The sequence below is a fragment of the Camelus dromedarius genome, chromosome 23 (assembly GCF_036321535.1).
Source record: "Camelus dromedarius isolate mCamDro1 chromosome 23, mCamDro1.pat, whole genome shotgun sequence".
Taxonomy (NCBI): domain Eukaryota; kingdom Metazoa; phylum Chordata; class Mammalia; order Artiodactyla; family Camelidae; genus Camelus; species Camelus dromedarius.
Window position 1 is genome coordinate 10,706,067 of NC_087458.1, and position 545,426 is coordinate 11,251,492.

Below are 545,426 nucleotides of genomic sequence, written 5' to 3' on the forward strand. Positions count from 1 at the left end.
TAAAACACCTGCTGAACTGTCATTGCCTTTAATCTGGTGTCTTAGTCCATTTGGACCACCATACCAAAAACACTATTGACTGGATGCCTTATAAATGACATAAATTTACTTCTCACAGTTCTAGAGGCTGGGAAGTGAGGATCGAGGCACCAGCAGATTTAGTGCCTGGTGAGAGCCTGCCTTCTGATTCACAGACAGCCATCTTCTCACTGTGAACCTCACATGGTGGAAGGGGCAAGGGAGCTCTCTGGGGTCTCTTGTATAAGGACACTAATCCCCTTCATGAGGGCTCTACCCTCTTGACCTCATCATCTTCCAAAGGTTCCACCTCCTAATACCATTGCATTTGGGATTAGACTTCATCATGTGAATATTGGGAAGATACAAACACTTAGTCCATACATAGCTCCTGGGTTATGAGACCCTTTATCTGAGCTGTGGTAAACTTTCCTGGCCCTGTGTCCTGCAACTCCAGATAGCCATGTTCTAGCCACAGGGCCAGGACTAGAGTGAGGCAGGAGAGGCTCCTAGAGCACAAATTTTAGCAGGCCTTCAGTCTCAAGACTGTGCAACATCAGCTCATGACCAGCTTCTGAAGAAGCTACAGTTTAACCAGCTATTGCACTATCAATTCTTTTTTAAAGAAATCAGTTTCCCAAGGCAAGATAAAGGGAATTATGCTATCCGCAACCTCACTTCTCAACTCAGCCAATTCTACAACTGTCACTTGCAACATCCATCCCCAGTGCTTTTTCCAGATTAGTTAAAGTCTTTCTCTTGCACTGGCAGGAAGTCAATGCAAAATGGCTTAAGCAAAATAGGGAGTTTATTGAAGCATTGTATCAGTTACCCATTACTGTGTAACAAATTACAAAATTTAGCAGCTTAAAACAACAAGAACTGATTATCTCAGTTTTTGTGGATCAGGAATCCAAGCACAGTGTAGCTGGGTGCCTCTGGCTCAGGGTCCCTCATTAAGCTACAGTCAAGATGTCATCCAGGACTGCAGTCATCTCAAGGCCCTCCGAGTGGAGGATCCACTCCCAGTTTCACTCTTGAGGCTCTTGGCAGACCTCAGGTTCTCATCGACTGTTGGCCAGAGACACCAGTTCTGTGCTGGGTGTTGACTGGAGGTTGGAGGCCTTCTTCATCTTGGGGACCTGCTGCTCAAAACTTAATACTTGGCTCCTTGCATAAGGTCAGGGAGGGGGAGGGGTATGCAGGAAGGGTGGAGAGAGAGAGCCCAAGGTGGAAGACATAGGCTTTCTGTAACTTAATTTCAGAAGTGACATCCCATTCCTTCTGCTGCATTCTACTCACTAGAAGCAAGTCAGTAAATCCATCCCACATGCAAGAAGAGATGATCATACAAGGGCAGGAGATAGAGAGCTTTAAGGGGCATCTTTAGAGCCAAGTTTAGAACCCAAGTCACCTGAGGTTGAAGCAAGTGATGACTGACATCGGTTTGCAAATCCCATGAAGCCTGTTAATAGACTTGAGACCTCTACCCAAGGCTGAGCATGTGAGAAGAATTTGTGGTGCTTGTGGTGCTGGGTATAAACAACTCTCCCTGGGACACACACACACACACATACACACACGATTGCGGAAGCTGTGGTAAGTACTTCCTCCTTCAGCCTGCAGTCTGCAAGTAGACCATCATGGTGGGCCCAAGGAGACATACAGATGGTTGGGCTCCACAGCTTCTGTCCAATAAACCACTGAAGAGTCATCCACACGTAGTCTCTCCTTTTCTACGGACCCCTCTCCTTGTCCTGCTCATGGGTAAGTCCACACTATGGCCACACCTCTTGCTACTGGTCTTCCTCTGAGGCTGGTCACATTTCTGCTGGGGATTCTATTTGGTAAAATCAGGGAAATCCTCTCCTTTTGGTAATTATTCTGCAGGTTCCACCTTATTCTGAGCTGTGTGTGTGTGTGTGTGTGTGTGCACGTGTGTGTGTGCGCGTGCGCACGCACTGTCTCACAGACACGAATAGGTGATGTGCTAACCCTTGTCTCAAGTAAGTCTGAGCTCAGAATGTCTTTCTCATCCCCAAGTTTTCCTCCTAAGAAATACTGAGTCATGAGTTTATTCCCTGTACAATGTGGATAAAACCCACAGAGAGACAGAGGGAAATCCGGCTGATGTCAAGTCACCTATCAATTTCCTGGGGAGAGAGAGGACTGCGGGAGCCTCTTTCTACATCCTGCCTTGTTTATCACATATCCTGGACTATGGAGGCTTCACTGGGGATCTGGAGATGGTCTGATGGCCTTGGGCTAGGTGGCCTCCATCTGAATATCCTTTCTCTTTGACATCCTACCTCCCCGCAAGGCCCAAGTCCTGCTAGTTTCTGGGAAACATTTCCCAGCTATTTTCTGGGAAACACTTTTCTCCAGTGGGCACAGCTGACCCAGTACCCCTGGGAGGATCTCAGCCACCTGGGACTGTGGCACCTGCTGTCCCTCTGGGATCCTGCTTTCCCCAGGGATTCAGGGAGGATGGTCCGGGTAGCACTAGGGACCTGAGAGCAGTAGGGGTAGGGTGGGCAGTGAGGAGACCTCTAGAAAAATTCCTAGGTGCATATATGAGTAGGGAGAGCCTAGACCTCAGGGTTGAATTTTCGATCTGATCTCTCGTCATTTTCGATTTCATCTTCACTCACCATAAAAACACAGGAAGCAGCAGGGCTATTTATATCTACACCCAACTTGTTGGAGTACTTCTTGGTTGTGTTGGATAGACCTGAAATTAGCCACATCCAATGATATCCAAGATCCAGATGGTCAACACAGTGAATTTCAAGCAGTTCAGGGCAAAGAGGCATCTCCTTCTGTCAGATTCTACCAATTAGGGTGACCTCAAGCCTCACTCTTTTTGGTCTAGAAGGGAGTTTCCTCAATGTTTTTCCAAGGAGCTGCTTCAGGAACTTAGGAGGCAATAAAGTGAAAATTTCCAACATCTACTCCTCTTCCCCACAGCACCAGCTTAAGTGTCAGAAGTATTTGAAATTAAATCCTTGCTCCGTCTTTTATTAGGTGTGTGAGCCTCTATTTCTTAAGTGTAGAATGCAATTAGTAAGATATGTCGTGTAAGACTGTTTCATAGATTAGAGATGATATACGTAAAGTACTTGGCACATAGTTGATGGAAGCTATGACTGTTATAATAATCACAGTTAAGTACATTATTCAGAAATTATTAATAACCGCTTATTAAAGAATGGACAATTCAGTTATCACAATCTCTGAACCCTCTTTTATTATTTGTCAAATGATATGCAGTTCAAAATAAGATATCTGTTACCTGGGACTCCAGTCACTGTACAGGTAGCTACGTAGCACCGTTTGCTGCAACAGGACCTGACATGTGGAGATCACATCCTGTTTCTCACACTGATAGCCTGTGAGGCTTTGTTTATTGCTGATGTGAGAAGACCTGAGCTCAAATGCACCCAGCCAAGACCTAGCACCGACTGGGATGCCAGGATTGGGTGGTCAGTGCTCTCAGCCTCCACACTCGGGGCATCTTGTACACAGAATCTAGGCTCTGCAACTGACCAACTCAGTCATCCCAGGCCAGTGGCTAAAACTCTCTAAATTTCAGCCCCTCATCTGAAAAATGGGGCTACTTATTAGACAATTTTGAGGATTAAATGAAGTGATTTCTACAAAGTGCCTAATATGCACATGGCAATCATAAGCAGTGTCTTCTGGATGGGAAAAGCTCTCTTTCAGTCAACTTCAAACCAGCATCACACAACTCAGCTTCTGTCTTCTGAATCTGCCCCCAGCATCCACCTGAAATGAACTGACCCTGTCACATCCAGGGTCTCCAGTACTGAGTCCTCCCTAGCTGTCTCTCCCCAAGGTCCAAGTGCTCAGCTGATGGGGTTCTGGCCTGCACCAGCTGTACTGTCTCCTCTGCGTCCACATATTCTGTAAACCCTTTATGCTTTCAGAACACATTTCAACCTTTTCCCATCCCTCCAGGCTGTACTTTGGTCTCTCCTCTCTCTCTAACATCTTCTACGTATTTTTCCACCCAGAATCCCTGGTGTAGTCTGGGTCCGGAGCCCACCTGATTTGGTCTAGCTTTCCAGAGCACTCTCTAGAGCCTCAGAAGCCCTGGAATCTGGGAATTCAGGCTGGGGCCAACCAGCAGACACTCACAGGGCCTCTACAAGGGAGTAAAGCTGCCGTGGCCAGATGTCAGGCTTCTGGAAGCCTTGGGAACAATGTTTATCAGCGATCTGAGACTTTCCTGAGATGAAGAAATCAGGAGCTGAATCAATACCTACTACCCCCAACCCCAAAACTTGTTCCTAAGGACAGACCAGATTTCCCTGGCCAAGTCAAAGTCAGTCTGAGATGCCCTGGACAATGAGGAAAGGTAAAATGAGAGAGGTGAGAGATGCTCCTGTTGTTCCCAACATTTAATTAGGAAAATTCTCAAACATACAGAAAACTTGAAAGAATTTTGCAATGAACACTCATACACCTTCCCTCTCGGTTCTACCATTGGTATTTTACTTGTTTTTTCACACACCTATTCATCTGTCCACCCCGTTAGCCATCCATGAATCCATTTTATTTTTAAAAAGATGCTCCATTTTTACTTCATTTTACTTCTTTAGGATTTACTGCAACTTATTTTTATTTAATCTCTACCATATTCCTGAAGGAAGATGGAACAGGTGTGAACATTTCCATCTTATAGATGAGTAAACTAATTCTCAGGGAAATTCAGAAATTCATCTAAAGTCACAATGCTAATTTCCCTGTTGGAACAGCAACCTATAAAGTCTGTTTTACTGATTATTGTAGCTACATTTGAGGGAGCGAATGTTTGGTAAACGAATGAATGAACAAATGAATGAATACATTTTCTAGACAATGGGTCTAGAGAAAGAAGGGCCAGAATCTTGTCTCATTTCTCAACATCTGGTATTTACTCCCAATATGTGTTTATTGAATGAATAAATGAAGGCTGGCTTAAGGAGTCCAGCTGCTCCTCCAAGTCCCTCTTCTGTCTTTGCAGGGCTAGGAGCTTCTGGAAAGGACTCAGCCCCAGCTGTGGTGAAAGGCATTCTAGGGGGTTCGGTAACTTTCTCCCTGGACATTTCAACAGACACAGAGATTGAGCATATCACCTGGAGTGGTCCCCAAGGATCTTTTGCTTTAGCATTCCCAAGAGGAGTTATTGTCTTTACGGACAGAAGCTACCAGGGCCGAGTAAATATCTTCACCCAGAACAATTCTTTGTCTATCAATAAGCTGACTGTGAAAGATGCAGGATCCTACCAAGCCCAGATAAACCAAGTGAGTTCTAATGTCACCAGAAATGACGAATTCACTCTGCACATCTATGGTGAGTTCCGGAGAGCACCTGTGTGTTTTGACATTTAATTTTTAAAAGCTGTGTGTTTTCCTCTCCAGGAGTTTCTCTTTCTCGGACAAAGAGAACTATCACATTGGCCATTCTCGCCCAGTTCCATAAATGCAGGTGTCAAGGGTGAAAAAATAGCCAAAATGTGTTGAAAAGCCATTTGTATACTCTCTTCTGCAACTCTCTGTTAACCATCTGTATTAGCTTTCTAGGGTTGCCATAACAAAACACCAGCGACTGAGTGGCTTAAACAACAGAAATTTACTTTCTCACAATTCTAGAGTGTAGAAGTCCAAGTTCAAAATGTCAGCAAGTTTGATTTCTTCTCAGGCCTTGCTCCTTGGCTTGCAGATGGCTGCTTTCTTAATATGTCCTCCTTGATCGTCCCTCTGTCTGTCTTGTTTGTGTCTTAATCTTCTCTTTTATAAGGACACCAGTCATACTGGATTAAGGCCCACACTAACAACCCCATTTCAACTTAATTATCTCTTTAAAAGCTCTGTCTCCCACTACAGTCACATTCTGAGGTACTAGGGATTATGACTTCAACATATGAATTTGGGGGAGACATGATTCAGCCCATAAAACTCTGCCTCTGGCCCCCCAAAACACATGTCCTTCTCACATGCAAAATAGATTCAGCCCCAAAAGTCTTAATCCATTCCATCTTTAAGTCCAAAATCTTATTTAAATATCACCTAAATCATGTGTAAGTGAGACTTGAGGTATAAATCATCCCGAGGCAAAATTCCTGTCCAGTTGTGAACCTGTGATCAGACAAGTTACCTGCTTGTATGATAAAAGGAGGCATAAGACATTTGCATTCCCAAAGTGAGAAATCAGAAAGAAGAAAGGGGCCACAAATCTCAAACAAGTCTAAAATCTATCAGGGCAAATTCCATTAGATTTTAAAGTTCAAGAATAATCTTCTTTGGCTCTATGATCTATCCTCCAGGCCCACTGGGGTGGCAGCTCCACCTCGTTAAACGCTGGCCCTGAGCAGCAGCCCTGCCCCATGGAACCAAGGAGGAAACCATTCCACCAACTTCCCTTGGGCTGTGCCCTCTAGGCCCATGGTGGCCTTGGCAGCCTTGTCGACCTCTGTCTGAACTGACTTTGGGGTTATTCTTCCCTTTTCTTGAAGGGTAAGGCATAGTCTCAGCTGGATAGCTCTATCGGCTCATCCCATGGAATCCCAAAAGTCTTACAGTCTTCCTTCACTTTGTGCCATCTTGTCCATCTGTCCAGGCTGTCAGAATTTCTATTGAAATGGTTGATTGGATCCATGAATCACACCAGGATCTTCTCAGCCAACGTTGTCATACCCTCAGTGTTCTCTCCAGACACAAATTCTCATTTTTTGCAGTATAGATAGGCTGAGAATTTTCCAAATCTTAAAAATTCTGGTTTCTTCTTGCTTAACAATTCCTTCCTCATCTTACCTCTCTTCTCCCATATTTTACTACAAGCAGAAGGAGAAGACTGGCAAAGCCCACAACACTTTGTTTAGGAATTTCCTTAGCTAAACACCCTGTTCATCACTTAAATGTTCTACTTTCTACAAGACACTAGAACACATTTGTATAAGTTCTTTGCCACATTATAATAAGTATTACCTTTCCTCCAATAACATATTTTCCACTCTCAGCTGATACCTCACCAGAAACACCTTTAATGTTTATCTTTCTACCAACATTAGGTTAATGATAATATATGTGTATCTCTGAGATAATAGAAGCTTTCTCTACAGCTCTCTTCTTTCTGAGCACTTACCAGAATCACCTTGAACATCCATATTTCTATGAACAGTCTCTTGAAGACTGTAAAGGCTTTTTCTAACATATGACTTAAGCCCTTCCAGCCTCTGTCCATTAACCAGTTCCAAAGCCATTTGCACATTTTGGGGTACTTCTTGCAGCAGCACCCTACTTCTGGTGCCAGAATCTGTACTGGCTGGCTAGGGCTGCTGTAACAAAACAGTAGAGACTGAGTAACTTAAACAGCGGAGGTTTGTTTTCTCACAAGCCTGGAGGCTGGTCTAGGTGTCAGCAGGTTTCGTTTCTTCTGAGGCCTCTTTCTTTGGCTTGCGCATGGCCACCTTCTTCCTCTAAGTCCTCAGATCCTTAGGTTGTCTGTTTGTCTGCATTGTCTGTGTCTTAATCTCCTCTTCTTAAAAGGACACCAGTCATATCAGATTAGAGACCATCTTAATGATCCTATTTTAACTTAATTACCTCTATTTACAAATATAGTCCTACATTCAAATACAATCACATTCTGAGGTACTGAGGGTTAGGATTTCAACACATGAAGTTTGAGAGGACACAGTTCAGCCTATGACACCATTTTCTATCAGGTCATTTGACCTTTTTTAATTGATTTTTGGGTACTCTGTATATTAAGGAAGTGGAATTCTATGCAACTAACAGAAATAGAATGAATTGGCTTAATATGTACTAACATACAACAATTTCCAAGATACACTATTAAAAATTTTAAAGGCTCAGGACAGTATGTATAGTGTGCTATCACATATGTGTCTATAACTAGAATCTCTCTGGAAAGATCAACAAGAAACCCACAATAGTTATGGTCTTCAGGAACAATAATTCTTGGGGAGAGGAAATGAGTGGCTGGGGACAAGAAAGCTTAGCTTTTTGTGTGTATGACCTTTTGTATCATTGCCAATTCAATTTTATGTATGTCTTGCCTATCCAAAAAAAAAAGAAAGTAAACTTACACACACACACACACACACACACACACACACACACACACACACACACTGAACAGAAGAGACAGAACAAAAGGGAAGGAAAGCACCAGGAAGAAGATTTGGAAGCACAATGGGTCCTAAATTTAGACCAAAAGGCCAGGGCAACTCAAATTCTAGAAACAGACGTTCCAACTCCCCAGTGTTTGAGACTGGTTCATTCATTCACTTATTTACCAAACATTTATGAGTGCCTTTCATGGGCCAGGCGGGTGTTAGATGTTCAGACACAGGCCCTGTCCTCAAGGATTTCACAAACTGGTGGGGGAGAGAGAGAGACATAATCAGATTACTGTTATGTTGAGTCATGGTGATAATACCCAGAGAGGATACTGCAGAAGCACAGAGGAGAGGCACTCAACCCAGTCTGCTATAAAATAAAAGAAAACATCCCACTGGAAGAGATAATGCTGGCCTTTCCCTTCTGCCCCCAGCTTCTGTACCATCACCACCTTTTTCTCTTAGCTCTGTCCTATTAGGAAAGGGATCTGAGTAGCTTCCCCGTTGCCTTTATCCCTGCAGAGCAGCTGCAGGAACCTCAAGTCACCGTGAAGTCTATGACCGTGTCTGAGAATGCCTCCTGTAACATCACCCTGATATGCTCCGTGGAGCGGGCAGGGGAAGATGTTCTGTACAGCTGGACCTCGAGGGACCCCCATGCTTCTGAATCCTGGAGGGGCTCCACTCTCACTATCTCTTGGTTGCCCTGTGACCCAGACCTGTCAATCACCTGCACAGCCAAGAACCCGGTCAGCCAGAGCAGCTCCCGTCCCATCCACAACTGGCAGTTCTGTACAGGTAACTGGCTCCTTGTAGGCTTTCCAGGGGATTCCAGAGACAGTCTGAGCCACTATAGAGTCTAAATCCCAGGATTCTGGCAAGACACAGGTGAGGTAGGTAGGCAAGAAAATAGACATGAAAATCCTTTCTTCTCTACCTTCAGGAGCCTGAGACAGACTGACAGGGGACTTGGGAACTCCCAGGGCGCTGTGCAATTCTAACGGTAGAGAAAGGGAGGGAAAAAAAGTGTGGATGCAGAAATCCAGATTGTCCTTTGCCTGGGTAGGGATGTCTCCTACGGTCTCCTCAGAAGGGCAGAGAGGGCAGGGGAGGCCTGGGTATGCTATAGGCAGAGCCAAGTGCATGCCTGTGCATGACAAGTGGTCATGGGAAGTCAGCGGGGATGCCTCATCAGAGAAAGGGAGAAGGGACCTGGGCAGGAGGATCTATGGGGCTATTGTCCCCTTCAGGCAGGCTGAGGGTTAAGGGAGCAGGGCCAGTGGCTGAAGCTGCAATGTCTCATCTCTGACTCCAGATCTAGGAGCCTCCAGAGGAGGACCAATGGGGGAGACAGTGGCAGGGATCCTGGGAGAGTCCATCACCCTGCCCCTAGCACTCCCGGACAGTCAGGATATAGAAAAAGTTGTCTGGATGTTTAACACAACTATTATCAGCAAAAAGCGGGGACAAGAAGCAACAGTCAATCAGCTCATTAAGTTCAAGGATCCCGATAAGAACACGATGCAGATCTCCAGCCAGGACTACTCCCTGAAGATTGGCCAGCTGAAGATGGAGGATGCTGGCCCCTACCACGCCTATGTGTGCTCAAACTCCAGAATTATCAGCACTGAACGTATCATCCTGCTCATCTACCGTAAGTTTCTGAATAGAGCGCCCATCGTTAGACTTCTTCCCTGAAAGATTTCTCCTCTTTGCAGCTTCTCCCACCTACCTCCTCCCTCAGGCCTCTCCTCCTACAAAATCCCTCAGACCACTAGGACAGCTACTCAGTTCACACCAGTCAATTTACAGGAGGAAAATACAACCAGCAGCTGGGTAGAATTTCCCAGCCCACATCCCCCTTCTTCTAGGCTTCCAGTTAAGCCTCAACCATCCATCTTTTGGTACTTGCCCCATCCTCCTGCATTGATCACCAGGTGAGACCAAGACCTCTCCAACCTACATTTTTATAGAACATTATCATTTTGCTTAAGGGCAGAAATGGCTGGCATAAAATCAGAGAGGACTGAGGAGAAAGCCTTTAGTGTCCAAAGACTTTGTGACCTTCAAGAGTTTAGAGAACTATTCAGCTTCCCTGAGTGTGGGAATAGAACTCACAGTCTTCCTCCTCAGCCCTGGGCAACACGGGAGCTTGGCTGGACAGTTTGTATAATTTCTGTTTGCCAGCTTCTCCACCTGTGTCATTCAGACGTGGTCAACTTGTCCCCTACTTGGTGTCTCAGTGGTACCCATGGTCCTCTTAAAATATGCAAGCTCAGATCTACTGTGATTTACATATCAAATAACCAAGAGGTAGATCAAGTAAAAATAATATTAAATTGGGAACAAAGGGTGCCAGACTTACACTGCTTTTAAAATTGTTAACACTTATTGAGCTCTTACTTGTGTCAGTGCTGTGCTCACGTCTTCAAATTCCTCACTTCATGTGAGTAAATAAATTAGATGATGAGACCTCAAAATGTAAGTCTTGAAGGACCTCAGGGCATGTAGAAGCATTGTGCTTATTTCTTTTGGAGGGGTAATTAGGTTTTTTATTTATGCATTTATTTATTTTAATGGAAACACTGGGGATTGAACCCAGGACTCTGCATGCTAAGCACGCGCTCTTCAACTAAGCTATACCCTCCCCTGCTTTGTGGTTCTTTGTGTTGATGGGTTTACTTCTTCACAGTATACTGTATAGAATGATGTGATATCTTTTTTCACTTTTCATTAACTCTTTTATTTCACATCTGGGCCTCAAGAGCCCAAAGAGAGGGGAGAAGGTATAGCTCAGTGGCTAGAGTGTGTGCTTAGCATGCACGAGCTCCTGGGTTCAATCTCCAGTATCTCCATTAAAATAAATAAGTGAATAGATAAACTTAATTACTTCCCCCCAAAACAAAAACAAACAAAAATTAATTAAAAACTTAAAAAAGCCCAAAGAGATACAGGATGTGTCTGAGACTTCATAGCTATCAAGGGAAAGGCCTGGTATACTCCCAGAGGCAACTTCCCAGCCCTAAGGCAGTGTCAACACACAACTTCATGAATATACATTTTGAACATGTGAAGACATGGTGACTGCCCAGTGGGCAGGCCTGACTCCAGATCCCATCTGCCTTTCTCCTCACACAGGGAGGCTGAAAAAGCCAAAAGTCACCTTTAGCCTCTGGCCCACAGAGGCCAGCATCTGCAGGGTCAGCCTGACATGCTCAGTGGAAGACAGTGGACACAACGTGACATACAGTTGGACCCCCCTGCAGAAAGAAGCTGTCCTGTCCCAAGGAGGATCTCACCTCAACATCTCCTGGAGAAGTGGAGAAAACCACCCCAACTTCACATGCACAGCCAGCAACCCTGTTAGCAACAGTTCCTGGCAGTTTCTTTCTGGGAACATCTGTCCAGGTTGCTCTCCATCTTTGTTTAGCCAGACCTCAGAGCCTTGGGTCCTCAGATCCAAGAGTTTTCATTCTGAAGGGTTCTCTATGAAGTGCAGTGAGGGAGTTGAGCAAGTCTTTTAGAGCAGCGTATTCCAATAGAAATATAATGGAAGCCACATATGTAATTTCAATTTTAATAACCATATTAGAAAAAAGCAAAAAGAAACATGTAAAATGAATTTTAATAATATATTTTATTTAACCCACTATATCCAAAATATGATCATTTCAACACATACTCAATACAAAGAATTATTCATGAGATAATTTACATTTCAGTTTATACTAAGTCTTTGAAATCCCATATGTGCTTTATACTCATAGCACATCTCAATTCAGACGCTAAATTTGCACAGGAAGTAGTTGATCTGTATTCTGATTTCATACAAGTAACAGTTGAAAAAATACGTTTATATCCAAGTTGTTCCAAATATACTTACCAGTTTTTCATTAAGGAATTGAGTAGCTGTTTTTTAATTTAAATTTCAATTAATTAAAATTAAAATGACAATTTAATTTCTCAGTCACACCACATTTCAAGGGCTCATGCACGGCCTGTGGCTACCTTATTGGGCAGCACAATGTTGGAGGTTTGTAGGAAAGAGTTGATGACAAGTTGATATGGGAAGGCATGCAGACTACAAAAGAACATGGGCTGTGTGAGGGGGAGCTAGAAAGAAAGTCCTAGTGGCTCCTACTAGACGTCAAGCACTATTGTAGTCCTTGTGTGCCTTCGCACAATCAACCTTCACAACAATCTTATGCAGCAGAGATTCTTAGTATTCTCCATTACACAGATAAAGAAACTGAGACTGAGAAAGGGTAAGAGACCTTCCCAAGGTCACACAGCAGAAGCAAGATTGGAACCTTTAGTACTCTATTCTGCTCTTCCCTGGAGGGAAGTAGAAAAAAAAGGAAGGTCTACCCAGGATGTGACAACGCTGGGTCAGGCTGTGCCTTGTAAATGGATTTAGAACCCTGATCAGTAGGAATCTGGACTAGTCTTGAGCCTAGAACTTCCCTTACACCATTTATAGAGAAGGGCAGTGTAGCGTGATGGATACAGGTGTGTAGGATCGGCAGCCTGCATTTAAATCCCAGTTTAGGTACTTAGAATTCTGTGACCTTGGGAAGCCATAAACCACTCCACCCAAGGGCAGTGTCTGCCTTCTGTACTGCTATAACGTCTTGCCTAGAATATGACTGTCCAATAAATAGTTGTAGATTGAACGAATGAAAAGGAATACTTCCTACAATAGCATGGAATTTTAAGAGTCAGGTAGGATGGCCATTATGTTCTGCCCACTGTTTGCTCCAACTCCCTTGTTATTATTTATACTGAAATCACTCATTGCCTCTTCACAGGGCCTCAGAGAAGTACAAAGCTTTGGATTGGGTTCTCCCTGTTGGTTTTCATTGTTCTGTGCTTTGGGATCTCCGGCTGGTACTTTTGGAAGCAAAAGAGACGAGGTGGGTTTCTGAGATCGATGACATCTGCCGGTGCTGGGCCATTTCCCTGGGACCTTTGGAGGCTTCCTTGTCCTCTCATAATCCCTTCCAACCCCTTCCCACCCAATACTGCATTTCTTCTCAGCTTGAGGGAGGAGTGATTTATTATTCGGGGGCTCACATAATCAATCTGTGGGGAAGGAAGGGAGAGAGCTGGCCTAGAGATAAATGTCACTGGCACTTAAAAGTCACCAGAACTCTCCATGCCTCATCCTGATTTTTCCCTTTCAGCCAGCTTGTCTCTCTCTTACTGCAGGCAGCGGCAGGGCAGGAATGTACCAAAACACAACCACTGTTAGCTCCAGACTCACACATACTAGTAGTTCTGACTCGAGGAAGGGAACAAAGATGTTTCCCTCCAACTCCAATCTGAGAAATCTCAAGAATATCTCTGATTGGCCCCTCACTGTCATGTGACTATTGCCTGGGCAAGGGGATGAGCTTTGTGATTGGCAGCTCCTTCTGGAATGTCAGTATTGAAGTGAGAATGAAGTAGTTGCCAGAAAGAACAGAGTGGTTAGAACACATAAGGTCCCTGGAAGAATTACTGTAAGCCAGTAAACCGAGCTGGTGAGTGGCTACCACAGAGAGGACAGAGCTCTCCCTTCCAGAGGTATGGCAGGAAGCTCCAGAGCCTTCTCCTCAAACGACGGTGACCCTAGACTCTGGCCATCCTTTCACATGGGCTTGTACTCACATCAGGGCTCACCCTCTTCCCTAAAGCCTTTTCCCTGTCTATGTCCTCAGAATCTCTCCCTGTCTCCTTTGATTCTTAGATTCGGAGACTCTCTTTCTCCTCACAGCCCTGTTGATAACCCTTCTCAAACTTGGCTTCTCAGGTTCGGCCCCAGACTTCAGTTCCAGCCAAGCTGAGGCCCCAGCTGACATACCAGGTAATATATCACCAGTGACACAGGCTAATGGGCCAGTGGGCCAGATGAAAGTTCCAGAGCATGACTACCCAAAGTGTGGTCTGCATGTGTGACCAGCAGCATGGGCATTCCCCAAGAGCTGGTTAGAAATGCAAATCTTGGGCACCACTCCAGAGTACTGAATGCAAATCTGCATTTTAACAAGATCTGCAGGTGAATCACATGTCTATTAAATTTTGAGAAGCAATGTGCTAAGTGATGGTGGTTTGGAGAACAAAAGCCACAACCAGGAGGTCAAGATAGTAACCAGAGTTAGGAGACACAGACTGTCCTCTGAGGTCTCTAGGATTCCTCAGGCATTGACTGTCATCACTTGGATGTGGCCCATGATGAGAATGGGATTATTGTCTCCACTCCCAAGAATGAAGAAACAAAGGTCAGATAGAATAGAAAATCTGTGGCAGAAGCAAAATTAAAACTTAATTGAAATAAAAACCCATGAGACTGTCTAGACACCTATTACCTGAGTATTACTGAGGCAGCAGTTTTCCAATTTTTAAAAAAGCTAAGGAATGCTTTTTTCAAACAAAATATTGTGCAACACCTCAACAGCACAATGCATGTAAAAGTGGAGCTTCTCTGATGAGTGTTGGGTGGAGAGTTGAGATGCCTGCACCTTACTCTCTCACTCCCAAATCTCAGTGTCCTAAATTACCACCGTGAACTCTGGAGCTCTGGAGTACTAAGGAACCCCCAAATTCTGGCCACTCAGACAAATCCTGCTTTAAAAAACCTGTGTCACCTCTCATGGAGGGGATCTCCCCAAGGAAATGGAATAGAAGGAGGGACTGTTTGGGGGAGCCAGGACCTCAAGTAATCCAACAGTGTAGTCTTTTCTCGAGGGAAAGTGTAACCAAGAAAAAGGGGGCAAGAAATGGAAATGAGGCTGGACTGTGGAGATTCCCATCAGCTTCCTCTTCAGAGCTGGCAAGACAGACCCTGGTCTCCTCCAGCCTGAACCCTCCTTCCTTGGCACCCTGGGAAGAGGAGGAGGAGTAAAAAAGGGTTGAGGACACCACTGTCATCCCTGCACCTCCCTCGTCCCTCAGCACCTTTTCTCAGTGCCCAAGGCCTTCTTCCTTAATTTCTCCACTCCGTCTCCAAATTTTCCTTTTGTCTAAAGACTCTGCTGCTGTCTGAGTTCATGCTGTCACCAATTTTCTTGTTTTATTGAATAGGTTCTTTCTTTAATTAAAAAGTCATATATTCAGAAGGTATAATTTAAATAAATTAAGGTATAAATTAAGAGTAAATCTCCTTCTAAATCCCAATCTCCAAGTCTCTCCCTGAAGAGACTTCCACTGTTAAGATATATGAAGATATATGCATGTCTAAATCCTTTCAGATCATTTTAATGCATTTACAGACCATGTATACACACACACACACACACACACACACACACACACACACACACTTCTTTTGATTATACATATGGGAGCAATCTATAACATTTTTCTGAACTTGCTTTTTTAAAATGACTTTTAATTTAAATTTTTTTTAAAAAATCAGTCTTTTGGGGGTAGGTAATTAGGCATTTATTTATTTATTTATTTATTTATTTATTTATTTATTTAATGGAGGTACTGGGGATTGAACCCAGGACCTCATGCATGCTAAGCACATGCTCTATCACTAAGCTATACCCTCCCTCTGCAAACTTACTTTTTTAACTTAACAGTAGATCCTAGTAATATTAGCATATGCAGACTAAGACTCACTTCCATTTATTCCATTCTGCACATGTACCTTAATTTATTTAACAATCCTTATTAACAGACATACTCATTCCTATAACTTCTTCCCTAAAATATTATAACTGTTTCCTAACTGACCATTCCCTCTCCAGAGTTTCTCCTTTCTATCCTTTCTGCTCCCTCTTTGCAAAGCTTAACTCTGACTACTCGAAAACCATCAATGGCTCCTCATGGGCTTTATCTGTTCAAGATAACCTAGTGGTCAGGTATATGAATTCTAAGGTCAAACAATCCTATGTCCCAATCCTAGCTCTCCTCCTTTTTAGTTATCTTGGGCAGTTCAGTCTCTAAGCTTCAGTTTCCTTACTTTGCAAAATGAGGGCACCAGCCTCTCAGAGTTGCTATGAGGACTGCATGGGGCAATACCCACAGTGTGCACTCAGTAGATGGTAAGCACTATTATCACTCAGCATTGAACCAGGCCACCCTGTATCTACTCCCCGCCCCCCCCCACACACACAAAGCCCACAGAGGGCAGTATTGAGTAGTGATTAAGAACATCAGGGACCAAACTACATATCTTCAAATCCTGGCCCTCCCACTTACTTGGGCAAATACTTAACCTTCATATGTTCCAGTTTCCTCATCTGCAAAACATAAATAAAGATAGTTATTGTCTATGCTGCATGGGTTTTATGCAGATTAAATGAATTTATTCATGAAAAACATTTAGAACATTGCCTGACACATAGTAGGTCCTTAATCCTGTGACCTCTAGCTAGACAGTGTACTCCTTTGAGACCAGGTCTAATTTACCTTTGTGTTTCCCCAGAGTACTTGTCATGGCACTTAGGATGGTTTATTCATTGGGGCCAGTTCTGCCCACTGACAGTTGCTGAGTCCATCACATGTCATGCCCGATGAATGAATAAGTGAATGCTTGAAAGAAAGGAGGAAGGGAGAGTAGAATGGAGCCTCCTGAGGGGACAGGAAAACAGCCTCTCCTTCAGTTCTCTAGGCCTTATCTGGGGTAGGAGTCAGAGCAGCTTGGACCCTTGCACAGAGCAAGAGAGAGGTGAGGGCTGGCACACTTTTTACCAACCCTGCACAATGTGTTCCAGAGCCAACCGCCAGCCACACAGGATACATCAAGCTCTCCCATGGGCATGAGAAGTTGAACACTTGCACTACGACTGCCAGGCAACAGCCTAGGCACATCTCCAACGGCTGCTCTTACAGCAGTGGAACAACTGTGGAGGACAAGGAGAGGACAGAGATGGGCCAGCCTGTCAATGGAAAAGATCAAACGTGTGACTTATTCACTCAGAAAAATGCTGAACATGACTCGGACTCTGAGGGGCAGGCAGAGTATGATCTTGTCACTCCAGGTGACATGGCACCTGCACTCGTGGCTGAAGGGGAAACGATGTATACACAGGTCTTCCTTAACTTAACGGTGAGCTCTTTGGATCAGTATACCTTCCCTCCCCCACTTCCTTCTAGACAATCCTGTATCCTGGATGACTAACCCTTCCAAACTGGGGCCCAGGGGCTTGGGGCCAGGAACAGTGGCACATGGGTGGAGAACTGTGACTCTCTCCATGCTTACCAACCTTGGAGTCCCTTGGAATGAAGGAACTCATCCTTCAACTCCCATTCTTGAGCCATAATTAAGGGAGGTGTTGTGAAACCAGAGGTGCTATCTCCACTGCACTAAGGCAGATCCCACCTTCTGTGTGAAACCAGAACCTGGTGGGGTGGTCCTTCTCCCCAAGGGTTGAGAGTGAAACTCTGGAAAGCTCTCATTTGGGGATTATGGATAACCTGGTGTTGGTCTGTTTCAGGGAAAGACCCCCATTCCTCAGGAGAAAGAGAGCTCAGCCACAATCTACTGCTCTGTACAGAAACCTCAGATGGTGAGAACAATTTTCTTTGTATCCTAAGGCCCACAGAGTGTGGAAGTATTACCCAGATCATTTTAACTGAAAGTCCTAGATTCCCACAGCATGGAGTTTAAGTTCCGTTCACTGTGCACCTCCGGACACACTCTATGGTCAGTATTGAAACAAATATTTCTCATTCACATCTATGTGGCTGAAGGCTGAACATTTCCAATTAACTTAATGATATCTTATATTGATTAATCTTAACACTGACCAGAATGAGAATGTGTAAACCCAAACACTGTATGATCCATGTATGTTTTTAAATCTGTTTCTAATCCATCAAAAAGGCAACTTTTCAAAACAACTGGAAATTAGCCAACAGTCTAATATCAAGATTTTTTGGAAAAATGTGCTATTAACTACAATACATTGATTTCATTATAGTGTTAAAAGACATCTTAAGCTTAGAATTTCCCATTAATAATAATAATAATAATAACTACTTTTACATAAAGTTTTACAGTTTACAAAACAATGACAAACATATTCCCATCTGATCCTTATAACACCTCTACAGTGTGCCATCATCCAAATTTTATAGTCAAAGAAGCTAAGATTCAGGAAATTAATTTTGCTTAAGTTCACACAGATAGTAGTTGGAGATTCAGTATTAAAAACCACAAAGTGTTTTAAAATAATCCTGAAAAATCTTAAACCATTAACTTTGCTCTGAATCTAGTTGTCCACTCCACTTTAATTTTCCTGAAAACATTGAGTCCATTCATACTTTTGCTTTCAAGTCTCCCCCCGAATTCCCTCTTTGTAATATGTTCAAACAAGATTAAAAGAAAAAAAGACAAAAACAAACAAACAAAAACCTCTCAAAGTTTTTCTATTATGCTACTTCTCTGTGATTGATGAATCAGTCAGTAGATATTTATTGAACACCTTTGTTTGCCCAGAACTGGGCTAAGTGCTATGGGGATTTAGATATTTTTAAGACACCATCTTTGACCTTGAAGATTTGTTATCTATCCTTTTTTGGAGGAGGGTTGGAGCTGATCCAGTCACCTAGAAGAGAGAAAGTACTCCACATGACCACTTATTACATGTCCAATTCTCAAGGGTTTTTCAGGCATTGGAAATGGTAGATAGCACTGCACTGAGGTAGACAGGAGAGACTTCATGAAAAATACAACTGGGGTTGGACTTTAAAAAATGGATAGAATTTCTCAGTAAACACTTGTGCAGGAGAGGAGGGTACAGGTCAGTGGTAGAGTGCATACCTAGCATGCATTAGGTCCTGGATTCAATCCCCAGTACCTCCACTAAAAAAATAAATAAACCTAATTACCTCTGCCCTGAAGAAATTTTTTTAATTAAAAACAAACAAAAACAAAAAACTTGTGCAGATACTCAGTTCAGTTCAACCATCATGGGTTTATGTCCTGATTACTAGAGCACGGCATAATGCCTAGCCATCTAGGAACTTTATCTGTATTCTTCACTGCTTCTCAAAGCTGCTTGGGCCTGGCCCTTTGTATTTGGGTCAATACTGGTCACTCTTAAAGCCATGGACATCAGTCCCTGTTCTGAGTTTCAGAATGGCAATGAGTTCCCCCTTGTCTGGGTCAGTTCTGCCTGGCTCCTAACCACCCTAGGCGCTTAAGACGGGGGAAACACTCTCACCCACGGTGTAAGTGGAAATCAGCGCATTTGCTCAGCCAAGCTCTCGACAGTTTATCCTTTACCTTTGGGATTTTCAGGACCAGGAATCCTGGTTCCAGGGCTCCTAAAGCCATTATTTCCCACTTGATCAGGAAATTCTGAAACCTACTTTAGTTATTATTTCTCTGACGTGTGTCTCTGCACAATATCTCAAAGACGGTTTGTGCTACTCCCAAGCTATTGCTGGTACCTAACTTCCCCTCCTCTCTGCATCAGCTCAGGTCTCATCTGCTCTTTACAGCCTTTCCTGAACACTCCCAGACAAGGGATCCTCAGAATCCTTGGAACATGGAGGTCAAATGGGCTGGATCATTACCTTGGAACATAACCTCTATCACCTGAATTATATTTATATAAATGTTTGTATTTTTCTCTAGCTAAGGTAGAGATTGGGATCATTAGACTGTAGCTTCTTGAAAGCAAGGCCTTTTATTGTCATTTTTGTTACCCTCAATTTGCTGCTCTGAACTGTCTTATGTCTCCCTTTCAGAGAGCCCACCTCATGGTCCTCACCATAAGGGGATTCTCCATAAATGCTTGTCATCAGCTTAGTTAATTGCTCTGTCCCTGGGCCAGTCCATATGACTTTACTTTCTATAGAAGGGACCAATCATAGCCTGATCTCACCTTCTTCTCTCTCACCAGCACAGGGCCAAAGAAAACCGGTGCCTTCTAAGCTTTATTAATCATATTCTTGTGTGTCTTTCGGCTCACAGGCGGGTCCACTTCCACAACAGAATGATCCCGAGTCTCCTGAAATTCCTACCTATGAAAATCTCACCTGAAAAGAACAGCAGTTGCCTCCTTTCTCCGCTGGACTTCATAGAGCCTGCGGCTCCTGCAAACTGAAGCACTTCAGTATTTTCTTTAGTGTCTCAGTGATGCCTGGATTTGACCCTCCCTGTTCCTCTCACGCCCGGTGATTTCCCAAGCACAATAACAGATCAGACACAGACTCTTGCTTGGAGTCTCCTGGCTCTGTTTGTCTCCTTGCAGGCTCATACTGTTTCCTCCTCTCTGCTCAGATGCACACCTCAAAACTCTGCCAAGAGAATCTGGACCTTTGCATTGTCTGCTAAACTGCTGCTAAGATAAATCTAACAGGTGGTTTCACTTATGGACACAACGATTTAGATGAAATCATGTCCTGTAGGATTTTTCAAAATAAAAGGCTAGAAATAACCTTAATGTTCATTTAATAGGAATCTAGTTAAATGCATGAAAGTATACCCATGCAATGGCAAAACCTGCCAATTTTGCAAAGAAAGGAAAGACTAATATGTGCTAATATAGAAAGAGCTCTAGGATAAATTGTTGAATGGCAAGAACAAAGCCCAGGACAGTGTGTAGGATATGGTACCAGCTGGATAAAAAAAGAAATAAATAGCTAGATGTCTATGTGAATAGAGAAAATTTCTGAAAGGAGATACAAAAAAATCAGTGACTGCCTCTGGGGAGGGAACTGGGTTGTTGGGTTTGTTGGTCTTTTGGATTTTGGTTTTTTTAATGCATGCTTTTTTATACTGCTAGATTTTTTTTTAACCATGTGTATCACTCTTTTGATATATTTTTTAAGTGCTTAAAATGCCTCTTCTGTATAAGCTTCCCATATTTACCCAAAAGAATTTCCTTCCTTATTGTCAGGTCTGGCTGCAGAACAGCCATAGTAACTCTCTTCTCCTCCAAAGTGTGGCCTCCGCCCTGTCCCCCTGTCAGTCAGTTGCACTGCCCTTGACTTACATTCACAACACTCTTATGTGCATTTGTGTAACTCATGCTTTGCAGCCCATTATGGCTTTTAATGCTGGGCTTCTGCTGTCATGCTCTCCTGCACATGGTCCATGGAGTCGCGATGTCTTCTGTGACCTGCAGTGGGTACTCCTGGGAGCCAGGCAGTGCTTCGTACACAGCAGGAGCTTAGTTACTGCTTGTTCATTGGCTGGTCGTTGCCTGGATAGTATCTTTCTAAGGCATTATCTCAGAAGCTCAGCAAACACACTGGATGATGATGATGTACTTTATTACACTCCAGAATAGAGGTTCCCAAAAGGCCCTGGGCACATAGGGTCTCCTTAGCTCCTTAAATAAATCTGGCCAGTTCAAGATCCACACATCTCAGGACACATGAACGGTCAGCATCTACAACGCCCACCATCTCCCATTCCCTCTGCTCACCAGATTCCTTGACTCTGTGGCTCAGCTCCCCCTCCTTTTGCATATATTTTCCTGATTTTCACCCTTGACACCTTTTCTGGGATATGGTCTGTCCACATTTGTCTCCAAGAAAAAGCTATTCTGGCCAGCCACGCACCCATGGGGAGAGGGACCAGGTAGGGCATGAGCGAGTGGCCATCCCATGAGATTAAATGCCTCCCCGGATCCAGGGACCCTAGAATTTGCTGTTCCATAATGAACAAGGCTGGGAGACACTGACAGCTCACCAGGGGGCCAGTTTCTTCTCCAGCAGGAGTTCAACAGACATGTGTTTATTGATGGCCCACAAGTGCCCTTTGGCTGCTATAGAGGAAAAAGTACTGAATAAAGAGGAGACACATGAATTTTATTCAAGAAAAAAATTCAGGCTGCTTCTAAATACCAACACAATTTTGTATTAAATTCATACATTAAATACAGAGTAGGGCAATTGAAGAATCAGATTCCATGCAATATCACCTGTTGGGGTCTCTGAGTAAGATCTCTTCCAGTTCATCCTCCCTTTCTTGGGTTCAGCCAGAGTCTCAGCCCTGCTCCCCACAGCCCTGTGGAAGGGTCTGTCCTGAAGACTCAGAGGAGCCCAGCATAATGTCTGGTTCCCAATCACTCAGCTGTCTGAGTCCTCCCTCCATCATGTGCCATGGGGAGCACTCATGGTGGACTCAGAACCTAAATACAGTATTGTTTCTGACTGTGAAGAATGTGTAAAGAAACCAAAGTAGATTCCTAATAATGTGTTTCTGTAAATCAAACATCATACTATAGACAAAACTTGTCCCACGGCCAGATTATCAAGATGGCATGGGCTCTGGCTGGTTTTCCCACTCAGAGATGGGCTTGCTTTGCACCGTCTAGTTTCATTCCTGTCCACACTCCTTTGTGACCACCTGGCCAGAAGTAAAGGCTTAATATGTGGTGGAGGAGTTTTTCCTCTGTGTTTGGGTAAAGCCCAAGCCTGGCCCCTTTGGGGAACCTGCCAGCTGGCTTAAAGCTATTTTGTCCACTTTCACAGAGGGGGCTGGTTCTCTTCCTCTGAGTCCCCATTATCTTTCCTTCCTCTTTGAAAGATGGCCTGGGCAAGGGAAGGGTCTAGAAATGTGGTCATCCTTGATTAGAGAGGAGGGAAGACATATAACAAATTAGGAAACCAGGGGAAGGGAATCTGTATGCTAATAATAACACCACCAAACATTTGCACAGCACTTAAAAGATGACCAGTACTTGGACTTTCTGGGTGGTCTTTTGTGAACTACCCAATACCTCTACCCACTCTTGTCCGGTCTGTTAAGTTGAGATACTATTTTACGGCCTTGCTCTTATACTGGCTGTTAGAAATCATTTTCAAAGCAAAATATAGACCATGAACAAACTCCTGTATCCTCTCCAGACTGGGAATTGTTCCAGAGAGTCATGCAGTATCATCCATTGGACTGGTTCCCAAAGCAGAAGCTGGGCTGTAAGAGAGGGGATAATGGCTGCAGTAACTAGGAATAGACGCAGAAGTTCTCCAGCTCCCTGCGGCTCAGTCGAGCAGGGTTCTTGGCTTTGGATGCTCTGTTTCCAACCTGCAGAAGAAAAGGAGAAATTCAGCCCCTCCCACTAAAAGATCCTTACAACAACCCTGTGGGCTCTGAATTATTATTCCCATTCATAGTTCATAAAAGAAGGAAGCTCAGACAGGTGAAGCAAATGACTCAGGGTCAACAGTGTGAAGGACAGGAGAGGCTTGAATCCAGTTCTTCTGGCTCCAGTTCTAGTGCTTTTTAACCACACTGAGTTTCTTCATGACCCACCTAGACTGCCTCAGCCCACACGGTGTCCTCTACAGCCCTGGACTGTCCAGTTGGCCTTAATGTGTGGCTACAGCAGAAGTGCCAGGAATCCCAGGGAGGCATCCATCTACCTTCTCCCTTGTGACCCGGTGGCAACATCTTTATTGGGCCACAGGTGGAATCTTGGGTGTAATATGAGGCTGATGAGTCAGGTAATCTCCATGCCCTAAATTTTCTAGGTATAAATGGAAAGGATAATTCTACCTACCTCATAGCATTCTGTGAGGATTAAATGAGAGTTCACATGAAGCCACTGGTAGGCTACCATATATATAATAAGCCCTCAATAAAATTGAGTCCTTATTTTCCATTCCCTACATGGCCTGATGGGAATCAATTCATCCACCAGCTCAGTGCTCACATTCATGCAGTGTTTATCCCAACAGCAACTGAAAATCATCTATGTCCTAGAATGCTACCCAATTAATTGCTAATTTGAGAAAATCATTTAGATTCATTTATCGTCCCTTCTCTGTTCCCCATCCCCCTACACACACACCCTTGGAAAGGAAAGATGTCCAGTGTATGGCCCACAACTGGGAACTCAGTGAGAGTCAAACTCCAAAACAGGATAGGACCTCAGTTTAGACCATCTCTTTGAACCTCAGTTTCTTTGTCTCTAAAATGAAGATTTGGATTCGAAGGTCCCTAAAATCCCTATAGCACTGAGACTCTATAGATGACTTTTCACAAGTGTACAACTTCACGTCCATGCTATGAGCACTAAACCCAATCAGAAGGAGTTCCAGAATCTTACCTCTTCATAGATAGTTTTACTGAAGGAAGGGCTGGGGCTCCTCTTCTTGGATCCAGACTAGAAATTCAGAGGATAAAGAGTATTTAACTTCAAGTTAAGGAATGTCCCGCTCCTAACTCTAATTAGAAAAGGTGCATGCTCCCCAATGTTCATAGTAGCACTGTATACAATAGCCAAGACATGGAAACAGCCTAAATGTCCATCGACAGATGACTGGATAAAGAAGCTGTGGCATATTTATACAATGGAATACTACTCAGCCATAAAAAGGGAATAAAATAATGCCATTTGCAGCAAGATGGATGGACCTCGAGATTGTCATTCTAAATTAAGTAAGCCAGAAAGAGAAAGAAAAATGCCATACGGTATCACTCATATGTGGAATCCAAAAAAAGAAAAAAGAAAACACTAATGAACTTATCTACAAAACAGAAACAGACTCACAAACATAGTAAACGATCTTATGGTTACTGGGGGGGAAAGGCGGTGAGAAGGCATAAATTGGGAGTTCGATATTTGCAAATATTAACTAGTATATAAAAAATAGATAAACAAAGTTTCTTCTGTACAGCACAGGGAGCTATATTCAATATCTTCAATATCTTGTAGTAACCTATAATGAAAAAGAATATGGAAACAAATATATGTATGTATATGTATGATTGAAACATTATGCCATACACCAGAAATTGACACATTGTAAGCTGACTATACCTCAATAAAAAGGAAGGAAAGGAAGAAAGCAAGGGAGTCTCACTCCTAATGTGAGAGGTCCCAAAAGAAACTCGGGGCCCAGAAAGTCCCTGAAGTATCCTCAGCCAGAAGTGAATAGCATTTTCTACCCTGGAAGTAAACAAGGGTGTTTCTGGTCTCCAAAGAAGGCACAATGCATACTTGCCTATGATATAACATTTCTGAGCCAAAGTCAGAATTTAGTATCCCACACCCACATACCCCTAAAATTCATACATACCCCTATTCCCAGCATACACACACACACACACACACACACACACACACACACACACACATCCTTCAGACAAATCTAATACAAATACTGCCTCAAACCATGTATCTCTTCAACACGTAGCATACATAAACACCCCCTGGGTAAAGAATTCCGACACATACGTAAGTACCAACCCTAGCACATACTCTGAACATGGAGAAGCACTGCACACACTGATCTCAGAGGCACTTTCAGTAGTATACAGAGTCTCCATAACATAATACTGAACCATGTGATCATGGTGGTGCCTGTGACCATCTATACGTCCATGAATTACAGCATACAATTCAAAAATAAATACCTCTCATGGTGGAATCCAAGTTGACTGGATGACTTATTGGAAGGAGGGTGGACAAAACATCTGAAAGTCTTCCCGAACCTCTTCCCCATTTGACACAAACACATGATTCCTGACCTGCATGTACTCCGCACTTCCACAGTTTGGCAGACTCCCAACTTCCCATAACACCATGGTAAGGTTTTGGCTTCATAATGTGACTCCAGCCTTGGAAATATCATTCTTCCCACTTCCCTCCCTCCCACCCAAAGTGGAAAGATGCCTTTGGGCACTAGGATATCCAACTTTGTGCTTCCAGGCACACATAACAGCTGTGAGCTCAGCTTGGAGCAAGATTCAAAGGGACCTTGACTGGTTGCCTTGGCCTGGAGGCCTCCACAAACAGGTGACTGGTCAGAACCTTTGTCTGATTCCCTGAAAGTCAACATTGTGTATCTCTAAGTCCAATCTAACCCTCTAGCTCCAGGCTATATGCCCTGGAAACCTCACCAGTATCTCTCACTGTAGCCTCAACTGGTCTACTGAGGACTCCATGGTCCCTCAGCACAAACCACCCCCTTGTGTCTCTGATTGCCCTCTGCCTCCCACAGAAACTCTTGGAGACGCCTTCAATCCACTCTTCTCCTAGACTCAGAGCTGCTCTTTTTCTCCAAACAGAACCAGAAAGGCATTTCTAGTTGACCCATTAACATTTAAACACAGTCATTTAACAGAAGCTACTCAGGATACACACAGTGGAAGACAGCTCTCTCAGAACTTCGCGAGCACACACACACACACACACACACACACCCTCTGCAAACACATGCCTGCATATGCTCAAGCTAAAATGCATCTTTGCATAAACAGTACCCCCATGGAGGAGACTTACCTTCCAAGAAGACTGTACTAATGAATACAATGTATTTGCAGTTTCTTGTGATGTGGAAGCAGAAGACTAATGAGAAGAGAAATAAAACCATTTCAGAAGCATAGATCCAGCACAACCCTGGGGAGGTAGGCATCCTTTCCATTCCTCCCCCTCAGCCTTGCCCAGACAGAAGCTTTAAGCGTTAGTGAAAAGAACCCTGGAATAGTCAGGATGCCAGACAAGCTGAATGCTAGTCCCACTCCGTCATTAAAGATAGCTGCTACTTGCTGAGTGCTTACTCTGTATGTATATTTTCCCCAACCCTTATAATGCTCCTATGAAAGAGGAATCACCTTAATAGGCCCGATTCTACAGATGAGATTCAAAAAGGGTAAACAGCCCAATTCAGAGAGTGTGCTCACAGGAGAAGTGCGATGTAAACCCCAGATTCTCCAAGGTTCTTTCCTCAGTACATCACTATCTCCCTTTGGCAACATGCCTCTCCTCTCTGGACCTGAACCAGGTGTCCTCAAGGGCAGGTAACCATCTTCTTTTTAAGATGCCCCAAAGGAGGCATCTCATTCTTACCAACATCTCAGTGTGAGAAGAACTCTTTCTTGCATTTATTCAAATTTTTCTTGTTAGAATTCAATGTGGCTAAAGCCAGGAAACTGGCAGATATCAATGGCTCTTACATCTCTCCTGGAGGCTCTTTGACTTTGACCTTCTATCAGTGAATCATGTTCTCTTAGGGGGAGCAGGAGGAGGCAACACCCAGCTTGGGAATTTCAGAGAGGCACTGAGTGGTTGGGCACCTCCCTCCTTCCTCTCTTTTCCATTTCTCTCCTCTCTTCCTCCCTTCCCCTTTGCCTTCCCTTCCCTTCTTCCCCTTCCCTCTTCCTCTTCCTTCTTTTCTTGATCTTGCTCTGAAGCCTATAACCATTCTCCAAGAGTTTTCTTTGTCCAGTAGCTTAGCCTCCAAGCTGAAGAGATTGCTGCTCCAAGTCTTAATTCTTCAAAAAAAAAAAAAAGTCATTTTTATCAGAAATTTTCATCACTGGCCACCAGGGAGCAGCATTTCTCTTGAGAGAGCTTGGGGCGGTCTGGGTTATCAATAATGGCATTTTAGCAGTCAGTATTAGAGGCTGCTTCTCCGGTTTATGTGAACTTCTACAATACCGGCATGTTAGAAATGAAGTAGGTAGAGATGGAGTAAAGAGTCAGAAACCGCTTGGCTCAGCTTTGCCACCACCCAGCGACGTGGCCTTGAGCATGTTAGTTCATTTCTGAGTCTGTCTCCTCAGCTGTGAAATAGGGTTTGTATTAGACCTACTTCATGAGCTGGTTTTGTGTGATTCATTAAGAAAACAGGCATATTAAGCGTTATAAATGTTACTATCAAGTCATAATAAGGTAAAAGAGAAAAACACAGATGCATTCTTTCCTGAAAACAGGTATAGTCAAGGGCGGGGATGGGAGAACGAGGTCCCCAAGAATTGAAAGCAGCAGGGAGGGAAATAGAAGATGAGCCCCAGGACAAATTTCCTCCTCCTACCAACTTTATCTGGACCACACTTGCTATCAGGCATGGAAGGAAAAAGAATGTCTGCATCAGGGAGAGGAAGGACACAGCTCAGAGGTAGAGTGCGTGCCTAGCATGCACGAGGTCCTGGGTTCAAAAATAAATAAGTGAATAAACAAAACCTAATCCTCCCCCCGCCAAAAAAGACTTTATAAATGTGGCGTGGCACATATTTGTTAAGCAAATATCTACTTTTTTCATCTTGTTGGGTATAGTTTCTATTTGGAGGTAACAATGGAAACTTTTGGAGTCCCCAAGATGATGCTCAGATTTAATTCATTAAAAAAAAAAAAAAAAAACCCTGCATTAGACTTTCCACCTCTGTTCAGCTGACAAGACACTCCAGAATTACACTCATCTTTACAAAAAGCTTAAGACAGCTGAGGCCAAGCTGTCTCCTGGATTCCAGGAGCACCAAGGTCTTACTCTGCCATTCAAGGGTGTGAGTTTCTAGGGGGTGTGAGGAAGCCCCGTGGACAGGTATGGAAGGGATTCGAGAAACCAAAGTGGTACCTGGGACTGGATCACAGAGTAGATGGTGTTCCCTGCTCCAGGGGAGTTTGGCTTCTGCTCCTGCACAAGAAATAGTAAAGGGACATGGGTCACATGAGCAGACAGCTGTGTCTGTCCAGATTTGGGTTGAAGAGGGAGAGACAGCACAAGAAAAGGGGCTCCCAGGAGCCTGGGGGGCAGGGAGGTGGTCAATGGTCACCTCAAAATGAAGAGAGACAGTAGAAGGAACGACTCACCGAGCAGCAGTGAGTGTCAGGAGGGAGGAACTGCCCAGGTATAGAGGGATTGCATCAAGTGACCCTGCCCACGGGGTGTCCTGTCACTTTCTATATCTTGGTAACTTAGAAACTTGCCTTTGCTGACTTTCTGACTAAATTTGCCACGTAACTACTGGTAATGGGCTGAGCTTTGAGAAGGGCTGTGATCTGAGACTTACCAAAGGACACTGAGATTCGGGGACTCTAAATGTTTTAAAGCCCCTTCTCTTAGGTCCAGCTTTGGCGGCCAGCTTGCTCTTGGCCCCAAGCCAGCCCCCTGGGCAGCTCTGGTGCTGGGTGGAGCCGGGGACCCCAGACCAAAGGCAGGAGCACATGCCCCTCCTGCTTCCCTCTTCAGTCCTGCCCCACCCAAGATGGGACTGGAGGCTTTTGATGCTGCTCCCCTCTGAGCACACATTGCCAGTTAGGGCTCCAAGGGGTAGCCAGTGGAGACCAGTAGGGTCCATTAGACCAGGAAGAAACTGAACCCCCAGAAGCAGGAAGAAGCTAAGAGAAGAAGAGAAACATCAGCCATCCTTGGAGGCTGGAGAGTCATGGGCATCTGACAAAAACACAGGAGATTCTGCTTTTCTCTTCTGCCCAGACCTGAGTGAAGTGTCTCCGGAAAGGTCGAAGCTAGGCCCCAAAGTGAGACCATGTGAAACTTGAGATTTAGACCTTCAAGCAGAATCTTGGGGACAGTAGGGGCAGGCCAGGGAGAGATCAGGCCACGGAGGGAGGAAGCCTTGTGTCAGATGCAGAGCAACAAGCCTGAATCCCCAAGAGGTTTCTTCTACTCTCAGGAGTTATTCTCCCTTGAATTCACCTCCGTTTACCTACTCTAAAGCCATCTTCATTTTGTGGGGGAGGAAAGGCTGTTTTTACCAAGCATTTGGGTGTCAGTGGCTGGAGGCAGATGCACTTGCTGTCAGGAATTTGTGCCAGCGTCCAGTGGCAATGGGAGAGACAGTCTCCTTCTGTTTGTCAGGCCCCAGTATTCCACGGGTGGGGCAAGAACACAGGCCAGTGGAGCTGCCCTGCTTCCTAGTTCCTTCTGAGCCCACACCTGAAGGAAGCTGCTTCTCAGTTCTAGGAGGCCTTACAGGGCTGCAGTGTGTAATGAGGGCGGAAGAGCCCCACTGCTGGGACTTCCTGCCTCACACCCCAAGGCTGAACACCAGGAATGGGGGTGGGAAGAGGGCCCTTCCTTCCCACGCCCACCACCCTTCCTACCTGGCAGTTCAGCTGGGCGCTGCCTTTCCCCCAGGCCTGCCACCACATCCTGTCCCGCTCGGGTCAGAGCAGCAGGGGGCCCTGCGGGCCTGCTGCAGTTTCCTCCTCTTCAACACCTCTGGGTGGCAGGCAGAGTTGGCCACTGCCTGCAGAGACTGACTAGCCAGAGAGGTTCCCGGAGCAGCTGACCTTTGTGCTAAGCTGGTTACTCCTCTAGCATCTCAGCCAGATTCAGGCCTCTTCTTCCCAAAATGCTGAGAGTACAGACCACCACCAAGACAGCTATAAAACTCCTGCGCTTTGGCTGGTCAGGCTGGCACCCTCCCTAGCCTGAGCCATAATCAAAGACCCACAAAAGTAAACTTGGACTTGCAGGGACACAAGAATCTATGGTCAGACACAAAATACAGGAAGATAGGACTCTACCTGGGGCTTAGCCCAGCTAATGAGACCGGGCAGAAATGAGGACCCCAGGGTGCCATCCCTTCCCAGTCGGTGCGATTCTGCACCAAGATGCCCTTTTGGCTTGTCATCTTCTCTGCTCCCGTGTTTTCCTCTTTTCCTCCAGGGCCAGAGCTAGGAGGCTGATGGAGAAAGGCCAGATGAGGAGGACTCAGGACAGCAGTCCTGTTCTCTTTGTCCTCCTGCTCTGAATAGTCAGTCTCCCAAGAGCATCCTCCAGACTAGCTGAAAGAAACCCCAGCCCCAAGGGTGCCGTACTTGCTGTCTCCTGACTTGCACGTGGTTGACATCTTCATAAATTGTCAAAACTTCCTCTGGGCTGGTCTCTGTGAGAGGAAGGAAGCAAAGAAAAGAGCTGCAGAGATCTGCAGAGGGCAACCTGTCCAGGTTTCTGCTTTTGACAGTCCCACCTCCATTCCTAGATGGTCAAGACCTTGAGAAAAGTTCTGGAAAGGAGGTAGGTTAGCACTCTTCCCAGGATGCCCAGAGAGCACAGGGGCGGCACCCTCTCCTGACATATCTATTCCATCAGGCCAGGCAGACTGCAGGTAAGTCTGCACACTGAGGACCAGACTGTAAACATCCAGCAGCCACCCCAGGAGGCACAAACCTGCACAAGGAGCCCAGCAGCTACTGCTTCCCCTCCCCTGACCAGATACACACATCTCAGTGCTCCCGGGAAAAGGGAGCAGGTCCTGTGCTCCCAAGTCCCTGCCGCTGGGGATGTCAAATCAGGCAACAGCACCTCTTAGGGACCCTCCACTTACGTGACTGCTTTCTCTTCCTCCTCCAGCAGGTGAAGGTGATGAGGAACAATGCCATTAAGAGAAACACGACACTCACCAATACGGTCAGAAGGATGAAGTCTGAGGGATACAGAAGGCACGAGTCCTGAGCGCTGAGCCCTCTCTGTTCTCCCCTCCCACCTGTCTGCTACAGGGGCTATCTCAAAACCCACAGTCCTCTCTCCAGTGGCTGGTCTCCTCAAACCCTGTGAATTCACCATCAAGGTGGTCTCTTCACTCAACTGGGTGACCTCCTCTGAGAGATGCTAAGAGCATGGGTACACACTGGCTCAAGTCTAAATCTGTAAACTCTGTGCCCTTGGGCAACATCCTTAACCTCTCTGAGACTTTGTTTTATCTCTTATAAGCAGGGAATAATGTTATCTACACATGGGGGTTAATTTCAGGCTCTAATATATGTAAAACATCTGGCACAGCAAATGTTACATCTATCCACTCTTTTGTTTTTAACTCAACAAATATTTGTTGCATACCTACTATATGCCAAGCAAGTCTTCCATTTTGCTTTCTGCTACTCCTGCCTTCACTGCTCTCCTTCATTTATTTTTAAAAATTTTTTCCTTCCAGTTTTACTGAGATATAATTGACATATAGCACTGCATACCTTTTTTTTTAGGGGAGCAGTAATTAGGTTGTATTAATTAATTTATTTTTAATGGAGATACTGGGGATTTAACCCAGGACCTCGTGCTTGCTAGGCACACACTTTACCACTGAGCTATATCCTCCCCTCTCCTTCATTTAAATGTCTACATTTAACATGTATGTCACACATGTAGCCTGATGCATAACCCAGCCCACGTGGGGAGAAGTTCCAGGTGCCAGCTGACTGGGCTCTTTACAAACATTATCTCATTCAATCTTAACAGTATTCCTGTTAGGTACTTATTATTATCAATCCCATTTTACCTGAAAGAAAAATTGAGGCTCAGAGAGGTTAATGAATCAGCTTGAGATCACAGAGCTAGTGAATGATGAAGCCATGGCTGGCATGAACCAAGAGTCAGTGTCCTTGTCACTCCACTTTACCTCAACTTGTTTGTTTCTTTTTTTGCCCATAAGTGCTTAGTTCCTTGTCCCATTTGGCTGTAAGTTCCTTAAGGATGGGGACGGAAGGCTGTTTTTTCCCTGTGATGCTCATGCTGATGGCATATTAAGTCTTTGTTTACCTAATAAAAGGTGGTGTAAACTTAACTCAGGAAAGCTCTCAGGATGAGAATAAGCAGGAAAAAAAAAACTCTTCCAGATACCCCCAGCCTCACCCCGATGACCCCATGACCCAGGGTACTGTGTACAGCATAGTCACCTCGTGGGAAACTATGTGGCTTGGGGGAGTTACCACTCAGGAGGAGGAAATAGTCTCTATCAGTCTCTCAGAAAAAGAAAGTAATGATCAGCAGGGCTGTGACTCACCAAATAACTAAGCATTCTCTATGTGAAGGAGAAACTCGCATCTCCCAGAAGGACAATCTTTATGGGGATACAATTCTTCACAGACTAACACGGCCCTGACTTTATGGGAGCTGTGTGCGTAGAGGCCACTATCTCTCTGGGGAAGGGCTGCAAAGCATTGGAAGAGGCAGCCAAGGGGTCTCACACCCAAGCCTCCCTTGCACATGAGCCTGGTTGGGGGGTCCAACACCTCCAGCCCCTGTTACAGCCCAAAGTGCTCCACTTACTCCGGTGGCCACTCTGACAGCCCTGGGTGAGTTCGAGGGTGTGGTTTGCCCAGCTGACAGGGTTACTGACATTGCAGGTATATATATGCAAACCATCAGCATCAATCTGCACTTCCAGTTCAGTGAGGTTCCTTGGTGTCTGGATCAGCTCAGTCCCTTTATACCAAGTATAGCTCACATCAACATCACCACCTCCGGAGACCAAGCAGAACAGAGTCACTTGGCACATCCCTCTGTCCAGGGTCTTTTTCTTCTCCAGCAGGCTGGGCTTCTCAACATGATCTGGAAGCAGAGATTCTGATCAGAAATGGGCTGGAAACACAAGCCCTAGAGGAGTCAGAGGTGCAGGGTGAGCTGTCCTGGAGACTCACCAAATACAGAAACCTGGAACTTCTGTCTCCAAACCTTCCCAGTGTCACTGGTGACCTCCACACTGTAGAGCCCGCTGTCTTGCTGCTGAGCTGCCTTGATGTGAAGAGTTAGGTCCTCGATCATAAAATTGAGTCTATTTTTGAAACGATCCGAAGGCTGCTCCACATGGATCACACCAGAATCATTCTTCCAATAAAGTATCAGATAGCTTAAATCTGAGGGCGGCTTCATCTTCCAATGAACAGAGTATGTTTTCATCTGTGTGCTGAGGGGCTGTAACCAGACAGATTCTCCTGAGAGTCCAGCCACATGCTCAGCAGAATCTAGGGATTACAGGGAAGAGAACCAGACTGAACGTGGAAGGCAGGGTATCAGGCCTGAGCATTGTGAGCAGTTAGATGTGACTTCCCTTGGGCCAAGAGGATGAGGATATGAAGGAGGAGCCTAGAGTTTAAGAGACCCTGAACATGCATTTCCCTTAACTGCCTCCCCTCTTCCCCAGCTCTGTGCCGAAGTCTGAAGGGCCACAGACCAGTAGTAATAGCTCACATCTCCTGAGTACTTATTATGGGACAGGCAGGTTTTAAAGATTTTACATGTTTTAACTATTTCACTTTACAATGACCCTAAAAGAGTCTCATCCTCATTTTACAGGTGGGGAAACTGAGTTAGAATTTAAAAGTAACTGATCCAAGTTACACAGCAAGAAAGAGGAGCTTAAAATCCAGTCAATTTGGCTTCAGGAGATGAATTTTTAGCTACAGTATTATAAACACTGTATCTGATGTGACTCCCTCCCTGCAGCACTGAGGCAACCAACAATGGCCAGACCCAGTAAGAGAAACATTCCAAGCCGAACTCACAGCTCCCTCCTCTGTTCCCCCATTGAGTTATATTCATAATTCTTTCCTGCAGCACTTTGCACATAGGACTGCAGTCATTGCTCACTAATGTTTGCCAATTTTTTAGTTACTAGAAAGTACCCACAAGGATTGCTCCCTAGAAAACAATTAAAAAAGAAAAATAGGCAGTCAGTGCCTCTGGCTCCCATCCCTGCAGCAGGAAGATCTGAGCTCTGGAGCCTGGGATTATGAAACCATACGCCATGCTCTTTCTGAAGACACCCTAGAAGAACCATGCCATCCTGATCTTAAAACACCTGCAACAAAGGGCACAGTGCTTTTCCATTTGCAACCATCCAAATAAAGCAGATACTTCATCCTGCTCTGAAAACCAACACAATGGCTTTACTCCCAGTAGTGCTGTTTCTAGCTACAGTGCTGCTACCATCTTTCCCCACTGAAGAAAAAGATCCATCCTTTACTACTTCATTAACTACTCAAATGGAAGTCCAAAGAGAGATTGTAAATAAACACAATGAGCTAAGGAAATCCATCTCTCCACCTGCCAGCAACATACTAAAGATGAAATGGAGCAGAGACGCCACAGCAAATGCCCAGAAGTGGGCAAACCAGTGTGCTTTAGAACACGGTAATCCAGATGACCGATAGACCAGTACAAAATGTGGTGAGAATTTCTACGTGTCAGATGACTCTACTGCCCAGTCAGATGCGACCCAAAGCTGGTGTGAAGAATGCCACAATTTTGTCTGTGGTGCAGAACTGAAGAGTTTCAGTGCAGTCGTTGTATATTATACCCAGCCTGTCTGGTACTCATCCTACCTTGCTGGATGTGGAATTGCTTGTTGTCCTAATCAAGACAGTCTTAGATACTACTATGTTTGCCAATATTGTCCTGCTGGCAATAAAGTGAGTAAAAAGAATACACCTTACCAGCAAGGAACACCTTGTGCCAGCTGCCCTGGTAACTGCGACAATGGACTAGGCACCAATACTTGCCAGGATAACAGTCTCCTTAGTAACTGCAATTCCTTGAAGAAAAAATGCTGGAGAGGGTGTGGAAAAAAAGGGAATCCTTCTACACTATTGGTAGGAATGTAAATTGGTACAACCACTCTGGAAAACTGTAAGGAGATTCCCTAAAAAACTGAAAATAGAGCTACCATATGATTCAGCAATCCCACTCCCTCATATACAACTGGAAAAAATGAAAACTCTAATTCAAAAAGATATATGAACCCCAGTGTTCATAGCAGCATTGTTTACAATAGCTAGCCTGAGTGCCCGTCAACAGACAACTGGCTTAAGAACATGTGGTGTGTGTATGTATACATATACACAATGGAATATTATAAAGCCATTAAAAAGAATTAAATATTGCTATTTGCAGCAACACGGATGGACCTAGAAAATATTATAATTAGTGAAGTAAGTCAGACAAAGACAAATACTATATGATATCATTTCTATGTGGAATCTGAAAAATAATACAAATGAATCTATATACAGAAATAGGCTCACAGACATAGAATACAAATTTATGGTTACTGAAGTGGAGAGAGAGAGGGACATAGGAGTAGGGGATTAACAGATACAAACTACTATATATAAAATAGATAAGCAACAAAGATTTACTATATAACACAGGGAATTATATTCAATATCAATATGTAGTAACCTATAATGAAATATAATATAAATACAAAATAAATTCAATATATAAACTATACATATATAAAACTGAATCAATTTTCTGTACACCTGAAACTAACACAATATTGTAAATCTACTATACTTCAATAAAAAATTGCCATTATTTTCAAGAGTCCATGAACATTTACAAAATTTGACCAAATGCTGAGCCATAAAGTAATTTTAAATCTAGAAATCAACATAAGGAAATACACATTTTTTAAAAATCCCTATTTTCTTGAGTGAACTTAATGGTGAAAGAAGAAATCATAATACAAATCAGAAAATATTTTAAATTAATTAATAGTGAAAATATTATATATAAAAACTTATGGGATGCAGCTAAAGCCACAATTAGAGAGGAAATTACAGTCTTAAATATATTGTTATAAAATAACAAGGCTGAAAATAAGCTGTCAATCTCATCATCCTCAAGAATCCACAAAAAGAACAAATTAAGTGAAAAAAGAGAGAGTGGATGCAGAGAAAGAGGAAATGGAAAACAGTTATACAGTAGAACCATTTTTATTCATAAAAAAATTAAGATACATTAGTGCAAAGATAGACTGATCAAAAGAAATGTGACAAGGTACAAAAAACAATATTGGGAATTTTCTTAAGACATCACTATAGAACTTATAGATGTTAATAAGATCTTAAGAGTTATGAACTGCTTTATGTCAATAAGTTTTAAAATTTAGAAGAAATAGAAAATTGTCTACTATTAAGTAAATTGGGTTGATATTGAAAAACCTTCTCGTAAGGTAAACTCCAAGCCTACTTGATTTCACTAGTTTATTCTACCAAATGTTTTAAAAGAAATAACTCCAATCTTAGACAAATCCTTTCAGAGATAGAAAAAGATAATACTTCTGAACTAGTTTTATAAAGTTATACCTTGACACCAAAACCAGAAAATAACCAGAAAATCCCCAACATCATATTTCTAAAAACCCATGAGTCAAAGAACAAATCCCAGTGGGATTTGGAAAATATTTAGAACTAAGTAATAATGAATATCAAAGCATAGAATACAATTAGAGCAGTGCTTAGATGGAAATGTACAGCTTTAAATTTATATACTAGAAAAGAAGAAAGTTTGCAAGTCAATAATCTAAGTTTCAATCTCAATAAACCAATAAAAGGAACAGTAATTATAATAATGATGATAATCATAACCCAAAGAAAGAAACAATAAAGTTAAGAGCAGGCATCAATGGAATAGAAGAAGGCAAATATAGAGCAGAGAAGATCAGTAAAGCCAAAAGTAAATTCTTCAAATAAAAAAAGTTAAAATTTATATATTTCTAGCAAAATCTAAAGAAAAGGGGGAAAATAAATTGACAATACCAGAAATGGAAAAAGATATCACTAGGGATCCTGCAGACATTAAAATAAGAAGAAAATATTATAAATAACTTTATGTCAATAAACTTGGAAAAAATTAAACGGCTAAAATTTCTTCCAAAGTATGCATACCAATACCGACACAAGAAGAAAAATGAATTTAAAGAGTGCTAAATACATTAAAGTTGAATCCATACTTTAAAATCTCCCTACAAATCTTCCACATGGCTTCACTGGTGGATTTTCCAAACATTTAAGAATTAATACCAACATCTTACATAGAATAGAAACTCATTTTTTTAAGTAAAACCCTGATAACAAAACTTGATAACAACCTAACAAAAAACGAAAATTACAGGCTAATGTCTCTCATGAACATAAATGCAAATTGAACATTAGCAAACTGAACCTAGCAGTGTATAAAAAGAATAATATATCCTAAACAAGTGAGATTTATCCCAAGTATTTAAAGTTTATTAACATTTTAAAATCAGTGAATGTAATTCAACATGCTAACAGAACAAAAGAGAAAAATAAATGATAGTTTTAATAGGTACAGAAGAGATATTTGTTAAAATTCAACACACATTCATGATTTTTTTTAACTTTCACCTAACTAGGAATGGAAGGAAATTTTCTCAATCCAATTAAAGTGTGTACCAAAAACTACAGCTAAAATCATACTCTATGATAAAATATAAAATGCTTTTCCCCTGATTTCAGGAATAAGACAAGGACTTGATAATCATCCCTTTCAGTTAGCAATGTACTGGAGGTCATAGCTAGTTCAACAGAACAAGAAAACAAATGAAAAGAATAAAAATTGGAAATGAATAAGTAAAACTGTCATTATTCATATGATATAAATGTGTATGTAGGGTTATATGAAAAATTATTTTGAATGTATTAAGTCAGTTTAGCAAGGTTACTAGATACAAGGTCATTACATAAAAATTACTTGTATTGCTATACATTAGCACAAACATATAAAAAATGAAATTTTGAAAACATTACTATTTTCAACAGTACCAAAAAAATCAAATGCCTAGAAATAAACTCAACAAGAAATGTTTAAGACCCATATACTTAATGCAACAAAAGATTTCTGAGAAAAATTTAGAGTCAAATAAATAGAGGTGTATACCTTGTTTTTATTGGAAGACTTATAGTTAAGATGTCAGTATTTCCCTAAATTAATCTACAGATTTAAAAGAATTTCAGTTAAAATCCTAGCAGGTTATTTTCATAGAAATTGACAAATTGATTCTAAAATGTATATAGAAATGTGAAGAACATAGAATAGACAAGGCAATCTTGAAGAACAAAACTAGATTTTCACCCCCCAATATCAAGAGGTATTATAAAACTTCAAAAATTAAAGACAGTATGCTATTATTACCAGGATAGAAAAATAGTCAGTGGGATATAATAGTCTAGACATACATGGTCTTTTAAAAAAAATGATATTGACTCAGTTGGATATCCATAAGAAAAAAATAACAAATCTTGACATCTCCCTCACACCACATGTAACAATTAATTCAAAATATATCATAGATGTAAATATGAATGCTAAAATTTAAGCTCCTAGAAGAAATCATAAGAGATTATTTTCTATGCCTTGCGGTAGACAATTTTTTTTTAACAGGACAAAAAAAATTGCTAACCATAAAAGAAGATTAATACATTGGACTTCATTAAAACTTAGAACTTCCATTTGGCAAAAGATAACATAAAAAGAGTGAAAAAGCAAGACACAGACTGAGAGAAAATGTTTGCAACACATATATTTAATAAAGAGCTCATATCCAGAACACAGGCACACCTTGGAGATAACACAGTTCCAGGTCCAGACCACAATAAAGCAAATACTGTAATAAAGAAAGCCACACAATTTTTGGTTTCCAAATGCATATAAAAGTTATGTTTACCATATACTATGGTCTATTAAGTGTGCAATAGCATTATGTCTATAAAGAACAATACAGTGCACAAACCTTAATTAACAATTCTTAAAAAAAAAAATTCTTTATCGCTAAAAAATGCTAACCATCATCTGAGCCTTCAGCAAGTTGTAATCTTTTTGCTGATGGAAGGTCTTGCCTCAGTGTTCATGGATGATGACTGGTCAGGGTGGTGGTTGGTGAAGATAGGCTAGCTGTGGCAATTTCTTAAAATAACACAACAATGAAGTTTGCCACCATCGATTGTCTCCTCCTTTAACAAATGATTTCTCTAGAGTAGATAATGCCACAGTAGAACTTTCAAAATCCCCTCAAAACCTGCCACTACTTTATCAACTAAGTTTATATAATGTTCTTAATCTTTTGCTGTGGTACAATAAATGTTCACATACTGAGATTTACGGAAGTCATTCTGGCTTACACATGAGTTAACTTGAATTTATGCTAACTAAACTAGCCTGTTCGTGGCCTATCAAACATACATTGCACATTTTCTTTAATTATTAAAGAAAAGAGCACATTGGCCAGAAGTAAAGAATATCCATGTTAAAAGTAAAGATTAAATGCCCCTCTTCCTGGGACACTAATGCTGGGACACTGATGCTGGTACTCATTTGATGATTAAGACGCCCTCTCCATTCCCAGGTGCCAAGGCCATACTGACTCGCTGTATATGTGCCGGTCTGTTCTTTTTTTTTTAAACCTTGAAGAAATGTAACCCTGACTTGTCTAATGTTCTTTGTTCTAACAAGATACAAAACTGTGCTGAAAACCTTGCTTATCCATAGCAACTTCTCAGAGTAATCTGGGAAATAGGCTTCCAGGCTAGTCCTCAGTTCGTCTCAAATAAAACTCTCTATTATTCTTATCATTGATTGTTTATTGATTAATTTTGTCAACAGTTGGCATTTTAACAATTAAGTTCACAGGGGCACAGTTTGTGGTGCCCAAAAACAATTACAATGGTGACATCAAAGATATCTGACCACAGATCACCATAACAAATATAATGATAATGAAAAAGTTTGAAATATTGTGAGAATTACCAAAATGTGGCAAAGACACAAAGTGAGCAAATGATGTTAGGAAAGTGGCACCAATAGACTTGCTCAACACAGAGTTGCTACAAATCTTCCATTTGTACAAAAAACTCAGTATCTGTGAAATGCAATAAAGTGAAGCTCAATAAAACAAGGTATGCCTGTGTATAAAGAATTCCTAAAAATCAGTAAGAAATAAAGTGACAACTCAACAATTTAAAAAAAAAAAAATGGCAGAAGACTTGAGCAGGCATTTTATAAAAAATGAGATCCAATTGGCCAAAAAGTATGCAAAGGGCCCCCAACATTGTTGGATATCAGAAAAAAATGAGACTCTACTACATCCCCACCCAAATGGCAAACATTTAAAAGACTGAAAATTCTAAGCATTGACAGGGATGAGGAGTAACTGAGACTCTCATTCATTACTAGTGGGAATATAAATGGTACAACCACTTTGGAAAACTGACATCTTTTAACCACGTTCTATTCATGTAATGTTACACAGCAACAAAAATGAATAAACTAGTTCTACCAGCAAAAATGTGGATGGACATTTTTGTGGATCCTATCAGGCTGGTTATTAATAAAGAAGTCAGTCACAAAAATATATAGTAAAAGCTGTTACATATATGAAGTTCAAAATCAGGAAAAAAATTAATCTATGATAAGAGAGGTTAGAATATTGGTTAACTTTGAAGGGAATATCATCTTGGAGGGAGCACAAAGAAGCCTAGAAATGTTTTATATTTTGAAATGGGTTGTGGTTACATGTACATATATATATAAATGTTCATCAAGCTGTTCACTTAAACTCTTTGTACATGACTGTAAGTTATATCTTGATAAAAATATAAAACATAAAAGAGGAGTACTTGCTAATTCTTATAGAGTTGTTCTGATCATTAAACTAAGTAAAAGATACTTTGATAAGAGCTAATAGAATGTTGCCACTGTATAAACATTGCCACAGCAAGAGTGGAGATATAGACAATTTCTGCACTCATCTTTTGGCTAAATATTAGAAAAGTCTTCCTAAAAAATAGCATGTGATATCAATCATATATGGAATCTGAAAAAAAAAAAAAAAGACAAATGAACTTATTTATAAAACAGAAACAGACTCACAGACATAGGAAACAAACTTATGGCTACCAGAGGGGAAGGGGTTGGGAAGGGGTAAATTGGGAGTTCGAGATTTGCAGATACTGACTCGTATATATAAAATAGATAAACAAGTTTATACTGTATAGCACAGGGAACCATATTCGATATCTTGTAGTAGCTTACAGTGAAAAAGAATATGAAAACGAATATATGTATATTCATGTATGACTGAAGCACTGTGCTGTACACCAGAAACTGACACAACATTGTAAACTGACTATACTTCGATAAAATAAGGAAAAAGAAAAAAGAAAAAGAAAAGTCTTCCTGATTCTAAGTTACTCAAATAACAGCCATAAATCCATGGATCAGAAAACTTATACAGGTAAAATAGACTAGAAAGTAGATTAGGCAAATTTACAGATTGATGAAGAAAGTGTCGTAAATCTAGGTTCCAGGTACATCTATAAGAATCAGTGGTGGGGGAGGGTATGGCTCAGGGGAGAGGGCATAGCTGAAGTGGTGGAGTGCATGCTTAGCATGCACAAGATCCTGGGTTCAATCCCTTGTACTTCCTCTAAAAATAAATAAATAAGTATTAAAAAAAAAAAAAACTAATTCCTCCCCTCTGCCAAAAAATTTTTTAAAAATTTAAAATGCAATAATTAAAAAAAAAAAAGAATCAGTGAGCTCCTCTGAGACAATAAGAAGACTATTCACCCCTATTTTCAACAAGTATTTATTGAATACTCCCTGTGTGTCAGGCATTGCTCTAGCTCGGGATATCTTAATCTCGACACTTGACATTTGGGGCCTATTAACTCCCTGTTGCAGGGGAAAGGGGAGCTGTCCTGCACATAGTAAGGATGTTTAGCATCATCCCTGGCCTCTATCCACTAGATTCTAGCACCCCTGCCCTAGTCATGACAAACAAAACAAATTTTTAGACATTTCCAAATGTCCCCTGGGGGAAAAATTGTCCCCAGTTGAGAACCACTGCTCTAAGGAATTGGAATAAAAGGGTGAGCAAGAGAAACAAGATCCCTGTTCTCATGAAATTCACACTCCACTTGGGGTACACACCATAAATAGGTGAAAAGTGAAACCAGATTCTTTCAGAGAGGCAGAGATGCCATGAAAAAAGTTTTTAAAGGTGAGGTACTAGAGAAGTAGATTCATAGCCAGGGAAGACCTCTCTGAGGAGGTGACATTTGAGCTAAGAAATGAAAGATATGAAGGATCCAGCCAAGGGAAGAGCTACAGGAAAAAAAAAAAAATCCAGGTAGAGGGAACAGCAACTTCAAAGGCCCTCTGGGGACCAGGAATCAAGCAGAAGGTGCAGATCTTAGGCAGAATGTTAGAGATAGAAGTACTAAGAGAGACGATCTTAGTGATTGGCAGCGATTGCAAAGAAATACATACATATCATAAATCTTAATTTCCTAGAAACAGGGCATCACCTTCATAGACTATGGAAATGGGAGAAGATAAAGCAATAAAATTACATTCAAGAGATGAACCCTGCAAGCAGAGTTGGGGAGAGTTTGGAAGAGAATGGTACGCAGAAAGGTGGAAACACATTCCATACATAACAAGCAAGTACTAAAGGAAAATATGGAACTTCCAAGACTGATTAATTAGCAATAGCAATGTCAGTCATATGAAGGGTCAAGGGTAAGGCCCAATAGAGAGGGAGCCACACCAATGGATACACATTTCATTGGCCAGGTGCTGGGCTAAGTGATGGGCGTCCAAATCTCCACTTCACTTCAGCAGCAAAGGGCTGAGACTAGAGATGAATCTTGAGTATTTAACAGGAGGCAACTTCAAGAGCAACAAGAAAAGCCAAGTTTAAGGGCTCCAGGATGGGTGCCAGAAGTGCTTGCCACAAAATCAAAAATCTATAGGGCAGGACAGGAGGAGTGAGGAAGAACACCAGGTGTTATTTTGGTTTGTTGGTTTGGTTTTTGTGAGATAATAGAAATAAATATATACATATACATATATATATGTCTCTCCTCCCCAGTTCCTGGCACAGAGTCTCTGAAACCCTGTAATTTCCCACAATAAAATATCTCTTGCTTTATTTAGTATTTAGTCTTTAACCCTGTTCCTGACATGAGGCTCCAAAAACCCTTTTAAATTCCTAAGTAATAAGAGCACCAGGAGCATCTTGTATTCTGTTAAGGTGACTCTGGGTGGACTCCTGGATGACTCCTGGCGGGGGGCTGATCACAAGAAAGACCATGGCATCATAATGTCAGGATTGAGTTGAACTACAGGACTCTCAGCTGGTGTCACAGAGAATTGCTTGGTGTGGGGGAAAAAACCCACACATGTGGTGACCAGAGGTGTCAGAAGTGAAGTGTTCTGTATGAGTAGTAAGAAAGACACGGAAGGGAGAACTGGGTGATTTTCCAATGTTTTTTAAATGGGGGATAATGAACTGAGAGTGGAAAGCCAGCAGAAAAAGGAGCAGGAGAAGAAAGATCAGAGATGTCATCATGGACCAGGGAGGTCCTGGATGACCTCCCAGGTGAAGCAGTGATGTTCAGAGCACACGGGGAAGGACTGGATGAGGAAAGGAGGAGAGGTCCCTAGCAAAGAACAGAGGCTAATGTGGTTCTTTATGGGAGCAGATGAGGTAGGTTGACTTGGGGAATTGGTGGGGTTGGCAGAATCCTTAACGGATGTCTCCATTTCTCTGAAGGAGAGCATGGGCTGATAGAGGCTGTGATAAGGAACAGGATTTTGAAGAGATGGTGAAGGTGTGGGATCGCCCTTTTGGAGAATGGGAGAAGCTGTGGCTCAGAAACCAGGATTCCCGGGCCACTGAGGACCCAGCTGAAACAAAAGGTTCTCAATCTGTGGTTGCTCTCTGTGCTTGAATTTTCTTCTGCAGCCCTCAACAGCCCAGTATGGAGCAAAGGAAGGTATTCAGAGCTAGGCAGGGCCAGACAGAAGTGGGGGTGAGGCGAGGTGGGGGGCGGGGTGGATACAGCAGAAAGCGAGTGGGCAAGGTACACCGTACTGGGTATTGTGACTGATACAAAAAGACCTCCGCCCCATCTCAAAGGGGCGCTTACGCCAGATGGAGAGATAAGAAATGCCAGGATGAAAAAGTAACTTCAACACAAGTTCTCCCATGTTGGTGAGAAGTGGAGGTAGGCCCGACAGCAGGTGGTGGATTGTTCAGACCGGAGAGGCCGCAGCAGATTCCGGTGGTCAGAGGAGGCCCCGGGGCTGCTGCCACTGCTGTTGCTACTGCTCGGCAGCTTTGGGGCCCCTCTTCCGCTGGTTAAGAAAGAAGGGGGCGAAACAGTAAGTCTGCAGAGGGAGGGCAAAGGACAAATGATTAACTCCATTGCCTTCACAGGAAGAAGGCAGCCAGCATGGGGGTCGGTCGGGGAGAGGAGCTGACTCAGCAGTGAGTCCTGCTCAGCCCAGAACTTGGGTGCAAGGGCTGCAGCCTCCAAAGACAAGCAGTGTCCACAGTTAGCTCAGCTTCCTCTGACCTGGACCTGCTGGGTGGAAGAAGGGTGAGGTGGGAGGAAGGCTGAGGTCTGAGCACCCAGAAGACAGGGCAGGGGAGAAAAAAAATAAAACCTTCAGAGAAGTATAACTTCTCCTAGCCAACAAAAGGATGTTGAGGTTTTCTCAGCTCGGGGTCAGGCCACTGCGCTTAGGGTGACCGCAACAGAAGGGGTTCCTGATGGGGACTGGGGGGATAAAGCTCAGTGAGATCCCAGAAACGCTGAGGCAGGGCTGGCCCTAGTCAAGGCAAAATCATAGAGTAGATAAAATATCCTCCACGGACCCCGTCCCACTTCATCGCCTCTCTTCTTCTTGACCTAGCCCCACCCTTGGGGGCTTTCTGCTGACTGTATTGACTCCTCTTCTCAGGCAATGCAACCTCCTTACCTCTGACAAACTTACCTAGCCTGTGCCCCCACTCTTTGTATCAGTTAACTGAATCATCCCAATTGTAATACAATCTTCCCCAAGATAACAAAGGCATTTACTTTTCATGTTTCCCTGTTCTAGCCTACATTTTCCCTACTTCTGTTCAGGCTGTTCCTTCTGCTTGGATTGTCCTTCTACCTTATTCCTATCTCCTGAACTCTTAGTTATCCTTCAAGGCCACTTCCCTAGGTGTCCCTATCTTGAAGGAATCTCCATCTTCTGAGCACCCTTTGTGCTCCTAAATGTGTCTAGCCTGTTGGTACCCTTAGCATTTTCTGTCTTCCCTTAGAGTTGTTATTGTCCAGGCCTGCTTTCCTCTAACCATCTGAAAGATTCTTAAGGATGGAATCAATGTCTGTTTCATCTCTGTTTTCCCCGCAAAATTTTGCATAGTTCTTGAAACACAGTAAGGGTTTCATAAAGTGTTCAACTGATTTACTAATGAATTTAATTCATTTCCCAGAAATGATGCTCATGTAAGATTTTCGTGCAGACTACCAGGGAAGCTGCAGAGATGTGGTTCCCTTGGCTTCGACTTTCACCTTACAGGCTCCACATCTTTGCGTTTTCATTTCCCATTTGCAGGCCCTCAGAATGCAAAACCAGTGACCCTGAAGCAACTTGGAACTCTCATGCACTGCTTGGTTCAACCACTTTGGAAAATAGTTGGGAGCATCTGCTAGAGGCATATGTACATACTCAGTGACCCTACCCCTAGGGATACACCTAACAGACATGCATGAACAAAAAGGCTCACAGCAGCATTATTGTAATAGGGGAAAAAACACCCTGGAAACAATCCAAAGGTTCATCAATAGCAGAATAGATGAATAAACTACTGTATAGTCATCCAATGAACTACTATACAGTCATGAAAATGACCTGCTACAAGTGATAACAGAGATGAATCTCATCAGATGTTGAGCAAAAGAAGCCAAATACAAGAGTATACCTTATGATTCCATTTATATACAGGCAAAACTAACCTATGATGTTAGAAGTCAGAAGGGTGATTATATTTGTGGGAGAGGGAGAAGGTAACAGAGAGAACACGTGGTAGGTACAAGGGTATATTCACTTAACAATAACTCATTTATATGTACATTTGTAATTTTGTGCACTTTTTTGTACACCTGTCATGAAGACAATGGCCCAGCTATCTCTAGGGGAATTTTTATAAAACTGGTTTCCTCCAGGATGGTGCTGCAACCCTGAGTTCTCTGAGTCCCAGTCTCTCTCCTGTGCCCAGTTACTTCACTATTCACACTTTGTTGGATGGTAAGTCCAATGAGAAGACAGGCAAAAATGAGTCCAGCTTTCTTAGAACTTGTCTGAATCCCAGCCAGAGGAGTTGCAATCAGAGAATCCTTCCTGAAAAGTGAAAGTTTCAACACTACCTATATGAACAGCCAGCAACTTTCAGAGATAACCTGTGAGATGCTGTCCCTGCCCTTTTTCCCCCACCCCAGCACGTCTCATCCCAGGCCTCGAAGCCCCTGGGCATTCACAGTCTCCAGTGTATCCTTTGGGGTTTCCTCAGAATGCACAGCCAAAACCTGAATTTAGGGTCCAAATGAACTTCAGGACCCAGGCCCACCCCTGTGGACAGTAATTTGAAAGTCCCTGCTCCCCAACACATATGGTCCCCAAATCATCCCAATCAGCATCTAAGACACTTGAAAATAAATCATTTATTCACTCAACTAATACGTTTTGAGCACCTACCGTGTTGGGCGCTCTGTTGTGCAATAATCACGGCTGCAATTACATACTGATTCGTACGATAGATGTAGACTCTGCGAACAAAGGGCTGTGTACTTATTCACCGCGGAATCCTCAGTACCCAGCCCAGTGCCTGGCACAAAGCTGCTCAAAATGTATCCAGAGAAGAAGTGGGAATGGGGGGAGATGCTATTGTGAAAACAATTAGAATATTTTACAATACAATGTAATCATGTAATTAGATGTCTTGACAACATGTTCCTTTAAGTTAAAAATGTCGAAGTCTCCCTAGGATCCTGGTTGTGAACATGAGAAACCCTCAGAAAAGAGTCACATATTAAAACTTTATCATCCTGTGGGGGGAGGGTATAGCTCAGTGGTAGAATGCATGCTTAGCATGCACAAGGTCCTGAGTTCAAACCCCAGTACCTCCATTAAAATAAACAAATACGTAAATACATAAGTAAACCTAATTACCTTCCCCTCCCCAAAATAATAATTTTTTAAAAAAGGAATTTTTAAAAAAATCTGTCATCTTATCTCAAGATTCTTTAACTCACTTTCTAATCAATTAACGTCAACAAAAGATTACTGAATAGTCTCTCTTCTTGACTCTGATTACAAAACTAAGTGAAATATATGCTCGGCCTCCAAAGAGCTGAATAACATGAGCATTCATTTTGGAGGACTTGTTATAGCTCAACACTTTCCTATGCACTTTATATACTATATCTCACCTAATCCTCATACATCCCCTGTGAAGCAGGCAGCACCGTTAACTTCATTTTATGGATGAAAAACTGAAACGTAAGAGGTTAGTTAACTTCCTCGAGACCACAGAGGTAGTTGGTACATGATTTAAAATCTAGAACAGCTTTTCCCAATGAAACTTTCCAGTAGGCAGATAAACTCACTTTATTCCTGGGATTATTTAAAATATTCACTCATTCATTTGTTCATTCAATGAACATGTATTGAGGGTCTACTTGTGCCACATCCTATTCTGGGTGCTGAAGTACAGCAATGAACAAAGCAAACAAAAGCCCTGGCCTCAAGGATCTTGCATTCTAGTGTGGAAAAGAGGAGCATAGGAGACAGAAAATAAGACAAATAAGTAAACACATAGTATGTAAAATGGAGATGAGCACTACAGAGAAAAAAAAAGTGAAGAGGGTTAGTTGCAGGAGGGAAGGTTGACATTTTTAGTGAGGAAGACATCACTGCAGAAGTGGCATTTAAGCAGAATAAGGAAGCAAGCCTCATGGCAAATGAGGGTGGAGCAGGTGGAAGAAACAGTACAAAGCCCCGAAGGGGAATGTGCATGAGGACGTGTGGCTGAAATACAGTGAGAAAAGCAGAGAGGAAGGAGCAGTGTTCAGGGAGGCCAGATCAGGGGGCCATTGTAAAATGTACAGCTTTTGCTCTACCTGAAGTGAGAAGCCTTTGGAAGACTTTGCAAAGCCCAAGAGTGTTATGAGCTTCTTACATACATATTATGCATATTGAATTCTTCAATAAACTGTGTCTTAGAAAAAATGTTTCACTGTCATCATGTCTCCTGATAGGATGTGCTGAACAAGACTAGGCATCGCTTTTGCAGTGTTCCTGCCAAAAATTCATGACGTGAGTCTCGCGACAAAACATCAAACAAACCCAGATGGAGGGGCCCTCTAGAAAACAAGTGACTTGTACTCCAAAAATGTCAATGTCAAGGAAGATGAAGAAAGGTTGGGGAATATTTGTAAATTAAAGATGACAAAAAGACGTAACAACTGAATGTAATATGTAATCCTGATTGGATTCTGGATGGGAAAAAAGATGCCACAGAACACATTTTTGGTATAGTTGGTAATATTTAAACATGGACTATATATATTTGATTGTATCAACACTAAATTTACTAAGTTTGGTAATTGTGCTGATATGATGTGATGTGATACATATGATGTGATGTGATGTGACATATGCTATGATATGATGTGATATGATATGATATCATATGATATGGGAATATCCTTGTTATTAGAAGATATGTGCTAAAATAGTTAAGAATAAAGAAGCATGATGTCTGCAACTTACTCTCAAATATTCCACAAAAATAATTATTATTGTATATTCATATGCACATACATATATTTGGAGAGAAAGACAAATACAGCAAAAGTGAGAAAATGTTAACAACTGGTGAATCTAAGTGAAGGAAATATAAAAGGTCTTTGTACTATTTAGCAACTTTCCTGGAACCTCAAAATTATTTTAAACTAAAAAGTTTAAAAATTGAAACAAATAAGCAGAGCAGTTTCAGTCAGTTTACACTTGGCAGGTCCCCACAGACACAAGGCAGAGCAAGAAAGAGAAGCTCCCTGAGATCAAAATCTTTTCCTCCCTGTGCTCGAAGAATCACTCGCTTGGATCACCCTGCAAGGGGTTCAGCACAGTCATGCCCAGAGACAGTGCCACCGACCTGGGAACCAGGATGCAGGGAGCATCGTCCCCCTACCACACAGGGTCATGGTCTCAGACTCAGCCTCAGCCCTCTGTCACTCCTACCCCCAAAGCCAGGCATCAAACCCTGTGGGTCCTTCCTCGGCTTTTGAGGCTACTTAGCCCAGGTTCCAACCTAGCTCTCTTGCCTAGAATCCTCGGTCTTTGGGTCCCCCGAGCCCACATACAAGAGCCCCAGACTCCAGACTTCTCTCACTGCTCCCCACCCCATTCCTCATCACACCTGCCCTCCTCTGGATTCCCTGCCAGTTGATACTCGTTACAAATACCAGAGCCTAGAATGTTCTTCTTGAAGGACCCAAGTGCTCAGGGGCTCGGTAATGAAACTGAGTACCCAGGGATGGCTTCTAACAGGCCCTGGACAAACACTGCCCTGTGCCTTGTCTCCTCCCTTTGTGCCCAAGCGTGGTCTCACTCCACCCCTACCCATGATGCCCCTCAGTGAGTCGCTGATCTAAAATGCAGGCTCCACATCTCAGAGCATACTAGACTCAGGGTTGGAGGGAGAGGGGAGCAGCCCTCAGCTGAGATTCCCCACCCACCCAACTCCACCCGCCCCAGTAAGCATTAGACAGCTTGGGGCCCAGCTGACAGTTTCCAGTTTGCTGTGAAGCTTCCTAATTTTGTCTCCTTCTCTTCCCTTCCCTGCCCCCTGCCCCCTGCCCCAGCCAACATTTCCCTAATAATTCTCAGGTTCCCACAGCCCCTGCGCTGCTGTAGGAGCTGGGGGATGAGGCACCAGGCCATGCAGGTAAAGCCCCTGTTCTGGCCTTGGCCTCACACCATTCCCTACCCCTTCCCCCAGCTCTCCATCTCTCCTCCCCAAATCCCCACCTCCTCATCACCACCTCTCCACCACCACCCGCCTCCTGCCAGTTTTCCTGCCTCAGGAAACAATCTGTCAGTCCCTGAGCTCCAGAACCACCTGACTTCCTTGGAGAAACCCAAGCTCAAGGGCCATTTCTCCTCTCTGCTGGTAATCGCGCCAAATCAGAGGATATTTTATTTGTCCTTCTTACAGCCAGCAAGGAGGACACTTTCTCCCCACTATACAGAAAGGAAAATTAAAGCCAGTGGGAAGGACTCGCCTTGTCCGAGGCGGCCTGGATTGCTGACGGCTTGGCCAGATGTACTGCTCAAGGACCTCCCAACCCACTGCCAGCCTTTGCTGTCTGACCCAGCCTGTCCAGAGCTGTGGGGAGCTGCTCAGAGTCACGGGTCCAGGTGACCACGTAAGCAGCACAATCCAGAAGCTCTGGATTCTGATTTCCCTGAGGGCCACGGCCCCTTGTCCATGCCAGCCCCATCCCTGCCAGGCTGGGCCTCCTTACCTTGGCCCTGGTGCCCCGTGATGAGCAGGAGGAGCGTGAGGGCAAGCGCTTGCCCCAACATCCTGCAAGACGGGGAGTCAGGCCGGCTCCTCTCCCTGCAGATGCTCTGCCCCACACAGGCTCAGCAGCCGCCCATCAGCCGGAGGGTGACACGGAGCAGAACTGCCTCGCTATCGGGCTCCAGCCACAGTTTCCTCAACTTGAGGCTGTTCTCATCAACTGAATGCTAACAAGGCCTGGAGGAAGCCCCAGTCCCTGGACCTGGTCTGACAGTTCCCACAAGCTAAACTTGTGAAGATTGCATCGTGGGCGGGTGCTCAGAGTTCACAGTGACTCAGAACCAGCTTCAAAATCTTGTCCTGAGCTCTACCCCAGTCCAGCTGCTTTGTTCAAAACAGCAGATGCCCAAGCAATTTTCCAATTCTCTGCGTCTTACGGGCAAGATGAAGAGGACTCCAGGGAAGCCTAACAGCCATTTTCTGAGCCTGTTCCATCCCAACAGACATCGAGAAGGTGGAGGGGAGAGGGCTTGTGAAGAATACAGGCTGAGAAGTGGAACCCCAGATAAGTTAGTGAAATGTTGCAGGAGACAAGCAGCGGGCACAAGAAAAATCTACCAGGACTGGGGATTCCCTGCCAGTTGATACCAAAGTTTAAGCACGTGCAAATTAAATTTTTTTCATAAAAATTTGCTTTTGCTCTAGTTTCCTATCTGTACTTCTATGTTTCCTCCCTTCTTCTTTTTCTACTTTCCCATAATTGTTCTTTCTTCCTTCTCTCAGCTTCTCTCACCCAGACAGGATGTAGACCTATTTTTGCTGCCCTCCACCCCCAACACACACTTTGATTCCACCCTCCAGCAAGGCCAGGCAGAGCTGGATCCTCTTCACACCCCCAGGGAGGGGTGAAGGCATCTCACCTTCCCCAGAATGCAGTTGCTTTGAGGCTACACTCCAGAGTTCCATGCCTTTTTCTTTCTTCTGCTTTCCCCTTTGCAGAAAATACTTTCAGTTCCCTTCAGTTCAGTCCTGCTTCTCCTTTTCCATCTTTTGATCCATTCCCAGTCACCCTGTCTGAAGCTGGGCTGAGGAGAAGCAGACTGAGAGGCAGCAACGATACTCTGAATCAAACACTGGGTTCGGAGCTGAAGATGTAGACTGAGTTCCAGCCCAGCAGCTCACAACCCGCGTGGCCCTGACCATGCTATTTTTTGAAACTGTGGGGTCAACAACACTTGGCTCCCATCCCTCACAAGGTTGTCTTCAGAATCAAATTAAAAACCGTACCTGAGAGTATGCATGTAAAGAACTCTGGACAAAGATACAGTTTTGTTAGTTTTTTTAAAAACGTAGACCTATACAGATTTTTCCAGCTGACCTAATGGTTATCAGCTCTCCTCCCCTTTGTCTCCACCCAAGGGGCAACCCTCAGCCCTGGAAAGTTTCCTCATAATTAATCTGGTCATGTGCTTGATGAGATTGTGAAGTGGTACTTGACCAGTTGAGAAATGATGAGTTACAGCATGATGCAATCAGGAAGGGTGCATTTCCTCCCGTGAAAGATGGAGGACAAAGTCCAGCTGTTCAAAGCAACGAATGGACAACATGAATTAGGAATCTGGTTCACTGAGCCCAAACACAGCACCAGTGCCATCCTCTTCCCACCAGTCTTGTGGGTGTCTTACCATCCCCTGGAAACTAAGCTGGGAGCAGGTAGACAGTTTTGTGTCCTGTGGTCCTTACCATACTCTACCCTATGATACTGCTGTTTGTTCCACACACAGCCCTGCCTGACTCTGAGCTCTTCTACATGATGAAGGCTTTGCTCTCCTCTCTTAGTGTTTCCAGAGTCTGGGCCAGGGCCTGGCTCTTAATAGTTGATTATAGATTGTTGCGTACTGAAGGAATGATGAATTCCCCAAAGAAATCATTTCCTTTCCCTTTGAGATATACTGGTAAACTACATCACCATGGTCCCTGCCTTCATGGAGTTTATATCTTGCCCTTCAGGATCCACATACAGACAGCCCTTCTATGTAATTCAGCCACTTTTGCATGAAGACCCAAGATTCCAGAGTCCACATAAACTCAGAAACTCCTATATTCCCAACTCCAATGCATATTCCTCAGGTCTTTGTAAGTCTGTGACATTTAAAGGTCAGTGGCCACCCAAGAATTAAAGTTTCATCAACGCCCATCCTCTCATCCTTCTTTTTCTCAAATCATACTTTTACCATGTTTCACTGAGTGAAGGTCATTCTAGTATACCCCAGCCACAAAGTTGACAAGTCCCCAAGACCACTGTAAGTTTGGAGTTCCTAAAACCACCTTCAGTTTTGATAATTTACTAGAAGGCAATTTAACACTAATTATTAACATGTTAAATACATATGCCCTTTCACCTGGCAATAGCCCTCTTTGAATTTATCCAACAGAAATACTCTCATTAATGCATGAAGATACTTTCACAAATGCCCAAAAGTAAGCAAGGTTCTTCCTTATAGCAAACTGTATGAGGCGGGTGGGTAAAGCTCAGTGATAGAGCACATGCTTAGCATGCATGACATACTGGGTTCAATCCCCAGTACCTCCACTAAAATAAACAAACAAACAAACAAATAAATAAATAAACCAAATTACCTCCCCACCAAAACAAACAAAAAAATTTTAATGAAAAAGAAGCTGTACGAGAAAAAGAAAGAAGTAGACACTAAATAAGAACTCAAGTGCTTTTATTTCCCAACCATCTGAATATGGTCTGGGTTCCTCCTGGAATGAAATCATGACTGGGTTTTTAACAAGTACAGCCATTATTCTACGCCTTTTTCTGTCTTTCTCAGAAAGACTAGAAGATTGCTTCCCCTTCTATGTGTTTTTATCTCTCTTGAACTTTCACTTACCAGAAGAGAATCAGCCAGTTGTTTATTGGCTGTGATAGCTTTCAGGTTCAGGTTAAATGGGAAGAATGCGATATTCCTATAAAGAAGGTGGGAATACACAGGACACAAAATAACCTGGTGGACCTGCATCTGAGTCAAGGACCCAGGAGCTAAAGAGTGCAATGCACATTAGGAGTCATCTCAGAATTTGAACAAGGAACTTGCAATTCCAGCTTCAGCACAGAGAAACAGCTATCCCAATGCAGAGAATTGGAGGCTGTCTCCCTGACACCAACAGTATGGTGTAGGAAATGGAGATCAATCGTTGCTTCTTTGTGCTGGAACAGGATGTTCCCACATGAGAAATGAAGAAAGTTTTCCCAAATTGCAGGAGAAATACATCAATGGATTGCCTTACACGATTTAAAGATAATTAAATACAAATTTGTCTTTCTATAAAAATGTCTACATTAGTGTCTTTTAATGTAGAGTTGATTCAAACAACACATGGCCCACTTATACACAGTTTTTTTTCACTAAATAGGTTCTCGAGTACCATGGGATCTGCGGCTGGTTGAATCCACAGATACAGAACTGCTTATATGAAGGGCCGCCTATAAAGTTATACTCAGATTTTGAACTGCAGTGGGGTGGGGAGTGTCAGAGTCAACATTGTTCAAGAGTCAACTACACAGTATAAGTCAAAATCTGATTTAGCATCAATTTATATACTTAAATTGTTACATTTGACATATTAATATATCAGTGTTTTGCAAAAATGGAAAAGAATACATAATGACTCTAGATGTCCTGCCACTTCATTTGTGAATTATACCTACTCTGTGAATTATAAATTTAAAAGATCAAAATTGAGATTTTAATGATAATTTGTGGAAGCCAGTGTTCCCTTTAATTTTTTACATTGGCACCTCTGAAAACAAGTGCATGTAATCTGAGTTTCATGTTGCAATCAGAAATGCACGACCAAGCTATCTAGTCATTTTAAAGATATGAACATTCTTTTTTTTTCTTATTGAAGTATAGTCAGTTTACAATGCTGTGCCAATTTCTGGTGCACAGCATAATGCATAAATGAATTTTTTTACATGGCAAACTTTATTCTGGAAGATTTTCTTTTTTTCACATTGTTGTTTGTCTGTCATGTATAATCCATATCGGGGCTAACAGATTCCCTGGTTCTTCGTGCAGTTCCGTCTACCACAGGGGTTACACATGTCCACATACCCACTCATTAGACCACAAAAACTGAAGAGTCTAGATCGGATTTCCCGTCCCCCAAGAGTTCCCCTTTTTATTCCCCCAGCCCACCTCCCTACATAACGTTCATGTGAAGTTCTCCCAGTCTTTCTGACAGACCCTGTTCCAGCAGCCTCTGCTGGTGTTCCTGAGCACATCTGTGTGCTTTCTTCCTGGGAGGGTAGAGACTTGGAGATCACATGCTTTGACCTCCAGCATCTCCCCTCTCTTATCTGATAGTTCTCTGTCTTCCATCCCAGTCAGGGCAATCCGGCACAAGCACAGGCAGTTAGATATACCAATTAATGTCCAAAAGCACATTGGTCTCATTCCAAATGATGCTTCTGAGGCATCATTTCAGAGGTATAATTCCTTAGCAGACACTTTTGTTGCCTTGTGTCTTAATTCTAGTAATTCTTCCCAGCCTATATCAAAGAGCAACTTTTGGGTCTTGGACTTCAGAAATTTTACTCTGACTCACTTCCTCAAGTCTGAAAAATACCATTTTATCTTTCACATCTAGCCTATTTATATTTTCTAAATGCTTTGGCTCCTCCTACCCTGTTCTCCTTTTTGCTCTTAGTTTGTCAGATCTTTAAAAATCTACAGTTCAGTTGCCAATTCTGCCTACACATTTTTTTCTTAGTATGGTAGTCATGTATCTTACATTCTTTTTTGTGTATAGATATGTGTGTGTATACGTATGTATGTATACACGTATATATATAGTGACTCAACATACATTTTTCTTTCCAAAACAGTCTCCTGAGCATGTGTTTTAATTACTTAAAACTTCCACCCCGCTTGTGAGAGGAGGAACAAGTTGTAATTCCACCAGCCTGAATCTTTAGATACTATCAATGAGATAACATGACCCATACGTAATGTTTAATACAAGACAATGAAATTTCCCGTTTTTCTGTCATTTCAACCATTAGTGACTTTCCAAGATTCAGTTGTATATTTGCCTCCTGGAGCATGAAAGCTGTTGGGTTCTGCCCGGAGGGCGCAGTGCAGAGAAATCATGCAGGAGAGTCATGGAAGCTTAGTCTTGGAGAGTTGTTTTCCCCATTCTTCTGGAAACATGCTGTAGGAGCCTACAGTTGTTCACTTCCTTGTAATTTCAAGATAATGTCAGCAAGAGAGATTGTCATCCTTTCACTCTCCTCAACTTCCCTGTGATCCCAAGAAGATCCCAAGCATTCTGTAGGTGAATTTGGCGTATTAATTACCAACAGTTTTACCCAACCTTGTTTCCTCTGAATCATCAAAATCCTGAGGAATGTGGAGTGAACTGGTCTGACAGTGAGAATTCTTCATAGTAAAGCTCAGTTGTCCCCAGCAAAAGACCCTAGCACAGGAAATACCTTAACTAATATAGATTATAACACCTTTCTTATTTCCTAGCTCTATGGTAATCATTTGAGAACTTCTGTTCCTCAAAAGATACCATGAGTAAAGTAAAAGTAAAAGATACGCATTGAGAGAGCATATTAGCAACACATATAACCAACAAAGGATTTATATCAGTTAATACTAATATGTGGGGGTGGGTTATAGTTCAGTGGTAGAGTGTATGCTTGGCATGCACGAGGTCCTGGGTTCAATCCCCAGTACCTCCATCAAATAAATAAATAAACAAACCTAATTACCTCCCCCCACAAAAAAAAAAAATAATAATATATAAGGAAATTTTATTAATCAATAAGAAGATAAGAGAAAGATAATCAAATAGAAAATTGTGCAAAATATATATACAAGCATCTTGTAGAAAACTCATATGGCCAGCAAACATATGAAGAGATATTTAACCTCACTAGAAATGGGGAAATGCAAATTATGAACATTTAATTAACAAAAAGAAAGGTTGATAATACCAAATATTGAAGAAGACATGTATTGATTATAACTGTTATATATTGCAGGTGGGAGTATAAACTGGTACAAATGGGAGGGGGTGGGGAGTGATACTACCTTGTAAAATGGAATATTCATAAACTCTAATGATTCAGAAATTTGAATTTTAGTCATATCCTCAAGAGAACTTTAGCACATAGGTACCTGGAAATGCATACAACAATGTTCCTAGCAGTGTTCCTTTTAATTGGAATAACAAAACAAATGCTCAAAAACGGGGCAATAGAAATATAAATGTGGTATATTCACACAATGGAATATCAATAGCATTGAATATAAATGAATAAATGTGCAGCAATATAGAAGAATCATAGTTACATAATATAGGAAAAATTGTGTCCCCAAAAAACAACATATGATATAATAGGATTTTTATAGTCTAAATACAAATTAAACAATGTTTCATTCAGACATAGATGTGATTGCCAGTATGTGTGTGTGATTGTTAACTGTATTTTAAACAACAGAATGACTACTGTCAATTTCTCCCCTTATGTCTGTTATGTTTGCATTTCTTTCTCTTTTTTGTGTGTGTATCTATTATAGATTTTTGGCTTGTGGTTACCGTGAGGTTTATCTATAGCTATATATATGATTATTTAAAGTTGCTGCTCTCTTAATTTCGAAAGGAATTCTAACAACCTTGAATTTTTACTCCCCTTCCCACCATGATTACTGTTTTCGACCTCACCTTTTACATATTTTTCTTTTGTGTATTCTTTACTTATTGCAAATGTATAGATAATTTTACTACTTTTGTCTTGTAACCTTCCTAGTAGTTTTGTACATGGTTGATTTACTACCTTTACTGTATATTTGCCTTTACCAATGAAATTTTACCTTTCATAATTTTCATGTTTCTAGTTGTGACCTTTCCATTGTCACTTAGAGAAGTCTCTTTAACACTTCTTGTAAAGTTGGTTTGGTGGTGCTAAACTCTCTTAGCCTTTGCTTGTCTCTAAAAATTTTGATATCTCTATCAAACCTGAATGAAAGCTCTGCCAGATACAGTATGTTTGGTTGTAGGTTTTTCCCTGTCGTCACTTCCAATATATCTGCCATCCCCTTCTAGCCTGCAGAGTTTCTGCTGAAAAGTCAGCTGATAGCCTTATGGTAATTCTCTTGTACGAAACTTCCTGCTTTTCCCTGGCTGTTTTTAATATTCTCCCTTTATCTTTAATTTTGACACTTTAATTATATTGCAACTTGGTGTGGTCCTCTTTGGGTTGATCCTGTTTGGAATTCTCTGTGCTTCCTGGACCTGGATGACTGCTTTCTTCCCCAGGTTAGGGAAGTTTTCAGCTATTATGTCTTCAAGTATGTTCTTAGCCCCTTTCTCTCTCTCTTCTTCTGGGGACCACTATAATATAAATGTTAGTATGCTTGATGTTGTTCCAGAGGCCTCTTAAACTGTCCTCATTTCTTTTTATTCATTTCTCCGTTCAGTTTAAGTGATTTCCTCTACTCTGTCTTCCAGCTCACTGATCCATTCCTCTGTCTTATCTGATCTACTATTGATTCCTTCTAGTGTATTTTTCATTTCAGTTATTGCATTCTTCATCTCTGTTTGGTTTTTCTTTACATTTTTCTAACTCTTTGTTAAAAACTTATAACTGCTCATTCTTTCCATCCATTCTTCTCTCAAGTTCTTTAATCATATTTCTAATCATTAGCTCGAGCAGTTAATCGGGTTGATTACTTATCTCCACTTCACTTAGTTCCTCTTCTGGGGTTTTATCTTGTTCCTTTTTCTGGAACATGTTCCTCTGTTGCCTCATTTTGCCTAGTTTGCTGCTTCTATTTCTGTGTATCTGGTAGGTTGGCTATGTTTCCCAATCTTAGAGAAGTGGTCTTTTGTAGAAGATGTCCTATGTGTCCCAGCAGTGCACTCCCCTCTGGTCACCAGGGATATATGTTCCAGGGGTGTCCCTCTGTGGGCTACGTGGGCCCTTCTTTTGTGGTGAGCTGACTACTGTAGGTGATCTGGTAGGCTTGGCTTGCCCACAGTCCATTTGGTTCCCAGGCTCTGCCTTGTATGGAGGCTGCCAGCAGGTAGTTGGTGGGTCCAGTTCTTGGCATGGTTAGCTGCAGATTCCAGGGTGTCTCAAAGCTGGTGCTGGCCTGCTGGTTAGTGGGGCTGGATCCCAGGGGACCCAACTAAGGGGCCAAGGTGTCTCAGGGCTGGTGTTGGCCTTCTGGTGGGTCAGTTGGGTCCTGCCATGGCAGGCTGCAGGGCTGCAGTGGTCCTGGGCTGATGTGTCCCTGGTAAGGGGGGTCAGGGCCCAAAGGATCCTGGGTCTGGTGCCTGCCCATCAGTATGTGAAACTGGCCTTGGGGCTAGTTCTTGCCTACCAGCAGGCAGGACCAAACCCTACAATTTCTGGCTACAGAGCCCTGGGGGTTCTGGGGTTACTGCCTGCACACTGGTGTGTGTGGCACGGTCCTGGGCCCTCTGGTGGACAGGCCATGTCCCAGGATGGGTGTGAGCTCAGAGGTCTTATGGCAGCCTGCTTGCTGGTGGGTAGGACTGTGTCTGCGCCCCACTAGTTGATTGGCCTGAGGCATCACAGTATTCGAGTTCACAGGCTGGCAGGTGGGGCAGGTTCTGGGGTTAATAACCCAGAGGGAGGATTATAAAACAATGCTTGCCAGCACCAGTGTCCATGAGGTAAAACAAGTTCCCAAAAATAGCCAGTGTCTGTCCCCAGGGTGAACGCCAGTTACCTCCTGCCTCTTCAGAGGGCTCTCTAAGATCAGCAGGTGGGTTGACCCAGGATCCTTTCAAATTACTGCTTCTGCCCTGGGTCCCTTAAAAGGTACATGTACATCTTTTAAGAGTGGAGTCTCTATTTCCCACAGTCCTCTGACTCTCCCAAAAGTAAGTCCAGCTAGTCTTCAAAGTCAAATGTTCTGGGAGCTCATCTTCCCAGTGCAGGAACCCCAGGCCGGGGAGCCTGATGTGGTGTTCAGACCACTCATTCCTTGGGAAGAATGTTTGCAATTGTGATTATGCTCCCATTTTGGGGTCATCCACCCAGGGCTATGAATCTTGACTCTGTCAAGACTCCACCCCCTTCTACCCATCTCCTTGAGGTTCCTTCTTTATGTCTTTAGTTGTAGATCTTTTCTGCTAGATTTCAGTCTTTCTCATCAACAGTTGCTCTGTTGTAATTTCAGTGTGCCCACGAGAGGAGGCGAACTCAGGCCACGATTTTGGCCCAAGTAAGTCTAAACAACAGAATGACAAACACAAATTCAGACAATGACAATGTAAAGGAGCAAGGGATAGGTTTAAATAAGTTATTGATAACATTCTAGTTCTTGGGTTGTATAGTGGTTTGTAAGTGTCCAAGGTATTATGGAAAAAGGGAGGGAGGGAGAGAAGGCTGATCTGTCCCCCATGCATCTCTGCTGTTTGTTACCAGAAGGAAATAATCACTTATATCACTTCATAAGAAAATTTTTCAGGTAATCATTAGGGTTGTTGGCTGTGATTAATTCTCTTGTTTTTGGAGGCACAAGGAAGACTGCACCTCTTCTCTGTAAAGTTAAACAGGGCCATGTGACTTGTTCTAACCGAAAAATGTAAGCAGAAGGGGTCATTTTCAGGCTGAAGGCTTTACCAGGCAGGGCACGAGTCTACATAGCCCTTTTTCTAGCCTCAGGAAATAACTAAAACATGCGGCACTGGCTTGGTGATATGTTTATAGCTGATCAAGTAACTAAAATTGGAGGTTATAAAGGTGACATTCTGTGTTCTGTTGTAGGGAAAATGCTAAATGCATCGCCTATGTATTCTGTTCATTAAGAAGAGACATCCCAGCCAGCTGTCTGTGTTCAGGAGACTTCCCACAGAGACTAGAAAAAACAGGAGTCGAATGATCTCTGTCCCAGAGAGGACATCGAGGCTGCTGCCGGTGGGAGCCCAGCCCTCCTGCCCCGGACGTCAGTGCTCAGGGTGACCGCTGACCAGAGAGAGTACCCGTGGCGGGGAGAGGAGTGGCCTTAGTGAGGGCTAGGGATGGTCCAGGATTCTTCCAATAACCGCCCCCTGCCCTTGCTCTGCACAATATCTGTGCAAACCCTGGCCAGGAGCAGGGAGGTCGAGTTTTGCTCTGAAAAGCTAAACCTCTGGTTGAAAATGACACCTTGTGTTTCTCAAGCCATCTCAGCTCCAAAAGTCTTCCACAGAATGTTTCTGCACACAAGCTTCACCCAAGTCAGGCAACTGAACATTCTGTCCCAAAGGCTAAGCATCCAACAATGGTGCTTTTGAAACTCCAACCCTTGCAATTCAGTCCTCAAACGTATGGAGTGTCTGCACCTGGACAGAGGGTCCTATAGCTCTGGCCCCAGAGACTCAGCAAGGTAAGGTCACATTCCCACACACATACACACACTCACACCATAGTCATACCACACACACACACCCAGTCTCACACACACACACACACACACACACGACCCTAAGCACTTTCCCCTGAGCCCCGCAAGGACTCACATGCTCCATTTCACACCCAGTGACTCACTCCAGTACACAGACTCTGACTGCTTTCTCATTATTAAATACACAGTGAATTCCTTTGAAAACAAGAGACAGAAAACAGTATTAAGGAACATGTTAGAAGTAGTCCATTTAGGTCACCTGAAACATTCTCTGTACCCAACACTCCAGCCTGACTGGTCAAGCCCAGCACCTCTGTGGACTCAAACCTGGCCAAGAGGGACATTTTCCCTACCTCAGAGACCAAGAGCCTATCCTCAGAGACGGCCCCAGAGGCTTGTAAGAAGAAACTCAGCCACACAAGAAAGTCACCACCAAACACCTCCAAGGGTGCAGCGGCTGTGTTAGCAGATATATTCCCTCCAGCTCTCTTCACAATTTTCTCGTTCTCCTTTAAAGTCTCAAATCCCAAACACAAATAATGACTGGTTTAAATTTTATATCATAGGCTCAGCCTCCATGAAGGATATGATGCTTCGACTTTGGATTTGCTAAAATAAACCAATGGTTACCCAACACAATTGAAATAAAACTGTCTCACCGTCGTGTTGGTCGTTCTGCCCTGGTCCTAACAAGTTACCGAGGGGCTAATAGTGTGGTTGCCGGGAGTAAAAAGTCTGGAGCCAAATTTCCTCATTCCAAATGTTGACTCTCCCACATTATGCTTTGTGACCTTGGGCATGTCCTTGAACCTGGCAATGCTTCAGTTTCCTAATCTGTAAAATAGATCTAATAATAGTTCAGACATTAAGTGGAGTCATGCAGATTAAATGAGACAACACACATAGCACTCAGAGAAGACAGCCAGGCTGTAGTAAGTGAAGATAACTGTTATCTAACATAATTGAATTTATCATCTTTCCTATTGTGAGTTCGGAGGAGCATTAACTCACTCTGGCCAAGGGGTGAGTAATAAGATGCCGTTTTCTGGGCATCACCAAAATCATAGACTATAGGTACTGCCAAGCTGTCAGTCCAACACTCTCATTCTCCATAGTACTGGTACAAGAAAGTCATTCTGGGGTGAGGGCATAGCTCAGTGGCAGAGCACAGTGTTTAGTATATACAAGGTCCTGGGTTCAGTCCCCGGTACCTCTATTGAAAATAATAGTAATAATGACAAATAAACTGAATCACACACATACCCCCAAGAAAAAAAAAAAGAAAGAGTTAAAAAAAAAAAAAAAGAAAGTCACTGAGTGAGGACAATAGCTTTGGCTGTCTCAGGGATGCTGCCATTCCTAGAAGGGAAAGGGGAAACAATGTTTTCTCAGCAACCGAGATTATTTCAAAACCAGTCGAAATAAGCTTCTTTCCATTTTGCTGATCACATTCACTCAGGAGCATCCCTGAGACAGTTGTCTCTAGGAATTACCTAACCTTGAAAGGGGCAGTCCCTCCAGGATAAGTAAGGCCCCAAGATGTCAAAGCATCAGAAAATTAAGGGACGGACTCTTTTGCGCCATTATAAATCCAGCTCCATGCAACGCTCCACCATTGCTGCTGCACCAGCTCCTTCACCATGGAGGACATGAATAAGTACAGCAACACAGAGGAATTTGCAGAGGGATGTAAGATCAACACAAGCAAGAATCAGCAGGATGACAGCAAAATATTTATTAGAGCCTTGAGCTGGGATCCAAGCAAGAAAGAGCTGACTGAATATTTGTCTCACTTGGGGAAGCTGTAGACTGCACAGTTAAAATAGACCCAGTCAAGAGAAGATCACGAAGTTTTGGATTTGTGCGGCTAGTGTTCATAAGGTATTGGGAGTGAAAGAACACAAACTGGATGGCAAACTTATAGACGTCCCCCACGAAGGCCAAAGCTTTAAAAGGGAAGGGGCAATATATATTTGGTCTTCATCCATAGTTCTTGGTTTACAGCTCCCAAAGCCCTTGGAATTTCCTGAGTAGTAAGAGCAATGGAATAATATTTGGTCCCTTATTCTCGGGTCCTGAAAATGCTTCAGGGAAAGTGCTCCCACCCAAGGGTGGGGGCTGGTTGAGAACCAACCACATAATTAGAGGATGAAAACTTTCAGTCCCACCCCCTGGCCTCCAGGGAGAGAAGAGGGGTTGGAGGTTGAATCAATCAATGGCCAATGATTTGATCAATCGTGACTATGTGATGAAACTTCCATAAAAACCCAAAGGTCAGGATTTGTAGAGCTTCTAAGTTGATGAACAAGTGGAGATTGAGGAGAGCGGTGCCTAAAGAGGGCATAGAAACTGCATCCTCTTCCCCATGTACCTGTTCATCTGGCTGTTGTTTCACATCCTTTAATATCCTCTTATAATAACTTGGTAATCTGGTAAGTAAAATGTTTCTCTGAGTTCTGTGAGCTGCTCTGGCAAGTTAATTGAACCTGAGGAGGGGGTTGTGGGAACCTCTGGGCTTTCAACTCGTGTCTGAGTTGCAGGGTGGTCTTGTGGGACCTTTTACCTGTAGAATCTGATTTCTGTCTCTAGGCAGAGAGTGCCAAAATTGAGTCAAATGCACACACACACACCCCGGAATAAGGTCTAAGAACCTTATTGGAGCCCATGGTGGTGATCAAAAGTACAGCGGCTATGCAGATATGATCATACTTGGTATAACTATGTGAAGTATGGATGTGGACATGGATATGCAGACAACAGTGGCCAATAGAGGCCTTATGGCAATGCATCTCAAGGGGGTGGTGATCACCAAAACAATTTCCAGCCTTACTAATGGGGGGCATTGGAGAAAACAGGAGGAGATGCTAAGATATTAATGACTGGCCTTCTGTTGCTCTAAGATGAGTATTTTGTAAAAGATCTTCTGCTGTACAATGTATAAAGTCACCAATTGATTTTCTTTGTTTTTACTTTGTCTTTTGTTATCTGTGTTATGGCTTAACTTGGACTTGTGTTTACATAAATTTTTTGTATGATTTCATGTTAAATAAATAAATGCTTCTGTCAGGGAAAGGGAAATTTCCCCCCTATCCTTCTTGAATTCTTTTGGCTGGTTTAATAATTAAATTGACACAAAACAAGCAAATTACCAGAGGGAAATACAAATTTGTGTGCACAGAGGTCTCAGTAATGGGACCTCCGAAGTGGCCAAAGTAGGCAGCTTTTATACTTTTTAGACAAACAATAAATTTGTGAGGAACTTATAGGCCAAAGAAACTTAGCTTTTGGTGCTTAATTAGTGAAGAATCTACACAGTTTGGGCTGTGGGTAGTAAATTAGTAAAGAAGTAACAAGGTTTATTTATACACACTTCTTGGCTCTGAATTCCCCATCTCTGGTGATGAGAGTGTCTTTCTACCTCCAGATGCGGAAAAGGAAAAAGAAAAAGAAAAGAAAGGAATGGTTAGTATAACCCCACTCCCACAGACTGAGTTTGGTGCACCCTAAATATACTTCTGTCATCAGACTCATTAAACTACACCATAATAAATTTTTTGTTGATTTTCACCTATTAGACTTAATTCTTGCAGGCAAATAGTCTCCTTCATCCCTGTGTTCTCAGCTTACTAGGCAGTGCCTTGCCCAGAGCTTCCCAGCTCCTGTATCACAACCCCTCTGTAGAGCATGAACAGGTTACAGCTGTCCCAGGAGATGCTGATGGTTGCAAACTTTTTATAGCAATACAAAAGCCAAAACCATGTTGTCACAGTCATTTAAAAGTTTACTCCAGTTAAAATTATATTTGATCATTTTTTATATGGCTACCCTGCATACTTCCTCAATTCAGTTATTAGCAAAAGACTTGAGGCATAACACCCTCCCCAAGAGAGTCCTTTATTGGCAACAATTAAAGGAGCATCTCCCACAGTAATACCATGCAGATGTCACCCTTTTCTCTGTGTGCCAGGATGCAAAGGTTTGGAAGCACTGACCTAGCAGGATTCCAAAAAGGGATTTGAATTAAATAAGATTGCATGAATTGATAAATGAAATCAAAGTACTGGCTTTGCCTGTTAGTAACTGCAAATCACCAATATCTCCAAGCCTTGATTTTCCAGCTGCAAAGAGAACAATGGCTACCTTACAAAATTATGAGAATTAATAAGGAATGATCTAAGTGAAAGTTCAGCTATAAAATATTATATAAATTTAATTACCGGCTTTGGCATTAACAATTACACTACCATTTCCCTAACTGATCACCCTTTCTTCAACTTCACCCTTCTGCCGTTAAGCATTCTGGACCCAATTCTAGTTGTGGGGTTAGGGGGGATTATCCCCTCAAGGCCAAGCAATTCTTCAAAATTAGCTGCGTGTCTGATAATTCAACTCAATTCTGATGCTACCTGCTGGGAGGTTAAGGACTCACAAGATGGCCCTCTCTGCCCTGCAAATCCAGATTGTCGCCTGTGCTTCTGATCTACTGGCTGTAGATAGGAGGTCCAATGACCCGTCCTTGGGCTCGATTAATTTGCTAGAGCAGTTTACAGAACTCAGAGAAACATTTTACTTACTAGACTATCAGTTTATTATGAAACGGTATAACTCAGAAGAGCCAGACAGAATAACTATATAGGGCACAGTGTGGGGAAAGGGCGCAGAGCTTCTATGCCCTCTCTGAGGATGCCTCTCTCCTCGAATCTCTAGGTGTTCACCAACCTGGAGGCTCCGAACCCTCTCCTTTTGGGTTTTTATGGAAGCTTCATTACATAGGCTTGATTGATTAAATCACTTGCCATTGGTTGATTCAACCTCTAACCTGTCTCCCCTCCCTAAGTGTTGGTGATACTGAAAATTCCAACCCTCTAATCATAGTGTTGGTTCTTTAGGTTACTAGCCCCCATCCCTAGGTGGGGTCCAAATTTTACCTTATTTACATAACAAAAGACACCTTTATTGTTCTCATCACTCAGGAAATTCATAGGGTTTTAGGAGCTCTGTGCCAGAAATGGGATGAAAACCAAATACATATATTTGTATTGTAAGTCACAAATATCACAGCCATATATCATGCTTTCATCAGCAAATTATTCTTCAAACCTTTTTTTCCCAATCACTTTTCAAATTAAAAAACTTTTGACAGCTCCCCTTTGTATATAGCTTGGTTTGTTGTTGTTTTGTTTTGTTTTGTTTTTGCCATTATGTCTAAACTGAAGCCACGAGGACCTTCAATTACTTCGCTACAACTCCTTCTGTTCTCCATGATCCTACAACAGGTCACAGGGACAATCCAAGGCCAATCTCTCAGGCACACCAGCCACTAAAGGTGGGAGGTCCCAAGGTCAGCTATATTAGGCAAGTTTACTCAGAGAAGTCAGAAGCAACAGCACAAAGGCAGGTTCAATGGATAAGGCAGGGAGCCAGGAGTCAGAGCTGCAGAAGCAGCATCAGTATTAGATTTAAGGGTGAGGTAAGGACATAGCCATGTGTTTTAATCAGAATCAGCTCAGTCATACTTCTCTAACAGATTCTCTAACTCAGTGGCTGAGCACATCAGAGGTTTATTGCTTACTAGTGCAAAGTCTGCTGCAGGTCTGGGTGACTGCAAAATAACTGTTATCCACAGAGCAGCTCACAGCAGTTTCATCATGAGGCCTTGTTAGTTGCAGAAGGGATGATATACCTGGAGCATCTTGCAGGCTTTTCTTTGCTTCCACCTAGAAGTGAAATATGTCACTTTTGCTGACAGCCCATTGTTTACAACTAGTCAAATGGCCCTACCTAATTTTAAAAAGACTGGTAAATGTGGGTGTGGTAGACAGACTCCAAAGATGTTACCCACATTTCTTCCCCACTGATTACACTCATATCACTCCCCCCATCAAGGGGTGAAACCTACTTCTCCTCTTTCTAAATCTGGGTTGAAATTGTCACCTTCTTTGACCAACAGAATGTAGGAGAAATTGTGTAGGTGTAGCCTAGCCCTTAAGAGGTGGCACCTTCTGTCTTTGCTGTCTTGGAACTCAGCCTCCATGGATAAGGAAGTCCAAGTCATCCTACTGGAGAGAGAGGGCCCATGTGATGAAGCCTTGGAGGGTGACACACTGCATGGAGAGACAGGAATCAAGGAGAACTAAGGAGCCCCTCTGAGTTCCCAGCTGAATGCAGCCCCACAAGTGACCGTGAATAATATCTGTTTCTTAGTCAACACACAGAAACTAGAGGAATAAAAGAAATGTCCATCAACTGATAAATGGATAAATAAAATATGGCAAACCCATAAAATGGAATATTATTTGGTGATTAAAAAAATCAAATACTGAGATATGCTACAGAATGAATGAACCAATTATATCAAATGTTCAGAATAGACAAATATTTTGGCTATACAGATATGTATTAAAATCAATTTCACTTGGGTTTTTTTCCCTTTAGTTTTTTAATAGGATTAATAGAAAAATTTAAATTACATATGCAGCTTGCATTATGCTTCTATTGGACAGTGTTGCTCTAAGGTATATACCTTTGATTTGCTATTTACAAATAATAAGGGCCTAAATTCTGAAGTTAAATGTTAACTTGTAAAGTTTTGCCCAGAAAAATCACAAATGATTAAAGATTACCCCAAAGTTTTATCCCTCAGTTTGTTTCTAGTTTAGTTGATTTATTCCAGGATACCCTTCCTGACAACTATATATATCTCTATTCTGCAAATGCTCTTTGAATCAGCTTTGCTATCTGCCAGTTCCCTCATTAACAAGTTAAATAAATATTTGACACATGTTCACTTTATAGTTGCATGAGTCATACTTTGTTTAAAAATTACATTTTGGCAGAGCCCACTGACATGGTCCTAATAATCAGATCACTTTTTTAATATAAAAAACTATAATATGTACTTCAAATAAAATTTCTAAAATACAATATAATATGTACTTAAAATAAAATTTCACAACCTTATTAACTTAAGAAAATTGTTTTTATTCATTTTTTTATAATTTTTTTTAACTGAAGTATGGTCAGTTTACAATGTTGTATCAATTTCTGATATACAGCATCATGTTTCAGTCATACATACATATGCATACTTCTGTTTGTTTTTATACTCTTTTTCATCATAGGTTACTACAAGATATTGAACAGAGCTTCCTGTGCTATACAGTATAAACTTGTTGTTTATCTATTTTATATATAGTAGTTGGTATCTATAGTCATTCCTTTTTTTTTAATTGAGTTATAGTCATTTTACAATGTTGTGTCAATCATTCTTATTATCTACCAATTTTTACCTGTATGCTATTTTTCACATAGATGCAATTATAATGGATGCTATTTTGCATTCTCAATAGGTATATTTGAAAAAAATCATAAAAATTTTTCATGTTTCTACATGTTTTTCATAATTATCATTTTTAATAGCTGCATAATATTTCATTGGCCTTTGTGTTCTAACATAACAATTTGCTTATTGTTATGAATTTGGTTTCTTTCCAATTTTTGACTCTTACAAATCATGCTACAATGAACGTCTTTCACATATATGTGTATATATATATGACCTTTGTTTCTGTGTAATTATTTCCTTAGGGCAGATTCCCATGAGAGGGATTATGAACTTCAGGGTGTGAACAATTTTATGACCATTGAAATATGCTGCTGTAATGCATCCAGAGAAGGTTGTAACCATTTATACCACCACCAACAGTCCATTAATGTACCAGCTTCCCAAAAGTTCCCTGCCTTGGTAAAAGAGTGTAGTTTTCTTTGCTTTTTTCATTTTTTCTATAAATTAATACATGTATTAATAAACAAGTCCTCAACTTAAATCCTGCTTATAATTTCCTGTTTTCTTTCTGTTGTGGCCCACCCCTGCTCCAAAAAAATGGGCGTTCTAGGAGCACCTAACGTGAGAGTGATTCTTAAAGTGGACCTACCACGTAGCCCTCAACTGCATGGGGCCAACCTCTTGGAAATGTGAAATGCAGAAGATTTTGATAGGATACAAAGCTTTATAGTTGCAGAGAAATGAACAAGCCTGTAGGAGTGGAAAAGTTTTCTTTTTCTTCCTTTCTAGGTTCTTTGGCTGGCCTAACAATTAAATTGATATAAGACAGATTAACAAGAGAAAAAAATCAAAAGTTTAATAACATTGATACATAGAAGAAACCAGGAAAACTAAATAACTCCCTGAAATGGCGCAAACCATCACCTTAAAGACCATCTCTAGCTACAGAAGATGGTAGATGTTAGGGAGAGCCAGTTATGGGAGATTTTCAGACAAAGAACAGTAAACCAGGGTAAGCCTATTATGCAAATTTAAGTCCATGCCTTCTCCATTGGCAAGAGATTTCTAGAAATTTGGTTATCCTCCTCTTCTTGATACAGGGAGGGAGACACATTTACAAATGGAGATTTCCCTTATACATGTAAATTTCTTTTATAAAAGGGTAATTTCTACTTGGTTTTCAGAGCTTCTTCAGTGTCCCCAGTTTCTTAAAAATAATCAGCCTAAAATAATCCTTGTGTCAAAGAGACATTTTGGGGTGGCAAATTTTGCTCCCCTACAAGCTCCAGCAGGGCCTGACTCCAAAACACAGGCTTGCAGTGAGAAACAAAAGGCACCAGAGTCTGTGGGGAAAGGTCAGATTGAGTTATGAGTAAAACTGTCAAGGATGAATGGAAACATGGAATAATGCCTACAGTGTATTTCCTGTAGAAGTTAAGATTGTGCTCAGTAGGCATCATCCTTAAATACTATCATTACTATCTAGTATTAGTATTAAATACTATTATTAATACTAATAATACTATCATTATTATCTAGTATTAGTATTAAATACTATTAATATTATCTAGTATTAGTTTGCTAGGGCTGCCATAACAAAACACCACAGACCGGGTGATTTAAACAACAGAAATACATTTCCTCACAGTTCTGGAGGCTAGAAGTCCAAGATCACAAGGTCTTGGTAGGTTTGATTTCTACTGAGGCCTCTTTCCTTGTCCCCCTCTTAGCTGTGTCCTCACTTTGATAATCCCTCGGTCTGTATTTGTCCTAATCTCCTCTTCTTATAAGGATACCAGTCACACTGGATTAGGGTCTACCCTAATGACTTCATTTAACCATAATCACCACTTTAAAGGTCTTATCTCCAAATACAACCATAGCCTAAGGGTCTCAGGGGTTAGAACTTCAATATATGAGTTGGATGTTGGGGGTGGGGGAAGAAAATTCACAATACAGTAGGATTAACAGTATTTGTTATAATTTGCAGAAATGAAAGTTTGAAATTTGGTAAGGTTAAAGCCCCTAGAGGAATGGTATTTAAAAAATCACAATTCAAATAGGCACTGTAGGGGGAGAATTTTTTTTCCAGTCTTCCTTTCTATGTTCTTTTGACAGTTCTTAAACTGATAAAAGACAAGTTAGCAGGGAGAAAACAAACAAAATTACACACCTACAGGAGCCACATAAAGATACGAAGACTCAAAGGCAGCCAGGTTACCAAAGCTAAGAAAAGGGGTAGGGGTCTGGAAATACAAAGGTGTGAACAAAGGAGAACAAAAGAGTGTTGCTTTCGGCCTGGTTCTACAAGGGTTAAATCATAACCTGCTGTGGTTGCCCACCGACTGTGCACCCTGTGGGGAATTCAGGATAAAAAACAGGATGAGGCACTGTGTGCTCTGGTTAAACAGCCCCTTAGACAATTAGATATCAGGATGAATTTCAATAACTCCAGATTCCTACCCATTCATAGAAAAGCACTGAAATCATTAGCTCGCAGTGTCTCTTCTTTGTGATTAGCAGTCATCTTTTACCAAAATATACGCTTGACTGCATTATTCCCCAGCCAAAAAGAATCATATATACATTGAATTTATATATAAATATAAAGGGAGAGCTCATAGCTACTGAGAGACTATCTCCAGGGCTATAATCTTCAGTAAGTCCCTTAAACTCACAACTCTCTCATTGTGCTTTTTCTTAGCAGACAAAGGGGGAAGAAAGCCACTCACAGAAAGGCAGAGATATTTGGAAAACAAAGGTTGTCCTGTTATGCAGATAAGTTTCTTATTAGGTAAAAAGGTAACAAATAGCTGGTAACAAATAGCTCTCGTCCTGGTTCAGGCCCCCCTTTCCAATGTAAATTTAGGCAGTTGAGGGGGAAGTAAAGCAGCTTTTCCTGAATCTTTGGGGTTTTACCTTTAGCTCGAAATACTCCTCATGCCAAAGTGGCATATTTTGGGGTGACAAATTCTGCTCCCCTTCAGTACAAAATAATTAGGGAAAAAAATCCTTCTTTACATTATCCTCCAAAGATCATTGAAAGGAGAGAAATCTTTAGTCTCAGTAACTCTTTCATAATTCCCTTCCCCCCATCCCACCCTCTCAACCCACAGAAAACTGCCTTTGCACTCAGGTTCCCAGGACTGCTTCCTGGCACCTGACTCTTTGTAATGCAGATTTGGTAAACTTCCCTGTAAGGGCCCTACCCTTGCCTCTGGAACCCTTTCCAGTTCAGCTCTTTCACTAACTCTGCATCACAAAAGTTCAGAACCGGTCTGGCCAGGATTTACTCTCCACCGAGGTGGGAGGTAGGACTGAGGGCCAGGTCAGGTGTCAGAAACGCTGGAAGAAATGGGGCTGGGCCGCGAAGACTGTGTTCCCCTGCCAGGCTAGGAGGAGTGAATAATAGGCGCTGGCACTCACCCCACCCCCACCTCCATGATCTCTTCTGGGCCCTCCAAAGAGATGCTGAATATCCCAGTGCCTCTCAGCGGTCCCTTTCTACACCAAGCACACAATTCCTGCCCTCACTTGAATGCTCCCCGGTCAGAGTCCCTATTCAGCACAAAGCCGGGAATGCTCACCTTCTTAGGATCCACAGGCCCTGTTCATTAATTCCCTCCAAGATTATGGTCATCAGCATCACCCCCAGCTCCAAGAAAAATAAAGCAAGGAGACAGGCAGCCACTAGATGGCCCCTTTTGTCTCATCCACAGCAACACAGGACTGGGCTAGTCCCCAAAGTTTCAGTATTCATCCAACTGGTGCTGAAGCGACAGGCTTCACAGCCACAGCCCAAAATGTCCAGGGGTGGGAAAGAGGAAAGGGGTGGGGGCTGCCAAGGCTGCCAGAAATTGTTACCCCAAAAACAGCCTCTGTACCCCATAGCTGAATTGAGAGGCAGAGGCACAGTTTTGGGAAAATAGAAAAGAACAGCTTTATAGCTTTGCCAGGCAAAGGGACCCACAGCAGGCTGATGCCTTAAAGACTGTGAGCCTGCCTTGGGGGCAGGGTCCTGGGGTTTTATAGAAAAATGGGAACAGGAGGGTGATAGCAATCAGGGTGTGAGCAGGGGCTACATTCCTTTCGTCTTTGTAAGAACTCGCTGCTGTTATGGAGGAATTTAGGAGGGTCTGCCCGTTTTCTTGAGGTTCAGTCCATGACCTTCTTTCAAGATCTCTAGGGTAAATGGATAAGTTATTCTAAGAAAAGAGCGCACAGGGAGGGGAGCATGTTAGTCATAAGATCAGTTTAGTTGGAAGTACAGGCCTGAACAATTCAGTAGCCATCTTGTTAGTTTTCTACTCTTTCAGTTCCCCTGCGGCCCACTTGGCCCCGAGGAAGCAAATTAAGGGACATGATCTCCAGCCCGAGCACTCAGCTAGCCCCAGGAGAAGTGAAGTCTAGAGAACTCCCTTGACTACAGCTTCAGGGGCCTCACCTGTGGATACTTCATCTTTAAGGGCATCCAATCAGGCCTATGTCTTTCACAGGCCCCCAAAGACACAACCCCGCCCTGAGGTGGGGACAAGGATGGTCCCAAGCTGATATAGAAAAGACTTTGTATTGTCTATATCTCTCTAGGTTGTCAGATTCTGGCCTTCTGTATACTGAGGTATTTTAAGTTGGAGGTAATTGGTAGGCATGTAAGTTCTGTGACTTATGTAAGTTCTATGACTTCCTGCCCTCCCAAAAGATCAATTTATACCTATATATAACTATATGTCCAAATTAGTTTATAGATTCTTCCTCACTATTTTTTTACAGCTGTGTAAAGAAAAAAAAAATGTTGCCTGCCATTCCAGTCCTACAAGGATCAAGCCATTAGCCACTGCAGTCTCCCACTGAAAGTTCTCCCAGATATACAGGATGGAGAAAAACAGGAAATAGTCTGTTCTTTGGGTATACTGGCCCCCAGTTAAGATGCATATCTAAGGAAAAATTTCAAATGATTCCAGATTCTTGCATCTTCCCATAAATGAAAAGCACTAAAATCATTAGCTTAAGGGGTCTATTCTTTGTGATTAGCAGTAATATTTTGACGCTTGACTGCGTATTCTTCCTAGCTAAAAAAAAAAAAAAAAAAAAAAAAAAAAAAAAGCTCATCTATATCCTAGCTTCTCCCTTACCTCTTCAGGGCAATTTCTCAGAGCTATCTGAGAGGCTGTCTCCTAGGCTATGGTCCTCAGTAAGGTCCCTGAATAAAACTTCACTCACAATTTTTATGTTCTGTGTTTTTTAGTTGACAGTTTCTAGTATTTCATTGTGTGAATATACCAAAGTTTATTGAAACAATTTTTTTATTTTGGAGCATTTGAGGGTAATTTCTAATACATTGCAATTACAAATAATACTGCAATCAAATAATTTTGTATACATGTATTTTCATGTTGTTAGAGATATGTCTCCCTAGACATGAGATTGAAACACAGTTGCCCTAAAACTGAATTCCCCTGCTGAGTTTATGATTGACCTCTCTATCCAAAACTTTATTCCCTTTTTTTCCACCTCTGTTTTCCTCAGGATTGAAGACTACCAAAAAAAGGTGGGGCAGGAGAGGGGTGAGGTAAAAATGAGCAGGAACCTCTAGGGACTTCCCAGATACAAAAGCCCCTCCATGTACCCCATTTCTTGCCTATAGAAAAAAGGTTTTAGTCTCCTAGGCCTTTCTTGAGTTCTAAAGAGCAGACTCAAGCAGCTACTAATTAGGGAAGTGAGGGAATGCAGAAACAAGGAAAAGTAGTCAAGCAAGAAAAGTAATGATAGCTTAAACAATATTTCAGCCATAAAATGGAGTCCTAGTTCCTCCTCAAGGGATATACATAAAAATCTGACGCATATCTTTGAGTTGTTCTGCAGAAACTGAGACCCTCGATTCCAAAGATGGTGACTACGTGCTGACCACAATCATGTAGACCCTGGACTGGCTGGAACCAGATGGTTGATGATTATGATTCCCAAAACACCACCCTCTTACCTCAACACGAACCAATAAGAAGAAAATCCATGAGCTACAAAACTCACCCCAAATGTTTCTTTTAGAAACCCTTCCTTGCAAGGCATCAGGGAGTTCAAGTCTTCTGAGCACAGGCTGCCTGTTATTCTTGCTTGGTGCCCTGTAGTAAATGCTGTACTTTCCTTCACCATAGCCTGGTGTCAGTAGATTGGTTTTGCTGCATGGCAGGTGAGTGGATCCAAGTTTGGTTTGGTAGCAGGATTGCCAGTTCAAATTTTAAATGTATACATAGTGTCGACTGAAATAAATGCACAGCCTAAATGTTAAGAGTTATGTTTTATTTGGTGGGAGGACTCTAGCCAGGATGACAGCCTCTCTGAGGAACTGCTCCAAAGAGGTAGCAGAGGAGCTAGGATATATAGGAGCTTTACAACAGAGACCAGGTAGTTGGAACAATAAAAGATTACTTGCTATCTAAAGAAAAACAGGCATCTCAAGTTAAAGAATTTAGTGCTTTTCTAGGTATGAGAGGAAGCAAACATTTGGGCTCATTGAATTCATTCCTTTGGCAAGCATCTAGCTATCTCGGGCCATTATTTTGTCCTTTATTATTCTGAGTCCACTCAGAGTGCACCATTGTGAGTGGCTGCAGAGGCTGGGCTGCAGGCCTATCCTCAGTTGGGGGTGGCGGCAGCCGCTGATGACTTGGTTTCAGCATTCTTTGTTTACTGATATGGTTGCAGTATTTTCGTTCACAATAGTATTGTTATCACATTGGTAAATTGCCCTTCATCAGTTATACTTTTTTGTATTCACACCAACAACATATGAGTGATTCCCCCACAGCCTTGCCAAGAGTATTATCAAGTGAAGGGGAGTAGAATATGCCACCCCAAAATATGCCTTTTTGGTACTGGGGAGGAAGAAATTTCCCTCTACTTTTGTAGGTTCTTCTGATTGGTCTAACAATTAAATTGACATGAACCAGATAAACAGGAGAAAATCAAACAAAATTTAATTAATGACATGTATACAAGGAAGAGACCCAGGAAAACTGAGCAACTCACCAAAATGGCCACAACCCTCATCTTAAATACCATCCTCAGCTAAAGACAAAAGAGGATGTTGAGGCTGGGGATAGATATGAAAAGTTGCTAAGAAAAGTCACAGCAAACAAGGGTGATTGGGATGCAGATTTAGGTCTTTATTTTCTCCATTGATTAGAGTTTCTAGTGATTTGGTCATCTTCCTCTTCCCCGTACAGAGAAGGAGGTAAACCCTTAAAAATGGAGATTTCCCTTACAAATGTAAATGTTTCTTACAAAAGGGCAACTCCTACTTGGTTTTCAGAGCCCTTTCCAGGTCTGCTGTTTCTCATGAAAAAACCAACTTAAAACAGTTAATATACAAATGAGACATATTTTAGGGTGGCAAATTCTGCTTCCCTACATTGACATAGGATTATCTTAAGCTGATTACTTTAAAAAACAAACAAACAGCAGACACAGGAAAAGCTCTAAAAACAAAGAAGTTACTCTTTGTAAGAGAAATTTACATGTATAAGGGAAATCTCCATCTGCAAGGGTATCTCCCTCCCTGTACTAGGAAGAGAAGGATGATCAAATCTCTAGAACTTCTTACCAGTGGGAAAAGCCTGAACTTAAATCTGCTTAACAACCTTACCCTGGTTTACTGTGCTTTGCCTGAAATTGGAAGCTCTCCCTCATTCCCACCCTCCAAAATTTTATGTCTTTAGCTAAAGATGGTATTTAAGGTGAGACCTTCAGCCATTTGGGCCAGTTATTCAGTTTTCCTGGATATCTCCCATGTGTACTGGAGGTATACCTTCTATTAAACTTCCGGGGTTTTTTTTCTTGTTAATCTTTTTAACATTGGGGGCAGGTGGTGCGTGGGGTTTGGGGGTCTTCAACCAAGAACTTGGAAGAGTAGAAGTAAAATTATTTTTCCTTCCCTACACGAGCTTTTTAAATTTTGCCAATATAGTAGGAGTTAACTATTTTTAATTCTTCATACTTAAACTCCATCTCCAGGAAATCATGTTTGTAACATAGTATCATCTTCAGAAGCATCATCATGCCGGAGGGTCTAGCTCCACCTGGTGGTGGTATATCTAGTTGCAGGAAAAGTATCTTTTCTTTAGGACTATTGTACCTTTGCCCTTTTCCTTACCTCTTAAATTTCCTGCTCCTTCTTCCCTAGTGAAAAAAAACCTGTATTTTAACCCTTTTCCTATTGACTATAGCACGTGCCATGCTCCTAACTTCCTGAGTTAAATGAGTACTAAAATAGTCCACACCCACACAGTTTACTGTTTACATTAACCTGATTTTACTATGTGAAGGTCTGCATATTAACAAGACCTTACTAACCCAGGAAACTCTTGCCCAGGAACTTGACATCCCAACTAACTGTCATTAGAGTAAAATGGCTCATCAACCAAGAGTAGCTAGGAAACCCTTTCCTAGCAAGTTTCCCAGCAATCCTAAATTATTTTGCCGCAGAGTATGCCTAATCTCTATTGGCACCCCCTGCCTCTCCCCACATTGAAAGACTTCCCCCCTTAAACCAGACTCCAGAATTTTCATCAAGACTCTCCCTTTGCCCTCTCTTTTCTGAGGCTCTACTAAGACTTTATCAACGTCGTTCTCTCTTACTACAATAAGCAAGAAACTCAGTTTTGACTTACCAGCAGGTTATTTTAGTGGTATTTTTGGAGAGCCAATATTCAATTTAAGAGAACAGTTAACAAAGGCAAGTTTGTGTGCCCAACACACCATGAGACCAAACAAACTGAAACACTGGAGTTTGGAGCAGAGAAAGTCTTACTGTGGGTCTGAGCAAGGAGGATGGGGTGGCTCACGGCCAAGAAAACCCCAAACTTTCCAAAGGGTTTCAGCGAAGCATATTTAAAAGCCAGGTAAGGGGGTGAGGGACATCACAGGGTACATGATCAGCTTGTGCACAATTCTCTGATTGGCTGATGCTGAGGTGACAGGGTGGTCAACACTATCAACCCCTAGGTGCCAGAAGGTCTGAGGGCTACTTGCTCTTGATCATCAAGTAATTGACTTATTCCCTTTGGTGGTGGTTTTTAGCAACTGAAAAACTCAGGAAATATACATGAGATACTATTGTCAGAGAGGACCTATAACAGAGGTTATAGGGGAGGGGTCTGTCCCAGGAAGGCTCCCCAGGTTCCTGCTGGGTTATTCCCTTGTCACTAAGTTCCACACAGGAGAAAGGTAAGGAACTGGCCCTTGTCACAGCAGACATTGGGCTTCACCCTCTTACCAACCTCATTTCACAAGTACACCTGCTGTTTAGTCTTTTTGCCCACTGAGATTCTTTAAAATATTAAGCGGTACCTCAGTCCCTTTAGGCTGCTATAACAAATTTCTATAGAAATTTTTCTGGGTAGCTTATGAACAACAAGAGATTTATTTTTTAGAGTTGTAGAGGCTGGAAGTCTGCGGTCAGGGTACCAGCATGGTTGGGCAAGGGCTTTTTTCCAGATCACAGACCTTTCCTTGGTGGAAGGGGCCAGGGAGCTCTGTGGAGCCTCTTTCGTAAGAGCACTAATCCCACCTTGAGGGCTCCACCCTCATGACCTAAGCATCTGCTAAAGGCCCCACCTCCTAATACTAACACCTGTGGTGGGTTAGGCCTTCAGCCTGTGAACTTGGGTGGAACACATTCAGATTATAGCAGAGGGCAACCCATAGACCCCCTGGAACTTAGACTCTGTTCTAAGTTCTAAGCACCTGCTTCCCCCACCAGCCAGCTTCTTTCTTCTCATCATATTTTCCTTTTATTTCTTCTTTTCTTGTTTTCCTCCTCTCTTTAAATGCACAAGACCTGAAAGTGACATCATATGGCCCTATCGCAGGATTAAAATTGTTTTCAGTGAATAGGGAAATTTCCCCTGCATCCATAAGAAATGCTTTCTTGAGACAAATCTCAGATGTTTCCAGAAAGGATTTCTTGCCCAGGATTCTGCAGGCACCATGGGGAGCCCCAGGCAAGAGCCCCAGGTTGCATCCTCCTGGCAACTCACATTGAATTTCATGAGCGTGGTACCCTGGGCCTCAGGCCAATTTGTGCTCTGGTCTGCAATGCCTTTCAGCATGGCTCTGTTATTTGTGACTATCCTAAAGCCTCTGGAGTTGTGTACAGAGTTACAGTATTGGGTCAGTTTAGGGGAGCTTTCCAATAGCTCATTTCTATATAGATAATTATGCTTCTGTAACCTTGGTAGAGGCAGAACAGGGAGTCTTTAGAACCCAGGCTTTGGAGCTGGTCCGTCTGGGTTGGCATTCTGGCTAGTCACTCCTATGTGACCTTGGGCAAGGCACTTAACTGCTTCCTGCCTCAATTCCTCGTTTGAAATGGGGATAATAACAGTAGTTTCCTTTTAGGTGTGAGGATTAAATGAGTTAGTGCTTTTAAAGTGTTTGGAACAATGCCTGGCACTAATGAGAACTCCAGGTTGACTATTTTTATATAAAGCACTGCGCAAATACAGCGTCCACTCCTGCCCTCCAACCAGATTACTGCTTCCTTGGAAACAATCCCAGATACATGAGTTCTTCCGTAGTTCCTAAATGTGTAACTCCGTGAAGGAAAATATAAGGCTGTTTTTTACCTAAATCTGCTTATCTCAAGCTCTAACATCTTTTTCACACCTTTTTTCTTTTTCTTTTTTTTAACCCAAAAATGACATTCTTTTTTGGTCTGAATATCTTTAAGGATTTCATCCTGTGTCTCGTGGATTTCTCCCCTCCAAAAAAAAAAAAAAAAAAGACACTGAAAGGTAGCAGGATATGCCACCCCAAAATATGCCACCTTGACTTGTTGATTATTTAGAGCTGAAGGCAGTGAGAAGTGAATACAAGAAAAGCTCTCTGTCATTCCCCTATTTGCTTAAAAGCAGAACATAAACTTGTCAAGGTGTCTCCCCGACCTACCCACCCACCTTCTCTACCAGGAAAGACAGAAATTAATCACCAGAGACAACCCTAGACCTTTAGCCAAGAGGTGGCCCCAGAGGAAATCTACATAACAAACCTAAGTAACCTTATCTTCCATTAGTTTTCCCCATATAACTTTCCTACATTTTGCCACCCTAGAAACTCAAAGTCATTTTTGCTTGTCTCATCACTCCTCTAAAAATGTATTATTCCTCTGTTATGATGCTATATATGCCAGGTTCTAGCCATTCCTGTGAGTTACTCATCGTAGCACTCCCCTGGGTCTGCATGACACATGTTAATAAAGTGTTTCTTCATCTCTTGTTGATCTGTCTTTCATCAGTCTAAGGTACAAGGCCCCACAGAAGCACCCAGGGGGGTAGTGGGGAAAAGATGTGGTTTTCTTTCCCTACAAGGTAGACTTCAGGTGTTCTGTGTGCAAACAGAATTAGAGGTCACAAGCCTCTTATGAGTATTGTCAAAACATTGGTGGAAAAGAGTGCAAGAGAGAGAGGCCTGGGGCCTTAAAGTGGTCCTTGCATCCCTTGGGCATCCTTGCCAGGCTCCTTCCAGGGCAGGATAAAGGCGCCTCATTCTCAGCCTTCTCTGTACAGGTTGATGTCTTCCTGAGGAAGGTTTCAATGTGCTCTTTATTGGCCACCTCAACACGTGAAACCGTGAGCTGGACTCAGAGTTGAGAAGAGCGCTGAACCCAGGAGCCTAGACCCTGAGAAGGACTCGGCACACCAGAGACAAGCAAATGAGGCCAATGCATTCTCTTCTCCACCCTGTACCCTGCTCCACTGTCTCCACTGTCTCCACTGCCCACACATCAAGAACAAAATGCTTGTGGTGCCAGCGTTTAAAAATGCAGGGCCTGGGGTTGTCTGTCCCCCAACTCCCTTCTGCTTATTTCCGTTTATCTTGCACACCAAAAAACAAGCTGGTGACAGCCAACAGAGCAGCTCCACAGTTATCTTGACTTATCTCATTCAGATCTGGTTACATGATACTTACTCATTCACCATTTATTGATCAGCACGACATGTCAGACGCTGGGCACGTACATTGACAAGCTCCCCACCCTCAAGGAAGTCGGTGACATCAGTCAAGGAGCTATAAATATAATTTATTACTGAAATGACTGTCTCATTATTTCCACATAGTTTAAGAATCAACTAGAAACAGAAACTGGATTTAGGGGGGAGGGTATAGCTCAGTGGTAAAACACATGCTTAGCAGGCATGAGGTCTTGGATTCAATCCCCAGTGCCTCCGTTAAAAAATAAAAAATAAATCCATACATTTAAGAAATTTGTTTTAAACTTTAGAAACTAGATTTAAGTGTTGTTCTCAAATAGTAGGGGTGAGCCTCCCCACCGGTTACACCCTCCTCCCCCATGACTTCTCATTGACATTCTGGTTTTCTATTCACTCCTTTCTCTCCTGCAGGCTCCATGATTTAGCCCTTATTCTTGTCCAGCTGTTCCCACTGTCTTGAGGTTCTTTCTCTCCAGGGATGTTTACAGACCTGGACTAAAGGAATCTTTTTGAAGTCTGCATTCAAAGCCGAATGAGGTTAGCTGCTTTCTTTTAACTTCAGTTAAGAATAAAATACCAATTGCCCTATCAGTATATGAAAGGAGGACCTCAAATTTATGTGGAAGGGAAAGGAGACTATGGTGAATACATGGATAAAAATAATGTGAGGTGATAAGCAAGAACAATGATGATACATTTCTGAGTAACCAGACAAAAGAGAATGCATAGAGTGGATAATTCTTCTTTGGCCATTGTTTGGTTCAGTCTCATTTCCAAATCATGCATAGGCTTTCTAAGGACAAGAATTTAAATATTCTTTTGTATTAAATATATATGTATATATACCAGTTGCCAGCCCATCATCTGTTTTTGTGCAGCTTAAGATCCAAGAATGGATTTTACATTTTGAAACGATTGAAAAAGATCAAAAGTTACTTGTCTCATGACATGTGAAAATTATTAAACTTACATTTCACTGTCCATAAATAAAGTTTTCCTGGAACACAGCCATGCTCATTCATTCTATGGATGCATCCTTGCTACAATTGCAAAGTTGTGTGGAGATTGCATGGCCCGCAAAGTCTAAAAATAATTTATTCTCTGGAGGCAACTTTGAGCTTGCTGAGTCGACACCATGAGCCAAGCTCACCCACCCGACTTGAAAAAATTTATGGAAAATAAGTTATCATTGAAGTTAAACGGGGGCAGACATGTCCAAGGAATATTGCAGAGATTTGGCCCCTTTGTGAATCTCAGGATAGATGAATGTGTGGAGACGGCAACTAGTGGGTAACAGAACAGTATCTGAGTGGAGGTAACATGAAGGAATAGCACCGTCATGTTAGGCGGCTTCCAACATTTATAAACAACGGCTGCGTTCGCCAGAGGAATCAATCGCTTTTACACATCCCCTCTTCAAAGCATCTGGGTGTAATCTGGATTTACTCTGATATAAAAATTGGGTCATGTACATTTCTTACCAAACTTTCTTGTTAAAAATATCTTTGTCACAAAAATTACTCTCTGGCCATTTACAGGAAGTTTGCCAACTCCTGGCCTAGAATATCCAGTCCGAGTGACGGGGTGGGGAGGAGGGACGGACAGCTCACATAATGTGAGGTACTGAAACTGCTTTACAGATCTTGTCTCATTTACTTCTAAAAATTTCGTAGGGTAGGTATTATCACCACTTTTGAGACGACAAAACTGAGACCAAGAGAGAAAACTTTGCCAACATCACAGGAGAGGCTGAAGTCAAAGTCTGCCTGACTCCAAAACTAGTGTCCCTTCCACCATACACCATCCCCTCCTCAAATCCCTGAAGGGCACGTTCAATTGTAACCTGTCTTCTTTGGCTATCATCCACTGGGTCTAATTTTCTCCCTTGAGGTCATCCATACGGTAATCTTCAAATATCTAAAGACCATAATTTTGTCTTGCCTAAGTCTCTGATTCTCTGGGCTTGACATTGATTCTTTTAGAAGTTTCTATATGAAATAGTTTTAAGTCCCTTCACCACCGAAATCACTTTCTATGAACATATCCTTATTCATCTGTAATCATCTTAAAGTTTGACACCTAAAACAGAACTTGGTACAGGGGTATCATGCCATCAGCAAAGAGTCCCTCTCTAGTTCTATTCTACATCTTTTCAATTTTATACAAGAAGAGCTGGCTTTTTGGACCCAAAGGCAGAATCTTACTCCTGAATTTCACTTTGTTAGATGGAGTTCGTCATTCTTGCCTATTGAGACCTTTCTGAATTTTCATTTTGCTAACTGATGCAGTTGCTGTTCTAACTCCTTGCCATCCACAAATATATGCATCCTGTTTTTCATCTGGGTTACTGGTAAAAATGCAGTGAAGTTTATCCTTCATTCCAGAAGGTGGCACTCATAGGCCCTCCGCTTTATTAAGAGCTTCATATTTGATTGTCTCACTCTGGCCTGTAGATGCTGTTGGGATAGTCACAGTTCAGAGAAAACCCCAGGTGGACATCATTACTTTCAATGTCCTCTCTCCTAATTCCCACATAGTCACATCTACAGAAAAAGTTCACTTCTGTCTCCAGTCCCTCCTCCTCCCGCATTCTTTCTCATTCAGGGTCACTGTGGGGTCAAAGGCTAACCTTCTTTCCCCAGCTGTCTTGAATCCAGATCTACCACTTGCCTGGTGCTGGTTGTGTGAACATGGGCAAGTTCTACTTAGCATTTCTGTAACTTTGTCCCCCATCTGTAAATTGAGAATAGTAATACCCAGTAAATAAGTTAGTGGATGATAGTAATTATTCAACAAGTTACCCACCTCTCCCACCAAAAAACAAAAGTTCCATTTCATGCAAGATTTTTAGAACTAGTACCAAAGAAGGGACAATCTATTGGAGGAGCTACAAAATTAGTTGTTGTTTTTTTTTTCCTGTAGTGCCAGTTGTAGTTTTTCTTTGTTTATCTCCTTTATTAAGCTCTCTCCACACCCCACAGAACATACTGTCTTTTCACTCAGAAATAGACTAACCCCACTTCCCACTTCTCCCCACTCCTGGCCTTGACCTGTAGATCCTGTAAAGACATGGACAACAAATATATCCTTAATGCTCAATCATTTTATACTTGATTGGGCTGGGTTCATGTCTAAAACACTAATCTCTGTGGAACTGCCCCCTTCCCCAAGCTCCAATCTCCCTTTAATGTAGGAAATGTCAATTTGAATCATTCCCATTTAAGTACAGGCCAATGGTAAGTTAAGTTGAAATGTAACTACCAGACTCTGTAGACAGATATCCTTACCCTGTTAATAAGACTACAAGGGAAGATTTCTGGATGTCCAAGTCACCCTGGGAATCCAAATTCTTTTAATATAGAACTTCTGAATTTAAACAAACTCAATGTGAAAAATAAACATTTATTACAAAAATTTGGTTTGACATTCTAAAATGAAAGCAGACAAGGTGTTTTCCAACTCAAAGGGGTTGTTGTAAGCTGGAGCCATAAATTCCAAGGCAGTAATAACTGACTCACACTCCTCACCAGTGACGAAGGGAGGGAGGAACCACTTGCTTCAGACTGAGGAGCCCCTGACTTATGACTCACCTCTGCTTCCCTGCAGCCTTTTCTCCACATCCCTCCCACCGTGTCTCCCCATCATGTTACAAAACTGAAACCTACTTCAAAAATCTCATTCTTACTGAACTGTTTCACAATCTCTATTTTTTATGGCCTAATTAGATTTCACTTCCAACTGGAAAGTTAATTTTTTACTGGTGCTTGACAGTTTGATTTAGTTTTTGTTTTTCCTTCTGGATCCTTGTTGAAAAGAAAACTCAGTTCTGTGAGGGGTTCCCAGCTCAGGGAACAGAACATGGCCAAGTGGTGCTCAGGATTCTCTGCAGAAATGATCATCCATAGAAGACCCCTATCTGTCCTCTTGTTAGTTAATAAATAGACCGGGGGGAGGGAGGCCTGGAGCAGAGGGGGAAACAGACTCAAGGGCAAAGAAGGGTCTGAGTGGGAAGAGGAAAGCAGTGCAAGGCAGGTCTACCCTGCTCATCCCTGCTGTCACTCACACCTACCCCACGAAACATAGTGCTTCCTACTTTAAACTACTACTAAAGTGATTCTCGAAAAGATTTGAGAAATCCTGCCTCAGGCTCCAGAGCAACTTTCCCTGTAGCCTCCGGAAAGTCTATCAGTGCATCTGGGTGGAAGAGGCTGGAGGGGTGGGTGGATCAGACCAAGTAGAACCGAGAGCACAGCGCAGGCTTCCCCTGGGATGCCCTCCCCCAGCACAGGAAGGGCTCTAGAATGAAGGTCCAGTGTTCAGAACCTCCACCTTAAGGCAGGAACCAGGAAGGGGTGGGACAGGGATCCGGGGACCAGCCCAGGTTGCTGGGAAGCAGGGCTTTGGAGATTTTCCTATTTGTACTAAGGAGCCCAGGAATCTCATTTCTCCCATCCCCACATAAAAACAGTCTCACCAAAGAGCCACGAAGCCCTCCAGCACACACTCGATTTCAGCATAGAGCTAAGATCACACACACAAACACACACACACACACACACAAAGCTCAGCAGAGCTGATTGTTACACAATTTCCAAAACCCTGCAGACACATCTTAAAAGGGTCAGCCCAGTTGTTCCAGTGTTTCAGCCAAGGGAAGGGTGATGGCTTGAGCTACCAGCTCCAGCTTTCTTTTCTTCATATCAGTGGTCTAAAAACTCTTCTGCTCAGCGTCCCCCAAAAGCCTACTGTACTTTCCACAACAAAGGCTCCCGTTTTCCCCACTGACACAGTTGGTGTCGGTCTGGGTCTGCTTGTGTTCAGGAAGAGGACAGTGCAGGAGGATCCCAGTGGCACTTCCCATGGGAAGGCGGGAGGCTGCAGAGGCGGAGAGGCTTGACGCTGCATTGCAACGACCATTTCAGCTGCCCCAGTCTCCAGTCTCCTCTCTAGAGCAGCAGGTACCGGTCCTCAGTACAGGAGGAAGGAGCCAAGGGACCAGACTCAAGATCCTTAGCTGAGGACCACTACGTGCAGTGGGTAGTGAGGGCCCTGCCATTCTTGCTGGCTACTTGGAAGGGGAGTCAGCAGGCATCACTCAGGACTCCTGCCTGCTCCCTCATAGGGGTGGGAAAAGAAAGCTTTAAACAAGTCCCAGGCCACTCAGTAGTGGTGAGAAAGGAAGGGAGGGAGGAAAGAAGAAGGGGTACATGGCTGACATTATTAAAAAAAAAAAAAAAAAACACATCCTAAGATAAAAGTAGGGGCCCCTGTAGGGGCTAGAAGACAAATAAGGCATCCTGTGAAACTACAGACATCAGGGGCCAGAGTCTGGTAGCACCTGAGTAAGGCAAGCACAGAGGACAGGAGATGAGCTGGACCTGGGTCACACCAAGAATGACGAGGTCTGTCTGAATTCTCCCTGGGGAAATAAAACATCCAGGTCAAGTCTCCATAGCCTTCTTTAGCTGATAACCCCCCAAACACATATACACAGGCTAGAAACCCCTCATTCCAGCCAGGAGGCCCTCCCCATCCCCAGGCAGGCATACTCACTTCACTGCGAGCAGTGGGCTGGCTGTAAATCACCTTCTTACTTGAGGTCCTGTAGACAAGCCAGAAGAAGACACTCAGTCCCCTGGTCCTCACCTTAACCTCTGCTTGCTAACTTCAGAGGCCAGGACTGAGAACTTCACAGAAGCACAGAGTTCTCGGTAGGGAGGTGTGGGGAAAGAACAAGCCCATGGCCACAGTGGACAGGGGTAGAGATCTGGGTATCTTCCCTACCAGGCTGGTTGCCTATGCCTCCAGCCCCTTCCCCTGGGCCCATCTCAGCTTCAAACCATATACATCCAGGTTTTCAACTTCAGAGAGCCCCAGGACAGCAGCTCACTCACCCTTTCTTTGCTCCTGAAAGAGAAGAAATGGGACCATGAGTGTCAGCAGGAAATAAGACAGCACGGCCAGGAAGATGGGGATCTAGCACTCAGCCCTGAGATAGGGGTGACTGGCACTCCCTGGGAGATAACCAGACACATACAGGCTCAGCATCAGGTCAGGACTCAGGTGGCCAAGAACCAGGCCCTGAAACGGGGACGTTACAAAGGAGAGCCTTTGGGAGTAAATACTTACTGTCAAAGTAGCCTCGGCTATAGGCGAACCAGATGCCGAAAATCAAGGCTCCAAGGAGAATAAGTGTTACAAGGACAGCTGCCACAATGCCCCCTACATTCAGCTCCGCTGTGGGACATAAATGAGAGGTCAGGCACCTGAATGCACACTACAGTACTGAAAACATCAAAGCAGACCCCGGCTCCCGCCCCGGGTCTGAGCTCAAGCCCCGACCACAGTCTCACTCACCAGCTTCCATGTGCACAGTGTCTGACCTCATGGGTGACCCATACCCATTCTGTGCCTCACAAGTGTAATCTCCAGCATCAAAGGCCGACACAGGATTGAAGATCTGGAGGGCAGAAAACATATTGGCTTCTTGCTTGAAGAAGCCAAGTACCTGTCTTTTATGTCTCCTGACCCTAATATCAAGTTCACCTTGTTGCTTGCTCTTCCTTCTCACCATCAGGGGTGCTATAACCATGTGCACACACACACACATTTTACCCTGACCCCATCCGTACCAGCTCCCCTGTCTTGTGATTCAGGCTATAGGAAGAGTTGCTGAAGGCACGGTTGCTCTTGGGCTCCGTAGGCATCTGTACCCCATCCTTGAACCAGAAGTATTCAGATGGCGGGGAACCGTCTTTCTCTGAGCAGGACAGCACTGCACGGTTGCCGATGGTAGCAGAGGAGGGGACGTTGATGGTAGGCTTGGATGGAGGCACTGGGAAGGGAGAGAAGGTACTGATCACAGGGGCAGGAGGGCTGCCTGAAGGCAAAGTAGCTGACTAGGATGACACCCCCCTTCCAACAGCTCTAGCCTCCCTCCCTTACTTCAGTGAGCTCCAAAGCTTAGCAGAGCCTGCTAAGGTTTAGGAAAGCAGTTGACTGCAAGCCCACACAGAAGACCTGTGGCACGTACCAAGCACAATGAGCTGGACGGTGACCTCGCCATAGGTGTTGCCGCCTTCATCAGAGACCATACAAGTATACATCCCGGTGTCTTTCCGGGTCACAGAACTGAAGGTGATGCCACTATCTGAGAAGGTAACTCGGTTCTCATAGGAAGCTGCCAGGAGAGAGGAAGCAGGGGCAGGAGCAGAGTGAGCCGGAGAGCCAAGAGAAGCTGGTGATGGTGGCACCCAATGCACAAGGGCCCTCTTCCTTGGCAATGGGATGACAATGGGAGGTCTTGAGCCCCAGGGTGAGTCCCTCCCATGGAATCCAGGTACACTCAACCCTTCTACAACCCAGGCAGTCAGGAAGGAGATGGAGCAACTCACCTGTGATCTTGTTGTTATAGCAAACGAGGCTGGTGATGTCACCATGGGTAAACTTCCACTCCACTCGGGGAGAAGAAAAGCCCGAGTAGGAGCAGGACAACGTGGCAGCTGCAGACAGGATCAACGTGAGTGGGAGGAAGGAACAGCAGCAAACAGAGAAGATGAGAAATGGGCTCAAACCACAGTCTGGGCTGGAGGTTCCCCAGGGGTCTGCACCTGCTCACCTCCCTTCCCCCTCGACCTCTGCCACCCTCCACAGCCCCTCCCAACTCACGTTTATTCTCAGCAACTCTGACTTCTGGTTCAGAACTGTACACTGCACCCCTGCCCAACGCCAGGGAGCCTGAGAAGAAGAGAGGTGGGTCCATCAGGGGTGGATAGAGAGATGCTATGGAGAGGGAAGAGCAATCCCAGCTGCCGGGGCTTGGAGGGCTGGGACTCTCTGCGCTGAGATCCCAGCATAAAGGGATTCAAGAGATTCAAGCTCCTCTAGGGTCTCATACCCTCTCACCAATACACTAAGTATCTTCTTTACATGCTTTTCGCTACAATTGCAGGCCAATGTTTCTTTTATCAATGGAAATAAAATGTTTCTTTCAAATGCGACTTCTTTTTTTTCCCCCCTCTATGATTCCCAATAATCTAATTAGATTCCTACTAGTCCAAGAGCTGCTTGCCACATGACATTTCATGGTTCAGAGAAAGCTTCTCAACCAATAATTGCAGTCACTTGTCAAACAATCCTGGCAGGAAGCCAGCAAAGCTGGAGGCAAGGGAGGGAGGGAAAGGGAGGAGCAATAATGGGATAATAATAATACTCAACAATTGTAGGGCATTTGGTGCTTTTTAAAGTGTTTTCACATACATTGTATCATTTGATCCTTGAAACAAGCATGACAGGTCAGCGGGACAAATATTATCATCCCAGTTTTACAGGAGAAACTGCAGCAAAGAAACGTGTCTAAGATCACACAGCTGGTTCTGAGATGGAGTCAGGACCAGACGGGGGCTCAGATTATCTCATTAGAATTTCCTCCTGCTCAGTTGAGAAGGGAAAGAAAAGGTAGTGTGGGGAAGAGGCGGAGAGAAGAGGTGAGGAGAGACAAGGTTAATTAAATAACATGGGGGAGGGAGGCAACAGGGTTCACAGGAGGGGCCCACGCATTCCAAAATAAGCACCAGTGACAGGGTCTGGGATGGCGTGATACAGATACCAAGCCGCACTTACACAATTACTCTCATTCATGCTTTCAAAGCCCAGCCTCATGAAGGATATTTTATTTATAGCTTTAAGCAAATTCCTGTCTTCTTTAGATAAATGTAAGTACATCTGTTCAAAGTAAGTACATTTTTCCTTTATTAAATTACTCACATCACTGAATATGGTCTCTTGACCTTTGAGGCTCCCTCTTCTCATCTGAAACATGAAGGGTTTGAACTAGATGTTCTTTGAAGTCCTTTAGGTTCTTTTCTCTTTTTCTTTTCTTGTTTCTTTCTCTTTTCTTTTCTCTACACCCCCCCCCCTTTTTTTTTTGGCCTAAATATTTAGAGAGTACATTCATATACATTTATTTCAATTTGATACAACAACACTGAATTAGTCAGGATAAGTATTCTCTCTCCCGTTTTACAAATGAGAAAACTGAGTGCCTAAAATGTTGTGTTCAGTAAAAATAAATAAATGAAATGAAATGAAATAATAAACTAGTTTCTTCCTAAATAAATAAATAAGCAAACAAATGAACAAATAAAAGGTTAAGTGGCTGGTCCAAGTTTTCATAGCTAGGAAGTGTCAAAGCTGAGATTAGCATATGGGTTACTGCTATACCTCCCTTTTTCCCTTATTATGCCATACTTTTACACACAACACAGTTGCTCAGAAAAGTGCTGGTTTAACAGAGTTAAAGTATATAATAAAATGTCACTCTCTTAAAAGGTTCATTGTATCTATAATTATTTCTAAATAATATTACCTTGTATCTGTATATTTGGCAGTACATTTCAATGTCAAACCTATAATCAAATGTAATAACAGGTACAGAAATTAAACCAAATAGCCTTTACTAAAATGAAAACTGAGGACGCCGAAGTCACTGACTCCGCTCTCATCAAGAACGCAGATAATGAAATGCTTTGATTTTTTTTTTTTTTTTTTTTGGCCAAGTCAGCTTTCTCTATCAGCTGTCTTTGAGGAGACCCAGAACACTGTCTTGCTCAGGGCTATGCCTCCCACCAGGCAGGGGCTGGGCAGTGGCATACAATGCCTGATCAATGAGAGGAGGGGGCACATGCCCCTGCTCTATGGCCAACTCCCCAGCTTGGGACAACACTGAAGGGCTATTCCTGCTTCAAGCTCCCTGAGGAGTAGGCTGAGGGTTTGTTGGGACTACAGTGCAACTCAGCTTCTCCCTCTGCCCAATCCTGCTTCCTTTCCGTAGGTGTGGATCCCAAGAGCACTCCCTAATGAATGTCTTGGTACAATAATTGACATCTCAGAGTCAGCATCCCAGGAACCCAACCTATGACAACACCCAAATAAAGAAGAGCTTCTAATTAAACTAAAAACTAGCCTTTGGAATAAAGGGCTACCCAAAAGAAAATAAATAAATCACAGCATATGAATTTGGTGATCATTTCTGCATCACTTCTGACTTTAGCTAAAGTTCTTTTTTGAATCCTCTCAGGTTATCCCATCTAAAACACGTTCAGGAATGATATCACATATATACACAAACATACTGAGCAACAAGCATGTTCCCCCTCTCATTAATTCTGACTGCTGTTACCTAATCCAGGCTCCTCTTGTTTAAAATACAGGGCCCTTCTCCTCACTGCCTTCCCACCTTCCTCTGAACCATGCAGGACTGCCCACGTGTGCCTGCGGTCTGACTGCAATACTCAAAATGTTCTGTGAATGCCTATCACACCACGAGTCAAGTCCAGCCTCACTACCATGTCCTTCCTTCCTGGGGACCACAGGACACAGCCGCCATCCTCAATTGTACTCCCCTTCACATTCCTGATCAAGCCTCTGGTACCAGACCGCCTGCATTCAAATCCCAGCTCCAGTTACTTAAGAGCTGTGTGACCCGGGCAAGCCACTTAGTCATGTTGAACCTCAGTTTGCCCCTTTGTAAAATGGGGATAATAACAGTTTCTACATTAAAGGGCTGTTGTTGAGAGTTAAACAAGCTAATACAAATAAAGTGCTTACAACAGTGTCTGACCAACAGGAAGCACAAATCTTATAATTATCATCATCTGCCCATCCGTCCTTCTGTCCATACTTCTTTTTCTGACCTCAGCGTTTTCTTCAGTTAAGACATATACATATAAATACTGCCTGAAAAATGCTTACATCCCAGCCCAACAAACCATCTCTCCTCTATCACTGTAACTGCCTTGGAAAAGCTAACTCTTTTCTAGAACTTTCATATATAGACCAGCAGAGCTGAGGGCTTTCCATCACTGTATCGCATCTATATCAGAACACTCAGTTTCCCACCCATTCTCCTCATCTATTTTAGATTTTCCCTTGCCTCATCATGGCCCCTGCTTTCACACTTAAACTTGGACCTACACTTGGCATGCTGTACACACGTACAAATTAGTAGTCAATCGAATACCAAACATAACAATGCCATCTCCCCAATCTCTCTCAAAGTTGGCCCCTCCTATTCATACCCAACTGCCATTTTTTACTGCTGTCATCACCTGAAGAATTGTATTTGGTCTCTCAACTGGTTTCTCTGTCTTGTGTAATCTTGATTCACTCAAATCATCTTCCATCCCACTACTGCAGAAAGAGCTAACATTTCTTGAGCACTTACTATATGCCAGGCACTGTTATAAGCACATTACATGGACTATCATTTAATCTTTACAACAATCTTAGGAGGTGGGTGATACTGTTATGATCACCTTTATTTTCTACATTGGGAAACTGAGGTCCAGAGCAGGTAATTGGTGCAGATTCAAAACAAGGCAGTCCAGTTCCAGAGGCTAGGCTACACTATACAATGATCTAAAACTTGCTTTGAGCTTCCAATGATTTCACATTGCCTATTAGATAAAATTCAAATTCTTCAGCAAGGCAAGAGTTTCATCACTATCTGACCTGGTGACAAGCTTATCATCTTCATCACCCTCTTTACTCTTGCAGTTTACCCTCAAGCAATACAAAACTACTTACAATCCCAGCAAGGACATGCTATCTCACAGTCTCTGCCTTTGCTCCTGCTGTTCCTCCTGTGTAGAACATCCTTTCCCCTCTTTCTCCGTCTGGCCATGAGCCATTCATCCATGTTACTTTCTGGGAAATGACCTACCCCAACCCCAGTCCTCACCATAACCAAGTTAAGTTCTCTTCCCCAGCAAAATACTGTCAAAGCTCTTCTCATATTATAATGACATCATCTCTGCACATGTATGTCTGCCCTCATCAGACAGTCAACCCCCAGGGAGCAGCGACCACGTGTTAATTTATCATTCTGAGCTCTCAGCACTTAGCATGATGCCTGGTACAAGTTGACATGGAACAAAATAGAGCTTTAACAAATTAGGTCACAGCAGACCATTCACTATAACATCTACGTGTTAAGGTTTATCTATAAAAGATAAGCCCATTTTTCAAACTGGCAGATGGGGCACATCCAAATGAAGGAAAAACAAACTTGATTCAATCTTTTAAAAATGTGGATGCTAGCAAAAGTTTGTTTTGTTTTTTAACTGTTTAGTTCTCAGGAGGGGTGGGGGATGAGGAGCATTCTAACTTAGCTTCATATTTAAAAAGTAATTGTTTTTAAATTTCCTTCATAGTTATGAAACAGAATTAAAGTTCTCTGCACAGGAGTGATTTCCACCTGTCATTTTGCTAAAGGGAGTGACTTCTACACCCAGACTTCAGTGTGTCTGTAGGTGTCTGCACGCATAATAGTAGAGGCTTGTTTCCTACATGCAGGGGAAGTGTGCAGAGACAAAAGTGGAAGAAGTGCCAGGAGGTTTTCTACCACAAGGTCTAAAATAGAAGCAGAAAGTGGGGGAAAGATGTGAATCCACTTAAAGCACCCCCATTTGTTTCATGACCACAAGAGACAACCCAAGACTCCAAGTAGGCCCAAGTCATCTGAGGAGACACCTGGCTAAATCACTGCTCTTTCTGCAGAGGTGATCTTCAAATGGTTTATGGTTGTTACAGACTGAACTGTGTTCCCTCAAAATTCATATGTTAAAGCCCTAACTGCCAGCACTTCAGAATGTGACTGCGTTTGGAGACAGGCCCCTTTAAAGTCAAAATGGACATGCCCTAATCCGATCCGACTGGTGTCATTCTACAAGGAGACACCAAAGCTGCTCGTGCATAGAGGGCATGACCACGTGAAGAGGCAGCAAGTGGGCAGGCCTCGTAAGCCAAGGAGAGGATTCAGAGGAAATCATCCCTATCGGCACAGTGATCTTGGACTTCTGGACCCTAGAAATGTGAAAAAATAAATGAGTGCAGTTTAAGCCACCCAATCTTTGGTATTTTGTTATGAAAGTCCATGCAGACCAATACAAAGGCTTAACTTGGGCATCAGCAGTGGGCATTCTGGTTGAATCTCCAGTCACTACAGCCTTGATTCCAGTAAGCATGATGACATTTCTGCACAATGAAAGAATCAACATTCTGTACAGCAAAGAAAACCACCAACAAAATGAAAAAGCAAACTCAGAATGGGAGAAAATATTTTCAACTCATTCATCCGATAAGGGGTTACTATCCAAAATATATAAAGAACTCATACAACTCAATAGCAAAGACAAACAAAAACCAAACAAAGAAACCTAAACAATCTGTTTTTAAAATTGGCAGAGGTTCTGCATATTTTTCCAAAGAAGACATACAAATGGCCAACAGATACATGAAAAGATGTTCAACATCACTAATTATCAAAACCACAATGAGATGTCACCTCACACCTGTTAGAATGGCTATTATCAAAAAGGCAAGAAATAACAAATGTTGATGAGGATGTGGAGAAAAGGGAACCCTCATGTAAACATCATGTTGGTGGGAATGTAAACTGGTAAAACCACCATGGAAAACAATATGAATTTTCCTCAAAAAATTAAAAATAGCGGGGAGGGTATAGTTCAAGGGGTAGAGTGCATGCTTATTAGCACCCATGATGTCTTGGGTTCAATCCCCAGCACCTCCTTTAAGAATAAATAAATAAATAAACTTAATTACCTCCCCCCACCAAAGGAAAAAAATTAAAAATAGAACTATCATATGATCCAGCAATGCCACTTATGTATATTTATCCAAAGAAAATGAAAACACTAACTCAAAAAGGTAAGTGTACCTCCATGTTCATTGTAGTATTTACAGTAGCCAAGAAATGGAAACATCCCGAGTGTCCATCAATGAATGAACGGATAAAGAAGGTGTGGTATATACAAACAATGGAATGTTATTCAGCCATAAAAATGAAATCTTACTATTTGTGACAATATGGATGCTAAGTGAACTGAGTCAGATAGAGAAATTCAAATACCATATGATCTCACTTATATGTGGGATCAAAACAAAAACAAGAACAAACAAACAAAACTAAGGATATAGATATAGAAAACAGATTGGTGGTTGCCAGAGGTGAGGAGTGGAGGAGTGGGCAAAAGGGGTGAAGATAGTCAAAGGTACAAACTTCCAGTTATAAAATAAATAAGACGTGGAGATGTAATGTATAGCATCGCAACTGTAGTTAATACTGTATTGCATATTTAAAAGTTGCTTAGAGAGTAAATCTTAAAAGTTCTAGTCACAAGAAAAAAAATTCTGTAATTATGTATGGTAATGAATACAGACTTACTGTGGTGATCATTCGTCAATAAATATCAATGATTATGTTGTATACCTAAAACTAAAATAATGTTGTATGCCAATTAGACCTCAACAAAAGTAAATAAATAATTTTTTGAAATCAGCAGAACTCTTGAAGATCTTTGCAAATTTTGTCCTATACTTTTAAATAAGTATATCTAAATTCTAGACATATGTTACTGAGCATGACCAAATGAATAAAATAATAGTAGCTAACATTTCTTGAATATTATGTACCAGGTACTCTTCTGAGTCCTTTATAGGTTTAATTCATTTAATCCTTGCAATAATGCTATGAGATAAATATTATTATTGCTCCCATATTACATGTGAGTTAATTGGGACACAGAAATTAAGTAATTTGCTCAAGGTCACAGAGCTGGGCTCCTAACCCAAGTAATCTGGCTCCAGGATATGATACATCACACAACTATGTTTAAAAAAAAAAAAAAAAGTTGCCGTCCCAAAGGTCAAGATAGATCAATTAGTACTGGCATAGAAATGTATCCAAAGTTTAAAAACAATAGGTAGAATATGATCCTATTCTTACAAATAATAAAAATAATCTGAGTATACACATAAAGGAATTTCTAAGAATAGACTCCAAACACTTGAAAGTACATATTATCTGAGAGATGAGAATACAGGCAGCTTTTCTTTCCTATGTTCTACATTTGTGTAATAGCCCAGTATGTATTAAATGTTTTAATTTAAAGGAAAAAAGAGTGGGAAAGAGTGAATTAAGGAGGAAAAAATAATCAGACAGATCACAAGAAGGAAAGAAAAATAAAACAAAGGCAGAAAGGACAAGCCAAAACAAAGGCAAAAAGAAAGGAAGGATGATAAAGAATAACAGGAAATATCCAAATAGTGGCACAACAGGAAGCGCAGAATGATTAAATAAAAGTTCAAAGGTGAAATGAAGTAACAGTTGAGTAAGAAATAGGAGGTTATTACACTATCAAGATCCTGGACAGTGTATGTGAATCCGATAAACTTCAAGGATAGAAAGAGGGCAGGAAGAAACAAGAGCACATGCATTGTCTCATTAAATTCTCCCAAAAACACTGTGAGACAAGTACTATTGTTATCAACCCATTATATAGATGAGAACACTGAGGCTTAGCACAGTTGCCCAAAATCACACAGCTACAAACAAGATGGGAATCCTAACCCAAGCCTGCCTAATTCTAAGTCTCCAAAACTACTGTGCTACTACACAGCATCTCCATCTGACAAGCAAAGAAATCCCATTCAACCTTCAAGATCCTGTTCCAATGTCTCTTGATCCATCATGCCTTTCCCCAGCCAATATTAATCTCTCCCCAACTTCTAGGAATATAGCCTAAGAAAATAATCAAAGGCAAGCTTTAAGATATGTGTATAAGGATAATTTAATGTTATTTCATACAGCAAAGGTAAAAAAAAAAACAAACCTAAATGCTCAACAAAAGGTGAGCAGTTAAGTAAATTACAGTACAGCCATACAGTAGAATACTAGAGGATGGATTTTTTTTAAAGAATACTTTGCTTAAAATATATATATATATATATGTATATACACACGCGCGCACATACACACACACAGAGAGTCAAGGTTTACCACAACGTGCTACCATACGACAGCACGTAGAATATTTACCCTCTCTGTCATGCAGGTAGTCAACTACCTCACCTAAAACTAATATTCAGTCATTAACTAATAACCTAAATGAGAAGGGACCCATAACACAGTTTTGTTTTTCCCACTGGGATTCCTACCTAATCTGACAAATCAGCCACAGCTCAAAGCAGTATTAGTACACAAGTTTGGTTTAAACATCAATATCTATGGATTTCCATTGAGCTGGTGTGACGTGAGCCCTAATCAATTTCTGCCCACAGAGTCAAGGTTTAAGGAAAGGTCAGTGTTACCAAACAGCCATTTGATTTTTCCTGATATATTTTGCACAGGTCATTTACACCACACATTTATTCAAAGAGGAAAGACTAGAATAAAAAAACCAGCAATCAGTGTTTAGATAACAGGATGACATGTGATTTTATTTTCTCTATAGTCCTGTTATTCAACTTTTCCACATTAAGCATGTTATCATTTCTTCATAAAAAACCTATCATTTTAAAAAGTAACTCTTTCCTTCTGCATTCCCCAAACATTTGTACTGTGATGACAGTCCCTGGCACACTCTGCCCTGTATTCTACTTAGTCAATACATGTCCATGTCCGTAGTTACTGGGGAACAGAGAAACCAAATTACGTTTGTATCGTCCCCTGCTCCTAGCACTGTGCTTTGCCCCCTTGAAGCAATGCTGTGATGAGAAGGTCGTCACAGAGGGTGGAGGTGTCCAGACACCTGACAGAACCCACCATCTACCATCCCTGGTACATGTAGGTCAAACCCACAACAGAAAAGATAGTTCCTTCTACTGCTTTAAGAAACCTTTGTTTTCCCTATGCATCCTGTTAATTATTAGAATTCTCCTTAAGTTGCTTTCATGCTATGAGTTTATTTTAATTCGAAGAAGAAGGAGGAGGAGAAGAAGAAGAAGAAAAAGAAGAGGAGGAGGAGAAGGAGGAGAAGGAGAAGGAGAAAGAGAAAAGAGGAAAGCTAGCCAGCCAGCCAGCCTCTCAGGTTCTCTCTAAGGATTCATTCAAACTTGCCCTCTAGGCAGATGAGCCTCATAGGACTCTCCAGCTGTCAGGGAGCTGGAGCCTCAGAAGAGGGAAATGAGCCAAAGCCTCGGAAAGCCCCCAGCTACAGCATGCTCATAGTTTACCTAACTTCCTGGGCTGATTGTTACAATACCTCTGGCTCCCCTCAGAGTTTCTGGATAGTAGATGTTATTCATTTTTTTTTTTAATCCCTAATCTCTAGCACAGTGCTCAGAATATAGTAAACACCAATGTTTATTGGATTAACAAATGCATTTGACATTGCAATACAATTAAAACCTGCACCCAGGGCTTCCACCCCCGGTTTGCACTTTCCTTCACAGCATTCACCCTGTAAAGACTGAACTCACTCCTAGAGGTTGGGGTGGGACAGACAAGGAATGCGTGGGCAAGAGGAAGGCTTTGTGAGCCCAACAGCAGGCTGGGCTGGGACTAAACAGCCAGCCTTGGCTGCACTTCCAGCGACGTCGCTCAGCTGGCACAGCCCTCCGATGATGGCAGAAAGTGGTTATGGCAGGGTAGGACAGGAGAGTTTTCACTCCACTGCTCCCTCCTGCCCTCTCTCAGCAGAATTTCCAGTTCTACCTGCTCAGCGCTCCTCCCCCACCCATCTCCCTATCACAAAGGAAGGTTGTGCCTGCCTGCCCAGGGCTCCCTCCAGGGGCCTGGCATCAAACTTCCTGCCAACCAGCTGCTTCCTCCAGTCCTACCCCCACACTGTAAAACAAATGACACCAGGCGGACTTTAGACAGAAACACTGCTTATCAGGGAGTCCCAGGCAGATGAACTCTGAGTTTTCAATGCCTGGAAAACTCCGGTATGCATCCATTCACATTGCTTCTCACAAGCCCCGAACAACAGTAAAACCTCTTCCCCAATTACAACTGACAAGTGGCCATCCAGGTATTTCCTGACCCTCTAAAGAGGAAGCAGATCTGAATTCAGAGATCCCCAGGGTCTCTCCTCAATGCTAACAGATGTGAAAAACAAGCTCCATTATTTCCTAATCTATCACATAAAATGTGTGTAGCTTTTAAATCTATCTTTGAGTGGAACTGTCAGCCATCTCTGTATCCACAGAACAGGGGCCCCTTGACCCAGGTGACCTGGGGAGAAGAGCAGGGGAGGGGGTGGAATATCCTGATGGCCAAGGCCACAACACCAATATGACAAGATCTCCAGTGTATTCTAAGTGAAATAAACAAGATGCAGTAGAACGTATATAGTGTGCCTTTTTTTTTGTGCAAGAAAGGGGAAAAGAAAGAGATATATATTTATATACACTGATATCTGTGTAACAAAACACTGGAAAGATACATAGGAAAATAGGGGAGGTACAGAGTAAACAGGAAGAGGGTAGGAGTGATATTTCCACTCCTTTAATATAATTTTGATTCTCAAACCACATTAATGTATTAACATACTCTAAATAAAAAAATTTTTTTTTAATTACAGCAGCTCTACTCCAAACCAAAACGAGGCTGGAGACCCCAGGCAAGCACAGATCGCAAAGAAACCAAAGAGAAATATGAAGAGAAAGTGTTCTGGAGCCAGGTAGGAAAGGTCAAGACACTGGAATTCCACTCACTCTCTTCCTGGTTCCAACTTGTTGCGTCACTAGTTTGTCACTAGTTTCTAGGTTCTGGTTTCGAGGGAACAATTCTTTCCCGGGAGTAAATTCAACCCCCCAGTAGAGGGAGGGGAAAGGAGGATTGACTCACCAATCAATGGTTTGAGGTAAGTCTAAGCCTGAACAGCAAAGCTAGAAAGGCTTGAGTCAGAAATATCAGTAACAAACACCAGGACTCACCCACTGAACCAGACACAGGGCAGCAGTTCCTCCCTCCCAGAATGTCTCCCAGAATGTCCCTCCCAGAATGTCAGGACACAACAACTCATGTAAAGAGGGTGTATGCAAAAACCAGGGTTCTAGCCTAGGCTTCCTCTTCCTTCCCTGTGGTTACACCAAATCATCCTATCCACACTCTACTGTTAAACAGAAATGCCTCTTCCCACCTGGGAGATGGCTGGAAACTTTTCTAAGCACAGGTTCTCGAAGTGGGGGAGGGAGAGGATAGTACTCTCGGTCACCAGTTTTGCTTTTCCCAAGCCCAGTTTTCCCAGCATTTAGTCTCCAATTCCTGTCCCTGCAGGCTCAGGCCCTCCTCTCCACTAGGTTCCCCAGACTGGGTTTGGGTCTTTACTTAATCCTTTGTTCTTCCTCCCTGAAGGCAGAGCTTACAATGAGGAGCAACCCAGAAGGGAGGAGGAAGAACACGTGGGCATCCTATATGTACTTCCAACATCCCAGAGGCAGACTAGATGCCCAAGAGCCCCAACTTTTTCACTCTTGCCATTTGGAATCTAGCAGTGTCTCTCCCTGCTTCCTTTGACCTGCTCCACTAGGGACAGCATTCTTTCATCCTCACAAAATCCAAAGGGGATAATAGCTGCCCAATAATAATCCCTTCATGTATATGTAATATAGCTATTATCCTGGTGGATCCTCAGGACAAGTATTATTGCTCCTGTTTTACAGATGAAAAGACTGAGTTACTAGCCTAAAATCACAAATAAGGCAGAAAACCAAGCTAGAACCCAGGTGGGTTCTATTTCCATTCTCATTGTACTAATCACATTGTTCCCCTCAGGTCTAGCCCTATTTAAATGTGAAACGGTCAGTTCCTCCATCTCTTGGACATGTTACTTCCCAGGATTTACTGTCTCGTCCAGCTATTGCGGCTTCATCTCAAGCTTCCACTAAACCATTGTTTCTCAAGTCCCTGAACAGACTAGCAGACATTCCCAAGCTCAGAAGGGTGGTATCACAACACATTCAACACCAGTATTTGATTATTGTGGGATTATTATAGAAAATGAGGGGTAGAGAAAAGGAAGAAAGAGGAAGGGGGAAAGGATGCAGCTCTAGGAAGCTTATACAGGCAGAAGTAAATGGGGGAGGAAAAGAATGGTACTTGAAGAAAAAAGGGAAATAGAGGAGTAGAATGAAAGGGAGAAGTGAGAGAAGAAAAAAAATCTAGTTGGAAAGAAAAATTGAAAAAGGTAGATAAGATAGGGACACTGTAGCAGTATCCCAAACTGATGTTTGATATGCTGGTTCCTGTGACACAGGGTGCCTGAGATGCTGGACCCAGGAGTGGAAAATGAGAATTGAGTCAGGAGACTTTGGTTCCATTCCCAGGTCCTTTTGTCAGTCTGGCAAAGTCATTTCCCCTCTTTGTACCTGTTTCCTTATCTGTACAATAGAGAGAGGATTAGACTTGTCACTCGTCCAGTCCACCCCAAGGCTTAATGTTTTTGTTATTAGGGACAAAGGGGTAGTCAATCCATCTATCTAATGGCACCCCTTCAAATTAAGTGAAGTGAATTACCTTATAACTACCAATATTGATTGTAATCGTTCATTTCTTTTACACTTCCTAAAACCTGGACCTTGAGGGAAAAACAGAGATTCTTGCAGATCACATACTGATACAATCATCCACAGAAGCACACATGCAGACACTCAAGAATCAGAGATAAGCGTACAGGTGCAAACATAGGTAGACTAAGGCACAAACCATACATTCAGCCAGGCACAAACATATCTATAGACAGAGGCATGTCCCAGCGAGTGAGCCTCACTGTTCCACAGGAAAGGGAGTTTACAAAGGAAACAAAAACTCTCAAACATGGCCAGGGGAAGCGGAGAGTTCTGGCTCTGAGAACGATCCAGCCAACCAGAAGACAGGTCCTCCTCCTGGGAATAGCCACTCAGTTAACAACGTTTATTAAGAACTCTTGAAGTAGTTATTCTAGAAAGGAACTTTGAGTGCTGTGCTCTGAGAAATTTCAGATGTCAATTTTATTTTCTTTTTTTTTTTTCAGATTTTGCACCCAGACACTTTTTCCAGAGTAACCACAGCAACCCAAAGATCCGAGGAAAGCTAAAGAGACTTCCACCCCACCTCCATTAGATTTTCTGAGGACACTTCAGAGAAACAGAAACAGAGTATCCAGGGGCCGAGGGAGTAAGGGGATGAGAGGCTCACGACTTCTCCCGGGTTGTTCGCGGATGTTGGATGCCTGTCGGAGGGGCAGGATGGCCCTTCCCAGATGCGTGATCCGGGCTGTGTGGGTGTTTGTGGGCAGGCCCACTGGCCCTCATCAGTAAATGAGGATGGAGGAATGGGGAACCCACCCCTCCCCGTTATTTATGGTTAATATGTGGAAGGGGCAGCTCCCAACTGGTGGGTGTTAAAAGGAGGGGTCACTATTCGCCGATGTGGGGGAGGGGAGCCAGCCACACACCAGGGGAAGGGGGAGGGGAAAGAAGAGGGACGAGCCAGCGGTGGCAAAGAGGACTAGGAGGGTGAGGCGGGCTAGTTTCTGAACCCCTCCCCTCTGCCCGGCAAGAGATGTGGGGAGCGCCTCCCTCTAACCTCTGACTAGACCCACGGGTTTCTCCCGAAACTCCGGGAACTTACACAAGATCACCGACGTGAAGAGAAGCAACTGTTTCCAGCCAGCTTTCGTCATTGTCCCCATCACGAGCAAGATCCCAACAAGACGGCGGCCGCCGGAGCCCTGAGAACAGACACAGCTTCTCCCACAGCAGCGCAGGGACTAAACTCCAGCGGCCAGGTTGAGCCCCCGCCCCGCCCTTCCTTCCACGCCCGATTGGTCAGCACCCGCCTCTGCACATTCCGATTGGTGGAGGGAGCCGCCGCTCCATTGAGCGATTCACCGTCGCCAGGTAAAACTCCGCCCACTACTCCCTACTGGGGCAGATTGGCTCCTTTCCAAGCTCGAGCCGCCTCTGATCGGCCCCGGAGACGGTCGTGTAAGGAGACCCATGCCTCACCTTCTGCAGGTGAGGGCACCCTGATTGGGCGGCGTTCCTGAAGTAGGGACTTTCCGACTGGCTGGATTCTGAGTTGGAGCTGGAAGATTAGAGGACCATCTTAAAGGAGGAGGTAGGGAAAGGGATTGTACAGTGGGACCTGCGAGAGATAGGCCTGGTTTTATTTGGTTGGTTGTTCGAATGTAAATTGCTGGGTGCTGCAGAAACCCTGGTCCCGTCCTTCGGTAACTGAAAACCACATATATTAATATGAGAGGGTGGGGGAGAAGACCAGAAGAGAAGTGAAATGATATCTTGACATTACCCCCAAAACATGTTCCTCTGTCGACTCCATTCGCAGCACTCAGGGGCTTTGAGAGTTGGGCTATAGAAAGAGGAGGAAAGGAAAAAGAAAGGGAAAACGCAGGGGAAGGGAACACTCAGTTCAATAGTAGGAAAAGCAGGATTACATTACCAAACACACCCAATTATACAAACTGACCTACAGATACTCTATAAACACTCTGAGTGACTGTGGATATGTCCTTTACACATGTTTGATCAGTCAGCAGAGCACCCTGCATTTCAGAGTTATTTATCTTCTCACTGTGACTAATAGTTGAGTCACACTAAGCCCTCTTTGTACTATGTTGATACTCAAGCTTTCTCTTAATATTGATATTGTTAAGTCATTTTTAATTGAAATTCATGTTCAACATAGTTACTATTACTAGTTTCTATTTATAATGATTTAATTTTAACTGATCTTAGTATATCCAGGTTGCCTGTGGGAAAAATTCCTGAACCTTATCTCATTGCAAGTAAAATATCCAGACTTGTATCCAAAACAGTGATATTCTTTGACCTTTCGCTTCTTTCACTTTTGTTCTCATTCCTTTGGGCCAAAGGTCTAGTTTTGGCTCCACCCAACTTAAAGTAATGTTTATCAAGCACCTATTGGGTGCTGTGAGGGAATACAAAATAAATATAATCCACAATCCCTGACTTCAAATGGTTTACAATCTACTTCCAAGACTAATGCAGGAAACAGAACAGTATGTAACCAAAAGAGAAACTTCGTATTACTAAATTGAAACAAATACTTGGGTGCCTGCCATGTCTAACCTCTGTTCTTTACTCTCAAGGAAATTTAAACCCTTGGAGATAAAGACATAAGTGTGAAGTTAAGTATGAGAGTAAAAAGGAACAGAGAGAAGAGTTTGGAGAAGGGACCAATCACTCTGGGCTGTGATTGTTAGAGAAAATTTTAAGATGGGGGAACTTGAGGAGGGGTTTAAAGGAACTCTTAGGCTGATTAGTCTAGGTAGAAGGGTCATCTTAGAGGTTATTTAGGGCATCCTCTCACCCTTCACAGAAAGGCCCACACAACTACCAAGAGTTTATACATCCTCTGGTTAAACTCTTCTAAAAATTCTCAAGGCAGATCATTCTGCTTTTTTAACAATTTGTAATTGTTAAAATATCCTTTCAACAAAATTGGAATCTGCTTCCTGGTAACTTTCAAGCAACGCTCTCTGGAGTTATACAAAATGTCTCATTGTTCTTTACCCATGACAGCCCTTCCTTCAAGTATTTTAAGATACTTATTATGAGCCTCTTTTCTTTCTCTAAGCTAAACATCTTTATAACCTTCAAGTAGTCTTCATATAGGCATTGGAGAAACTCTCTCTCCATGGGATGGACAGATCTCAGTTCGAACTCAGTTCCCAACTAGTTATCTGTCCTTGGCCAGCTCACATCTCTCTGAAAGTTTCTCCATCTGGGAGGCAGTTATGATGATGGTAATATGACTTATCTTATAGCAAAATAAAAATTAAATAATATAACTGATGTAATATGCACAGCACAGGGCCTGGTACATTTTCAGTACTGAAATGATAGCTATTTTCATCACTCTTATTTACAGTCTAAGAATGCATTTGCAATCCACACACTTATGGTCAATTAATCTATGACAAAGGAGACAAGAATATACAATGGAGAAAAAAAAAATCTCTTCAATAAGTAGTGCTGGGAAAACTGGACAGCTACATGTAAAAGAATGTTATTGGCACATTTCTTCATACCATATTGAAAAATAAATTCAAAATGGATTTAAGACCCAAATGTAAGACCTGAAGCCATAAAGCTCCTAGAAGATAATGTAGGCAGAACACTCTTTGACAGAAAGTCATAGCTATATATTTATTCATCTGTCCCCTAAGGCAAAAGAAATAAAAGCAAAAATAAACAAATGGGACCTAACTAAACTTAAAAGATTTTGCACAGCAAAGGAAACCATCTACAAAATGAAAAGACAGCCTACTAAATAGGAGAAAATATTTGCAAATGATATGATCAGTAGGAGGTTAATATCCAAAATATACAAAGAGCTCATACAACTCAATATCAAAAAAATAAACAACCCACTTTTAAAAATGGCCTAAATAGATATTTTTCCACAAAAGGCATACAAAGGGCTAACAAGAATATGAAAAGATGCTCAACATTGCTACTAGAGAAATGCAAATCAAAACCACAATGAGATATCACCTTACACCTTACACCTGCCAGAATGGCTATCATCAAAAAGTCTACAAAAAACAAATGTTGGTGAGAATGTGGAGAAAAGAGAACCCTCCTACACTGCTGGTGGGAATATAATTTGGTGCAGTCAGGATGGAAAACAGTATAAAGGTTCCTTAAAAAACAAAAAATAGAACTACCATTTAATCAAGCATTTCCACTCTTGGGCATATATCGAAAGAAAGTGAAAACACTAATTTGAAAACATACATGCACCTAAATGCTCATAGCATCATTATTTACAATAGGCACAATATGGAAGCAACCTAAATGTCCACCAACAGATGAATGGATAAAGAAGATGTGTATACACACACACACACACACACACACACACACACACACACACATATACACGCACTGAAATACTATTCAGCCACAAAAAGAACAAAATTCTGCCATTTGCAACAACATGGATGGATGCAAATAGTACAATGCTTAGTGAAATAAATCAGATAGACAAAGACAAACTGTATTTTATCACTTTTGGAATCTGAAAAATAAAACAAATAAATGTATATAGCAAAACAAACAGATTCACAATACAGGGAACAAACTAGTGTATACAGTGGGGAGAGGGGCAAAATAGGAGTATGGGATTAAGAGATGAAAACTGCTATGTATAAAATAGGCAAGCAGCAAGGATACATTGTACAGCACAGGGAAATAGAGCCATTATTTTGTAATACCTTTAAATGGAGTAAAATTTTTAAGAATATTGAATCACTATGCTGTACAGCTGAAACTGGTATAATATTGTAAATCAACTATACTTCAATTAAAAAAGAATACATTTGCAAATGTACCAAGGTGGGAAGGGACAAATTAGGAGAATAGGATTAACAGATACAAATTATTATATATAAAATATATAAGCAATAAGGAGTTACTGTACATCACAGGGAATTATTTTCAGTAACTTGTAATAACCTATAATGGAATATAATCAGAAAAAAATAACTTAGTCACTGAAATGAATACAATATTGTAAATCTGAAATGAAAACAATATTGTAAATCAACTGAAATGAACCCAGTATTGTAAATCAACTATACTTCAATAAAAAAAATAGTAAAAATAAATTTGGAATGATTAATGTACCTTAAAAATAATGCATTTGCAAATATTTATTAATATTATAGGATTAATAATTAATAACATTAATATTATTGTAACTATTAAGTTACTTATAGTCAATTTGCAGCAAACTGAAACCCATAAGTCTTTATTTTCACTTGGACTACTATTAAATCAGGTCTCTTACATACTATATTTATGCAATTGTTATTAACCAAAGTACATTTTGCATTTATCCCTACACAATTTCTTTTTTGTTTGTTTTTTTGGGGTTTTTTTGTTTTTTGATTTAAGTAAAGTCAATTACAATGTGTCAGTTTCTGGTGTACAGCACAATGTCCCAGTCATGCATATACATACATACATTTGTATCTTTTTTTGTTGTTTTGAAAATGAATTAATATATAGAAAAGCATATTAATATACAGAAAAGTATACATGAAATAATGCTAATGATTATTAGTAAATGAAAAAAGTAAATATAAACAGCATGCATCCTAGTTATTTCTCTATAGCATTTATGTTTATATTTACAAAGAATCAAAGTAATTTTGGAGCATGCAAATAATTTGATAGTCATCAGTTTCCTTGTCCCATAAAGTTGATTAAAGAAATAATAAAATTTTAAATGTCGTTGTCATTGACATTTGTTTTCTGTAGTCTTTTTTTTTTAAGCTGACTTTGTACATTTCAGGCCAGTGAGGTTGTCTGTAAAGTAGAAAATCTTGAAAGGGAATATTAAATATAAATCTTGATTCTGTCATATAGTGTATTAGCAGTAGCATCTGAATCTGTGTTATATGGAAGTTTCATAAACCTGCTGTCAATGACCCAATCCAATAAGTTAATTAAAATGTTGAACAAGGTCAGAGTTGCAAACAGAATCCTTAAGTGACCTCTTTTCAAGCTGGCATGGTGCACTAATAGCTCTCTGGGTATAGATATTTCCAGAGGTTCCTGTTGAGAAATGCTGTGCTTCTCTCATGTATTGGTTGTATGGATACCTTACATTTTATAATCAATCTTGTTAGTCATTTGGCTTTAGCCTCTAGGAAGACCAAACCCAAATTTGCAATCCAAATTTTTGGAGTTCAAAAACTGACATGCATTTCTCATTCCATCTGACCTTATCCTGACTTCATCTGACTATGCTATTCAATTTTTCCCTTAGCCCTGACTTTTTAAAAAATTCTTTTATCCTTTTTGGAATGTAGGGTTTTCTGCACATAAAAACATACTGTAATGGGTACTGTGATGTGCTACCCAGACTCCCCTTCAGAAATGAAGAACTATTTCCTCAGCTGTTGGCCTCTTTGGGAACTGCCTTCACCAAAAAAGAGGCACCTAGGTCAGAGGCATGCCCCCTTCCTATTATCACGCATTCTAATAACTAATCCGTGTATATTGTTCATGGTTCGATGGAGTAGTGGAGTAGACAATAAAACCTGTATGGAGTAGGCTGAGGAGAGATGTAAACTGAGGAAATATAGACTGTTACTATAGTCAGTTCAGGAGAGATTTTGCTGAGAAGGGCAGTAAAAAGGAGCAGCAGCTGGAAGGCTGTTGGATGAAGGCAGAGTAGGTATTTTGTTTACATGGAGATGAGTGCTTGCTAATGGCAATGATCCCATAGAAAGGAAAAAATTAACGGTGATGAAAAAGAGGGGATAGTTGTAGTACTAAGGTTTTTGTTTGTTTTGTTCTGATTCCCTCTCTCTCACTTTTTTTTTTTTTTTGGTTGGGGGGAAATAATTGGTTGTTTTTTTCTTTTTTTTTTTTAATGAAAGTATTGGGAATTGAACCCAGGACCTTGTGCATGCTAAGCACACACTCTACCACTGAGCTATACTCTCCCCTCTCACAGTACCATGCCCTTGAGGAAATGGGATCCAGAGCTCAAACTGAAGGTCAAAGGGGAGCAGGGACAACCATCTACCATAACAGGAGGGAAGCCTATGGTACATTTGTTGGTTGGAAGATGATGAAAATTCAGTCTGGTTTCTTCTGTCTCTGGAGTATGATGTAAAGTCATTAACTAAAAGTACAGAGGAAAAAGGGAAGTTTAGGAGATTGAAGAGTGGGGAGAAGTGGAGACAGAAACTGAACATACTTGGGAAGTGTATTAGGACTGGTGAGCAGTATTAAGTGCCCACTAGATACTTTGGACTTAAATTCAAAAAGAGACCAGTCAAGATGGTATGAATTTACTCCAGCTGTTTTTGACAGCAGGGAGAGTAAGGGGTTAATTGTGTTTGACCACAGTTAGGATTTTTCCTAAGCACCTGAATGGAGGAAGCAACAAGGATGCTAAAGAGGTGTTCAGGGAGTGGCTTTTTACTAATTGTCTGTGTCCTTCCAGAGTTTCTTTTTGCTAACATGAGCAATTATAAATATGTATTTATATTATCTTACCTGTTTTTTTATGCAAAGGATAGCATATTACATTTCTTTTTCACCCAACAATGTGTCTTAGAGATCCTTTGCAAGGACACTGAGTTTCCTCATTCTTTTTTTACAGCTATATAATGTTCTATTGTATGCTTACACTGTTGTTTATTTAGCCAGTTTTAACTTAGACACCTGGACTGCTTCCAGCATTTTGCTAGTATAAATAAGGTAATAGAAAAACACATACACACATATATAATTTCACATGGATGCAAGTTTATTTGTACAATAAATCTCCAGAAATGTGAATGCTGGGTCAAAGAGTATATGCAGTTATTTTGATTGATACTGACGAATTGACCTCCACAGAGGTTGTACCAATTATGTTTACACAATCTATTAGCATATCTATTTTTCCATAGTCTTGCCAAAAGTGTTTTATAAAACACTTGAATTTTTGCTAATCTATAAATGTAAATTGAAACATCAATTTAGTTTTAATTTGCATATCTCTTATTATGAGTGAGCTGAGCACTCTTGTAGGTTTAAGAGTATTCTGTGAACTGTCTCTTCATTTGTTTTGCTCATTTCTTAATTGGGATAGTTGTCTTTTTCTTATCCATTTATATATTCCAGTAATTAGCCGTTTGCATATACTATGAGTTGAATTTTTCCCCCAGTTTTGACTTTGACTTGACTTTTGAATGTTTGTTTGTTTTTGTTTGTTTGCTTTTGCCATGTAGAAACTTTCTGTTTTCTGACCACAGTGGTGGTTGAGTGAGTGTGTGAAAAGTCAACAAGCCACACACTTATGATGTGTGACTATTCTATTGAATATATTATCTTCTAAAAATTTCCCACTGCCAGTCATAAGTTCCCTTCCATCAAGTTTCAATGATATCTATGCTATTTTATATATCATCTTGCATTTACTCATATATACATCTTTAAATCCATCCATTTTATTTAGTGGGCCCTTTACATATGTTAACTCAGTAAACTCTCACAACCATCCAAAGAGATGTCTTTTAACCCTCATTTTACAGATAAGGAAAGTGAGAATTAGAACAGTTCAAAAGTAACTTGCACAAGGACCTACTGGTCAGCTCAAGAAACTATATTCAATATCTTGTAATAACCTATAATGGAAAAGAATCTGAAAAAGAATATATATAATATATACAAAACTAAATCACTTTACTGTACACCTGAAACTAACACAACACTGTAAATCAACTATACGTCAATAAAAAGAAAATGAAAGAAATAAAATTTTTTCTCTTCACAAAATAACATGTTACCATTTGTGAGTATTATTCCCAACTTCTCCCCTTGCATTTTCCCCTCTGGGAATTACTAAATACCTCAATAAAACTTTAACATCTATTGAGTACCTCCTATATGTCCAGTTCTGGTTTAGTTGTTGATCATACAAAAATGAACACTCCTACCTCTTAAAGAACTCAGTCCAAAGGGGAAGAACCACGAAAGCTGTAATACAGCGTGATTAAGTGCTACATAGAGGTGTGTGCCTTACCCAGTGTTCTCCCGCTTCTTGTGTCCTTCATGGATTAGTTATATAATTTTATCTGGTTATTTTTCTCCCTTTTCCTTCAGTTTCAAAGCCCTCTGGATAAAGACAGCGAGCACCCTGCCAAAGACATTCTTCTAATTCTTATGAAATTCAGAGTGGTACAAAAGTGGCTGGAAGCTTCCCAAACAGGGAAGATGGTGAGTAAAGGCCAGGGTCAGGAAGGAGTAGGGTCTACTTAGGCCACTGAAAAACCAGCCTGATGGGAGCTGGCACTGAAAGATAAGTTTGAAAAGGCAGGGTGATGCAGATCCAGACTACGGACTGCTTGAAAGGCCTGGCCAAGAAGTGTGCTTGAGCCACTAGGCAACAAGGACCTATTGTAAATTATCAACTCTGACTGATAAGATAAAAATGTGTGTTATTTTAAGATTGCTCAGGCAGCACTGTTTCAGAAAGACTGAAATTAGAAGATTCAGAAAGTGGAGAGGCTAGCGAGGCTCCACAAACACCTACTGAGAACTCCTGTCCGAGGCACTGGAAGCAAGGAAATGAAAGCCAGTTCCTGCCTTTGAGGAGTTCATAATCAATTGAGAGAGAGAAACCACAAACATGTAGCGTAGTAGTTATGATGACACAGTCAACACAAACCTAGGGTAGATAAAGCATAGTGAGAGGGGGGAGTCTGATACAGCCTGGGAAGGCAGAAAGCAAGGCAGGGACGTAGAACTGGTAAATTCTGGCTCAGCCTCACCTGCTGAAACAGTTGGCTATGATGAAAGGGAAAGAGAACTTTAAAGGGCAAGGTAATGAGTTGGAACAGCCTATCAAGATTATGAACCATATAGTTAATGAGGGAAAGAGGAATGTTCTGTGAACAATGATCAAGCCACAGGGCATGGTCATGTCATGGGCTGGTTCAGTTTACTTCCTGGATCTTTTCTAACCCTCATCAGCTAAACTGAAGAAAACAAACAGTATAGGTTGGCAAGCCAAGAAGGAAGCTAGAAAACTAGTTTAGGTAATAGAAGATAGAAAATGGCTGCCTAGAAAGAGATTAAGGATGGAGTTGACCAGAAAGGATCCCCAGAGAAATTTGGCGGATTTCAGTGCTCTATATCTTGCTTAGGATGGTTGTTACAAGTGGGCCTAGAATCCTCAAAACTCAATGAACTGAACATTTCAGAATTGTACATTTTATTGTAGGTAAATTATGCCTCAAAAAAAAAAAAAAAAAGACAAGAAATGCTATAATCGAATTAAAAGACTTGAGGAGGGAAAAGAAGAAGAGCAGAACAGTTAAAACTCAAAGAGGGAAATTAGACCCCAGGAACAATTTCCCAACCAATCTGAGAACCAAACGAATTTTGGTATAGGGAAAGAGTGACACCTATTATTTGCCAAATCCTAAACTAGACTCTTTCACATATTTCAACTTTATCTCCAGACCCAAAATTGTCCAGCTAAGCACAGACAGTAATGTGATTAGTCCAGGGAGAGTGAAATAGCTCTGTGAAAGAAGGGGGAGAGCCCAGATGAAAGGAGGATTGTGTAGAGTGTGCGATGCAGACTGTGAGATAAAAGATGTAGGAGAGCTGGATATAGACCAGAAGGCAGAATGGAAGAGGAAAAGGTGAGAGAAGGGCAAGGAATGCAGGAAATGTTTGAAGGACTTTCTTCAGAAACTTGAAAAATCAGAAAATTGGGTTCATCTCTGACTCAACCTTCTCTCTCACAAATAAAGAAATAAAATTTTTTGAAGTCAAACTTAAGACATTAAAACTCTGCCATTAAAATATTTAAAAGGTCTGGAAGGATATGCATCAAACTTTGCACCATGCTAGAGGGAAGTTACACACCTACCATGTAGTGTTAAACTTTGTTGTGATAAGCATGTACTTTAAAATTTTTTTTTAACCAGTTAAATTTTGTTAAATCCAGCATGGGGTCAGAGAAGTGCTGATAAAAACTGAGACCTGTTTTGGTGTCACGAGAGGAGCTCCTCACACCTGTAAGCTGTGTTTGACTCGTGTCCAGGGATTAAGAGTGGCATCCACTCCTTCACTAGACAGCCTGGGACAGCCCTTTCATTTCCTTAACCCAGTGACAAAGTCTGTGGGAAGTGAGTTTGGGGCTGGGGGCCTGAAGCTCTAGAGCAAGGGTAGGCACACATTTTCTATAAAGGACTAGATAGTAAGAATTTGGGGTATATTTTTTAGGTAAATTTTCATGAAATTGTATAGTCTCTGTTGCAACTATTCTGCCATTTTTGCACAAAAACAGCCACAGACAATATGTAAACAAATGGTCATGACAGCAAGACCAAATGGGGCCATAATTTGCTGACCTCTGGTCTAAAGCAGTAGTTCTGGATCCTGACTGCATTATTAGAATCACTTGAGGGGTTCATAAAATCACTAATGCCCAGATTCCACCCTCAAGATTCCAAGTCTGGGATGAGGCCCAAAGTTTTCGGGGTTTTGTTTTTTTTTTTTCCTTTTATTTATTTATTTTTAAACTACCAGATGATTCTGATGTGCATCCTGGACTGAAAACAATTGTTCCAGAAAGAGAGTTATAGGGGAAGGGTTTAGCTCAGTGGTAGAGCACACGCTTAGCACGCACGAGGTCCTAGGTTCAAATCCCAGTCCCTCCACTAAAAAAAAAAAGATATTCAAATAGTGACTATATATCTATATCTATATCTATATCTATATCTATATCTATATCTGTATCTGTCCCTAGGAGAATTATAGTCTCAGCAAACTGCTGTTTTGTTTTGTTGGTGTGGGGAGAGTTGGAGAGGAGAGAATGCTGGAAGGACCTAAGGCTGAACTGACATCCAGATTAAGATTAGAACTGTTTCCAGTCCAACTGACCAATTAAGCGCTTCCAGTACTTTGATTAAATGCTTTTTATTTGATGCTTTTGAGTGCACAGCACTATAAGGAGTTGCCAGACTCAGTAAGTCAGCCCCTTCATCACTCTTAGTTAAGGTGGCCATGGGCAGAGGGGAGAGAGCATTCAGTAGGCCACCTTCAACCTAACCTTCTTTCTGGAACCATTCTCTATAGGCCCCTGCGTAGTTCCGAGCCCTGTGGAGAAAAAGAGGGGTGAGGGAAGGGCAGGCCCAGAAGGCAGTCCCTGGTCACACCCCAGCTAGCAATCCACACCTTCTCCATACCCTTTGTATCCAAGGCCCCGGGCCAAATGCGTGGCCTGCAATCCCCGCTTGCCCATCTGACAGAAGAAAATAAGATTCTCATCTTCCAGCTTTGGCTTCTCCGCAGAGTACAAAGCCTTGAAAGCTGCTGGCTCCATCTGCAGGGCACTTTCCAACTCTGACACTGGGAGGAGGAGTCGAGAGGATAGAATGGAAAGCCGGCAGTTTGGCAATCTCAGGTTCAGAGGTTGAGCCTGGAAGGTCCGGTCCTGTGGTCGAACAAATCTCCAGAGGGCCCCAAAACAACACATGGTGACCTCCCCCCTCCAAACCTCAAGGACAAGATACAGTCTACTTTCACAGGAAGTCAGCCAAACCCTTGAAGGGGAGCCACTTCCCTAGCTGCGAGGAGGGGGCAGACTCAGGCATCCAGTCTTGGGGCAGTCAAGCATAGAGAAGGCGGCTTGCTCCTTCCTCATCGCCTCTTATTCCCTCAAACTGGAAGGCCCAGTTTCGCTGCCAGGATCCGCCTCCAATCAACCCTTCTTAAGGGAAGTTTAGGAAGGGCTAACGGAATACAGGACCCCCGTAACCAGTGCCTTCCTCACACCATCCTAAGGGCAGTTCCATTGACTAAGACCCTCCAGTATTGTTTCTACTCCACCACCGGGGCGTCCCCTCTCAATCCCATACCCGGGATGTTGAGCGCCCCAGGGATCGTCCCAGCTGCCGCCTCCTCCCGAGATCTCACGTCGATGAGCCGGGCCCGGCCCGCGGCTAGGAGCGAACGGAGTTCAGGGAGCGAGACTGTGGGCTCTGAGGAAGGGGGCACGAGAGCCTTGAACGGAGCGGGACTGCAAGACCCGGCGGCCGCGGCGCCCCCTCACCTGGCAGCGCCCCAACCCCGCAGGAGTTGGGGGAGGACCCCTCCGCCACGCCCTTTCGCGCTTCCCTCCGTGTACACCTCTACTCGGGGGACACCACGCGCTCCGAGGGCCATACGTAGGAGAAGATGAGGCCCCAGATCTCCCCTGCAGGTACCTCCAGCCATGGTGCGGGCAGCAAATGCGAGTTTCAGTAAAGTGGCCCAGGCCCGCCCCCTCGGTGCCAGCAGCATCTCCCCCGGCCTCGCGAAACCGGAGCCCGATCCAATCCTGAGCCGAGACCGGAACCGGAAGCGAAGGCTCCGCCTCCCGCCCCGCCCCCGCCCCGCCCCCGCGGCGCCTATTCGCGGTGCCCCTAACATAAGCCCGCTGAGGAAATGCTCGCGATTGCTGGGCGTGGGCGGCCAACGACTCACTGGTCTGTCCCAGGTAGCAAGGCTCAGAGTATTGAGTAGAGGAGCAGCACCCCACCCTAATCTTGGCCCAACCCTTACTGGTCAAAGTGCAATGTGCACCCTCCCTCCCGCCCTAGCGCCTACAAGAGGAGGAAAAACAAGAGACGATTGTGGCTCTGATCATTTTATCTTAATTAAAAAAAAAATTAAAGAAAGAAAAGGAAGAAAAAAAAAAACCGTCCCCACAAGGGGGAAGGCCACAAGGGGGAAGGCCCCAAGTGGGCCCCTGCCTGTTGTTCTCCCTGGCTCCAGACTTCTGCATAGGCCTTAGCTGATTTCTGGAGAATCTCCTCTTCCTGGGGCAGCAGCCACTGCTAAGCATCTATTCCCCACTTCTTGCTAAAGCCTGTTCCTCAGAGTCCTCAGGTGCACATCTGAGCTCCAGGGAAAGGAAGAACCAGTGGAAGCGCCAGAGTCCTGGGGCAAGCCAGACCATTGCTTGTCAGCAGACCCTCTGCTGGCACCCTAAGCAAGCACAGGGCAAGCCCCCTAGTTTAGTGTATCCAGTGTCCAGCATGGAGACAGCACATGCATTGTGCAAGAGGAGCACAAGGGCCCAGGGGCTGCATGGTGGGGTTGGGCAAGGCTGTCAGTGCACGTCCACGTGTATGTTTCACACCACGTGTGTGTTTCACTGTATCACAGGGCCTCAGTTCAAAGACGCCTTCTGAACTCCCCCCAGTCCCATGCCAGAAGTGGGCAGTGAAGGAAAGGGGGACAGGGTTAGCCTGTTGCTCCTGGGCTATCTGCAGTTCTCAGAAAGGGGTTGTAGGGCCCAAAGCCCCTGAACGCCCAGAGTTAGTTGCTGTCATTCTTGATGACGACCTCTACTCCATGGTGCCGCAACTGAGCTCGCAGCAGCAGATTCTTGTTTTTAAGATCTTCCACCTGACGTGGGAAAGAGACAGTAAGGGGAACAGGTAGAAAAGTTGGCACAGCTAAGTACCTGAACTTATTCTGAAACCCACTGATGAGGGGTAAAAGATGAAGCCTTCTCTATGGAAAACAAAGTAGGGAGTCCCAAACTGGGTTAGTGGCTATGAAGGTCAAGGACAGCTACACTGAGGATAGGGATCTGACCTGTTGTCGAAGCACATCATTGTCCAACTGCAGTTGGTCAAGCCCCTGCAGTTCTTCAGACAACCGGTGGTTGCTCTGCCGAAGCTCCTGGATATAATCACAAGCTTTGGATAGAATTCCACCTTTACTCTGTTAGAAAAAGCCAACAAAATGAGGACTAGGATATAAGATACCTGGCTTGCTTTCCAAAAACACGTTCACACTTTGGACCTCATTTTCCCCTAGGGATGGTTCGAATAACCTCTCCCAGGGATTCAAGAACCTTAGAGATAACAAAAGACTACTGCCATGTGTGCCCACTCTCTACCATTTCTGGAAACGATACCAGGAGACAGAATTCAGGCATCCTGCCCACCACCAGGGTCCTTCCATGACCTGGCCAGACTTGGTGCTCTCCATGGAGCAGTCTGGGATGATCTTGGACAGCTGTACAATCCAGTTGTTAATCTTGTCTCGGCGGCGGCGCTCCACTGTGAGGCAAAGTAGAGGACAAGGTTACTTAGGGAGAATTCACTAGAGGCCCCAGAGTAAAATTACCGAACATCTCCCCTAACATCACCGATGTCCCTAGTCCTACCAGACTGCTCCAAGCTTCCTTCACATGCAGATCATACCTACCTTCATTATGCTGAGCCCTGCGTTTCTCATCCCGAGTTGTCCGGGGAGCTTCTGATTTCCTAACAACAGAGCCCAGGGTGGTCAGAGTGAGGGAAGGTCAAAAAATGAGACTGGAGTTTGAGGTAAAGAATTACACTAGATTTGGGAAGAATCAAGACCACTCCTAGTAATTAAAAAGAAACAAGGGTTACTCACGGGGAATAAGGGTGGGTCCTGGGGGCAATAGAGCGCTGGCTTCCTCCCTGCAACACTTCTTGTGGTGACATCATCACAAAGAACTGACCTGCAAAGATGCAGGGTAGCTTCTCTCAGGATGTGGGATGAGGAACCTCACCAAGCTCTAAGACCAAGGTCCTGGGACCCTCCTCTAAAAAGGACATACTTCCTCCTGCTGGAAGGGCAGCCCCAGACTCACTGCCTGTCCAGGTCTTCAGTGATCATTAACGGATCATAAGTAAAGGCCCACTGCCCACCAGCCATGTCCCACAGCCTATCCTAGCCCCTCCAGCCAGCATCCTCACACAATATCTCACCAGTGCCAGGAGGGGTCGCCTGCCCCAGTAGTGCCTCTGAGCCCTGGGTAGTAACAACAGCTGCTGTACTCCCCGATGTGGTACCCCCTGCCCCATCTCCCACTGCAGTGCTGGGGAAGTAAGTATAGTGCGTCTCAGCAGCTGTCCCCTCTGTGTCAACTGCATCATCACTCGTGAACGCACCCTGGATCACGGCCTGGGAAGGGGAGCAAGAGAACAGAGTCTAGTGACAGTCAGATACTTCCCAGTGAACTACTCTGCAGCTTCTATCCCTTGGGAGGATGAAGAAACATCCAGAAAGGGAGAGCCTCACCAGCCCTAGCCACACCCTCATCCTGTTGGTTCCCTACAACCCAGAGCTCTAGTCCCCTCCCTAGCCCATAGCCCTGTACCTGGGTCATGGATTGAGTGGCAGGGTAGCCACTGATGGCACCAGTCCCCTCAGTCTGGCCATCCAGCTGCCCCTCGGACACCTGGATCACCCTGTACATCACCTAGAGGCAGGGAGGAAAGAGGAAGGAAAGGAAGAGAAAATAAGAGAGTAAGTACAAGAGATACCAGGGCGCCTCATAAAGCTTCTCTTGGATAAGGGTCCCAAACAAGAATCCTTCAGAGACATAGATTCAGCCATTCTCCCTCCTTTCCCCATAGAGAGGTTTCAGCATAGTCCCTACCCCACACATAACCAAACCTTCTACTCCAACCCCTACCCTCCAAATAGTCCACATCATCCGCCAAACCAGGTCTCCCCATGACAGGTTCAGTTACCTCCCACAATCCCAACCCCAGGTAACACCTGCAGCCACCTGGCCCCCTCCCTTACCTGGCCCCCATTCTCAGTTCGGAAGACGTACTTGACGTTGGGGTCAGGGAAGGTGGCAGCTGACTGGATGCTGGCAATAGCCACACTGGTTGGGTCTTCCCCAGTTGCCACTGCACCTGAATTAAAAAGAAAAGTCTGTTACTGCCTTTCTCCCTCTGTTCCACCTGCATGTTATTTAAAAAAAGAAGGGTACGCAGGAGATGGACCCACAGGGGAGAGGAAGAGGCCACAATGGGCTCTTGGTCTCAGCTCAGTTCTGTTTCTCCCACTCACCTTCCTGAATCTGTACCGTCCCCTCTTCCGTTTCAGCTGTTTTCTGCTGTCTGTGAAGGAACGAAAGGAAGAAGAAGGGAAGAAGTGAATGAAAATGTCTCCCAAACTCACTGGCATTCCCAACAGAAGGCTAGGTTAGGTTAGGTTAGAGTAACAGGAGCTAGTATTTACTTAGCGCTGAGCTAAACACTTACCAAGTACTCTCTTATTTAATTATAAGAACAGCTCTAATGAGGTAGGTAGCACTACTTGCATTTTACAAACAGGAAACCAAATCACACAGCTAGTAGGTGATGGAGCTGGGACCTAAATCTAGGTCTGCCTGACTCCAGAGCCAGTGCTCTTAGCCATTCTGCATTCTCCCAGGCCTCCCATCTCCCATCCCAGACCCGATCTCTTCTTCACTCACCCCTTCATCTCTCTGTGAGGGGGTGCATCCGAGGAAATGGTCCTTCTTTGGAAGTCTTTGTATCTCCTGCCTCACAGGCCTGAGTGCTATGTCCTGGTAGAAATCAGGGAGTCTGCAGTGAGTCTAGGAAACTGAAAGCGCTCTGTTTCTAGAAGCTAGGCTCCATGAAGACACAACCAGGAACATAACCCAGTCATCTTTAGGGGACTATCAGCTTTTTCCATTCTGATGCTGAGGACTGGGCTCCAATGACTGAAAAAGCAACTCTACCAACAGTGTTCTTCACCCCTCCAGTTATCGTTCCAACTCCTGGTTGGAGGGGATAACTATACTGAAACACCGAGAAGCAACATATTTCTGGATGGATGATTATTAAAGCTATTATGATCTGCCATGACATAGGGAACGGACATGTTTAGACCACAGCTGTCAAAAAACACAGGGCCATGGATGCTAACGCTTTTTCCAGCTTCTCAGCCACACATTGCACACCAAGAAATTCCTGTTCTCAAATCTAGGAAAGGGAAACCTGAAACCCACTGGAAAACCTCCGGAACCACAAAGACCAGACTTGGCCCTTAGGCCCCATTCTACTGACAGGGCTCCTGTTTGGGGGAGTCCAGATTTATGTCATTCGTTAAAGACCCTAAAATCCAAGTGTATCATCTTCAAGCCTCTTGTATTTTATTGACCAAGCCTTCCTGTAGAATAACAGTTGCTAAAATGTTGCCATGACAACTCCAAACCAACTGAGCCTCAGCAAGAAGGGAAAAAACTCCAGGTTCAGGGTTCAGAAGAAGAGACAATGGGAGATGAATCCATCTATGAGGTGCCTGCCTTAAGACCTTGACACCCTGCGGGGGTTGGGGGGGCGGGGGCAGGATAAACAAAGGGCTGAGCAGACAGATGCCTACAGAAATAAACAGCTACACAGTACAAAGCAATAAAATAATCCAGATAGGAAAGAGGTAAAATTTTTGTAAATTCTCTACCCATAAGATCCCCCAAACCTTTCCTATCCAAGTAAGGTCTTCAGTGGAGGAGCCTTGGAAAGTCCGTATCCTAAGTGTTAACCAATTAAAAAAAAAAAAAAAAAAAAAAAAAGGAACTGAAAATGAAACTGTCTGGAGGAAGAAGCGCTGCAAGAAGATCCCAGTCCCTAAGGGGAAGTAGGACCAGTGTTTCGAGACCACCTACCTCTCCATCCTCAAACCTGCAGAGGAAGTGCCCCTCCGAGACTTGCTGCGCTGACAGCAACAAGGAAGCAACACAGCGCAAGAGGCGTCTCTATGACCCACAGCTGTCAGCCAGGGGCAGCCTCTGAGGACACCCAGCAACGATGTCAGGCTACTTATTCAAATCTTAGTTGGACATCCGGAAGCATTTCCTGAGCATCAGGAATAGGAGACACGGAAAGCAGGATAGGAATGTTGTGGCGTGCATGCTCAGGGAAAGAGGGCCCTGCAAGAGCCCCGGCAAAGTCCGGACACAAAGGGAAAAATAACCAGGTCCCACAAGAAGTCAGGCGCCTAGAGCTTGCCTGAGAATGCGACGTCTCTCTGCAGGCCCTCCAACCAGTAGGCGCTTAGGAGGTGAGCGCCGGCCAGGCGCGAGCCCTGGAGCCCGCACCGTGACCCAGCCAGATCCGCTGGGCTCAGCCCGCGCCGCCGGTACTCCGCAAAGGCAGGAAAGGATGCCGGGGGTTCAGCGGACCCCGCGGTTCCCGACCCCGCGGCCCGCGGCTGGCAGCGCAGGAGGGCGGGGACGTGCGCACCCGGGGGCGGGGAGTGAGTTCGGACCACAAAAGGGGGTAGGAGATAAAGAACCAGGCACGGCCCCCTCCCTCAAAACAAAGGCTTCCGCCCCAGGAGTTCCTTAACCTAAAAAACGGAAACAAAATCGAGGCTACCCTGCCTCTCACGCCCACCTAGTCTCCAGTCTCCAGATTCCCGCCCGGTCCCGCACTCACCGGCCAAGGGCGCCGCAGCCGCAGATTTCCCCCGACTGTGCTCTCCCTCTCCAGACTTGGGTAGCTCCATGGACAGCTGCTCATGCGCACTCCCCACCCGCGGCCATGGTGCTGCGGGGCGGAATTGTCTCACTCGACCCGCCCAGCCTACTCAGCCTCTGAGCCGCCCCACTTCCGTCTGCTCCATCTTGATGAGGGCTGAGGGATTCGCGTGTGATGGGGATGTCGCTAGAGGCGAGAAAAAGTAACGTCTGGGGACCCCGGGAGAATGACGCTGAAGACCTAGTCGCTTTAGGCAAGAACGGGAGAAAGACGACTAACTTGTTGCTGCCAACTTTCTGCGGACACGGCTTTTTAAGTTCCAGGCAAAGGGAGTGAGAGAGGCCAGTTTAGAGCAAGCAAGGGACGTTGTGTGGAGGCTCCATCTTTAAGAGGGGCTTTTTTTGGAAGCCATCTTGGATCAGGACTCCTTTTTAAAGTTTACTACTGGAGATTAAGATGTATCTGGGCATACATAGAGCTGGATATACTTGTATTAATGTCAGCGGTCACCCGAATACCCCGAAGGCTTCCAGTTTTTGTGAGGCTCAGAGTTTCTGTGAGAGGTCTGATTCCCATTCTTTTCAGCCCGGACCTACCCTTAATGGGTCTGTAGTAATGTGATGTAGTGAGACTAGTTTAGACTCTGGAGCTAGACAAACTCGGGTTTAAGACCTACCTCTGCCACATCTTAGCTGTAAGAACCTTGGCAAACATCTTGACTTAATTAGGCTTAGTTTCCTCATCTGTAAAATGAAGATACCAGTACCAACCTTATTGAATTGTTAAGTGAACTAAATAAAATCAAGAGCATAGATTCTGTGTGCACATAAAATACCTAGCCTTTCCTGGCAGATAATGAGCATTATGTAAATATGTTTCTCTTCCTCATTTCCTGACCACTATGAACCCAGCTCTAGTTTCAAGTCACAGGTCTCCATGACAACAACTGGGGAAGAGCACCCAAACAATAAAAGCAAAAGAAAGACAACCTTTGGCTAAACATGAAAGTATGATACCTATCACCCAAGACTTTAACAAGAATAATGAGACTCCACATTATTTATGTGTAAAAATACAATTTTTATTCTGAGACATCACCCCCTGGGACCTGTGGCCCCAGCCTGTCCAGAGAAGCTGTCCCAGGGCTTGAATATTGCCAGTCCCCTTCCCTGAAATAGGAAGTTATTCCAAAGGAGAAAGGAGAGGCCAAAGAGATCTATACAAGACCTTTTTCTTTAAGATACAGGGAAGCAGAGGGTGGGGTAGCTGGGAAGGGAGCCAGCCCCTCTAACAAGTACTGAGGCCTTGAAAGAGCTTGTTGGACATGTTCCTCCTAATCAAGTTAAGAGGATCAAGAGGTGTCCAAGGGCTCAAGAGTAGAGCAAGGATGGGTAACTCTACAAGTGTTTGTGTGTAATAGGCTCTGAACTGGCCCTGTCCCCCTACCTCTACCCTGGACTTCCATGATGAAGAGTTCATTGCCTCAGAGGAGGGCAGGAACTTGGCTGGAGTTCCTCTTCATTCTTCATTTTGAGAAAACTTATTTTCCACCTATTCTTTGTTCCATTTGTCCAATGACCCCATTCTGTGGGAACAGGATCTTGGAGACTTTCTTTGGAATCTCCTAAGGATTAAGTGCTTTGTGTCTGAGACAAGCTCAGGTAAACCAACAGAGACAGTGCCTCCCACAGTCAAAAAGAGAAGCTGGAGGGCCAAAACCTATAGAGTTGGGCGCTATAGCTGCTCAGGCTGCAGAAGAGACAGCTAGTCCAAGACCCCAGAGATTCAAGACAACTAGTGTCCCTTTTGCCAAGAGCTCAGATCCTAATCACAGTCCCTCACCTTTACCAGGGTTAGCCTGTGTTTCAAATGCATATGAACGGCGCTGGGGAGGCACAAGGGGGTCAGGGGGCTGGGGTTCTCTGGGGGGTAGACTAAGCCGACTCCGGGGTCCAGACCCTTCTGTGCTTTCATCTGGTAGCTCCAGGCAGCTGAGAGGCCGAGGACAATGGGCAGGGATCATGCTATAGGGGGAGGTTTGGGGGATGAGGCTGTAGTCTCCTCCCCCAGTGCAGGTCTGGGTCCGCCGAACTCCCTGAACTTGAGTCCTCTGGCGGTCCCGGGCCAGGGCCACAGCAGCATCAAAAGAAAGACTACCCCCATTCCTCCAAGCAGAGCGGGAGGCTCGGGACCCTGTTCCCCAGGCCCTTTCCCCAGGAGTCCCATCAAGCCGACCAGGCTTCGGGCATGGGTTTGCTGGTGCCACATGGATCTTGCCACACATTGCACTGGGCATCTTGGCAAACTGTGGTTTGGGGGGCACCACAGGCACAGAGCGTACCTGTTGGACCTGAACCAAGGTGGAAGCCAGTCGCATGCCCACACCAGCAGCTGAGCCAAGGGGACTGGGCTGCCCCTCAGGCTCCATCTCCTCTGGCCGGGGTGGCTGTGGGGCTGCCTGTTCTGTCGCAGAGGACTGGGCATTCCCCTCTTTGGCACTGTCAACCTCCAGGGACTCTACATGTGACCCTTCAGGGAGGGAATCCTCTTCTAAATTGTCACCTCCAGCCCTCTGGTCTCCCTCAGCTTCTCCATCTCCACTTTCCCGTTCCTTGCTGACCTCCCCTGCTCCTCCTTCAGCTGCTGCTTCTGGGATTCTGCTATCTTCACCATCTCCTCGGTCTTCTCTTTCTTCTTGGTCTTCAATCCCCCTCTGTCCTTTTACCTCATCTTCTCTGCCTCCTTCAGCCTCTTGTTTGTGTACAACTTCCCAGCCCTCCTCAGCAGTTTGATTTTCCTGGGCCCCATGCTCTGGGTCCCTTCCAGCTTCTACCTGGGTTTCATCTCCTTCTTCAGCCTCTTCCTCTCTCTCAGTCTTTCTTTCCTTTTCCTTGTCTTTACCCTGCATTCCTCTTGTTTCCTCCACACCTGTAGCTTCCTCCAAACTCTCGTCCTCCTGTTGAACTTTGGACTCCTCTCCCTTGGCCTCTGTCTCCTCTGTCTCTTCCCCGCTTCCTTCTCTCAAACCAACAACCACCTTTTGGCTTCCCTCAGCCTCCCCTCCTTCCTCACTGGCCTCTCCACCCTCCACTTTGCTCTCTGGACTCCCCTCAGCCTCCTCTCTCAGATCGCATCTGCTTCCAGGCTCAGCCTCCTTGTCCTCCCCAACTTCCCAGAATGCCTGCTCTCCCTCAGACTGTCCTGGAGCCTCCTGTCTTCTGCATTCTGCTGCCTTTTCCTCTAGGTTGCCTGGACCCTCCCAGGGTGGGGGTTTGGGCCCCAGCAGGGGACTTAGATCATCGTAGGCACTCAGGAAGACCTCCTCCCCACTTTCCTCATCTGCTTCAGGCGTGGGGCCAGGGGAGTCCTGAGAACAGCAGCTGGGAGCCAGGACAAACTGCGCCTCATCCAGAGACAGGTCATCCAGGGGTGGCTCCACAGAGAACTCCTCCACCTGTAAGCACAGCATTGTGGCTCAGGACCAGGTGGCCCTGTCCACCCTCCAGAGTCTTTACCACCCCCAAACCCAGCACAGTGCCTCCTTACCTGAGGCCCAACTCCCAGGAGCTCCTCCAGGTAGCCCATCCCAGGGTCGTCCTCCCCAGGGGAGAAAGCTGCTCCTGCTGGTCCTGCCTTGGCCACCTCCCCATCCTCCACCCCCACCCACTCAGGCTCTGAGCCGCTTGAGTCCTCTAGGAAGGAGAAGGAATCCTGCACCTCCTGGGACAGGCAGTCCTCCAGGGCAGGGGCCATGTCCACTGGGCCTGAGTCAGCCAGGGGCCCTGGGGCTGGACTTTCCTCCGACTTCTCATCTGTTGGGAGAGAGATAGTCCCAGGATACAAAGGTCAGGACCAGCCCTGACCTTTGCAATGTGTCTTCCTAGCATTGCTAGTATAGGACCAGTATTGCCAGCATAGATACTCCATGTAGCTGATTGTCTCAGACCAATATCCCTAACTACTGGCCTATAGTCACCTTTATTGAGCTCCTCCCAGGTGCCAAGCACTGTGCTATACATTTTATAATGCATTATTTTCTTTCCTCCACAAAACAACCCTAAAATATAGGTTATTTATCCTCATTTTACACATGAGGAAGCTGAGACTTAGATTTGTCCGAAGTCACACAAATAAGTGGCACAGCCAAAATTTGAATCCAAGTCTACTTAACTCTATAGCTGTACCCACTGTCTTATGCTGCCTCAACACTCCTCATCAGTGGCGCTTCAGGAACTGGAGTCAGAGCAGAGATCAGATTCCAGCTCTGCCATCTCCTACCAGGTTGCTTAACCTAAGTCTCAGGTTGCACTACTGTAACATAAGGATAACAAAAAACCTATGATAAGATTATGAGAAAATGAAATGAGCTAATGCCTGCAAAGTCCTTAACAAAGCACACAGTAAGCTCTCTACAAATGTTAGCTATTAGTATTAATGTTAGTGTGACTATTACTACTATCTATTATATATTCCCACCTTGTACTTAGTAATCCCTGCTGTGTATATATCTGACACAGGTCCTCATTCTTGGATATATCAGTGATCTGAAGGCTGCCAGAGATCCTCTCTCCATGAATTTCACACAACCTGATAATATTATTGGATTCCCTCAAGCTAAAATCCCGGGAGGCAGCTGAAGGTAACCACCCAAAGCCCAAGGGCTGAGGCTTGTGCCCTTCCCAGGGCAGATCCTCAGCATCAGAGCCTCAGCCTAGAGCTCTAGTCCCCTCTCCCAGTCCTGGGAAATCCCTGGGTCCTCACCTGGGGGGCCAGGGCCAGAGGCAGGGCTTGGCCGGGGCTGTAGGGCAGGATACTCAAGGCTGCGGGTGAAGCCAGCCAAGGAGATGTGAGAGATGTTTGGGGGTATTTTGAGAATACATCTGATGTGTGATGGGAGGTTGACAGCATACGGCTCTGAGATGTGGACACCAGCACGACGCTGTGCATGGCTGCTGCCCCCAGCACGGACTGCTGACCGCCCAGCTCGTGGTGTGCCTGGCTCAGAGCTGGTGCCACCCCGTGCCTCTGCCTCAAGCTCCTGTTCACCCTCTACTCCTTCCACAGAATCATTCTCCAAGTTCTCCGGCAGCAGTGGGCTTGGCCGAGGGCTGCTGGGTCCCACCAGCCCCTCTGGTTCTGTGGAGGAGAGAGAGGTAGGAATAGCCTAAGCTGCAAGAGGCCTGGACACCTCGGAAAGGCTCTAGAGAGTGTTTTCTGTTTTCTCTAGCTTGGAAGGCACCAGGCCCAGCTTCCCTTAGCCACTACTGCAAATCCATCACAGTCAGCAGGTCAAAGGTCACTCCATCAAAAGATACTTAGGAACCCCCCCTTCCTCCCTGCAGATACAGTCACCGGCCATCACTACCCCAGTGCACACACACACAGAGGTACACACCTATACTCACCATCACTGACCTCGGCCACAGCACTCAGTGAGTCCATGCTCTTGGCTGGCCGCAGAGTCCCCTTATCAGATTTGTCCTCTGCAAGACAGGGATGTGTGTAGAGCCAGGGCCTGGCACACCCTCAGCAGAGCTCCCCCTACATCTCCCCAGACTTACCCCTATCCTCAGTCCCCCGTGGGAGTTTACGCTTGGTCTCATGGCCAGAGCGACCCAGATTGAAGATAGATCTCCACTTCCTGACCTTCAGAGACCCTTTCCTCCTGGACGGAATGGAGAAATCTTTGGGGTTGGAGCCTGATGATCATTGCAAGGGAGGAGGACCCAGGAAGGAGGCCTTACTTGTGCTCTGCAATCTCTATGATAGTGTGATAGGGCCGAATCTGTGGGGGTCCATCGCCAGCCTGTAGGATGCTAGGCAGGTGGTAGGGCAGAGACCTGGGCATAAGGTCCTCGGGGCTGCCCAACACCCGGGTTCCAGGAAGTGATCGACATCCACTCTCCACTTCACCACCTAGAAAAAGAAGAGGAGTTGGACAGCCAGGAACAGAGATGGGGGAGGGATCTGGGTACCCACCTTCTCACTGCACCCTCCCACTCACCAACTACCAGGCTAGGGATATACTCAGAGGCCTCTGGAGACAGATCGTCTGTGTCTAGCTCCTCAAGAAGAAGTCCTCGGGGACAAAGAGGTCCAGGAGATCCCAGGACATTGGCCCAGAAGGCTGAGAGTGGGAATGATCAGTCACTAGCCTTGAGAACCAGGATAGTGATTAAGATGTCAGGCTATGGCCTGGACTGAGAGCAACAGAGGCCTGCTCGAGTCCTGACTGCATCATTATCTCTCCAAGGTTGTCTCCATGTGATCATGAGAAACATCTTTATGAGACAGTTCAATCATGTGTAAAGCAGAAAGACTGAACTAGCTGATCTTGGAGGCCCTCTATAACTCTGACATGACTCCCCAGACAAAGAGTGTGATATGGTGGATGGGAAGGACACTGACCAGAGAGAGCAGCACCCCCAAAGAGCTGGTCCACGTGTGTGAGGATGAACTCGACGACGATGGACTGCACGCGCACCTCCATGAAGGCGGCTGTCCCATTGAAGCCTGAGGCCTCTATGTCCTTAGACCTATGGAGATGTGGAGTTATTCCCCTCCCAGCCCCATTTCTCCCTAAGAATACCATAAACCCTTTCCCCTGCATGCCATTAACCTCATCCCCACCTCTTAATCTACAGTCATGATTTAAGTCTCAAATACCACTTCCTCCAAGAACCCTTCTTGGACACCCTCTTCAGGATTAATCTCTACCTCCTCTGCACACCAGGGAGCCTTGTGTATAATGAATTGCAGGACTTCTCATAGCCTGGCCTGTACCAAAAGGAGTGATATGGAGGCACTTCTCCAACAGAATGCAAGACACTTGCTCAACAAACATTTGACAAGGACCTGCCCTGCTCCAGTCCCTGAGCTCAGTGATATGGTGTAAGAAAACACAAAGGCCCTGCCCTTAGGGACTTCAGTCAAGTTCAGAGACGGGGCTCACATGGGTGAGCTCCAGCCCACTCAATGTAATCATGAGCCTTCCCATTCTCACTGGGTTCCATGAGACCCCTCTCCAGTGCACCCACATAGCCACACCCCACCCTCAGCAGCCTCCCAGGGGTGAGGCTCTGCCAGGATCCCCACACCCTGCTCACACACCACCCACCTCAGCAGGTTAGGGGCCCACACGATGGCCAGGTTGCGGGCGTGCATGTTGGTCTGGGCACTGAATGAGGCCATGTGCACCAAGTGCCGCATGAGGAACTCCAGCGTCCTGCAGAAAGGGGGCATTGTGGGGCAGAGCTCACACAGGGAACCCTCAGGGCAGGGGTAGGTTTGAGGCCGGGGAGCAGGAAGAGCAGTGACAAGTCAAAGCCTGGGCTGAGTGGAGGGAGTCAGGACCCTGGGTGGGGAGGAGCTCCACACACCTGTAGTTTGGGACAGGGAGTTCTCGAAGCACCTCTAGGATCTTGACCAAGCGCTCAGGTTCCAATTGCACTGCCACAGCCTCCTGATTGGGAGGAAGGGTTCAAGAAGCAGCGGTCAATGACCAGCACTGCCCCTGCTTACTCCCCAGTGCTCTGAGCCAAACTCTCAGAAACAATCTGTGCGGGTCCCAGTGCCATCTCCCACTCTGGATGCACACTGACACAGCAGACAGAATTTGGGGCCCACAAGACCTGCAGCTGAATCTTGGCTATGCCACTTAATAGCTTTGTGACGTTAGGCAACTCATTGCCTTAGCATCCTCATCAGTAGTGCTCTGGTACTGGAATACATCAGTGGTTCATCCTGTGAGTGCCCCAGAGGCCATGGAATTATTCCAAGATATCCAGGAAGGCCTCTGCCCACCCGGCCTGGCCTGTGGGGGCTGAATGGTGTCTGCTCCTGTTCAGGATCTCTAAATGACGTTGTGCTCAATAAAATGCAACATAATTTAAAAGTGTTCCTCAATTCAAGATGGCATTTTTGGCCATGAGTTTTCTTATTCAAAAGATGTTCAACACACAATCATAGTTCATGGAGGGCCATGCTTAAGAAAATTTTTGACTTTCTAAAAGAGTTCTCATTCTCTTAAATGTAGGGAAGTTCTGGTCTAGGTGATTTCCAAGGGCTTTCCAGCTTCTATTCTCTGTCTGGCCGCTACTCTCCCCAAGTCTCACCCCCGCCATGTGTGGTCTGCAGGGACAATGAAGAGAAGAGGGACAGGGGAGGGCAGAGGTAGCAGGGCTAGGAGGTCTGTAGGGGAGAAATCTTTTCACGTCCACGTGGTCTCTGTCATTCAGGATTCGTAGTACTCTATCTGGCACTGGACACACCTGGAATGTCAAAACCAGAGCAACCACCCTCAGCCTTCTCTTCCACCCCTCTGCTTCTCAACTCACAGCAAATTTGTCATAGAGCCGGTAAGTGAGCAGGGGGTCAGGCAGTTCTCTGAAATAGGCCTTGCACAAGGAGGAGACGCAGTGAATGTCCTGAAGGTAAACATCTCGCCGCAGGTCTGGCTTCCGCTCAGCCTCAAACTCCTGCCTGGGGAGGTGCAGAGTGGTCAGGAGTGGTGGGGTATCTGGGAGAATGTAGGGATGGGGGCGCTATAGGGTTGAGGGTCAGCTTGTATGAAACTTAGAAGGAAGAGGTTGGGGCATATATATACACGAGGCACCAATTATAAGACATTGTATCTGTCAACATGCAGAGTGGATGAGAAATGGGTAAGTGGGTAGGTAAGTGGATCTATGCATGAACAGGGGTATATGTCAAGGCAGTAGCTGTAGGCATGAGTAAAAATGTAGGGCTGTGTAGGAGTCAGGGAGTCGGGGGATGAGCCTAAATGTGTGTTTCTGGATATGTGTAAAAACCAATAAGTGTAGGTCTTAGAAGCAAACGTTAAGTGTAAATCTTCATCACCTCAGATTAGGCAACAGTTTCTTGGGTATGACACCAAAAGCATAAGCAACCAAACTAAAAATAGATAAATTTAATATCAAACCTACAAACTATTGTGTATCAAAGGACACTATCAAGAAAATGAAGACAAACCACAGAATGGGAGACCATATTTACAAATCACAGATTTGATAAGTGTCTAATACCCAGAATATATAAAGAATTCTTACCACTCAAAGGAAACAAACAGCCTAATTTTAAAATGAGCAAAGATTTGGGGAAGGGAGTAGGTATAGCTCAGTAATAGAGCACGTGCTTAGCACTCATGAGGTCCTGGGTTCAATCCCTAGTACCTCCATTTTAATGGTAAAATAAAATGAGCAAAGGTTTTGAATAGATATTTCTCTAAAGAAGATGTTCGACATCGTTAGCTATCAAGGAAATGCAAATACGGATGCAATATCACTTCACACCCATTAGGGTGGCTATAATCAAAAAGACACAAAGTAACAAGTGTTAGCAGGGATGTGGAGAAATTGGAACCCTCATACACTGCTGGTGGGAATATAAAATGATGCAACTGCTATGAAAAAGAGTTTGGCAGTTTTTTAAAAAGTTCATCATAGAGTTACCATATGACCCAGTAATTCCACTCCTAGGTATATACTCAAGAGAATTGAAACCATTTGTCCATACAAATATTTGTACATGAATGTTTATAGCAGCATTATTAATAACAGCCAGAAGATAGAAACAACCCAAATAGCCATCAACTGGTGAATGGAGAAACAAAATGTGGTAATAAGGACACACAATGGAATATTATTCAGCCATAAAAATTAATGAATACCAGTACTCACAACATGAGTGAACCTTGAAAACATGCTAAGTGAATAAAGCCAGGCATAGAAGATTATAATTATATGATTCCATTTATTTGAAATGTCCAGAATAGACAAATCCATGGAGACAGAAAGTAGACTAGTAGCTGCCAGGGGCTGGGGAAGAGAAATGTGGAGTGACTGGTAATGGGTACAGGGTTTCTTTGGGGGTTGACGAAATGTTCTGAAATTAGATAGTGGTGGTAGTTGCGCAACCTTGCAAATATACTAAAAACGACTAAATGGTACATTTGGGGGGTAATATTTATTTCCTTTATTTATGTATTATCATTATTATTTTTTATTTAATGGAGGTACTGAGGATTGAACCCATGACCTCGTGCATGCTAAGCAAGCACTCTACCACTGAACTATACCCTCTTCCCCCTTAAATGGTACATTTTTAAATGATAAATTTTATGGCAAGTGAATTATATCTGATTTTTTTTCAAAGCTGGGTGGGTGCCTATGGGAGTGGAGATGTGTGTTTGTGTGTGTGTGTGTGTATTTGTGTGTGTGCACGCACACACACGTGCATGCATGCATGCTAGCCTGTGGGGAGTGCAGAGCATGGTCTCAACATTTCCTAAGGAGACAAGAGCTCCTCCCTTGGACAGTATCTAGCATGTATGTTTCCTTCTCCTCACATCGTCTCCCCCTCTGGCTCCCTGGGGGCAACCAAGTCCTCCCCTCACTGCCTGACTCACCGGAGCTTCTGGATGTTGGAAGAGACCCCTGAGAGGCGGTAGATCCCGTCCACCACTCCATACTCCTCCACAAACTCGGCACAGCTCCTTAGCACCTGGGGCACTGGGGATACAGATCAGGCAGAGAAAGAGAAATCAGAAGGTCTGGGAGATCAGAGACTCTAGGGGGTCTGAGAAGTGGACGCACCAGGGATGAGGGTTTGGGGAGATTGAAGACAAAGCTCATGGAACAAAAACTTGTCAGAAAGAGTCTTACAGGACATCAGCTCCCATCTGCCAACCTGGTACATTCTCTCTGCCCTTTGGGTCTAGAGTCTCAGCATAAATCCCCACAGTGTGGGGGAGCTCACTGCCTCTCCAGACTGCCCTTTCCCATTAGAAAGTTCTGCCTGTGTTGGCCTGAAGTTTGTCTCTCTGGAATTACTAGTTGCTACTACAGAAATTTTTAAAGGGGCAGCAATCTGCTTGGAAGAGGACTCAGGGTAAAGGACTGGTCTTAAAGGTGTGTTTATGTAACACTGTACATAAGGTAAAGGAATATTCACTGTTCCGACCAACCATAATGGAACAGAGCTGATGGGCATTACAGTTAAGCACCTCCCCCACTGGTAAGTGAGTGCACAGATGTTAGATCTATCATAGGAAGGTACTCAGAATTGTGACAGACCTTCAAACAGGTCAGTTCAGGAGAGAAGTGCCTTTGTGCCAAGCACTGCGCATGAGACAAAAAAACTGAGGATCAAAGATAATGAGTGTTCAGTACCACTCAGCTAGAAACAGGATTCAAATCAAAGATGCAAAAAGCAGTATTATCTCTCCCTACCTCAGACCCCTCTCCAGTTACTAGACTGTAAGCTCCTTAAGGACAAGACCTAAGTGTGACCCATCTTGCTTTTCCTCATATTATCTGTTATGGTGTCTCAGTCATGGGAAATCCTCAGAAACCATGTATTGAATCTCATCTCCACAAGGTCACATAGTTATCTTTCTAAAGCACTTCCATGCCTTAAATCCTTTGCTACATATGCACTCTGCTCCACCCCTATCTTCAATGCTTACCTTACGGATACAGAATAAAATAGGAACTCCTCAACATGGTATACTGTATAAGACCTTCACAAACCAGGTCCAGCTGCCATTCCAGCCTTAGTTCCAGCCAGTTCCCTGATAAACCTTATGAGCAACCCATGGTACCATCACTCATGTTATTCCCTTGCCTAGGAATGCGCTCCTCTCTGTCTCTGCCTGGTGAGCTCAAACATACCTCAAACATCATCTCCAATTCTGAACTCTTTTCTTGTCTCTGTATTATAGTTCCCACAGTCCTTTGTTTATATCTGTACTATCATACTCATTGCACTTTGTTATGATTAGTATATTTTGTATCTATACCTTCTGACAAATAGTAACATACTCCCCAGCATTTAGCACAGTGTTGAAACAAAGCAGGTGCTCAACAGATGTTTATTAAGTTACTCAGTGAATTAGTCAATGAACTGGAGATTTAATAGAGAATATTGCCTAAGACAAAACATTGAGTCCAATTACCTGAGACTCACCAAAGAAATCCCTGTCTTGTGTTACTGTCAGAAAAAGCTGTGTTTCTCCTAAGCCACCTATTTTTTTTCTTATGGGCTTTATGAATTTTATACCTGATTGTTTACCTCTCTAACTACCAGGGAGCTCAGAGCCCATATCTGAGAACCAACAGAACCACCTGAGATGCATTTCTGGGTACTGATCTTACCCTTCTTGTTTTCCCTTCAACTTAATTCCTTCAGTCATTTATTCTTTTTGTAGTTTAGGGTTTTGGAGGTCATCCATCCTAAGTTCTTTGTGGAATTAAATAAGAAGAAATACAGACTGAAAGAAATCAATAAACCCATCAACCACTATTTTAAACTCTCCTTATATGACCTGGTAGCCACACTCTTTGCCCTCCTGCACCCCAGAGCCAGGGCTTGGGTGAGACAAGGAAGGAAGGTATGGAGGGTACAAAATTTAAGGAAACACTCACTCTTAGGGTTGTGTAAGAGCCACTGTGCACATGCACGATCTTGAGACTGAATGCCTCCTTAAGAAGGAGGCACCTAGGGCACTTGCCCCACCCTTAGAGTGAAAGAATCCTTAAATTTTGTACTCAAGTCACCTCCCTTGCCTCACCTTGGTCCTGGCCCTGCAGTCCACCATCCATCCCTTCAGGATCTACGCCCATTTGCCAGGGTCTCCCTGATCTCAGGTTCCCAGCACTGAATGCAGAGATGGGACAGTCCCTCCTGGTTCAAGCTGATGCTCTACTCTTGGGAGACTAATGCTACCCCAACTCTTTTGGCCATCACATTACTCTTGTTGACTCATAAATAGTTTGCTGTCACCTAAACCCCAGGTTCTTTTCACTTGAACTCCAACCAAGCCAGATCTTCCTCATCCCATCCTTCTCTGTTGATTTTGAACCTCCACAGAAGGCTCTTAAAGAAGGCATTCAAGAGCCTAAGGAGTCAGAGCCATAGATGAAATGAGTCAAGGAGATGGGGGAAGAGATGACAGAGTCAGAGAGATGGCAGAGTCAAGGATATAGAAAGAAGAGAAATGAGGTCCAGAGATAAAAGTTAGAGACAGAGTTGGGGTGGTAGAGTCAAAGGAATAGAGACATCAAGGAAATGGGGGTGAGTCAGGGAGGAGGACCTGAAGCTTGGGGAGCCCGGAGAATCAGAAACCTAGACGAGGTATCAAACAGATAAAGATTAGGAAAAGGAAGAACTCAATACATATAAGGGCTTGGGAAGGAAGAGATCCACCAAGGGCAAAGAGCTGGGGGAGGGTGCTGATATCAAGCAAGGATGCGGAAAACCGGCATAATCAGGGAGGATAAATTAACCAGAAACACAGCTCTCTGCTAGCCTGGGTTTTCATTTTCACTGGGTCTTGGCTTAAAGAGAGGCGCCGTCACTGGCCTCTCTCTGTCTTTCCACTATCCACCTGTCTGTGCCAGGAGGAGCTGGGGGAGGGGAAGAAGGCTGCCACTGCTGCTCTGGTACCCAAGATACTGGCCCACCCTTGGGCTCAGCGAGGTGCTGGTGAAGGGCAGGAGGTATCTCTCTCTCTCTCTGAGATTCACCAGGATCAGGACACAACAACCAGATGTCTATTCCTTGCAGAGAACATGCTCCTCACCTGGGGATGCAGACAGAGGCCAGGAAGGGTTACAGGAGTGGGATCTGGGCTGGCTGTGAGTTCTGTGTTTCCATAAGAGGTTGGCCGGGGCAGGGTGAGGGGGGTGCACAGGAAAGGACAGTGCCAGGATGACGAAGCTAAACTGAGGGTTTGCAGAGAACTGGAAGAACATCAGCCCAAATTAAATCATGTGGCCCTTGGCCAAGAGTCATCATTCTCAAGAAGAATCCCTTGTAAAGGAGTCAGCTTTGCACTGGCAGCTGGGCTCTGCTCCATGAGAAGAGAAAGGCACAGAAAAGCCACTTCAGCTATTTAATACTATTTCTTGGGACCCTGGGCTTTCCCTTAACTGAGCCCAGTGGGGATGGGGGCCTCTGGGGGAGGAGAAAAAGGGAAGGAGGTGTCTGGGGACACATGGGCGGGGCTAAGAGCAGGAAATGAGTTGGGAACCACTATCACCCTTCCTCCACTGCAGGCACCACAGCCCAGAGCAGAGGACAAAGAGGAAATGACAGATTGGGGTGGGGTGGGGGTGGGGGGAAAGAATCGTGCATTTCTTTGGGAGGAGCTCAAAGTACCAAAAACAAGCTGGGCTGGGCAGCCGGGATACCTGTGTTCAATTCCAAATAAAATCAATAAATGTTTTTGTGTGTCTACTCCACACTACGCACAGTCAGGAGCCCGACCTTGTCCCTGGTCCTGCTGGTGTCCAAGACCCCTCCAAGGTAACTCAGGGAGGATGCTAGGCAAGCTACACACACACCCACCCTCTGCTGCCCCCTCTACCCATCTTCACACCAGATCTCAGGCCATCTCTCTTACTCCGCTGGTGTTCCCCATTTTAGCAGCTTCTCTTCTCGCCCACCATTTTGAACCTGTTTCTCCTTTGCTCAGGAAGAAAAGGAGACTCACAGAGACTGTGGGAGGGAGCTAACCCCACCCTCCATCCTCACCTGTGGCCCAACAAGGCTGCAGAGGGACCAGAGCCTATGTCTCCCCTAGTGCCATCCTCAGACTCTCCAAGAGCCGTTCTCCGGTCTCCTTTCATTCAAACACAAGGAGCATCCACTGCCCCTTCAGCCACTCATCTCCTGACTCTGCCCCTTCAGCCCTACTCCCTGTCCCCAGTTGTCATCTTCTCACTACTGTTTCTTATACCTCTCCTGGGTTTCCAGTCTCTCCATCTTCTCCCCTCAGGGCTCTCTCAGTGCTCCCATTTTCATCCCCAGACTCTTTATCCCCAGGTAGTCACACAAGAGAGCTCCCCTGCCCTCTTCACGGAGCCACATTTCCTGCCTGCTTGCTCATCAGCCTCCTGGGTGGTGACCCCGAGCCACTGCCCCTTCTCTGCCCATGAACTCCCAGAAGCTGCTTCTGTACCCTCAGACTCGATCAGGTTGAAGAAGGTCCATGTACCTCCCCATCCACCCAACAGCAGCTCCAGATTGGCCTCCTTACCCTCCTGGCCTGAGTGCTGCAGGTGTTCCTGCAAGTCACACCCAAACACCCGTTCCTTCGAGCTGCCCTTCTTCTTTCCTTTCTGCCGAGACTTCATGGCCGGAGCCCCAGGGCTCTGGCCCAGCCACCTCTGGCCCCCACGACCTTTGCCCTACCAGTCCCCCATGGGATCCCAAGCCAGCCTCTGGGCTTGGCCCGGCCCCAGGGGGCAGGGCTCGGAACTGGGGGTGGAGGGTGGCCTGGGCAACGGGCAGCAGCTCCTGCCGCTGGGGCCCCGGCCGCACGGAAGTTGCTGTGGAAGAGGAAGCTCCCGGGACCCCGGCAAGAAACTGTGTCTCGTGGCCTGGACTGGCACTCGCCCTTCTCGCCCCACTCAGCCCTGGGGGGGGGGGGGCAGGAAGCTGTGCAGCTCCTTAAACCCGCTTCCTGTTAGAGCATCTTTGCAACCACAAGGCTTGGGTGGGGGAGGTAGCTGACATTCACACCCTCACCCATCACTGGGACTTCACTCATTGGTCAAGAGGAGGTGATGTCAGAGCCCTAGGGTAGGGTGTTAGTGCCTGGGGCGTGAACAGGTGACTGACACCCTTGGAGATCAGAATTCTGGGGTCTGGGTGGAGATCCAAGATTTGCCTAGGAGCAAGGAGGCACAGGGCTGTGCAAGGCACGCCGAGGAGGGAGGATGCCCAGGCTCTGGCCCTGACAGGCCTATATACTCAGTAAGTCACATTACTTCGAAGAGTCTCAGTTTCTACACATATAGAAAAGTGAAGGGACTAGACTTAGTGATCTTTAAATCCTTCCAGTTCTAACATCCTGGGGAACTCATTTGAATTTCGGGTTCTTTGTCTGTAAAAAAGTGTACCCTGCTGTCTACTTCCTGGGCCTGTTGTAGTGAGACTCCAGTACAATACAGGATATAAAATATTCCCCACTAAGGCACTGGAAGGGGGCTTAGCTCCACTATCCTACCTGGGGCCTCTCAGAGATGGCCTAAGAGCTTGTGGAGGCCATTTCTTCCCCCCCCCCCCAGCTCCAGGCATCCTAACTCCTCCCCTACCTGGAACCACAGAGAGAAGGGTGCAGAGACAGGGACGGCAGAGGTTCAGGACTTACACAGTTTACAGGGCAAGACAGGAACCAGAAAGAACAGGTTTTCTCTGTTTATTTAAAAACAGAATCATTTTATGTACAAATATGCACATATTTACAGAACATGTACACACTAGAATTCCGTATCTTCAGGTTCCACATCCAAAGTCCTGGGCTGGCTGGGGAGCAGGGGATGAGAGTCTCTCTTTTGGTCCAGAAATCTAGCAGATTTCAGGCCAAGCAGGGTTTGGGCACTAAATCTAGGTATTCTGGTTGAATATATTTGGGTGGGCCGGGCAAAAATAGACCTTATCTAACCCCAGCCCCCACTCAAAAAAACTACTGGAAGAGCCCCAAGTTAGTGACCCTAAACCCCTGGGGGAAAGGAGACATTCTCACCCCCAGCAGCTCCTTCACCTCACCTGAACTCCCACCCTCCCTTGGTCTATAACCACTATTCTCTCTCCCCTACACCACAACTGAACCAGGAGCCCTTGTCACCAAGTCCCAGCAACTCCCCCCACCAAGGGACCACAAACAACTGTGGATACAACTAGGAAAGCATGAGGCCAGGGAAAGAGCTGAGGAGACACTAGGGCCTGTCCTCCGGTAGCCAGTAACTGCTGGGTGCACACCCTTTCTTCAAACTCCATCAGCTCGCAGGCTCCCTCCCAAAAGGCTGCTGGATTAAGGTGCCATAGAGGGAGCACCCTTCAGAACCACAGGAATTAGCCCCTGGGGGGAGGGCCTGAGCAAGGTCTAGCTCTGCTGAATTCCTGTGTAGGCTGATGTCACTTCCAGCAATCCCTGTGATAATAAACATCCAGATCAATCAAATGCTTTTTTAAAAAGTCTTTTCTCTTATAAATGGGTCTGGAGCAGTATTCCTTAAAGCAGCTCCCCTGTGCAGGTTTATTTACAAAAAATATGTACATGCAGCAGGTCCAGAGGCCACCAGAGGGCAGAGGGCTTCTTCTGTAACAGTTTGAGCCTCTAGCCGACCCCTAGGCCCTGTGCTTCACACTTGCCCTGATGGCTCCCAAGTGGTGGGAGCCCGGCTCCCCCACTCAGACGGCCAGATTCCAGCTCCAGCTATGCCCGCACACCTGGATCTGGCCCACAGTCTCCACCTCCCGCCTCCAACCTCTGCATCATTAATACTGCTCTGGGGTCTGAGGAAAACACCTGCATTTTACAGGCAAAGGTCACACAGCCACACAACACACACACCAGTCCCCCATGGCGTTCCCCATGCAGCCACCAAATCCTGTGGCACACACACCATGGTTCACTTGGACTCTGACATGACAGCACAGTGCACACCATGGGCACAGCCACCCCTCCATGCACATGCAGTCAGTGAACACTCACACCAGCACAAAGACATACACGGTGACCTGCACACACTGTGAGAGGGACTCAGCAAGGAGAGCCCTACCATCCTTGAACAAAGGGTTGGAGGAAAAGGTAGAGCAGTCAGTGGGGTGGGGAGCATCTTCCTCAAGAAATAGGGGTTTAGAGAGGCTCCCCCAGGGGTGAGCTGAAATCTTCCATGTCAGCAGAGGAAGCCAGGCTTAGGGGAGGGAGGCAGGCCTGGGTCAGACCAGGTGCCCCCGCCCATTGATGTAGATGCCATTGCCCGTAGGCTTGGCCCGCAGGGTCCCATTCTCCTGAACAAAATGGTTCATGGCCTGTTTGATGCCTTCATCCTGATCTTCCTCCTCCTCTGCCCGCCCAGAGCCTGGAGACAGCAGTTCAGTCTGTGTTTCAATCTCCCTCACCGTGGTCAGCGTGGAGTAACTGCGGCCCTCTGGCTCTTCACTCTGGAGACCAAGAGCAGAGCGCAAGTCAGGCAGCAGGGCAGGGCAGCCAGACATGAGAGGGCCAACTAGGGCATGGTGGGGTCAGTGATCAGGGGCTGGGAGTGAAGGTTAGGCCTGGGGAAGGGGAGACTAGAGAACAAAGGTGAAGCTGGGGTGTGGGGCGGGGCTGGGCAGTGCGAGCCTGAGTGCGAGGGACTGGCAAGGGGGCTGCTGACGCACTACATCTGGGACCAGGAGAGGGGCCTGAGGAAAGTGGTGGGGAAACCGGTGGGGCCGGCCGGGGGCCTCACCATCACAGAGCAGCTACTGTTGTCCTTGAGACTATCAGGGTGGCCCTCGGCTCTCAGCCCTACACTCTCCTCCGGCTGCAGGGCCCGGACATGGAGGAGGAGTCAGAACAGGGCTCAGCCTCCTTTCCGCAGCCTCTTTCCCCCAGCCCCTTGTATCCATTCTCTCCTTGATATAAACATCCTCATTCCCCCACCCCGACCTTAATCCCACCCTGAAACCAGTGCTAAGGGTGGCTGCCCAGAGCAACCCTTAGGCCAGAACTGATGGGGACCTTCTGAAGGAGCCCGGCAGACCCAAAGGCAGCTCTGCACACCCCACCCCACCCCACCCCAGCTCCACCCACTAGCCATAGCTAAGAGTCAGTGGCCAGACCCCAAGGAGGCCTTGCTCCTGGTCTGCGGGGAGGCCCCGGGCCCCATGAATGCATCCAACCTTGGCACACACCTGGTTCCTGGGGTCCGAGTGATGGGAATGCAGCCTCCGGATGGAGTTCTCCCTGGTCAGGGTCAGCTCCTCCTCACTGTGAAGACACCCCTTTGTCAGGAGCTGAGGCTAGCGGTAGCCTCCCAAGGTGAACCTACCCTGGCAGAGCCTATGTGAGACAGGACTGGAGGGTGTGGGTGCTGAGCTGTCCTGCAAACGTGAGTGAGTGGCTGCAGGTGGCAGTGTGGCCACAGTGTGTGTGTGTGCATGGTGCATATGGATCTGAGCCTCACTCAGGCAGTGTGGTTCTCCTCATCCAGCTGTGGCCTAGGCCCCAAGACCCTTTTCACCTCCCCCAGAGACGTGGCCTACCTCTGGTCCACAAGATCCCTAGATGTCAGGCCTCTCAGTCTCCTCTCACTCCTTGGTCCTGGCCCACCTCCTGCCTGTCTCCTCTTTGTTCCCAGCTTAGCTCTCCCAACCCAGGAGCGGCCAGTACTTACTATTTCTGGGTCATCTGCTGGGCCTTGCGCCGATGGTATCGGGACATGAGCACCACCACCACCACCAGAAGGCAGAACAAGAGTGCGGCGATCACACCCACCACCACCACGGAGGCCGACACCAGGTCCACCTGCTTCCCTGGGGTATCCTGAGGGTCTGCTGGAGACAGGCCACTGTCTGAGGCAGATGCTCAGATCCCTGACCAGCCCCCAGACCCCACAGACCCCGAAACACTGTCCTCACAAAACACATCCAAAACCACCCTCCTGGTATGACCTTCTGCAAAATACATGCAGTCCTGTCCCCTCCAGATAAACACTCTCCCAGTCACTCTCTCCATCTTGCTTCCTGTTGCCCCCACCAGGCCCTTAGCCCAGGTCCCAGTCTCTGCCCCAGTGCTTACCAAGAACATCCACAACCACCTGAGAATCCCTCGAGGAGAGCTCATTGCTGACGTGGCAGACGTAGGTGCCACTGTGCTCAGTGGTCAGCGGGGGAAAGCCCAGAGTGTCTCCTTCTACTCGGACCCCACTGGGCAGAGGCCCATCCAGCCTGGAGGACAGGGAAGTTGATGGGTGCCGGCTGGGGCGGGCTGAGGCTGCCACCACCCAACGTGCCCAGGCAGCTCTCTACCTCCCTCCCCCATGACGTCACCCAGAGCCACCGGCTGTTCCCACGGTGCCCCTCCCTCCCCTAGGCAGGTCTAGGCAGAGGTTCTTTCTCCCTGCCGCCCAGTCTGACCCGGGCACCCCCCCACACACTGGGGGAAGATCCACACAGGTGCCATCCCACATGCTCCCATGGGCATCACATCATCCAGCACTGGGTACCAGGCCTGCATGGTATAAAGTCCACACGACAGGACAGGCCATTCCTCTCTATGCTCAGATGTACTTGGGAAATCTGACTATATGTCCCAACACTCATGATGTTGTATGGTAGAGTACATGAACAGAGCCCCAGGCATAAGGCCACATGCATGGCCCATCAGCTCACATGTTAGACCATGACCCATCCCTGATTGTCTGGACATCTCAGACCCTGGAAAAGAGCCAAGGAACTGGCAGAGATGGGTGGGTGCTACTGAGGTGCTGACAGCGTGGCAGTGGTTACAGGAGTGTTGGTTTAACAACAGTCATAGTAAGCTGTATCTTTTTGTCTTATCCACTTTAGGCACTTATATAAATATAGAAAGTATTAACATTTAAATACTGTATAATATTTCATAATTTTAAGGTTAGGGAAAAAAGCCAAGGACTTACTAGCTTATTCCCTACCAATTACCATGTATCATACACTCCTTATGAAAGCCAATAATAATGTTTGGTGACCATGCAAATTCTTGTGTTGCTTTGAACACATTTATTTGGGGTTCAGAATATAATGTCCCAGCCCATAATGAGTACATGCTGGTCCTGAGAGGGAAGGACCTTGGTCCCAAGCCAGGCCCTTACCGTGTCCAGTTGTAGGAGGGAGGGGGCTGCCCTTCGCTCAAGCACTTGAGCATAGCTCCTTCTCTGCCAACCTGCCACAGCTTTCGGTCTTCAAGGCCCCTTACAGAGGCCTCAGCAAGGACTGGAATGGAGGTGGGAGGAGAAAGAATGGAAAGGATCCCTTTGATCTTGCTTATCCTATGTCCTTGAAGGGCACCCGCCCCAGGCCCCACCCTGCTTGGAAGAGCCTCCCCTGGCCCTTCTCTGTCCTACTCATCTGCAGCCAAACCTAGCCCAGCCCCACCTTGCTGATGGCTCCCTCCCCTCTCTAAGCTCAGAGGGTCCACATTTGTTTACCTGTGCAATAAGTCTGTAAGTTCCTCTGCAAAGCAATGTCACACATTTTCTGAATCCCCTGTGATCTCTAGCATAGTGCTAGTCATAGGACAGGTGCTCAGCAAACGCTCCCTGATTCTTCAAAGGCTTAAGCATCCTACTAGTTCATTCATTTCTTTAATAAACATTGTTGAAGACCTACTTTGTGTCAAATGTTGGGTTAGTATGAGTAAAAACAGGACTATCCCCCAAGAAGCCCAGTCTACCAAGTATCTAGTATCTACTGAGCACCTTCTATGCACCAAGCACTGTGCGAGATGTTTTGCCTTTATGGTTTCTAATTCCCATCAGAACCCTGTAAAGTTGATATAATTATACTCCTTCTGCTGATGAAAAAAATGAATCCTAACAAGACTGAATAACAATAGCTGGCCACCAGCAGAACTAAGGCTCACCCCAAGTCTCCCTTCAAATCCTACACTATTTTACAAAATGCTTTCTATTCCATGTTTATATCTGATTCTCCCAACCCTCTGGGCAGAGCAGTCTCCTTTGTAAGCAAGAGGACACTGAAGGCCAGAGAGGTTTAAGTGACTTGCCACAGTCATCTGGGATGGGCTCCTGGTCTTCTACCTTTGGACTAGTGCTCTTGGCCACACAAGGTGGCCTCTGGGACCCAGGCTGGCCAGACTGGTGTGGCTCAGGGTCTCTCAGTATCTCACCAAACCTCCTGGGACCCATGGGGGCACTCTACTCAAGATCCAAGTACTCACAGGCCACTTGAAGGATGTGGGTGATCCTTTGGTCCTGGAGCAGGCCAGGGTGGGACACCACACAAGTAAGTGGTTGCCCATTCATGCTGCGGCTGGGCACCAGATGGAACTCTGAAGTGACAGCAGCTGAGCGGGAGTGTGTGAAGGAGCGGCTGGATGAAGTGCCCTTGACCTCTGTGTCCCAGGTCACACTGGGGGCCGGGCTGCCCTCTGCTGTGCAGGAGGCTGCCAGTGTCAGGCCCTGGCCCTCTTCTAGCGCTGGACCAGGATTCAATGAGGGCAGGGGGGGCACTGCAGGTAGGAGGAAGAGGAGTTCATGATCTTTACAACCCTGTCAGGAGGTGCCACACTACCCCAGCTCAGTCTTGCACAGGTGGAAAGTTTCAGGCCCCTTTTTCATCTTATTTCATCCAACAAAGACACCAGATGAGTGGTAGAATTTCAGCTGACTTTGTACCCTTCTCCATTGTTTGAATTTTTTACAATATACATGATCATTTTTTAATAAAAATAATGAATTTAAAAACTAACCAGATAACAACTATATAATACTAATAATAACCACCATTTATTAAGTACTTACTATGGGCCAAGTATTGTGCTAAACCTTTAAAAATTTTATCTCATTTAATCCCGTCAAGAAACACAAACCAGGTATTATTATCCCTATCTTACAGCTGAAGAAACTGAAGCACAGGGGAGGTTAAATGATTTGTTCCACATCATTAGCTATTAAGTGGTAAAGCCAAGATTCACACTCAGGGATTGCTATCAAGCTGGTATTATAAACTTCTGTGTGAATAAAGGGAAACTATAAAGGCCTTTATTTTTATCTTCATGACATTAACAGCCCAAGCACAGGAGGGAAAAGATTTAACTTGACCGTAAATCTAGGGCACCCATTGACCACGAGTGCCCACAGGGCAAAGTGGTGGTTTAAAAGACAATCGTGGTCTGCAGCTGCATTCACTGAAGGTCCACATCAAGGAAGGTCTTAGCCTCACTGGTCATGCACAGCCACACTGTCAGAGCTGGGCCTGTGTCCATGTCTAGGCACCGCATTTTAAAACCATGGAGCCCAGGATGGCAAGGGAGGCTCTGAGTGAGCGTCTTTGGTTAGAATTGTTGCAGAAACTAGCAAATTTAGCTTAGAGAAGAGATTTAAGTGGGGCATGACAAGGGTCCTCAGGTCTTCGAAAAGCTGTTGTGTAGAAGAGAGATTAAGCCTGTGCCATCTTGCTGGAGAGGGTGAAAGTAACCCAGAGAGAGATTTCAGGTCAGCAGAAGGAAGAACTGCTGTATAGATTCTTCCCCAAGGCTGACCAAGCTGGTTCAAGCTTTTGAGGTCACCTGGAGAGAATTTCTGGATTAGGTGGGTGGGTGGGCGGGCTGGTGGGCTGGATGAGGCTACCTTTCCCCCATAGGACCCCCACCTCTTCTTCCTGTTCTGCCTCTGCCCCATCCGTCTCTGAAGTCCCCATCTCTCCATTCCCCTGCCTCTGGTTTCTTCCTTCCAGGGGCCTGAGGATCTGGTGCCTCTGTATACACAGCACTCGTCACGTTGGCACCCCACCCCCACCCCCGACTCCACCATCACGCCCACAGCCAGCAGCACTTACCCAGCACGCGGAGCCGAAGCCGTGCCTGGAAGCTGCCGGCAGGGAAGGTACTGACACGACACTCGTATTCGCCCTCGTCGGCCTGCACAGCGTTGCGCAGGAGCACCGCACCGTCCAGAGGGTTCCGTGGGGGCGGCAGCTCTGCCACGCGGCCCTCGTAGGCCGAGCTCACGTGCAGCCCGTACTTGGAGTTCAGCAGCGCCAGCTCCCGGGTGCCCTCGCCCGCATCCACACGAGCCCATGACACCTGCTCCACCTGCTCGCCGGGGTCCCCTCGGTAGAAGCAGGGCAGCTTTGCGTCCTGACCCAGCACCACCGTCACCAGGTCCGAGGTCTCCAGCTCACCTGCCAGGCACTGGCCTGTAGGGGGCAGACAGAAGCAGCCAGGATTGGGGGCGCTGCCAGAGCCAGGGGAACACTTATTTATTCATAATGATAATGACAGCAAAGGCAGCCCAGAACTCCTGGAGCATTTTATGCTTGCAAAGCGCGTTCAGACCATTACCTCATTAGATCCACAAAATGTTCCCAAGAGGTAGGCGTTATTATCACCATTTAACAGATGAGGAAACTGAGACCCAGAGAGAGGAAGTGACTTGCCTAAGGCCATACAGATGGTGCCTGGAAGAGTCACACCCTCTCCCAGCCCAGGACTGTATCCTGAGCTACTGAAGGTGGGAGGCTATAACAGGAGGAGAGGCCCAGCCTCTGCCCTCAGGGAGTTTAGGGAAATGGATTTTATTCAGGGGTTGGGAACAATTGGTGTCTGGGATAGGGCATGTAGGGGAGGAAGGGTCCATCCCGGTAGGCCCTTCAGAGCATTCTTTTCATGGCTTGAAGATGAGAGACCTGGATTCCCAGAAAGAAGAAGGTGTTCTATGTGGGAGGAATGGCACGAATGGAGGCTCAGAAGCAGGAACAAGCAAGTCACTGAAAACAGAAAGGCCCCAGGTCAGAGGCCCAGAGAGATGAGGTCAGGACAGACACACAGCAATGGGGTCAGAACCATGAGCCAGAATCAGAGGACAGGAGTTAGGGACCAGCAACAAAGAGTGAGTGTTTTGTACCTTGACGAGGAACGGTATGAAGCACTCAGGGTATCTATCGTGGAGCTTTATCTGCTAAAAAGGATGCATTTCCTGCACTTACAGAATCTGAGATCTGGAGACAGATATGGAAATATGTGTGATGGCTTCTGATTTAGTGCTTAGTGGCATGTTGCAGGTTAGTTGTGGAATGGGACAGTCACAGTGGTCCTGAGTCATGTGTGAGGGCCTCAAGCATGAGTTGGGTAGAACCAGGAAGGGGTGAGACCGGAAAAGGGGTCCCAGATGGGGGACCAAGGTGGGCAAACCCCAAGGAGGCAGAGAGGCTGGCTGGTTCAGGAAGCAGAGAAGAGGGGACACTACTAAGGCAGAGTGGAACATTTGGTTGGAGTAAAATCACCCAGGACCTTCCACGCCAGGCAAAGGAATTCAGATTTGCCTATGAGGAAGGAGGGAGTCACAAAAGCATGAAGCCAGTGGGCATGTGCCCTCTAACTAGAAAGCAGGGAGACTGGGAACAGGAGACTCACTAAGACGCTGCAGCTACAGCCCTGAGCAGTGCTGCCGGGGTGGAGAGGAGGGGACAGTTCCTGGGGGAAACCCGGCAGGATTTGGTCACTGACCAGAAAGAGAGAGGAAAGACCTGAAGACAACTCCTAGGTTTCTAGGATGAGTACCTTATGAGGAAGGCAGAGCCAAGGAAGCTGGTGGCTAGGAAGAAAGAAATTTGGAGTTGTGGAACAAAGCATGTGAAACACAGGGCTGGAGGCTGAGGGCTGGGTGTGAAGGCTCTCTGGGATGGCAAGGGCTCCTGCCTTGGAATGTTTATACAGCAATTCCCCAAAGTTCAAAGCTCCTGCCTCTGGCCAGCACTTCACACACCCTGCTGTCCCTCACCTCGCTCATGTTATGCTCCTGCCTGGAACGCCCTCATCCCTGTGTCTGGTAGCTCCTACTCATCACTGTCTGGATAACTCCTACTCATCCTTGAAGACTCTGCTTAGACATCACTTCCTCCTGGAGTCTCCCTCCCCCCACCCCCACCTCAGGCAGGGTTAGGTGCCCTTCCTCTGGTCTCCTCCAGCACTCTGCTTTGACCCATCATAATACTTTATACCATGGGTTGTTTTGCTATTTTCTTGTCTTCCACCAGACTGAGAGCCTCAAGAGTAGAAACTGGGTCTCACATCGCATATGGAAACATGGTTTCTGGCCTAGTGCTCAGTGGTCTGCATTCCTGGCACATAATTTGTGCTCAGCTAATGTTTACTGACTGACTGAATGAATGAATGAGTGGGTAAATGAATAAATGAGAGAGACAGGCGGAAGAAGGAAGGGGTAGAACAAGGAGGAGTGAGCAGCCTTTGGTTGGGCTGGACAGGTAGGGGGTTGACTTGTCAACCTTAGGGTGGAGACAGGATAGGCTGCCTAGCCTGGTTCTCTGCCAAAGGGAGCACTTCCAGACTGGACATGGGAAGAAGGGAGGGGATGGAGGGGGATAGGCATGGAGGGAGAAAGTGAAGCCCCACTAGAGTGGACCAGGGGGTTCCAGTGAGGTAGAGCATGGAGCTGAGGAAGGGGATCCCATGGCCCTGCTAGCAGGGGAGGAGGAAGGGAGGATGCTGTTGGCAGCTGGGAGTGCCTGAATGGGATGGGACAGACCTGCAGGGCCAGATACCAGGGCCCTGACCAGCCTAAGCTGATGTTGGTCCCACCCAGCCCAGCCTGGGAGTCCAGCTAACTACCCGCACCCCTCCCAGGCACCTCCTCCTGGCACTGGAGGGAGCAGGGCTGCCAAGGAAGGGTTGGAGGTGGGTTTGAAATAAGGGCTTCTGAGCACATCCTTTGCTTCAAAAACTAGTGTCCATGCAGGCCAGGGAGTCCAAGCCTGCTCTACTGGGACACTCAAACGCTTCCAAAGACTCTTTCCGGGACAATGTCAGGTGACATATTTTCTATCCCCATCCCTACACCTGCCAACCAGGGATTACTGTCCCTTCCCCATCACTAATCATCTACATTTCCCCCCAAAAAAACACCATCTTAGGGTACAACATACATCAGGTCCCTAATATATGTCTGAGTCCAATTCTCCACATCCCTACCTGTGAGTCCAGGATCCCCATTATCCCAAGGGATAAACCCAAGCTTTGCTTTGCAGGATGAGGAACCCAGTAAAACAGGAAAGTCCCTTTGGATCTCACCCACAGCCCCCCATTGTCCTGAATCCACTATTCGTGGGAGCATGTTAGCCTGAGCAACACCTTCCTTCACACACACACACACACACACACACACACAGTTACAAGAGAAGGAAAGGAGAACTTGGGTTCTAGAATCCCTGTCCTGGGCTAAATGGACCCAGAAGCCCAGACACCCAGGGTAGGGCAGGCTAGGACTGTCTCCTCCTTTTCTCCCCCACCCAGTGCCCGCCCGGCGTCAGCATGATGATGTCACCAGAGCAAAGGAGACACACCGCCTGCCGGGTGAGGTCACCCTGCGGGCATGTAGTGGCCAGGCCAGGCCAAGCCCACGGACCCTTCTGCTGCAAATTGTTTGCTGAGGCTGGTGGACTCTGCTGGCTGGGCCTCCTCCCTCTGCTTCTCCCCACCCCTCCTTCCCGGAGCACCAGGACGCTGGTCAGGAGCCTTGGTGATTCAGCTGCTGCTGCACAGCAGGCCTAGCCTCAGCCGCCACCAGCCACCACCTTGCGCAAGGGAGAGAACAGGCCCAACTGGCCAGACGGGATCCCTGCCCTCGGCCTCCCCCACCCCTGGCCAGGCCCCCACGGGCCTCTTTGGGGCCCTGCCCTCTATGTACCCCGCCTGCTCCCAGGCAGGCCCTCCATTCCTGGCTTGGGCTGGCTGCCTGCTCCCCACCCTGTGCCTGGGTCCCAACCTTCCTATATTTGTGAAGCCTGGACTCTGATCTCAGGAGGGGAAACTGAGGCTGGCAGCTGCAGATAACAGCATCTCTGGGGAAGGAGGCTTTTCTTTCTGAGGGCGCTTTCTCCATCAGCATCCCCTGCTCAGATATAGAGGGGTACACGTTGGGATCCTAGAGATGGGCCTGGGGGGAGGAGGAAGGGAGTAAGTGTGAGCCTCTTGTGCCTGAATGTACATCTTTGAGTGAGGGCTTGGGGGTCTCAGTGCTGGCTCACATGCATGAGAGGCTGTCTAGGCAGGAATTTGGGTGTGTTTTGCACATACATATATTCGTGTCTCATCTTCAAGAGAATGTGTGTGCTCGTCTGCATCCAGAGAGAGCTATGCAATGGCGTGTGTGTGAATGTGCTCCCATAGTAAATATTTTGATGTCGGTTTCTCTTGGCTTCCGCATGGCTGTCTGTCTCAGCTGCCTTGGTCAGCGGTGTGTGGCTCTGCGATTTGCTCCTGTACCTGTCTGGAGTGTCGCCCAGGCATCCTTCCCCACCTCACCCCAGACTTGAGGGCAGATTCAGCTCAGGTGGAGGTACCCAGAGATGAGGTCACTGTCCCTCCAGGTAATGGGAAATTGCTATCAAGGACTCCCCAACAGAACAAAACAAAGCTCTCTCTACCCTTGCTCCTCAGGTTCCTCCTAGAAGGACCCCCCGCCCTTCTCACCCCACAGCCAAGCCCCCAGGCCCCCCAGCACCTCTGGCCCCCCAAGAAGGCCTCTCCCTGGGAATCTCTGTCAGGCCTCCAGCTGCTTCCACCACCAGAAAAACCAGCTCTAGCTCCAGGCCTGGGGTGAGGGTTGTCTGGTGGAGGTTTGGTGGGAAGTAGAGGAGGGGGGTGGATCCTGCCTGGGGCTGGGGGAGGGGTCCCAGCTCTCTAGGGTCTCATTCTCCTCTGTTAACTCTTGCCTCCCCTCACCCTACGGCAGCAGCCTCCACCAGAGAAAGCTGGACTATGTGGGTGAGTTTGGGGAAAGAAAAGACCTGGAAAGGGACCCCTGAAGCCCACTACTCAGGACAGGTGACATAAACAACTCAGCACTTTTTTTTCCATCCTTCCCCCCATGACCTTGGCCTTGGAGTGCCAAAGAACTTTGAAAACCAGCAGATTCTCCTTCTGCCTTCATCCACCTCACTCACTTACCCCCCATTGTCCTAAGCCCCCCAGCTTAGCAAGAGCTTCCCAACCTGGGCAAAGCGCCCACCACAGATTAGTGTCTGGGGAGGGGGGCCACATCAATCACAAAGGGAGGTGAGAACAATGGAGGAGGACAGGCCTTGAGGCAGCCCCGGCTCTGGCCCAGACACAGCTCCCAGCACAGATAAGTCCCCTAAACCCCCCGGAGCCAGAGTCTGAGCCTGGCTGAGTCACCACAACAGCCACACTGTGGGTGGGAGACCCAGAATTCAGCTTCTCCCAAACTCCTGAGATCCTAACCCCACCTCCCCAATCCTGCCAGCCGACAATCCCCCCACCAGCCCCGCCCCACCCCACCCCAAATCACAGCCTCAATCCAGCTCTCAGGACACACCAGTTTTAAAGGCAAGGTGGGAGGGGGATGGCCTGAAATCTATGGGGAAAACTTCTGAGGCTAGAAGTCCCCTGTCCCAGTGAAAGAGTGATCCCAACCACCTCCTGCATGGCCCTCCTCAGGGAGGGCTGGTGGCTGGCCTTGGGTTCTGAACTTGACCTTTGTATTTTAGATTTGGTCCCCAGATTCAGCCCCTAGGCTCCTCTCCTCCCTTTCCTCCTGAATCAGCTCCTCACCCCACCTCCATCCCTTCTCTCTGCCTTGACTTTGGTCAGCACAGGGCAAGTTTGGGAGGCCAGAAAGCCCAGGCATTCTCTCCTCACTAGGCTTGCTCCCCACAGTGGCTAGCCCCCCCTTCATTTTGCCTGGAGGACCCCAGGATCCCAAGGCTGCAGTCTAGAGCTGGGGTTGTAGACTCCACTATGAGCCCCTCACTGCCATCTCTGTGGCTGGGGTCCCCTGAGCCCAGCTCCCTGAAACACTGGGGTGGGACCAAGGTCACTAGGGCTGCTGGGTTTCCCTGGGATTCTCCTAGTTCTCCCCACCTTGGGCGGGGAAGCCAGCTTCTCTTTCTGGCTTCCCTGGGTTTGGGTAAGTCCTACAGGAAAGGGCCTGCCCCCCTCTGTAAACAGGAGTAGAAAAACAGGGATGGAGCCCCTCCCTTTCTAGGAAACTAACTTCAGACAGAAGGCTGGTCCTAACCCTCAGAGGACAGACCTCAGAATTCAGAGAATCCTGTGCCCTCTGGTCCTGCAGGACCTAGTTGGGCCCAAGTAAATGTCAAGGAACTAGGATCTTATTGGAGGGGTAACTGTAGATTTGGGCCCTCAGCCCCAGGGCAGGAGATGGGGAGGGAGAAGGGAGGGGACCTCACCCGGAAACTCATCCCATTAAAGAGAGACAAAGAGCTGTGGTGTGGAGGTGCCTCCCCAGCCTGGGCTCCTCTCTCTGTTAGGGGTGGGGCAGAGCCCTGGGGCTCAGAGCTCTAATGGCCCAGGACTTGGTGGGGGCACTAATTTGCAGTGCAGGGGCAGGAGGCAGTATCCAGGGTAAAGCTACCCTCGGTCCCACTGAGAGATGGGGTCAGGACCTTTCCTCTTCTGTCACCACAGCGAGACTGACGGCCTCTTCCAGCACCCAGCACCCAGCACCCAGCACCCACCTTCAGTCAGGGGCCAGACATTCACACAGCCACAGGATTTCAGAGCTAGAAGGCTGGTAATGATCATCTGTTCTTACCTCTTGGTCTACTGAAGTCTGCTTTCTTAGTTGCCCAAGGTCACATAGCAAATTAATTGCAGAAACAGGGCCAGAATCCAAGACTCCTGACTTCCCAGTCCAAGGCTTTTTCAGAGACAAGAAACACTTCAGCTTCCTGGAGGCATTGAGGAGATGCCTACACACAGAGGAGCCAGGATGGGGGTGGCAGTAAGGTGGGCCCATCTGATCCTTGGGCTGGGAACTTGGGGTCTGAGTACCAGTCCTCAGAGCACCCTCCAGCTCTGTGAAGGTGGTAGCAGCAGCAGGGTGTGTCTCCTTGGGCATTAACCTCCTGGGGCAATCCTGGAGCCAGGCTGCTTCCCTAGCCACAGCACCTGTCCATCAGGCACTGGGCAAGGTTGGGGTGACGCCTTAACTAGAAGGGGTCCCCTCTCCCCTTCCCTGGGCTTCTCTTAGAAAGAACAGCTTTGTGTCATGGAGAAAGAAGACAGGGATCATGTCTCATTCACCACTGCATCTCCAGCATCTAGTGCCCTGGCTATACCCAGCCTGCACTCAGAGGTACTATTCTTTAATGAACTAGGAGACCAGGACACCAACCCCCGTTATGATTCTAATGCTGAGAAATCTAGAGATCTCACTTGCCTATCTGTTTCTTTTAGTTTTCCCATCTGTAAAATGAGGGAAATTGGAGCGGTGATCTCTTTGATCCCTTCCAAGTCCTGAGACATCATGGCTCCATTCTTTTGGTGTGGGTAGATCATACAGGAAAGTGACTGCCGAGTTCCCTGGCCCCAGCAACCAGGCCCCACCCTCTTGGCCTAAACAAGTGAAAAGTGTTGTCTGGAAGATGGGAATTAAGATGTAGGGGGAATGGGGGATGGCAGGGGTTGGAGTTCAATATCCTGCGATTGGAGGCTGGGCCAAAGACCCTTCCATTATGAGATCAGAGTAAAAGCACCCCCCCACCTATCCACACATCTTGAGTCTCACTCTCTCCCTGACAGCTTCAGCTGGGGATGGAGGTTGAGGAAATCACTGCTGGGCCCTGCTGGACAACTGAGGCTTCATCGCTCCTGCTCCTGGGACTGGGAATCAAACTGCCCAAAGTAGATAAGGCCCTGTCTTTCCAAGGAGAAAGATTTCTCGGTTACCCATTACCCTGGGAAGAGCCTATGGAATCCCACCGTGGTCTCATTGTGCACACACACTTTACACACACACTTACGCACACACGTATTCTTTCTCCCACTCTGAAGATTATAAATTCCTGTAATTTATAGCTGCTAAACATACATTAGAAAGGAGTAATACAAGGCAGCTAGTTGAGAAAATGGGGAGATAAACAAAAGGGAACCACACCCTATCTAGTAGGTGCCCTGCCCCAACCCCCTACTCATCTAAGTAACCACCTTGTTCCCACCCTGGCACCTCACAGTGCACCCAGGGAAAGAGGGGACCAGAATGAGAAAAGCTTCCAGCTCCAATGTAGTCCCCCAACAGGTGCCCCAGTCCTGGTATCCTAGGACCTGGAGAGAGGAGAAGGTGACAGAAAGACCCTGTCACCTCTCTGGGCATCACCCTGATGACTGTGGAAACCAGCTCAGCCCTGAGTCAGCCCCAGCCCCAGTCAGCAATTCTGGAGCCCAGAGGGGTAGGCGAGGGAACCTCCAGGACACCCTGAGGTGAAAGGGTCCCCACCAGTTTTACCTCCCTGCCCACCTGCACTGATTCACCATACCTCTTCCCCCAGAGGCAGCTCCGGCCCAGGCAAGGCCTGGGCTAAGGTGGTCGGAGACCCCAGACATAGTGACCTGGCCTGGGGCTGGAAGGGGACAGGGGACTTGAGGCAGAAGAGCTACAGTGGCTCTTCTGGGGGCTCTTCTGGGGGCACTACTGGCAGCTGGAGGTGGGAGAGAGAAATTGGTTCCTCAGTCCAGAGTCACAGGAAAGAGAATGTGTATGTGTTCGTGCGTGCGTGTGTATGTGCTTGTGTGTGTGTGTCTGTCAGCCTGGGCTTCAAAGCAAGGATCCTGAAGCAAGTCCTACCTGTAAATGATGCCAGGAGCAGCAGCAGCAGCCAGGCCTCAGGCCCCAACATCTCGGCTCCCAGGGACAGAGGCATTGGTCGAAAGGCAGAGCCGCCCAGTGTTTCTGAAGTTCCACCGAGTTCTCCCTGGGAGCCGGCTCTAGAGCTGGGTAGGGCACCAGCCCAAAAGGCAGGAAGTCACGGAGTCCTCAGGCACTGCGGCACCTGCCTATCCCACTGGGGTCTCCGCTAGGGGACCCGGCCCCGTCCGCCCACCCAGCTGAAGCTATCCCCAAGAAGCCGTGATCGGGAGCTCAGAGCTCCCCCAGAGCGGCTTCCCACGCTGTGGCCAACAACGACGGCAGAAACTTGGGAACCTGCTCAGCAGGTCAGAACAGGTGCGTCTCTGGGGGCCGGGCCTGGCACTAGGACTCGGCAGCCACCGCCCCCACGGCTTGGGCTGGCTAATGGGCGCCAGGGAGGGAGGGAAGGAGGGAGAGACCCAGGGGGTGGGATCCCATCGACAGCTTCAGGCTTTACCTGGCCGTGTGTGGAAGGGGCTGTGACAGGGAGAGGCAAGGGGGAGTGGGGGAGGGGTAGGAGAAGGCCAGGGTGGCTCAAAGAGGGAGGCACCAGGCCAGGAGGAACAGGGGCAAGGCCCTTGTGGGTGGAAAGGAACCCAAGCATCCCACACCCCAGCCAGCCTTGCTGCCTTCCCGGGGCCTTGCCAAGTTCCCCGATCTCCTGGAGGGGTTCAGCTTTGGAGCCACAGAGTCAGAGAAGACCAGAACTGAGGATAGTACTGGCCCAAACACCTCATCCATCAGATGAGAAAACAGAGGCCCAGAGTGGGGAAGGGGCTTGCTGGAGGACACACAACTTTGATAGTGTCATGGTTTGCTCAGAGAGCTCTATACCTGAGGCACAGGGTTAGTTCAAAGACCCCTGAGAAGGAGTTTGAGTGACCCCCTCCCCAACATGCCTCCTTCTTATAGGAGAAGCAGAGGGATTGACTGAGGAATTAGCCACACAGATTCCTGGCCTCCCTAGCAGGGCCCTCCCTCAGTGTCAACACCTTCTTATTACTGGCCAGGAGTCTCAAAAGTGCACCAGCGCTACTTGAATGGAAAGGGGTTCCTTTCCGTCACCTCCTTGGTCATTTTATCCATTTATCCATGGCCATTGGACAAAGCCACATGTCTGGACTTTGCAAGGAAAATCTTGATTTCTATAGGTGTATTCATACTCTCAAAACCTCCTGTTTTCATCTTGGATGCATGTACTGTAACCACCAAGTTACACAAAATCTTACTGGCCTATCTGGGATAGCCAGAGGAGAGGGCAGACTCTGGACTCCCTAAAAACTGAAGGAAGGGAAGGGGCAAGGTCACTGACAGACCGGGACTAAAAAAAATATACGGGAAGACACGAGAGAAAAAAAATATATATGGGTTAAAATCTTGCAACAAGATCCTTTGTCTGGAGAGGGGCAGGAAGGAGGAGTCAAGAACAGTAAGGAGGGGAGGGTCATTTCATGTAGAATATTTTCTACACACACTCCTCCTCCCAACTCTACCTGTCAAAATCTTACTCATCTTTCAAAGCTGACCTCAAATGCCACATCTTCCATGAAGCCTTCTCAGCTCCTCCCCCCTAAAATTAATCTTTCTCCCTTCTGTTCTTCCTCGGCCTCTGCTAGTCCCTTTATTATAGCTTGTGTCCTCATAATTTGTGCACATCTTATCTCCTTAACTAAATTGTATGCTTCAATTCAAGAAACATCGATTGAAGCCTGCTGTGTGCCAAGGATTCTGTAAATGTGTTAAAAGGAGGGGCAGGCTGAGAGCTGTGCTCTGTGAACTCCCTGAAAGTCAGGCTTGTTTTTTAATCTTGTCTCCACCATCTGTGCTAGGACAGTCCACAGCACTTAATGAGAACTGAATACATTTCGTCCAAGGCCTAAAGTTATGAACGGAAAAGGTGGTCAGGTGGGATCAGTGAAGCAGAGATCCTGACTCTCCTGAAACTGGTTAGTGACCTGGACTTTAATCCTGCCTCTGGACCTGGACCCCAGTTCTGGCTCCAGATCCTAGATCTCAGCAGTGTACATGGCAGTGACCCCTTCTTCAAGGGCTAGTTCCCATGGGTCATGGGTAGCCTAGGGGCCAGGCTGAATGCCAAAGCTCTGGTTTCTCTCCACCTCCACCTTGGTGAACCCCTTCCCCTCTTCAGGACCCACATCCCCACCTGTGCTGGGGGAGCAGCCCCACCCCGATGCTTCTTTGAGATCCACTGTGGCAGGGGTGGGGTAGAGCCGGGGGGAAAGGGAGGAGGAGCATCCTGTGTTATAATTATAATTATCACACCTTGGATCCTATCGCATGATTTCAGAGGAGCTCCTTTCCTTCCCACGGATTTACCCCTCCTGATCCAGGAAACCACAGGAGAAACTGAGGCACAGTGGTGGGAAAGCAGTTAGCTCATGTGGTGGATACCCAGCCTCTATTTCCCCTTCAGCCTTTCCACTCACAATACACCACCACACCTCCACAGTGCCACCAGTCAGGAAGTCTGTGAGCCTCTGGTTGGGACCCTCAATCATTCACTTCTAATTCCAGCCATAAGGAACACCAGAGGGAGGCTGGGATTTCCAGAGATGTTAAGGCCAGGACGTATCTGATATTTTTTCAGGGGTATGTTCAGGTCTTAGTAAACACCAAAGGTGGCCTTCAAGGAAGGGTTAGGGGCATCACTGTGCCTGAAAGGGAACACTTGGGCCTGGCAGTCACTCCAGACCTCTGCCTGAAGTAGAGATCTTTTACCTCTCATCTAACAAGTTTCTGTCTCCAAGCCCCCTGCCCTCTTGTGCCCTCAACCCTGTATATCCGACAAGGGCCATGCTCTTAGGGAACACACACTCATTCTTAGGCCCTTCCTTTCCTCTTCTGAGATGATGCCCATGGAAGAAGGCAAATTCCAATGCTGGGGCTGAAAGAAAACATTGGTTAGGAAAGACTTTCCAGACCAGCACCTGGTCTCCTGGGTTCTGTTCTTTCTTTCTCATTGAACCCCCATTCCCCTCATGCCTCACTACCTACCTCCTCCCACCCACATTCTGGGACCTAAGAATGGGAACAATTCAAGTAAAGGTGGCATCTTTAGCAGGTATATTGTCTGAGTGGCATCACTGCGTGCACGCCTGCATGCCTGAGTTCATTCGACAGATATTTAGTGAGCACCACTTCGTGCCAGGCTCCAGGGAGAGGACAAAGACATAACACGTGGTCCCTGCCCTCAAGGAGCCCTCAGTTAGGAGAGACAGACACGTAAACAGCTGTAACAGTGTATATCCCTCCATTATGTGTTCCCTCTGTGTCTCTGTGTCCATACTTGGGGCCGTCTCTGTGTGCATAACTGCTGATGTTCATTACCTGCGTGTGTCCAAGCATCCGCTTGTAACCTGTGTCTGTCCCCATGGCAGGCTGCACACCTAAGCTAAACCGGTTGGAGTGGGTTGTGCTGAAATTTTTGTTTGTGTCAATGGGGCTTGGAGGTGAGTCAGGGAGGGACAAGGATGGGTGGGGTGGTGTGGGGGAGAAGAGTAGTGAGAGTGAGGGTCAGATTGAGTGAGCAGGGAAAGGAGGGAGTGGGTCAAGCTTGGAAGGGTTGGGGGCAGGTATCAGAAAGATGGGTTGGGGGAAGGAGAGATCTTCTTAGTGAGTAATATCCTGTTTGTCTGTGGTGAGAGCCCAGGTCAAAGAGTCAAAAGCTGGCAGGGAGACCCTTGGGCTTTGGGAGAGTCGAGAGTGGATAATAAATCAGAGTGGAACTAGTTGGAAGCCTGGGTGTGGACAAAATGTCTGCAATCCATTTCTAAATGGCTTTGTTTCTCTGTGTGATATTAAGCTATTCCTGATCTGCTCACTGCCTTGGTTTCTGTAGTTTGCACAGAGAGTAGTTTGTAGTTTCTTGTGGGCTGACTGACATTATAGTGGAAGATTACTGATAGGGGACTGGACTCCCTCCCCCAGGACCAAGGTTATTTTAGATAGAAGCTTCAAAGTCTCTCCTCCTGCTCCTCCCTAGGATGCTCCTCATCCACGGAAGGGTGGGGAGGGACCCTCACACAGAAAACAGGGGCTCTAGCAGTTTTTCCTCCAGTGGAAAACACCTTTGCTCCCCTCCAACTGGAGCTTCACTGTGCCCAGTATGAGGATGGTGGTGTCTTGCTTTCCAAGATTCCACCTAGACATTACCATGTGCTGTGTGCCGTGCCGTTCCTATCTGCCTATCCTGCAGACCCATGGATCCCCAGTATCCAGCCCCATCCCTTAATGACAGCCACACTTCCTCGGGGCCTAACAATATCCCTTGGAGCTCAGGGGACTGGATTTGCTTGTCCTTAAAGAGCCCTAAAGCTGAAGTGAGGAAGTAGCTGAACATAAGGCATATTTGGGCCTTGTTTCTCAGTAGGCCATTGAGTGCAGAGCCCCCCTCCTTGCTCTCACCCCATGAACTCCCCAAGCTTCTGTAAATACATAATCACAAGATCAGGGACCAGGGCGTGGGTTAAAAGAGAGACACGTTTATTCTTTGACCCCATGTCTCTGGGTGGAATAGCACTTTTAGAAGGCTAGAAGTAGGTCCTGGCTAATGCAGGACAAGAGTAGAAGCCCTTGTGGAAGTCATAGTCTTCCACGTAGTAACAACAGCAGTAGGTGGGGCAGTGGTAAGGGGGAGGTAAGAGCAACAATTAGGCGGGGTCCTAGGACACAGAGTGTATTCTAGGAAGAACCCAAACTATGCTCCCCTGCATTCTCCCCATCCCTGTCCCCACCCCCGTCCTCAGAAAGAGCCAGGCTCCTCCCAGAGAGCCCACCTGTCAGGGAACATGTAGGCAGCCCCCAGGGGCCAGCTCAGGCTGCAGGACCTGCACCACCAGGGCATCTTCAGGTAACACCAGGCCTCTGTAGCCTCTCACTCATGTCCCCAAGTATCCACCTTAGAGGCTGAAAGTGTGGTTCCTCTCTGAGCCAAAGACTGACACTTCCTGGCCATCAGCCTGGGCTCCTGCCACCACCCAACTTAGCTTCCCCAGGGAAAAGCCTCCTGAGGCCCTTCAGTCAAGCATCACCTTCGGACCAGGCACTGGGGCTGGCAGGACAGCTACAGAGAAGAACATGCGGGAAGAATAAGAAAGACACCATGAGACCCAGGGGGGAAACAGTGGGGAAGACTGTGAGGGGAGAGGGCAAGTGTTGAAAGGACCCTGAGGGAAGACGTTGAAGGAGAGGGGCAGAAGCAGAGAGGACACAAGCGGGAGGTGGGAATCAGGGGGACTAGTAGGATCAGGGGGTTCTTGTAACTGGAAGGTAGATTTTCCTTTTGCAATTTGTTAGCATAGTCCTCCTCCTGTATGATCCAGGAATATTCACCTCTCCATCACGTCAACACTAATCCCCTTCTTCCTCTCCACACCAGCACCGAAGTTACCTCAGACCTGCAGCTCCACCTGTTTCCATCATCAGTGCTCAGCACTCAGCAGGCAGGTGTAGCTGCCCTGGTCAGAGGCCAGAATATGGGGCAGCTGCAGAGCCCCAGTGCTCCAGGCTGTCTCTCTGCGTGGCCCTGGAAAGCAAGGGCCAGGTCTTCAGGTTCCAAGACACCCCCAAGGCCCCACTGCAGCAGGACTAGTTCTTGGCTTCACTCCCACTGCACTCAGAGACTTGGACCCTGTGCTGCATCAGTTTTCAGTTCCAGAGATAGCAGGGTTGGGAGCCTGTGAGCTGAGGATGGAGGAGGGAAGTCCCAGTCTATTGGAGAAGCAGGGGTGGAAACCGCGTAGAGCCCCTGACTCCCTTTTGAGCATCTTCCACATCATCTGCCACATCTCATGCTTTCCTTGCAGAAACCTCTAGTAACTGTCCTCCAGCCCCACCTTGAAGCCTTCCTGAATGTCAATTTTTCCTTCAGTTCTAGGAGTGGTATAAAAGAAGGGCTAGGGATCAAGAAATAGAGAAAGAGGCCCTTACCTGTGATAACTAGCAAGAGTAGGAAGCACTGGCTCATGAGCTAGAAGGAAAGGGTAGAGGAACAGAGACTGGAGACAAATCTTTCCTTGCCAGCTGGCTTCTCTCCCTGGGCCTAGGCCTCCATGCTCTAAGGTCCTCTGTGGGGAAATCTGACTCCCTGAAAAGACTCTGTATGTTGAAGCTCACTCACATCCTCATCAGTAATCAATACCCTAGGACTGTGCCCAGGGACACCAAACTGGTTCTACAATTCTAGAATACAGCCAAAGGAGAGAAGCCTGGCCACTCCTGGAAGGTTCCAAAGCTCCTTGCAGGAAAGTCAGAGAGCTGGCTCTGTTTCAGGAGAGAGAGGATAGGGAGGACAGAAAGGCAGAGACCCAGAGAGAAAACATAAAGTAGAAATGGTGAGAGAGATCCCAAGGCACAATGAGACAGGATGAAACCTAGAGATAGAAAGATACAGAGAGACAGGGAGAAACACACACATACACAGACGGGTTATTGAAGAAGGGCAATTCAAAGAGACAAGAAGCTGAGACAAGCTCTGAAACAGACAGAAAGACCTAAAGCGAAATTTCTGGATGCCCATTGCCCAATTCTGGGATCACTTAGCTACTGCCCACTCAGCTACTTTCCACTTCCACCCTCAGTTTCCACCACTCAACAACGACCCATTTGATACTTTCCTACTTAATATCACTATGTCCCTCAAAAACTCAAGTTCCTTCCCATCCTCATCTCGCCTCCGATCATTCTCTAACTCCCCTGATTCTCACTCCCCTCCACCCCCAAGTCGGCTTACAGTTCTACCTTTCTCTCAAACTCCTTTCAGCTCACGTCTCAAACATATCTCAAGATCTGGTCTCTTGGAGTCTCTTTTCCTGGTCATTCCTCTGTCCTTCTGTTTGTCCATGTCCTTATTCCGGCTGAGCTGAGAGCAAAGAGCCAGAATTGGTGCCAAGAAAGCATGGGGCCAGGAAATCAAGTGGCCAGAATGAAATGTGGGAAAAATGTAGAAAGGTCAGTGGACAATAGAGGAAGAGCCAGAGAGAGGGCCTGAAGGATGGGAGAGCCTGGGAGATGTAGGCAGAGGGAACTAAGAGAGTCTTGAGAGTGTGACTAAGACCCCTAGGGTCCAATTTTTCACTTTCTAGGTGTATTGAACAATGCTGAGAACCAGGGATGGTTCCAGGGTCAGAAAATGGAGTTAAGGGAAGGAGAAGATAGACCAAGAGTTTTGTGGAGGTTTGAGACAAGAGGGTACAGGTTTGGGGCTGGACTAAGACTGGAAAGCTGAGCTGTATGGATCCTTGCTTGCCAGAAACAGCCATTTGAGGAGACCAAACTCATGGATCACATCAGGATTCTAAGACTTTCAGGATGATCTGCTCCCATCCCCACTCCTGGACAGAGATTGTCCCTGTACATTGTTAGCAGGTGAAAGCAGGTCCAGAAGAGGAGCCCTGGTTGCCCTTCTCCCTGTCTCTAACAATTCTCTCTCAGGTGTGCCTTTCACTTTATTTTAATGCCCTTTCAGTTTTTGTTTTTCTGTTTTGTTTTGTTTTTTTAATCATTGACAAGGTCATTATAGACCATTTTAGATGCTGCCCTGGGGAGTCAAGTATGGATTAGACAAATGCAAATAGGCTTGTTTTCTTTCTCTCTCTCTCTTTTCTTCTTCTTCCCCCTCCTCCATTTCTTTTCTGCCTTCTTCAAAATATGAGCTTGAGTCAGACTAAACTGGGGAGGTAGGAGTCCTTCCCCAGGAGCAGAAATGGATAGACACCTCTAGCTACTAGTTGGAAGTGGAGGAGGTGCAGAACTGGTAAGGGGGAGGATACACTCAAGGAATATGTGAGGCTCAGGCTCCATGTTCAAGTGAGATGCCAAATGCTGAGGACTCAGAGTCAAAGTGGAAGCTGAGAGGAGAAGGAAAACAAAGCTGGGAGAGAGGAGCTGGAAAGGCCCCTGTGGTGGGGAGTTCCCTGTTCTATCCAGAAGAGGCAGAAAATGAGTCTGGCAGAACAGCCAAAGACTTAAGCAAAAGTAATAGCCTAAAATGGGCATATAAGCCAATAAGGTTTAAGCAAAATGACACCACCCCCCAGGCAGCTCCTCGCCTAAATCGTAGGAGTGTGACAGATCCAAATCCAGCTGTTGGGAGGTTAGCCAGTCAGAGCCTTAGGGAAAAGACTAGCTTTCAGATTTCAACCAAGGACATTTGAAGTTAGTGATTTTTTTTAAGACATTTTTTTTTTACCATGATCTGGAAAACTGAGGATCCTCTTTGTCAGACTCAGAGGAAGCTATAGTTGGGTGGATAGAGACTTTCTAAGCTACTATTGGGTCTCAGCTTTAAGGTTATAGGTGGGAAACAGGTCCTGGTACCTTCTTGCCCATACCCTCCCCATGCTGTTTTCTCTAAGGACTGAGAGTTACCATCAGGAGTAGGAAAAGCCCTGTTATGCTGTCAGATCCCTGAATTACATGCCCATCCCCAGTGCAGCCCCAGCCACTCTCTATGCCCTAAATTTCTTGGGCATGATGGGGATCAAGTTGATGTGTAGAAATCAAAGGCAAAAGTAAGCAGTCATCACTCTTATTTACAGCCCAGCCTTGGGGGACACAAGCCCTGTTTCTGTCCCACCCCAGCTGTGCTGGGAGTAGAAATTTGTCTACATTTTCACCTGTAGCTAAAACTAGTCAGCTTGGAGCTGGGCTTCTTTATTCTTCATTGGGTCTTGGAGGGATAGAGTTAAGAAGAAGCTCATGGACTTGGCTTGAATAAAAGGAAGATACCAGGGAGGGGCAGGAGTCTGTTCTTCTCACTCCTCCCCTACCTCACTCCCATCCAGCTTCTAAGGCTGGGCAGCTTCTGCCCTGGATCTTATCAGGAGAAACTCCCTGACCTTAATTCTGAGTTCCAGATGCCACAGTACCTCAGTTTCCTTGTGCTGTGTAAGCCTATGAGACAGGATGAAATAAGGAATTACTCTTCCTAGAACTCAATAGTGAAAAGTTCTCCAAGGCTCAAGTATGCCTAAGGTATTTTCCTTTCTTCACCCCCACCCCAATCTCTCTCTCTTTCTCTCTCTCCCCTCCCCTTACAATGTTCCCTGACAGACTAGATTCTACTACCCTCTAGTGGCCAGAGAGGAAAGGACTGTCCCACTCAGTCAATTAGGACCTTCAAGCCTTTACTACGGGATAGTCGGTCTGGAAGACACCTAAGGGAGAAGCCAAAGGTACACTTTATAAATGAGAAAGAGAAGACCTGGAGAAAAATAATCACTCTGAGAGACAAGATATAGTTGGCACCAGAACCCAAGTCTCCTGACTCCCAGGTCAGTGCTTAGTCCACTTTCACTGCCTTCCCTCTGACTTTTGCCTCCTCTAGCTCATCTCTGGGGAGGTCAGTACGTATTAGAAACGCCAAAGCCAAAAGGACTTGGTTCCCTCCTCATCCCCCCAAATGTCATAATCCCAAGTGAATTTGTAGTTTAGATAACAGGGATCTTTCTCACGAATTGGGTATCCTCCGACTTTCGGAATTTAATCTTTCAAGATTTTTCTTTAACTCGAAAAGCTCCTGTCGCCATGGTGACAACACTGTGTGGTTCCTGGTGGCTACCCAAGTCTCCTATCTCCACGGTAACCAGTGCTTTGCGACCTTCAGTTTGCAGCGGTGGTGCGGCAGCCGCGGCAGTGGTTGCTGGGCAACGGCGGAGCGAAGCCGGTGGCCTGTGGTGGGGACCCGGAACGGCTTCCGGTAGGGGAATAGAGGCTGTTCCGGGAAAGCCTGGGCCGCGATGTAGGGGGGTTCCGGACTCCTGGCGCCGCAGCCCGCCACTCCCTGTACCCATGGCCGGGGCGGTGGGTGGGGCGGGAGGCTCGGGCTGGACCTGGCGGCCGGTGGCGCGGGACCCGCTGCTGGCCCGGGCCTTCCATTCATGCACCGAACTGCGGGGACGGTTCTATCTGGTAGGGGGTCTTCTAGCCGGAGGAGCGAGAGAGCCGAGCAATGATACGGTGGTCTTTGACCCGGCTGGAGGCCAGGCCGTGCGGGTAGGAACCCAGGACGGCCCCAGGCGCAGCCATCACGACGCAGCGCCAGTGGGCGGGCGTTGGCTCTGCGTGGTGGGCGGCTGGGACGGGTCGCGTCGCCTGGCCACAGTGGCCGCCCTGGACACGGAGCGCGGTGTGTGGGAGGCGTGGAGAGCCGCCCAAGGCAACTGCCCCCCTGCTGGCCTCAGTAGTCATACCTGTACCCGCCTCTCCGATCGAGAGCTGCGGGTGGCAGGCAGGGAGGGCGGGACCCGCACTCAGCGTCGTTATGGAAGCATCTACACGTTAAGGCTGGACCCTGGCGCCCGCACTTATTGGTACGACACCGTTGCCCAAAACCCTTTGTCTACGTAGATTCGCACACAATTTATCCAAATCTTCCTTCCCCAGAACTCTTTAATGTCTAAGATAGCTAAACTCTACCAATATTACCCTCCCTTCTCAACCGAACTGCTGCACTGAATCCTGCCTCCTTTCTACAAGGTGGGTGGGAATCGGGGAATGGCAGTACAGCACTTAGATTTTTCAGAAAACCCAACTCAGGGCTGCATTTCTGCATATCCACAGCTATAAGGAAGAAGGCTGCCATACAGTCTCACGCTCAGGTCACTGTGCTGCCCTGCTTCAAAGTCCTGGGCTCCACCAAGGTCACCAGCTATTGCTCTTTGGGGGATGCAACTCAGCTGAACCAGAAGTAGCTGGGCGTTGGAGTCATGGGAGGATTAAGGTATTATCTACTCACATGCTAAGGGTGGAAGGGAGCTAAAACTGTGATGCCCAAATGCCTCCAGACAGTCCCTTCTTTATCCCTCAAGGAGGAACCACTTGTTGCCCCCCGTTTGACGGAACAGCTTGCAAGGCTGGTGAGCAGTGGCCAGGGGTCTCGGCAGGGGCCTCAAGGACTACGGCATCACTCATGTTCTGTGGTTGGGCCTTTTGCTGTGCTGTTTGGTGGAGAAACTCTGACCAGAGCCAGAGACACCATCTGCAATGACCTCTACATCTATGATACCCGTGAGAGCCAGTTTAATGGTTCAGAAGGGTAAAAGGTGGGAAGATAGGAGAACCTGAGGACTACAGAAAGAAAGAGGATGGAGGAATGGGTTAGGGAGGAGGAAGAATTAGTCAACAAGTTGAAGGAATAAACAGAATATTAAATATTTTAAAGGCCCATAAATCAAGTGAGGAGAAAAATAACGGGCAAGAATTTGGTCCTGTTAAGAGCCCCATGGGGACCAAAATGCTACTGCCTCAATAACCACCCTCCGCCCTTACCCAACAGGCAAGTCTCCTTCTCTGTGGTTCCACTTTCCCTGTGCAGACCATGGGCTAAAACGCACGGGCCATCGGACCTGCCTTTGGAATGATCAGCTTTACCTGGTTGGGGGTTTCGGTGAGGATGGCAGGACAGCTAGTTCACAGGTTTGCATCCTGGACTTCTTTATCTAAAGAACAGTGCCAAGATATATTGCCAAGCCTCTGTTTTGTTGCAAACTCATAAAGCATTGTCACCAGATCTGCCTCATTTTGAAAGCTCATTAAATTTCATCCCGAGAGTCAACGTTTGTCTCTGAATCTTCTTGGGAGGAGGGCAGTGAATAGGGTATGTATCTTTATTTGCAAGGGAAACGGTAAAATATGGGACCTAGTCTGATATTGTGAGCCATTAACCTGATGGAAGCAAAACCACAAATTATATGCTTGTCCGTGCCCCATGCAAATTCTGCCTCTAGTACTGGGAGAAAGCTTCATACTAGAGATAAACATTCTGACCAAAACATTTAATTAACAAAAAAAATATTACAACAGCAGACAAAATAATAATAATAACAATAAAGAGAAATTAGAAGTGGGAATCAGGGTAGAAAAAAATGCAAAGGCCTTGCTCCCTAGGAGACCAACACTCCAGCTGAGCTGGCCTTAGCCCCAGCCCCTTCTGAGTTTTCCTTGGCTGTTGGCTTCTCGTCTTCCCCCATGAGACGAATGTTGTGCTTTTCCCGAAATTCATTTAGTTCTTTTCCCTTTGCCTGAAGCTGCTGTGTCAGTGTCTCAATGATCTTCTGTATCTAGAGGGCAAACAACAGGGATTACATAAGGATTTCAGGACTCCTTTCTCCCATCTGTTATGGACTATGACTTGGGGAAATGAAGGAGAGATGATACCTCTAACCTCACCTTTAACCAACTATTAATATTAGAGCCCAGACACTAAAAGTATTCCTTTCTTTAAAACAATGATTTATAAACCTTAGTGTGCAGAAGAAGCACCTGGGCTGCTTATTTTTAATATGCCACTTTATGGGTCCCATCCCCAAAGGTTCTGAATCAGCAGATTCAGAAAGCTGTATTTTAAATTAGTCATCCAGGTGATTTGGATGCAAGGATCCATGGACTACAGTGTGAGAAACACCATTCTATCCACCTCCCCTCTTCCAACCCAGCCAGGTCACAGAGCCTATGGAAAGAGGCACACAGCAACTCTTTTGCCTAAGGAGTTAGACTTAGCATAGCCTAAAGAGCAAAGGCTACTAGGCTATTTATGCTGTCTTCGACGTGAGTTCCTACCCAGACTTTCCTCCCCCATACTCCCTAAATCCCTGGCCTCCTCTTCCTTACCCCTTGTTGCCCAGAGCTTCTACTCAGGGATTCTTGCTTACCTGCTCCCTGTTGTTCTCCAAGGCAGGCAGCACCTCTTTGACGGTCCGCTCCACCAGCACCCCTCCAACCATGCGGTAGCACTTGCGGGTTTCATCTACCTCCTTCAGGGTATCGATCACTAGGCTGAGGAAGGAGGACAAGGCAAGATCTGAGAATTCCATCCCACTCTGCAGCAACCCTCTCTTACAAAATGGCCCATCCAACTCTCCAACTGTTTGCTTCTCCCGGCTTCCTCACCTGTGCTCATTCAACTCCATCTCCAGTTCAGCTGCTTTCGATGCCAGGCCCCGCTGTTCCTGCCGCAGGCGGTTAAAGCCAGCAATTACCTAAGAAGGTGAGAAAGAGATAAAATTGAGTGAACAGTGAAAATGGCAGAGGGTCAACATACAACATAGGATGCCAGGCTTTACAAAGATGCAGTAGTAGACACCTACCTTGGAAAAGAAGTAGAACACAGTTTGCCGTTTCTAACTTAAGTCTGTCTGGAATTCCATTCACCCAACACTGAATGCCTACTAGGTGTGAGACATTTGCTGGGCCGTCTCGCAGCTTACAGTTTGGTGAGGAAAAGGCGTTTATAATATAGGAATGGGGGTAGAGAGCCACTGTAGCACCTACAGGGGAACTTAGACTTGCAGCTAAAGAGGGCTATCAGGAAAGGCTTTGTAATGAGCGATTCTTGTTTGGATCTGCCTAGCATCCCTCCCATTGGGGAACTGCCCCTCCTTAATTCAGTGGGGTTCTTGTGGGGCTACTAATCACAGAACGCTTGCTCCTTGACCACAGGGACATTGACCTATTCTATGCTAGACTCTCTGCAGGTTGAATTTTGAGTAGAGACAAACAGGTACAGAAGGCAGCTGGAGCTAAGATACCTTATAGAGATGATCCCCTATCCCTGAAATCCCCAAAGATGCCCAAGTTCTTGAACTTTGTGTGGCTTAGCTGTTTAACCTTTCTTTTCATTGTGTTCAGTTCTACCTACCACCATCTTTCTAAAACACTCCTTTAAAAAAAGTTGCCCAAAGTCCATTTTTGTAGCCTCTAAACATACAGGATTCCTGAGAGAAAACACCTTAACTGAAGCCTGAGGGATGACAAATTGGGCGGGGTGGGGGGCAGGGGAGGATGCTAAAAAGGCACAAGAAATAACATATGTGAAGGCCTAGAAAAGTGATTACTACCAGCATCTTGTTCTCCAGAAACTGAGCAGAGAATTAAAACTGTGAAAACCAGAATTTAACTCTGGAAATCAAACTGGATACTAATACACCACCACCATCACTTCCAGTATATGGCTCTGATGACTGTATTTGGAAAGAAGTAGCAGATGAAAGAGAAAGACCAGGTTTCAAGTTTTGCGCCTGCCACATATTGGATTTATGGCCTTTGACAGACCTCTCACCCTATTCAGTCAACCCTTGCTGCATCACTACATGTTAGAATCACCAGGGGAATGTTTTTAAAACACAAATAGTGGAGCCTAAAAACAATTTCACAATCACTGGGAGTGAGGCCCAAGCCTCTGTATTTCAAAAAGATCTCCCACAAAATTCTGATGTGCAGCCAGAACTGAGAACCACTTGGTTAATCTCTCTGAGCCTTAGTTTTCTCACCTGTGAAATGCAGACAATACCTACTTCACAGAGCTGTTGTATCACATGAGTGAATTAGTGTGAAATAGCTTTGTAAGCAGTGAAGTACATTAATTACTATAACGGCCTTCTCTCCAAATCCAGAAGTGCCCCCTTGTACCCTCCAAATCAGCTGAGAGCAGTGGGCCTATTCATTCAAACAGCTGCCAAATCTCTCACTCCTATTTACATCATCTCTAGTCTCATTACCATTGATGACTAACCACCTCATCTTTATTAGGATCCCTTATCTCTAGCTCTCTCTGCAAGGTTCATATGCAGCTGATAATCCAAATGGCTGTCCTGTACCACCCCTAGTCCCTTCTACTGCCCAATGAATGAAGGAATAAATTTAACTAGGAACCTGTCATTCTAGCAACTTGCTTCCTTCTCCCATCCACCATCCTCTCATCTCAGTCTATTTCATCCACTCATTTTGGCAAATGCCTTGGAAATCTCGCTCACTACAAGCTACTTTCCTTCACCTTAATTGCCTATATCAAAACTACTCCATTTATAATTAGCATTTTCACCACTGTCAATGTAACACATCAAAATACTTTCATTTAAAAATATTCTACAATTAAACTAGATTCTAGATGTTCTCCTAGCATCCAAATGACCCACTCTTCTGGATGGATGTTGTATTTAACATACATCAATGAAATCAGCTAAAATGTCTAAAATTTCTGAGGCCTGAACTTATTTCCTTAGTAACTAATAGAAATCTACTTTTCAACCACCAATTTAACACAACTAAAGGTAAAAATATATTTTTTAATTCCAACTTTTCTTCAAACTCTCTTGCTAATTAACAACCCCTATTTCCTCTTGGTCCAGTTTATAGAGTTTTAATCAAATACCAAACTAAAGTAAATCTATTTAAGTATATGAGCTATCCCTAGTTATTATAAAAGTTTCAGCCACTGATGCACTTGAAGGAAATGAAATCTCTTAGCAGCTAAATGAAAACTGTTAGTTAAATGCAAAATAAGCTGATATTAACCTGCCATCTCTGGGGTCTGCCAGGTAATGAAGACAGAGAGGCTGTGCTCTATTCCCACATTCTTGCTCCTAAAATACAACTTTTCTAATGATCTTCTCTCCTATGGCTCGACCTAATTTTCCTTCCCTTTCCTTTATCCCCTGTTCTCCTAAAGCTGCCTGTCATGAGCAGGGATGGCCAGGTCACTGCTGACTCTCTCAACCCTGTTAAATCATTTTACACATAAACATCAAAAAAAATCCAGTTAAAATACCAACTACTAGGCGGAGTTACAGCTCAGAGGTAGAGTGCGTGCCTAGCATGCATGAGGTCCTGGGTTCAATCCCAGTACTACCATTAAAAAATTAATAAATAAAATAAACCTAATTACCTCCCCCTAAAAAAAATACCAACTACTTATCCTATTCTAAAGTAACTTCAAGCCCTGAAACTATACAGAGCTCTTTACATTCTCATAACTGGCATGTACAAATAATTTTACAAGGGATGTGGTCTTTTTTTGCTGCTGTTGTTCCCAGTTTTATTAAGATACAATGGAAGGGGGAGGGAATAGCTCAGTGGTAGTATGCGTGCCTAGCATGCATGAGGTCCTGGGTTCAGTCCCCAATACCTCCATTAAAAAAAAAATTTAATAAATAAATTAACCTAATTACCCCCTCAAGATATAATTGACATATAGCATTGTGTAAGTTTAAGGTATAAAACATTATGATTTTATAAGTGAGATGATTACCACAATAAGGTTAATTAATACATCCATCACCTCAGTTACTTTTTGTGATGAGAATTTTTAAAATCTCTTCTCTTAGCAACTTTCAAGTGTCCAATATAGTATTGTTAACTATAGTCACCATGCTGTACATTACATCCCCAGAACTTAATCATCTTATAACTCCAAGTTTGTACTCTTTGACCACCTTCACTCATGCCCCCACTTCCCCCTCCAAGCAACCATCTATCTACTCTGTTTCTGTGAGTTCATGTTGTGTTTTGTTTTTGTTTTTTGATTCCACATATAAGTAAGATCATACAGTATTTGTCTTTCTCTTATTTTCACTTTACATAATGCTCTCAGAGTTCACCAATTTTGTCACAAATGGGAGGATTTCCTTCTTTCTTATGGGTGAATAATATTCTTCTGTGTGTGCGTGTGTGTATGTGTGTCTTGTGTGTGAAAGGGAGAGAGGGGGAGGGAGAGATTTTCTTTATTCATCCACAGGATGTGGTTTCTTTTTTTTTTAAGGGCTATAATAGCATTTTCACCCTATTGATATATTTTTAAGAACAGTCTATTCTTCTGTTACTGGGACATTTAGGTTGTTCCCAATTTTTCTGTAATAAATAGCATTGACTTTAAATATCTGGACAAAGAGTACAAAAATTTTACAGCCATTTTTATTGAATCAGATTCCCAAAAGTGAGATGAATGAGTCAAAAGGGATTAACATTACTATAGCTTCTAATTCCTGCTGCTGTAAAGCTCTCCAAGATGACCAGATGACTTTACAGTGCTATCAGAAATATCATGATTGCACCTGTTGCCTCAGAGTCCTAATGGTAGCTTATATTATTTTTGTTAATTTAACAATTTTTAGAGAAGGAAGAGATCTTAGTTCCAGAAACCTGGGAATCATCCTTGACTCACTCTCCACACCCAGTTACTCTCTAAATCATACCCATCTGCTAAATACCTCAAATCATCCACTTCCGTCTCATTATCCTCTCTCACCTGCACTAAAGCCTCCTGAGTTCCACACTTGCCTCCAGATCTGCCCCCTTCAATCCGTTCTCCACATTCAGCACAAATAACCTAAAATTTAAAACTAACCATATTATTCCTACACATAAAGCTTCAATGATTCCCACTGCTCAGGGTAAAAGATCCAAACTTCTGAACACAGCAGAAAAAAATCCTATGAAGACCTGGTTCCTGCTGACCTCTCCCAATCAGCCTTTCCCCACCTCTTACACTCAGGTCTCTTGCCCTGTGGAACCACTTGCAGTTCCTCTAATCAGCTGCCTTTGACAGGGCAGAATCCACATGCTACCTAGTACACTTACCCAGACCTCTCTCATTCCCTTTGCCCTGCCTGATTCTAATTCTTCCTTCAGGTTTCAACTTAGATTCTTCAAGGAAGCAGTTCTAGCTATTCTCTACCCCCATGTTAATTCCTTCTATGTGCTCATATATAAATGCATATCAATGCCTTACATTTTTTAATAGAAAACCTTTTCTATTTTTACATATTGTGTTCCTTACTTTCCACCAGGCAGCCTGCCTTCTAATCTTTATCACTATATTCTTTGAAAATTTCAAATATGCAGATGTAACCTCTTTTAAAATACCTATTTCTTTCATAGTCCTATAATAACCTGCCTTCCTTCAATTTGCATAGTAAAGGAACACTATTAGGTGCCAGGTACTGTGCTAGACTTTTTATTTCATTTAATTCTAATCCATGCAAACAACAATAATAAAAAACATAAGACATGTACTCTCATCTTATAGATCAGGAGACCAAGGCTGGTGGAATGTGGAGGGTGGATAAAATAACACAGTAAACTGCAGAACTGCGACTTCTACCCAGGTTTGTCTAACTCTAAGAATCCGTTTTTTATGGATGTATTATTCCTAGCTTCCTGGCTTATCACATAATAATCTCTTATGAAAGTCAAACTATTTCCATTTGATTTATTTTTGTGTTTTTTGTTTGTTTGTTTTTTTAATCAATACCATATAACTCTGGTAACTTTGGGGAAAGTATACAATCATTACATTTATCCCCCAAATGTCATCTGGTCTTCTTATCTACATGATATGTACTCTTACTGGGTTCAACAGAAGAATAGAAGAGATATAGAATTACGTGTAGATGCATTTGGAAAAGCATTTTCTGGGCTATCGCTGCACTAAATATCTTCTTTTCAGTTCAGTGCCGCTGTTTCTGACAAACAGTGCCACTTTTTCTGACAAGTTTTTTAAAACTTGATCTTACTACTCCATCAAATGATGGTTCTCATCCCTTCTCTTCATCAAATTTTTTCAGGACTAGTCTATACTCACTGTCTCACCTCTCATTCACTCCCAGTCGACTTTAAATCGCCTTCTGATTGTCTTCTGTCTATACTAGTTATTAAACTATTGTTACTTATTAAACTATCTTCTCAGACAGAGATCATGAACAGTCTCCTAACTACCTGCATAATCCAGTGACCTTTTCTCAATCTACAATCTGCTTCTTGAAACTCTTCCTTCAACAAGCAATGTGGCATGGTGGAAAAAGCCCAGACTTCTGACTTTCTGACCTGGGTTCAAATCCTAGTTTTGCCATTTACTTGCTATATGACCAAGTTACTTCTCTTTTTTTTCACTTATAAAATGGAGCTAATATACCATAGGGTAGGGTTTCTCAACATTAGCACTACTGATATTTTGGGCCAGGTTATTCTTTGTTGTGGGAGCTGTCCTGTGCACTCTATGTTTAGCAACATCCCTGGCTTCTACCCTCTAAAAGCCAGTAGTAGTTCCTTCTATTTGTGACAGCCAAAAATGTCTCTAAGCATTGCCAAATATCTCCTAGGGGCAAAATCAAACAGGGAAGAGAACCAACACAAGGTAACAATGAGAACTAAACCAAGATATATGTCAAGTGACCGATATAATGTAGGTACTCCATTCTCCTTTAGTTTCCAGGACCCTTCAGTTCTCTGGTTCTCCTACCTCTGTCAACCGCCTTTCTCTTTTCTAAAGATTCCTCTCACCCCTACAATGGAGACCGAATCTAAGATTCTGTTCATAGGACTTCTCCCTTTATTACCTGAACTATTTCCGTTGGTATTCTTAGCTACTTCCATAGTTTCAACAACTGCCTTTATTGTAATTGCCTACAAACTCAGGCTTTCTCAGAAATTCCAGATCCACACTTCCAAGTTAGAGGAAGAAGCTCTGGAGTCAGAAACGGCTACAAAGTCTCACCATGAGCAAGTTACTCCTTCTTTTGTAGTTGTTGTTGAACTATAGTTGATTTACAATATTGTGTTTGTTTCAGGTGTACAGCAAAGTGATTTGGTTTTACATATATATGTATGTATATATGCATAGTTTTTTTCTCTTTTCCATTATAGTTTATTACAAGTTACTTCTTTTTTGAATCTAAGTTTTTCACCAATAAAGGAGAGATAATATCTGTCTCAGGATGTTGTGAGGATTCATTAATTACATTAAGGACTTAGAACAATATCCAGCATACAACAGATTGTCAGTAAATAGAAGCTGCTATTATTACAAAACATCTCCACCTAAATGTCCTATGGAGACCTTAAACTCAGGCCATTCAAAGCTAAACTGATCATCTTTTGCCCTGTTTTAAACTGCTCCTCTTCTTGTCTCCCCTATTTCTGCTAATAACACCACTCTAACCTTCAGACAGGAAACCCTGGTTTCGTCTTTGAACACACCCTTATCCCATTAAAAGCCAAATTTATTGCCTCTACCTTAGCAACTTTTCTTAGGCTCACCAACATCACCCTAGTTGAGACCTTCATTACCTCTTCTCTGAACTACTGCGAATCTTCTACATTATCTCCTTTTTGGACTCTCCAAATCCATCATATACACTGCTGCTAATTTAATTCTGCTAACACTTGGATGACGTAGAAAGATATTCATGATATATTACTAGGCTTAAAAAGCAGATTACAAAACAGCACATACTGTATAATGCTCATTTTGTAAAATATGTAAATGTGTACAATACACATGCCCTCCCTTTCTATTTACACACACATATACAAAAACATAAAGGGGGGGAAACTCTTGAAGAATATACTACAAAATGATAAGAATAGTTATTTATGGATAGTAGGATCGTGGGTAATTTCCTTTTTTAAAAATTTTTTTTTGGGTGGGGAGATAACTGGGTTTGTTTGTTTATTTTTAACAGAGGTACTGGGGATTGAACCCAGGACCTTGTGCATGCTAAGCATGCACTCTACCACTGAGCTACTCCCACCCCCCAGTTACTTATTTCTTATTTTGTACTTTTTCTTTTATTTTCTAAAATGAACATATTGTTTTATGTAATGAGGGAAAAATCAATAGTATAACATATATTCTGTGACTCTGTTACTACTTACATTAAAAAGTCCCAAATTCTTTGCCATGCAAAGATTCATCTTGCTTTAAAGACCACATCTTTCTAACTTGCTACTACTCATGATTTGGCTAAACAAACCAGTAACTGCACCTCATGTCAATCTATGGTTTCCCGAGTTCTCCTCTTCTTATCTTATTTTGTATATTCCATTTTCATTGCCACTTGTTCACATCTATCCAATCCTTCAAGCTCAGCCGAAATATCTCTAATATGGTCATGGTATAAGTAGAAAAAAATAGGTCTGTCTTATTCTCAAGTCCCTCAATTAAAAGCCCTGCTCTTCTAGTTACTAACTTTGGATAAGTTAACTTAAGTGTCTAAAACTTGAATATCCTTATCTGTAAAGGGAGGACAATACAGCTACTTCAAATCATAGTAATTAACAGAAGATAAAACAAGTTAAAGTGCTTGGTACAATGTGTTATTGCTTCCAGCTTGTCTATATGGGATATATGTGGCTCAAATTTGCAGCAATGATAAATATAATATTGTTTACCCAGTGGTCTGTCTGGAATACAAACAAAAGCCAGAGAACGTTAAGCAAGGAACAGCCTCAGAACTCAATTATCACAATTCTTCAGTCTCTTTTAAGGGCTTCTCTTTCTCTATCACCCCTTAAATACTGATTTCACTCTTGTTCTGCTTCTTTTTTCACTTTCTGTACAAACCCTAGATGATTTCATCCCCAACCACAGCTTGGTCTATCATCCATAAACTCGTAATTCTCTAATCTGTATCTCCAACTCAGATTTCTTTTTGTAACTCAAGATTTATAAATAAAACTTCCTACTAAATGTCTCTACCTGGATGTCCCACAAGATGCCCAAACCCAAACTTATTTTCTCCCCAAATTTATCCAACTTCCTACATTCCCTATGGCACCATCAAAGACAGAAACCTGAGGGACACCCCAAATTCCTTTTATCCCTTTTTCCTCACATTCAAGTTTTGCAGTCCATCCCAAACCTTAAGTTCACCTGTATCCCAAACATGTTGGGCAGTCTCATGCTACAGTGTTTTTAAACACATTATTCCTTCTATCTAGAAAATTCTCCATTTCCTTCTTTGTTTGACTAACTTCTCTCATCCTTTATAATCGAGATGAAGGATTCTCTTCTAGAAAACAAAATAATTAGCATTTATTAAGCACACAGTATATTCCAATCACTGTGCAAAACACTTTGCATGCGTTGTCTAGCTTAATAATTGAAATACAGTGAAGTAGGAATCATTATGTCTTCCCAGGAGACCAAAAGAAGTAATTCACGGGAGGTCATGTATAGATAGTAAATGGCAGAAATGTGATTCAAACACAGATCTATCTGACCCCAGTGCACTCCTTCACTTAGCCACCCCACTGTACCACACTTCCCTTTCCCACTTGGCCCCCCAATCTCATAACCTCCTGCTTAGGAGGGGTCCTTCCTCTAGCCGACATTGAGAAAGCCAGCGAGGAACACTGTGAAGCTTATTGCTTGGTTTGTCTTTTCTGAAATGAGTCTGTCCATTAACTTGAAAACAAGGTCTATTTCATGTATCTGTTTCACTGTACCCAGCAGAGTATCTGACACATAGTAGACCCTCAAAAATATTAGGTTCCTTCTCCCTTGCCTTTTCCCCCAAAATCAGAAACTATCTCTTCTTACCTCCCCAAAATTCCAAATAACTTTATACCTCTCTTAGGTCTACTCCTGCCTCATATTAACATTTTGTATGTCTTATTTTCCTCACCAGACTAAGAGCTCTTTCATTGCAGGTGTCAGTTTTAAAAATCTTTATGCAGATACCTTTGCCTGTAGTAACTGTTCAACGAAAAACTGATAAATGAACCTGTAATTAAAAGAGCTGTTGTTTTAACTACGTTCCCCTTCCTATTATGTAGATTTCTTCCCACCCTTAGTAAACATTAGCCCCTCTATTAGCAAACCACGGTTCCCAAGCCACAAAGGGCTTTCTGATTAATTTATCAAACGTTACCGATGGGAGAAAAGCAAGCTCGGATTAGAAAAGGGTTTCTGCTCTCTTAAGAAATTCAACCTAATAATGACTCCCGAATCAAAACAGTATGGAACACTAGACTGTTCGAGTATGGGAGTCACGTGGCTCTGCAGACTGACGACGACTGTCAGCGAGGTTTCGGGGTCACGTAACAGACTACACAACCAGCCCGTTGACTAATCCCCTGAGGTTCGTTACGAGCTGCCTTGCCCAGCCATATCCTGTTTGAGGGTGCGGAGAAGTGGGGAAAGTGACCACGCATCTTCTCTTAGACCTGTGCATCCTCCCAGATTCTGCTTCTCAGAGTTTTCCTCTCCCCTAGGCTCACCAAACGCCCCAACGGAGGCGTGGCTTTCACCTACCAATCCGCCTACTCTCTCCCCGGGGGCTCGGCTATCTTCTCTTGGACCCTCCCCTCTCTGGGTGGCCACGCTAATGTGGGACTGAAGTAAAGGCCTGCGCCAGTCGCAGGCTCCCGGCTCTTCTCGAATCGACTCCAGACCCAGCCGGGTTGCTCTCCTTCGCCTTCCCCGCTCCTCACCTGCTCTGCCGACACCGCCCCCTTCGCCGCGCCGCTCCCGCTGCTCTTGCCGGCGCGACCGCTGCTCTCCGCCATCTTCACCGCCTGCTGGGCTTCCGGCCTGCGCAGTTCCGCCCCCGCCTTGCGTCACGTCCGGTCTCCGAGTTACCGCCCACTGGCTCCGCCGCCTCAGTCTTCAGGTCGCTCTTCGGTTCAGATCCTGCGATTGGTTTTGGCCGTATCTTCATGTAGGACCTACTACTTATCCTGCCCGCCGCGGTGAATTCCACCTGCGGTGCTTTAACTTGGTGCAACAGAGGCTCTGCCCCTGAGGGAGGCGGGGAAGGACGGGTTAACTGGAGAGAGGGGCGCGGGTTGGGATCCGAGTGCTAATTGTCCCCTGCCCGCCGTGAGGTGGTGAGGAGCGAGGGAGGGTGGACTTCCCCTCAGAGATTCTTGTGGAAGGGGGGAAATATGCTTTGAGTCAATAAAATTGTGCAAGTGCACAGTCGAGAAGAGCGGCTAGGAAAACCAAGGGAGTATCTTGGAGATGACTTTTGAACTGACGAAAAGTTTGGCTGAAGAAAAGGGCTTCAATTTGATGTGAGATCTCTGGAAGTCGGGATATTCAGGTGCCGAGCAGAGCCCTTTTCTCCATCTCCCCACTTTATGATCTCTTCTGGTAGCCCATACTTACTTACGGTAGAGAGTGTTTTGAAGACTTGGGGGTTTTTACAGGCAGGGCCCTGATTGAGCCTCACAGCATGCAGAGAGAAGTCAGAGGATCTTAGAAATTTATTGCTTGAGGGAGGGGCTGGTGTCCTGATTTCCTCACCTTCTTCAGGCTGGGCTTTATCATCAGGCCTCCTCACCAGCTCCTGTCCTTTCTCTTGTGTCCTGGACTGCGGATACCTCGACTCTCAGTACTTTGTGCTCAGCCAAGGTAACATGTTTTGTTGGGTCCTCAGTGCCTGGCACATAGTAGATGCTCAATAAATGTTAAATGAATGGGTGGTAGGAAACACTAGGGTGCCAACCATCTACAGAACATTTGATAAGTGGGTCATTGTGCCATGGGTCATTGTGCCCTGTAAGAGAAAAATCAAAAGGAAGTCCAGCCTTCCTGCCTCCTCATTTAAGCCCTTATCATTAAACTTGGATTTCCCCATACTAGGAAATCAGTCCTGCCTATGCTATTCACAGACCCAGAGACATGGCTATCTCCTCTTCCTCCTGGGAACTGCCCCTGGTGGCTGTGTGCCAGGTAACGTCGACACCAGACAAGCAGCAGAACTTTAAAACATGTGCTGAGCTGGTTCGGGAGGCTGCCAGACTGGGCGCTTGCCTGGCTTTCCTGCCTGAGGCATTTGACTTCATTGCACGGGACCCTGAAGAGACGCTACGCCTGTCTGAGCCACTGAGTGGGAACCTTTTGGGAGAATATACCCAGCTTGCCAGGTATCAGGGAAAGGGGGAGGGAGAGGTAGTTTCTTTTGGGGTAATGTCCCAGGATTGCCAGATATGAGGGTAGAGCCTTGAGAAGAGTCGTCAGTGTCCCCTCCCCCTCAGGGAATGTGGACTCTGGCTGTCCTTGGGTGGTTTCCATGAGCGTGGCCAAGACTGGAAGCAGACTCAGAAAATCTACAATTGTCATGTGATTCTGAACAACAAGGGTGAGACCTCAAAATTCTTTAGCCTGCCTCTTCTCAGACTCTTCTACCTAAACTAAGATTCTCCAGAACACTGTTGTCTAAACTCTGTTTCCTTGTCCAAGGGTTTTAGGGGCCTTTGTACTTCTTTACGTACCTCATAAGCTGCCTCCTCCTTGGGAGGAGAGGAACTAAGCTGGGCTTCCAGATCACCAGCCCTGAGTACTCTTTCTCCCTCTTACTCTAGGGTCAGTAGTGGCCACTTATAGGAAGACACATCTGTGTGATGTAGAGATTCCAGGACAGGGACCTATGCGTGAAAGCAACTCTACCATACCTGGGCCCAGTCTTGAGTCTCCTGTCAGCACACCAGCAGGCAAGGTGGGAGATGCAAGAGGATGAGGGTGGGAGAGGAACATGAGGGAGGGGAATAGGAATACTTGAAAGTGGTAGTGGAGGATAGAAAGCCCTAAGTGGGGTAGCTGAGATTTGACTAGATGCTGTGACAGATAGGGCAGGTGGACTAAATAGGCTGTTTTTCATTCCAGATTGGTCTGGCTATCTGCTATGACATGCGGTTCCCTGAACTCTCTCTGGCATTGGTTCAGGCTGGAGCAGAAATACTTACCTACCCTTCAGCTTTTGGATCTGTTACAGGCCCAGCCCACTGGGAGGTAAGAGGACACCTCTTCAGAACATAAGCGCCTTCTCTGAACCTTATTCTCTCCCCTTGGCTCTACCATTTGAAAGATTTTCTTCCCGTTCCCACCTACTGGGAAAATTCATTTCCACAGATCATTGTCTCTCAGAATAGTTAAGATAGTAAATCATTCGTAGGCAATTATGAGAATGGTCACAATGGGTAGACAGGCCTGTAATGTCCATTGCCTATCACTTCCCGACTAGTTGTTCATGGACTTAAGTGAATGCCTCTGTTTGTCCCCAGGTGTTGCTGCGGGCCCGTGCCATTGAAACCCAGTGCTATGTAGTGGCGGCAGCACAGTGTGGACGCCATCATGAGAAGAGAGCAAGTTATGGCCACAGCATGGTGGTAGATCCCTGGGGAACTGTGGTGGCCCGCTGTTCTGAAGGACCAGGCCTCTGCCTTGCCCGAATTGACCTCGGTTACTTGCGACAGTTGCGCCAAAACCTGCCTGTGTTCCAGCACCGCAGGCCTGACCTCTACAGCAGTCTGGGTCACCCATTGTCTTAAGACTTTTGACTTCTGTCAGTTGAGACCCCCATTGTGAGCTGGTGTTGCTGTGACTTGTAGGCAGGACCCAGGCGCAGCTCCCCTCACTTGGAGAACCTTCTCTCTCTTGACGGAACACAGGCTCAGCTTCTTGGGAAAGAAAAAACTTTCGCCTGAGCTCAGATTTCAGTTTCAGAAAGGTGGAATTTTATAGTCACTGTTTATTTCATGAAAACTGAAGTAATGCTGAGGGCTGAGCAGCACTGGCATTGAAAAAAAATATAATAATCATAAAGTCTGTGTCTGGACATCACTTTGGGGAGCTGAAAAGGAAGGTGGTATTGTATCAGCTGGACTAGGCTCCAGTTCTGTGCCTCCTGGCTCATTCAACATGCCTCCCTACCCAAATAAAAGTGCGACACTCAGTGCATGTCCCAGCCCCAGTGCATGCTCCCAAGCTTGGGAGTGAGGATAGAGGGTGGGGGAGGAAAAACAAGAAAGGAACTGATACTGAATTACTTCACTTTCACCTATGATGCCCTTTGCCCAAGCCAGAAGAAAGCAAAGGGGCAAAGGGCTGCAGGGTACATTATTTATTTTCACTTGAACATGGAAATAAAGTGTCACACTCCTCCTTCCCCTTTTCAGGGGGAGTGTATTTGAATCAGCAACCTCTTCTCCACCCACCCTGTGTATGTGTGCAAACACACAAACACCACAGTTGGGAAGGTGACTGGGCTGACCTAGTCCTCTTACCTATTACTCATTTGAAGAGGTATGACAAAGGGGCAAAAGGATGGAGCCACACCAGACAGGTTTGAAGCTATGGAATGGAGGGAATGAGGCAGAGGAGCAGCACCAGAGGCCAGGATAGAGTGGAAAGGGCCACAGCTTCTTTGTTTTTTAAAAATTCTATAATTTTGGAGAGGGTGGTGATTAATTTCCAAAATACACTTCAAAGTCCCACCTTCCACACAGCTCCCTACTCACAGCCCTTTGGTTTTTCAGACAAAATTTAAGAGCCCTCATAAAGCCAGAAGTACTGAAAACCCCTCAATGCACCCCAAAGCAGTGTTCACTTCAATCCCTTACAAAGACTATGTTCTATAGACTTTGCTTCTCCCTATACATTTGTCTTACGGCTCAGTGGCAAGGTGGCGGTAGAGACACACATCAGGGGGTTAAGTGGAAAAGGGACACAAAGGGGAAGCCCAGGCACATGGGTGCAGGGAGGGGTGGGGAACACCACTTCCATTTTTCCTTTGTCTTTCCTTTAAAAAAAAAAAAAAAAGGCAGGGGTGTGATTGGTTGGAAGGGTAGAGAACAAACCCCAGAACAGTATGTAAGCTCCAGAGGTGGGTGGGAACAGTCCCCAGAGAAGTGAGAAGGGGGAAAAGGTCAGGGCAATGCTTGCAGCATCAAGTTCCTCAGGAGTTTCTGTCGGCCCAGCTCATAGTCCTCCTCGTCCACATTGACCAGCAGCTTGATAGCTTCATGGCCCACAGCCTGCTTGAGGGAGTCTGTGATGAAGACACCTTTAAGTGCCTCTAGTAATGACCCATTGATGTAGTCGCGCCAGAATGCGTCGAGGTAGGTGAGCTCAGAGAACTTGATGTCACAGATGATGGAGCCCAGGTCCCGGGACTTGAGGATGGTGTTGGCCTGGTTAAAGCGCTCAAACTGGCGCTCAAGTGGGTCCTGCTTGTTAGAGAAGACATTGCCCTGCAGAGCAGTCTCATGCTGGCAGTATTCAGCCCGAACCCGCAGTCTGATGTCTGTGGGGAAAAGAATATATGCAGAAGAGGTTGCAGTGAGGGCTGAGTTCACATGCAAGGTTGAAAAGAGCAGCAGAGTAGCAAAGTTGGGAATATCACAGGACAGCTTCTCTCTCTCTTCCCAGAACCAGTTCCTTTCTATGTACCTCTGAAATCCTTGCCTGAACTCAAGAAGTTCCCTTAAATGAGCCATGCCCGGCTCAGATTATTTCCATCACTTACAGGTAGCACCTTGATTCTAGGAGATATCTTCCTAATTAACACACAGAAGTTCACTTTAATACTCTATCATGACTTGGTTCATCCTACAATAAGGATGGCGTAACGGCATCTCTTTCATCTGGTATTAACTAGAAAGAACTGGAATGTACTCTGCCACAAAGTAGAGGAATTCTCCACCCAGAGACTAAGCCATTCAACCTCACTTTGCAATAACAATCAAAGTGAGCCTTGCACTGAATAGCATAAACTGCCCAGCAACCCAGCAGTTCTTTGTATTTCCCCTCAAGTCTACTCCACACCTAGAACCCTTGAACTTTCTCACCGCATGTCTGCTTTTCCTTGGGATCTGGTGTCACTGACTTCCGGCGTTTTCGCTGGCTCCCAAGTGTGGCTCTCCCTCGAGCTGGCCGCTTGCTACACATCTGAGGGCCCGAAGTGGGGCAGCACACCACAGGATAGTGGGGAGGCACTGACCAGAGGGTAAAAAGGGAGAAGACATAGCAGGGTAAAAGCAGAAATTCAAATACTTCCTTGGAATGAGGAAGGAATCATTTAGACTTAGCACTAGGAGCAGTATCAATAATGTGACCTGAAAGGTGGACAAAATGTGGGAACAATTACAGGACCTGATGAAGCATTAACACCTCATCTGATTTTTATGCTGCCAGATATGGGGGGGGGACAAAGTCCTTTCTTTAAGCTGGCAAAGCTGGGAAAATGACAGGTCCAGTGTCCTCTTTCTTGATTACAGACATTAGGGGGAGTTAATATCTTCTCACCTGTTTTAGGGGGGTGGGGGGGCCTCGGTTCTGAATCACTGAGGGCTCTGGGTGTCACATAGCGAATTGATGTTTCCTCCAGATACTTGTCTACAAGATCAGGGCACACTGTAGAGAGAGAAGGACTCATTTAGGAGAAGATACACCCTTCCCTTCTCCTAGTCCAACCCTCCAATGGGCCTCACAACTTGTTCTCCTTGGTACTTCCCGGGGTCAATGCCTCCTCCCGCTTGGACTCCTACGCTGCTCACTCATGGCTTCCCACAACTCTTCCCTGACTCCAGTGTCCCCAGCCCCTGCTGCACCCTCACCAGCCCGTCTCCTCTTGAGGGTGACGTAGGGCAGCAGGTCATGGCGAGTGATGATGCGCAGCAGCTGCAGCACCTGGCGGAAGTTACTCTCATCACAGCGGCCCTGGCGCTCCAGCGCCAATAAGAAGTCACGTCCATTTCGGATGAGGCCACGCTCGTGGTCATCAATGACATCAACGAACAGGAAGGAAAGAACGCGCACATCTCTGTGTGTCAGGTGGGTGCCCACGATGTCAAACATGCGGTGCAGGCTGTACAGCCCGTGCTCCTGCTCACCATGCTCTTCTGGCCACACCTGGCTTGCCCGCCGCCGCTTTAGGCCCGCCATGCTGGGGGCTCAGGTGCGCAATGCTTTCCAGAATTCCCACTCAGCAGCTGCAATCCCCACTATACTGTAAGGGCAAGGAAAGAACCTGTGAGCCACTCAATGGCAGGAGCTAGTCTTATGCGTTCCTATATTCCCAGAGCCTAACACAATGCCTGGCACAATGTAGTGTTTAATAAGTGTTTCTTAAATTTTACAAAGTATTTATTAAAAAATAAAACCTACGACTCTCCACACCCAGCGGATGCTGCCCTATGTCCAGACCCAACTGGAGAAATATAGTCACTTCCTCTAAAAGAGACTGTTATATGCAATTTTAGTGCTACATATTCAGCAGAAATGGCTATTAGATATTACCCCAATTTTTCCCCCAGCCTCCAAAATACTGCTTTTGGTCCCTTGTACTCTCCCTACCAGCCTCCCACCCCAATCAATTCATTCCTTAAATGAAAGGTAGCCAAAAGTGAAGGGAAGTAGAGAATTCACTCTTAATTCTAACATAGAAGCTGCAGCAGATGAACTTAGGGACAGCAGGGCCAGAACTAGAACAACGTTACTAAGCCCCTGCATTGAGCATTCTTGCAATTCTCCTATGCCACTTGTACTCCCCTGATGTTCACACATCATCTGGATATACCACCTTCTAACCCTTCCTCATCGTTGTCATTTACCAGTCCTGTCAATGACCAATCACATCCCTACATTTATTATATATTTTGCCATTTGATACACAAATTTCTCCATTATCCTGAGTAATGTAAGTGACCAAGCCAAAAACCAATCCTCAAGTCCAACAACTTTCACTTCCACTTTAGCCACTCATACTTACTGCCTGGCCAGGCAGAACCACCTGATACTGCTCCATCTTCTGACCACAACCTCCAATCACCCAATCAATTATAAATTCCTGCTGATGCTACTTCTAAACATTTCTTAAATCTGCCTCACCTTTCCACCGCTACTACCACAGCCCTGGTTCAGGTCCCAATTATCTCTCACCTGGATTACTACAACAGCATCCTTAAGGACTTTCTTTACCACCAACCTTAACCTGGCTAAATCTATCCCCTACATCCAGCTGCATTAACTATTTAAAATGTACAACTGACCACATCACTTTTCTGCTTAAGAGCTATCTACAGTCCCCCCCTACCTATAAAAACACTCCAAACTCCTTATACAACACACCAAGATGCCTACCTTGTCAACCTCATAACTTGCTTTTTTCCTCTAACATTGTCAGTCTGTTTATAATTCGCATATATCATGCAATTCATTTCTCTACAGCTTTCTTCAGGTTCCCTTGGCCTGAATGCCCCTCTCCCTTCTTTTCCATCACCACCCTTTTTCAGATGGCTAACTCCTACTCAACCTTTAAGATTCAGCTCAGATGCCATCTTCAAATTCATTCTCTACACCCCATGCTGAGATAAGTAGTCCTCTTCTGTGCTCCTATAGAACACTGTGTGCATTTCCTTTAAACCATTTATCAAAGTGTACTAAAATTGTTTGTGTATTTACTATCCTATTAGATCTTAAGTGACTCATGTAGAAGGACTAAGTCATATTCCTCTTTATATCTCTAGTGCCCAGCAATGGATGGAGGCTGGCACATAGTAGGAGCAACCTGTTGTTGAACTGAACTGAATCTCCAAGAGATCACCACAAGCAGTATCAATTAAGGAAAAAACTTAAGTCCAAGAGTGAGAGGACCCCATTAAAAATTCACTCAATTCGACACACAACTATGCCCATACTAAAAGCCATCGAACTGTATACTCTAAATAGGTGAATTATGTGGTTTATGAACTATATCTCAATAAAGCTATTTTAAGAGGGAAAAAAAAATACACATAACTCAGGCACCCAGCATATATTCTAACTAGCTATAGCCTCCCCAACACTGCAGAGCTACCCATTCCACAGCACCCTACTCAACAATGAGACAGGTTGCTCTGTCCATTTTATACTCCAAGAAACTGAGGCTAGGTTAAGAAAGAGAAGAAAATGATGAACTACTTCAGAAAAGTCAAGCTGTTGGGGACTCAAAACACTGAAGAGCAAGTAGGACCTGGTCCTCTCTTTCTTCGTAATCCTAAATGGAAGCACAGAAATACTCAAACCCCAGAGAAAAGGGGAGGTACACCCTGGAATCACCTAGCCCTACACCATGGGTTCGGACATGTGGACAGGAAATACAGCCCATATCTAACTATGAGAGCCCAGATGCCCCACCCAAAGCATAGGAAACAACTGGGAAAATACCTATTCAACTATTAGCTGGTTTTCCTTGTCTCTTCCTCTCGTTTCACCTGCTGCAGTCACAGGGTACAAATGGAGGGGACTGAAAAAAAATAACTTCTTGCTCATAGCAGGCAATATGAGAAGACTCAGCCTCCTTGGAGCCCCTACAACTTCTTCTTGTTCCCTATCCCACCTGTTCCCCTTGGTCAGCTGTTGATTATGAGGATACCAGAAAAAAACAGATAGGCAGGTTTCACATTCAACCAATCAGAAAAGCAGGTTGCTCCAGAGCTCCCTAATTCAGTGTCCTGACTACAAACTCTGGGAAATTAAGAAATATTGTCCCCACGTACCTGGTTACTGGAAAATGAATACAGCAAAGCACTGTGGCCCTAATTATGTATCAATGGATGCAATTCTACAGCAGGCCTCAACCGTTAGGGCTAACTCCCTAGATTTAAGGGGAAAACAGCCACCTTTAAGTCCTAGGTCCTCAGCTAGATCAAAGTGCCAGGATTGTCACAACTTGTAGGTCAGTGGTTCTCAACCAGGGGCGATTTTGTCCCCCAGGGGACATTCAACAATGTCTGGAGTCATTTTAGATTGTCGTAACTGGGGGATGGGGGTGGTAAGGAGGGTGCTACTAGTGTGAGTAAAAGTGATGGAGGCTGCTAAACACCCTATAATGCACAGGACAGCCTCCCACAACAAAGCCGCATCTGGCCCAAAGTGTCAATAATGCTAAGGATGAGAAACCCTATTCTAGATGGAGCATGATGAAGGGTCTAAAGAAGAGACAGAATGTCACTATCCACCCTAGACCTGGATAAGGAACCCATCTGGTCCCCCCAACCCAAACCCATCAAACAATATTTCAGAAGGAAAGAAAAGCCAGTCAAAGACTCATTTAACTTAACTAAGGAGTTCCATTCCACTCCAACCTTGGCTTCTCTATCACCTGCTGTTGCTATTCAGGTGAACAGCAGGTAATAGGGCTACACTCCCTTCTGCCCCCTCCCAGGAGGTCTAATTTGACCTAGTTCAATCTGGATTTCTGTGAAGATTAGAGAAAAGCCATCCCCTGCAAGACAGACAGAAAGGATCCTGCACTTAACCCTTGCAGTCATCTTTAAAGTCCCAAAACTAGATCAGTAGCAGACTCTTCTTGTTAGGTTCCTGGTCAGACTTACACTGCTTATGGAATGAAGCAAAACGTAGAAGAGGTAGAAGTTCCCCAAGGCCATGTCCTTGGGAGAAATGTCAGGAGGCTGGCATGCAGGCTAATAGGCAGCCCTCCCCACTTAATTATCGTTTAGGATGGTGAGTTCACTCACTCAATAATTCAGATGGGGGTTCCAAGAATCTAACTTCGGCACTAAAAGAATGTGACCAATTTCCTCTTAAACCAAACTTTCTGTGGCAGTGAATCGAGGGAACTCAGCTTAAAGTATACTAGATGTAAGGTATCAGAGCAGTGAGGAGAATGTACCCCCTCTAAACAGAAGATCAGAAAGAACTTCTGAATCTCGGTGCCTGAAATACCGTCAGATACCAGGAGACAAACACTTCAGTAAACCAAAGTCCTGATCCTGCTGGCTGATTTGGGTCCATTTGAGAGCCTAACATATGGATCCCCCAAAGAGGTTCCCCAAACTAATTCTTTATTCAAATGAATTGCTGCATATCCTGGAGTTGAGGGTTTTGTTGTTGTTGTTGTTTTCTTTAGGGAGGTCCAAGCCAGCCAAGGGCCAAAAGACAATCTATATGTATCTACAGGACATCCTCTTGATTGATTTTATTGATTGTTCATCTATTAAGTTTCTACTTTCAAGCAGAGTCTAGCCCCATCCCAACCAGGAATGAGATGTGTATTTTTTGAGGTATTTGACTCTCTCAGAAGCCCTCAGAGAGGGAAAGTCATATGGAAAACTAAAGAGTGATGTCTTGAAACCTGAAACGTAAAGGGCATGGAAAACCTTAAAGATGGCTAAGACTAACATAGAGAGCTTCCTTGTTAGTAGCACCAAGAAAATGTAACCAAATATCTGTAAGTCAGAATTACATAGTATGTTTTCAAAATGAAGATTCCAGAACAACTGGAAGAAAGAGTAAGCTAAAGGAAAAGCCTTCCCATGGCAGGTGCCTCAGCAACCCTCCAAGGGCAACATTTAGTAGACTAGAGTACAATGTTCCGTATGTTTAAAAATGTTTCTCTCAGAGCTGACCAAGAACACTAGATAATAACAAAACAAAGCTGGAGGCTTGCCCAAGGCACCTAATTTCTGCTTTCCTTTCCCTCCTACCAATCTCCAGTTACCCAAAGGGACAGTGACTACAACAGATCTTATGTACTTGGGTGGGTAAAAACCTATTTTCCCTGACATCTAATGTGGGCTCAACCCACATTACATTTCTACTGCCATTTCCATTCCCTTCTATTGTTAGAAAATAATAAAAAGCTCCAGACTTACCTCTGCAAGAAACTTAACTTCCCAGGTCTCTTCCTAGCACAAGGTTCAAAGCCAGCAGCAAAACAAAAACAAACGGGGGGCGGGGGTGGGGTAAATTTTCAAGCTTTATTTTGAAACCTCAGAGACCCAAAGAGTCAGTCAATCTCAGTTGCAAAAATACATAGACAAGCCTAAAGCCATTTCAATTGAAATAATCCACTCTAAGCTAAATGAGAGAACTCAGTTCTAACAAAGTCCCCAGGCTTCCCTAACTCTCTACTACAGAAAAACAATACCAACTCCAGGAACTTCTAGCCTCAGTGGCTCAGGGCAAGAAACATTCCAAATTCAACAACTTCTGGGAAAACCAATTATCCTCTGACATCTCACCTGATTCCTCAATTCCTTAAGAGACCACCTATTTTGTTACAGCATTAACGTTGACTTTCATCTTTGAAAAGAATTAGGAAGAACGTGGTTAAAGCCAAAGAAGGCACTTTATTTCCATCACTTCACTTATAAGATCACAACTATCCTCCAAATTCTATCTTCACTCTTTCCCTTACCTGGCACACAACAAAATATCCACTGGGGCAGTATCCACTCAAACATACACATTTCATCAAGAACATTTTTCATATATGGATACCGACCCCTCCCTCCTAGCACTTAAACAGCGAAAGAAAGGTCTGGAAACTAAACCACTCATTTAATTAGCATGGCTGCCTAGATGCAATCCTGTGTTTTCTGTTTCCCGTCTCAGACTTCCAGAGCCACCACTTTAGCAGACAGGACTCCAACACAGCATGGCTGTTTCCCCATTCTGGCATTGCTAATTACTTAAAACTAGGAAAGCCCTTCACTCCTTCCACACTCCAGCATACCAGCCTCCCCACTTTCCCTTCCTTTGGTAACCAGGGAAAACAAGGGAGCAGCAAGCTAGGGAGCTTTTGGAAAGCAAATCCAGTTGAACCCTCATCCAACCCCAATTCTCCAAACCCACATGACCATTCCCTTCTGCCCTTCCCACTCGAGTAAAAGCTAAAGGCCTGGCAATTAGAATTGGTTGCAACTGATGCTGCTCAACTCTGCTCTCTCTCCCTTTCCACAGGGGAAAGGGAAACTCCCGAACCTCTATCACCCGTGCAGCTCCACCGTCCTATCTCCCATCCCGTCCCCCTTCCTCCCAAACTTTCCTCCCAGACTCTCACTTTCTCCATTACCTCGTCACACCGACACGCTCTCCATTCCCCAAACCTCCGTTCTCTCCTTTTCCACCCAAAGTCTCCCCTAGGCCCTTCCCCCTCCACCTTCAATTTAACACTTAAAGAACCTCCCTCCAAACGTCTCAAGTCCCATCCTCACCTTTTCCCACCTCTCCACAACACCCCTCACAAGAGTCCAGTCCCCCTTCCAACCACAAGCCACCAGCCCCCTTCCCCTTCACACCCTCAGCCTCTCCCTCCCGCTCCTACCCCCTCAGCCCGGCGGGATCGCAGCCCCACTCCCCACCTCGGCCTCTCTAATACCCCTAGCCCGGCCCAGCCTCGGCCCTTGTTTACGCCCCTCCCCTGCCCTACTCCTCCGCCTCGACCCTGCCCTCTCCCACAGTTGCCACCTCCCCCGCACGCCCCCCTCGGCCGCTCCCCTCCCCCACCTCGCAGCGTCCCGTCACCTCCCTCTCCTGAGGTTCTCAGGCTGGACGTCGCCACCGCCTCCCCCTCCACTTTCCTTCCCCAAGCCCTTTGCGGCCCCGCCCGGCCCCGCCCCGTCCCGCTCTACTCCCCCTCCCCACCCCGGCCGCCCCGCCGCCTCACTCTCGGCTCAGGCTCGGCGCCGCCATGTTGGATCCATCCGCGCCGCTCTCCCGGGCCTGTCTCACGGGGCCGCATCCGGGCTCCAGCCGCCGCCGCCGCCGCCGCGGGCGTGGGGGAGGGGAGAGGCGGGCGGGGGTGGCTGCATCCTGAACAGCGCCTCCCGGAACCTGGCCGGTTAGCGGCGGCTTCGAGACCATAGTGAGGCATGAGCCGGAGTAGCCATGCTAGGTGAGGGCAGCCTGGCAGCGGCATTAAACGGGGAGGGGATAGCTTCACTTTGGTAGCAGAGAATAGGGATTGGCAGCCATCTTGCTTTCGGGCAAGCTGGCAACGCAAGTTGTTCTTCAGGGCGGCTTCAGGGCCGTGTAAAGGCATGAGAGAGGGTGGCATTCTTGAGTGTGGAAACATTGGTGGGTCTGGAGCTGGTTGGTGTCGACTTCAAGACCAGCTGAAAGACTGCGACTGGTACCCATGACGCATAAGGGCGGAACATTACGGGGTCAGGGTTGCCCTGCGAACTTGGGGAAAGGTTCATGCTCTGGATTTGACCTTTGCTCTGAGCTTCCTGGTAACCCGGACGTTCTGTAAACCTGAGTACGGAACAGAAAGCGCTGCTCAGATACCCTCTCAGATTTCACTCTTTGAACATTTACCTTTTGAACACGCGCTTCCTGAAGTGTCGCCTGGGCTGAATCCTGGACTGTTGGGAATTGGGGGTGGGGGGCCAGGTACCATCTGGAATTGCCAGCAGTCTGGTATCATTAAAAGAGAGGTAATAGATGAGGCCTGGGAGGTTGGAAGGGGCCGGTTAACGCGAGGCGTTGTGAATTAATTGATTTTATCCTAAGGGCGATGAATACGTCTTGAAGAGTCTTAGCGGAGGTGTGAACCGATATATTTGCATTTTAGAAAGATCACTAGTTGCAATGGGGAGAATGGATTGGAGGGGACGAAATTAGAGTCAAGAACAATTCGGAAGCTCTTACCAGGTAAGATACGACTGTGCTCTGTCCTATGAAGGGGGAATGCAAATGGGGAAAAAATTGATCGGAAGTGGGTATGAAGCAGAGAGAGGAATCCAGGGTATTTCCTAGTGTTCTGACTTGGGGCAAATGGGGAATAATAATACCATTTTCTTTGTGCTTTGGGAGGTGGGGGAAGAATGAGTTTTAGGCGCCTGTGGGATATCCATTAGACAATGGAACATTAGATAATGTTGGGTGGGAGTCCCAAAGGAGGGTTTGGAGTGTGTGCACGCCTGAGTGTGTGAATATAGAAGGTTGTTAAAGCCGTGGAAGTGAGTAAGAGCCTTGAGAGAGAAATATCTGCATTTAAAGAATGAGATGAGGGAAGGGAACAGAAAAGAGGACACTGAGAAGGGGTAAATAGGAAGGAAATAAGAAACCAGGAGAGAAGTGTCAAGGAAACTGATCAAAGTGTTAACATACAGTTCAGGTAAGATGTGGCTAAAATGTATCCATTGGATTTTGCAACAAGTAAGTCCTTTCGTAGTTTTGGAGAAAGCTGTTTCAGAGATATGGTGGGGTAGAAACAAAATTGAGGTAAACTGAGTGACTGGTAGGCACAATGTATAAAAACAGATTTTTTCATGCTGTTGACTGCAAAAAGATGCTAGCCATACGATATATATAAAATATATAATGAGATATATATATATATATCATGAGGGAGATAGATATATATATCATAAGGGAGAAGTCCAAAGAAAGGAAAGTTTTAGATACCTATGGGACAGCCAGATGGAGGTGCGCTAGTGGTAATTGAATACACAGATCTGAAACATAGGAGAAAATATATTAAACGGAAAAAAAGCAAGTGCAGAAGAATATGTATGGCATATTCATACAAGTGTTAAAAACAAACAAACATGAAGATTAGGCCTGGGAGGGATGAAACTTACACTTTTTATTTTAGATCCATCTTTACTGTTTTAATTTGTTTAGTATTGCTTTTATAGAAAACTACTTTTTAAAAACTCCAGTGTTGTACAGGCCAGAAATTCTGAATTATGAACATTTCAGTGGTAGCTGAAGCCATAAATTTGGATAAACTCCCCAGCGAACAACAGAGGGCTAAGACAAGTGCCCTGGTGAATTTTAACATTTAAGGCACAAGTAGAAGAAGAAAATCTTCAAAAAGGAACAGCCAGTGAGGAAGGAAAAACACTGGATGGTGATTGTCACAGAAACAGAGGGAAGAGAGTCTTCCAAGAGGATGAAAGTTGTTAAAAGTGTCAGATGTCCCCAGAAAGGCAGCTAGCAGGAAAGGTTAAAAGCTAACTCTAGACCCAGGTTTCCAGGACGCTTAGCATAAAGGTCAAATCCAGATCCTGAACCTTCCTCCAAATATCATGTGGAATTCAACCCCCATGTATTCCATTCTTCTGTGTCAGGGCTGCCAGTTGCAGTCTTTCAGTGGGTCTTGAACTTGACACCAGCCAGTTCTAGCACCACCAATATTTCCACACTCAAGAATACCACCTCTCCCATTCCTTCTTATGGCCCTTAAGCTGCCTTCAAGAAAAACCTGTGTTGTCAGAAATGGCATAGTTAAGGAATCAAAAGTAGGAGTATAAATTGGAGTTGAGAAGGTCGAGAACTAACTAGAGATTGTATGGATTTTCCTAAAACCACCCAGAATGATAGGAAGAGTTGGCGCAGAGAGGTTATCTAATAGGCACTCAGTAAGCATGAAGGATTAAGAGTAGTACAGCCAAATGGCATAAGCTTCAAAGAGGGAAGATTTTTTGCAAGAGGATGAAAGCACAGTCATCTGAAGGTAGCAGTGGATAGCAGAGAAGAATGATAGCCTGCCACCCTTTCCTACAGGAGTGGGAGAAAGAACAGCCTCTACTTTAGAAGACTGAAGAGAAGAGATACCTATTAGAAAAAGCTAAAAATGTCTACAGCCCCAGTCCCTCCCTCCGATACTGGAACTGTTCATTTGCAAACAACCTTCCCTATATTCTCATTTTCTTCACAGATTACTCCCTGGCTTTTCAGAAAGGAACTCATCAGGACAGAACTAGCTGTGATGTATGGAAGGGGGATGTGCCCCACCACATAAGCCCACGAAAGAGGCAGACCCAGACCCTACTTCTTAAAATAGAATCATATTCTCTCTATACCCATATCCAGAAGTGATTTAACACCTAGCAGTCTTGGCATCACAGTAGTAATTCCTTTCCATGAGCCCATCTCCTCTCTAACCTAACCCAACCCCATTTGGAGGATAAGAGAGGAGAGTCCATGCGGAGGACTGCCATCTCTGACACTATGGTGTCCTGTCTGCTCTTTGCAGCCTGCGGGGAAAAGACAGATTGCCCTCTTCACTCAGAATGGAAAGCTAAAGCAAGGGCTGGGATTCTTCATTAGGCATTCAAAGTAATCCCTCTTCCTCTACAGGATTTGTAGGACTTAATCCTTTGCCCTGGGGCCAAACCTTAACTAAATTTTACAAATTCCAGACATTGGGACAATTGCTTGGCCAGCTGTTCCTAAATCAGTCCATTTATGACTACATTTGTAGAAATGTTTTCTGTTTGGGGGACCCTTGAAGTTCACTCTTAATAACATGAAGGTACAGGTGGTATAGGTGCTGAAGAGATCATAATGCCAATAAAGAGCGGAGCAGATATCCTGAGGTGAAATGGAGTAAATAACTAACCCAAGGAGATTTGCGTAGAGGTGGGCACTCTCATGCCCAATACGGAGAAAAATATTTCAAACAAGATTTTTTGTCATTTGAGGCTAAACAGCTGTTCCCCTTTGGATTAAACTATACATCATTTCTGCAGTTACAGCATAAACCTCATCTATTGCCTGATGTTTTTTCCACCCTCTCCTTGCTTCAGCTAAAAACTTGAGAAAACTCTATTGAGAAGTTTGAGAACCCTGTGTAGGATTCTCTTGTTCGTCTGCCTTGTTCCTCAGTTCCTGTCTCTTCCTTCAGGCCTCAGCTGAGATAACATCCCTCTAGCCTTCAAACATTGGCCCCTCCAACTGGACCCTGACTCCCATCTTTTCCTTCTTCTTAATAAACTCTGTTCCCACAATTATCTCTATCCTTCACTAGAATCTTTAAACTGACATCCTTCTGCTACCTTTCACATGCCTCTATTTCCAGTATGTCTTGCACTAAAATTCTTAATTCACTGTAATTTTCAGTGATTAGAAAAGCCTTTTTTCTGTACTTAGAAAAATCTCTTTGTAACTTCCACTTTCTGGTCCTTTTTTTTTTTTTTCCCCCTCTCTGAATCAATACATCATAGTTACATGTCAGCCCTTCAGATAGCTAATATGTCCCTACTAAATTTTTTTTTCCAAGTCAATGGTAGTACCAACTCAAATTATAATAGATCTATTATCTTCCTTGATCTCAATACTCTATTAAGGCTGCTTGTCCCAGTCCATGCTGTTCCCTAGTTCTGCCAGAATTAAAGTCTTAAAACCAGACTTTCCCTTAAAGAATTCTGCACGCTGTTAGCAACCCATCGTCCCAGGTACCCTCTTGAATCTTCCAGGCCCACTCTGATCCCTGTGGCCCTGCCTGGGCTTTACTCTTGAACTTTATTCTACAGTGACTTGCTGACCTGACAGTCCTTTCTAGTTCTTGGTGCCCCCATTAACTCCAGTTACCAAGCTACTCCAGTTACTCATTTTCACCCAGGCATCATACTGGCTCCTAATTTCACTCGTAATTCCTAACTAGCTGTAAGCCCTTAACTAGAATTCTGGTGACTCCTCCCTCCTAGGGAATAGAAGAATAGGGACCACAATCAGTCACTGACTCCTAATGATCTGTCCAAAATTCTCCTTAACTTACTCTCTTTTCTTTGTTTGCCAGCTCTGACCCTCACTAATGTGACTTTAGGCAAGTTTCTTAACTTCTCTGAGCTTATTTTCTCATCTGTAAAAGCGACAGATATAAAATAACATCGATCTCATAGGTCATTGTTCTAAGACTATATTAAATAATATATGTGAAGTATCACCACAGGGCCTAGCTTTGTAAGTACTGGATAAATGTTATCTAATATTTATATATAACAATTTTCACCAGATTTCAGAAGTTCAGGAGGGTCTTTGTTAATGCTTTCTGCTGCCCCCATGGGGATGACTTTTTCCAAGTCATTGGTTATCATACAGGCAGGCCATGATGGGAAAAAAATTTAAAAATCCCTGTCTTACCAACCCCACCAGCTACTTAGAGAATTAATCATTTCTTTGGTTGGTTGTTTAATCGAATAAAAATGCTTCTATATTCTAGCCAATTCATTATCCTTTTCGAAGAACATATCAGGAAACTGTTAGGTTTTTCTGAAATCAAGATGTACTGTATCTGTGATGTCCTCCTAGTCTGTTAATCTAGTAATACTGGCAAGGAGAGTTATTCAGTCATTTATTTAATAAATACATGGTAAACATTTACTAATGTCAAGTACTGTGATAGGCATGTAGGATAGGAAACACGTGGTAAACAAAACAGACATGGTCCATGTCTTCATGGAGTTCACTGTATACAGGGGTAGACAGACACTAAGGAAAATAGCAAATAAATCATTTTAAATTGAGATGGGTACTATGGAGGAGAAGAACAGAATGCTGTTACAGGAAGATGAATGATTGGGGAAAGCTTCTCTTTGAGGAGGTGACATGGAAGCTGAGACCGGAAGGAGACAAAGGAGTCAGCCTTCTTGTAAAGAAAGGGAGAAATCTCTTAGGCTGAGAGGATGCCTGCAAAAAGCCCAGAGGCAAGGAAGAGCTGACACTTGGGGAGACTGAAACACATCGTGCTGAACCCCTGTAGGCATCTGAGGATCACTGCTTTCTTTTCTCACTCATAAAACACTCTTTAGTAGCTATTCTATAGTTTTACTGAGAATCAGTAATCTCAGTTTTTTGGTTTCCAGAATTCACTATCTAGAATTTCCCTATTTGAAAATGTGGACATTTGCCATATTGTGAATTCCTCAGAATACCTGAAGGGAGTACAATTTCACTTACGTAGTGTTTTTGATTTCAAAAACACCATGTATCCAGGCCTTGAACTCATTTAAAATGCTAAAAATCCTATTACTATCTTAGCTAAACATTAATGAAGTTATAACAAAAAGAATTTTCCTAACTCATATTACCTCATTTCTTCATGTTTTCTTCCAAGCTTTAGCTATTTATACACATTTATACATGGCTAAAATAATGTAATTATCATTTTTGCAGATGATAGCTTATTTACATAGATAATCTTGAAAATCAACTTTAAAATTATTACAAATAATAACAATTTAGTAAAGTGATGTAGGGGGACGAAACATGCAGAAATAAATATCCTTTATATATATAAACATGTAAAAGATAAAACTGAAGAAAAGACCCAATAGCAACAAATCAGATAAAATGCCTAGGAATAACTAACAAGAATGTACAAGATCTGTATGAATGGAATTCTAAAATGCTACCAACATAAAAGAAATCATGATCAAATGGAAAGTAACATCATGTTCTTGGATAGAACATATGTTGTCAATTTCCCAACACTGCCTATAAATTTAATGTCTAGATCAAAATATCAGCAGGATTTTTAAAAAAATCAAACAAATGTATTTAAATTCACATGGAAAAATAAGGAATAATTGAAAGGAAAATTCTGAAAAAGATAAGTAATGAAGCCAACTCAACCAGATATAAACATATATGTAAATCTACAATAATTAAAACAGTGGGTTAATACCCTGTGAGTAAACAAATTAATGGAATAGAATGGAAGGTCCAAGGACAGACCCAAATATGTGTGGAAATTTTGTATTAATAAAGATGTCACCTTAAATACCCTTCAAAATTAATTCCATATGCATTAATAGCTAATCATAGTTAATATAAAGTACTAGAAACTAAAATATAAGGGTATGAAAAGGTTGAAAGTAAAAAAATGAGAAAAATACACTATGCAAACATAAACCAAAAGAAAATTATATAATAACAAATACAGTAGGCTTGAAGGCAAAAGCATTACTAGAAATAATGGCATTTCATATCAGTAAGTCCAATTCACTGGGAAGTTATAAATTTGTATGCACTGAATAACAAAATATATAGAGCAACAGAGCTACAAGGGAAAGATAGACAAATTCACAATCAGGAGATTTATCACGCCACTCATTCACTGATAAAGAACTAATAGACAAAAAAATTTAGTACATAAAAATCTTAACATGAGCAAATTTCATTCAACAAGCAAATATAGTCACTATACCCCCAAACTGCAAATTACTAATTATTTTCAAGCACACTTGGAACTTTTAAAAAACTGATCGTATTGTGTTATAAAGCAAATTTCAACAAATTTCAAAGTATTGAAATTATACAAAGTGTGTTTCTTGCCCTCATTGCAGTTAAACTAGAAATAAGTAGCAATAAGGTAACTAGAAGTTATGAAATAAACTTCTAACCCACACCCCCAAAAAAATCACAGTGGGAGTAGAAAATAATTGGAACTGAATGATAATAAATATACAACATACCAAAACTTGGATATGGCTAAAGCTTTGCTTACAGAAAAATGTATAGTCTTAATTACACATACTAGGAAAAAAGAAAAGCTGAAAGTTCTGAAGTTTTGCATCCATCTCAAAAACCTATATAAATCCAGAGAATGTAGAAGAAAGGAAATGTGTACATAGAGATGTCTGGAAGGATATATATTTAAAGTGATAGTTTTTAATCTCTTGAGGTAGGATTTTGAATTTATTTTTCTGTATTGTTTAAATAAGCTGGAACAAGCAAAGCCACTTTCAGTTTAAGAGAAGAAGTACTCTAGGAAAATGGGATAATTTTTTAAAAAAATAATATAGACTTTTGTGATATCTCAGCACCAGAAATTATAAGCAAAAAAACTGATAACTTCATATATGAAAATTTTCTACATGGTTAAAAAAAAATACCATAAATAAAAGCAAAGACAGATGACAAACTGGGAAAAATATTTACAACTCATCACAAATGGCTAATCTCTTTAATATAAAAAAAAAACTCATGCAAATCAGTAAGAAAAAATGGATGATAATCAAAAAGGAGCGAAGGATATAGGAACTTACAAAAAAAGAAATACAAATGGGTACTAAACCTATGAAAATATATTCAGCCGTACTTATAATAAGAGAAATGGACATTAAAATTTTCTTGCGATTCCATTTCAGTCATGAAATTGGCAAAAAAAAAAAATTTTAGAAACCCCAACTCTGTTGTTAACATTGATTTGTTTTGGGGGAAAGCTTGTCATTTCATATATCACCAATAGGAATAAAAATTGATTTAGTCTTTATAGAGGGCAATTTGGCAATATTTAACAAAATTTAAAATGCACCAATCTTTTGTGGCAACAGTTCCATATCTAAGTATTATACATGTGCAAAATGATGAGTAGACAAGACTATAAACTGCAACATTGTTTGTAATAGCAGAAGACTGAACACAATCTAAATATACATCCATGAGGGTCTTGTTGAATAAATCATGGTAGATCCATACAGTGGTGTACATCTACTAAAGAAGAAAGGAGGGGAGAGGAGAAGAATGAGGTAGTTTTATATACATTAATTTGGAACAGCCTCCAAGATATGTTATCCAGTGAAAAAAGCAATGTGCAGAAATGTGTATAGTATGCTGTGATGTGCATAAAAAGTTTTAAAAGAATGCACGTGTGTGTACATATTGGTAAGTGCATAGAATATATCTGAAAGGATATATAAAAAACTAGCTGGAGGGGAGGAACCCCTGGGGAAGGGTACTAAATAGCCAAGGAATGGGATAAGAAACTTGTGTTTCATTCTATATCCTCTTGTACATTTTGAATTTTGAGTAGATATGTGCATTATCTATTTAAGAGTGAATATTTTAAAACCATATGTGTGTAAAATTTTGCGGTCTGATTTTATGCTTATTTTATAAATATTTGTATATAGCATATTGCATATAATTAGTATAACATTAATGGTTTCTAGGAGCTCTCTTCCCCCTTCTGTTACAAATAATGATCTGGATATTTGCTGTCATTAATAACTGTATTCCCTAATGCCTTCCAGCCTTTTGTATGCTCTTCTGTCTGCCTAGAATACCGTACTTACCTTGCTCTCTCCTTGCCTGCACATTCAGTGTATTCCTCCTAAGAGGTCCAGTTCAAATACTACTAGCTTTACCTTATTCTCTCAGGCATACTTATTCAGGCAGTACTTTGTATACCTCCAGAATAAAGATTTTTTATTTTATGGTAATTGATTGTGTATTAGTTTCTCCTCCCCAAAGACTACATCTTTTCATCTTTGTTAACAAAATCCTCTGGCACCCCCAACCCTTGCCAAGATCTTACTAGCTAGTAGAGAACAGTTAAACTCAAAGTCCATAGTTCCAAAGTCCCTGGGGGTGATACCAGAGGGTCCTGTGCACAATTCAGCCCATTCCAGGGAGGGTTTGATTGTCTCATTTGTGTTCCTGCAGCTCTACTGCTTGGTTCAGAACCATCAGTCTTTGTGTTTTCAGAAACATGGGTTCATTATTGATAGCTATATGCCCTTTTAAGGCCTTGACCAGCCCCCTGCCACCACTTCCAAACCCCCCACCCCCCAGATCCATGCTGCTAATTTCACATTGGGCTAGAAATGATAGAAAGGCTTATCAGTTGGTTAAGGATGTAATCTAGAGCCAGACTGTGCCTGAGAGTGAATTCCAGTTCTACAAGTTAGTGTCTGTGTGTGTTTCTTTCATTGAACTTGACTATTCCTCATTTCTTCAAATGTAAATGAGGATAACGGAAGTCACTATCTTAAGGTTGTTGCCAGAATTAAAGGAGCTAATTTTGCAAAATGTTTAGGACAGTACCTAGCACATAGTAAGCACTGTGTAAATGTTAGGGGGTTTATTTATTTATTTATTTATTTATTTATTTATTTATTTAATCATTCTCTTTACCAAGTTCTCTAAGTGTGGACCCAATTCCCCACAGCATAACAGAGACCAAGTTATAACTTACAAGAATTCTTTGCTGAAGTGTCCAGAATAATTAAAGGCAGTAACAAAAGAGAAAAATTTCTAAAACCCATCTACACTGATCCTCTAAAGGGTGGCTACCTCCCTGTAGTAGAGCCAGCATTTCCCTCACCATTCTGAGTTATCTTCCAGAATATCAGAGTCCAGATTAACCCCTTAAAGACCAGAGGGAGAAAAAAATCTAAATTCCTTCCCTAATTCAAGATTTCTCCTTTTGTCCCAGGAGTTACCTTTCCCCATGGTGACCAACAGTGGGATTTTCAACCATTTTCAGGTGCTCCCTGTGTACCCAACAGTACTATCCCATTAACAATGGTCTGACATCAGTGCATTTCTCAGAATTGAGTTTTCCAATCAGTTCTGTCCAATTCCTTTTTATAGCTGTTCTAGGACAATTTCCATGAGGGCAAGGACTCTGCCTGCCTTGTGCTTGAATGTAGTAGGAACTCCATAAATATTTGCATGTGAATGAGCTCTTCCTTTGAAAAAAGATGAAGTTCCAACCTATACACTCTTCTTCAGTCTTCTCAAACTCTTGTGAGAATTACTTAAAGCAAGAATAAGCTAAGCTTATAATTTAAAAAGAAAAAAGAATCTCTAAAAGAAATATTCAGAGATACAACTATACTTATGAGACAGCCCAATGTCTAAAGAAGAGACAGCCTTTTGTATTATCATGTACATTATGAGCTCTGCTTTATAAAGTGCTCTAGTAAGGTGATGGGGGTGGGGCAGTAAGATGCAGATTTAAGAAGACAGCTTTTCTGATGCTTAACTTACCTATCAAGATATTCCTTTATTTTGAAAATATTCATTGAGCATTTACTTTGTGTCAGGCATTATGGCATTTGGTTTTAGAGACACAGCAATAAACAAGATTGACATGCAGTCCATGTTGTGAGCTTCCAGTCTTTCAAAACAATTAAAGGTTACAATAGGGGAAGTATTCTAAAGCTAGAGGTCTTCTGCCTGAACTTGAACAAGAGTAGATCTGCATTGGTCATTTTTGTATTTTGAAATTTCAAGAGAGAGTCTGCTTGTTAACCTGGCTCTAGTATTTTAAAAGTTTGAAAATTAATGGCTTATATTTGATACGAATTTCATCCTGAAAGTCTATTATGTGAATGAATGAAGACACATTGCACATATAGTTACAGTCACCCTATAAGCATTACTATCCTCCTTTTATAGGTGAGAAAATGCAGTTCCCAGAGTTAAAGTAACTCTTCAAAGTCTTTTCCCTCCAATTTTATTGAGGAATAATTGACAAATACACTTGTATATAATTAAATTATTTGATATACATGTATATCATATACCTGTGATGATTTTATATACATATACATTATGGAATGATTACCAAGATCAGTATAATTAACAGATCTGTCACCTCACATAGTTAACGTGTGTGTGTATGTATGTGTGTGTGTGTGTGCTGAGAATGCTTAATATATACTCTCAGCAACTTTCAAACATACAATACATACAATATCATTTTAGTAACTATAGTCATGATGTACATTAGATCCTCAGAATTTTTTCTTTTTATAACTGAAAGTTTATATCCTTTAACCTATATTTACCCATTTGTCTCTCTCTCCCCATCTCCAAAGTTTTATGCCAATTAAATTGCAAGCCTCATTCCAAATCTCTGCATCTGCCATCTCACAGTGCCCACACCCAAAAGGGAATAAACCTTTACTTCTCAAGGAGAGAGATCTCTAGTGAGATATTACAGAGCTTTGCCTTAGCCTTATTGAATATCCAATATTTTAAAGAAAGAAATAAAAGACAAAGCTCACATCATCATCTCAGTGATTAAAGAAAAAGTATTTGGGAAAAAAAATCCACATCCATTCTTGATTAAAAAACCTTTAACACTAGAAAGAGAAAGGAACTTCTGTAGCCTGATAAAGGGCATTCACGAAAAGCCTACAGCTAATATTACACTTCAGAAAGACAATGCTTTTCCTCCTAAAATCAGAACAAGACAAGGATGTCTGCTCTCAACATTGTAATGGAGGTTTCAGCCATTAGAAATTAAATTTTGTAGATAAGACTATAGAATTTGATGGTTAATGGGCTCTGATCCAAAGTTACTGACACTGGTTGAAACTATCAACATTGTAAACAAGACACTTAAATTAAGGCTAAAAATAATGCTCTTGGGTTTAAAAGCCAACTTAGGAAGATACAACATTCTGCAAAGGATTACTGAGTACCTACTGTGTGTCGTGCACAAGAGTCAGAGACGTGACTCCTTCCTAGAGAAGTTAATTCCAGAAGCAAAAATGTCTAGGCTAGAGTAAGGCAACTCATCTTGCGACTTCTGAACTCCTTTGACACTTGTTAAAAATTGTTTAATTCTATTGTATTAAATCTAAACAGCCAAGACTGTATATTGTACTTTGATTCTCCACGGTTTCCAATCATTACCAGGAGCTCAATACCCTCTTACTGGATGACTGCATGCCTCCCTGCACACCCCCCGGCCCCCCGCTATCTCACCCGGACTACATGGAAGTTAAGGAAGCTTATTCCAAGCGTTAACGTGTGAATCTCGCGTTTTAAGAAAACAGTGCCTAGAACAGACTGAAATTCTAACAACTCTAAGTTTGGGAAAGTGGCCGGAAGGGTTTTCTGAGATTACGTTTCTGAGCATGAACGGAAGTCACTCTTTGAGCAATTTGCCGTTTATTAGGTGCCATACTCAGAACAGAGTAATCCGTTTCCTTTCTGTTCCTCTCGTTGTACCCACAAGCTGGTGACCAGGTGACAAATTTGTCTTCGTTACTAGAAAATAAAGATCGCATTCTAGGAAGCCTTAAGGTAGCCCAATATCCCATCTTCCCATAGTAAAGATGGAGGCACTCTGAATGTAAACTACAGGTAATGCCACTTCCGCATTTCACTTGCGCCCTGGACCAAGATGGCGGACGAGGCCACCCGGCGTGTTGTGTCTGAGATCCCGGTGCTGAAGACTAACGCCGGACCTCGAGATCGAGAGTTGTGGGTGCAGCGACTCAAAGAGGAGTATCAGTCTCTTATCCGGGTCAGTAGTGCTTCTGCTGCGGACCGCATCGCAAAAGGGTTGCGGGCAATCAGGTGTCCTTACGAATCGGCTCCGTGTGGAAGCCGCTTCCGGTTTTAAAGTTTAACTTCCAAATTCATAGGTATTAGACGACTGCGGGGCTGAGGGGCTTAGGGAGGCGCGGAGGGGAGGAGGTAGAAGAGACTCAGGTTAGAAACCACGGTGGAACCAGACTTTGGCTAAAAACAGCAGTTACTTTAGGGATACGCTGCCCTGGAAGATGACGTGTTCTTCTGGCCCCAGATGTTTGCTCTCCTGGATGTAGGGGAGGTGGTCAAAAGGAATTCCTGATGCTCTAAGTCCTGGTCCGCTTCTCTCTGCTACCTCCTTTATTTGTCCTGAGGAAGGAATACACGTTAAAGCTAAAACCTCAAGCAGGTATTAGTTGCAGAGAGTTGAGGAGCTGAGCTCGTAGTTAGGAATGAGCCATGTTCTCAGCTAGTCTCCCTTCTGTGGAAGAAGAAAGTTTGACTTCCTTGCGGTGGTCTCTGTTTCAAAGACCAGCAGCTTTCCTGGTACATGTATTCATTTCATTAAAATATGTATATATTGTACATCTAGTACCACTTGGGAAGGCCAAATAAAGTGGAGCCAACCGAGATAGACAGAAACAGATCATTATAATACCTTACAAGGTGAAAGAGGGAAAGGGAGTCTGAGAAATTGCTAGAATGTTTGAAGCAGGAGGTGAGATACCTAATCCAGCTTGAGTCTGGTCAAGAAAGTCTTCCTAGAAGAGGCAATGCTTGAGCTGATACTTAAACATAAGTTAGCCTGATAAAACATGAGGGTAAGAGAAGAACACTTAAGACAAAAGAAACGGCATAAGCAAAGGCATAGAAGCTAGAAACACCATGATGTGTGAAGAAACACAAGTAGTTCAGAGTTGTTAGAGCATCAAATGTGTGGCAGGGTGTGGTAGATAAGACTTGAGGAATAGGTTTGAGCACTTGAATTTTATCTTGGAGGCATTGGGATACCTTTAAAGGATTTTAAGTGGAGGAGTAACATGGTGAGATTTGAGTTTAGATTGATTACAGTGGAAGTAGGGAGGAAAACAGAATTGACAGGGATAAGACTAAAGTTAGGGGGCTGTCATTAATCCAGGCAAAGGATACTTCTCTGGCAAGGGAGATACCATGATCACAAAGGTGGTTTTCCCAGGGTGAGGCTTATCCATTGCACTCCAGATGTGCTGACCCCTGTGATTTCCTCAAGTTAAAAAAAAAAAAAAAAGCCAAAGAAAGATGATGATCTAAACTCAGTAACTATAGTGAAGTTAGGGAGAAGAGATAGGTTTGAAGAATATTCAGAAGGTAATATCAGCAGGACATCATAAAGGACTGGTTTGTAGAGTAAACGAGAGGGAGGGTCAAGGATGACTCCCAGATTTTTGGCTTGGTTTTTGACTGAATGCTAATATTGCCACCTGAGATTGATACAGTGGAGAAACAGATCTGAAAGACTAGGGGGAAATGCTGAATTTCAGGTACCTGTGAAATGGAATTAGAAATTCCAGTAAACAGATGAATAATGGAGTTTGAAGCTCTGAGAAAAGGTCTGGATTAAAGATAAAGATTGGAAGTCATCAGCATATGGGTGCTAGTCAAAACCAGGACTATATGAGGTCCTCCAGCGAAGGAATATACCGTAAAATGAATTGTGGGATGAGGGCAGACACTGTCAGAAGTGAGAATAGGACCCAGAAAATATCATAAAGTGTTTTGTGCCAGCTAAATTGAGTGGAACCCAAGCATTCTGTTCTCTGCTCAGGATAAGTCCCCTACTTACCATGTAGATTTGTCTTCAGCTTTACTTATGCCAGAAAAGTTGGATAAACATACTAAGAGAGGAAGTAATCACACACTTTTCTTTTGAGGGAGTGGGGACTGCCCTTGGTCCCAACTCCCCCCTCAAAGACCTTATTCTCTGCTTTTAGTATGTGGAGAACAACAAGAATGCGGACAATGATTGGTTCCGACTGGAGTCCAACAAGGAAGGGACTCGGTAGGCAGACCCTCTTGGGAGGTGTGGGGGTGGGGATCTTACATAGTTTGAGCATTATGATGTCCTAAAGCACATTGCTAGGCCTTTCCTTTCCCTTTCTGGTCTCCACTGTCACAGTTCCAGAGTTCCCCAATTCGTACCCCATGAGGCTCCCAGGCTGGTCACCTAAACCAAGAAAGTGTCATTTGAGAATTAGAAGAATGTGAAGATTGGACTGAGGTTTGGTCTTTGTTACAGGTGGTTTGGAAAATGCTGGTACATCCATGACCTCCTCAAATATGAGTTTGACATCGAGTTTGACGTGAGTATGATGGAGTAGGGAATATGGAGGTTAGTAGAACAGGAGGGATTAGGTAATTATTCACAAGCTAACCTCTTTGAGGGACCAAAGAAAACTTTTTAAATGGGAGGGAAAGGCTGAAGTTTGAAGCAAGTGTAGGTTATAGTTACTCTTCTCCATGTCCAGAATCCTGGTATGTACATGCTGCTTGGGGAGTTCGCAGAGCATTTCATTTAAGAAATGTGTATGTCTGATTAGATTGGTTCCTTTCTATCTTGATTCTGTTTCATTAAGGCTTTATAATTCTTCCAGATTCCTATCACATATCCCACTACTGCTCCAGAAATTGCAGTCCCTGAACTGGATGGAAAAACAGCAAAGATGTACAGGTAGGACTGAAAAGGAGATGGGAAAAGGTCAAAGAAGGCTTTGGAGAAGAACTCTGGAAGGCAGGAATTTTCCCAGAGTCTGCTGGCCTAGAGCTGCTCCAGGTCTTCTGCCAACCCTGGGCAAAAGCACTTAGCTGAACTTGTTCTCAGTTCTGATCACTGGTAGTCTTCCTGTGCTCCCAAGAACCTGCTATGCTTTATAGCATACCTTGCATGTCAACACCTTCTTCATCTTGTCCCTCTTACAGGGGTGGCAAAATATGCCTGACCGATCACTTTAAGCCTTTGTGGGCCAGGAACGTGCCCAAGTTTGGACTAGCTCATCTCATGGCTCTAGGGGTAAGTCTGGAATACAGAGGGGGAGGGGGAAGTGGTTAGGTCCTAAGCAGTGTAATAAAAGTAACTGAGAGTACAAGGAATAACTGTTCTCCTTTGGGCGTGTTCTCCTAGAATATCTCTAGGAAGGAGCTTCTGTGGAATAAGAGGTATTGATTGGGTGGTAGTAATCTCACAGGGTCTCCCTTCTGTTGCAGCTGGGTCCTTGGCTGGCAGTGGAAATCCCCGATCTGATTCAGAAAGGAGTGATTCAGCATAAAGAGAAATGCAACTAATGAAGGATGGAGCCACTGAGGCAGGACAGAGGGACCTTTGATAGGCTACGTTCCTGTTTTCCTGTGCATCACTCTTCTTACTCACCTAACTGCTTACCCCACACCCCTTCAGCCATAATTGTAGCTGCAACAGACACTGCTGAAAAAAACAACAGTACTGCTACTGAATTTCTGAGTTGGGCTACACAGGGAGGGGAAAGACTAGGGCCTTGAAAAACAGTTTATATCCCTTCTCCAGGTGGAGCAGTGTAAGGTGCTGGAGGGATGGGGGTGACTGAAAGTGGATACATAGTCTTTTTAGTTTCTGGAGATAACTCATCAATAAAAGCTGATTCCTCAGTGGCTTGTGGTTCTCATTGGTGGCAGTTAATAGAGGGTGAGCAGGCTAACGGTCAGCAGGCTGAGACCCAAGGCACCTGTACAATTACACTAGTTCCGGAAGGAGAGGGAAATGGAGGATGCTCTGGTCTGGAATTGGGGAATGAAAGGAAATCTTGACTGCTCTCTCTGCTGTTGAGTTCTGCTCTTGTCCTTTAGCAGGGAGCCTACTGCTTTGGCCTGCAAGATGCCTGAGGAATGGTTTTGCAGGGCTAACATTCTTTGCCCACCAGGGATCTTTCCAACCCTATGTGGATACTTCTTCACTGGTCTGTGGGCTGGATCCAGGCCCTGCAGCTTCCCACATTCACACCCCTGCTCCCTGGGAATGATATGTGCTGGAAGTCGGAGGGCCATACCATGATTGTCGTATCTACATCCCTAAAGGCCACAGGATGGGGCGATGGTATTCTGTACTTTAGGGACTTGCTTTGGAGCGATGATTTAAAGACAATCCTGGGCAGAACAGGGAACTGGCGGTCCTAAAGTTGGCTGTGTTTCCATGGTGTCGGCGGCGGAGCCGAGGGGGCGGGTTCACGCAAGCGCCATGAAAGCGGGTGGGTGGACTCCGAGTGTGGGTGCGCAGGCGCTGTGAGAGACAGTGAAGCCGGTGGCCGGTGGCCGGGCGGGACCAACAAAGATGGCGGCGGCCCCTGCGGCGGGAGAGATCTGGGCGACAGCTGCTGCTAAAGCTGCAGCCGGGCCTGCAGGGGGGCTGCACGAGGGTAGGAGGGGGTGGCCCTGAGCTGGGGCCTGGCCCCGGCTGGCCTCCCCCACCGCCTCACCGGGGGACAGGTACGGTCCGGGGCGTTATGGCGTGGAGGGGGGGGGAATGCCGAGGGAGGACTGCTCCAGACCCGAGAGATCGCCCTCCACCAAGGCAGAGCCGCGGGGAGCCCAGCAGGCCTGGGAGAACTGGGCTGGAGCGACAGCATCCGTGGATCGCGGAGAACACGCCGCCGGACTCCGTAGCCAATCAGCGGCCTCGGCCTTTCTGCCCTCGAGGGGGGCGGACCCGGTTAAGCCTGCTGTGGTGGGAGAGGTGCAGAGATTAGGGGTCAGGGAGTTGTTTGTCGTCCCTCCCGGCCACTGCCCCTGATCCCCGACACCACTTTGGAGCTCAGAGGTGGGGGAGGGAGTGATTCGCAAGTCACCCTTTTAGTCGGCTTCATTTGCAGCCCGGAGGGGCAGGGGTTTGAGTATTGAATGCTGTCTTATGGACTGTTAGACTTGCATCCACACCCTCATTTGACCAGAGGTCCTAAGTCACCCAGGGCACATCCCACTTGACTAGCCAGGTATGGGGGACCTTCATGAGCATTTAGATTATAAAGACAGCCAAGATAGAGACTACTATTGGCTCTCCAGTAAAGCTGTGTTCTGAAGGAAGAGGGTGAGGAATGTAGAAAGAGGCAAAGCCCTGGGCTACTACCATTCATTAATTCATTTACTTAATGGATACTAAGTATTTACTTTGTGCCAAACACTATGCTGGGTACTGGGGATACAGTGACTAACATCATAGACATGGTTCCTGCCCTCCATACATGTAGAAACTAGTATGGTAGCGTATGTTCTCATCTCCCTCCATATTCAAATATTGACCCTCTCTTCTCCTCCCAGGTCCAGTCTGTGGTGTCCACAATGCCCCAGGCTTCTGAGCACCGCTTGGGACGGACCCGAGAGCCACCTCTTAATGTCCAGCCCAGAGTGGGATCCAAGCTACCATTTGCTTCTCGGGCCCGGAGCAAGGAGCGCCGAAGCCCAGCCCCTGGGCCGAACCCTATGTTACGACCTCTGCCTCCCAGGCCAGGTCCCCCTGAGGAACGGCTCAAGAAACTGGAGCTGGGACGCGGACGGACCTCAGGCCCCCGTCCCAGAGGCCCGCTTCGGGCAGATCATGGAGTTCCCCTGCCTGGCTCACCACCCCCAGCTGTGGCTCTGCCTCTCCCATCCAGGACCAACCTAGCTCGTTCCAAGTCTGTGAGCAGTGGAGACTTGCGTCCAATGGGGATTGCCTTGGGAGGGCATCGTGGCACTGGAGAGCTAGGAGCTGCACTGAGCCGCTTGGCTCTACGGCCTGAGCCACCCCCTTTGAGACGTAGCACCTCTCTCCGCCGCCTTGGGGGCTTTCCTGGGCCCCCCACCTTGCTCAGCATACGGACGGAGCCCCCTACTTCCCATGGCCCTTTCCACGTGATATCTGCCCGGCCCTCTGAGCCTTTCTACTCCAATGACAAGATGGTGAGGACTTGCCAGCACATACGGTCTTCCATGCCCGTGTTCTTCCATGCCTCCAGCTTTCTTGCCATCATATGGCTTTCCTTTCCCCCTTTTCCCCAAGTTCTTTTTCAACCCCTCATTACAGCAGTTTGGACTTTCCTCTCCCTTACTTAAGTACCCTTGAGCCTCATAGGCCCTTTTCGGGGTTGTCTGTGACTACCCAGCATGATGTGCCATTTCAGTCCCCTGGGAATTAACTCAACCATTTGGAATTCTTCTTTGGGTCCCCAGGCCCTTACTTTCCCTTGCTGTACCTTCTCTCCTGGGATGCAGCCTAGGCCTAATTAATCTCTGGAGCCCAAGAGGGGCGGGCTTAGAACATCTGAGCTAGTGTGGTTGCCCATTTCCCAAGCTAAGTAAGCTAGGCTGATTGCAGTTGGAGCCATCAGGAGAGGGTGCAGGAAGTGGCCACGGGTGCAGGAGGGGGTCTTGGGGGTAGCAAGGTTGGGGTGGGGAGCAACTGGGCAACCATGCCAGTGCTTGGGGAGTTGCCCCAGGAGCTGTATCGCCGGCTAGCTGGGCAAAGGAGTAAGTGGGCAACAGGTGGGACAGCCATGGCTGAGTCCGTGGTACACTCAGCTGTGATGGGCTTACTGCTCATGGCCAGTGAGGTAGGGAGACCCCAATACCCAGTGAGGGAGAGTGTGGAGTTTGGGGGTGAAGGCTGGGGTTGGGGAGGCAGTGGGCAGCATGCTGTCGAAAGGTTAAAGTGCCAGGTGGGATATATGGGAACCCGCTGACTGTACTCTGACCTTCCAGGCTCATCACACACTGCTTCTGGGCTCCGGTCATGTTGGCCTCCGAAATCTGGGGAACACGGTAAGAGCCATTCTTCTGTCTTTTGTAACAGGAATGTGAAATGGTGCTGGGGCAGGCGTGGGGAAGGAAACTTAGGGAAGGCGTGGGAAAGGAGAGCTTAAGGAGTTCTCCTAAGGCTTCCTGGGCACTGGTCTGGAGAGATAATGACAGTGTCTCTGCTGCTCTCCAGTGCTTCCTGAATGCTGTGCTGCAGTGTTTGAGCAGCACTCGGCCTCTTCGGGACTTCTGTCTGAGAAGGGACTTCCGGCAAGAGGTGCCTGGAGGAGGCCGAGCCCAAGAGCTCACTGAAGGTGGGGCAACAACTCCTGCTCACTCCTTTCAAGTCTTCTTTCCCCAGCCCTTTGTATGTCCACCTGCCAGTGCTGGTGGCCCCAACCCTGAAAGCTGTCAATTGTATCTGTTTTTCCCAGTGCCTCCTTTCCTAGAGGTTGTTTTCGATTCTCTGAGCCTCCTCTTGCTTTCTTCTTCCAGTTGTTAACCTTTCTTTCCATTCCCCATTCCCACCCCGATAGCCTTTGCAGATGTGATTGGTGCCCTGTGGCACCCTGACTCCTGCGAAGCTGTGAATCCTACTCGGTTCCGAGCTGTCTTCCAGAAATACGTTCCCTCCTTCTCTGGATACAGGTGGGAGAGCTTGGGGTGTGGGATTTCTCTCTGGCCATGTTTTGGGGTAGGGCTGACCAGGGCCCCTGGCAGCAACATTCTGAGCCTTGAGATGATCTTCATCTAGGAAGTGGGGACTGATGCCTGGGCAGGAGTTAGTGTCTGTGGTCAGATCTAGGTAGAGGTCAGTTGCCCACACTCGTCGTCTGACTGCAGCCAGCAGGATGCGCAAGAGTTTCTGAAGCTCCTCATGGAGCGGCTACACCTTGAAATCAACCGACGAGGCCGCCGGGCTCCACCAATCCTGGCCAGTGGTCCAGCTCCCTCTCCACCCCGCCGCGGAGGGGCTCTGCTAGAAGAACCTGAGTTAAGGTAAGATTGCTCCCCCTTCTTTTTCTCCCCAGTAGTTTATCAGCAGCATTCATCCTTCACAGAACTGAGCTAGTCAGGATTGAAGATGTAGGGTCCAGGGAAATGCTTAGCTTAGAAAATGGTTTGAGAAGCAGTGCAGAAGTAGGAAGAGGCAGGAGGAGGAGGGAGGCTGAGGGGTACAGATGGAGACAGAGGAGAATGCTAGGGATGTTACCATTTTGTTGGAGGATGATATAATTAATTTCCATCAAGGTACCTAAGGGGTTTGAACCAGATGGAGGAAGACAGCATGTTCTTCCTTTGACTCTTTCTTGAAATTTAGAGAAGGAGCTGGGATATGGGTGGGGTACAGGGCTCTATGGATCACTTCAGTGGTGTTGGGGGTGCCCAGTGTTCCTAGTATCTCATGGGTGCTCCCCACTTCCCTTGATCTGTGGTAGCGATGATGACCGAGCCAACTTAATGTGGAAGCGTTACCTGGAGCGAGAGGACAGCAAGATTGTGGGTATGGAACGGGACAAAGTGATGGCGGGATATTAGGGCATGGGGGGCGGGGTGCAGGCTTCACAGAAAAAAATAAGTATTATCAGGGGTATGTAAATAAGACTGGATGATGAAAATGTGGAAAAGGTGTGAGGGGGTTGGGAGGAACAGTGGTGGTGGGAAAGGAAGGGTCAGGCAAAGAAAGGGGTGGGAAGAGACAGGAATCCAAGGGAGCATCTCAGGCATCCCACAATGACTGTTTCTCCTGCCCCTTTGCTTTTATCTAGACCTGTTTGTGGGCCAGTTGAAAAGTTGTCTCAAGTGCCAGGCCTGTGGGTATCGCTCCACGACCTTCGAGGTTTTTTGTGACCTGTCCCTGCCCATCCCCAAGGTGGGATTCCAGAGGATTCCAGGGGTGGATGGGACATGGGTTCTGTGACCCACCCCTACCCACCCCCAGTGTGGGAGGGAACCCTGTGGGTCTCTGGAGCAGAGTTGAATCCTGGATTAATTGAGAAGAGTTGGAAAAGGAAATTCAGAACATGCTGACCCTTCATTCCCGTTTCCCCCCCAGAAAGGATTTGCTGGGGGCAAGGTGTCTCTGCGGGATTGTTTCAGCCTTTTCACCAAGGAAGAAGAGCTAGAATCGGAGAATGCCCCAGTATGTGGGGGTTCATAAGGGATATAGTAAGGGTGGGAGACCTGGGGAGGGGGCTCCATATGGATAAAAGGGGTTGCATGATGCCTTAGTATGAGGAAAAACACTTAAGTGTCAGGGTTTGTGTTGGAATTCCAGATATATCTTACTACTCCTAGGGCAAAGGGCAGAAAGGCAGAGGATACAGAAGTAATAGCATAGTAAATTTATACGTAAGTCAGGGTGTCAGAAAAGCCAGTTGAGGTGAGGATCACATTAACCTGATCACGTGTTATTTGACATTTATTCAGGTGTGTGACCGATGTCGGCAGAAAACACGAAGTACCAAAAAGTTGACAGTACAGAGATTCCCCCGAATCCTCGTGCTCCGTATCCTAATCTTCAGATTTTTGTTTCTCCCATCCATTCTTTTTCCTCATTCTCCATATTTGCACAGGCTGGACATTTGGGAATTCAGTTTTCCTTAGGAAAAGCCTGCCAGTCCACCTATCCCTACCATGCTCCCACTGTGTGTTCAGGGAGGGGAGTGGACAACATTCAAGACCTCTGTCCCCCTCAAAGGCCCTCTACGTCCCAAATTCTCCTTAACCAGAGCTTAGATCTTAATCGATTTTCTGCCTCCCGAGGCTCCATCAAGAAAAGTTCAGTAGGTGTAGACTTTCCACTGCAGCGACTGAGCCTAGGGGACTTTGCCAGTGACAAAGTCGGTGAGTCTGGTAGGGAAGGTCCTAAGGAGTCTCATGAAGGGAAGGGAGAGAGTGGGAGCGGGGAACAGCTCTGACTGTAGAATTTGGTCATCTCTAATCCCACAGGAAGCCCCATATATCAGCTGTATGCCCTTTGCAACCACTCGGGCAGCGTCCACTATGGCCACTACACAGCCCTATGCCGGTGCCAGACTGGCTGGCATGTCTACAATGACTCTCGGTGAGAGCAGCCTCCTATCCAACTCCTGCCCCATTCCTGCTGCAGCCCTGACACCCTTCCGTAATATGAAGCCCTAGGAGAACAGAGTGCCTCGTAAAAGGAGAGGGGGTCTTTCTTGATCACTACCTGGATGCTGTGAGGTTGATCTTGGTGGGTAGGGGGTAATATACAGGAATGATCACACCGCTTTCCCCATCTCCGTTCTTCCTAGTGTCTCCCCTGTCAGTGAAAACCAGGTGGCATCCAGTGAGGGCTACGTGCTGTTCTACCAACTGATGCAGGAGCCACCCCGGTGCCTGTGACACCCTCTTTAAGCCCTGGCACCTGTGAAACCCTTTCAACACCCTTAAGCCCCAAGCTCCCCGTTTACCTCAGAGACGTCTATTTTTGTGTCTTTTTAATCGGGGAGGGGGGAGGGGGTGGTGGTACCTCCCATTATTTTTTTTATTAAGAAGTATCCTTCCACCTGGAGGCTCCCTTGTCTCCCAGCCCCATGTACAAAGCTCCCCAGCCCCCTGCCTGTGTACAGCCCCCAGACCCTCTACAATCTAACTTTTTGTGAATAAATTTATTAAGAAAAAGATATCGTTATTTGTATTTGTGCGTAGGGGGTGGGGATACAGAACTGGGCCGAAATGTAGTCTTCCTAGGACTCAGTTTCCTCTCTGAACAGATGGGGCGTGCTCAGCCTTGTGGGTGGGATTGGGGACGACGGTGCCCGACCGGGACACGCTGATGCCAACGTTTGCCCAAGCAGCGAAGGCTTACATGGGAGGAAACGGGAAGGCGAGCTTGAGACTCGTGAAGCTGCGGGGAAGCCTGGAACTAGAGTGCAGGCACTGGGTCGACGGGTTTTGCCGGCAAAGGGGGCTGCCCCTCGAGAGCGAGGCACCCAAGGACCCCTGTTGACAAACACAGTACGTTGCCGGGCGGCCCTAGCTCCCGTAGGCCCAGGCTGTTGCTAACATCAAGGAGCTGTTTATGGAGCTGCCTCCCCACAGACCAGCCTCGAGTGTCCCTATCTACTCTCCCTATAACGAAAGCTCATGGGGCCCTTCCTCCAGGGTTCTCACCCTAACTGGGCTTGAGAAGCTTGAGCTGGGGAATGCAAACCACGATCTAGCTCTCGTCACTCCAGCCCTGAGGGGAGGGTGGTGCTGGATATGGCCACTGTCTACAAATCGGCGCCGAACCAGTTACCTCCAGCACCGCAGAGCTGCTATCTCTCCGCCTTTGCAGGAGGAGGAGCCACTGTCAGTTCAGTATTTTCACTGGTGGATGTGATCCGGGACCTTCTAGGACTCACCAATCCAGAAGCAGAAGAAGTAGGTTCTGGAACTTGCCGCGAGAATAAAGTGGACGGGGAGTCAGAGAGACCTAAAAGGTTGGGGGCGGAGGCAGCGAACTGAAAACGTTAGGCCTAGTGAGGGGTGGGAGGGAGAGCGCTTCCGAACTCAGGCAGCCAGTAGGCGCCCCGAACCCTGCGCGGGAAGATAGCATGGGTGTGGTCCTTATCCCCCTCCCCGCGGAACGCCGGCTGGGTTTGTCTTGAGACCTATACCTCTTCTTTCCCCCTCATTTTTCTCACCTCTCTCTTTGGGTAAGTCCTGGGCCCTGGACAGGGACCTCACAGTTCCACCAGCCCATCCGCTGGCTCTGCCTTAGTTTTCCCTAAAGCAGTGAATGGCGGGGGTGGAACGCAGAACTGGCCAGGCTTTGGGAGAGCAAGGGGATTCCGGTCAGCCTGTCCGTATCGCCTCCTTTCCCCCAGACTTCCCAATGGGTCGGACCGTGGTCGTCCTGGGCGGAGGCATCAGCGGCTTGGCCGCCAGTTACCACCTGATCCGGGCCTCCTGTCCGCCCAAGGTGAGTGCCCCAACCCGCCATGCCTGAGGGACCCTCCTTTAATACTCTGCTTCCATTTCCAGCAAGAAGGAATGCGCCCCCTCCTTCCCGTCCACACCCTTTAACCTGAGGCTATAGGCCGTGCTGCTGTCTCCCTCTTGTCCGCAGGTGGTCTTGGTGGAGGGCAGCAAGCGCCTAGGAGGCTGGATTCGCTCAGTAAGAGGACCAGATGGTGCTATCTTTGAACTTGGACCTCGAGGAATTCGGCCTGCAGGAGCCCTGGGAGCCCGGACCCTGCTCATGGTGAGCAGCTTGTGGAATGCCTAGGAGAGGTTGAGGAGAGGCCTTCGCTAGAAGATAGAGGTGATGGGAGGAAGTAGATTTGGTGGTCAGTCCTTTCCTTAGTTTCTCCTCTTCTTGAGGACATGTGGAGAGCAGGTTTCTGAGCTTGGCTTGGACTCACAAGTGTTACCTGTCCGGGGAGACCATCCAGCTGCCCAGAACAGGTTCCTGTATGTAGGTGGTGCCCTGCACGCCCTGCCGTCTGGCATCAGGTAACCGTATCACCTCCTTACTGCTGTCCTACTTTGTTTCATCATCACATCCCTTCCATTTCCTCATCACCCAGTCTGTTAGCCCTCCCAGCAAAAGGGGCCAAATAAATGGAAATGACCCCTGGAGCTGGGGAGGTAAGTCAGAGCTCCCTCTTCACTTTGCCTTCCTCCATGCAGGGGGCTACTTCGCCCTTCACCTCCCTTCTCCAAACCTCTGTTTTGGGCTGGGCTAAGGGAGTTGACCACACCCCGGGGGAAAGACCCTGATGAGACTGTGCACAGTTTTGCCCAGCGCCGCCTTGGTCCTGAGGTAACACTGCCCAGAGGCCCCCACAACCCTGCCCTCCTAAATTAGCTGCAGAGCTCCTTACTCAGACCTACAGCCTAGGGTCTCTTCTGTATCATCTGAAAATGCCCTCTTCCCTTCATACCCAGTAGTCCCCAAAACTCAGTGTTGGGGGTGAATGCCTTCACTTCCGTCCCATTCTTCTGTTATGGTGGAACTGCTTCCCAACCAAACCCTACCCTACCTCCATTCCCTACCAAGCAGGGGCAGGGGAAATTAGTGCAGCTTATTCCCTGGACTCTCAATCCCAGTCTCACCCTTAAGGTGGCGTCTCTAGCCATGGACAGTCTCTGCCGCGGAGTGTTTGCTGGCAACAGCCGTGAGCTCAGCATCAGGTCCTGCTTTCCCAGTCTCTTCCAAGCTGAGCAAACCCATCGTTCCATATTACTGGGGCTGCTGCTGGGGGCAGGTGAGGGGGGGGTGTTGGTTCAAGGGTTGAAGATATTAAGGACTGCCAGAGTGAGGGACTGGAGGCAAGGGGTGCTATTCTAATGATTCTTTGCTTCCTTCCCTGCAGGGCGGAGCCCACAGCCAGACTCAGCTCTCATTCGCCAAGCTAGAGCTGAGCGCTGGAGCCAGTGGTCACTCCGTGGAGGGCTGGAGACGTTTCCCCAGGCCCTTAACACCTATCTGACTAGTAGGGGTGTCAGTATTCTCAAAGGCCAGCCAGTCTGTGGGCTTAGCCTCCAGGCAGGAGGGCGCTGGAAGGTAGGAGAGCCCCCTGGAGTGTAACCAACCTGTGTGTTAGAGTTTTCATCTTTGTCTAAATGCTTTAGTTGGCAAAACTGGAGTTACTCCTTGTTTCCCTGCCCTAGAAGCTATTTAAATAGGGGCTACCCCTGGTTCTTAGGCCTTATTTGTGGACCTTGCTCCAAGACCCATTTGATCCAAGTTTTTGGACTGAAGTAGTGCTTATAAGGCTCCCAGGTAGGAGAAAGAACCACCCAGCTCCCCTAAACATTTCAGAGTGGCCACACTGGCCTCTGGCCCAATTCCTGGAGTAATAGGGGGTTGATTTTTGTGCTGACTACTTAGTCATTCAGTCTCTTCATCCTGGGTCAGCACCTAGTCTCTCTCTTGCCACTTGGGTACCTGGGAAACTGAGGCAAAATTCTCATGATCTGTGTGTCTTTCAATGTTTTCATCCTCCCAGGTGTCTCTAGGGCACAGCAGCCTGGAGGCTGACCACATTATTAGTGCCGTTCCAGCTTCAGGTAATGGGGTAGCCACCCTCCCCTTCCCTAACCAGGGTGAGGCAAACTGTAGCTTCTTCCTGGGCCAACAGAACCATACCATGCCCCTGAACTGGTCATCCCTGTGGGAGTCCAATCCCAAGGAGGGTTGGTGAAACTGTAGTGTGTCTGCCTCCTGAGGCTGGCCTCTGACTGCTCTCCTCTAGTACTCAGCAAGCTGCTCCCTACTGAGGCTGCACCTCTGGCTCGTGCCTTGAGTACCATCACTGCTGTGTCTGTGGCTGTGGTGAATCTACAATACCAAGGAGCTCGTCTGCCTGTCCAGGTGACAGAGGAAGGGGAGACATGGGCTCATCTGGAACCCTTCCCTCCTGACCCAGTCTTTTCCTGTTCGCCAGGGATTTGGACATTTGGTGCCATCCTCAGAAGATCCAGGCATCCTGGGAATCGTGTATGACTCAGTCGCTTTCCCTGAGCACGATGGGAGCCCCCCTGGTCTCAGACTGACTGTGAGAGAAGGCAGCTTTGCTTAGTGGGGGTTCCCAAAGGGCTCCTCTGTGCCCCAGTATAGGTAAGTCCAGGCTGGTCAGTGCCATATTCCCTCCCTAGGTGATGCTGGGAGGTTCCTGGTTACAGATGCTAGAAGCCAAGGGCTGTGTCTTATCTCAGGAGCTGTTCCAACAGAAGGCAGAGAAAGCAGCTGCCACACAATTAGGTCTGAAGGAGCCACCAAGTCACTGCTTGGTCCATCTACACAAAGTGAGTTGGTAACACAAGATAAACACTTTTCAACTACCCCCTGAAGGCCTTGGAGGCAGGGACTAGTATATTTGTCATTGTCCATCTAGGCCTGGGACATCAGTAATAATTTTTTCCTTGTATTCCCTTTTCTCTCTCCAGAACTCCATCCCTCAGTATACACTAGGCCACTGGCAAAAACTGGGTAAGTTGGGAAGGCAACTGGGCTGCGGAGAGCCATGGAGACCCCCACCTGTAACATTCCTTTTTATCTTTTCCTTCCAGAGTCAGCTACCCAATTCCTGGCTGCTCAAAAGCTGCCCTTGACTCTGGCCGGAGCCTCCTATGAGGGGGTTGCTGTCAATGATTGCATAGAGAGTGGGCGCCAGGCAGCAGTCCAGGTCCTAGGCATAGAACCTAACAGTTGATCCTCAATTCCCACATCTTCCTGCCTCCTGCAGGTGGGGATTCTCTTACCCATGAAAATAAAAGTTGCTGGAGTTTAGCTTGGTCTGGCTGTTCCGTCACCTACGGGCATAAGGAGGGGTTGGTGAGCAAAGACAGACAAAGGGTGCCTGGGATGCAGAAAGCAGGAACAGAGGTGAGACAGAGTCCTTTATTAGAAAATATATCAAAATCCCAGCCTCCTGAGCCAGGTCCAGAAGAGGGAGCTACTCCAGCACTGGCACAAAGTACCCAGGGAGGGGCTTCCTTCAGACATACTTCCTGGGGACCATAAATAGAATAAATATTCACAGAAGTCCCAGAAGAAGCCAGGTCACTCTTCTCTCCATGGAAGAGGAAGGGATTTGGGGTCCAGCCCTGCTCCTACCCCATGGGCAGGGGACTCTCAGGAGTCATCACATAAAATCATGACATCAAGGATTCACAGTCATAAGCCCTGGCAGGTGACCCTAGAAATAGGGACCCCCCCCAGGGCTAGAGGAGCTCAGCTCCAGTTCAGCAGTGAGGAGAGGCCTCTGCCCACAGCACAGCACTAGAGTTCAGTTCCCCCACATCCCTCTAAGAGCAGTGAGGAGCTGAGGGTGGGGAGAATACAACCTCTCTGATTCAGTTTCATGATTAAGATAGGCAGGAAGAAGTCACTGTGAACCGTGGGGGGATGTGTGGTTGGCAGTAGGCAGAGGGCCAGGCCTGGCTGGGGGCCGGCGCTGCAGCATCTCCTGACGGAAGGCCTGGGAGGAACCAGGTGGGTAACGGGGACCAGAGGGCATCCGGGGACCCCGAGGGTCAGTTCCAATGTCTGCTGTGATGTTGGTATAGAGAGGGCCCAGCTCTCGAGCCAGCAATTGATACGTCAGTGAGTTCATCCCATCTTGCGTCCAGGAATTCTGGGTACGGACCAGGAGGTCAAATCTGAGGGTTAGAGATTGGAGACTAAGACCCAGAAAGGAAAAGCCAAGAATCTAGTGACCTTTAGGAGCCACCTGACTAGGGTACAGAATCCTGAAGATCCAGTAACAATTCCCAGGCAGTCCTCCCTTCCTACCTGTGGGGATTTTCCTCGTTGCCCTTATCTCCTCGGTGCTTCACCATCTTATAGTGTCCCACAGATGTGGGGGGGCGAGAGATCTTCATCCCAGCCAGGCGTACCCTATGGGAAAATGAGGGCACCTTGGAGGATCCAGAGTGGAAGAAAGCTGCTGACAGGTGAGCAAGAAGAGCTAAGGCCAGCAAGAAAGGGTTGCATGTTCTGTACACAAAGAACAGCTATTCCTAGTTAGGCGAAAAAAAGAAAAAAAGCCAAGTACTGGAAGAGGAGAGCAAATTAAACTGAAAGAAGGAAGTGGCTGAAGAGAATGTAAAAAGCTCGTTGTATCCAAATCCTCAGGGCTAATGCCAGGTACCCTGGGGCCTTTAAACAATTGGCAGAGGTAGGTTTGCACCTCCCATCTTCCTTTCCTAAATGGCTCCCAGGAGCTGCCCTTGTGGTCCGCGAAGGACTGAGAGGAGCCATTTTGTCAAAAAGATAGGACAAGCCTGGGAATTGCTGACCCAAGCTCAGCGATTCTTACTTAGATTAGTAACTGAGTTTCTTCACTCCTGTGCCCTCCCCTTCCCCACCCCCCTCCCATGGTAAGAAAAGAAATGGAACCAAATAATCAGGATCTGTAAGAAACAAGCTCCAACTTTGACACACAGAAGCAAGAAGTGAAGATGGCCTGGGAAAGTACTGAAAGGATATACACATTTAGAAATTGCTAGGTGCTTTACACACATACAGAGAACAAGAATTCAGAGAGATGCCACCTCAAGAGGACAAAGGGGGAGGAAAGGCAATGGATCCAACATATCAAGCCCAAATATTCACACCACAGATATGAAACTGGGTCAGCCAAGGCTGAAGGTCAAAATGTTTCACATGCTAAAAATGAGTTGGCATCATGCCACTGGCACAGACTTTAAAAAAAAAAAAATTCTGGGCTATGTGGAGCAGAGTCCCTCCTTTCCCAGCCCCACAGGAAGTGGTCTGGATGCAATCCTAGCAGAGGCAGCACTAAATGGTCTCTAGGCCCCTTTCCAGCTCCGGAATCCCATGATACTATAGCCTATTCATCTTCTCTTCTCTCCTAGGAACATAACTAATCAGATCTAGGAGCCTGAAGGATAAGAGAATGGAGAGCAGCATGCAAAACCTAGGTAGACTAAGACTCAGGGGGATGAATGGGCAGGACTAGGGAGCTATAGGTTAATGGTAAAGGGCTATGGTCATGGTGGCCTCAGGGGACAGGGAGCCAGGCTAGGGTGAGGAAGGGAGGTGGTGGCAGGAAGTCTGACCTGGTAGCAATGTCGTCATCCTCACCACCCCAGCCCCAGTATTCATTAGGGAAGCCGTTCATTTTCAGGTACTGGTCAGGAGTGAGTGCCGAGACCCCTCCAAAATACTGGGGGTACGGGAGGCTGGGGAGAGAAAGATCCTTGGATTCCACAAGTCTAGAGGAGACATCTCTACCCACAATCCCCTCAGTTCTTCCACTGGATGGTGGGTTTCCCTGCTTCCAGTACCCTCTCATGCCCTCTACCTGTATCCAAACTTGTTCATGGCAACAGCAACATGCCGGGGTCCCCGGGGGTCACACACATACAGATTGTGGTCATTCTCTGGCAGGAGGTCCACGTCATGCAAGAACAGGCAGTCCCATTCTTCATCACGAAGGGCCTCCCGCACCCCAACATTCAACAGCTTTGCCCTGTTAAATGTTCCATTTCCAGCCTGAAAGATAATGGAGGAGGACCAAACAATGTCTATAGGTAGCATGGAGAAGAGGGGGCAGAAATATAAAGTGAAAAGAGATTGAAAATCAAAGTGGGATGTAGGACCAAGAGAATGAAGAGAAAGACAAACTTTCCTTTTCTCATTACACACACACAAAAAAAAAAAAAAATTGATTATCAGTATGTGCCCGACTTATGCTGCTGTTCAGCATTTAATCCTGACAACCAACAACCATGTGAAACAGGTGGTATATTAGTTATTGCTTTTTGCCTCATTTTAGGGAGTTAAGTATCTTGTTCAAGGTCACATATTGGAACAAATGGCAGAAGTAGAATTTTAGCCCATATCTATCCAATTCCAAATTTGCACAATTCCAAATTCAAGAGAGGAAAAATCATGAAAGTATTATAGGACAGTGGGAATACCCTAAACAGAATAAGGAGAGATATGGGGCTAACCTGTTAGCAGAGCAGTGCTAGATGCATTCCCACATTCAACAGTCTGACCTCTTAAAGTTATTTCAGTGACCCATTATTTGAGAGTGGAGTGGAATTTACTTGAGGCTTCCTTATAAGAAAAAAAAGTCAGAGTGGTGCGGGGTTTGGGGGTACCTGGTGAATGACATAGATGCCATAAGCGAGCTGCTGGCGCTGCAGGAACGGGTGCAGGTGGTAGAGCAGCAGGCGTAGGTGATGCTCCCGGGCACGGTGGGGCACAATGATGGCTGTTCGGGACCGGGGCTCACACCCTGCAGGGCGGTACCTGCCCCCCGGTTCCACCCGCGGATTCCTCTCCACAATCTCTGCCAGCGATGGCACTGGGCTAAAGGACACGGACACGGGACCCACTGTTGGAAGGGAATGGCAAGGTCAGGGACTAGAGGGGCAAGGAGAACTGTCCCTGGCAGTCTGATTTGGGGGCTCTGCTTCCCCAAGGGCTCTTTCAGAAATCTCACAAAGCCTTGGGTTCCCCATCATTGGGACAGCTTTGCAAAGTCTGGAAGGTGCAGGCTCCTTACCCAACCTACCTTCTTATTTTAGGATTCCAGAAGTCTCTCCTACCTCACAAGGTTGGAAGCTTACAGTTAGGAAATGGAGAGAACAGAAGGACCTCCAACTAACAACTAAACCAGGGATTGTCTACAAAAGAAGTAATTCCTAGCCCGAGGTGGGAAGAGCCCATAAATAAGCAGGCAATGGAAAGCTGTGGCTCAACCTAAGAGCCTAATCAACCCCCCAAATTCAGAGTCCATTGTATCCCAACCTCTGCCCACCTTCCAATTACAGGAACCTCCTGTTCTAAGACCCACTCCTGCCATCCTATGCCTGTCCAAGCCTCCCTGCCCCCACACCTTGGTATTCCCTTCACTTCTGCCTTCCTTCTGTACTCACCTAAGAGAGGAGATCGTTCTGGACAGTAGGGCAGACCTTGAGGAGCTGGAGGGGCTCCTGGGGCAACAGGGGCCCCAGGCAGGTGACTGAGGTTACTGTAGACATCATGGGGATGAGAATAGTCAAATGTTGGCTCCTGCTCTCGGCCAAATAGGGCACTGAGGCTTCGGAAGCCCCCCAGTGACAGATACATCATGACGGCCAGCTGGGAGCCCACAAGCAGGGCCAATGTGCAGGGCCGCTCCAGCAGCCGCCGCAACATCCTGGGGTGAGGTCTGGAGAGGGAGAGAGGAGAGTTCTGGGGCAGGCAGGAAGAGAGGAAACCAACAGAGAGATCATCAGGTAGGAATGAAGGTGGTGCCAGGGGTAAAGAGGAAAAAGTGGCAAAGAACAAAGTCACAGAATGGAGCACACAGATGTACAGAAAGAAATAGAATGCAACCACCAGCAGCCCTACCACCTGTCACTTCCAGCCCAAGTTTCACTCTCCTCCACCCCTTCCTCAAACTGCTCTGGCCGTCTGTTCTCAGTCCCCACCCCCAAGAATGCTTACATCATGTCCCAAGGCCATTTCAGAGGATTCTCTGGAGAACCTCTCTTCCAGGTTTAGAGGGGGATAGACTCACCTAGGTTCAAGGTGTCTTCATGGGGGCTCCAGAGGGTCCCGGGGGAGCAGTGATGTGAGACATTATCTAAAATTGGAACTGTCACAGAGGACAGAGAAAGGCTCCATCCAGAACTCCAAAAGCGATCTTGGGACCAGCTGGAACAGAGGTCAACGATAACCAGCCACACGCAGAGGGGCAGAAATTAGGATCAGAGTGAAGCCGGTTTCCCAGCTGGGGAAGTGAGAGAAAGTGGTTGGAAAGAAAAGGGGAGGAGCAGGAGTTGCTAGGTCCCTGGCCTCTCCTCCGGGTTACCCTGTGGTGTGTCAGAGTCACTCCGTATTTAACCATCCCCCATCCCAACAGGACCAACCTGTTTGGAGAGTGGGGACAGGGCAGTTATTGGAGACATTACTTTCGCCAAGGGGTGAGGCAGGCACAACAGGGCTGTGAGTGGCCTCAAGAGAACCCAGGGAGGTGGAGGAAACAGGCCACTTTCCGTTCTTCACGTTTCTGGAAGCTAGCTCCGCAGGTGCAGGGAGCGTGACCACCTGGGAGCTGCAAGCAAACAAGCCTAGAGCGCTGGGCGGAGTAGGGTGGGGGTGGCGTCCTCTACCTTTTTCCACCTTTCCCCAGTCCAAGCGGGAGTAGGGATCAGGGTTATCGGTGAAATGAGATAGGGAGAGGGAGGGCTAGGCAGAACCTGTCAGAAGTACCTGGACTAGCTAACCTAGAGGGGCGTGGTCAGCGCGCTGCAGGGGGTTACAGCCCAGTTCTTTCAGAGCACCCTCATCCCGCCCCAACCTCTTCTTGCGTTTGCCCTATCTTGCAATGTGAGCCCACCGGCCTCTGTCCGTATTGGCACCTAGGTCCTCCTGCCTGCTCAATGTTGTCTCTAGCCTTTACCCAAAACTTCTCACCTTCCCGATCGCCCGAACCTTTCTCCTGGGCCTCTCATCCCACCATCCCCAGCCCACATACCTGGTCTTCTGCTTCCCGTCGTCACCGCCACTCCGACAGCCGGGCAGGCACCGCTGCAGCCATCTTGGAAGCGGGCGCTGCGGGGGCGGGGCCTCGCGTCACGAGGCGGGGCCTTGGGGTGGAGCCGCCCAGGGCCGGCGGAGCGCAGGGTCCGAGCGCAGGGCAGCCGGGAGGCCCGTGACCCAGCGCGGCCAAGCCAAGCCGGGCTCGGATGAGGCAAGGCCGCAGGCCGCGAGGGGCTCGACCCCTCGGGAGGTAGCTCGGGGGCTCACCCCCACCGGACTGACTTCTAGCGGGATTCCATTTACCACCCTTCAGACTTGTAAAAACAGCAGCGCAAACCAGGACCTTCCTGGTGCCAAGACTGACCAAGAGGCCGATGTTTCCGAAGATCTCACTATCACCCCAGTCTGGGCTGAGACCCCTTCCCAGTGTGTCAGTGGCTCCCCCTGCGACCTAGTGCCACTTAGTATCAAAGTTGTTTCTTGCTCAGTGTACATCGTTGCAGAATGCTCTGGCGCATTTTTGTATCCCTCAGGCTTTGAAATTGTAACGGCTAGTTAATAAAACAAGGAAAAAATCAGTGTGAGGGAAGGGCAGCTTCTGCTTTAATGTAAAAATGGGTTTCCTCAGATATTAGCACAAAATGGACGCTTCATGAATTTGCAATATGTTTATCTTGTGGCTTCTACCATCCCCTTTGCATACTGTGCTCCTTAGAAGCAGATGTTCACACCGAGGAAACTTGAATTACTTGCAGTTTCTGCCTCAAAACCTTATGGTCTTATGTGTTGGCGGGTGGGGGATGAAAACAATATAGTGTGATAACTATGATAGTCCAGAAATTGCACCTCATTCACAAGTGGAGGTTCATGAAAGGTTTTCCAGAAAGAAAGAAAGAAAAAGAAGGAAAGAAAGAAAGGGAAAGAAAAGAAAAAAAGAAAAATAGTAGTTTTGAAATCCACTGGCAGGATGATGTTGAGCAATATACTCTCTGGGTTTCATCTGTATAGTGAAACCCATCTTACTTAAGGAGTTTTGTAATAATTACTGACAATTATGGAAAAGTGCCAGCAGACAGCAGATATTTTAATAGTTTTAATTTTGAGGACAAAGTAGGAGCCAAGTAAAAGTCCTGATTTTTTTTAAGGGTCTCACTGTGTTATGTAGTAGAAAAGACAGACTTATACAGAAAATTGAAATGTTCTCCTAGAGGATCCTCCCTCTTAGCTTCTGCTCCTCCATGGTGTCTATTTGTATAAAACTGACCTTCACCTTCTATCCCCCATCTCTATCTACCAACTGCTGAAAACTACCCTACATTCATTTGTAAGCTCCCTATTTTCAAGAACCTTCATTTCTACTCCTTTTCACCCTGGCCACACCCTGGGCTTAATCGTCACCTAGAACTGCTATGTTCTTGAAAACGTAAATTCTAATTTGCTGGTTTCCACCACAACATCCTGTCTTTCTATATTCTGAATAAATCCTGAGGCCCCTAGAGGCCCAGTCATGACACACAACATAATAGAAGAAACCCTGTCTAGTAATAAAAAACTAATTTAAAATAATTTAAATCTCTACCTCAGTTACTCAAGGAAACATCAGAGGCATGGGGAAGGGGAAAGGGAGGGGGGAGGCACTAAAAGGAGCACTTAAAAATTATTATCATTGTGGGGGAGGGAGGTAATTAGGTTTATTTATTTATTTATTTAATGGAGGTACCGGGGATTGAACCCAGGACCTCATGCGTGCTAAGGAATGCATGTCCTCTACCACTTGAGCTATACCCTCTCCAAAAGGAGCACTTTTAATGCACAGTCCAGGGTCTTTAAAATCCTCTTTCTTCCACTCCACATTTTCCACCTAGATGGTAGCTTCTCCCCAAAACTACCCTTTCTAACCCTACTCAGCTCCTTACAGTACTATCCTCCAGCTTCAAGTCTGTTCACTTGACTTTGATTTTGCATAACAGAGAAGAGCCCAGGAGCTGACCTAGCAAGCAGAAATTCTTCTCCCACTATTATCCTACTCACCAGGAGGTCTTACAGCTTACTTCTAGAAGGGAGGCAGACACCTCCTCTGGGAACACGTCTATGATCCCATATTTTATGCCCCTTCACTCATGGTGCCCAGCACTCAGTTCTGGAATTTTTGTCTTACTGACTGTCTCAACCACCAGACTGTGTACTCTCTGAGGATAAAGACCTTGCCTTCCCTTTTTTCAACCCTGAATGTAACCCAGAATTTTTGGCACAAACTCTACAAAAGAAACCATCATACATCTGACCTAGAAAGTTCCTTGGTATAATTATTTTCTAATGCTAATGCAGGAGTGGGAAGTGGACAGTGAAAGGAAGAGATTTGAGGGGAAGAGAATCAACATGTATTGACACTTACTAGAAGCCAGACACAGGGCCAAGCATTTACATCATTATATTCTTAAATTCTGACAACCTCTCCAAAAGCCAGGTAGTAGTATACCCATTTCATAGGTAAAGAAACTGAGGCTCCCAGAGATCAAGTAGTTTAAGATCACATCATTACATCTCAGCTATTGCAAATCTTAGATTCAGTCTGACTCCAAAAATCTGTGTCCTTTCCAGATACTGTGAGAACATGATTTGATTCTCATTTATAACTTCATGGCTTATTTAACAAATAAATGGGATGAACAGTTCATTCTCATTGGGAAATTAGGTCAATTAATGTATTTCCTCTGACCCATTTTCAGGCCCCAATTCTCATATTTCCAGCTTCTCAATGCTTACTTATCACCTCTACATTATCAAGAGAATATGCTAATGTATCTCTACAAAGTTGGACATGTATATGTCAATGTGTGTCACTGTGTACTTATATATTACTGGGTTTGTAGGACCTGTTGCTCATTGCCCAAAGGCTGTGAGGGATGCCTTAAATCTACTTCCTTCCCTCCCTTTCCTTTCTAAAGCTACTTAGGTACTCTGGGCCTGTTCCCATATAAGGTCTTGTCTGAGGAAATTGTACAGTATTGTTACTGCCCCTCCCCCCCAACCTCTTTTTGAGCATTTTTAGAACTGGTGGTTTCCCCCAGCTGTCAGCTGGTTCCTCTTGCTGCCAATGAGTTTGGCTTCCCCCCAGCAATAGTCAATGGAGAAGGTGTTCAATTTGTTCAGAAACATCCTTTTAGCCAACAAAATGTTAATACATTAAATTCCACTTTCTTCCCCCTTCCTCCCCCACACAACCTGACCAATGAGGTGCTGGTTTTGTCACTTACTGTCAATCTGATATTTTAGAAAACAAAATACTTTAATACTATATAGAGATTAAAGAAGTGGGGCTAGAGATGGAGTAGAAGTGTAAACGAGTAGCTCATTCCACAGCTCCCCCAGAAATGCTGGCTCTCCCACCCCTACCACAAAAATAGTGGTTGGATAAATGCCCAGATTTCCTCTGCTCTGACCACAGAAGCAGAGAATCTAGGGGACAGAAAGAACTTAAAGAAATTGGCCCAACTCACAATTTTTGCTTCAGTCTCCTCCCCCACCTCAAACACACAGGCACATTTGCCGTCACATAAAATGGTGGTCTGTCTCTGCTCGAACTTCTCCAGGGACTTGGCTCTTGCTCTCTTGACAGTCACTGGCTTTTCTTTCTCCAGTTCTCTCTTGTTCCCTTAAGGACCAGATACTTGGACTGTCTTGGTGCCTTCTTCCTTCCTGTTATTCCTGTTTCTGCTTCTGCTTATACACCTCAGCTCAGGGCCATGAAGGCAGTAAGTAGACAGACTGGGGAGACAGAGCTCATCTTGGCTTTTCCAGGGATGTATGCACTCCCCACATCCATAGCAAGAACTTGTTGGACCCCTGACATCAGGATATTAGGTAGTCTATAGCCTGGGTCTGGGAAGGGTTGTATGGGTCAGAACATTCCAGAAAGGGGTTAGGCCTCACTTGGGATTTAGGACCAGGATGCCCATCACCTCTCTTTGAGGCGCTGTCTCTCTCTTGTCTCCTCTTTCACTGTGAACCACCACTCATCCACCCTAATCACACAGGTGGCCTCTAGGAAAATCTTATTCATGGCAGTCAGAACCCTACTCAGTGAGTAAAGGGCTTTCCCTTAAGATATATGTGTAGAAGTGATTTACAAAGTGTGAATTACCCTGAACACTAAAGAAACATAAGAAGGGCTATCATGATTACCTGTTCCTCAAGGCCCAGCCCAAGACTCAGTCTCCTTAACCCTCATAGTCCATTAAGCCCAGGGTTTGGTCTCTACACAGTTCAATTTACCCTCATCATACAGTTCTTTGTACTGTCCATTCTTTTTTTTTTTTTTTTTTTTTTTTTTTTGTTGTTGTCGTTAAATCATGTCTTAGTGATTTATTCTCTTAAGTCTCCATCAGCAGGTGGAATGGAACACCCCTCCCACCCTGACACCCTGGGTAACCATGGCATCATACTCCTTCACTGCCTGCTCTGTCTGGAGGACCCTCACATCAATGCCTTTTTTCTTGAGGTACCCCACAGTTGTTGGGGGTAACTTCAAGGCCTCACTCATCCCTCGGCCAATCACAAGGGTCTGCACACCCTTCTCAACAACTTCCTCCACATCTGCAGGCTGCATAACAGGAGAATGCTCAGTTCCTGTTTCCCTCCAGCCTCGAACCCGACTTCCCCCTGGCCACACTTTGCAGTCCTTATAGACTTTAGTAGAGTCTTGTACTTTCATTTGCCCCCCATGAGAGGGAAACAATTTCAGGGGAAGTCATAAGGAACTTAACTCCAACGCCCTCTCTCCGAGGAGCTGCAAACTCAAATGTCCTGTATTGTCCATTCTTTATCTTTGGGTACAAAACCTTCCCCCAGATTGCAGTGAGCATCTTTAGTCATATATTGTTTGTGTTTGTAGCCTCACATCTACTCAGCACAGAGCTCTGCATACTGTACCATGAGCTCATAGTATTAAGGTCTGTAACTGTGTTACTGAGGGCCCAATTTTGTTAATTAGATGAAACAGCTGAAGATCACTCTGGCCTTGTGCCACTCTCCTGTTTCTTCCTCCTCTAGCCTGGCTGGTAGGAAGACAGGAGGAAGGGCCAGGGCCCCAGCACAGCAGTGGGGGCCATGCAGACTGAAGAGAAGAGGCTAAGCAGAGTAGGGGGTGGCCCCGTTCCCAGTGCTGCCAAGAGAGTAAGTGCCATGCTGGGTGGTATAAAGTCACAGAACTGTGTAGGACACTGCCTGGTATAGAACTTCATCAGCAAAGCCCAGCCCCAGTGAGCATAGTGCACACAATCACTACATTCTCCATGGCCTGTCTTAACCTCCTAGCCCCAGCACCAGAGCCCAAGCAATGTTTAGCAGCCCAGCTAAGAGCTACGACAGCAGAGTGGAGCACTTCTAGTTCTCCCATGTCCCCTCTTCCATTCCCACTTCAAAGTCTTCTTTACCTATAGATCCTCCCTCACCTTCACATTTAGCCCCTCCCAATTCCTAGCAGTCCTGCTACTGCCACTCAGGACTACAGATTCTTGCAGGAACCACCTGCCACCCTTGTCCAACACTGTTCCCTCCATGACACACACAGGACTGCCCAAGTTCTTTCTTAAGGAAATTCACCTGCTCAGAAGGAAAAGTAGAGCTGTTTCTAGCACTTTCTGCCCTTCAGGTGTTTTGCCACCACTGCACAGCTGGCTCCCCCTCATCTCAATTCCTTCTCCATGCCTTTTTTTTTCCCCCCTACTCCTCTTATTAAATTCCATTCTAACCTTGCATCTTCAAAGAAGTCTGCTGGGTTTACACTGTTTGATTCTGGGGACCCTGAGCCAGACACTCAGTAGTTAGGAGGGTAACCTCTCACTCGGATACAGCCTCCACTATTTTGAAAATACTGTAACACTTGTTGAGAACAACCCTGTGGGAACAGGACCTATTTTTAGCCCCCTTGCACATATGGACAACCTAAGACTCAGCATCCGTGACTTACCCAACACTACCAGCTAATAAGATGCTGAACCCCAACTCAGATTCAGACTCATTGGCTCCCCCTCCAGTGCTCTTTTTGTGACAGCTCCCTACCACCAAATCCCCTCAACTAGAACTTTCATTACTAAGCACTTGTTTGTATTAAAGTCGTTGTTGTTGTTATCTTTGCACCTTCATGTTCTTATAAATTGTGCTTGTAGCCAAGTGTTTACTACACCTCCATCTCCGTGTGGTTGGGAGCCTCCAGAGATCAGGGACAGAATCGTCCTTTCTCTGACAGTCCCTCGGAATCCAGGCTAGGGTTCTCCCAACCAAAGGAACTGAGCCTGGGGGTAAGGGCAGGCACCAGTGACACAGGTCTCTGCCACCTCCAAATGCACTGCAGACGCCATGGACGGTGGAGGTGGACAGTAGGGTGGTGATAATAACTGACAGCAGCTGCCATTTGTTGAGCACTTGCCAAGTGCGAGGCATTATGCTAGTTCTTTATTTACATTATTTAATCCTTACAAGGGAGGTATTATTATTGTCAAATGAGGAAACTAATGTTCAGAGATGTGGAGTCAGGGTGCAACCCACATTTGTCTGACTCCAAAAGGAGCATATAAATAGTAGAATTCAATTTATATTTTAAAAATATGATAATCCCTTACTCCCTGAAAATATTCCTTTCCCAGAAAATAAAATTCAGAGAGAGGAAAGCTGGGCAGGATGAACCTCACGCACACACGCACACACTCACACACACACACACACACACACACACACACACACGCACACATTTTCTCACACACATACACACACACAGATCACTTGCACCTATCAGTACCACCCTGGATTTCCTAGCTGGGGTGAGGGCCATGAGGGCAGGCAGTCAGTTTCCCCAGGACCCTAGCCCTCATCCCCTTCCCTGGTGCTAAATAAAAGTGAATAAATACTAAATAAATACAATTGGGGCCCACCCTGCCTTCCCCCTCCCTCCTGTGACCAGCAGGGCAGAGGGGGCAGTTTAGATAGGGGACTGTCTCCCAGCCCCTTCCACCTATCACTGCCGTCCAGGGCAGGAAACCAGGGCAGGGCCAGCCTGCGCGTCAGGGCAGAGAAGGGGGCGGGGCTCACCCTCACAGCCCCTCCCCCACTGTGTCTCCGCATGAGGCAGCTGCAGAGCCTCCTCTTTTTCCCAGCTAAGTTCGAGGCCCCGGTGCCCAGGAAGGGCAGCCGGGATGGTGAGGTTATTTCCTGCCCGCCCAGGAACGCCGCCGGAGGATCTCCAGAATTTGCGCTTTGCGGTGCAGCCAGTCCTGGGGCGTGGGCCGTGGCGTCGAAGGGGCTGGCCTGGGCACGAAGAAGCTGTACCGGAGGCGTGCGTTCTGGGGGTTGCCAGCCACCAGGACCTGCAGCGTTAAGGGCTGGGCCAGGGGCCCGTGGCCTGACAGTGTCTCCGAGTCTGCAGTGGCCCCGCTGTAGCGCAAGCTGACGGCCCCCGGCAGTACCACGTCTGTGGCGGAGGGTATCAGTGTATATTCACCATTGAGGGCATAGGAGCCATCTGGGAGCTTCAGGGCCATGTAGAGGCTCCGGAGACCAGGGGTTCCCTGCTGCCGGACCAGGATGTGGGTGGCTCCTGCTGGGATAGTGACCACATCGTTGTATCCGTACCTGTGTAGAAGGAGTAGAGGGGAACTCAGCATCTTCCTGAATCCTCTCAGCCTTTCTGAGCTGTTTGTATGATTATATGTGTGTATATGTGTGTGTAGATATAAGCTGTCCAGCCTAGATCTGAGCTACTTGCAAACGTGCCCTTCTCCCTCTTATCTCTGGGCCTTTAGACCTGCTGCCCCTTGGTGCCGGTCCAATTCGTACTCTTCCTCCAGGAGGGAAGTCACTTCCTGCAGAAGCCTTCCCTGATGCCCACAAGGGCCCTCACAGCAGCCCAGGCTGACACCTTTGAACAGGTGGGACACTGTGCTACAACTGCTTACTTATCTGTCTCCCACACTAGACTGTAGCTAAGCTCTTTGAGAGGCTAAACAGTGCTGAGTTCACCTCTGTAACCCAGGGCCCAGAATAATGTCCAGGAAGATGAGAGGAGGAAACAGTGGATGAACCTGAATTTTCTGAAGGAGCCAGACTGCTTGCTGCAGCTAGAACCATCCCCACCGCACACCATACATCTGTCAAACTTCTTTTTGGAGCCAATAATGTGGTCACAGCCGGCATGGATGCAGCGGCCCTGGACACAGACCGAGGAGCTGTCTGGGGAACAGGGGGTCCCATCTACGACCTGAGGAAGAGAGAAGGAGTAATGCAAAGGGTCTTCTTGAGTCAAAAGGGGTTGGTAAGCCAAACAAGACCATTATCTCATCAGACAGGGGAAGTGGATGGACTGTGGAGGGAACCCTAGCCACTGTAAGGGATGATAATCATAATGATAATAGTAAAAGCCACCATTTTCAGAGCACTCAGTATGAATTAGGCACTGTGCTAAATGCTATCTAAACCTCAAAACCACTATTTGAGGTTTGTAGAGATGGAACCCTGAGGTTTAGAAAGATTAGGAGCTTGCCCAAAGGTACACAGCTGGCAAGTGGAGAAGCCAACACGCCAATTGCAGGTCTGAGTCCCAACACCAAGCCCTAAACTTTGGTGGTACCATCCTGGCTGGACGCTAGAGGGCAGCCAACCTATAGGCATTCTTCCCAGGATGGGGGTGAAGGCTGCAAAACTGCTAGGCTTGTTCCTTCTTCAGCCTCAACCTACGGCCCTATCACAGAGAGGGAGTGCAGGGACATCACTGTCTCCAAGAGGCCTGTTCAGTGAGGGACTGGCCAACCATAAGCTCATTGAGGCTACCACTGTAATTTGACAGAGGAGCCCATGGAAAGAGGGTCAAAGACTTGCCCAAAAGGCCACACAATTCCATTCTCATGAATGGAGCACTGGAAGATGGGGAGACAGAGAAAAAGAAACCAAGGGAAATGGGACAGCTAGAGCTGCCAAACTGGCAACTTATCTGGAGTCTAGGGCTTGTTTTCCAAATACCCATGGACAAAGAAGTCTGAGTGGGCCCCTAGGCTGGCTGGGCGTGGCTGTGGGAATGCCAGCAATGCTGCTGTTTTGGATCTTTACAATCAAAAAGTAGAGGGCTTGTTGGGCAGTGTGTGAGCACAGACAGGATCTGGGGGCCCTTACCCGTGGCTCTAGCACATAGTAGTAGCCCAGTGCCTGGGCCTGGCAGGTGAGTTTGCACTGGTCCCGGGGGGCCACACCCGTGTAGCGAGGGACCCAGTCCATGGGCCCTGGGAAGTTCTTGAAGAGGTCAGTGCGGTGGTTGTAGGCAGCACACTGCTCTTCACGGAAGGTCAATGCTGTAGGGTTAAAATGGACAGTCAGAGCCCCTCTCTCTTTCCACTGCCCTCTCCAGCCCCTCCATCTAGCCTCTCAGACCCCTGGACAGCATGGCACCTCTCTTCCCCACAGACTGCCAGGAAAGGTTCCTGAAGGGTAAAGTCACTACCCTCAACAGCAGGGACAGTCAACACCTCCTTGGTCCTTGAACTCAAGGGACAATTCTTTGTTCTACCAATCCCTCCCAAGGGCTCTCATCCCTCCCTCTCCTCACCTGAGCCAGTTGGGCAGTCCTGGGTATTGCAGGAACGGAAGCGGGTACGGCGGCCCTCACAGTACTTGCCACCATTCCGGGGGATGGGCCGCGTGCAGTCCCGGGAAGAGAACTGGACACCACCCCCACAGGTCCGAGAGCAGTCACCCCACGATCCCCAGGGACCCCAGCCACCAGCCTGTGGGATCTACAGAAAGACAGAATGGAAGAGTGGGATAAATACTCTCTCGGCTTGGGGCCAGTCCCCACTCCCTGAGGCCCTCTGCCCCACTCTTGCCCTGGGGTCTCACATTGAAGTCCTGGAGCTGGTCCATGTGGAGGCAGCGGCCACCCATACAGGCCTGTGAAGGCCCACAGGGGGTACCATCAGCCCAGGGTGAATGCTTGGTCTGGCACATGGCATGGCCATTGAGATGGCCAGAGCACCAGAGGGCAACACAGGGCGGCAGCAGCTGCGGACAATGGCGTGAGTCAGGCCCGAAGGTCAGCTGGCACTGGCGGTCAGCATCATAGTCCTTGCCAGGGAAAGTCACAGGCAGATGCAGGGGAGCCTCTGGCTTGTCTAAGAGACAGTGCCCTGGGAAGAAGCAAGGGGTATAAAGTCAGCAATTGGCTGAAGGGGTGCCAGCTGATTGCCAGCTGAAACCTTGGGCTCCCTGGGGCTTGATGAATCCTAAAATCCCAGTCCTAGAGCTGGAAGAAGCTTTAAATAGCAGCTACAGTTTAGTGGATGCTTATTATGTGATTGTGTTGGCTAAATGCTTGACCAACAGCATCTCATTTAATCATGGCCAACATCTATGAGGTAATTATGGTTGTTATTATTATTACACCTGTTTTACAGATCAGCTACACAGAGGTAAAGTCACTTACTCACAGCCACACATCTACACACATCTAAAGAACAGGATCAGGATAAGAACTCAAAGCATTGAGTCTTCCTACATATTCTAACTAACAACAGAATTCTTGAGTCTGCTTCTCACCAACATCCCTGCTCAGTAGTAGTCATCCTGCCAGGCTTGCACACCTTGAGTGACAAGGCAGTCACCGCCTTTACAGCTAGCCCATTCTACTGTTGGACAGTTCTGGCTCTCAGAAGGTCAGTTCTAAATCTATTGAGCCAAAACTTGCTTCCCTTAGCAGTCCTATTGGTTCAGAGAGCGAGTGGGGACCACACAAAGACAGCAGCATTTCTCACCCCATCCCACACTGCAGAGGAAGCACATTTGAGGGAGTCAATTTTGAGGGAGTCCATGTGGAATGTGGCAGAGGAGAGGGTACAGAGAGGGCCAGGAACTGAGTCCTGCACAGGGAAAGGGGAGTGCTGTCTGCTTACCGTAGCCATTGTCCAGGAAGTCGGTGATGAAGCGAGCACTGCAGGGGGACCAGGGCTCCTCGGGATCCACGTGAGCCATCACAGGAGCCATGACATGGCGAGAGGTGCTCCCAGGTCCATTCAGACCCACACATTGCTTTGAGTTGTCATGGAGCATGCTGAAGACATGGCCTGTGAAACCAGAGACCCTGTTAGAGTCCAAGGGTCTCATCCCTGTGCCCTCAGGGGGCTGCAGGCCCATCATAAACCTGATTGCAGCTTTGGATGATCAGATCCATTCCCCATCCCACCCTGCCCGAAATCCTCTTCTGATCCTCTGAGGGCTTCTCAATATCTAGCCCTCATTACTCTGTCTCCCCTTCTCCCATCATACCCTCAGCACCTCTCCCTACCCACTTTTTCTTATAGCCAGCATCCCAGCCCTGACACCACCCACTCCATCACTGACTCTTGTGAATAATCTCTTTCTCAATTCTGCACCACTCCTCCCACAAACACACACACAGAGTTCACAGTAGCTTTCTACACACCATCTCATTTAATAGAAAAATCTAAATGTTTGTCTATACCCAGAGTGAAGAAGGATAATGGCCCCAGACCTAGGGCTGGGGAGGAGGAAGAAACATTTTGTGACTCCCATTTGCACCCTGGTGAGCTCACTGTCTCCTCACCTCACCCTGTGATACCTCTCTCACCCATTACAGGTGGCCCATGACCACACCCCTAACGTACCCAGTTCATGAGCAGCAGTGAAGGCTGATTGGAGCCCATCATCCTCCACAATAGCACAGCTCCGAGCCGGGTCACACACAGTGCCCACATCAGCCATGCCCAGAGTGTCACAAGTAGAGACCCCACACAGGTCCTGTGGAGAGGGATCATGGAAGATGCATGAGGAACCAAGACACCAGGGTCCACTGGGCTGAGATCCAGATTACTGGGGACCTGGGCACTGAGTACCCAGCATCGTCAGGGCCCAGAAAGCATTGATAGAGTGTCTGGAGCCAGGTACCATGCTGAACAACTCCAGAGGCACCACTTACATCACAGTTGATGCAGTGGTGCTTCTTGGAGTCATGCAGTGCATGGCCTGTGGTGCTGATTAGGGCCTCACCTGACGGGTAAACAGAATGGCTGTATCGAAGTGGTCAGGGTCCGAGTCCTCGGGGGTGTTGAGTCCTCGCTGCCAGGCACAGAAGCTGCGCAGGGTCTGGGCAGCACTGGGCCCTACTTGGGGCCCTTCCTCACCCGGCCCCAGAATCACTAGCCGAGTCACCACCAAGCTGACGGGGTTGCGGATGCTGGGGTGCTTAAAGGCCTTGGCCGCTGCTGCCATCACTGTCAGCAGGTAGCGCTTTAGACCTGCACCATGAAATGCCGCCATCTTGTCATCTGCTACCACCAGAGTCTCCACATATCTGCTCAGTGAAGCAAAGCGCTGGAGAGGAAAAAATAGGGGAAGACACTGAAATATCCCAGACCCATGGATCACTTTTCCCCTCCCTTACTTCCTGGGTCTGGAACTCAGCAGAGACAGCTGGTCCACATATATCCATCCCACGGGATTCCTGATGGGTCTTGGTTGGGCCTTCCCCTCAACCCCAAATCCCAGGGCTTTTGTGGTAACTCTGAGAAATCATCTGTTGATTCTAAGAAGGGGAGGAGATGGGGATGCCACGTCCCAGAGCTATGTGGGCCCCCCTGGTGAAAAGCGGCTGGGACTGCATCTGGGAGGGACTGTGGGGTCCCCCAGGCCTGAGTGTGGCTGGGGCCTGCAGGACTGGGGCTAGAAGGCTGGGCTGCAACGTGTCTGCCCTGTGTGGTGGGAGGAACAATTCAGTCAGCAGCTAGGGCCAGGGCCAGATCTCAGCGTGGCGGGTGTGGAGGGAGCGTCTGGTCTGGATTAAAGCTAGTGAGGGAGGGAGGGAGGAAGGAAGGGAAGAAGGGGGAGACCAGGAGTGGGAGGGAGGAAAGGATGGAGCCTCAGGCAGCCTTGCAGTGAGTCCACAGTGTGGGAAGGGGACTGATCAGGAGGGGGTTCAGGATGCCTTTCTTCCCCTGTCCACTCCTGCCCTAGTCTGCAGTGTGCCAGGACAATTTTGAAGGCAGCATCCGAATCCAGAGGCCAATTCCCTGGGCCTCAAACCTCACTCCTCTAACTAGTGATGGGAGTGAAAATCAAATTTGGGGCACAGAAAACAGTCAAGGCCGAAGGGCTGTTAGGAGGGCTTCATTGTTGGGGACTGTGTCAGTAGGATGCCATGGCCAGCAGGGGTGGGGAGGGGATAGGGAGTGGAGTGGTCATTCCCAGCACAGAGTCTCTGACCCACCTCTGGGAAGCCCCCTGGGACCAGCAGTCTGGCTAGGAGAAGGGTTGGGGCAGGGAGAAGCCAGAACCTTCCAGGAAAGGAGCTAGTGGAAAGAGAAAAAAGCAGGCAGAAGGGAGGGAAGAAGCAGAATAGCCAGAAGTAAAGTGGGTGGAGAGAAGGTGAATAGAGGTCAGTAGGACAGACATGGCAGGAGGACACTGCAGGACACAGATTCCAGGGCTGCCTACCTTGGCTCTTCGGGGGCTGGGGCTGGGATTCCCGGGAGGAGCCTTGACGTTGCACATGGGGCCCTGGTCGCTGGCAGGACTCTTCCGGCGTAGAATGTGAGCCCCAGGCCCCCCGGCAGAGTTAGGGGTGCCTCCCTCCAGGGGCTGGATGTGGAGTTCGGTACCTCGATACTGCAGCACCCCTAACAGAGCTCCCCCATCCCAGTGCAGAGATGCCACCGACTCCGGATCTCCGTTGATGGTTCCAGTGAGGTAGGTGCCGGGCTCTGCCCCGCCCAGCAGCTCAGACGCCTGGCCCAGGTACTGTACCGTCAGCCCCTCAACCTGCACGCCTGGGTCCTGCTCCAGCTCTAGTAGCAGCGTCTCCCCAAAGGCTGGCAAGCGGTACAAAAGCCTGGCAGGGGCGCCCAGGCCAGGCAGGACGCTGCCGTTGAGTTTCTCTGGAAACACGATCTCCTCCTCCCGGGGGAGGGGGCTGGCCGGCCGGGCTGAGGGCAGGAGGGAGGCCAGCAGCAGCAGAAGCAGCAGCACCAGCTCTGAGAAGGGCACAGTGGGGAGCAGCAGGCGGGGTTGGATTCCCCACAGCCAGCACCCCGCCAAGCCCCTCCCGGGATGCGAGTCCGTCCGGGACATGGCACTGGTGCTGCAGCTGGGACGGACTGAGGCCGTCTGGGCACCAAGTCCTCCCTGCCCTGGCTTTGGAAAGCTCCTCTCTGTAGCCTGGGGGCTCGGACTCATGCCAGGGTCAGAGGCAGAGTTTTCAGAGGGGCTGGGGACCTTCCGAGGAGATGGAGAAAACTTGGCTCTTAGGCTTAGGAGAGGTGCCTAGTTGTCTGGCTCCTCCAAACTCTCCTCCCACAGTCCCTTTCCTGGATCTTTGTCTCTCCTTGCCCGTGTCTTCTGCAGCTTCTCTCCCCTTTCCCTCTGCACTTTCTCAGACTCTGTCTGCCTTTGCTCTGTGCCTGCCCTCTCTCTGCCTCCTTCTGCCGCCAAGCCTTTGTCTCTGTCTCTCTCCTCTCTCTCCTGTGTCTGTGTGTCTGTGGGTCTCCCTGTGGGTTCTTCCCAGCCTCTGTCCGCGCCAGCTCTTTTAATCGTATCGAGCTGCTATGATTGGCTGAGCTATAAGCCATTCAGCCAGGAGCTTTGTTGGTAGGACTCAAATGAGTGTCTCATTGCTTCCCAAACTCCTAATTTTTGTTTTCCTTTGAAAAAAAAAATGGGACTTGCCCAGGGGAGGGGAATCTCTAGCAGCCGGATGGATCACAGGCACTGGTCCAGCTGATGACATAGCCTTTTCCCAAACTCTACTGTTGGCTCTCAGCTGTCTCTTTCCCTTTTTGGTGGGACAGAGCCCCAGGAGGGGTAGGAAGTCAGGGAAAGGGCCCAACCAATACGCACAGAAAGGACCATGGTCCCAGGAGAATTCTCGCTCTCACTATCTAACCTGGCACGGCCTCCTTTTTCTCAGGGATCCCTCTGCTGCCCTCTGCCCTTAGAGGCTGGTTTCCAGGGCTGAGGGAACTGAATGAGCTGCTAGGGAAAGAGGGTGGGGAACAGGTAAGGAAGCATCCAGGAAGGCAGAACAAAGAAAGGAGGTGGTTTGACATGGCTCAGGATGGGACCAAGAAGCTGGAGAGAGTACAGGAGGCAGGGAGAGGGGGCAGGCAAGAAGACAGTGACCAGGGAATGTACTGCCCAAAGGTAGGATGAGTCTGGTTAGAATGGGCACATGGAGCGGGCAGAGGACAAGGCAGGAGGGGTTAATAACTTTTCCTTTTATAGAAGGAAGATCCAGAGTGGTACATCCTCTTCCCTAATGTCTCTTCTCTCCCTCTGGCTCCCCCTTCCTGAGTTACCACTCCCCACCCCCTCCAAAGCCCAAACAGCCATTAAGCCTCCATTCCCTCCAAGGTTCCCCCTTCCCACTTCCTGACTCCCCATTTCTCTGGCCCAGCTCCCAGTAGCTTCCCCCAGGCTTTTGGCCCTGCTCCTACCCATTCCCAACTGCCCTGAACCCTCTTCCAGCCTCAAGTCAGCCAGTCCCCAGCACAGGAATGATTTTCTCCCTCTCAGGAACCCAGATGCACCCCGTGTCAATACAAAGGAGGGAATCCCCACCTGGTTCCCTTTTTTGGCCCCACCTTGTCCCAGCAAGAACCCTACAGTTCCTGGAATGTCTAGTAATCTTTTATTTCTCATTCCCCAGGGGACAGGGAGAGGGTGGATGCAGCATTGTGTTCACAGAAAAATCAGGGTACTGAGAGAAAAAGAAACCCAGTGCCTGGGATGGGGAGAGTGCTTGGGAAGGAAGAGGTGGTGTTAGGGAAAGGAAGCAAAATGATTCCCTTGGTTCTGGACTGGAGAGAACTCAGCAAAGTCTTAGGGGTGGACTCTCAAGGCAAGGAAGTAAAGGGTTCAGAAGTAGGGGCAATTTCTGCTCACCCCATGCTATGGCCACTCCTTTCCCCAGGATATCCCCAGGAAGGAGAGTACAGTCAGCACTTTCCTTTCCCGGAGGCAGACCACCTGCCCCTGCCCCCATTCTATTCACTCTCTGCCTTGTCACCTCCTGTGCTCCACATCACATCCGCCATTGTACTTCCTTTCCCACTCCCTTCCTGCTCAGGTCACTAATACCTGCCTTGGTGTCCATCACTTCCTGTATCACCCACCCCCTTCTGACTGCTAGACCCACCTCTTGACCACCACATGCCCTGACCCTAGTCCTAAGTGGAGGGGGTTGGGGCTGCAGGAGTCAGACAAAGGATGGGAGACCAGAAGGGGCAGGGGCAAGAGGAGCTATCACCAGAGGACTCTTATTGCCCCTTTCCACCCCCCTAACTGAGATGAGGACAAAGGGGGTGACTAAGCAGTGACAGACAAAGGGCCTTAGAGTCCCAACAGCAGTGTGTGTGGGGGGTGTTGGCAGCAAGGAGAAGGCACAAAAGATTCAGTGTCCTAGACAGCCCCCAGGATCCCTCACCCTAGTTGCAGCTCAAGTTGCCCCCTGGGCCAAGCAGCTCAGAGTCTGTCCTGACTTCTTCCAGGATGGATTAGGGCAAATAAATGCAGTTCTCCTCATTTGTCCTCCCTCGCTATCACTGTATTCACTGCGTTCCAACTATAGAGGGAGAGAAGGTCCAGGAAGAGGTTGGGGAATGAGGAGGGCAGGGGGGCAGGCCCTCTGTCTGGCTCTGTGGGGACTGCCCAGCCTACCCAGGTCCCAGTCAGTTCCCGCAGCCAGGGATATGGCCCCACCCTTTGGTACAGTTCCCATTAGGTCAACTCCCAGGCTAGAAGTCTGGCTTTGCTCTCTTTCTTTGCAGCTAAGAATTCTGTCTCTGCCACTCTCCTGGTCTGTCTGCTCCACCCTGCCACAGGAACCCTGTCTAGGGGAGATCTGGGGAAGGCCTCTTTCCAGGCCCCAAGTGGGAGGGATGTGCAAACTAAACGGGTGGCCCAGCTGGAGCTGGGCTTGGGGACAGAGGGAGAGAACAGGAACTAGCTCCAAGGCTGGAGAAGTCTTCTTTGTCTCTTTCATACAGAATTGGGATCAGACTCCTAGTGGTTCTATGCCGTTGGCGGGGACTGAGGCCAGGTCAGAAAGATATGAGGTAAAAGAGACTGACCCAGGATGGAAGTGGAGTGCAAGCCACTGCCTGGGTTTGTAATTCTATGGAAGCCTGGCAGATATCAGGGTTACCCACAAGGGATCTTCTCTCCTCAACTGGGGTGAGGTGGCTCCTACACACCCTGGCAGCCGGCCCCAATGCTAGTGGCCTTGGCGTCCTACTTTTTTTTTTTTTTTTTTTTTTTTTTTTTTTTTTTTTTTTTAGTTTTGGCTGGAGCTCTTAGACCCGCCCAGCCCCATTTGGGACCCCTTTCCTAATCCATTTAGGCCATCTGGAAATTAGCTGGCTTTCCCCGCTCCAAATCTTTTGGATTGAGGGACAGGGAGGTCATTGGCAAAGTCTGGCGCTAACCGAGGAGAGCAGCGCTCAGACACAGCTGGAGAGCAGGGCTACAGCAGCGGGGCAGCACAGATCGGGCATGGGGAAGACCCCCGCGTGAGTGTTCGCCAGGCACTGGGCGGCTGAGCACTTTCTAAGGTGCGCAGGCGTCTCGGGCGAGACGGCGCTGAGGGCGTCGTTGCCCGCGGGAGGAGCAGCAGGTTTCTCCGGCTCAAGGGCTCAAGGTTGTAAGAGTCAGTCAGGAGCGGTGGGAAACACCAGCCTCCGTCACCGGTATTTAAGCGAAAGTGAAGCCGAAGGGCAGAACCCGGATGTTGTCAGGTTTGCGGTCGGCGACCCCGCCAGCTTCCAAGAGGGCAGCTGCGTTGTGCCAATAGACGAGAAGCCCACTAGGAGGCGCGCCAGAGGCACTTCCGCCCGGTTCTCTTTCCCACAGTCTGCGGCGGGGCAAGATGGCGGCGCTCAGGGCTCTGTGCCGCCTCCGGGGCGTCGCGGCCCAGGTGCTGCGGCCTGGGGCTGGAGGCCGACTGCCGATTCAGCCCAGCAGGTGAGACTAATGGCAGCCCTCCATGCGCTATGCCCGGGGCTTGGGTTTCTCGAGTCTGGGGACTCCACGGGCCCTATGACCCCCACCCCGCCCCAGGAAAGAATGACCCAGGCCCATGACCCCCAGGCCTGCAGTGTCGGGCTCCAGGATGCAGTGGCCCTTGCTCTGGCCGCGGGAGGAAAGACGGTCTTGAGCTCTGTCTGCCAGGGGTGAAATCAGTTGGAGGGGAGACTCTGCCCTTAAGCGTAGTGATACTGTCACCCTCCCCTTATACCCTGCTACTTCTCCCAAACTTCACCACGGGTGGGGTGTGCGACTAGTGAAAGTCTCCTTAGACACTGTGGAGGAAAAGGAAAGCACCTCGATGGACTTAAAGGTCGAAAGTAAACCAAGAACCTCCCAGGTTGGCCCCAGTTTATCGCCCTGGTTATATTTTAGCTGAGCCAAGGAGCCACCATGACCCACCCCCCTCCCTTTCTTTTCTTATTCTTCGGTTGACCTTGAATAAACACCTTTCTTGAACTCATATTCACCAGAATAGGAATATGCATATGACCAAAATTTAAAAGAGCTGAGATCCCCAACCATGCATGCAGAGGGATGATGGGTGAAGTGACTCTGGAAATAAGTTTAGTAAGAATGGAACTTGTAGTGTTCCAGTTTGTTTTGCGAAAGCTACACAACTCTATGTCAATGACTTGGCATTGAAGAATCCAAGACGCTCGTTCCTGGGCCCACTTGAAAGTGTGTGGGAATAGAGGAACCAAGCACTGTTCAGGCCCTTTGGGATCTGTCATTAACTCTCCAGAGGTGCTCGGCAGTGGCAGCCAGATGTGGAATGGGCAGAACAGTTTGGAGGAGCTGTCATGTACCCCACCAAGGACACAGCCCACTGGAAGCCTCCACCTTGGAATGGTGAGTGTCCAGACCCACTGTCCCAACCCACACCCTTCCCAACCCACACCCTTCCCTACACCAAGCTGACTTCTAAGTGCTCCTGAGCACTCTGTCTCAGGCAAATTTTAGCCTCCAACCCTTCTTGCTTCTTTAACGTTGCAACTCAAAGAACTTAATAATAGTGATAATGGGAGATATTTGTCAAGCAGAACATTCCAAGAGAAAAGAAAGAGTAGGTCCCAGCCAACCTTCCAAGGTCCCTACCAAATTTATATCTTTAGCTTTCAGGTTTTTCCAGAGGTTCCATCTCCCTCTCTAGACAAGGTGGTTTTCCCACTGGCACCCAGATGAAACCTTACTGAATACAAAACATTTCCCCCCATCAAAACTAGCTCTTCCTTTTGATTTTTAATTTTAATCAGTGCCTCCCTCATTCTCTGAATCCCTCAGGATTGATACTTCTTAGATGTCTTTGGCTCTTTTTTCTCTCTTGCTCTCTATGTCTATGTCCAATTAGTCATCGAACCATGCATATTCTTTAATAATGTTTCATATGTGGTCGTCTCTCCCTTTCTTGTTCAGATTTATTTTGTATTAGACCTTAATTATTTCAGGAGTCTCTTTGCTGGGTTCCTGCCACTGATCTTGTCCCATTCTAGCTATTTTATACAATGTCATCACTCTTATCTTCCCCAAACATCATTTTACCATGTCATTCATTTTTTTGCTCCAAAACCTTCAAAAGCATGTCCAGTTACCTTTCAAAAACTTAATAGTAACAACAGCTTACCATGTGCTAAGTGTTTTTGTATGAATTATTATTTCACTTAGCGTTACAACAACCATATGAAAGTGATATTAATGTTATCCCAATTTTGAGGAAATTATGGTCTAAGGAGGTTAAAATATGATCAAGGGCACAGGTGGATTTGTACTCAGGTCTATCACCCCAAATCCAATGGTGAAAAATTTTCGTTGCAAAGGTAGACTCCGGTTTCAGATCTCAACTCCATTTACCAGTGAATAAAGTACCTACTTCATAGCATTATTGTAAGTATTAAATGAGATACTAATAACATAAACCACTTAGTGTAGTGACTGGCTCATGACAAGTGTTGTTAATAATACTGGTAATAGAACCACTACCCTTTGCTGTCTGCCAACACTAATCTGCCTCTTGGTGGAAACAAGCTCCACAGATACTTACTTCCTTGTTTCTAAGATTTGACCTGTGTTCATTCCATACGTCTCCTCTCTACCTGTCTGAATCATTCCTGTATTTAGGAAACAACTCAGATCTTGCCTCCACGAAGTCTTCACAATGTTCTTTCCTTCCTTTAAGTACTTAACGGCTAAACTACTTGGTAACTTGTACATTTGACCTGTGTTACTAGTTTCACACATGTATTTATTCCCCAAATTAAATTGTAAGCCTCTTGAGGGTAAAAACTGTCACTTAATAGTAGTAAGAATATACATTTCCTGATTAGTTGGCCATTCATCAGATACATATAAAGGGTAGTGTATCTTAGTGGTTAAGAGTGTTGAGTCTGGAACTGAACAGGCTGAGTTAAATCCTGGCTCTGCCACTTACTAGCTCTGTGAGAATTCATTTATCCTTCTTGGCTTCAGTTCCTCCAATAAAATGGGGATAATAATAGTATCTACTACTCATGTGGTTGTTGAGAGAATTTAATTAAAATAAGTAAAGCGCTTAAGAGTGGTGGCTATACATAGTGAGGATTTTATAAGTGTTATCTATTATGTATTTTTAAAAAAGATATTCTGGGAGATATGGAAAGAGGTTCATGGTCCCTCTCATCAGAAAGTTTAAGGGGAGGGTATAGCTCAGTGGTAGAGTGCAAGCTTAGCATACATGAGGTCCTGGGTTCAATCCCCAGTAGCTCCATTAAAATAAACAAACAAACCTAATTGCCTCCCCCTCAAAACAAAAACAAAACAAAACCCCAGAAAGTTTAGATCTCCCTTCCTTTCTCCCATTTATTGGTCTTTCTGGTTTTGTTAAAGATTAGGAAAATTATCAGGGTATAGAATGTCTATAGGGAGATGCTGACTTCTTGCTGTCTCTTGGGGGTTCTCAAGAGAATTACTATTTGGCTCAACTATTTTCCACACTTCTCAGATGTGGACCCTCCAAAGGACACATTGGTGTCGAACCTGACCCTGAACTTTGGGCCCCAGCACCCAGCAGCCCATGGAGTCCTGCGACTAGTGATGGAATTGAGTGGGGAGATGGTGCGGAAGTGTGACCCTCACATCGGGCTGCTGCACCGAGGCACTGAGAAGCTCATTGAATACAAGACCTATCTGCAGGTGGGGGGTGAACAGGGGCCTGTTGATAGGATCTGGGGATACTGTAGCCTGGGACTTTGCCAATCTGCTGCCCCAAAACCCCAGGAGAAAAGAGTGTTGAGGGGAGTGGCCTGTTGAGGTTATTAGGACGGTTTTGGTTGGGAGGATGGAGGAATGTGGCAGGGGATGCTTGACCTGAATCATCTGGATTTGATTTATCCAACAGAAATGTTTTGGAGCTGGAGCTACACTCCCAGCTTTTCTCTGGCTGATTTTTGGCTGGCCCCTTTACCCTCACTCTAGTGCCTCAGTTTCCCTGTTCTTATTTATACTAGTACGTCAAAGCTGGTGTCCTTGGGGTCAGGGAAAGAGGAGAGAAACGTCAGCTCCCTAGGACTAACAGCTGATTCTTGTATTTTCCAGCTGACTTAAGTTTGTTTTTGAAATCCTCGGTGAGTCAGAGTGACGGGGAGGGAGTTTGTGACAGAGTTTGCCGTTTTTAGGAGAACTGTGTGACCCAAGTGGTGACGGTCAGATTTTGGAGAAACTGGATCTGGGCTAGGAATCTGAAATTTTTTTTCTTACTGTCATGAAGTAAGGTCTTGATAACAGAGGATGATGGGGTTAGGACCCACTGACCAGAATGTGATTCCTCCAGAGAGTCCGGGCAATGATGGTTTCTGGTCCCAGAGTCCGTGGAGTTAACCCCTGTAGCATCATCCACGTCACAGTGACATCAGGATAAGAACTGGCTGTCCCAAAGAGAACATCTTAGCTCCGCCTCCTTCCTGGAAGCTGAAGCTAGTTCAGCGAACAGCTGGGACTTTGGTTTCTTGGTATTTTAGGGAAGAACTGTTTCTAACTGACTGTTCCTGTGGAAACAAATCCCATCCTTCTTGGTGCTTTTCCTTAATTTCCTCCTAAGGCTAATTACCTTTCTCCTTCAATATCTCAGAGAGGTGTTCTTTGACAGAGCTGTCACTTGGCCCAGAAGACTTGATTGGCAGTGGTATGCTGGAGCCAGCTCATACTGGCTCACAAGAACAGATTGTTACATGTTTAAGAATTTTATGAGCCAGTTGTGAAACACAGCCATTATTAAAAATTAAAGTGTATTAGCTTGCTACTTAATACATTATATTAAAAACCAAGGTAAGAAGTATCAAAATCCACAGCTTCATTATTTTACTACACTGTATTAGGCTGTGTTCTTGAGGTATTTACTTCCGTTGTATCTGGATAGTGGAAATACTGTACAATGGTGTGCTACTCTTCTCAGTGCCGTGTTCAGTTATATAATGTTGGTAGTTTGAATTGGACCTGGTAGGAGTATTTTCACCGTGGAAATTGGCAAACAGCAAATCAGGGTGTTCCCCTCCACCATCACTTCAGAAAGCTGGTTTTTAACCATTTACCAGCATGCTACTTGATATTGGGGTGTTTCATCCTGCTTTGCTAAGGCTCCTGAGATTGGGAAGGTTTATGCAGCACCGACCTCTGATGCCCACTGGGAGCAGCCAGACTAAAGGTTCCTGGACCTGTTATATGTGAGCCAGATTCCTGCCTCTTCCCAGGCCCTTCCATATTTTGACCGACTAGACTATGTGTCCATGATGTGTAACGAACAGGCCTACTCACTGGCTGTGGAGAAGTTGCTCAACATCCAGCCTCCTCCTCGAGCACAGTGGATCCGAGGTACGCCCCCTCCCTTTCCTGGGCTGCTGTGAGGACAGCACAGTGCCCCTGCCCCCATCTTAGGAGCCCTGAACCTGAACTTGGTATGCAGACCCCAGACTCTGCCCGGATCTGCTCTGTCAGCCTGGATCCTTGGCTTCTGTATCCCTCTCTTGTTGTTGTCACCTCTCCACAGTGCTGTTTGGAGAAATCACACGGCTTTTGAACCACATCATGGCTGTGACCACACATGCCCTGGACATTGGGGCCATGACCCCTTTCTTCTGGATGTTTGAAGAAAGGGAGAAGGTATGAGAAGGAGAAAAGAAAAGGAAAAGGGAAGTAGGTGCAGGAAGTAGGGAAGGTACGAAGGAGACGAGAGTAAAAGGAGAGAGAACATAGGGAGAACATTTGAGGGGAGAAGGTATATTTAACCTGGGTTATTTTCTTAAGGAACTCTGTCATGAGGGGTTAGTTGGGCACAAGAAGGCTGGGGGCAGGGGAGTGGACCACCTTGTTGTTGGACTTAGGGTCCCAGGACTTTGTCATATGTTACTAATTCCCAATGTGTCCTATCAAGATGTTTGAGTTCTACGAGCGAGTGTCGGGAGCTCGGATGCATGCTGCTTATGTCCGGCCGGGAGGTGTGCACCAGGTGAGCATGCTTCCCTGCCTCCCTGACCTTCCAGGCCATGCCTGTATCCTCTGTGGCCACTGGAGGGCAGCCCTGGCCAGTGGAAAGGCTGACCCTGTAGCCCTGAGGCGGGAGGGCTGAGCTGGCTCTCCTTAGTGGAGGCTCTGCTGCTTTCACTATTGATCCTCCATTTGGCTTCTAGGACCTACCCCTTGGGCTTATGGATGACATTTATCAGTTTTCTAAGAACTTCTCTCTTCGGATTGATGAGTTGGAGGAGGTAAGATAGGAGTCAATGGGGAAAACCCTTCTTTTCCCCCAAGAAGGGTTTGTGGGGTTTTAGTCCCCAGATACAAAGAAATAGAGAGGTGTTTGAAGAGTGTCATGAAGAGTGTTCACACACCCATTTTCTTTATCAACAGATGCTGACCAACAATAGGATCTGGCGAAATCGAACAGTTGACATCGGGGTTATAACGGCGGAGGACGCACTTAACTATGGTTTTAGGTGGGAGGAGTAAGACTTCTCTCCTTAGGGGTGGATGGGTTCCAGCATAATATCTTGGCTTCAGGTGTGGCACCTTCCTTGCTGAGTTTATATCCCATGCCCACGATGTGTGGGAGGGAGAGGGGAGACTAAGGAAGAGAGCAGGCCTCCAAGGACAGTGACCCGTATTCCCATTATCCTCCGTACAGTGGGGTGATGCTCCGGGGCTCAGGCATCCAGTGGGACCTGCGGAAGACCCAGCCTTATGATGTTTATGACCAGGTGGAGTTTGATGTTCCTGTTGGTTCTCGAGGGGACTGCTATGATAGGTAAGGCCCCAATCCTTTCTTAGCTCATTGTCCAGCTAGTTTCCATGTCTAACTTTTCTCTTGGCTACTTTCTTCTTTCTTATACTTTGGAGCTCTCGTGTGTGTTAAACTAGGTTGCTTTTTAAAGCACTTTCACATATGTGACATCTTATTTCACCTTTACATTCTCTTTATGTCTTAGATGGAACTAGTTTTGGCTGCATCTTATAGCTGAGAAAGCTGAGTCATAAAAGTTAGGGATTAGCCTGGGACTCTCTGTTAGTAGCACTTGAGATTAGACTCCTCCTAATCCAGCGCTCTTTCCATTAGATTCTAAATTTCAAATTCCACTTCTCTTTACTGACTTGGGTAAGAATTGCTACTGTTTTCTTTTTTGAGGCAGTTTGACTCTCACCTATTCTACATTCCAGAAAGTGTTTGAGGGTAATTAAAGAGGGAAACACTACTGAACATGGGCTGAGAAAACTAGGAGAGGATTTGGGGAAGGGCCCAATACTAGAATCAGAAGACTAGGTTTTATATGGGTGGCCAGGCTGTACTAGGAGAAAAGAATGAGGAAAGTTACCTAGCACTGTTCACATCGGCTATGGGCATCCTCCCACCCTCACATCTGATCCCCTGACTACTCTTCTCTTGCTCTGTCTTATTTGCTTCAGGTACCTGTGTCGGGTGGAGGAGATGCGCCAGTCCCTTCGAATCATCTCACAGTGTCTGAACAAGATGCCTCCCGGGGAGATCAAGGTTGATGATGCCAAAGTGTCTCCACCTAAACGAGCAGAGATGAAGGTTGGCTACAGGGGAAGGGAAAAGAGGTCTTGGAAAGGGGGCAGTGACTGGGGAGGGGTATCTTTGGATTAAATCCTGCTTTTCAGTTTTCCTTTTTCAGAGACTTCATTCACTGTATAAAATTCTTAACCTCCTATAGTCTCCTCTCTTACTCTGTATCTTCTTGCTCACTGACTTACATGTGGGATTTTAGTCTCCCTGTGGGTAGAGATTATTTTCTGTAGGAGGGAAGACAGTTTGGGTTTGGCTTACCGATGCTCCCTTTTTCCTCTTCCCAGACGTCTATGGAGTCACTGATTCATCACTTTAAATTGTATACTGAGGGCTACCAAGTTCCTCCAGGGGCCACATACACTGCCATTGAGGCTCCTAAGGTGAGGAGAGAAGGGGAGGGAAAAGACAGTATGTGGAGTGGGTGATTGGAGATAGATGTTCAAATAAATGCTTGTTAATCAGTCAGAGAGGGTACATGAGGGTGAGTGGAGAGGTTTTGTTGGCAGAGAAAGATGTTCTTCTGATAATGGAGGAACTTCTTCCCTGGACAGGGAGAGTTTGGGGTGTACCTGGTATCTGATGGCAGCAGCCGCCCTTATCGATGCAAGATCAAGGCTCCTGGTTTTGCCCACCTGGTAAGAACCAACCCCAGTGATTCTGACTCCAATACATGAATCCAATAATTAATGACCTTGGTTAAAATTTTTATGAACTTTTATTCCTTCTCCTCCCACCCTGCTAATCTTGCCTAATACTGTTGCTGTCTCATTCTCTCCAGGCTGGTTTGGACAAGATGTCTAAGGGACACATGTTGGCGGATGTCGTTGCCATCATAGGTACAAGGCCTGTTGTGTAGTAGAGACATTCTAGGCAAGGGAGTTTGGGACTCTGGGAACAGAAATTGAACACTTCCTGTTCAGCATGGAATAGGGGCACAGATTCAAATCCTCAGTCTCCTGGGTACAGTAGTGAGTTCTAGATCCTCAGTAACATCAGTTTTTTTCCTCCTCCCCTGACCTCCTAGGTACCCAAGATATTGTGTTTGGAGAAGTAGATCGGTGAGCAGAGGGACAGCATTGGATCTCCCTGCCTGCCTGCATCGTTTGCGGAGTCTGTCCATTGTTGGAAATGGGCCTCTGTGTGTGTGTGTACACGTACATGAATGCTTAGTTGTCAGGCTTTCTGTGCATGTACTGAAAAAAGAGAAATTATAATAAATTAACCACCTTCTGGCCCCATGCACAGACGTCTGGTATGTCTTTCTCAGTATCTTATTGTCTTTCACTTTGATGGGAAACTTAATGAGTATTTGTTAACTGTCCACTTCTCTGTTAGACTCAGTCCTTAGAAATTTTTCCTGTTTATCTCCGCCCCCTTTTCTGACTCTTTGCCTTTCCACTTCTCTATTCCTCGTTTCCTATTTTCCCCTGCCTTCCCCGCCTTCCCAACCCTTCCCGCCCACATTAATTGGTAAACTCAAATCAAGATTGGGTACAAAGTTCCAGATGGGAGAGAAGGGGGCTATTGTGGGGTCTTAGAATCTCAAGGGGCAGTTTATCATGGATCTGTCTATGAACAGGGCTTCCCAAACATGGGAGCCCCCTCTTTCCCTGGTAGCAGGGGATTGGTCACTGAAGGACGGAGGCATAAGAACCCAGGTCTCTTAGCTCCCTTAGTTGGTCCTTCCGGGAGCCGCCCAGTCTCTAGTGCAGGAAGGGGAAGGGGCCAGAGCTGGGGGAAGGCGTGGCAGGAAGGGGGGAACTGTGGTCAGGGAGCTGCTCGCTGGCAGAGCACAGCTGCGCAGTGCTGTCAGAGCGTCCGATTCCCAGCTCACGGCCACTCAGCCCCTGCCCAAGATGATTCCAGCAGTGGTCTTCCTCTTACTCCTTTTGGTTGAACAAGCAGGTGAGAGGGTTTGATGAGGGACAGTGAGCTGGGCTACAGGGTGGGAGTCAAGGGCCTGTGTCTGATGGCCGAGGCAGGGACAGATGGAGGAAGTCTGGCCCCGGCTAGATGGGCACGGAGACCCTGAGGCTGTCCTATCCAGTCCTCAGGGTACAGGAATCATAGTTTCTGCCTTTCTTGTCCCCTTCTTGCTTTCTCAGGCCTGATGTACGTGTAAGGCTTCAGTTTGGCAGAGGAGGGGAGTGGTGGTATGATACGAAAAGCTGGTCTGGGGAAAACTCCATTTCCCATGGTCAGTATTTTCTGTGGGGTGCCTTTGGTCATGCCCATTGGGAGCTGATCTCTAGTTGGTTAAATAATATTTATTAAGTCCCTTTTAGGAAAGCAGGGGCCTGCCCTTGTCTTCAGGAGTGAGGCAAGGATAGTCAAACACTTCATTGCTGCTTCTGTGGGTCATCACTAAGGTACCCCATCACGTCAACGGCTGATACGAGGGTGGGCAGCGTACAACGCCCAATTCTAGAGACCCGAGCATCCGCTGAGAAATTGAGGCAGAAATGGAAAGGTCTCTGCAGCTCTGAGGCTTCACCCTCTGAAATCTCACTTGCTGCTCTCTTTGGGTTGTCTGTATATGTTTTGAAGAGGGATAGTTACAGCTGAGGTTTGGAGAGGAAGGGGTTAGTGAAACTTAAGGGAAAGTGGGGAAATTAAAAGAGATGGACTGAGATGGAATTCCACCAGCCCAGCTGTGACGGTGGAGAAAAGGATTAAGTAAGCAGCCAGTCTGCTGCCCTGAGATGAGCAACCTGGGGCACTGAGGCAGAAAAGAGACGGCACAAACTTTGAAAGCAGAAAACCTGGATTTGAGTTCCAGCTCTGTCACTTAACTCTGGCCCTAAATCTAGTTAGTTAGCTCTTCTGAGCCCTGGTCTTATCACCTACAAAATGGCGATGACGTTTCTTTCCCTCACAGGGAAGTTTTGAGATTTATGCAATATTGTGTGTGAAACAGCGCCACAGGGTAAAACATACTATACGGGTACCAGTCACACACCCATGAGCTCTTCTGATAAGAGTTGGAGCTGTTAGAAGCTGGAGCTCAGACCTTATTTGATTTTTTTTAATTGCAAACTAAAAACTTCCTCTCTCAGTGGCCCAGAGTGAGTGAGTAACAGGGCAGAGTACTCAGCCGGAATCCATACATCTTGTGGTCATTCTCCTGAACCTGGGCTAAGACATATTCAGCCTGTGTGCAGAGCCATCGGTAGCTATAAAGCCAAGGAAAGTGACATCTTGTTTTTACATATTTAAGTGTCTTGTAGGAGGACGGAAAGCGATGTGGCTGAGGCTAGATGACCAATAATAGAGTGATTGCCTTCCCTCCCTTCCCCAGCTCACATCCTTCCTGTCCAGCCCTCAGCCACAGGTCACAGGACTTAGCAGAGACACTCCTGTGGTTTCGTCTCTGAAATTTGTCACTGCCCGCCCCCCACTACCCCTCGAAGGCTGAGGTTTTAGTCTTAGTTCAGTGAACTCAAATGGGCCCCTTGAGGACTATGGAGTGCTCAATGGTGCCTGAGGAACCCACAGGGCTAAAAAGAGGGTTCGGGGCTGAGGAGGAAGTCCTCAGCTCTCAGTACCCATCAGTTCCTTCATGACAGAACCCTTCACACTTTCTGTCCTACCCTCACCCTGAGGTGAGGGAAAAGAGGGAAAGGTGAGAGAAATAGGAATCCAGAGAGGAAGATGAAGTTTCTTCCCTTGGAGGGTGCCCCTCCAGGCCCTGTCCTATCTCCCAGAGCCCTTTCCTTCTCTCCTCTGAGTCCCAGATCTTCCCTGCTGCCCCTGAGCCCACGGGTACCCTCTATCCCCTCAGCGGCCCTGGGAGAACCCCAGCTTTGCTATATCCTGGATGCAATCCTGTTTTTGTATGGTATTGTCCTCACCCTGCTCTACTGCCGACTCAAGGTAAGGTTGGGGCAGGGTGGGGTGAGGGCTTGGAAGGAGAAGTGGGAGAGTGGTGGCAGCAGGGCTTCAAGGAGATGGAGTAAAATGGTTCCCCTACAAAGTTTGGAGGGAAGGGGGATGGGCCAGTAACTTCGCCTGTACTAATGATCTTTCCCCTACCCCAGCTCCAGGTGCGAAAAGCAGCTATAGCCAGCTATGAGGTATGGAACCTCCCTCCACTGGGTTTCAACAATTTTTCAAACTCTCAGCCCTTCTGGGGCTTTAGCCTTGAGGTCTGTGGCTTCTGGGTGTAGGGGCATGACACTAAGGTGCTGATCTGTATAAGCTTCTGAGGTCCCCTTCCCACCTCCTCCTAACTACACTGCTACCTAGCCAAGTCACAAGTGAAATGTTCAGCAGGTGATGAGGAAGAGTCAAGTGCAGTGTGACAATGAGTACATGAGAGAGTTGTATGTTGAATGTATATGTGTTTGTAGCCATGTGGGCAAATGTGCATTCATGCCCCAGAGTACCCATGTCAGTACCCTCTGGTCCAAAGGGGCCACCCCTGGCCAGAGACTTCCCTGGGTGGTGAGAAGATGCTGAGGGGCCCTGTGAGAGGTGTGAGCTCTAATGCCTTGTCCCTTTTGCCTCTGCAGAAATCAGATGGTGTTTACACGGTGAGTGAACCTGCCTCCCCAACCCCCTACCCCAGTCCCAGGAAGTCAGCAAAAAAGAGTGGGCTTTTGAGTGACCTTTGGAAGGGGTAGGGCCTGTAGGGGTGGGATGGGCCCTGTGATGGACTCAAGCTCCTGACTATCCTCTGACCTCTACCTCCAGGGCCTGAGCACCCGGCACCAGGAGACTTATGAGACCCTGAAGCATGAGAAACCACCACAATAACCTTAGAACAGATGCCCTTGGACACATCCTTCTTCCACTCTCCTCCCAGCCCTCATGGTTGGCAGCTGACCCTATCCCTGTAATGACCCTATACCCCCACCCCTCATTAATAGACACCTCTCTGTCAAAGACCTCAGATGCTCTTCATCAATGTTTATATTCTAGTCTCACCCACTTACACCACCCTTCCCCTCTTCTCCATTTCAACTCCCACTAAACAATGGAAAGGAACTGTCATCAATAAAGCCACCACAGACTGGACTCTAGTCATTCATTCATTTAACATATACTTATTAAGCCTCTACTAGTCTAGACTGGTTACTGAAGACATTTTGAGTAAGGCAAACTCAGTTCCTGACCTTCCAGAGTTCACAGGTTAGTAGACTTCAGGGCTGTTTTGCTTGATTAAGGGATGAATGTTGACTGTGACTTGGGGAAGGACCCCTTCATTCTCTAGCATGGAACTGGAACAGGAAGTAATGTATTGAGAGTCTAGGCACATTCAGAGACATTTGAACCCAAGAAATGACTTCTGTACCCATCCTGGCCTCCTGTGTCTGACAACTGAAACAAGGCTGGGTTGTGGGAAAGCCTGGCTGTCCAACCCCAAATAGTCACCAATCCAGATGAGAGTGGGCTTCAGGGAGCAGTGTGAGCACAGCTCTTAATATACACACATACAGGCATTAGCATAGCTGAAAAGCCAAACACACAAATGGGATGGTGTGTTGAAAGCTTGTGTGACACTCCTAATGGAAGGCTTTATGAGAACAGTGAGTTTTCAGTGGATTCTGGGACAAGAGGGACCTGAGGGGCCAGATAGGGGTTGGAGGTGGGTAAGGCAAAGGAGAACAAGTCTGGTCCAGATAGGAGGTCAGCTTCTCCGAACACATGGGTGAGCAGTGAAGGAAACCCCCTTGTCAATGCCTGTCCTGTTTCTAGGCAGGGTTCCCTGGAAGTATCTGAAACTCATCAGAGACTGCCAGTCCTACTTGTGACCCAGCAGCCCTGACCAAATGGGTCTAGAGTCCCCAGGCTTACCCCAGCAAGTCTCCATACTTTGCAATACTTTGCACTGCATGGTGACTTACACTTTCCAATATGTTTTCCAGCTTATTGTACCATTTGATCTACTCACTAACCCTGTGAGTAAATTCAGGCTCTTTGAAGTTAGTTAACCTGTCCAAGGTCATCTGGCAAGTGACAGACATATCTCTGTCCCTGCACATTTTGCCATGTGAGGGAAAAAAAAAAGACACCAAGAAAGAAAGGGGAAGAAAGTAATCGTAAGTGGTGAGGGTCTTGAAGGCCAGACTGAAGAGGCTGATTAATATAAAGAAGAAATTGGAGCCATCTCTGGTGTCTGGGAAAAGGTGATTTCAGATGAGATATGAGAAATGAGTCAGGATAGGGAAGAAACGATTTTAAAGATAAAGTAGAAATAAAGTTTTATTGGAAAAATGCTCATTTTCCCATTTTGGGATTGTGAGTTTCCTGCATCAGTCCAGCCTGATTTCCATTCCATTTTGATTTAATCCAGGTATCACAGCTACCAAAGTTTCTCAAGGCCCACATGTCTACCAAGTTGAAGACCTGTCAGGCCTTTAAGTGGCTGTCGCATCTACTGGTTCCAGGCTCTAAGATGGCTACCAGAACTTAGGCCAGAATAGCACCCACATAATAGTGGGGGAGAAGCTTGGAATGGGTGTTCCCCAGACAGGGGGGTCTAGGTGAGAGGTTTTAAATGGAAGGATTATTAGGGGGATGGGTAAAACTCAGTGGCAGAGCACATGCTTAGCATGCACAAGGTCCGGGGTTCAATCCCCAGTACCAGTGCCTCCATTAAAAAATAATAATAATAAAATAAATGGAAGGATTAGAGCCCTTTTGGGGAGAGGAGTGAACCCAGATCTTACTGCAGGATAAGAGGAAGCACAGCGTTCTTCTGGCTCAGAAGGGAAGAGGGGGCCTTGGGTGACACCTTTGGGCTCATTTTTGGGAAGCTTTCTCCTCTTCATAGTATGACAGAGGAAATTCTGACGGGTGTTGTCATTTCCTGTGACCTCCAGGAGTCTAGGGATTCGGTTCATGAATCCTTCATGCTTTTCATGGTTCCATGTCCAAGGCAAAGGCTCTTTATTCTCCCCAACAGGGGTGTTTCCAGGACTGTAGGAAGATTCCTTGGATTTGGAGAAGACTTACGGGCACCCCCACGTTGTCACTTCCATCATTTATTTTTTTCAACCCTTTCCCCACCCCTTCACACCAAAACCCATCTCCTGTTAGAAGCAGATTTCTCTTTGTTCTCCCCACGATTCCTCCCTCACTATCCCTATTTCTCTCAGTCCCCAAAACATACCAGGCTCACAACTTGACTCCTTCAGTATTTATTGTAGAAAACAAGGACTAGGTGGGGAAAGGAGCTCTAGGTCTGGCCCGTTGGTATTCAAGAGGCCCGCTGGGGATGGAAGATAATGGTCTAGACATCTCACTGGGCAGGAGGCTGTGTTTTGAGGTCCATGAAATTGCTCAGGAAGTTAATCAGATCAGTTCCAGCCTTCTTGACCAGGGGTGTCAGCTGCTCCTGTGTCTTCTCAAAGTAAGCCCTGGATATGTAAGGGATTAGAAGTCACCGTGAAGAATTGGCAGGGACCTTGGTGGTGGTGGGAGGTGAGACCCAAGTCCCCAAACTCTAGTGCTTGGTCTGTCTTGGCATGGCAAAGCTCCTAGGAGGAGAGGTAAGCCCTCCACCGAGCATAGTAATAGACCCGAGAGATAGAAATTCAAAGCCCAGTTCCTGCTGCCCAAGAAGTCCATGGGATCTATGGGGTGATCAAGGAATTTTCTCTCCAATTTAAATCCCATCCTCCCTAAACCCGACTCATGAGCTCAGACTTTGTGGGACCTCCTGGCTTCCCTTCTTTCTCTCCACAGCCCCCTGGTCCCTGAACCCCTTTTGCTGAGACTTACTTGGCCTGGGTTTGAAGCTCTGAGCCCTTGGCCTTCTCTACCAGGTCCTTGCCATAGTCGGTCACGGTCTGGAAGTACTGAGAGACCAGGCTCTGCAGACTTGGCTCCTCTGCCTGTCTCCGAACCAAAGCCCCTGCACACACACAGAAACACACACACACACACACACACACACACACACACACACACACACACACACACACACACACATGTTTCTTAGCTGGGTCCCCAACAATGGGTCCCACTTCTCTGCCAGTATCCAGCCCCAGCTCTCAGCCCTCTCCCCAAACAGGTATCCAGCTCCAGGTCTTTGGATGGGCTTTCTGGGCTTTAGAGAGGGGATGATTTTCCTTTTAAGCTCCCTGGTTGCCAGACCTGGGCATAGGAGCACAGTCTGATAAACAGCTAGGACCCAAGCACCTTCTCCTCCTTAGGACCCGTCCCCGTATCACACACACCTTCAAGGCTACAGATGGTGAGGAGCAGCACAGTCACTGCAAGCAGCTTCATGGTGTTAACAGTGGGGAAAGTGGCCTGCAAACAGTTGGGGGTAGGGGAGGACACTGAAGCTGAATGGGCTTCAGCCCCTCCCCAGGGACCCCTACCTACATATCCACACCAACCTTGTTCCCTCCCCTTCCACAATTAAAACCTGGTCCCCTTTGGATGCTGCCCACACCTCTTGCTCCCTTACTGTACCTAGTCGGCGTCACTGTCCTTGCCGTCTGTGCCTGGCCTGACTGGGGAGGCAGGGACTATATATCTGTCTGCTTCCCCACCCCCATGTCAGGTGACAAGGACTTTGGAAGGGCCCAGTGGGGCAGGGGCCATGTTGGAGTAAACAAGCTGGAGAAATGGGGAAGGAGAGGACAAGCACGTGGGGGGACTCATGGGGACTGGACGGGAGGCAGGGGGTGCAGGCCTTAGTGCATTCCAAGGGGGCATACTTTAGGCCTATTCAAGATTCATTCCTTTTGAGGCTGAGGCTAGTAGTCCTTGGATTTGAATGCTGCAGGAAACAGGATTTCTAGGGTTCCTTTCTTTCTTTCTTTCTTTCTTTCTTTCTTTTCTTTCTTTCTTTCTTTCTTTCTTTCTTTCTTTCTTTCTTTCTTTCTTTCTTTCTTTCTTTCTTTCTTTCTTTCTTTCTTTCTTTCTTTCTTTCTTTCTTTCTTTCTTTCTTTCTTTCTTTCTTTCTTTCTTTCTTTCTTCTTTTTCTGACATATCAAGCCCTCAGCCCTTAGCATCTTTGTTCCGTTACGGGTAGATTTCAGCTCCCAACCCTAATCCCCTTTTGCTGCAACTTGGCAGAGAGGTATTGGGGAACAGAAGAAAGAAGAAAGGAGATGAAATCAGGGGCAGGGGTGAGGGGAATGCTGGCTTGGGTCAGAGGGCAAGTGTGATTGATTCTGCCCCTTTTTAAGTTAATGTGTAATGAGACCAGGGAGAAACCACTAGAGCCAAGAATGACCTTCCTGAGTGCTGATAAATGAGCACAGCCCACCCCCAATAAAACAAATTCAGAAAGCAGCCTCTGCCCTCCCCCTCCCAATTAGAGTGCTCTGGCAGGAAAAAAGGTGAGTTGAGAGGCTTCCACCAAGGATAAAGTTGGGAGGTCTTTGGTCATTTGGATCACCTTATCAATTCTAGGTGGTGGTCAGCCAATGTGTGTCAGCAGGGACCATAGCATCCCTTTGACCAAGGCCCCAGTCCTTATCCCAACCCTGACTGTGAGGGAGGGCAGAAGTACACTTCTAGGCCCAAGGCATTTGGGTGAAATCAGCCAGATATCAGAAGAATTCGTATCCTTCATCATTTTGCCCTCAAAGTGTATGTAGAACATTCCTAAGAGATGGGAGTGGACATGTGAGTGCTAGTGAGGAAGGTGACCAGAGTCCAAGAAATCATACTCCATCTTCAATTATTTCTCTGTGGAGCACTTAGTACTTGAAGGGCATGCCATTAATTTGTTCGTGGCTTTGTAGTGGAGTGCATTTGAAGTCAGGAGTCCGTATTCCTAGATATTATTTGCCAGCTCTGCCTGGGGAATCAGGGAAGGAAGGATTAACTATAGGGGTCAGCTGTTTCAGGGACTTGTTCTGCTAGAACTAAGGCTGCAGCCCCTGCTCCTCTACCCCAAACTCTCACACTTATTCCCATTCCATCGAGGGGACAAGGGGCCGAACTTTGAGAGGTGTAGACCTCCAGGAGGGAAGTGTGGCTCCATTTTCCTCGAGAGAGCTGTACCTGAGACTAGGACTCATTTGGAGGTGTACCGTATACTGTGAAGAACTGTGATGAGAAGTCCCCAGGGGTTCCTGTGGGGTGGGCGTGGGGTGCGCCCAGGAGTGGTATGAAGCAGTGTTCTGTTCGAAAGAAGTTTTTACAGTCGTTTCCTGGGCCACCCTTCAAAAACACGTATCCAGGCTATGTGGTGGAATGGACTTCAGTGGCTCAAGCTCCAAGATGCTCCCTCTAGTGTCTTGTACGCTTAAAGGTTTTTCTCGACCTTGGAGAGGCAGGGCGATCTAAGGCCACCTACCAGAGTCAGTCTAAGGACCTATCAAATCCCGTCTGTCTCTACCTCTCTGGATGCGAGGTCTGCCATTCCTTTGCTTCCTTCTCTCCCATTGGCCCCTGGGAGATCGAGGCAGCTTTTTCCTTTTTCTTTAATCGATTGGGCGGCGCACAATCAAGGGAGGGTTGGGTCTTTGAAATCTTTTTTTACGCCCGGTTCCAAGATGGCGCTCATGGCCGCGCTGGGAATGCAGGGTGAAGCCGCAGTTCTGCCATCACTCAAGATGGCTGCCCCCATCAAGATGACCGGGGTGTGCCGGGGGGAAAGGGGCAGCATGATGGTCTGAGAAGGTAAGGGCTATTGCTCCATTGCAAGCCTCGCCTTGGGGCCTAGGAATGAGGAGTAGAAAGACTAGGAAGTTGGGTGAGGTCTGTGGCGGGGACTAGGATTAGAGAGTGGGGGAGGAGACAGGGGTGACAGGTAGGGGTGAGGGATTAAAGATGGGATGGGAGTGTGCCTGGGGTTCAAACTCCCTACCGGTGCCCTCTCTCCCCACACCTCCTGTTCCAGGTCTAGCGTTGGACCATGTGGAAGTTTCTGGGACTGGGGAGTCGGATAATGGGGGGTGGGGCCCGTGGTGGGTAGAGGAAGCTATAGAGTCCTTTCCCAGGCCAACCCAGGCTCCTCCCATGTCCTCTGGAATGAAATGGGGAACACACTGGGCCTAGCACCAATGGGTGCTTTGCCCCGCCGGAGCCCCCGTCGAGAGGAACCTCTTCCCAACCCTGGGAGCTTCGATGAGCTGCACCGGCTATGCAAAGGTGAGAACTTGTCATTTGTGTGTCTCAAGTTGAAGGGGCAGAGAAGGGGAGGGTCTTGAGTGCTGGGTGTCCAGTGATCGGAGCAGAAAAGGGGAGATCACAGCTGGGGCATCCAGCCCCAGTGAGGTTCAAGTGCCCCAATGGAGTGGAGCATTTCCCGTTGCAGGACTTGAAAGGAGGTCAATTTCTCCAAAGCACTTTCTGTGGGATTGAAAGGGGAGACTACTTCTTGGGGTAGGGATTCCTTGTCTGTGCTTATTCCTTCCCTTCCCCTCCCCTCCACCCCCTTCAGATGTATTCCCAGCACAGATGGAGGGAGTGAAGCTCGTTGTCAACAAGGTTCTGAGCAGCCATTTCCAGGTGCTCCCACTTCTCTGGCCCCTCCTTACTATTCCTCTCTGCCTGTCCCTGGATCTCCTTTTCCTTTCCTTTGTACTCCAGCCTTAGCCAGGCTATAGGGAACAAAGAGGGAGGATGTGGGGGCTCTCTTTACTTCCTTTGCCTGTGGGACTTGTTGCTTTTAATCTGTATATGTTGGAATGTCTGGGTGGGGAGAAGATGAAGAGTGGGACGGGGATTGAAATGGAGCAGGAATGCTTCTCCTCTATTGATTTCTCTTTCTCTAGGTGGCTCACACTGTGCACATGAGTGCTCTGGGCTTGCCCGGCTACCACCTCCATGCAGCCTATGCAGGGGATTGGCAACTTAGCCCCACTGAGGTGAGGGCTCCCCACACTTGGGTTATCTCCCTAAAAGCCCAGCTGGGACCCAGGTGTAGAGGAGGAGGAAATGTGTGTGTTATGGGGAAGAATGGTTTCTTCTGAATGGGAGAGGGTGGGGAAACATTTCTGTGAGGAGCTGAGAGTTCGTCTTTGTGGCTCCACCAGGGGGCGCTGGGTACTGTGAAAGAAATCCTGAACTTGGATTTAGGCTGAATCCTGCCACCCAGCTCAGTCTTACTGTCTACACTCTTCAACAGGTGTTCCCCACTGTGGTAGGGGATATGGACAGCAGTGGTAGCCTCAATGCCCAGGTCCTGCTCCTCCTGGCAGAGCGGCTCCGAGCCAAGGCTGTCTTCCAGGTGACCCATGGTTCCTGCCTTCAGACACTGAAGCATTTCCTCTTTCTCCTCCATGAGTGTCCTGCCCTGGGGGCTCTAGGAGGAGGAGCAGAGGCTATAGTGATCCTAAATAGGGAGAGAGATTTTACTTCTTGCTGTTCCTACCCAGACACAGCAGGCCAAATTCCTGACATGGCAGTTTGATGGCGAGTATCGGGGAGATGACTACACAGCCACTCTGACCCTGGGAAATCCTGACCTGATCGGGGAATCGGGTGAGGAATTGGCACAGGGTTCTATTCATCTTGGCTGCCCACTTGCTCATGTTGGCTCTGCCTCTTCACTGTCTGTACAGTTCAGGGATTAGAAAAGAAACTTCTTGGGCAGGCTGGGGTGGGGACTGCTGAGGTGAGGGAGCAGGCCTGTCTCTATGACTGACTGTGTCTCCCCAATCCCCCACAGTGATCATGGTTGCTCACTTCCTGCAGAGCCTCACTCATCGACTGGTGCTAGGAGGAGAGCTAGTTTATCACCGGCGGCCAGGCGAAGAGGGGGCCATCTTGACACTGGCTGGGAAGTACTCGGGTATGGGGTGAGGCAGAATAGTGATGGGGAGGGAAATCCTGAGCTTGGCTGGGGTTCCTGGCCTGTGTCCTAATACAGTAACATTTCTTTTCTCTTGTACTTTGTTTTTCACAGCTGTACACTGGGTAGCTACATTGAATGTGGGATCAGGTGGGGCCCATGCAAGTTATTACCACAGGGCAAATGAACAGGTGAGTCTCCTGATCCCGTCCCCCACACCTGCAAGTTGCTCTGGATCTCCCTCTACAGGCCCTACTGACCAACTGTTCTTCCTCCCCACACTACACATACATTTCACACATGCCTTCATTCTGCTGATGCCCTGTAAAGACTCCTCTAGTCTTCATTGAGACAGATCCCTCTCCCATCCTTCCCCTTGGTTCTCAGGTTCAGGTTGGAGTGGAGTTTGAGGCAAACACAAGGCTACAAGACACAACCTTCTCCTTTGGTTACCACCTGACTCTGCCCCAGGCCAACATGGTGTTTAGAGGTGAGGCTTATTCAGATGACATTCAGAGGTGCTGAGGGACTGGGGAGACAGTGGGAAGGAAGCTCCGCCTTACTTCTGCCGACCCCTTTCTCCAAGCCCTGTTAAATAACCTAGTCTATATCCTCTTCCCCAACAGGCTTGGTGGATAGTAACTGGTGTGTGGGTGCTGTGCTGGAGAAGAAGATGCCCCCCCTGCCTGTCACCCTAGCCCTTGGAGCCTTCCTTAATCACTGGCGCAACAGATTCCATTGTGGCTTCAGCATCACTGTGGGCTGAGGTTGTCCCAGAGCCAGCCCCCACAGCAGCTGGAACCTCTGAGTCAGGTGCCCTAGGGCCAGAGACTAGGCCCTTCCCCAGAGCCCACCTTGCTGGGTGATCTCTAGGGCCCAGGAGCCAGAGTGGGGACAGGACCATGCCCTCCTCAGAACTGGAGCTGCCACAGGGGCAGCTGCTGAGGCAGTGGTTTGAGGCTCCCTACTCTGCCATCAGCCCCAGAATCATCTTCCCATGCTCTTGTGGCTCTGGACTAAGGGAGAAGGATTAAGGGGTATGTCTGGCTGATTTTCCTCCCCTCACTCCCATTTCCTTCATTTCCCTGTGGATTAAAGCTCCTAGCCTCTTCCTCTTCAGAGCAGAAAAATCTGCATGGGATTAGCTCCCCATCCTCTTTTCCATCCCAGAGTCTCCCAAGGCTGGGAAGGAATGGCTGAAGGGCTAAATCTTTCACCTCAGAAAGTGGGGCCCACCTATTCCCAGAAGGAGCTTCTTTACCTCTTAGCCCTGGGGCTTCGTCTTTCCCCATCTTCTGTGCTTCCAGAGAACAACTTTGTCCCCATGGCGACCCCTCACTCTCCCCATTACTGCATGAAGAGGCAGTTATTGCTTTAATCTTTCATTGCAACCAGGGGGCTCCCTTTCTACTGGCCCCAACCTATGGTTCCAGCGTTTTCCCCTTTCCAGTCCAATGTGTCCAGGTGGGCTGGGAAAGGAGGTGAACTGGACCTTAGCTGCAGATCTCCTGGAGCAGTGGCATCATGGTGGACAGTCCCTGGATGTGCTGGATTTGGTACCCATATGCGTTGTTAATGCTCCGGAGCTCAGCCAACAGGCCCAGCAGCTTCGCATATAGAAACCTGGGAAGAAGTAGTGGGGTCACCAGGGAAAGAGAAGGGAAATAAAGCAGCTGAGAGTCTTGTCCTGAGGCCCTGATTCCCTGAACTGCCCCTCAGTGAAGCTAGGTCTGAACACTAGAAAATATGCTCTGGTGTGACAAATGTACCAAAAGTTCCAAAGGTCCCCGAGGGGGCCTCTGACACTGACTCCTTTCACTATGCCATTTTTCTTGAACCCAGAGCTCTGAGCCCCAAGTGTGAAGAAAACCCCAGACTTGGCCAGATTTTCAACTGTGTGGCATCTGAGGATCTGGCCTTCCAGAGCAGGTTCCAGAAGGTGGATGTGTTCTGTGGTATAAAGCATCCCTTTTCTGGCCAAATGGGCTCATTGAGGAATAAGCAAGAACAGAAGTGGAGCATACCTTAGAGCCTGGATAGATCATGGACTGTGATACAGGGACTGGCTTTGGCCATGAAAGTGAATGACCATAACTTCAAGGGGAATGAAAAATTAAAGGAATTGGACCAATGGAGAGGAGGGGAAGGGCCAAGGAAAGAGAGTGAACAAAACTGTTGAAAGGCTGCTCTAGTCTGGAGAAGTTGCTTGGTGAGGTGATGGATGTCATCAATCTCAGGAATGCTATTATACAGAGCCTGTGAGCTACTACCTTGCATCTCTACTGAATAAAAAAATATGGAAAAAGTGAGATGAAATAGCAGTAGGAGCAATTTGGATGCTGGAGCTCTGTGAGATGGGAGGGAAGGACTAGACCTTCAAGGGCCCTGGTTTCCCAAAAGAAAGGACAGCAAAAGCTTCCTGAGTTCTATGTCTCCCTAACCCGTTCCTGCTCTGGTATAGCCTCCAGTCCCACCATACCGGTCCCGGGGACTTGGCTGCTGGCCTTTGATGTATCTCTGCAGAGTCAGTGCCATCTCCTCTTGCAACTGATCAATCTCTTCCCTCCGGGTTACCCCAGGCCGGTCTGTAAGATAGGGAGTAGGGCAGGACAAGGTTGGGGGTTGTGGGTAGCCTGCACAGGGGGGACCCAAGGCTGAGATCGACCCATTCCAGTGGTTTGAAGACTAAGGCTTGGATGGGTGGATGCAGGGAGCTGGGAGTTTGGGCAGAGGTGGTGGAACAAAAGCTTTTGGGCTTTGGGGGATACTCACCAGGAGAGAAGAGGGCCATGGCAGCCATGAGCACATACTCGGGCTCCTGGAGCTGCAGTCGCCGCAATGTCCTATGGAAGCCAAAGAGCAACTCCAAAAACTCTTCCTGAAACCCCGCTGTGGGAGACACAAGGCTTAGGAGCCTTTGGTTCACCTTGCCACATACCATACCAAAGGGATGCCTTCTGCTGTTCTAGCACCATCTCACCATGCACTGCATCTTCTATTGTGTAGCGAAGAGGTCCACAGAGGAAGTTTTGCGTTTGGAGACAGAAAGTGGTATTGAGTGCTATATGACAGATTTCTATAGCTGCTCCTTTGAGAAGAGAGATTTGGTCCTCCATGGGCAGGGACCTGTGGGGAGTAGGTAACCGGCACTTCAGACTCTAGCCTGAACTTCAGAGAGGGAGCGGAACACCCAGTTCTGATTGGATACTTAAAAACAAAGCTGGGAATTCAAGACCTGGCTTTTGGAAAGGCTGAAGGATGGGTTAGTTTGGTCAGTGACTTTATTTATTTTTGGTCAGGGGCAGATTATAGTTTACTGGAGTGTTTTCTTCCTGAAAGGTAAGGAGAGGTCACATACCGAAAGACAGGGAGATCCTTGGTGAACTTGATGATTTGCTGTACCATGAAAGTACTGATGTCTGCAAAGTGTGTGAGCAGCGCTAGTGCAGGGACAAGGGTGGGCAAGCGCTGGTGATGGATGAACAGATGAGCTGGAGGCTGCAGAGATCAGAACCTAAGTAAGAGGCACCCCCTCCACCACCCCTTAGGAATCCCCTTTAGGCCTCTCCAGCTTTATCTTGGATGGGTTCTAGGCTGAGGAATCTGCCCCACTGAGGTTCCAGAGAAGTCCCGTCCTCTGTATTGGTGCATGGCACACAGCCCCCTCCCTCAGGCCAGCCTCCTTGGGCACCCTTTTTGTCACACTCTAGCTTGAATCCTGTAAGTGCTCACCCTGAACTGCACAAACTGGTGAAACATGGGGCCCACGTGGCGGGTGTGGGCCCCCAGGAGTGTCTGGACTAGCTCTTTCTGCTCCTTACTCAGCTGCATCGACGCTTGCTGTGCCCGTCGTTGGGCCTGTCTTGCTCGCCGCAATGCCAGGGCTCCTGCTGACAGGATCACTGTGCCCAGGGAAGGGATGTGACAAAGCTATTGAGACCAGCAGAGAGCGACTTTCTCTGCCAGCCCCTGGTCCGTGACCCTCAGACACTGCACGATGAAGGACACAGGGACAGAGGAGAGTTCCTGAGGCCTCCTTGGGCTTGGGTAAAGTCCCAGAGGCTCCAGGTGGCAGGAGGTTCCTGTACACTCTCCTCGACCTGCGAGGCACTGCAGCAGAAAACAATGCACTGTGGGAGGGAAAGAGAGGATGGAGAGTAAAGTGGGAACAGCGGAAGGATATGTTTGGCTTCTGGGGGAATGTTGAAGCGGGAGGACCCTTGGTACCTAAAACATCACCTATGTTTGCATGGCATTGTAATTTCAAAGGTTCTGAGGTTAAATCTCCATGGGTAAAGAGGGCAGGTGTTATCTATATTTTTCAGAAACACAAACAGGCTGACATTCCAGTGACAGGTCCAAGATTACTTATGTGATGTAGTTTGGATTCAAACCAAGATTTTTTTTTGACTTCTACAGTTTCCACTGCTCCATATGGAACAGTTGTGTGATGTCATAGAAAAAGCAAGTGTCTGACGAATACTGACCCTATAACTTTTCAGCTGAGTAGACTTGGGCAAGTTGACTTCTGTTACGTTAAGTTGACTACAAGTTACATTATTTGTTGGGAGCATAGCCTAATTATCTGGCACAGAGGAAAAGCATTAAATAATTAATTTAACAATGATCAAGTACCTACGATGTGACAGGCAGTATGCTTGAAAAATAGAAGAGAAAGAGCAAGCCATAGAGGAAGAGTGTTCCGGGTAGAGGCAATGGCAAGTGTAAGTAGAAGTTACAACATTCCCGAGGATACCGCGCTTGGTGTGTTTGAGAATGGCATTGATGTCAGTGTGGTTGGGATGGACTGAGCAAGGGGAAGAGTAGGAAGTAAAACCTGAGAGGTGGTATTGGGGAGCTCAACCATGAGGTCATGGACCGTGTAAGAGAGATGAGGAGCCCTTGGAGGTTTTGAGCAGAAAAGTGACACTGTCTGACTTGTTTAAAAAGCTTACTCTGCCTGCTGTGTGGAGAATACGCTGCGGGAACAAGGGCAAAGCATAGTCAGTGGAGAGACATAGTCAGTGGATTCTAGGGACGGTAGGGGGCCAACTCACTGTCTTTCTTCATGCCAGCATCTAGGCACTTCTGCAACCTGCAGGCTGGGCAGTGGCGCCTCTGGGCCTTGCTGACCTTACAGCTTCCCACAAAGGGACAGGTGAGAGCGGTGCTTTTGTTGACTGTTCGCCTGTGAGGACGGAGACGTGAAGGGTCAGGGATGGTAGCGAGCAGGTGGGTATGTGAGGGGCCCAAATGACATGGTCTAAAAGAATTTATGGTGACATGGGCTAATCTGAGCTGTGCCTAGAGGCCCCTAGGGATGGAGAGGATACAATGCATCTCAAGCATTTCCACCGGGGCACAGAATCAGGAAAGCCTGGTTGATGCTGTACTAGCTTGCTGCTTTGCCTTGAATGAAGACACTTGACTAAGGAATTGTGGCCATAGGACAGATGTTCTGCCTTCCCTCTGTAATTTTGCCACCTGTTTATACAGTATTGAGGTTGGCAATTTGCAGCATAGCCAGCCACAGGGTAGTTAGGCTCCAGGATGCAGGAATGACGTAGCAGGACAAGCTCGGGCATGTGCCAGGGCTTAAAGGCTGCCTGCAAGCAGTTTGAGAGTTTCAGTTTGGGAGGAGGTTCTCACCTGAAGAAACCCTTGCAGCCCTCACAAGTCAGGGCATGGAAGTGGTAGCCCGTGGCTCTGTCCCCGCACACCACACAGTTCCTTGGCTCATCTTCCCCGCTGGTCATGGCTTCAGGTGTTGGGGTGGCTGTCACAGGCCCCTGAATGTGGAGGGGTTAGCATTCAGCTCTGGACCCCCTTGACCCTCTTCTCCCCCTTCTGCAGAGCCTCTTCACAAACCTGCCCTGGGCCTGACCCTCTGTGTTATCTGCACTTTATTGCTTTCAGTTTCTGGCCCCCAAAAGGTATCCTACCTGCTCCTTTTAGGCAGCATGTCACCTGTAGGCCACAGAATCTGGTGTCGGATTCTTCTCAGACTACCACTCTGACCCCGCTTTCCCCTTGATCTCAGGAGCTACCGGAGTTAAGAGTTAGGGATTATGGCCTCAGTACCTGGAAAACAAGGAACACCTGGTATGTGTGGCTTCCAGTTGTTCTCAGCGACTACCAGGATAGGGCACAGACTCTGGACCCAGGGCAAAGGCTTGGGTGGGAGGTGTTCCCAGCATGCCCATGGTGCTGGTTGCTGCCACATGGGGAGGGACCCTGGTAGGTGGGAAGCTCATGACTCATTAGAAGCTGTGCCTTATCAGATCCATTTCCCTACTGCCGAGCTTCAGGCTAGATCTTCTGCCTCCCCTGTACATGGATCCTGGACAAGCTGTGGGGAGAGACAGAGAGAGACAGAGCAAGTGGTCTCACACGCAGTATGTCAACAGTAAAAGAACAGGAAAAACAATTGCCAGGCTCTCAAAAGGAGAGTTCTTCAAAAGAGACTGGGGTCTAATCAAGAGCTGATGCAAAGAACTAGAAGAGGTCCTATTTCCCAACTAAGAAGGGCTGAGAATTAAATCAAAGTGGGCTCAAATAAACTAGAGGTAGTTGGGATTGATTTGAGGGCTCTTACATTAAAGCTGGCTTCATCGGAGTGTGACCTGTGCAGTCACACAGGCTCTGTACTCAAAGTGGTTTCAGGTTTGGTTTAATGCTCTGCTGTTGCTGCTGTCTTGAAATTCTTCATGATTTTTGAACAAGGGGCCCTGCATTTTCATTTTTTAGTGGGCCATGCAAATTATGTACCTGGTCCTGTCTGGAGCCAAGATGAAGGACTTCTAATTAATAAGTTTAAGAATCGGAAGTAGGAGTCTTCACTGGGGTTGTAAAGTGTTCCATAGACATTGAAGAATAATTTTGCAAATGTAGAAAGTGTATACACACACACTCTCTCTCTCTCCCAATGCCTATGAACAGAAAAAGTAATTTCAAAAGCTATTTGGATGTTTTAGAGATGGATAACATGTTAGATACATCTATGTTGGATAAATCTGATCCCACACACTGGAATAAGGTCCAAATCTCAGTCTTTCCATTTGAAAGGTCCTTCTCATTGCACATATCCCTGGATGTTTGCTATTTCTGCACTTATCCAGTCTTCTCTCACTGGAAATAAGCATTTTTCTTTTTTCCCTTTTTATTTTCTGTCATGTATCTGTCTCTTTAGTTAAGGGTTAAATTATAGTTAATGTTGCTCTAAAGATGAGTTAAAAACCCAAGTGCAGGCTAGAGCCATAAAAACACACTTGCAGAGAGAGACAGAGACAGAGAGGAGACTGAGTTAGAGAGAGTCTTGTTTAGGTCCCCAGGATAAGTTGGTGGAACCCTTCATCTCAAGTAGGTACAACATCCAGCTATGGATAACTTATTGCATTTTGAAATAATCTGAGTTCCAGAGGGCACAGGTGCTTAGATCTGGTCTTGGGAGTTGGTAAGCCTATATATGTGTATGCATCTGTTGGTATCTTTGCATGAGTGGGACTGTGAGAATTCATACTAATGCAATCAACAAATACTGACTGAGAACCTACTATATATGAGACAATAGGGGGAAAAAGATGAATAAGATACTCTCCTGCTCTCATGGAGTTTAAACATGCTAGTTGGGGAGACATACCTTTACAAAGATGCAAATAAATATGTGGTCAGATCACTGATGATGCTTGCATAGGGCATTATGGGATCACAGGAGAGGGGCACCTGATCTTGCTTTGGCAAAGGGGTGTTTAGGAAGAGGCAGGAAAGGCTTCCTGGAGGAATGGCAACTGAGTTGATTTTTAAAGGATAATGGGGAGTTAGCCAGGTAAAAATAAAAGACAGTTCAGGTAGAGGGTGCAACCTGAGAAGTTCAAGAAGCCAGATACAAAAAACAGCTATGGTAGAACCACAAATATGCCTTTCTTGCTGGAGCATATCATTTCAGGCTGGAAGTGGGAAGAGAGAAGTCTAAAGAGATAAGGGATGAGGCTGAGATGTAGGCAAGGCCAGTCCACAAGAGACCGCATATGCCAGAGAAAGCAGTGTGATTCCATCAGGAAGCTTTTAAAGGGTAAGATGGGAGATGACATTGTCAGATCTAGTCCAGATATCTAACTACTGGCTGCTTGGAAGATGGATTTGAGGAAGCAGGACTGGAGGCAAAAAACCAGTTAGAAAGGTATTGCCATAAAATAGGTGAGGGATTAAGCCTGAGCTAGGATAGTGGTCGGATGTAGTGGAGGAGCGTGTTTTGAGAAATACATGGGAGATGAAATAACTGGAACTTGGTGACTACTACAATGTCTGGGCTGAGAAAGAGAAAGAGAAGTTAAAGACAACTCCAGGTTCCTAGCATGGGTGATTGAGTGTTTGGTGGTACCACCAACTGGGAGAGGGATTACAGGAGGAGTGCAGGGCCCTCTGTCCTTGGGCCCCTGCCCACTTCCACAGCTGCCAAATTACTCTAGCAATAAGTTATTAAGTACCCACTCTGTGGTGAGGCACTGTGGGGAGGGATAAAAGAGAGGGTTCCTATTATCAAGGAATTTACTATCTAATTGTGGAGACTGCGTAAGTAAATTGAACTCCTAGATCTTACAAGGAAATATATGATCAAACTCTAAATTGTGTGGTAAAGATTATATATCATACTATCAATGTTAATTGTTTCATTAATTTGTTCCGAGTGCCCAATATGAGCAGTGTACTGTGTAAGAATCCTTATCTGTGTTAACACTAAAACGTAGGTGATATCACCACTTTACAGATGAGAAGACTGAGGCCAGAGAGTTTAAATAACTTGTACAAGGATTACTATACCTAGTAGTTTATTAAATTACTTCACTTGGATGTCACATAGGCGTCTCAATTCAATGTGTCTAAAATGGAGCTTTATGACATCTAAGGCACAAGCAACAAAATAAAAAACAAGCAAGTGGGACTACATCAATCTAAAAAGCTTCTGCACAGCAAAAGAAATGATCAACAAAATGAAAAGTCCACTTGCAGAATGGGAGAAAATATTTGCAAACCATACATTCGATAAGGGTTAATACCCAAAACAAATAAAGAACTCATACAACTCAATAACAAAACCCCCAAATAATCCGATTTTAAAATAGGCAAAGGACCTGAATAGACATTTTTCTAAAGTAGATATTCAAATGGCCAACAGGTACATGAAAAGGTGCTCAACATCACTGATTATTATGGAAATGCAAATCAAAACCACAATGTGGTTATCATACCTGTTAGAATGACTGTCATCAAAAAGACAAGAAGTATAAAAATTGTGAATCACTATGTTGTACACCTGAAATGTATATAATATTGCACATCAACTATACTTCAATAAAAAAGTATTTAAAAAAAAAAGACAACAATGTTGGTGAGGATGTGGAGAAAAGGGAACCCTTGTGCACTGTTAGTGGGAATGTAAATTGGTACAATCACTGTGGAAAAGATTATAGAGGCTCCTCAAAAATTAAAAGTAGAACCACCAAATGATCCAGCAATTCCACTTCTGGGTATATATCTGAAGAAAACACAGTTGCAGCCTTATTTATAATAGCTAAGACTTGGAAACAACCTAAGTGGCTATCAATGGGTAAAGAAGATGTAAGATATATATGTTTATTATATATAATATATATTTAATATATAATCTATGTTTAACTCAGCATAAAAAAGAAGGAAATTCTACCATTTGTAACAACATGGATGAACCTTGAGGGCATTTTGCTGAGAAAATAATAGAAGGACAAATACTGTATTCTCTCACTTATATGTGAAATCTCAAAAAACTCTCAAACTCCTAGAAATAGAGAACAGAGGTGGAGGGGGTGTTGAGTGAAGCTGGTCAAAAGGCACAAACTCCTAGTTGTAACTTAAATAAATTCTGAGGTTGAATACAACATAACTATAGTTAAAAATACTCTATTGTATATTTGAAGGTTGCCAAGAGAATAGATCTTAAAAGTTCAAGCCCTCATCATTTTCCACTTATCACTTCAAGTGGCCTACTAAATTATTCTCCCTATGACCAGCTTCATCTCTTTCCAACCCATCCTCCATGCTGTTGCTATTTCTAAAATGCAAATTTGATCATGTCTCTCTCCTGCTTAAAATTCTTCATTTGCTTCTCATCACCTTCAGGGTAAAATACAATCTCTTTAGCATGTCACACAAAGTACTTTGTGATCTGGCTCCTATTTATCACTCTGACCTCATCTGTCCCAACCCCACTTCCCTCCCCTGACCTGACACATCACACTTCTGCTCTAGATATGCTTACACTTTTAGAGTTCCCTGAACAAGCTATGCTCACACACCTCTGAACATCTTGTTATTGTTATTCTGTCTGGTTGGAATTGCCACACACACCCCACTTCCAAACTGCCACACATCCCCCTCCCCGTGACTCCCGATCCTTTTGGCCTTTCATACCTGAGTATAGCAGATCATCTATGGGAGCCTGTGGGTTAGAGCTACATGTTTGCACACACATTTATTGCAGCACTTTTCACACTGAAGAGCAACCGTCTCTTTCTCTCTGACTCTGTCAATCAGCTGCGAGTTGTTGAAGTCAAGAGCTACATCTTTTATTTTTGGATCCTTAGGGTCTTGTATACTCCAGGCACATATAATAAATGTTTATGGAGTGAATAAATGGGCTTGGATATGAATTAAGATCTGATTCCAAACTCATGCTCATTCCATATGGCATCATATGTAATTATTTGTGAATGCGTTCATTCATTAAACAAGTACTTAATGGGTATCTATTTTGCCAGGTATTTTCTAGCAATGCAGGTTCCATGTCATCTGGATACATTCTTGTCTCCCTTTTGTCTGCTGTCTTTCATAGCTGATTATCCTTTGCTGTCTTGAGTTTCTGACAGGATACTCATTTGTCTTCTAGTGTCTTCTGGTCTGTTTCCTGACTCCTTTCTGACTTTGGAACCATGCTACCTGCTGTTCTTACCTGCCATGTTTGCATCTGACATGTGATCAACCTCACTCAGGTGGCTACTGAGCCAAATTTCCAGTCTGGACCTGCTTTATCCTGTTTGGCCTCCCAGATTTTAGAGCAAACAATTCCTTGAAAAGGAGGGGTTTAGGCTCCCTCCTTTCCTTTGTACTTTGTAATCTGGCTTTGATCTTCTTTTTCTAAATTCTTATTCTCATTCTAGTATGTGAATACCTTCAAAATCTGCAACTCCAGTTCCAAGCATAGGATTTTACTAGTCTTAGTAGTTCCTCCTGATGTCTGTTCAGATTAAATCTCATTGTCTTCCTTTCTCTGGACTCCCAGTGCTCTTGACCAGACTTCCACCACAGCACCTATAACAACGCTGCACCTTCGCTTTCCCATGACCACCTCTCCCCTTCTAGACTGTAGGCTCTATGTCATGTGGGTCTTCTTTTCCCAATCCCTAGCATAAGTCCTGGTCACAATGTGTGTTTAACAGCCAATGAATAATTGAGTAACTCCAATTTTTCTGGTCCTGAATTCCAGGAGTCATTTTGAATCCTATCCTAAATCTTGTTAGTCACCAAGTCTCATTGATTCCTTATGTCTTATGTTTCTTGATGTTGTCCTTTTTCTTCTGTTACTGTCACAACACTCACCCAGACTCCTGCACTTTATTCAGCTACGACAGCCTCGTCTTTGTCTCCCTGCTCTTGGTTTTTCTCTTGTCAAATCAGTTCTATGTTTCCCCTGCAGGAATAATATAAAAATGCCATTTGCATGAAGGTCAGGTTTAAATTCCTTATTCTGATATTCAAGGCCCTCACATCTCCTGCAACTTCTTTTTCTCCTTCTCCCTCTCTTTCTAACATTTGTCTAAATTTTACCCTTCCTTTATAAAGATCCAACCCAAATCCCATTTTACCCAGGAAGCTTTTGACTCTTTCAGTCCTAGACAATGTCTTTCTTCTTTGACTTATTACTATTTACTAGTATACAACTTACTGTCGTAGTACACTTGGGCATTTTAATCATCTATGGCAGAGATTGGTAATTTATGGCTTGTAAGTCAAATCTAGTCTGCTGCCTGTTTTTTGCACAGTCTGTGAACTGAGAATGGTTTTTACATTAAAAATTTAAAACCAGAAAAAGAATACTTTGTAGACATGAAAGTTATATGAAATTTACATGCAAGTGTCCACAAATAAAGTATTATTAGAATATAGCTACACATATTTGTTTACATATTGTCTATGACTGCTTTCAAGCTATAATGGGAGATTCAAGTAGTTTGACTATAAGGTTTGCAAAGCCTAAAATATTTATTCTCTGGCTGTTACAGAAAAACTTCGCTGACCTCTGATCTAGGATCTTAAATTCTCTGTATAATCTTTGCATGGCTGTTCAAGAACTTTGGAGAAGTCTGCCTCACTAAAGACAATCTTTTCAATGCTAATTAGCCATTCATTAGAAAGGTGTGCGAAGGAAGCCAGAGAGTAGGCTACAGAGAGTGAGTAGGAGCTAGCCTAGTTAGAAATTTAGTAACTTAGGCAACCAGAATCCCATTGGAAAGAGAGAGTCAGAAGACCTCAGGTAGATGGGGGAAGAGACATGATCGTTTTTTCATCTTCTCTGTCTCTGAACTGGCAGAGAAAAATGTAAAAGTACAGAGGATCTAGCTAAAGAAAGGGTTTTTGAGCTCTTACTTGAATCTGATTGTTGAGAAGATATCAGTGGTTGCTGGCTGAGAAGCTCAGCTATTAATGACTTGGTTATTACAGGCCGTGAAAGAAACTATCTAAAGAGTATAACGGCTAAAGCTGAAAGTGTTTGGCTTTGGCTGACTGAAGCTTTAAGTAGGCTAAAAGGTTTTTACAATGCCTAGAAGTATCACAGGCAAGAGCATTAAAGGAGTTTTTACTTAGGTGTTCTATTACTTCTTGTGCTAATCATATTGTTTCCTTAAAATTTATACAACACGGTAATTATTTAGTAAATTTCCATCTTATTGAAAAATAATCCATATAGATTGGACTGGGCTTCATCTTTCACATCTGCTTCTTACACCTTGGCAGAGTCCACTGGTTGTGGTACTCAAGCACGGACCACCAAATGGGTTGCTACTGGAATTGCAGGAAGGAAAAAGCTAAACTCTAGCAGATAGAACTTGCATATTGATACCTATTTTAATGGCAACAGTAGGTGCAAGGTCGTAATAAATGTGTGTGTCTCTCTCTTTTTTTTTTTTTTTTTTTTTTTTTTATAGTTTCACCACCACAGTGGAGGACAGTGGAGGGCACGTTTTCAGAATAAGACTGAATGAACAAACAGTTGTAAATTAAATTTGTAACTTTTTGTAAATTATTACCTATTCAAGTGTATGCTAGCGGTCCCTCATTTTGTTGGAGGGTTTCTTGCTTCATATGGGAGGTAGGATTGATGAATCCTAAAATGTGTTTCAACTCCTAAGATCTATGATCTTCCAAATCAAACAGGCACTTCAAAGTTTCCCTGTTCTTTGCCACGGAATACCTTCCCCTTGCTTCTCTCTGTCTATCTCTGTCTCTGTCTTTGTCTTTCTCTCCCTCTCTCTTCTTCCCTTCCTCCTTTCTGCACTTCTCTTATTCAGACTGCCATCCTATTACTAAATCTTTTTTTTTAAAATTGAAGTACAGTCAATTACAATGTGTCAATCTCTGGTGTACAGAGCAATGTCGCAGTCATGCATATACATACATATATCCGTTTTCACATTTTTTTCCATTAAAGCTTATTACAAGATATTGAACATAGTTTCCTGTGCTATACAAAAGAAACTTTTCCTTAAATCTATTTTTATATATAGTGGCTAACACTTGTAAATCTTAACTGCAACATCTCTTGGCTTTATCCTTTCATTCACAGCTTCACATGTACCCTCTTGATTCCCTTCCAGCTCTTTTTTCTTCGCTTTCTCAAACTCACACATTCCTTCCTTCCCTTTCTCTCCTTCCCTCCTTCGTGTACCAGTCCTTCCTCTCCTTCTCTCTTTGCTTCCCCCTACTTCATTTTCCGTCCTCTCATCCCCCGACAGTCTCCCCCTTCTTCCCGCTCTCTGTCTTACCCTAGTTTGGAAATGCAGCAGACCTCTGAGTCTGCCACCATTGGATGCAAGGGGCTGTCACTCTGAGGCAGCAAGAGCTCCTATTGGTCGGGCTGGAGGAGGGTACGGAGCTGACTATAAAAGGTGGGGCCCGCCAAGGCTCGCGGAGCGGCTCTGACAGGACTGGGTCGGAAGGGGACTCTTGGAGAGAGCTGACCGCTGGTTGCCAGGGTGCCGGCGAGGGAGCAACCGCTCTCCGCGTTAACTCTTCTTGCCTCATCGGCGGGGCCTCGGCCTCAGAGTCCGGCAACTCGCGGCCGTCGCCCTGTGCAGCCCGAAGGCCCCTTAGTCTCCCCTGCACGTGCCGCGCCCCGCGCGCCCCGTCCGGCCGCGGCAATGAGCGAGGTGAGCAGCGCTGCGGGCTAGGGCTGCGGTGCGGGGAGGCCGAGGCTCCGGGTACCTGGGCGGTGAGGAAGGGAGGGCCCGGCAGCCTAGAGCCGAGGAGAATCCTCCAGGGGCCCCATTGGCCCTCTGGGAAATCTCCCACCTTGGGGCACTGGGGTGCGATTAGAGGAGGGAGGCTTTGAGTCCCCCGATTGTGAGTGGAGCTTTTGGGGGACTGGAATCCGGTATAGAGTCGGGGTGCCGAGGTCTCAGGTGATAAGTCATACATATCATTGGGATACTGCTCTCTGCGCCTATCTTACTGCCCCGACATTACTCGGGCTTCCATTCACTCCGCAGACTTTGGAGAAAAAACATTCGCTTCTGTCCTAGGGCTGTACTGCTCTGACATTCCATTTTTAGCATTCAACAAGAACCCCAGCCCTCGACCCCTAGGGTGGCCACTTTGCCCCTTTTAGGAAGGTGGCATCCTACCCTCAACTCATTCAATCAAGAAGCAACGGTTGGAGGGACTATTTCTGATATTCAGAAGGCGCTCTAGTGGGGTCCTGCCCAACTCCTGGGTAGTTGTCCCCTTCAAGAGTAGATATACCTCTGCAGTGCTTGTTATACACCTTGGGTCTCCGCAGGCTCCATGGTCATCTGAGCCAAATCCAGTCCATTAGCTGTCATTTCCTCCATTGGTGGGGGTCAAAGCAGAGACTAGGAAAGACCTCTCCCATTGTTTGACTGCATTTGTAGGCATCCAGAGACAAAGACCTATCCTGAAGTTGGTATGGGCAATGGCATCACAAGCTTGCTCTCTGTAACCACTTTCCTAGTACCCAGGATCTTGTGTGAAATCCAACTTCTCAGCTATATGCCAAATCCCAGCTCTACTACTTACTAGCTATGTGGCCTTAGGCAAATTACTAAATCTTTCTCTGCTTCAGTGTTTTATCTGCAAAATGGGGGTATTATGGGTTGTTCTAATGATCAAATGAAATAATAAATGCAAAATACTTAGAACAGTGCCTGGCACAGAGTAGACACTCAATCCATGTTAGCTATTATTATTCTCTCCCTGTCTCTTTTTTTCTATTTTAGAGTATTACCGAAAACTAGCACGAGAAATCTCAAGGATATCAGGTTAGTGAAGGGGTAGGACCCTGGAGCCAAAGTCTCAGTTTAGATCTTCATCTTTAGTAGGAGCTCTGCTGGCTCCTACCAAAAGCTGTTACCCAGGGAACCAATCAGTGTTAACTACTATGTCTTGATTGCTGTGTCCACTAAGTTTATCCTGGAAAATTCAGCTAGTCTGGGGGCTTCAGATGAACTAACTTGGTTTCCTATAGCTCAGCTAGTTGTGACTATGACCATAGCAGCCTTTCAAAAAGAAAAGAGAGAGAGAGAGAGAAAAAAAGGTTCAATCTTCTTTCCGCTTGCTTCTTTTCAGCCTTAAAATGAGAAGAGAGGTTCTTCTTGCCCTCTTTTCACTGAAGTCTAGAGTTCAACATCCCCTCTAGTGTTTCTAAATCTGAAAGTTGCAATTCAAGCCATCCCCTGGGGGTTTGTGATCTGAAGGCTATGCCAACATTAAGATGTGTGGTCAGCCTGTGCTTTTGGGGAGGAAGTGCACAACCTCTCTGTAGGATATACGATAGGGGCTGGGACTTAGGGTAGTATTTGGTGGAGTGACAAAGCTGTCACAAAGCAGTGTCAAGGAAAACAATTTGGTTTTTGAGGGGGAAGTCAAGTCTTGACTTAGCAGCTGGTCTTGGCTAGCCTCAATCAGGAGTTCAATAGAACGATGAGAGTAGGATCCTTGGATGGGAACTAACTGCCAGTGTCTGCAGGGCTGCCCAGCCCCCCAGGCTGTCAGAGTGAACTGGTTCTAACTAGCAATTTAGCCTTCGAAGCTGCCTCCTAATACAGAGCTGAGCCTGGCTTCGGGGATGAGTATTTATAAAATCCAGAAGCAGCCACCTGGGCTTACACAGAGACTAGCTATCTCTGAACCAGATCCCCAGAGGGTCTCCACTTCCCTAGAGACCAAGACCTAGCCTGTTTTCTTCCTCTTATAAGAGCTATGATGAAAAGCGGAAGTGTTGCCTGGAGCTCTGAAACTCTAGGGAGACTCCAAACTGCTTCTTTTCTCTCAGCCCAGCCCCAGGGGTCTCCTCTTTCAGGCTAGAGTCCTAGCCTAGGAAAGCCCTGTGCACCCTGAATCTTACGTAAGCTTCACCATGCCCCCCCAACCCCCCACCTGCTTATTTTCTTGCTTCAGAGAAACTGCATTAAGTGAGAGGATTTGGGATCTTTTTAAGAGATTCCCACTTCAAATGAAGAACAAAAACTGGGGAGGGGGTCTCCAGACCTAGAGTAGCTGAAAAGGGTTGCTGGGGAGGGTCTCTGGTTCTACACTGCCTTCCTGGCTCTTTGTTGTCACTCAGTACTGCAGCAGAGCATTTCCTTGTGAGTTTGTGTGTTCATGCCCAGAGGAGCTGCAGGGACTCATCTCCAGTTTGTCTGCATTCACAGCTGCAGGCAAGACTTGATTGCTGTGAATCACAGTTTATCTTTTATAGCTTAATAACTTTTTGCTAGTTTCAGTGAAGGATGGAAATGGGAGATGCATTCAGTCCCTGAAGGCTCTTTCCTATAATCTCTTGTCATATGGTGTAGCTGGCTGCTTAAAGCACACTTGAAGTTCTTCAGTGATCCTGTTGTACTTCTCAACTGTAAGAAGCCCAGCTGGAGGAATCCCTTGGTCCAGCAATCATTCTGTTGAAATGGGGGTCATGGATGACTGGTAACTATCCCCATGGTGTTTTGACTAGCAAGGGCTAGAGCAAGGGACAGACCAACCAGAAACCTCACTATGGAGGCTTAGAACCAGTATTCCCTCCTTTATTATTCTGCTTGCTGTCCTCTTAGGTAATAGGAATGAGATATCACACTTCTGGGATCACATTCTCTTTCTTGTGCATATCGTCTGCATCTGCAACCTTCTCCACAATGGAAGTTGGTCAGGGTGGCATCATCCTGTTATGTCTTCTGTGAACCAGTTGTTAGGAAACCTAGTAGGAACTTAAAGGAAATCCAAGATTCTCCCTCTCTCACTGGTATTTTTATTATTATTATTATTATTATTATTATTATTATTATTATTATTATTATTATTATTATTATATTGGACATATGAAATAGAAGGGCTAGCTACTTGATATTGGAAAGCCTCCCACCTCTGGAAATATCTATCTTCTGAAGCAGAGGAAACCAAAACTTGGTTCTAGAACTTGCTCATCCCTTTCTTAGTCAGCCATCCAGGTTGTTGGCTTTAGCTGCTTGTGCAGGAGACTATGGCTGGTAAAAGTGGATGACTTTGTCATTCTGTGATCTGGAAATATAGATGACTCTTTTCCTAAGCTGCAGCTGTGATCAGTTACCTCTTAGAATGTCGAGTCTCTATAAGGGCAGGCGCCCATAAGTAATGTGGCTGGAGTCCAAATATGCAAACCTGATGCATCTTTCATGTCTGTCTGTGGAGGGTCTTAACTGATCAGGTCAATAATCATCTTTTCAAAGTAGTGGGTCCATGAATGCCTCCCCCCATTTTCTTTCTACTTTTCCATAGTTCCAAATTGTCTTTCATGAGTCTATGTTATCATGGAAAAAAAAAAAAAAAGCTTAGTTTTACAAAAATCCTTCTAGATAGAAATATAGATAAATATCTTTGACCAATAAAATCTCAAATAATATATCAAAACATTTTAGTGATACAATTTTAGATTTATTAAGGAGCCCTAAAGATCATCTGGTCCAATCTTCTCATTTTACAGATGAAGAAACTGAGGCTTAAACCTTATCTAAATTTACACCGTGTTAGAACCAACACTTGGGCACAGAACTGCTGCCTCATTTTCCCCAAATATCTGTCCATAAGACTCTTTTAACATGTGACTCCAGTGAATACAGGATAATTTAATTTACATGCAACTCTGAAGGAATATATTACAAATACTTTCTCTAGGAAGTCTCAGCAGTGTGATTTAAAATGAGCAAATAGATAAACAAACAAACAAACAAATAAATAAAATGAGCAAGAGGAAGGAGAAAGAGTGGAGAGACAAACATAGGATGATATTTATCACTAGGGTACATTTTGGCAGAATACTAGGCAGGGAAAGCACCATCCTTCCTTATGCAGGATGCCTAGTCACCTTAAAAATGGGCACAGTGAATGTGCTGAAAGTGGAGTAGGTAAGTTAATAGGACCGAAGGAAAGGGGAAGCCTGGAGGCCTCTTTTCCTGAGTTCTTAGTTTCTGGTGTCCATCACTGATTTGCATAACTAGAGCATGAAGGACCAGAAGGAGAGGATTTCTTTCCAAAAAGAAAGAAATGAGAGCAATTCTCTTAACTCTCAAGTATTTGATTTGGAGGACCCAGTCCTCGAAATCACATATCTAAGTAAAACTGGTGTACCTGATGATCAAGCAGGCGCTGTACATTTAGACCTCCTTCAATTGGCCACTTGATGTCCAAAGAGAATACAAAGGCTTTGGGAGAAGAAATCTAGAAGGCGGAAAAGAAGAAGATATTAGACTAGCAAAGTAACTGATGGATCCTATGTGGTACATGATTTTCTAAATCCATACTCCAGACCTGCTGCTCAAAATAACTTAGCTTGCCCCAGAATTATTTTACCTGCAAGAGTAAGCCAAGTCGAAAGCAGATCCAAAAGCACTTTTCTAAGAGATCTGCATCCCTGCAGGTACCTAGACCTTGTCACACCCTTCTCCCTGAAGCCTGATGATTGCTTCATTCCAGGCTGACTCCAGAAAGCAGGCCCACCTAGGGTTCCCAACCCCCCAGCCAGGGAAAAGAGGTACCATTTACGTTCTGTTGTCCTTAATGCTGCTTCCCTCCCACACAAAGCCCTCCAGCCGAGTGTTTGCTTTGTAGGCTGTGGTGGGATTAATACGTTTATTTTGGGACATTAACGCCATGAGTGGGATGCACAATGAAGATTATAGTAATAAATGATGCTTTTTCACTACTCTCTCCCCCCTACCTGCTACCCTCAGTATGGGGTGAAGGCGCAGTTCCAAGCTGTGTTCAGAGCACCACAAACAACCACTCATTAAACTGTGGCAGCCCATGCTGGGGGGAATGGGCCAGGGCTGTTGACTCACTGCATACCATGAGCTGGCATAGCCAAGGAATTCTGCCTCGGACTCCTGTAGGGGTTACTGCTATTCCAGGAAACATGGATAGGGTGGCTGAGGCGGGGGAAGAGAGATCAGGGGGCTTAGGAGCTTGGACTGCTTAGGTTCTATCCCTGTCTTAGGAGACACCAGAGTTATAAGGTATTTGGGTTATATTCCATATATTAGGAGAAGAATGTGTGTATGTAGAACCCAGAGTAGGGATTCCTAGTTTTTTTTCTGTTACTATCTTGAGGGTGACCTTGAGCAAGTCTTTCTGAAGCTGTTTGAGGACTGCAGCTGGTTGCTGCGCTGAAAGAATTGAAACAGTTCCAACAGTGCTCCAAAAACAGCAGTAAAGGGTCTTTCAGGGGCACCAGGGGATCCCAAAGGCCTCTCTAAGGACCTTTAGCAATGAACTTCATTTAACATTGGGGGAGAAAATGTCAGCAAGGCTGGAATGGTCCCTGGGGAGGTCTGAAGCCTCTTTGTCACTACTTGAAAGCAGATGTGCTAACTGTCTTCCTTCACTTTCTGCACATCTAAAGCAAGCAGGGAGCCTACAAAGCCTAGGCTTTATGTCAATACAAAGGCAAGAAAGGGGTCTTTTGGGCTTATATTTAGGAGTTTTAGATTTTTCTTCCTTGGATTATAGGACAGGATTGTGACTGCTTGTGCCTATTCATCTGAACTAAGTGAGTCGAACAGTGCAATAATGTGAACACATTTTGTTTTCATTTGCACAGCATCCAAGCTATATCATGCAGAAGAAGCAGGGTATGTGTGGTCCAGGTATGATGAGGTGTTCCTTTGTTCCTGTCCTTTACTGAGGTTAACAATGTGTAATACCGCTTTAAAGAGCCCAGTGGGATGAGGAATATGGGGAAATCTGGGTAGTTTATCTTTCCCCAGGTTAGTTCTAACTTACTGCTTGGCGCAGAGTGGGTGACATTATCTTGCCTCTTCTGGTGACAATGGTTGCTGTGGCAACACTATTAAAGATGAAAGAGACAAAAAAAGGAAGAAACACAGCCCAAAAAGGGGGCAGGGCCTAGAGTTATAGGGTACCTATTCCCCAACAGTGGCAGCAGGGAAACAGTGTCTAAGTAGCTACTACTTGACTGTTTTTAGGGGCTTTGCCAAGACGATGCTAATTATTCTTTTGAGGCAAAGGATAGAGTTACACAATCATTTTTACGATACGAAGGTGGATGAAAGAACTTGATCATGGAGGTTAAGGTATGGTTTATTTGCTCCTGAACACTAATCTCCCTGTGGTATACAACTCAAAAATAAAAAAGGTGGTTCTGTGTCCAAGCATTCTTTAAAATGAAACATGAACATTTATGGAGGTGCTGGACTGGAGGTCCCCTCCTGTACACTGCTAACTCGGGAGTGGTTCCAGGAGGCTCCAGGGCTCTGCTGGAGCAGTTGCTGTACAGAATAGAATACAATTTCTGTCCAAGCAGACAATGTTTGGGCCCTTCACCAGAAGTTTAGAGCCATTGTCAGCATTTTGGGGAACAAGCATTGGGACAACAGGGAGATTGTGGTTTCCAAGGTTGGTTTAGAGTAAAAGATCAGTTATAAAGTTCCTTTGGTAACAGAATAAGCCTCAAAGGCCCTGAGAACAATCTCAGGTATTCTCTTCCTCCTTCGTTTCCACTTAGTGAAGATGTACTCTGTGGCAAGTACTCTACGCTTTGATTCCAGGACTTTAGCCATGCAGCATCCCAGTAACTTGACCTCTTCTTATATTCAACCCAGAGTTACATTACTTCAGTATAATAACTATTTATTCTAATATATACTAGGCATTTTACATACTTTTTTTCTAGTTCTTTTCACTCCTCAAGATAGATATTATCTCTCTTCTGCAGCTGAGAGGTCTCAGTGCAGCAAGGCTAAGTGATTTACCCAATGTCACACAGCTAGGAATGGCAGAGCTGGGATTGGAACAGATAGTCAATGAAGATCCAGGGTATGAATCCAGATTTGTCTAACTTTATCTAATGTGCCATATTGCTTCTCCCAGGAATTTGAGGCTTGAGAAAATTTTAGTTCACATAAGTATCTGTTGAGTACCCACTATGTGCAGTTACTACAAATGATACCCAAATGAATGGGAAATATGGACTGTGCTTTCAAGGAAATGGACCCTGGTGGGGTGGTGACGGTAGGGAAGGGGAGGTAAGACAAATGCACACTAACTATAATATAGGTAATATGCAATACACTCCTAGAGAAGTCCTTCCCCTTCATCCTTGGCTCTCTTTCAAGCACCCATGCTGAAGCGAGGAAAAACAATGACCAGGCTTCACAGTCTTTGAACCAGCTGCAGAAAGGAGTCCCTCAGCTATCTGAAAACAAATCTGACTTCAGAAATCTAGGTGAGGTGGGAAATAAAGCAGAGTGGGAGCTCCCGTCATTCATTCACCAACTCCTGCATGTACAGCATGTGTAAGGGCATTGTGCTAGGCCCTGGGAACCAGTAGTGAGTAAGATAGACCCTACCCTCAAAGGAACTTGCACAGAAATGGAGGAGACCAACATTCACTATCTAACCACTAAATTATTCTTTAATCACATTAGAAACAAGTACTACCACAGAGAAATACTGGGTGCTATGAAAACTTATAATGAGGGTCCTAGCCCAGTCTGGGGAGCAAAGTAGAGCTCCCCAGAAGAAGGAACCCTCGAGGAGAGCTTTGAATGATAAGTAGAAACTAATTAGGTAGAAGGGGAGCAGGGGTAAAAGAACCATGAGCCAAGGTCCTGAAGTGGGAAGGAACGTGGTAGCTTCCAGAGATGAGGTTATTGAGGTAATCAGAGGCTGCATAATACAGGGACTTTTAGACCATGTTAAGAATTTTCTTCTTTAACTTAAGAACATCATTAACCATTGGGCTGTTATAGTGGTCCACATAAGAAACAATTGTTAGGGTGGTAGCAGTGGAGAGAAGTGAACGACTTAAGAGGTGTTTGGGAGATAAAGTTAACAGGACTGAATATTAAATTGGATATGCAATGTGAAAGAAAGAAAGATGTCAAGCACAGTTTCTAGGTTTCTGGCTTGTACAACTGGATGAGATAGGGAATACTTGCAGGGGACTAGGTTGAGTAGGCAGGATTATGAATTCAGTTTGAGACACATAGGGTTTAGAGTGTCCATAAAACATCCAAGTGGATATGTTTTAAAGCTCAGAGGAGCAGCCTGGGGTAGAGATATGCAGTCTGTCCTTGGTATCCAAGAGTTCTACCAACAGCGAATCAAATTGCTGAATCTGAGAATGCAGAACTCATGAGTACTAGACAGCCAATTGTACTGTACCATTTTAAAAAAAAATTTTATTCCTTTTTTTATAGGGGGAGGTAATTAGGTTTATTTAACAGAGGCACTGGGGTTGAACCCAGGACCTCCTGCATACTAGGCATGCACTCTACCACTAGAGCTATACCCTCCCCAACACCACCCCCTACCAGCCACCTCTTACTATGCAATTTTAAATAAGGAACTTGAGCATCTGTGGATTTTGGTATCCTTGGGGATCCAAAAACCAATCCCCCTCAGATGCCAAAGGAAGACTATACATTTGAGTCTTCAGTGGCATTCTGTGCTATTCAGTATGGTACTATTAACCACATGTAGCTATTTAACTTATTAATTAATAATTAGTTATTAATTTACTAAACTAAAATTCAATAAATGTATAAATTTTATTCCTCAGTTACACTAGCCACATTTCAAAGTACTCAATAGCCCCATGTGCCTAGGTGAGCACCATATATTGGACGGCACAGATATAAAACATTTCTATCATTGCAGAAAGTTCTATTGCAGAGGTCTGCAAACTTTTTCTGTAATGGGCCAGAGAGCAAATATTTTTGGCTTTGTGGGCCATGTGGTCTCTGTTGCAGTTACTAAACTCTGCTGTTGTCATGCCAAAGCAGCCACAGATAACATGCAAACAATGGGGATGGCTGTGTTCCAGTAAAACTTTATTTACAAAAACAGGCTGCAGACTAGATTTGGCAGTGAGCAGTAGTTTGCTGGCCCCTGTTCTATTGGATGGTGCTGGTACAAATGATAACTGAAGTCATAGGTACAGATAAGATCATTTAGGAAAGAGAACAGAAGAGATCCTAGCCCTAAACTTTGAGAGCTCCCAACACTTAAATGTTGGGAAGAAATGTCCAGAAAGATAGGAGAAAAATCAGGAAAAACTGTGATATCCCAGGAGCCAAGGAAAGAATATGTGTCAAGAAAGGTGAAATGATTAAGAATGTTAAATGTTTTAAGAGGTCAGTCAGGCCAAATGAACCTGAAACTTTTGCATTTGATTTAGTATCGCAGACAGCACTGGTTTTCTAAAGAGTCATTTCAGTGGAGTAGCAGTAGAAGCCAGACTGAAGTGGGTTGGAGGGTGTGGGGGAGGTGAGCAAATGGAGACAGTAAGCGTTCTGAGAAGTGTAGCTATGAAAAGAAGGGAGATAAGAAAGGCCCTTGCCCCTGACCCTGACCCCAGTCATTTTTCTACTCTACCTTTCTAATTACTCCTTCTCAGCCCTTGATAGCTTCTCAACCTCTCGTTCACCCTTTCTTCCCATTTAAAAAAATTAAGGTATAATTACTATGGAGAATAGTATGGAGTTTCCTTAAAAAACTAAAGATAGAGTTACTATATTATCCAGCAATTCCACTCCTGGGCATAAACCTGGAAAAGATGAAAACTCTAATTTGAAAAGATACATGCACCACAATGTTCATAGCAGCACTATTTACAATAGCTAAGATATAGAAGCAACCTAAGTGTCCATCAACAGATGAGTGAATAAAGATGTGATATATACACTATGGAATACTACTCAGCTGTAAAAAATGAAATAATGCCATTTGCAGCAACATGAATGAACCTAGAGATCATATTAAGTGAAGTAAGTCAGATAGAGAAAGACAAGTATCATATGATATCACTTACATGTGGAATCTAAAAAAATGATACAAGTGAACTTGTTTGCAAAATAAAAACAGACTCACAGACATAGAAAACAAACTTATGGTTACCAAAGGGGAAAGCGGGGGAGGGATAAATTAGGAGTTTGGGATTAACAGATATGTACTACTATGTATAAAATAGATAAACAATGAGGACCTACTGTATAGCATTGAGAACTTCACTCAATATCTTGTAATAACCTACAATGGAAATATATATATAAAACTGAATCACTTTGCTGTATACCTGAAACTAACACAACATTGTGAATCAATTACACATCAATTAAAAAAAATAAAGTATAATTTACATGCAGTAAAATGTACCCTTATCAGTTCTGGGAATTTTCACAAATATATACAGACATGTAACCACTAAAGATACAGAGTGGTTCTATCATCCCAAAATTCTCCCATTCCCTTTAGTAGTCACCCCTCTCATGATCTCAGCCCCTAGCAGATACTGATCTGTCTGCTGTCCCTGAAGTTTTGCCTTTACTAGAAATGTCATCTAACTGGAATCATACAATATATATGTGGCCTTTTGGGTCTGGCTTCTTTCACTCACCATAATGCATTTGAAGTTCATCCATGTTGTTGCACGTGTTAGTAGTTCATTTCTTTTAACTGCTGAGTGATAATACATTGTGTGGCTGTATCACAATTTGTTTATGCATTCCTTAGCTGAGGGACATTTCAGTTGTTTCCAGTTTTGGATGATTACAGGTAAAGCTGTCATAAACACTCTCTTGCAAGTTTACGTGTAGACATAAGTTTTAATTTCACCTGGGTGAATGTGTAGGAGTAGAATTGCTGGGTTGTATGATAAAGGTACACTTAAGAAACTGCCAAAATAATTTGACACAACATTGTAAAATAACTATAACTCAATAAAAAAAGTTAAAAATGAATAAATAAATAAATAAATAAAAAAGAAAGAAACTGCCAAAATAACTATACCATTTTGCATTCCCACCAGCAATGTCTGAGAGTTCCAGGCCCTCTGTATCTTTGGCAGCACATGGTATTGTCATTAAAAAAAAATTTTTTTAATAGTTGTGTAATGATATCCAATTGTGGTTTTAATTTGGGAATTTCCCAAATGGCTAATGACATTATATGTACTTTCATGTGCTTATTTGCCATCCACATTATCGTCTTTGGTGAAGTGTACAAATATCTTTTTACAAACTGCATTTGTATTATTGGGATTTGAAAATTCTTTAAATATTCTGAATACAAGTCCTTATCGGATGTGTGATTTGCAAATATTTTCCTTCAGTCTGTAGTTTGTTTTTTCATTCTCTTAAGAGTGTCTTTCAAAGAGCAGTTTTAAATTTTGATGAGGTCAAATTTATAATTTTTTTCTTTTGTGGATTGCACTTTTGATGTATCTAAGAAATCTTTGCCACCCCAAGGTTGCAAAGATTTTTTTCCCCCTATATTTTCTTCTAGAAGTTTTATAGCTTTAGGTTTTACATCCATTTCAAGTTAACTTTTGTATAGGGTGCAAGGTATAGATTGAGGTTTTTTGTCTTTTGCATATGGCTGTCCAATCATTCCAGCACTATTTGTTGAAAAGGCCACCCTAAACTTTGAACATTGGGATCCTAGACCCATTTCTTTTTACTCTAATGATGATTGGAGAGGGAATTCAGCTTGAGGGAGGCTTTTTGTGTGTGTCTTTTAAAGAAAGGGAAAAGTTATATATAAAAAAGTGAAGAGAATTGGTTGTAAAGATTCCTGAGAAGGAGAAAAGGGGAATGGGATCTAAAGCTCAGATGGAAGGACATCATCTGAATGCTGATAAATGCCCTAGAAGGGGGTATCGGGTAGGGAAAGGAAGGATGCTGCTGAATTATATCCCTCTCTGCAGTCTCAAAGCCTGAAGACATCTCTAAGCCAGCATCTCCTTTTCCTCCTTCCTCATAGGAAGGGAGAGTCCACAACTTTGCACTGCAGAGGAAATAAAAGTATACTCATGGGGAATTGGCAGCTACTGCCAAGATGATGGAATGGAACATTAGAGCACGTCAGGCCCAGAGGTGAGGAGAAAAGGGATACAGGAAGGTAAGCAGGGAAAGAAACTAGGGCCCTCTGGGGAAAGGCAAGAGTTGATGGGCCTCACAGTTGCTAATTAGTGTTTGGTGTGTGATGAGAAGTGAGAAACATTTAGTCCTGTGTGGGCGGTGAGGCTGAACTCAACCAAGCTTCAACTGACTAGAAACTTGGAATAACAGACTTCAATGTAAGCAAGGGAGTCATTTGAAGTGGAAAGTAGTGGGATGATCCTGCACATGGAATTCTCAGAATCTGAAGGGTTAGCATCCAGCCCTGGGAGTGAAGAACACACACAAGCTGTGGCTCTCCCCCAGGGGTCTGCCTGGTATGTGTCAGGGGACCCACTGAGCAAATGGGTCAAAAGACAAAAGCCAGAATCAGTGGTTAGCTCATCTACCAGAGCAGGAATCTGAGTCAGTAGGCATAGTCTGGGATCAGGTTCTCAAATAACATGTAGTCTTTCCACATAATGGAAGGACAGGACCCTGTTCCTCATGTTTCCTGTAGAGTGTATATGAAGAAAGTGTTGGGGACTGCAGCTTGAGAGACTAGTCCTTGAATACAGCTGCCCACCGATGGGACTGGAAGGAAATCATGATCCCTAGGACTTTCCTTCTTACTTGAGGATTGCTCTGCTATGCGGGAGACCTCGTCTAGTTAAATCAGTCTCACATTGGACATCTCTCTCAAGTGTATATACCACATGCACACACATGCCTATGCTTTTGGCTGGAGATTGGAATATAGCATAGCATAATGCTCAAGAGGGTGGACTCTGGAGTCAGACTATCTTGGTTCAAATCCTGGCTTTGCTACTCCTTAGCTGTATAACCTTAGGCAAGTTAATTAACCTCTTCTGGACTTTAGTATTTCATTTGTAAAGTGAGAATAGTAACAATACCTATTTTACAGGGCTGTTGTAAGAATATAATGTATTAATGTTTCTAAAGTGCTTAGAAAAGTGACTGGCACATAGAAAGTATTATATATGTGATTATTAATAAGATGTGATGAAGGGTCATTCTAAAGTCCTTGATTTCTTCCAGTTTCCTTAGCTGGGTCCCACAAGGAAAAGAAAAGATTTGCTAAACCATTTCACTGCTATTATTTCTGGTCAGAAGAGCTCAGTATTGAAAGAAGTAGAAGAGCACTGAGAGTCTGTAATCCATACCTGGCTAGAGTGAGAGGCTGAGAGTGGCTGAGAAACACTCACCTACCACAGCTCCTGTGAGTTAGCATTGATCCTCTGGAGGTATGAGTTTAAGTAAGAGACACTCTTATAAAGCATGTGGTTTCTGGTTCACCTGGAGTAGACCTCCATGCCTTCTTGGTTTACCTGAAGTGTGGTATAAGTCTGATGGCTGTCAGATGGATGCACCAGAGGACCTTGATTCATCTAAAACTGTTGAGTTTCTGAAAAAAAACACAGGAAAGTTGGGGCAGAGACCAGAGGCCAGTAAAGGGCTGAGTACTATATAGAGGATAGGTGCTGACTGATATGTTATCTAACTGCCCCCACCCAACCCCTGCAAATCATTCACAACTAAATCCAGAAATCCAGAGTGGCCAGAGCAGCTATTTTAAGAACTGGCTGGAGAGGGTGGAGGGAAGAGGGGCAGGTCGAAGCCCTAGTGAATTACTTTTTAGCAGAAAGTGTGAGAGTGATATCCAAGGGCACTGTGAGTAATAGGGTTTCTTTTTTTCCTTTTCAGCACCCTTTTCTGGTCTCCCCAGCGACATCTCATAAATTTAAACCAAATGGAACTGGGAACCCCTGGGTGGTCAGACCACAGCTGAGCCATGGCTCCATTCCAGGGTCAGTAATCTCAGGAGACACTCAGGAAGGGGACAGCTGGCAGGACAGAAGGAAAGGGGTGGCCTGTGTGGTTCAGTCCTGACACAGATTCCTGCATAGAGGATTCTGAGGGTTGGCTGATACAAGAAGGAAAGCAGAGGAAGAGACAGCTACCCAGGGGGAGATAGTTAGAAATGGGGTCCAGATTTTCCTCCAAAGGGCAGGGGCTGGGATGAGAGAAAAGAAATAGCAGATTAAGGGTACAGGCTGAGAGAGAGAGAGAGGGATAATGGTTAAAGCAAAGATCACATTCAGGGATTTGCTGGCAATAGAGAAAGTAGGATTTGAAGTTAGAGATCATGGAACTATAGAAGTTGCCTCTTAACATATGACCCTCTTGTCTGGACTATTGACTATTATCCTATTACTAAACACCCCATCCATGCCAAGCCTTTGCAGTGTGGACAAACCTCTTGTGATGACGGTGTACCAGAGTGGAAAGTGTCACCTAGCTAACTACTGGACTATTATATTAATCATTTGAAAAAACAAAAAAACAAAAAAAGACTACAGGAAGATCATGGAGAAGGAAAGAGTAATGAGTGGTCAGTCTTTATTGACTGACTGATGGAATTCTTTTTTTTTTTTTTTTTTTTGGTCAAAGGCGGACTAGCGGGAATTTCATGAATTCCGCTGGGTTTTAGGAACACTTTTGTGCATGTTCTTTCAGTTTTTAAATAAAATTTATATATACACAAAAAATAAAATAAAATCCTTTGCTAAATCCAAAAAAGTACACATACATAGATAAGCAATCAATATTTTTTACAAAAATTTGTCCATATCAATTTATAACCTACTTTTTAAAATGTTAGATAGTTTTAAAAATTAGATAGTCTGCCATCTCCAGTACTTTCCAATATTCTAGGAATACACAAATAAATCATAAGACTTGAAAAGGCAGTAAAAATGTGACCAATCTAACCTTTGAAAATCACATGTGATCAATGAAGCCATCTTAGTTTGGCCCCAAATTTTCTCTTTAACTCATATTGAATATCCAACCGCTTATGAAAGCAACTCCTGTTGGATAGTTAGGTAGGCATCTAAAACTTGTCCAAAAGCAAGCTCCTGATCCTTTCCCTAATACCTGCTCCTCCTCCTGCTGTCTTCCTCATTTCAGGAAATGGTAATTCCATTTTTTTTTTTTCAGTTCCTTAGCCCAGAAACCTTGGAGTCATCCTTGACTCCTGTCACACAATGCCACTCACCCAATCAACCAATCATGTTAGTCACAGCTTGAAAATACTGTCAGCCCTGTGTTGTCTGAGGGTTCCATGTCTGTGGATTCAACCAAGGACTGAAAAAGTTTTTAAAAATTTCCAAAAAGTTCCCAAAAGCAAAACTTGAATTTGCTGCAACCAGCAACTATTTCCATAGCATTTACATTGTATTTACAACTATTAACATAGCCTTTACATTGTATTAGTATTACGAGTAATCTAGAGATGACTTAAAGTATATGCATAGGTTATATGCAAATACTAGGCCATTTTATATAAAGGACTTGAGCATCCATGGCTATTGGTATCCTCGGGAGCCCTGGATACTGAGGGACAGTTGTATACCCAGAATCGAACCACTTTTCACCACCTCCACAGCCATCACGTTGATCCAAGCAACCATTATCTCTCGCCTAGTCTTCTGTAATAATCTCCTAACAGGTTTTTCTGCTTCCTCCCTAATGCTCCTTATGTGCAAACTGAACGTCTTTAATGGCTTCCCATCTTCCTCATGATGAAAGTCAAACTCCTGAAAAACACTCCCAAGGTCCTACATAGTCTTCCCCCACTCCCAGATATCTCTGATCTCATCTCCATCCATGGTTCCTCCTTCCTCCGTCTCTCTACTCCAGTGACATTGGTCTCTTGCTATTCCTCAAATAGGCTAGTCACACTTCCACCCTAGGGCCCTTGAAAGCTCTTGCCTGGACATCCACAGCCCTTACTCCCTTATCTCCTTCAGCTCTTGGCTCAAATACCACTTTTCAGAGGGACTTTTCCTGACTACTCTGGCAAACTCTGTTTCTCCATTCCCACCCCAGCACTTACTACCTACCTTCCCCACTTAACATAATAATTTTGTTTACTCATTTGTTTATCTATATACTAGAAGGTAAACTTCATGAGGGCAGGGTTTTTGTCTGTTTTGTCATCTACAATTCCCTTATCACCAATAAATACTTGTTGAATAAATTTTGATGACTTTTCTCCCTTTCTCTGATCTCAAGTCCCACTTCTTCAAAAGACTAAGGGATGTACCTGGTAATAGGAGGGTGAATCTAAGGGGATAGCACCTTCCTACTTCCATGAATATCTAATATTCTGAGTTTTGTTTTTCAGCTTAACACCAAAACATCCCCAGCAACCAACCAGGCACCTGGCCCAGAAGAAAAAGGTGAGTGGGGTTGGGCTAGGCAGTTTGTAGAGCGAGTAAATACAGGGACATGAAGACAAGTAGGGCTGTAAGTCTGGAGTCTCCTAAAATCAGTAACAGGAATAAGAATGTGGAGAAGTGAAACAAAGCACTGGGTTAGGACAACTCTATCCATAGGCTTCATTCCACTTTTTCCTAAGAGGTAAACCTACCAACATTTACTCTTTGATTTTAGAAACTGGCTCTGGAAACAGGCAGTAGTAGGAAGAAACTCATCAAATAATCCCAGCCTCTGTCTCAATCAGAAATTGAGGGAAAGCTAAGAAAAGAGCGTGTGGTCTGGGACTCTAAACTATAGGATTTAGGAATAAGTGGTGATAGAAGATATTTGTCATTTTGGTTCTAGAGTAGCAAATCTTCTAAGTAACTACTATAGCTAATTCTCAGTCTACATACCCTGACTCAGACTTCTAGGAGGCTTATCAGGCATTCTTGTTCTCAGCAAAGAAGGGGGCACTTCACAGAGTCCAGCAGAAAGTGGACTTTAACCACTGTATTTGGGGCTGGGGCAATACAGGCTTACTCATTAATGAATCTCTCAACTCTCTGTAGGGAAAGCTGGCAATGCCAAGAAGGCTGAGGAGGAGGAGGAGATTGACATTGATCTGACGGCACCAGAAACAGAGAAGGCTGCCCTTGCCATTCAGGGCAAGTTCCGGCGATTCCAGAAAAGGAAGAAGGATCCCAGCTCCTGAATAACCAGCCTTGCCCTTCACCCTGCTCCCTTCTCTCCCCTTCTCCCTAGCTCTGACTCCCATGTATCTCTGTCTTTTCGTCCTGTTAGCCTCTCATTGAGGCAAGTTCAACCCTTATATATTATTTTCTCTGGCCCCCTCAAGCCATGACAGCTGTAGAAGCACAAGGAACAAGGGGAAGATGAATTAGAAAGGCAGCTGCTTGCCTAATGGTGGACCAGTTTCTCCTTGGCTATGGCTCATTGATCAGTACCTATGCCTGTCCTAGGAGTCTGAAGAACCAAGAAGCTTTGAGGCTGAGAGAGGGAACCCTGGCAATATGGGAGGGAGAGGAAAGCCTTCAGAGTAGGGTGCCTGCCTAGGGGTGGGGTATATACACTGTTCTGCTGGCTACAACATTCACACTTCAGGTAGCAGTTTTTCCCCTTTGCATCCTTCTCACCAGCACGTCAACTTCCCTCCTATGAGCTAAGCCACAGTGGGGACTGGAGCCCCCTTTTCCCCTAGGCAGACCTAAATCAAGCTGCTTCCACGTTAGTGCATGCTGAGTAGATTAGTTCCAAGGAAGGGATACTGGGACTGGTAGAGATCAAGAAAAGTTTCCTTCATCATCTAGTCTAGAACCATAAGGGGCAGAAGCAAAAGAGGTTCAAGGGGCCACAGGCAGGGAAATGGGAACACTGGTAGATTTGGGGAGGAAAGAAAAATGAAGGAGGAGGAGATCACTAAAGACACAAGTTACTGCCGGTAAAGATGTACCATGTGAAGGATTCTTGGGGCTTTGCTAACCTGCTACCTCTAACCCCTCATGTCCAGCCACCCCCAGGGGCCACACAAACCAAATGACCCTTGTAGTTCCCAGTTGCCCCACTGTGGAGTCAGAGCAGAAGTGGAATAGCCACTCTATGTGATTTTAGCATGTTTAATAATGATGAAAACAATAAAAATAAAACCTCAAGTGGGGTCACTTAACCTCTACTTCTGTTTTTTTCTTGGGAGGAATATGAATGTAAGCCCAAGCTGGCCTCAGGGAGGGTGACAGAGCAATGCGTGGGTTATATGGGTGCACAGGAAGCTAACACTGGCTGAGAATTTCCAGACTGAAGCCCCCTCCTACTTTCCTTCCCCTGACCTTGTCCTCACCTTTATTCACTGCCTTTGTCTGCCGCTGTTGCCACCCCCGCAGTGCACCTGCAAGGGTGCTCATCTCCTTCCCTTTCCCCCTCCAGCTGAGCATGCTTGGTGGATATGCCTCTGAAAACAAACCCACTCTTCCTTGCTCTGTATCCCCAAATGACCTCTGCTAGCTGTCCCTCCTGCTTTGTCTTCCTCCCACACCCTCCCTCCCCTCCCATTGTTATATCAAGGAGAAGAAGTGGATGATTCTGGGTCAATAGAGAGCACCGCTGTTACACTAAAGATTTTAAACCGTGAATAAAATGATGGCTTTTGAGTGACCTTACATTGCTGAGAAATAATCTCTATATGTTGAAACAGAAGCCAAATGCTTGAAAATCAAGCAAGGATTGCTTTATCTCTCCCACCCTCCTCACTTCTTAGTATTGATTCAAGAATACAGAAGTTGAAACCATGTAGCAGCTCTGAGTAGGAAGCAAGGGACAATATTCCTAGTAGGCAACCTATACCCAAAGTTTATCCATAGCTAACAAGCCATGGCTCTAGGATATTAGGAAGGTTGAACAGTGATTCATGGGGAGGCCCTATGTTAAGGGAAGTGCCTTCTCCTTCTCCTCGTGATGTCAGAGAAAAGGAGATTTTACATTTGAAACCTGCTGAAGTGACTTAGGTTTCATCATATTTAGAGTGCTCAGGGATGTTCATCCCCCAAGTTGGGGTAACTCCTTAGCCTTACAGTCCCTGCAGGGCATGAATGGCGGTGACAATAGTAATATTTAAGATTCATAACGTACCATGTGCCAGATCCTGTTTCAAGCACTTTTTCATATATTAACTCATTTAATTCATACAACCCTATGACATAGGAACTATTTTGTCCCCCATTTACAAATGAAGAAACTGAGGCACAGAGAGATTAAATGACCTTCCTAAAGCAAGTGAATAGGTGAGTTAGGACCAGAATCCAGGTGGGCTGTTTCTGGAATCTGCACTCTTTGTACCACCTTGATAAGGGAGTGGATGAGTGAAGAGAAGATAGCCTGTTTGTCAAGGATGTTGTCAGGCCTAGTTTAGAGGTCCGAGCGTCCCTTAGCTGAGCCCAGGTGTACCTACTTGATCCCTCATAGCCCTTATAGGTAAGATCAAGAACCTCCCTGGTCCCCCATATTCTAGGGGACCACCAGATCTGGCTTTACCTAATTTGTCTGCCAGACTCCTCCCAAAATTCTATCAGTGCCTTGATTTCATCCAGCTGCCTCTCTCGTGCTCCAAGAAACATAGGGGTAGTTTCTCTGGAATGAAAGGTGGTTTGAAGTGAAATGGATAGAGAAATGGGGCTCAGAACTTGGGAGGTAGGGCTGATAAACACTCCTAGAAAGGAGGAAGGGTCAATAGACTCACATTAAGGTATAAAGGTGAATAGATGTGGCCATCAAGAAATGAAACCAAACTTTTCTCTAACTCTTGGGAAGGCTCCAGGACTCATTTCCCCAAGCCAGTTCTGAACAGGGTAGTATACTCCCCTCTAGGGGATATTTTGGAAATCCATGGGGGTATTTTCTGGTTGTCATGATGTTGGGAGGTAGGGTAGAGATAGGGGAGGGTTTCCTGGTATTACGTGTCCAGGGGCCAAAGATGCTAGACATACTGCGATGACCAGGACAGTGTTGCAGAAAATAAAATTGTCCCATATCCCACATGTCTTTTAAAAGTACCACTGGATATTAATGTGAAAAACCTGTTATAATCTGAGGGCACCTAGAATCCAATGTCATTTTACACATAAACACAAAGTATCTTTTGCACCATTTTAAACACTGAATTTCCCAGAAATGCAACTAACATGTAGATTGAAGAAACTTGTGCTTTGTTTTGTTCAGAACTTTACCAAGAGTTGCTTATCATTTCAGAAATCTGTGTCACCAATGCTTCCAGTTATGCCTGAACATTTCATATTAAAATACTTACAACTTTATTATAAATTAATCTTTTATTTCACCTTTATAATATAGAGTACCATATCTACTTTTTGAAATTATGTGCATAGTTTACATCACACGAATATTATTTCAGAATAGTAAAAGGGGCACTGGGTCTGTGGGGATTGGAAAGCCATGCCCAGCACTAGCCTGAAAATTCAGAAGCTCATCTTTTTCCTGCCTCCATCACTTCTTCCCTAAAAGAGACTCTTAAAGCTTACTGATAAGCTGTGAGTCTTTACCATGGGCTAGATACTTAGAGAGGGACTGCAGGATAAATAATGGGGGCTCAGCTGGGAGCCATACTTAATGCCTAGAAAGGAAAGCCCTTACAGGACAAAAGGATCTGTCTGTGTTGTGATGGTGTCTGAATTTTGAAGCAGACAGTAATAGACTGAGATCCGGCCTGTAGGCAGTGAGTTAGGCCCTCCTGCCTGAGTGTGTTTTGTGGGAGAGGTTTCCCACTTGCTTCAACTGAACATAGGGAAAAAAAAGGATGTAAATAATGACTAGGACCTAGTACAGATGGGTCGTCTACTCTATGCCAGGTATTTAGTGACGTGGTTCACACATATTCTCAATTTCTTCTTTTAAATGCACCATAGGATAGATATTAACTTAACAAAACTCAAAGTTATGCAGTCAGGTGATTTGTCCCTGGTCAAAGAGAGCCACAGTAAGAATTAAAGCAGGTTTGGTTTGATTCCTGTTTTAGGTCTCGCTGAAAACAGGGATGAGTTCCTTCTTTAGACAATTCCTAACTTTTGGTTCTTTTAGAATAAGCAAAGAGATTTAAGCAAATCAGACACACAGATTCTGCTGAATCTTTATTCTACCCCAGAACAATATTAAATAACATTCACACACACTAGAATGAACCCTTTGCTTAGTGAAAGAGATTTCTCTTTTACTCTGTGTGTGTACAACTCTGCTCAGTCCCAAACTCTCTGCTTTTGTTGGGGAGGCTCAAACAAGTGGCTTTGCCCACACTGGGTGACAGCTTCCCAAGGAGAAGGTATTCTGATCCCTTTTATTTCCTGAATGTGACTAACCAGGAGGGAGGAGATACAATGAAAACTCCACTATCTCAGTGGAGCCTGGCTCAATGGACAAGACACTCTCTGCTCTTTAGCAGTAATTTCTCAAAAGAACTTTGCATGTCCCATTTATTTCTATACATGAAAACTGTCTTCTGGGAAGGAATATAGAACATAGATTTTGGTATAACTCCCTTCCTCCCCTGCTGCTTTATTGAGCTATAATTGACACATATTGTGTTCAGTTTAAGATATACAATTGCTTATTAGATACATTTATAAATCACAAAATGATTACCACCATAGTATTAGCTACCACCTCCATCTTATCATGTAGTTACCATTTCTTTTTTGTGGTGAGAAAATTTAAGATCTACATTTTTTTTTTTCGTAAAAGATCTATTCAGAGAGATGCCCACTGCATAGACAGAGTATAGGCCATCTCCAGGCCAGAGAGGCCACAAGGCATGGGGTGGGGGAGAAGGATTGAAGTAAAAGTATTTACACACTCCATAGACAGAGTGAAGGCCATCTGGGAAGGTGAGGGAACGAGAGGCCTAAGATCTACTCTCTTAGCAGCATTCAATTACATGACACAGTATTATTAACTATTTTCACTATGTTATTCATTAGATCAAACTTGTTAATCTTACATTTGTATAACTTTTTGGGATTTTGTTTTTGTTTTTGTTTTTTTCACTGAGAGAATTTTCCTTCACCACTGTCCTTCACCGTTACCCCTGTCGGAAGTAAACTTCCACAATTTAGTCTTTAGATAACAGAATATTCAGTGGGACTCTGAGTTTGAGGAGTAACTAATGTAGCCAGAGCTGGACACCAGGACTGTTGGCCTGTTCGAGGAACTGTAAGAAGCTCTGGGTTGTAGTCTGACTATAACCTCCCTTCTCCAGCTTCACTTTCACATTTCATTGTTCACTATGTCCAATTTCTTAGCTGTTTTAATGTAGAGCAGGAAATTCATGCTAAGAGTAGTCAGGCAGGTAAGGAAGTGAGAGTAGTGAGAATGCAGTTCCCATCTAAAGGGGGAAAACAACATTCAGTTCAAAATAATTGTTGCTCTGTGATAATCAAATGAACCTTTAATTTGAATAAACAAACACGCATCCCATGGGACAAACAAAAGATGTCTTCCTGGTTGTTTCAATCTCTACTTTAAAATTGTCATACATTTCTCAAATAGGTAAGAGAAAATCCATAATAATGTGTTTCCAGGAAGCCAAGAGATAAAGTGTTATTAGAAAGAGGAAGTGGCCAATAATGTTAAATGCTGCTGAAAGGATGAGGACTGAAAAGTGACCTTCAAATTTGGCTAAATGGACATCGTTGATGCCCTTTGACAGGAGCAGTTTCAGTAGAGCGATGGAGTGAGTGAGTTGAAGAGAAAATGGAAGAATAGTGCCCCAGACTTACTTAAGAAGTTTTGCTATAGAGGGAACCTGAGAAATGGGACAGTAGCTGAAGATGCGAATAAAGGAGTTGTTAGCCTGTTATGTGTAGAAAGATAATTCATTTGTGTTGTATTTTTCTCCATGATTACCTTTTGGTTTTGTTTATATTCTGCCATTAAAGGGGTGCAAGATTTTATGTACCTTTTTAGGATTTCTGGATTTCCTGTCTTGTTTAAAAGGCTTTCCCATTTGAAGATTAAACAAAAATTCTTATTTCCTTCTGATATTTGTATTTTATTTCTTAACATTTAGATTTTATTTTTCTATGTGATGTGAGATCTTACTTTATTTTCTCCCAGACATAAAAGTCAATTGCATCAATATGTCTTATTAAATAATCCATTCATTTATCACTGAACTGAAGTGTTATTTTTATGATATAATATGTTCTCACACTTACTTGCATTTCCCAACTCTATATTCTGATCCACTGATAATCTAATCTTTACTTAGGTATTCCCAACTTTTTTTTTTTAATTGGAGGTACTGGCATTTGAACCCAGGACCTTGTGCATGCTAAGCATGCCCTCTACCACTGAGCTATTCCGCACCGCCTGATATTCCCAACTTTACTGAGTTGTGACTAAGCTTCCTCTCCCACCCTGAAAAAGCTATATAGACTCTATTAGCTTTTATTTTCCAATTAAAAAAAATTGTGGTAAAATACGCTTAACATAAAATTTACCTCAATCTTTTTAAATTCTATATATTTCAGTGATATTAAGTACATTCATAATGTTGTGCAACCATCACCATTATCCATCTCTGTAACTCTTCATCTTGTAAAACTGAGACTGACTCTATACCTATTAAACAATAAATGCCCATTCTCCCATTTCCCCAGCTCCTGACAACTACTTTCTACTTTCTGTCTCTATGATTATGACTACTTTAAGAACCTCATACAGTGGAATCACACAGGATTTGTCTTTGAATGGCTGGCTTGTTTCACTTGCTAATAATGCTTAACATCCTCAAGTTCATACATGTTGTAGAATATATCAGAATTTTCTTTCTTTTTACAGTTGAATATTGAATTATTTTATGTTGGCATGGGGTGGAGGAGGTAACTAGGTTTATTTATTTTTAGAGGAGGTACTGGGGATTGAACCCAGGACCTCCTGCATGCTAAGCATGCACTCTACCACTTAAGCTATACCTTCCCTTTACATCTGAATAGTATCCCATTGTATGTATAGATATACCACATTTTCTTTATCCAGTCATCAGTTGGAATTTGGGTTGCTTCCACATTTTAGCTATTGTGAATAATGCTGCAATGAGCAAGGGTGTACAAATATTTCTTCAAGACACTGCTTTTAATTTTTTTGGATAAATACCCAGAAGTGGAACTGCTGGATCATATGGTAATTTTATATTTAACTTTTTGAGGAATCTTCATACTTTCCACAGGGGCAGTACCATTTTACATTCTCACCGACAGTGCACAAGGGTTCCAACTTCTCCACATCCATGTTAACACTTTGTTTTGTTTTGGTTTTGATAGTAGCCATCCTAATGGATGTGACATGGTAGGTATCTCACTGTAGTTTTGATTTGTATTTACCTAGTGGAATCTATTAGTTTTTTAATTAAATTAATTTGGGTTAAGCTTTCTTTTAAGAGAAGTGGAAGACATCCCTTGAAATAAATGGAAGCACTCTGGATTTTGGTAAATCTGCTGTTAAAAATCTTATCTTTAACCTCTTACCAAGGTAAAGAAATGACTGTGGGAAGCTTGTTTTTCTACCATCAGTAACTCCCAGAGGAAAAAGACACATGTATGTTTTTCCACAATTATTTAAGGATTCCAGGATATTAATGGTGTGCCTAAACTGGCATACCCACAAACTAGCTGATAAGTTATTAATAGTACACCTAAAATAGCGCACCAAGGAAACAAAGTTGTATGTGAATGTGTTTGTAGGGGTAAATGAGATTAGTGCTAGTTTATAAAGTGTAATCCTTTAGGCAAGATTAAGAAACCTCTTAAAAGGACTGATTCTTAATATCTTAGTTGTATATCAATTTATAGTTTACAAAGATTTCCATACACAGGATCGCATGTGATTCTTACAAAACTCCCGGGAATTAAGCAGTACAGATATCATTATTTCAGTTGTTTACAAATGTTAAAACAGGGTCACCTAAGTCAAGTAACTAGCCCTGGATCACACAGTTAGTGAGTGGCTGAGACGTTTTAAGGATTCAGATCTTGGTGAAGAGGGAGTCTGTTATAACCCATGTAAATGCAGAGCCTGACACACAGTTTAGCACACAGTACGAACTCACTGGGTATCTGCTGAATGTACGAATTTGTCTTATGAACCTATTTCAGAGTTCTTTCCACTATACTATGTAATCCCATACTATAAAATTAAATTCTTAACAACTGAAACCAGATGGGGAGGAGAATGGGTTGGGGAGGAGAGGGATAGGGAAGGTGGGAAGTTAGGGATGGGATAAGGGACAGGGATTGTTCCCAGGAGAATGAGGAAATTGGAGATGGAGGCAGCAGCTTCTGGAAATGTCAGTGTTTATTAAACATTTAAGGACATTTGGGGGTTTGAGAAGAAATGTACAGAATGTAGAAAAATCCTAAGAATCCCCTGTGGCTGGGAGTGTAGCCTCTTCCCTCTCCCCCCACCTCTCATTTGTTTTTTTCTGCTTTCTCTTTGGTTATTTAAAAGCTGTTTCTTAGGCTCATGTGCCCCCCTCCTCAGCCCCCTGACCTATGAGGATCCTTTGTCTCTGTCTCCTTTCCCATGACTCTCAGAATAGTGCTCCAAAGTGGTCAGGGGGCACCATTCCTATAGCTGAGGTTTGAGGATCAGGGGCCCATCTGCTAGACTCAGTTAAGGATTTGATGGGGGTTAAGGAATTGCAAAAGCCACATGACGTCATTGGTACTCAGTCATGGGGGGGAGGGTGGAGCATAGGCACAGATAAACAAACAAACAAACAAACAAGAATGGATTAAAAAATAAAAAATAACTAACAATCTAAATAAACCCTGAAGGAGAGTTTGATCTGGGTGATCTGGGTGTTAACTGGGACAAAAGAGCAGGGAACTGGGCCACCTGATGGAAGGGAGGGAAGGTCAGAAAGAAAAGAGCCAGAGGGATAGGCTAGGTGGTGCAGGGGATGGGATACCAGGTGGCCTGGAATTGAGGCACAGGGTATCAAGGTCCCTTTCTTCTCGGCGCCAGAGAAACAGGCACCAAACACGCAGTCCTTGGGGCAGGTGAAGGGTAGGATGGGGCCCCGGGATCCCAGAAAGCCAAGGGGTAAAGGCAGGAGAGAATATGAAGTGCCTGGGGAATGAATTTTGGAATGAAACTTACATCTCAAAGGGAGGTGCCGGCAGGGCAGGGCTGGGGAGCGAAGGAGGAAAGCACCTAGACAGGGGATGGAGGAGCCTAGGTCCCCCTGCTCTGGCAGGGCCTGGGGGCGGGGGGTGATCACTTTTCTGAGTCCAGGCCTATCATGTTCTTGAGGGCGTTCTTGAGGCTGGTTCTGCTGGGGGACTTGACAGCAGGCCGGAGCTCCGAGTTCTGCTCATCCTTTCGAAGCTCCATCTCGATGACCACCACCCGAGCGCCTTTGGAGACCTCTGCCCCTGGCCCCCGATCCCCCGCCCGGCCCGCTAACCGCTATTTCTTATCCTTGCGAGACTCCCCCAACCCCTTAGTCTTCTTCTCACTGACAGCTTTGGTGCTTCTGCTGTGGTCCAGCATGGCATATAGCACTGGCGTCTGTGGGGAGGGGTGCACACATCAGTCATCGATCTGGTGGGGCTGGACTGTTCCCATCCCCCCGCCTAACTGCTGCCAGGCGGCTCCCCAAGTCCCTCTAACCTGCCGGCCGCGCTTCGACGAGTCCTTCGAAGGCTTGTGCAATTTCCCCTTCTCCATGGCACTACAGAGAAAGGGGGGGCGGGGAGGTGCAACGGATTTGGCCCCTCCGGAACCCCTGGCAGAGCAGTCAAGGCTTCCTCTCCCCTTTGGCCCTCCCACCCACCGGAGTAGTCTGTGCCCAGATGGGGAGTAGTCGGAGTGGGGGAGGGGAGTCAGGCTCCGCCCCTTACCTGAGCCTCCTCTGCAGGGCCGCCTGCCTGCGTAGCCAGCAGTACCGAACCAGGTAGAAAAGCAGCAGCGACAATAGCACTATCCCCAAGACACCCCCGATCACAGCTCCCAGCACTACCCCATACCTAGTAGGCACTAGGAGGGGAGGAAGAGAAGTCGAGGAATGAGCAGGGACAAGCATCTTTCGTTCCTAGCTCCGCACCTATTCCCTGCAGTTGAGGAATGTAAGACTTTCCGACCAAGTCTGCCTTTTGCCCACTCTCCCAGTGCCAGAAGGGCATAAGCCCGGGCATTTTGCCCCTTCCCCCAGCCTCTCGGGGAGGCATGATCCCCTCTCTGAACTGCCTCCCATTCCCCCTACCCCGTCCCACTTCCTCTCACACCTTTTTCAAAGACATAGAGTGTGACCTGAGAGGTCTTGCCCACTATGTCTGGTGGGTTTTTGACGTCACAGGTGAAAGTGCCGTTGTCGCTATAGTCCAGGTTGTGTATGACAATGGAACCATCCTTCCAGTAAGGGTCTCCTACCCACTGGATGCGCTCTTTGAAGGTCCCCACCTCATCGATGTAGGGTTGTCCCTTGGCATAGTGAAAGATCTATGAGGAATGAGGAGAAGCATGTAGCTTTAGCCTCAGAGTGAGGGATTCTGGGATGGAGAGCATGGTGCTGGGGAGGGGGCATTAGTGTCGACAGGACCTAGTCAGGATGACAAAGATTGCCACTTACCTTGCCAAAGTTGGGGTTATGGGTCATAAAGGATTCCCCCTTCCTTAGCCCAAGATCTCTTTTCTGTTGTTCTCTGAAGCACCCTTTCTGTTATCCAATCCCAGGATTCTCCCAGGCACTCACCGAGATGGCATCCCGGCCACCTTCAGGTTGGTAGCGCCAGGTGAAGGAGATGTCATCTGAGACCCACTCGCTGGACCAGAAGGAGCAATGCAAGGTCACCTGGGAGCCCACAGCACCGTGGACCTCCCTATCTGTGTAAACCACAATGGCCTGGGCCGGGAAGAGCACTGCAAACAGAGAGGGAAACAGATGCACATGTGAGCCCAATGAGGGATATAGAGGAAGTGAGATCAACAGGAAGTCAAGGCTTAGTCACAGGCCATAGCAAAGACTGGGGCAGAAATGATGAATACTGAGGCCCAAGTCAGTCTGGACTAATTGAATAAATGAATAGAAATACCATGTTGGCTCAAGCTCTTCAGCATGTTTGATAGAGGAAATGAAATCAGCAGTAACAGAATTCTCCAATTTTTAGAAGTTGGATTCTGTCTCCAAGTCTTACTTTCCCTTTGGGTCAGTATCTAATTCTTAAGCTATCCCTTAGATGTAACCTTTACAATTTTAAAACATTATAAATTATACAGATAACACATATAGCATTCTTCTTAAACTATTCAAGCAATAGAAATAAAGAAAGCTAAATTCTTTCTTGAAATGCCCCAACCAATTTCTTTCTTTTAGTCCCCTCCCATACATAACCAATGTTATCACTTTAATGTGTAACCATTTTCTATGTATCAAACTCAATATATACATGTACATGTAAGAAATAGTTTTGTTCTGTGGAGCTTTCCTTTTTAACATACATTGAATTATATTCTACTTCTTTTTTTGCTTAAGAATATATGTATCTGAGGGAGTGTTTCATGTTGATTCATAGAGATCAATCTTATTTTTAACAGCTGCATAGTATTTCACAGTATGGCAAACTCAAATTTCTTGCAAAAAAAAAAAAAAAAAAGAAGAAGACACTGGAGAAAGTAAGTCTTCTTCCCTGGCCCAGCTGTCTTCATTGCTGGTTTCCATACAGCTGCTCTTGTGTGGGGGGTGGGGTGGGCAGGTCAGGGAGGGAAGGAACTCATACCCCACTCAGGGGAAGCTGATGCAGAGCAGGACCCCCAAGCCCAGAATTCAGATGACTCTGCATGTGAGACCTCTGTGGTTCTGGTTTGACCCTCCTCACCATCCTCTTGGCCATTCTGGCCCAGTGCCACTCCCAAGACTCACCCACACAAGGAAAGCCATTCCAGAGGGATTATGTGTGTGGGCTGGCCCTGGCTGGGGGCAACTGTAGACCCTTTTGTTCTATGGGAGGGGGAGGAAGCAACCAAATAAACAGAGACCTATTGTCTGACCAATGCTGAGGGTTCATACCTCCCCCCTTCTCTCCCCCTTGGGCTCCATAGTCCCAAATCCCCCACCTTAGAATGCAATATCAGTGACTCACCTCCTGGGATTCAGCCTTAGAGCCTTCTTGGGAATCCCAAATGTAACAAGGAAGGTTATTCATTGGATCTAACTTCTATTCCTCCTGTTCAAATTTCAGCCACTGCCCTTCAGCTCTGTTCAATGATTCTATGAGTGGGTCAGGTGCTGAGACAGAACTCTCCTCCTTATACTCCAAGATTCCCTCTCCCCATTTCCCTCCCTATGCTCTTCTCCAACTCCTTATCCTTAACATTTTCTCAGAGTACCTCTGAATGGTGCAATACAGCCCAAAAGAGTCTAGGTTCTGAGTTTAGGACTCAAGGAGACAACAGAGAATCAGACATTCTAACCAGCTCCCCAGTCCCCCATTTGCCTACTGCTCACCCATTGCATTAGGCTTCGGGGCATTTTGGAAAAGGGAAGGATCCATTCAAATAATTCTACTCTGAACTTCTCTTTCTCACCCAACATCTGCCACGTGGCAAAGAAGGAGCGGGTCAACTCAGGTGGAAGACAATTTTAGATGGACAAGATTCTAGAATATCCTGGAACCTCCCATTCACCCACATAATGGGTAACTGATCCACAGAGAGAAACTGAGGCACCAAGAGAAAAAGGATCTGAGGAGTTGGGACCACAAATCTTGGGCTCCTTCCTTAGATCACTTTCTCTGACTACTTTTCTGGGAAACTAAGGTTAGGTACCTCCTGCACAACTAGGGGAGGAGTAGGGACCAGAACCAGATGTCTGAAACGTCTGAACCTGTGTTCTTATCAAGCTCTAACATTGCTTCCTACTAGGCCCTCAGCATGGCTCTGACGGCATGTTAGTAGTTTCCAACCTAGCTCCAGACAGGTCCACCTCAGGGAAGCTCTCTACACTCTTTTACCTTCTCCCTTCACAGAGTACCTTTACCTTTACTGCCTCCCTCCAAACTATATATATATATATATATTCCTGCTCTTGCTCACTCTTTCTTTGATTGCAGTGGGGAGTGCAGTGAAGGCCATGGGAAGGTTGCTGAGAGACAACCTGAGCCCCAGGTACCCCAGACTGTGGTCACTCCACTTACCCAAAGAGGAGAAGAGTAGCGCAGCCAGGACAGGACTAGGGCTGGACGAGGGAGCCCCAGGAGCCATAGCTGGGGCAGGGGCTGGGGCCTGGAGCGTCTGCGGGGTTGGGAGAGTGGGGGAAAAGGAACTGAGCGGGGGCTCCTGGAACCCGCTTAAAATCCCCCGGGGCCCCAGTATGAGGGGGCTGTCCTGAGCTAGTAACCAATTGCAGCCTGGCATGTGCAGTTGAGAGGTGGTGGGGAGGGAGGCAGAGTGCAGGAAGCAGAACGGGTATTGTGTCCTCTGGGTGGAGTGGGGGGGCACACATACCACCCCATACACTGAGGGCTTTGTGTCTGTTGGCCTACCCCTGCCCTAGGCTGGAATGTGGTGGTGGTGGGGGGGGACAGAAAAAAGGACACAAACACATTTCTCTGAGGGATAGATGGGCAGGGGAACCTGAATCCTAAGGCTATGAAAAGAGTTTCCTCCCTAGCCTCCTTACCTGAAAGTGGCTCCCCAAGAGCTTAGGAGCTAGAGGCAGGTCTTCCCCAGAGAATTTGGAAACAGGACATTCCTTGTTATCTTGACTACCATGGGCTGAATTATAGGCTTCCTGAGATGACCAGGTCCTTTGGGAGTCTTTTTTTTCCCCCCATCTCCCTGCATCCTGGGTGATTCTTCCCAGATAAGAAGTTTTCTCCATGGGAAAATATCCAGGGAAGAATCCCCTGATGTTTCCTTCTTTTTCAGGAATTTTTTCACTGCCGCATGCTGCAGTTTAAGCCCATTTCAGTTTAGAGCAAAGCAACAAAGTTATATTGAGTGCTAGCTACATATAGAGTCACAGGTTTGTGGGTAATGGAAAGAGGAATAAAAATTAAGATCCTCCTTCAAGGAGTTCAAAATCTAGTCTGGGGAGGCAGAGAGGATCAGAGGACAAACCCATTAACAAGCAAATACAATAAACCATGATGCTTGATATAGTAGAGTGATGAACAAAGTGCTGAGAATATAAAGAAGGGCACACAGAGCTATATTAGGAAGATTATATTATGTAACAGAGATTAAATACAAAAATAACTTTCATTTAATAAATGAAGTTCAGAGGAAGAGGGAGTCATGTCTAGAAGGCAATATTAGATGTGTATCCATCTTGAGGGATGCATGCCATTTTGAAAAGGAGAAATGAGTAATGAAGGTATCTAGGCAGATAGAACAGAAAAAACAAAGACAAAGAGACAAACAAGTGTGTGTGTTGGGGGTTAATTTTGCACAGTATTGGGCATATTCAAGGCAGATCTGGTGTCCTCTGCTTTAACTTGATTTGGGGGATCTTGAAGGGGCATTGTAGAAAAGGAGTCTGTACAAGAAAGTTGAAGCCAGTTTGTGAAGAGCCTTAAATGACAGACTAAAGTGGGTACATCATAAGAATTTCCTGAAGGTTTTAGGGTGGTATTTGAGGTTAGGAATGGGAACGTCTACATGGTCAGAGCAGAGTTTTAAGACAAATCTGGCCAGAAAAATCATTCAGATCAGAGATCTCCTGATTGTTGCCACCTTTGTTTCTCTCCTTGGGATCATCTGAAATAATTTAGCTTTTCGCTGAACCTCTCAGACTCCTATCTGGAATGATTTTCCCTCTTCCCCATCCCTTCTTACACCTCTTCCCCATCCCTTCTTTCACCTCAGGCCTGGACTAGACCCTGCTTCTCCCTTCTGCTTATTTTTAAGATAAGTCCTGGTGGTAAGGGGCTTGCCTTAACCCTTGGTTTGAATTTTAATATGATTCATTTCCATCAATTACAGGCTGTAGAGGTTAACTGAAGGGAAAGGTCAATGTTCATTCCTGCTTTGGGACCACCACAGGCTCACCTGTAAAGCTGTGGGCTCCTGGTACCTTCCTGGCATCTCCTTATACCACAGTCTTGGTGGATTTAGCGATTAGTATTGGATTTGGGTTGTGGAGCTCTAAATAGGAGGCTTGATCATAAACTCCACAGGCAAAATCATCATCAATAAATGTTTATAGGATGTTGTAGTCAACATTCCTGCCTAACCCTGTCTCCCCAGTTACAAGTAATAACTTTCTCCTTTCATCTACCACCCCTTTAACCTATACCCCTTTCAAGGGCTGCTACTTTCTTTGTTGTATTTCTTTCTTTATCTATGTGCTACTTTTTTTTTTTTTTATCTACCTAAGGCTTCTGGAGGACAACATACACGTATGTATCTTTGAATCCCCTTCTACAGACTCTGGGAAAAAGTCAATACACATGTTAAGTGAAACTAAAGCATTTAGTGAAAGAGGTATTCATTGGATTTGTTAATGTGAAGCTTCAGAGGGCCAAAGTAGGATCAATGACTGGAAAGAATCAATGGCAGAAAACTGTATGTAATGTAACAACTTTCTAATGACTGAGTTTTTAGTCAATGAAACTTGTTTTTTGAGGTACTCATTACTGAATGTGTTAGAGCAGAGTCTTGAAGCTCAGCTGTCAGCAGTGTTGCAGAGGAGTTCCATCCACAGGATAGAAAATCCAGTTGGAGAGCCTCTAAGGTCCTTTCCAATCTAGAAGTCTATTAAAGTGCTTTCTTTGCCAGCATTATAGAAATGCAAAATAGCATTTTCATTTGATGCAGAAGTAAGTGAATCTGTGCTATTTAAGTCCTGAAAGGAAAAGTGCAGGAGTGCTAAATATAAATAAGATCTGAATATTAATGTAATGAATGTTTTATTGTAGAACAAGAGTTGCTCTGGGCTGTCTCCTTCACTCCTCCTCCTCTTCCCTCTTCAAAAGAGACTCAAGAACTTTTGCTCCCTTTCGTTCCTTTCTCACTTGCTTGTTTTCTCTGTTAAGTTGTAAGCGCTCTGGTTGCTGTGCTTAGGTTTCTCAAAACTGTTTTTATGTATATAAATCAAAGCGAGTTTTCCTCACCCCCACCCCCAAGGTTCTTCTGGCAGTGGGTATCACCCACATAGAAACAAGAAACAAGGGAGAGTTGTCTTTGGTTAGTGGGCGTCTAGTTCATGCAGCAGCTCAAAGGCCAGGAATTGTGGGGCAAAAGCTAACTGAGGTGGTTAGAGGAGGCTCCCAGCCCTTGGGAATCCTGATTTGTGAGGTTCACTCCCCTACGGATCTCAATTTGCGCACTGCACCTCTGTATTAGAGAAGATTCACTTTACAATGGCAGGGAACCCAAAGTATCTTTTTCCCTGGGTGTCTCAGGAGCCCTACCAAGACGTTTTTAGTTCCACCTGGAAGGGAGAGGGAGTGAAACTAGACCGAGAAGTGGGCAGTGAAGAATCTGGGCTAGTCCTCCGTTTGGTGGTGCGAAACAAAATTTGTATACACGTAGGTAAAATGTAGACCGAAGAGCCTGAATCAGCGACAATTCTGGGAAATCTTCGCAAATTCTGGTAGACGCCAGCTAAGGGACGCGAGGGCAGAGACCAAACGTACAAGAAAATCAGCAAGTCCTCTAAACCGGCCTGAGACGGAGAGGCTACGAATCTTCGTTAAGAGCCGGGTCGTCACGTGACAGAGGCCACGCCCTCCTCGCCCTCCCCTCCCAGAGGTGGTGGGGCCGTCTGGCGTCACTTCCGTCCAGGCCGGAACCCAAGATGGCTGCGCTCTTGTTGAGGTGACTTTACTGCGGGTCTGGGAGTCGGTGCCGGCGGCCGTCGGGAGTCCTGTACTGGCCCCTCACGCCTTGCTGACAGATGTTTACCTGTGCCTGGGCAAGGAAAGGACCTGTGGGTGGAGGCCAGGCGCTCTGGAATCCTTGAGACCCTTCCCCTCCCCCAGCCGCTCCTGTGCACCCGCTAGGGTTTCAGGGTCACTGGCGGGTTATCTTTCACACTCCTTACGGCCGGGTCGCGCTGCTCTCGCCAACCCTACCCCCACCCCCCTTTTTTTTTCTCTCCCCTCTGCTTGCCCCACTTCTAATACTTCTTTCCCAGGTGGCTCTTAAGGCTGCGCTCAGAGCCAAGCTCCGTGAAAAGAAATAGCTCTGTTTTCTCTTTAGAGATTGGGCTTCAAGGAGAGGATTCTTACTGTACTTTGCCTTTGTGTCTTACTCCTGCAGACACGAGTTGCTGACAATGAGGGGGCACTGTCCGAGTTCGTAACGGGCCCCTAGCAGAGAGTGGTAGGTCTGGACACTTAACCAGCCTAACGATTAAAAGCGCCTATCGCGGTTCCTCTCCTGCCCCAAAGCAGCGCAGAAAATGAAGTTTTACTTTGTTGTTTTACTTAGAGGGCGGGAGGAGTGGATGTCCTAGTTTTTCTGTACAGTGTCAATTCACCGTCCAGAGAAATACCCTAGATTTTCTTCCATTCTGAACTACCCTCTGTTTACAAGGCCTCGTTCTCTGCTCAGAACCTTTCTAGCTATAGCGACTTTAATGATTTTAGACGCTCTTGGTACAAATCCCAGCATAGTTTCGTGCCAGCACTATTTTTGGAAACTGTTTGTTATGGAAAGTTAGCTTTAATGCTGTTGAGATTTAATTCCTGATTTTCCCAAATATCTTCTCATTTCTCTTTCCACTTCAGTCACCCAATATAAAAATAGAGGGACTTTATATAGAGTTTCTCTGTGGCAGAACTCCCCCTGGAGTTGAGATCAGGAATGGTTTATCTTAATCCTTCGTTTTTTCTCTCTGCCTCTCATCTCCAAAGGTGTCATTTTTCTAAAGTGTACCAAGACTAGTCTTGCTGGACTACCTCCTTCATTACAGATATTACATAATTGAGTGCTTTGAATTCTTTGATGTATCAAATTTTGGTAGATGCCACAGGCTTTTGGTGGAATTAACATTTAGGTTGAAATGATTGTATTGGTTCTAAAACGGTTCATTTTAGGAGTTTCATGATTAGTGCTTAGAAGCCAAGGGTCACCATACTTACTAAGTATGTCCAGTCTATCATTTTGAGCTATGTAGGACTGTCACCATTAGGATTCGTTAGTGGTAGAAACTCTCATGGGAATGGCACCTCTATTCATTTCTCACAAGGGCTTTTTTAGGAAGAGAAATAGGGAATTTAAGAAAAAAAAATTCCTTATGGAAGTTCCAGGTCTAATTCCATTTCGCTAGAGGGATTTGGAGCTATTTATAATGTGCTGATTTAGCCTCAAAGGAAAATACTGTCTAAAAAGTTTTAGGGGCTGATTTCTAGTTCTAGCATTACCACTAATTACATTTGTTTTGGACAAGTCAAGGCTGATTGCATTATTGTGATTTCTTCCTTTGAATGAAAACAGTAATAACTTGAACCCACTTAAGAGAAATATTGGCTAAACATTTTTAATACTTAGCTAACTAAAAATTATTAGTTATCACTGTACTATATGTCATGGTTTTTGAATAGTGCTCTATATTTTATATACTCTCTAAATAGTTATGGACTAGCTGGGGATGAATAACCAACTGAGTAGCACAAACTCCATTGGCACTCAGTCAAGGAATGACTTGCCAAAGCCAAGACGGAGATATAAAACTAAACGAAGAACAGCTAGGCTTCTGTCTAGTAATGTTCATGCAGCTTAAGCACAAAGTCACCAAGAGTCATTAACCCTCTGGACATTGCTCATCATATTAAATGCTACCTATGAAACACCTCTAAAAATAAGAGTTAATTCTAAAGTCCTAAAACTGCTTTTAAAAATAAGCATAGTTATTCTCAAGCCATGTGTTGTGAGCCTCTTCTATGTGCCAGACGTTATTATAGGTGCCATAGATGCAAAGTATTCCGGTCCTATTCTTGAGCTCAAAGTTTAGCAAAAGAGATAAATGGATTAATTATTAAGCAGTATAATGTTGATTGAGAGATATGAACAAGTGGTATGGGAGCATGGCAGGTGTAGCAAGTAAAGCTAAGGGAGTGGTGAAGTTGCCATTTGGGAGTAGTTGGGTCTTGAAGGTTGATTTTGTCAGGCTGTGAGAGAGGTCCAGTTGGAGAACAACCTGAGCAAAGGCATGTGGTTATAAGAGGGCTTACTCTGCCTGGGCATAAATTGTAACATTCAGTATGATAGAGATATAGGGGGCTGAAGGGAACTTGTAGGAGAATGAATCTCCCACTTGTAGGAGAGTTGGATTGGGTCACGTTGAACCTTATACTATAAGTAATGAACTGGTAAGACTTTAGGCAGAAGAGTGATGAAATTAACTTTATTTTTCAGTAGGTTAACTCTGATAACATTGAATGATAGGGGAAGAGATTAGTGCTTAGGGAGATCAGTTCAAGAGCTCCTGTTATACTCCTAGTGAGAGATGAGGTGAACATTTGGACTAAAACAATGGACTGCAATTTCCTAGATAATATTGGTAGGATTGGGTGATGCCTTGTGTGTGTGTGTGTGTGTATGTGTATATAGGCGGGGGAGGTGTTGAGAGAAAAGTCAAGGATGATTTACATTGTAGCTTTGTAGTTAGTTGAGTGCTCATACCATTAATCAGAACTTTTGTACATAAATGATTGCTCTTGATCATGTCTTTCAAGGTTATATAAATATTTTAGTGTTGTTGTTACCTCAGACATTTATGAAACTAAATTTTTGGCATACCATCAGATCAAATTTAGAGGACATTTAAGAGAAATTCATTATATTACAGTCACATCTTGTTTTGGACCAAAATGGTTTTTTATTCAGTTCAATCACATACACTTGGCTTTGAATAACTTGTTTTTTCCAAAAGTCAAATCCAGTTTCAGCAGATGAATATTTTTATACCACAAAGAGATTTTAAAAGAATGTGATGCAAATTCTGAAGACCTTGAGGAAGCCAATGAAATATTAATATTTTACATATATGTGATACATTGCAGTTTAGAGAATGCTTTCCTGTACATTTTCTCATATAATCCTCCCAGCAACAAATAAAACAAGTGTTATCAGTCCCATTTTATAAACAAGAAAGCTGAAGCTCAGTGACTCAGTGAAGCTACACAATTTATGCTGATCTAGATCTCCAGTCTAACTTTTACATTGTCCAGTGTTCTTTCTACATTACTGTTGTTGTCCCAATACTGAGAAGAGTTTCAAAAACAATTTGAGCAACTATTACATTTTTGGGGAGACACGTATAATGCATTTAGAAGGGGACAACACTTGGAATGTGTATCTACTTTTACTTCAGACTAAACACCCCCACTCCTCTTGGTCTTTCTTCCTCTTGCGTTTTGGGATGGCCCCCTTTCTGCCTATGGAGTATGTATCTCCTAAGCCGCTTTTCCTTCTGAGTGAGATGGGCCACACTGTCTATGGAGTGTGTGTATCTCTAAATAAACTTGCTTTCACTTTACAAAAAAAGGGGGGAAGGGGACAGCACTAACTAGAAATGTTAAGTTCTGACTTGTTAATTAAAAATAAAACAAAGAAAGTACTATTACTTTCTAGCTGTAATATATAAAGCACTATTCCTGGGTGGAAACAAGAAATCTTTTGAGGGTTCCTGATTTCACATGAAAGGCAAGGATAGATTAGATATCTGCTCTTGTCGTATTTCAAATAAGGTTATGCAACTAGTTTCTGTTAGGGTCTTGTGGAAAGTTTACATTGGTATTTGTCCGGGAAACAATAGCACTAGACAGAGAACGCTGTAGATTCCAGCCCACATCTGCAAACTCTTGCTGGGTAGCTGAGTGACGGGACCTGGCCTGGTGTGAGGAATGCATGCCCTGCAACTTCAGTCAGAGTCACAATTACTTCGATTGATTTAAAGAGATTTCTTCCCACTTCTTTCTGGGAGCTCTGGATACACAATGTCTGTATTCACCTCTTGCCTCTGAAGCTGGAAAGAAGGAAGAGCTGAAGGAAGTGTTGGTTGGATTATTTTTCCTTCAGATAGTGGGCCCTTCTAGTGTCCTAGTGTAAAGCATAATGTTCAAAATGTTTCTGCATCTAATATCAATGGTGTGAGGGACATCATGAGCTTTTTTTTTAAATGAGCTTTTCTAGAAGATCATTGGATCTTAGTGATCCATGATCTTATAGCCCCACAGTGCACATAGTGAATATACAATAAACTTTTGTAAAATCTCAGTGTATTTTTCTAAACCGACTTCTAGCTTCACTTCTGATTAATGCTTTTTTTTTTTTTTTGGTGGGGAGAAGTAATTAGGTTTATTTATTTTTTAATGGAGGTACTGGAGATTGAACCCAGGATCTCATCATGATAAGCATGCACTTTACAACTGAGCTATATCCTTCCCTTTTTAATTTTAGTCCCAGAGCTTCACTCTGATAACTTTCTTAAATACTTTTGGGAAGATTTGATATAATGTGAGTAAAGGGGTGTGATGATCATGTGTTTTTCATAATACCATATAAATTCTGAATCAGTTAAATTCTCTTAAGGTAGAATGCCTGGGCATATTTTCATCTTAGACTTGAAAAGCAGTTCTGGTATTGATGTGTACATTTCAAAAATAGCAATTTTTTAGTCGAAAACATGTTCCCTCTTCAAGTACCTTTTCATATAGGTAGTAGAGAAATCTTTGCATTCTCATGTTTTTTGCAGTGTTACATGACAACCTTTTTGACTTGAAGTTCATCCAGATTGTCTGGAACTTGATGGGAGTTCCTAAAATGACAGCTTAATATTTAGGACCCTCCCTCCACAAACCCCTTGTTCTTCAAACCTTTTAAATTCTTCCAGTTGCAGCAGGTGTCTACTATAGCTAAGCTGTATCATACTTGATGTTGCCTGTGACTTATTCTGTTGGTTTTTTTTTTTTAACCTCTGTCTTTTAACCTTCACCTCCATTAAGACCTAGCTTAAAATCACTTTCTGTATTTCTCATTAAACATTGCCAACTCTAATTATTCTTTTACCTTGTATTATTTGTGTTCAGCTAGAATTTTATTTTGCGTTTATAAATAGTATTTGTGATAATAATCTCAAATTATTTAAAGTTGTAGCTTTTCAACTAGAAAATATCCCAAGGACCCTGATACTGTCATTGTTTTCATCTTATTCCTAATTTTCCCCTCTACCCCTATGTCTAGTAGGGTAAAAAACAGAGAAGTTGATGTACTGAAGTTGGTCTCTAAATGTGTATTGACTCTTGGTTCTCTTATCTTGCAGACATGTTGGCCGTCATTGCCTCCGTGCCCACCTTAGTCCTCAATTCTGTATCAGAAAGTAAGTTCCTGAATCTGTGGAGATTATTATTATTATTTAACTTTTTTTTTTTCCTGAAGGAAAAGCAACAGGTTTTGACTGCTCAGTGTTGATTGCGATTTTGAGGATATGTATGAAAGCAGATAATTGTAGATGGCTGGCTGAAAATTTAGTGATTGTGGTCACTATTTTTCTTATTTGGTAGTGGAAGAAGGAAGGATAAGTATTTCTTTGGTCTTTTATTAATTTTCCTCATTTTCAATTTTTCTGCTATGTTTAACTTCATTGATTTGCTCCATTTCTTGATTCCTTGCTTGGTATCTAATTCTCTTCCTGTCTAGTCTTTCTTCCTTTAATGTTTTTGTAACCATTAATTTTGGGCAGCTCCCAGGAGTAAATCTTTAAATCTGTTTCTTCCTGCAATATTCATTCCTAGTCTGTTGGCTTCAACAATTGCCTCTGTGCTGTTTTTTTTTTTTTTTTAACTTTTAATTTAAGGAATATTTTGTACTTTCAGAAAAATTGGAAGAATAGTGCAAGGAAGTTCTGTATGCCTTCTACCTGGATTCATCAGTTGTTAACATTTTTGCTGTGTTTACTTATCATTCTATATATTTTAGTTTATGCCATATGAAATAGTTATTCTTGTAGGTCAAAACTGGCCTAATATTGACAGTTTAGTGTGGCTCAGCCTAATATATGTATAATTATTGTTATTATTTTCTCTGACTTCTTTGAGATTAAGTTGTAGACATCATGGCACTTTGCTTCTAAATACTTTTTTTTTTTTTTTTTTTTTTTACTTCTAAATGCTTCTGAGAACAAGAACATTATGAAACACAGTATAATTATACAAATGCAATTATCGAATTCAGGAAATTTAACATTGATGTAATCTTATCTGATATATAGTCAATTTTCAGGTTTTCCATTTGTTCCAAATAATGTACTTTAAAGAAATACAGTCCACCTGTTCTCCATCCAGGATCTAATTAGGCTCACATATTACATTTAATTGTCATGTTTCTCTAGTATCTTTTAATCTGGAATGTTCTTAGCCTTCCTGCGTCTCTTATGACATTGACATTTTTGAAGAATACTGGTCAGTTGTTTTGTAGAGTGCCTCTCAAATTATGTTTGTTTGATTGTTTTCTAATGATTAGATTCAGGTTATCCATTTTTGGCAGGAGTAATGTGTAAATGATGTTACACCCTTAGTATGTCACATCAGAGGCATTTGATTCTGTTTGCCTCATTATCAGTGATTTTAACTTTGATCATTTGAATACAGAAATGTGTGCTAAGTTTTTTCCCCACTATGGAGTTACTGTTTTTAACTTTTAACTTTTAATTAATAAGTAATCCATGGGGAGATATTTTCTTGAGGGGGATGGAATCATGTTTTGTATAGGCACATAATAAGTTAAATTGTTGAAGATAGCTGTTTAACAATTGGCTTCAAAAAACAAAACAAAACAAAACAAACAAAACAAACCAATTGGCTTCAGCCTAGCCCAGTGACAAGGAAAACCAAGAATTATTCAGAGGTCCTGAGCTGGATCCAATTCTTGATTTTTTTTTTTTTTTTTTTTGGTTTCTTTTATTTGGGGGCAGGTATTTAGGTTTATTTATTTATATACTTTTAGAGGAGGTACTGGAGATTGAACCCAGGATCTTGTGCATGCTTAAGCACACGCTCTACCACTTGAGCTATACCCTCCCACCCTTTTTTTAAAGTTTTTTTTTTTCCAGAAGGGAGGTAATTAGGTTTATTTACTTATTTATTTTCAATGGAGGTACGGGGGATTGAACTCAGGACCTTGTGCATGCTAAGCACGCACTCTACCACTGAGCTACACCCTCCCCCCAATTCTTGATTTTTGAGAACCTGAAAGAATCAGATGACAGCAGTGATAATGTATGAGATACCACCCGTGGCCTGGGAAAAGGGTAACCCATTTATGTAAATAGGTTTGAAATACTGTATTTGCCCTGCTGCTCAACAAGAAAGAAGTTTGGCTTCCATTACAGGGCCTATGTTGGGGGATTAGAAAGAAGTGTTATCCTTTGGTATGACCTCATTGGGTGATTGAGGTCGCTAATAACTGAAACAAATTTGGCATAAAGATGAGTGGACGAACATGTTTTCCTAATAGATGGGTTCATCTAGTCCAGCTTACCTTTTTTTATTTTAATTTTTTGTTGTGTAAAAATTACAGCCAAGTTTACTTTTAATCATTTTGAAACCTTTTGGTTTTATTTTAGTGCTGTTCCTTTGGGAACCACAGCCAAAGAAGAGATGGAGAGATTCTGGAGTAAGAACACTGGTTCAAACCGTCCTTTATCTCCTCATATCACTATCTACAGGTAAGGGCTCTGTATTATCTTGGTCTGTTTTTGTGTGTGTGTGTGTGTGTGTGAGATCTTGAAAATTTATTTTATTTATTTAATTTTTTTGTTGAGGGAGAGAAGTAATTAGGTTTATTTATTTATGTATTTTTAGAGGAGGTACTGGGAATTGAACCCAGGACCTCTAAGCGTGCACTCTACCACTTGGGCTATACCTTCCCCACTAAGGGCTCTGGAAGATCTAGTAGTAGTGGATGAAAGTTCTGGAGGTTGGCCCATAGCCTCCCTGATTATTTCCCTTAGGCCTTTTTTTAATAACAAGATAACTACATTCTGTCTTCTGGCCTTAGAAGGGTAATTTGTCTGCAAAACTACTATTTGGAAAATTCTGGTAAGTCAGAATGTAGTTCTTATTAATTAAAAAAATCATTTTGAAACAATTTCAAATTTAGATAAATGTAGAAATAGTGTACAGTGTTCCTACATATCTTTGTACAGATTCCCAACGTGTTAACATGTTTGAATGATTTAAGAACAAGTGCAGAGATGATGATGCCGTGTTACTCCTGCATTAGTTTTCTATTGCTGCTGTCACAAGTTATCACAAATTTTGTGGCTTGAAAGAACACATTTATTATCTTACAGTCCTGTAGGTCAGAGTCTGACTCAGGTGTTCCAGGGCTAAAATTAACGTGTTGACAGGGCATCATTCCCTTCTGGAAGCTCTAGGGGAGAATCTGTTTCCTTGCATTTTCTAGCTTCTGGAGGCTGCTCTGAATTCCTTGGCTTGTGGCCTCCTTCCTCCATCTTCAAAACCATTAATGATAAGTCAAGTTCTCTCATCCCATCTCTTTGACCCTGCTTCATTGTCACATTTCTTTTCTGACTCCCTCCTTCTGCCAGCCTCTTCCTCTTTTAAAGACCCTTTGTATTATATTGGGCCCATCCAGATAACCTGGCATAGTCTCCTTATCTTAAGTGAGCTTATTAGCAACCGTAATTTCATTTTCAACCTTAATTCCCCTTTGTCATTTAAGGTATATAGGTTCCAGGGGTTAGAATGGGGACTTTTTTTGCCTACCGTAATCTCTTAATTCTTGAGTGTATATTTCCTTGATTTAAGGGAACTCCATACTACAACATCACAGTCAGAGAAAATTAACATTGATCCAGTGTTACCCATCTAATCCTCAGATTCCATTCAGATTTTACCAGTTGTCCCAGTAATGTCCTTTATGGGTCCAAGAGCCAACTCAGGATCATATATTACATTTAGTTGTCTCTCTAATCTGTTCAGCATGGAACAATTTTTTAGTCTTTCCTTATCTTTTATGGTCTTGCCATTTTTAGAATGTTTCCCAATTTTGGATTTTTCTGATGTTTTCTTTGGCAGGAGTACCTCTGAAGTGATTCCGTGTTCTTCTTGGTGCATTGTATCAGGAGGCTGCACAGGATGATTTATCTTTTGGTGGTGATATAACTTATCACTGGTTAAGATGTGTCTGCTAGGTTTCTCCACTATAAAGTTATTGAATAAAGGTATTATATTTATTTATTAATACTTATGTTGTGGGAAGATACTCTGAGACTATAAATAATCTATTTCTTGTCAGATGTTTACCCATCAACATCTGTTGATGGTACTTGCCTGAATCAGTTATTACTATGATGATTGCCAAATTGTGGTTTTTCTAATTCCATCATACCTCATTTATTACTATAGGGTAAAGCTTTCTTTCTTTATCAGTATAGACTCAAGGATTTCTAAAAGGAAAAGCTTGTTTCTCCTCTACTTTTATGACACCAACTAAAGGAAAGACACTAACGTTTCCTCTCTACTCTCAATACTTCTGATACCGAATGTGTAGGGGTATCACATCCACCAGTTTTTCAACTCTCCAGACACCAACTGGGAGTCCTACAATTTGTTTATGACACTAACTACCTGGAGTTAGCACAAACCCCACAGGTTAGGGGCTCAGTCTCTCAAGACTGCCTCCTACTTTAGATGCCAATCCCAAGTCCCACATTGTCACCTGTACTTTTAACTGATCAACTATAAATCAAAAGTTCTCACAGCCCTCTCTTTGGATTCAATAATTTGCTGGAATGGCTCAAAGAACTTGGAAACATTTACTTAAATTTACTAGTTTATTACAAAGGATGTTACAAATGATACAGATGAATAGCCAGGCACCCTTTTAGGTACCTCTATGTCACATCTGGAAGGATCCTGACCACAGGAGCTTTTGTCCCCATGAAGTTGGGGTTTATTACCCTCCTGACATGTCAATGTGTTTACCAACCTGAAAACATCCCGAACCCTGTACTTTTGGGATTTGTATAGAAGCTTCATCACGTAAGCAGGATCAATTATTAACTCAATTTTTAGCCCTTCTCCCCCTCCTCAGGAGAAGGTGGGGGTGGGGCTGAAAGTTCCAAGTTTCTAGTCATGGTTTGGTCTTAGGTGACCAGCCGCCATCCAGAGTCACCTCATTAGAACAAAGATTGCTCTTATCACCTAGGAAATGCCAAGGGATATAGGAACTGTGTTTGAACCAGAGTCAAAGACCAAGTAGAAAGATACTCCTAGCACCCCTGTCACTCAGGAGATTAAATAAGGGTTTTAGAAGGACTGTGTCAAGAACTGGGAACATATATATATGTTTTTTTTTTTCCTTTTATTTCACAATTCTTATTTTGCCCAAAGAGTTAACACTGTTGCTCTGATTTATTTTGATGTTGCATGTGCCAGACTTAGCTAGTGGGAGTTCTTCAAGATGGCTCCTGTGAAATCCAGATCTGGGTGCTAGACGTGCTCATTGCTGCCTGGATATCATTGCTCCGAGTCCCTTTCAGTAGGTAGAGCTAGGATATGTGTGTACGCAAACACACACATGTACATGTCTATATGTGAGTATATACATACATACATCTATTTCCGTTAATCTGTTGTTCTCAAAAGTAGCATCGATGGCTGCTATGCTGGTGTTTTCCAAAAAAACCCTTGTAGATCTGCTCCTTTCTAGCTAACCCAGCAAAGCATCTTGAACTCTGCTGTCGTCTTTACTTGGGTTCTTGCCAGGAAGGCTCTCCATTTTTTAACCACCTCCACAAATACCACAACCCTTCATATTTTTTCCAAGCCAGATTCCAGAAATAATTATGATTGCAGAAATTGGACATTCTACTACAACAGAAGACTAATAAGTGATCTCAATCCTTGCTACTTTATGGTAAAACTTTTTTTTTTTAAGAGATGAAAGATTTGAGGGAGGATTATAATGATAAAGAACTTCTTAAATTATTTTGAATTTATACTTAAAGCCCAAGCCTTTTTTCATAGGTCATATAACAAATGGTAATAACCTGGTGAGTGAGTCTTCACCTTGTTTTCTTTTCTGGTTATGAAACTTTAGATATACTTGTGAGAAAAAGAAAAAGGGAACATGGAGCTGTTTCCGAAGTGACATGTCTAGGAAAGATGTTTGAGATATCTGGAATCATGTATTTTCTTTTACTAACTCTTACAGTTTTTTGGAGGTAGCATGGGAGTACATGGTTAAGTTAGCATTTTCTGAAGTATTCTTTTTCTCTTAATAAATTATATGTTTATCAAAGCAAAAGTGTATATAAGAATTAAGTTATTAAGAAAACAAGTCATTCAAAATAACATTAGAAAAAATTTTTAAAAACTTAGAGTTGGAGGGGTTCTTAAAATATTATTTAATCTTCAGCCTCATTGGCTTTTAAGAGTACTACTTGGGTCTTTGATATTCCATTAAGTTTCTGTGGATAGTTGTGTGGGGCTGGCCAACATGCAGATGACACTGCAGGCCCTCAAGCCCTGGATAACCAAAGCAACTTGACTTTTATGTGTTTTATATATTGGGATTTTGCATTTGAAGAAAGAGTGCTGCTCAAAAAAAAAAAAAAAGTTTAAAAGCCACTATTGTACCTAATGGGTGAATTTCATAAATAGTTGTCTGCCTATGCCTGCATACCTCCAGTGACAAGGAACTGGCTATCACCCTTTTCCAATTTGGGAATTTCTCTTGTCAGAAAGACCCTTATTTTATTGAGCTTATTACAGCTCATATCTTCTATACAGTGGCTCTAGTTCTATCTTGAACCATATAAAATGGATCTAAGCCCAGTTTTTTTCTGACAACCTTTATTGATATTGAACATCTTTTCATTTGTTTATAGGCCATTTGTATATCTTCTTTGGAGAAATGTATATTCATGTCCTATGTTCTTTATTAAATTGGGTTGTCTGTTAACTATTTTTAACTTTTTAAAAAATTGTGGTAAAGTATACATAACATAAAATTTGTCAGTTTAGCCATTTTTAAGTGTACAATCAGTGACATTAAGTACATTTACATTGTTGTGCACCCATCACCACTATCCATTTCCAGAATCCTTTTATCTTCCCAAACTGAAACTCAATACCCATTAAACAATAATTCCCATTCCCCTCTGCCCCCAGCCCCTGGCAACAGCCATTCAAGTTTCTGTCTCTATAAATTTGACTACTCTAGGTACTTAATAAAGTAGAGTTGTACAATGTTTGTCCTTTTGTGTCTGGCCTATTTCACTTGGCGTAGTATCTTCAAGGTTCATTCATATTGAAGAATGTATTAGAATTTCATTTCTTTTTAAAGCTGAATAATATCTTATTATATGTATATATCACATTTTGCTTATCCATTCATCTGTCCATGGACATTTGGCTTGTTTCCACCTTTTGGCTATTATGAATAGTGCTACTATGAACATAGGTGTACAGATACCTCTTTGAGTCTCCTGCTTTCAATTTTTTGGGGTATATCCTAGAAGTGGACTTGCTGGATCATACGGTAATTCTATATTTAATTTTTGGAGGAACCAACATACTATTCTCCACAGCGGCTGCACTGTTTACACTTCTACCAGCAGGGCATGGGGGTTCCAATTTCTCCATATCCGCCCCAGTAGTTGTGATTTGCTGTTTTTGTTGTTGTTTTAGTAATAGTCATCCAAATGGATATGAAGAGGTATCTCATTGTGGTTTTGACTGGCATTTTTCTGATGATTAGTGATGTTGAGCATCTTTTCATATACTTATTGGCCATTTATATATATTCTTTGCTTTTTACTTCCCTGGTGGTATTGTTTGCAACATGATTGTTAGATCATTTGCTAAAATTCGTATATCTTATGTCTCTAGCTTTTCCTTGATTAACAATCTACTAACGATCAAAAAAGGAAAAAAAATTAATACACTTCAAATCAGTAGATGCTTGTTAATTGCTCACAGTGTGCCTGGTTCTCTTAGGAGTCGGAAATACAAAGATGAATTATATATTATATATATGCATATAAAAGATATGTTCAAAAGGATCTCTGTATTTCCTGAAAAAAATTTTCCTAAGGGAATTCATACTGGCTCCTAGTGATCATCTTTTCTGTAAGTGAATTAAAGCAATTTTGATTTTCTATGCTAGACTCTTAACTAATGTTCAAACAGGAAATAATGGAGATGACCTGTCTCTGCTCTGTGATGTTTGAGGCCTCAGCCAGAAAACATGAAGGCTGGAGGCTGAAATAATCTGAAGGTCCATTTACTCGCATGTTTTGGGTTGATTCTGGCTATTAGAATGGCCTTCATTTTCTCTCTACATGGGTCTTTCGACATAATCTTTCTAAATAGGCTGTTTCTCAATTATAGCATGATAGAGGGAGGAATAGATGAAGGGACAGAGGGATGGAGGGACGGAAAGTGATTTGGAAATTGTGCAGTGTCAGTTCTGCTGCATTCTCTATCTTGAGGCAGTCAGTCATGAAGTCCTGCCCAGATTCAAGGGGCTAAATATAAAAACTTACCTGATAAGGAGTGACAAGATTTTGGAAGATCATGTGGGACTGGAAATAATATCATGGTTATTGGAAAATAAAATCTCCCTTACCTTCTCAGTAATAGGTTAACCAGGCTATGTTTTTAACCATTTTTTAAAAAATTAGGGTAACATTTGACTTTGTATCACTTCCATTTTCCATTGTATTCTTTCTTGAAGATTATGAGAACAGTACATATGTTTCATGTGTTAGCTCTTTCCGTCATGGGATTTAATTCATCTGGCCAGGAGCCCTGAGTGCATTTGGAATACTAAGCAATGTCTTATAATTTCCCCACTTTTTTTTTTTCCAGTTCTCCTAAGTCAATATTTGTTCTGTCTTTTTCAGTCTGATAATCATTCTCTTTAACAAATAAAATAGTTGAGCAATCTGCTTTGCACTCTGTCATCCATTAACATAAAATTGTCAGTCCTAGTTAGGAGGCTTTCTTTCCCTGAATACAATTTTAAAAGCCCCTTTTTGTTGTCCTTGACATTTTTGCAAGCCTCAGCTCATTCTGGGGTTTAGTCTCCTGATTCTTCTAAGCAAATTATGCCATTGTTCTCTGCTTGTCTTTTGTTATGTGGCTCTTCTTCTGCCTTTTATATTTATCCTGTTAAATCTGAGTTAATCAGAGTGGTGGTGTCTAGCCAGTTTTTTTGGTTTCTTTGGACATTACTCCTTTCTTACTGTGACTATTTTTACATAGAACTTCTTTCTGAGATCTTTTCAACCTACTTGGGTTGCTTCTCTTTATAGTGTGTGGAGTATGTGGTCTGATTATGCTCAGCATTCTCTATATGAGCTGACTTTCCAGGATGAATGTTAACTTTATCCAAAGACTCCTGTTCTTTCTATTTCACTAACCAGTTTGCTCTTGATCATGAGAACTAGGTCCAGAATATAGCAGTGTTGGTTGTCCTTCTATGGAAATGCTTTGGCAGATTGACAGATCAGAACATGATTTAAAAGGAGTTTGATAACAAAGTATTTCAAAACTCTTGTGGATTAAGAAACATATACTAAATCCAGCAAAATCAGATTTAAAATTTGGGATAGGTAATTTATTAGGGAATGAATGGTATACTCAATTCGGTTATTTTGGGGTACATAGTAAGAGAGTTAAAGAATGACTTATGTTATATGAAATTGGGTAAATAAAGCTCACTTAGGTTTTCTCCTACTTCTGTCTTATGACTGGAAAAACAGAAGGACCCAGGTGGTTGTATTCTGTTTTTTAACTGAATGCAACTTTAATTGGTGTCTTTGACCCATGTTGTTTCTTATATGAAAGGAGGAGTTTGAGTTTTTATTGATTCCTCCTCTCAGCTCTGTTAGTGATGCGGTCTGGTAACAGGAAGGGACGCATCTCCTTAAATAAATTAGTTTTCTTATTTTCAAATTAGAAAGTGAAAACACAGGAATGTGAAAGCTGTTTGTTTTTGTTTTGTGATAAACAGTGCCTATTTCTGAAGTAGTGTCTATTTTCTTTGCCAAAATGGACTCTCCTATGGTGTCATCTGTTTCTGTTTTTAATTGCCTTGGTGTATTTCTTTGCAGTTGGTCTCTTCCCATGGTGATGTCCATTTGCCACCGTGGCACTGGTGTTGCCTTGAGTGCAGGTATGTATTTGTCTTTTTACGTGAACATGAATACATGCACACACACACTTCTTTGAAGAAAGTTGCTATTTCTGTGGCTCTTGGCAATGCCTCCTTTGCAACTCAGCAACTTGATTTAGAGAAAATGATAAGGCCACTTATACTTACTGTTAATTTGTTTCTTTAACAATTAGTTATGAGTTCCCACTATGCTCAGGTTCTTTTCTTAGCCAATTTTTAAATCATCCCTAGCACATCCTGATACTGTATTTATTGGCATTACAGAGAACAGAGATAGAAATGTATTGGAGATGGGCTCGCTGACTGAACACTGACCAGACCCAGTCCAAGATTAGTCACCAATCTTATTCTTTCAGAAACTCAAGTTTTAGCGCCTATATTTTATCACTTAGAATTGATCCTGCGCAAAAAGCTTAACTCATTCTCCAGTCTCAAAAAATCTGGCTTAAAAACAAGAGTGTCTATTTATTTATTTATATAATATGAAATACAGCTGCAGAGTGAATTGCTGGTCTTAGTATATCCTTTTTGGGTGGTAAGATTTATTACAGGTAGAAGTAAAGATTATAATCAGGTTTCTAGGATCTGATGGCTCTTTCCATAGTAGGGAGATAGTTTATAAGAGGATCAGCTATATTTAAATTTTTTTCTCTGGCTAGTGCTGGAGTCATGGACATATTTTTGTTTTTCATAATCTCCTTCAGGGCCCCTCCTAGGCTTCTGTAGAGTATGTCATCAGCCGGACTGGTGGCTTAAATATTGGTATCCTGTATTTAGGGAGCTGCTGCTGAGACATTGGAGAAATTATCTAGAACTAAGTCTCTGCTATTCACAACTAGACTGGTTTTGTTGATAATCAAGTAAGGATAGGAGCTCCTATGTAAGATCTAATATTATCATTCCTATGTTATCATTCCTTTGTTTGGTAAAGGGATGATGGAATGCTGGATTGGTATTGCCTAGGAATCTATATAGTTTCTGAATTTTAACCTACTTTCACTGAAATAATAGGGTAAATTTCTAGATTAGTCTATTCTAATGTAAATTCATAGTTACTTTATTTCTGCTTACTTAGAATCTTATAATTTTTGATTGAAGCTTTTTGCTTAGTTTGGTAGTAATAAGAAGCAGATTTAGTCCTAAAAATCATTGGAAGGAAAAGAGCAGTTTATTTATTAGGCTATGGTTTCTATTGTTATGTCAGTATATTTATCACAACTGAATGAAAAAAAAAGGATGTTGACTCTTTCTTTTTTCCATCTTTACCCCTTTGAATGACCTTATGTTGATTAGCATGTATCCTTTTCTTCCCAAACCTTCTCCCTTAATTCCATAATAGAACATAGTATCTGTTTTTGTGGTAGTAGTAATCATATTTCCCTCAAATACTGAAGGTCCCTACCTCAAAACTGGAAGGGAACAGGTTTTTCCTGGGTGGATGACTCAGGCAACTTAGTTACCACTCTAAACCTCAGTTTATTCCTTGAAAAATGGGAATATTAATAATGCCTATTCCAGAATTGATGGGATTTCAAAAAAACTACACTCTGTTGTTGAGTTATAAAAACAGGGATGAGAAGTATGATAAATTTAATAGCAACAGTCTCTTAGACGATGATGTGCCCTGGACCAAATGGCAAGAATTGGATCATTGTTTGACCTAAAGTGCAGTCAGTCCCAGCAACTGTGATCTTTGCATTCTTGTGGTTCTCCTCCGATCTGGTTTTCACACAACAGCAAGAAAAATAAAAATCTTTGGAAAAGAAATTGTATCAGGTTATGCTTAGAATATTCCTATTACTGTATTTGCCTTTACACTTAGATTAAAATTCAAATCTCTACCGTGCTCTTCCTGAACTTGCCCTTTCCCTGCCCCTCCTGCCATTCCTCCCCTTGCTTACTCTGCTTTAGCCACACTGCTCTTTGAATTCCTTGAAACAGGTAAAATGCTTTCTCACCCCAGAGCCATTGCATATTTCGTTCCCTTGATTTGAAATGTCCACCCGTAGCTCTTGCTGCGCAGTGCATGTTAGTTCCTTCTTATCCCTTAGATCTTAAGAAAACTGTCAACTTGGAGAGTACTTTGCTTGCCCCCATATCTAAAGTAGTAGCTCCTGTTTCTGTTTCTAGTTCTATTGTTAATTATCTTGTTAATTTTCTATTTCACAGCACTATTCCTTCATAGTTCTTTTTGTACTGATTGTTTCTATCATAGCTTTTATTACATAATTTGTAGTTATTTTGTTTGCTTTTTATAAGTCTGTCTCTTTTATTAGACTGTAAGCTCTTCAGAGAGTGGGAGCTGCACCTATCTTATTCATACCCTCTAGCATCCAGTAGGTGCTTAGTAAATCTTTATTTACTAAATGAATACACCCATGTAATTCATTTTTCCCATAGTGGTCATTTCAGAAATGTTCATTCCTCCTAACTTCTAATTAACCTCCTGTTATGCATTTGAAATTGGATAGTGGTAATAATAGCCTCTACCTTTAAGGGTACAAGAGTCTATGGAGTAAGACAAATAGATATTTATAATACACCGTGATAACTTTTTAATAAAGATAGGAGGTCCCAGAGGAGAGACCAACTCTGAAGGAGTTGGAGAGCTGGAAAGAAGGATGGGTAGGAGAGTTCATGAAAAGGAGGTGGAGGAAGACATTCCAACATTGAAACTACCTTATGCAGAGGCACAGGGTTTTGGAAAGCACCTAGAGTCCTGGATAATGATAACTAGGTCTGCTTGTTTAAGAGTAGTGTTATTGGAGAAGTGGCAAAAGATCAGACTGGAAAGTGCACCAGACAGTAAAGGACTTTGCTGTGCTGAGAAGTTGGAACTTCATCCCGTAGACCATGGAAAGTCCTAAAAGATTCATGTTCTCATTTGTTTCAGTAACAGAACGAGCTGGCCTAGACAAATCCATGATTAGATGTTCATTCAGACTGTTAAGATTTTGTGGCCAACATATAAATTCCAAAAAACATGTTGAACTAAAAAATAAAAAGCATGGTTTGACATTGGTAGAATTTACTGAAAAAGAAGTTTGCAAATAATCCTTTAAAAGTTGGAAGGAGGTGACTAGTAACATTCTTCTGTTCTGTAGAGATTAAAATACTCATGATTTTTCATAGTGATGGATCATATAAAAATCTAGATTAAATTAGGCAAATTCTTTGAGAAGGTAGATAGCTGAAGCTGCAGTTTGAATGGGGCTGGGTTAGGGTAATCAACATGCAACCATATAACAATAAAAAATGAGATTAGAAAAAATACGAGTGCTAAACAACAGATATTTTAGAGGAATGCATTGTATATTAACTTGAATGGGTATAAGAATAGTCCTGAATATTTTGGCTGACCTTTAAAAACAGGTCAGATTGGAGAATCAGAACTTCAGTGAGAGATTACCTGAATGTATAGGCAAACCTACTACTCAGGCAGTCAGCTGCTTTTCTAGAAATGCCAAAGGACTTATATATTTATAAAGTAACTGATGAAACATTGAAATGGCTGCTTTTTCTTTTTCTTTCAGAGCTTTTCGTGAGATGGCACATGAGTTTTTGATTCTCAAATATGATGTGTTATACATTAGGAATCCTGGTCATTCCAGACTGAGGCAGTGTAGAGAAACTGAAAAGAGCACAAACTTTGAAGTTAGATAGATCCGAGTCCAGTTCCATCTCTGTCACTAACTAGTTACTATATCATCCATCACTTCCTTTTCTGCTTATGATAATGTCTAGTTAGGATTGTGAGAATTAAATTAAATACTACATGTAAAGTTCCAGCTATAAATCAGGGTTCCCACGACCCCTTCCTTAGGTTTGATAATTTGCCAGCACTCAGGAAAACACTTTATTTACACACACTGGTTTTAAAAATAAAGGATGCATCTCCTTTATTTTAAAAACCAAGTGGAGGAGATACATAGGGCAAGGTATGGGCAAGTAGAGAGGGGAGTGTGTATGGAGCTTCCATGCCCTCTCTCGTCACACCACCCTCCCAGCACATCTTTGCATTCGGTAACCTGTAAACTGTCCGAACCCTGGAGTTTAGAGGTTTTTATAGCAGCTTCATTGCCTGGGTAGGATTGATTAAATCATTGGCTATTGTTGATTAGCTCAATCACTGGCCACTCTCCTCCCCCAGAGGTGTGGGGGGGTGGATGAGGATAAGAAAGGGAGGGGAGGTATAGGACTGAAAGTTCCAGTCCTCAGATCATGCCTTGGTCTTTCACACAACTAGCCCCCATCCTGAAGCTGTCCAGTCACCCATTTCAACCCCAAAGCTACCAGTCATCTCATTAGCATACAGAAAACCACTCTTAACACTCCAGAGATTCCAAGGGTTTTTAGGAGCTGTGTGCTAGGAACTGGGGGAAAAGACCAAATGTGTACTTTTTATTGTATCACATCTTCAAACGAGGAATATCAGAAGTCAGTCAGTCAGAAGTGACTTTGGCCAAAGCTTTCCTCATTACAAATGAAAAATATATGAGAGGAAATTAAATATGACATTTCCTAAGTCCTCCTCTGATGTATAGTGTATTGGGTAGCAGGAAATAGCCTCTCCTTTTAGAACCTGAGCACCTGAGGAGGGACTTCTAATAGCTGAACAATTTAAATTAGGAAAACAAAGCCACTGAAGCTGTCCCACCTAATCACTAAGAAAAATTAAATGGTGTTTTCACTTGGCTGCCAAGACTAGCCTCAGCCTGCTCCACTGCAGTTAAGTGCTATATAAGAACTGTGCAGATTGTCAGTAAGTCCTAGTGCCACTTCCAGAAGCTAAATAAGCTCTTTTAGACAACTTCTTCCAGCAAAAAACCCCTGCAGATGTCACTGCAGAAGAAAATAAAAACATCTAAAAGGGCCTTGGTGGAGCTGTTTCAAATGATGATTAAAACTCAAGTTGACAGCACTTGATTGCTCTTTTAATCTAAAATGTTGTCAAACTAATCTCATGATGTATTCTGCTAGACTGCTTCTCTGCAGCCTGGACTGGGGAGCAGGAATGGGAGAGGTCAGAAGTATTCATGCATTGAGGGAAAATAAAGCATTTCTGAGAAGGATTTTCTCTTCTGGTGACAATTAGATTTTCCAGGTCATCCCATCTTGGCAATTCAAGGACTAAGATATAGCAGTCATGAGGTAGGAAGGGATGAGGATGAGATTTTTAGCTACAAATGATCAGACATTTTCTGAGAGGTAAAGATTAAATATTCCAAATATTAATGTAAATGATAAATCAGAACTCAGCTAGCTTTAGACCTTTATCCAGCTGCTTATTGAATATCTTTACTTTGATCTTCTTTAGGCACCTTGAATTCAAATATGTATACTTTAAATTGAACTTAACTTTCCTTCCTCCCAAAATATCAACATCAATCTCCCAACAAATCAAAACTGATCTAAACTAAAAACAGCCTGCATTTCCTTTGTTCTCTGTGTGGGTGAAGGGCATTATCTATTCAGTAGCTCATGTAAACTACCATCCTTGACTTACCTCATTTACTTGCTACCCTCAAATTTTACCTCCTTTATATCTTTCTTGGTTGTCCCTTCTCTGTTCTCTCTCATCTTTTCCCCCCACCCAGTTATTATCTTTGGTCAAGCTAGTACTGTTTTACCAACTGGAGACTTGGAATTAACATGGCCTCCTATTCAGACTTCCTGCCTCCATTCTGACTCTTCATCCAGCCCATCCCCTTATTGCTGCCAGGTTGATTTTTTTAAAGGGCATATCTGATCATACCACCCTCTAGTTTAAAAACTCTTTAATAACTCTCCAGTTCTATTAAGAATGGCATGGGGGAGGATATAGCTCAAGTGGTAGAGCACATGCCTAGTGTGCACAAGTTCCTGGGCTCAATCCCCAGTACCTCCTCTAGAAAGAAAGGAAGAAACCTAATTACCTCCCCCCTCAAAAAAAAAAAAAAAAAAAAGCAAAACAAACAAACAAAAAGAATGGCATTAGGCCCAAGTAACCCTCCCCTCCTTCTGAGGCCATGGCAGATCATTTTTTCTGTATAAGATGTGGCCTAAGAATCCTTCTCACTATTAACACTTTAGGTAACCATTATTAATTGATATGGATTGGCACTGAGATGAAGTCTGTCATCCCTGACCAACAGGATCAAGTTTAAACTCTAGTTTAGCATATAAGGTCCTTTATGATTGAGCCTTGTGTCCTGCCACTCTACACTTCCCTGACCCCTAATCTCTATCCTCAAAATTCAGTTTAAATACAACTCAGAAAAGTCTTTTCAGGATCCTCTACCCCTCTTACTAGATGGATTTTGATTCTTCTGTTTTGTGTTCCTTAGCATCCTGTGTACACGTGTACCTTTGTTACAGTGCTGTTATGGTGCTGGTGCTCTCTAGCACCATACCCTGTACTGTGGATTGAGTTACTTAAATGTCTGCTGCTAGACTCTTAAGTTTCTTAAGGCAGATGCCATGTCTTGGTTTTTCTTGCCATAAGTTTAGCACAGGTTTAGCACATAGGATGCTTTCAATAAATGTCTGTGAAGGAAATGTGAGTGCATGTTTGCTGCATTTGACAGCAGTAGAATAGAATGGACCTCTAGACGTTATACTCTCTGCATGCTGTTTTCCATTACCTGTTTCTATAGTTGTTTCATGTTCTTTAAGATCTGGGAAAGGGTTGGCATAACCATCTCAATCAATAACCTTACTGTTAGAATATTCCTTCTATTGTTTAATTGTCATGATTTTAACCACTCCTGCCTTGAGTAGAAATGGAGAGTTAAATGCTTGCTAAAACAATCCAGTATATTTTCAACAGGTGTGCTTTTTCACCCTGCTATAGAATTACTGTATGATGAGCCACAGCTATTGATGGAAATGTGTAGGAATTGAAAGTAGGTAACAACTATTGTGGTAGAGATTGTTTCTTTTAACAGCTTTATTGAAACAATTCATATACCTTGCTGTTCACATATTCAGAGTTTACATTTCAGTGGTTTTTAGTATATTCAGAGTTGTGCAACAATTACCATAATCAATTTTAGAACATTTTCATCATCCCAAAAGAAAACCCCATGTCTGTTAGCAGTCACTCCCCATTCCCCCACCAGCCCTCCAGCTGAAGGTAACCACTTATCTCCTTTGTCTCTTATAGACTTATCTATACTGAACGTTTCATACAAATGAAATCATACAATATGTGGTCTTTTGTGACTGGTGTCTTTTGCTTCACATAATGTTTTCAAAGTTCTGACATGTTGTAGCATGTATCAGTACTTCATTTCTTTTTATTGCTGAATATTCCATTGTATGTATACACCATGTTTAATTTAGCCATTCATCAGTTGATGAAATTTGCATTGTTTCCACTTTGGGACTTTTGTGAATAATGCTACTGTTAATATTTGTGTACAGGTTTTTGTGTGGGCTTCTGTTTCATTTCTTTTGGTTGTACACCTAAGAGTGGAATTGCTGGGTCATACAATAACTAAACATTTTGAGGAACTGCCAGATTGTTTTCAAAGTGGCTGCGCTATTTCAGATTCCTACCAGCAACATAGGAGGGTTCTGATTTCTCTATATCCTTGCCAACACTTGTTATTATGTATCTTTTTATATTTTATATATATATATAACTTTGTCTTTGTTGTGTTATTAAATATAAGTTAAATATATTTGATACTTATGTAAATGTGTATACTCTAGGTAAATGTATAGAGAGTTTTATATTTAGATATATTATAGTTGTCCCTCGGGATTGGTTCCAGGACCCCCTGCAGATACCAAAATATGTAGATGCTAAAGTCTTATATAAAATGGCATGGTGTTTGTATATAACCTGTGCACATCCTCTCCTGTACTTTAAATCATCTCTAGATTAATTATAATACCTAATACATTGTAAGTGCTATGTAAATAGTTGCCAGTTTGTGGCAAATTCAAGTTTTGGTTTTTGGAACTTCCTGGAATTTTTTCCTGAATGTTTTCCATCCAAATTCATAGATTCAGAACCTGTAGATATGGAGCACCAACTATATAGCATCCTAGTGGGTGTTACGTGGCCTTTTATTATGGTTTTGGTTTGCATTTCCCTGATGGCTAATGGTATTGAGCATCTTTTCATACACTTATTGATCCTTTATCTTCTTTGGGAAGATACCTGTTCGTATCTTTTGCCTATCTTAAATTGGATTGTCTTTTTATTGAGTTGTTAGAGTCTTTAATATATTCTAGGTATAGGTCCCTTATCAGAAGTATAATTTAGAAATATGTTCCTTATTGTATGTGTTGTCTTTTTACTTTCTTCATGGCATTGTTTGCAGCACAAAAGTTTTTAATTTTGATGAAGTCCAATTTATTTTTTTTGTTTCTTCTCATTTTGGTGTTATATCTAAGAAACTACTGCCTAATCCAAGGTCATAAAGATTTACTCCTATGCTTTCCTGGTTTTAGTTCTTCCGTTTAGGTCTTTGATCCATTTTGAGTTACATTTTTGATTTGAATGATTTAAATTTTTTTCTCAGATTTTCCCTTAGACTGAATGTACTGTTTTTACTTTTTCTTACTGAGATGATGATATAGATGTAGCCAGAGGGTGACTTCTAAAATGGCAGATGAAGTTTTTATAGAGAGGGATGTTGAGCTAAGGAATAATATGCTAAAATGTATGGCAAATTTAAGAGATTAGAGTAAGATTCCAAGTAGTCTTTCTTCTACTGCAAATATGAACATTAGTTTAAATCTTCCCCATTTCAGAATGGTTTAGAATTGTATGAAGTGCCAGGGGCTGTCGTAGAATCCAGTTTTATGTGTTATGTTTATTGTGGCTGGTGAGCAGCTGTGATGGACTTACTTTGTTTTCTCCTCAGGGGTCTCCCTTTTTGGTTTGTCAGCCTTGTTGGTCCCTGGGAACTTTGAGTCTCATTTGGAACTTGTGAAGTCCCTGTGTTTGGGGCCAGCACTGATCCACACAGTCAAATTTGCACTTGTCTTCCCTCTCATGTATCACACCTGGAATGGGATCCGACACTTGGTAAGTTAACTGTGGATTTGTACATTTGCTGGGTGAAAGGAATGGAGAGGCTGGGAGGATTCTGTCATTTATGGTCTGGGTTTAGCGCTGTTGTTAAAGTTAGTTGTGCTTGGACCTTTGCCCAAGGGCCTCTTGGGGAAAGCTAAACTAGATGCCTGGGCATTGGTTGGCAGCCCAGCTGTTGATGTAGCTGAGCACTGGATGTAGGCCTGGCAGATACTTTCAGGGTCTCAATGTGAACTTTTCCAGTTTTAAGAGGGATGTTACTAAGAGACCCTTGAAGCCAGCTCATACATCTGGCACAGAAGGCATACTTATCAAATAATTGTTACCTGTTGTGTCAGACACTGTTGTTGACATTGCGGATTCAATTATGAGCTAGATAAACATAGTTCCTACTTTCAGTCTAACCTTCTTATCGACTCAGAGTAACACGTCTGGCTGGAGTCAAATATATTAACTTTTATTATCTTGACATTGGATTGTGTTGACTGCTTTTGTTTTTTTGTTTGTTTTGAACTATTGGATAGAATGGAGCCAAGTTTAACAGAAACTGGGTGCCGAAGATCCCAGATTTTAATATTGGCTTTAGGAATCTTTTGATAGCCTGGAAACTATCCATATTGCCTCCTACATGACCTTAGGGTCAGTTCAAACTGTTGTCTTCTCTTTATTAAGGAGTTAAAGCTTAATCAAACCTGCCCTGGGTCAGAGATCAGTCCCTCTTCCAGCATTTTAAGATTTCATATTTTGTGGTATCCCTACCTCTAGTCTTGCTTCCTTTCCCAGGAAGATAATTACTGTTCCATTCTTCCTGGTTTTCCATTATTTCTCAACCTGAGCCATCTGTCAAATGAATCCTTTTGCCTTAATTTGACCTTTTGCAACTTCCATATCAGAGCCTAGAGACAAGCACTTTCTGAATTTCAGTCTGGTCCAATAGACAGTTTAATGGAGTCAGAAAAGTGGGAGACCAAATGATCTATTAAATTAAATGTATCTATATCAACTGTTCCCTAGGGCAGTGTTCAGTTTGATTCAGAATGACTTCATTTCCCTCGGGGAGGGGATGGAGAGGGAGGGCATTTCCATTAATGACTTCTTATTCCACAGAACAAAGCTCTCTAATGAAAATCAGCTGATCAGCTTTCTCTGCTGGCATCCTGGCTCAGGCAGGGACTTGTCATGAATTTGCTCTTGTCTTAATATGGAGGGTAGAGAAGGGAAAGAGGTTTCACAAAATGTCAGAACTCAGTCAAGGCTTTTCTTAAGCCCTTAAATCTGCTTTTATTTGTTGTTCTAGTAAGTAATGGCTCTGAGTGTCAGACAGGATTTTGTCTGTTCTCTGTGACTGTCCATGGTTCTTGCCAGAAGATCTAATGGAGGAGTGGAGAGTGGGACTGATGTAAGAGAGTAGGAAGTGAAGGGTCTCTGGTATTCTAGAGAATATCCCGCCTTACCACTTCCCAGTAGGACTCAAGTTTTCGGTAAAACACTGTCCCTTTATAATCGAAACATCTTTTTGTGGAATCTGCTTGACTCTTAATCTTATCTAGGTAGAAGCTCTTTGGGAGCTGAGGTGGGGGCATCTTCTCATCTTGATTTTTTTGCCTTTTTTTCTCTGAAGCATTCCTAATTTAGTCAGTTTTACATTCAGAGTGTGGACGTATGTGTGTTGGGGCAGTCATGTATGGAAAGTGGAACCTGAAGACTACTTTTGCCCTAGGGAATTTTTTAGTGATTTAGAGTACAGTATGTTAATATCCCTAGGGCACAAGAGAGTCTCAATCCAGTGTTTTTTAAGTTGTGGTTTTTGACTCAATAGATAGAAAATCAGTTTAGTAGCTTGCTCCCAACAAAAAAGGAAATTTAAATAGAATACAACATACAGAATATAGCACACGTAGTAATGATAAATATTGCTTATTGTTTGGTGAACTTTTATGTATGATATGTAACACACACAGGGTGCTCATTAAAAGATATTTCTTAATCGGGATCACAGTCAGAACAAAATTGAGAAACAGTGTTCTAGATCCCAAAGAGTATTTTTTAAAAAAATTCTAGTCCTCTGATGGACAGATGTTTCTTCTCAAAGGGGATTCTGTGGTTGACTCTGTCTGGGAAATCATGTATATTATATCCCCATTTTGAAGATTAATAGTGTGGATTAATCTTGAGAAGTCTTGTAGTTAAGTGTTTGCCAAATTTATTTGACCACAGGACTTTTTTTCCCTCCCATGTAATGCCTTTTAACATTCTGAGGAACTAGTTTTTGGAGAAACACACTTTGGGAAACATTGATCTAGTTTCGTTGTAACGAGGGGGAAGTTTTATCTATTCAGTCTGGAAGTTCTTGTCTGTAGGGGTCTGGGGATGGAATCCTTTTCTGTCATTCGGGTAAGTGGGTGGTAGGTACTATATTGTGGGTTTTAAGAAAGGTGAAGTTCAGGAATAAGGGCAGAAGTGTTTTTCTCTAGAATCAGGCTGAGAGGAGTTGCCTGTTCTTAGGTGGTGTTTCTTTGTGAGAAAGGAGCTGTGAGAGTGCTCACACCCAGGACCATGATTACTAACTTTTTTCTTTCTTTTCTTATTTCTACAGATGTGGGACCTAGGAAAAGGCCTGACAGTTTCCCAGCTATACCAGTCTGGAGTGGTTGTCTTGGTTCTTACTGTGTTGTCCTCTGTAGGGCTGGCAGCCATGTGAAGAGCTGAAGTCCCCAGCATCATCTTCCTACAAATTACTACATTGACCTATTTTTTTGTCACTCTTATTTCCAGCCAGAGCAAAGTTCTGATTTGTTTAGACCCTTTTGTGCTTGCTTGCAGATCCCCTTGAGCTCAGCATTAGAGTACCTTATAGAACCATAGTAGTGGAAAAACATCCAATTTTCCCCTTATTTCTAAAGATGGAATGACTGCAAAAACTCCCTTTTCCTGCCCCCAGCTTGCAGCCTACTTTGGGCCTGGGAGCCCTCATTCTCTCTCCACATGTTGGGCCTTGATTTGTGCTGAGGGTCAGCTTTTGGCTCCTTCTTCCTGAGACAGTGGAAACAATGCCAGCTCTGTGGCCTCTGCCATGGGGACTGGGAGTGGGGCTTTGGGTGCCACTGCCTGTGGGTTGCTGGCTTAAAGGACAGTTCTGTTCATTGGTCAGAACCCAGGGTCTTTAGCACCCACACAGTGTGACTGAAAGAAGGGTGGGGGTGGGGGTGGAGGGGAATTAGCCTGTCCCAGCTTGAGGGAGATAAAAAGGGTAAGTTGGCTGTTGGAGCAGGTGCTTTGGGGAGAAGGTGTATAGCTTTTGATGTAAGAGGAAGATTCAGAAAATTATCATTTAAGCTATTAAAGGTTATTTCTCTTCCTTGCATTTCCAGAAAAACCAAGCCTCTAATTGTCACTTTTTAATCCAAATTTATGTGACAGCTTTTATGAAACTGAATAAAAGTAATCATATGTCTTTGATTCTCCTTAAAATCTTGAGAAACCAAGAGAATGGTGACTGGGAAGGAGCCAATATCCTCCCCCTCCCTTTAGTCTCAGGCATTTACATCCTCCAGCCTGACCTTTCCCAGGAGGGAAACAGTTTTTCCTACAAGGGACCACTGAGAAAATTTTCAGGGAATCAAATACAAGTAGCCAGGGGTTTAATATCATGGCATCTCAGAAAAGGAGGGGGCAAGAGAAAAATTAAGCATGTGGAGAGCTTGTGGGTTATTGCAGGCTTCAAAATCCCACTGAGAACTCATTATTAAGCCTCAGCAAATTATGATCCAGTGGACCAATAGAGCTGACAGGCAAGGGACTATGAGCTAAGTCTGTAGATTCAGGGAGAGAGAAGAGTAGAGATAAGAAAGAAGAGATTGTTGAAAACCTGGCAAACATTTATAATTTAATGAGAAAACTTGCTACTTTCATAATTCATATATGCCAGGCTTTTGGGTCCCTGACTCCATTGGCAAGAATGCTGTTTTAATAGTCTTTGGAAACTCTGGGATGACAGATCTATCTTGCCTGTCACTCTTGAGTTGTTAGCCAACCAATTAAATTAGCTGTGGGTTTGAGAGAAGAAAGTGACTGTAATTGGTGTCATTTAGAGAGGAAGACCTTACTTAGCTGCCTCGACAGTCTTTATCCCAGCTCCCAAGTAGTCTTTGGCTTTAAGTGATGATCACTTCTTTCCTTTTTGCTAGATTGGCTCTGGGAAGTCTTTGTAGCCTTCCTCTAGCTTACACCATATGTCTTCTGTACTTGTCCTTATAGTGAGGGACGTGTTCATGAGGGAACAGTTGGGCATTGGGACTGGGAAAGGTTTGGCAAGGGCATTAAATTGAACAGCTAGTGCCAGAAAGATGCAGAATGGGAATAATGATAAACAAATTGGGAGCTGGGAAATGGATAGGGAACTTTTTTGGTGTCTTTTTATAATTTGGGTTAGAGTGGTCAGGGGAGTGGCAGAGTGGTCATCATGTTTGTTATTCTGCTCTTTCTACTTACCATATCCCTTTGTTTTTCTTCTCTCTCTTTTTTTTCTTCTCCACCTTCCAATCACTTCTGTATCTTCTGTTTTGAAATTATATTTGTTCTTTTTTTTGAGTTTTCCTTTTGTAACTCTAATCTGTTTTCCCTGTGTGTTCTTTCATCAGATATGAAGTCTTAGACAAGGATCATGTCTTCTCTGGCTTCCTATACCTTTTCTTCCCCACCTTCTCCGATTACACATACATATGCTCTACCAAATGATTGTACTTCTGACTTTATAGTTCATGCTTAGGATGAAAAGTGAAGGGTTAGGTGTGAGGGACTGGTTATTTGAGGTTTCTTTTGCTGTGATTCAGACCAACCTCCTTTTGGTCATTTCTGGAGTATAACTAACTCAATCCTTGTAAAAATGTGTTCCACCTCAAGCCACTGTCTTGTTCTTTTCCCTGCTCTGTTTCCCCCAATCCTTCTCCTAGTTTTGGGTTACAAAAGGCAGCTACAGCAGGAAGATAAAGTCCAAATCAGTAAAAGATTCAACAAATGATGTTTATTTTTTCTGAATTTGCCTTGATACCCACCCATAATTTTCGACTGAGGGTCTTGCTTACTTCATTCACTCAGTCTCTAGACAGGTTTTCTCAGTGTGGTCCCAGTCCTTTATGAAGTTCCAGGTTTGCATTTCTGGACCTCGGCTAGATCAGGACCTGCACAGTGTTCTAGCATGCATGGGCTTCCAGGGGGGCTCTTAGGAGAGCTAGCTGGGGTTTGGGGACTTGGAGTGTGACCTGCCGAGGGATGTGAGCTTTGGAGTTGATCTAGGGTATTGAGACTTGAGGCTGGGGAGTTTGGGATTATGGTTGGACTTGTTGCTTGTTGTACAGTCTTTGTGATAGACTTCCTGAGTTTCTTCTGACTGTCTGAATCATGTGGCTGTCAGGGATGGAATAGAAGAGACAATTGTTTCTGGTTAGGCCTAGATCATTCCCCGTCCATCTCAAAATTCTAAATCCCTTTTTCTCTGTATATACCATGGACCAAAGGTCAGGTTTCAAATAAGTTAAATATGATACCACTAACATCTCCTTGAGATTAGATCATTTTGTACTGTGTGGGGTTAGGGGGTGAGGGTGGGAATAAGATCCTTAGCTTATCCCTTCTGGCCTCAGAACTTGATTGAGGACAGACAGGATAAGGCAGAATTGGTCAGAGGTTCCCCCTGCTGGGGTTGTGGTGATATAACAATAGGCATTTTTGAGGTTGCAAAGAAACAAAGACAATAGGATTTGAGGTTAGGTGGGAAAAATAGATACCTTGCCTAAGATTTCAGGACACAGCCCATTGGAGGCCTTCAGTAAATCAGGATTTTTCTGTATCCATTTGGTGAGGGAGGCAGCACCAGCAGCTGTACGGGAGGTCAGGGTCACCCGAGCAGGGGGTACCTTCAGAGGCATTTGCCATGTGCCCATGAAGGATCCCCAAGGATTTGCCTAAAAGAAAAAAGATGGGGTTCCTCAATACGGTTTCTCACTCCCAGTAACTGACCTATTGACAAGGCCTCTGTCCTAATTCCATCTTTTACCTTTGGGAACGCATGGTAGTGAAACAAGACTGAATAATCTCTCTACTCTTCCTGCCCGCTCCCCCATTTAGGTTTCCCTAATTTTTTCATTCCTTTACCTCTGCTGGCTTAAATTCTGCATCCTTAGGCTAAGTTTGGCAGAATACCCACTACATAAATATCACCTGAATGTGTTTGTTTATACAGATCATTCATCAATTTAAGGAATTCTTTAAATACAATCCTGTCCTGTTGGATAAACTGGCTGGAAGTTTGAGGGCACTTGTATTACAATGTGAATTAGATTGAACTTTTTTTTTTTAACAATTTTTTATTGAGTTATAGTCATTTTACAATGTTGTGTCAAATTCCAGTGTAGAGCACAATTTTTCAGTTATACATGAACATACAAGATTGAACTTTAATTTTCTGAATAGTGGCTGTAGGAGATTGCAAGTTTCCCCTGTAGTACTCCCATTTCTATGCCTCAGTTCTTTACTGTTCTTGATAAGAATGGAGATGAGTATCTCACCTTGGAACGGGGCACTGAAGGCAACAGATGTCCATGATCATTGGCGATAATCTGAGTGTAGCCTTCATGGGAAGAAATCCTCTGGGGTAGAGGTGGGAAGAGCAGTGCTTGTGAAAATGGAGTGAAGAAGTGGGAGAAGGGAGGGGGTATAGCTTAGTGGTAGAGTGTGCAGTTAGCATGCAAAAAGTCCTGGGTTCAATCCCCAGTACCTCCGTTAAAATAAATAAACCTAATTACCTCCCCATCAAAATTAATTAATTAAACAAAAGATCTCAATATCCTTTTTAAAAAGAGGGGGAAGGGTATAGCTCCAGTGGTGGAGTACATGCTTAGTATGCATGAGGTCCTGGATTCAATCCCCAGTACTCAAATAAATAAACCTAATTACCCACCCCCCCCCCCCAAATTTTTTTTTTAAAGTAGAGGAAGTATCTGAAGGGCTTGAATTAAGGGCTGAGGGAGAGGAGGGTATGGGAGTTTGAAGACGGCTGAAAGACGTTAGGTGTCAGTGAATTACACAGAGTACGGCATAAAGAACCAGAAACCGGCCTCGTGGGTGCACTGAACATGGAGTACCTCTTTTGTTGGCTTGGCGAGAGACCAGTTCTGCAGATACTTGGGTGAGAAAGCTTTTTCATACTGTGGAAAGAGATGAGAATCCTTATGAGGCTCAAAGTCCCCAAGCCCAGAAAGTAAATAGGCACTGTTCTTCAGAGTTGAAGACCAAAGGCATGAATGACCATGCTAGACTTATAACTCACTATAGAGTCACTCACTTTAACTCAGTGTAACTCACCATTTGTTTCATCTGTATGCTGTCCAACATGGAGCCACTAGCCACATACAGCTATTGAGCACTTGAAATGTGACTAGTCCATATTGAGGTGCTTTGTAAGTACAGTTGGCCCTTGAGCAATATGGGTTTGAACTGTGTGGGTTCACTTACAGATTTCTTTTTCAATATGTACTACAGTACCACATGATCTATGGTTGATTGACTCTGTGGATGTGGAACCCTGGATACAGAGGGCCTACTGTAAAGTTATATGCAGATTTTCAACTGCCCTAATCCCTACCTTGTTCAAAAGTCAACTATGTAAAATACACTGGATTTTGAAGACTTAGTGCAAAAAAACAAGAATATAAACATCTGATTATAACTTAAAATATTGATTAACTGTTGGAATTAATTTTGGATTTACTGGGAAGACAAAATTAAAAGTCAAAGAGAAGGAAAAAGAGTACTTACCTGGTTGGCACTGTAGTTAGTGGCCATGATCCTGCCACTTCCTGCTGTTTACCTTTGTTGCTTGGCAACCTCAGAAGGCTGACCTTCTGGGACTACCTCCCAATTAACAGGGAGGGGCTGCCTTTCCCTTCTTGTTACTCACTTTCTTGGCTGACACTGCCCTTGATCTTTTCCTTTGAAACCTGGGTTCATTTTCATTTTAGAGATGTGAGGAACAGAGTAAATAAACATGAGAAAATTGGCTGAATAGTGGCTCTGACTTTTTCCTAGAATAACTTACCCTGCTTAAGAATTTATAGGTTGTCTTTGACTGGGGTCTTTAACCATGGTAACAAACTATGGAACGCCAAGAGCTTTGTTCATTGGAGAGTGTGGTCTAAGTACCACAGACTTCAGAGCCAGACACTGGGATTTGAGTCCCTACTCGACATAGGAACATAAGAGCTGTATGACAGTAAGCAGTTGGTGTCCCTTCACTGAGTTTCTGTAGTCATTTGTATTGTAGAGATAGTAGAACCTTTACAGGATAAATTAGGTAAAGTGAATAAAGTGTTTAGATAATGCCATAGCATGGTAGGGACTCAGTACTGCTGAGACCCAGTTTACAGGGTCCACTACATTTTCTCAGAATAACAAAGCAAAGATATTTTGAATAGCCACTAACTCAGATTTGTTCCCCCAAAGAAAAACATATCCTTGGTCCTTAAATGACTCCTGGCTTTTCTGAGGTGGAATGAATTGCTGGTGATGCAGGATTGAGCAGGCATGATGAGAGAAAGACATAGTGTGGAAAGCACCAGATTTGGAGAATGAAGTGGTGGTGGCGGGACACATACCTAATATTTGGACAACCTCTTTGAGACTTATCTAAAATGGCATTAGCATACCTATCTACTGGGTTGTCAGAATTAGGGAGAAAATGGAACTGTGCTTCCTGAATTATGAAATCTGTCCAAAGAAATAGATAATTGAGAACCAGGAGAGCATTGTAAGGGATGATTATCAGTCCCTTGTCCCTTAGAAGGTATGTCTTTTTAAAAAGGAGGGTGGCAGAGAGGAGGAACCAAATGAAATAGATCACATGATGAGAGACTTAAATATATAAAAATATATAAAACAGATCTAAGATTAAATATATTTATTACATAAATACATAAATGGGCTTATCACATCTGTTAAAAAGAAATGATTTTCACATTGACTAAAAAAGTAAATTTCAACACTATGCTTATAAAAGAAACATCTAAAATGAAGAGATTCAGGAAGGCTAAAAATAAATGACTAAAACAAAAATGTACCAGATTTTTTTTCTTTAAGCAGGGGTTGCAATTTTAATTAGCCAAGAAAGTAGAATTCTGACTTAAGAGGTTTAGAAGAGAGAAGTTTTTAGCACAATTTAAAAAAGAGAAAGAATTACATTTAATATGGAGAAAAATAGAAGCACACTGATAATAGGAGACTTTAACCAATCTCTCAGATCTAGAAAGATGAAGTGAATAGGAAATTAGCCCAGGTACAGACAACCTAAACAACATAATAAATAGGAAAGATTTAATATATATTAAACTCTGAACCTTGATAATAGAGAATATGCTTCTTTTTCCAAATGCATATAAAAGATTCACAAAAATCACAAAAATGTGGCACATTCACGTCTTAGGCCACAGGAAAATCTCAAATTCAAATTTCCAAATGAAAAATTTAAAAATATGTTGTTAACCACATCTGGGCCAAAGGAGAAATGTAGAACAAATTGATAATAGTAATAATGAAAACCAGAATCTATGGGAAATAGTTAAAACAGCTATCAGAGAAACTTTTATAATATTAAATACCTATATGTATAAAAATTAAAAAGTAAAAATAAATGAATGAACTTTATGACTCAAAAGACTAGGGGAAAAAAGTAAACCAAATTAGAAGGAAGAAATTAGTTAAAAGAAAGGCAGAAATAATGGGTTTGAAAACAACAAAAAGTTATACTAAAATCAAAAACTGAAAAAATTAAATTGGTAAATTCTTAGCTAAACTACTCAAGAAAAGAAGACAGCACAAATACATGTAATTAGGAAGAGACAAAGAAGAAGAGGAAATTTAAAAAATACTCTTTGTAAATATGTTTGAAAATCTACATTTAATGTATAATTTTGTGTAAAAGCACAATTTAACAGAATTGATCCTTGTGGAGACAGAGTCTAAACAAATCATTTAAACATAAAAGAAACTAGAAAACTAGAGTTCCCCCACAAAACCAAACAGGCCCAGATAGTTTCACAGAGGATATTATTAAAATTTAAAGTTTAAGAAGATAAGTTTCTTAAAGTATTTTACAGCATAGCAAAAGAAGAAAAATTCCCAAATTCATTTTATGAAGTAAGAATAACATTGATTCCCAAACCTGAATTTTGGAACCATGACAAAGTCTAAACAAAAACACTGCAGATCAATTTCACTTATTAATATTGATGCAGAAATCTTATATAAAACATAAGTAAGCAGAATCCAACAGTACATTAAAAAAATTGTATTAAGACCAAGTGGAAAGTACTCCATGGATGTAGAAATGGATAGTCAAATTAGGAAATCCATTAATATAGTTCATCATATCAAGGTGAAAAAAAAATGTGTGCTTATCTCCACAGATGCATTGATAAGTTTTAATACATAACAATAACAACAACAACAACAAAAAGTAAAAAGACAACTGGGACAAATAAGTTATAAATAATATTATAAAGAGTTAATATCTTTGATTTTTAAAGAAGTTCTAAAAATACAGAAGACTAATAACCCTGTAGAAAACTGGGTTAGAGATACATAATCAGGCATATCACAGGGAAAGAAATACAAATTACTGTTAACCATATGAAAAGATGTTCAACATTGCTCATAATTTTTAAAAATGGAAATTAAAACTACACAGAGATACTATTTCTTACCCATAAGACTGCAAAAATCCAAAACTTTGATAACATACTCTGTTGGTCAGCCTATGAGGAAACAAGCATTCTAATATGTTGGGTGTGGAAATGTAAAATGTCACAACCCTCGCGGTGGACAATTTGGCAGTATCTAGCTAGCACAATTATCAGTGCCTTTTCCATTTATTTATTCAATGGAGGTACTGGAGATGGAACCCAGGACCTTGTGCATGCTAAGCATACACTCCACCACTGAGCTATACCTACCGCAGTATCATGCCTTTTGATTAAGTAATCCTACTTCTAGCAATCTATCCTGAAAATACTCTGGCAAAAATAAGAAGTGTGCACTATTAAATGCAGCATTATTTGTAATAGCTACAGAATGGAAACAACCCACATATCTGTCAGTAGAATACTATGATACTGCCACACAATGTAATATTATGCAGCTGTAAAAAGCAACAAGGAAGATGCTGCTATGGAGTGATCACCAAGAAATACTTTTAAGTGAATAAAGCATGGTGTAGGACATGTGAATACTGTGCTATCGTTTACATAAAAAAGTAGATATAAATATGTGTTTCTAATAGAAAAATGATGGAAAAATAAATGGTATAATTAGTGATTACCTTTAGGGAGATAGAAGAGATAAGGTGGAGAGGACAGGAGTAGAAGATAAACTTTGAATATACCCTGTTTTGCAAAATTGATTTTAGAACTGTATAAATATTGTACAAAATTATAAAAATTAAGTTAAAAACAAAAGTAATTCCTAAAGTAAGAAAACAAATTCTCATTATTTTAAAAACAAAGAAGTTTTTTTTCTTTTAAAGAGTTAGTTAGCTAAATACAAAAGCTGTATATAAACGAGTTAATATTTCTGCTTCCTCTCAACATGACAAATTTCATATCCAGTTTTCTTTCTTAAGACTAAGTCTCCCTCTAGTGGACATTAGTTTTACAACAAGTCCCCCATTCCCTACACTGCAAAGGAAGAAATCTTTTGCCCATTGTCTCCTGCTGCCAAACCCTTAAATTACATAAGTATCAGAGTCATGAGGAGGAGGGTGATGGAAGATATTAAGCAATGGGATAGCCAAGTGTCAGGGACACAGTCAAGTTTAAAAGGAAGTGGGGAGATGAGAGACATGAGAGGCTCTAAGAGCCAAGAAAATTTTGGTCACTCAGCTCAGAGTGGGGAAGGAACTTCAGCTTCCTATTGGAGGATTGCCACCACCTCTGCCCAACAAGAGGTGATTAATATACCAGTGTCACTGTGTACTCAGTGAAATAGCTCCCCCCAAGGCGTTGCTTTAGGGAGAAACCCGAGTGAGAAATAGTGATGAGTAGGAGATGAAGAGTGATTCTCTTGAGCCAGATAAGGTGTGACAGGGTGAACTCCAGGCATCTCCCACCCCTCAGGACTCCCCCAGAGTCCCACAGACCATTGAGGTCAGATGCGTGAAAGCTGCCTTCTCAGAAAACTGACGGTGGGGAAAGGTACTGGCACAGTCTCTTCAGTTCCTGGCAGGGAGAGGAGAGTTAGAGATGAGCCCACACTGAAAGTGGCCTCTGTAGGTATGATGGGAGGGTCCTTGTGTGCTGGGCTACCCTGGGTCTCATCTGACCTCACATAGTGGAAACTACTCAGAGGAAACTCATTTAGAGTAGATCCTCTCCTAACGTCTACTCCAGTTTCTAAAAGTTTATCACTCTTCCCCACTCCTTGTCACACTGTGGTCTCTCCCTCGTAGAGAACAGTTAAGGGTTGCCACCTCAGCATACATCTCCAATCTCCTTTCAGTTTTGAATAAGAATACAAAAAGAAAAGAACACCAAAAACAGTCTAGTTTCCTAAGTTCATTTTCTGGTCCTATAAAAAATCGAACTCCTTAATTCAGGTCTGGGGGCCTGCCCATCTACATATCTAGCTTGAGAATACTGTCCAGGAAATTACTCATTCGAAGAATTATTTCAGCCAATTCCCACACCTTTCTTTGTTCTGTCTTCACTTCCTCCCTTTAAAAGGTGAATTTCCAGACACACTGAAATCCCGGAGGGAAAAATTTGGCCTAACTAGGAGTGGTGACTCTTCCTGTGTGCAAAATACAAGAAACATGTTGCTAAAGGCCATAGTTCTTAATGTAACAAAAAGTAACGTGAACCTTATACAATGAAATACTTTCAGCCTTAAAAAAGCATGAAATTCTGACATGTGCTACATTGTGACATATGACACATTGGATGAAACTTGAAGACATTATGTTAAATGAAATAAGCCTGTCATAAAGAGACAAATAATGAATGATTCCAATTATATGAGGTACTTAGAGTAGTCAGACATCAAAGAGGCAGAAAGTAGAATGATGGTTGCCATTCTACCGGGGAAGAGGGGGAATGAGGAGTTATTGTTTAGTAAGTACAGAGTTTCAGTTTTACAAGATGAAAAGAATTCCGGAAATGGATAATGGTGATGGCTGCACAACAATATGAATGTACTTAAAAATGAATTGTGCACTTAAAAAGGGTTAAGTAACTTTTATGTCGTGTGTTTTACCACAATAAGAAAAAATTGAAGAAAAATAAAGTACCGTGTAATATGAACCTTACTGAAGACTGCCAAGAAGTAATGAAACTGTGTACTGATGAATGATGCTAGGGTAAGTTCTCATATTTCATTTTAACAAGTACCAGGGGGAACACCTCTTTCTGGAGCTCTCTGTCTCTCCTTTTTACATGCATAAGCCACTCAACCGTCATTCATACCTCTTCTCTGAGAACACATTGCCTTAAACCACTCTCAAATTTTGCCTTCAGAGGAATGATCCTGGAAGCTATCACACAAACATATTTCCATTTTTGTCTCATTGGCCTGAACTGAGTCACTGGCCGACCTAGCTGAAAACATAGCAGGCTATGAAATACATAATTTTTATTTTAAGAGGCTATATGCCCCACTGAAAATTACATTACTGTAGGAGTTGGAGGAGAAATTATGTCAGGGAACTCTTTCTGGCACTAAATAATCTTAAGTACTTGCTATGTATCCTTCTAGTATGTTTTCTTGTACTATACACATTACTCTGCAACTTGCCTTTTTTATTTAATATATCATTCAGGTATCAGAGACCCCACAAATATGTAGCCAGTCCCGCATTCTGGACATAGGGTGCTGCTATTAGAGTCACCCTGACTACCACCTCTAGAAACTGGCTGAAGCTGTTGCCCCTGTTGCCATGCCCCTCACTGGGCTGCAGTCACTGCCTTCCCTGCTTCTTCCCCTCACTTGTTTCCAATTCAAGACTGGTGCATCTGATCTGCAGATTTTCCAGCTGTAATGGAGGCTAGAAAAGTGAATAGCCGGCATTTTATGGTGGGAGGAAGGGTATCTTTTAAGGCAGAGGCAGTGGTGGTTGAATGGGGATTCCTCAAACAGAGGAAGTAGGTTCAGAGGCTCAATAGCCAAAAGGAAACACAAATACTGGAGAAAACAGAACCACAAAGTATGTATAAATTTATCTCATTCTTTTAAATACCTGCCTAACATCCCATAGTGGAGACATTTATTCAGTCATTACCCTGTTGATGGGCATTCAAAATATTTCCACTTTTTTGCTACCATAATATTATAACAGACATCTTTGTACATTTTATACATTTGGCCTTCTGTCTGATTTTTTTTTTTCAGTATGCTTAAAAGTGGAGTTGCTGGATAAAAGTGAACATGTATTTTTATCTTTAGTATATACTGCCAGGTTACTTTTTAAAATATACAGTAATTTATATTCCCACCAGCAAGATACAAAAGTGCCATTTTCTCCCATCCTTTTAGTCCCTGAATACTATTACTCTTTTTTCTTTTTATCAATCTGATGAGTGAAAGTGATATATTACTATTATTTTAATTTTTGGTTTCTTGACTACCAACATCTTTTCATATGTTTATTGGCTACAGTGAATTCCTTTTTTTAATTAATTGCCTATTCATATCTTTGGCTCACTTTTCTGTTGGTGTATTTCTTTTTCTTATCAATTTGTAGGCATTCTTTGCGTATTAGAGATACACTTTATCAGCCATATGTGTTGAAATTATTTCTCGGAGCATGTTTCTAGTTTTTCTACTTTATTTATGGTATCTTTTAAAAGATAGTTAAATATGTCTTTTCCTTCATGGCTTCTCCATTTGTTTTGTCATTCTTGCTTAAGAAAGTTTCATTGTACATTTCTGTTGTGATTGGTTACAACAAGCACACATTTCTTTTGTAATAAAAATATTTTTTAAAAAAGAAAAAAAGCTTAAAACCTTGAAAGAGTAGCCTGAAGACTTATTCTTAGGTACAGTTCTATTAATAACTAGGTATGGCCTTGGACAAGTCACCAAGCCTTTCAGTATTTCATTGTCTTAATTTTACAAATGAAGGATAATGACATCTATTCTGTTACTTCACAGGGTTTTGCAAAGATAAAATCAGATTTTTTTAAGTATAAATATGGGTTACAAAAACGTAAGGTATTATTATTATTATTATTATTATTATTATTATTATTATTATTATTATTATTATTATTATTATTATTATATGCTTTCCCTCTTCCCTTGAAAGGTAAAGAGATCACTAGATTAGGAAGTCATGTTCCATCTACTCCAATTACTAACCAGTATGCCTTTGAGCAATTTGTTTAGCTTCTATGAAACTCAGTTTCCTCATCCTTAAAATGAAAGAGTTGGTCTCTAACTTACTTTTTAGCTTTAGGGATCTAAATATATTATAGCAAAATCTCTAACAAGAAAGTTAGGTAAATTTTTTTTTTGGTTAATATTAAAGGAATCTTTAGGATTTGGTGTTTAAATATGTAACTTGAAGATACATAAATGGAGAATGTACTGGAAGATGACAACTGTAGATGCACAGAAACTCATAAGGAGTCTTCTGCAGTTGTTTAGGTGAGGGGTGATGGTAGACTGAACCAAGGTAAGAGCAAAGGAAATGGAGAGCAAGTCAGCTGGGCATAAAGTCTCAATTGATCATTTGGCCCACCTTGAGTGTTAAGTCACAGCAAGCACTCAGATTATGGATAGATACAAGTCCAAAACTTGAGTAGCAAAATCAAACTTAATCTTCCTATATCCCACCTCAATTCAAATTTCTTCTCTAATTTTATGACTTTAGACTAAGACTCTTTTCTAGTACAGACCAGCTGGAGTGAACGAGATCCGGCTGGAACACGCACACAACTGTGAGGCGTTCAGGTCTACAGGATCGCCGCTCCCCTCGAGCAAGGACAAGACCTAGTCATTTCCACATCCTGGGGCCGAACTGGGGACGCCAAAAGGAGGCTGCCTGCTTTGTGCTCCACTTCCCTCCCACCGATGTGTGGCCAGAACCGTGTCGTGTTGCTCTCACTGTCGGGAACCGATCAACCCTTCCCCGCCTTCCGGTCCTGACTCAGGCCTGACTTGCGGGAAGCCTCTCGATCTTAGCGGGCCCAGACGGGAACGGGGACTGGGCTGTCCCCAGGCTTGACGGCTTGGGGAGGCAGGGTCAGGAAAAGGCGCTGGGCGGTGGCGGGGCGGGGCGCCGGCTTGACGGCGGAGGAGGGAAGGAGGACGGCGCGGGGCGCGGGCGAGAGGCGGGGCCGGGCGGTGGCTTGACGGCGGGCGGGGTTCAGGGGCCCAACGGGCCTCCTCAGACTTCGGGAAACCCTGGCCAGCCTCTTCTCCAGGCCTCAGGCTTCCGGCCTTGGATTTGGATTCTGGGGTTGTACCGTTAGGCCTACAACATTGGCCTATGTGCAGGGTTCGTGTCCCGGAACGGGCTCTCCACCGTCAGCGAGCCTGGCCCAGGGCCCCGAATCCCAGGTCTTTCTGGGATCCCTGGGCGTCTCAGTGTGACTCACGCGCTGCCCAGCTGCTGGCCCTCGGAGCTTGCGGAGAAAGAGGAAGGGAGGGTTAGCTGCAGCCTGGACGCCCCCAAGAGTAAGAAGGAGAAATCGTCATGTGACGAATTAATTTTGGAGAAATGCACGTTTTTCTCATTTCCTTAAAGTCCGTATCTTCCTTGTCTTTGGGATGAAAATCTGTAATCTTGCCTTTACCTAACTAGACTGCTCTTTTCTCCTGATGTTGAATGTCTTTACCATGCTTGAAGTCTTCTGCCCCCTCCAGGTTGTGTTGCACTGACATTTTCACTTAAAGTTAGCTCACATACCTCTATTTCTATTTAGTCTTGATGACATTTTTTTCATCTTAAAAACATTTGGGAAAAAAACCATTTGATAGTTTTTGAATAGGTAATATATAAAAGTAATAAAAATAAATTGACACAATAATTAGGTTGTTAATACAAAGAACAGGTGGTTGCCAGAGGGGAGGGGGTGGGAGGAGGAGAGAAATAGGTGAAGGAGGTTAAAAGATACAAATTTCTAGTTACAAAGGAAATTAGTCAGAGGTATGAAATATACAGTGTGAGGAATATAATCAATAATAATGCAATATCTTCGTATGGTGACGGATGGTAAATAGACTTATCCTGGTGATCATTTTGAAATGTATAGAACTGTTGAGTCACTATGTTGTGCATCTGGAACTAACATAGTGTTGTAGGTCAATTATACTTAAAAAATACACTCACAGAAAGGGGAGGGTATAGCTCAGTGGTAGAGTGCATGCTTAGCATGCATGAGGTTCTGGGTTCAATCCCTGGTACCTCCATTAAAATAAATAAATAAATAAACCTAATTGCCTCCCCCTCAAAAAAAAAAAAAAAACTTCATAGAAAAAGGTTAGATTTGTGGTTACCAGAGGTAGGGGCTGGGAAGAGGGAAAACTGGATAAGGGTAGTCAAAACTACAAACTGCCAGTCATAAGATAAATAAGTATGAGGGATATAATGTACAATATAATAAATATAATTAACACTGCTCTATGTTATAGTCAAGTAAATCCTAAGAATTCTTATCACAAAGGAAATTTTTTTTTAAATCTTCTCTTATTTTGTATCTACGTGAGAGGATGGATATTCACTAAACTTACTGTGGTAATCATTTCATGATGTATATAATAAGTCACATTATTATGGTGTACACCTTAAACTTACACAGTGCTCTATATCAATTATACCTCAATAAAAGGAATTGGAAAAAAAGAGGAAATTACAAAAAAGCAAAAACAAATGAAGACTGGCTTGAAAATTCCCTGAGCAGGCAAAATCAGTTTAATTATGCAAGCAAAGCTTAATTTAGCTTATTTTGCAAGACCAGGGAGAGTAACTTGACCTGGGTCACTTCTGGCTTATGCCTCTGGAAGTCATAAACAAAACTTAAACTGTTCCCCAAAATTGGTATGAGGTAACCACTAACCAATTGCCTGTCATTTAAGAAAATTCTAATGTTGTAGCCAATCACTGTTAAGAATAGTCACTGACTCCTCACTAATATAAGCTGCTTATTTGCGTATCCATGGGTTTTGTATTCTTGGACTAAACTAACCAAAGATCAAAATATTTGGTGAAAAAAATTCTGGAAAATTCCATAAAGCAAAACTTGAATTTGCCACAAACCAGCAGCTATTTACATGGCATTTACATTTTATTTACTACTATTTACAAATCATTTACATTGTTTTAGATACTATAAGTAATCTAGAGATGGTGTAAAGTATACAGAAGAATGGGGGTAGGTTAGATGCAAATACTACACCATTTTATATAAGGGACTTGAGCATTCAAGGATTTTGGTCCTTGAGGGAGGCCAGGAACCAATCCCCCTCGGATATGGAGGAATGATTGTATACCCCTGAGACTTCCTCCATGTTTTCATTTGAGAGCTTCTGGTGTGTAAACTGTCTTTTTGGTGTGTGCACAATAAACTTTTACTAATTACTACTTTGGTAATTCATTGGTTTTACTTCTGCTGTTTCTGAACTTTTGACAAAGTGTATACAAGGAGAATTAAGTTTCCTTTCCGGCCCTACCCTCAATGTCCCATTACTTTTCTCACAAGCAAGCATGGTTACAGCTTCTTGTCTGCCTTTCCTAGATAATCTTAACATGTATACACATATCTATATGTGCATAAATATATTTCCTCCGTTTCTCCTTACCCAAATATTACATATTTTACACAGTGCTCTGCACCTGAGTCCTTTTCAATTAATGTATCTTGAAGTCTTTGAACAAGTCCAAAAGCAGAATGCTATGCAAGATGAAAAATGATTAAAAACTCCTACTACGGCTGGGGTCTAAAGCACTTCCAGTTTTTAGCCAGTGTAGGCAGATGGCCCAACCATGGGAATTATAGATGCCTTTCCAGTCCTTGCCACACATTGGCTGTTACTTTCCAAACAAAGGGGAAAGTTTGTTCAGTATTCTTACTGAAGTTCGGCAAAATGGTGATGGCTGAGATTCCTGACTCAGCTGGATGGACCCTGTTTCCCCAGCAGTGTGTGTAGCTCTCACCTGAGTCCCTAAGCCTGGGTCGAATTACTGGCCTGTGCAGAGGCCTCTTTGAAAGCCAAGGATGCTTTTGGATCAATGGGAAATCCCCGGGGGGGCCTCTCCAAATAGGAAATAGTTGTGCAGACTACTTGTTTCAGGCCCAAAGTGCAGGTGACCCAGCCTTTTTTTTTTCTTTCTTTCTTCTTCCCCCACCTTTTTCTTTCTTTTTTTTTTTTTAATTTCTTAAGCAAGTCTCTGATTCTATCCTGAAATTCTTCAGAAGGCTCATCATACATTCCTCAGACCTGGGATGACAGCAGCCTGGGCTCTGCATGACAGCAAGGAAGGGAGTACGGTGATAAGAACACCTTAGGGAAACGCTGACTAAGCTCAGGGCCAATGCTTACTGAAATTTACCTCACAACCTCTGTGGAAAGCCATGGTCTTGCTCTTGTAAACAAGGCCTATTTCCCTGCCCCTGGATTTCCCTTTTGTGTCCCATTGAAGATCAGACTGGAAGATCCTGGCCAGTCTGGGTGGGGCGGGCCTATCACCCTATTTCTTTGTGCTCTCCATAAAACCCTGAATTACTCTGACCAACTGGAATAAACTCTTTTCAAGGTCACAGAGTTCTGAGGAATTTGCCCATGCCCTTCCTCCCCACTGCCTAGGTTACTGGCATCTACTCAGAAAGGAGCTAGTGGATGGGTAACCTAGGAGTGCTAGAGTAGTTGGTCTGGGACAAGGTCAGGGTGAGGGAGAGGAATCAACCACTTTGGGCTCAAGCTAGAGAAGAAGGGGAAGGTGTAGCTCAGTGGTAGGGTACATTCCTACCATGCTCCAGGTCCTGGGTTCAATCCCCAGTACCTTCACCAAATAAATAAACCTAATACCTTCCCTCCCCCTCTAAAAAAGAAGTAAGTCCTGCCTTAATTAAAAAAAAAAAGAAAGAGAGAAGAAGACAGGGCCATCATGGGAGCTATAGTTATTCCTTCCCTGTTGCTATTTGGCTGTATTTTCTCTCTTCCATACCATCAATGGGCTCCATGTTGTGCTGGTTATTTGCATTTTTGCCCTTAGATTCATTCTCTGCCCTATTCTGCATTGCAGGGAAATGCATTTCCCAGACTCCCATTTCATGCAGTGAAAATGAAATTCTTTACAATGTCCCACAAGGCACTTTACCTCCTCCTAGCTCATTCTGATCCAGGTACACTGGTCTTCTTGCCATTTCTGGACTATAACAGCTAGCTCCTGTTGCAGGACCTTTGCACTTGCTGCCCCACAGCCTGGAAGCTTGTTCTCCGGATATCTACATGGCTAGTTCTCTCACTTCTTTCAGGTTTTAACTCAGTTATTTTCTCAGGGGCTCTTCCTTGGCCACACTATCTCAAATTTCACACACACATCCCACACATTTAATATCCTGCTGCTCTCTTTATTTCTCTTTAGTACTTATTATCATCAAACTTACTATATATTTTATCTTGTTACCATCTGTCTCACCCACTGGAATGTAAACTCCATGCAGGCAGGGATTTGTTTTTGCTTCTATTTGTCATTAATGAATCCCTAGATGTTAGAACAGTACCTGGCACTTAGTAGGTACTCTGTAAATATTTGTTTAATAAAGAAATGTATGATGGCTTTGTTTGTCATAGCTCATAGTGGGTGACAACCTAGTATTCATCATGGAGGAAAGAAAAGTAAAATGAGTGGTGCCCACTATGAAGTTATTTACAGCAGTTAGAAACTAAGGACTAAATGTGCACACAGTGACATGGTTAGACCATAAAGTCACAGTGCTGAGTGAAAAACTTACATGAAGAATTAGGAAACAATTACACAAAAAACAGCTACACAGTCTACAAGGATACATACAAATTCAAAATATAAATCAAACATATTAGAGAGGGGGTGGAAGTATGGAATAAGGATAAAAGAAAATAATAAACTAAGACAAAAATAAATAAAGCAAGAGTCTTGCACCCATCCATGTGGATAAAGGACAATGAATTGAGATTAATACTATACCTGAGGGCCACCCCAAAATTATTCAGTCTGAATATTTTAGTTTCATACTTTTAGTTTCAAATTTTAATAAGAAACTTAAAAATATGTATTTATGTGAGTATCCAGAACAGACTTCAAACGTGTTTATTTTTTTTCTGAGAAATACTAAAATAATTTTTAACAGCTGTATTAAGGCATAATTGGCATACAGTAAATTGTACATATTTAAAATGTATAATTTACTAAGTTTTGACACATGTATACATCTGTGAAATCATCCTCAAATGGAAGAGCCAACTTGCCCATTAGGCACACATAAAAAAATGTTTTATTTTCAATTCAAAATGCTTTAATGTTTAAAAAAATTGTTTTAAATTCAAAATAAAATAAAATTTTACACATTTTATATAATATTAATACATTCATCTTTATACCAATGCAGCTGTAAAATATTCTATTAACAAATTATATATTTAAATTATACAGTATGTAATCATATATTCTATATATTCAATTATATATTATATTTAATATAAACAAACTATATTAATAAATATAAATTTTTAATTTAAAAAATTTTAGTATTTAACAATTATTTTTTATGAAGGGTTGCATTAAAGGTCAAAGTGTCTAGGGCCAATGAAAGTCATAATGCAGCCCTGCCACTGTTAAGATAGTGAACATATCCATTGTCCTCCCAATTTTCCCTTTCTAATCCTTATTGCCTGCCGTTCTCCTTCCCCCTACCAAGTAATCACTGATCGGCTTTCTGTCATTATCATTTCGTCTTCTACAATTTTATATAAATAGAGTCATATAACACTCTTTTTCTGATTGGACTTCTTTTGCCCAGAATTGTATGAATGTAATCATAATTTATCTTCACCTGTTGAGTGGCCTTTGGGTTGTTTCCAGCGTTAGGTTATACAAATAAAGCTACTATGAACATTCATGTACAAGTCTTTCAATGGGCATACACTCAATTTTCTCTTGGAAATATCTAGGATTAGAATGGCTAAGTCATATTATAGTAGTTTAACTTTCAAAGAAACTTCTAAACTGTGTTCCAAAGTGGATGTAACATTTTACGTTCCTCCCAGTAGTATATGAGTGTTCCAGTTCCTGCACATCCTGGACAATCTGGTATGGTAGGTGTTCTAATACGTGCGTAGTGATATCTCATTGTGTTTTAAATTTGCATTTCCCTAATGATTAATGATGTGGAACATCTTTAAATGTGATTATTTGCCGTCTGTCTTCTTTGGAGAAGTGTCAGTGCAAACTGCCCATGGCGTGGCGGGGCGTGAGGGATTGTGAAAATAACGTTTAATTAAAAGAAAATATACATGGTTTCCACCTGGCTTAGAACCAAGGGCTTTAGGATTCCCTGTGGGGAAACTCAGAGGAAGGAGCAATGAAGAATCTCCATAACTGCCAATTGAGGACTGAATTCATGAGGGCAACTTAGGTTGAGAAAAGTAGGAGTAAAGACAGGTTTGGTGGGGTGATAGAGGAGAGTGACTTGTGACACTGGCTCCGCAACTATGTTCTGTTCATTCCTCTGGACTATAGGGTAAAGATACCCGCCATCAACGAGATACTGTCAGGCACAGGATTAGGTCTTGATACAGGTTTGCAAATTAACTGCAGGAGATGGCCTGTCTCAGTCTTACCTGAAGAGGCTGGAGCCTGAGCAGAGCTTGAAAAAGGGTCTGACCTGATCCAGATCAGAACCATGACTTCATTCATTGAGCAGCCAAGAGTGCTTTCCCTTTCCAGTGTCAGAAAACGTAACAAAAACTGAACCGGCCGAATGGCTGCAAACGTTCCCGCTGAACACATCTCACAGTTCTGGCAAAGCCAAATCAGCAACTACCTGGGGGATGGATGTCAGCGCCCAACCAGCAGAAAAAGCACAATTGCTGTTTCCGCCCGGTTTCGAACCGGGGACCTTTCGCGTGTGAGGCGAACGTGATAACCACTACACTACGGAAACTTACTGCTAACTGGATTCTCAAAAATTACCCTTGAAACATACCAGCTCCTCACTGTATTCCCTGGCCTGTAACCAAAGAACTGAGGTGTGTCAACCACCGCCCAGTCAGTCTCACGCACGCCCCTGGAGGTAGCGGGCAAGGCCCGAACGCGCACCCCTCATCGTGGCCACAAGCACACAGTGAACTAGATACTGCCTCCTCGGAAAACTTCCAGCACAAGAAGGGCTCCAGCCAGTGTCGTTGCTGTTGAAAAACCTGAGTCTGTGGGTCAGGGATCCAGGCTTCCTCAAATGCTCCTGGTGCAGTTTTCCCATCCTGCAGGTCCCGGAGGAACGCTTGGCGGGGACTGGGGGCTGCCCTGAGGTCAAGTCACCCGCTGGCGTGTCCCCTGCATCAGGACTGGAGAAAAATGGTGCAGTAACTACAGGTAGGAAGAGACTTAGGTGACAACTCGCATAAGATAAGGAAAACTAGCTCACATGTGAAACAATAAAAATACACCTTATTTTTGCCCGGCACTTAGTTTAGGAGGCACTTGTAATGGGAAAGCTCAGTTTACTCCTTGGTACCTCTTTCCTGTGAGTCTCACACAAACACTTCACTTCTGGTCACCAAGTTTGTGGAGGTTTTTCTCCACACCAAGAAATTCAGTCTCTGACACCAACTGGGTGCCCTACAATTTAATTCACAGTTTAAAATTTCAGTACTACAAGAGTGCCTCCATCTCCTTCAAATGCCAGTCTCCAGCCTGTTACCACCTGAACATCTGACCCTCTGGCTATGGGTTGGAAGTTCCAATGATCCTCCTGTCAGATTGGATTAATTTGCTAGAGTGGCTCACAGAACTCAGGGCAGCACTTACTTACAATAATTTATTAAAGGATATGATAAAAGATCTGGATGAACAGCCAGATAAAGAGATGCATAGTGCAAGGAGGTTCCCTGGTGCAGGAGCTTCTATCCTGGTGGAGTTGGGGTATATCATCCTCCTGGTGTGGATATATTTGCCAACCTGGAAGATCTCCAAACTCCAAATACTTTTGGAATTTTATGGAGGCTTCATAGAGTAGGCATGATCAATCAGTAACTCCATTTTCAGCCCTCTCCCCTCTCTGATGGGATGGGAGATGGCACTGAAAATTCCAAGCTTTTAATCATGGCTTGGACTTTCTCGTGACCAGCCTCCAACTAGCAGTCATCCAGGAGCCCACTCAGAGTCTCCTCTTTAGAACAAAAGATGGTCCTAGTGCTCTTAGCATTTCGGGAATGACAAGGGTTTTAGGCATTCTGTGCCAGGAACAAGGAGCAAAGACCAACATATATATTTTCTATTCCCTCACAGCCCATCACCCCCTGGTCTCTGGCCACAGACCCCTTACAGAAAAATGATACATAAGTCCAAAGATACTGACATATTACTAGAGTCCTAAGCAATAATCATTCCAGTCCATCATCATGCTGTATAAGATTGTCTCCTGAGGCAAGGCCACTCAGGTTTCAAAAGAAAGAGTGGTCCCAGCAAGCATATGGCTTCACCCTTTCAGGCATCTGATAGAATTAAGCCAAGAGACAATTATCACTTCCTGTTCTGAGCCTCTTTTGAGGGGTTAATGTAATATTGGATTTTCCATATCACATAACTCATTCATTCATTACCTTACTGTTAGCTACAACCATTCCTCCTTCTCTCCAATTATACCCAAACTCTTTCACCTTTGGAAGCGATAGTAGGTTCAGTCACTGTGCTGGTCTAGATTGCAGGCAGTAATACTAGTCTAGCAAGTGTGTCCCCCTCAGTCCACTTCTATTCAGATGAAGTTACATAGGGTACAGAACTAGTGGGCTGTCTTTACCAACCACCAGGCAATACAGATGCTTTCATTGTTAGTCCCAATTTTGTCAGAGGGGGTGAAGGCACATCCTGCCCCACCAGGCCCTTAGGAATTCTGACATGAAGATCAGAAACAGTTTCAGGTTTTGCTTAGGTATTATCCTTGTTTTCAGCTCTAGTTGTAGCCCTGGTCCTGTGACCACTGCATCATGTAGGAGGGAAAAAAAAAGTTGAGATAATGTGAAGAAGAATGAATACTAGCATCCTTCCCCACCCCACCCCTCAGATCCACCAGAAAAACAGAGAAATCCATCTAGTAGGGACACTACTTTAGTCTTTCTCATTTTGAGTGTAAGCACACACACGGGTGTGTTCAAGTCAGCCCTTTGTGCCTTTATTTCCCCCTGTTCTAGACAACCAATGTTTTAGTTGCCCGTTTCAGTTCTCTGTCAAACTAGTATTCTGAGAAGGATATCTCTCTGTCCATTGTTGGATATTATAGGCTGTAAATTGTATTTCTTAGTCTAAAGAAATGACAGTCAGCCATCTAAACTGATGCAATATCTTCTGTTCCAGGTCTTTCATAGTATTCTTAGCATTCACATCTACCACTGAGTAAGCAAAGTCCAGTCTAGTGTCACTGTAGCCCCCCCAGGGATACCAGCATCAGTCTCACTTGCCAGCTATGATCAGGGCCTTCCCACCAGGAAATTGTCACATAGTCATCAGCAGTCTCTGCCTCTCTTTTGACAGATAGGGCAGCTCTGATTGGTGCTGCGTGCCTCAGAGGATGCAAGAGGACTTGTCCAGATTGAGTCCATCTCTGCAATGCTCTGGTACCCTCATATCCACTCATTTCAAGAACCAGGGTGGTCATATCAACAGAGCACAAAGAAATATCTGCTTGTTGATTCCAATCACCTTCTGAACCTGGAAGGGAGTTCTGATGGGCAACATGTCCTACTTTAATGCATTGCTCAAATTTTCCTAGGGCTGTGTCCCATATGGGCATCCTGCTAATAAGCCAGGTTTTTATTACCCTTCTAGCTGACCATATGGCCAGGTCATTGGCCACTGCCCATGAGTCAGACTCAAACATAGGGGCTTTTTCCACTGTTCAGTTCTTCCATTACTGCTAGAAAAGGAGCTTGTAATAACCAGAATGATTTGTTTTTCACCTTCTTTGATCAGAGTATGACCTTCCAAACAAGATATTGTCCACTCACCATGGAACTACTGTCCAGAAACCAAGCAACTCTTTGTTGGTGGGTTAAGAGCTGTTTGTTGTCACTGCCCAAGTGACAATAGAATCTAACAACTCTTCACGCAGTCCCAGAGTCAGTCCTAAGGGAACAGAAGCTCCTTGCTTGTGAGTACCTTGTGTTACCAAACCAAACTTGGGTCCACTTGCCCAAGCACAGTAAAGCCAATCTCCTGACATCAGGTTGTGGTGAAGGATAGTGCAGCATTCATTTCAGGGCATCAAGCAAGAAGTCCAGGCAGCTAAAGCTCTGAAGACCTGAACTCCCCGATGGCTTTCAGGGAAAGGTTTTTAAAGACTGGGTGAGGGAGAGGGTTATAGGGTGTGTGATCAGCTTGTGGATATTTTTCTGATTGGTTGGTGGTGAGGTAATTGGGAGTCACCCAGTTCTGGTTCCAACCGGTCTGGGGTCTACATGCTTGTGGTCAGCATGCAGTTAACTTCTTTCACCTAGTGGGAGTATCAGTAGCTGCAAAACAGCTCAAAGGATATGGTTCAGAATATTATCTATAGCACTTAAGAAGGAATTAAAGTCCTTGACTTTGTATAATGGCTAAATTATTATAATTTTACCTTGTTTGACTGTTTTCCTTTGTTTCTGCATTTTTTCACTTCTCTGATTAAATTCATTCTTTGGAACTCAGGGCAGGTAGAGGAAGCTAAAGTTTTTCTACAAACAAGAGGCAGGCGGAGGACATTAGGGGTGTCGGTGGGGGGTTCTGTCCCAGGAAAGCTCCATAGGATCCTGCTCAATTACGCTTGCATTCCCCAGGCAGCATGATCCTGTATAAACCATTTCTATATTATTATGGAACACATTAGAGCACTTCTCTGACATCACCCAAGACATTGATTGTATTTCAGGTCTCAGGATCATTTTTATGTCCTTTAGTCATAGGGATAACCTCAATTAGTGTCTGATAGCAAGGTGATAAATGCCCCTCAAATGGAAATTCTCTAGTCCAAAGGACCAGCAATTGTTACTGGGAGGCACTCACAGGCTCTTCTCATAAAGCCCCAGGCTACATTCCACACAGGGCTACTGCACTCCAGCTCCTATTCTATGCTGTGTGGGCTTGGGCAATCTTTCTCAATCCTATTTAGCCTGTCTAATTAGCATTGCTTGAAGGGTGGACTTACATACCTTCTGTTTTACAATACTACATAGAATGTTTACATAAAACTTGTTTAAACATTCCCACTTTCATAATCTTATCAGTGCTCACACTTTTATGTTCTCTCAATCTAGTTGTAGCCCAGGTCAGGGTTCACCAGTAAGTTTTGGTCCCCTAGTGCATGGGGCTCCATATCAAAGGGTCCTGGAAACTTCTGTTTTCCACCCCTGACTTGTGTGCAAAAGGCTTTAGGTCCCCAGTGAATGGTTGAGCCAAGGGACTCTGGTCCTTTTCATCAGTTTTTAACTTGATTGATCTGCCTGACTACAGTCCCAGGCAATTCTGAGTGGGGTTTCTCAACAAAATCTTTGCCTTCCAGCTTTTAAAATTCCTCCAAACTGGGGTAAATGGAGCAGACTCATTTGGGGCCTTTTAATGTTGGGAGACCAGCATGGGTCCCACTGATCCACCCAATCTTCTTCAGTGCTGCATCAACACCTTTGTTTCAAAATCATCAATGGCCATATTCGTCTCATTTTTCAATAACCATCTAAAGATTTCCACCCTGCTGAAGAGAGCTGTAGAGTTCTTTGGCTTTTTAATTACTTATTGTCCTTGATTTCAGTAGGACCCACAAGAGGAAGCTGAGGCAGCAAATCTGATAAGGCTTCTTGAACTCGTGTTCAGTTTTGCAGGAGTAACGTTACATGGAGTGTCCATGCAACAGGGGCCACCTTAATTACAGAATTTACCATAACCTAGGTAAACAGGCATTATTCAGCATGTGAATATCCCTGTCATCATAAAATCAGTCATGCATGGCTTACGTGTGAAGCATACCAACTTCTTTACCTGGGGTGCCCCATTTAGCATTTGTAGGGGAAGTTGGGCAGTCCCTATTCTCAGGCTGGCTGTTCCCTCAGGAATAACCTCTGCTGTGCCTGGATCATGCATTGTCATCTGTGATTGTTTAATACTAAGCTGTGGGTGCTGTATCAACAAAAACATCCTCTTCCATTCTGCCATATTCAAAACCAAAGACAGAGCCCCTAAACTAGCCATTCTCACTATCCATTTTAGTAAAGGTTCTTCAGGAAGCTGATGACACTGATATGAGACAAACCCTTCACACTATACCCCCTGGTTTCAGCTTTGGTTTTGCCCTCCCTCCACACTGACTACCTTCTTGCTAACCAGAGACCTTAAAGGTACTTTCTGTTGCCCTGGAAAAAATTTTCCCTTTGTGGGCAGCTTTGAAGCTAGTGACTAAAACTCAGACCAACCCAAATCTGAAGTTGGATGAGCATCAAGGTCCGAACCAGCACTTTATTTTAGCTATTACAGATAATAATAACCAAGAGACTGTGTGTTTAGCATGCTTCTTCTTCTTATGCATTTCCTTACATATTCAATAAGCCAGCTCCTCAGTAGTTAGGCTTATCCCCATCTCTAAATTCCATTGGTAACTTTTACCTTTAGTAACTGAAGTGCAGCTGCAGTTTAATTCCATGAGTGACTAGGTAGCCATCCAAGGACCAAAAGTTCCTCATTCACCACCCACTCATCCTTTCCCTTCCCAGACCACGTTTCCATGAGCCAGGGCGGTTCTAGCAATTCCCACTTCACTTACACCAACTGCAATTTTGAAAAACCTCAGTTTTTTCTTTCCTGTGTCTTTCTTTTGAAAGTAAGTCTCCTTTATTACTCACACAAACACTTTACTCTGGTCACCAAATGTGTGGAGGTCGCCCCCACACCAATTCTCTGTCTGTGACATCAGCTGGGTGTCCTACAATTTAATGCAATTCTGACACTACACAGTGTCAGACAGAGAACTGCTTGGTGTGGGGGAATATCTCCAAGCATTTGGTGACCAGAATGAAGTGCTGTGTAAGAGGTAAAGGAGACTCACAGGGAATGAAACATACAGTGGGGAAGAACTGGGTTTTTCCCTACATAGAAGAACTGAGATTTCCCCTTTTTAGTACTTTCATACTTTCTCACATTTAATTAGTTTTTATAACACAGCTATGAGGGAAGTATTAAAGATGTTTTAAATGTTTCAAGATAATGAGACTGAGCTAAGAAAATCTGACTTGCTTAAGATGGTGGTGGGGAGAGAGTATAGCTCAGTGGTAGAGTGCAAACCTGGTATGCACAACGTCCTGGGTTCAATTCCCAGTACTTCTGTATAAAAAGTAAAAATAAAAACAAATAAATAAACCTAAAATTAATCCCCCATTTAAAAAAACTTTTTTAAAAAGGAAAACATTTAAAATAAAAGATGGAACAGCCAATTAATGTTAAACATCAAAAAAGAGTCTGTGACCCTGATAGTCTCAAGTTTTATCTGGTCTTATCAGAACTATACCTTATAATTTGAGGAAGCAGGAAAGAGAGTGGAGATCTAAAGATTATAGAGGCTAGAGTGAGAGAATGTGCCTGGAGGGGTTCAAGAAATCTCTGTGGACCCTAAAATACCTTGTGTAAAAAGACAGCTGAGGTTAAGTGACCTCATCTTCTCAATGGTGTGGGGGGTTGAATTATCTGGGGAGTAAGGAGTAGAAACAGTTTGGGGATGCCATGGGAGAAAGGCATCAGGAAATTAAGAGAAAGGTGGGAGAATTGCCAAAAGAGCAGTGGAGAATTTCCTGTTGTTGGGTGATACAATGGCTAGGGGACTAGAATGACACTGTGTTGGCTGACTGCTCCAGAAACTCTAATCTGGCAAGAGCCTAGAGAGAAAGTAGCTGTGGGATAAAATAAGCAAAGGAGAAGGAGGGTTAAGGAGCTGGGACCAGAAGTGTGAGAGCACCAGGAGATTAGATGGCTATGGGTTGAGGATATGTGGAATGTGAAAAGACATCAGAAATGGCTAATGGCAGCAACATGGATGTCCCTGGAAATGTCATTCTAAGTGAAGTAAGCCAGAAAGAGAAAGAGAAATATCATATAATATCACTCATATGTGGAATCTAAAAAAAAAAAAAAAGACAAATGAACTTATATATAAAACAGAAACAGACTCACAGACATAGAATACAGACTTGTGGTTGCCAGGGGGAGGGGGTAGGAAGGAATAATCTGGGATTTCGAGATTTGCAGATACTGATTGGTATATATAAAATAGGTAAACACGTTTATACTGTATAGCACAAGGAAATATATTCAGTATCTTGTAGTAGCTCATGGTGAAGAAGAATATGAAAATGAATATATGTATATTCACGTATGACTGAAGATTTGTGCTGTACACCAGAAATTGACACAACATTGTAAACTGACTATAACTCAATTTAAAAAAAAAAAAGAAAAGAAATGGCTAATGGACTGAATTCTCAGTGGAAAGTAGAGAGTCTATCAGGTCAAGTCACTTTAACAGAAAGTTCATAAATCGGCTTAATAATAAAGGGGAAATATTGCCTCACAGCCCTAGGTAAATCTGGGCTCCAGGCAAGTTTTCATACAAGGCTCAAAAAACTCCAGTTTCTCTTGATCATTCTTACTCAATGTGGACTCCATTCCTACGTAGGCTATCTACCCATGTTCTCAAAATACCACCATCAGCAACTTGGACTACAGGTTTCCTTGTCCATATCTAGCAGGAAAAAGTGTTCATTTCTCACAGAACTCATTACTGAACAGTAATTGTACTCTAAAGGGGCTGGGAGGTGCTTATTAGTTTAAGCCAATCAGAGCCTACGCCGCAAGTCACGGGTAGAATTAACCCCACTTAAACTCTATGGCTGACAAATTTAGGGTATTCCTAAGAGGGGAAAAGGAGGTGGAAATGCTGAAGTGGCAACCTCCAAGCATCCTCTACAGAGGGAGAGACCACAGTGTGACAGGGAGTGGGGAAGAATGATACAAACTTTTAGAAACTGGAGTGGACGTTAGGAGAGGATCTGCTCTAAAGGAGTTTCCTCTGAGTAGTTTCCACTATGTGAGGTCAGATGAGACCCAGGGTAGCCCAGCACACAAGGACCCTCCCATCATACCTACAGAGGCCACTTTCAGTGTGGGCTCATCTCTAACTCTCCTCTCCCTGCCAGGAACTGAAGAGACTGTGCCAGTACCTTTCCCCACCGTCAGTTTTCTGAGAAGGCAGCTTTCACGCATCTGACCTCAATGGTCTGTGGGACTCTGGGGGAGTCCTGAGGGGTGGGAGATGCCTGGAGTTCACCCTGTCACACCTTATCTGGCTCAGGAGAATCACTCTTCATCTCCTACTCATCACTATTTCTCACTCGGGTTTCTCCCTAAAGCAACGCCTTGGGGGGAGCTATTTCACTGAGTACACAGTGACACTGGTATAGAGCTGGGCAGAGGTGGTGGCAATCCTCCAATAGGAAGAAGTTCCTGCCCCACTCTGAGCTGAGTGACCAAAATTTTCTTGGCTCTTAGAGCCTCTCATGTCTGTCATCTCCCCACTTCCTTTTAAACTTGACTGTGTCCCTGACACTTGGCTATCCCATTGCTTAATATCTTCCATCACATGCTCCTTCTCATGACTCTGATACTTATGTAATTTAAGGATTTGGCAGCAGGAGACAATGGGCAAAAGATTTCTTTGCGGTGTGGATGCTGGTGATGGTGATGAGGTGGCAAAGAATGTTATAAAACTAGTTTTCAGTAGAAGAGTTATAGTCTCTGGGAAAAAAACCCTACATATTAAATTTGTAATCTGGAGAGGAAGTAGAGAAGTTAACTCCAGTTTTGAAATGAGCTTTTATGGCTTCCAGATTTCACTCTCTTAACCAGGATGCTATACAGCCTCTCAAAGAGGCACAGTTGTTTTGATTTACTACATAGGAAATGAGGCAGAGTCAATGAACTATTAGAATAAGAGAGTTCAAAAAGGTTGTTGGCTACAAAATCAACATATAAAAATCAATACTGTTCCACTACATCAGCAGTAATCACCTAGGAAATATAAGAGAATATAATACATCATTCACAATAGAATAAAATCATAAAGTCCTTAGGAACAAACCATAAAACAAATGCACATAATCTTTGTATGGAGAAATATTTAAAATTACTGAAGGACAAAAGGAGAACTAGTTAACTGATGATATCTACATTAGTCACAAATGAGGTAACCTGGTATTATAAAGATGACAGTTTCCCCCAAATTTTCCTACAAAATCCACACAATATCAATATACCAACAGGGTGGGTTTTATAACCTGATAACTTGATTTTAAAATTTATGTGAATGCATAAGTCTATGGATAATTAAGGCAATTTTGTAAAAGAAGAATGAGTGAAGACTCACTGTACTTACTATCAAAAGATAATAGAAAGCCATAGTAATAAAAACTGAATAGTACTGACACAAGAAAAGGCAAGGAGACTCATGGAACAGAATAAAGAATCTAGAAACAGACCCAAGAGCAAATGGGAATTTGGCATATGATAGAGATGGCATTATGAATTAATGAGTTGTTTAGTAAGTAATCTTGGGAAAAGTGACTTACTGTATGCTATAAAAATGAAATTGGATTCTAACTCACACAATTACAAATTTCCAATAGATTAAATATCAAAAAGTGAAAGATTAAACTATAGAGTTAATAGGAGAATATGTAGAACAATGTTTTTGTTCCCTTGGGGTGGGAAAAAATTTTTTTAATGTAAGATCCTAGAAGCCCAAAGCACAGAGGGAAAATTACGTGAATCTAAGCAAATTGATATGAAAGACTTCAACAAGGCTCTTCATGGGCAAAGTTAACAGTAACAGATAGGGACAAGATATTTACAATATCTAAATAAGGTATTAATATCTAGATTCTAGAATATACAAAGACCTTCTTTCTTTTAAAATTGAAATATAATGGACATATGAGGAACTTCTGAAATTAGCAACCACAGTAATAATAAACAACCGAACTGGAAACCAATAGGGAAAAACAGTCAAAGAATGTGACTAGCCAGTTCACAGAAGGGGAAAGCTAGGCGGCTAAAAATACGAAGAGATGGTGAACCTCATTAGTAATCTGAGAAATGAAAATAAAACAGTGAGATACCACTTTACATCTTTGATAGGGAAACATTAAATAGTTAATACGTCTTGGCCAAAATATAGAGAAATGGGAATGCTCATGACTTGTGGGTAGGAGTTCGAACAGATACAGCATATGGAAAGCAGCCTGGAAGTACTTAAGAAACTGTATACTCTATGACCCAGCAATCCTCCCGGCTAAACAGCACAGAGAAACTAACACCTAGGTCTATTAGGAGACTTGTATCAGGATATTCAGGACAGGATTGGGTGTGACAGTGAGAATGGGAGGCAATCCAGATGTCTGTCACTAAAACATAGATTAATTTATGCTCGATTCACTTATGCAACATGGATCTTGTCAAGAAAGTGACAGTACCACTGACTTTTACAAGTTATCTATTCACTCTGGAGAGGGCAGTATCTTGAGACAGGCTACCCTGCACTGTACTTGACTGGTTTCCCTAAACTGATAGCCTCTGTTCCCTTGCTCTCCCCATCTCTGTGGTTTGTGTCTCTTTAAAATCTCATACTGTTGTTTTACTAAGGTTCCATCTTCATGTGGAACTTCCCCTTGCTGCTTGTCTTAGTCTGTTTGGGCTGCTATTAACAAAATACCACGGACTGGGTGGTGGTCAAACAGCAGAAATATATTGCTTACAGTTCTGGAGACTACATGATGAAACCGTAGAGAAGTATGTTCTAACGTGAATCGTTACACTGACGCTAGCTGCCATTCTTTTAACATATCTTGGCAAACAGCCTTTGACACAAGGGGAGAAACTTGGATATTAGACTTTCTAATGCAGAAGAAAACATAAATATTCCCTCAAAAGAGGAATTATCTCATGGATGCATCCATACCTACCCTATATCTGAAAGGATACAGAATATGCTAGTAACTATAATAGCTTCTGGTGATAACTGCCTTGCTGAAAGAAAGGTTGTTAGAGACACTTACATTTTACTCTTTGCCCTTTTAAATTTTGTAATGTGTGCATATATTATTTATTTAAATAATAACTAAAATACCTCTGCTTCAGAGTTTATTGTGGTGGGAAATGACACACCATCTTGCTCACTACAACAAATGAAAAAAAAAAGAACACTTAAAAATACACACATAATACAATATTTAGTACTATATATAATATGTATAGTACTTTAATATAAATATAATATATAAATCATATATAGTTTATATAATACTATAAACTGTAAATTTAACACTTTAAAAAGTTATTAGAGTGCTGTGAGGCAAAGAGGACTAGATGAACTAAAATTATAGAGGTGAATAGTCTCAGGTAAGCTGAGATTGCTAGCTGTTCTCTTCCCTTGGGGAATTTGCTGAGTCTGGGACCAAGGTGAGAATCAGATATCATCTAGGCAGAGGGACTCTACAGAGTGAAAGAAAAACCAGTGGAACTTTTGATGGCTATGCTGGCTGATTGATAGATTAGAACATAATGGAACATCAAACAAATGGGTATTTCCCTACACACAATATTTGTTGAAAACTGTGTGCTGGATACATATTTTGAATTTTGTATGGAATACTTATAGCAACAAAAATATCTACTGATATCTGCAGCAATATCAATATATTTAATAATCATTATGTGAGTGAAAGAAGCTAGACACAAAAGAAAACCTACTCTGGGCTTTCATTTATATGACCTTTCAAGAATTAATTGCTTGTGATAAATGTCAGAATAGTGGCTCCCTCTAGTGGTGGGTACAGACTAAGATGGAACAGGAGAGAACAATCTGGGATGCTGAAAATATTCTCTTATCTTGACCTAGGTGGTGATTGTACAGGTGTATCCATATGTAAAAACTCATTATGTTATAAATTTAACATTAGTGCACTTTAAATCTCAATAAAAAGTAAAAATGAATAAAATCCAATTCCTTAAAAATTACAAAAGCACATTTCTTTTGACTTAGCAATTTTTCTATGAATTTGTTCTCCAGAATAGCAGTACATTTTCAAAATGATACATGTGCAAGGTTATTCAAGCAGCATTATTTGTAATTGTAGAAGACTGGAAACAACCTAAGTGTCTATTAGTAGGGGATTAGTGAAACAAATTATGAACATCTACACAGTGGAATACACTGTACAGCCAAAAAAAGGAATGGAGATGATCATTTAAATGAATAAAGCAGGTATAGAAAAATATATATAGTATAATACCATTTTTGTAAAAGGGGGAGTACAAATATATACATTAGGTGTATAGGGGTGTTTAGGCTTTTCCTGTTCCTGGTTGGCTGTCATTATCTCTCACTTCTTATCATGGCCATTGACTCCTCTGTGTGAAGCCACAAAATCTGCAATGTGTTCATCCATGAATGACCCTTTAAGTCACTGTCAGGGGAAGTCTGAGCATGCAGTAGCCTCTCTGCATCAGATGGTGTTAAAGGATCTACTGTAAGTTTTTCTTAGGCAAATTTTATTCAAGCCATTTAAAAGGCTGGTTAGCCTTAGTATGTATATGAATGACTTAAGATTTGCCTTTCAACTACAATACAAGTAGAATGGCTGATGATAGTTTATCTTCTCTAAAACCCAAATACAATGTAATTTTTTAAAAAATTTCTTTGTTTTGATAACATATCTTTCACAGACCCAAAGGGCTAAATGAATTGGGGACTATATCTATTTGTAGAGTATTTTAGTTTGACTCTAACTGAAATGAAACATCTTGCTGGCACTATATAATCAGTTAATCTAGGACGGCAAGTCTACAGGATGTGACATTGAAATAACCCAGAACAAAAGGAAGGAGGATTAATAAAATGGCCACACTTAGGCTAACAGTTTGCTTATTCTCATGCTTGCCCTTAAAACAGTCAACTGACCAGTTGCTACTCACAGTTCCAGGCCCATTGCTAAAACTAAAGCTATTGATTTTACTGTTTTTACTTTATTCTGGTAATTGAAAGTAGCAATCAAGCTTGCTCTCTGAGTCCTTCTCCAAGGAGAAGGTCACAGGACTGTAATCTTACAAAATAGCCTGAACTGTCTAGGAGACCACAACTTGAGTGCTTATGAGATAAAGAGATCTAACCGCTGGCCTCTATAGAATTGGTCGCTTGGAGGCATCATGTCACCATTCTAAGTCTTCTGATAAGACAATGATTCTGCTGCTTCTTATCAATGCTTTATTGTTTGAGCTGTACAACCACTCTACCCCATCCCAAGGTGGGTTCACAGTTTTGAAGGCACTAGCCTGCTGTGAGTCTCCTTTGCCCGGCAAAGCAATAAAATTGCCTCTTTTCTTCTAAGCTCTAAGACCTTGTCTCTGAGTTATTTGGCTCGTCAGGGATGGGGCCGATCTTTCGGCAACAAAAAGGCAGTATGTTATGCAAGGTGGTAACCAATGTCTAAAACGTGCAAGAATGCTCTCTGAGCTGCTAGGATGGGAAAAAACTCTATTCCTCTACATACGGAATACTTCTGACAGAGGTGTGTGGGTTATTTCCCCAACACTGACCAATTCTGTGATACTAGCTGAGTGTCCTACAATTCAATTCAATCCTGACACTACCTACCTGGGGTTAGCACAGATCCCACAGGTTAAGGGCTGAGTCCCACAAGACTGCCCCCCTCCCCAATCTCAGACACAAGTCCAGGTTGTCACCTGTGCTTCTGACCAACCAGTTATAAATTGGAGGCTCCCATAACCCCCTCCTCAGGGTTGATAATTTGTTAGAATGACTCACGGAACTCAGGAAAACAGGTTACTTACTAGATTATCAGTTTATCACAAAAGGGTGCAACAGCCAGATGGGAGAGATGCATAGAGCAAGATATGTGGGAAAGGGCTTGGAGAATTGATGCCCTCTCCATGTGCGTCACCCTCCCAGCAGCTCCATGTGTTCAACAACTTGGAAGCTCTCTGAACCCCCTAGGTAAGGGATTTTTACAGAGGCTTCATCAAATAGGCATGGTTGATTATTAACTCAATCTCCAGCCCTTCTCCAAAGGATGGCTGGGGGGCAGGGAGGGGCTGAAACTTCCAAGCTTCCAATCATAACATTCTTTCTGGTGACCAGGCTCTAGCCTGAAGCTAGCCAGGGGCCCACCAAAATTTGCCTTATTAGAACAGAAGATGCTCCTATTATCCAAGAAATTCCAAAGAATTTAGGAGCTCTGTGACAGGAACCAGGTCAAAGACCAAATATTAGAGCAAAAGATGTTCCTGGTGCTTTTCTCTTTCAGGAAATTACAAAGATTTTGGGAGCTCTGGCCAGAGCCTGGAATGAACACCAAAATATATATTTCTTATTATAACATAATACCACAGTACCTACATGGGGGTCTCTCAGACACTTGGCATAATGAGGCTGGGAATCATTATTTTACAAGTCCTAGCACTAACTATTAAACCAGACAGACACCAGCCCCTTCTCCCACTTTTGGGGGAAGGGAGGAGAGGGGCCCATACAGCCATAATTCTCAAGAAAAACAAAAGGTAGGGTCAAACACCTAGTTGCTAGGCTGACCAGCACCTGAGGGGAGGTGGTAAAGGTTGAAGATGCCCTTCAAGTAATTTCAAACTGTCCACTCCTACTGAGAATCACTGAGTCATACTTTTAAAACTCAATTTTCACACTGAAACATGCACAATATTTCAGATATCTTCTAAATCTAGGAAGGTTATATTAGCATAGGCACAATGTTAATTATGAAACTGTCTCTCCTTTCGGAATACTAAAAGTAGTAAAAGTAGTGAAAATTAGAATTCTAGGCAGCCCAGTAATTTTACCTTTTTGGTCTTTCCACTGGTGGCTGTCACCAGGTGCCTCACAGGGAAGCCCAGAGCCATTCAGTACACTTACTGGGCTTGCAAAATCAGGGATGTCATCCATTTGGATTTCTTTTAAAATAAGAACATATTTCTATGTAGTGACTAACTGGTTAATTTTACTTGTAAACCAGGAAATAAAGTGAATAAATAAACGTGATGTGGTAACAAATTTGTTAAATGTTTGGGAAATCAAATCCTAATATCCCATGAGAGATGGGAATAATCATCACTATACTAATGAGGAAGGAGATGGTGCATTTCATCAAAGTTGGTTATCTCCTTCAACTGCCTAGTTCGACCCTAGGTCCAACTAGCTACAGACATTGATTTCTCTGTTCCCATTAGCTCCCAGGTGATCACCTGCATTCACTCTCCTGCCAACTGGAGAGAGTGAGAGACCAGCGTAGAAGTGGCACATGGTATAAATGCCAGAAACATTATCTGTTCTCACTTCTCCCCCACCCAAACCCACCTGCACCCTGCGGGATTGTGGCAGGTGGTCATAGGATGAGGAGGTTGTGCCCCCAAAGCCAGGGAAGTGTGAGGCTGCTTCACCCACGCGTGGGAGCAGGCAGAGCGGAGGCCAGGTTTGGCCTTGCTGAAGCAGTGGGTAAGGAAAAATCCAACCACATACTCTGGTGAGATGCCTGCTCAGCTCAGCTCAGCTCCTGCCTGAACAAATGGGAGTGAGGAAATGGCAGAGAACAGAATGAGAAGCAGTTGACTTCTATCCAACAGGCAAAGAAAAAAAAAAAAGCCATTAATTGGGCATAGGGGCCAGCTGGATGCCTGGATAGGGGTGCAACCTGGATGTTCTTGGCTGCTTGATGAAGGCCCAGAACAATGGATATTTTGATGGAACAGTATCTGGAGCTTAGCAGTAAGAAGGGAGAAAAATGGATAACAAAACAAAGACTTGCACTCCAACTGGGAAGTTTGAGAAAGATGCTTTAACCAGCAAAATACAAATGTATAGCTGTAAACCCATTTTACCTTCTGGTACCAGGATTAGCTACAAAATTATGAGGCCCAGTGCAAAATGAAAATGTGAGCCCCCTGTTCAGAAAGCAGCAAGAAAAGTGCTGTTAAAGATAATGAGATATAATACTTTTTCCTTTTTCCTGTAGTCTCTGTCTCTCTCAACTTATCATGGTGTTTTTTATTTACTGTTTAATGCCATCTATGTGAAGAAAAGTTGAGAATTAAAATAATTAGCATAAATTTTACTCATCATTTATATTGTGCAGTGCCAGTTTTAAGTGTTGACCAAGTGCTCACTACTGCCCATTTTTAATCCTCTGCTTTATCTTAACCTCACTTTAGTCAGGCTTCTCTACTCCCCACAGACCCTTGAACTTTGGAGTGCCCCTGAGATTGAGCGAGTGCTAAAATGTAGACTATGTCCCCTTCACCAGTTTATCCTGAGAATCAGCTGACCAAAAGGAGGCACATTTCCTAGGAAATGGCTCTGATCATGCCATCTGTTCACTATCCCTGGATTCCTCAACTTCCCCTTAAAAGATTCTGCTAAGCTCTGCTTACCTCTCCCTCTGAAAGAAACACCTTTTTCTGTTTGATTTTGAGATGCCTGCAGATTTCTGAGTTTGGAACATTCTATTGCAATAGTCTTTTTGAAAAGTTTTTCCTTAAGTAAAACCAGATTTGTTTTTATCTGATGATGCAAACATAAAAGCGTTTAATTCATATGCTGAATCACTGACATGACACAAACCATACTTCATAGCTCCCACGTGCACATGAATTTTTGCCCCTATCAGAACAGTGGAAATAAACGCTGTACCGAACTAACTCAGATGTTTTTTATTTTACTTCTACCAACAGTTTCTATCTTTAGCTTGCTGATAAGTAATGACTGAAAAGGAAAGGAGCTATGGGTTGTTCTGTCTTTCCCTTTCCTTCTATGTCGTTGTTTTCAGCATAAGTGGTTGGCTAATTCAGGGAAGTAACATAGGGAAAGATAAGAGAGACCAGCATAGGATTCCTTGGTCATTCGTTTGTCTTAGAATGTCATTGCCTTTTTGGGTTTGAAGCGAATTCTGCTTTGAAGGGAAAGTGTGGCCTCTGGGCAAGCAATTCAGCTTATTCAGTCACAGAAGCGATGTGCTTACCTTACACTACTCACCTTAAGTCTTTGAAATCTCACTGTAGAGTGGGTTCCTTTGGAATTCTGTGTTTATTGAGCATAGCAAATGTTACATACAAATAAATGGGTGACAATGAAGGCGGACAAAAATGTTGCTGTTACCTGCTCACTGGGCAGGCTCCATTTTTCCATCAGACTCTAGTTACAAAACGCTTGTTCAAAGATTAATTTAAAATTCCAGGGACGTTTTCAATGCATCTGTTAAAATTGGTTGAATCATCCCCAATCTTTTTCTAGAAGGTGCTACCCATGTTTCACAACATAGTTCCCTGGTGGTCTAGTGGCTAGGATTCGGCGCTTTCACCGCCGCGGCCCGGGTTCGATTCCCGGTCAGGGAAGCTAGTTTTGTTTCTGATCACCCGTATTCTATTGTTGCGGTCGCTGCTGCAGTCTCCACCGGTGGAGTCTTTACCCGGGTCCGCTTGCGTGCACCCCACAACTTATCCGGTCCTGAGGTATATACAGCTGTATGAGGTAACAAGGTGACCATGAAGAATTAAAAGTTCCTCTAGGCAGATTCAAACTTGCTTGTTTGTGTCTCACCCCATTGGGAATTACCGATTTCTGTGGGTTGTTGTCCCGCACCCTTGAGGTGCGATTAATTTCTCACATAATAACTCACATAAAACAAGTGAGTTATTTCAAATGACTTATAAATTTATTAAGGTTTGACTAGCATAGGCACAGTTTTAGTAATGAATGTAATCCGCCCCCCCGCCCCGCTCCCCAGTTCATTGAAACTCTAAGAGAAGTTACATTCCAGAAATGTAGAGAGCCTAGGTAATTTTACCAGATCCAAGGCCGTTTCTGCTGGTGGCTGCAGCCAGGTGTTCCTGTTGCCCCATTAGGAAGTTGAAACTGTCTATTATGGTCTATTATGCTTCTTCATGTATTTTAGGCATGGAAAACCACACTTCATCCTTTTGGTTCTCTGTAAAAATAAGAACACATTTTTATATGGTAGTTGGTTAGTTAACTTTACCTGCAAGACAGAAATTATAATAAATGTCAAGGATGATCTTATTAAAATGGCAAGTTATATGACAACAGTCCTTGGTTCTCTGGTGATGTCGTACCGCAATTCTCCAAGTTGACTTCCTGGATTACCCAGGAAAACTTTCAGAGGCATGAAGACTTTGCGTGCCACCCCTTAATCTGAGGCTCCCCGAGTTTGGCTCTGTTGGGCAAGAATCTGAAGCTATGTCTTCCTGGTCCCAAATATTGCACGCAAGCAAGCCTTAGCTGTAATAGAGACAGCTGGCATCTCAACAGCAATATCAGGAATCAAACCCAGGCTGCAGTGGTGAAAGTGCCAAGTCCTAACCACTAGATCACCAGGGAATGGCACTGAAGAGCAGCAGGCAGCACCTTCTGGAAAAAGATCATAGGTTCATATGCATGTTAGAAACTTTCAGAAATGTCTGAAGAATGTTTTGAAGTGGTGTGTGTAGTGGTAGTGCGGTGAGTGACACCTGGGTCAAAGGGTAGAAGGAAATTTTATTTTATGTATTTATTTTTTTTTTCAGCAGGTAAAACAATTTTATTTCACAGTTGTCTTTAAAACCACAAAGACACTATGTTCTCCATATAAAAACATTAGTACAGATAGCTATACTTTCTAGAAAATGATTATATAGACCCTCTTAAAGAAAAATGCACCCCATTGTATGGTTTTAGTAAAGTTGCTTGGAAAAAACTCACTTCTGGACTGATTGCTAAAACATACCATTCCACCATTCTGCATCTTTTGGTTCAAAGTATAGATTACTGTCCTCAGTATGTGTTTCTGCATTCTTACATGTTTGATAATCCACATATAGACTGATCTATCATTTAATGTTCCATTGGTTCATCAGCCTTTTCTGCAGGTTCATCAGCAGGTTGAGTAGGCTGTGCCTTTCTCTGTGGTCTTTCTTCAAGCCCTTTCAGGAACGGAGAAACATCATCATCATCGTAAATCGTAAACTCTAAGTCTTTACCAACAATTCCAATGGAAACATTCTTTGTAGTTAGGTCCTGTTCTGCAGGAAGTGTCTCCCGTAAGGCACACAGACCATGCTTAACCAGTTCATTCAAATTGCACTCCATAAACTCTGACATATGTCTCTCCAAGTAAGTACGAGCTGATTGAGAACGGGCTCCAATAGACATAGCTCTGCAGTCAAAACAGTTAGCAGACGGACAGGTTTGGAAAATGTCAGGGCCCATATCATCATAATCAGCAATAAGCAGCCCAACACCATATGGTCTCCGGCCATATCGTTGCGTTGGTATGTGGGTTTTCTTCCAATTGGAGATACAAGTCGAGACATAGGAAGAAGTCTGTCAAATACAAATCTGGAATCCAAACACTCCTGGCGCATAAAATTACATAAAAGTCTAGCATCAGCAGTAAGTCCCGCAATGGAAATACCAATATGGTTATCAACATGGGGAATTTTTTCTGATGAGCTGCAAGTTCTGACTGTGCTCTCTTCAATGCAACTAACTGCAAGAGTTTTTGACTTCAGACCAACTGTGGCTGAACCTTGTTTGACAGCTTCCATTGCATATTCAATTTGATGAATCCTGCCCTGAGGGCTCCAAACAGTAACATCATTGTCATATTGGTTGCGAAACATGGTTCCGGCGCCAGCCTGGCTGCGGCCTCCTGCAAACCGGTGGATCAAGGAGCCAGAAAGAAATTTTAATGGTAGAAATATTGAAAGAAAAATTGTGACAAGTCAAGCCAGGAAGATAATTTTTCTTCCAATATTTTTGCCATTGACTCTCTGAATACAGAAGTTTCCCTTCCTTCCTTCCTTCCCTTCCATTTCTAAAGTCTATATGCTTCTCTCCCTTTTATAGTTTCCCCATGATTGACTGAGGAAAAACATGTCCCTTTTTGGCCCTCCCTCCCCACAAAAGGATCACATTCCTGATCTCCTCCAAATATGCCCCTCCCCATTGCAGAGGGAGAAGCATTCAAGGTTAATGGGACAAGCCCACCTGGAGCAGCACCCCTCTTCTAGGCCATGCTCTGTTACTTGGGACCTAGGAATGACTTGCACATATGTCTGAAGTCTGATTAGGCCTCTTCTCACATCAGAATTACTGAGGTGGATTAGACCTCCAGTGTATGCAGGCAAGGATGGATCCACAGGTGGCCAAAGGATGACTGTTTTCAGGGGTTTGAACAAAGCTTGGACATGGGAGGTGAGATGCTCTTTCAGTGCAGAAAGGAGCAAATTGAGAGGAGAGGGTCCTCCTTGTGCCACCACACTTAGGCACAGAACTGTGAGGAGTCCCATAATTCTAAATGCAAACCTGGCTCATAGATTCTTGAGAACGTATTTTTGTCAAGGTAGGAAGAAAGATCTTATTTTATTTTACTGTTTATTAGCTTAATTTATAAGTTTTAAATATTTAGACATGTGGTTTGTAGGCCTCCATTTTTACTTGTTCCTGCAGCTGCAAATATTAGGGCACACCAACTTCTGACTTTCCAGGCCCACCCATGGATCAAGCTGTCAGCCCCTTACCCTGCACACTTGGATCTAAAGTCAGTCTCTCCCAAATTGAGTCATCTTTCTCCACTCCCCTAACCAGGAACCTTTTCCTGGGTCCCACCTCTGGTAAATCACAACATCCTTGGAAATAAGCTCAGAACCTTTCCTACCCACCACATCCATTAAGCATCAAGTCCAGTGAGGTCAATGCTGAGTTCTTTAGGGAATGTTTTCACTTCAGCAGCTACCATGTAGTTTGAATGTATAGGGCTAACAGGTATGCATTTTCCTCTTAAGATTGTATTCACTATCATGTTTTCAATTTTTAAAAAGATTCCTTTAACTTGAGATTTCCTACTAGAAGTTAATGAAAGGAAGGAGGAAAAGGGGGCCTGTAAAGTTTCTTGGATGTTGAACTGGATGAATGACATTAGTCAGGATTTCCTAGAAACAGAACCAGTAGAAGATCTATATTGAGATCAGCAGGAGATCTATACCTATATTGAGAGAGAGAGATTTATTACAAATAATTGGCTCATGTAATTATGGAGTTCTAAGATCTGCAGCATGAGTTGGCAAGTTGGAGACCCAGGAGAGCTGATTGTTTGGTTCCATTTGGAGTCTGAAGGCTTGTGAAATGAGAGCTACTGGTGTAGTTCAAATCCAAAGACCAAGGCCAACAGGCTCCAGATCAGGGAACAGCTGATGTTCCAGTCCAAGTCTGATGGCAAGAAAATGCCAATTCCCAGTTTGAAAGTAGTAAGGCAGGAGCAGTTCTCTCTTACTAGGGGAAGGGCAGTCTTTTTGATTTATTCGGTCATTCGACAGATTGCATGAGGCGTACCCACACTAGGGAGAGCAGTCTGCTTTACTCAGTCTACTGATTTAAATGTTAATCCCATGCAAAAAACAACCTTGCAGAAACACTTGAAATAACATTTAACCAAATATCTGGCACCCAATGACCCAGTCAAGTCGGCATGTAAAAACCATCACAGATGGTGACACCTTATACTAAGCACATAGAAGAGAGAACTGCCTTGGTTGGGCTTTAGTTTAGGATAATTGCTTTTTCAGAGTACTTTTGTTTTTGCCCGATCTAGATGTCGTGCAAAGATGTTTTCATCTGGTTACATAAGAGGGATGAGTTAAGAGAGAGAGTCTCTTCTGGTAGAGAAGCAGCAGGGCTGGGGAATAGTAGGCTAAAAACACACTGGGATGACTTGAACCACCAGTATATTGATTTACAGTTAAATCTGCTGACCATTGGACTTCAGGGACCAAGCTGAGTTTTTTTTTTAAAGTGAAATTGACATAACATAAACTAACCATTTTAAAGCAAACAATTCAGTGGCATCTAATACATTCTTAAGGTCGTGTAACCACCACCTCCATCTAGTTCCAAAAACATTTTCATCATCCCAAAATAAAATGCCACATTCATTAAGCAATTACTCCCCAATATTCTCTTCTCCCAGTCCCTAGAAGCCATCAATCTGCTTTCTGTTCCTTTGGACTTACTATTTTAGATATTTCATATAAATGGAATCAAATGTTATGTGACATTTTGTGTCTGGCTTCTTTCACTTCTTTAGGGAATTCATTTATGTTGCAGCATGTATCAGTACTTCATTTGTTTTTATGGCTGAGTAATATCCCATCATATGTATTTACCACATTTTGTGTATCCACTCATCCACTGATGGACATTTGGGTTGTTTCCACCTTTCAGCTGGAGTGAATAGTGCTGCTATGAACATTCATGTACAAATACTTGTTTGAATATCTGTTTTTAATTCTTTGGGGTATAAACCTAGTAATGGAATTGCTGGTTCATTTATATTCCCACCAGCATTGTATAGTGGTTCCAATTCCTCCAGATCTCTGCCAATACTTTTTATTTTCTATTGTTGCTTTTTAAAAAAATTATAGCCATCCTAGTGGGTATTAAGATACCGCTACATATGTATTAGAATGACTAAAATTTAAAAGATTCACAATATCAAACAAAAAAAGAGGATTTACTGTATGATTCTATTTATGTAAAAGTCTAGAAAATGCCAACTAATCTCTAGTGACAATAAGCAGATCAGAATTCACTTGTGATGTGCTGGTCAGTGGAGGCGTGAGGCAGTAAGGGGCAGAAGGGAGGAATACAAAGGGTTATAAGGAGACTCCTGGGGGTGATAGATACGTTCATTATCTTGATTGTAATGATTGTTTCACTGGTGTATACATATATCAAAACTTAATATTGTACATTTAAAAATGGGCATATTGTTGTATGTCAGATAATAAACTATTAGAAAAAGAATACAGCTTCTGGAACAATTTTGTACATATCTTTTGAATAATGTATATACACACACATTTCTGTTAGGTAAATACCCAGGAACAAAATTACTGGAACATGTGTGCACATGTCCAGCTTTAGTAGGTATTGCCAAACAGCTTTCCTAAGCAGTTGTAACAACTTACATTCCCATGATCAGCATACCACTTTCCACCCAGTAATAGTTCCAATTGTTCCATAGCTTCCCTCCAAAATTTGAGGGAAGAATATATTCATAGATTATACAACTCTTAATTCTGCAACTGGCCAAGAGACTATGGTTGGCATTCATAGCTTTCTTCTTCACCACCCAGCATTTTAGTTGGTCATAGTCCTTTACATGTAGAGTCCCCAAAATTATCATTCCTGAAGGATCTGAATCCTGCCTGAATTGAGTTTCTATGGTTTTCCATTAGTGCTTACCACTGGAGATGAAGATACTAAGGGGTGCCCCTAGAGAATCCTCTGGATTCAAGATATACTCATCCTTTTCTTTCTGGGTACCACAAATTCTATTTCTCTTTGACTACCATGATCAATTACTCCAGACAACTTAGTAATCTCCTTTATTGCTTGATGATTCAGTTAAATGAAGAGCTCCATTATCGTCAGGTATCAGTTGAAACTGATACCACTTACCCCTTTACCCACAGTTCAGCAGAACTATGATGGTGTGTTTTCTTCTGGAAACATTTCACACCTGAATATTAGGAACTCAACTATCAGAACCAAAAGTAGGAATGGGAAGCAAAACCTTAAATTATTTCATATGCATTCTATTTTTCATTGGCTCTTGAATCGAAGTCTAGGGAAATAGTTTACAGCTGGCTAAACTAAAATCACATATTAAAGTAGGAAACACCCCACTTTGTCTTCTTTAGAGGAAAGTAGGTTTCTGACCTCATCCATACTCACATTCCCATTCCCCAAGCTTTGGGATCCACAAAATAAGAAAATTCTACTGCCACTGGCTTTGATCTGGGAATCAGTTATTCCCTTCATTTGTTTCCCTTAATAGGGAATTTTAAATTTATTGGTGTTACAGATCTTTAGTTTTCTTGTTTCAGTGTAGGATAACTTTTATATTGTATTGTTTTAAAAATATTTTACTATGTGGTTTATGTTTTCTTTAATTTGTTTCCTTTCTGTTAATTCAAAGGTTTAGCATCTCTTTTTATTTCATCCAGTAGTTATGTATAAAATTATGATACCATATAGATCTTTAACTCTCTATATTTTCCTACAGTATAGGAATCTCTGACAGAGATTCTCTTCTTGACAAACTTTGGTCAGGCTCTTTTAAGTCTTCTTAACTAGACTTCAACCTTGGACTTTTGTTTTCATCCTTGTCAGGCCTGTATTGCCCAGTTTTAGCAAGAATTCTCCTAAGTCAATTTAGAGAGAATCCCTTACTTTTGATATGTGATCACCCTGGCCAGCTTTCAGCAAGGATCCATTTAAGTCTGTTTAGACAGAATCCCCCCCTCCCTTACCCCTGATATTTCCTCTTAGTACTATTATATACACTAATGCCCACCCTGCTCCTTGTCTGTAAGTCTCTACTTGTTGGAATTGAGCCCAGTTCTATACTGAGGTCTCTTTTCCCTTGCTGCCATAGCTTTTGAAATAAAATATATTTTTGCTTCTCTAACCACTGTCCAGCTCTGGTTCTTCTTTGACACTTCCACACCTGAAGTGTGAGGAAGTTAACACACTTCCACTTTCTGCAGGGCTCCTCTCTTTCCCCATCATACTTTTAGCTTTAATATGATGGTAATTATATTAGTTTCTTAGGTCTGCTATAATTAAGTACTACAAACTGGGAGGCTTAAAACTGTAGAAATGTATTCTCTCAAAGTTCTGGAGACCAGAAGCCCAAAATCAAGGTGTTGGCAGGGTTGTGATCTCTCTGAAACCCATAGAAGATAATCTCTTTGGCTCTCCCTGACTTCCCTGCAACCCTTGGTGTTCCTTGACTTATGGCTGCAACATTCCAATCTCTGCCTCTGTCTTTACAGAGCTTTCTTCCCTGTATCTCCATATGTCCTTTCTCCTTATAAGGACAATAGTCATTGGATTTAGGGTTCACCTTAATCAAGATGACCTTGTCTTAACTTAATTACATCTATAAAGACCCTGTTTCCAAATAAGGCCACATTCATATGTACTAGCAGTTAAGACTTGGATGTATATTTTGGGGGGACACAATTCATTTTAGTACAATAATAATAGTAAATTTTATTTTTTTAAGTTTTTTCTCTTTTATCATGTTTAAAATATACACACTGACAGTTGGCAATGAAAAGTGAGGTAATCACTGTACTTATCCTCATTTACTCTCTTGATCTGCTAAACTTAAATGAAATGAAATTATTATAAATATAAATCTATAAGTGACATAAATATACAGTATAAGGAAGACTTTTAAAAGACAACCCAAATGTTCCCTGTACCCTAATATAGAATATAATTTTACCAGTACCTTTGAAATCCTCTCTTTTATTCTCACCAAATGATTCCCCTCATTTCCCCTAGAGATAACTACTATACCTATATTTTTTCTCTTTCTCACTGTGCTTGATTGGCTTTTAAACAGGTTATATTAACTGCCTGTAATTAAATGGTAAGTACTCCCCTTTTTTTAGTCTCTCAGAGATTTTGTGGTAAATGGAAGTTCTGTTTCTTGAATGGTTGGTAGAAATTATATCTGAATCCTGACTCACAGAGTCCATGAGCATAAAACAGTGGATACTGCTTTATGCCATTACATTTAGGGTGGTTTTTATATGCAACAATAGATAATCACTTATTAAAGTAGGAAATGCCCCCTACTTTGTCAGAAAGTGAGATGCTACCATAACAATAACTAAAACAGGGGGTGCTATTTCAAGGACTCAGGGCTGGCAGCCAAAATCCTGACAGGCCTCAGGAAGGCTGGTAGTGATGGCCTGAAGTTAAATGAAGAATATATTATTGAAAACCAGATAAAGAGGGACCCTTGTTTTGTAGTGTTAGAAAGCACATCAGCACAGTTGTCTACAATAATGTGGAAAATAGAAAATGTACCTAATGAATTCAGTGACCTAGCTAAGTAATTTCCCATGTAGAGTACTGAAAGAACTGCTTGGATTTTTCTAATGTCTGTAGGGGACCAGAATATGCCACCCCTAAATATACCACTTTGGCACAAGGATTATTTTGAGTTGGAAGCAAATGAGAATCAACAGGTGCAGAAAGAAGCCTTCTCAGAGCTTCCTTATCTGATGGAAAGCAGAAACTTCTGAAAAATAAAGGCTGCCATAAATCCCCTCTCCCAGGGAAGTTTTATGACCATGAAGACCAAGTCAGTGCCAAGACAGAGTTGTACAAACAAACGTTACTCCATTAGCTCCCCTGATCACCTTCCCACAGTTTTCTGTCATGTCATTCCTCTACAAATTTATTTTCCTTTTGTTAAGGTGCTATATTAGCCCAAGTTGTAACCACTCCTTTGAGTTACACATCATGAGATTTCTCACGCATGATGTGTGTGCATGCACTAATAAAATGGTTTTCTCTTGTTAATCTGTTTTTTATTAGTGTACTTTTATAGCAGCCCTGTTGAAGCATCTAAGTGGTTACAAGGAGAAAAGAACTTTTTTTCTTCCCCTCTCCTGCTTATCACAAAACATTAGAAAACAGAGATGAACTAAAGAACTAACTGCTCCATTTCCAAGTTTAGAGGAAGTGTAAAAGCTTGGGAGAGTTTCCATCCTGCAAATGTGTCTCATTTTAAGACTCTTAAGGGCACTGGCTTCCAGCAACCTCACTAGAAGCCCGAAGTTAAAGAAAAAAAAAAAGGCTTATTTCAAAGAGATTTGTGAGTGTGGCTTTGATCTAATAAGTGGAATATATATTGGTGTATAAGAAATTCTCCCAGCTTTTTAAGGACATGTATTAGCTTGAACTTAAAGAGATAGAGATAGTATAAAATTAAAAAAAGACTTTGGACCTCCAAACTTCCATGGGCAGGAAGCAGGCTAGGAAAAAAAAAAAAAAGCACAAACATTAGCTGCAAACACATGCTATTCTTATGGAGGAGTAAGGATAACTCAGGAGGTGGAATTGAGAGCCAGAGACTCATTCCCAGTGAGAAGTCGTGGGCCTTAAGAAACTGGCAGCATGCACCTGTCTGGATGTCAGAATTGCTATGGACCAGTGATTGCTGTGTGCCTCCAATTTCCCCCTTTTGAATGGGAATGTCCATAGCAGTTAACCCAAGCCTGACCCAACACTTTATGTTGGATATGTGAAAGGGCGGGGAGGGGGCAAATAACTTGTTCTTCTACTCAGAAGTCTTTTAATCAAGAAGAAACAACCCAAGGAGCCTCATCTGTACCAGGAACAACCCAGAAATTAGGTAAGTAGCTTGTGAAGAGATGGAGAATGTGATGTTCTGGGGGCAAAGGAAGGGTGTTCTCTGGCTCAAAGGACAGCGTTTCTGAGTGGACTGAACCATCAAGCTTTAACCTAACAGTGGAAAGCCTAACCCATTACACTATAGAGATCAAGTAGAGGCCATTTATAGGCAGTTCCTGTTGCATCATTTGTGGTCAAACACTGGAGTGTACCCTGGGCTAACTGCAAGGCCCCAGCTCTCACTTGAGGGAGCTCGACTCTCTGCAGCCAAGGACCCTGCTCTGTTATCCTGAACCTGAAAACTTAGAAGCATGGCAGATTTGGGAAATTCCAAAAGTCAATTTCCTTCAGCCAAAATAGGGCAAGTGCATATCATAACCTTATGGCCTTCATAGCTTTGTAAATGGAAGAAAAAGAGGAAGAATTAGGGATTATGGAGCTCCATTTGTACTGGAAATTCCCCAAGGAGTACAATCAGTTCACACTATTCTCATTGTCAGGAATTCCAGAAAATAGATTATGAGCTGAATAACTATGGTAACTGTATCTGTTAATTTGTAGCTCCTTGCACAGTGGATGGTACACAACAGCTGCTAATATATGTTTGATAAATGAATGAATGCACGCATGAATAAATAGATGAATAACAGGTACATATTCAGAGACCAGGGACAAGGCAGGATTTTGTGTTTTTCTAAAAGCCTTTTGGAAGACCAGCCAATTGTAAGAAAATTTGATTTAGCCAACAGTTTCCCCTCCATGGTCTTCCTTTCCTGACACCAGAGCTAAGAAGGATACCTGAGAGGATGAAAAGTCAGCTTTGGCTGAGGGGAAAGGTCAGGTCACTGGAGTTCCTGGTGTGGGAACAAACACATACTGGGGTCTTGGGCTACACATTCCTCATAACTATACTAGGATTTCTCAAGCTAACATGGTCTACACCCCAGGGGACTTGGCAGTGGGTTAACAGGAAGGGAAGCTAGAAAAGTTAAAATGGGAAGAACTTGATGACAAATGGATTTGCTGGGTGAGTGAAAGCAAACTCAATGAAGTCCCCTTCCTGTCTAGTTTGTTTCTCTAAAGGGATGGCATTGCCATTCACTGAAAGAGGGAACACTGGGAGTAGGGAAAGGATAGACTCACTTTGGGAAAGGATAGGCCAAGGGGTTATGTGGAGCAGGCAGGTAGATTCATGGATGGGTTTAGAACTGAGAAATACTGGAGACAAAAATTTGAGAGTTGTCTATGTAACTGCAGACACAAGAGTGGTGAGATCACCTAAAGAGAGTGTAAAATGAAACAAGAAGAGTTGGGGCCTAAGCCAAATATACTTCAATAAAAATAAATTTTAAAAAAAGAAGAGATGGGATCAAGGGAAAATCTCTAAAGCATTATTTCCAGGACCTTTACTTCAGCTCTGTGTTTAAGAGCAGTGTCCAATTATAAGTGACTAGCTGAATAAATTAGAGCACATTAATGCATGAAATACTGGGCTGCCCTTTAAAACTGGCCAGAGATCATTCTCTTTTTCTGGCTGTTAGGATCTGCTGTTAGAATTAACTGAATGGCAAAGAGCCTTGGCTGTTTTGTGTAGTAGCAGCCCCCCTACTTGTAACAGCCCACTGGCTATGAGATTCCGCAGGAAAGAAACTCAAAGGATTTGCTTCTGAAAAAAAAGTACAAGAATCTTTAGTTTGCCCATAGATGACTCCCGTATAAATCAGATGTGGGAACTGGGAAACGTCTTTCACTAGAAAAATAACTCACAGAAATTTTATTTTGCGAGGGGGAGGTAATTAGGTTTACTTGTTTTTAGAAGATGTACTGGGGATTGAGCGCAGGACCTCGTGCATGCTAACCATGCACTCTATCACTTGAGCTATACTCTCCCCTCTGTAGAGCTTTGGATTAGAAAGGTTTCTAAGAGGAAAGATTGAGAAAAAGGGAGATGACACATCAGGAAGAGAATCTTTAGTGATCATGACTCAAAACTGCAAACCTCCAGTTGGGGAGGGAGAAATGGGTAAATAGGTTAACTGTATGGTGAGGGGTGGAAGCTAAATTTTTGTCGGTGAGCATGTTGTAGTGCATACAGAAGGAGAAATACATTGTACACATTCAACTTATTTAATGTTATTATATAATGTTATGACCCACTATTGCATCAAAAGACCCAAGATAAGATATAAACGCCCCTGGGTGGGATTGAATCACCAACATTTCAGTTAACAGCCAAATGCGCTAACTAATAGCACCACAGAAACCATGCAATTTCTGTGGTTCAGGCAGGTTGTATTCATAGATCTTCAATCAAACACCACTGCCCACCCCCGAACTCCCCGTTCTTCAGTTGAGATTCCAACTTTTACACCTTCACCTTGCAAGTAGGTCTGAGTTGTGTGATACTAAAAACTAAAACAATGAATTATCCCAGAAGTGCGACACTCACTTCCTTTCTTCCCAGTCCTTAGCACCAGAGGAAAGTGACTGCTTCTTTCTCCCAAAGTTGAGACCCAGACACGAGTAAAACCAAATTCACTACTTGAGGGAAGTGAGAATGGCTTGAGGGAATGGAGAATGGGGCAGGGATTGTTGTTGTGGAAATAGTTCTCTGCTAATTTGAACTAATGATCCCTGCTGGAGAGTCAGGCTGATCTCTTTATTTCAGTAAACTTTCTGAATTTTAAACCCAGATGCTGAGCAACATCTGGAGACCTGAGAGACAGAGTAGGTTAAGCACCACCACCCCATGCCCCTCCCCACGGCCATGGCTTGCTATAGCGAATCACTAATTTTTAATGAGTACCAATAATACATTTTACTGTGAAATATGAAACCCACGTGGAAGTTACTTTGAATCAAGAAAATCAGTTTTAGTAATGAACATGGTTTTCCTGGATACTTTGGAATTCTAAAAGCAGTTAAATTTTCAGAATTCTGTGCTGCCTGGGCAATTTTAGAAAAACTGCAGATATTTCTACCATTGCAGCCTGCCATTAAGAAGTTCCTTAATAAAGAAACCCAGACAGTCCCTATACTTACTTAAGGTCTGTAAAAGCCTACTTATAGACTATTAATTATTTAATAATCATTAGGATTATAATATTAACATGTTAGTATTATAATATTAATCATATAATTCATTATAGAATGAAATAAGTAATTAATATATTACTATTAATATAAACTGTTATATTAATACCAATTATTTATTAATTGGGTGTTAATTTACTTACATATTCATATGGCTAGTCTTTCTAGAAAAAAATTTAGTTGACAATGTGTATAGAATCAGATCAGAAATGATATTCATGAAATGCAAAATAATAGGACATCATTTCCAGGATAGGACATAAACCAGATACAACTGGAAAATACCACATCATCCAAAGAAAAAAGTTGAGGTAATTCAAAAGATTTTTCTAAAAATTCAACAAAAAATTTTGCTACAAGTACAAGAGTGATATAGGAAGTCACGCACTGGAGACTGGAGTGACTTTTTTTTCCTTCATTTTTTTTTTTTTTTTTAACAAGGGACTGATGGTCAACGTCTTAAGAATTAGGAAAAATTCCCAGCAGCTAAAGAGCATAAAGGAAGAAAGGAATTTAAAGTGAAAAACCCACTGTAAAAAAAGGTAACAGCCAAGAAAAATACTACACGGAGATGATAGGAGCTTGAAACTGAACTAGATGAACTTCAAGACAAGGAGAAATCCATTTCAAGTATAGTGATGAAGAAGAGATATACAGTGGAGTGAAAATAGTTTTTTTAAAAAGTGGGAAGTTCTTGTGAAACAAATCCATCAAATATAGGCAAGGTGGAAAAGGGGAGAACAAAAGTCAAGGGAAAATGGGTAAAAGCGGTTATGTGAGAAACTTCAAAAAGGAATATAATTACTACAAAGGTACAGAGAAAATGAAAAAGGAGACTGAGTCCACAATTTACTCTTGAGACCAACACTAGAAGAAGATACACAGAGAAGAGGAGAAAGGGGTGAAATAAAGTTGGGTACATAACACCATGTTAGGATGCGAAATTATTACAACTCATATCTGGGTAAGGGGTGTCAGTGTGACTGCGCGTTTGCTGGTGATCGAGGGGAGGTAAAATGGGTAACATACTTACTATTCTGTAACAGGACTGAGAGTACCGGTAATGCAATCCGAATACCATGTTGGCTGGTAGTCCACCCTGCCACGCATCTGTCTCCACACCCTGCCACTTGCATAGCTAAAGTTTCCCGGGCGGCATCCGGTTTCTGCCTGCTTTCTCACCTCCACTGCCCTTTCGACCAACTACAAGCACGTGGCCAGGTTCCTTTTCACACCTCCGCCTCCCGGCAGCCTGTCTGCTCCCCTGCGCGGTTCAAGACCCCCGCGTCCTTGAAGGCCAACGACAGGCCCACGGGCTTCGAGGGCAGCCCAGGAGCTGGCACGCAGCAGGTAAGCCATCGGGACTGGTCGCTGGCTTGAAAGGAGACGTAAGGGACGGCCAGTCCCGGCAAGTGGCCCAACTTGGAGACGGAGGGCCCTCTCCCGCGCCTTCCGCTTTCCGTCGACGCGGCCACCAGTGATGCCGCCAACCACCACCACCGCCGCCGCCGCCACAACCTGCAGCGCCATCGCCAGCACCCTGTCCACCACGGCCACCAGCACCGTCACCAGCAGCACCAGCAGCACCAGCAGCACCACCAGCACAAGCAGCAGCACCACCGCCTGAGCTGGGAAGAGAGGGTGGCTTGTCAGCCGCGAGGATTGTGGTGGCGGAAGCAGTGCCGCTTGAGAGTCCAAGCACGCTCGTGGCCACGGCTGCGCCGGCCAGTCGTGTTTGGGGCTGGGGCAAGCGTCGGAGCAGGAGTCGTCGCCGAAGGCCTCGAGTGGGTGGGCGCGCGAGGCCGAAAGTTTTGGCGGGGCACGAGGGTGGAGGTTGCACGCCAGGGCCTGGGGCTGCAGGTGGAGGGTACCGGGTGGCTCTTGTCGGGGCGCTGAGGTCACGGGGCGGGGGAGAAGGAGCGGACGAGTTGGCTTGGCGCGTGGGCTAAAAGGGGGGTGGTGGTGGGGTGGGGGCGGAGTGTTTGTGGACGCGCTGGGGAGGTTGGTAGGCGGAGAGGAAGAAGAAATGCTTCCCTGACCGGGAATCGAACCCGGGCCGCGGCGGTGAGAGCGCCGAATCCTAACCACTAGACCACCAGGGAGCGTCGGGCTCCGCGTCGGGCCTGCCTCTGCTCGACCCAGCCACTGGGCGCTGCCTTGGCGCCAAGGCCCGGCCTTTCCACGTCCAGCCGCCCTCCGCCCCTGGCAAGCCACGTGCCCTAGCGTTCTTCCTGCTTGCTGGCACCCTCAAAACACTGCGCGCCTCCTTCCCGCACACGCGCGAGAAGCCGCAGGCCACCTAGCTCCCTCTTTTCTGCGCCCAGCTCCCAGCTCTCCCTCACGGGCCCCGGGCGGGAGGGCCGGCCGTGGAGCTCGGCAAAAGATGGGCCCGCTGCGTTGGCCGGGAATCGAACCCGGGTCAACTGCTTGGAAGGCAGCTATGCTCACCACTATACCACCAACGCTGCACAGCCCGGGCCGCCCCGACACGCCGGCCCCGGGCTCGCCGGAGCGCGGTCTCGCCGCCGCCGCCGCTGCCCCTGCGGCGGCCGGGCGCAGCCCGGCCCCGACGCCCCGTCCGCCAGCAGCTCTGCGCTGCGTCAGGCGCCACCGTCGGCCGCCCCGGGCGCCTCAAGCGCTCCAGCCCTACGCAGCTGCCCTCGCCCCCGGCCCGAACGCTTCTGGGGCGGGGGGCGGGGTGGGGGCGCGCTGTCGCTGCCTTGCTGCTGCCGGGCCCTCGGCTGCACGCCGCGGCCCGACCCCTCCGCGGGCACGCCACCTCTGGTTCCCCGCTCGCCAAAGCCCTTCTCCAACGGCTGTTGGGCGAGGCCACTCCCCGGCACCGAAAGGGGACGGGACTCATCCGCCCCACACCCGTCCCGGCAGCCGTGAAGCTGTGCAGGTGTGCGTCGCGTCGCAAGGAGCCCACTGCGGCAGCCACTGTGGGCGGGCCGCAATGTCGTCGGGAGCTTGTGGGGTCGAGAGGAGGCCCTCGCTCGGCCGTGGCGCCCGAGCGCCCGGCGAGGAGGACGGGCAAGGGGTTGCAGGGGTGGAGGGCTGGAGGCGGTCGAGGGTGGGCAGGCCCCGCTGGAGGGCGGAGGGACGAGAAGAAGGGCCGTTGGGGCCAGGCGGCTGGACAGAGAGCGGCGCCAGCCACCAAAAAGGGGCGTGTGGCCTCCCCGTCGGGGAATCGAACCCCGGTCTCCCGCGTGACAGGCGGGGATACTCACCACTATACTAACGAGGACGGCGGCGGCCACGCGGGCGCCCGACTGCTCTCCGGCTGCCTGCAGTCGCCTACCCCCTGCCCTCGGCCCTCTGCCCACCACGGGCGCCCGCCACGTGCCCGACCCGACCCGACCCGACCCGACACCACACCAAACGCGTCATGCAAGGAGGCAGCCCGGGACCCCGCCAGGGACACGGATCCGCGTGGCGCTGGAAACTCCCAGTGCGCGCTGCCTATAGCCCCCGACGCCAGGATCGCGCCGGGAGGAGGGGGCCCGAGGGGGCCGGAGAGCTCAAGCAAGGCTGTGAGGAGGAGGTGGGCGCTCGCCGTGCCACGTCCCGGGAGAAGAGGCGGAGGGGTGGGCGCGGCCGGCGGCAGAAGCTGGCCGGACGCGGCACACGGCTGGGTCCCGGGCCAGGGGTGGGCGAGGGGGCGGCGGCGGCGGAGCCGGGCGCGACGGCTGGCCTCGCTGCCCCGTTGGCCGGCGCGCGCCCGGTCCGTCGCGCAGCCGGACGGCCGCCCCCTGGCGCAGAGCACCGCGTCGGGCCAAGGGCATCGGTGTCCGCGTCGCGTCGGGTCCCAGCCAGCCGAGCGGCGACGCGCCCAGGCCCGCCGTCAGGATGGCCGAGCGGTCTAAGGCGCTGCGTTCAGGTCGCAGTCTCCCCTGGAGGCGTGGGTTCGAATCCCACTCCTGACAAGCCAGCCTTTTTTGGCCCGCCCAACAAATGCTGCACCCGGCCCGTCCCGGGCCTGGACAACACCCTACCGCCTCACACTCCGTTCCTGCCTCGCACTCTTGCCAGCTCCCCAGACTCCGGCCCCCTCGACGCGACACCCACACGACGCCTCTCACACGCAGGACCTCCTCAGCCACAGCTGCTCTTCCTGCCCAGTCCTGTGCGCCGGCCTCACGGAAACAGCCCAGGGGGAACCCTCTGGAAACTGCCGTTCAGGACACACGCCCTCCTCGCCTTCGCAGTGCAGGCCTTCGCGGCACTTCTTTCACCCACCTTGGCGCCACAGCGCATGTTCACGCGAGAAGCCGCTGCCCCGGCCGGACCCAGCCACACCCCGGCGCGCTCCCTCAGACGGCTGTCCACGAGCCAGCAGCCACTCGGCCAAAGTGCTCCTCCTCACGACCAACGCACCGGAGCGGGACCCTTCGGGAGAGCGGCCGGCAGGAGCGCAGAAGCCAGGCTCAGACAGCGCTGGTCATTGGCGCGGCGGCGGCGGCGGCGGCGGCGCTCCCAGGCGCCCATGTCCCACACTCGCTGTCTCCTCACAGCCCGAGCTCCCATCCCCTCTCCAGCCTGCTGCCCGCCAACGCCCGGCACGAGCGAGAAAGCCAGGCGCCAGAGGGACTTTGGGCCAGGGCCGGCGGTCGCTGTGAGGAGCGTCGGAGCTCAGCCGCACCTGCCACGCGTCGCCTGCCCTGACTGGAATTCGGGCGCAGGCCAGGCTGGGTCCGGTTCCTGGCTTCCTCCGGCGACACTGACAGTCTGGCGGCGGCCCTGGACGGCAGATTCGGAAGCGCAGGTTGGGCCGAGTCCGCCTCCGTCCCTGCGTCCCTCCTTCCCTCCGACCGCGCCGCGCCCTGGGGGTCCTCCCCGTTCCCCCGGAGCCTCTCCTTCAGGTCACTCACCGCCTCCTGCTCACATGGAGCGGATGTCCATGGGCGAGCAGCGAGCCACCAGTGTCTGGCGGTTGGCGGCGAGCGCCGCTGGGGCGGCGTCGGGCGGCGGCGGCCATCGGTGCATGGGTGGTTCAGTGGTAGAATTCTCGCCTGCCACGCGGGAGGCCCGGGTTCGATTCCCGGCCCATGCAGCGACCCAGTCCCCTTTTGGTCCCGCAGCCCACAGCGGAGCTAGGCTTCCCCTCTCCCACGCTCAAGGCACCTGTCCTACCACAGCATGCTCCCACCCGCAGCCCACCGCCGCACCTTCCCTCTCCTGTCCTGCCCACGCCGGCGCCCCCTACCCTCCGTGGGACGAAAACCCCAACCCCGAGAGCCAAGCCTCCGTGACCTGACGCCTTGCGGGCTCAGCCACTCTCGCGCCCACACACCTTCCTTGTCCCTTTTCTCTTTCTTACCCTGATCCCGCTGGGGTCACACGGTGCACTGGAAGGAATACCCTACACTGGCACCCGCTCGCCCCACCTCTTCACGTTTCACCGCGCTTCCCCGCTCTCTGCCTCACTCTCCCCACACTCGGAAAGTTACACAGTGTTTGCTCAACCAGGAACCGAAAAGCTGCCGCCCCTGGGAGGGCTACATTGCACTCCCCAGGAGTGTCCCCAAAGCGTTATCCTGCACGAGGAATTCCAAAGAGGAATTCCACAATATCAGGGCAGAGTGCACTCTATGTTCACTTTACGTCCCTCAGCCGAAATATTTTTCGAACACCCGCCCGCTCCCCCACCACTAAAACCACCATCACCACCAACACCCCAACAACAAACACCACCCCCTCCCCTGAAGCCCTCCTCCCACCACTGGCACCCCACCTAGCGACACCACCCCCCAGCACCATCAAATCCTACTTTGTCAACGGTTCTGCCCTTGCGTGTGTCCGTTTGGCCTCTTTTTTTAATTTTTATTTTTTTTGAATTTTCATTTTAATAGACGTATAGTTGATTTACAGTATTGTGTTATTTTCAGGGGTACAGTAAACTGATTATCTTTTCTATACATGTGTATATATACGCATATAGATCGTTACTTTCCGTTACAGGTAATTACGAGACGTTGAATATACTTCTCGGTGCTGTACCGTAAATCCTGTTGTTCCTACACGCTAACACCAGCTCCTAATTGATCCCTCGCCTACACGTTCCCCTTGGGTAACTGTAAGTTTGTTCTCTCTCTGTGTGAATCTGTTTCTGTTTTGCACAGAGGTTCACTTGTACTATTGTTTGGATTCCACAAGTATGTATTTTTGTCCTTCTGTCTGACTTATTATACTAGGTTCGGTGCTCTCTAGGTCCATCCGTGTTGCTGCAAATGACAAGATCTCATGCTTTTTTTATGGCTGAGTAATATTCCACGAGATTGACTTTAATACATTGAAAATCCCTCTCTCTCTTATCTGTCTGTTTTTCTATCGATATCTATCGATCGATCTCTCTATCTATCTACTTATCTATATCTCATATTTCCTTAAGCCAATCATCCACGGATTGACACCTGAGATTTTTTCCCCTGTCATGGCTATGGCCCACGGTGCTGCTATGAACATTGAGGTGTACGTATCTTTCCCAATTAGAGGTTTTGTCTTTTCCGCATACATACTCAGGATGGGGACGGCTGGATCATATGGTAACTCTCCATTGGTGCCTTCATTGTTGTTTTCGTTGTCGTTGAAGTGTAGTTGATTTCTAAGACCGTATTAGTTTCAAGTACACAGCAAAGTGATTCGGTTTAGAATGTATACTGTATTTACAGATTATTTTCCATTATAGGGTATTCCAGGACACTGAAGATCGTTCCCTGTGTTATTCAGCAAGTCCGTGTTGCTTCTCTATTTTGTACACAGTAGCGTGTATCTGTTAACCCCATACTCCTAAGTGATCCCTCCACTCTTCCCTTTCCCCATGCGTACCCGTCACTTGGTTATCGACGTCTGCAGAGTGTGTTTCTGTTTTGTACATAGACAATTGTATATTATGTTTTAGGTTCCACCTGGAAGTGGATATCATATAATGTTTATCTTGCTCTATAACTGCCTTACTTCACACAGTGTGATAGACTCTAGGTCCATTCATGTGGCTGCGAATGACACTATTTCATCCTCCTTTGGGGCTGTGTAATATGCTCTGGTAAGTTTCTACAGCACATCTTCTTAAGTCCACCGTCCACTCATGGGCCCTTGGGTTCATTCTGGGTCTCGGCTATTGCAAATAGTGCTGCTAGGAAGGTCCTGGAGGAGGGGGGCGGTGCATGTAACCTTTCGAAGTAGAGGTTTCATCTTTCCCACGTACGTACCCAGCAGTGGGGTTGCTGGATCATATGGTAGCTCTCCTTTGGTGCCTTCATTGTTGTTGTCGTTGAAGTGTAGTTGATTTCCAGTCCTGTATTAGGTCGGGTGTACAGCACAGTGGTTCGGTTTGTATGTATATTGTATTTCCAGATTAGTTTCCTTCATAGGGTATTCCAGGACATTGCAGATCGTTCCCTGTGTGATTCCGCAAGTCCGTGTTGCTTCTCTATTTTATACACAGTAGCGTGTATCTGTTAATCCCACACTCCTAACTGATCCCTCCAGCCTTCCCTTTCGCCTCGCATAACCGTCAGTTGGTTTTCGATGTCTGTGGAGTGTGTTTCTGTTTTGTCCATAGATTCATGTCTATTATGTTTTAGATTCCACCCGGAAGTGATATTATATAATATTTATCTTTCTCAGTCTGACTTACTTCACGTCCTTTGATGGACTCTAGGTCCATCCATGTGGCCTCAAATGACAATATTCCATCCTTCTTTATGGCTGAGTAATATTCTACGGTATATTTATGCAACGCATCTTTTTAGGTCCATCGTCCACTCATGGGCCCTTGGGTTCATCCCGGGTCTCAGCAATTGCGAATAGTGCTGCTAGGAATGTGGAGGAGGGGTGCGGTGCTTGTATCTGTTCGAAGCGGAGGTTTCATCTTTCCCACATGTATACCCTGCAGTGGGGTTGCTGGATCATATGGTAGCTCTCCTTTGTGGCCTCTTTACTTCTCGACTCCATCCTCACCTGCCACTCTCCCCAACCACATCCCCTAAGCTCCACACCCTGCCACACACACAGACACACACACACAGACACACACACACACACACACACACACACACACACACACACACACACATACACACTCAGACTTGAGGCTTGACGGATTGAAAGTGTTTCCTGATGAGGTAATCTGTGTCTCTGGGGCTGTAGAATGCCCCACTCAATTCAGACCTCGCCTAGACCCTGTCTCCTACCCTTGTTTCTGTCCTTCCCTTGCCTGCTTCCTACCCTGCTGCCCCAGCCCCAGCCCCCTGGTTAGCCTGACCACCTCAAAGCACAGCCCACCTGTCTCGCCCTCTCACCCACCGCCCCACTGGGGTCCTCTCCCACCATCGTCCTCGTACCACAGCCCACTCACCCCCCCTGCTTGCTATCTGCCCTTCCTCGAAGACTCCAGGCTCGCTCCCCTCTACCCGCCACCAGCCCCTAGTTCCCCAGCCCCTCTCTCACACATCCGGTGCAGAAGACTCACTTCCGCCACTCCTGGCCTCCCACGGGCTCCTCAGACCCACTCCTACTCCATGGCCACCCTCTTCCCTACATCGGACCCACCCGCACACCGCACGCAATTGGGGGGCCAAGGGCAACCGCGGGCCCAAGCTTCGGCAGAGCCCCTGCCTGAGTGGCCAACTACTCTCCTAGCCAGTTCCCCGCAAGCCCCACTCCTCTCCTTCGCACCTGCGCTCCACCCAGTGCCCTGGACTCGTCCTGCCACCTCCCAACCCGAGGCTCAAGGCCGGCCCTTCTCTATGGGGTCGTCTGGCTCCGTTCCCTAAGCCTCGTGGTGTGGCCCCCAACCACGGCGACAAACACCTTCACCCCGTACTCTCGCCCACCCACACTCACCCCGAACACACCCACAAGGGCGTTGACGAAAGCGCCTGCGGTGATGGGATGCACCCATATGCCGACAGGGGCTCCCTTCCACAGGGGAACCGGCTTGCTCTAAATCCAGCGACTATACTGCTGCCGCCAAACGCTGCAGCTCATCGGCTGTCCACTCTGCCTCTGAAGGAAACAAGCTGTGAACCGCACACCAAACCCTTTGCTGACAGACGCGCCCAAGCCTGGCCTGAGAGGAGACCGAGGTCGGTGATTCACCATGGCCAGAATCCATAGGAGAAGGTGAAGACAGGCTGAAGAGAGGGATGGAGTCCATCCAATAATAGATAGTAACGTGGGAATGGGGAATATTAGAAGTCATAGCCAGGTGAGGGGTGCATGTGTGTGTGTGTGTGTGTGTGTGTGACTCTGGTGTGTGTGTATGTGTGTGTGTGTGTGTGTGTGCGCGCGCGCGTGTGCGTGTGTGTGTGTGTGTTTGCTGTTAGTGGAGGGGGAGGTATCGTCGGTAACGTTCTTGCCTCTCTGTGACAGGACTGAGAGTACCGGTAATGCAATCCGAATACCATGTTGGCTGGTAGTCCACCCTGCCACGCATCTGTCTCCACACCCTGCCACTTGCATAGCTAAAGTTTCCCGGGCGGCATCCGGTTTCTGCCTGCTTTCTCACCTCCACTGCCCTTTCGACCAACTACAAGCACGTGGCCAGGTTCCTTTTCACACCTCCGCCTCCCGGCAGCCTGTCTGCTCCCCTGCGCGGTTCAAGACCCCCGCGTCCTTGAAGGCCAACGACAGGCCCACGGGCTTCGAGGGCAGCCCAGGAGCTGGCACGCAGCAGGTAAGCCATCGGGACTGGTCGCTGGCTTGAAAGGAGACGTAAGGGACGGCCAGTCCCGGCAAGTGGCCCAACTTGGAGACGGAGGGCCCTCTCCCGCGCCTTCCGCTTTCCGTCGACGCGGCCACCAGTGATGCCGCCAACCACCACCACCGCCGCCGCCGCCACAACCTGCAGCGCCATCGCCAGCACCCTGTCCACCACGGCCACCAGCACCGTCACCAGCAGCACCAGCAGCACCAGCAGCACCACCAGCACAAGCAGCAGCACCACCGCCTGAGCTGGGAAGAGAGGGTGGCTTGTCAGCCGCGAGGATTGTGGTGGCGGAAGCAGTGCCGCTTGAGAGTCCAAGCACGCTCGTGGCCACGGCTGCGCCGGCCAGTCGTGTTTGGGGCTGGGGCAAGCGTCGGAGCAGGAGTCGTCGCCGAAGGCCTCGAGTGGGTGGGCGCGCGAGGCCGAAAGTTTTGGCGGGGCACGAGGGTGGAGGTTGCACGCCAGGGCCTGGGGCTGCAGGTGGAGGGTACCGGGTGGCTCTTGTCGGGGCGCTGAGGTCACGGGGCGGGGGAGAAGGAGCGGACGAGTTGGCTTGGCGCGTGGGCTAAAAGGGGGGTGGTGGTGGGGTGGGGGCGGAGTGTTTGTGGACGCGCTGGGGAGGTTGGTAGGCGGAGAGGAAGAAGAAATGCTTCCCTGACCGGGAATCGAACCCGGGCCGCGGCGGTGAGAGCGCCGAATCCTAACCACTAGACCACCAGGGAGCGTCGGGCTCCGCGTCGGGCCTGCCTCTGCTCGACCCAGCCACTGGGCGCTGCCTTGGCGCCAAGGCCCGGCCTTTCCACGTCCAGCCGCCCTCCGCCCCTGGCAAGCCACGTGCCCTAGCGTTCTTCCTGCTTGCTGGCACCCTCAAAACACTGCGCGCCTCCTTCCCGCACACGCGCGAGAAGCCGCAGGCCACCTAGCTCCCTCTTTTCTGCGCCCAGCTCCCAGCTCTCCCTCACGGGCCCCGGGCGGGAGGGCCGGCCGTGGAGCTCGGCAAAAGATGGGCCCGCTGCGTTGGCCGGGAATCGAACCCGGGTCAACTGCTTGGAAGGCAGCTATGCTCACCACTATACCACCAACGCTGCACAGCCCGGGCCGCCCCGACACGCCGGCCCCGGGCTCGCCGGAGCGCGGTCTCGCCGCCGCCGCCGCTGCCCCTGCGGCGCCCGGGCGCAGCCCGGCCCCGACGCCCCGCCCGCCAGCAGCTCTGCGCTGCGTCAGGCGCCACCGTCGGCCGCCCCGGGCGCCTCAAGCGCTCCAGCCCTACGCAGCTGCCCTCGCCCCCGGCCCGAACGCTTCTGGGGCGGGGGGCGGGGTGGGGGCGCGCTGTCGCTGCCTTGCTGCTGCCGGGCCCTCGGCTGCACGCCGCGGCCCGACCCCTCCGCGGGCACGCCACCTCTGGTTCCCCGCTCGCCAAAGCCCTTCTCCAACGGCTGTTGGGCGAGGCCACTCCCCGGCACCGAAAGGGGACGGGACTCATCCGCCCCACACCCGTCCCGGCAGCCGTGAAGCTGTGCAGGTGTGCGTCGCGTCGCAAGGAGCCCACTGCGGCAGCCACTGTGGGCGGGCCGCAATGTCGTCGGGCGCTTGTGGGGTCGAGAGGAGGCCCTCGCTCGGCCGTGGCGCCCGAGCGCCCGGCGAGGAGGACGGGCAAGGGGTTGCAGGGGTGGAGGGCTGGAGGCGGTCGAGGGTGGGCAGGCCCCGCTGGAGGGCGGAGGGACGAGAAGAAGGGCCGTTGGGGCCAGGCGGCTGGACAGAGAGCGGCGCCAGCCACCAAAAAGGGGCGTGTGGCCTCCCCGTCGGGGAATCGAACCCCGGTCTCCCGCGTGACAGGCGGGGATACTCACCACTATACTAACGAGGACGGCGGCGGCCACGCGGGCGCCCGACTGCTCTCCGGCTGCCTGCAGTCGCCTACCCCCTGCCCTCGGCCCTCTGCCCACCACGGGCGCCCGCCACGTGCCCGACCCGACCCGACCCGACCCGACACCACACCAAACGCGTCATGCAAGGAGGCAGCCCGGGACCCCGCCAGGGACACGGATCCGCGTGGCGCTGGAAACTCCCAGTGCGCGCTGCCTATAGCCCCCGACGCCAGGATCGCGCCGGGAGGAGGGGGCCCGAGGGGGCCGGAGAGCTCAAGCAAGGCTGTGAGGAGGAGGTGGGCGCTCGCCGTGCCACGTCCCGGGAGAAGAGGCGGAGGGGTGGGCGCGGCCGGCGGCAGAAGCTGGCCGGACGCGGCACACGGCTGGGTCCCGGGCCAGGGGTGGGCGAGGGGGCGGCGGCGGCGGAGCCGGGCGCGACGGCTGGCCTCGCTGCCCCGTTGGCCGGCGCGCGCCCGGTCCGTCGCGCAGCCGGACGGCCGCCCCCTGGCGCAGAGCACCGCGTCGGGCCAAGGGCATCGGTGTCCGCGTCGCGTCGGGTCCCAGCCAGCCGAGCGGCGACGCGCCCAGGCCCGCCGTCAGGATGGCCGAGCGGTCTAAGGCGCTGCGTTCAGGTCGCAGTCTCCCCTGGAGGCGTGGGTTCGAATCCCACTCCTGACAAGCCAGCCTTTTTTGGCCCGCCCAACAAATGCTGCACCCGGCCCGTCCCGGGCCTGGACAACACCCTACCGCCTCACACTCCGTTCCTGCCTCGCACTCTTGCCAGCTCCCCAGACTCCGGCCCCCTCGACGCGACACCCACACGACGCCTCTCACACGCAGGACCTCCTCAGCCACAGCTGCTCTTCCTGCCCAGTCCTGTGCGCCGGCCTCACGGAAACAGCCCAGGGGGAACCCTCTGGAAACTGCCGTTCAGGACACACGCCCTCCTCGCCTTCGCAGTGCAGGCCTTCGCGGCACTTCTTTCACCCACCTTGGCGCCACAGCGCATGTTCACGCGAGAAGCCGCTGCCCCGGCCGGACCCAGCCACACCCCGGCGCGCTCCCTCAGACGGCTGTCCACGAGCCAGCAGCCACTCGGCCAAAGTGCTCCTCCTCACGACCAACGCACCGGAGCGGGACCCTTCGGGAGAGCGGCCGGCAGGAGCGCAGAAGCCAGGCTCAGACAGCGCTGGTCATTGGCGCGGCGGCGGCGGCGGCGGCGGCGCTCCCAGGCGCCCATGTCCCACACTCGCTGTCTCCTCACAGCCCGAGCTCCCATCCCCTCTCCAGCCTGCTGCCCGCCAACGCCCGGCACGAGCGAGAAAGCCAGGCGCCAGAGGGACTTTGGGCCAGGGCCGGCGGTCGCTGTGAGGAGCGTCGGAGCTCAGCCGCACCTGCCACGCGTCGCCTGCCCTGACTGGAATTCGGGCGCAGGCCAGGCTGGGTCCGGTTCCTGGCTTCCTCCGGCGACACTGACAGTCTGGCGGCGGCCCTGGACGGCAGATTCGGAAGCGCAGGTTGGGCCGAGTCCGCCTCCGTCCCTGCGTCCCTCCTTCCCTCCGACCGCGCCGCGCCCTGGGGGTCCTCCCCGTTCCCCCGGAGCCTCTCCTTCAGGTCACTCACCGCCTCCTGCTCACATGGAGCGGATGTCCATGGGCGAGCAGCGAGCCACCAGTGTCTGGCGGTTGGCGGCGAGCGCCGCTGGGGCGGCGTCGGGCGGCGGCGGCCATCGGTGCATGGGTGGTTCAGTGGTAGAATTCTCGCCTGCCACGCGGGAGGCCCGGGTTCGATTCCCGGCCCATGCAGCGACCCAGTCCCCTTTTGGTCCCGCAGCCCACAGCGGAGCTAGGCTTCCCCTCTCCCACGCTCAAGGCACCTGTCCTACCACAGCATGCTCCCACCCGCAGCCCACCGCCGCACCTTCCCTCTCCTGTCCTGCCCACGCCGGCGCCCCCTACCCTCCGTGGGACGAAAACCCCAACCCCGAGAGCCAAGCCTCCGTGACCTGACGCCTTGCGGGCTCAGCCACTCTCGCGCCCACACACCTTCCTTGTCCCTTTTCTCTTTCTTACCCTGATCCCGCTGGGGTCACACGGTGCACTGGAAGGAATACCCTACACTGGCACCCGCTCGCCCCACCTCTTCACGTTTCACCGCGCTTCCCCGCTCTCTGCCTCACTCTCCCCACACTCGGAAAGTTACACAGTGTTTGCTCAACCAGGAACCGAAAAGCTGCCGCCCCTGGGAGGGCTACATTGCACTCCCCAGGAGTGTCCCCAAAGCGTTATCCTGCATGAGGAATTCCAAAGAGGAATTCCACAATATCAGGGCAGAGTGCACTCTATGTTCACTTTACGTCCCTCAGCCGAAATATTTTTCGAACACCCGCCCGCTCCCCCACCACTAAAACCACCATCACCACCAACACCCCAACAACAAACACCACCCCCTCCCCTGAAGCCCTCCTCCCACCACTGGCACCCCACCTAGCGACACCACCCCCCAGCACCATCAAATCCTACTTTGTCAACGGTTCTGCCCTTGCGTGTGTCCGTTTGGCCTCTTTTTTTAATTTTTATTTTTTTTGAATTTTCATTTTAATAGACGTATAGTTGATTTACAGTATTGTGTTATTTTCAGGGGTACAGTAAACTGATTATCTTTTCTATACATGTGTATATATACGCATATAGATCGTTACTTTCCGTTACAGGTAATTACGAGACGTTGAATATACTTCTCGGTGCTGTACCGTAAATCCTGTTGTTCCTACACGCTAACACCAGCTCCTAATTGATCCCTCGCCTACACGTTCCCCTTGGGTAACTGTAAGTTTGTTCTCTCTCTGTGTGAATCTGTTTCTGTTTTGCACAGAGGTTCACTTGTACTATTGTTTGGATTCCACAAGTATGTATTTTTGTCCTTCTGTCTGACTTATTATACTAGGTTCGGTGCTCTCTAGGTCCATCCGTGTTGCTGCAAATGACAAGATCTCATGCTTTTTTTATGGCTGAGTAATATTCCACGAGATTGACTTTAATACATTGAAAATCCCTCTCTCTCTTATCTGTCTGTTTTTCTATCGATATCTATCGATCGATCTCTCTATCTATCTACTTATCTATATCTCATATTTCCTTAAGCCAATCATCCACGGATTGACACCTGAGATTTTTTCCCCTGTCATGGCTATGGCCCACGGTGCTGCTATGAACATTGAGGTGTACGTATCTTTCCCAATTAGAGGTTTTGTCTTTTCCGCATACATACTCAGGATGGGGACGGCTGGATCATATGGTAACTCTCCATTGGTGCCTTCATTGTTGTTTTCGTTGTCGTTGAAGTGTAGTTGATTTCTAAGACCGTATTAGTTTCAAGTACACAGCAAAGTGATTCGGTTTAGAATGTATACTGTATTTACAGATTATTTTCCATTATAGGGTATTCCAGGACACTGAAGATCGTTCCCTGTGTTATTCAGCAAGTCCGTGTTGCTTCTCTATTTTGTACACAGTAGCGTGTATCTGTTAACCCCATACTCCTAAGTGATCCCTCCACTCTTCCCTTTCCCCATGCGTACCCGTCACTTGGTTATCGACGTCTGCAGAGTGTGTTTCTGTTTTGTACATAGACAATTGTATATTATGTTTTAGGTTCCACCTGGAAGTGGATATCATATAATGTTTATCTTGCTCTATAACTGCCTTACTTCACACAGTGTGATAGACTCTAGGTCCATTCATGTGGCTGCGAATGACACTATTTCATCCTCCTTTGGGGCTGTGTAATATGCTCTGGTAAGTTTCTACAGCACATCTTCTTAAGTCCACCGTCCACTCATGGGCCCTTGGGTTCATTCTGGGTCTCGGCTATTGCAAATAGTGCTGCTAGGAAGGTCCTGGAGGAGGGGGGCGGTGCATGTAACCTTTCGAAGTAGAGGTTTCATCTTTCCCACGTACGTACCCAGCAGTGGGGTTGCTGGATCATATGGTAGCTCTCCTTTGGTGCCTTCATTGTTGTTGTCGTTGAAGTGTAGTTGATTTCCAGTCCTGTATTAGGTCGGGTGTACAGCACAGTGGTTCGGTTTGTATGTATATTGTATTTCCAGATTAGTTTCCTTCATAGGGTATTCCAGGACATTGCAGATCGTTCCCTGTGTGATTCCGCAAGTCCGTGTTGCTTCTCTATTTTATACACAGTAGCGTGTATCTGTTAATCCCACACTCCTAACTGATCCCTCCAGCCTTCCCTTTCGCCTCGCATAACCGTCAGTTGGTTTTCGATGTCTGTGGAGTGTGTTTCTGTTTTGTCCATAGATTCATGTCTATTATGTTTTAGATTCCACCCGGAAGTGATATTATATAATATTTATCTTTCTCAGTCTGACTTACTTCACGTCCTTTGATGGACTCTAGGTCCATCCATGTGGCCTCAAATGACAATATTCCATCCTTCTTTATGGCTGAGTAATATTCTACGGTATATTTATGCAACGCATCTTTTTAGGTCCATCGTCCACTCATGGGCCCTTGGGTTCATCCCGGGTCTCAGCAATTGCGAATAGTGCTGCTAGGAATGTGGAGGAGGGGTGCGGTGCTTGTATCTGTTCGAAGCGGAGGTTTCATCTTTCCCACATGTATACCCTGCAGTGGGGTTGCTGGATCATATGGTAGCTCTCCTTTGTGGCCTCTTTACTTCTCGACTCCATCCTCACCTGCCACTCTCCCCAACCACATCCCCTAAGCTCCACACCCTGCCACACACACAGACACACACACACAGACACACAGACACACACACACACACACACACACACACACACACACACACACACACACATACACACTCAGACTTGAGGCTTGACGGATTGAAAGTGTTTCCTGATGAGGTAATCTGTGTCTCTGGGGCTGTAGAATGCCCCACTCAATTCAGACCTCGCCTAGACCCTGTCTCCTACCCTTGTTTCTGTCCTTCCCTTGCCTGCTTCCTACCCTGCTGCCCCAGCCCCAGCCCCCTGGTTAGCCTGACCACCTCAAAGCACAGCCCACCTGTCTCGCCCTCTCACCCACCGCCCCACTGGGGTCCTCTCCCACCATCGTCCTCGTACCACAGCCCACTCACCCCCCCTGCTTGCTATCTGCCCTTCCTCGAAGACTCCAGGCTCGCTCCCCTCTACCCGCCACCAGCCCCTAGTTCCCCAGCCCCTCTCTCACACATCCGGTGCAGAAGACTCACTTCCGCCACTCCTGGCCTCCCACGGGCTCCTCAGACCCACTCCTACTCCATGGCCACCCTCTTCCCTACATCGGACCCACCCGCACACCGCACGCAATTGGGGGGCCAAGGGCAACCGCGGGCCCAAGCTTCGGCAGAGCCCCTGCCTGAGTGGCCAACTACTCTCCTAGCCAGTTCCCCGCAAGCCCCACTCCTCTCCTTCGCACCTGCGCTCCACCCAGTGCCCTGGACTCGTCCTGCCACCTCCCAACCCGAGGCTCAAGGCCGGCCCTTCTCTATGGGGTCGTCTGGCTCCGTTCCCTAAGCCTCGTGGTGTGGCCCCCAACCACGGCGACAAACACCTTCACCCCGTACTCTCGCCCACCCACACTCACCCCGAACACACCCACAAGGGCGTTGACGAAAGCGCCTGCGGTGATGGGATGCACCCATATGCCGACAGGGGCTCCCTTCCACAGGGGAACCGGCTTGCTCTAAATCCAGCGACTATACTGCTGCCGCCAAACGCTGCAGCTCATCGGCTGTCCACTCTGCCTCTGAAGGAAACAAGCTGTGAACCGCACACCAAACCCTTTGCTGACAGACGCGCCCAAGCCTGGCCTGAGAGGAGACCGAGGTCGGTGATTCACCATGGCCAGAATCCATAGGAGAAGGTGAAGACAGGCTGAAGAGAGGGATGGAGTCCATCCAATAATAGATAGTAACGTGGGAATGGGGAATATTAGAAGTCATAGCCAGGTGAGGGGTGCATGTGTGTGTGTGTGTGTGTGTGTGTGACTCTGGTGTGTGTGTATGTGTGTGTGTGTGTGTGTGTGCGCGCGCGCGTGTGCGTGTGTGTGTGTGTGTTTGCTGTTAGTGGAGGGGGAGGTATCGTCGGTAACGTTCTTGCCTCTCTGTGACAGGACTGAGAGTACCGGTAATGCAATCCGAATACCATGTTGGCTGGTAGTCCACCCTGCCACGCATCTGTCTCCACACCCTGCCACTTGCATAGCTAAAGTTTCCCGGGCGGCATCCGGTTTCTGCCTGCTTTCTCACCTCCACTGCCCTTTCGACCAACTACAAGCACGTGGCCAGGTTCCTTTTCACACCTCCGCCTCCCGGCAGCCTGTCTGCTCCCCTGCGCGGTTCAAGACCCCCGCGTCCTTGAAGGCCAACGACAGGCCCACGGGCTTCGAGGGCAGCCCAGGAGCTGGCACGCAGCAGGTAAGCCATCGGGACTGGTCGCTGGCTTGAAAGGAGACGTAAGGGACGGCCAGTCCCGGCAAGTGGCCCAACTTGGAGACGGAGGGCCCTCTCCCGCGCCTTCCGCTTTCCGTCGACGCGGCCACCAGTGATGCCGCCAACCACCACCACCGCCGCCGCCGCCACAACCTGCAGCGCCATCGCCAGCACCCTGTCCACCACGGCCACCAGCACCGTCACCAGCAGCACCAGCAGCACCAGCAGCACCACCAGCACAAGCAGCAGCACCACCGCCTGAGCTGGGAAGAGAGGGTGGCTTGTCAGCCGCGAGGATTGTGGTGGCGGAAGCAGTGCCGCTTGAGAGTCCAAGCACGCTCGTGGCCACGGCTGCGCCGGCCAGTCGTGTTTGGGGCTGGGGCAAGCGTCGGAGCAGGAGTCGTCGCCGAAGGCCTCGAGTGGGTGGGCGCGCGAGGCCGAAAGTTTTGGCGGGGCACGAGGGTGGAGGTTGCACGCCAGGGCCTGGGGCTGCAGGTGGAGGGTACCGGGTGGCTCTTGTCGGGGCGCTGAGGTCACGGGGCGGGGGAGAAGGAGCGGACGAGTTGGCTTGGCGCGTGGGCTAAAAGGGGGGTGGTGGTGGGGTGGGGGCGGAGTGTTTGTGGACGCGCTGGGGAGGTTGGTAGGCGGAGAGGAAGAAGAAATGCTTCCCTGACCGGGAATCGAACCCGGGCCGCGGCGGTGAGAGCGCCGAATCCTAACCACTAGACCACCAGGGAGCGTCGGGCTCCGCGTCGGGCCTGCCTCTGCTCGACCCAGCCACTGGGCGCTGCCTTGGCGCCAAGGCCCGGCCTTTCCACGTCCAGCCGCCCTCCGCCCCTGGCAAGCCACGTGCCCTAGCGTTCTTCCTGCTTGCTGGCACCCTCAAAACACTGCGCGCCTCCTTCCCGCACACGCGCGAGAAGCCGCAGGCCACCTAGCTCCCTCTTTTCTGCGCCCAGCTCCCAGCTCTCCCTCACGGGCCCCGGGCGGGAGGGCCGGCCGTGGAGCTCGGCAAAAGATGGGCCCGCTGCGTTGGCCGGGAATCGAACCCGGGTCAACTGCTTGGAAGGCAGCTATGCTCACCACTATACCACCAACGCTGCACAGCCCGGGCCGCCCCGACACGCCGGCCCCGGGCTCGCCGGAGCGCGGTCTCGCCGCCGCCGCCGCTGCCCCTGCGGCGCCCGGGCGCAGCCCGGCCCCGACGCCCCGCCCGCCAGCAGCTCTGCGCTGCGTCAGGCGCCACCGTCGGCCGCCCCGGGCGCCTCAAGCGCTCCAGCCCTACGCAGCTGCCCTCGCCCCCGGCCCGAACGCTTCTGGGGCGGGGGGCGGGGTGGGGGCGCGCTGTCGCTGCCTTGCTGCTGCCGGGCCCTCGGCTGCACGCCGCGGCCCGACCCCTCCGCGGGCACGCCACCTCTGGTTCCCCGCTCGCCAAAGCCCTTCTCCAACGGCTGTTGGGCGAGGCCACTCCCCGGCACCGAAAGGGGACGGGACTCATCCGCCCCACACCCGTCCCGGCAGCCGTGAAGCTGTGCAGGTGTGCGTCGCGTCGCAAGGAGCCCACTGCGGCAGCCACTGTGGGCGGGCCGCAATGTCGTCGGGCGCTTGTGGGGTCGAGAGGAGGCCCTCGCTCGGCCGTGGCGCCCGAGCGCCCGGCGAGGAGGACGGGCAAGGGGTTGCAGGGGTGGAGGGCTGGAGGCGGTCGAGGGTGGGCAGGCCCCGCTGGAGGGCGGAGGGACGAGAAGAAGGGCCGTTGGGGCCAGGCGGCTGGACAGAGAGCGGCGCCAGCCACCAAAAAGGGGCGTGTGGCCTCCCCGTCGGGGAATCGAACCCCGGTCTCCCGCGTGACAGGCGGGGATACTCACCACTATACTAACGAGGACGGCGGCGGCCACGCGGGCGCCCGACTGCTCTCCGGCTGCCTGCAGTCGCCTACCCCCTGCCCTCGGCCCTCTGCCCACCACGGGCGCCCGCCACGTGCCCGACCCGACCCGACCCGACCCGACACCACACCAAACGCGTCATGCAAGGAGGCAGCCCGGGACCCCGCCAGGGACACGGATCCGCGTGGCGCTGGAAACTCCCAGTGCGCGCTGCCTATAGCCCCCGACGCCAGGATCGCGCCGGGAGGAGGGGGCCCGAGGGGGCCGGAGAGCTCAAGCAAGGCTGTGAGGAGGAGGTGGGCGCTCGCCGTGCCACGTCCCGGGAGAAGAGGCGGAGGGGTGGGCGCGGCCGGCGGCAGAAGCTGGCCGGACGCGGCACACGGCTGGGTCCCGGGCCAGGGGTGGGCGAGGGGGCGGCGGCGGCGGAGCCGGGCGCGACGGCTGGCCTCGCTGCCCCGTTGGCCGGCGCGCGCCCGGTCCGTCGCGCAGCCGGACGGCCGCCCCCTGGCGCAGAGCACCGCGTCGGGCCAAGGGCATCGGTGTCCGCGTCGCGTCGGGTCCCAGCCAGCCGAGCGGCGACGCGCCCAGGCCCGCCGTCAGGATGGCCGAGCGGTCTAAGGCGCTGCGTTCAGGTCGCAGTCTCCCCTGGAGGCGTGGGTTCGAATCCCACTCCTGACAAGCCAGCCTTTTTTGGCCCGCCCAACAAATGCTGCACCCGGCCCGTCCCGGGCCTGGACAACACCCTACCGCCTCACACTCCGTTCCTGCCTCGCACTCTTGCCAGCTCCCCAGACTCCGGCCCCCTCGACGCGACACCCACACGACGCCTCTCACACGCAGGACCTCCTCAGCCACAGCTGCTCTTCCTGCCCAGTCCTGTGCGCCGGCCTCACGGAAACAGCCCAGGGGGAACCCTCTGGAAACTGCCGTTCAGGACACACGCCCTCCTCGCCTTCGCAGTGCAGGCCTTCGCGGCACTTCTTTCACCCACCTTGGCGCCACAGCGCATGTTCACGCGAGAAGCCGCTGCCCCGGCCGGACCCAGCCACACCCCGGCGCGCTCCCTCAGACGGCTGTCCACGAGCCAGCAGCCACTCGGCCAAAGTGCTCCTCCTCACGACCAACGCACCGGAGCGGGACCCTTCGGGAGAGCGGCCGGCAGGAGCGCAGAAGCCAGGCTCAGACAGCGCTGGTCATTGGCGCGGCGGCGGCGGCGGCGGCGGCGCTCCCAGGCGCCCATGTCCCACACTCGCTGTCTCCTCACAGCCCGAGCTCCCATCCCCTCTCCAGCCTGCTGCCCGCCAACGCCCGGCACGAGCGAGAAAGCCAGGCGCCAGAGGGACTTTGGGCCAGGGCCGGCGGTCGCTGTGAGGAGCGTCGGAGCTCAGCCGCACCTGCCACGCGTCGCCTGCCCTGACTGGAATTCGGGCGCAGGCCAGGCTGGGTCCGGTTCCTGGCTTCCTCCGGCGACACTGACAGTCTGGCGGCGGCCCTGGACGGCAGATTCGGAAGCGCAGGTTGGGCCGAGTCCGCCTCCGTCCCTGCGTCCCTCCTTCCCTCCGACCGCGCCGCGCCCTGGGGGTCCTCCCCGTTCCCCCGGAGCCTCTCCTTCAGGTCACTCACCGCCTCCTGCTCACATGGAGCGGATGTCCATGGGCGAGCAGCGAGCCACCAGTGTCTGGCGGTTGGCGGCGAGCGCCGCTGGGGCGGCGTCGGGCGGCGGCGGCCATCGGTGCATGGGTGGTTCAGTGGTAGAATTCTCGCCTGCCACGCGGGAGGCCCGGGTTCGATTCCCGGCCCATGCAGCGACCCAGTCCCCTTTTGGTCCCGCAGCCCACAGCGGAGCTAGGCTTCCCCTCTCCCACGCTCAAGGCACCTGTCCTACCACAGCATGCTCCCACCCGCAGCCCACCGCCGCACCTTCCCTCTCCTGTCCTGCCCACGCCGGCGCCCCCTACCCTCCGTGGGACGAAAACCCCAACCCCGAGAGCCAAGCCTCCGTGACCTGACGCCTTGCGGGCTCAGCCACTCTCGCGCCCACACACCTTCCTTGTCCCTTTTCTCTTTCTTACCCTGATCCCGCTGGGGTCACACGGTGCACTGGAAGGAATACCCTACACTGGCACCCGCTCGCCCCACCTCTTCACGTTTCACCGCGCTTCCCCGCTCTCTGCCTCACTCTCCCCACACTCGGAAAGTTACACAGTGTTTGCTCAACCAGGAACCGAAAAGCTGCCGCCCCTGGGAGGGCTACATTGCACTCCCCAGGAGTGTCCCCAAAGCGTTATCCTGCATGAGGAATTCCAAAGAGGAATTCCACAATATCAGGGCAGAGTGCACTCTATGTTCACTTTACGTCCCTCAGCCGAAATATTTTTCGAACACCCGCCCGCTCCCCCACCACTAAAACCACCATCACCACCAACACCCCAACAACAAACACCACCCCCTCCCCTGAAGCCCTCCTCCCACCACTGGCACCCCACCTAGCGACACCACCCCCCAGCACCATCAAATCCTACTTTGTCAACGGTTCTGCCCTTGCGTGTGTCCGTTTGGCCTCTTTTTTTAATTTTTATTTTTTTTGAATTTTCATTTTAATAGACGTATAGTTGATTTACAGTATTGTGTTATTTTCAGGGGTACAGTAAACTGATTATCTTTTCTATACATGTGTATATATACGCATATAGATCGTTACTTTCCGTTACAGGTAATTACGAGACGTTGAATATACTTCTCGGTGCTGTACCGTAAATCCTGTTGTTCCTACACGCTAACACCAGCTCCTAATTGATCCCTCGCCTACACGTTCCCCTTGGGTAACTGTAAGTTTGTTCTCTCTCTGTGTGAATCTGTTTCTGTTTTGCACAGAGGTTCACTTGTACTATTGTTTGGATTCCACAAGTATGTATTTTTGTCCTTCTGTCTGACTTATTATACTAGGTTCGGTGCTCTCTAGGTCCATCCGTGTTGCTGCAAATGACAAGATCTCATGCTTTTTTTATGGCTGAGTAATATTCCACGAGATTGACTTTAATACATTGAAAATCCCTCTCTCTCTTATCTGTCTGTTTTTCTATCGATATCTATCGATCGATCTCTCTATCTATCTACTTATCTATATCTCATATTTCCTTAAGCCAATCATCCACGGATTGACACCTGAGATTTTTTCCCCTGTCATGGCTATGGCCCACGGTGCTGCTATGAACATTGAGGTGTACGTATCTTTCCCAATTAGAGGTTTTGTCTTTTCCGCATACATACTCAGGATGGGGACGGCTGGATCATATGGTAACTCTCCATTGGTGCCTTCATTGTTGTTTTCGTTGTCGTTGAAGTGTAGTTGATTTCTAAGACCGTATTAGTTTCAAGTACACAGCAAAGTGATTCGGTTTAGAATGTATACTGTATTTACAGATTATTTTCCATTATAGGGTATTCCAGGACACTGAAGATCGTTCCCTGTGTTATTCAGCAAGTCCGTGTTGCTTCTCTATTTTGTACACAGTAGCGTGTATCTGTTAACCCCATACTCCTAAGTGATCCCTCCACTCTTCCCTTTCCCCATGCGTACCCGTCACTTGGTTATCGACGTCTGCAGAGTGTGTTTCTGTTTTGTACATAGACAATTGTATATTATGTTTTAGGTTCCACCTGGAAGTGGATATCATATAATGTTTATCTTGCTCTATAACTGCCTTACTTCACACAGTGTGATAGACTCTAGGTCCATTCATGTGGCTGCGAATGACACTATTTCATCCTCCTTTGGGGCTGTGTAATATGCTCTGGTAAGTTTCTACAGCACATCTTCTTAAGTCCACCGTCCACTCATGGGCCCTTGGGTTCATTCTGGGTCTCGGCTATTGCAAATAGTGCTGCTAGGAAGGTCCTGGAGGAGGGGGGCGGTGCATGTAACCTTTCGAAGTAGAGGTTTCATCTTTCCCACGTACGTACCCAGCAGTGGGGTTGCTGGATCATATGGTAGCTCTCCTTTGGTGCCTTCATTGTTGTTGTCGTTGAAGTGTAGTTGATTTCCAGTCCTGTATTAGGTCGGGTGTACAGCACAGTGGTTCGGTTTGTATGTATATTGTATTTCCAGATTAGTTTCCTTCATAGGGTATTCCAGGACATTGCAGATCGTTCCCTGTGTGATTCCGCAAGTCCGTGTTGCTTCTCTATTTTATACACAGTAGCGTGTATCTGTTAATCCCACACTCCTAACTGATCCCTCCAGCCTTCCCTTTCGCCTCGCATAACCGTCAGTTGGTTTTCGATGTCTGTGGAGTGTGTTTCTGTTTTGTCCATAGATTCATGTCTATTATGTTTTAGATTCCACCCGGAAGTGATATTATATAATATTTATCTTTCTCAGTCTGACTTACTTCACGTCCTTTGATGGACTCTAGGTCCATCCATGTGGCCTCAAATGACAATATTCCATCCTTCTTTATGGCTGAGTAATATTCTACGGTATATTTATGCAACGCATCTTTTTAGGTCCATCGTCCACTCATGGGCCCTTGGGTTCATCCCGGGTCTCAGCAATTGCGAATAGTGCTGCTAGGAATGTGGAGGAGGGGTGCGGTGCTTGTATCTGTTCGAAGCGGAGGTTTCATCTTTCCCACATGTATACCCTGCAGTGGGGTTGCTGGATCATATGGTAGCTCTCCTTTGTGGCCTCTTTACTTCTCGACTCCATCCTCACCTGCCACTCTCCCCAACCACATCCCCTAAGCTCCACACCCTGCCACACACACAGACACACACACACAGACACACACACACACACACACACACACACACACACACACATACACACTCAGACTTGAGGCTTGACGGATTGAAAGTGTTTCCTGATGAGGTAATCTGTGTCTCTGGGGCTGTAGAATGCCCCACTCAATTCAGACCTCGCCTAGACCCTGTCTCCTACCCTTGTTTCTGTCCTTCCCTTGCCTGCTTCCTACCCTGCTGCCCCAGCCCCAGCCCCCTGGTTAGCCTGACCACCTCAAAGCACAGCCCACCTGTCTCGCCCTCTCACCCACCGCCCCGCTGGGGTCCTCTCCCACCATCGTCCTCGTACCACAGCCCACTCACCCCCCCTGCTTGCTATCTGCCCTTCCTCGAAGACTCCAGGCTCGCTCCCCTCTACCCGCCACCAGCCCCTAGTTCCCCAGCCCCTCTCTCACACATCCGGTGCAGAAGACTCACTTCCGCCACTCCTGGCCTCCCACGGGCTCCTCAGACCCACTCCTACTCCATGGCCACCCTCTTCCCTACATCGGACCCACCCGCACACCGCACGCAATTGGGGGGCCAAGGGCAACCGCGGGCCCAAGCTTCGGCAGAGCCCCTGCCTGAGTGGCCAACTACTCTCCTAGCCAGTTCCCCGCAAGCCCCACTCCTCTCCTTCGCACCTGCGCTCCACCCAGTGCCCTGGACTCGTCCTGCCACCTCCCAACCCGAGGCTCAAGGCCGGCCCTTCTCTATGGGGTCGTCTGGCTCCGTTCCCTAAGCCTCGTGGTGTGGCCCCCAACCACGGCGACAAACACCTTCACCCCGTACTCTCGCCCACCCACACTCACCCCGAACACACCCACAAGGGCGTTGACGAAAGCGCCTGCGGTGATGGGATGCACCCATATGCCGACAGGGGCTCCCTTCCACAGGGGAACCGGCTTGCTCTAAATCCAGCGACTATACTGCTGCCGCCAAACGCTGCAGCTCATCGGCTGTCCACTCTGCCTCTGAAGGAAACAAGCTGTGAACCGCACACCAAACCCTTTGCTGACAGACGCGCCCAAGCCTGGCCTGAGAGGAGACCGAGGTCGGTGATTCACCATGGCCAGAATCCATAGGAGAAGGTGAAGACAGGCTGAAGAGAGGAATGGAGTCCATCCAATAATAGATAGTAACGTGGGAATGGGGAATATTAGAAGTCATAGCCAGGTGAGGGGTGCATGTGTGTGTGTGTGTGTGTGTGTGTGACTCTGGTGTGTGTGTATGTGTGTGTGTGTGTGTGTGTGCGCGCGCGCGTGTGCGTGTGTGTGTGTGTGTTTGCTGTTAGTGGAGGGGGAGGTATCGTCGGTAACGTTCTTGCCTCTCTGTGACAGGACTGAGAGTACCGGTAATGCAATCCGAATACCATGTTGGCTGGTAGTCCACCCTGCCACGCATCTGTCTCCACACCCTGCCACTTGCATAGCTAAAGTTTCCCGGGCGGCATCCGGTTTCTGCCTGCTTTCTCACCTCCACTGCCCTTTCGACCAACTACAAGCACGTGGCCAGGTTCCTTTTCACACCTCCGCCTCCCGGCAGCCTGTCTGCTCCCCTGCGCGGTTCAAGACCCCCGCGTCCTTGAAGGCCAACGACAGGCCCACGGGCTTCGAGGGCAGCCCAGGAGCTGGCACGCAGCAGGTAAGCCATCGGGACTGGTCGCTGGCTTGAAAGGAGACGTAAGGGACGGCCAGTCCCGGCAAGTGGCCCAACTTGGAGACGGAGGGCCCTCTCCCGCGCCTTCCGCTTTCCGTCGACGCGGCCACCAGTGATGCCGCCAACCACCACCACCGCCGCCGCCGCCACAACCTGCAGCGCCATCGCCAGCACCCTGTCCACCACGGCCACCAGCACCGTCACCAGCAGCACCAGCAGCACCAGCAGCACCACCAGCACAAGCAGCAGCACCACCGCCTGAGCTGGGAAGAGAGGGTGGCTTGTCAGCCGCGAGGATTGTGGTGGCGGAAGCAGTGCCGCTTGAGAGTCCAAGCACGCTCGTGGCCACGGCTGCGCCGGCCAGTCGTGTTTGGGGCTGGGGCAAGCGTCGGAGCAGGAGTCGTCGCCGAAGGCCTCGAGTGGGTGGGCGCGCGAGGCCGAAAGTTTTGGCGGGGCACGAGGGTGGAGGTTGCACGCCAGGGCCTGGGGCTGCAGGTGGAGGGTACCGGGTGGCTCTTGTCGGGGCGCTGAGGTCACGGGGCGGGGGAGAAGGAGCGGACGAGTTGGCTTGGCGCGTGGGCTAAAAGGGGGGTGGTGGTGGGGTGGGGGCGGAGTGTTTGTGGACGCGCTGGGGAGGTTGGTAGGCGGAGAGGAAGAAGAAATGCTTCCCTGACCGGGAATCGAACCCGGGCCGCGGCGGTGAGAGCGCCGAATCCTAACCACTAGACCACCAGGGAGCGTCGGGCTCCGCGTCGGGCCTGCCTCTGCTCGACCCAGCCACTGGGCGCTGCCTTGGCGCCAAGGCCCGGCCTTTCCACGTCCAGCCGCCCTCCGCCCCTGGCAAGCCACGTGCCCTAGCGTTCTTCCTGCTTGCTGGCACCCTCAAAACACTGCGCGCCTCCTTCCCGCACACGCGCGAGAAGCCGCAGGCCACCTAGCTCCCTCTTTTCTGCGCCCAGCTCCCAGCTCTCCCTCACGGGCCCCGGGCGGGAGGGCCGGCCGTGGAGCTCGGCAAAAGATGGGCCCGCTGCGTTGGCCGGGAATCGAACCCGGGTCAACTGCTTGGAAGGCAGCTATGCTCACCACTATACCACCAACGCTGCACAGCCCGGGCCGCCCCGACACGCCGGCCCCGGGCTCGCCGGAGCGCGGTCTCGCCGCCGCCGCCGCTGCCCCTGCGGCGCCCGGGCGCAGCCCGGCCCCGACGCCCCGCCCGCCAGCAGCTCTGCGCTGCGTCAGGCGCCACCGTCGGCCGCCCCGGGCGCCTCAAGCGCTCCAGCCCTACGCAGCTGCCCTCGCCCCCGGCCCGAACGCTTCTGGGGCGGGGGGCGGGGTGGGGGCGCGCTGTCGCTGCCTTGCTGCTGCCGGGCCCTCGGCTGCACGCCGCGGCCCGACCCCTCCGCGGGCACGCCACCTCTGGTTCCCCGCTCGCCAAAGCCCTTCTCCAACGGCTGTTGGGCGAGGCCACTCCCCGGCACCGAAAGGGGACGGGACTCATCCGCCCCACACCCGTCCCGGCAGCCGTGAAGCTGTGCAGGTGTGCGTCGCGTCGCAAGGAGCCCACTGCGGCAGCCACTGTGGGCGGGCCGCAATGTCGTCGGGAGCTTGTGGGGTCGAGAGGAGGCCCTCGCTCGGCCGTGGCGCCCGAGCGCCCGGCGAGGAGGACGGGCAAGGGGTTGCAGGGGTGGAGGGCTGGAGGCGGTCGAGGGTGGGCAGGCCCCGCTGGAGGGCGGAGGGACGAGAAGAAGGGCCGTTGGGGCCAGGCGGCTGGACAGAGAGCGGCGCCAGCCACCAAAAAGGGGCGTGTGGCCTCCCCGTCGGGGAATCGAACCCCGGTCTCCCGCGTGACAGGCGGGGATACTCACCACTATACTAACGAGGACGGCGGCGGCCACGCGGGCGCCCGACTGCTCTCCGGCTGCCTGCAGTCGCCTACCCCCTGCCCTCGGCCCTCTGCCCACCACGGGCGCCCGCCACGTGCCCGACCCGACCCGACCCGACCCGACACCACACCAAACGCGTCATGCAAGGAGGCAGCCCGGGACCCCGCCAGGGACACGGATCCGCGTGGCGCTGGAAACTCCCAGTGCGCGCTGCCTATAGCCCCCGACGCCAGGATCGCGCCGGGAGGAGGGGGCCCGAGGGGGCCGGAGAGCTCAAGCAAGGCTGTGAGGAGGAGGTGGGCGCTCGCCGTGCCACGTCCCGGGAGAAGAGGCGGAGGGGTGGGCGCGGCCGGCGGCAGAAGCTGGCCGGACGCGGCACACGGCTGGGTCCCGGGCCAGGGGTGGGCGAGGGGGCGGCGGCGGCGGAGCCGGGCGCGACGGCTGGCCTCGCTGCCCCGTTGGCCGGCGCGCGCCCGGTCCGTCGCGCAGCCGGACGGCCGCCCCCTGGCGCAGAGCACCGCGTCGGGCCAAGGGCATCGGTGTCCGCGTCGCGTCGGGTCCCAGCCAGCCGAGCGGCGACGCGCCCAGGCCCGCCGTCAGGATGGCCGAGCGGTCTAAGGCGCTGCGTTCAGGTCGCAGTCTCCCCTGGAGGCGTGGGTTCGAATCCCACTCCTGACAAGCCAGCCTTTTTTGGCCCGCCCAACAAATGCTGCACCCGGCCCGTCCCGGGCCTGGACAACACCCTACCGCCTCACACTCCGTTCCTGCCTCGCACTCTTGCCAGCTCCCCAGACTCCGGCCCCCTCGACGCGACACCCACACGACGCCTCTCACACGCAGGACCTCCTCAGCCACAGCTGCTCTTCCTGCCCAGTCCTGTGCGCCGGCCTCACGGAAACAGCCCAGGGGGAACCCTCTGGAAACTGCCGTTCAGGACACACGCCCTCCTCGCCTTCGCAGTGCAGGCCTTCGCGGCACTTCTTTCACCCACCTTGGCGCCACAGCGCATGTTCACGCGAGAAGCCGCTGCCCCGGCCGGACCCAGCCACACCCCGGCGCGCTCCCTCAGACGGCTGTCCACGAGCCAGCAGCCACTCGGCCAAAGTGCTCCTCCTCACGACCAACGCACCGGAGCGGGACCCTTCGGGAGAGCGGCCGGCAGGAGCGCAGAAGCCAGGCTCAGACAGCGCTGGTCATTGGCGCGGCGGCGGCGGCGGCGGCGGCGCTCCCAGGCGCCCATGTCCCACACTCGCTGTCTCCTCACAGCCCGAGCTCCCATCCCCTCTCCAGCCTGCTGCCCGCCAACGCCCGGCACGAGCGAGAAAGCCAGGCGCCAGAGGGACTTTGGGCCAGGGCCGGCGGTCGCTGTGAGGAGCGTCGGAGCTCAGCCGCACCTGCCACGCGTCGCCTGCCCTGACTGGAATTCGGGCGCAGGCCAGGCTGGGTCCGGTTCCTGGCTTCCTCCGGCGACACTGACAGTCTGGCGGCGGCCCTGGACGGCAGATTCGGAAGCGCAGGTTGGGCCGAGTCCGCCTCCGTCCCTGCGTCCCTCCTTCCCTCCGACCGCGCCGCGCCCTGGGGGTCCTCCCCGTTCCCCCGGAGCCTCTCCTTCAGGTCACTCACCGCCTCCTGCTCACATGGAGCGGATGTCCATGGGCGAGCAGCGAGCCACCAGTGTCTGGCGGTTGGCGGCGAGCGCCGCTGGGGCGGCGTCGGGCGGCGGCGGCCATCGGTGCATGGGTGGTTCAGTGGTAGAATTCTCGCCTGCCACGCGGGAGGCCCGGGTTCGATTCCCGGCCCATGCAGCGACCCAGTCCCCTTTTGGTCCCGCAGCCCACAGCGGAGCTAGGCTTCCCCTCTCCCACGCTCAAGGCACCTGTCCTACCACAGCATGCTCCCACCCGCAGCCCACCGCCGCACCTTCCCTCTCCTGTCCTGCCCACGCCGGCGCCCCCTACCCTCCGTGGGACGAAAACCCCAACCCCGAGAGCCAAGCCTCCGTGACCTGACGCCTTGCGGGCTCAGCCACTCTCGCGCCCACACACCTTCCTTGTCCCTTTTCTCTTTCTTACCCTGATCCCGCTGGGGTCACACGGTGCACTGGAAGGAATACCCTACACTGGCACCCGCTCGCCCCACCTCTTCACGTTTCACCGCGCTTCCCCGCTCTCTGCCTCACTCTCCCCACACTCGGAAAGTTACACAGTGTTTGCTCAACCAGGAACCGAAAAGCTGCCGCCCCTGGGAGGGCTACATTGCACTCCCCAGGAGTGTCCCCAAAGCGTTATCCTGCATGAGGAATTCCAAAGAGGAATTCCACAATATCAGGGCAGAGTGCACTCTATGTTCACTTTACGTCCCTCAGCCGAAATATTTTTCGAACACCCGCCCGCTCCCCCACCACTAAAACCACCATCACCACCAACACCCCAACAACAAACACCACCCCCTCCCCTGAAGCCCTCCTCCCACCACTGGCACCCCACCTAGCGACACCACCCCCCAGCACCATCAAATCCTACTTTGTCAACGGTTCTGCCCTTGCGTGTGTCCGTTTGGCCTCTTTTTTTAATTTTTATTTTTTTTGAATTTTCATTTTAATAGACGTATAGTTGATTTACAGTATTGTGTTATTTTCAGGGGTACAGTAAACTGATTATCTTTTCTATACATGTGTATATATACGCATATAGATCGTTACTTTCCGTTACAGGTAATTACGAGACGTTGAATATACTTCTCGGTGCTGTACCGTAAATCCTGTTGTTCCTACACGCTAACACCAGCTCCTAATTGATCCCTCGCCTACACGTTCCCCTTGGGTAACTGTAAGTTTGTTCTCTCTCTGTGTGAATCTGTTTCTGTTTTGCACAGAGGTTCACTTGTACTATTGTTTGGATTCCACAAGTATGTATTTTTGTCCTTCTGTCTGACTTATTATACTAGGTTCGGTGCTCTCTAGGTCCATCCGTGTTGCTGCAAATGACAAGATCTCATGCTTTTTTTATGGCTGAGTAATATTCCACGAGATTGACTTTAATACATTGAAAATCCCTCTCTCTCTTATCTGTCTGTTTTTCTATCGATATCTATCGATCGATCTCTCTATCTATCTACTTATCTATATCTCATATTTCCTTAAGCCAATCATCCACGGATTGACACCTGAGATTTTTTCCCCTGTCATGGCTATGGCCCACGGTGCTGCTATGAACATTGAGGTGTACGTATCTTTCCCAATTAGAGGTTTTGTCTTTTCCGCATACATACTCAGGATGGGGACGGCTGGATCATATGGTAACTCTCCATTGGTGCCTTCATTGTTGTTTTCGTTGTCGTTGAAGTGTAGTTGATTTCTAAGACCGTATTAGTTTCAAGTACACAGCAAAGTGATTCGGTTTAGAATGTATACTGTATTTACAGATTATTTTCCATTATAGGGTATTCCAGGACACTGAAGATCGTTCCCTGTGTTATTCAGCAAGTCCGTGTTGCTTCTCTATTTTGTACACAGTAGCGTGTATCTGTTAACCCCATACTCCTAAGTGATCCCTCCACTCTTCCCTTTCCCCATGCGTACCCGTCACTTGGTTATCGACGTCTGCAGAGTGTGTTTCTGTTTTGTACATAGACAATTGTATATTATGTTTTAGGTTCCACCTGGAAGTGGATATCATATAATGTTTATCTTGCTCTATAACTGCCTTACTTCACACAGTGTGATAGACTCTAGGTCCATTCATGTGGCTGCGAATGACACTATTTCATCCTCCTTTGGGGCTGTGTAATATGCTCTGGTAAGTTTCTACAGCACATCTTCTTAAGTCCACCGTCCACTCATGGGCCCTTGGGTTCATTCTGGGTCTCGGCTATTGCAAATAGTGCTGCTAGGAAGGTCCTGGAGGAGGGGGGCGGTGCATGTAACCTTTCGAAGTAGAGGTTTCATCTTTCCCACGTACGTACCCAGCAGTGGGGTTGCTGGATCATATGGTAGCTCTCCTTTGGTGCCTTCATTGTTGTTGTCGTTGAAGTGTAGTTGATTTCCAGTCCTGTATTAGGTCGGGTGTACAGCACAGTGGTTCGGTTTGTATGTATATTGTATTTCCAGATTAGTTTCCTTCATAGGGTATTCCAGGACATTGCAGATCGTTCCCTGTGTGATTCCGCAAGTCCGTGTTGCTTCTCTATTTTATACACAGTAGCGTGTATCTGTTAATCCCACACTCCTAACTGATCCCTCCAGCCTTCCCTTTCGCCTCGCATAACCGTCAGTTGGTTTTCGATGTCTGTGGAGTGTGTTTCTGTTTTGTCCATAGATTCATGTCTATTATGTTTTAGATTCCACCCGGAAGTGATATTATATAATATTTATCTTTCTCAGTCTGACTTACTTCACGTCCTTTGATGGACTCTAGGTCCATCCATGTGGCCTCAAATGACAATATTCCATCCTTCTTTATGGCTGAGTAATATTCTACGGTATATTTATGCAACGCATCTTTTTAGGTCCATCGTCCACTCATGGGCCCTTGGGTTCATCCCGGGTCTCAGCAATTGCGAATAGTGCTGCTAGGAATGTGGAGGAGGGGTGCGGTGCTTGTATCTGTTCGAAGCGGAGGTTTCATCTTTCCCACATGTATACCCTGCAGTGGGGTTGCTGGATCATATGGTAGCTCTCCTTTGTGGCCTCTTTACTTCTCGACTCCATCCTCACCTGCCACTCTCCCCAACCACATCCCCTAAGCTCCACACCCTGCCACACACACAGACACACACACACAGACACACACACACACACACACACACACACACACACACACACACACACACATACACACTCAGACTTGAGGCTTGACGGATTGAAAGTGTTTCCTGATGAGGTAATCTGTGTCTCTGGGGCTGTAGAATGCCCCACTCAATTCAGACCTCGCCTAGACCCTGTCTCCTACCCTTGTTTCTGTCCTTCCCTTGCCTGCTTCCTACCCTGCTGCCCCAGCCCCAGCCCCCTGGTTAGCCTGACCACCTCAAAGCACAGCCCACCTGTCTCGCCCTCTCACCCACCGCCCCGCTGGGGTCCTCTCCCACCATCGTCCTCGTACCACAGCCCACTCACCCCCCCTGCTTGCTATCTGCCCTTCCTCGAAGACTCCAGGCTCGCTCCCCTCTACCCGCCACCAGCCCCTAGTTCCCCAGCCCCTCTCTCACACATCCGGTGCAGAAGACTCACTTCCGCCACTCCTGGCCTCCCACGGGCTCCTCAGACCCACTCCTACTCCATGGCCACCCTCTTCCCTACATCGGACCCACCCGCACACCGCACGCAATTGGGGGGCCAAGGGCAACCGCGGGCCCAAGCTTCGGCAGAGCCCCTGCCTGAGTGGCCAACTACTCTCCTAGCCAGTTCCCCGCAAGCCCCACTCCTCTCCTTCGCACCTGCGCTCCACCCAGTGCCCTGGACTCGTCCTGCCACCTCCCAACCCGAGGCTCAAGGCCGGCCCTTCTCTATGGGGTCGTCTGGCTCCGTTCCCTAAGCCTCGTGGTGTGGCCCCCAACCACGGCGACAAACACCTTCACCCCGTACTCTCGCCCACCCACACTCACCCCGAACACACCCACAAGGGCGTTGACGAAAGCGCCTGCGGTGATGGGATGCACCCATATGCCGACAGGGGCTCCCTTCCACAGGGGAACCGGCTTGCTCTAAATCCAGCGACTATACTGCTGCCGCCAAACGCTGCAGCTCATCGGCTGTCCACTCTGCCTCTGAAGGAAACAAGCTGTGAACCGCACACCAAACCCTTTGCTGACAGACGCGCCCAAGCCTGGCCTGAGAGGAGACCGAGGTCGGTGATTCACCATGGCCAGAATCCATAGGAGAAGGTGAAGACAGGCTGAAGAGAGGAATGGAGTCCATCCAATAATAGATAGTAACGTGGGAATGGGGAATATTAGAAGTCATAGCCAGGTGAGGGGTGCATGTGTGTGTGTGTGTGTGTGTGTGTGACTCTGGTGTGTGTGTATGTGTGTGTGTGTGTGTGTGTGCGCGCGCGCGTGTGCGTGTGTGTGTGTGTGTTTGCTGTTAGTGGAGGGGGAGGTATCGTCGGTAACGTTCTTGCCTCTCTGTGACAGGACTGAGAGTACCGGTAATGCAATCCGAATACCATGTTGGCTGGTAGTCCACCCTGCCACGCATCTGTCTCCACACCCTGCCACTTGCATAGCTAAAGTTTCCCGGGCGGCATCCGGTTTCTGCCTGCTTTCTCACCTCCACTGCCCTTTCGACCAACTACAAGCACGTGGCCAGGTTCCTTTTCACACCTCCGCCTCCCGGCAGCCTGTCTGCTCCCCTGCGCGGTTCAAGACCCCCGCGTCCTTGAAGGCCAACGACAGGCCCACGGGCTTCGAGGGCAGCCCAGGAGCTGGCACGCAGCAGGTAAGCCATCGGGACTGGTCGCTGGCTTGAAAGGAGACGTAAGGGACGGCCAGTCCCGGCAAGTGGCCCAACTTGGAGACGGAGGGCCCTCTCCCGCGCCTTCCGCTTTCCGTCGACGCGGCCACCAGTGATGCCGCCAACCACCACCACCGCCGCCGCCGCCACAACCTGCAGCGCCATCGCCAGCACCCTGTCCACCACGGCCACCAGCACCGTCACCAGCAGCACCAGCAGCACCAGCAGCACCACCAGCACAAGCAGCAGCACCACCACCTGAGCTGGGAAGAGAGGGTGGCTTGTCAGCCGCGAGGATTGTGGTGGCGGAAGCAGTGCCGCTTGAGAGTCCAAGCACGCTCGTGGCCACGGCTGCGCCGGCCAGTCGTGTTTGGGGCTGGGGCAAGCGTCGGAGCAGGAGTCGTCGCCGAAGGCCTCGAGTGGGTGGGCGCGCGAGGCCGAAAGTTTTGGCGGGGCACGAGGGTGGAGGTTGCACGCCAGGGCCTGGGGCTGCAGGTGGAGGGTACCGGGTGGCTCTTGTCGGGGCGCTGAGGTCACGGGGCGGGGGAGAAGGAGCGGACGAGTTGGCTTGGCGCGTGGGCTAAAAGGGGGGTGGTGGTGGGGTGGGGGCGGAGTGTTTGTGGACGCGCTGGGGAGGTTGGTAGGCGGAGAGGAAGAAGAAATGCTTCCCTGACCGGGAATCGAACCCGGGCCGCGGCGGTGAGAGCGCCGAATCCTAACCACTAGACCACCAGGGAGCGTCGGGCTCCGCGTCGGGCCTGCCTCTGCTCGACCCAGCCACTGGGCGCTGCCTTGGCGCCAAGGCCCGGCCTTTCCACGTCCAGCCGCCCTCCGCCCCTGGCAAGCCACGTGCCCTAGCGTTCTTCCTGCTTGCTGGCACCCTCAAAACACTGCGCGCCTCCTTCCCGCACACGCGCGAGAAGCCGCAGGCCACCTAGCTCCCTCTTTTCTGCGCCCAGCTCCCAGCTCTCCCTCACGGGCCCCGGGCGGGAGGGCCGGCCGTGGAGCTCGGCAAAAGATGGGCCCGCTGCGTTGGCCGGGAATCGAACCCGGGTCAACTGCTTGGAAGGCAGCTATGCTCACCACTATACCACCAACGCTGCACAGCCCGGGCCGCCCCGACACGCCGGCCCCGGGCTCGCCGGAGCGCGGTCTCGCCGCCGCCGCCGCTGCCCCTGCGGCGCCCGGGCGCAGCCCGGCCCCGACGCCCCGCCCGCCAGCAGCTCTGCGCTGCGTCAGGCGCCACCGTCGGCCGCCCCGGGCGCCTCAAGCGCTCCAGCCCTACGCAGCTGCCCTCGCCCCCGGCCCGAACGCTTCTGGGGCGGGGGGCGGGGTGGGGGCGCGCTGTCGCTGCCTTGCTGCTGCCGGGCCCTCGGCTGCACGCCGCGGCCCGACCCCTCCGCGGGCACGCCACCTCTGGTTCCCCGCTCGCCAAAGCCCTTCTCCAACGGCTGTTGGGCGAGGCCACTCCCCGGCACCGAAAGGGGACGGGACTCATCCGCCCCACACCCGTCCCGGCAGCCGTGAAGCTGTGCAGGTGTGCGTCGCGTCGCAAGGAGCCCACTGCGGCAGCCACTGTGGGCGGGCCGCAATGTCGTCGGGAGCTTGTGGGGTCGAGAGGAGGCCCTCGCTCGGCCGTGGCGCCCGAGCGCCCGGCGAGGAGGACGGGCAAGGGGTTGCAGGGGTGGAGGGCTGGAGGCGGTCGAGGGTGGGCAGGCCCCGCTGGAGGGCGGAGGGACGAGAAGAAGGGCCGTTGGGGCCAGGCGGCTGGACAGAGAGCGGCGCCAGCCACCAAAAAGGGGCGTGTGGCCTCCCCGTCGGGGAATCGAACCCCGGTCTCCCGCGTGACAGGCGGGGATACTCACCACTATACTAACGAGGACGGCGGCGGCCACGCGGGCGCCCGACTGCTCTCCGGCTGCCTGCAGTCGCCTACCCCCTGCCCTCGGCCCTCTGCCCACCACGGGCGCCCGCCACGTGCCCGACCCGACCCGACCCGACCCGACACCACACCAAACGCGTCATGCAAGGAGGCAGCCCGGGACCCCGCCAGGGACACGGATCCGCGTGGCGCTGGAAACTCCCAGTGCGCGCTGCCTATAGCCCCCGACGCCAGGATCGCGCCGGGAGGAGGGGGCCCGAGGGGGCCGGAGAGCTCAAGCAAGGCTGTGAGGAGGAGGTGGGCGCTCGCCGTGCCACGTCCCGGGAGAAGAGGCGGAGGGGTGGGCGCGGCCGGCGGCAGAAGCTGGCCGGACGCGGCACACGGCTGGGTCCCGGGCCAGGGGTGGGCGAGGGGGCGGCGGCGGCGGAGCCGGGCGCGACGGCTGGCCTCGCTGCCCCGTTGGCCGGCGCGCGCCCGGTCCGTCGCGCAGCCGGACGGCCGCCCCCTGGCGCAGAGCACCGCGTCGGGCCAAGGGCATCGGTGTCCGCGTCGCGTCGGGTCCCAGCCAGCCGAGCGGCGACGCGCCCAGGCCCGCCGTCAGGATGGCCGAGCGGTCTAAGGCGCTGCGTTCAGGTCGCAGTCTCCCCTGGAGGCGTGGGTTCGAATCCCACTCCTGACAAGCCAGCCTTTTTTGGCCCGCCCAACAAATGCTGCACCCGGCCCGTCCCGGGCCTGGACAACACCCTACCGCCTCACACTCCGTTCCTGCCTCGCACTCTTGCCAGCTCCCCAGACTCCGGCCCCCTCGACGCGACACCCACACGACGCCTCTCACACGCAGGACCTCCTCAGCCACAGCTGCTCTTCCTGCCCAGTCCTGTGCGCCGGCCTCACGGAAACAGCCCAGGGGGAACCCTCTGGAAACTGCCGTTCAGGACACACGCCCTCCTCGCCTTCGCAGTGCAGGCCTTCGCGGCACTTCTTTCACCCACCTTGGCGCCACAGCGCATGTTCACGCGAGAAGCCGCTGCCCCGGCCGGACCCAGCCACACCCCGGCGCGCTCCCTCAGACGGCTGTCCACGAGCCAGCAGCCACTCGGCCAAAGTGCTCCTCCTCACGACCAACGCACCGGAGCGGGACCCTTCGGGAGAGCGGCCGGCAGGAGCGCAGAAGCCAGGCTCAGACAGCGCTGGTCATTGGCGCGGCGGCGGCGGCGGCGGCGGCGCTCCCAGGCGCCCATGTCCCACACTCGCTGTCTCCTCACAGCCCGAGCTCCCATCCCCTCTCCAGCCTGCTGCCCGCCAACGCCCGGCACGAGCGAGAAAGCCAGGCGCCAGAGGGACTTTGGGCCAGGGCCGGCGGTCGCTGTGAGGAGCGTCGGAGCTCAGCCGCACCTGCCACGCGTCGCCTGCCCTGACTGGAATTCGGGCGCAGGCCAGGCTGGGTCCGGTTCCTGGCTTCCTCCGGCGACACTGACAGTCTGGCGGCGGCCCTGGACGGCAGATTCGGAAGCGCAGGTTGGGCCGAGTCCGCCTCCGTCCCTGCGTCCCTCCTTCCCTCCGACCGCGCCGCGCCCTGGGGGTCCTCCCCGTTCCCCCGGAGCCTCTCCTTCAGGTCACTCACCGCCTCCTGCTCACATGGAGCGGATGTCCATGGGCGAGCAGCGAGCCACCAGTGTCTGGCGGTTGGCGGCGAGCGCCGCTGGGGCGGCGTCGGGCGGCGGCGGCCATCGGTGCATGGGTGGTTCAGTGGTAGAATTCTCGCCTGCCACGCGGGAGGCCCGGGTTCGATTCCCGGCCCATGCAGCGACCCAGTCCCCTTTTGGTCCCGCAGCCCACAGCGGAGCTAGGCTTCCCCTCTCCCACGCTCAAGGCACCTGTCCTACCACAGCATGCTCCCACCCGCAGCCCACCGCCGCACCTTCCCTCTCCTGTCCTGCCCACGCCGGCGCCCCCTACCCTCCGTGGGACGAAAACCCCAACCCCGAGAGCCAAGCCTCCGTGACCTGACGCCTTGCGGGCTCAGCCACTCTCGCGCCCACACACCTTCCTTGTCCCTTTTCTCTTTCTTACCCTGATCCCGCTGGGGTCACACGGTGCACTGGAAGGAATACCCTACACTGGCACCCGCTCGCCCCACCTCTTCACGTTTCACCGCGCTTCCCCGCTCTCTGCCTCACTCTCCCCACACTCGGAAAGTTACACAGTGTTTGCTCAACCAGGAACCGAAAAGCTGCCGCCCCTGGGAGGGCTACATTGCACTCCCCAGGAGTGTCCCCAAAGCGTTATCCTGCACGAGGAATTCCAAAGAGGAATTCCACAATATCAGGGCAGAGTGCACTCTATGTTCACTTTACGTCCCTCAGCCGAAATATTTTTCGAACACCCGCCCGCTCCCCCACCACTAAAACCACCATCACCACCAACACCCCAACAACAAACACCACCCCCTCCCCTGAAGCCCTCCTCCCACCACTGGCACCCCACCTAGCGACACCACCCCCCAGCACCATCAAATCCTACTTTGTCAACGGTTCTGCCCTTGCGTGTGTCCGTTTGGCCTCTTTTTTTAATTTTTATTTTTTTTGAATTTTCATTTTAATAGACGTATAGTTGATTTACAGTATTGTGTTATTTTCAGGGGTACAGTAAACTGATTATCTTTTCTATACATGTGTATATATACGCATATAGATCGTTACTTTCCGTTACAGGTAATTACGAGACGTTGAATATACTTCTCGGTGCTGTACCGTAAATCCTGTTGTTCCTACACGCTAACACCAGCTCCTAATTGATCCCTCGCCTACACGTTCCCCTTGGGTAACTGTAAGTTTGTTCTCTCTCTGTGTGAATCTGTTTCTGTTTTGCACAGAGGTTCACTTGTACTATTGTTTGGATTCCACAAGTATGTATTTTTGTCCTTCTGTCTGACTTATTATACTAGGTTCGGTGCTCTCTAGGTCCATCCGTGTTGCTGCAAATGACAAGATCTCATGCTTTTTTTATGGCTGAGTAATATTCCACGAGATTGACTTTAATACATTGAAAATCCCTCTCTCTCTTATCTGTCTGTTTTTCTATCGATATCTATCGATCGATCTCTCTATCTATCTACTTATCTATATCTCATATTTCCTTAAGCCAATCATCCACGGATTGACACCTGAGATTTTTTCCCCTGTCATGGCTATGGCCCACGGTGCTGCTATGAACATTGAGGTGTACGTATCTTTCCCAATTAGAGGTTTTGTCTTTTCCGCATACATACTCAGGATGGGGACGGCTGGATCATATGGTAACTCTCCATTGGTGCCTTCATTGTTGTTTTCGTTGTCGTTGAAGTGTAGTTGATTTCTAAGACCGTATTAGTTTCAAGTACACAGCAAAGTGATTCGGTTTAGAATGTATACTGTATTTACAGATTATTTTCCATTATAGGGTATTCCAGGACACTGAAGATCGTTCCCTGTGTTATTCAGCAAGTCCGTGTTGCTTCTCTATTTTGTACACAGTAGCGTGTATCTGTTAACCCCATACTCCTAAGTGATCCCTCCACTCTTCCCTTTCCCCATGCGTACCCGTCACTTGGTTATCGACGTCTGCAGAGTGTGTTTCTGTTTTGTACATAGACAATTGTATATTATGTTTTAGGTTCCACCTGGAAGTGGATATCATATAATGTTTATCTTGCTCTATAACTGCCTTACTTCACACAGTGTGATAGACTCTAGGTCCATTCATGTGGCTGCGAATGACACTATTTCATCCTCCTTTGGGGCTGTGTAATATGCTCTGGTAAGTTTCTACAGCACATCTTCTTAAGTCCACCGTCCACTCATGGGCCCTTGGGTTCATTCTGGGTCTCGGCTATTGCAAATAGTGCTGCTAGGAAGGTCCTGGAGGAGGGGGGCGGTGCATGTAACCTTTCGAAGTAGAGGTTTCATCTTTCCCACGTACGTACCCAGCAGTGGGGTTGCTGGATCATATGGTAGCTCTCCTTTGGTGCCTTCATTGTTGTTGTCGTTGAAGTGTAGTTGATTTCCAGTCCTGTATTAGGTCGGGTGTACAGCACAGTGGTTCGGTTTGTATGTATATTGTATTTCCAGATTAGTTTCCTTCATAGGGTATTCCAGGACATTGCAGATCGTTCCCTGTGTGATTCCGCAAGTCCGTGTTGCTTCTCTATTTTATACACAGTAGCGTGTATCTGTTAATCCCACACTCCTAACTGATCCCTCCAGCCTTCCCTTTCGCCTCGCATAACCGTCAGTTGGTTTTCGATGTCTGTGGAGTGTGTTTCTGTTTTGTCCATAGATTCATGTCTATTATGTTTTAGATTCCACCCGGAAGTGATATTATATAATATTTATCTTTCTCAGTCTGACTTACTTCACGTCCTTTGATGGACTCTAGGTCCATCCATGTGGCCTCAAATGACAATATTCCATCCTTCTTTATGGCTGAGTAATATTCTACGGTATATTTATGCAACGCATCTTTTTAGGTCCATCGTCCACTCATGGGCCCTTGGGTTCATCCCGGGTCTCAGCAATTGCGAATAGTGCTGCTAGGAATGTGGAGGAGGGGTGCGGTGCTTGTATCTGTTCGAAGCGGAGGTTTCATCTTTCCCACATGTATACCCTGCAGTGGGGTTGCTGGATCATATGGTAGCTCTCCTTTGTGGCCTCTTTACTTCTCGACTCCATCCTCACCTGCCAATCTCCCCAACCACATCCCCTAAGCTCCACACCCTGCCACACACACAGACACACACACACACACACACAGACACACACACACACACACACACACACACACACACACACACACACACACATACACACTCAGACTTGAGGCTTGACGGATTGAAAGTGTTTCCTGATGAGGTAATCTGTGTCTCTGGGGCTGTAGAATGCCCCACTCAATTCAGACCTCGCCTAGACCCTGTCTCCTACCCTTGTTTCTGTCCTTCCCTTGCCTGCTTCCTACCCTGCTGCCCCAGCCCCAGCCCCCTGGTTAGCCTGACCACCTCAAAGCACAGCCCACCTGTCTCGCCCTCTCACCCACCGCCCCGCTGGGGTCCTCTCCCACCATCGTCCTCGTACCACAGCCCACTCACCCCCCCTGCTTGCTATCTGCCCTTCCTCGAAGACTCCAGGCTCGCTCCCCTCTACCCGCCACCAGCCCCTAGTTCCCCAGCCCCTCTCTCACACATCCGGTGCAGAAGACTCACTTCCGCCACTCCTGGCCTCCCACGGGCTCCTCAGACCCACTCCTACTCCATGGCCACCCTCTTCCCTACATCGGACCCACCCGCACACCGCACGCAATTGGGGGGCCAAGGGCAACCGCGGGCCCAAGCTTCGGCAGAGCCCCTGCCTGAGTGGCCAACTACTCTCCTAGCCAGTTCCCCGCAAGCCCCACTCCTCTCCTTCGCACCTGCGCTCCACCCAGTGCCCTGGACTCGTCCTGCCACCTCCCAACCCGAGGCTCAAGGCCGGCCCTTCTCTATGGGGTCGTCTGGCTCCGTTCCCTAAGCCTCGTGGTGTGGCCCCCAACCACGGCGACAAACACCTTCACCCCGTACTCTCGCCCACCCACACTCACCCCGAACACACCCACAAGGGCGTTGACGAAAGCGCCTGCGGTGATGGGATGCACCCATATGCCGACAGGGGCTCCCTTCCACAGGGGAACCGGCTTGCTCTAAATCCAGCGACTATACTGCTGCCGCCAAACGCTGCAGCTCATCGGCTGTCCACTCTGCCTCTGAAGGAAACAAGCTGTGAACCGCACACCAAACCCTTTGCTGACAGACGCGCCCAAGCCTGGCCTGAGAGGAGACCGAGGTCGGTGATTCACCATGGCCAGAATCCATAGGAGAAGGTGAAGACAGGCTGAAGAGAGGGATGGAGTCCATCCAATAATAGATAGTAACGTGGGAATGGGGAATATTAGAAGTCATAGCCAGGTGAGGGGTGCATGTGTGTGTGTGTGAGACTCTGGTGTGTGTGTATGTGTGTGTGTGTGTGTGTGTGCGCGCGCGCGTGTGCGTGTGTGTGTGTGTGTTTGCTGTTAGTGGAGGGGGAGGTATCGTCGGTAACGTTCTTGCCTCTCTGTGACAGGACTGAGAGTACCGGTAATGCAATCCGAATACCATGTTGGCTGGTAGTCCACCCTGCCACGCATCTGTCTCCACACCCTGCCACTTGCATAGCTAAAGTTTCCCGGGCGGCATCCGGTTTCTGCCTGCTTTCTCACCTCCACTGCCCTTTCGACCAACTACAAGCACGTGGCCAGGTTCCTTTTCACACCTCCGCCTCCCGGCAGCCTGTCTGCTCCCCTGCGTGGTTCAAGACCCCCGCGTCCTTGAAGGCCAACGACAGGCCCACGGGCTTCGAGGGCAGCCCAGGAGCTGGCACGCAGCAGGTAAGCCATCGGGACTGGTCGCTGGCTTGAAAGGAGACGTAAGGGACGGCCAGTCCCGGCAAGTGGCCCAACTTGGAGACGGAGGGCCCTCTCCCGCGCCTTCCGCTTTCCGTCGACGCGGCCACCAGTGATGCCGCCAACCACCACCACCGCCGCCGCCGCCACAACCTGCAGCGCCATCGCCAGCACCCTGTCCACCACGGCCACCAGCACCGTCACCAGCAGCACCAGCAGCACCAGCAGCACCACCAGCACAAGCAGCAGCACCACCGCCTGAGCTGGGAAGAGAGGGTGGCTTGTCAGCCGCGAGGATTGTGGTGGCGGAAGCAGTGCCGCTTGAGAGTCCAAGCACGCTCGTGGCCACGGCTGCGCCGGCCAGTCGTGTTTGGGGCTGGGGCAAGCGTCGGAGCAGGAGTCGTCGCCGAAGGCCTCGAGTGGGTGGGCGCGCGAGGCCGAAAGTTTTGGCGGGGCACGAGGGTGGAGGTTGCACGCCAGGGCCTGGGGCTGCAGGTGGAGGGTACCGGGTGGCTCTTGTCGGGGCGCTGAGGTCACGGGGCGGGGGAGAAGGAGCGGACGAGTTGGCTTGGCGCGTGGGCTAAAAGGGGGGTGGTGGTGGGGTGGGGGCGGAGTGTTTGTGGACGCGCTGGGGAGGTTGGTAGGCGGAGAGGAAGAAGAAATGCTTCCCTGACCGGGAATCGAACCCGGGCCGCGGCGGTGAGAGCGCCGAATCCTAACCACTAGACCACCAGGGAGCGTCGGGCTCCGCGTCGGGCCTGCCTCTGCTCGACCCAGCCACTGGGCGCTGCCTTGGCGCCAAGGCCCGGCCTTTCCACGTCCAGCCGCCCTCCGCCCCTGGCAAGCCACGTGCCCTAGCGTTCTTCCTGCTTGCTGGCACCCTCAAAACACTGCGCGCCTCCTTCCCGCACACGCGCGAGAAGCCGCAGGCCACCTAGCTCCCTCTTTTCTGCGCCCAGCTCCCAGCTCTCCCTCACGGGCCCCGGGCGGGAGGGCCGGCCGTGGAGCTCGGCAAAAGATGGGCCCGCTGCGTTGGCCGGGAATCGAACCCGGGTCAACTGCTTGGAAGGCAGCTATGCTCACCACTATACCACCAACGCTGCACAGCCCGGGCCGCCCCGACACGCCGGCCCCGGGCTCGCCGGAGCGCGGTCTCGCCGCCGCCGCCGCTGCCCCTGCGGCGGCCGGGCGCAGCCCGGCCCCGACGCCCCGTCCGCCAGCAGCTCTGCGCTGCGTCAGGCGCCACCGTCGGCCGCCCCGGGCGCCTCAAGCGCTCCAGCCCTACGCAGCTGCCCTCGCCCCCGGCCCGAACGCTTCTGGGGCGGGGGGCGGGGTGGGGGCGCGCTGTCGCTGCCTTGCTGCTGCCGGGCCCTCGGCTGCACGCCGCGGCCCGACCCCTCCGCGGGCACGCCACCTCTGGTTCCCCGCTCGCCAAAGCCCTTCTCCAACGGCTGTTGGGCGAGGCCACTCCCCGGCACCGAAAGGGGACGGGACTCATCCGCCCCACACCCGTCCCGGCAGCCGTGAAGCTGTGCAGGTGTGCGTCGCGTCGCAAGGAGCCCACTGCGGCAGCCACTGTGGGCGGGCCGCAATGTCGTCGGGCGCTTGTGGGGTCGAGAGGAGGCCCTCGCTCGGCCGTGGCGCCCGAGCGCCCGGCGAGGAGGACGGGCAAGGGGTTGCAGGGGTGGAGGGCTGGAGGCGGTCGAGGGTGGGCAGGCCCCGCTGGAGGGCGGAGGGACGAGAAGAAGGGCCGTTGGGGCCAGGCGGCTGGACAGAGAGCGGCGCCAGCCACCAAAAAGGGGCGTGTGGCCTCCCCGTCGGGGAATCGAACCCCGGTCTCCCGCGTGACAGGCGGGGATACTCACCACTATACTAACGAGGACGGCGGCGGCCACGCGGGCGCCCGACTGCTCTCCGGCTGCCTGCAGTCGCCTACCCCCTGCCCTCGGCCCTCTGCCCACCACGGGCGCCCGCCACGTGCCCGACCCGACCCGACCCGACCCGACACCACACCAAACGCGTCATGCAAGGAGGCAGCCCGGGACCCCGCCAGGGACACGGATCCGCGTGGCGCTGGAAACTCCCAGTGCGCGCTGCCTATAGCCCCCGACGCCAGGATCGCGCCGGGAGGAGGGGGCCCGAGGGGGCCGGAGAGCTCAAGCAAGGCTGTGAGGAGGAGGTGGGCGCTCGCCGTGCCACGTCCCGGGAGAAGAGGCGGAGGGGTGGGCGCGGCCGGCGGCAGAAGCTGGCCGGACGCGGCACACGGCTGGGTCCCGGGCCAGGGGTGGGCGAGGGGGCGGCGGCGGCGGAGCCGGGCGCGACGGCTGGCCTCGCTGCCCCGTTGGCCGGCGCGCGCCCGGTCCGTCGCGCAGCCGGACGGCCGCCCCCTGGCGCAGAGCACCGCGTCGGGCCAAGGGCATCGGTGTCCGCGTCGCGTCGGGTCCCAGCCAGCCGAGCGGCGACGCGCCCAGGCCCGCCGTCAGGATGGCCGAGCGGTCTAAGGCGCTGCGTTCAGGTCGCAGTCTCCCCTGGAGGCGTGGGTTCGAATCCCACTCCTGACAAGCCAGCCTTTTTTGGCCCGCCCAACAAATGCTGCACCCGGCCCGTCCCGGGCCTGGACAACACCCTACCGCCTCACACTCCGTTCCTGCCTCGCACTCTTGCCAGCTCCCCAGACTCCGGCCCCCTCGACGCGACACCCACACGACGCCTCTCACACGCAGGACCTCCTCAGCCACAGCTGCTCTTCCTGCCCAGTCCTGTGCGCCGGCCTCACGGAAACAGCCCAGGGGGAACCCTCTGGAAACTGCCGTTCAGGACACACGCCCTCCTCGCCTTCGCAGTGCAGGCCTTCGCGGCACTTCTTTCACCCACCTTGGCGCCACAGCGCATGTTCACGCGAGAAGCCGCTGCCCCGGCCGGACCCAGCCACACCCCGGCGCGCTCCCTCAGACGGCTGTCCACGAGCCAGCAGCCACTCGGCCAAAGTGCTCCTCCTCACGACCAACGCACCGGAGCGGGACCCTTCGGGAGAGCGGCCGGCAGGAGCGCAGAAGCCAGGCTCAGACAGCGCTGGTCATTGGCGCGGCGGCGGCGGCGGCGGCGGCGCTCCCAGGCGCCCATGTCCCACACTCGCTGTCTCCTCACAGCCCGAGCTCCCATCCCCTCTCCAGCCTGCTGCCCGCCAACGCCCGGCACGAGCGAGAAAGCCAGGCGCCAGAGGGACTTTGGGCCAGGGCCGGCGGTCGCTGTGAGGAGCATCGGAGCTCAGCCGGACCTGCCACGCGTCGCCTGCCCTGACTGGAATTCGGGCGCAGGCCAGGCTGGGTCCGGTTCCTGGCTTCCTCCGGCGACACTGACAGTCTGGCGGCGGCCCTGGACGGCAGATTCGGAAGCGCAGGTTGGGCCGAGTCCGCCTCCGTCCCTGCGTCCCTCCTTCCCTCCGACCGCGCCGCGCCCTGGGGGTCCTCCCCGTTCCCCCGGAGCCTCTCCTTCAGGTCACTCACCGCCTCCTGCTCACATGGAGCGGATGTCCATGGGCGAGCAGCGAGCCACCAGTGTCTGGCGGTTGGCGGCGAGCGCCGCTGGGGCGGCGTCGGGCGGCGGCGGCCATCGGTGCATGGGTGGTTCAGTGGTAGAATTCTCGCCTGCCACGCGGGAGGCCCGGGTTCGATTCCCGGCCCATGCAGCGACCCAGTCCCCTTTTGGTCCCGCAGCCCACAGCGGAGCTAGGCTTCCCCTCTCCCACGCTCAAGGCACCTGTCCTACCACAGCATGCTCCCACCCGCAGCCCACCGCCGCACCTTCCCTCTCCTGTCCTGCCCACGCCGGCGCCCCCTACCCTCCGTGGGACGAAAACCCCAACCCCGAGAGCCAAGCCTCCGTGACCTGACGCCTTGCGGGCTCAGCCACTCTCGCGCCCACACACCTTCCTTGTCCCTTTTCTCTTTCTTACCCTGATCCCGCTGGGGTCACACGGTGCACTGGAAGGAATACCCTACACTGGCACCCGCTCGCCCCACCTCTTCACGTTTCACCGCGCTTCCCCGCTCTCTGCCTCACTCTCCCCACACTCGGAAAGTTACACAGTGTTTGCTCAACCAGGAACCGAAAAGCTGCCGCCCCTGGGAGGGCTACATTGCACTCCCCAGGAGTGTCCCCAAAGCGTTATCCTGCATGAGGAATTCCAAAGAGGAATTCCACAATATCAGGGCAGAGTGCACTCTATGTTCACTTTACGTCCCTCAGCCGAAATATTTTTCGAACACCCGCCCGCTCCCCCACCACTAAAACCACCATCACCACCAACACCCCAACAACAAACACCACCCCCTCCCCTGAAGCCCTCCTCCCACCACTGGCACCCCACCTAGCGACACCACCCCCCAGCACCATCAAATCCTACTTTGTCAACGGTTCTGCCCTTGCGTGTGTCCGTTTGGCCTCTTTTTTTAATTTTTATTTTTTTTGAATTTTCATTTTAATAGACGTATAGTTGATTTACAGTATTGTGTTATTTTCAGGGGTACAGTAAACTGATTATCTTTTCTATACATGTGTATATATACGCATATAGATCGTTACTTTCCGTTACAGGTAATTACGAGACGTTGAATATACTTCTCGGTGCTGTACCGTAAATCCTGTTGTTCCTACACGCTAACACCAGCTCCTAATTGATCCCTCGCCTACACGTTCCCCTTGGGTAACTGTAAGTTTGTTCTCTCTCTGTGTGAATCTGTTTCTGTTTTGCACAGAGGTTCACTTGTACTATTGTTTGGATTCCACAAGTATGTATTTTTGTCCTTCTGTCTGACTTATTATACTAGGTTCGGTGCTCTCTAGGTCCATCCGTGTTGCTGCAAATGACAAGATCTCATGCTTTTTTTATGGCTGAGTAATATTCCACGAGATTGACTTTAATACATTGAAAATCCCTCTCTCTCTTATCTGTCTGTTTTTCTATCGATATCTATCGATCGATCTCTCTATCTATCTACTTATCTATATCTCATATTTCCTTAAGCCAATCATCCACGGATTGACACCTGAGATTTTTTCCCCTGTCATGGCTATGGCCCACGGTGCTGCTATGAACATTGAGGTGTACGTATCTTTCCCAATTAGAGGTTTTGTCTTTTCCGCATACATACTCAGGATGGGGACGGCTGGATCATATGGTAACTCTCCATTGGTGCCTTCATTGTTGTTTTCGTTGTCGTTGAAGTGTAGTTGATTTCTAAGACCGTATTAGTTTCAAGTACACAGCAAAGTGATTCGGTTTAGAATGTATACTGTATTTACAGATTATTTTCCATTATAGGGTATTCCAGGACACTGAAGATCGTTCCCTGTGTTATTCAGCAAGTCCGTGTTGCTTCTCTATTTTGTACACAGTAGCGTGTATCTGTTAACCCCATACTCCTAAGTGATCCCTCCACTCTTCCCTTTCCCCATGCGTACCCGTCACTTGGTTATCGACGTCTGCAGAGTGTGTTTCTGTTTTGTACATAGACAATTGTATATTATGTTTTAGGTTCCACCTGGAAGTGGATATCATATAATGTTTATCTTGCTCTATAACTGCCTTACTTCACACAGTGTGATAGACTCTAGGTCCATTCATGTGGCTGCGAATGACACTATTTCATCCTCCTTTGGGGCTGTGTAATATGCTCTGGTAAGTTTCTACAGCACATCTTCTTAAGTCCACCGTCCACTCATGGGCCCTTGGGTTCATTCTGGGTCTCGGCTATTGCAAATAGTGCTGCTAGGAAGGTCCTGGAGGAGGGGGGCGGTGCATGTAACCTTTCGAAGTAGAGGTTTCATCTTTCCCACGTACGTACCCAGCAGTGGGGTTGCTGGATCATATGGTAGCTCTCCTTTGGTGCCTTCATTGTTGTTGTCGTTGAAGTGTAGTTGATTTCCAGTCCTGCATTAGGTCGGGTGTACAGCACAGTGGTTCGGTTTGTATGTATATTGTATTTCCAGATTAGTTTCCTTCATAGGGTATTCCAGGACATTGCAGATCGTTCCCTGTGTGATTCCGCAAGTCCGTGTTGCTTCTCTATTTTATACACAGTAGCGTGTATCTGTTAATCCCACACTCCTAACTGATCCCTCCAGCCTTCCCTTTCGCCTCGCATAACCGTCAGTTGGTTTTCGATGTCTGTGGAGTGTGTTTCTGTTTTGTCCATAGATTCATGTCTATTATGTTTTAGATTCCACCCGGAAGTGATATTATATAATATTTATCTTTCTCAGTCTGACTTACTTCACGTCCTTTGATGGACTCTAGGTCCATCCATGTGGCCTCAAATGACAATATTCCATCCTTCTTTATGGCTGAGTAATATTCTACGGTATATTTATGCAACGCATCTTTTTAGGTCCATCGTCCACTCATGGGCCCTTGGGTTCATCCCGGGTCTCAGCAATTGCGAATAGTGCTGCTAGGAATGTGGAGGAGGGGTGCGGTGCTTGTATCTGTTCGAAGCGGAGGTTTCATCTTTCCCACATGTATACCCTGCAGTGGGGTTGCTGGATCATATGGTAGCTCTCCTTTGTGGCCTCTTTACTTCTCGACTCCATCCTCACCTGCCACTCTCCCCAACCACATCCCCTAAGCTCCACACCCTGCCACACACACAGACACACACACACAGACACACACACAAACACACACACACACACACACACACATACACACTCAGACTTGAGGCTTGACGGATTGAAAGTGTTTCCTGATGAGGTAATCTGTGTCTCTGGGGCTGTAGAATGCCCCACTCAATTCAGACCTCGCCTAGACCCTGTCTCCTACCCTTGTTTCTGTCCTTCCCTTGCCTGCTTCCTACCCTGCTGCCCCAGCCCCAGCCCCCTGGTTAGCCTGACCACCTCAAAGCACAGCCCACCTGTCTCGCCCTCTCACCCACCGCCCCGCTGGGGTCCTCTCCTACCATCGTCCTCGTACCACAGCCCACTCACCCCCCCTGCTTGCTATCTGCCCTTCCTCGAAGACTCCAGGCTCGCTCCCCTCTACCCGCCACCAGCCCCTAGTTCCCCAGCCCCTCTCTCACACATCCGGTGCAGAAGACTCACTTCCGCCACTCCTGGCCTCCCACGGGCTCCTCAGACCCACTCCTACTCCATGGCCACCCTCTTCCCTACATCGGACCCACCCGCACACCGCACGCAATTGGGGGGCCAAGGGCAACCGCGGGCCCAAGCTTCGGCAGAGCCCCTGCCTGAGTGGCCAACTACTCTCCTAGCCAGTTCCCCGCAAGCCCCACTCCTCTCCTTCGCACCTGCGTTCCACCCAGTGCCCTGGACTCGTCCTGCCACCTCCCAACCCGAGGCTCAAGGCCGGCCCTTCCTTATGGGGTCGTCTGGCTCCGTTCCCTAAGCCTCGTGGTGTGGCCCCCAACCACGGCGACAAACACCTTCACCCCGTACTCTCGCCCACCCACACTCACCCCGAACACACCCACAAGGGCGTTGACGAAAGCGCCTGCGGTGATGGGATGCACCCATATGCCGACAGGGGCTCCCTTCCACAGGGGAACCGGCTTGGTCTAAATCCAGCGACTATACTGCTGCCGCCAAACGCTGCAGCTCATCGGCTGTCCACTCTGCCTCTGAAGGAAACAAGCTGTGAACCGCACACCAAACCCTTTGCTGACAGACGCGCCCAAGCCTGGCCTGAGAGGAGACCGAGGTCGGTGATTCACCATGGCCAGAATCCATAGGAGAAGGTGAAGACAGGCTGAAGAGAGGGATGGAGTCCATCCAATAATAGATAGTAACGTGGGAATGGGGAATATTAGAAGTCATAGCCAGGTGAGGGGTGCATGTGTGTGTGTGTGTGTGTGTGTGTGACTCTGGTGTGTGTGTATGTGTGTGTGTGTGTGTGTGTGCGCGCGCGCGTGTGCGTGTGTGTGTGTGTGTTTGCTGTTAGTGGAGGGGGAGGTATCGTCGGTAACGTTCTTGCCTCTCTGTGACAGGACTGAGAGTACCGGTAATGCAATCCGAATACCATGTTGGCTGGTAGTCCACCCTGCCACGCATCTGTCTCCACACCCTGCCACTTGCATAGCTAAAGTTTCCCGGGCGGCATCCGGTTTCTGCCTGCTTTCTCACCTCCACTGCCCTTTCGACCAACTACAAGCACGTGGCCAGGTTCCTTTTCACACCTCCGCCTCCCGGCAGCCTGTCTGCTCCCCTGCGCGGTTCAAGACCCCCGCGTCCTTGAAGGCCAACGACAGGCCCACGGGCTTCGAGGGCAGCCCAGGAGCTGGCACGCAGCAGGTAAGCCATCGGGACTGGTCGCTGGCTTGAAAGGAGACGTAAGGGACGGCCAGTCCCGGCAAGTGGCCCAACTTGGAGACGGAGGGCCCTCTCCCGCGCCTTCCGCTTTCCGTCGACGCGGCCACCAGTGATGCCGCCAACCACCACCACCGCCGCCGCCGCCACAACCTGCAGCGCCATCGCCAGCACCCTGTCCACCACGGCCACCAGCACCGTCACCAGCAGCACCAGCAGCACCAGCAGCACCACCAGCACAAGCAGTAGCACCACCGCCTGAGCTGGGAAGAGAGGGTGGCTTGTCAGCCGCGAGGATTGTGGTGGCGGAAGCAGTGCCGCTTGAGAGTCCAAGCACGCTCGTGGCCACGGCTGCGCCGGCCAGTCGTGTTTGGGGCTGGGGCAAGCGTCGGAGCAGGAGTCGTCGCCGAAGGCCTCGAGTGGGTGGGCGCGCGAGGCCGAAAGTTTTGGCGGGGCACGAGGGTGGAGGTTGCACGCCAGGGCCTGGGGCTGCAGGTGGAGGGTACCGGGTGGCTCTTGTCGGGGCGCTGAGGTCACGGGGCGGGGGAGAAGGAGCGGACGAGTTGGCTTGGCGCGTGGGCTAAAAGGGGGGTGGTGGTGGGGTGGGGGCGGAGTGTTTGTGGACGCGCTGGGGAGGTTGGTAGGCGGAGAGGAAGAAGAAATGCTTCCCTGACCGGGAATCGAACCCGGGCCGCGGCGGTGAGAGCGCCGAATCCTAACCACTAGACCACCAGGGAGCGTCGGGCTCCGCGTCGGGCCTGCCTCTGCTCGACCCAGCCACTGGGCGCTGCCTTGGCGCCAAGGCCCGGCCTTTCCACGTCCAGCCGCCCTCCGCCCCTGGCAAGCCACGTGCCCTAGCGTTCTTCCTGCTTGCTGGCACCCTCAAAACACTGCGCGCCTCCTTCCCGCACACGCGCGAGAAGCCGCAGGCCACCTAGCTCCCTCTTTTCTGCGCCCAGCTCCCAGCTCTCCCTCACGGGCCCCGGGCGGGAGGGCCGGCCGTGGAGCTCGGCAAAAGATGGGCCCGCTGCGTTGGCCGGGAATCGAACCCGGGTCAACTGCTTGGAAGGCAGCTATGCTCACCACTATACCACCAACGCTGCACAGCCCGGGCCGCCCCGACACGCCGGCCCCGGGCTCGCCGGAGCGCGGTCTCGCCGCCGCCGCCGCTGCCCCTGCGGCGGCCGGGCGCAGCCCGGCCCCGACGCCCCGTCCGCCAGCAGCTCTGCGCTGCGTCAGGCGCCACCGTCGGCCGCCCCGGGCGCCTCAAGCGCTCCAGCCCTACGCAGCTGCCCTCGCCCCCGGCCCGAACGCTTCTGGGGCGGGGGGCGGGGTGGGGGCGCGCTGTCGCTGCCTTGCTGCTGCCGGGCCCTCGGCTGCACGCCGCGGCCCGACCCCTCCGCGGGCACGCCACCTCTGGTTCCCCGCTCGCCAAAGCCCTTCTCCAACGGCTGTTGGGCGAGGCCACTCCCCGGCACCGAAAGGGGACGGGACTCATCCGCCCCACACCCGTCCCGGCAGCCGTGAAGCTGTGCAGGTGTGCGTCGCGTCGCAAGGAGCCCACTGCGGCAGCCACTGTGGGCGGGCCGCAATGTCGTCGGGCGCTTGTGGGGTCGAGAGGAGGCCCTCGCTCGGCCGTGGCGCCCGAGCGCCCGGCGAGGAGGACGGGCAAGGGGTTGCAGGGGTGGAGGGCTGGAGGCGGTCGAGGGTGGGCAGGCCCCGCTGGAGGGCGGAGGGACGAGAAGAAGGGCCGTTGGGGCCAGGCGGCTGGACAGAGAGCGGCGCCAGCCACCAAAAAGGGGCGTGTGGCCTCCCCGTCGGGGAATCGAACCCCGGTCTCCCGCGTGACAGGCGGGGATACTCACCACTATACTAACGAGGACGGCGGCGGCCACGCGGGCGCCCGACTGCTCTCCGGCTGCCTGCAGTCGCCTACCCCCTGCCCTCGGCCCTCTGCCCACCACGGGCGCCCGCCACGTGCCCGACCCGACCCGACCCGACCCGACACCACACCAAACGCGTCATGCAAGGAGGCAGCCCGGGACCCCGCCAGGGACACGGATCCGCGTGGCGCTGGAAACTCCCAGTGCGCGCTGCCTATAGCCCCCGACGCCAGGATCGCGCCGGGAGGAGGGGGCCCGAGGGGGCCGGAGAGCTCAAGCAAGGCTGTGAGGAGGAGGTGGGCGCTCGCCGTGCCACGTCCCGGGAGAAGAGGCGGAGGGGTGGGCGCGGCCGGCGGCAGAAGCTGGCCGGACGCGGCACACGGCTGGGTCCCGGGCCAGGGGTGGGCGAGGGGGCGGCGGCGGCGGAGCCGGGCGCGACGGCTGGCCTCGCTGCCCCGTTGGCCGGCGCGCGCCCGGTCCGTCGCGCAGCCGGACGGCCGCCCCCTGGCGCAGAGCACCGCGTCGGGCCAAGGGCATCGGTGTCCGCGTCGCGTCGGGTCCCAGCCAGCCGAGCGGCGACGCGCCCAGGCCCGCCGTCAGGATGGCCGAGCGGTCTAAGGCGCTGCGTTCAGGTCGCAGTCTTCCCTGGAGGCGTGGGTTCGAATCCCACTCCTGACAAGCCAGCCTTTTTTGGCCCGCCCAACAAATGCTGCACCCGGCCCGTCCCGGGCCTGGACAACACCCTACCGCCTCACACTCCGTTCCTGCCTCGCACTCTTGCCAGCTCCCCAGACTCCGGCCCCCTCGACGCGACACCCACACGACGCCTCTCACACGCAGGACCTCCTCAGCCACAGCTGCTCTTCCTGCCCAGTCCTGTGCGCCGGCCTCACGGAAACAGCCCAGGGGGAACCCTCTGGAAACTGCCGTTCAGGACACACGCCCTCCTCGCCTTCGCAGTGCAGGCCTTCGCGGCACTTCTTTCACCCACCTTGGCGCCACAGCGCATGTTCACGCGAGAAGCCGCTGCCCCGGCCGGACCCAGCCACACCCCGGCGCGCTCCCTCAGACGGCTGTCCACGAGCCAGCAGCCACTCGGCCAAAGTGCTCCTCCTCACGACCAACGCACCGGAGCGGGACCCTTCGGGAGAGCGGCCGGCAGGAGCGCAGAAGCCAGGCTCAGACAGCGCTGGTCATTGGCGCGGCGGCGGCGGCGGCGGCGGCGCTCCCAGGCGCCCATGTCCCACACTCGCTGTCTCCTCACAGCCCGAGCTCCCATCCCCTCTCCAGCCTGCTGCCCGCCAACGCCCGGCACGAGCGAGAAAGCCAGGCGCCAGAGGGACTTTGGGCCAGGGCCGGCGGTCGCTGTGAGGAGCGTCGGAGCTCAGCCGCACCTGCCACGCGTCGCCTGCCCTGACTGGAATTCGGGCGCAGGCCAGGCTGGGTCCGGTTCCTGGCTTCCTCCGGCGACACTGACAGTCTGGCGGCGGCCCTGGACGGCAGATTCGGAAGCGCAGGTTGGGCCGAGTCCGCCTCCGTCCCTGCGTCCCTCCTTCCCTCCGACCGCGCCGCGCCCTGGGGGTCCTCCCCGTTCCCCCGGAGCCTCTCCTTCAGGTCACTCACCGCCTCCTGCTCACATGGAGCGGATGTCCATGGGCGAGCAGCGAGCCACCAGTGTCTGGCGGTTGGCGGCGAGCGCCGCTGGGGCGGCGTCGGGCGGCGGCGGCCATCGGTGCATGGGTGGTTCAGTGGTAGAATTCTCGCCTGCCACGCGGGAGGCCCGGGTTCGATTCCCGGCCCATGCAGCGACCCAGTCCCCTTTTGGTCCCGCAGCCCACAGCGGAGCTAGGCTTCCCCTCTCCCACGCTCAAGGCACCTGTCCTACCACAGCATGCTCCCACCCGCAGCCCACCGCCGCACCTTCCCTCTCCTGTCCTGCCCACGCCGGCGCCCCCTACCCTCCGTGGGACGAAAACCCCAACCCCGAGAGCCAAGCCTCCGTGACCTGACGCCTTGCGGGCTCAGCCACTCTCGCGCCCACACACCTTCCTTGTCCCTTTTCTCTTTCTTACCCTGATCCCGCTGGGGTCACACGGTGCACTGGAAGGAATACCCTACACTGGCACCCGCTCGCCCCACCTCTTCACGTTTCACCGCGCTTCCCCGCTCTCTGCCTCACTCTCCCCACACTCGGAAAGTTACACAGTGTTTGCTCAACCAGGAACCGAAAAGCTGCCGCCCCTGGGAGGGCTACATTGCACTCCCCAGGAGTGTCCCCAAAGCGTTATCCTGCACGAGGAATTCCAAAGAGGAATTCCACAATATCAGGGCAGAGTGCACTCTATGTTCACTTTACGTCCCTCAGCCGAAATATTTTTCGAACACCCGCCCGCTCCCCCACCACTAAAACCACCATCACCACCAACACCCCAACAACAAACACCACCCCCTCCCCTGAAGCCCTCCTCCCACCACTGGCACCCCATCTAGCGACACCACCCCCCAGCACCATCAAATCCTACTTTGTCAAGGGTACTGCCCTTGCGTGTGTCCGTTTGGCCTCATTTTTAATTTTTATATTTTTGAATTTTCATTTTAATAGAAGTATAGTTGATTTACAGTATTGTGTTATTTTCAGGGGTACAGTAAACTGATTATCTTTTCTATACATGTGTATATATACGCATATAGATCGTTACTTTCCGTTACAGGTAATTACGAGACGTTGAATATACTTCTCGGTGCTGTACCGTAAATTCTGTTGTTCCTACACGCTAACACCAGCTCCTAATTGATCCCTCGCCTACACGTTCCCCTTGGGTAACTGTAAGTTTGTTCTCTCTCTGTGTGAATCTGTTTCTGTTTTGCACAGAGGTTCACTTGTACTATTGTTTGGATTCCACAAGTATGTATTTTTGTCCTTCTGTCTGACTTATTATACTAGGTTCGGTGCTCTCTAGGTCCATCCGTGTTGCTGCAAATGACAAGATCTCATGCTTTTTTATGGCTGAGTAATATTCCACGAGATTGACTTTAATACATTGAAAATCCCTCTCTCTCTTATCTGTTTTTCTATCGATATCTATCGATCGATCTCTCTATCTTTCTATCTCTCTCTCTACCTATCTATATCTCAAATTTCCTTAAGCCAATCATCCACGGAATGACACCTGGGATTTTTTCCCCTGTCATGGCTATGGCCCACGGTGCTGCTATGAACATTGAGGTGTACGTATCTTTCCCAATTAGAGGTTTTGTCTTTTCCGCATACATACTCAGGATGGGGACGGCTGGATCATATGGTAACTCTCCATTGGTGCCTTCATTGTTGTTTTCATTGTCGTTGAAGTGTAGTTGATTTCTAAGACCGTATTAGTTTCAAGTACACAGCAAAGTGATTCGGTTTAGAATGTATACTGTATTTACAGATTATTTTCCATTATAGGGTATTCCAGGACATTGAAGTATCGTTCCCTGTGTTATTCAGCAAGTCCGTGTTGCTTCTCTATTTTGTACACAGTAGCGTGTATCTGTTAAACACATACTCCTAACTGATACCTCCAATTTTCCCTTTCCACATGCATACCCGTCACTTGGTTATCGATGTCTGCAGAGTGTTTTTCTATTTTGTACATAGACAAATGTCAATTATGTATTAGATTCCACCTGGAATTCGATATCATATAATATTTATCTTGCTCTATATCTGCCTTTCTTCACACAGTGTGATAGACTCTAGGTCCATTCATGTGGCTGCGAATGACAGTATTTCATCGTCCATTGGGGCTGAGTAATATGCGATGGTAGGTTTCTACAGCACATCTTCTTAAGTCCACCGTCCACTCATGGGCCCTTGGGTTCATTCTGGGTCTCGGCTATTGCAAATAGTGCTGCTAGGAAGGTCCTGGAGGAGGGGGGCGGTGCATGTAACCTTTCGAAGTAGAGGTTTCATCTTTCCCACGTAGGTACCCAGCAGTGGGGTTGCTGGATCATATGGTAGCTCTCCTTTGGTGCCTTCATTGTTGTTGTCGTTGTCGTTGAAGTGTAGTTGATTTCCAGTCCTGTATTAGGTCGGGTGTACAGCACAGTCGTTCGGTTTGTATGTATATTGTATTTTCAGATTAGTTTCCTTCATAGGTTATTCCAAGACATTGCAGATCGTTCCCTGTTATTCCGCAAGTCCGTGTTGCTTCTCTATTTTATACACAGTAGCGTGTATCTGTTAATCCCACACTCCTAACTGATCCCTCCAGCCTTCCCTTTCCCCTCGCATAACCGTCAGTTGGTTTTCGATGTCTGTGGAGTGTGTTTCTGTTTTGTCCATAGATTCATGTCTATTATGTTTTAGATTCCACCCGGAAGTGATATTATATAATATTTATATTTCTCAGTCTGACTTACTTCACGTAATTTGATGGACTCTAGTTCCATCCATGTGGCCTCAAATGACAATATTCCATCCTCCTTTATGGCTGAGTGATATTCTACGGTATATTTATGCAACGCATCCTTTTAGATCCTTCGTCCACTCATGGGACTTTGGGTTCATCCCGGGTCTCAGCTATTGCAAATAGTGTTGCTAGGAACGTGGAGGAGGGGTGCGGTACTTGTATATTTTCGAAGCGGAGATTTCATCTTTCCCACATCTATACCCTGCAGTGGGGTTGCTGGATCATATGGTAACTCTCCTTTGAAGCCTCTTTACTTCTCGACCTCATCCTCACATGCCACTCTCCCCAACCACATCCCCTAAGCTCCACACGCCACCACACACCCCGCCACACACACACACACACACACATACACACACACACACACACACACACACACACACACACACACACACACACAGACCTGAGACTTGGCGGATTGAAGGTGTTTCCTGATGAGAGGTTACCTTCGTTTCTGGGGCTGTAGAATGCCCCACTCAATTCAGACCTCGCCTAGACTCTGACTCCTATCCTTGTTTCTCTCCTTCCCTTGCCTGCTTCCTACACTGCTGCCCCAGCCCCAGCCCCCTGGTTAGCCTGACCACCTCAAAGCACAGCCCACCTGTCTCGCCCTCTCACCCACCGCCCCGCTGAGGTCCTCTCCCACCATCGTCCTCGTACCACAGCCCACTCACCCCCCCTGCTTGCTATCTGCCCTTCCTCGAAGACTCCAGGCTCGCTCCCCTCTACCCGCCACCAGCCCCTAGTTCCCCAGCCCCTCTCTCACACATCCGGTGCAGAAGACTCACTTCTGCCACTCCTGGCCTCCCACGGGCTCCTCAGACCCACTCCTACTCCATGGCCACCCTCTTCCCTACATCGGACCCACCCGCACACCGCACGCAATTGGGGGGCCAAGGGCAACCGCGGGCCCAAGCTTCGGCAGAGCCCCTGCCTGAGTGGCCAACTACTCTCCTAGCCAGTTCCCCGCAAGCCCCACTCTTTTCCTTCGCACCTGCACTCCACCCAGTGCCCTGGACTCGTCCTGCCACCTCCCAACCCGAGGCTCAAGGCCGGCCCTTCTCTATGGGGTCGTCTGGCTCCGTTCCCTAAGCCTCGTGGTGTGGCCCCCAACCACGGCGACAAACACCTTCACCCCGTACTCTCGCCCACCCACACTCACCCCGAACACACCCACAAGGGCGTTGACGAAAGCGCCTGCGGTGATGGGATGCACCCATATGCCGACAGGGGCTCCCTTCCACAGGGGAACCGGCTTGCTCTAAATCCAGCGACTATACTGCTGCCGCCAAACGCTGCAGCTCATCGGCTGTCCACTCTGCCTCTGAAGGAAACAAGCTGTGAACCGCACACCAAACCCTTTGCTGACAGACGCGCCCAAGCCTGGCCTGAGAGGAGACCGAGGTCGGTGATTCACCATGGCCAGAATCCATAGGAGAAGGTGAAGACAGGCTGAAGAGAGGGATGGAGTCCATCCAATAATAGATAGTAACGTGGGAATGGGGAATATTAGAAGTCATAGCCAGGTGAGGGGTGCATGTGTGTGTGTGTGTGTGTGTGTGTGACTCTGGTGTGTGTGTATGTGTGTGTGTGTGTGTGCGCGCGCGCGCGTGTGCGTGTGTGTGTGTGTGTTTGCTGTTAGTGGAGGGGGAGGTATCGTCGGTAACGTTCTTGCCTCTCTGTGACAGGACTGAGAGTACCGGTAATGCAATCCGAATACCATGTTGGCTGGTAGTCCACCCTGCCACGCATCTGTCTCCACACCCTGCCACTTGCATAGCTAAAGTTTCCCGGGCGGCATCCGGTTTCTGCCTGCTTTCTCACCTCCACTGCCCTTTCGACCAACTACAAGCACGTGGCCAGGTTCCTTTTCACACCTCCGCCTCCCGGCAGCCTGTCTGCTCCCCTGCGCGGTTCAAGACCCCCGCGTCCTTGAAGGCCAACGACAGGCCCATGGGCTTCGAGGGCAGCCCAGGAGCTGGCACGCAGCAGGTAAGCCATCGGGACTGGTCGCTGGCTTGAAAGGAGACGTAAGGGACGGCCAGTCCCGGCAAGTGGCCCAACTTGGAGACGGAGGGCCCTCTCCCGCGCCTTCCGCTTTCCGTCGACGCGGCCACCAGTGATGCCGCCAACCACCACCACCGCCGCCGCCGCCACAACCTGCAGCGCCATCGCCAGCACCCTGTCCACCACGGCCACCAGCACCGTCACCAGCAGCACCAGCAGCACCAGCAGCACCACCAGCACAAGCAGCAGCACCACCGCCTGAGCTGGGAAGAGAGGGTGGCTTGTCAGCCGCGAGGATTGTGGTGGCGGAAGCAGTGCCGCTTGAGAGTCCAAGCACGCTCGTGGCCACGGCTGCGCCGGCCAGTCGTGTTTGGGGCTGGGGCAAGCGTCGGAGCAGGAGTCGTCGCCGAAGGCCTCGAGTGGGTGGGCGCGCGAGGCCGAAAGTTTTGGCGGGGCACGAGGGTGGAGGTTGCACGCCAGGGCCTGGGGCTGCAGGTGGAGGGTACCGGGTGGCTCTTGTCGGGGCGCTGAGGTCACGGGGCGGGGGAGAAGGAGCGGACGAGTTGGCTTGGCGCGTGGGCTAAAAGGGGGGTGGTGGTGGGGTGGGGGCGGAGTGTTTGTGGACGCGCTGGGGAGGTTGGTAGGCGGAGAGGAAGAAGAAATGCTTCCCTGACCGGGAATCGAACCCGGGCCGCGGCGGTGAGAGCGCCGAATCCTAACCACTAGACCACCAGGGAGCGTCGGGCTCCGCGTCGGGCCTGCCTCTGCTCGACCCAGCCACTGGGCGCTGCCTTGGCGCCAAGGCCCGGCCTTTCCACGTCCAGCCGCCCTCCGCCCCTGGCAAGCCACGTGCCCTAGCGTTCTTCCTGCTTGCTGGCACCCTCAAAACACTGCGCGCCTCCTTCCCGCACACGCGCGAGAAGCCGCAGGCCACCTAGCTCCCTCTTTTCTGCGCCCAGCTCCCAGCTCTCCCTCACGGGCCCCGGGCGGGAGGGCCGGCCGTGGAGCTCGGCAAAAGATGGGCCCGCTGCGTTGGCCGGGAATCGAACCCGGGTCAACTGCTTGGAAGGCAGCTATGCTCACCACTATACCACCAACGCTGCACAGCCCGGGCCGCCCCGACACGCCGGCCCCGGGCTCGCCGGAGCGCGGTCTCGCCGCCGCCGCCGCTGCCCCTGCGGCGGCCGGGCGCAGCCCGGCCCCGACGCCCCGTCCGCCAGCAGCTCTGCGCTGCGTCAGGCGCCACCGTCGGCCGCCCCGGGCGCCTCAAGCGCTCCAGCCCTACGCAGCTGCCCTCGCCCCCGGCCCGAACGCTTCTGGGGCGGGGGGCGGGGTGGGGGCGCGCTGTCGCTGCCTTGCTGCTGCCGGGCCCTCGGCTGCACGCCGCGGCCCGACCCCTCCGCGGGCACGCCACCTCTGGTTCCCCGCTCGCCAAAGCCCTTCTCCAACGGCTGTTGGGCGAGGCCACTCCCCGGCACCGAAAGGGGACGGGACTCATCCGCCCCACACCCGTCCCGGCAGCCGTGAAGCTGTGCAGGTGTGCGTCGCGTCGCAAGGAGCCCACTGCGGCAGCCACTGTGGGCGGGCCGCAATGTCGTCGGGCGCTTGTGGGGTCGAGAGGAGGCCCTCGCTCGGCCGTGGCGCCCGAGCGCCCGGCGAGGAGGACGGGCAAGGGGTTGCAGGGGTGGAGGGCTGGAGGCGGTCGAGGGTGGGCAGGCCCCGCTGGAGGGCGGAGGGACGAGAAGAAGGGCCGTTGGGGCCAGGCGGCTGGACAGAGAGCGGCGCCAGCCACCAAAAAGGGGCGTGTGGCCTCCCCGTCGGGGAATCGAACCCCGGTCTCCCGCGTGACAGGCGGGGATACTCACCACTATACTAACGAGGACGGCGGCGGCCACGCGGGCGCCCGACTGCTCTCCGGCTGCCTGCAGTCGCCTACCCCCTGCCCTCGGCCCTCTGCCCACCACGGGCGCCCGCCACGTGCCCGACCCGACCCGACCCGACCCGACACCACACCAAACGCGTCATGCAAGGAGGCAGCCCGGGACCCCGCCAGGGACACGGATCCGCGTGGCGCTGGAAACTCCCAGTGCGCGCTGCCTATAGCCCCCGACGCCAGGATCGCGCCGGGAGGAGGGGGCCCGAGGGGGCCGGAGAGCTCAAGCAAGGCTGTGAGGAGGAGGTGGGCGCTCGCCGTGCCACGTCCCGGGAGAAGAGGCGGAGGGGTGGGCGCGGCCGGCGGCAGAAGCTGGCCGGACGCGGCACACGGCTGGGTCCCGGGCCAGGGGTGGGCGAGGGGGCGGCGGCGGCGGAGCCGGGCGCGACGGCTGGCCTCGCTGCCCCGTTGGCCGGCGCGCGCCCGGTCCGTCGCGCAGCCGGACGGCCGCCCCCTGGCGCAGAGCACCGCGTCGGGCCAAGGGCATCGGTGTCCGCGTCGCGTCGGGTCCCAGCCAGCCGAGCGGCGACGCGCCCAGGCCCGCCGTCAGGATGGCCGAGCGGTCTAAGGCGCTGCGTTCAGGTCGCAGTCTCCCCTGGAGGCGTGGGTTCGAATCCCACTCCTGACAAGCCAGCCTTTTTTGGCCCGCCCAACAAATGCTGCACCCGGCCCGTCCCGGGCCTGGACAACACCCTACCGCCTCACACTCCGTTCCTGCCTCGCACTCTTGCCAGCTCCCCAGACTCCGGCCCCCTCGACGCGACACCCACACGACGCCTCTCACACGCAGGACCTCCTCAGCCACAGCTGCTCTTCCTGCCCAGTCCTGTGCGCCGGCCTCACGGAAACAGCCCAGGGGGAACCCTCTGGAAACTGCCGTTCAGGACACATGCCCTCCTCGCCTTCGCAGTGCAGGCCTTCGCGGCACTTCTTTCACCCACCTTGGCGCCACAGCGCATGTTCACGCGAGAAGCCGCTGCCCCGGCCGGACCCAGCCACACCCCGGCGCGCTCCCTCAGACGGCTGTCCACGAGCCAGCAGCCACTCGGCCAAAGTGCTCCTCCTCACGACCAACGCACCGGAGCGGGACCCTTCGGGAGAGCGGCCGGCAGGAGCGCAGAAGCCAGGCTCAGACAGCGCTGGTCATTGGCGCGGCGGCGGCGGCGGCGGCGGCGCTCCCAGGCGCCCATGTCCCACACTCGCTGTCTCCTCACAGCCCGAGCTCCCATCCCCTCTCCAGCCTGCTGCCCGCCAACGCCCGGCACGAGCGAGAAAGCCAGGCGCCAGAGGGACTTTGGGCCAGGGCCGGCGGTCGCTGTGAGGAGCGTCGGAGCTCAGCCGCACCTGCCACGCGTCGCCTGCCCTGACTGGAATTCGGGCGCAGGCCAGGCTGGGTCCGGTTCCTGGCTTCCTCCGGCGACACTGACAGTCTGGCGGCGGCCCTGGACGGCAGATTCGGAAGCGCAGGTTGGGCCGAGTCCGCCTCCGTCCCTGCGTCCCTCCTTCCCTCCGACCGCGCCGTGCCCTGGGGGTCCTCCCCGTTCCCCCGGAGCCTCTCCTTCAGGTCACTCACCGCCTCCTGCTCACATGGAGCGGATGTCCATGGGCGAGCAGCGAGCCACCAGTGTCTGGCGGTTGGCGGCGAGCGCCGCTGGGGCGGCGTCGGGCGGCGGCGGCCATCGGTGCATGGGTGGTTCAGTGGTAGAATTCTCGCCTGCCACGCGGGAGGCCCGGGTTCGATTCCCGGCCCATGCAGCGACCCAGTCCCCTTTTGGTCCCGCAGCCCACAGCGGAGCTAGGCTTCCCCTCTCCCACGCTCAAGGCACCTGTCCTACCACAGCATGCTCCCACCCGCAGCCCACCGCCGCACCTTCCCTCTCCTGTCCTGCCCACGCCGGCGCCCCCTACCCTCCGTGGGACGAAAACCCCAACCCCGAGAGCCAAGCCTCCGTGACCTGACGCCTTGCGGGCTCAGCCACTCTCGCGCCCACACACCTTCCTTGTCCCTTTTCTCTTTCTTACCCTGATCCCGCTGGGGTCACACGGTGCACTGGAAGGAATACCCTACACTGGCACCCGCTCGCCCCACCTCTTCACGTTTCACCGCGCTTCCCCGCTCTCTGCCTCACTCTCCCCACACTCGGAAAGTTACACAGTGTTTGCTCAACCAGGAACCGAAAAGCTGCCGCCCCTGGGAGGGCTACATTGCACTCCCCAGGAGTGTCCCCAAAGCGTTATCCTGCACGAGGAATTCCAAAGAGGAATTCCACAATATCAGGGCAGAGTGCACTCTATGTTCACTTTACGTCCCTCAGCCGAAATATTTTTCGAACACCCGCCCGCTCCCCCACCACTAAAACCACCATCACCACCAACACCCCAACAACAAACACCACCCCCTCCCCTGAAGCCCTCCTCCCACCACTGGCACCCCACCTAGCGACACCACCCCCCAGCACCATCAAATCCTACTTTGTCAAGGGTACTGCCCTTGCGTGTGTCCGTTTGGCCTCATTTTTAATTTTTATATTTTTGAATTTTCATTTTAATAGAAGTATAGTTGATTTACAGTATTGTGTTATTTTCAGGGGTACAGTAAACTGATTATCTTTTCTATACATGTGTATATATACGCATATAGATCGTTACTTTCCGTTACAGGTAATTACGAGACGTTGAATATACTTCTCGGTGCTGTACCGTAAATTCTGTTGTTCCTACACGCTAACACCAGCTCCTAATTGATCCCTCGCCTACACGTTCCCCTTGGGTAACTGTAAGTTTGTTCTCTCTCTGTGTGAATCTGTTTCTGTTTTGCACAGAGGTTCACTTGTACTATTGTTTGGATTCCACAAGTATGTATTTTTGTCCTTCTGTCTGACTTATTATACTAGGTTCGGTGCTCTCTAGGTCCATCCGTGTTGCTGCAAATGACAAGATCTCATGCTTTTTTATGGCTGAGTAATATTCCACGAGATTGACTTTAATACATTGAAAATCCCTCTCTCTCTTATCTGTTTTTCTATCGATATCTATCGATCGATCTCTCTATCTTTCTATCTCTCTCTCTACCTATCTATATCTCAAATTTCCTTAAGCCAATCATCCACGGAATGACACCTGGGATTTTTTCCCCTGTCATGGCTATGGCCCACGGTGCTGCTATGAACATTGAGGTGTACGTATCTTTCCCAATTAGAGGTTTTGTCTTTTCCGCATACATACTCAGGATGGGGACGGCTGGATCATATGGTAACTCTCCATTGGTGCCTTCATTGTTGTTTTCATTGTCGTTGAAGTGTAGTTGATTTCTAAGACCGTATTAGTTTCAAGTACACAGCAAAGTGATTCGGTTTAGAATGTATACTGTATTTACAGATTATTTTCCATTATAGGGTATTCCAGGACATTGAAGTATCGTTCCCTGTGTTATTCAGCAAGTCCGTGTTGCTTCTCTATTTTGTACACAGTAGCGTGTATCTGTTAAACACATACTCCTAACTGATACCTCCAATTTTCCCTTTCCACATGCATACCCGTCACTTGGTTATCGATGTCTGCAGAGTGTTTTTCTATTTTGTACATAGACAAATGTCAATTATGTATTAGATTCCACCTGGAATTCGATATCATATAATATTTATCTTGCTCTATATCTGCCTTTCTTCACACAGTGTGATAGACTCTAGGTCCATTCATGTGGCTGCGAATGACAGTATTTCATCGTCCATTGGGGCTGAGTAATATGCGATGGTAGGTTTCTACAGCACATCTTCTTAAGTCCACCGTCCACTCATGGGCCCTTGGGTTCATTCTGGGTCTCGGCTATTGCAAATAGTGCTGCTAGGAAGGTCCTGGAGGAGGGGGGCGGTGCATGTAACCTTTCGAAGTAGAGGTTTCATCTTTCCCACGTAGGTACCCAGCAGTGGGGTTGCTGGATCATATGGTAGCTCTCCTTTGGTGCCTTCATTGTTGTTGTCGTTGTCGTTGAAGTGTAGTTGATTTCCAGTCCTGTATTAGGTCGGGTGTACAGCACAGTCGTTCGGTTTGTATGTATATTGTATTTTCAGATTAGTTTCCTTCATAGGTTATTCCAAGACATTGCAGATCGTTCCCTGTTATTCCGCAAGTCCGTGTTGCTTCTCTATTTTATACACAGTAGCGTGTATCTGTTAATCCCACACTCCTAACTGATCCCTCCAGCCTTCCCTTTCCCCTCGCATAACCGTCAGTTGGTTTTCGATGTCTGTGGAGTGTGTTTCTGTTTTGTCCATAGATTCATGTCTATTATGTTTTAGATTCCACCCGGAAGTGATATTATATAATATTTATATTTCTCAGTCTGACTTACTTCACGTAATTTGATGGACTCTAGTTCCATCCATGTGGCCTCAAATGACAATATTCCATCCTCCTTTATGGCTGAGTGATATTCTACGGTATATTTATGCAACGCATCCTTTTAGATCCTTCATCCACTCATGGGACTTTGGGTTCATCCCGGGTCTCAGCTATTGCAAATAGTGTTGCTAGGAACGTGGAGGAGGGGTGCGGTACTTGTATATTTTCGAAGCGGAGATTTCATCTTTCCCACATCTATACCCTGCAGTGGGGTTGCTGGATCATATGGTAACTCTCCTTTGAAGCCTCTTTACTTCTCGACCTCATCCTCACATGCCACTCTCCCCAACCACATCCCCTAAGCTCCACACGCCACCACACACCCCGCCACACACACACACACACACACATACACACACACACACACACACACACACACACACACACACACACACACACAGACCTGAGACTTGGCGGATTGAAGGTGTTTCCTGATGAGAGGTTACCTTCGTTTCTGGGGCTGTAGAATGCCCCACTCAATTCAGACCTCGCCTAGACTCTGACTCCTATCCTTGTTTCTCTCCTTCCCTTGCCTGCTTCCTACACTGCTGCCCCAGCCCCAGCCCCCTGGTTAGCCTGACCACCTCAAAGCACAGCCCACCTGTCTCGCCCTCTCACCCACCGCCCCGCTGAGGTCCTCTCCCACCATCGTCCTCGTACCACAGCCCACTCACCCCCCCTGCTTGCTATCTGCCCTTCCTCGAAGACTCCAGGCTCGCTCCCCTCTACCCGCCACCAGCCCCTAGTTCCCCAGCCCCTCTCTCACACATCCGGTGCAGAAGACTCACTTCCGCCACTCCTGGCCTCCCACGGGCTCCTCAGACCCACTCCTACTCCATGGCCACCCTCTTCCCTACATCGGACCCACCCGCACACCGCACGCAATTGGGGGGCCAAGGGCAACCGCGGGCCCAAGCTTCGGCAGAGCCCCTGCCTGAGTGGCCAACTACTCTCCTAGCCAGTTCCCCGCAAGCCCCACTCTTTTCCTTCGCACCTGCACTCCACCCAGTGCCCTGGACTCGTCCTGCCACCTCCCAACCCGAGGCTCAAGGCCGGCCCTTCTCTATGGGGTCGTCTGGCTCCGTTCCCTAAGCCTCGTGGTGTGGCCCCCAACCACGGCGACAAACACCTTCACCCCGTACTCTCGCCCACCCACACTCACCCCGAACACACCCACAAGGGCGTTGACGAAAGCGCCTGCGGTGATGGGATGCACCCATATGCCGACAGGGGCTCCCTTCCACAGGGGAACCGGCTTGCTCTAAATCCAGCGACTATACTGCTGCCGCCAAACGCTGCAGCTCATCGGCTGTCCACTCTGCCTCTGAAGGAAACAAGCTGTGAACCGCACACCAAACCCTTTGCTGACAGACGCGCCCAAGCCTGGCCTGAGAGGAGACCGAGGTCGGTGATTCACCATGGCCAGAATCCATAGGAGAAGGTGAAGACAGGCTGAAGAGAGGGATGGAGTCCATCCAATAATAGATAGTAACGTGGGAATGGGGAATATTAGAAGTCATAGCCAGGTGAGGGGTGCATGTGTGTGTGTGTGTGTGTGTGTGACTCTGGTGTGTGTGTATGTGTGTGTGTGTGTGTGTGTGCGCGCGCGCGTGTGCGTGTGTGTGTGTGTGTTTGCTGTTAGTGGAGGGGGAGGTATCGTCGGTAACGTTCTTGCCTCTCTGTGACAGGACTGAGAGTACCGGTAATGCAATCCGAATACCATGTTGGCTGGTAGTCCACCCTGCCACGCATCTGTCTCCACACCCTGCCACTTGCATAGCTAAAGTTTCCCGGGCGGCATCCGGTTTCTGCCTGCTTTCTCACCTCCACTGCCCTTTCGACCAACTACAAGCACGTGGCCAGGTTCCTTTTCACACCTCCGCCTCCCGGCAGCCTGTCTGCTCCCCTGCGCGGTTCAAGACCCCCGCGTCCTTGAAGGCCAACGACAGGCCCACGGGCTTCGAGGGCAGCCCAGGAGCTGGCACGCAGCAGGTAAGCCATCGGGACTGGTCGCTGGCTTGAAAGGAGACGTAAGGGACGGCCAGTCCCGGCAAGTGGCCCAACTTGGAGACGGAGGGCCCTCTCCCGCGCCTTCCGCTTTCCGTCGACGCGGCCACCAGTGATGCCGCCAACCACCACCACCGCCGCCGCCGCCACAACCTGCAGCGCCATCGCCAGCACCCTGTCCACCACGGCCACCAGCACCGTCACCAGCAGCACCAGCAGCACCAGCAGCACCACCAGCACAAGCAGCAGCACCACCGCCTGAGCTGGGAAGAGAGGGTGGCTTGTCAGCCGCGAGGATTGTGGTGGCGGAAGCAGTGCCGCTTGAGAGTCCAAGCACGCTCGTGGCCACGGCTGCGCCGGCCAGTCGTGTTTGGGGCTGGGGCAAGCGTCGGAGCAGGAGTCGTCGCCGAAGGCCTCGAGTGGGTGGGCGCGCGAGGCCGAAAGTTTTGGCGGGGCACGAGGGTGGAGGTTGCACGCCAGGGCCTGGGGCTGCAGGTGGAGGGTACCGGGTGGCTCTTGTCGGGGCGCTGAGGTCACGGGGCGGGGGAGAAGGAGCGGACGAGTTGGCTTGGCGCGTGGGCTAAAAGGGGGGTGGTGGTGGGGTGGGGGCGGAGTGTTTGTGGACGCGCTGGGGAGGTTGGTAGGCGGAGAGGAAGAAGAAATGCTTCCCTGACCGGGAATCGAACCCGGGCCGCGGCGGTGAGAGCGCCGAATCCTAACCACTAGACCACCAGGGAGCGTCGGGCTCCGCGTCGGGCCTGCCTCTGCTCGACCCAGCCACTGGGCGCTGCCTTGGCGCCAAGGCCCGGCCTTTCCACGTCCAGCCGCCCTCCGCCCCTGGCAAGCCACGTGCCCTAGCGTTCTTCCTGCTTGCTGGCACCCTCAAAACACTGCGCGCCTCCTTCCCGCACACGCGCGAGAAGCCGCAGGCCACCTAGCTCCCTCTTTTCTGCGCCCAGCTCCCAGCTCTCCCTCACGGGCCCCGGGCGGGAGGGCCGGCCGTGGAGCTCGGCAAAAGATGGGCCCGCTGCGTTGGCCGGGAATCGAACCCGGGTCAACTGCTGGGAAGGCAGCTATGCTCACCACTATACCACCAACGCTGCACAGCCCGGGCCGCCCCGACACGCCGGCCCCGGGCTCGCCGGAGCGCGGTCTCGCCGCCGCCGCCGCTGCCCCTGCGGCGGCCGGGCGCAGCCCGGCCCCGACGCCCCGTCCGCCAGCAGCTCTGCGCTGCGTCAGGCGCCACCGTCGGCCGCCCCGGGCGCCTCAAGCGCTCCAGCCCTACGCAGCTGCCCTCGCCCCCGGCCCGAACGCTTCTGGGGCGGGGGGCGGGGTGGGGGCGCGCTGTCGCTGCCTTGCTGCTGCCGGGCCCTCGGCTGCACGCCGCGGCCCGACCCCTCCGCGGGCACGCCACCTCTGGTTCCCCGCTCGCCAAAGCCCTTCTCCAACGGCTGTTGGGCGAGGCCACTCCCCGGCACCGAAAGGGGACGGGACTCATCCGCCCCACACCCGTCCCGGCAGCCGTGAAGCTGTGCAGGTGTGCGTCGCGTCGCAAGGAGCCCACTGCGGCAGCCACTGTGGGCGGGCCGCAATGTCGTCGGGCGCTTGTGGGGTCGAGAGGAGGCCCTCGCTCGGCCGTGGCGCCCGAGCGCCCGGCGAGGAGGACGGGCAAGGGGTTGCAGGGGTGGAGGGCTGGAGGCGGTCGAGGGTGGGCAGGCCCCGCTGGAGGGCGGAGGGACGAGAAGAAGGGCCGTTGGGGCCAGGCGGCTGGACAGAGAGCGGCGCCAGCCACCAAAAAGGGGCGTGTGGCCTCCCCGTCGGGGAATCGAACCCCGGTCTCCCGCGTGACAGGCGGGGATACTCACCACTATACTAACGAGGACGGCGGCGGCCACGCGGGCGCCCGACTGCTCTCCGGCTGCCTGCAGTCGCCTACCCCCTGCCCTCGGCCCTCTGCCCACCACGGGCGCCCGCCACGTGCCCGACCCGACCCGACCCGACCCGACACCACACCAAACGCGTCATGCAAGGAGGCAGCCCGGGACCCCGCCAGGGACACGGATCCGCGTGGCGCTGGAAACTCCCAGTGCGCGCTGCCTATAGCCCCCGACGCCAGGATCGCGCCGGGAGGAGGGGGCCCGAGGGGGCCGGAGAGCTCAAGCAAGGCTGTGAGGAGGAGGTGGGCGCTCGCCGTGCCACGTCCCGGGAGAAGAGGCGGAGGGGTGGGCGCGGCCGGCGGCAGAAGCTGGCCGGACGCGGCACACGGCTGGGTCCCGGGCCAGGGGTGGGCGAGGGGGCGGCGGCGGCGGAGCCGGGCGCGACGGCTGGCCTCGCTGCCCCGTTGGCCGGCGCGCGCCCGGTCCGTCGCGCAGCCGGACGGCCGCCCCCTGGCGCAGAGCACCGCGTCGGGCCAAGGGCATCGGTGTCCGCGTCGCGTCGGGTCCCAGCCAGCCGAGCGGCGACGCGCCCAGGCCCGCCGTCAGGATGGCCGAGCGGTCTAAGGCGCTGCGTTCAGGTCGCAGTCTCCCCTGGAGGCGTGGGTTCGAATCCCACTCCTGACAAGCCAGCCTTTTTTGGCCCGCCCAACAAATGCTGCACCCGGCCCGTCCCGGGCCTGGACAACACCCTACCGCCTCACACTCCGTTCCTGCCTCGCACTCTTGCCAGCTCCCCAGACTCCGGCCCCCTCGACGCGACACCCACACGACGCCTCTCACACGCAGGACCTCCTCAGCCACAGCTGCTCTTCCTGCCCAGTCCTGTGCGCCGGCCTCACGGAAACAGCCCAGGGGGAACCCTCTGGAAACTGCCGTTCAGGACACATGCCCTCCTCGCCTTCGCAGTGCAGGCCTTCGCGGCACTTCTTTCACCCACCTTGGCGCCACAGCGCATGTTCACGCGAGAAGCCGCTGCCCCGGCCGGACCCAGCCACACCCCGGCGCGCTCCCTCAGACGGCTGTCCACGAGCCAGCAGCCACTCGGCCAAAGTGCTCCTCCTCACGACCAACGCACCGGAGCGGGACCCTTCGGGAGAGCGGCCGGCAGGAGCGCAGAAGCCAGGCTCAGACAGCGCTGGTCATTGGCGCGGCGGCGGCGGCGGCGGCGGCGCTCCCAGGCGCCCATGTCCCACACTCGCTGTCTCCTCACAGCCCGAGCTCCCATCCCCTCTCCAGCCTGCTGCCCGCCAACGCCCGGCACGAGCGAGAAAGCCAGGCGCCAGAGGGACTTTGGGCCAGGGCCGGCGGTCGCTGTGAGGAGCGTCGGAGCTCAGCCGCACCTGCCACGCGTCGCCTGCCCTGACTGGAATTCGGGCGCAGGCCAGGCTGGGTCCGGTTCCTGGCTTCCTCCGGCGACACTGACAGTCTGGCGGCGGCCCTGGACGGCAGATTCGGAAGCGCAGGTTGGGCCGAGTCCGCCTCCGTCCCTGCGTCCCTCCTTCCCTCCGACCGCGCCGTGCCCTGGGGGTCCTCCCCGTTCCCCCGGAGCCTCTCCTTCAGGTCACTCACCGCCTCCTGCTCACATGGAGCGGATGTCCATGGGCGAGCAGCGAGCCACCAGTGTCTGGCGGTTGGCGGCGAGCGCCGCTGGGGCGGCGTCGGGCGGCGGCGGCCATCGGTGCATGGGTGGTTCAGTGGTAGAATTCTCGCCTGCCACGCGGGAGGCCCGGGTTCGATTCCCGGCCCATGCAGCGACCCAGTCCCCTTTTGGTCCCGCAGCCCACAGCGGAGCTAGGCTTCCCCTCTCCCACGCTCAAGGCACCTGTCCTACCACAGCATGCTCCCACCCGCAGCCCACCGCCGCACCTTCCCTCTCCTGTCCTGCCCACGCCGGCGCCCCCTACCCTCCGTGGGACGAAAACCCCAACCCCGAGAGCCAAGCCTCCGTGACCTGACGCCTTGCGGGCTCAGCCACTCTCGCGCCCACACACCTTCCTTGTCCCTTTTCTCTTTCTTACCCTGATCCCGCTGGGGTCACACGGTGCACTGGAAGGAATACCCTACACTGGCACCCGCTCGCCCCACCTCTTCACGTTTCACCGCGCTTCCCCGCTCTCTGCCTCACTCTCCCCACACTCGGAAAGTTACACAGTGTTTGCTCAACCAGGAACCGAAAAGCTGCCGCCCCTGGGAGGGCTACATTGCACTCCCCAGGAGTGTCCCCAAAGCGTTATCCTGCACGAGGAATTCCAAAGAGGAATTCCACAATATCAGGGCAGAGTGCACTCTATGTTCACTTTACGTCCCTCAGCCGAAATATTTTTCGAACACCCGCCCGCTCCCCCACCACTAAAACCACCATCACCACCAACACCCCAACAACAAACACCACCCCCTCCCCTGAAGCCCTCCTCCCACCACTGGCACCCCACCTAGCGACACCACCCCCCAGCACCATCAAATCCTACTTTGTCAAGGGTACTGCCCTTGCGTGTGTCCGTTTGGCCTCATTTTTAATTTTTATATTTTTGAATTTTCATTTTAATAGAAGTATAGTTGATTTACATTATTGTGTTATTTTCAGGGGTACAGTAAACTGATTATCTTTTCTATACATGTGTATATATACGCATATAGATCGTTACTTTCCGTTACAGGTAATTACGAGACGTTGAATATAATTCTCGGTGCTGTGCCATAAATCCTGTTATTCGTACCCGCTAATACCAGCTCCTAATTGATCCCTCGCGTACACGTTCCCCTTGGGTAACAGTAAGGCTGTTCTCTCTATCTGTCAATCTGTTCCTGTTTTGCACAGAGGTTAACTTGTACTATTGTTTGGATTCCACATATATGTATTTTGGTCCTTCTGTCTGACTTATTATACGAGGTTCGGTGCTAGCTAGATCCATCCGTGTTACTGCAAATGACAAGCTCTCATGCTTTTTATGGCTGAGTAATATTCCATGAGATTGATTTTAATACATTGAAAATCTCTCTCTCTCTTATCTGTTTTTCTATCGATATCTATCGATCGATCTCTCTATCTTTCTATCTCTCTCTCTACCTATCTATATCTCAAATTTCCTTAAGCCAATCATCCACGGAATGACACCTGGGATTTTTTCCCCTGTCATGGCTATGGCCCACGGTGCTGCTATGAACATTGAGGTGTACGTATCTTTCCCAATTAGAGGTTTTGTCTTTTCCGCATACATACTCAGGATGGGGACGGCTGGATCATATGGTAACTCTCCATTGGTGCCTTCATTGTTGTTTTCATTGTCGTTGAAGTGTAGTTGATTTCTAAGACCGTATTAGTTTCAAGTACACAGCAAAGTGATTCGGTTTAGAATGTATACTGTATTTACAGATTATTTTCCATTATAGGGTATTCCAGGACATTGAAGTATCGTTCCCTGTGTTATTCAGCAAGTCCGTGTTGCTTCTCTATTTTGTACACAGTAGCGTGTATCTGTTAAACACATACTCCTAACTGATACCTCCAATTTTCCCTTTCCACATGCATACCCGTCACTTGGTTATCGATGTCTGCAGAGTGTTTTTCTATTTTGTACATAGACAAATGTCAATTATGTATTAGATTCCACCTGGAATTCGATATCATATAATATTTATCTTGCTCTATATCTGCCTTTCTTCACACAGTGTGATAGACTCTAGGTCCATTCATGTGGCTGCGAATGACAGTATTTCATCGTCCATTGGGGCTGAGTAATATGCGATGGTAGGTTTCTACAGCACATCTTCTTAAGTCCACCGTCCACTCATGGGCCCTTGGGTTCATTCTGGGTCTCGGCTATTGCAAATAGTGCTGCTAAGAAGTCCTTGAGGAGGGGGGCGGTGCATGTAACCTTTCGAAGTAGAGGTTTCATCTTTCCCACGTAGGTACCCAGCAGTGGGGTTGCTGGATCATATGGTAGCTCTCCTTTGGTGCCTTCATTGTTGTTGTCGTTGTCGTTGAAGTGTAGTTGATTTCCAGTCCTGTATTAGGTCGGGTGTACAGCACAGTCGTTCGGTTTGTATGTATATTGTATTTTCAGATTAGTTTCCTTCATAGGTTATTCCAAGACATTGCAGATCGTTCCCTGTTATTCCGCAAGTCCGTGTTGCTTCTCTATTTTATACACAGTAGCGTGTATCTGTTAATCCCACACTCCTAACTGATCCCTCCAGCCTTCCCTTTCCCCTCGCATAACCGTCAGTTGGTTTTCGATGTCTGTGGAGTGTGTTTCTGTTTTGTCCATAGATTCATGTCTATTATGTTTTAGATTCCACCCGGAAGTGATATTATATAATATTTATATTTCTCAGTCTGACTTACTTCACGTAATTTGATGGACTCTAGTTCCATCCATGTGGCCTCAAATGACAATATTCCATCCTCCTTTATGGCTGAGTGATATTCTACGGTATATTTATGCAACGCATCCTTTTAGATCCTTCGTCCACTCATGGGACTTTGGGTTCATCCCGGGTCTCAGCTATTGCAAATAGTGTTGCTAGGAACGTGGAGGAGGGGTGCGGTACTTGTATATTTTCGAAGCGGAGATTTCATCTTTCCCACATCTATACCCTGCAGTGGGGTTGCTGGATCATATGGTAACTCTCCTTTGAAGCCTCTTTACTTCTCGACCTCATCCTCACATGCCACTCTCCCCAACCACATCCCCTAAGCTCCACACGCCACCACACACCCCGCCACACACACACACACACACACACACACACACACACACACACACACACAGACCTGAGACTTGGCGGATTGAAGGTGTTTCCTGATGAGAGGTTACCTTCGTTTCTGGGGCTGTAGAATGCCCCACTCAATTCAGACCTCGCCTAGACTCTGACTCCTATCCTTGTTTCTCTCCTTCCCTTGCCTGCTTCCTACACTGCTGCCCCAGCCCCAGCCCCCTGGTTAGCCTGACCACCTCAAAGCACAGCCCACCTGTCTCGCCCTCTCACCCACCGCCCCGCTGGGGTCCTCTCCCACCATCGTCCTCGTACCACAGCCCACTCACCCCCCCTGCTTGCTATCTGCCCTTCCTCGAAGACTCCAGGCTCGCTCCCCTCTACCCGCCACCAGCCCCTAGTTCCCCAGCCCCTCTCTCACACATCCGGTGCAGAAGACTCACTTCCGCCACTCCTGGCCTCCCACGGGCTCCTCAGACCCACTCCTACTCCATGGCCACCCTCTTCCCTACATCGGACCCACCCGCACACCGCACGCAATTGGGGGGCCAAGGGCAACCGCGGGCCCAAGCTTCGGCAGAGCCCCTGCCTGAGTGGCCAACTACTCTCCTAGCCAGTTCCCCGCAAGCCCCACTCCTCTCCTTCGCACCTGCGCTCCACCCAGTGCCCTGGACTCGTCCTGCCACCTCCCAACCCGAGGCTCAAGGCCGGCCCTTCTCTATGGGGTCGTCTGGCTCCGTTCCCTAAGCCTCGTGGTGTGGCCCCCAACCACGGCGACAAACACCTTCACCCCGTACTCTCGCCCACCCACACTCACCCCGAACACACCCACAAGGGCGTTGACAAAAGCGCCTGCGGTGATGGGATGCACCCATATGCCGACAGGGGCTCCCTTCCACAGGGGAACCGGCTTGGTCTAAATCCAGCGACTATACTGCTGCCGCCAAACGCTGCAGCTCATCGGCTGTCCACTCTGCCTCTGAAGGAAACAAGCTGTGAACCGCACACCAAACCCTTTGCTGACAGACGCGCCCAAGCCTGGCCTGAGAGGAGACCGAGGTCGGTGATTCACCATGGCCAGAATCCATAGGAGAAGGTGAAGACAGGCTGAAGAGAGGGATGGAGTCCATCCAATAATAGATAGTAACGTGGGAATGGGGAATATTAGAAGTCATAGCCAGGTGAGGGGTGCATGTGTGTGTGTGTGTGTGTGTGTGACTCTGGTGTGTGTGTATGTGTGTGTGTGTGTGTGTGTGCGCGCGCGCGTGTGCGTGTGTGTGTGTGTGTTTGCTGTTAGTGGAGGGGGAGGTATCGTCGGTAACGTTCTTGCCTCTCTGTGACAGGACTGAGAGTACCGGTAATGCAATCCGAATACCATGTTGGCTGGTAGTCCACCCTGCCACGCATCTGTCTCCACACCCTGCCACTTGCATAGCTAAAGTTTCCCGGGCGGCATCCGGTTTCTGCCTGCTTTCTCACCTCCACTGCCCTTTCGACCAACTACAAGCACGTGGCCAGGTTCCTTTTCACACCTCCGCCTCCCGGCAGCCTGTCTGCTCCCCTGCGCGGTTCAAGACCCCCGCGTCCTTGAAGGCCAACGACAGGCCCACGGGCTTCGAGGGCAGCCCAGGAGCTGGCACGCAGCAGGTAAGCCATCGGGACTGGTCGCTGGCTTGAAAGGAGACGTAAGGGACGGCCAGTCCCGGCAAGTGGCCCAACTTGGAGACGGAGGGCCCTCTCCCGCGCCTTCCGCTTTCCGTCGACGCGGCCACCAGTGATGCCGCCAACCACCACCACCGCCGCCGCCGCCACAACCTGCAGCGCCATCGCCAGCACCCTGTCCACCACGGCCACCAGCACCGTCACCAGCAGCACCAGCAGCACCAGCAGCACCACCAGCACAAGCAGCAGCACCACCGCCTGAGCTGGGAAGAGAGGGTGGCTTGTCAGCCGCGAGGATTGTGGTGGCGGAAGCAGTGCCGCTTGAGAGTCCAAGCACGCTCGTGGCCACGGCTGCGCCGGCCAGTCGTGTTTGGGGCTGGGGCAAGCGTCGGAGCAGGAGTCGTCGCCGAAGGCCTCGAGTGGGTGGGCGCGCGAGGCCGAAAGTTTTGGCGGGGCACGAGGGTGGAGGTTGCACGCCAGGGCCTGGGGCTGCAGGTGGAGGGTACCGGGTGGCTCTTGTCGGGGCGCTGAGGTCACGGGGCGGGGGAGAAGGAGCGGACGAGTTGGCTTGGCGCGTGGGCTAAAAGGGGGGTGGTGGTGGGGTGGGGGCGGAGTGTTTGTGGACGCGCTGGGGAGGTTGGTAGGCGGAGAGGAAGAAGAAATGCTTCCCTGACCGGGAATCGAACCCGGGCCGCGGCGGTGAGAGCGCCGAATCCTAACCACTAGACCACCAGGGAGCGTCGGGCTCCGCGTCGGGCCTGCCTCTGCTCGACCCAGCCACTGGGCGCTGCCTTGGCGCCAAGGCCCGGCCTTTCCACGTCCAGCCGCCCTCCGCCCCTGGCAAGCCACGTGCCCTAGCGTTCTTCCTGCTTGCTGGCACCCTCAAAACACTGCGCGCCTCCTTCCCGCACACGCGCGAGAAGCCGCAGGCCACCTAGCTCCCTCTTTTCTGCGCCCAGCTCCCAGCTCTCCCTCACGGGCCCCGGGCGGGAGGGCCGGCCGTGGAGCTCGGCAAAAGATGGGCCCGCTGCGTTGGCCGGGAATCGAACCCGGGTCAACTGCTTGGAAGGCAGCTATGCTCACCACTATACCACCAACGCTGCACAGCCCGGGCCGCCCCGACACGCCGGCCCCGGGCTCGCCGGAGCGCGGTCTCGCCGCCGCCGCCGCTGCCCCTGCGGCGGCCGGGCGCAGCCCGGCCCCGACGCCCCGTCCGCCAGCAGCTCTGCGCTGCGTCAGGCGCCACCGTCGGCCGCCCCGGGCGCCTCAAGCGCTCCAGCCCTACGCAGCTGCCCTCGCCCCCGGCCCGAACGCTTCTGGGGCGGGGGGCGGGGTGGGGGCGCGCTGTCGCTGCCTTGCTGCTGCCGGGCCCTCGGCTGCACGCCGCGGCCCGACCCCTCCGCGGGCACGCCACCTCTGGTTCCCCGCTCGCCAAAGCCCTTCTCCAACGGCTGTTGGGCGAGGCCACTCCCCGGCACCGAAAGGGGACGGGACTCATCCGCCCCACACCCGTCCCGGCAGCCGTGAAGCTGTGCAGGTGTGCGTCGCGTCGCAAGGAGCCCACTGCGGCAGCCACTGTGGGCGGGCCGCAATGTCGTCGGGCGCTTGTGGGGTCGAGAGGAGGCCCTCGCTCGGCCGTGGCGCCCGAGCGCCCGGCGAGGAGGACGGGCAAGGGGTTGCAGGGGTGGAGGGCTGGAGGCGGTCGAGGGTGGGCAGGCCCCGCTGGAGGGCGGAGGGACGAGAAGAAGGGCCGTTGGGGCCAGGCGGCTGGACAGAGAGCGGCGCCAGCCACCAAAAAGGGGCGTGTGGCCTCCCCGTCGGGGAATCGAACCCCGGTCTCCCGCGTGACAGGCGGGGATACTCACCACTATACTAACGAGGACGGCGGCGGCCACGCGGGCGCCCGACTGCTCTCCGGCTGCCTGCAGTCGCCTACCCCCTGCCCTCGGCCCTCTGCCCACCACGGGCGCCCGCCACGTGCCCGACCCGACCCGACCCGACCCGACACCACACCAAACGCGTCATGCAAGGAGGCAGCCCGGGACCCCGCCAGGGACACGGATCCGCGTGGCGCTGGAAACTCCCAGTGCGCGCTGCCTATAGCCCCCGACGCCAGGATCGCGCCGGGAGGAGGGGGCCCGAGGGGGCCGGAGAGCTCAAGCAAGGCTGTGAGGAGGAGGTGGGCGCTCGCCGTGCCACGTCCCGGGAGAAGAGGCGGAGGGGTGGGCGCGGCCGGCGGCAGAAGCTGGCCGGACGCGGCACACGGCTGGGTCCCGGGCCAGGGGTGGGCGAGGGGGCGGCGGCGGCGGAGCCGGGCGCGACGGCTGGCCTCGCTGCCCCGTTGGCCGGCGCGCGCCCGGTCCGTCGCGCAGCCGGACGGCCGCCCCCTGGCGCAGAGCACCGCGTCGGGCCAAGGGCATCGGTGTCCGCGTCGCGTCGGGTCCCAGCCAGCCGAGCGGCGACGCGCCCAGGCCCGCCGTCAGGATGGCCGAGCGGTCTAAGGCGCTGCGTTCAGGTCGCAGTCTCCCCTGGAGGCGTGGGTTCGAATCCCACTCCTGACAAGCCAGCCTTTTTTGGCCCGCCCAACAAATGCTGCACCCGGCCCGTCCCGGGCCTGGACAACACCCTACCGCCTCACACTCCGTTCCTGCCTCGCACTCTTGCCAGCTCCCCAGACTCCGGCCCCCTCGACGCGACACCCACACGACGCCTCTCACACGCAGGACCTCCTCAGCCACAGCTGCTCTTCCTGCCCAGTCCTGTGCGCCGGCCTCACGGAAACAGCCCAGGGGGAACCCTCTGGAAACTGCCGTTCAGGACACATGCCCTCCTCGCCTTCGCAGTGCAGGCCTTCGCGGCACTTCTTTCACCCACCTTGGCGCCACAGCGCATGTTCACGCGAGAAGCCGCTGCCCCGGCCGGACCCAGCCACACCCCGGCGCGCTCCCTCAGACGGCTGTCCACGAGCCAGCAGCCACTCGGCCAAAGTGCTCCTCCTCACGACCAACGCACCGGAGCGGGACCCTTCGGGAGAGCGGCCGGCAGGAGCGCAGAAGCCAGGCTCAGACAGCGCTGGTCATTGGCGCGGCGGCGGCGGCGGCGGCGGCGCTCCCAGGCGCCCATGTCCCACACTCGCTGTCTCCTCACAGCCCGAGCTCCCATCCCCTCTCCAGCCTGCTGCCCGCCAACGCCCGGCACGAGCGAGAAAGCCAGGCGCCAGAGGGACTTTGGGCCAGGGCCGGCGGTCGCTGTGAGGAGCGTCGGAGCTCAGCCGCACCTGCCACGCGTCGCCTGCCCTGACTGGAATTCGGGCGCAGGCCAGGCTGGGTCCGGTTCCTGGCTTCCTCCGGCGACACTGACAGTCTGGCGGCGGCCCTGGACGGCAGATTCGGAAGCGCAGGTTGGGCCGAGTCCGCCTCCGTCCCTGCGTCCCTCCTTCCCTCCGACCGCGCCGTGCCCTGGGGGTCCTCCCCGTTCCCCCGGAGCCTCTCCTTCAGGTCACTCACCGCCTCCTGCTCACATGGAGCGGATGTCCATGGGCGAGCAGCGAGCCACCAGTGTCTGGCGGTTGGCGGCGAGCGCCGCTGGGGCGGCGTCGGGCGGCGGCGGCCATCGGTGCATGGGTGGTTCAGTGGTAGAATTCTCGCCTGCCACGCGGGAGGCCCGGGTTCGATTCCCGGCCCATGCAGCGACCCAGTCCCCTTTTGGTCCCGCAGCCCACAGCGGAGCTAGGCTTCCCCTCTCCCACGCTCAAGGCACCTGTCCTACCACAGCATGCTCCCACCCGCAGCCCACCGCCGCACCTTCCCTCTCCTGTCCTGCCCACGCCGGCGCCCCCTACCCTCCGTGGGACGAAAACCCCAACCCCGAGAGCCAAGCCTCCGTGACCTGACGCCTTGCGGGCTCAGCCACTCTCGCGCCCACACACCTTCCTTGTCCCTTTTCTCTTTCTTACCCTGATCCCGCTGGGGTCACACGGTGCACTGGAAGGAATACCCTACACTGGCACCCGCTCGCCCCACCTCTTCACGTTTCACCGCGCTTCCCCGCTCTCTGCCTCACTCTCCCCACACTCGGAAAGTTACACAGTGTTTGCTCAACCAGGAACCGAAAAGCTGCCGCCCCTGGGAGGGCTACATTGCACTCCCCAGGAGTGTCCCCAAAGCGTTATCCTGCACGAGGAATTCCAAAGAGGAATTCCACAATATCAGGGCAGAGTGCACTCTATGTTCACTTTACGTCCCTCAGCCGAAATATTTTTCGAACACCCGCCCGCTCCCCCACCACTAAAACCACCATCACCACCAACACCCCAACAACAAACACCACCCCCTCCCCTGAAGCCCTCCTCCCACCACTGGCACCCCACCTAGCGACACCACCCCCCAGCACCATCAAATCCTACTTTGTCAAGGGTACTGCCCTTGCGTGTGTCCGTTTGGCCTCATTTTTAATTTTTATATTTTTGAATTTTCATTTTAATAGAAGTATAGTTGATTTACATTATTGTGTTATTTTCAGGGGTACAGTAAACTGATTATCTTTTCTATACATGTGTATATATACGCATATAGATCGTTACTTTCCGTTACAGGTAATTACGAGACGTTGAATATAATTCTCGGTGCTGTGCCATAAATCCTGTTATTCGTACCCGCTAATACCAGCTCCTAATTGATCCCTCGCGTACACGTTCCCCTTGGGTAACAGTAAGGCTGTTCTCTCTATCTGTCAATCTGTTCCTGTTTTGCACAGAGGTTAACTTGTACTATTGTTTGGATTCCACATATATGTATTTTGGTCCTTCTGTCTGACTTATTATACGAGGTTCGGTGCTAGCTAGATCCATCCGTGTTACTGCAAATGACAAGCTCTCATGCTTTTTATGGCTGAGTAATATTCCATGAGATTGATTTTAATACATTGAAAATCTCTCTCTCTCTTATCTGTTTTTCTATCGATATCTATCGATCGATCTCTCTATCTTTCTATCTCTCTCTCTACCTATCTATATCTCAAATTTCCTTAAGCCAATCATCCACGGAATGACACCTGGGATTTTTTCCCCTGTCATGGCTATGGCCCACGGTGCTGCTATGAACATTGAGGTGTACGTATCTTTCCCAATTAGAGGTTTTGTCTTTTCCGCATACATACTCAGGATGGGGACGGCTGGATCATATGGTAACTCTCCATTGGTGCCTTCATTGTTGTTTTCATTGTCGTTGAAGTGTAGTTGATTTCTAAGACCGTATTAGTTTCAAGTACACAGCAAAGTGATTCGGTTTAGAATGTATACTGTATTTACAGATTATTTTCCATTATAGGGTATTCCAGGACATTGAAGTATCGTTCCCTGTGTTATTCAGCAAGTCCGTGTTGCTTCTCTATTTTGTACACAGTAGCATGTATCTGTTAAACACATACTCCTAACTGATACCTCCAATTTTCCCTTTCCACATGCATACCCGTCACTTGGTTATCGATGTCTGCAGAGTGTTTTTCTATTTTGTACATAGACAAATGTCAATTATGTATTAGATTCCACCTGGAATTCGATATCATATAATATTTATCTTGCTCTATATCTGCCTTTCTTCACACAGTGTGATAGACTCTAGGTCCATTCATGTGGCTGCGAATGACAGTATTTCATCGTCCATTGGGGCTGAGTAATATGCGATGGTAGGTTTCTACAGCACATCTTCTTAAGTCCACCGTCCACTCATGGGCCCTTGGGTTCATTCTGGCTCTCGGCTATTGCAAATAGTGCTGCTAAGAAGTCCTTGAGGAGGGGGGCGGTGCATGTAACCTTTCGAAGTAGAGGTTTCATCTTTCCCACGTAGGTACCCAGCAGTGGGGTTGCTGGATCATATGGTAGCTCTCCTTTGGTGCCTTCATTGTTGTTGTCGTTGTCGTTGAAGTGTAGTTGATTTCCAGTCCTGTATTAGGTCGGGTGTACAGCACAGTCGTTCGGTTTGTATGTATATTGTATTTTCAGATTAGTTTCCTTCATAGGTTATTCCAAGACATTGCAGATCGTTCCCTGTTATTCCGCAAGTCCGTGTTGCTTCTCTATTTTATACACAGTAGCGTGTATCTGTTAATCCCACACTCCTAACTGATCCCTCCAGCCTTCCCTTTCCCCTCGCATAACCGTCAGTTGGTTTTCGATGTCTGTGGAGTGTGTTTCTGTTTTGTCCATAGATTCATGTCTATTATGTTTTAGATTCCACCCGGAAGTGATATTATATAATATTTATATTTCTCAGTCTGACTTACTTCACGTAATTTGATGGACTCTAGTTCCATCCATGTGGCCTCAAATGACAATATTCCATCCTCCTTTATGGCTGAGTGATATTCTACGGTATATTTATGCAACGCATCCTTTTAGATCCTTCGTCCACTCATGGGACTTTGGGTTCATCCCGGGTCTCAGCTATTGCAAATAGTGTTGCTAGGAACGTGGAGGAGGGGTGCGGTACTTGTATATTTTCGAAGCGGAGATTTCATCTTTCCCACATCTATACCCTGCAGTGGGGTTGCTGGATCATATGGTAACTCTCCTTTGAAGCCTCTTTACTTCTCGACCTCATCCTCACATGCCACTCTCCCCAACCACATCCCCTAAGCTCCACACGCCACCACACACCCCGCCACACACACACACACACACACACACACACACACACACACACACACACACACAGACCTGAGACTTGGCGGATTGAAGGTGTTTCCTGATGAGAGGTTACCTTCGTTTCTGGGGCTGTAGAATGCCCCACTCAATTCAGACCTCGCCTAGACTCTGACTCCTATCCTTGTTTCTCTCCTTCCCTTGCCTGCTTCCTACACTGCTGCCCCAGCCCCAGCCCCCTGGTTAGCCTGACCACCTCAAAGCACAGCCCACCTGTCTCGCCCTCTCACCCACCGCCCCGCTGGGGTCCTCTCCCACCATCGTCCTCGTACCACAGCCCACTCACCCCCCCTGCTTGCTATCTGCCCTTCCTCGAAGACTCCAGGCTCGCTCCCCTCTACCCGCCACCAGCCCCTAGTTCCCCAGCCCCTCTCTCACACATCCGGTGCAGAAGACTCACTTCCGCCACTCCTGGCCTCCCACGGGCTCCTCAGACCCACTCCTACTCCATGGCCACCCTCTTCCCTACATCGGACCCACCCGCACACCGCACGCAATTGGGGGGCCAAGGGCAACCGCGGGCCCAAGCTTCGGCAGAGCCCCTGCCTGAGTGGCCAACTACTCTCCTAGCCAGTTCCCCGCAAGCCCCACTCCTCTCCTTCGCACCTGCGCTCCACCCAGTGCCCTGGACTCGTCCTGCCACCTCCCAACCCGAGGCTCAAGGCCGGCCCTTCTCTATGGGGTCGTCTGGCTCCGTTCCCTAAGCCTCGTGGTGTGGCCCCCAACCACGGCGACAAACACCTTCACCCCGTACTCTCGCCCACCCACACTCACCCCGAACACACCCACAAGGGCGTTGACGAAAGCGCCTGCGGTGATGGGATGCACCCATATGCCGACAGGGGCTCCCTTCCACAGGGGAACCGGCTTGCTCTAAATCCAGCGACTATACTGCTCCCGCCAAACGCTGCAGCTCATCGGCTGTCCACTCTGCCTCTGAAGGAAACAAGCTGTGAACCGCACACCAAACCCTTTGCTGACAGACGCGCCCAAGCCTGGCCTGAGAGGAGACCGAGGTCGGTGATTCACCATGGCCAGAATCCATAGGAGAAGGTGAAGACAGGCTGAAGAGAGGGATGGAGTCCATCCAATAATAGATAGTAACGTGGGAATGGGGAATATTAGAAGTCATAGCCAGGTGAGGGGTGCATGTGTGTGTGTGTGTGTGTGTGTGTGTGACTCTGGTGTGTGTGTATGTGTGTGTGTGTGTGTGTGTGCGCGCGCGCGTGTGCGTGTGTGTGTGTGTGTTTGCTGTTAGTGGAGGGGGAGGTATCGTCGGTAACGTTCTTGCCTCTCTGTGACAGGACTGAGAGTACCGGTAATGCAATCCGAATACCATGTTGGCTGGTAGTCCACCCTGCCACGCATCTGTCTCCACACCCTGCCACTTGCATAGCTAAAGTTTCCCGGGCGGCATCCGGTTTCTGCCTGCTTTCTCACCTCCACTGCCCTTTCGACCAACTACAAGCACGTGGCCAGGTTCCTTTTCACACCTCCGCCTCCCGGCAGCCTGTCTGCTCCCCTGCGCGGTTCAAGACCCCCGCGTCCTTGAAGGCCAACGACAGGCCCACGGGCTTCGAGGGCAGCCCAGGAGCTGGCACGCAGCAGGTAAGCCATCGGGACTGGTCGCTGGCTTGAAAGGAGACGTAAGGGACGGCCAGTCCCGGCAAGTGGCCCAACTTGGAGACGGAGGGCCCTCTCCCGCGCCTTCCGCTTTCCGTCGACGCGGCCACCAGTGATGCCGCCAACCACCACCACCGCCGCCGCCGCCACAACCTGCAGCGCCATCGCCAGCACCCTGTCCACCACGGCCACCAGCACCGTCACCAGCAGCACCAGCAGCACCAGCAGCACCACCAGCACAAGCAGCAGCACCACCGCCTGAGCTGGGAAGAGAGGGTGGCTTGTCAGCCGCGAGGATTGTGGTGGCGGAAGCAGTGCCGCTTGAGAGTCCAAGCACGCTCGTGGCCACGGCTGCGCCGGCCAGTCGTGTTTGGGGCTGGGGCAAGCGTCGGAGCAGGAGTCGTCGCCGAAGGCCTCGAGTGGGTGGGCGCGCGAGGCCGAAAGTTTTGGCGGGGCACGAGGGTGGAGGTTGCACGCCAGGGCCTGGGGCTGCAGGTGGAGGGTACCGGGTGGCTCTTGTCGGGGCGCTGAGGTCACGGGGCGGGGGAGAAGGAGCGGACGAGTTGGCTTGGCGCGTGGGCTAAAAGGGGGGTGGTGGTGGGGTGGGGGCGGAGTGTTTGTGGACGCGCTGGGGAGGTTGGTAGGCGGAGAGGAAGAAGAAATGCTTCCCTGACCGGGAATCGAACCCGGGCCGCGGCGGTGAGAGCGCCGAATCCTAACCACTAGACCACCAGGGAGCGTCGGGCTCCGCGTCGGGCCTGCCTCTGCTCGACCCAGCCACTGGGCGCTGCCTTGGCGCCAAGGCCCGGCCTTTCCACGTCCAGCCGCCCTCCGCCCCTGGCAAGCCACGTGCCCTAGCGTTCTTCCTGCTTGCTGGCACCCTCAAAACACTGCGCGCCTCCTTCCCGCACACGCGCGAGAAGCCGCAGGCCACCTAGCTCCCTCTTTTCTGCGCCCAGCTCCCAGCTCTCCCTCACGGGCCCCGGGCGGGAGGGCCGGCCGTGGAGCTCGGCAAAAGATGGGCCCGCTGCGTTGGCCGGGAATCGAACCCGGGTCAACTGCTTGGAAGGCAGCTATGCTCACCACTATACCACCAACGCTGCACAGCCCGGGCCGCCCCGACACGCCGGCCCCGGGCTCGCCGGAGCGCGGTCTCGCCGCCGCCGCCGCTGCCCCTGCGGCGGCCGGGCGCAGCCCGGCCCCGACGCCCCGTCCGCCAGCAGCTCTGCGCTGCGTCAGGCGCCACCGTCGGCCGCCCCGGGCGCCTCAAGCGCTCCAGCCCTACGCAGCTGCCCTCGCCCCCGGCCCGAACGCTTCTGGGGCGGGGGGCGGGGTGGGGGCGCGCTGTCGCTGCCTTGCTGCTGCCGGGCCCTCGGCTGCACGCCGCGGCCCGACCCCTCCGCGGGCACGCCACCTCTGGTTCCCCGCTCGCCAAAGCCCTTCTCCAACGGCTGTTGGGCGAGGCCACTCCCCGGCACCGAAAGGGGACGGGACTCATCCGCCCCACACCCGTCCCGGCAGCCGTGAAGCTGTGCAGGTGTGCGTCGCGTCGCAAGGAGCCCACTGCGGCAGCCACTGTGGGCGGGCCGCAATGTCGTCGGGCGCTTGTGGGGTCGAGAGGAGGCCCTCGCTCGGCCGTGGCGCCCGAGCGCCCGGCGAGGAGGACGGGCAAGGGGTTGCAGGGGTGGAGGGCTGGAGGCGGTCGAGGGTGGGCAGGCCCCGCTGGAGGGCGGAGGGACGAGAAGAAGGGCCGTTGGGGCCAGGCGGCTGGACAGAGAGCGGCGCCAGCCACCAAAAAGGGGCGTGTGGCCTCCCCGTCGGGGAATCGAACCCCGGTCTCCCGCGTGACAGGCGGGGATACTCACCACTATACTAACGAGGACGGCGGCGGCCACGCGGGCGCCCGACTGCTCTCCGGCTGCCTGCAGTCGCCTACCCCCTGCCCTCGGCCCTCTGCCCACCACGGGCGCCCGCCACGTGCCCGACCCGACCCGACCCGACCCGACACCACACCAAACGCGTCATGCAAGGAGGCAGCCCGGGACCCCGCCAGGGACACGGATCCGCGTGGCGCTGGAAACTCCCAGTGCGCGCTGCCTATAGCCCCCGACGCCAGGATCGCGCCGGGAGGAGGGGGCCCGAGGGGGCCGGAGAGCTCAAGCAAGGCTGTGAGGAGGAGGTGGGCGCTCGCCGTGCCACGTCCCGGGAGAAGAGGCGGAGGGGTGGGCGCGGCCGGCGGCAGAAGCTGGCCGGACGCGGCACACGGCTGGGTCCCGGGCCAGGGGTGGGCGAGGGGGCGGCGGCGGCGGAGCCGGGCGCGACGGCTGGCCTCGCTGCCCCGTTGGCCGGCGCGCGCCCGGTCCGTCGCGCAGCCGGACGGCCGCCCCCTGGCGCAGAGCACCGCGTCGGGCCAAGGGCATCGGTGTCCGCGTCGCGTCGGGTCCCAGCCAGCCGAGCGGCGACGCGCCCAGGCCCGCCGTCAGGATGGCCGAGCGGTCTAAGGCGCTGCGTTCAGGTCGCAGTCTCCCCTGGAGGCGTGGGTTCGAATCCCACTCCTGACAAGCCAGCCTTTTTTGGCCCGCCCAACAAATGCTGCACCCGGCCCGTCCCGGGCCTGGACAACACCCTACCGCCTCACACTCCGTTCCTGCCTCGCACTCTTGCCAGCTCCCCAGACTCCGGCCCCCTCGACGCGACACCCACACGACGCCTCTCACACGCAGGACCTCCTCAGCCACAGCTGCTCTTCCTGCCCAGTCCTGTGCGCCGGCCTCACGGAAACAGCCCAGGGGGAACCCTCTGGAAACTGCCGTTCAGGACACATGCCCTCCTCGCCTTCGCAGTGCAGGCCTTCGCGGCACTTCTTTCACCCACCTTGGCGCCACAGCGCATGTTCACGCGAGAAGCCGCTGCCCCGGCCGGACCCAGCCACACCCCGGCGCGCTCCCTCAGACGGCTGTCCACGAGCCAGCAGCCACTCGGCCAAAGTGCTCCTCCTCACGACCAACGCACCGGAGCGGGACCCTTCGGGAGAGCGGCCGGCAGGAGCGCAGAAGCCAGGCTCAGACAGCGCTGGTCATTGGCGCGGCGGCGGCGGCGGCGGCGGCGCTCCCAGGCGCCCATGTCCCACACTCGCTGTCTCCTCACAGCCCGAGCTCCCATCCCCTCTCCAGCCTGCTGCCCGCCAACGCCCGGCACGAGCGAGAAAGCCAGGCGCCAGAGGGACTTTGGGCCAGGGCCGGCGGTCGCTGTGAGGAGCGTCGGAGCTCAGCCGCACCTGCCACGCGTCGCCTGCCCTGACTGGAATTCGGGCGCAGGCCAGGCTGGGTCCGGTTCCTGGCTTCCTCCGGCGACACTGACAGTCTGGCGGCGGCCCTGGACGGCAGATTCGGAAGCGCAGGTTGGGCCGAGTCCGCCTCCGTCCCTGCGTCCCTCCTTCCCTCCGACCGCGCCGTGCCCTGGGGGTCCTCCCCGTTCCCCCGGAGCCTCTCCTTCAGGTCACTCACCGCCTCCTGCTCACATGGAGCGGATGTCCATGGGCGAGCAGCGAGCCACCAGTGTCTGGCGGTTGGCGGCGAGCGCCGCTGGGGCGGCGTCGGGCGGCGGCGGCCATCGGTGCATGGGTGGTTCAGTGGTAGAATTCTCGCCTGCCACGCGGGAGGCCCGGGTTCGATTCCCGGCCCATGCAGCGACCCAGTCCCCTTTTGGTCCCGCAGCCCACAGCGGAGCTAGGCTTCCCCTCTCCCACGCTCAAGGCACCTGTCCTACCACAGCATGCTCCCACCCGCAGCCCACCGCCGCACCTTCCCTCTCCTGTCCTGCCCACGCCGGCGCCCCCTACCCTCCGTGGGACGAAAACCCCAACCCCGAGAGCCAAGCCTCCGTGACCTGACGCCTTGCGGGCTCAGCCACTCTCGCGCCCACACACCTTCCTTGTCCCTTTTCTCTTTCTTACCCTGATCCCGCTGGGGTCACACGGTGCACTGGAAGGAATACCCTACACTGGCACCCGCTCGCCCCACCTCTTCACGTTTCACCGCGCTTCCCCGCTCTCTGCCTCACTCTCCCCACACTCGGAAAGTTACACAGTGTTTGCTCAACCAGGAACCGAAAAGCTGCCGCCCCTGGGAGGGCTACATTGCACTCCCCAGGAGTGTCCCCAAAGCGTTATCCTGCACGAGGAATTCCAAAGAGGAATTCCACAATATCAGGGCAGAGTGCACTCTATGTTCACTTTACGTCCCTCAGCCGAAATATTTTTCGAACACCCGCCCGCTCCCCCACCACTAAAACCACCATCACCACCAACACCCCAACAACAAACACCACCCCCTCCCCTGAAGCCCTCCTCCCACCACTGGCACCCCACCTAGCGACACCACCCCCCAGCACCATCAAATCCTACTTTGTCAAGGGTACTGCCCTTGCGTGTGTCCGTTTGGCCTCATTTTTAATTTTTATATTTTTGAATTTTCATTTTAATAGAAGTATAGTTGATTTACATTATTGTGTTATTTTCAGGGGTACAGTAAACTGATTATCTTTTCTATACATGTGTATATATACGCATATAGATCGTTACTTTCCGTTACAGGTAATTACGAGACGTTGAATATAATTCTCGGTGCTGTGCCATAAATCCTGTTATTCGTACCCGCTAATACCAGCTCCTAATTGATCCCTCGCGTACACGTTCCCCTTGGGTAACAGTAAGGCTGTTCTCTCTATCTGTCAATCTGTTCCTGTTTTGCACAGAGGTTAACTTGTACTATTGTTTGGATTCCACATATATGTATTTTGGTCCTTCTGTCTGACTTATTATACGAGGTTCGGTGCTAGCTAGATCCATCCGTGTTACTGCAAATGACAAGCTCTCATGCTTTTTATGGCTGAGTAATATTCCATGAGATTGATTTTAATACATTGAAAATCTCTCTCTCTCTTATCTGTTTTTCTATCGATATCTATCGATCGATCTCTCTATCTTTCTATCTCTCTCTCTACCTATCTATATCTCAAATTTCCTTAAGCCAATCATCCACGGAATGACACCTGGGATTTTTTCCCCTGTCATGGCTATGGCCCACGGTGCTGCTATGAACATTGAGGTGTACGTATCTTTCCCAATTAGAGGTTTTGTCTTTTCCGCATACATACTCAGGATGGGGACGGCTGGATCATATGGTAACTCTCCATTGGTGCCTTCATTGTTGTTTTCATTGTCGTTGAAGTGTAGTTGATTTCTAAGACCGTATTAGTTTCAAGTACACAGCAAAGTGATTCGGTTTAGAATGTATACTGTATTTACAGATTATTTTCCATTATAGGGTATTCCAGGACATTGAAGTATCGTTCCCTGTGTTATTCAGCAAGTCCGTGTTGCTTCTCTATTTTGTACACAGTAGCGTGTATCTGTTAAACACATACTCCTAACTGATACCTCCAATTTTCCCTTTCCACATGCATACCCGTCACTTGGTTATCGATGTCTGCAGAGTGTTTTTCTATTTTGTACATAGACAAATGTCAATTATGTATTAGATTCCACCTGGAATTCGATATCATATAATATTTATCTTGCTCTATATCTGCCTTTCTTCACACAGTGTGATAGACTCTAGGTCCATTCATGTGGCTGCGAATGACAGTATTTCATCGTCCATTGGGGCTGAGTAATATGCGATGGTAGGTTTCTACAGCACATCTTCTTAAGTCCACCGTCCACTCATGGGCCCTTGGGTTCATTCTGGGTCTCGGCTATTGCAAATAGTGCTGCTAAGAAGTCCTTGAGGAGGGGGGCGGTGCATGTAACCTTTCGAAGTAGAGGTTTCATCTTTCCCACGTAGGTACCCAGCAGTGGGGTTGCTGGATCATATGGTAGCTCTCCTTTGGTGCCTTCATTGTTGTTGTCGTTGTCGTTGAAGTGTAGTTGATTTCCAGTCCTGTATTAGGTCGGGTGTACAGCACAGTCGTTCGGTTTGTATGTATATTGTATTTTCAGATTAGTTTCCTTCATAGGTTATTCCAAGACATTGCAGATCGTTCCCTGTTATTCCGCAAGTCCGTGTTGCTTCTCTATTTTATACACAGTAGCGTGTATCTGTTAATCCCACACTCCTAACTGATCCCTCCAGCCTTCCCTTTCCCCTCGCATAACCGTCAGTTGGTTTTCGATGTCTGTGGAGTGTGTTTCTGTTTTGTCCATAGATTCATGTCTATTATGTTTTAGATTCCACCCGGAAGTGATATTATATAATATTTATATTTCTCAGTCTGACTTACTTCACGTAATTTGATGGACTCTAGTTCCATCCATGTGGCCTCAAATGACAATATTCCATCCTCCTTTATGGCTGAGTGATATTCTACGGTATATTTATGCAACGCATCCTTTTAGATCCTTCGTCCACTCATGGGACTTTGGGTTCATCCCGGGTCTCAGCTATTGCAAATAGTGTTGCTAGGAACGTGGAGGAGGGGTGCGGTACTTGTATATTTTCGAAGCGGAGATTTCATCTTTCCCACATCTATACCCTGCAGTGGGGTTGCTGGATCATATGGTAACTCTCCTTTGAAGCCTCTTTACTTCTCGACCTCATCCTCACATGCCACTCTCCCCAACCACATCCCCTAAGCTCCACACGCCACCACACACCCCGCCACACACACACACACACACACACACACACACACACACACACACACACACACACACACAGACCTGAGACTTGGCGGATTGAAGGTGTTTCCTGATGAGAGGTTACCTTCGTTTCTGGGGCTGTAGAATGCCCCACTCAATTCAGACCTCGCCTAGACTCTGACTCCTATCCTTGTTTCTCTCCTTCCCTTGCCTGCTTCCTACACTGCTGCCCCAGCCCCAGCCCCCTGGTTAGCCTGACCACCTCAAAGCACAGCCCACCTGTCTCGCCCTCTCACCCACCGCCCCGCTGGGGTCCTCTCCCACCATCGTCCTCGTACCACAGCCCACTCACCCCCCCTGCTTGCTATCTGCCCTTCCTCGAAGACTCCAGGCTCGCTCCCCTCTACCCGCCACCAGCCCCTAGTTCCCCAGCCCCTCTCTCACACATCCGGTGCAGAAGACTCACTTCCGCCACTCCTGGCCTCCCACGGGCTCCTCAGACCCACTCCTACTCCATGGCCACCCTCTTCCCTACATCGGACCCACCCGCACACCGCACGCAATTGGGGGGCCAAGGGCAACCGCGGGCCCAAGCTTCGGCAGAGCCCCTGCCTGAGTGGCCAACTACTCTCCTAGCCAGTTCCCCGCAAGCCCCACTCCTCTCCTTCGCACCTGCGCTCCACCCAGTGCCCTGGACTCGTCCTGCCACCTCCCAACCCGAGGCTCAAGGCCGGCCCTTCTCTATGGGGTCGTCTGGCTCCGTTCCCTAAGCCTCGTGGTGTGGCCCCCAACCACGGCGACAAACACCTTCACCCCGTACTCTCGCCCACCCACACTCACCCCGAACACACCCACAAGGGCGTTGACGAAAGCGCCTGCGGTGATGGGATGCACCCATATGCCGACAGGGGCTCCCTTCCACAGGGGAACCGGCTTGCTCTAAATCCAGCGACTATACTGCTCCCGCCAAACGCTGCAGCTCATCGGCTGTCCACTCTGCCTCTGAAGGAAACAAGCTGTGAACCGCACACCAAACCCTTTGCTGACAGACGCGCCCAAGCCTGGCCTGAGAGGAGACCGAGGTCGGTGATTCACCATGGCCAGAATCCATAGGAGAAGGTGAAGACAGGCTGAAGAGAGGGATGGAGTCCATCCAATAATAGATAGTAACGTGGGAATGGGGAATATTAGAAGTCATAGCCAGGTGAGGGGTGCATGTGTGTGTGTGTGTGTGTGTGTGTGTGACTCTGGTGTGTGTGTATGTGTGTGTGTGTGTGTGTGTGCGCGCGCGCGTGTGCGTGTGTGTGTGTGTGTTTGCTGTTAGTGGAGGGGGAGGTATCGTCGGTAACGTTCTTGCCTCTCTGTGACAGGACTGAGAGTACCGGTAATGCAATCCGAATACCATGTTGGCTGGTAGTCCACCCTGCCACGCATCTGTCTCCACACCCTGCCACTTGCATAGCTAAAGTTTCCCGGGCGGCATCCGGTTTCTGCCTGCTTTCTCACCTCCACTGCCCTTTCGACCAACTACAAGCACGTGGCCAGGTTCCTTTTCACACCTCCGCCTCCCGGCAGCCTGTCTGCTCCCCTGCGCGGTTCAAGACCCCCGCGTCCTTGAAGGCCAACGACAGGCCCACGGGCTTCGAGGGCAGCCCAGGAGCTGGCACGCAGCAGGTAAGCCATCGGGACTGGTCGCTGGCTTGAAAGGAGACGTAAGGGACGGCCAGTCCCGGCAAGTGGCCCAACTTGGAGACGGAGGGCCCTCTCCCGCGCCTTCCGCTTTCCGTCGACGCGGCCACCAGTGATGCCGCCAACCACCACCACCGCCGCCGCCGCCACAACCTGCAGCGCCATCGCCAGCACCCTGTCCACCACGGCCACCAGCACCGTCACCAGCAGCACCAGCAGCACCAGCAGCACCACCAGCACAAGCAGCAGCACCACCGCCTGAGCTGGGAAGAGAGGGTGGCTTGTCAGCCGCGAGGATTGTGGTGGCGGAAGCAGTGCCGCTTGAGAGTCCAAGCACGCTCGTGGCCACGGCTGCGCCGGCCAGTCGTGTTTGGGGCTGGGGCAAGCGTCGGAGCAGGAGTCGTCGCCGAAGGCCTCGAGTGGGTGGGCGCGCGAGGCCGAAAGTTTTGGCGGGGCACGAGGGTGGAGGTTGCACGCCAGGGCCTGGGGCTGCAGGTGGAGGGTACCGGGTGGCTCTTGTCGGGGCGCTGAGGTCACGGGGCGGGGGAGAAGGAGCGGACGAGTTGGCTTGGCGCGTGGGCTAAAAGGGGGGTGGTGGTGGGGTGGGGGCGGAGTGTTTGTGGACGCGCTGGGGAGGTTGGTAGGCGGAGAGGAAGAAGAAATGCTTCCCTGACCGGGAATCGAACCCGGGCCGCGGCGGTGAGAGCGCCGAATCCTAACCACTAGACCACCAGGGAGCGTCGGGCTCCGCGTCGGGCCTGCCTCTGCTCGACCCAGCCACTGGGCGCTGCCTTGGCGCCAAGGCCCGGCCTTTCCACGTCCAGCCGCCCTCCGCCCCTGGCAAGCCACGTGCCCTAGCGTTCTTCCTGCTTGCTGGCACCCTCAAAACACTGCGCGCCTCCTTCCCGCACACGCGCGAGAAGCCGCAGGCCACCTAGCTCCCTCTTTTCTGCGCCCAGCTCCCAGCTCTCCCTCACGGGCCCCGGGCGGGAGGGCCGGCCGTGGAGCTCGGCAAAAGATGGGCCCGCTGCGTTGGCCGGGAATCGAACCCGGGTCAACTGCTTGGAAGGCAGCTATGCTCACCACTATACCACCAACGCTGCACAGCCCGGGCCGCCCCGACACGCCGGCCCCGGGCTCGCCGGAGCGCGGTCTCGCCGCCGCCGCCGCTGCCCCTGCGGCGGCCGGGCGCAGCCCGGCCCCGACGCCCCGTCCGCCAGCAGCTCTGCGCTGCGTCAGGCGCCACCGTCGGCCGCCCCGGGCGCCTCAAGCGCTCCAGCCCTACGCAGCTGCCCTCGCCCCCGGCCCGAACGCTTCTGGGGCGGGGGGCGGGGTGGGGGCGCGCTGTCGCTGCCTTGCTGCTGCCGGGCCCTCGGCTGCACGCCGCGGCCCGACCCCTCCGCGGGCACGCCACCTCTGGTTCCCCGCTCGCCAAAGCCCTTCTCCAACGGCTGTTGGGCGAGGCCACTCCCCGGCACCGAAAGGGGACGGGACTCATCCGCCCCACACCCGTCCCGGCAGCCGTGAAGCTGTGCAGGTGTGCGTCGCGTCGCAAGGAGCCCACTGCGGCAGCCACTGTGGGCGGGCCGCAATGTCGTCGGGCGCTTGTGGGGTCGAGAGGAGGCCCTCGCTCGGCCGTGGCGCCCGAGCGCCCGGCGAGGAGGACGGGCAAGGGGTTGCAGGGGTGGAGGGCTGGAGGCGGTCGAGGGTGGGCAGGCCCCGCTGGAGGGCGGAGGGACGAGAAGAAGGGCCGTTGGGGCCAGGCGGCTGGACAGAGAGCGGCGCCAGCCACCAAAAAGGGGCGTGTGGCCTCCCCGTCGGGGAATCGAACCCCGGTCTCCCGCGTGACAGGCGGGGATACTCACCACTATACTAACGAGGACGGCGGCGGCCACGCGGGCGCCCGACTGCTCTCCGGCTGCCTGCAGTCGCCTACCCCCTGCCCTCGGCCCTCTGCCCACCACGGGCGCCCGCCACGTGCCCGACCCGACCCGACCCGACCCGACACCACACCAAACGCGTCATGCAAGGAGGCAGCCCGGGACCCCGCCAGGGACACGGATCCGCGTGGCGCTGGAAACTCCCAGTGCGCGCTGCCTATAGCCCCCGACGCCAGGATCGCGCCGGGAGGAGGGGGCCCGAGGGGGCCGGAGAGCTCAAGCAAGGCTGTGAGGAGGAGGTGGGCGCTCGCCGTGCCACGTCCCGGGAGAAGAGGCGGAGGGGTGGGCGCGGCCGGCGGCAGAAGCTGGCCGGACGCGGCACACGGCTGGGTCCCGGGCCAGGGGTGGGCGAGGGGGCGGCGGCGGCGGAGCCGGGCGCGACGGCTGGCCTCGCTGCCCCGTTGGCCGGCGCGCGCCCGGTCCGTCGCGCAGCCGGACGGCCGCCCCCTGGCGCAGAGCACCGCGTCGGGCCAAGGGCATCGGTGTCCGCGTCGCGTCGGGTCCCAGCCAGCCGAGCGGCGACGCGCCCAGGCCCGCCGTCAGGATGGCCGAGCGGTCTAAGGCGCTGCGTTCAGGTCGCAGTCTCCCCTGGAGGCGTGGGTTCGAATCCCACTCCTGACAAGCCAGCCTTTTTTGGCCCGCCCAACAAATGCTGCACCCGGCCCGTCCCGGGCCTGGACAACACCCTACCGCCTCACACTCCGTTCCTGCCTCGCACTCTTGCCAGCTCCCCAGACTCCGGCCCCCTCGACGCGACACCCACACGACGCCTCTCACACGCAGGACCTCCTCAGCCACAGCTGCTCTTCCTGCCCAGTCCTGTGCGCCGGCCTCACGGAAACAGCCCAGGGGGAACCCTCTGGAAACTGCCGTTCAGGACACATGCCCTCCTCGCCTTCGCAGTGCAGGCCTTCGCGGCACTTCTTTCACCCACCTTGGCGCCACAGCGCATGTTCACGCGAGAAGCCGCTGCCCCGGCCGGACCCAGCCACACCCCGGCGCGCTCCCTCAGACGGCTGTCCACGAGCCAGCAGCCACTCGGCCAAAGTGCTCCTCCTCACGACCAACGCACCGGAGCGGGACCCTTCGGGAGAGCGGCCGGCAGGAGCGCAGAAGCCAGGCTCAGACAGCGCTGGTCATTGGCGCGGCGGCGGCGGCGGCGGCGGCGCTCCCAGGCGCCCATGTCCCACACTCGCTGTCTCCTCACAGCCCGAGCTCCCATCCCCTCTCCAGCCTGCTGCCCGCCAACGCCCGGCACGAGCGAGAAAGCCAGGCGCCAGAGGGACTTTGGGCCAGGGCCGGCGGTCGCTGTGAGGAGCGTCGGAGCTCAGCCGCACCTGCCACGCGTCGCCTGCCCTGACTGGAATTCGGGCGCAGGCCAGGCTGGGTCCGGTTCCTGGCTTCCTCCGGCGACACTGACAGTCTGGCGGCGGCCCTGGACGGCAGATTCGGAAGCGCAGGTTGGGCCGAGTCCGCCTCCGTCCCTGCGTCCCTCCTTCCCTCCGACCGCGCCGTGCCCTGGGGGTCCTCCCCGTTCCCCCGGAGCCTCTCCTTCAGGTCACTCACCGCCTCCTGCTCACATGGAGCGGATGTCCATGGGCGAGCAGCGAGCCACCAGTGTCTGGCGGTTGGCGGCGAGCGCCGCTGGGGCGGCGTCGGGCGGCGGCGGCCATCGGTGCATGGGTGGTTCAGTGGTAGAATTCTCGCCTGCCACGCGGGAGGCCCGGGTTCGATTCCCGGCCCATGCAGCGACCCAGTCCCCTTTTGGTCCCGCAGCCCACAGCGGAGCTAGGCTTCCCCTCTCCCACGCTCAAGGCACCTGTCCTACCACAGCATGCTCCCACCCGCAGCCCACCGCCGCACCTTCCCTCTCCTGTCCTGCCCACGCCGGCGCCCCCTACCCTCCGTGGGACGAAAACCCCAACCCCGAGAGCCAAGCCTCCGTGACCTGACGCCTTGCGGGCTCAGCCACTCTCGCGCCCACACACCTTCCTTGTCCCTTTTCTCTTTCTTACCCTGATCCCGCTGGGGTCACACGGTGCACTGGAAGGAATACCCTACACTGGCACCCGCTCGCCCCACCTCTTCACGTTTCACCGCGCTTCCCCGCTCTCTGCCTCACTCTCCCCACACTCGGAAAGTTACACAGTGTTTGCTCAACCAGGAACCGAAAAGCTGCCGCCCCTGGGAGGGCTACATTGCACTCCCCAGGAGTGTCCCCAAAGCGTTATCCTGCACGAGGAATTCCAAAGAGGAATTCCACAATATCAGGGCAGAGTGCACTCTATGTTCACTTTACGTCCCTCAGCCGAAATATTTTTCGAACACCCGCCCGCTCCCCCACCACTAAAACCACCATCACCACCAACACCCCAACAACAAACACCACCCCCTCCCCTGAAGCCCTCCTCCCACCACTGGCACCCCACCTAGCGACACCACCCCCCAGCACCATCAAATCCTACTTTGTCAAGGGTACTGCCCTTGCGTGTGTCCGTTTGGCCTCATTTTTAATTTTTATATTTTTGAATTTTCATTTTAATAGAAGTATAGTTGATTTACATTATTGTGTTATTTTCAGGGGTACAGTAAACTGATTATCTTTTCTATACATGTGTATATATACGCATATAGATCGTTACTTTCCGTTACAGGTAATTACGAGACGTTGAATATAATTCTCGGTGCTGTGCCATAAATCCTGTTATTCGTACCCGCTAATACCAGCTCCTAATTGATCCCTCGCGTACACGTTCCCCTTGGGTAACAGTAAGGCTGTTCTCTCTATCTGTCAATCTGTTCCTGTTTTGCACAGAGGTTAACTTGTACTATTGTTTGGATTCCACATATATGTATTTTGGTCCTTCTGTCTGACTTATTATACGAGGTTCGGTGCTAGCTAGATCCATCCGTGTTACTGCAAATGACAAGCTCTCATGCTTTTTATGGCTGAGTAATATTCCATGAGATTGATTTTAATACATTGAAAATCTCTCTCTCTCTTATCTGTTTTTCTATCGATATCTATCGATCGATCTCTCTATCTTTCTATCTCTCTCTCTACCTATCTATATCTCAAATTTCCTTAAGCCAATCATCCACGGAATGACACCTGGGATTTTTTCCCCTGTCATGGCTATGGCCCACGGTGCTGCTATGAACATTGAGGTGTACGTATCTTTCCCAATTAGAGGTTTTGTCTTTTCCGCATACATACTCAGGATGGGGACGGCTGGATCATATGGTAACTCTCCATTGGTGCCTTCATTGTTGTTTTCATTGTCGTTGAAGTGTAGTTGATTTCTAAGACCGTATTAGTTTCAAGTACACAGCAAAGTGATTCGGTTTAGAATGTATACTGTATTTACAGATTATTTTCCATTATAGGGTATTCCAGGACATTGAAGTATCGTTCCCTGTGTTATTCAGCAAGTCCGTGTTGCTTCTCTATTTTGTACACAGTAGCGTGTATCTGTTAAACACATACTCCTAACTGATACCTCCAATTTTCCCTTTCCACATGCATACCCGTCACTTGGTTATCGATGTCTGCAGAGTGTTTTTCTATTTTGTACATAGACAAATGTCAATTATGTATTAGATTCCACCTGGAATTCGATATCATATAATATTTATCTTGCTCTATATCTGCCTTTCTTCACACAGTGTGATAGACTCTAGGTCCATTCATGTGGCTGCGAATGACAGTATTTCATCGTCCATTGGGGCTGAGTAATATGCGATGGTAGGTTTCTACAGCACATCTTCTTAAGTCCACCGTCCACTCATGGGCCCTTGGGTTCATTCTGGGTCTCGGCTATTGCAAATAGTGCTGCTAAGAAGTCCTTGAGGAGGGGGGCGGTGCATGTAACCTTTCGAAGTAGAGGTTTCATCTTTCCCACGTAGGTACCCAGCAGTGGGGTTGCTGGATCATATGGTAGCTCTCCTTTGGTGCCTTCATTGTTGTTGTCGTTGTCGTTGAAGTGTAGTTGATTTCCAGTCCTGTATTAGGTCGGGTGTACAGCACAGTCGTTCGGTTTGTATGTATATTGTATTTTCAGATTAGTTTCCTTCATAGGTTATTCCAAGACATTGCAGATCGTTCCCTGTTATTCCGCAAGTCCGTGTTGCTTCTCTATTTTATACACAGTAGCGTGTATCTGTTAATCCCACACTCCTAACTGATCCCTCCAGCCTTCCCTTTCCCCTCGCATAACCGTCAGTTGGTTTTCGATGTCTGTGGAGTGTGTTTCTGTTTTGTCCATAGATTCATGTCTATTATGTTTTAGATTCCACCCGGAAGTGATATTATATAATATTTATATTTCTCAGTCTGACTTACTTCACGTAATTTGATGGACTCTAGTTCCATCCATGTGGCCTCAAATGACAATATTCCATCCTCCTTTATGGCTGAGTGATATTCTACGGTATATTTATGCAACGCATCCTTTTAGATCCTTCGTCCACTCATGGGACTTTGGGTTCATCCCGGGTCTCAGCTATTGCAAATAGTGTTGCTAGGAACGTGGAGGAGGGGTGCGGTACTTGTATATTTTCGAAGCGGAGATTTCATCTTTCCCACATCTATACCCTGCAGTGGGGTTGCTGGATCATATGGTAACTCTCCTTTGAAGCCTCTTTACTTCTCGACCTCATCCTCACATGCCACTCTCCCCAACCACATCCCCTAAGCTCCACACGCCACCACACACCCCGCCACACACACACACACACACACACACACACACACACACACACACACACACACACACACAGACCTGAGACTTGGCGGATTGAAGGTGTTTCCTGATGAGAGGTTACCTTCGTTTCTGGGGCTGTAGAATGCCCCACTCAATTCAGACCTCGCCTAGACTCTGACTCCTATCCTTGTTTCTCTCCTTCCCTTGCCTGCTTCCTACACTGCTGCCCCAGCCCCAGCCCCCTGGTTAGCCTGACCACCTCAAAGCACAGCCCACCTGTCTCGCCCTCTCACCCACCGCCCCGCTGGGGTCCTCTCCCACCATCGTCCTCGTACCACAGCCCACTCACCCCCCCTGCTTGCTATCTGCCCTTCCTCGAAGACTCCAGGCTCGCTCCCCTCTACCCGCCACCAGCCCCTAGTTCCCCAGCCCCTCTCTCACACATCCGGTGCAGAAGACTCACTTCCGCCACTCCTGGCCTCCCACGGGCTCCTCAGACCCACTCCTACTCCATGGCCACCCTCTTCCCTACATCGGACCCACCCGCACACCGCACGCAATTGGGGGGCCAAGGGCAACCGCGGGCCCAAGCTTCGGCAGAGCCCCTGCCTGAGTGGCCAACTACTCTCCTAGCCAGTTCCCCGCAAGCCCCACTCCTCTCCTTCGCACCTGCGCTCCACCCAGTGCCCTGGACTCGTCCTGCCACCTCCCAACCCGAGGCTCAAGGCCGGCCCTTCTCTATGGGGTCGTCTGGCTCCGTTCCCTAAGCCTCGTGGTGTGGCCCCCAACCACGGCGACAAACACCTTCACCCCGTACTCTCGCCCACCCACACTCACCCCGAACACACCCACAAGGGCGTTGACGAAAGCGCCTGCGGTGATGGGATGCACCCATATGCCGACAGGGGCTCCCTTCCACAGGGGAACCGGCTTGCTCTAAATCCAGCGACTATACTGCTCCCGCCAAACGCTGCAGCTCATCGGCTGTCCACTCTGCCTCTGAAGGAAACAAGCTGTGAACCGCACACCAAACCCTTTGCTGACAGACGCGCCCAAGCCTGGCCTGAGAGGAGACCGAGGTCGGTGATTCACCATGGCCAGAATCCATAGGAGAAGGTGAAGACAGGCTGAAGAGAGGGATGGAGTCCATCCAATAATAGATAGTAACGTGGGAATGGGGAATATTAGAAGTCATAGCCAGGTGAGGGGTGCATGTGTGTGTGTGTGTGTGTGTGTGTGTGACTCTGGTGTGTGTGTATGTGTGTGTGTGTGTGTGTGTGCGCGCGCGCGTGTGCGTGTGTGTGTGTGTGTTTGCTGTTAGTGGAGGGGGAGGTATCGTCGGTAACGTTCTTGCCTCTCTGTGACAGGACTGAGAGTACCGGTAATGCAATCCGAATACCATGTTGGCTGGTAGTCCACCCTGCCACGCATCTGTCTCCACACCCTGCCACTTGCATAGCTAAAGTTTCCCGGGCGGCATCCGGTTTCTGCCTGCTTTCTCACCTCCACTGCCCTTTCGACCAACTACAAGCACGTGGCCAGGTTCCTTTTCACACCTCCGCCTCCCGGCAGCCTGTCTGCTCCCCTGCGCGGTTCAAGACCCCCGCGTCCTTGAAGGCCAACGACAGGCCCACGGGCTTCGAGGGCAGCCCAGGAGCTGGCACGCAGCAGGTAAGCCATCGGGACTGGTCGCTGGCTTGAAAGGAGACGTAAGGGACGGCCAGTCCCGGCAAGTGGCCCAACTTGGAGACGGAGGGCCCTCTCCCGCGCCTTCCGCTTTCCGTCGACGCGGCCACCAGTGATGCCGCCAACCACCACCACCGCCGCCGCCGCCACAACCTGCAGCGCCATCGCCAGCACCCTGTCCACCACGGCCACCAGCACCGTCACCAGCAGCACCAGCAGCACCAGCAGCACCACCAGCACAAGCAGCAGCACCACCGCCTGAGCTGGGAAGAGAGGGTGGCTTGTCAGCCGCGAGGATTGTGGTGGCGGAAGCAGTGCCGCTTGAGAGTCCAAGCACGCTCGTGGCCACGGCTGCGCCGGCCAGTCGTGTTTGGGGCTGGGGCAAGCGTCGGAGCAGGAGTCGTCGCCGAAGGCCTCGAGTGGGTGGGCGCGCGAGGCCGAAAGTTTTGGCGGGGCACGAGGGTGGAGGTTGCACGCCAGGGCCTGGGGCTGCAGGTGGAGGGTACCGGGTGGCTCTTGTCGGGGCGCTGAGGTCACGGGGCGGGGGAGAAGGAGCGGACGAGTTGGCTTGGCGCGTGGGCTAAAAGGGGGGTGGTGGTGGGGTGGGGGCGGAGTGTTTGTGGACGCGCTGGGGAGGTTGGTAGGCGGAGAGGAAGAAGAAATGCTTCCCTGACCGGGAATCGAACCCGGGCCGCGGCGGTGAGAGCGCCGAATCCTAACCACTAGACCACCAGGGAGCGTCGGGCTCCGCGTCGGGCCTGCCTCTGCTCGACCCAGCCACTGGGCGCTGCCTTGGCGCCAAGGCCCGGCCTTTCCACGTCCAGCCGCCCTCCGCCCCTGGCAAGCCACGTGCCCTAGCGTTCTTCCTGCTTGCTGGCACCCTCAAAACACTGCGCGCCTCCTTCCCGCACACGCGCGAGAAGCCGCAGGCCACCTAGCTCCCTCTTTTCTGCGCCCAGCTCCCAGCTCTCCCTCACGGGCCCCGGGCGGGAGGGCCGGCCGTGGAGCTCGGCAAAAGATGGGCCCGCTGCGTTGGCCGGGAATCGAACCCGGGTCAACTGCTTGGAAGGCAGCTATGCTCACCACTATACCACCAACGCTGCACAGCCCGGGCCGCCCCGACACGCCGGCCCCGGGCTCGCCGGAGCGCGGTCTCGCCGCCGCCGCCGCTGCCCCTGCGGCGGCCGGGCGCAGCCCGGCCCCGACGCCCCGTCCGCCAGCAGCTCTGCGCTGCGTCAGGCGCCACCGTCGGCCGCCCCGGGCGCCTCAAGCGCTCCAGCCCTACGCAGCTGCCCTCGCCCCCGGCCCGAACGCTTCTGGGGCGGGGGGCGGGGTGGGGGCGCGCTGTCGCTGCCTTGCTGCTGCCGGGCCCTCGGCTGCACGCCGCGGCCCGACCCCTCCGCGGGCACGCCACCTCTGGTTCCCCGCTCGCCAAAGCCCTTCTCCAACGGCTGTTGGGCGAGGCCACTCCCCGGCACCGAAAGGGGACGGGACTCATCCGCCCCACACCCGTCCCGGCAGCCGTGAAGCTGTGCAGGTGTGCGTCGCGTCGCAAGGAGCCCACTGCGGCAGCCACTGTGGGCGGGCCGCAATGTCGTCGGGCGCTTGTGGGGTCGAGAGGAGGCCCTCGCTCGGCCGTGGCGCCCGAGCGCCCGGCGAGGAGGACGGGCAAGGGGTTGCAGGGGTGGAGGGCTGGAGGCGGTCGAGGGTGGGCAGGCCCCGCTGGAGGGCGGAGGGACGAGAAGAAGGGCCGTTGGGGCCAGGCGGCTGGACAGAGAGCGGCGCCAGCCACCAAAAAGGGGCGTGTGGCCTCCCCGTCGGGGAATCGAACCCCGGTCTCCCGCGTGACAGGCGGGGATACTCACCACTATACTAACGAGGACGGCGGCGGCCACGCGGGCGCCCGACTGCTCTCCGGCTGCCTGCAGTCGCCTACCCCCTGCCCTCGGCCCTCTGCCCACCACGGGCGCCCGCCACGTGCCCGACCCGACCCGACCCGACCCGACACCACACCAAACGCGTCATGCAAGGAGGCAGCCCGGGACCCCGCCAGGGACACGGATCCGCGTGGCGCTGGAAACTCCCAGTGCGCGCTGCCTATAGCCCCCGACGCCAGGATCGCGCCGGGAGGAGGGGGCCCGAGGGGGCCGGAGAGCTCAAGCAAGGCTGTGAGGAGGAGGTGGGCGCTCGCCGTGCCACGTCCCGGGAGAAGAGGCGGAGGGGTGGGCGCGGCCGGCGGCAGAAGCTGGCCGGACGCGGCACACGGCTGGGTCCCGGGCCAGGGGTGGGCGAGGGGGCGGCGGCGGCGGAGCCGGGCGCGACGGCTGGCCTCGCTGCCCCGTTGGCCGGCGCGCGCCCGGTCCGTCGCGCAGCCGGACGGCCGCCCCCTGGCGCAGAGCACCGCGTCGGGCCAAGGGCATCGGTGTCCGCGTCGCGTCGGGTCCCAGCCAGCCGAGCGGCGACGCGCCCAGGCCCGCCGTCAGGATGGCCGAGCGGTCTAAGGCGCTGCGTTCAGGTCGCAGTCTCCCCTGGAGGCGTGGGTTCGAATCCCACTCCTGACAAGCCAGCCTTTTTTGGCCCGCCCAACAAATGCTGCACCCGGCCCGTCCCGGGCCTGGACAACACCCTACCGCCTCACACTCCGTTCCTGCCTCGCACTCTTGCCAGCTCCCCAGACTCCGGCCCCCTCGACGCGACACCCACACGACGCCTCTCACACGCAGGACCTCCTCAGCCACAGCTGCTCTTCCTGCCCAGTCCTGTGCGCCGGCCTCACGGAAACAGCCCAGGGGGAACCCTCTGGAAACTGCCGTTCAGGACACATGCCCTCCTCGCCTTCGCAGTGCAGGCCTTCGCGGCACTTCTTTCACCCACCTTGGCGCCACAGCGCATGTTCACGCGAGAAGCCGCTGCCCCGGCCGGACCCAGCCACACCCCGGCGCGCTCCCTCAGACGGCTGTCCACGAGCCAGCAGCCACTCGGCCAAAGTGCTCCTCCTCACGACCAACGCACCGGAGCGGGACCCTTCGGGAGAGCGGCCGGCAGGAGCGCAGAAGCCAGGCTCAGACAGCGCTGGTCATTGGCGCGGCGGCGGCGGCGGCGGCGGCGCTCCCAGGCGCCCATGTCCCACACTCGCTGTCTCCTCACAGCCCGAGCTCCCATCCCCTCTCCAGCCTGCTGCCCGCCAACGCCCGGCACGAGCGAGAAAGCCAGGCGCCAGAGGGACTTTGGGCCAGGGCCGGCGGTCGCTGTGAGGAGCGTCGGAGCTCAGCCGCACCTGCCACGCGTCGCCTGCCCTGACTGGAATTCGGGCGCAGGCCAGGCTGGGTCCGGTTCCTGGCTTCCTCCGGCGACACTGACAGTCTGGCGGCGGCCCTGGACGGCAGATTCGGAAGCGCAGGTTGGGCCGAGTCCGCCTCCGTCCCTGCGTCCCTCCTTCCCTCCGACCGCGCCGTGCCCTGGGGGTCCTCCCCGTTCCCCCGGAGCCTCTCCTTCAGGTCACTCACCGCCTCCTGCTCACATGGAGCGGATGTCCATGGGCGAGCAGCGAGCCACCAGTGTCTGGCGGTTGGCGGCGAGCGCCGCTGGGGCGGCGTCGGGCGGCGGCGGCCATCGGTGCATGGGTGGTTCAGTGGTAGAATTCTCGCCTGCCACGCGGGAGGCCCGGGTTCGATTCCCGGCCCATGCAGCGACCCAGTCCCCTTTTGGTCCCGCAGCCCACAGCGGAGCTAGGCTTCCCCTCTCCCACGCTCAAGGCACCTGTCCTACCACAGCATGCTCCCACCCGCAGCCCACCGCCGCACCTTCCCTCTCCTGTCCTGCCCACGCCGGCGCCCCCTACCCTCCGTGGGACGAAAACCCCAACCCCGAGAGCCAAGCCTCCGTGACCTGACGCCTTGCGGGCTCAGCCACTCTCGCGCCCACACACCTTCCTTGTCCCTTTTCTCTTTCTTACCCTGATCCCGCTGGGGTCACACGGTGCACTGGAAGGAATACCCTACACTGGCACCCGCTCGCCCCACCTCTTCACGTTTCACCGCGCTTCCCCGCTCTCTGCCTCACTCTCCCCACACTCGGAAAGTTACACAGTGTTTGCTCAACCAGGAACCGAAAAGCTGCCGCCCCTGGGAGGGCTACATTGCACTCCCCAGGAGTGTCCCCAAAGCGTTATCCTGCACGAGGAATTCCAAAGAGGAATTCCACAATATCAGGGCAGAGTGCACTCTATGTTCACTTTACGTCCCTCAGCCGAAATATTTTTCGAACACCCGCCCGCTCCCCCACCACTAAAACCACCATCACCACCAACACCCCAACAACAAACACCACCCCCTCCCCTGAAGCCCTCCTCCCACCACTGGCACCCCACCTAGCGACACCACCCCCCAGCACCATCAAATCCTACTTTGTCAAGGGTACTGCCCTTGCGTGTGTCCGTTTGGCCTCATTTTTAATTTTTATATTTTTGAATTTTCATTTTAATAGAAGTATAGTTGATTTACATTATTGTGTTATTTTCAGGGGTACAGTAAACTGATTATCTTTTCTATACATGTGTATATATACGCATATAGATCGTTACTTTCCGTTACAGGTAATTACGAGACGTTGAATATAATTCTCGGTGCTGTGCCATAAATCCTGTTATTCGTACCCGCTAATACCAGCTCCTAATTGATCCCTCGCGTACACGTTCCCCTTGGGTAACAGTAAGGCTGTTCTCTCTATCTGTCAATCTGTTCCTGTTTTGCACAGAGGTTAACTTGTACTATTGTTTGGATTCCACATATATGTATTTTGGTCCTTCTGTCTGACTTATTATACGAGGTTCGGTGCTAGCTAGATCCATCCGTGTTACTGCAAATGACAAGCTCTCATGCTTTTTATGGCTGAGTAATATTCCATGAGATTGATTTTAATACATTGAAAATCTCTCTCTCTCTTATCTGTTTTTCTATCGATATCTATCGATCGATCTCTCTATCTTTCTATCTCTCTCTCTACCTATCTATATCTCAAATTTCCTTAAGCCAATCATCCACGGAATGACACCTGGGATTTTTTCCCCTGTCATGGCTATGGCCCACGGTGCTGCTATGAACATTGAGGTGTACGTATCTTTCCCAATTAGAGGTTTTGTCTTTTCCGCATACATACTCAGGATGGGGACGGCTGGATCATATGGTAACTCTCCATTGGTGCCTTCATTGTTGTTTTCATTGTCGTTGAAGTGTAGTTGATTTCTAAGACCGTATTAGTTTCAAGTACACAGCAAAGTGATTCGGTTTAGAATGTATACTGTATTTACAGATTATTTTCCATTATAGGGTATTCCAGGACATTGAAGTATCGTTCCCTGTGTTATTCAGCAAGTCCGTGTTGCTTCTCTATTTTGTACACAGTAGCGTGTATCTGTTAAACACATACTCCTAACTGATACCTCCAATTTTCCCTTTCCACATGCATACCCGTCACTTGGTTATCGATGTCTGCAGAGTGTTTTTCTATTTTGTACATAGACAAATGTCAATTATGTATTAGATTCCACCTGGAATTCGATATCATATAATATTTATCTTGCTCTATATCTGCCTTTCTTCACACAGTGTGATAGACTCTAGGTCCATTCATGTGGCTGCGAATGACAGTATTTCATCGTCCATTGGGGCTGAGTAATATGCGATGGTAGGTTTCTACAGCACATCTTCTTAAGTCCACCGTCCACTCATGGGCCCTTGGGTTCATTCTGGGTCTCGGCTATTGCAAATAGTGCTGCTAAGAAGTCCTTGAGGAGGGGGGCGGTGCATGTAACCTTTCGAAGTAGAGGTTTCATCTTTCCCACGTAGGTACCCAGCAGTGGGGTTGCTGGATCATATGGTAGCTCTCCTTTGGTGCCTTCATTGTTGTTGTCGTTGTCGTTGAAGTGTAGTTGATTTCCAGTCCTGTATTAGGTCGGGTGTACAGCACAGTCGTTCGGTTTGTATGTATATTGTATTTTCAGATTAGTTTCCTTCATAGGTTATTCCAAGACATTGCAGATCGTTCCCTGTTATTCCGCAAGTCCGTGTTGCTTCTCTATTTTATACACAGTAGCGTGTATCTGTTAATCCCACACTCCTAACTGATCCCTCCAGCCTTCCCTTTCCCCTCGCATAACCGTCAGTTGGTTTTCGATGTCTGTGGAGTGTGTTTCTGTTTTGTCCATAGATTCATGTCTATTATGTTTTAGATTCCACCCGGAAGTGATATTATATAATATTTATATTTCTCAGTCTGACTTACTTCACGTAATTTGATGGACTCTAGTTCCATCCATGTGGCCTCAAATGACAATATTCCATCCTCCTTTATGGCTGAGTGATATTCTACGGTATATTTATGCAACGCATCCTTTTAGATCCTTCGTCCACTCATGGGACTTTGGGTTCATCCCGGGTCTCAGCTATTGCAAATAGTGTTGCTAGGAACGTGGAGGAGGGGTGCGGTACTTGTATATTTTCGAAGCGGAGATTTCATCTTTCCCACATCTATACCCTGCAGTGGGGTTGCTGGATCATATGGTAACTCTCCTTTGAAGCCTCTTTACTTCTCGACCTCATCCTCACATGCCACTCTCCCCAACCACATCCCCTAAGCTCCACACGCCACCACACACCCCGCCACACACACACACACACACACACACACACACACACACACACACACACACAGACCTGAGACTTGGCGGATTGAAGGTGTTTCCTGATGAGAGGTTACCTTCGTTTCTGGGGCTGTAGAATGCCCCACTCAATTCAGACCTCGCCTAGACTCTGACTCCTATCCTTGTTTCTCTCCTTCCCTTGCCTGCTTCCTACACTGCTGCCCCAGCCCCAGCCCCCTGGTTAGCCTGACCACCTCAAAGCACAGCCCACCTGTCTCGCCCTCTCACCCACCGCCCCGCTGGGGTCCTCTCCCACCATCGTCCTCGTACCACAGCCCACTCACCCCCCCTGCTTGCTATCTGCCCTTCCTCGAAGACTCCAGGCTCGCTCCCCTCTACCCGCCACCAGCCCCTAGTTCCCCAGCCCCTCTCTCACACATCCGGTGCAGAAGACTCACTTCCGCCACTCCTGGCCTCCCACGGGCTCCTCAGACCCACTCCTACTCCATGGCCACCCTCTTCCCTACATCGGACCCACCCGCACACCGCACGCAATTGGGGGGCCAAGGGCAACCGCGGGCCCAAGCTTCGGCAGAGCCCCTGCCTGAGTGGCCAACTACTCTCCTAGCCAGTTCCCCGCAAGCCCCACTCCTCTCCTTCGCACCTGCGCTCCACCCAGTGCCCTGGACTCGTCCTGCCACCTCCCAACCCGAGGCTCAAGGCCGGCCCTTCTCTATGGGGTCGTCTGGCTCCGTTCCCTAAGCCTCGTGGTGTGGCCCCCAACCACAGCGACAAACACCTTCACCCCGTACTCTCGCCCACCCACACTCACCCCGAACACACCCACAAGGGCGTTGACGAAAGCGCCTGCGGTGATGGGATGCACCCATATGCCGACAGGGGCTCCCTTCCACAGGGGAACCGGCTTGGTCTAAATCCAGCGACTATACTGCTGCCGCCAAACGCTGCAGCTCATCGGCTGTCCACTCTGCCTCTGAAGGAAACAAGCTGTGAACCGCACACCAAACCCTTTGCTGACAGACGCGCCCAAGCCTGGCCTGAGAGGAGACCGAGGTCGGTGATTCACCATGGCCAGAATCCATAGGAGAAGGTGAAGACAGGCTGAAGAGAGGGATGGAGTCCATCCAATAATAGATAGTAACGTGGGAATGGGGAATATTAGAAGTCATAGCCAGGTGAGGGGTGCATGTGTGTGTGTGTGTGTGTGTGTGTGTGTGACTCTGGTGTGTGTGTATGTGTGTGTGTGTGTGTGCGCGCGCGTGTGCGTGTGTGTGTGTGTGTTTGCTGTTAGTGGAGGGGGAGGTATCGTCGGTAACGTTCTTGCCTCTCTGTGACAGGACTGAGAGTACCGGTAATGCAATCCGAATACCATGTTGGCTGGTAGTCCACCCTGCCACGCATCTGTCTCCACACCCTGCCACTTGCATAGCTAAAGTTTCCCGGGCGGCATCCGGTTTCTGCCTGCTTTCTCACCTCCACTGCCCTTTCGACCAACTACAAGCACGTGGCCAGGTTCCTTTTCACACCTCCGCCTCCCGGCAGCCTGTCTGCTCCCCTGCGCGGTTCAAGACCCCCGCGTCCTTGAAGGCCAACGACAGGCCCACGGGCTTCGAGGGCAGCCCAGGAGCTGGCACGCAGCAGGTAAGCCATCGGGACTGGTCGCTGGCTTGAAAGGAGACGTAAGGGACGGCCAGTCCCGGCAAGTGGCCCAACTTGGAGACGGAGGGCCCTCTCCCGCGCCTTCCGCTTTCCGTCGACGCGGCCACCAGTGATGCCGCCAACCACCACCACCGCCGCCGCCGCCACAACCTGCAGCGCCATCGCCAGCACCCTGTCCACCACGGCCACCAGCACCGTCACCAGCAGCACCAGCAGCACCAGCAGCACCACCAGCACAAGCAGCAGCACCACCGCCTGAGCTGGGAAGAGAGGGTGGCTTGTCAGCCGCGAGGATTGTGGTGGCGGAAGCAGTGCCGCTTGAGAGTCCAAGCACGCTCGTGGCCACGGCTGCGCCGGCCAGTCGTGTTTGGGGCTGGGGCAAGCGTCGGAGCAGGAGTCGTCGCCGAAGGCCTCGAGTGGGTGGGCGCGCGAGGCCGAAAGTTTTGGCGGGGCACGAGGGTGGAGGTTGCACGCCAGGGCCTGGGGCTGCAGGTGGAGGGTACCGGGTGGCTCTTGTCGGGGCGCTGAGGTCACGGGGCGGGGGAGAAGGAGCGGACGAGTTGGCTTGGCGCGTGGGCTAAAAGGGGGGTGGTGGTGGGGTGGGGGCGGAGTGTTTGTGGACGCGCTGGGGAGGTTGGTAGGCGGAGAGGAAGAAGAAATGCTTCCCTGACCGGGAATCGAACCCGGGCCGCGGCGGTGAGAGCGCCGAATCCTAACCACTAGACCACCAGGGAGCGTCGGGCTCCGCGTCGGGCCTGCCTCTGCTCGACCCAGCCACTGGGCGCTGCCTTGGCGCCAAGGCCCGGCCTTTCCACGTCCAGCCGCCCTCCGCCCCTGGCAAGCCACGTGCCCTAGCGTTCTTCCTGCTTGCTGGCACCCTCAAAACACTGCGCGCCTCCTTCCCGCACACGCGCGAGAAGCCGCAGGCCACCTAGCTCCCTCTTTTCTGCGCCCAGCTCCCAGCTCTCCCTCACGGGCCCCGGGCGGGAGGGCCGGCCGTGGAGCTCGGCAAAAGATGGGCCCGCTGCGTTGGCCGGGAATCGAACCCGGGTCAACTGCTTGGAAGGCAGCTATGCTCACCACTATACCACCAACGCTGCACAGCCCGGGCCGCCCCGACACGCCGGCCCCGGGCTCGCCGGAGCGCGGTCTCGCCGCCGCCGCCGCTGCCCCTGCGGCGGCCGGGCGCAGCCCGGCCCCGACGCCCCGTCCGCCAGCAGCTCTGCGCTGCGTCAGGCGCCACCGTCGGCCGCCCCGGGCGCCTCAAGCGCTCCAGCCCTACGCAGCTGCCCTCGCCCCCGGCCCGAACGCTTCTGGGGCGGGGGGCGGGGTGGGGGCGCGCTGTCGCTGCCTTGCTGCTGCCGGGCCCTCGGCTGCACGCCGCGGCCCGACCCCTCCGCGGGCACGCCACCTCTGGTTCCCCGCTCGCCAAAGCCCTTCTCCAACGGCTGTTGGGCGAGGCCACTCCCCGGCACCGAAAGGGGACGGGACTCATCCGCCCCACACCCGTCCCGGCAGCCGTGAAGCTGTGCAGGTGTGCGTCGCGTCGCAAGGAGCCCACTGCGGCAGCCACTGTGGGCGGGCCGCAATGTCGTCGGGCGCTTGTGGGGTCGAGAGGAGGCCCTCGCTCGGCCGTGGCGCCCGAGCGCCCGGCGAGGAGGACGGGCAAGGGGTTGCAGGGGTGGAGGGCTGGAGGCGGTCGAGGGTGGGCAGGCCCCGCTGGAGGGCGGAGGGACGAGAAGAAGGGCCGTTGGGGCCAGGCGGCTGGACAGAGAGCGGCGCCAGCCACCAAAAAGGGGCGTGTGGCCTCCCCGTCGGGGAATCGAACCCCGGTCTCCCGCGTGACAGGCGGGGATACTCACCACTATACTAACGAGGACGGCGGCGGCCACGCGGGCGCCCGACTGCTCTCCGGCTGCCTGCAGTCGCCTACCCCCTGCCCTCGGCCCTCTGCCCACCACGGGCGCCCGCCACGTGCCCGACCCGACCCGACCCGACCCGACACCACACCAAACGCGTCATGCAAGGAGGCAGCCCGGGACCCCGCCAGGGACACGGATCCGCGTGGCGCTGGAAACTCCCAGTGCGCGCTGCCTATAGCCCCCGACGCCAGGATCGCGCCGGGAGGAGGGGGCCCGAGGGGGCCGGAGAGCTCAAGCAAGGCTGTGAGGAGGAGGTGGGCGCTCGCCGTGCCACGTCCCGGGAGAAGAGGCGGAGGGGTGGGCGCGGCCGGCGGCAGAAGCTGGCCGGACGCGGCACACGGCTGGGTCCCGGGCCAGGGGTGGGCGAGGGGGCGGCGGCGGCGGAGCCGGGCGCGACGGCTGGCCTCGCTGCCCCGTTGGCCGGCGCGCGCCCGGTCCGTCGCGCAGCCGGACGGCCGCCCCCTGGCGCAGAGCACCGCGTCGGGCCAAGGGCATCGGTGTCCGCGTCGCGTCGGGTCCCAGCCAGCCGAGCGGCGACGCGCCCAGGCCCGCCGTCAGGATGGCCGAGCGGTCTAAGGCGCTGCGTTCAGGTCGCAGTCTCCCCTGGAGGCGTGGGTTCGAATCCCACTCCTGACAAGCCAGCCTTTTTTGGCCCGCCCAACAAATGCTGCACCCGGCCCGTCCCGGGCCTGGACAACACCCTACCGCCTCACACTCCGTTCCTGCCTCGCACTCTTGCCAGCTCCCCAGACTCCGGCCCCCTCGACGCGACACCCACACGACGCCTCTCACACGCAGGACCTCCTCAGCCACAGCTGCTCTTCCTGCCCAGTCCTGTGCGCCGGCCTCACGGAAACAGCCCAGGGGGAACCCTCTGGAAACTGCCGTTCAGGACACATGCCCTCCTCGCCTTCGCAGTGCAGGCCTTCGCGGCACTTCTTTCACCCACCTTGGCGCCACAGCGCATGTTCACGCGAGAAGCCGCTGCCCCGGCCGGACCCAGCCACACCCCGGCGCGCTCCCTCAGACGGCTGTCCACGAGCCAGCAGCCACTCGGCCAAAGTGCTCCTCCTCACGACCAACGCACCGGAGCGGGACCCTTCGGGAGAGCGGCCGGCAGGAGCGCAGAAGCCAGGCTCAGACAGCGCTGGTCATTGGCGCGGCGGCGGCGGCGGCGGCGGCGCTCCCAGGCGCCCATGTCCCACACTCGCTGTCTCCTCACAGCCCGAGCTCCCATCCCCTCTCCAGCCTGCTGCCCGCCAACGCCCGGCACGAGCGAGAAAGCCAGGCGCCAGAGGGACTTTGGGCCAGGGCCGGCGGTCGCTGTGAGGAGCGTCGGAGCTCAGCCGCACCTGCCACGCGTCGCCTGCCCTGACTGGAATTCGGGCGCAGGCCAGGCTGGGTCCGGTTCCTGGCTTCCTCCGGCGACACTGACAGTCTGGCGGCGGCCCTGGACGGCAGATTCGGAAGCGCAGGTTGGGCCGAGTCCGCCTCCGTCCCTGCGTCCCTCCTTCCCTCCGACCGCGCCGTGCCCTGGGGGTCCTCCCCGTTCCCCCGGAGCCTCTCCTTCAGGTCACTCACCGCCTCCTGCTCACATGGAGCGGATGTCCATGGGCGAGCAGCGAGCCACCAGTGTCTGGCGGTTGGCGGCGAGCGCCGCTGGGGCGGCGTCGGGCGGCGGCGGCCATCGGTGCATGGGTGGTTCAGTGGTAGAATTCTCGCCTGCCACGCGGGAGGCCCGGGTTCGATTCCCGGCCCATGCAGCGACCCAGTCCCCTTTTGGTCCCGCAGCCCACAGCGGAGCTAGGCTTCCCCTCTCCCACGCTCAAGGCACCTGTCCTACCACAGCATGCTCCCACCCGCAGCCCACCGCCGCACCTTCCCTCTCCTGTCCTGCCCACGCCGGCGCCCCCTACCCTCCGTGGGACGAAAACCCCAACCCCGAGAGCCAAGCCTCCGTGACCTGACGCCTTGCGGGCTCAGCCACTCTCGCGCCCACACACCTTCCTTGTCCCTTTTCTCTTTCTTACCCTGATCCCGCTGGGGTCACACGGTGCACTGGAAGGAATACCCTACACTGGCACCCGCTCGCCCCACCTCTTCACGTTTCACCGCGCTTCCCCGCTCTCTGCCTCACTCTCCCCACACTCGGAAAGTTACACAGTGTTTGCTCAACCAGGAACCGAAAAGCTGCCGCCCCTGGGAGGGCTACATTGCACTCCCCAGGAGTGTCCCCAAAGCGTTATCCTGCACGAGGAATTCCAAAGAGGAATTCCACAATATCAGGGCAGAGTGCACTCTATGTTCACTTTACGTCCCTCAGCCGAAATATTTTTCGAACACCCGCCCGCTCCCCCACCACTAAAACCACCATCACCACCAACACCCCAACAACAAACACCACCCCCTCCCCTGAAGCCCTCCTCCCACCACTGGCACCCCACCTAGCGACACCACCCCCCAGCACCATCAAATCCTACTTTGTCAAGGGTACTGCCCTTGCGTGTGTCCGTTTGGCCTCATTTTTAATTTTTATATTTTTGAATTTTCATTTTAATAGAAGTATAGTTGATTTACATTATTGTGTTATTTTCAGGGGTACAGTAAACTGATTATCTTTTCTATACATGTGTATATATACGCATATAGATCGTTACTTTCCGTTACAGGTAATTACGAGACGTTGAATATAATTCTCGGTGCTGTGCCATAAATCCTGTTATTCGTACCCGCTAATACCAGCTCCTAATTGATCCCTCGCGTACACGTTCCCCTTGGGTAACAGTAAGGCTGTTCTCTCTATCTGTCAATCTGTTCCTGTTTTGCACAGAGGTTAACTTGTACTATTGTTTGGATTCCACATATATGTATTTTGGTCCTTCTGTCTGACTTATTATACGAGGTTCGGTGCTAGCTAGATCCATCCGTGTTACTGCAAATGACAAGCTCTCATGCTTTTTATGGCTGAGTAATATTCCATGAGATTGATTTTAATACATTGAAAATCTCTCTCTCTCTTATCTGTTTTTCTATCGATATCTATCGATCGATCTCTCTATCTTTCTATCTCTCTCTCTACCTATCTATATCTCAAATTTCCTTAAGCCAATCATCCACGGAATGACACCTGGGATTTTTTCCCCTGTCATGGCTATGGCCCACGGTGCTGCTATGAACATTGAGGTGTACGTATCTTTCCCAATTAGAGGTTTTGTCTTTTCCGCATACATACTCAGGATGGGGACGGCTGGATCATATGGTAACTCTCCATTGGTGCCTTCATTGTTGTTTTCATTGTCGTTGAAGTGTAGTTGATTTCTAAGACCGTATTAGTTTCAAGTACACAGCAAAGTGATTCGGTTTAGAATGTATACTGTATTTACAGATTATTTTCCATTATAGGGTATTCCAGGACATTGAAGTATCGTTCCCTGTGTTATTCAGCAAGTCCGTGTTGCTTCTCTATTTTGTACACAGTAGCGTGTATCTGTTAAACACATACTCCTAACTGATACCTCCAATTTTCCCTTTCCACATGCATACCCGTCACTTGGTTATCGATGTCTGCAGAGTGTTTTTCTATTTTGTACATAGACAAATGTCAATTATGTATTAGATTCCACCTGGAATTCGATATCATATAATATTTATCTTGCTCTATATCTGCCTTTCTTCACACAGTGTGATAGACTCTAGGTCCATTCATGTGGCTGCGAATGACAGTATTTCATCGTCCATTGGGGCTGAGTAATATGCGATGGTAGGTTTCTACAGCACATCTTCTTAAGTCCACCGTCCACTCATGGGCCCTTGGGTTCATTCTGGGTCTCGGCTATTGCAAATAGTGCTGCTAAGAAGTCCTTGAGGAGGGGGGCGGTGCATGTAACCTTTCGAAGTAGAGGTTTCATCTTTCCCACGTAGGTACCCAGCAGTGGGGTTGCTGGATCATATGGTAGCTCTCCTTTGGTGCCTTCATTGTTGTTGTCGTTGTCGTTGAAGTGTAGTTGATTTCCAGTCCTGTATTAGGTCGGGTGTACAGCACAGTCGTTCGGTTTGTATGTATATTGTATTTTCAGATTAGTTTCCTTCATAGGTTATTCCAAGACATTGCAGATCGTTCCCTGTTATTCCGCAAGTCCGTGTTGCTTCTCTATTTTATACACAGTAGCGTGTATCTGTTAATCCCACACTCCTAACTGATCCCTCCAGCCTTCCCTTTCCCCTCGCATAACCGTCAGTTGGTTTTCGATGTCTGTGGAGTGTGTTTCTGTTTTGTCCATAGATTCATGTCTATTATGTTTTAGATTCCACCCGGAAGTGATATTATATAATATTTATATTTCTCAGTCTGACTTACTTCACGTAATTTGATGGACTCTAGTTCCATCCATGTGGCCTCAAATGACAATATTCCATCCTCCTTTATGGCTGAGTGATATTCTACGGTATATTTATGCAACGCATCCTTTTAGATCCTTCGTCCACTCATGGGACTTTGGGTTCATCCCGGGTCTCAGCTATTGCAAATAGTGTTGCTAGGAACGTGGAGGAGGGGTGCGGTACTTGTATATTTTCGAAGCGGAGATTTCATCTTTCCCACATCTATACCCTGCAGTGGGGTTGCTGGATCATATGGTAACTCTCCTTTGAAGCCTCTTTACTTCTCGACCTCATCCTCACATGCCACTCTCCCCAACCACATCCCCTAAGCTCCACACGCCACCACACACCCCGCCACACACACACACACACACACACACACACACACACACACACACACACAGACCTGAGACTTGGCGGATTGAAGGTGTTTCCTGATGAGAGGTTACCTTCGTTTCTGGGGCTGTAGAATGCCCCACTCAATTCAGACCTCGCCTAGACTCTGACTCCTATCCTTGTTTCTCTCCTTCCCTTGCCTGCTTCCTACACTGCTGCCCCAGCCCCAGCCCCCTGGTTAGCCTGACCACCTCAAAGCACAGCCCACCTGTCTCGCCCTCTCACCCACCGCCCCGCTGGGGTCCTCTCCCACCATCGTCCTCGTACCACAGCCCACTCACCCCCCCTGCTTGCTACCTGCCCTTCCTCGAAGACTCCAGGCTCGCTCCCCTCTACCCGCCACCAGCCCCTCTCTCACACATCCGGTGCAGAAGACTCACTTCCGCCACTCCTGGCCTCCCACGGGCTCCTCAGACCCACTCCTACTCCATGGCCACCCTCTTCCCTACATCGGACCCACCCGCACACCGCACGCAATTGGGGGGCCAAGGGCAACCGCGGGCCCAAGCTTCGGCAGAGCCCCTGCCTGAGTGGCCAACTACTCTCCTAGCCAGTTCCCCGCAAGCCCCACTCCTCTCCTTCGCACCTGCGCTCCACCCAGTGCCCTGGACTCGTCCTGCCACCTCCCAACCCGAGGCTCAAGGCCGGCCCTTCTCTATGGGGTCGTCTGGCTCCGTTCCCTAAGCCTCGTGGTGTGGCCCCCAACCACGGCGACAAACACCTTCACCCCGTACTCTCGCCCACCCACACTCACCCCGAACACACCCACAAGGGCGTTGACAAAAGCGCCTGCGGTGATGGGATGCACCCATATGCCGACAGGGGCTCCCTTCCACAGGGGAACCGGCTTGGTCTAAATCCAGCGACTATACTGCTGCCGCCAAACGCTGCAGCTCATCGGCTGTCCACTCTGCCTCTGAAGGAAACAAGCTGTGAACCGCACACCAAACCCTTTGCTGACAGACGCGCCCAAGCCTGGCCTGAGAGGAGACCGAGGTCGGTGATTCACCATGGCCAGAATCCATAGGAGAAGGTGAAGACAGGCTGAAGAGAGGGATGGAGTCCATCCAATAATAGATAGTAACGTGGGAATGGGGAATATTAGAAGTCATAGCCAGGTGAGGGGTGCATGTGTGTGTGTGTGTGTGTGTGTGTGTGTGACTCTGGTGTGTGTGTATGTGTGTGTGTGTGTGTGCGCGCGCGTGTGCGTGTGTGTGTGTGTGTTTGCTGTTAGTGGAGGGGGAGGTATCGTCGGTAACGTTCTTGCCTCTCTGTGACAGGACTGAGAGTACCGGTAATGCAATCCGAATACCATGTTGGCTGGTAGTCCACCCTGCCACGCATCTGTCTCCACACCCTGCCACTTGCATAGCTAAAGTTTCCCGGGCGGCATCCGGTTTCTGCCTGCTTTCTCACCTCCACTGCCCTTTCGACCAACTACAAGCACGTGGCCAGGTTCCTTTTCACACCTCCGCCTCCCGGCAGCCTGTCTGCTCCCCTGCGCGGTTCAAGACCCCCGCGTCCTTGAAGGCCAACGACAGGCCCACGGGCTTCGAGGGCAGCCCAGGAGCTGGCACGCAGCAGGTAAGCCATCGGGACTGGTCGCTGGCTTGAAAGGAGACGTAAGGGACGGCCAGTCCCGGCAAGTGGCCCAACTTGGAGACGGAGGGCCCTCTCCCGCGCCTTCCGCTTTCCGTCGACGCGGCCACCAGTGATGCCGCCAACCACCACCACCGCCGCCGCCGCCACAACCTGCAGCGCCATCGCCAGCACCCTGTCCACCACGGCCACCAGCACCGTCACCAGCAGCACCAGCAGCACCAGCAGCACCACCAGCACAAGCAGCAGCACCACCGCCTGAGCTGGGAAGAGAGGGTGGCTTGTCAGCCGCGAGGATTGTGGTGGCGGAAGCAGTGCCGCTTGAGAGTCCAAGCACGCTCGTGGCCACGGCTGCGCCGGCCAGTCGTGTTTGGGGCTGGGGCAAGCGTCGGAGCAGGAGTCGTCGCCGAAGGCCTCGAGTGGGTGGGCGCGCGAGGCCGAAAGTTTTGGCGGGGCACGAGGGTGGAGGTTGCACGCCAGGGCCTGGGGCTGCAGGTGGAGGGTACCGGGTGGCTCTTGTCGGGGCGCTGAGGTCACGGGGCGGGGGAGAAGGAGCGGACGAGTTGGCTTGGCGCGTGGGCTAAAAGGGGGGTGGTGGTGGGGTGGGGGCGGAGTGTTTGTGGACGCGCTGGGGAGGTTGGTAGGCGGAGAGGAAGAAGAAATGCTTCCCTGACCGGGAATCGAACCCGGGCCGCGGCGGTGAGAGCGCCGAATCCTAACCACTAGACCACCAGGGAGCGTCGGGCTCCGCGTCGGGCCTGCCTCTGCTCGACCCAGCCACTGGGCGCTGCCTTGGCGCCAAGGCCCGGCCTTTCCACGTCCAGCCGCCCTCCGCCCCTGGCAAGCCACGTGCCCTAGCGTTCTTCCTGCTTGCTGGCACCCTCAAAACACTGCGCGCCTCCTTCCCGCACACGCGCGAGAAGCCGCAGGCCACCTAGCTCCCTCTTTTCTGCGCCCAGCTCCCAGCTCTCCCTCACGGGCCCCGGGCGGGAGGGCCGGCCGTGGAGCTCGGCAAAAGATGGGCCCGCTGCGTTGGCCGGGAATCGAACCCGGGTCAACTGCTTGGAAGGCAGCTATGCTCACCACTATACCACCAACGCTGCACAGCCCGGGCCGCCCCGACACGCCGGCCCCGGGCTCGCCGGAGCGCGGTCTCGCCGCCGCCGCCGCTGCCCCTGCGGCGGCCGGGCGCAGCCCGGCCCCGACGCCCCGTCCGCCAGCAGCTCTGCGCTGCGTCAGGCGCCACCGTCGGCCGCCCCGGGCGCCTCAAGCGCTCCAGCCCTACGCAGCTGCCCTCGCCCCCGGCCCGAACGCTTCTGGGGCGGGGGGCGGGGTGGGGGCGCGCTGTCGCTGCCTTGCTGCTGCCGGGCCCTCGGCTGCACGCCGCGGCCCGACCCCTCCGCGGGCACGCCACCTCTGGTTCCCCGCTCGCCAAAGCCCTTCTCCAACGGCTGTTGGGCGAGGCCACTCCCCGGCACCGAAAGGGGACGGGACTCATCCGCCCCACACCCGTCCCGGCAGCCGTGAAGCTGTGCAGGTGTGCGTCGCGTCGCAAGGAGCCCACTGCGGCAGCCACTGTGGGCGGGCCGCAATGTCGTCGGGCGCTTGTGGGGTCGAGAGGAGGCCCTCGCTCGGCCGTGGCGCCCGAGCGCCCGGCGAGGAGGACGGGCAAGGGGTTGCAGGGGTGGAGGGCTGGAGGCGGTCGAGGGTGGGCAGGCCCCGCTGGAGGGCGGAGGGACGAGAAGAAGGGCCGTTGGGGCCAGGCGGCTGGACAGAGAGCGGCGCCAGCCACCAAAAAGGGGCGTGTGGCCTCCCCGTCGGGGAATCGAACCCCGGTCTCCCGCGTGACAGGCGGGGATACTCACCACTATACTAACGAGGACGGCGGCGGCCACGCGGGCGCCCGACTGCTCTCCGGCTGCCTGCAGTCGCCTACCCCCTGCCCTCGGCCCTCTGCCCACCACGGGCGCCCGCCACGTGCCCGACCCGACCCGACCCGACCCGACACCACACCAAACGCGTCATGCAAGGAGGCAGCCCGGGACCCCGCCAGGGACACGGATCCGCGTGGCGCTGGAAACTCCCAGTGCGCGCTGCCTATAGCCCCCGACGCCAGGATCGCGCCGGGAGGAGGGGGCCCGAGGGGGCCGGAGAGCTCAAGCAAGGCTGTGAGGAGGAGGTGGGCGCTCGCCGTGCCACGTCCCGGGAGAAGAGGCGGAGGGGTGGGCGCGGCCGGCGGCAGAAGCTGGCCGGACGCGGCACACGGCTGGGTCCCGGGCCAGGGGTGGGCGAGGGGGCGGCGGCGGCGGAGCCGGGCGCGACGGCTGGCCTCGCTGCCCCGTTGGCCGGCGCGCGCCCGGTCCGTCGCGCAGCCGGACGGCCGCCCCCTGGCGCAGAGCACCGCGTCGGGCCAAGGGCATCGGTGTCCGCGTCGCGTCGGGTCCCAGCCAGCCGAGCGGCGACGCGCCCAGGCCCGCCGTCAGGATGGCCGAGCGGTCTAAGGCGCTGCGTTCAGGTCGCAGTCTCCCCTGGAGGCGTGGGTTCGAATCCCACTCCTGACAAGCCAGCCTTTTTTGGCCCGCCCAACAAATGCTGCACCCGGCCCGTCCCGGGCCTGGACAACACCCTACCGCCTCACACTCCGTTCCTGCCTCGCACTCTTGCCAGCTCCCCAGACTCCGGCCCCCTCGACGCGACACCCACACGACGCCTCTCACACGCAGGACCTCCTCAGCCACAGCTGCTCTTCCTGCCCAGTCCTGTGCGCCGGCCTCACGGAAACAGCCCAGGGGGAACCCTCTGGAAACTGCCGTTCAGGACACACGCCCTCCTCGCCTTCGCAGTGCAGGCCTTCGCGGCACTTCTTTCACCCACCTTGGCGCCACAGCGCATGTTCACGCGAGAAGCCGCTGCCCCGGCCGGACCCAGCCACACCCCGGCGCGCTCCCTCAGACGGCTGTCCACGAGCCAGCAGCCACTCGGCCAAAGTGCTCCTCCTCACGACCAACGCACCGGAGCGGGACCCTTCGGGAGAGCGGCCGGCAGGAGCGCAGAAGCCAGGCTCAGACAGCGCTGGTCATTGGCGCGGCGGCGGCGGCGGCGGCGGCGCTCCCAGGCGCCCATGTCCCACACTCGCTGTCTCCTCACAGCCCGAGCTCCCATCCCCTCTCCAGCCTGCTGCCCGCCAACGCCCGGCACGAGCGAGAAAGCCAGGCGCCAGAGGGACTTTGGGCCAGGGCCGGCGGTCGCTGTGAGGAGCGTCGGAGCTCAGCCGCACCTGCCACGCGTCGCCTGCCCTGACTGGAATTCGGGCGCAGGCCAGGCTGGGTCCGGTTCCTGGCTTCCTCCGGCGACACTGACAGTCTGGCGGCGGCCCTGGACGGCAGATTCGGAAGCGCAGGTTGGGCCGAGTCCGCCTCCGTCCCTGCGTCCCTCCTTCCCTCCGACCGCGCCGTGCCCTGGGGGTCCTCCCCGTTCCCCCGGAGCCTCTCCTTCAGGTCACTCACCGCCTCCTGCTCACATGGAGCGGATGTCCATGGGCGAGCAGCGAGCCACCAGTGTCTGGCGGTTGGCGGCGAGCGCCGCTGGGGCGGCGTCGGGCGGCGGCGGCCATCGGTGCATGGGTGGTTCAGTGGTAGAATTCTCGCCTGCCACGCGGGAGGCCCGGGTTCGATTCCCGGCCCATGCAGCGACCCAGTCCCCTTTTGGTCCCGCAGCCCACAGCGGAGCTAGGCTTCCCCTCTCCCACGCTCAAGGCACCTGTCCTACCACAGCATGCTCCCACCCGCAGCCCACCGCCGCACCTTCCCTCTCCTGTCCTGCCCACGCCGGCGCCCCCTACCCTCCGTGGGACGAAAACCCCAACCCCGAGAGCCAAGCCTCCGTGACCTGACGCCTTGCGGGCTCAGCCACTCTCGCGCCCACACACCTTCCTTGTCCCTTTTCTCTTTCTTACCCTGATCCCGCTGGGGTCACACGGTGCACTGGAAGGAATACCCTACACTGGCACCCGCTCGCCCCACCTCTTCACGTTTCACCGCGCTTCCCCGCTCTCTGCCTCACTCTCCCCACACTCGGAAAGTTACACAGTGTTTGCTCAACCAGGAACCGAAAAGCTGCCGCCCCTGGGAGGGCTACATTGCACTCCCCAGGAGTGTCCCCAAAGCGTTATCCTGCACGAGGAATTCCAAAGAGGAATTCCACAATATCAGGGCAGAGTGCACTCTATGTTCACTTTACGTCCCTCAGCCGAAATATTTTTCGAACACCCGCCCGCTCCCCCACCACTAAAACCACCATCACCACCAACACCCCAACAACAAACACCACCCCCTCCCCTGAAGCCCTCCTCCCACCACTGGCACCCCACCTAGCGACACCACCCCCCAGCACCATCAAATCCTACTTTGTCAAGGGTACTGCCCTTGCGTGTGTCCGTTTGGCCTCATTTTTAATTTTTATATTTTTGAATTTTCATTTTAATAGAAGTATAGTTGATTTACATTATTGTGTTATTTTCAGGGGTACAGTAAACTGATTATCTTTTCTATACATGTGTATATATACGCATATAGATCGTTACTTTCCGTTACAGGTAATTACGAGACGTTGAATATAATTCTCGGTGCTGTGCCATAAATCCTGTTATTCGTACCCGCTAATACCAGCTCCTAATTGATCCCTCGCGTACACGTTCCCCTTGGGTAACAGTAAGGCTGTTCTCTCTATCTGTCAATCTGTTCCTGTTTTGCACAGAGGTTAACTTGTACTATTGTTTGGATTCCACATATATGTATTTTGGTCCTTCTGTCTGACTTATTATACGAGGTTCGGTGCTAGCTAGATCCATCCGTGTTACTGCAAATGACAAGCTCTCATGCTTTTTATGGCTGAGTAATATTCCATGAGATTGATTTTAATACATTGAAAATCTCTCTCTCTCTTATCTGTTTTTCTATCGATATCTATCGATCGATCTCTCTATCTTTCTATCTCTCTCTCTACCTATCTATATCTCAAATTTCCTTAAGCCAATCATCCACGGAATGACACCTGGGATTTTTTCCCCTGTCATGGCTATGGCCCACGGTGCTGCTATGAACATTGAGGTGTACGTATCTTTCCCAATTAGAGGTTTTGTCTTTTCCGCATACATACTCAGGATGGGGACGGCTGGATCATATGGTAACTCTCCATTGGTGCCTTCATTGTTGTTTTCATTGTCGTTGAAGTGTAGTTGATTTCTAAGACCGTATTAGTTTCAAGTACACAGCAAAGTGATTCGGTTTAGAATGTATACTGTATTTACAGATTATTTTCCATTATAGGGTATTCCAGGACATTGAAGTATCGTTCCCTGTGTTATTCAGCAAGTCCGTGTTGCTTCTCTATTTTGTACACAGTAGCGTGTATCTGTTAAACACATACTCCTAACTGATACCTCCAATTTTCCCTTTCCACATGCATACCCGTCACTTGGTTATCGATGTCTGCAGAGTGTTTTTCTATTTTGTACATAGACAAATGTCAATTATGTATTAGATTCCACCTGGAATTCGATATCATATAATATTTATCTTGCTCTATATCTGCCTTTCTTCACACAGTGTGATAGACTCTAGGTCCATTCATGTGGCTGCGAATGACAGTATTTCATCGTCCATTGGGGCTGAGTAATATGCGATGGTAGGTTTCTACAGCACATCTTCTTAAGTCCACCGTCCACTCATGGGCCCTTGGGTTCATTCTGGGTCTCGGCTATTGCAAATAGTGCTGCTAAGAAGTCCTTGAGGAGGGGGGCGGTGCATGTAACCTTTCGAAGTAGAGGTTTCATCTTTCCCACGTAGGTACCCAGCAGTGGGGTTGCTGGATCATATGGTAGCTCTCCTTTGGTGCCTTCATTGTTGTTGTCGTTGTCGTTGAAGTGTAGTTGATTTCCAGTCCTGTATTAGGTCGGGTGTACAGCACAGTCGTTCGGTTTGTATGTATATTGTATTTTCAGATTAGTTTCCTTCATAGGTTATTCCAAGACATTGCAGATCGTTCCCTGTTATTCCGCAAGTCCGTGTTGCTTCTCTATTTTATACACAGTAGCGTGTATCTGTTAATCCCACACTCCTAACTGATCCCTCCAGCCTTCCCTTTCCCCTCGCATAACCGTCAGTTGGTTTTCGATGTCTGTGGAGTGTGTTTCTGTTTTGTCCATAGATTCATGTCTATTATGTTTTAGATTCCACCCGGAAGTGATATTATATAATATTTATATTTCTCAGTCTGACTTACTTCACGTAATTTGATGGACTCTAGTTCCATCCATGTGGCCTCAAATGACAATATTCCATCCTCCTTTATGGCTGAGTGATATTCTACGGTATATTTATGCAACGCATCCTTTTAGATCCTTCGTCCACTCATGGGACTTTGGGTTCATCCCGGGTCTCAGCTATTGCAAATAGTGTTGCTAGGAACGTGGAGGAGGGGTGCGGTACTTGTATATTTTCGAAGCGGAGATTTCATCTTTCCCACATCTATACCCTGCAGTGGGGTTGCTGGATCATATGGTAACTCTCCTTTGAAGCCTCTTTACTTCTCGACCTCATCCTCACATGCCACTCTCCCCAACCACATCCCCTAAGCTCCACACGCCACCACACACCCCGCCACACACACACACACACACACACACACACACACACACACACACACACACACACACAGACCTGAGACTTGGCGGATTGAAGGTGTTTCCTGATGAGAGGTTACCTTCGTTTCTGGGGCTGTAGAATGCCCCACTCAATTCAGACCTCGCCTAGACTCTGACTCCTATCCTTGTTTCTCTCCTTCCCTTGCCTGCTTCCTACACTGCTGCCCCAGCCCCAGCCCCCTGGTTAGCCTGACCACCTCAAAGCACAGCCCACCTGTCTCGCCCTCTCACCCACCGCCCCGCTGGGGTCCTCTCCCACCATCGTCCTCGTACCACAGCCCACTCACCCCCCCTGCTTGCTATCTGCCCTTCCTCGAAGACTCCAGGCTCGCTCCCCTCTACCCGCCACCAGCCCCTAGTTCCCCAGCCCCTCTCTCACACATCCGGTGCAGAAGACTCACTTCCGCCACTCCTGGCCTCCCACGGGCTCCTCAGACCCACTCCTACTCCATGGCCACCCTCTTCCCTACATCGGACCCACCCGCACACCGCACGCAATTGGGGGGCCAAGGGCAACCGCGGGCCCAAGCTTCGGCAGAGCCCCTGCCTGAGTGGCCAACTACTCTCCTAGCCAGTTCCCCGCAAGCCCCACTCCTCTCCTTCGCACCTGCGCTCCACCCAGTGCCCTGGACTCGTCCTGCCACCTCCCAACCCGAGGCTCAAGGCCGGCCCTTCTCTATGGGGTCGTCTGGCTCCGTTCCCTAAGCCTCGTGGTGTGGCCCCCAACCACGGCGACAAACACCTTCACCCCGTACTCTCGCCCACCCACACTCACCCCGAACACACCCACAAGGGCGTTGACAAAAGCGCCTGCGGTGATGGGATGCACCCATATGCCGACAGGGGCTCCCTTCCACAGGGGAACCGGCTTGGTCTAAATCCAGCGACTATACTGCTGCCGCCAAACGCTGCAGCTCATCGGCTGTCCACTCTGCCTCTGAAGGAAACAAGCTGTGAACCGCACACCAAACCCTTTGCTGACAGACGCGCCCAAGCCTGGCCTGAGAGGAGACCGAGGTCGGTGATTCACCATGGCCAGAATCCATAGGAGAAGGTGAAGACAGGCTGAAGAGAGGGATGGAGTCCATCCAATAATAGATAGTAACGTGGGAATGGGGAATATTAGAAGTCATAGCCAGGTGAGGGGTGCATGTGTGTGTGTGTGTGTGTGTGTGTGTGTGACTCTGGTGTGTGTGTATGTGTGTGTGTGTGTGTGTGCGCGCGCGTGTGCGTGTGTGTGTGTGTGTGTGTGTTTGCTGTTAGTGGAGGGGGAGGTATCGTCGGTAACGTTCTTGCCTCTCTGTGACAGGACTGAGAGTACCGGTAATGCAATCCGAATACCATGTTGGCTGGTAGTCCACCCTGCCACGCATCTGTCTCCACACCCTGCCACTTGCATAGCTAAAGTTTCCCGGGCGGCATCCGGTTTCTGCCTGCTTTCTCACCTCCACTGCCCTTTCGACCAACTACAAGCACGTGGCCAGGTTCCTTTTCACACCTCCGCCTCCCGGCAGCCTGTCTGCTCCCCTGCGCGGTTCAAGACCCCCGCGTCCTTGAAGGCCAACGACAGGCCCACGGGCTTCGAGGGCAGCCCAGGAGCTGGCACGCAGCAGGTAAGCCATCGGGACTGGTCGCTGGCTTGAAAGGAGACGTAAGGGACGGCCAGTCCCGGCAAGTGGCCCAACTTGGAGACGGAGGGCCCTCTCCCGCGCCTTCCGCTTTCCGTCGACGCGGCCACCAGTGATGCCGCCAACCACCACCACCGCCGCCGCCGCCACAACCTGCAGCGCCATCGCCAGCACCCTGTCCACCACGGCCACCAGCACCGTCACCAGCAGCACCAGCAGCACCAGCAGCACCACCAGCACAAGCAGCAGCACCACCGCCTGAGCTGGGAAGAGAGGGTGGCTTGTCAGCCGCGAGGATTGTGGTGGCGGAAGCAGTGCCGCTTGAGAGTCCAAGCACGCTCGTGGCCACGGCTGCGCCGGCCAGTCGTGTTTGGGGCTGGGGCAAGCGTCGGAGCAGGAGTCGTCGCCGAAGGCCTCGAGTGGGTGGGCGCGCGAGGCCGAAAGTTTTGGCGGGGCACGAGGGTGGAGGTTGCACGCCAGGGCCTGGGGCTGCAGGTGGAGGGTACCGGGTGGCTCTTGTCGGGGCGCTGAGGTCACGGGGCGGGGGAGAAGGAGCGGACGAGTTGGCTTGGCGCGTGGGCTAAAAGGGGGGTGGTGGTGGGGTGGGGGCGGAGTGTTTGTGGACGCGCTGGGGAGGTTGGTAGGCGGAGAGGAAGAAGAAATGCTTCCCTGACCGGGAATCGAACCCGGGCCGCGGCGGTGAGAGCGCCGAATCCTAACCACTAGACCACCAGGGAGCGTCGGGCTCCGCGTCGGGCCTGCCTCTGCTCGACCCAGCCACTGGGCGCTGCCTTGGCGCCAAGGCCCGGCCTTTCCACGTCCAGCCGCCCTCCGCCCCTGGCAAGCCACGTGCCCTAGCGTTCTTCCTGCTTGCTGGCACCCTCAAAACACTGCGCGCCTCCTTCCCGCACACGCGCGAGAAGCCGCAGGCCACCTAGCTCCCTCTTTTCTGCGCCCAGCTCCCAGCTCTCCCTCACGGGCCCCGGGCGGGAGGGCCGGCCGTGGAGCTCGGCAAAAGATGGGCCCGCTGCGTTGGCCGGGAATCGAACCCGGGTCAACTGCTTGGAAGGCAGCTATGCTCACCACTATACCACCAACGCTGCACAGCCCGGGCCGCCCCGACACGCCGGCCCCGGGCTCGCCGGAGCGCGGTCTCGCCGCCGCCGCCGCTGCCCCTGCGGCGGCCGGGCGCAGCCCGGCCCCGACGCCCCGTCCGCCAGCAGCTCTGCGCTGCGTCAGGCGCCACCGTCGGCCGCCCCGGGCGCCTCAAGCGCTCCAGCCCTACGCAGCTGCCCTCGCCCCCGGCCCGAACGCTTCTGGGGCGGGGGGCGGGGTGGGGGCGCGCTGTCGCTGCCTTGCTGCTGCCGGGCCCTCGGCTGCACGCCGCGGCCCGACCCCTCCGCGGGCACGCCACCTCTGGTTCCCCGCTCGCCAAAGCCCTTCTCCAACGGCTGTTGGGCGAGGCCACTCCCCGGCACCGAAAGGGGACGGGACTCATCCGCCCCACACCCGTCCCGGCAGCCGTGAAGCTGTGCAGGTGTGCGTCGCGTCGCAAGGAGCCCACTGCGGCAGCCACTGTGGGCGGGCCGCAATGTCGTCGGGCGCTTGTGGGGTCGAGAGGAGGCCCTCGCTCGGCCGTGGCGCCCGAGCGCCCGGCGAGGAGGACGGGCAAGGGGTTGCAGGGGTGGAGGGCTGGAGGCGGTCGAGGGTGGGCAGGCCCCGCTGGAGGGCGGAGGGACGAGAAGAAGGGCCGTTGGGGCCAGGCGGCTGGACAGAGAGCGGCGCCAGCCACCAAAAAGGGGCGTGTGGCCTCCCCGTCGGGGAATCGAACCCCGGTCTCCCGCGTGACAGGCGGGGATACTCACCACTATACTAACGAGGACGGCGGCGGCCACGCGGGCGCCCGACTGCTCTCCGGCTGCCTGCAGTCGCCTACCCCCTGCCCTCGGCCCTCTGCCCACCACGGGCGCCCGCCACGTGCCCGACCCGACCCGACCCGACCCGACACCACACCAAACGCGTCATGCAAGGAGGCAGCCCGGGACCCCGCCAGGGACACGGATCCGCGTGGCGCTGGAAACTCCCAGTGCGCGCTGCCTATAGCCCCCGACGCCAGGATCGCGCCGGGAGGAGGGGGCCCGAGGGGGCCGGAGAGCTCAAGCAAGGCTGTGAGGAGGAGGTGGGCGCTCGCCGTGCCACGTCCCGGGAGAAGAGGCGGAGGGGTGGGCGCGGCCGGCGGCAGAAGCTGGCCGGACGCGGCACACGGCTGGGTCCCGGGCCAGGGGTGGGCGAGGGGGCGGCGGCGGCGGAGCCGGGCGCGACGGCTGGCCTCGCTGCCCCGTTGGCCGGCGCGCGCCCGGTCCGTCGCGCAGCCGGACGGCCGCCCCCTGGCGCAGAGCACCGCGTCGGGCCAAGGGCATCGGTGTCCGCGTCGCGTCGGGTCCCAGCCAGCCGAGCGGCGACGCGCCCAGGCCCGCCGTCAGGATGGCCGAGCGGTCTAAGGCGCTGCGTTCAGGTCGCAGTCTCCCCTGGAGGCGTGGGTTCGAATCCCACTCCTGACAAGCCAGCCTTTTTTGGCCCGCCCAACAAATGCTGCACCCGGCCCGTCCCGGGCCTGGACAACACCCTACCGCCTCACACTCCGTTCCTGCCTCGCACTCTTGCCAGCTCCCCAGACTCCGGCCCCCTCGACGCGACACCCACACGACGCCTCTCACACGCAGGACCTCCTCAGCCACAGCTGCTCTTCCTGCCCAGTCCTGTGCGCCGGCCTCACGGAAACAGCCCAGGGGGAACCCTCTGGAAACTGCCGTTCAGGACACACGCCCTCCTCGCCTTCGCAGTGCAGGCCTTCGCGGCACTTCTTTCACCCACCTTGGCGCCACAGCGCATGTTCACGCGAGAAGCCGCTGCCCCGGCCGGACCCAGCCACACCCCGGCGCGCTCCCTCAGACGGCTGTCCACGAGCCAGCAGCCACTCGGCCAAAGTGCTCCTCCTCACGACCAACGCACCGGAGCGGGACCCTTCGGGAGAGCGGCCGGCAGGAGCGCAGAAGCCAGGCTCAGACAGCGCTGGTCATTGGCGCGGCGGCGGCGGCGGCGGCGGCGCTCCCAGGCGCCCATGTCCCACACTCGCTGTCTCCTCACAGCCCGAGCTCCCATCCCCTCTCCAGCCTGCTGCCCGCCAACGCCCGGCACGAGCGAGAAAGCCAGGCGCCAGAGGGACTTTGGGCCAGGGCCGGCGGTCGCTGTGAGGAGCGTCGGAGCTCAGCCGCACCTGCCACGCGTCGCCTGCCCTGACTGGAATTCGGGCGCAGGCCAGGCTGGGTCCGGTTCCTGGCTTCCTCCGGCGACACTGACAGTCTGGCGGCGGCCCTGGACGGCAGATTCGGAAGCGCAGGTTGGGCCGAGTCCGCCTCCGTCCCTGCGTCCCTCCTTCCCTCCGACCGCGCCGTGCCCTGGGGGTCCTCCCCGTTCCCCCGGAGCCTCTCCTTCAGGTCACTCACCGCCTCCTGCTCACATGGAGCGGATGTCCATGGGCGAGCAGCGAGCCACCAGTGTCTGGCGGTTGGCGGCGAGCGCCGCTGGGGCGGCGTCGGGCGGCGGCGGCCATCGGTGCATGGGTGGTTCAGTGGTAGAATTCTCGCCTGCCACGCGGGAGGCCCGGGTTCGATTCCCGGCCCATGCAGCGACCCAGTCCCCTTTTGGTCCCGCAGCCCACAGCGGAGCTAGGCTTCCCCTCTCCCACGCTCAAGGCACCTGTCCTACCACAGCATGCTCCCACCCGCAGCCCACCGCCGCACCTTCCCTCTCCTGTCCTGCCCACGCCGGCGCCCCCTACCCTCCGTGGGACGAAAACCCCAACCCCGAGAGCCAAGCCTCCGTGACCTGACGCCTTGCGGGCTCAGCCACTCTCGCGCCCACACACCTTCCTTGTCCCTTTTCTCTTTCTTACCCTGATCCCGCTGGGGTCACACGGTGCACTGGAAGGAATACCCTACACTGGCACCCGCTCGCCCCACCTCTTCACGTTTCACCGCGCTTCCCCGCTCTCTGCCTCACTCTCCCCACACTCGGAAAGTTACACAGTGTTTGCTCAACCAGGAACCGAAAAGCTGCCGCCCCTGGGAGGGCTACATTGCACTCCCCAGGAGTGTCCCCAAAGCGTTATCCTGCACGAGGAATTCCAAAGAGGAATTCCACAATATCAGGGCAGAGTGCACTCTATGTTCACTTTACGTCCCTCAGCCGAAATATTTTTCGAACACCCGCCCGCTCCCCCACCACTAAAACCACCATCACCACCAACACCCCAACAACAAACACCACCCCCTCCCCTGAAGCCCTCCTCCCACCACTGGCACCCCACCTAGCGACACCACCCCCCAGCACCATCAAATCCTACTTTGTCAAGGGTACTGCCCTTGCGTGTGTCCGTTTGGCCTCATTTTTAATTTTTATATTTTTGAATTTTCATTTTAATAGAAGTATAGTTGATTTACATTATTGTGTTATTTTCAGGGGTACAGTAAACTGATTATCTTTTCTATACATGTGTATATATACGCATATAGATCGTTACTTTCCGTTACAGGTAATTACGAGACGTTGAATATAATTCTCGGTGCTGTGCCATAAATCCTGTTATTCGTACCCGCTAATACCAGCTCCTAATTGATCCCTCGCGTACACGTTCCCCTTGGGTAACAGTAAGGCTGTTCTCTCTATCTGTCAATCTGTTCCTGTTTTGCACAGAGGTTAACTTGTACTATTGTTTGGATTCCACATATATGTATTTTGGTCCTTCTGTCTGACTTATTATACGAGGTTCGGTGCTAGCTAGATCCATCCGTGTTACTGCAAATGACAAGCTCTCATGCTTTTTATGGCTGAGTAATATTCCATGAGATTGATTTTAATACATTGAAAATCTCTCTCTCTCTTATCTGTTTTTCTATCGATATCTATCGATCGATCTCTCTATCTTTCTATCTCTCTCTCTACCTATCTATATCTCAAATTTCCTTAAGCCAATCATCCACGGAATGACACCTGGGATTTTTTCCCCTGTCATGGCTATGGCCCACGGTGCTGCTATGAACATTGAGGTGTACGTATCTTTCCCAATTAGAGGTTTTGTCTTTTCCGCATACATACTCAGGATGGGGACGGCTGGATCATATGGTAACTCTCCATTGGTGCCTTCATTGTTGTTTTCATTGTCGTTGAAGTGTAGTTGATTTCTAAGACCGTATTAGTTTCAAGTACACAGCAAAGTGATTCGGTTTAGAATGTATACTGTATTTACAGATTATTTTCCATTATAGGGTATTCCAGGACATTGAAGTATCGTTCCCTGTGTTATTCAGCAAGTCCGTGTTGCTTCTCTATTTTGTACACAGTAGCGTGTATCTGTTAAACACATACTCCTAACTGATACCTCCAATTTTCCCTTTCCACATGCATACCCGTCACTTGGTTATCGATGTCTGCAGAGTGTTTTTCTATTTTGTACATAGACAAATGTCAATTATGTATTAGATTCCACCTGGAATTCGATATCATATAATATTTATCTTGCTCTATATCTGCCTTTCTTCACACAGTGTGATAGACTCTAGGTCCATTCATGTGGCTGCGAATGACAGTATTTCATCGTCCATTGGGGCTGAGTAATATGCGATGGTAGGTTTCTACAGCACATCTTCTTAAGTCCACCGTCCACTCATGGGCCCTTGGGTTCATTCTGGGTCTCGGCTATTGCAAATAGTGCTGCTAAGAAGTCCTTGAGGAGGGGGGCGGTGCATGTAACCTTTCGAAGTAGAGGTTTCATCTTTCCCACGTAGGTACCCAGCAGTGGGGTTGCTGGATCATATGGTAGCTCTCCTTTGGTGCCTTCATTGTTGTTGTCGTTGTCGTTGAAGTGTAGTTGATTTCCAGTCCTGTATTAGGTCGGGTGTACAGCACAGTCGTTCGGTTTGTATGTATATTGTATTTTCAGATTAGTTTCCTTCATAGGTTATTCCAAGACATTGCAGATCGTTCCCTGTTATTCCGCAAGTCCGTGTTGCTTCTCTATTTTATACACAGTAGCGTGTATCTGTTAATCCCACACTCCTAACTGATCCCTCCAGCCTTCCCTTTCCCCTCGCATAACCGTCAGTTGGTTTTCGATGTCTGTGGAGTGTGTTTCTGTTTTGTCCATAGATTCATGTCTATTATGTTTTAGATTCCACCCGGAAGTGATATTATATAATATTTATATTTCTCAGTCTGACTTACTTCACGTAATTTGATGGACTCTAGTTCCATCCATGTGGCCTCAAATGACAATATTCCATCCTCCTTTATGGCTGAGTGATATTCTACGGTATATTTATGCAACGCATCCTTTTAGATCCTTCGTCCACTCATGGGACTTTGGGTTCATCCCGGGTCTCAGCTATTGCAAATAGTGTTGCTAGGAACGTGGAGGAGGGGTGCGGTACTTGTATATTTTCGAAGCGGAGATTTCATCTTTCCCACATCTATACCCTGCAGTGGGGTTGCTGGATCATATGGTAACTCTCCTTTGAAGCCTCTTTACTTCTCGACCTCATCCTCACATGCCACTCTCCCCAACCACATCCCCTAAGCTCCACACGCCACCACACACCCCGCCACACACACACACACACACACACACACACACACACACACACACACACACACAGACCTGAGACTTGGCGGATTGAAGGTGTTTCCTGATGAGAGGTTACCTTCGTTTCTGGGGCTGTAGAATGCCCCACTCAATTCAGACCTCGCCTAGACTCTGACTCCTATCCTTGTTTCTCTCCTTCCCTTGCCTGCTTCCTACACTGCTGCCCCAGCCCCAGCCCCCTGGTTAGCCTGACCACCTCAAAGCACAGCCCACCTGTCTCGCCCTCTCACCCACCGCCCCGCTGGGGTCCTCTCCCACCATCGTCCTCGTACCACAGCCCACTCACCCCCCCTGCTTGCTATCTGCCCTTCCTCGAAGACTCCAGGCTCGCTCCCCTCTACCCGCCACCAGCCCCTAGTTCCCCAGCCCCTCTCTCACACATCCGGTGCAGAAGACTCACTTCCGCCACTCCTGGCCTCCCACGGGCTCCTCAGACCCACTCCTACTCCATGGCCACCCTCTTCCCTACATCGGACCCACCCGCACACCGCACGCAATTGGGGGGCCAAGGGCAACCGCGGGCCCAAGCTTCGGCAGAGCCCCTGCCTGAGTGGCCAACTACTCTCCTAGCCAGTTCCCCGCAAGCCCCACTCCTCTCCTTCGCACCTGCGCTCCACCCAGTGCCCTGGACTCGTCCTGCCACCTCCCAACCCGAGGCTCAAGGCCGGCCCTTCTCTATGGGGTCGTCTGGCTCCGTTCCCTAAGCCTCGTGGTGTGGCCCCCAACCACGGCGACAAACACCTTCACCCCGTACTCTCGCCCACCCACACTCACCCCGAACACACCCACAAGGGCGTTGACAAAAGCGCCTGCGGTGATGGGATGCACCCATATGCCGACAGGGGCTCCCTTCCACAGGGGAACCGGCTTGGTCTAAATCCAGCGACTATACTGCTGCCGCCAAACGCTGCAGCTCATCGGCTGTCCACTCTGCCTCTGAAGGAAACAAGCTGTGAACCGCACACCAAACCCTTTGCTGACAGACGCGCCCAAGCCTGGCCTGAGAGGAGACCGAGGTCGGTGATTCACCATGGCCAGAATCCATAGGAGAAGGTGAAGACAGGCTGAAGAGAGGGATGGAGTCCATCCAATAATAGATAGTAACGTGGGAATGGGGAATATTAGAAGTCATAGCCAGGTGAGGGGTGCATGTGTGTGTGTGTGTGTGTGTGTGTGACTCTGGTGTGTGTGTATGTGTGTGTGTGTGTGTGTGTGCGCGCGCGCGTGTGCGTGTGTGTGTGTGTGTTTGCTGTTAGTGGAGGGGGAGGTATCGTCGGTAACGTTCTTGCCTCTCTGTGACAGGACTGAGAGTACCGGTAATGCAATCCGAATACCATGTTGGCTGGTAGTCCACCCTGCCACGCATCTGTCTCCACACCCTGCCACTTGCATAGCTAAAGTTTCCCGGGCGGCATCCGGTTTCTGCCTGCTTTCTCACCTCCACTGCCCTTTCGACCAACTACAAGCACGTGGCCAGGTTCCTTTTCACACCTCCGCCTCCCGGCAGCCTGTCTGCTCCCCTGCGCGGTTCAAGACCCCCGCGTCCTTGAAGGCCAACGACAGGCCCACGGGCTTCGAGGGCAGCCCAGGAGCTGGCACGCAGCAGGTAAGCCATCGGGACTGGTCGCTGGCTTGAAAGGAGACGTAAGGGACGGCCAGTCCCGGCAAGTGGCCCAACTTGGAGACGGAGGGCCCTCTCCCGCGCCTTCCGCTTTCCGTCGACGCGGCCACCAGTGATGCCGCCAACCACCACCACCGCCGCCGCCGCCACAACCTGCAGCGCCATCGCCAGCACCCTGTCCACCACGGCCACCAGCACCGTCACCAGCAGCACCAGCAGCACCAGCAGCACCACCAGCACAAGCAGCAGCACCACCGCCTGAGCTGGGAAGAGAGGGTGGCTTGTCAGCCGCGAGGATTGTGGTGGCGGAAGCAGTGCCGCGCTTGAGAGTCCAAGCACGCTCGTGGCCACGGCTGCGCCGGCCAGTCGTGTTTGGGGCTGGGGCAAGCGTCGGAGCAGGAGTCGTCGCCGAAGGCCTCGAGTGGGTGGGCGCGCGAGGCCGAAAGTTTTGGCGGGGCACGAGGGTGGAGGTTGCACGCCAGGGCCTGGGGCTGCAGGTGGAGGGTACCGGGTGGCTCTTGTCGGGGCGCTGAGGTCACGGGGCGGGGGAGAAGGAGCGGACGAGTTGGCTTGGCGCGTGGGCTAAAAGGGGGGTGGTGGTGGGGTGGGGGCGGAGTGTTTGTGGACGCGCTGGGGAGGTTGGTAGGCGGAGAGGAAGAAGAAATGCTTCCCTGACCGGGAATCGAACCCGGGCCGCGGCGGTGAGAGCGCCGAATCCTAACCACTAGACCACCAGGGAGCGTCGGGCTCCGCGTCGGGCCTGCCTCTGCTCGACCCAGCCACTGGGCGCTGCCTTGGCGCCAAGGCCCGGCCTTTCCACGTCCAGCCGCCCTCCGCCCCTGGCAAGCCACGTGCCCTAGCGTTCTTCCTGCTTGCTGGCACCCTCAAAACACTGCGCGCCTCCTTCCCGCACACGCGCGAGAAGCCGCAGGCCACCTAGCTCCCTCTTTTCTGCGCCCAGCTCCCAGCTCTCCCTCACGGGCCCCGGGCGGGAGGGCCGGCCGTGGAGCTCGGCAAAAGATGGGCCCGCTGCGTTGGCCGGGAATCGAACCCGGGTCAACTGCTTGGAAGGCAGCTATGCTCACCACTATACCACCAACGCTGCACAGCCCGGGCCGCCCCGACACGCCGGCCCCGGGCTCGCCGGAGCGCGGTCTCGCCGCCGCCGCCGCTGCCCCTGCGGCGGCCGGGCGCAGCCCGGCCCCGACGCCCCGTCCGCCAGCAGCTCTGCGCTGCGTCAGGCGCCACCGTCGGCCGCCCCGGGCGCCTCAAGCGCTCCAGCCCTACGCAGCTGCCCTCGCCCCCGGCCCGAACGCTTCTGGGGCGGGGGGCGGGGTGGGGGCGCGCTGTCGCTGCCTTGCTGCTGCCGGGCCCTCGGCTGCACGCCGCGGCCCGACCCCTCCGCGGGCACGCCACCTCTGGTTCCCCGCTCGCCAAAGCCCTTCTCCAACGGCTGTTGGGCGAGGCCACTCCCCGGCACCGAAAGGGGACGGGACTCATCCGCCCCACACCCGTCCCGGCAGCCGTGAAGCTGTGCAGGTGTGCGTCGCGTCGCAAGGAGCCCACTGCGGCAGCCACTGTGGGCGGGCCGCAATGTCGTCGGGCGCTTGTGGGGTCGAGAGGAGGCCCTCGCTCGGCCGTGGCGCCCGAGCGCCCGGCGAGGAGGACGGGCAAGGGGTTGCAGGGGTGGAGGGCTGGAGGCGGTCGAGGGTGGGCAGGCCCCGCTGGAGGGCGGAGGGACGAGAAGAAGGGCCGTTGGGGCCAGGCGGCTGGACAGAGAGCGGCGCCAGCCACCAAAAAGGGGCGTGTGGCCTCCCCGTCGGGGAATCGAACCCCGGTCTCCCGCGTGACAGGCGGGGATACTCACCACTATACTAACGAGGACGGCGGCGGCCACGCGGGCGCCCGACTGCTCTCCGGCTGCCTGCAGTCGCCTACCCCCTGCCCTCGGCCCTCTGCCCACCACGGGCGCCCGCCACGTGCCCGACCCGACCCGACCCGACCCGACACCACACCAAACGCGTCATGCAAGGAGGCAGCCCGGGACCCCGCCAGGGACACGGATCCGCGTGGCGCTGGAAACTCCCAGTGCGCGCTGCCTATAGCCCCCGACGCCAGGATCGCGCCGGGAGGAGGGGGCCCGAGGGGGCCGGAGAGCTCAAGCAAGGCTGTGAGGAGGAGGTGGGCGCTCGCCGTGCCACGTCCCGGGAGAAGAGGCGGAGGGGTGGGCGCGGCCGGCGGCAGAAGCTGGCCGGACGCGGCACACGGCTGGGTCCCGGGCCAGGGGTGGGCGAGGGGGCGGCGGCGGCGGAGCCGGGCGCGACGGCTGGCCTCGCTGCCCCGTTGGCCGGCGCGCGCCCGGTCCGTCGCGCAGCCGGACGGCCGCCCCCTGGCGCAGAGCACCGCGTCGGGCCAAGGGCATCGGTGTCCGCGTCGCGTCGGGTCCCAGCCAGCCGAGCGGCGACGCGCCCAGGCCCGCCGTCAGGATGGCCGAGCGGTCTAAGGCGCTGCGTTCAGGTCGCAGTCTCCCCTGGAGGCGTGGGTTCGAATCCCACTCCTGACAAGCCAGCCTTTTTTGGCCCGCCCAACAAATGCTGCACCCGGCCCGTCCCGGGCCTGGACAACACCCTACCGCCTCACACTCCGTTCCTGCCTCGCACTCTTGCCAGCTCCCCAGACTCCGGCCCCCTCGACGCGACACCCACACGACGCCTCTCACACGCAGGACCTCCTCAGCCACAGCTGCTCTTCCTGCCCAGTCCTGTGCGCCGGCCTCACGGAAACAGCCCAGGGGGAACCCTCTGGAAACTGCCGTTCAGGACACATGCCCTCCTCGCCTTCGCAGTGCAGGCCTTCGCGGCACTTCTTTCACCCACCTTGGCGCCACAGCGCATGTTCACGCGAGAAGCCGCTGCCCCGGCCGGACCCAGCCACACCCCGGCGCGCTCCCTCAGACGGCTGTCCACGAGCCAGCAGCCACTCGGCCAAAGTGCTCCTCCTCACGACCAACGCACCGGAGCGGGACCCTTCGGGAGAGCGGCCGGCAGGAGCGCAGAAGCCAGGCTCAGACAGCGCTGGTCATTGGCGCGGCGGCGGCGGCGGCGGCGGCGCTCCCAGGCGCCCATGTCCCACACTCGCTGTCTCCTCACAGCCCGAGCTCCCATCCCCTCTCCAGCCTGCTGCCCGCCAACGCCCGGCACGAGCGAGAAAGCCAGGCGCCAGAGGGACTTTGGGCCAGGGCCGGCGGTCGCTGTGAGGAGCGTCGGAGCTCAGCCGCACCTGCCACGCGTCGCCTGCCCTGACTGGAATTCGGGCGCAGGCCAGGCTGGGTCCGGTTCCTGGCTTCCTCCGGCGACACTGACAGTCTGGCGGCGGCCCTGGACGGCAGATTCGGAAGCGCAGGTTGGGCCGAGTCCGCCTCCGTCCCTGCGTCCCTCCTTCCCTCCGACCGCGCCGTGCCCTGGGGGTCCTCCCCGTTCCCCCGGAGCCTCTCCTTCAGGTCACTCACCGCCTCCTGCTCACATGGAGCGGATGTCCATGGGCGAGCAGCGAGCCACCAGTGTCTGGCGGTTGGCGGCGAGCGCCGCTGGGGCGGCGTCGGGCGGCGGCGGCCATCGGTGCATGGGTGGTTCAGTGGTAGAATTCTCGCCTGCCACGCGGGAGGCCCGGGTTCGATTCCCGGCCCATGCAGCGACCCAGTCCCCTTTTGGTCCCGCAGCCCACAGCGGAGCTAGGCTTCCCCTCTCCCACGCTCAAGGCACCTGTCCTACCACAGCATGCTCCCACCCGCAGCCCACCGCCGCACCTTCCCTCTCCTGTCCTGCCCACGCCGGCGCCCCCTACCCTCCGTGGGACGAAAACCCCAACCCCGAGAGCCAAGCCTCCGTGACCTGACGCCTTGCGGGCTCAGCCACTCTCGCGCCCACACACCTTCCTTGTCCCTTTTCTCTTTCTTACCCTGATCCCGCTGGGGTCACACGGTGCACTGGAAGGAATACCCTACACTGGCACCCGCTCGCCCCACCTCTTCACGTTTCACCGCGCTTCCCCGCTCTCTGCCTCACTCTCCCCACACTCGGAAAGTTACACAGTGTTTGCTCAACCAGGAACCGAAAAGCTGCCGCCCCTGGGAGGGCTACATTGCACTCCCCAGGAGTGTCCCCAAAGCGTTATCCTGCACGAGGAATTCCAAAGAGGAATTCCACAATATCAGGGCAGAGTGCACTCTATGTTCACTTTACGTCCCTCAGCCGAAATATTTTTCGAACACCCGCCCGCTCCCCCACCACTAAAACCACCATCACCACCAACACCCCAACAACAAACACCACCCCCTCCCCTGAAGCCCTCCTCCCACCACTGGCACCCCACCTAGCGACACCACCCCCCAGCACCATCAAATCCTACTTTGTCAAGGGTACTGCCCTTGCGTGTGTCCGTTTGGCCTCATTTTTAATTTTTATATTTTTGAATTTTCATTTTAATAGAAGTATAGTTGATTTACATTATTGTGTTATTTTCAGGGGTACAGTAAACTGATTATCTTTTCTATACATGTGTATATATACGCATATAGATCGTTACTTTCCGTTACAGGTAATTACGAGACGTTGAATATAATTCTCGGTGCTGTGCCATAAATCCTGTTATTCGTACCCGCTAATACCAGCTCCTAATTGATCCCTCGCGTACACGTTCCCCTTGGGTAACAGTAAGGCTGTTCTCTCTATCTGTCAATCTGTTCCTGTTTTGCACAGAGGTTAACTTGTACTATTGTTTGGATTCCACATATATGTATTTTGGTCCTTCTGTCTGACTTATTATACGAGGTTCGGTGCTAGCTAGATCCATCCGTGTTACTGCAAATGACAAGCTCTCATGCTTTTTATGGCTGAGTAATATTCCATGAGATTGATTTTAATACATTGAAAATCTCTCTCTCTCTTATCTGTTTTTCTATCGATATCTATCGATCGATCTCTCTATCTTTCTATCTCTCTCTCTACCTATCTATATCTCAAATTTCCTTAAGCCAATCATCCACGGAATGACACCTGGGATTTTTTCCCCTGTCATGGCTATGGCCCACGGTGCTGCTATGAACATTGAGGTGTACGTATCTTTCCCAATTAGAGGTTTTGTCTTTTCCGCATACATACTCAGGATGGGGACGGCTGGATCATATGGTAACTCTCCATTGGTGCCTTCATTGTTGTTTTCATTGTCGTTGAAGTGTAGTTGATTTCTAAGACCGTATTAGTTTCAAGTACACAGCAAAGTGATTCGGTTTAGAATGTATACTGTATTTACAGATTATTTTCCATTATAGGGTATTCCAGGACATTGAAGTATCGTTCCCTGTGTTATTCAGCAAGTCCGTGTTGCTTCTCTATTTTGTACACAGTAGCGTGTATCTGTTAAACACATACTCCTAACTGATACCTCCAATTTTCCCTTTCCACATGCATACCCGTCACTTGGTTATCGATGTCTGCAGAGTGTTTTTCTATTTTGTACATAGACAAATGTCAATTATGTATTAGATTCCACCTGGAATTCGATATCATATAATATTTATCTTGCTCTATATCTGCCTTTCTTCACACAGTGTGATAGACTCTAGGTCCATTCATGTGGCTGCGAATGACAGTATTTCATCGTCCATTGGGGCTGAGTAATATGCGATGGTAGGTTTCTACAGCACATCTTCTTAAGTCCACCGTCCACTCATGGGCCCTTGGGTTCATTCTGGGTCTCGGCTATTGCAAATAGTGCTGCTAAGAAGTCCTTGAGGAGGGGGGCGGTGCATGTAACCTTTCGAAGTAGAGGTTTCATCTTTCCCACGTAGGTACCCAGCAGTGGGGTTGCTGGATCATATGGTAGCTCTCCTTTGGTGCCTTCATTGTTGTTGTCGTTGTCGTTGAAGTGTAGTTGATTTCCAGTCCTGTATTAGGTCGGGTGTACAGCACAGTCGTTCGGTTTGTATGTATATTGTATTTTCAGATTAGTTTCCTTCATAGGTTATTCCAAGACATTGCAGATCGTTCCCTGTTATTCCGCAAGTCCGTGTTGCTTCTCTATTTTATACACAGTAGCGTGTATCTGTTAATCCCACACTCCTAACTGATCCCTCCAGCCTTCCCTTTCCCCTCGCATAACCGTCAGTTGGTTTTCGATGTCTGTGGAGTGTGTTTCTGTTTTGTCCATAGATTCATGTCTATTATGTTTTAGATTCCACCCGGAAGTGATATTATATAATATTTATATTTCTCAGTCTGACTTACTTCACGTAATTTGATGGACTCTAGTTCCATCCATGTGGCCTCAAATGACAATATTCCATCCTCCTTTATGGCTGAGTGATATTCTACGGTATATTTATGCAACGCATCCTTTTAGATCCTTCGTCCACTCATGGGACTTTGGGTTCATCCCGGGTCTCAGCTATTGCAAATAGTGTTGCTAGGAACGTGGAGGAGGGGTGCGGTACTTGTATATTTTCGAAGCGGAGATTTCATCTTTCCCACATCTATACCCTGCAGTGGGGTTGCTGGATCATATGGTAACTCTCCTTTGAAGCCTCTTTACTTCTCGACCTCATCCTCACATGCCACTCTCCCCAACCACATCCCCTAAGCTCCACACGCCACCACACACCCCGCCACACACACACACACACACACACACACACACACACACACACACACACACACAGACCTGAGACTTGGCGGATTGAAGGTGTTTCCTGATGAGAGGTTACCTTCGTTTCTGGGGCTGTAGAATGCCCCACTCAATTCAGACCTCGCCTAGACTCTGACTCCTATCCTTGTTTCTCTCCTTCCCTTGCCTGCTTCCTACACTGCTGCCCCAGCCCCAGCCCCCTGGTTAGCCTGACCACCTCAAAGCACAGCCCACCTGTCTCGCCCTCTCACCCACCGCCCCGCTGGGGTCCTCTCCCACCATCGTCCTCGTACCACAGCCCACTCACCCCCCCTGCTTGCTATCTGCCCTTCCTCGAAGACTCCAGGCTCGCTCCCCTCTACCCGCCACCAGCCCCTAGTTCCCCAGCCCCTCTCTCACACATCCGGTGCAGAAGACTCACTTCCGCCACTCCTGGCCTCCCACGGGCTCCTCAGACCCACTCCTACTCCATGGCCACCCTCTTCCCTACATCGGACCCACCCGCACACCGCACGCAATTGGGGGGCCAAGGGCAACCGCGGGCCCAAGCTTCGGCAGAGCCCCTGCCTGAGTGGCCAACTACTCTCCTAGCCAGTTCCCCGCAAGCCCCACTCCTCTCCTTCGCACCTGCGCTCCACCCAGTGCCCTGGACTCGTCCTGCCACCTCCCAACCCGAGGCTCAAGGCCGGCCCTTCTCTATGGGGTCGTCTGGCTCCGTTCCCTAAGCCTCGTGGTGTGGCCCCCAACCACGGCGACAAACACCTTCACCCCGTACTCTCGCCCACCCACACTCACCCCGAACACACCCACAAGGGCGTTGACGAAAGCGCCTGCGGTGATGGGATGCACCCATATGCCGACAGGGGCTCCCTTCCACAGGGGAACCGGCTTGGTCTAAATCCAGCGACTATACTGCTGCCGCCAAACGCTGCAGCTCATCGGCTGTCCACTCTGCCTCTGAAGGAAACAAGCTGTGAACCGCACACCAAACCCTTTGCTGACAGACGCGCCCAAGCCTGGCCTGAGAGGAGACCGAGGTCGGTGATTCACCATGGCCAGAATCCATAGGAGAAGGTGAAGACAGGCTGAAGAGAGGGATGGAGTCCATCCAATAATAGATAGTAACGTGGGAATGGGGAATATTAGAAGTCATAGCCAGGTGAGGGGTGCATGTGTGTGTGTGTGTGTGTGTGTGTGTGTGACTCTGGTGTGTGTGTATGTGTGTGTGTGTGTGTGCGCGCGCGTGTGCGTGTGTGTGTGTGTGTTTGCTGTTAGTGGAGGGGGAGGTATCGTCGGTAACGTTCTTGCCTCTCTGTGACAGGACTGAGAGTACCGGTAATGCAATCCGAATACCATGTTGGCTGGTAGTCCACCCTGCCACGCATCTGTCTCCACACCCTGCCACTTGCATAGCTAAAGTTTCCCGGGCGGCATCCGGTTTCTGCCTGCTTTCTCACCTCCACTGCCCTTTCGACCAACTACAAGCACGTGGCCAGGTTCCTTTTCACACCTCCGCCTCCCGGCAGCCTGTCTGCTCCCCTGCGCGGTTCAAGACCCCCGCGTCCTTGAAGGCCAACGACAGGCCCACGGGCTTCGAGGGCAGCCCAGGAGCTGGCACGCAGCAGGTAAGCCATCGGGACTGGTCGCTGGCTTGAAAGGAGACGTAAGGGACGGCCAGTCCCGGCAAGTGGCCCAACTTGGAGACGGAGGGCCCTCTCCCGCGCCTTCCGCTTTCCGTCGACGCGGCCACCAGTGATGCCGCCAACCACCACCACCGCCGCCGCCGCCACAACCTGCAGCGCCATCGCCAGCACCCTGTCCACCACGGCCACCAGCACCGTCACCAGCAGCACCAGCAGCACCAGCAGCACCACCAGCACAAGCAGCAGCACCACCGCCTGAGCTGGGAAGAGAGGGTGGCTTGTCAGCCGCGAGGATTGTGGTGGCGGAAGCAGTGCCGCTTGAGAGTCCAAGCACGCTCGTGGCCACGGCTGCGCCGGCCAGTCGTGTTTGGGGCTGGGGCAAGCGTCGGAGCAGGAGTCGTCGCCGAAGGCCTCGAGTGGGTGGGCGCGCGAGGCCGAAAGTTTTGGCGGGGCACGAGGGTGGAGGTTGCACGCCAGGGCCTGGGGCTGCAGGTGGAGGGTACCGGGTGGCTCTTGTCGGGGCGCTGAGGTCACGGGGCGGGGGAGAAGGAGCGGACGAGTTGGCTTGGCGCGTGGGCTAAAAGGGGGGTGGTGGTGGGGTGGGGGCGGAGTGTTTGTGGACGCGCTGGGGAGGTTGGTAGGCGGAGAGGAAGAAGAAATGCTTCCCTGACCGGGAATCGAACCCGGGCCGCGGCGGTGAGAGCGCCGAATCCTAACCACTAGACCACCAGGGAGCGTCGGGCTCCGCGTCGGGCCTGCCTCTGCTCGACCCAGCCACTGGGCGCTGCCTTGGCGCCAAGGCCCGGCCTTTCCACGTCCAGCCGCCCTCCGCCCCTGGCAAGCCACGTGCCCTAGCGTTCTTCCTGCTTGCTGGCACCCTCAAAACACTGCGCGCCTCCTTCCCGCACACGCGCGAGAAGCCGCAGGCCACCTAGCTCCCTCTTTTCTGCGCCCAGCTCCCAGCTCTCCCTCACGGGCCCCGGGCGGGAGGGCCGGCCGTGGAGCTCGGCAAAAGATGGGCCCGCTGCGTTGGCCGGGAATCGAACCCGGGTCAACTGCTTGGAAGGCAGCTATGCTCACCACTATACCACCAACGCTGCACAGCCCGGGCCGCCCCGACACGCCGGCCCCGGGCTCGCCGGAGCGCGGTCTCGCCGCCGCCGCCGCTGCCCCTGCGGCGGCCGGGCGCAGCCCGGCCCCGACGCCCCGTCCGCCAGCAGCTCTGCGCTGCGTCAGGCGCCACCGTCGGCCGCCCCGGGCGCCTCAAGCGCTCCAGCCCTACGCAGCTGCCCTCGCCCCCGGCCCGAACGCTTCTGGGGCGGGGGGCGGGGTGGGGGCGCGCTGTCGCTGCCTTGCTGCTGCCGGGCCCTCGGCTGCACGCCGCGGCCCGACCCCTCCGCGGGCACGCCACCTCTGGTTCCCCGCTCGCCAAAGCCCTTCTCCAACGGCTGTTGGGCGAGGCCACTCCCCGGCACCGAAAGGGGACGGGACTCATCCGCCCCACACCCGTCCCGGCAGCCGTGAAGCTGTGCAGGTGTGCGTCGCGTCGCAAGGAGCCCACTGCGGCAGCCACTGTGGGCGGGCCGCAATGTCGTCGGGCGCTTGTGGGGTCGAGAGGAGGCCCTCGCTCGGCCGTGGCGCCCGAGCGCCCGGCGAGGAGGACGGGCAAGGGGTTGCAGGGGTGGAGGGCTGGAGGCGGTCGAGGGTGGGCAGGCCCCGCTGGAGGGCGGAGGGACGAGAAGAAGGGCCGTTGGGGCCAGGCGGCTGGACAGAGAGCGGCGCCAGCCACCAAAAAGGGGCGTGTGGCCTCCCCGTCGGGGAATCGAACCCCGGTCTCCCGCGTGACAGGCGGGGATACTCACCACTATACTAACGAGGACGGCGGCGGCCACGCGGGCGCCCGACTGCTCTCCGGCTGCCTGCAGTCGCCTACCCCCTGCCCTCGGCCCTCTGCCCACCACGGGCGCCCGCCACGTGCCCGACCCGACCCGACCCGACCCGACACCACACCAAACGCGTCATGCAAGGAGGCAGCCCGGGACCCCGCCAGGGACACGGATCCGCGTGGCGCTGGAAACTCCCAGTGCGCGCTGCCTATAGCCCCCGACGCCAGGATCGCGCCGGGAGGAGGGGGCCCGAGGGGGCCGGAGAGCTCAAGCAAGGCTGTGAGGAGGAGGTGGGCGCTCGCCGTGCCACGTCCCGGGAGAAGAGGCGGAGGGGTGGGCGCGGCCGGCGGCAGAAGCTGGCCGGACGCGGCACACGGCTGGGTCCCGGGCCAGGGGTGGGCGAGGGGGCGGCGGCGGCGGAGCCGGGCGCGACGGCTGGCCTCGCTGCCCCGTTGGCCGGCGCGCGCCCGGTCCGTCGCGCAGCCGGACGGCCGCCCCCTGGCGCAGAGCACCGCGTCGGGCCAAGGGCATCGGTGTCCGCGTCGCGTCGGGTCCCAGCCAGCCGAGCGGCGACGCGCCCAGGCCCGCCGTCAGGATGGCCGAGCGGTCTAAGGCGCTGCGTTCAGGTCGCAGTCTCCCCTGGAGGCGTGGGTTCGAATCCCACTCCTGACAAGCCAGCCTTTTTTGGCCCGCCCAACAAATGCTGCACCCGGCCCGTCCCGGGCCTGGACAACACCCTACCGCCTCACACTCCGTTCCTGCCTCGCACTCTTGCCAGCTCCCCAGACTCCGGCCCCCTCGACGCGACACCCACACGACGCCTCTCACACGCAGGACCTCCTCAGCCACAGCTGCTCTTCCTGCCCAGTCCTGTGCGCCGGCCTCACGGAAACAGCCCAGGGGGAACCCTCTGGAAACTGCCGTTCAGGACACACGCCCTCCTCGCCTTCGCAGTGCAGGCCTTCGCGGCACTTCTTTCACCCACCTTGGCGCCACAGCGCATGTTCACGCGAGAAGCCGCTGCCCCGGCCGGACCCAGCCACACCCCGGCGCGCTCCCTCAGACGGCTGTCCACGAGCCAGCAGCCACTCGGCCAAAGTGCTCCTCCTCACGACCAACGCACCGGAGCGGGACCCTTCGGGAGAGCGGCCGGCAGGAGCGCAGAAGCCAGGCTCAGACAGCGCTGGTCATTGGCGCGGCGGCGGCGGCGGCGGCGGCGCTCCCAGGCGCCCATGTCCCACACTCGCTGTCTCCTCACAGCCCGAGCTCCCATCCCCTCTCCAGCCTGCTGCCCGCCAACGCCCGGCACGAGCGAGAAAGCCAGGCGCCAGAGGGACTTTGGGCCAGGGCCGGCGGTCGTTGTGAGGAGCGTCGGAGCTCAGCCGCACCTGCCACGCGTCGCCTGCCCTGACTGGAATTCGGGCGCAGGCCAGGCTGGGTCCGGTTCCTGGCTTCCTCCGGCGACACTGACAGTCTGGCGGCGGCCCTGGACGGCAGATTCGGAAGCGCAGGTTGGGCCGAGTCCGCCTCCGTCCCTGCGTCCCTCCTTCCCTCCGACCGCGCCGCGCCCTGGGGGTCCTCCCCGTTCCCCCGGAGCCTCTCCTTCAGGTCACTCACCGCCTCCTGCTCACATGGAGCGGATGTCCATGGGCGAGCAGCGAGCCACCAGTGTCTGGCGGTTGGCGGCGAGCGCCGCTGGGGCGGCGTCGGGCGGCGGCGGCCATCGGTGCATGGGTGGTTCAGTGGTAGAATTCTCGCCTGCCACGCGGGAGGCCCGGGTTCGATTCCCGGCCCATGCAGCGACCCAGTCCCCTTTTGGTCCCGCAGCCCACAGCGGAGCTAGGCTTCCCCTCTCCCACGCTCAAGGCACCTGTCCTACCACAGCATGCTCCCACCCGCAGCCCACCGCCGCACCTTCCCTCTCCTGTCCTGCCCACGCCGGCGCCCCCTACCCTCCGTGGGACGAAAACCCCAACCCCGAGAGCCAAGCCTCCGTGACCTGACGCCTTGCGGGCTCAGCCACTCTCGCGCCCACACACCTTCCTTGTCCCTTTTCTCTTTCTTACCCTGATCCCGCTGGGGTCACACGGTGCACTGGAAGGAATACCCTACACTGGCACCCGCTCGCCCCACCTCTTCACGTTTCACCGCGCTTCCCCGCTCTCTGCCTCACTCTCCCCACACTCGGAAAGTTACACAGTGTTTGCTCAACCAGGAACCGAAAAGCTGCCGCCCCTGGGAGGGCTACATTGCACTCCCCAGGAGTGTCCCCAAAGCGTTATCCTGCACGAGGAATTCCAAAGAGGAATTCCACAATATCAGGGCAGAGTGCACTCTATGTTCACTTTACGTCCCTCAGCCGAAATATTTTTCGAACACCCGCCCGCTCCCCCACCACTAAAACCACCATCACCACCAACACCCCAACAACAAACACCACCCCCTCCCCTGAAGCCCTCCTCCCACCACTGGCACCCCACCTAGCGACACCACCCCCCAGCACCATCAAATCCTACTTTGTCAAGGGTACTGCCCTTGCGTGTGTCCGTTTGGCCTCATTTTTAATTTTTATATTTTTGAATTTTCATTTTAATAGAAGTATAGTTGATTTACATTATTGTGTTATTTTCAGGGGTACAGTAAACTGATTATCTTTTCTATACATGTGTATATATACGCATATAGATCGTTACTTTCCGTTACAGGTAATTACGAGACGTTGAATATAATTCTCGGTGCTGTGCCATAAATCCTGTTATTCGTACCCGCTAATACCAGCTCCTAATTGATCCCTCGCGTACACGTTCCCCTTGGGTAACAGTAAGGCTGTTCTCTCTATCTGTCAATCTGTTCCTGTTTTGCACAGAGGTTAACTTGTACTATTGTTTGGATTCCACATATATGTATTTTGGTCCTTCTGTCTGACTTATTATACGAGGTTCGGTGCTAGCTAGATCCATCCGTGTTACTGCAAATGACAAGCTCTCATGCTTTTTATGGCTGAGTAATATTCCATGAGATTGATTTTAATACATTGAAAATCTCTCTCTCTCTTATCTGTTTTTCTATCGATATCTATCGATCGATCTCTCTATCTTTCTATCTCTCTCTCTACCTATCTATATCTCAAATTTCCTTAAGCCAATCATCCACGGAATGACACCTGGGATTTTTTCCCCTGTCATGGCTATGGCCCACGGTGCTGCTATGAACATTGAGGTGTACGTATCTTTCCCAATTAGAGGTTTTGTCTTTTCCGCATACATACTCAGGATGGGGACGGCTGGATCATATGGTAACTCTCCATTGGTGCCTTCATTGTTGTTTTCATTGTCGTTGAAGTGTAGTTGATTTCTAAGACCGTATTAGTTTCAAGTACACAGCAAAGTGATTCGGTTTAGAATGTATACTGTATTTACAGATTATTTTCCATTATAGGGTATTCCAGGACATTGAAGTATCGTTCCCTGTGTTATTCAGCAAGTCCGTGTTGCTTCTCTATTTTGTACACAGTAGCGTGTATCTGTTAAACACATACTCCTAACTGATACCTCCAATTTTCCCTTTCCACATGCATACCCGTCACTTGGTTATCGATGTCTGCAGAGTGTTTTTCTATTTTGTACATAGACAAATGTCAATTATGTATTAGATTCCACCTGGAATTCGATATCATATAATATTTATCTTGCTCTATATCTGCCTTTCTTCACACAGTGTGATAGACTCTAGGTCCATTCATGTGGCTGCGAATGACAGTATTTCATCGTCCATTGGGGCTGAGTAATATGCGATGGTAGGTTTCTACAGCACATCTTCTTAAGTCCACCGTCCACTCATGGGCCCTTGGGTTCATTCTGGGTCTCGGCTATTGCAAATAGTGCTGCTAAGAAGTCCTTGAGGAGGGGGGCGGTGCATGTAACCTTTCGAAGTAGAGGTTTCATCTTTCCCACGTAGGTACCCAGCAGTGGGGTTGCTGGATCATATGGTAGCTCTCCTTTGGTGCCTTCATTGTTGTTGTCGTTGTCGTTGAAGTGTAGTTGATTTCCAGTCCTGTATTAGGTCGGGTGTACAGCACAGTCGTTCGGTTTGTATGTATATTGTATTTTCAGATTAGTTTCCTTCATAGGTTATTCCAAGACATTGCAGATCGTTCCCTGTTATTCCGCAAGTCCGTGTTGCTTCTCTATTTTATACACAGTAGCGTGTATCTGTTAATCCCACACTCCTAACTGATCCCTCCAGCCTTCCCTTTCCCCTCGCATAACCGTCAGTTGGTTTTCGATGTCTGTGGAGTGTGTTTCTGTTTTGTCCATAGATTCATGTCTATTATGTTTTAGATTCCACCCGGAAGTGATATTATATAATATTTATATTTCTCAGTCTGACTTACTTCACGTAATTTGATGGACTCTAGTTCCATCCATGTGGCCTCAAATGACAATATTCCATCCTCCTTTATGGCTGAGTGATATTCTACGGTATATTTATGCAACGCATCCTTTTAGATCCTTCGTCCACTCATGGGACTTTGGGTTCATCCCGGGTCTCAGCTATTGCAAATAGTGTTGCTAGGAACGTGGAGGAGGGGTGCGGTACTTGTATATTTTCGAAGCGGAGATTTCATCTTTCCCACATCTATACCCTGCAGTGGGGTTGCTGGATCATATGGTAACTCTCCTTTGAAGCCTCTTTACTTCTCGACCTCATCCTCACATGCCACTCTCCCCAACCACATCCCCTAAGCTCCACACGCCACCACACACCCCGCCACACACACACACACACACACACACACACACACACACACACACACACACACACACAGACCTGAGACTTGGCGGATTGAAGGTGTTTCCTGATGAGAGGTTACCTTCGTTTCTGGGGCTGTAGAATGCCCCACTCAATTCAGACCTCGCCTAGACTCTGACTCCTATCCTTGTTTCTCTCCTTCCCTTGCCTGCTTCCTACACTGCTGCCCCAGCCCCAGCCCCCTGGTTAGCCTGACCACCTCAAAGCACAGCCCACCTGTCTCGCCCTCTCACCCACCGCCCCGCTGGGGTCCTCTCCCACCATCGTCCTCGTACCACAGCCCACTCACCCCCCCTGCTTGCTATCTGCCCTTCCTCGAAGACTCCAGGCTCGCTCCCCTCTACCCGCCACCAGCCCCTAGTTCCCCAGCCCCTCTCTCACACATCCGGTGCAGAAGACTCACTTCCGCCACTCCTGGCCTCCCACGGGCTCCTCAGACCCACTCCTACTCCATGGCCACCCTCTTCCCTACATCGGACCCACCCGCACACCGCACGCAATTGGGGGGCCAAGGGCAACCGCGGGCCCAAGCTTCGGCAGAGCCCCTGCCTGAGTGGCCAACTACTCTCCTAGCCAGTTCCCCGCAAGCCCCACTCCTCTCCTTCGCACCTGCGCTCCACCCAGTGCCCTGGACTCGTCCTGCCACCTCCCAACCCGAGGCTCAAGGCCGGCCCTTCTCTATGGGGTCGTCTGGCTCCGTTCCCTAAGCCTCGTGGTGTGGCCCCCAACCACGGCGACAAACACCTTCACCCCGTACTCTCGCCCACCCACACTCACCCCGAACACACCCACAAGGGCGTTGACGAAAGCGCCTGCGGTGATGGGATGCACCCATATGCCGACAGGGGCTCCCTTCCACAGGGGAACCGGCTTGGTCTAAATCCAGCGACTATACTGCTGCCGCCAAACGCTGCAGCTCATCGGCTGTCCACTCTGCCTCTGAAGGAAACAAGCTGTGAACCGCACACCAAACCCTTTGCTGACAGACGCGCCCAAGCCTGGCCTGAGAGGAGACCGAGGTCGGTGATTCACCATGGCCAGAATCCATAGGAGAAGGTGAAGACAGGCTGAAGAGAGGGATGGAGTCCATCCAATAATAGATAGTAACGTGGGAATGGGGAATATTAGAAGTCATAGCCAGGTGAGGGGTGCATGTGTGTGTGTGTGTGTGTGTGTGTGTGTGACTCTGGTGTGTGTGTATGTGTGTGTGTGTGTGTGCGCGCGCGTGTGCGTGTGTGTGTGTGTGTTTGCTGTTAGTGGAGGGGGAGGTATCGTCGGTAACGTTCTTGCCTCTCTGTGACAGGACTGAGAGTACCGGTAATGCAATCCGAATACCATGTTGGCTGGTAGTCCACCCTGCCACGCATCTGTCTCCACACCCTGCCACTTGCATAGCTAAAGTTTCCCGGGCGGCATCCGGTTTCTGCCTGCTTTCTCACCTCCACTGCCCTTTCGACCAACTACAAGCACGTGGCCAGGTTCCTTTTCACACCTCCGCCTCCCGGCAGCCTGTCTGCTCCCCTGCGCGGTTCAAGACCCCCGCGTCCTTGAAGGCCAACGACAGGCCCACGGGCTTCGAGGGCAGCCCAGGAGCTGGCACGCAGCAGGTAAGCCATCGGGACTGGTCGCTGGCTTGAAAGGAGACGTAAGGGACGGCCAGTCCCGGCAAGTGGCCCAACTTGGAGACGGAGGGCCCTCTCCCGCGCCTTCCGCTTTCCGTCGACGCGGCCACCAGTGATGCCGCCAACCACCACCACCGCCGCCGCCGCCACAACCTGCAGCGCCATCGCCAGCACCCTGTCCACCACGGCCACCAGCACCGTCACCAGCAGCACCAGCAGCACCAGCAGCACCACCAGCACAAGCAGCAGCACCACCGCCTGAGCTGGGAAGAGAGGGTGGCTTGTCAGCCGCGAGGATTGTGGTGGCGGAAGCAGTGCCGCTTGAGAGTCCAAGCACGCTCGTGGCCACGGCTGCGCCGGCCAGTCGTGTTTGGGGCTGGGGCAAGCGTCGGAGCAGGAGTCGTCGCCGAAGGCCTCGAGTGGGTGGGCGCGCGAGGCCGAAAGTTTTGGCGGGGCACGAGGGTGGAGGTTGCACGCCAGGGCCTGGGGCTGCAGGTGGAGGGTACCGGGTGGCTCTTGTCGGGGCGCTGAGGTCACGGGGCGGGGGAGAAGGAGCGGACGAGTTGGCTTGGCGCGTGGGCTAAAAGGGGGGTGGTGGTGGGGTGGGGGCGGAGTGTTTGTGGACGCGCTGGGGAGGTTGGTAGGCGGAGAGGAAGAAGAAATGCTTCCCTGACCGGGAATCGAACCCGGGCCGCGGCGGTGAGAGCGCCGAATCCTAACCACTAGACCACCAGGGAGCGTCGGGCTCCGCGTCGGGCCTGCCTCTGCTCGACCCAGCCACTGGGCGCTGCCTTGGCGCCAAGGCCCGGCCTTTCCACGTCCAGCCGCCCTCCGCCCCTGGCAAGCCACGTGCCCTAGCGTTCTTCCTGCTTGCTGGCACCCTCAAAACACTGCGCGCCTCCTTCCCGCACACGCGCGAGAAGCCGCAGGCCACCTAGCTCCCTCTTTTCTGCGCCCAGCTCCCAGCTCTCCCTCACGGGCCCCGGGCGGGAGGGCCGGCCGTGGAGCTCGGCAAAAGATGGGCCCGCTGCGTTGGCCGGGAATCGAACCCGGGTCAACTGCTTGGAAGGCAGCTATGCTCACCACTATACCACCAACGCTGCACAGCCCGGGCCGCCCCGACACGCCGGCCCCGGGCTCGCCGGAGCGCGGTCTCGCCGCCGACGCCGCTGCCCCTGCGGCGGCCGGGCGCAGCCCGCCCCCGACGCCCCGTCCGCCAGCAGCTCTGCGCTGCGTCAGGCGCCACCGTCGGCCGCCCCGGGCGCCTCAAGCGCTCCAGCCCTACGCAGCTGCCCTCGCCCCCGGCCCGAACGCTTCTGGGGCGGGGGGCGGGGTGGGGGCGCGCTGTCGCTGCCTTGCTGCTGCCGGGCCCTCGGCTGCACGCCGCGGCCCGACCCCTCCGCGGGCACGCCACCTCTGGTTCCCCGCTCGCCAAAGCCCTTCTCCAACGGCTGTTGGGCGAGGCCACTCCCCGGCACCGAAAGGGGACGGGACTCATCCGCCCCACACCCTTCCCGGCAGCCGTGAAGCTGTGCAGGTGTGCGTCGCGTCGCAAGGAGCCCACTGCGGCAGCCACTGTGGGCGGGCCGCAAAGTCGTCGGGCGCTTGTGGGGTCGAGAGGAGGCCCTCGCTCGGCCGTGGCGCCCGAGCGCCCGGCGAGGAGGACGGGCAAGGGGTTGCAGGGGTGGAGGGCTGGAGGCGGTCGAGGGTGGGCAGGCCCCGCTGGAGGGCGGAGGGACGAGAAGAAGGGCCGTTGGGGCCAGGCGGCTGGACAGAGAGCGGCGCCAGCCACCAAAAAGGGGCGTGTGGCCTCCCCGTCGGGGAATCGAACCCCGGTCTCCCGCGTGACAGGCGGGGATACTCACCACTATACTAACGAGGACGGCGGCGGCCACGCGGGCGCCCGACTGCTCTCCGGCTGCCTGCAGTCGCCTACCCCCTGCCCTCGGCCCTCTGCCCACCACGGGCGCCCGCCACGTGCCCGACCCGACCCGACCCGACCCGACACCACACCAAACGCGTCATGCAAGGAGGCAGCCCGGGACCCCGCCAGGGACACGGATCCGCGTGGCGCTGGAAACTCCCAGTGCGCGCTGCCTATAGCCCCCGACGCCAGGATCGCGCCGGGAGGAGGGGGCCCGAGGGGGCCGGAGAGCTCAAGCAAGGCTGTGAGGAGGAGGTGGGCGCTCGCCGTGCCACGTCCCGGGAGAAGAGGCGGAGGGGTGGGCGCGGCCGGCGGCAGAAGCTGGCCGGACGCGGCACACGGCTGGGTCCCGGGCCAGGGGTGGGCGAGGGGGCGGCGGCGGCGGAGCCGGGCGCGACGGCTGGCCTCGCTGCCCCGTTGGCCGGCGCGCGCCCGGTCCGTCGCGCAGCCGGACGGCCGCCCCCTGGCGCAGAGCACCGCGTCGGGCCAAGGGCATCGGTGTCCGCGTCGCGTCGGGTCCCAGCCAGCCGAGCGGCGACGCGCCCAGGCCCGCCGTCAGGATGGCCGAGCGGTCTAAGGCGCTGCGTTCAGGTCGCAGTCTCCCCTGGAGGCGTGGGTTCGAATCCCACTCCTGACAAGCCAGCCTTTTTTGGCCCGCCCAACAAATGCTGCACCCGGCCCGTCCCGGGCCTGGACAACACCCTACCGCCTCACACTCCGTTCCTGCCTCGCACTCTTGCCAGCTCCCCAGACTCCGGCCCCCTCGACGCGACACCCACACGACGCCTCTCACACGCAGGACCTCCTCAGCCACAGCTGCTCTTCCTGCCCAGTCCTGTGCGCCGGCCTCACGGAAACAGCCCAGGGGGAACCCTCTGGAAACTGCCGTTCAGGACACACGCCCTCCTCGCCTTCGCAGTGCAGGCCTTCGCGGCACTTCTTTCACCCACCTTGGCGCCACAGCGCATGTTCACGCGAGAAGCCGCTGCCCCGGCCGGACCCAGCCACACCCCGGCGCGCTCCCTCAGACGGCTGTCCACGAGCCAGCAGCCACTCGGCCAAAGTGCTCCTCCTCACGACCAACGCACCGGAGCGGGACCCTTCGGGAGAGCGGCCGGCAGGAGCGCAGAAGCCAGGCTCAGACAGCGCTGGTCATTGGCGCGGCGGCGGCGGCGGCGGCGGCGCTCCCAGGCGCCCATGTCCCACACTCGCTGTCTCCTCACAGCCCGAGCTCCCATCCCCTCTCCAGCCTGCTGCCCGCCAACGCCCGGCACGAGCGAGAAAGCCAGGCGCCAGAGGGACTTTGGGCCAGGGCCGGCGGTCGTTGTGAGGAGCGTCGGAGCTCAGCCGCACCTGCCACGCGTCGCCTGCCCTGACTGGAATTCGGGCGCAGGCCAGGCTGGGTCCGGTTCCTGGCTTCCTCCGGCGACACTGACAGTCTGGCGGCGGCCCTGGACGGCAGATTCGGAAGCGCAGGTTGGGCCGAGTCCGCCTCCGTCCCTGCGTCCCTCCTTCCCTCCGACCGCGCCGCGCCCTGGGGGTCCTCCCCGTTCCCCCGGAGCCTCTCCTTCAGGTCACTCACCGCCTCCTGCTCACATGGAGCGGATGTCCATGGGCGAGCAGCGAGCCACCAGTGTCTGGCGGTTGGCGGCGAGCGCCGCTGGGGCGGCGTCGGGCGGCGGCGGCCATCGGTGCATGGGTGGTTCAGTGGTAGAATTCTCGCCTGCCACGCGGGAGGCCCGGGTTCGATTCCCGGCCCATGCAGCGACCCAGTCCCCTTTTGGTCCCGCAGCCCACAGCGGAGCTAGGCTTCCCCTCTCCCACGCTCAAGGCACCTGTCCTACCACAGCATGCTCCCACCCGCAGCCCACCGCCGCACCTTCCCTCTCCTGTCCTGCCCACGCCGGCGCCCCCTACCCTCCGTGGGACGAAAACCCCAACCCCGAGAGCCAAGCCTCCGTGACCTGACGCCTTGCGGGCTCAGCCACTCTCGCGCCCACACACCTTCCTTGTCCCTTTTCTCTTTCTTACCCTGATCCCGCTGGGGTCACACGGTGCACTGGAAGGAATACCCTACACTGGCACCCGCTCGCCCCACCTCTTCACGTTTCACCGCGCTTCCCCGCTCTCTGCCTCACTCTCCCCACACTCGGAAAGTTACACAGTGTTTGCTCAACCAGGAACCGAAAAGCTGCCGCCCCTGGGAGGGCTACATTGCACTCCCCAGGAGTGTCCCCAAAGCGTTATCCTGCACGAGGAATTCCAAAGAGGAATTCCACAATATCAGGGCAGAGTGCACTCTATGTTCACTTTACGTCCCTCAGCCGAAATATTTTTCGAACACCCGCCCGCTCCCCCACCACTAAAACCACCATCACCACCAACACCCCAACAACAAACACCACCCCCTCCCCTGAAGCCCTCCTCCCACCACTGGCACCCCACCTAGCGACACCACCCCCCAGCACCATCAAATCCTACTTTGTCAAGGGTACTGCCCTTGCGTGTGTCCGTTTGGCCTCATTTTTAATTTTTATATTTTTGAATTTTCATTTTAATAGAAGTATAGTTGATTTACATTATTGTGTTATTTTCAGGGGTACAGTAAACTGATTATCTTTTCTATACATGTGTATATATACGCATATAGATCGTTACTTTCCGTTACAGGTAATTACGAGACGTTGAATATAATTCTCGGTGCTGTGCCATAAATCCTGTTATTCGTACCCGCTAATACCAGCTCCTAATTGATCCCTCGCGTACACGTTCCCCTTGGGTAACAGTAAGGCTGTTCTCTCTATCTGTCAATCTGTTCCTGTTTTGCACAGAGGTTAACTTGTACTATTGTTTGGATTCCACATATATGTATTTTGGTCCTTCTGTCTGACTTATTATACGAGGTTCGGTGCTAGCTAGATCCATCCGTGTTACTGCAAATGACAAGCTCTCATGCTTTTTATGGCTGAGTAATATTCCATGAGATTGATTTTAATACATTGAAAATCTCTCTCTCTCTTATCTGTTTTTCTATCGATATCTATCGATCGATCTCTCTATCTTTCTATCTCTCTCTCTACCTATCTATATCTCAAATTTCCTTAAGCCAATCATCCACGGAATGACACCTGGGATTTTTTCCCCTGTCATGGCTATGGCCCACGGTGCTGCTATGAACATTGAGGTGTACGTATCTTTCCCAATTAGAGGTTTTGTCTTTTCCGCATACATACTCAGGATGGGGACGGCTGGATCATATGGTAACTCTCCATTGGTGCCTTCATTGTTGTTTTCATTGTCGTTGAAGTGTAGTTGATTTCTAAGACCGTATTAGTTTCAAGTACACAGCAAAGTGATTCGGTTTAGAATGTATACTGTATTTACAGATTATTTTCCATTATAGGGTATTCCAGGACATTGAAGTATCGTTCCCTGTGTTATTCAGCAAGTCCGTGTTGCTTCTCTATTTTGTACACAGTAGCGTGTATCTGTTAAACACATACTCCTAACTGATACCTCCAATTTTCCCTTTCCACATGCATACCCGTCACTTGGTTATCGATGTCTGCAGAGTGTTTTTCTATTTTGTACATAGACAAATGTCAATTATGTATTAGATTCCACCTGGAATTCGATATCATATAATATTTATCTTGCTCTATATCTGCCTTTCTTCACACAGTGTGATAGACTCTAGGTCCATTCATGTGGCTGCGAATGACAGTATTTCATCGTCCATTGGGGCTGAGTAATATGCGATGGTAGGTTTCTACAGCACATCTTCTTAAGTCCACCGTCCACTCATGGGCCCTTGGGTTCATTCTGGGTCTCGGCTATTGCAAATAGTGCTGCTAAGAAGTCCTTGAGGAGGGGGGCGGTGCATGTAACCTTTCGAAGTAGAGGTTTCATCTTTCCCACGTAGGTACCCAGCAGTGGGGTTGCTGGATCATATGGTAGCTCTCCTTTGGTGCCTTCATTGTTGTTGTCGTTGTCGTTGAAGTGTAGTTGATTTCCAGTCCTGTATTAGGTCGGGTGTACAGCACAGTCGTTCGGTTTGTATGTATATTGTATTTTCAGATTAGTTTCCTTCATAGGTTATTCCAAGACATTGCAGATCGTTCCCTGTTATTCCGCAAGTCCGTGTTGCTTCTCTATTTTATACACAGTAGCGTGTATCTGTTAATCCCACACTCCTAACTGATCCCTCCAGCCTTCCCTTTCCCCTCGCATAACCGTCAGTTGGTTTTCGATGTCTGTGGAGTGTGTTTCTGTTTTGTCCATAGATTCATGTCTATTATGTTTTAGATTCCACCCGGAAGTGATATTATATAATATTTATATTTCTCAGTCTGACTTACTTCACGTAATTTGATGGACTCTAGTTCCATCCATGTGGCCTCAAATGACAATATTCCATCCTCCTTTATGGCTGAGTGATATTCTACGGTATATTTATGCAACGCATCCTTTTAGATCCTTCGTCCACTCATGGGACTTTGGGTTCATCCCGGGTCTCAGCTATTGCAAATAGTGTTGCTAGGAACGTGGAGGAGGGGTGCGGTACTTGTATATTTTCGAAGCGGAGATTTCATCTTTCCCACATCTATACCCTGCAGTGGGGTTGCTGGATCATATGGTAACTCTCCTTTGAAGCCTCTTTACTTCTCGACCTCATCCTCACATGCCACTCTCCCCAACCACATCCCCTAAGCTCCACACGCCACCACACACCCCGCCACACACACACACACACACACACACACACACACACACACACACACACAGACCTGAGACTTGGCGGATTGAAGGTGTTTCCTGATGAGAGGTTACCTTCGTTTCTGGGGCTGTAGAATGCCCCACTCAATTCAGACCTCGCCTAGACTCTGACTCCTATCCTTGTTTCTCTCCTTCCCTTGCCTGCTTCCTACACTGCTGCCCCAGCCCCAGCCCCCTGGTTAGCCTGACCACCTCAAAGCACAGCCCACCTGTCTCGCCCTCTCACCCACCGCCCCGCTGGGGTCCTCTCCCACCATCGTCCTCGTACCACAGCCCACTCACCCCCCCTGCTTGCTATCTGCCCTTCCTCGAAGACTCCAGGCTCGCTCCCCTCTACCCGCCACCAGCCCCTAGTTCCCCAGCCCCTCTCTCACACATCCGGTGCAGAAGACTCACTTCCGCCACTCCTGGCCTCCCACGGGCTCCTCAGACCCACTCCTACTCCATGGCCACCCTCTTCCCTACATCGGACCCACCCGCACACCGCACGCAATTGGGGGGCCAAGGGCAACCGCGGGCCCAAGCTTCGGCAGAGCCCCTGCCTGAGTGGCCAACTACTCTCCTAGCCAGTTCCCCGCAAGCCCCACTCCTCTCCTTCGCACCTGCGCTCCACCCAGTGCCCTGGACTCGTCCTGCCACCTCCCAACCCGAGGCTCAAGGCCGGCCCTTCTCTATGGGGTCGTCTGGCTCCGTTCCCTAAGCCTCGTGGTGTGGCCCCCAACCACGGCGACAAACACCTTCACCCCGTACTCTCGCCCACCCACACTCACCCCGAACACACCCACAAGGGCGTTGACAAAAGCGCCTGCGGTGATGGGATGCACCCATATGCCGACAGGGGCTCCCTTCCACAGGGGAACCGGCTTGGTCTAAATCCAGCGACTATACTGCTGCCGCCAAACGCTGCAGCTCATCGGCTGTCCACTCTGCCTCTGAAGGAAACAAGCTGTGAACCGCACACCAAACCCTTTGCTGACAGACGCGCCCAAGCCTGGCCTGAGAGGAGACCGAGGTCGGTGATTCACCATGGCCAGAATCCATAGGAGAAGGTGAAGACAGGCTGAAGAGAGGGATGGAGTCCATCCAATAATAGATAGTAACGTGGGAATGGGGAATATTAGAAGTCATAGCCAGGTGAGGGGTGCATGTGTGTGTGTGTGTGTGTGTGTGTGTGTGTGTGACTCTGGTGTGTGTGTATGTGTGTGTGTGTGTGCGCGCGCGCGCGCGCGTGTGCGTGTGTGTGTGTGTGTTTGCTGTTAGTGGAGGGGGAGGTATCGTCGGTAACGTTCTTGCCTCTCTGTGACAGGACTGAGAGTACCGGTAATGCAATCCGAATACCATGTTGGCTGGTAGTCCACCCTGCCACGCATCTGTCTCCACACCCTGCCACTTGCATAGCTAAAGTTTCCCGGGCGGCATCCGGTTT

General features: G+C 48.9%; 25 protein-coding genes, 98 non-coding genes and 3 pseudogenes across 178 annotated transcripts; 52 read left to right on the plus strand and 74 right to left on the minus strand.

Moving 5' to 3' along the window:
• Positions 1–1,626: 1,626 nt before the first annotated feature.
• LOC105100125 (T-lymphocyte surface antigen Ly-9) lies at positions 1,627–20,542 on the plus strand. Of its 3 annotated transcripts, XM_010993081.3 has the most exons (10): positions 1,627–1,785; positions 5,045–5,374; positions 8,688–8,963; positions 9,481–9,819; positions 11,304–11,573; positions 12,974–13,078; positions 13,957–14,010; positions 16,868–17,202; positions 17,591–17,662; positions 20,077–20,542. In XM_010993081.3, exons 1-10 carry the CDS (start codon positions 1,662–1,664, stop codon positions 20,143–20,145), a joined length of 1,974 nt encoding a protein of 657 aa, XP_010991383.2. In that variant the 5' UTR covers positions 1,627–1,661; the 3' UTR covers positions 20,146–20,542. The 3 variants fall into 3 exon arrangements, with proteins under 3 accessions (XP_010991383.2, XP_010991385.2, XP_010991386.2); XM_010993083.3 differs by lacking the exon at positions 11,304–11,573; XM_010993084.3 differs by lacking the exon at positions 5,045–5,374 and having other exon boundaries at positions 1,631–1,785.
• A 1,357-nt stretch (positions 20,543–21,899) lies between these two features.
• On the minus strand, positions 21,900–51,816 carry CD244 (CD244 molecule). 9 transcript variants are annotated; one of them, XR_010377508.1, is made up of 11 exons: positions 50,756–51,243; positions 33,224–33,547; positions 32,853–33,134; positions 31,135–31,233; positions 30,626–30,693; positions 30,332–30,489; positions 28,416–28,475; positions 26,342–26,407; positions 24,608–24,776; positions 24,164–24,220; positions 23,060–23,139 (listed from the first exon to the last, which is right to left on the minus strand). XR_010377508.1 is itself a non-coding variant. In XM_010993078.3 (9 exons), exons 1-9 carry the CDS (start codon positions 51,718–51,720, stop codon positions 23,059–23,061), a joined length of 1,083 nt encoding a protein of 360 aa, XP_010991380.2. In that variant the 5' UTR covers positions 51,721–51,816; the 3' UTR covers positions 21,900–23,058. The 9 variants fall into 9 exon arrangements, 5 of the variants coding, with proteins under 5 accessions (XP_010991380.2, XP_064333976.1, XP_010991381.1 ...); XR_010377510.1 differs by lacking the exon at positions 30,332–30,489 and having other exon boundaries at positions 50,756–51,233; XM_010993078.3 differs by lacking the exons at positions 24,608–24,776; positions 30,332–30,489; positions 50,756–51,243 and adding an exon at positions 51,675–51,816 and having other exon boundaries at positions 21,900–23,139.
• Positions 34,421–35,627, plus strand: LOC105100145 (cysteine-rich secretory protein 2-like; annotated as a pseudogene). The gene has a single exon (XR_838146.3). The product of XR_838146.3 is annotated as a cysteine-rich secretory protein 2-like (transcript).
• Positions 51,817–83,847: 32,031 nt separating the features above from the next.
• F11R (F11 receptor) lies at positions 83,848–102,182 on the minus strand. Its single transcript, XM_031435945.2, has 10 exons — positions 101,884–102,182; positions 88,134–88,202; positions 87,860–87,967; positions 87,499–87,645; positions 87,098–87,300; positions 86,823–86,925; positions 86,595–86,702; positions 86,360–86,372; positions 86,019–86,067; positions 83,848–85,884 (listed from the first exon to the last, which is right to left on the minus strand). The coding sequence occupies exons 1-10, from the start codon at positions 101,942–101,944 to the stop codon at positions 85,849–85,851; spliced, it is 897 nt and encodes a 298-aa protein (XP_031291805.1). The 5' UTR covers positions 101,945–102,182; the 3' UTR covers positions 83,848–85,848.
• Positions 102,183–112,720: 10,538 nt separating this feature from the next.
• Positions 112,721–114,173, minus strand: TSTD1 (thiosulfate sulfurtransferase like domain containing 1). 3 transcript variants are annotated; one of them, XM_010993075.3, is made up of 4 exons: positions 114,026–114,173; positions 113,678–113,800; positions 113,006–113,168; positions 112,721–112,916 (listed from the first exon to the last, which is right to left on the minus strand). In XM_010993075.3, the coding sequence occupies exons 1-4, from the start codon at positions 114,099–114,101 to the stop codon at positions 112,865–112,867; spliced, it is 414 nt and encodes a 137-aa protein (XP_010991377.1). In that variant the 5' UTR covers positions 114,102–114,173; the 3' UTR covers positions 112,721–112,864. The 3 variants fall into 3 exon arrangements, with proteins under 3 accessions (XP_010991377.1, XP_031291804.1, XP_064333977.1); XM_031435944.2 differs by lacking the exon at positions 113,678–113,800 and having other exon boundaries at positions 114,026–114,169; XM_064477907.1 differs by lacking the exon at positions 112,721–112,916 and having other exon boundaries at positions 113,027–113,253.
• A 258-nt stretch (positions 114,174–114,431) lies between these two features.
• USF1 (upstream transcription factor 1) lies at positions 114,432–120,179 on the minus strand. Of its 6 annotated transcripts, XM_064477909.1 has the most exons (12): positions 120,029–120,147; positions 119,257–119,446; positions 118,060–118,152; positions 117,651–117,700; positions 117,378–117,493; positions 116,947–117,048; positions 116,555–116,750; positions 116,217–116,304; positions 116,022–116,080; positions 115,779–115,873; positions 115,404–115,532; positions 114,432–115,211 (listed from the first exon to the last, which is right to left on the minus strand). In XM_064477909.1, exons 3-12 carry the CDS (start codon positions 118,065–118,067, stop codon positions 115,122–115,124), a joined length of 933 nt encoding a protein of 310 aa, XP_064333979.1. In that variant the 5' UTR covers positions 118,068–118,152; positions 119,257–119,446; positions 120,029–120,147; the 3' UTR covers positions 114,432–115,121. The 6 variants fall into 6 exon arrangements, with proteins under 6 accessions (XP_064333979.1, XP_031291799.1, XP_031291795.1 ...); XM_031435939.2 differs by lacking the exon at positions 119,257–119,446 and having other exon boundaries at positions 116,738–116,750; positions 120,029–120,179; XM_031435935.2 differs by lacking the exon at positions 119,257–119,446 and having other exon boundaries at positions 120,029–120,179.
• A 947-nt stretch (positions 120,180–121,126) lies between these two features.
• ARHGAP30 (Rho GTPase activating protein 30) lies at positions 121,127–135,511 on the minus strand. Of its 7 annotated transcripts, none has more exons than XM_010993071.3 (12): positions 135,129–135,511; positions 130,497–130,599; positions 128,407–128,551; positions 127,450–127,532; positions 127,188–127,295; positions 126,479–126,606; positions 125,815–125,986; positions 125,632–125,735; positions 125,476–125,553; positions 124,832–125,206; positions 123,788–123,882; positions 121,127–123,524 (listed from the first exon to the last, which is right to left on the minus strand). In XM_010993071.3, exons 1-12 carry the CDS (start codon positions 135,223–135,225, stop codon positions 121,899–121,901), a joined length of 3,114 nt encoding a protein of 1,037 aa, XP_010991373.1. In that variant the 5' UTR covers positions 135,226–135,511; the 3' UTR covers positions 121,127–121,898. The 7 variants fall into 7 exon arrangements, with proteins under 7 accessions (XP_010991373.1, XP_010991372.1, XP_031291790.1 ...); XM_010993070.3 differs by having other exon boundaries at positions 123,617–123,882; XM_031435930.2 differs by having other exon boundaries at positions 123,617–123,882; positions 128,407–128,547; positions 135,129–135,143.
• Positions 135,512–136,275: 764 nt separating this feature from the next.
• On the minus strand, positions 136,276–152,566 carry NECTIN4 (nectin cell adhesion molecule 4). 4 transcript variants are annotated; one of them, XM_010993067.3, is made up of 9 exons: positions 152,209–152,566; positions 143,423–143,782; positions 141,804–142,094; positions 140,716–140,836; positions 139,665–139,813; positions 139,261–139,417; positions 138,779–138,854; positions 138,334–138,408; positions 136,276–138,043 (listed from the first exon to the last, which is right to left on the minus strand). In XM_010993067.3, exons 1-9 carry the CDS (start codon positions 152,282–152,284, stop codon positions 137,819–137,821), a joined length of 1,530 nt encoding a protein of 509 aa, XP_010991369.1. In that variant the 5' UTR covers positions 152,285–152,566; the 3' UTR covers positions 136,276–137,818. The 4 variants fall into 4 exon arrangements, with proteins under 4 accessions (XP_010991369.1, XP_010991368.1, XP_010991371.1 ...); XM_010993066.3 differs by having other exon boundaries at positions 139,261–139,420; XM_010993069.3 differs by lacking the exon at positions 138,334–138,408.
• Positions 152,567–161,422: 8,856 nt separating this feature from the next.
• KLHDC9 (kelch domain containing 9) lies at positions 161,423–163,846 on the plus strand. Its single transcript, XM_010993065.3, has 5 exons — positions 161,423–161,564; positions 161,897–162,602; positions 162,853–163,012; positions 163,101–163,299; positions 163,568–163,846. Exons 2-5 carry the CDS (start codon positions 162,082–162,084, stop codon positions 163,732–163,734), a joined length of 1,047 nt encoding a protein of 348 aa, XP_010991367.3. The 5' UTR covers positions 161,423–161,564; positions 161,897–162,081; the 3' UTR covers positions 163,735–163,846.
• A 201-nt stretch (positions 163,847–164,047) lies between these two features.
• PFDN2 (prefoldin subunit 2) lies at positions 164,048–175,383 on the minus strand. Its single transcript, XM_010993063.3, has 4 exons — positions 175,279–175,383; positions 165,181–165,269; positions 164,943–165,066; positions 164,048–164,351 (listed from the first exon to the last, which is right to left on the minus strand). The coding sequence occupies exons 1-4, from the start codon at positions 175,351–175,353 to the stop codon at positions 164,175–164,177; spliced, it is 465 nt and encodes a 154-aa protein (XP_010991365.1). The 5' UTR covers positions 175,354–175,383; the 3' UTR covers positions 164,048–164,174.
• Positions 175,384–175,387: 4 nt separating this feature from the next.
• Positions 175,388–178,396, plus strand: NIT1 (nitrilase 1). Of its 7 annotated transcripts, none has more exons than XM_031435924.2 (7): positions 175,388–175,457; positions 176,102–176,200; positions 176,461–176,715; positions 176,827–176,930; positions 177,154–177,287; positions 177,455–177,580; positions 177,853–178,396. In XM_031435924.2, the coding sequence occupies exons 3-7, from the start codon at positions 176,471–176,473 to the stop codon at positions 178,117–178,119; spliced, it is 876 nt and encodes a 291-aa protein (XP_031291784.1). In that variant the 5' UTR covers positions 175,388–175,457; positions 176,102–176,200; positions 176,461–176,470; the 3' UTR covers positions 178,120–178,396. The 7 variants fall into 7 exon arrangements, with proteins under 7 accessions (XP_031291784.1, XP_010991357.1, XP_031291783.1 ...); XM_010993055.3 differs by having other exon boundaries at positions 175,413–175,505; XM_031435923.2 differs by having other exon boundaries at positions 175,417–175,565; positions 176,432–176,715.
• A 979-nt stretch (positions 178,397–179,375) lies between these two features.
• On the minus strand, positions 179,376–188,165 carry DEDD (death effector domain containing). 4 transcript variants are annotated; one of them, XM_031435926.2, is made up of 6 exons: positions 187,862–187,934; positions 186,226–186,258; positions 181,186–181,577; positions 180,875–180,982; positions 180,418–180,564; positions 179,376–179,873 (listed from the first exon to the last, which is right to left on the minus strand). In XM_031435926.2, exons 3-6 carry the CDS (start codon positions 181,511–181,513, stop codon positions 179,497–179,499), a joined length of 960 nt encoding a protein of 319 aa, XP_031291786.1. In that variant the 5' UTR covers positions 181,514–181,577; positions 186,226–186,258; positions 187,862–187,934; the 3' UTR covers positions 179,376–179,496. The 4 variants fall into 4 exon arrangements, with proteins under 4 accessions (XP_031291786.1, XP_031291785.1, XP_031291787.1 ...); XM_031435925.2 differs by lacking the exons at positions 186,226–186,258; positions 187,862–187,934 and adding an exon at positions 188,022–188,165; XM_031435927.2 differs by lacking the exon at positions 186,226–186,258 and having other exon boundaries at positions 187,862–187,945.
• Positions 188,166–200,890: 12,725 nt separating this feature from the next.
• Positions 200,891–204,805, plus strand: UFC1 (ubiquitin-fold modifier conjugating enzyme 1). Its single transcript, XM_010993054.3, has 6 exons — positions 200,891–201,137; positions 203,116–203,183; positions 203,421–203,484; positions 203,776–203,852; positions 204,101–204,191; positions 204,386–204,805. The coding sequence occupies exons 1-6, from the start codon at positions 201,015–201,017 to the stop codon at positions 204,461–204,463; spliced, it is 501 nt and encodes a 166-aa protein (XP_010991356.1). The 5' UTR covers positions 200,891–201,014; the 3' UTR covers positions 204,464–204,805.
• Positions 204,806–205,443: 638 nt separating this feature from the next.
• On the plus strand, positions 205,444–211,569 carry USP21 (ubiquitin specific peptidase 21). 3 transcript variants are annotated; one of them, XM_010993052.3, is made up of 13 exons: positions 205,444–205,636; positions 206,465–207,085; positions 207,884–207,943; positions 208,113–208,233; positions 208,456–208,567; positions 208,763–208,918; positions 209,359–209,423; positions 209,689–209,792; positions 209,976–210,062; positions 210,350–210,428; positions 210,659–210,766; positions 210,872–210,986; positions 211,198–211,569. In XM_010993052.3, the coding sequence occupies exons 2-13, from the start codon at positions 206,486–206,488 to the stop codon at positions 211,286–211,288; spliced, it is 1,698 nt and encodes a 565-aa protein (XP_010991354.1). In that variant the 5' UTR covers positions 205,444–205,636; positions 206,465–206,485; the 3' UTR covers positions 211,289–211,569. The 3 variants fall into 3 exon arrangements, with proteins under 3 accessions (XP_010991354.1, XP_010991355.1, XP_031291773.1); XM_010993053.3 differs by lacking the exon at positions 209,976–210,062; XM_031435913.2 differs by lacking the exons at positions 210,350–210,428; positions 210,659–210,766.
• Positions 211,570–212,324: 755 nt separating this feature from the next.
• PPOX (protoporphyrinogen oxidase) lies at positions 212,325–216,167 on the plus strand. 7 transcript variants are annotated; one of them, XM_031435914.2, is made up of 13 exons: positions 212,336–212,586; positions 212,758–212,852; positions 213,000–213,134; positions 213,237–213,385; positions 213,563–213,695; positions 213,996–214,140; positions 214,249–214,439; positions 214,885–214,945; positions 215,131–215,249; positions 215,323–215,433; positions 215,534–215,683; positions 215,825–215,867; positions 215,948–216,167. In XM_031435914.2, exons 2-13 carry the CDS (start codon positions 212,766–212,768, stop codon positions 216,088–216,090), a joined length of 1,467 nt encoding a protein of 488 aa, XP_031291774.2. In that variant the 5' UTR covers positions 212,336–212,586; positions 212,758–212,765; the 3' UTR covers positions 216,091–216,167. The 7 variants fall into 7 exon arrangements, 6 of the variants coding, with proteins under 6 accessions (XP_031291774.2, XP_064333984.1, XP_064333985.1 ...); XM_031435915.2 differs by having other exon boundaries at positions 212,352–212,370; XM_064477914.1 differs by having other exon boundaries at positions 212,336–212,852.
• Positions 216,168–216,264: 97 nt separating this feature from the next.
• On the minus strand, positions 216,265–222,023 carry B4GALT3 (beta-1,4-galactosyltransferase 3). 7 transcript variants are annotated; one of them, XM_010993051.3, is made up of 8 exons: positions 221,878–222,023; positions 220,918–221,054; positions 220,292–220,566; positions 219,512–219,747; positions 218,707–218,897; positions 218,462–218,584; positions 217,173–217,277; positions 216,265–217,039 (listed from the first exon to the last, which is right to left on the minus strand). In XM_010993051.3, the coding sequence occupies exons 3-8, from the start codon at positions 220,551–220,553 to the stop codon at positions 216,766–216,768; spliced, it is 1,191 nt and encodes a 396-aa protein (XP_010991353.1). In that variant the 5' UTR covers positions 220,554–220,566; positions 220,918–221,054; positions 221,878–222,023; the 3' UTR covers positions 216,265–216,765. The 7 variants fall into 7 exon arrangements, with proteins under 7 accessions (XP_010991353.1, XP_010991351.1, XP_031291781.1 ...); XM_010993049.3 differs by having other exon boundaries at positions 220,918–221,130; positions 221,878–221,983; XM_031435921.2 differs by having other exon boundaries at positions 220,292–221,054.
• A 4,207-nt stretch (positions 222,024–226,230) lies between these two features.
• LOC116148100 (mth938 domain-containing protein-like) lies at positions 226,231–226,717 on the minus strand (annotated as a pseudogene).
• A 1,599-nt stretch (positions 226,718–228,316) lies between these two features.
• Positions 228,317–236,516, minus strand: ADAMTS4 (ADAM metallopeptidase with thrombospondin type 1 motif 4). Its single transcript, XM_010993045.3, has 9 exons — positions 235,371–236,516; positions 233,928–234,251; positions 233,546–233,678; positions 232,814–232,984; positions 231,765–232,051; positions 231,475–231,661; positions 231,045–231,220; positions 229,961–230,136; positions 228,317–229,511 (listed from the first exon to the last, which is right to left on the minus strand). Exons 1-9 carry the CDS (start codon positions 236,106–236,108, stop codon positions 229,085–229,087), a joined length of 2,619 nt encoding a protein of 872 aa, XP_010991347.2. The 5' UTR covers positions 236,109–236,516; the 3' UTR covers positions 228,317–229,084.
• Positions 236,517–239,751: 3,235 nt separating this feature from the next.
• Positions 239,752–248,244, plus strand: NDUFS2 (NADH:ubiquinone oxidoreductase core subunit S2). Its single transcript, XM_031435910.2, has 14 exons — positions 239,752–239,888; positions 240,697–240,803; positions 242,929–243,119; positions 244,673–244,793; positions 244,969–245,081; positions 245,353–245,427; positions 245,609–245,686; positions 245,829–245,914; positions 246,103–246,222; positions 246,879–247,008; positions 247,287–247,382; positions 247,554–247,637; positions 247,781–247,838; positions 248,027–248,244. The coding sequence occupies exons 1-14, from the start codon at positions 239,794–239,796 to the stop codon at positions 248,062–248,064; spliced, it is 1,392 nt and encodes a 463-aa protein (XP_031291770.1). The 5' UTR covers positions 239,752–239,793; the 3' UTR covers positions 248,065–248,244.
• A 503-nt stretch (positions 248,245–248,747) lies between these two features.
• FCER1G (Fc epsilon receptor Ig) lies at positions 248,748–252,018 on the plus strand. The gene is made up of 5 exons (XM_010993043.3): positions 248,748–248,907; positions 250,784–250,875; positions 251,040–251,075; positions 251,514–251,534; positions 251,695–252,018. Exons 1-5 carry the CDS (start codon positions 248,859–248,861, stop codon positions 251,755–251,757), a joined length of 261 nt encoding a protein of 86 aa, XP_010991345.1. The 5' UTR covers positions 248,748–248,858; the 3' UTR covers positions 251,758–252,018.
• A 2,110-nt stretch (positions 252,019–254,128) lies between these two features.
• APOA2 (apolipoprotein A2) lies at positions 254,129–255,483 on the minus strand. Its single transcript, XM_010993042.3, has 4 exons — positions 255,427–255,483; positions 255,186–255,261; positions 254,728–254,860; positions 254,129–254,363 (listed from the first exon to the last, which is right to left on the minus strand). The coding sequence occupies exons 2-4, from the start codon at positions 255,235–255,237 to the stop codon at positions 254,246–254,248; spliced, it is 303 nt and encodes a 100-aa protein (XP_010991344.1). The 5' UTR covers positions 255,238–255,261; positions 255,427–255,483; the 3' UTR covers positions 254,129–254,245.
• A 1,827-nt stretch (positions 255,484–257,310) lies between these two features.
• On the plus strand, positions 257,311–262,131 carry TOMM40L (translocase of outer mitochondrial membrane 40 like). Of its 3 annotated transcripts, none has more exons than XM_064477920.1 (10): positions 257,311–257,592; positions 257,813–258,063; positions 258,356–258,423; positions 258,690–258,782; positions 259,043–259,144; positions 259,293–259,398; positions 259,586–259,708; positions 259,823–259,899; positions 260,096–260,198; positions 260,335–262,131. In XM_064477920.1, the coding sequence occupies exons 2-10, from the start codon at positions 257,949–257,951 to the stop codon at positions 260,472–260,474; spliced, it is 927 nt and encodes a 308-aa protein (XP_064333990.1). In that variant the 5' UTR covers positions 257,311–257,592; positions 257,813–257,948; the 3' UTR covers positions 260,475–262,131. The 3 variants fall into 3 exon arrangements, with proteins under 3 accessions (XP_064333990.1, XP_064333991.1, XP_010991336.1); XM_010993034.3 differs by having other exon boundaries at positions 257,313–257,592; positions 257,913–258,063; XM_064477921.1 differs by lacking the exon at positions 259,043–259,144 and having other exon boundaries at positions 257,312–257,592; positions 257,913–258,063.
• On the minus strand, positions 261,202–265,884 carry NR1I3 (nuclear receptor subfamily 1 group I member 3). Of its 4 annotated transcripts, XM_031435905.2 has the most exons (9): positions 265,651–265,830; positions 265,358–265,497; positions 264,766–264,896; positions 263,441–263,610; positions 263,067–263,206; positions 262,689–262,834; positions 262,481–262,597; positions 262,188–262,293; positions 261,202–261,331 (listed from the first exon to the last, which is right to left on the minus strand). In XM_031435905.2, exons 2-9 carry the CDS (start codon positions 265,462–265,464, stop codon positions 261,202–261,204), a joined length of 1,047 nt encoding a protein of 348 aa, XP_031291765.1. In that variant the 5' UTR covers positions 265,465–265,497; positions 265,651–265,830. The 4 variants fall into 4 exon arrangements, with proteins under 4 accessions (XP_031291765.1, XP_031291766.2, XP_064333988.1 ...); XM_031435906.2 differs by lacking the exon at positions 261,202–261,331 and having other exon boundaries at positions 262,055–262,293; positions 265,790–265,884; XM_064477918.1 differs by lacking the exon at positions 261,202–261,331 and having other exon boundaries at positions 262,128–262,597; positions 265,790–265,826.
• Positions 265,885–273,933: 8,049 nt separating this feature from the next.
• Positions 273,934–292,373, plus strand: PCP4L1 (Purkinje cell protein 4 like 1). Its single transcript, XM_010993041.3, has 3 exons — positions 273,934–274,167; positions 290,609–290,663; positions 291,255–292,373. Exons 1-3 carry the CDS (start codon positions 274,159–274,161, stop codon positions 291,395–291,397), a joined length of 207 nt encoding a protein of 68 aa, XP_010991343.1. The 5' UTR covers positions 273,934–274,158; the 3' UTR covers positions 291,398–292,373.
• Positions 292,374–299,538: 7,165 nt separating this feature from the next.
• MPZ (myelin protein zero) lies at positions 299,539–304,544 on the minus strand. The gene is made up of 6 exons (XM_010993033.3): positions 304,398–304,544; positions 301,958–302,124; positions 301,491–301,704; positions 301,107–301,242; positions 300,877–300,937; positions 299,539–300,774 (listed from the first exon to the last, which is right to left on the minus strand). Exons 1-6 carry the CDS (start codon positions 304,462–304,464, stop codon positions 300,673–300,675), a joined length of 747 nt encoding a protein of 248 aa, XP_010991335.1. The 5' UTR covers positions 304,465–304,544; the 3' UTR covers positions 299,539–300,672.
• Positions 304,545–307,931: 3,387 nt separating this feature from the next.
• SDHC (succinate dehydrogenase complex subunit C) lies at positions 307,932–335,843 on the plus strand. The gene is made up of 6 exons (XM_010993032.3): positions 307,932–308,022; positions 313,475–313,531; positions 315,776–315,877; positions 323,300–323,361; positions 332,220–332,383; positions 334,986–335,843. Exons 1-6 carry the CDS (start codon positions 308,003–308,005, stop codon positions 335,088–335,090), a joined length of 510 nt encoding a protein of 169 aa, XP_010991334.1. The 5' UTR covers positions 307,932–308,002; the 3' UTR covers positions 335,091–335,843.
• Positions 335,844–337,397: 1,554 nt separating this feature from the next.
• On the minus strand, positions 337,398–358,503 carry CFAP126 (cilia and flagella associated protein 126). The gene is made up of 6 exons (XM_031436795.2): positions 358,457–358,503; positions 348,405–348,532; positions 339,532–339,599; positions 338,956–339,036; positions 338,176–338,352; positions 337,398–337,795 (listed from the first exon to the last, which is right to left on the minus strand). Exons 1-6 carry the CDS (start codon positions 358,501–358,503, stop codon positions 337,523–337,525), a joined length of 774 nt encoding a protein of 257 aa, XP_031292655.2. The 3' UTR covers positions 337,398–337,522.
• Positions 339,098–339,169, plus strand: TRNAL-UAG (transfer RNA leucine (anticodon UAG)). Its single transcript has one exon. It is a non-coding gene; the product is annotated as a tRNA-Leu (tRNA).
• TRNAV-CAC (transfer RNA valine (anticodon CAC)) lies at positions 355,500–355,572 on the minus strand. Its single transcript has one exon. It is a non-coding gene; the product is annotated as a tRNA-Val (tRNA).
• A 14,528-nt stretch (positions 358,504–373,031) lies between the features above and the next one.
• On the plus strand, positions 373,032–373,103 carry TRNAE-UUC (transfer RNA glutamic acid (anticodon UUC)). Its single transcript has one exon. It is a non-coding gene; the product is annotated as a tRNA-Glu (tRNA).
• A 1,181-nt stretch (positions 373,104–374,284) lies between these two features.
• LOC105100096 (proteasome subunit alpha type-1-like) lies at positions 374,285–375,433 on the minus strand (annotated as a pseudogene).
• A 12,673-nt stretch (positions 375,434–388,106) lies between these two features.
• TRNAE-CUC (transfer RNA glutamic acid (anticodon CUC)) lies at positions 388,107–388,178 on the minus strand. The gene has a single exon. It is a non-coding gene; the product is annotated as a tRNA-Glu (tRNA).
• A 291-nt stretch (positions 388,179–388,469) lies between these two features.
• On the minus strand, positions 388,470–388,541 carry TRNAG-UCC (transfer RNA glycine (anticodon UCC)). Its single transcript has one exon. It is a non-coding gene; the product is annotated as a tRNA-Gly (tRNA).
• Positions 388,542–389,251: 710 nt separating this feature from the next.
• TRNAD-GUC (transfer RNA aspartic acid (anticodon GUC)) lies at positions 389,252–389,323 on the minus strand. Its single transcript has one exon. It is a non-coding gene; the product is annotated as a tRNA-Asp (tRNA).
• Positions 389,324–389,919: 596 nt separating this feature from the next.
• TRNAL-CAG (transfer RNA leucine (anticodon CAG)) lies at positions 389,920–390,002 on the plus strand. The gene has a single exon. It is a non-coding gene; the product is annotated as a tRNA-Leu (tRNA).
• Positions 390,003–391,058: 1,056 nt separating this feature from the next.
• TRNAG-GCC (transfer RNA glycine (anticodon GCC)) lies at positions 391,059–391,129 on the plus strand. The gene has a single exon. It is a non-coding gene; the product is annotated as a tRNA-Gly (tRNA).
• A 5,306-nt stretch (positions 391,130–396,435) lies between these two features.
• Positions 396,436–396,507, minus strand: TRNAE-CUC (transfer RNA glutamic acid (anticodon CUC)). The gene has a single exon. It is a non-coding gene; the product is annotated as a tRNA-Glu (tRNA).
• A 291-nt stretch (positions 396,508–396,798) lies between these two features.
• On the minus strand, positions 396,799–396,870 carry TRNAG-UCC (transfer RNA glycine (anticodon UCC)). Its single transcript has one exon. It is a non-coding gene; the product is annotated as a tRNA-Gly (tRNA).
• Positions 396,871–397,580: 710 nt separating this feature from the next.
• On the minus strand, positions 397,581–397,652 carry TRNAD-GUC (transfer RNA aspartic acid (anticodon GUC)). Its single transcript has one exon. It is a non-coding gene; the product is annotated as a tRNA-Asp (tRNA).
• A 596-nt stretch (positions 397,653–398,248) lies between these two features.
• On the plus strand, positions 398,249–398,331 carry TRNAL-CAG (transfer RNA leucine (anticodon CAG)). Its single transcript has one exon. It is a non-coding gene; the product is annotated as a tRNA-Leu (tRNA).
• A 1,056-nt stretch (positions 398,332–399,387) lies between these two features.
• TRNAG-GCC (transfer RNA glycine (anticodon GCC)) lies at positions 399,388–399,458 on the plus strand. The gene has a single exon. It is a non-coding gene; the product is annotated as a tRNA-Gly (tRNA).
• A 5,316-nt stretch (positions 399,459–404,774) lies between these two features.
• Positions 404,775–404,846, minus strand: TRNAE-CUC (transfer RNA glutamic acid (anticodon CUC)). Its single transcript has one exon. It is a non-coding gene; the product is annotated as a tRNA-Glu (tRNA).
• A 291-nt stretch (positions 404,847–405,137) lies between these two features.
• Positions 405,138–405,209, minus strand: TRNAG-UCC (transfer RNA glycine (anticodon UCC)). Its single transcript has one exon. It is a non-coding gene; the product is annotated as a tRNA-Gly (tRNA).
• Positions 405,210–405,919: 710 nt separating this feature from the next.
• Positions 405,920–405,991, minus strand: TRNAD-GUC (transfer RNA aspartic acid (anticodon GUC)). Its single transcript has one exon. It is a non-coding gene; the product is annotated as a tRNA-Asp (tRNA).
• Positions 405,992–406,587: 596 nt separating this feature from the next.
• TRNAL-CAG (transfer RNA leucine (anticodon CAG)) lies at positions 406,588–406,670 on the plus strand. Its single transcript has one exon. It is a non-coding gene; the product is annotated as a tRNA-Leu (tRNA).
• Positions 406,671–407,726: 1,056 nt separating this feature from the next.
• Positions 407,727–407,797, plus strand: TRNAG-GCC (transfer RNA glycine (anticodon GCC)). Its single transcript has one exon. It is a non-coding gene; the product is annotated as a tRNA-Gly (tRNA).
• Positions 407,798–413,095: 5,298 nt separating this feature from the next.
• On the minus strand, positions 413,096–413,167 carry TRNAE-CUC (transfer RNA glutamic acid (anticodon CUC)). The gene has a single exon. It is a non-coding gene; the product is annotated as a tRNA-Glu (tRNA).
• A 291-nt stretch (positions 413,168–413,458) lies between these two features.
• TRNAG-UCC (transfer RNA glycine (anticodon UCC)) lies at positions 413,459–413,530 on the minus strand. The gene has a single exon. It is a non-coding gene; the product is annotated as a tRNA-Gly (tRNA).
• Positions 413,531–414,240: 710 nt separating this feature from the next.
• TRNAD-GUC (transfer RNA aspartic acid (anticodon GUC)) lies at positions 414,241–414,312 on the minus strand. Its single transcript has one exon. It is a non-coding gene; the product is annotated as a tRNA-Asp (tRNA).
• A 596-nt stretch (positions 414,313–414,908) lies between these two features.
• Positions 414,909–414,991, plus strand: TRNAL-CAG (transfer RNA leucine (anticodon CAG)). The gene has a single exon. It is a non-coding gene; the product is annotated as a tRNA-Leu (tRNA).
• A 1,056-nt stretch (positions 414,992–416,047) lies between these two features.
• TRNAG-GCC (transfer RNA glycine (anticodon GCC)) lies at positions 416,048–416,118 on the plus strand. Its single transcript has one exon. It is a non-coding gene; the product is annotated as a tRNA-Gly (tRNA).
• A 5,308-nt stretch (positions 416,119–421,426) lies between these two features.
• On the minus strand, positions 421,427–421,498 carry TRNAE-CUC (transfer RNA glutamic acid (anticodon CUC)). Its single transcript has one exon. It is a non-coding gene; the product is annotated as a tRNA-Glu (tRNA).
• Positions 421,499–421,789: 291 nt separating this feature from the next.
• TRNAG-UCC (transfer RNA glycine (anticodon UCC)) lies at positions 421,790–421,861 on the minus strand. The gene has a single exon. It is a non-coding gene; the product is annotated as a tRNA-Gly (tRNA).
• A 710-nt stretch (positions 421,862–422,571) lies between these two features.
• On the minus strand, positions 422,572–422,643 carry TRNAD-GUC (transfer RNA aspartic acid (anticodon GUC)). Its single transcript has one exon. It is a non-coding gene; the product is annotated as a tRNA-Asp (tRNA).
• Positions 422,644–423,239: 596 nt separating this feature from the next.
• On the plus strand, positions 423,240–423,322 carry TRNAL-CAG (transfer RNA leucine (anticodon CAG)). The gene has a single exon. It is a non-coding gene; the product is annotated as a tRNA-Leu (tRNA).
• Positions 423,323–424,378: 1,056 nt separating this feature from the next.
• On the plus strand, positions 424,379–424,449 carry TRNAG-GCC (transfer RNA glycine (anticodon GCC)). Its single transcript has one exon. It is a non-coding gene; the product is annotated as a tRNA-Gly (tRNA).
• A 5,306-nt stretch (positions 424,450–429,755) lies between these two features.
• On the minus strand, positions 429,756–429,827 carry TRNAE-CUC (transfer RNA glutamic acid (anticodon CUC)). The gene has a single exon. It is a non-coding gene; the product is annotated as a tRNA-Glu (tRNA).
• A 291-nt stretch (positions 429,828–430,118) lies between these two features.
• TRNAG-UCC (transfer RNA glycine (anticodon UCC)) lies at positions 430,119–430,190 on the minus strand. The gene has a single exon. It is a non-coding gene; the product is annotated as a tRNA-Gly (tRNA).
• A 710-nt stretch (positions 430,191–430,900) lies between these two features.
• On the minus strand, positions 430,901–430,972 carry TRNAD-GUC (transfer RNA aspartic acid (anticodon GUC)). Its single transcript has one exon. It is a non-coding gene; the product is annotated as a tRNA-Asp (tRNA).
• A 596-nt stretch (positions 430,973–431,568) lies between these two features.
• TRNAL-CAG (transfer RNA leucine (anticodon CAG)) lies at positions 431,569–431,651 on the plus strand. The gene has a single exon. It is a non-coding gene; the product is annotated as a tRNA-Leu (tRNA).
• Positions 431,652–432,707: 1,056 nt separating this feature from the next.
• On the plus strand, positions 432,708–432,778 carry TRNAG-GCC (transfer RNA glycine (anticodon GCC)). The gene has a single exon. It is a non-coding gene; the product is annotated as a tRNA-Gly (tRNA).
• A 5,296-nt stretch (positions 432,779–438,074) lies between these two features.
• On the minus strand, positions 438,075–438,146 carry TRNAE-CUC (transfer RNA glutamic acid (anticodon CUC)). Its single transcript has one exon. It is a non-coding gene; the product is annotated as a tRNA-Glu (tRNA).
• A 291-nt stretch (positions 438,147–438,437) lies between these two features.
• TRNAG-UCC (transfer RNA glycine (anticodon UCC)) lies at positions 438,438–438,509 on the minus strand. The gene has a single exon. It is a non-coding gene; the product is annotated as a tRNA-Gly (tRNA).
• A 710-nt stretch (positions 438,510–439,219) lies between these two features.
• TRNAD-GUC (transfer RNA aspartic acid (anticodon GUC)) lies at positions 439,220–439,291 on the minus strand. Its single transcript has one exon. It is a non-coding gene; the product is annotated as a tRNA-Asp (tRNA).
• Positions 439,292–439,887: 596 nt separating this feature from the next.
• TRNAL-CAG (transfer RNA leucine (anticodon CAG)) lies at positions 439,888–439,970 on the plus strand. Its single transcript has one exon. It is a non-coding gene; the product is annotated as a tRNA-Leu (tRNA).
• A 1,056-nt stretch (positions 439,971–441,026) lies between these two features.
• Positions 441,027–441,097, plus strand: TRNAG-GCC (transfer RNA glycine (anticodon GCC)). Its single transcript has one exon. It is a non-coding gene; the product is annotated as a tRNA-Gly (tRNA).
• A 5,318-nt stretch (positions 441,098–446,415) lies between these two features.
• TRNAE-CUC (transfer RNA glutamic acid (anticodon CUC)) lies at positions 446,416–446,487 on the minus strand. The gene has a single exon. It is a non-coding gene; the product is annotated as a tRNA-Glu (tRNA).
• A 291-nt stretch (positions 446,488–446,778) lies between these two features.
• Positions 446,779–446,850, minus strand: TRNAG-UCC (transfer RNA glycine (anticodon UCC)). Its single transcript has one exon. It is a non-coding gene; the product is annotated as a tRNA-Gly (tRNA).
• A 710-nt stretch (positions 446,851–447,560) lies between these two features.
• Positions 447,561–447,632, minus strand: TRNAD-GUC (transfer RNA aspartic acid (anticodon GUC)). The gene has a single exon. It is a non-coding gene; the product is annotated as a tRNA-Asp (tRNA).
• A 596-nt stretch (positions 447,633–448,228) lies between these two features.
• Positions 448,229–448,311, plus strand: TRNAL-CAG (transfer RNA leucine (anticodon CAG)). Its single transcript has one exon. It is a non-coding gene; the product is annotated as a tRNA-Leu (tRNA).
• A 1,056-nt stretch (positions 448,312–449,367) lies between these two features.
• TRNAG-GCC (transfer RNA glycine (anticodon GCC)) lies at positions 449,368–449,438 on the plus strand. Its single transcript has one exon. It is a non-coding gene; the product is annotated as a tRNA-Gly (tRNA).
• Positions 449,439–454,756: 5,318 nt separating this feature from the next.
• On the minus strand, positions 454,757–454,828 carry TRNAE-CUC (transfer RNA glutamic acid (anticodon CUC)). The gene has a single exon. It is a non-coding gene; the product is annotated as a tRNA-Glu (tRNA).
• Positions 454,829–455,119: 291 nt separating this feature from the next.
• TRNAG-UCC (transfer RNA glycine (anticodon UCC)) lies at positions 455,120–455,191 on the minus strand. The gene has a single exon. It is a non-coding gene; the product is annotated as a tRNA-Gly (tRNA).
• Positions 455,192–455,901: 710 nt separating this feature from the next.
• On the minus strand, positions 455,902–455,973 carry TRNAD-GUC (transfer RNA aspartic acid (anticodon GUC)). Its single transcript has one exon. It is a non-coding gene; the product is annotated as a tRNA-Asp (tRNA).
• Positions 455,974–456,569: 596 nt separating this feature from the next.
• Positions 456,570–456,652, plus strand: TRNAL-CAG (transfer RNA leucine (anticodon CAG)). Its single transcript has one exon. It is a non-coding gene; the product is annotated as a tRNA-Leu (tRNA).
• Positions 456,653–457,708: 1,056 nt separating this feature from the next.
• TRNAG-GCC (transfer RNA glycine (anticodon GCC)) lies at positions 457,709–457,779 on the plus strand. The gene has a single exon. It is a non-coding gene; the product is annotated as a tRNA-Gly (tRNA).
• Positions 457,780–463,071: 5,292 nt separating this feature from the next.
• On the minus strand, positions 463,072–463,143 carry TRNAE-CUC (transfer RNA glutamic acid (anticodon CUC)). Its single transcript has one exon. It is a non-coding gene; the product is annotated as a tRNA-Glu (tRNA).
• Positions 463,144–463,434: 291 nt separating this feature from the next.
• On the minus strand, positions 463,435–463,506 carry TRNAG-UCC (transfer RNA glycine (anticodon UCC)). Its single transcript has one exon. It is a non-coding gene; the product is annotated as a tRNA-Gly (tRNA).
• Positions 463,507–464,216: 710 nt separating this feature from the next.
• Positions 464,217–464,288, minus strand: TRNAD-GUC (transfer RNA aspartic acid (anticodon GUC)). The gene has a single exon. It is a non-coding gene; the product is annotated as a tRNA-Asp (tRNA).
• A 596-nt stretch (positions 464,289–464,884) lies between these two features.
• Positions 464,885–464,967, plus strand: TRNAL-CAG (transfer RNA leucine (anticodon CAG)). Its single transcript has one exon. It is a non-coding gene; the product is annotated as a tRNA-Leu (tRNA).
• Positions 464,968–466,023: 1,056 nt separating this feature from the next.
• TRNAG-GCC (transfer RNA glycine (anticodon GCC)) lies at positions 466,024–466,094 on the plus strand. Its single transcript has one exon. It is a non-coding gene; the product is annotated as a tRNA-Gly (tRNA).
• Positions 466,095–471,394: 5,300 nt separating this feature from the next.
• Positions 471,395–471,466, minus strand: TRNAE-CUC (transfer RNA glutamic acid (anticodon CUC)). The gene has a single exon. It is a non-coding gene; the product is annotated as a tRNA-Glu (tRNA).
• Positions 471,467–471,757: 291 nt separating this feature from the next.
• TRNAG-UCC (transfer RNA glycine (anticodon UCC)) lies at positions 471,758–471,829 on the minus strand. The gene has a single exon. It is a non-coding gene; the product is annotated as a tRNA-Gly (tRNA).
• A 710-nt stretch (positions 471,830–472,539) lies between these two features.
• TRNAD-GUC (transfer RNA aspartic acid (anticodon GUC)) lies at positions 472,540–472,611 on the minus strand. The gene has a single exon. It is a non-coding gene; the product is annotated as a tRNA-Asp (tRNA).
• Positions 472,612–473,207: 596 nt separating this feature from the next.
• On the plus strand, positions 473,208–473,290 carry TRNAL-CAG (transfer RNA leucine (anticodon CAG)). The gene has a single exon. It is a non-coding gene; the product is annotated as a tRNA-Leu (tRNA).
• A 1,056-nt stretch (positions 473,291–474,346) lies between these two features.
• On the plus strand, positions 474,347–474,417 carry TRNAG-GCC (transfer RNA glycine (anticodon GCC)). Its single transcript has one exon. It is a non-coding gene; the product is annotated as a tRNA-Gly (tRNA).
• Positions 474,418–479,723: 5,306 nt separating this feature from the next.
• Positions 479,724–479,795, minus strand: TRNAE-CUC (transfer RNA glutamic acid (anticodon CUC)). Its single transcript has one exon. It is a non-coding gene; the product is annotated as a tRNA-Glu (tRNA).
• Positions 479,796–480,086: 291 nt separating this feature from the next.
• On the minus strand, positions 480,087–480,158 carry TRNAG-UCC (transfer RNA glycine (anticodon UCC)). Its single transcript has one exon. It is a non-coding gene; the product is annotated as a tRNA-Gly (tRNA).
• A 710-nt stretch (positions 480,159–480,868) lies between these two features.
• TRNAD-GUC (transfer RNA aspartic acid (anticodon GUC)) lies at positions 480,869–480,940 on the minus strand. The gene has a single exon. It is a non-coding gene; the product is annotated as a tRNA-Asp (tRNA).
• Positions 480,941–481,536: 596 nt separating this feature from the next.
• On the plus strand, positions 481,537–481,619 carry TRNAL-CAG (transfer RNA leucine (anticodon CAG)). The gene has a single exon. It is a non-coding gene; the product is annotated as a tRNA-Leu (tRNA).
• A 1,056-nt stretch (positions 481,620–482,675) lies between these two features.
• TRNAG-GCC (transfer RNA glycine (anticodon GCC)) lies at positions 482,676–482,746 on the plus strand. Its single transcript has one exon. It is a non-coding gene; the product is annotated as a tRNA-Gly (tRNA).
• Positions 482,747–488,052: 5,306 nt separating this feature from the next.
• Positions 488,053–488,124, minus strand: TRNAE-CUC (transfer RNA glutamic acid (anticodon CUC)). Its single transcript has one exon. It is a non-coding gene; the product is annotated as a tRNA-Glu (tRNA).
• A 291-nt stretch (positions 488,125–488,415) lies between these two features.
• Positions 488,416–488,487, minus strand: TRNAG-UCC (transfer RNA glycine (anticodon UCC)). The gene has a single exon. It is a non-coding gene; the product is annotated as a tRNA-Gly (tRNA).
• A 710-nt stretch (positions 488,488–489,197) lies between these two features.
• On the minus strand, positions 489,198–489,269 carry TRNAD-GUC (transfer RNA aspartic acid (anticodon GUC)). Its single transcript has one exon. It is a non-coding gene; the product is annotated as a tRNA-Asp (tRNA).
• Positions 489,270–489,865: 596 nt separating this feature from the next.
• Positions 489,866–489,948, plus strand: TRNAL-CAG (transfer RNA leucine (anticodon CAG)). Its single transcript has one exon. It is a non-coding gene; the product is annotated as a tRNA-Leu (tRNA).
• Positions 489,949–491,004: 1,056 nt separating this feature from the next.
• On the plus strand, positions 491,005–491,075 carry TRNAG-GCC (transfer RNA glycine (anticodon GCC)). The gene has a single exon. It is a non-coding gene; the product is annotated as a tRNA-Gly (tRNA).
• A 5,294-nt stretch (positions 491,076–496,369) lies between these two features.
• Positions 496,370–496,441, minus strand: TRNAE-CUC (transfer RNA glutamic acid (anticodon CUC)). Its single transcript has one exon. It is a non-coding gene; the product is annotated as a tRNA-Glu (tRNA).
• A 291-nt stretch (positions 496,442–496,732) lies between these two features.
• TRNAG-UCC (transfer RNA glycine (anticodon UCC)) lies at positions 496,733–496,804 on the minus strand. Its single transcript has one exon. It is a non-coding gene; the product is annotated as a tRNA-Gly (tRNA).
• A 710-nt stretch (positions 496,805–497,514) lies between these two features.
• TRNAD-GUC (transfer RNA aspartic acid (anticodon GUC)) lies at positions 497,515–497,586 on the minus strand. Its single transcript has one exon. It is a non-coding gene; the product is annotated as a tRNA-Asp (tRNA).
• Positions 497,587–498,182: 596 nt separating this feature from the next.
• On the plus strand, positions 498,183–498,265 carry TRNAL-CAG (transfer RNA leucine (anticodon CAG)). Its single transcript has one exon. It is a non-coding gene; the product is annotated as a tRNA-Leu (tRNA).
• A 1,056-nt stretch (positions 498,266–499,321) lies between these two features.
• TRNAG-GCC (transfer RNA glycine (anticodon GCC)) lies at positions 499,322–499,392 on the plus strand. The gene has a single exon. It is a non-coding gene; the product is annotated as a tRNA-Gly (tRNA).
• A 5,277-nt stretch (positions 499,393–504,669) lies between these two features.
• Positions 504,670–504,741, minus strand: TRNAE-CUC (transfer RNA glutamic acid (anticodon CUC)). The gene has a single exon. It is a non-coding gene; the product is annotated as a tRNA-Glu (tRNA).
• Positions 504,742–505,032: 291 nt separating this feature from the next.
• On the minus strand, positions 505,033–505,104 carry TRNAG-UCC (transfer RNA glycine (anticodon UCC)). The gene has a single exon. It is a non-coding gene; the product is annotated as a tRNA-Gly (tRNA).
• Positions 505,105–505,814: 710 nt separating this feature from the next.
• TRNAD-GUC (transfer RNA aspartic acid (anticodon GUC)) lies at positions 505,815–505,886 on the minus strand. The gene has a single exon. It is a non-coding gene; the product is annotated as a tRNA-Asp (tRNA).
• A 596-nt stretch (positions 505,887–506,482) lies between these two features.
• Positions 506,483–506,565, plus strand: TRNAL-CAG (transfer RNA leucine (anticodon CAG)). Its single transcript has one exon. It is a non-coding gene; the product is annotated as a tRNA-Leu (tRNA).
• A 1,056-nt stretch (positions 506,566–507,621) lies between these two features.
• TRNAG-GCC (transfer RNA glycine (anticodon GCC)) lies at positions 507,622–507,692 on the plus strand. The gene has a single exon. It is a non-coding gene; the product is annotated as a tRNA-Gly (tRNA).
• Positions 507,693–513,000: 5,308 nt separating this feature from the next.
• On the minus strand, positions 513,001–513,072 carry TRNAE-CUC (transfer RNA glutamic acid (anticodon CUC)). Its single transcript has one exon. It is a non-coding gene; the product is annotated as a tRNA-Glu (tRNA).
• Positions 513,073–513,363: 291 nt separating this feature from the next.
• On the minus strand, positions 513,364–513,435 carry TRNAG-UCC (transfer RNA glycine (anticodon UCC)). Its single transcript has one exon. It is a non-coding gene; the product is annotated as a tRNA-Gly (tRNA).
• A 710-nt stretch (positions 513,436–514,145) lies between these two features.
• TRNAD-GUC (transfer RNA aspartic acid (anticodon GUC)) lies at positions 514,146–514,217 on the minus strand. The gene has a single exon. It is a non-coding gene; the product is annotated as a tRNA-Asp (tRNA).
• Positions 514,218–514,813: 596 nt separating this feature from the next.
• On the plus strand, positions 514,814–514,896 carry TRNAL-CAG (transfer RNA leucine (anticodon CAG)). The gene has a single exon. It is a non-coding gene; the product is annotated as a tRNA-Leu (tRNA).
• Positions 514,897–515,952: 1,056 nt separating this feature from the next.
• TRNAG-GCC (transfer RNA glycine (anticodon GCC)) lies at positions 515,953–516,023 on the plus strand. Its single transcript has one exon. It is a non-coding gene; the product is annotated as a tRNA-Gly (tRNA).
• Positions 516,024–521,323: 5,300 nt separating this feature from the next.
• On the minus strand, positions 521,324–521,395 carry TRNAE-CUC (transfer RNA glutamic acid (anticodon CUC)). The gene has a single exon. It is a non-coding gene; the product is annotated as a tRNA-Glu (tRNA).
• A 291-nt stretch (positions 521,396–521,686) lies between these two features.
• TRNAG-UCC (transfer RNA glycine (anticodon UCC)) lies at positions 521,687–521,758 on the minus strand. The gene has a single exon. It is a non-coding gene; the product is annotated as a tRNA-Gly (tRNA).
• Positions 521,759–522,468: 710 nt separating this feature from the next.
• On the minus strand, positions 522,469–522,540 carry TRNAD-GUC (transfer RNA aspartic acid (anticodon GUC)). Its single transcript has one exon. It is a non-coding gene; the product is annotated as a tRNA-Asp (tRNA).
• Positions 522,541–523,136: 596 nt separating this feature from the next.
• On the plus strand, positions 523,137–523,219 carry TRNAL-CAG (transfer RNA leucine (anticodon CAG)). Its single transcript has one exon. It is a non-coding gene; the product is annotated as a tRNA-Leu (tRNA).
• Positions 523,220–524,275: 1,056 nt separating this feature from the next.
• Positions 524,276–524,346, plus strand: TRNAG-GCC (transfer RNA glycine (anticodon GCC)). The gene has a single exon. It is a non-coding gene; the product is annotated as a tRNA-Gly (tRNA).
• Positions 524,347–529,642: 5,296 nt separating this feature from the next.
• On the minus strand, positions 529,643–529,714 carry TRNAE-CUC (transfer RNA glutamic acid (anticodon CUC)). Its single transcript has one exon. It is a non-coding gene; the product is annotated as a tRNA-Glu (tRNA).
• Positions 529,715–530,005: 291 nt separating this feature from the next.
• TRNAG-UCC (transfer RNA glycine (anticodon UCC)) lies at positions 530,006–530,077 on the minus strand. Its single transcript has one exon. It is a non-coding gene; the product is annotated as a tRNA-Gly (tRNA).
• Positions 530,078–530,787: 710 nt separating this feature from the next.
• TRNAD-GUC (transfer RNA aspartic acid (anticodon GUC)) lies at positions 530,788–530,859 on the minus strand. Its single transcript has one exon. It is a non-coding gene; the product is annotated as a tRNA-Asp (tRNA).
• Positions 530,860–531,455: 596 nt separating this feature from the next.
• On the plus strand, positions 531,456–531,538 carry TRNAL-CAG (transfer RNA leucine (anticodon CAG)). The gene has a single exon. It is a non-coding gene; the product is annotated as a tRNA-Leu (tRNA).
• Positions 531,539–532,594: 1,056 nt separating this feature from the next.
• TRNAG-GCC (transfer RNA glycine (anticodon GCC)) lies at positions 532,595–532,665 on the plus strand. Its single transcript has one exon. It is a non-coding gene; the product is annotated as a tRNA-Gly (tRNA).
• Positions 532,666–537,965: 5,300 nt separating this feature from the next.
• TRNAE-CUC (transfer RNA glutamic acid (anticodon CUC)) lies at positions 537,966–538,037 on the minus strand. The gene has a single exon. It is a non-coding gene; the product is annotated as a tRNA-Glu (tRNA).
• A 291-nt stretch (positions 538,038–538,328) lies between these two features.
• Positions 538,329–538,400, minus strand: TRNAG-UCC (transfer RNA glycine (anticodon UCC)). The gene has a single exon. It is a non-coding gene; the product is annotated as a tRNA-Gly (tRNA).
• Positions 538,401–539,110: 710 nt separating this feature from the next.
• TRNAD-GUC (transfer RNA aspartic acid (anticodon GUC)) lies at positions 539,111–539,182 on the minus strand. The gene has a single exon. It is a non-coding gene; the product is annotated as a tRNA-Asp (tRNA).
• A 596-nt stretch (positions 539,183–539,778) lies between these two features.
• TRNAL-CAG (transfer RNA leucine (anticodon CAG)) lies at positions 539,779–539,861 on the plus strand. Its single transcript has one exon. It is a non-coding gene; the product is annotated as a tRNA-Leu (tRNA).
• A 1,056-nt stretch (positions 539,862–540,917) lies between these two features.
• Positions 540,918–540,988, plus strand: TRNAG-GCC (transfer RNA glycine (anticodon GCC)). Its single transcript has one exon. It is a non-coding gene; the product is annotated as a tRNA-Gly (tRNA).
• Positions 540,989–545,426: the final 4,438 nt, after the last annotated feature.

What these genes read in the sequence shown, in the direction of transcription:
- LOC105100125 (XM_010993081.3), top strand. Translation starts at nt 1,662, where the DNA reads ATGGTGGGCCCAAGGAGACATACAGATGGTTGGGCTCCACAGCTTCTG. An exon ending in GGCCCCAGCTGACATACCAG is followed by an intron (nt 14,011 to 16,867) that starts GTAATATATCAC and finishes AATGTGTTCCAG; the next exon opens with AGCCAACCGCCAGCCACACA. An exon ending in AGGTCTTCCTTAACTTAACG is followed by an intron (nt 17,203 to 17,590) that starts GTGAGCTCTTTG and finishes GGTCTGTTTCAG; the next exon opens with GGAAAGACCCCCATTCCTCA.
- CD244 (XM_010993079.3), bottom strand. Translation starts at nt 50,816, where the DNA reads ATGTTGGGGCAAGCGCTTGCCCTCACGCTCCTCCTGCTCATCACGGGG. An exon ending in GAGGAAGAGAAAGCAGTCAC is followed by an intron (nt 30,694 to 31,134) that starts GTAAGTGGAGGG and finishes TTCCTCTCACAG; the next exon opens with AGACCAGCCCAGAGGAAGTT. An exon ending in TGCAAGTCAGGAGACAGCAA is followed by an intron (nt 28,476 to 30,625) that starts GTACGGCACCCT and finishes TTTCTTGTGCAG; the next exon opens with GAGCAGAAGCCAAACTCCCC.
- F11R (XM_031435945.2), bottom strand. Translation starts at nt 101,944, where the DNA reads ATGGGGACAATGACGAAAGCTGGCTGGAAACAGTTGCTTCTCTTCACG. An exon ending in CTTCACGTCGGTGATCTTGT is followed by an intron (nt 88,203 to 101,883) that starts GTAAGTTCCCGG and finishes TCTTCTTCTCAG; the next exon opens with GCTCCCTGGCGTTGGGCAGG. An exon ending in AGCCCACTGCTCGCAGTGAA is followed by an intron (nt 85,885 to 86,018) that starts GTGAGTATGCCT and finishes TTATTTCCCCAG; the next exon opens with GGAGAATTCAGACAGACCTC.
- TSTD1 (XM_010993075.3), bottom strand. Translation starts at nt 114,101, where the DNA reads ATGCTGCTGGCACCGAGGGGGCGGGCCTGGGCCACTTTACTGAAACTC. An exon ending in TGGGGCGCTCAACATCCCGG is followed by an intron (nt 113,169 to 113,677) that starts GTATGGGATTGA and finishes TCCTCCTCCCAG; the next exon opens with TGTCAGAGTTGGAAAGTGCC. An exon ending in CGGGGCCTTGGATACAAAGG is followed by an intron (nt 112,917 to 113,005) that starts GTATGGAGAAGG and finishes TTTTCTCCACAG; the next exon opens with GGCTCGGAACTACGCAGGGG.
- USF1 (XM_031435935.2), bottom strand. An exon ending in GAACTGAGAATGGGGGCCAG is followed by an intron (nt 117,049 to 117,377) that starts GTAAGGGAGGGG and finishes CCCTGCCTCTAG; the next exon opens with GTGATGTACAGGGTGATCCA. An exon ending in ATGATGTGCTTCGACAACAG is followed by an intron (nt 115,212 to 115,403) that starts GTCAGATCCCTA and finishes TTCCCACGTCAG; the next exon opens with GTGGAAGATCTTAAAAACAA.
- ARHGAP30 (XM_010993070.3), bottom strand. Translation starts at nt 135,225, where the DNA reads ATGAAGTCTCGGCAGAAAGGAAAGAAGAAGGGCAGCTCGAAGGAACGG. An exon ending in TGGGCCCCTAACCTGCTGAG is followed by an intron (nt 126,607 to 127,187) that starts GTGGGTGGTGTG and finishes ACATCTCCATAG; the next exon opens with GTCTAAGGACATAGAGGCCT. An exon ending in TCCTGGGAGTTGGGCCTCAG is followed by an intron (nt 123,525 to 123,616) that starts GTAAGGAGGCAC and finishes CTGTGCTTACAG; the next exon opens with GTGGAGGAGTTCTCTGTGGA.
- NECTIN4 (XM_010993066.3), bottom strand. Translation starts at nt 152,284, where the DNA reads ATGCCTCTGTCCCTGGGAGCCGAGATGTTGGGGCCTGAGGCCTGGCTG. An exon ending in GGTGGTTGTGGATGTTCTTG is followed by an intron (nt 139,421 to 139,664) that starts GTAAGCACTGGG and finishes GCCTGTCTCCAG; the next exon opens with CAGACCCTCAGGATACCCCA. An exon ending in ACAGTAGCTGCTCTGTGATG is followed by an intron (nt 138,044 to 138,333) that starts GTGAGGCCCCCG and finishes CTTGGTCTCCAG; the next exon opens with AGTGAAGAGCCAGAGGGCCG.
- KLHDC9 (XM_010993065.3), top strand. Translation starts at nt 162,082, where the DNA reads ATGGCCGGGGCGGTGGGTGGGGCGGGAGGCTCGGGCTGGACCTGGCGG. An exon ending in CCTGGCGCCCGCACTTATTG is followed by an intron (nt 162,603 to 162,852) that starts GTACGACACCGT and finishes GCATATCCACAG; the next exon opens with CTATAAGGAAGAAGGCTGCC. An exon ending in GGAGTCATGGGAGGATTAAG is followed by an intron (nt 163,013 to 163,100) that starts GTATTATCTACT and finishes TTATCCCTCAAG; the next exon opens with GAGGAACCACTTGTTGCCCC.
- PFDN2 (XM_010993063.3), bottom strand. Translation starts at nt 175,353, where the DNA reads ATGGCGGAGAGCAGCGGTCGCGCCGGCAAGAGCAGCGGGAGCGGCGCG. An exon ending in GGGCGGTGTCGGCAGAGCAG is followed by an intron (nt 165,270 to 175,278) that starts GTGAGGAGCGGG and finishes TCACCTTCTTAG; the next exon opens with GTAATTGCTGGCTTTAACCG. An exon ending in TGGAGAACAACAGGGAGCAG is followed by an intron (nt 164,352 to 164,942) that starts GTAAGCAAGAAT and finishes TTTGCCCTCTAG; the next exon opens with ATACAGAAGATCATTGAGAC.
- NIT1 (XM_010993055.3), top strand. An exon ending in GTACTTTGTGCTCAGCCAAG is followed by an intron (nt 176,201 to 176,460) that starts GTAACATGTTTT and finishes TGCTATTCACAG; the next exon opens with ACCCAGAGACATGGCTATCT. An exon ending in GAATATACCCAGCTTGCCAG is followed by an intron (nt 176,716 to 176,826) that starts GTATCAGGGAAA and finishes CCTCCCCCTCAG; the next exon opens with GGAATGTGGACTCTGGCTGT.
- DEDD (XM_031435925.2), bottom strand. Translation starts at nt 181,513, where the DNA reads ATGGCGGGCCTAAAGCGGCGGCGGGCAAGCCAGGTGTGGCCAGAAGAG. An exon ending in CCTCAAGAGGAGACGGGCTG is followed by an intron (nt 180,983 to 181,185) that starts GTGAGGGTGCAG and finishes CTCTCTCTACAG; the next exon opens with TGTGCCCTGATCTTGTAGAC. An exon ending in CAAGGAAAAGCAGACATGCG is followed by an intron (nt 179,874 to 180,417) that starts GTGAGAAAGTTC and finishes TTTTCCCCACAG; the next exon opens with ACATCAGACTGCGGGTTCGG.
- UFC1 (XM_010993054.3), top strand. Translation starts at nt 201,015, where the DNA reads ATGGCGGACGAGGCCACCCGGCGTGTTGTGTCTGAGATCCCGGTGCTG. An exon ending in AGTTTGACATCGAGTTTGAC is followed by an intron (nt 203,485 to 203,775) that starts GTGAGTATGATG and finishes TAATTCTTCCAG; the next exon opens with ATTCCTATCACATATCCCAC. An exon ending in AAAACAGCAAAGATGTACAG is followed by an intron (nt 203,853 to 204,100) that starts GTAGGACTGAAA and finishes TCCCTCTTACAG; the next exon opens with GGGTGGCAAAATATGCCTGA.
- USP21 (XM_010993052.3), top strand. Translation starts at nt 206,486, where the DNA reads ATGCCCCAGGCTTCTGAGCACCGCTTGGGACGGACCCGAGAGCCACCT. An exon ending in TAGAATCGGAGAATGCCCCA is followed by an intron (nt 210,063 to 210,349) that starts GTATGTGGGGGT and finishes ACATTTATTCAG; the next exon opens with GTGTGTGACCGATGTCGGCA. An exon ending in CATGTCTACAATGACTCTCG is followed by an intron (nt 210,987 to 211,197) that starts GTGAGAGCAGCC and finishes CGTTCTTCCTAG; the next exon opens with TGTCTCCCCTGTCAGTGAAA.
- PPOX (XM_064477914.1), top strand. Translation starts at nt 212,670, where the DNA reads ATGGCGGGGGTGGAACGCAGAACTGGCCAGGCTTTGGGAGAGCAAGGG. An exon ending in GAGCCCGGACCCTGCTCATG is followed by an intron (nt 213,135 to 213,236) that starts GTGAGCAGCTTG and finishes TCCTTTCCTTAG; the next exon opens with TTTCTCCTCTTCTTGAGGAC. An exon ending in AGGCCACTGGCAAAAACTGG is followed by an intron (nt 215,868 to 215,947) that starts GTAAGTTGGGAA and finishes TTTTCCTTCCAG; the next exon opens with AGTCAGCTACCCAATTCCTG.
- B4GALT3 (XM_010993051.3), bottom strand. Translation starts at nt 220,553, where the DNA reads ATGTTGCGGCGGCTGCTGGAGCGGCCCTGCACATTGGCCCTGCTTGTG. An exon ending in GCATCTATGTCATTCACCAG is followed by an intron (nt 218,898 to 219,511) that starts GTACCCCCAAAC and finishes ATTATCTTTCAG; the next exon opens with GCTGGAAATGGAACATTTAA. An exon ending in ATGAACAAGTTTGGATACAG is followed by an intron (nt 218,585 to 218,706) that starts GTAGAGGGCATG and finishes TTCTCTCCCCAG; the next exon opens with CCTCCCGTACCCCCAGTATT.
- ADAMTS4 (XM_010993045.3), bottom strand. Translation starts at nt 236,108, where the DNA reads ATGAGTCCGAGCCCCCAGGCTACAGAGAGGAGCTTTCCAAAGCCAGGG. An exon ending in CCATTCTGTTTACCCGTCAG is followed by an intron (nt 233,679 to 233,927) that starts GTGAGGCCCTAA and finishes CCCTCTCCACAG; the next exon opens with GACCTGTGTGGGGTCTCTAC. An exon ending in CTTCCTGGACAATGGCTACG is followed by an intron (nt 232,052 to 232,813) that starts GTAAGCAGACAG and finishes GCTTCTTCCCAG; the next exon opens with GGCACTGTCTCTTAGACAAG.
- NDUFS2 (XM_031435910.2), top strand. Translation starts at nt 239,794, where the DNA reads ATGGCGGCGCTCAGGGCTCTGTGCCGCCTCCGGGGCGTCGCGGCCCAG. An exon ending in TCGAGCACAGTGGATCCGAG is followed by an intron (nt 244,794 to 244,968) that starts GTACGCCCCCTC and finishes ACCTCTCCACAG; the next exon opens with TGCTGTTTGGAGAAATCACA. An exon ending in GGCCGGGAGGTGTGCACCAG is followed by an intron (nt 245,428 to 245,608) that starts GTGAGCATGCTT and finishes TTTGGCTTCTAG; the next exon opens with GACCTACCCCTTGGGCTTAT.
- FCER1G (XM_010993043.3), top strand. Translation starts at nt 248,859, where the DNA reads ATGATTCCAGCAGTGGTCTTCCTCTTACTCCTTTTGGTTGAACAAGCA. An exon ending in CCTTTTGGTTGAACAAGCAG is followed by an intron (nt 248,908 to 250,783) that starts GTGAGAGGGTTT and finishes CTATCCCCTCAG; the next exon opens with CGGCCCTGGGAGAACCCCAG. An exon ending in TGCTCTACTGCCGACTCAAG is followed by an intron (nt 250,876 to 251,039) that starts GTAAGGTTGGGG and finishes CCCCTACCCCAG; the next exon opens with CTCCAGGTGCGAAAAGCAGC.
- APOA2 (XM_010993042.3), bottom strand. Translation starts at nt 255,237, where the DNA reads ATGAAGCTGCTTGCAGTGACTGTGCTGCTCCTCACCATCTGTAGCCTT. An exon ending in CACCATCTGTAGCCTTGAAG is followed by an intron (nt 254,861 to 255,185) that starts GTGTGTGTGATA and finishes GTGTGTGTGCAG; the next exon opens with GGGCTTTGGTTCGGAGACAG. An exon ending in GAGCTTCAAACCCAGGCCAA is followed by an intron (nt 254,364 to 254,727) that starts GTAAGTCTCAGC and finishes TTACATATCCAG; the next exon opens with GGCTTACTTTGAGAAGACAC.
- TOMM40L (XM_064477920.1), top strand. Translation starts at nt 257,949, where the DNA reads ATGGGGAACACACTGGGCCTAGCACCAATGGGTGCTTTGCCCCGCCGG. An exon ending in TTCTGAGCAGCCATTTCCAG is followed by an intron (nt 258,424 to 258,689) that starts GTGCTCCCACTT and finishes CTCTTTCTCTAG; the next exon opens with GTGGCTCACACTGTGCACAT. An exon ending in ACCACAGGGCAAATGAACAG is followed by an intron (nt 259,900 to 260,095) that starts GTGAGTCTCCTG and finishes CTTGGTTCTCAG; the next exon opens with GTTCAGGTTGGAGTGGAGTT.
- NR1I3 (XM_031435905.2), bottom strand. Translation starts at nt 265,464, where the DNA reads ATGACCAGCGGGGAAGATGAGCCAAGGAACTGTGTGGTGTGCGGGGAC. An exon ending in GGCTGCAAGGGTTTCTTCAG is followed by an intron (nt 264,897 to 265,357) that starts GTGAGAACCTCC and finishes CCGTCCTCACAG; the next exon opens with GCGAACAGTCAACAAAAGCA. An exon ending in ACCAGTTTGTGCAGTTCAGG is followed by an intron (nt 263,207 to 263,440) that starts GTGAGCACTTAC and finishes TGATCTCTGCAG; the next exon opens with CCTCCAGCTCATCTGTTCAT.
- PCP4L1 (XM_010993041.3), top strand. An exon ending in ACCTGGCCCAGAAGAAAAAG is followed by an intron (nt 290,664 to 291,254) that starts GTGAGTGGGGTT and finishes AACTCTCTGTAG; the next exon opens with GGAAAGCTGGCAATGCCAAG.
- MPZ (XM_010993033.3), bottom strand. Translation starts at nt 304,464, where the DNA reads ATGGCTCCTGGGGCTCCCTCGTCCAGCCCTAGTCCTGTCCTGGCTGCG. An exon ending in GCTACTCTTCTCCTCTTTGG is followed by an intron (nt 302,125 to 304,397) that starts GTAAGTGGAGTG and finishes CTCTGTTTGCAG; the next exon opens with TGCTCTTCCCGGCCCAGGCC. An exon ending in CGTCGAAGCGCGGCCGGCAG is followed by an intron (nt 300,775 to 300,876) that starts GTTAGAGGGACT and finishes CCCTCCCCACAG; the next exon opens with ACGCCAGTGCTATATGCCAT.
- SDHC (XM_010993032.3), top strand. Translation starts at nt 308,003, where the DNA reads ATGGCTGCGCTCTTGTTGAG. An exon ending in CCTCAATTCTGTATCAGAAA is followed by an intron (nt 313,532 to 315,775) that starts GTAAGTTCCTGA and finishes GTTTTATTTTAG; the next exon opens with TGCTGTTCCTTTGGGAACCA. An exon ending in CCTCATATCACTATCTACAG is followed by an intron (nt 315,878 to 323,299) that starts GTAAGGGCTCTG and finishes ATTTCTTTGCAG; the next exon opens with TTGGTCTCTTCCCATGGTGA.
- CFAP126 (XM_031436795.2), bottom strand. Translation starts at nt 358,503, where the DNA reads ATGTTTGAGTCTGACTCATGGGCAGTGGCCAATGACCTGGCCATATG. An exon ending in GACTAGGTCTTGTCCTTGCT is followed by an intron (nt 339,600 to 348,404) that starts CGAGGGGAGCGG and finishes CTCATCTCTTTC; the next exon opens with CACAGTATGAAAAAGCTTTC. An exon ending in TCGCCAAGCCAACAAAAGAG is followed by an intron (nt 339,037 to 339,531) that starts GTACTCCATGTT and finishes CCTCTACCCCAG; the next exon opens with AGGATTTCTTCCCATGAAGG.